This window comes from Balaenoptera physalus (assembly GCF_965194825.1).
Source record: "Balaenoptera physalus genome assembly, chromosome: 4".
Taxonomy (NCBI): domain Eukaryota; kingdom Metazoa; phylum Chordata; class Mammalia; order Artiodactyla; family Balaenopteridae; genus Balaenoptera; species Balaenoptera physalus.
In genome coordinates, this window is record NC_138891.1 from 42,612,179 (window position 1) to 43,188,894 (window position 576,716).

Below are 576,716 nucleotides of genomic sequence, written 5' to 3' on the forward strand. Positions count from 1 at the left end.
ATAACACTGAAGGAAGAATGAATTCTGAGTTATTTGTAAAGTTAGTAAAATTACAATCCCTATTCCATTCTTTCCCAGTGAAAATAGATACATGTGGTCTTATTTACTGTTCTCCTAAACCACTTTTACTGTCCTAGGTACTGTTTACCATCCAAATGCTAGACATCGTTTTACCCTGAATCCTTAGAATTTGTGCATTTTCAAGGAGGGAATACCCCTTTTTAGAAAGAGAGACTAAATGATAGACCTTCCATTTTAGAGTGCCCCAATAAAACTAAAGTCAGATAAACACAGTCACAGCTACATCTGGGAGCGAGTTTTAAAACTGGTAATTTTCCAAATGCCAACATGAATACCAGTGAGTATTCAATTTAAAACAGACGATTTCACAAAGACAAAGCACAGGGTTATTTAATGTTCCTGCTTCCTAGAGAGTTTTCCATATAATGAAAAGGGTCATGTTTGCTCATATAATTTTTTTTTAATCCTGTAGGAATGATGTATTAGACATCTCTAACTGAAGAGAATGATGTCTCTTGTGCACGTTTTATATCCCCATCTGTCTCAGTATATGCAGAGACAAACAGTGACTGCTTAGTGTAATAATGAAAAGATATAAATCTGGCTACATGGGAAAAAACTATAACCATGGGATATTAAGCAAGAATACTCCCCCTATTTAGGCTCCGAGACTACAACCAGTCTCTGTATTTTTCGTCTTGATTTCCCTTTATCTCAGGCATATATTCAGAAAAATGGAGTAATAAATACAGAATTGGAGAAGATGCAATAACTTTTGCTCCTATTTTAGAAAGCAGTGTTTGCCTTTTTAAAATTTTGTCAGAAATACATGTTCACATTGAAACACTGACATCTACAGCATTGTTTTTGGTTTACTCTGTCAGTTACTAAAGCCAGTGGCTTTGATTTATAGCACTCACATAATTTCAGTTCAGATTATAAAGGGTTGAAATCTATTTTGCAATGCCTCCTTGGTCAGCCGGGAAAAAGAAAACAAAAGCAAAAAACGATGACATTTTAGAGTTAAGAGGAATGATTATTCTAACAAGCCTGAAAAATAGTAATGAAACAGTTCATTCCAAAACACCCCAGTGTGAACTATGTTCATATACATAATTCCTATATACCAAATATACAAGTTTAAAAAAAAAAGCATCATTGGATTCATAAAACATTGATCTACGTTATGAACAGATTTAATTGAGAAAGCCACTATTTTTTTGTAAACTTCTTTACACTATTTTTGCTATAAGTAAATCGGCTTCTATATTCTTTCCATTATTATTATTATTGTTATTATTACTTTTTTGAGCACTGACCATATGCCAAGTGCAGGTCACCTAAGGGAGCGTATCTGGAGGTGAGCACTCGGGCACCATCCCTGCCTTGGCACTTACAGCCCAGTGGAGGCTTCACAGATATCGTAACGCTCAGTATTGGCTGAATGCGATAAAAATGGGCATCTTTCATGATTTTCTCCAATGGGTTTAGATGTGTAAAGACAGGGCAGAATTAGAGTCATTCTCTCCTACACTTAAAAGACAGTGAATGGTAACAGATTCGGAATATCTTGCCCACACGCAAGCAAACTGCATCAGATAATTATTCCACGTTAGGTCGTCTAGTTTCCCAAGGATGGAGTGGGGAGGTGAGACAGGGAGCCTCTGGGTACCAGGGCAGGGGTAGGGCTGTCCCAGCGAGGAACCACCACTGGGACAGCAGCCACGCAAGGGCTCAGCAGTGCTATGATTCAAGCCAGGGTGTCTCTCTCTACAAGGTCCTCTGGAGGAAGGAGAGAATTACAGCAAAGGCAAACAGGGAACACTGAGAACATCTCTCCATGGCTTGTTTTTATTTTTGTTCCCAAGAGGCTATGTACCAACTTCATGTCCCAAATGAGAACCCAGCACTGAGAGTTTTTATCATCAGTGTTCCTTGATTATGTAAATTAGCAAATTTATTATATAGAAAATGAACATATTTCAGGAATACAATTATTTCTTGATCTTAATTGTGAAGACTAAATGCCAGATTTTTTTAAAAGCATAAATTTGGTATCCATAGTTACTTTAGACTATCCAGGTTCTAGGCATGGAATTTAAGCTTTATATTTTGAACAGAATAGCAACATCTATTTTCTGCATAGCAAAGCAAAACTAAATGCCAGACTTTTATTTTTAACCACAGAAGCCATCACTTCTTTCTAAAATCTTTGGCTGGTCATCTTCCCTAGACATCTCTTTCTGTTTATGCCAATTGCTTCTTTATCCAAGTAATATTAGCTTTTGCCAAATTATATTAGAATTCTATTGAATTAGAATAACAGAGAGTGAATAAGAGATTGGGAATATCTCATTGTGGTCAGCAGTGGAATTTTTGTTGTTTTGTTTTTAATCATGAGAACATACAACAAGAAATGCAAATTAAGTCAAGCCAGTTTCTGATTTGTTAAGATTAAAACCATAGGAGGAGTCCAGTTATTAAGGAAGGAAAGGCGGGTTGGAGGGAGTAAGAGAAAAAACCCCACATAACTGAGAAGTATTTTTCATGAATGGTATATCTCGAAAGCTCTGCTCTTGTTCCCTGCTGAATTTTGAAACAGTGACTTTGTATATGCATTTACTATACCTATTTTAACATCATGAAAAATTTTCCATCAGCATTTTCTTGCTATTTTAAAAATCATAAGATGTTATTTGTTTATAAAAAGATAGCAGGATCCATAAGATATTCGACAATGCTTTCTTTTAGGAATCTCCCAATTGTATTTAATAATTAAACCATGGGTCAGAATGACTGCTCAAATCAATCAGACTGTCTGGTAAGTTAGTCCCTGAAAACTATCCATAAAATACAACAAAACCTTGGCAAAACCTCATTACTCTTGGTACTCTTCAGAGGTTTTTATACCTACTAGTCTATATTTGTCTCTAAGAGACATTTGAAAAAAAGTTAAAATGTCAATTTGATGTTGAGCTCAGAGTATACGGCAGCGCACGGTCATTCAAGATGCATGGCGCGTGTCTCAGGTCCCTTGGATGTGTGCTAGGGGTAGATTTAGCATTGTAGAGACTAGTGTGTTCATGCTATCACTGATTCTGTGTTGTATACAAAATGAACAGCTAAAAATTCACCCTTGATGACAAGATTAAAGCAAAAATAAACACATTAAAGCTATTGGACTTTTTTTTTTTTTTTTTTTAAAGCTATTGGACTTCATACATAGAGCTGCTGCTATTCTTTTTCTTTTGGTTAAACTCATCTTACATTCTAATGTCTGTGCTGGAATTTTCTAATTTTTCAATGCTTTTACGTTGGAGTGGCTGTTAAGTTGGGATTCCACATAGAAAGCAGAAAAACAGTTCATGGCCTGAGGATAAGACAAAAGCGTAACAGAAACAAGAGATATGGGAGATACCGAGACTTAAGGTGCTCTCATTCGGAACAGGAATAAGCCTGGCTCCGATTCAAAGCAAGATAAATTTGTATATTTTGGGGACTTCCCTGGTGGCGCAGTGGTTAAGAATCCACCTGCCAGTGCAGGGCAGACGGTTTTGAGCCCTGGTGCAGGAAGATCCCACATGCCGCGGAGCGATTAAGCCAGTGCACCACAACTACTGGGCCCGCGCTCTGCAACAAGAGAAGCCACCACAGTGAGAAGCCTGCGCACTGCATCGTTGCCCCCGCCCCCTGCAACTAGGGAAAGCCCGCGCGCAGCAACGGAGACCCAACGCAGCCAAAAATAAATAAACTTATTTTTTTTAAAAAGTATACAAATGTATGCAGTAAAAATTGTTTAGTGTTAACGCAACCTTTATCCCAGCTTTATACCACAGCAACAAAGTTTATATAGTGTAACCAGTATTAGGTGATAACTAGCTATACACACATGTAAACTCCAGCAACATGACATGACACACCTCTGAGAAAAGTGTTCAGAAGAGAATATCCATCTGCAAAGGTTTTCACAAGATTCAGGAAGGAAGAGTGTGGAATTTAGAGACAGAGGGAAATATATACACACACACATGTACACATGTAATACTATTTTTAAGTATTCTAAAGATGAAATGCTTAGATGTGAACAGCACTTGGAACTTAGAAGAAGAACAATAAAAGTTAATCACCAGATTGCTGAATTTGGAATTGGGTGTAACAAAGCAGAAAAATGAGGCCTTGGATTATTTTTCTCCTTCTCATTAAGAATAATATTTGATAGCCAGAGTAGAATGTGCAGTCTGCAAATTCTGGTCTTCCACTCCTTTCTCTGGATAGAAAATTTCTAACATAAAATGAAGGATGTGATTAGAGATTTCAGGATGAATATTTGTTATCTGGATTAGAGTAAGAATTATGGACGTTTCCAGCACCAACCATAGATCCAGAGAAATAGGAAGCAAGAGCCACAAACACCCTACCTTCACTTCAGTGATGGGTTATATTCTCTCTCTTTCCCTCCTCCTGTTTTATTTTAGAAATACACTAGTGACAATCTATTTGTTTTTTTTACGGTAACAACAACAGAAAGGGGACTTTAATATACGGATTTTAGTGGTGCCTCATGGAATCCAAAGGCAATAATTATTTAAGTGGGGCCTCGGGAACAATTCACACCTAAAGACTCAAAAACTCTCAAGGAGTCTACAGGGGCTTCCTCTTCCAGCTTTCCCAGATTAACCGGTATTGCACTAGGCCATCCACCATAAACAACTATAAAACTGGATAAACTGTGCTAAGCAACTGTTTTCAGGCGTTGGACAACTTGGACAACAGGCAGTGCAAGATAACATCTTTGAGAGAAGGGATCACAAGCTGCCCCGCGATCACCTCAGCTCTCTGTGAGGCGACACTTTTCTGGTTGTGGCACAGCAAGCTGGAGTCCAAGCAGAGCTAGATTGAAGCGAAGATACGGAATGTGGCTGGAGTCTGTGGAGAGCTGTAACAGAGGGGGAGGCTCGGAAGTCTACGTGTGGGCCCCTCATGAGTCCTTAGCCGAGGGCTCACTGCACGTGCGCAGGGTCCAGCACTGAGGCTCAACTGAACGTGGCTGCTATGGGATTGAGAGTGGAATAAAAACACTAGAGACTGAGTATTGCTGGGGAATATCAAGTTCTGGCCCAAGCAGAGTAGAGAGACCTCCGGTGGAGACACTTAGGTTGTGCATTAAGAATAAGGACCACTCTCTAAGTGAAGGCCCACTTCAGATCTAACCTAACTGAGCCTAAAACCAAGTGCTGACAAGATCCGTAAGAGAGACAGAGTAGGGAAGTTGAGTTGCAACAAATTGAAGGGGCTTGGGAACACCTTAAGCTTTTACAGATTTGCTGAGACAAACCATAACATATTCCCCGTGACTCCCCCTGCAAAAAAAAAGAAAAAAGAAAAAAGAAAAAAAATAATCAAGGTAGTTAGCTAATTAACTGAACTACTTTACTTATGAGAACAAAAAACAAATATCAAAACTCTTCAGAGAAAGGTAATAGAATCCAGAATATTTACAGGTTTTTAACATATCACTCATATTGTCCAGTACAATATAAAATTGAGAAATTACCAGACATGTAAAGAAACAGGAAAAGTTGACCAATAGTCAAGAAAAAACAGCAGTCAATAGTAGTCAACTCCAAGAGGCCAAGATATTAATCTTAGCAGATTTACAGCAGCTATAATAAATACATTCAAGGAATTGAAGGCAACTATGGTCTTAGTGAGAAAATAGATAAGGAATCTCAACAGAGAAATGGAAAATTAAAGATAAAAATTCTAGAAGAGAAAAATAAAAAAACTGGAATGAAAATTCACTGGAATGGCTTAAAAGAACTTGGAGATGACAAAAGAAGAAGTGAGTAAACTTGATCAATACAAATTACCTAGTCTGAAGAAAAGACAAGAATAAAGATTGAAGGAAAATTAATTGAACACGTTCTACAAAGACATGTAGGACACTATAAAGCAGTGTAAGTTATATGTTACTCAAATACCAGAAAGAGACAAGAGTGAGAATGGGGCAGAAAAATAATTGAAGAAATAGATAGATAAACCATAAATTTCTCAAATTTTATGACTCAAAATGTCAATAGTACAAAGGTTGAGAAGCTCTGCTCTAAAGCAATCAATTAAAAAAAATAATTTCAGGGACTTCCCTGGGGGTCCAGTGGTAAAGAATCTGCCTTCCAATGCAGGGGTTGCGGGTTCAATCCCTGGTCGGGGGACTATGATTCCACATTCTGCAGGGCAACTAAGCCCACGTGCCGCCAACTACTGAGCTCGCACACCTCAACGAGAGAGCCCACGTGCTACAAACTACAGGGCCCATGTGCCCTGGAGTCCGTGCACCACAACTAGAGAGAGATAAATCCACACACCGCAACTAGAGAGAAGCCCACCCGCTGCAACGAAGAGCCTGTGCACCGCAACGAAGAGCCTGCATGCCGCAACAAAAGATCCCACATGCCTCAAAGAAGATCCCATGTGCCGCAACTAAGACACAACACAGCCAAAAAATAGATATATATATAATAATAATAATTTCAAAAACAAGAGCAATAGCTAAGAAGGCAATTGAGGAAATTAAATGGAATGCTAGTGACTCCTCAGTTAAATCAAAAGAAGGCAAGAAAGGGGCCACATAGGTGCAAAATGAAAAGTAAGTAACAGGATGGTACACTTAAACCCAATTATATAAAAATTACATTAAATATAAATGGACTAAACACTCCCTCATGAGGAAAGTCTCTCTTTTTTTTTTTAATGCTGCTGAGACAACTAGATATTTACATGAAAGAGAATGAATTTCAAATGCTTTCTCACTCTGAACAAAAATTTAAATTGGAGATGGATCATAGACCTTAATGTAAAACCTAAAACCATAAAGCTTCTAGAAGAAAATATAGGAGAAAATCTCCCCCACTTTGGTGTAGGTAAAGATTTCTTGGGTGGGGCACAAAAAGTATAAACCATAAAAGAAAAACTGGGTAGGAATGTACAATGGTACAAACACTTTTGAGAACTGTTTGGCATTTCATAGTAAACACACACCTACCCTATGGCCCAGCAGTTCCATTCCTAGGTGTTTACAGAGAGAAATGAAAACATAAATACACACAAAAAAACTCATACAAGGATCTTTATAGCAGTCTTATTCATGATAGCCCCAAACTAGAAACAACCCAAATGGATAAACAAATTGCTGTTTACTTATATAATGGAATAATACTCAGCAATAAAAAGAAATTTCTGACACACAAAACAACATGGATTAATGTAAAGTACGTTATGTTCAATCAGAGAAGCAAGACTCAAAATGATACCTACTGCATGAATACATTTACATGAAATCCCAAACCAGCAAGACTAAATCTACAGTGATAGAGACCAGGATGTGGTTGCTCTGTAATGGGGGTGGGGTAGGAGTAGGGATTGATTGGAAAACGGCATTAAGAACCTTCGTGGGATGATGGAAGTGTTCTCTATCTTGTTTTAGGTGATGTTTGTACAGATGTATAAAACTGCCCCAAATCATTGAACTGAGCACTTAAGTTTGTGCATTTTACTGTATGTTAATTATACCTCTTATAAAAAAAACTCATTGACAATAGCATCAAAAAATACAAAATACTTAGGAATAAATCTAATGAAATATATGCAAGATTGTTACCTTTTTATAAACTTCAGAATATTGCTGAGAGAAATTAAAGAAAATCTAAATAAATGGAGAGGTAGACCATTCATAAATCAGTAGACTCGATATTGTAAAAACAGCCTTTCCCCCCAGTTTCTATATTTAATGCAATTCTAATCAAAAGCCTAGAAGACTCTTTTATAGAAGTTGAAAAGCTGATTCCAAACTTTTCTTGAAAATTCAAAGGTCATGTAATAGTCAAAACAACATTGCAAAAGAATAAAGTTGGAAGACCTATATCATCAGATTTTAAGACTTAGTATAAGGCCAGAGTAATCAAGATAGTAAGGCAGTGATGGTAAGGCAGACTTACAGAGCAATGGAACAGAATTACAGAGCTCAGGGAAAAAAAAAAAAATCAATACACTTATTGCCCCTTCATTTTTTCCCTTGTTCCTCTTCTTAGAATATACTACTTGCTTCCAGTCTGTCTTCCTGCTGGTGGCCTTTCCAGACTCTGGCCCTGGGGGCAGCAGGAATATCCTCCCCATAGTGCCCTCCACTGTTTACAACCATCCTTTAGGACCAAATGGTGATTTAATGAAATTTCCCAGGTACTGAGCACCTACTTCCTGTGGGGTCCTCCCATCTCCTATTTCAACAAATTCTTGCAAAAGCACTACAAGCCAGACACTCTTATTACCTTCCTGCCATGTGTAAGGCAAATGAGGTTCAGAGAGAAGGGTAATCCAGCTAGTAAGAGGTGGCACTAAGACTTGAACTCAGATCTGTGTGACTCCAAAGCTAATGCTAGTACTTCTCTCAGAGCTAGACTTTTCAAGTCCAGGTCCTGTTAATTCTCCACTCCCAGCATCTTTACCAAAGGATTCTCCAGCTTCTTTTACCTCCTTTAAGGTTGGGAATTTGTTATTTCCTGAAGCATCCTGCCCTATTCTCTGGATTTCTCTGATCCTATACTAAAATCTCTCTCCCTGCCACTCCTCCCACTATCTTGGTCCTGCCTTCCAGAGTCACTCTGGTCAAGACCGTTTTTTCTGCTACAAGGCTTCCTCTTCTCCAGGCTGATGGTCCCGGCATCTTTAAATCATCATCTGACTCTGAAGAGAATGAGAATTACTAACCCTCTTCATAGATGAGGAAATGGAGATCCAGAAAAAGCAAAGTACACTCCAGGTAAAGAGCTGAGATGAAGGCAGGTAGGCCAGCATGGGCCTGGGGTGCCTGAGAAACAAAGGGCAGAGTGGAGAAGGCTGGTATGCAAGGCATGGGGCAGAGGTTGAGGGGTGCTGGGCTTCATTTGCAATGTGAAACCATACTCCTGAAGCTACTGGATCCCCCAAATGTCAATCTTACTCCTTTACCCTCCAGGCCCACCTGGTACAGAGGTCAGCCTAGGGTTGGCATCCATAGGAATCCTTGCTGCTTCCTGTGAGGTCTGGTGGAAGGGAAGCCTGCAGAGCCTCAGGCCCACCAGCCTGGCCCTAGGCCGCCATGAAGAAGGGGAACTGGCCCTGGCGAAGGGCTTATCTGAATGTGGGCCTTTTCTGTTTCTGTAAAGTACTTCCCTTCCGTGAACCCAAGACTCCAGCTCTGAAGCTTTCCTCAGGGATTACAGTCTCAGCCTCACTGACAATCCACCAAAAGTCCAGTGTAAACTGTGGGCTTTCAGTGATAACGATGTGTCACTGTGGCAACAGCCAGTGTAATAAATGTCCTGTGCTGATGGGGAATGTTGATGGTGGGGGAGGGAGTGTGTACATGGGGGCAGAGAGTATATGGGAAATCTCTGTTCCTTCCTTTCAATTTTGCCGTGAACCTAAAACTGCTCTAAAAAATGAAATGTATTTTTTAAAAAAACATCTAATATCAAAATTTCCCAGATTTATATCTCCTAGTTGGGAAAACGCTCAGACTGAGACTGCTTAGCCTTAATTCTAAATTCTTTGAGAGGAACTGCAATTGCCCAGTAGTGTCAAGTGGACCAGGTGACTGTCGCCAGGGAACTGGGATCTTAAGATGGGGAGAATCCTCATGGCTTGGGTCACATTGTACTAACCAAGCAGAAGGAGTTAGTGGATAAGACATTTCTCAAAAGTAGAAGTTTCTCAAGAAGGAGGTTGTTCAGCAGGCAAAATAATAACTGCCTGTCTACTTGCTTTCAAATTTAAGGCTGAGAAATACAAAATGTAATTTCTTCTTATATAACACTTTTAAAAATTTTACTGTTTTTATGTTAAGGTTCACTAAAGGAGAGAGAAACAATGTGCAAAATTTTTTAGAGATTCATATAAAAAGAGATTTAGTAACAAAGGTGAGGTTGTTACTTTCCTCCTCCTCATGTTCATTGAGCCAAGAGACAGGCTTGATGATCACTTGACCTTTGAACACCAAATTAGTCATTTATGGCTTTTCAACAGTTTTTGTCCTGAAACCTTGAGACACTTCGTTTTTAATAAACTAATTATAGGGCTTCCCTGGTGGCGCAGTGGTTAAGAATCTGCCTGCCAATGCAGGGGACACGTGTTCGAGCCCTGGTCTGGGAAGCTCCCACATGCCGCGGAGCAACTAGGCCCGTGAGCCACAACTGCTGAGCCTGCGCGTCTGGAGCCTCTGCTCCGCAACAAGAGAGGCCGCGATAGTGAGAGGCCCGCGCACCGCGATGAAGAGTGGCCCCCGCTCGCCGCAACTGGAGACAGCCCTCGCACAGAAATGAAGACCCAACACAGCCAAAGATAAATAAATAAATAAATTTAAAGTAATTGTAGCAGCCTCGGGGCACGGAAGAACAGCTAGACCTGGGTGCTCTCCGGTCATTTCATTGTGAATTTACCAAAATCCAGAGATTTTCCAGCTTCTCATTTACAAAGAGGGCAGAGTGAATGGCGTTACCATCAGACTCTGAAACTACTTTGTGCCAAGATCGTAACACAAACCTTCTCGGATGATAGGCAGGCAGTAAACCATGAAAGGCAAAGAGATGTGGCCCTGGCTTCTCTTCTCCCAAATGAGAAGACCCGGCTCCACAGGTGAGACAGGTACTGACTGCTCAGGGCTCCCTCCCACGGCCTTCTGTTCCCCGCTCTGCCCCCCCGCGGGTGCAACTGCAGACCCGCTACACGACACGGATGGCGGGCACCGACCAGAGAGGAGTGTCCACCGCGTCCCTGTGGGCTGCTCGCAGGCGGGGCACCATCCCCCAGCGGGATCCAAGCCAGAGCCTCAGAGCTCCCGGGTCACGAACCAGCTGTTTTCTCTCTGCCCTGGAGGAGAGTTTGATTCATCTCCTCACATCTCCCCACTCACCATGGGCACAACGGCTCCAGTCAGGGAAACTGTTCTTACGTCCCTGGAGTTAGGTTCCCCCAGCTGTGAGGAACTGACCACCGGACCCACGACATCCAAATGTGTGTGGTTACTTAACACCCAAAGGGTCTAGAAGAATGTGGGCCCAGGCTCACCGCCTCAGCCCACTGCCTTGGCCTTTAGGCTCATGGGATCACCATGCTAGCTGCAGATTCCTGCAGTGTAGGCAGAACATCTTATCAAGGAAAAGGAGGCTTTCTCCTTTTTTTCTTAATGAGGGAGGGACACAGGAGGCCACAGGCAGACATCCCCTGTGAAACAGGAAGGAAGGGGCCAGGGCACAACCTTTAAAAGAATGACAAGAGCCTTTGAAGATATGACATAAACTGGCTAAAACCGACTAGGTCCGAGATGGCAGAAGATCTGACTCCCAGCAGACCGTGAGCCTCATTACGCACTCATTGTGATACACTAGCATATGCTAAATGACACGCCATGACATCTGACGCTGATCATCAAAGGCCAAAAAGTGGGCGGTGGCCCCAATCCTGGAAATCTCCGCCGCTTCCCCAAAATAGCTGAAATAATCCCCCCACTGTAGTCAGCCTATGAAATTACACGGCCCACAAAAACTAACCTCGGGGCGCTCTCACCTTCTGAGACAGTCCGCATTCCGTCTATGGAGTGTATTCCTCCCACGGCTGCTCTCCCTTTCTGAGTCGACCCCATGCCCTGGGGTTGCTCTCAAGCCTTTTGAGACGGACCACATTCTGCCTATGGAATGTGCTCTCTCTCTAAATAAATCCACCTCTTACCTTTCACTTTGTCTCTGAATTCTTTCTGCGATGAGACACAAAGAACCTGAGCTTCAGCAAGTCCTGACACGAAGTGAGCAATTTTAACTAACAGTGGTTCAAGTCCCAATCAGAGTTGTGTGGTTTCACTTGGGGTCCCACCGGCAGGGGCTGGTTCACAAGAGTCTGCTGCGGGAAAAAGCGGGAGGGCACAGAAGGGGCTGGCAGCTCAGCAGCGAGCCAGCCTTTGACCCTGTCCCCCGCCAGCCTTTTCCCACAACACCTTCTGACTCTGCTTTTCACCTTTACCTAAATTTGTTCACATAGTTAAAACATTTATGTTATAAAAGCAATTCATCCTTGTTGTTGAGAATGAAGTAATAAAAGGTACCTTAAAGGGAGCAAAGTCATTGAGAGGCAACTCCTGTTAACATTTTGGTATTTTTCTCCTCCTGCTTGTTTCTGTACGGTTTCTACAGGGAGAAAGGGGGAAGAAGGGGGAGAAGGGGGAAGAGTGTTATTTAAAACCTTCACTGCAGCTGCTGCAGCCTTTTAAGAGAATGATGTTAACTCACCACGAGGGGCCTTGATTTTTTATCTGGGAAATGTCTCAAAGGGGGTTAAGGGGGAAACGTTAAGTAGTGCTAACCTCCACCCTCCCTCCCATGTTTTACTCTAAGGGGTGAGAGTAAAACATAAAAAGGGCTAAGTTGGCAGACATTTTAGACATTATTCATTGAAACCTAAAGGAAGGGTAAGGCTTGCAAATGCGAAGAAAGGGTCACATGTGAGGAGAGACTATCTAAGCGCAAGTTTTGTGCTTCCATCACTTACCTTAAATACAGAGCAACGGTATCCATCCTTGTTGGGCCCTCCTTTGACTTTACAAGACCTATGAGTCGGCTCTTCCCTTGGGCACAAATTCTGCCAAGGGACTGCCCACTCAAACTGCCTCTTGGCTTTCGGGGCCCATTTCCCACGCTTGCTTCCATCTCCTACCAACACATCCATCAACACATGTCACCTGTTTTGACTCCTTAAAGGTTTGGTCCTATATTAACTACACGTGGGATAATCAAGCAGCTGATGGAGACTGTGAGAGGGTTCTAATAGCTCACACAAAATCCAGAGGAGCTGGCTTAATATAAAGATTAATTCCCAGTGGATTAAAAGAACCCCAAAGACGTCAGATGGGCCTGCCACATTTCTCATACTCACCCTTCCCCTCTCCCTCCATCCTGCAATAATTGCCTACCAGACGCCAAGAGAAAAGAGCTTTATCCCCAACCTCACACTCAGAAATACTGTTATAAATAGCTCAGCTCTGGCCGCTCTTCATCTGGCGAGTCGATGGGAATATGATAATGCCAAGACCATTTAGCATAGAGCTAGGGAAAGATTAAGGAGGGTGAAAGGGCAGCCCTCTCAGGGAAGGGCTCAAAGCACCAGCTCCAAGTGAGCCAGAAAACCTCTGATGCACTGGGGCCAGACTCAGAATCCAGGTCCCTGAGCCCCTTCTCCATTTCATGCACTAGGTGTGGCAGATTACTGTACCCAACTATTCCTTCCCCACCCTGTAAAAGAACAAAATATTCCTGGCTGCCAAAAAATGACTTTGCACTACTTCCTGTGAGACCAAATCCCTGCCCCACCCCGCCACGGACACTGGGCTTGGCATGGGCTTTGCTTTGGTCAGTGGATATAGATGCTAGTGTTTCCACCAGTTCTTTTTCCTCTCCCTCTACAAGAATGGCATGTTCCAAACGGGTGTTGCCCTTCAGCTGGGACCCTGAGGTGAGAAGATACACACAGTAGCCAAGGCGGGTAACCAGCGGCGTGTGGTGTGGATGAAAAGAACACGTGGCAGTCGTCAACCTCTGAGATCTGGGAGCTGTTCTTGCAGAATAATCTGGCAAAGGCTAACATGCTGGGGTCACAGACTCGATGCTTACAGGCAAGCAAAGTAAACGAGTGAGGCAGAGAGCAGGGAAGGCCATGGGGATGTGGCAGGGCTGTGGATGGCAGAAAAGAAGCAGCCTAAGGTTAGGCTCTGTATTAAACTCTGTTACCAGTTAAAATAAAAGGTGCTATTGATGTGGTTAAACATCAGAGGCCAAGATTTTAATAACACAGCTGACTAATACTACTTGAAAGCAAACATGAAGTTAAAAACAAAAAATATAACGACCCAACCTCAATGTTTTCCATAATCATTTAACTCTTTAGAGATCTCTTAAGCACCAATCTGTAGTTGAAGAGGAACAATCTTCTAAAACTGGCAATTATTACTCACAATTTACTGCTTTTTTTGGTCTCATCTTAAAGTGAGGGGAAGTTATCTTTTATTTTAAAAGTTCTCCCTCTGTAAATTCTTTGACTTAGCTTCCCAAACACCAATATAAAGTTACGCAAATTCGATCAAATCTAATCCTACCACAAAAATACCCACCATCTGTGTCTTAAAGTGACTCCCGGAGGGTGGGGGGTGGTGGTGGGATGAATTGGGGGACTGGGACTGACACGTATACACTAATATGTATAAAATAGATAACTAATAATAACCTGCTGTATAAAAATAAATAAAATTCAAAAACAAAAAAAAGAAAGTAACTCCCTTATGGATGGGAATTAGCAAGGGCATAGATTGATTCCACACGGTATTTCATTTAATTGATTTTATTGTAACTGGATCAGGTCTGAGAGGAGGGAAATGGAAATAGCCTTGTTATAAAGAATCAAACATTATAATGGTTCCAATTGAAATTAAGCTTTTCTTATAGGAGAATTATAAATATATGAGTATTACAAGAGCTGACTATATATTTTCAAGTTCATATTTTCTGCCAACAGATTTGATCTTTCGCCATCATGTAATCCAGAAAAAAGGAATCACTTGTCCCATATCAGGCATAATGGGAAATTGCACAATCCCAAGAATACGGGGGGGTGGGGGGGCAAGGAGTGCTCCTCTTGGACCAACTAGCAGGTCAAAGCTGACCTACATCACCACTCCTATGAAAAAACGTGCTTCTCCATGACATGGAAATCAGACTTGATTTTAGACCACATAATAGGGCTTTCCTCTTGATGTGAAACTAATAACAATAGCAGCAGTGGTTTTTTTTTTTTTTCCTTTTTATTCTCAAACTGATTGTTAATGAGAAAAAAACACGGAGCAGTTAACAATGCAACTTGAATCTTTAGTCTTCTCTTTCCAGCTCAAGCACTGAAATATGACACTCCTTTCATAATATTCTGGCCATCACGTTCTCTCTTTTCTTTTTGGCTTCAGAGTCCTTTCCAAAAGGAAACATGCTGCCTGGCATTCTACATTACTCCTAATTTCCAGGTGGAACAATGAGACAGATGAAGTGACATCTAAAAACACCAGGGATTATATTTTTAAAAACAAGACAATAATTCAGATCTTCTTGCTTTAATTCTTCTCTATATTACCACGACGAAATATTTATCAAAGTTCAAGAGATTACTGATACGCAATAATGACCAATATCTACACATTAATGGAGCTATTCATAATAAACTCATCAGTGAAGTAACTGGAAAAGAAGTTTAAATATAAAGAGTGATTTTTCACTATTCTGTTTATACAATACTGAAACAACCATAACATTCAAACACCCATAAAAGTGCAAAACTTTAAGTAATATTAAATAATAATTGATAACTGAAATACTGCAACATCCTGAAGTACCTTCCGAATGACCAAAAAGAGATGAAATTTTGTTCAGTATAACTTCAGTTGTTTTACACAGAACTATATATTTAAAAAAACTGTAATCCATGTAAGATATACACAAAACCCTGAACTGACTAGATTGTTCAATGAATAATACTCCACACTGCTTTGTTGTTATGGACAAACGAGTTTATAATTCAATGAAACCCATTTAAGAAGTTTTAATCTACAGAATGACACGTTCAAATTGTTTGGTCCTGTGAGTTTTATTAACAAAAACCTCCCATTCCTTTATAAGATGTTTAATTCCTCTGAATATCATCTTTAAAAGGCCTGACTTGATTGTTGTCAAAATAAACCACAGGTCAAGTACAACCCTCCAGTCTCCAGCCTATAGCCTCTTCATGAGTTTCAGTTCCGTGTAAGCCACCCAGTGACCTTCCCATGAGTTTTCCATTGGAGATTTCATAGTCTAACTTTAACGTTTTCCACAAAGTATCCCTCCCTTCTCTAGGCTTTGGGTAGAATGTCAAATTAATAATGGCATGTGGTGTTCCTTAGCATAACCTGCCAAAATGTGATAATTTCCTTGGAAGAAAAGCCATGGGCTGCAATCACGCGTCTGAGTTGACAGACATCCAAATGGATCCTATATAAAAAGAAAAGGTTGGTGTCTTCCGGAATATGAATGTCCACTTTTAATAAATTCAAACAGATCCCAACATAAACATCTTCAAACTTGATGGGTTTTACGTGACTCATCATTTCATAGATTCTTGGCACCAAATCTCTGGACATTATATAACCCAACCCACTGCAGTAGGGAGGAAACACCTTGAAGGGATACTCCTGGTATGAAATATGGGTTTTTTGGTAAAATCCTCTATAAGAATAATTATCAATTAGAGGATAACCTGTGAAAAACTTCTCTGAGTGGTTTAAATTTAAAAGATACTTCACTAAATTGCCAGTATTGATGAAAACATCAGTGTCTGTCTTCATGATGTACCTGGCGTTGGGGCAAAACTCAGTTACCCACCTAAATGCCATAATTGTTTTCAAGGTCAGGTTATTGTACGTGTCTAAAAAATCTTGTCGTATTATGTCGCCATAAAGGAGGTGTTCATCCTCTAAGGATAATGCTAACACTTTGTCTTCCCTTTCAGCCTGTTGGCCTAATAAGAAAAATGTAAGAACCTCATATCCCCACCAAGACTTCTTTTCACCCCAAGTAACTCTAATGGCCTGTCTGGCTTTCACATCTGAGGGGTGTGAGGTCACCAGGATGACCAGAAATGGGTTTTGATGAGAGCAGTTCGAATGCTCTCGAAGTGTGAAGCGGAAGTCTTGTCTGTAAATGGGCTCATACTCATAGAAGTACATCAAGTTCACGCGTTCTACCACATTGTAGTGGGGAAGACTGAGGTACCACATCACCAGGAAGCTCAGGACCGACAGCAGCAGGAGGCTCCATTTCAGGGATCTCAGTGACATCCTACCCGGAAGGGTGGTCAGGAGTGCCGGGGCCATTCACAGCAACTCAGGAGCACGCGAGCCTCGGGTTCTGGAAGAGTTATCAAAGACCTGCTTAGTATGCCACCACCCAAAACACATTTTCAAATGATACCTGATCATCTACTTAAGGAAAAAGAGTTGGGAGAACAAAAGCTCCAAAGCAAAACCAAAAATCCTGACCTGAATCTACTTAACTTCATTTAACTAGAAGCAAACGGATACCAACAACCAAAAGTATATTTCAGCTTTTTACATCAAGACCAATGTTAAAAACATACCCTTAATTATTTGAGGAAAATTAATACTTCTTGTTTGACATAACTGTTGAAATATTTCTTTACTTCTTTTTCATAATGGTAAAGAAGAGAAGCAGTTTGCTTTAGTTTTTACTGTACATTTATTTTGTAACTCCCCCATTACTCATCTTTTTCTGTCCCTCTGGATATCCAGAATAAAATCATTAATGCAAAGAGATATTATCAGCAACAAAATCATTAATGCAAAGAGATATTATCAGCAACATGTCCAAATAAACCAAGGGTCTTTCTCAGCTGTGTGATCTGATGTGAATTCTAGCAAATCAGGAGTAAGAAAAAAACCCAATAGCTACAATTATTCATGGTGACCTGCTTGATATGGGATGAGATAAAGGTGGAGATGCTTCCCCCGAAAGGTGAGGCCTCTAAACACAAGAACGATAACCATCTCTGGAGTTTTCAAATGCACAAGACTATGAAACAGCTTTTACCTGCCCAAAATACCACCCCAGCCCCCTTTCTACCTCACTAGCTGAACTCAATGCTCAGTTTGGACTGCAAGTGCTTAAATTAAAGGCCTGCCCATAGTATGAGTTTTTGTGTGTTTCCCATTCTAATCCCACTCCAATCTAATCTAATCTAACTTCCCTGTTCAGAAATCCTGCATCAGATCAGAATCATGGGATGGAACCTCCTAGAACACTTGCTTTTACACGGAACTTCTAGCTGAGACAAGAAAACTGAGCTAGGAGACACAGCGCATTCACAGTCGCAGCCTCAGCTCTGCTTTGGATCCCAAGGATAAAGTTGGTTTACAATTCGGGATCCCACAGGCCTTTCCTGGTGCCATGATCATGGGCCTCAGTCCAAAGACATTCATGTACTTCAACATCCACAGACTGCACCAGGCACTAAGGAGGCCAAAGGAAGAAGGAAATGGGAGGACTACAAATCCCAAGGCAACAAGTAAACATGTCACAGCAATGTAGTACAGACTGTTTACGTCAAATGCTAAGGAACTTCAGAATGAGGGACAGATCAACAACATGAGGGGCAGGCTGAGGAAGCTTCTGACCATGCCCTTTCACCCACAATCAACTGGGGGAGAGATCCTGGGAACCCAGAATTTGCTATGGAGGGCGCACATTAATGTCATTATATGGAAAGGCTGGTCTACCAAGGGTTCTACCTTGGGGCAATCTCAGGTCTTTGGACACACAGTTCTTCTGCCTCTTAATACATATAAAAATGACAGGATCTCAAGACTCTTTGTCCTTTCCCTCTGGCCATATCTTACCTGCCCTGATTACTTCTTGCTACAATATCCTTTCCTACCTCTAATGTTTTTTATATTTTAAGTCACACAGTACAATGTTTCGGCAAACTCTCTAGTTCGGTTTCATGTGTATGTGTCTTGCCTTTCCACTTATACTCTATGACCTTGTCGGAAAGAACATTTTTCTTTTGACAAGAGTCAAAGTACAAGACAGAGACCTACAGCAAGAGTGCAATGAACACTGACCTGTCTGATATGCTATTTCTATTTGTATAAACATAAAATGTAGGTCTACCCATCCCACCCCCATCCTCCTTTCTCCCCCTTGCTAGCCTTACACAGCTAGCTCCCAGAAAAACCTGAAACAGAATAGACCTAGAACGAGAATTATGGAAGGAATTAATATCTTCTTACACTTTCTCCTCACCTGGCTACTAGACACAGCACAACCCTACGGAGCTCCATCTAATCTCAGCCATCGATGACCTGTGCATTTATTACAACTGTTATCAAATGGCAGTTTTACGTCTCATTCTAACAAATCGGCACATGATAACAAATTTCGGACAAATGGAAGGAAAGCATCCTGAGTAAGGGGCTTCATGTATAACTGCACACAGGCAATGGAGGCCTGGCTACTCTTCAATAATGGGAAGAACTCAAAAACAGCAAATCTTATTATAAAAGTTATCCTATATGCATTCTACAAGCCACAGTTCATAAATGTGAAATTGTGTCTGCAGTTATGATGTCTACTGCTTACGGGCCTACGAAGAAAATAAAGTAGCAGCAAAAAGAAGAGGAACTATCTATTCCAAAAGTGGGGGAAGGTCTTTCAAGGATTGGCTGGAACAGACTTCAGGTTACCCACAACGCAGGTGGCTCCAAAGGCAGAGACCAGAGCCCACACCTAGCTCTATCCTTTGCCAACCAGGGAGAGCTATGGGTATGTTATTTACCTCTGGAAGCCTCAGTTTCCTCATCTCTACAGAATGAAGATGTTAATACAGTGTGAATTAGTGACAGCGTGTGTAAAGCACAGATGGCCCGTGTCAGGTACGCAACAAACAGAGGCTGTCATCATGAGCCGTGTTCCACCCTTTGCAACTATTCCATCCTGTTTATGTTCACTAAATTGATTTTTATTGTCAAAAGGGATTATCCTAAAGAAATAATCTTGATGAATTCTTCTTACTTGATGAATGTTTCAAAGCGTAAACAGATTTTATTTCTTACCTTCTTGATTTATTTCTTCTGAGTGAAAGACCTTCAATTTCATCAACTGAACATTCAGTAGCAAGTAGTAGTCAAAAATAGTGCTTGAAATTTCTGTAAGATATATAAGAAATTTAACAGCATCTACTTATGGGTCAGGGAATTAGACGTCAAAGAGGGGAAGGGAACCCCCTTCCCCATTCCAATTTCTTTCTGAACATGTGCTGAAATAAAACGTTAAAAAAAGCCCACGAGGGCTTCCCTGGTGGCGCAGTGGTTGGGGGTCTGCCTGCCAGTGCAGGGGGCGCGGGTTCGAGCCCTGGTCTGGGAGGATCCCACATGCCGCGGAGCGACTGGGCCCGTGAGCCACAATTGCTGAGCCTGTGCGTCTGGAGCCTGTGCTCCGCAACGGGAGAGGCCGCGATGGTGAGAGGCCCGCGCACCGCAATGAAGAGTGGCCCCCGCTTGCCGCAACTGGGGAGGGCCCTCGCACAGAAATGAAGACCCACCCAACACAGTCATAAATAAATAAATAAATACTATAAAAAAAAAAAAAAAAGCCCACGAATCTACAGAATTCGTTCATGGGTTCATCATGGAAGAAGAGCACTTGGTATTCAAGACGTAAAACCTCTAAGTTCTCACGGCAGATGGTGTCTTATGACATCCTACCACAGTTCCACTTGCCTGGATAAAGAACTCAGGGTCACTAAAAGGAGTGAAACATGAAACTTCTAAGAGACACTCTGCTGGTATCCTCTCTTTAATTCTCTGTTTCACACACATACACAGAAGGCAACCCTGACATGAGACTGTCAACTACCACTTCCCAATCCACTCCCTCCCCTGTGAACCTCTATCTCTACTTACAAATACCCAAGACACATTAGTAAACTGAAAACTATGCAGCACATCTCAATTCCTGCCACGCTTTAGGATGCTCATATATTGATTTTCATCAGTCAAATTTAAAAACCAGAATAGGATGTGACAAACAGGAAGGCACTGATATGTATCACTCCTTATACCAAAAACACTCCAAATGGATTAAAGATTCAAATGGGAGAAAAATAAACTGCTAGGAGCACAGACACACAAAAAATACAAATGAACATTTAACAATTTTGAAGTGGGGAAGAACTTTTAGTTATCCCAACTAAGGAAACAACCCAGAACTCATAAAGGAAATTTTGATCAAATAAAAATTTCAGAAAGTTCTTGAACAAGGTTGAAAAGCAAAAAAACAACATGATAAAAAGCACAAACAAGGTTAAAAGATTAAAAAAAAAAAATCAGGGAAAAAATACCTAAGATATTTAGAATAATTTATAAGCCAAATAAGAGTTCATACAGCTTAATAAGAAATAGATGAATGCAAAAAGAGAATAAACAGCCAAAGGGGAAGTTCTCAAAAGAATTACAAATGATTGATAAAACAAGAAAAGATATCCAAACTCACAAGTAAGCAGAGATATTGACAAAAATCTCAAACTGGAAAATTAAGGGGGAAAAATGACAATACTTAGTTTGTGTGAGGAAAAGAGGCATTCTTGTGCACTTGCTGGAGAGATTTATTAAACATGTATCAAAAACTTGAATGTGCACACTCTTTGACCAATATCACTGCTAGCAATTTATCTTAAAGAAATAATCAGGCAACTGTGCATAATTTATAATATAAAAAATTATTTTAAAGTCTCCGAATAGGGAATTGGTTAAACAAAATTATGATACATCCATACAACAGTATACATTTATTCATTATATGCAATGATGCTTAGCTATATTCTCTTGATATATTACTTAGTGAAAGATGCAGTAGCAAAATTGCATATGTAGTATGATTCCTTTTGAAAGATGAAAAGCCAAGTCTCCATAAATCCACATAGCCACACATGCAGAGCAAGATGTCTGGAAGGATGTGTCCCAATATGTCAATGGTTTCAATTCTGTGGACTTCCTGGAAGATTTCTTTCTTTTTTTTTATCATTTGGACTTTCCACACTATTTGTGTATTGTCTTTGTAAATAGATAAAAACAAAGTAAAAAAATTGGACTTCATGCTTGCGTATCTCAAAAGTTCCACTGAATGGTAGTAACCCTAAGCTAGCAGTTAGGATCCCAAGTTTCACCTTATCTCAGCTCTACTCCCAAGGTGTGAGCATGTACAATTCATGATATTTCTAGTAGGTATTATTCTCTTTTGTCTCAGTAAATATTAACTAAATACAGTAAGCAATGATTTTTAAAATCCATTCAAAACACTGTAATTCTAATATAACTCTAATAGGATGTATATTAGCTAATAATAATAGCATTACATACACACACAAAACCGTTTATAAAGTGTTTCAACAAATATTATTAGTTCCCCCCAATAACCCTATATTGTGGGCCAACTGGTTTTACTGTACATATTTTACAGGTGAATTTTAGAGTTCAAGTAAAATGAAGGTGAAATAAAAACACTCTGAAATGGACTAGGACTTATAAAGTGCACAAACTCTAGCTAAAAGAAGAACCAAGGGAATGTATTTTAGTATGAAGAAAAATGAACTCAGGAGGAAGGAAAGGAATTCAAGAAACAAAGGTAAGTAAAGAGATTATTGAAAGATAATGAAACCTAGTAAATATACAAAGTAAAAGAGAGAGAGAGAGCGAAGAACAAGCACAAAAACAGTATATTTTGGTGTGGTTAAAAAAGTGAAACCAAAATACTATATAAAAATGATGTGGTTGCTGTAAAAAGAGTTTCATTTAATAATGTGTATTAACCTTTAGAGTGACGACCCTGAAAGAACAGACACTGAACATATACATTCCACACAGATTAAGAAACAAAAGAAACAAAGCAAGCTATCAACTCAACAGAGGGCAGGAGAAAAGGAAAAAAGCAGAGAAAATGCATGGCAAATGGAAAACCATAGAAGGAGGTGGCAAAAGTAAATTTAAATGCATCTGATATCAGAGTAAATATAAACGTAAACTCACCTACTGAAAAACAGACTCTCAGACTGGCTTAAAACTCTGCCATATACTACTTATAAGATGCATGCCTAAAACAAAACAACACAAAAAGTTTAAAAATTAGGAAATTTTTTAAAAATCAGGAAAATGCCAATCAGAAATCTGCTCTAGTTATTTATTAACATCATGTATTTAAATGAACAGCATTTAAAAGGGACAAGGAGATTTTGTTACTAATAAAAGGAACCAACATATACATTCCTCACAGATCAAGATAAGTTAACAATCATGAAGCTATATAAACATAGAAACATAGTCTCAAAATACAGAAAGCCAACTCTGAAAAGTATGAGTACAAATGGGAAAATCTATAATCCTAATAGGAGATTTTTAACAAATCTCTCTAAATAACTAAATACATCAAGCAGAAAAAAAATAAGGATGTGAGTGTTTCAAATAAAATTATTAATATTATTAATAGTCTTGATTTAGTACCTTTCATTCAATTAAAAAGAACAGGAATATTCTTTTCAAGACCACACGAAACATTTACTAAAAAACTGATCATGGACTTCCCTGGTGGTCCAGTGGTTAAGAATCCACCTGCCAATGCAGGGGAAACGGGTTTGATCCTTGGTCCGGGAGGATCCCACATGCCGTGGGGTAACTAAGCCCGTGTGCCACAACTGGTGAGCCTGCATGCCACAACTACCGAAGCCCGCATGCTCTGGGGCCTGCATGCCACAACTACTGAGCCCGCGTGCTGCAACTACTGAAGCCCGCATGCCTAGAGCCCATGCTCCTTAACAAGAGAAGCCACCACTTGCTGCAACTAGAGAAAGCCCGCGTGCAGCAACGAAGACCCAGTGCAGCCAAAAAAAATAAATATAAATAAAATGATTATACTAAAAAAAAAAACTGATATTAGGTTACATAAGCTGTCTCCAAAATTCAAAACTTAATTTAACACAGGCCCCATTATCTGACCACAGTATTATTTCAGCTTAACTACCAAAACATATCTTGAAAACCACATAAACAAACACACAAAAAATCCTGTCAGGAAACTCAAAACCCTTACACACCCAACTTTTGTTTAATCCATAAACTTAAAGAGAACACCACAATGGTAATCATAAAATACATGCAACTGAATACCAGCAATGTATAACATTTCAATGAGGAAGATATTATACCAATCCCTTACTTGAAAATTACTGGGGGAGAAGACAAGTCAATTTTTTTCTCTTGTTGTTTTGTTTTAAAGAGTGATTTGTAGTTCAGGGAAGACAAATAGCTCCAAGTGAAGAGGAGAAGCTCTTCTTTATAGAAAACTGCCAATTATGAATGTAGATAGAATGACAGAATAAGAAAACTATCATGTTGCAACCTTTCATGAAATTACTGATTCAGGCAATGATTATCAATCAGTGTTTTAATCATCAAATGAAAGATTGATGGGGAATTAGACATTGTATGGTACCAAAGTAACACCACAAAGATTACTTTTTACTTGTAAGGACTGAAAAAAAAAATAAAATTCACAGTGAAGGAATGCTACCACTCTCATCCAATCATCAATCTCAGCATTATAAATAATGGAACAAACACATATTATTTGTCTCCAAATGAGATACAATGTGAAGTGTACATCCTAGCCAAAATGTTTAACTGGAATCTAATCACGTTTTATATGAAATACAGAGAGTAGAAGAACAAGCTAAGAACTCCACAAGGAAACACTCCAACAAACCCAGGAGGTGGGGTGTTCTATGGGACAACTAGCATGGTGTCTACAGCTAGTCAATTCCGTAAAGCAAGGGATGGCTCGAGATTAAAAGAGATTAAGAGACAATACACAATTGCAGTGTATGATCCCAGACTGGATCCTGGAGAAACTGAAGACAATGTTGATATTAGGTGATGTGAAAAGGATTATTTATTTTGGGGCTTCCCTGGTGGTGCAGTGGTTGAGAATCTGCCTGACAATGCAGGGGACACAGGTTCGAGCCCTGGTCTGGGAAGATCCCACATGCTGAGGAGCAACTAGGCCCGTGAGCCACAACTACTGAGCCTGCGCGTCTGGAGCCTGTGCCCCGCAACAAGAGAGGCCACGACAGTGAGAGGCCCGTGCACCGCGATGAAGAGTGGCCCCCACTTGCCACAACTGGAGAAAGCCCTCGCACAGAAACGAAGACCCAACACAGCCAATAAATAAATTAAAAAAAAAAAAAAAAAAAGGATTATTTATTTTGTTAGGTGTGATGATGTTACCTGAAAATGTTCCTGGGTAAATAAATGTGCTATATCCATACAATGGAATACTATTCAGCTATAAAAAGAAACAAAGTACTGATACAGGCTATAACATTTTATTTAAGAATTCAGAACATGGGGATGGCTTCACTGGGGAATTTACCAAACATACAAAGAAGAACTTATACCAATCATTCTCAAACTCTTCCAAAAGACTGAAGAGGAGGGAACACACCCAAAGTCATTCTATGAAGCCACTATCACCCTGATACCAAAATCAGACAAAGATACCACCAAAAAAGAAAATTACAGGCCAATATCTTTAATGAATATAGATGCAAAAATTCTCAACAAAATACTAGCAAACCGAATTCAAGAACACAAAAAAAAGGTCATACAACGTGATCAAATTGGATTCTTTTATCCCAGGGTCACAAGGATGGTTCAACGTATGCAAATCAATCAATGTGATACACCACATCAACGAAAGAAAAGACAAAACCACATGATCATTTCAACAGATGCAGAAAAAGGATCTGATAAAATTCAACATACATTCATGTTAAAAACTCTTATCAAAGTGAGTATAGAGGGAACATATCTCAACATAATAAAAGCTATTTTTGACAAAGCCACAGCCAACATAATACTTGGTAAAAAGCTAAAAACCTTATCACTAAAATCTAGAAGAAGACAAGGATGCCCACTCTCACCACTTCTATTCAACGTAGTATTGGAAGTCCTAGCCACGGCAATCAGAGAAGAAAAAGAAATAAAATGTATCCAAATTGGAAAGGAAAATGTAAAAATTGTCATTATATGTAGATGACATGATACCATATATAGAAAACTCCACACAAAAACTACTAGAACTGATAAACAAACTCAGTACGTTAGCAGGATACAAAATCACCGTACAGAAATCTGTTGCATTTATTTACACTAATAATGAAATGTAGAAAGGGAAAGTTTTTTAAAAATCCCTTTTAAAATTGCATCAAAAAAGAAAAATACTTAGGAATAAACCTCACCAAGGAGGAGAAAGACTTATATATTGAGAACTATAAGACATTGATAAAGGAAACTGAAGCTGATTCAAAGATATACCATGTTATTGGATTAGAAGAATTAATATTGTTAAAATGGCCATACTACCCAAAACAATCTACAGATTTAATGCAATCCCTATCAAATTACACGAGATTTTTCACAGAACCAGAACAAATAATCCTAAAATTTATATGGAATCACAAAAGACCCAGAATTACCAAAGCAATCCTGAGAAAAAAGATCAAAGCTGGAGGCATAACCCTCCTAGACTTCAGACAATACTACAAAGCTACAGTAATCAAAACAGCATGGTACTGGCACAAAAACAGACATATGGATCAATGGAACAGAACAGAAAGCTCAAAAATAAACCTATACACCTACAGTCAATTAATCTTTGAAAGGAGACAAGAATATACAATGGAGAAAAGACAGTCTCTTCAGCAAGTGGTGTTGGGAAAGCTGGACAGCCACATGTAAACCAATGAAGTTAGAACACTCCCTCACACCATACACAAAAATAAACTCAAAATGGCTTAAAGACTTTATAATAAGACTTGGACACCATAAAACTCCTAAAAGAGAACATAGGCAAAACATTCTCTGACATAAATTGTAGCAATGTTTTCTTAGGTCAGTCTCCCAAGGCAATAGAAATAAAAGCAAAAATAAACAAATGGGATATAATTAAACTTACAGGCTTTTGCAAAGCAAAAGAAACTATAAACAAAATGAAAAGACAAATTACAGACTGGGAAAAATATTTGAAAACGATGTAACTGACAAGGGCTGAATTTCCAAAATATACAAAAAGCTCATACAACTCAGTTACAAAAAAACAAACAACCCAATAAAAAAATGGGCAGAAGACCTAAACAGACATTTCTCCAAAGAAAACATATAGATGGCCAATAGGCACATGAAAAGATGCTCAACTTCACTAATTATTAGAGAACTGCAAATCAAAACTACAATGAGGTATCACCTCACACTGGTCAGAATGGTCATCATCAAAAAGTCTACAAATAATAAATGCTGGAGAGGGAGTGGAGAAAAGGGAACCCTTCTACACTGTTGGTGAGAATGCAAACTGTTGCAGCCACTATGAAAAGCAGTATGGAAGTTCCTTAAAAAACTAAAACTAGAGATACCATATGATCCAGCAAACCTGCTCCTCAGCATATATCCAGAAAAAAACTCTAATTTGAAAAGATACATGCACCCCAACGTTCACAGCAGCACTATTTACAATAGCCAAGACATGGAAGCAACCCTAAATTTCCATTGACAGATGAATGGATAAAGAAAATGTGGAATACAATGGACTGCTACTCAGCCATAGAAAAGAGTGAAATAATGCCATTTGCAGCAACATGGATGGACCTAGAGATTATCACATTAAATGAAGTCAGACAGAGAAAGGCAAATATCATATGGCATCATCTATATGCGGAATCTAAAATATGATACGAATGAACTTATTTACAAAACAGAAACAGACTCACCGACATAGAAAACAAACTTATAGTTACCAAAGGGGAAGGGGCATGTGGGATAAATTAGGAGTCTGGGATTAGCAGATACAAACTACTATATATAAAGTAAATAAACAAGTTCCTACTGTATAGCACGAGGAACTATATTCAATATCCTGTAATAAACCATAATGAAAAAAAAATTTATGTGTGTGTATGTATACACACACATATATATATAAAACTGAATCACTTTGTTGTACACCGGAAACTAACACAACATTGTAAATTAACTACACTTCAAGAAAAAAAAAAAAAAGAATTCAGAAAATGGGTGAACCAAAAAAACATGATGCTAAGTAAAAGAAACCCAACACAAAAGACCATATATTATATGAAATGCCCAGGACAGACAAATCTATAGGCAGTAGGTTAGTGGTTACCTGGGGGTGGGATCAGTGACTGACTGCAAATGGACATAAACAATCTTTTTAGGGTAATGGAAATATTTAAAAATTTGATTGTGGTAATGGTTGCAGAACCCTGTAAATTCAGTAAAAATCATTCAATTGTATAATTAAAATGAAATAATTGTATGGTATGTAAGTCATACCTCAATAAAGCTGTTAAATTTTTTTTTTAATTTAAAAAATATTTTCCTATTTTTAAGAGTCATATGCTGATATATTTAGGAGTAGAATGTCACAATATCTATATTTAATTTAAAATATTTCAGTAATAAAAACTAAAGAGAGGGCTTCCCTGGTGGCGCAGTGGTTGAGAATCTGCCTGCCAATGCAGGGGATACAGGTTCGAGCCCTGGTCTGGGAAGATCCCACATGCCGCGGAGCAACTGAACCCGTGAGCCACAATTACTGAGCCTGTGTGTCTGGAGCCTGTGCTCCGCAACAAGAGAGGCTGCGATAGTGAGAGGCCCGCGCACCGTGATGAAGAGTGGCCCCCACTTGCCACAGCTAGAGAAAGCCCTCACACAGAAACGAAGACCCAACACAGCCATAAATAAAATAAATAAATAAATTTTTAAAAAAACACAAAACTAAAGAGAGTTAAGAAAAGAAAAAAATTCCCTCTCTTATGTATTTCTGGTGGAGTAAAAAGTGGTAACACCTCTATGGAGGGCAGTTTGGAAATACATACTTATACAAATTACAAATACATTTATTATTTTATCAGTAATTTTGTTCCTGAAGTTTATTTCAGATACAGGTGCATATGTCCAAAATGATGCACGTATATAAGGTTACTGGCTGCAAAATTGTTTGTAACAGTAAATAATTAAAAATAAGCCAAGGGATCACAATGAGAGATTTCTTATATAAACCATGATACATCCACCCAATAGAAAACTTTACAGCAGTTAAAAAAAAAAAGAATAAGGATGTTCTCTAAGTACTGACATGGAAAGATTTCTAGAATACATCAAGTGAAGAAGTAAGATATAGAACGATGTTTATGTTAACTTTTGTGTTAGAAAGGAATACGAAATAAAACCAGTATTTGTATGTACATATGAAAAACAGTGGAAAGACACACATAGTAGACAGAGAGGAATGCGGTGGATAAGAAAGAAAGGTGAGAGCACTCCTTTTTATATTACTTTGTTATACTACTTGGTATCACTTTGTTATATTACTTAGTAATATCACTTTGTTATATTACATTGTTACCTATATATATTTTAAATATTATTTTGACTCTTATACTTGAATACATTAAAATTCAAAACAATGAAAACAAAAATTTTCCCTCCTCATTTAAAAAAGTGCTACATATGAAAATGCACTGGGTATTACTAAAACAATCCTTACAGAAAATTAACTTTTAAAAATAATGTACTTTTTTAGGACTTCCCTGGTGGCACAGTAGTTAAGAATCCGCGTGCCAATGCAGGAGACACGGGTTTGATCCCTAGTCCGGGAAGATCCCACATGCTGCAGAGCAACTAAGCCCATGCACCACACCTACTGAGCCTGTGCTCTAGAGCCCGCGAGCCACAACTACTGAGCCCACATGCCTAAAGCCCGTGCTCCGCAACAAGAGAAGCCACCGCAATGAGAAGCATGCACATCGCAACAAAGAGTAGCCCCCACTTGCTACAACTACAGAAAGCCCGTGCACAGCAACGAAGACCCAATGCAGCCAAAAATAAATAAATTTATAAAAAAAGAAAAACGAAAACATAAAAATAATGTACCTTTTTAAAAAAGTATAATTACTTTATATATTTTTTGTATCCATGTGATATATTTTTTGTATCCATGTGATATATTTTTTTACTGGCTTATAATTTACATACAGTAAAATTCATCCTTTTTGTTGTACTGTTCTGTAAGTTTTGACATTTATGTAACCACCAGCACAATCAAGATATGAAACAGTTCCATCACAACAAACATTCTACTGGTGTCCCTTTGTAATCAATTCTTCCCCCAACACCCAGGCAACCACTGATGTTTTTCATCCTTATATTTTTGCCTTTACCAGAATGTCACATAAATGAAATGTTATGCAGACTTTTTAGTCTGTCTTCTTTCATCAGCATTAACAGATAACATATTTTAAAAAACAGATTGAAAATAAATGATCTGAATATAAGAAATTTTAAAAATTCCTATGTTATTACTAAGAAAATAAAAGGATAATAAAGATAAAACAGAAAATAATGAAAAACAAAAAACCAATACAGATGATTATTTAAAAAAACAAACATTAGGAACAGATAGGAAGTTCCTTAACCTGGTGAAGAAACCATAGCAAACTTAATGGTGAAACTTCAGAAGTATTTCCATTAAAGTCAGGAAAAAGACAAGGATGCCCACTATCACCTCTACTATTCAGTGTTTTTCTAGTGAGCCTTACTATCCCCTAAACAAGAAGAGGAAATAAGATATAAAAATCGTCAAGGAAGGGAAAAAACTGCCCTTATTTTCATATTATATAATCACCTACATAGAAAACTCAAGGGGAAAAAGATGACATAAAAGAAATAACAGGTTTACCAAGATGCTGGATATGAGCTTACATACAAATCAGAAACATTAAAACAATAAATAAAATTAAAATCTAACACGAGGGCTTCCCTGGTGGCGCAGTGGTTGAGAATCTGCCTGCCAGTGCAGGGGACACAGGTTCGAGCCTTGGTCTGGGAAGATCCCACATGCCGCGGAGCAAATAGGCCCGTGAGCCACAATTGCTGAGCCTGCGCGTCTGGAGCCTGTGCTCCGCAACAAGAGAGGCCGCGATAGCGAGAGGCCCGCGCACCGCGATGAAGAGTGGCCCCCACTTGCCGCAATTAGAGAAAGCCCTCGCACAGAAACGAAGACCCAACACAGCCATAAATAAATAAACAAATAAAATAAAAAATTAAAAAAAAAAAAAACTAACACGAAAAACACAATAGCAACAAAAACTACAGTGTCAAATAAAGGTAACAAAAGATGTGCTGAACCCTGATGTAGAAAACTAAAAAACTTTTCTGAAGAGTATAAAAAAGATGTGAATAAACAACAGAGATAACATGTTCGGGGATAAGAAAACTCCAGTGTAAGATTCCACTTCCCCAAACTGATCAATAAATTCATAGGATTATGAAAGGAACTTAATGATCTAGGAATAATCAACAAAATTTTGAGAACAAAGAATGAAGTTGGGGTTCTGGTGGATTTGGTGTTATCAAATATTTTGCAGAGCTCAGTAATTAAACCAGAGGAATAGAACAACGTATTAAACAGCTGGATAACAGGACCAGAAATAGACCCACCCATCCATAGGGACTTGAAAAATGGCAGAGGTGGCTCTGCAAACCAATGGGGAAAGTATTCAATAAACTGTTTTGGAATAAATGTGGAAAAAGTAAAATTATATTCATATTTCTAAAATAAAATACCGAGTCGATAAAAGAATTAAATGTAAAAAAAGCAAAACTAATACCACGATAAGAAATACAGAATAGATTTGTGACCTTAGCATGGGGAAAGTCTTTGTAAACAAGTCACAAAAAGCATATCCCATAAAAGAGAGGCGAAACAGATTGGGTCACAACAAGATATCAAACTACTTATAAGACAAGACACCATAAACACAGTTAAAAGATGAGCCACATGGGACTTCCCTGGTGGTCCAGGGGTTAAGACTCCATGCTTCCACTGCAGGGGGCGTGGGTTCGATCCCTGCTCAGGGAACTAAGATCCTGCATGTCACGTGGTGCCACCAAAAATAATAAAATAAAATAAAATATTAAAAAAAAAATACATGAGCCTCAGGCTCAGAGAAGATATTTACAACAAGTAAAAACAAAGGACTGGTATACAGAATCTCTTCTGGATATATATTTGTTATATAATATATATTTGTAATAATCTGCTGTCATTATTTTCTGTTATATAAAGTTTATATAAAACTTACCAATCAAAAGGAAAATGAGTGACATGAACAAGACGTTCACAGAAGAGGAAAGAAAGAGTGGCCAACGGACATGAAAAGAGCAAGTTGATCTCAATAGTAATCACGGAAGTGCAAATTAAAGTCAGATACAAAATTTTTAAACCATCGAAAAATCTCCAAGTTTAATATTAATCAGGTACTGGAGTAAATGCTATTTGTCACACACTGTGAAGCAAAAACTGTTGCAGCCCCTCTGGTAAGCAATAGGGCTGCATCTAGCAAAACTGAAAACCAGCCACTCCTCTTGTGGGAACACACCCTAGAAAAACTCTCATACGTGTACCCATGTGGAGACATGTACAAGCATGCTCATTAGGGGGACTACGAAAGTGGAAAATTTGAGGTAACCTAATTGTCTATCCATAAGATAATAGATAAATAAGACCTGGTCTGTCTTCCAGTGGAATCCTACAAGATAGTTACTAGATTTGTACATAGTATATCAATTTGAAAATAAAAAGTTGAGTAAAAAAATACAAGTTGAATGATTACACATATATAAAATACACCATTTAGATAAACAGTTTTAAACCACACACAAGAAACAGGAAGCTTTCAGAAGCAGCTATAAAACTATTTTTTAAAGGGACCGCAGGAACACCTTCCACACTAAGCAGTGTGGGTGTCACTGTGAAAGAATGAAGGGGGTGTGTGGGGAAAACGGGAGAAAATAGATTAGACACAAATACTATAAAATATTAGCAGTTGTTAATTCAGGGTGATAGAAAAATAGGCCTTCTCTTATAGTTTTCTTTGTAATTTAAATTTATCAAAACAGGAAAAAAAGCATAATAAAACTGCAGCTAGATGGCTCACCCTCAATCTTGTCTGCAACACTTAATGGCTGTGTGACCTTGGAGAAGTTAACTTCTCAAAAGTGTCTCCTTCCAGATATAAATCATCAATACCAATTTAGTTACTGTGAGGTTTATGTGGAGAACATGAATTAACCAGTCAGCACTAGGGCACTCTGTAGTTTCTGAAGTTAAACGACGTTCAGCCATGCAGATAAATGCACACACTATGAGGTCACAGAAGTCAAGCTGGCCTGGCCTGAGATCTGGGATTGGCTCATTCCCTGACAGTGGGAGCACAGGTCTTCTTAGGAAGGCTGAGCAGTGGGCTTTGTGAACCCTGACACTGTTCTAAATCCCATGTCCCAGGGGAGGGACAGAAAGAAAAACCTAAAACATCAATGCATAGAACAATATAAAAAGGCCCAGGGGCTTCCCTGGTGGCGCAGTGGTTGGGAGTCTGCCTGCCAATGCAGGGCACGCGTGTTCGCGCCCTGGTCTGGGAAGATCCCACATGCCGCGGAGCAACTAGGCCCGTGAGCCACAACTACTGAGCCTGCGCGCCTGGAGCCTGTGCTCCACAACAAGAGAGGCCGCGATAGAGGCCTGCGCACCGCGATGAAGAGTGGCCCCCACTTGCCACAACTAGAGAAAGCCCTCACACAGAAACGAAGACCCAACACAGCCAAAAATAAATAATAAATTAATTAATTTAAAATATATATATATATATAAAAAGGCCCAACAAGGGCACTATTATTTTACTACTGACTTCTTAAATAATAATGTCACATAGCACTGTCAACAAATAAATTATATTTATAATTTAAAAATAATTTTCATTTTATAAAAAATAAACTTGTGATTGTATTAACTGCACATGCATTCACCAACTAGACTCTAAATAATTTACATTAAGCAAACCATCTTCTCTATCTTACAAGTGTAGCACAACGCTGGGTGCACAGCAGGCCACCGGTAATTATTGTTGATTTGGTGGCTGATCAACAACAGCTGAAGAAACATCTCAACTAATAGAAAAGCCCAGAAAACCTAGAGACAAAACAGTTGTCAGCTTCCAGATTATTAAGCATGCAAGTGCTTTAACCATCAAATGAAACCACTGTCCTCAGAGAAGGAACCAACATCTCAGTTATTAAGCACAGAACTTTATGGCAGCCAAAGATGGCTGCATCTGTGTCTTACCTACAGGTGTTACAGAGCCTCAAAAGGGCTGTGGACCAAAAAACTGGAAATCATTCAAACTATTATTTTTTAATGGAGGGCTTTTCAGAGTTTTTAATATGTTAATGTACATTCTCTGAGAAGAGGATATATTACGCAATGTTTCTCAAACTTATCTGAACAAAGAACCCATTTTAAGTTTCAGAGCCTCTGGCAGGACTAGAATTCCGCACTTTGGGAAATGCTATCCTAGAACATCTTTGTATTCACTGAATCATGAAACTAATTTTGATGATTTAATAAATAAATATTTAAGTAGTAGTTTGAAGTAAAAAAGGAAACCCAAAAAACTAAACAAACTGGTTTAACTACTTTGGAAAATTTTTTAGTGTTATTCACTAAGATATAACATACATGTACCCAATGACACGGCTACTACACCCTCAGGCAGAACACTCAACAACGTATATGTCCATAAGGACACCAAAAAATGTTCACTAAAGTTTTTAATAGCACACTATTCATGAGAGCCCCAATCTGGAAACAACCCACAGTAGAAGAAAGAAATTTAGAGAATAGCACATTATACAAAATGAAAACGAACAAACTACATCTCCACATGACATCATGGAGAATCTCTCAACCATAAGGTTGAGCTACAGAAGCCAGGTACATAAAGAACAGACACTATAATGAGATTTACACAAAGTTGAAAAGCAGGCAGAAGTAATCTAAAGCATTAGAATTCAGGACACTGGTGACTTCTGGGGAGAAGGAGGAAATATAATTGGGAGAGACTGGAGGGGACCTTCTGGGGTGTTGGCCATGTGCTGTTTCTGTACCTAGATGGTAGCTACAGGTAGTGTTCACTCTGATAATTTATCTTCTAACTTGCACACTTTTCTTTTTGCATGCCATACTTCAATAGAAATGTAAAAAAGAGCTTGGCTGTCCAATCAATTATCTGTTTACTCAGATACTATGTGCATTCAGTGTAGGCAGGTGTCCACACGATGTGCTGGCCCTGGATGCCCCAGCTATGGGAAGAGCACAGGCACTAAGCCACGTCATCTTCAAGAGAGCCCACGAATTAAGGAGCTTTAAAGACCTTTACTGTTCACATTTCACAGGTGAGGAAACTAAGGCTTAGAGAGTCAGTAACTTGCCCGAAGTCACAGGCTATAAGTGGTAGAGACAAAAATCAAACAGGACTCCAAACCTCTTGCTCTTGGCCACTGCCCTTCCTATCCTGGGGAGTCTGCCGCAGCCCTCTTGACCAGAGCTGCTCTGAGTGGGTTTTAACTTCTTGGAACCATTGAACCTTGAGAGAAACAGTAAAGCAGCATCACAGCCTTACCATCTTTACACAGAAACACTCAAGATTCACATTCTCAAAATCTGAAATATGAGTTACTAACAACAGTAATGAATAGTAACTAATAATTCATTCAATAATTCAACAGTAATGAATAGTAACTAATAATTCATGCATAATAATTATTAGTAACTAATAATTCATCCTTTTATTTTGCATCAAAAACATGCTAGGCACAAGAAAATAAACTGGGGGTGGAGGTGGGCGGAGGGATCAGCTCAAATGCAAGGGTTCTAGAGAAATGGAAAAGAGAGTTGAGTTACAGCAATGGTACAATTATTTAAGCAAAAATAACCTGATATTCTTTCCTGGGGTGCAAAAATGTTGGTATTTTCTACAAAGTGAAAGTAAATTTAATTATTTAAAAAATATATAAAATGTTTCTAATTGCAAATGTAATACATGTTCATCAGAGAACTGTGAATGCAAAAACAAAGCACAAAGACAATAAAAGCTGAAAGATAATGTTAACATTTTTTTTTTTTTTGGCTGCACCATGCGGCATGCAGGATCTTAGTTCCCAGACCAGGGATCAAATCCGTGCCCCAATTTTTTTCCTTTTTATGGCTGAGTAATATTGCATTGTATATATGTACCACATCTTCTTTATCCATTCCTCTGTTGATGGACATTTAGGTTGTTTCCATGTCCTGGCTATTGTAAATAGTGCTGCAATGAACATTGGGGTGCATGTGTCTTTTTGAATTATGGTTTTCTCTGGGTATATGCCCACTAGTGGGATTGCTGGGTCACATGGCAGTTCCATTTTTAGTTTTTTAAGGAACCTCCATACTGTTCTCCATAGCAGCTGTATCAATTTACATTCCCACCAACAGTGTAAGAGGGTTCCCTTTTCTCCACACCCTAATGACTGTCATACAGAGTGAAGTCAGAAAGAGAAAAACAAATATCGTACGTTAACACATATACATGGAATCTGAAAAAATTGGTATAGATGATCTTATTTACAAAGCAGAAATAGAGCCACAGACGTAGAGAACAAATGCATGGATACCAAGGGGGAAAGGAGGGGGTGGGATGAATTGGGAGATCGGGATTGACATATATACACTATTGATTCTATGTATAAAATAGATAACTAATGAGAACCTACTGTATAGCACAGGGAACTCTACTCAGTGCTCTGTGGTAACCTAAATGGGAAGGAAATCCAAAAAAGAGGGGATATATGAAATCCAAAAAAGAGGAGATATATGTATACGTATAGCTGATTCACTTTGCTGTACAGTATAAACCAACACAATATTGTAAAGCAACTATACTCCAATAAAAATTAAAAAAAAAAACATAAGGAACTCTTACAACTCAACAGCAAAGAAAAAAAAGTCCAATTAAAACATGGGCAAAAGACTTGAATAGACATTTTTCCAAAGAAGATTTACAACTTTACAAAAGGCCAACATGTATATGAAAAGGTGTTCAGTATCACTAATCATCAGGAAAATGCAAATCAAAACCACAATGAGATATCACCTCATACCTGTTAGAATGGCTACCATGAAAAACACAAAAGAGATAACAAGTGTAGGAGAGTATATGCAGAAAAGGGAACCCTTGGGCACTGTTGGTAAGAATGTAAATTGGTTCAGCCGCTATGGAAAACAGTATGGAGTTTCCTCAAAAGCTTAAAAATGGAACTACCATATGATCCAACAATCCCACTTCTGAGTATATATCCAAAGAAGACGAAATTATCAAACCTCAGAGATATCTGCACTACCATGTTCACTGCAGCATTATTCACAATAGCCAAGATATGGAAGCAACCTAAATGCATATTGATGGATGAATGGATAAAGAAAATATGGCATATACACACACACACACACACACACACACACACACACACAGGAATATTATTCAACCATAAAAAAGAAAACATCCTGCCATTTGTAACAACATGGATGGACCTTGAGATCATTAGGCTAAGGGAAATAAGTCAGAGAAAGACAAATACTGCATGGTCTCATTTATATGTGGAATCTAGTAACATTTAATTCATAGGAACAGTAGAATGGTGGTTGCCAGGAACTAGGGGGTGGGAGAAATGGGGAGATGTTGGTCAAAGGGTACAAACTTCCAGTTATAAGAATGTGTTCTGGGGCTTCCCTGGTGGCGCAGTGGTTGAGAATCTGCCTGCCAATGCAGGGGACACAGGTTCGAGTCCTGGTCTGGGAAGATCCCACATGCCGCGGAGCAACTAGGCCCGTGAGCCACAATTACTGAGCCTGCACGTCTGGAGCCTGTGCTCCGCAACAAGAGAGGCCACGATAGTGAGAGGGCCACGCACCGCGATGAAGAGTGGCCCCCGCTTGCCACAACTAGAGAAAGCCCTCGCACAGAAACGAAGATCCAACACAACCATAAATAATAAATAAAAAAAAAAAAAAAAAAAAAAAGAATGTATTCTGGGGAATCTAATGTACAATGTGTGGACCGTTTAACAATACTGTATTGTTAGTACTTGAAAGTTGCTAATAGAGTAAATCTTAACTGTTCTCACCACAAAAAAACAAAAACAAAAACAAAAAACAACCCACGCCCCCTGCAGTGAAAGCACAGAATCCTAACCACTGGACCGCCAGGGAAGTCCCGCAATGTTAACATTTTTGATGAAGATCTATCAAGCCTGTCTCTCCTCAGGAAAACATAAGCCCCCATCCCACCAGCTGCCACTGCCCTCATTCTACCCCTGTTTCAGCCACAAGGGCTTCCTTTCTGATCCCTGACTGTGTCAAACTCTTTCCCTCCCTCAGGGAGTCTGCCCTTGTTCTCCCTCTAACTCAAAAGCTGGTTCTTGGAAAGTCTGGCTCCTTCTCATGCTTTAGGTCTCAGCAAAATGTCATTCAGTTTAGCCCTTTCCTGGCCTCTTATCTCAAGTAGTTCCCCCAGCCCCTATCTTCTATCACATTCCTCATTATTCTCCTCTAAGCCCTTAGCCTTACCTGGAATTCTTTGCCTGTTTGTTGTCTGTTCCCTTCACAAGAATGTAAGTTCGGGGCTTCCCTGGTGGCGCAGTGGTTGAGAATCTGCCTGCCAATGCAGGGCACACGGGTTCGAGCCCTGGTCTAGGAAGATCCCACATGCCGCGGAGCAAATGGGCCCGTGAGCCACAGCTACTGAGCCTGCGCGTCTGGAGCCTGTGCTCCGCAACAAGAGAGGCCGCGACAGTGAGAGGCCCGCGCACCGCGATTAAGAGTGGCCCCCGCTTGCCGCAACTAGAGAAAGTCCTCGCACAGAAACGAAGACCCAACACACCCAAAAATAAATAAATAAATTAATTAATTAAAAAAAAAAAAAAAAAAGAATGTAAGTTCATGAAGGAAAGGCCTTGCCCATCTTGTTCAATGCCATATGCCCAGAGCCTAGCACACAGTAGGTGCTTGATGGATATCTAAATATTGTACAAATGGTCTGGTAATGTGTTTTTATCCACTTAACATATTACGAAAATATTCCCAAGAATAAACTGAATCCAAAAGTAAATTCCTGAGTTTCTGTTAGATTATACTTACTATTCTTCAGCTATTTTCTAATACAAAGCCTTATTCTAACAGGCTGCACTGATTCTGATAAAGTTCATTTAAAAATAAAAGGTCCAGGGGCTTCCCTGGTGGCGCAGTGGTTGAGAATCTGCCTGCCGATGCAGGGGACATGGGTTCGGGCCCTGGTCTGGGAAGATCCCACATGCCGTGGAGCAACCGGGCCCGTGAGCCACAACTACTGAGCCTGCGCGTCTGGAGCCTGTGCTCTGCAACAAGAGAGGCCGCGATAGTGAGAGGCCCGCGCACCGCGATGAAGAGTGGCCCCCGCTTGCCGCAAATAGAGAAAACCCTCGCACAGAAATGAAGACCCAACATAGTCATAAATAAATAAATAAATAATAACTTAAAATGAATGTCTGCTTATAAAAAAAAAAAGGTCCAGACAGGAAAAAACAAACACACAAACGAAAAACAAATTTCAATGAAATTCTGGGCCCAAGGAGAAAACATGAGCTAACTATTAAAGATAATTACTGGAAACTCCCTGGTGGTCCAGTGGTTAGGACTCCACACTTCCACTGCAGGGTTTGATTCCTGGTTGGGGAACAAAGATCCTGCCCGCAAGCAGCCAAAAAAAAAAAAAGATAAATACTAAACTGCTGCCAGCTGTGCAACATTATGACTTCTGCATAAAACATGATACTACAAAGGAGTAGAAATCCTAATTGCCTAAAAAAGGTCCTGTGCATATAGGGTTTAATACAAAATGATAGGACTTCCTCGGTGGCACAGTGGTTAAGAATCCGCCTGCCAATGCAGGGAACATGGGTTCAATCCCTGGTCCAGGAAGATGCCGCGGAGCAACTAAGCCCGCGCGCCACAACTACTGAGCCTGCGCTCTAGAGCCCGTGCTCTGCTACAAGAGAAGCCACCGCAATGAGAAGCCCGCGTACCACAACGAGGACCAAACGCAGCCAAAAATAAAATAAAATAAAATAAATAAATTTATTTAAAAAATACATATCCTTGAAGAAAATTTCCCTAGTAGTACCCTCTCAAACTGAACACATTAATTCATAAACAAAGCAATATAAAATTCTGTCATTCTTACCTCCTCCAATTATATTAGAAACAGACAGAACCAGTGATGTCTGACCACTACTTCTCCCTTCCCTTTTCCTTCTTAAGCCAGTGGTTCTCAAACTTTATTGCATATTATCATCTCTTGGAGAACTGTTATTATTACTACATCCACTGTATGCTCTCTCTAACTTACTCATTTTTTTTTTTAATTTGGAAACCATTTATTTATTTGCTTGTTTGTTTGTTTTTGGCTGCACCACACGGCATGTGGGAGCTTAATTCCCTGACCAGGGATCGAACCCGTGCCCCCTGCTGTGGAAGCACAGAGTCTTAACCACTGGACCGCCAGGGAACTCCCCTTACTTTTATTTTCTTAATTTGTTCCATTTACAAACCCTGCTGTTAGCTCCTGATGTCTCTTACATGACGCTCTATGCTTTATGACACATTTAAACATGCAAATAAATCCTAGTTGATCCATCTTCCCCCTGCAAATGAGTAGGCCTTCTTTTAGAGGCTTGGATTGTGTTTCCTATAGCATCTTAAAGTTCCTAATGTTCTGCTACCATGCACACAGAAGCCATGGAACTACTAATAGGTCCATGATGCCAAATATGGACTTTTTGGTTCCTCCTCCATACACATGCTTCACTCTCCTATGATCCTCCCCCCTGCCCCACAGTCTTCCTACAACTGGGGATGGTGTGCACTGTCCAAAGTCCTACAGAAGGTACTTCTAGCAACTGGAGGAGAACTACAAAATACACGAAACTTTCCAAACTGAGGTATGAGATATTTAAGAGGCATCAAGCTACTTTAAGGATTAAGCATATTTGATAAGACTTACATTTCTTCTTGCTTTGAAGCACACAGTTGGAAGTATAACAGGGAATCAAATTTTATTTACTGAATGAATGAACTGCAACCACTACATGTGCATAATCTAATAATGCTTAAAAATGAAATATTCTTTACTCTGTCGGGGCGAACAAAGTTAACGGCAAAAAGAACTTGCTTTCAGGCTTCCCTGGTGGCGCAGTGGTTGAGAATCGCCTGCCAATGCTGGGGACACGGGTTCGAGCCCCAGTGTGGGAAGATCCCACATGCTGTGGAGCAACTAGGCCCATGAGCCACAACTACTGAGCCTGAGCGTCTGGAGCCTGTGCTCCGCAACAAGAGAGGCCGCGATGGTGAGAGGCCCGTGCACCGCGATGAAGAGTGAACCACTTGCCGCAAGTAGAGAAAGCCCTCACACAGAAACGAAGACCCAACACAGCCATAAATAAATAAATAAATAACATAACATAACATAACATAACATAACATAACAAAAAGAACTTGCTTTCTATCTTACCTAACTTCTTCATACTCCCCTCCATAACTGCAGCAACAGCACCTGCCTGGTCCTGGCACTATAGTAAGTGCTTTGGAGACCTGCTCCTTAGTCAGGGGCTCACAGGCAGCAGAGCAGGGCTGGAAATCCAGGTGTCCTCACCCCATAAGTGAGGTCTGGAACCTCTGCAGTACAAGGCTCTAGTCTGATGTCTTCATACTTTCCTCCATGTAGTGAAGCACCTCTGTTCTTCCCCAGGCATAAAGAGTTGACAAAGCTAAACCAGAAACTTAAAAGAAGGGAAATCCTAAATGCAAACACAGTTCAATCTCCGAGCAAATCATGCTCAGCTCTTTCTAATTCTCACCCAAACAATTTTCAACAAGTCTCTTCCAAGTGCACTTTTCAGAAATGGCAGAATTGCTGAGGGGGAATAATGTTAGTGAGTTTATATTCCAAATAACTGTGAGTAAGTTCCCACACTTACGTAAACATTAGTGAACACTTCGACACAGAAGCAGTGACCATCAGGAACCAGCAGAGTCACTAAGAAAATTTTGTCTGACTAACCTCATTTCCATATTCAAAAGGGTTCCTTGACCAGAAGATCAAGGGAAGCCTCAGATAACACACAAGGATGAAGCTTCTCTGAAGAGGGCAGTGCACTGAAAGGTCCCTCTGAACCAAATGGAAAAAGCTGAGTCCAGTGGCAGCGCCTAGATGGTTCAAAATCGGCTGATCCATCTTGGCCAGTGGATTTTTCACAGCCAGTCTTTTGTTCAACACACGCCTCTTGGGCTCAAGCTAGACTGTGAGAATACAGTATCGACCAAAACAGCCAAAGACCTGTCCTCCCACTTATGTTCTAAGGCTGTTAGAGCATCTCTGTCAACCTGGGAGAAAATCTCTAGGGTTTAATCACAGGCCTATCTTTAGCCTTTTCCTGTTTAATATTTCTTATCAAAGACAAATGAATATGGGTTTATTCAATTTTGAAGGCAAGACAAAGCAGGAAAAAATAGCAAACTCATTAGAAGATATAATTGCAACCTAAAAAGCTTTCAACAGGTTAGAATAGAAGCAAAGCAAGGTAAAATCTGATGGGAAAAAATTTACTGTCTTATATCACAGTTCAAAAAACCAACTGCGTAAGAGAGGATGGGAGAGCATTTTAACACCCGTCTAAGGAAGACCTAAGGGCTTTAGTTGAGTATGAATTCAGTATGAAGAAAGGCGATGGTGTAAAGGAATAACTGGAGAGGCAGGAAACAAGGATTCTAGTTCCAGTGGCTGGGGGAGGGGGCAAGTTATTGAATTTAGGGAGTTGCTTCTCTCATTAGAGCCTTTAAGGGACTGGGCCAGGATACCTCTCAGATCCCATCTAGCTCCACCAGAACAAAGACAATGCTCACTTCTGTACACTGCTGTGTCCCCAGCACCTAGCACGGAAAGCATTCCCCAGGTGCTTGTAAATGAATGGCAGTGCTAACAGAAATCCTACATGCTAGTACCATAATGTGTCTCCCTCCCCCAGCACACACACTAAAACCCCTAATGCACTCTTGGGTTCAAGAAAGAGAAAGGAGTCTGGGCAAAAGGGGTCATAAACCCATAGCCACATGTATGTTCCATTTTAAAAGGATCATCGACAAGTTAGAGTTATAGTTGAGAGGAAGGTTAAGGGTTTGGTTTCTCAACTCCCATAATAATTGGATGAAGTAGTGGTTGAAGGAACTGAGGAATGTTCTGTTCCGGGGAAAACAAAAGCTTAAAAGGGCCGTGGTAGATGCTTTCAGATATTCTGAACAATACGTCAGTGTAACTCCAGAAGGCAAATGGAAGCCCAAAGATAAAAATCAGTGGGGGACTTCCCTGGTGGCACAGTGGTTAAGAATCCTCCTGCCAATGCAGGGGACACAGGTTCGAGCCCTGGTCCCGGAAGATCCCACATGCCGCAGAGCAACTAAGCCCGTGCGCCACAACTACTGAGCCAGCGCTCTAGAGCCTGCGAACCACGACTACTGAGCCCACACGCCACAACTACTGAAGCCCGTGCGCCTAGAGCCCGTGCTCCGCAACAAGAGAAGCCACTGCAACGAGAAGCCTGTGCACTGCAACGAAGAGTAGACTCCGCTCACCGCGACTAGAGAAAGCCTGCGTGCAGCAATGAAGACCCAACGCAGGCAAAAAAAAAAAAAAAAAAAAAAAAAAAATCAGTGGGAAGGTTCAGTAAAGATTACTAGAATGGGCTGCTCCTCACCAACAGAAATCTTCAAGCAGCTGGCAGGAATGTTACGAAGGTTAATTCCTCACTGAGTTTTAAGTTATTTTAGATAACTTCTAAGGTCCCTTCCAACTCCAAGATTCCATGACTTTGTTATTCATGTTTAAAATGTAGTATACAGAAAAGGGTTGGGACTCCCCTGGTGGTCCAGTGGTTAAGAATCCGCCTTCCAATGCAGGGAACGCCGGTTCGATCCCTGGTCGGGGAACTAAGACCCCACATGCCGCGGGGCAGCTAAGCCCGTGCGCTCTAGGGCCCACGCACCACACCTAGAGAGAAGCCTGAGTGTTGCAACAAAGATCCTGCAACTAAGACCCAATGCAGCCAAATAAATAAATAAATATATTTTTAAAAAACCTTTAAAAAGAAAAGGTTTCATTTTGCATAAAATTTTAAAACTGTTCCATTTTTAAGAATGGATCTGAAGTACTCAATGAGTTTAAGAAAAGCCCCCATATGAAGCGTAACTCTCTGTGGTTGTTACACAGTTTTAGGTAGACAGTGAGTATAAATACCTAATGCTCCATTATATTTCCCCATTCTGCCCTTGCATCCCCTGCTGGTTGCAGTGATACCACCTTCAGATATTCTGAGATGTATGGGAGAATGCCCTTCATTCTAGCCTCATTAAAATGGAAACCTCCAGCCTCTTGCATGTTGAGGTGGAAGACACCTGGGTTTTTAAAAACATATTTTAAAAACACATATCATATATCGTTTGTAAACAAAGTATTTTATTGTAGGAATAACAATATATGGGAACACAGCGCTCTGCAACCATGGGCTCCACTAACTTTGGATCAAAAATATTCAAAAAAAAAAAATCCCAGAACGTTCCAAAATGCAAAACTTCAATTTGCCATGTGTGCTGGCAACTATTTACATATCATTTACATTGTATTTACAACTAACATAACCAAACGTTATGTTTTACATAACATTTACATTACATTAGGTATTATAAGTAACCTAGAGATGAGTTAAAGTATATGAAGGATGTGCATGGATTATATGTAAATACCATGCCATTTTAGGGACTTGAGATGGATTTTGGTATCTGAGGGAGTCCTAGAACCAATCCCCTGCAGATACTGAGGACAACTGTATTTTATAGATTTCTGGGCTTGTGGCATGAGAAAGGCTAAGAAAGATGAGGAGCAGCCCAAAGTAGTAGAACCTGACAAGGAAAATTCACTCAAGATTTTCTCTTTGCTTCTGCCTTATCTGCACTTGTATCCAACACACACAAAAAAGGTACTCTTTGTAATTTGCAATACCTTAGAATTTTAAGCAGGATTTTTTTCTTTTTTTAAGGTTAAGTGGACGCTTGGGCTTAAGTCTGTATCACTTGTACAGCAATTTACAAAGCACATTTCACAACATGGTAAAATAGGTATCACTATCTCATTTTTCAGAGACTGGTGCAGCCCAGATACAAGCAGACCTGGAACCCAAACTTAGGTTCAACTCCAAATGCTGTGCTCCTTCTCCAGAGCACAGCGCCTGTAGAAGAGCCCAACCTCACACCCAATCCCATAGCCTCTTGAGATTCCTGGGTAGGGAGCAAAGAGTACAACAAAAGTGGACACACTCTGCCCTGAGTGGTAGGCAGTCTGAGGGAGCCATGTGACAGAGCAGCCTGTGGGAACAGGCAACAGGAAAGGTTCAGAGAAGCTAGGAAAACTGGAGCAGAGCAAAGATGACACAAGTCAGGCAGAGTAGCGCCAAGGCTGCCTTGAGAGCTGAGCTGCCTGTCTCTGTTTTGCTACAAACAGCTTTACTCATTGGAGGAAGAGGACAGTGCAAGCTGCTCTAGTTAACACTTCTTCCCATTGTTGCCCTAGGTGAGGAGTATTACAGATCTTTGTCATTCTTGTCTCTCAAGCTAAGTTACTGTTTCCCCTGTCCTTAGCTATTTGAATGTATTTCATTCATTCATTCGATATGCCGGACCTGTGTTACAGGCTAGGCTGCCTGGCCCTCAAGTTGCTGACACTATGCAGAGCATGGAGGAAGGTTCATGACTCCAAGTTTTAGACTGAACATTATGAGCAAAGCCCACCTGGAGAAGATGGAGGGACACCCCCACCCCCAGCTCAAATGTCTCCAAACCTGTGGCCACCATTCATGACAAGGTGCTGAGTTTGCACTCTCAGAATGTGTAGATGCCCCCCAAAAGTGCAAATTATACAAATTATATCAGTTTAGAGAATGAAACTATTTAATACTGAGATAAGAGTTGATTATAATTTTTTCTCTCAGCAAGTGGGTAACTCCATTCTTGAAAACAAATTCTGTTACCGAAATAATAGCCAAATATAGCTCCAGATAAGAGACATGGTTGGAGCCCTCACTGTCATGCTGGTAGTAGGTGGTTGCAGACTTGTGAAATGTTTAACAGGAGCAGTACTTCCTTAATTCAAACTTAAAAGAGCCTACTTAAAGTGCACTGCTTTGGAGGTTAGCAGAAATCTGTGTTCTGGGAGTGGGCAAACTTTTTAAAAATAAAAGGCCAAATGACAAATATTTTCTCTGTGGGCCACATGGTCCCTATCCCAGCTACCTGATTCTGCCTTTGTAGCGAAAATGGAGCCATAGACATTATTAAACATATAGATGTCACTGTGCTCCAATAAAACTGTTTTCAAAATAGGCTGCTGGTCTGAAAGTGTTTGTCTAGCCCCATGAAATGGCATCTCAGAACAGCAACAAAACCTCCTAAGATCTCTCTTCTCTGTTTCCTCATTACCCCAGAAGGCTATGTTACTGAAAAGGGGATCCTAGTACTCGTAACATGTTCCCTACATGAAATGGTTCCTGGAGGGTAGCAGGGCTGAGAAGTATTAAACTAGGCTGTGGATGCTACAAGGGGACAACAAAAGGCCTTGGCTTCCTGACTAACTACCTGTGTCAGGGTCAGATCCACACAGAATGAGAAACAATCTACTCTAGCTCTGTTTTTTATTCCTTAATTTCTCAGTTTCAAGGGGTGCAAGTTACACCCCTGGCCAAATCTTCTATCCTGTAGCCTCTCAGGGTCCCACACTACAGACTGTTCTGTGGCTTCATCTCCTCCTCATCTAGACATGCCCCCTACAAGTTGCTTCTAACTTATACCATCGCCTTCCCTTCTCTTCTAATTCACAATGTATCAAAAGCTCCGGCTGCAAAAGCAAATCAATATTTATAATATGCAACTTTTTACTAAAACAAAATCATTGCTCATAGTCCAAAAAAAGATATCTGCCAAAGAACCTGCTGTTAAATGAACTGTAACTTTTGAATTTACCTGTTGTGCCAGGTCTTTTAAGAGCATCCTGTTTGACCCTCCAGTTTTTACCTCATTCATGAAGCTGTAGTGTGTTTATCTACTACACAGTGAGCAGGGATGAGCAATGATAGCTGTTTTCTGATGCAACAGAAAAGCGTATTTGGCCTGGACATTTTATGGTTGCAGAAGGAATAAAGGCATTTCCTAAAATGGGATTCTACCTGTATCATCCAATGGTGGACAGAACAGAGCTGGAGACTGGGCAGAGACAAGGCAAATCATTTGAAAGGGAAGGAAAAGAGAAAAAAGTAACCACTGGAGTATTTTCTTAGGGATAAAGAGAATTGAGTCTGATCTTGAGTTGAATATGACCACTAAAATAAGTTTATATAGTTAAGTTTTCCTGAGATACCATGGTATTTTAATAATGATTCAATTTAAAAATATATATATATAATATATATATTATATAATAATTATAATTATTATAATTATAATATAATTATATAGGTTATAATAGGATATATATAACCTAAAATGGTTTAATTGGTCTTAACTCTTCCAACTCCTCAAATCCTTTAGGGAAAGAAATATACTAGAATATACAACAAAACTTGTAGCTGCATAAATGATCCTTAAAATCTTATAAAGGAGACTATTATGGCCAATCTTAACCGATAAGGATAATTTCTCAATTAAAATAAGAGGAACTTACCTGTAGCATTTCAGATGAGACTAAAGCACTAGCTGAAGTTTTTTGTTTTCCGTATTCCATGCTTTAATTAAAAGATTTGCCATGCACTACTGAACAGAAGAACAGAAAAAGAATATATCTCAGTCATAACAACATTGGGCATGAGATATCTAAAATTAATGTTCTATATCTAGCAAGCTGCTATAGGAGCAAACCATTATATATCAACATTCTTTTCATTTTCGGAAAAGCTGTGATCCTCTCTTCTTCCTCCTTGCTCTCAAATCCCTTCATTCATCTCATGTGGAATTATACTTGGCCACTGTCTTGGTAACAGGCTTTATTTTCAGGACTGGAATTACCCAACAACCATTCATTTGAATGAACTTTCTAGTCAGGAGAAGAAAAAAAAAAGTCTTAAACTCTTATTTCTAAATAGTAAATAGTTCCCTTCTCTACACTGATACAGGTTCAATGTATGCTTTTATCAGGCATCAACACATTCTGAGAGCACAAAATCAGCTCCCTACCTCTGTCTAAGCCGCCTGGGGAAAGCTAAAACACAAAGCTGTTCCCAGTTGAAGACTGCAAACTCAAATCTTCCTTACCTCTGAAAACAGAAAAAAAGACATGGTTTGGTAATTGTTCCTTACTGATAGGTTTACCTGACAAAGCAGTCACCTCCTAAACGCTGGTACTATGTGCAAAACACATGAAGGAAAGAAAACCATCTCTGCTTTGCACATTCTCCTTCCTAGAACACTGGAAGAGAGAGAAGGAACACGGAATGCCACTCGTGCTTGTGCTGGCATCATTCCCTATTGCTTGAAAAGTGAGGCTCCACTGCACCTTAAAAGATTTCCTTTAAAATGCCTGTATGCTTGCTAAGACCCCTTTTAAAAATCATGTAGCCCTAGCCTCTTCGGGTGTCCTCCTCTCTCTGCCCAATTCGCCCATTCTCCTCCTTAGGTCCATATTCCTCCCAACCCCTCCCCCGGAGGAACAAGCCTCCCACAGTTCGGCTACTGGGCCCTTCCCTAACTCCTCGTCAATGCTTCACTCCAGGCCTGCCTGGGGAATCCGACACCGAATCACCGTCCCCGTCCGCTCCCCCGCCGACCCGGCCAACTTGCTTCGTGCTGCTCCCCGAGGCGACGGGAAGGAGGTGGGCTGCGCGCTGGGATAGAGCAGGGCGGACAGCGTGCTCCTCGCAGCCTCGGCCTGGCCCTACCACGCACCCCGGCGCTCCTCGGTGTCGCCCGCGGCCCCACCTCCCGCGCTCACCCGGTGGGGGAGCGGATAGTTGCGGAGGCCCAAGCCCCTGGGCGCGGCCGCTCGCGGCTCAACCCCGGCCGCGCCCGGGAGAGGGCCAGAGGAGTGGGCGGCGCCGCCCTGCCCGCCTCCCGGCCCAGCCGCCCGGGCCTCGGTGTCCCGGAGGAGGGCGCGTCGCGAGCGGAGCAGGTCCCAGCGCCACGCCCGCCACCCAGGCCGGGGGCCTCCGAGGGCTCCGCGCCGCCCCAGCACCCACCCCTGACCACACTCACCTCCCGCGCGGCGCGTACCGTGCTCCGACGTGGGCGGATGGCCGAAGCTCCCGCCCCGCGCGCACACGCAGCCTTCCCGCAGCCGCACGCGCGGCCGGGCGCGCGCAGACCACGCGCCGGGCCCGGAGCTCCTTACTCGTCCTCTCGCTCGCACGCACGCACGCGCGGGCCCTGAGCCCCCAGGAGGGCGGCGTCGCGCGGCCCCAAGGCCTCCGCGCTGATCCGGGCGCGAACTCTGGATTCTCGGCGTCACCTTGCATTCCATGCACCGCGGTGCTAGGTAGGCATTTTACATTTGAGCCTGGCAGCGGTTAGTCGATGGGCTGACCCCGGGAAGGATTTCTGTTTAAGACTTGCTTCTCTTTGCCCGGCTTGCCCTGTTTTCAAGTTGCGTAAGTGCTCGGCCTCGAGGCAGTCCGGGAGGGATTTACCTTTTAAAATCCGCACAGAGCTATGAAGGGAAGAAGACACCTTGGGAAGTTCTTTGCTCTCGCAGAAGAAATGCGCGTTCTCCTTGTAGAATCAATAGAAAAAGAAGGTTGGGGATAGTCGGGGTTACAATGGTCTGGGGTGTGAACAGGAGTCCCGGGAGTCGCATGCTCTCGAGAAATGCCTCTCGAAACTCTCCTTTGGTCTGGAGAATTCAAAGGTCTGTCCCACCCCGAGTTGTCACTAACTGTTGCTTCTTGGGAGGAATGGAGACGCTTTGAGGCGCGGGAGCTGAGTGTGCTGTATGGGCTCCGGTTGTACCGGCCTCTGGGTGGAGGTTGTTGAATTAATTCAGAGATAGTATTTACTCTCCTCTCTCGGCAACCCTGACACAGTGCCATCCGAAAACAGTTCCCCATTCTGGCCGCTTGTCTGTGGCACAGTGAACAGGTCGGCTGCGGCATCACGGTGTGAAAAGTCGAAAGAATAGTTAAGTGAACAACCATGTACATTCCTCCGAGAATGAATAACTCAACATTTTGCGGTAACTGCTTTCTTTCTCTCTCGCCTAAGTAAAGACAAAGACATTCTCCTATGCAACCACATAAGAAACTAAATTACATCTAAGAAACTTAATAATTTGACATCACCTAATATCCAGCCCATATGCAAATTTCTCCAGTTAGCAAAAAAAGTCATATATTGGTTTTGTAGAAAGATAGTCCCATGGCGTCCAGTTCTTATTTAAGGGATGCAATATCTTCTCTTACCAAATGGATTAATAAGACAAATTTCAGGACTTTCTCTTTTGAGTTTCCTCTGTTTCCTGAATTGTCTATTTAATCTTTTTTTTATTGTTTTAAGCTCTTTCAAGTTAAAGACTTTTTTTCAAATTTGTGTGGATCTCTGCCTGACATTTACATTAAAGACTGCTGCTAGTCAAAAGAAAAAAAGAAAAAAGAAAGAGAGTCCTGTGAAGATTCATGCATTGTATTTGTTGTTATGGTTGTCTCTTTTAATGCGGAGCAATCCTCCACCTGTTTTGTTTTTGTGGTATTAACTTTTTGAAGAGTCTAGGCCAGTTATTTGGCAGAGGGTTCTACTTTCACAATTTGTCTGACCTTGTTTTCCTCCTGATGTCATTGAATTTTTTTCTCTAGATCCCATATTTCCTGTAAGCTCAAAGGAATGTTGAGAGGTCTGATTAGATGGCAAGAATCCTTCTAAGATGGCACACTTTATGAGGTGCTCTTATTGTTTTCCATCAGCAAGAACATAATAATAAATATTAGACCCCTGTTATTTTTATATGCATAATATTAGGTTGTCCCAGTATCAATGGTCACTGAAATCTGAAGTGTTCTCCAGATTTCTCTGTTAAACTCCATTTTCTCTTTTGTGGTTAATAGGTAATCTGTGGGGTGGAGACTTTGGATCTGTTTGGAGGAGAAAGTCTTAGATCCCTGCAAGGAGGACATGGGTTACAAATCCATTCATCTAGGTGGATAGAGTAATCATCTGGCTCATTCTGGTACCTAGTGTTAGGTGCTTCATTGAATTAGGTACTAGCTTCATTCAAAGAACAGTAAAACTCTGGACTCTGTGGAGTTTGGACCACTTTAGGGTTCCTGTGGATAATTCTGGTAAAAGCAGTGATACTTTCTACAAGGACTTGTGATGTATGTTTTAAGAAGGCTTGATAAAATCCAGGAGGAGTTTCCTATATTTAACTGGGCATACCTGAACTAAACTCCCAGTTCCATTCTAACAACAGAAACAAATCAAGAATTTGTAATGCTGTGTGTAAACTCGGTCTGTGATCACCTGGTCTCTGGCTCATATCAAACACCTGTGGGTGTGAGCTCATCCATTTAAGCTTATAAGCTCCACTGGATGAGATCTACGTCAAGTTTACTCTGTATAACAGTGACCACTTCAACTCCCACAAGAGAACTCTCAAAGGGCATCTTCTATTCCACAGACAGATGTAGGGTTCTAAACAGAGCCTGTATCTCCACTTTTACAATTTTTAGTGAGTCAGAGTCAGTGGATCATATCAATGGTTTTTGTTTGCATCAGCAAATTAGTGTCTGCTCATGCCTCTGCCAGTTGATCTGAATTTCATCAGAGTCAGCTTTCTAAAAGTCCAAGGCAAAAGCTGCAAGGCAGAAGCTAGACTTGAAAGTTATGTTGCATCATTTTTGTGACATTTTATTGGTCAATAGCAAGCATAGGACTGTTCAAGATTCAAGGGGAGGGGATCAGACAAGGCATGAACACCAGGAGATGAGGCTCACTGTGGAGTGGAGAGGGAACATATTTGGAAAGGAGCTACCACACTGCTCTAGGCCAAATGCAAACTTAGATGTGTAGTATTGATCGTAGTGGTGCTTTGCTCAAAATCAGGTGGGTCTGGATCATCTATTTAACTTCAAGCCTCGTCATAATCACCCATCCCCAATTGTGATCTACAGATTTACATCAAGACTATAAATATGGGCCCCCATTCCTTTTTTAAAAAAATTAATTAATTAATTATTTAAGTTTGGCTGCGTTGGGTCTTTGTTGCTATGCACGGGCTTTCTCTAGTTGCGTCAAGTGGGGGCTACTCTTCGTTGCGGTGTGTGGGCTTCTCATTGCGGTGGCTTCTCTTGTTGTGGAGCATGGGCTCTAGACGCGTGGGCTCAGTAGTTGTGGCTCGTGGGCTCTAGAGCGCAGGCTCAGTAGTTGTGGCGCACGGGCTTAGTTGCTCTGCGGCATGTGGGACCTTCCCGGACCAGGGCTCGAACCTTTGTTCCCTGCATTGGCAGGCGGATTCTTAACCACTGCGCCACCTGGGAAGTACCGCCCCATTTCATTTTGTTTACAGATTTCTTGGTTCAACTGCTTCTCCCTTAAAAATGCGTTGTTTTTTTGTTTTTTTTTTTTCCCCTACAGGAAGGAGAAAGAATAGGGGCATGAAATGTACATTTTAAAATTATTTATGGTAATTTGGAGGTTCTCTGAAAATAATAGAGGTGGAAATAGGAGTTAAAATGGGTGTACAACAAAACTATTTTTGGATAGTAACAGTGTAAGTCTAGGCACTGGACTTCTTTGACACTGTGTAAATATCCAGATCTGAATCCCTGCTTGTGATTCTTTTTCTGGCTCCAGCCCTGGCAGGTAGCTGTGCCCTTTGCAAAGGGTAAAGTGATTGCTACCTGCTGATGCCTTTATCACAACCATGCTTCACCTCACCTTGGCTGACAGTTCACCTCACTAAGTAAAGGAAATCCGTTGGTAACAAAACTAGGAAGGCTCCATTGCAAATAGAATAATATATGGGAAAAAATAGACCTCTGTATTTGGAAGGATGCTTTAGGACACTGATAGTATATCTTACAAATTCTGTATTTTTATTTTGAAAAGTTATATTCCAATACCTGTTTTTAAAATGTTTTGAATGTCCCATGAATAATGAGTGGATATATGTACTCATAGATGGCAAAACCTCTCTAGGATGCAAAACAGAGCCATGGACAGCAGACTAGGGGGAAGAAATCCTCTCAAGTGAAATGATTGAGAAGAAAAGGTCCAAAACCTTCAAGAGCTTATTTCCTTTGAGGCAGTTTCCTTGTTCCTTGTGTAGCATTTATTCAGCTTGTGATTCAGTTATCTATTGCATCTCATATATTAAAAATATCCATTTAATATTTCTCATGATTCTGAGGGTTGGTTGGGTGACTCCTCTGTGGTTTCATGTGGGTTTACTCACACAGTTATATTCACCTATAACAGGGGCTGGTAAAAGTTTCTGTAAGGGGTGGTAGATCGTGCATAGTTTTAGGTTTTGTGTCTGTCGCATATTCTTCTTTGTTATTTATTGATTTTTTTTTTTTTTTTTTTTTTAACAAACCTTTAAAAAGCAAAAGCTATTCTTAGCTCAAGGGCCCTACAAAGAAACAGGCTGAGGGCCAGATTTGGTCCGCAGGCTGTGGTTTGCCAACCTCTGAACTGGAAAGTCAGCTAAGCTGAAGGTCAAAGGTGACCTCAGTTACATGTCTGGCACTTGGCGATGCTGTCCACTGAAGGCCATGATTCTCCTTCTGGAGAATCTTCAGGGCTTCTCGTCCTCCAGGGGCTCCATTGTCAGTCTGAGGGCAGCACCCAAGACAGTGGAGGTGGAAGCTGTCAGACTTGTTAAGGCATAGCTGGGGAATCACACAGGGTCACATATGCCACATTCTGTGGATCAGAGGAGACCACGAGGCCAACCCAGATTGAAGGGATGGGCAACCAGACTCCCTGTCAGTGGGAGGAGCTGCCGATATCCTGGCCACAGCCAGCTTAACTAAGCGGAGGATTTCTGCTGTCTGCATCACCCAGGGAGATGGAGGGCTGATGCTGACCTTGATATTAGATTGGCTCTCAGAGCCTTATTCAGATAACTTCAAAAACTATGGATTTATGATCTCTGATGGCAGCTACTGTTCTTACTCTCCCTTTTGACCATATCACCCCAGACTGTTTCGAATTCTGTGAGCACTCACTCATTTCCCTCAGTACTAGTTTATAGGTGTCTCTGCTAAGAGATATCAGCTCCTTGAAGGAAGGACCATGCCCTACCACGCTGCCTTGCTGTGATATATCTTCAATAGATAGGTACGGAATTTAATTAAATAGCCTAACTGAGGTTTAACATCAGGTTATTTGCTTACTTCACAAGAGCAAAACTAATTTAAGAATCTTGCACATTACCTCCAAATTCTGGTAGAACAGCATGCATCAAAGAGTTACGTTTCACACCCAAATACTGTCTAATCAATCAGATAGTTAAACTTCCTAGCAGTTTTCCAAACATATAATCAAACGTTAGGAAGCAGTATGCTTAATGACAAGTTTGAACTAGCAATCAGCTTTAAGGACATATTACATTTTAACTTTAAATGTGTCTGCAGATGAAAATCAAAACGTAGCAGCACAGGGAGCTCAGCTTGTTGCTCTGTGATGGCCTAGTTGGGTGGGATGGGGGTGCAGGCGGGGAGGTCCAAGAGGGAGGGGATGTGTATGCGTATGACTGATTCACTTCGCTGTGCGGCAGAAACTAACACAACATTGTGGAGCAATTATACTCCAATAAAAAAAATTAATAAGTGGAGGAGGGGAGAATGTTAAAAATCCAAACCCATTAAGAGTGAGGTTAAGGGGAGAAAAACAAATCCAATAAATATATGCTATCAAGTGAAAAAAACAAAAAAGTAACAGCGGTTTGGAATATATGCTGTGTATGTTCCAAGGCAGAAGTAATTCTGGAGAGGGTTTCTAATCTACAGTAAATGCTGCTACTAATTGCTTAGTTGAATTTTTTAATATGTGTTTTCTCCCAGATCTCATTGTAACTCCGTCTTCTTCCACTTGATGGAAAGCTTTGACAATTTATTATGTTTAGAAGCAGCTAGGGTGTATTTCTAATTGATGATTTGTTATCCTGTATTTCTTACTTGACTATCCACATTTTTCATTCTCTTCAGCATTTTCCTCCAGCATCTCCTGTCTCACTGAACTAGATGGATGGTGCTCCTTTTGTGCAAACGCAGACAGTATTTCAGTCCCTCCGCTGCTTCTTCCTTCCATCAGACCTCAGATACATACAGGACTGACGCTAGATAACATGTATATGGCACTTAAACATTAACAAAGTGTATTCACATATCTGTATCAGTTGATTATTAATACATCAGTCCTGTGGGACAGATGCTACCACTACCTTCATTTAGAAGGTAGGGAGACTGGTGAACAACTGTCCCAGAATACCTCAAGAATGTGTCCAAGCCAACTTCAGTACCTTCCCATAAAATCTGTTTATTCTTCTGGATTCTGGATTTGGTTAAAGCAGCCCCATTTATCAGTCGCCCAAGTCTGACCCTCAATTCTTCCCTCTCCATTACTCCACATGTCCAGACAGTCACCAAGACCCTGTGGACTTTCTCTCTCTGAGACCCTGACCTTCTGATCCTCCGCTCCCCCAAAAGCCTCACTTCTCACTTGGGTTTGTGTCAGAGCTTTCTGTCTGCTCCCCTGACTTCTGAGTTGCCTATCTAGTCCTTCACATTACCATGAGGGCTGTCTTCCTCAAACCCAGATCTTTCCATGCACTTCTGGTTTTAAATGGTCAGTGGTTCCCCACAGGGCACAGTCTAAAGGGTTACAAAGCTCATGAGACTGAGGAACTGAATTTTTAATTTTACTTAATTTAAATTAATGTAGCCGCTATACTGAACAATAAGGCTAAGTGGCCGCCATATTGAACAATGCAGATCTATATGAATCCCTTTTTGTCTGTCAAAACTCAGTTCAAACATGGCTCAGCCTAAGGACCAGCTGCACAATTTGTGGAGCCCAGTGCAAAATGAAAATGCAGGGCCCCTTGTAAGAAATTATTAAGAATTTCAAAACAGCACCAGCAGAGCATTAAACAAAGCACAAGACCCTTCTAAGTGCAGGGCCCTGTGTGACTACACAGTTCCCATGCTTATGCAAATGGGCAGTAGAAAAATTCACAAAGGGTATGAAGAAGCAATTTACAGAAGAGGAAATCTGCATGGCCAGTAAATATCTGAAAAGATGCACATTTTCATAGGAATCAAGGAAATGCAAAATAAAGCCACAGTGAGATACAGTTTTATACCTACTCATTGCCAAAAATTTTAAAGTCCAATAATATTAAGTTGTCAGGTAGTAATCACTGCTGATGATTGTATAAATCACTTATCTAATAAAATTGAAGATGTGCATATCCTGTAAACCAGCGGTTCCACTCTTAGATGTCTTCCCTGGAGAAACATGCACATGTGCACAAGAAGGTGTGTACAACAATGTTTATGACAGCTTTCTTTTAACTGAGAGGCATCTGAAACAAACTAATATGCACAAATGGGAGGATTGATAAATAAAAGCAGCATGTTTTAGGAAGAATTTCATGTAATAGTTAAAATGGATCGATTAGAGCTATACCTCTCAGCTTGGATAAATTTCAAAAATATAATGTTGATCAAAGAGAGCAAGTTCCAGAAAGATGTTATTTATGAATATGTTTTACAAATGTGAAAAACATAATGATATTATTGTTTGTAAATATATATATGTATTATAAATTTATATATGCATTATAAGTATATATGTCATATATAGTAAACATATATAACCAAAGCACAGGACTGATTACCTCTAGTGAGGGGTAAGGGGACAGAGACTAGGGTGGCACAGGGCACTTCACTGAAGCTACAGTGATTTATTTCTTAAAAAATAATCACTTAACTGAAATACGCACAGACACACAAAGAAAATAATCCAAGTAGTAGAAGAAAGTGTGAATGAATTGCTATATAACATAAGAAAGGGAAAACCCCACAAAATATGACTCAAAATGAAGAAGCAATAAAAGATTCATAAATGCATTTATACATAAGCTTATAAAAGAACACTTTTCATGAGGAAAAACTATAAGCAAGTAAAAAATCCTGACAACTTGGAGAAAATATTTGTAATGTCTGTCATTAGAGGGCTAATATTTTCCCCAATATTTCATTATGAACATTTTCAAACATGTAGCAAATTTGAAAAAATTTTGTAGAGAACATGCACCCTCTAGATCCTACCATCAACATTTTACTGTATTGATACTTGCTTTATCATGTATGTAATTTATCTCTATCCATCCGTCAATCTATATTATTTTTTGTTGCATTTCAAAATAAATTGCAAACCGGTATATTGATACATGTATATTATTAACCAGAATTCAGTATTTGTTTAAGGTGTTTCTTCTGATATAAAATTTAAATAGAATGAAATACACAAATCTTAATTGTACATTCACTGATTTTTGACAAATACATATACCTCTGTGACTTAAACCTCGACCCAGAAGGCTAATATTAATAATATATAAAGAGCTCCTAAAAATTGAGAGAAAAATGCCAACAGTGCAATAGAAAAATGAGTAAAAAATATGAACAGACAGTTCCACAGAAAAAGAAATACAAATGGCCTTTAAACACACGAAAAGGTGCTCAGCCTGCCCATCGAAAGAGAAATATTTTACAATGAACAATCTGAAAAGGAAATTAAGAAAACAATTCAATTTATAATAGCATCAAAAAGAATAAAGATACTTGGGAATTAACTTAACCAAGTAAGTGAAAGACTTGTATACTGAAAACTATAAAACATCGCACAGAGAAAGGAAAGAAGACACAAATAAATGCAAAAAACATCATGTGTTCATGGAATGAAAGATTTAATATTGTTAAGATTTCAGTACCACCCAAAGTGATCTACAGATTGAATGCAATCCCTATCAGAATCCTAACATTTTTTGCAGAAAAATACATCTTAAAATACATGTGGACTCTCATGGGACCCCAAATAACAAAAACAATCTTGAAAAAGAAGAAAAATGTTGTAGGTCTCACACTTCCTGATTTCAAAACTTATTACAAAGTTACAGTATTTAAAACACTGTGGAACTGGCATAAGGACAAACATATAGACCAATGGAATAGAATAGAGAGCCTAGAAATAACCCCTCATATATATGGTCAGATGATTTTCAACGAGGGTGCCAATACCATTCATGGTGAAAGGACTTTTTCAACAAATGGTGCTGGGAAAACTGGATATCCATTTCCAAAATAATGAAGTTGGACCCTCATCCAACATCATATATAAAAATTAACTCAAAACTGGGAATTCAGTGGTGGTCCAGTGTTTAGGACTCTGTGCTTTCACTTCAAGGGCCCGAGTTCAGTCCTGGTCGGGGAATGAAGATCCCAAAAGCTGTGTGTCGTGGTATGGATTGAAGACCTATACATAAAAGCTAAAATTATAAAAACTCAGATGAAAACAGAGGACAATCTTCATGACATCAGATTTGGCAATAATTTCTTTGATATGGTACCAACAGCGTAAGTAACAAAAGAAAAAAAAGACAAATTGGACTTCATCAAAATTAAAAACTTATGAATGCTAAAGGACACTATCAACGGAGTAAAAAGGCAGTTCACAGAATGAGAAAAAATATTTGCAAATCATATATCTGATAAGGATTAATATCCAGAATATATAAAGAACTCCTAAAAGTCAACAACACACACACACACACACACACACACGCACACACACAACTCTAGTTCAAAAATGGGCAAAGGACTTGAAAAGACAATTCTCCAAAGAAGATATACAGATGACCAATAAGCACATGAAAAGATGTTCAACATCACTAATAATGAGGGAAATGCAGATCAAATCCACAATGAAATACCACTTCAGACCCATTAGAATAGTTATTATCAAAAAAACCAGAAAACAAGTGTTGACAAAAATGTGGAGAAATTGGATCCCTTGGGCGTTGTTGGTGGCAATGTAAAGTCATGCAGCTGCTGTGAAAAAAAATATGACAGTTCCTCAAAAAATTAAACATAGAATTACCATATGATCCAACAATTCCACTTCTGGGTATATATACAAAAGAATTGAAAGCAGGGATTTGAACAGATGCTTGTAAACTAATATTCATAGCAGCATTATTCACAATAGCCAAAAGATGGAAACAACCCCAGTGTCTATCAATGGATGAATAAATAAACAAGATGGAACATATACGTACTATGGAATATTATTTAGCCTTAAAAAGGAGGGAAATTCTAATATATGCTGCAGCATGGATGAACCTTGAGGATATACTGTTAAGTGAAATAAGCCAGACACAAATATACAAATATTGTAAGATTCCACTTAACATGAGGTACCTAGAATACTTAGATACATAGAGACAGAAGGTAGAACACAGGTTACCAGGGGATGAGGGGAAGGAGGAGTGAGGAGTTACTGTTTAATTGGTATAGAGTTTCAGCTTAGGATGATGAAAGTTCTCTAGATGGACAGTGGCGATAGTCAATGTGAACATACTTAATGCCACTGAACTGTCCACTTAAAAGTGGTTAAAAAGTTAAAACTTATGTATATTTTACTACAATGAAAAACATTTTAAAAAGTAAAAAATAAATTAAAACAAAGAAATGCTAATTAACACTGCACTGAGATGCCATTTCTCAACTATCAGATTGACAGAAATCCAAAACTTTGACTACGTGAGGCTGTGAGGAAACAAGCCTTCTCATTGCTAGGGGCAAGGCAAAAAAATGTAGTATAACCACTATGGTGAGGAGTTTGGCAATGTCTAGAAAAATTACATGAGCATTTACCCTTTGACACAACATCCACTCATTCCAGGAAAGTCTCCTGGAGACATACTTGCAAAAATATGAAATTGTTATGACATATAGCAATTTATGTTTATGTCATAACATAAATTGTTATTACATAAAAATTATTATAATAGGCATAAAGCTACTTATGGTGGCATTGTTTACTATAGTAAAAACAAAACAAAACAAAAACAAAACTGGAAACAACCCAAATGTTCAGTGATAGGGAAATGGTCTAGTAAACTATGGGGCATCCAAGCAATGGAGAACCACGCAACTATAAAAAGGAATGAGGGAGGCCTCTATATATTGGTATGGAACTATCACTAGGCGATTGTTAAATGAGATAAAGCAAGATGCAGGACGGTGTTTATGTTGTGCTATGTTTTGTGTGAGAAACAGTGGGTAAATAAATCATAAACATATTTGTGATATTTTTCAAAAGGTAACAGTGAAATGACACATCAAAAACTAATGAGAACGGTTTCCTAGGTTGGAAGAGAGGGTGCAAGATGAAGGGGCAAGGATAGAAGAAAAAGTTCTGTGGGTGCATTTTTGGCTTTGGAACCATATAAATGTTTATATGATTCAAAAATGGGAAAAAACAAATCCCTAAAATTGAACACAAATGGAAACAAATGAACTTAACCGTATATCAATTTGATGCCATAGCAGCATAGAGAAAATAATTCCTTATTTAAAAATATAGGATACCCTTAGTGGCATATAGTCTAAAGAAATAAAGAACCACAAAGAAATTTTATATTGCATTCTTTTTGTAACACTAATAGTGACATGATGTAGGAAAAAAAACAAGCAAGTAAATAGTTGTGTTAATGCTATTAGAAACTTAGATTTTCACAGCAAGAGAAAAGAGATACAAGTGTAAAATTTTAAAAGTTAAGTAAAAACAGGATAATGACTGCAATGGATTGAAACATCAAATATATATAAATCTGAATTCATGATGCTGCTTTAAAAACACACTGGTTACCATTGGAGGTTGCTAGATTACTAAGTCACTACTCTAAACATTGATGAATAAAGGGAAAAACATCAAGGATCCTACCTTTCCCATATAAATGAAATAATTAATGAGGACGAGTCCTTTTTTATAGATGAATTTCAGCTAACGAATAAAGAAGCAGTGATAGAATAGCCCTCCACCATTTTGCACCCTCTAATGAAATAAAGGCTATCTAGCTACCAAAAATATTAGGTAAAATGTTGATAGGGAACGTTAAAGTGGAGAAAATTGGCTTACACCACCAGAACCTGAAGACCTTTAGCAACAATAAAACTAGAACAGCTGGTAATGTGTGCCTCGTGGTAAAATGTAATTTGAAGCACACAACACCATTGGTGAAGTATTCTTGGATAAAAATCTAATCAGGCTTCCAGATCTAAGTCTACTTTATAGGAAATATAGGGGTTAGAGGAAGAATTAACAGTTAAAGCAGCGACAGGAGGAAAATCAATAGCCTAAAATAATATTATCAGTAAAAATGGAAGATCGAAAAATAAATGAACTAAAATTTCAATTCCAAACCTAGCAAGAGAAGAGTAAAATAAACCAAAAGAAAACAGGGAGAAGAAAATAATAAAGATTAGAAAGCAGAAATTAATTATTACAATAGGAAAAATAAATAAATCTTTGGGAAAAATAATCTAAATTGTTCATTGAAAAAACAATTAAATAGACAAACCACCAACTAACCTAATCGTGAAAAGAAAAAAAGGGAGAAAATATACAAAACAAGAAATGACAAGGGATATGTAAACATTGAAAGAGAAGAAAATGTTAAACATTTAAGACACCACTCTGCACAACTTCATGCAAATACATTTGAAAACCTAGTTGAAATAAATAATTCCCTTGGAAAATAAAAATTTCCAAAATTGTCACTAAAGTTTAAACAAATCAATTTTCAGAAAGAAATAGAGAACTACCTAAAATGCCCATCTATGTAAGATTAGTTGAATAAATGATGGTATATCCAAACAATGGAATACTATGCAGCAAAGATCTCTATGTACTGATATGGAGTGTTTTCAAAGAATATTTTGTTAAATGAAAAAAAGCAAGGTATAAAAGAATATATTTAATGTAAACATATGAAAAGGAGAGAAATAAGACTACATATATATTTGCTTATAATTTTTAAAAATATAGGAAGGATAAAGCAGCAACTAACAAAAATGTTGAAAATGAAATGCAACTTCTTTGAGCTTAGTGCTTTATATAGTTTTCACTTTTGAACCATGTAAATGTTTTGCATATTAAATCAACAAAAATTTAAAAGGCAAGTCCTAATATTGAACACAAACAGCCACAAATTAACCTAATTAATGAAAGTATCAAATTGATACCATGGCCATTCAGAAAAAAGAATTAATTCAACTGACTTTTGAGCAGTGTACTCCCTAAATAAAATGTATTTTAAGTACAAAAAGAATTACAGAGAAATACTGATCTTTTTCTTAGGTTTGTTTTTTATAATGATATCAGTGAAGAAATTTTGAAAATATTTCGTATCTATTATAGGTTAGAGAAAATTGTTGGAAACCAGGTTTTTTCTCACTATGGCAGAAGGGAGATACCAGTTGCAATAGGAGAAGGTTAGGAAGAATCATTTTTTTTTAAATTTGATTTGATTGCATTGGAGTTATCAATATTAACTCATGGTTTAATATTTTCTAGCTTTGAAATTTTTATTTTCTAGGCTCCTGAAAAGCCTAGAAGCAATAATATTTCAATAACATTGGGCATACCTAGTATGCAGATGCTGATTTCTAAATATTGTTCTCCACTGAAAGGAACTCAGGTTCTTTGGAGAAGTGGCTGATTCCAAGTCTGGGATACAGAAAGTACACAGTAAGTTGGAGACATCTGGTGCACAAATGTGAGGAAGTGCTCACAATTAATGGGGACATGTCAGAGGATACAGGAACTAGCTTAAAGTTGTTCCCGCTGGCCAAGTTTGTGACAAGTTGACCATCAAAAAAGAATAATGATGGTAATGGTTATATTATCTTGAGTTAGAAAAGAACTCATGATTCCAAAGTGACTCAGAAAACTAAAAATAGAACTACTATATGACCCAGCAATTCTACTTCTGGGTATATACCCAAAAAAAACTAAAACACTAATTCGAAAAGATACATGCACTCCAATGTTCATAGCAGCATTATTTACGATTGTCAATATGTGGAAACAACCTCAGTGTCCATCAACAGATGAATGTATAAAGAAGATGTGGTACATATATATAATGGAATACTACTTAGCCATAAAAAAGAATGAAATAATGCCATTTGCAGGATTACTGAGCAATAGGATATTCACACGTTATCATGTATCACCCACAGTTACTTATTAATTACAATATAATACACACACACACACACACCTGGAATGTGTTGAGACTAGTACGCTGATCTTTATAAACCTTCAGTAGCCTGGAAATGGGAGGAGCTCTTTTATGAGTTCTTCAACAGTAATCTTCATTGGAAGAAGAGACTTCCGTTTGTCTTTGGGTATGTTGTTTTGGAATGCTCCTACCTCTAGAGACACAAAAATATTGTTACTGAGGGAGACTGAGGCTATTGGAGTAGAGATGTTCAGAAGCTAAACCAAGTGCTTTATTTTGTAACGTTAATCCGGTGTGTCTTGCCCCAAAGAGGTGTTTTAGCAAAGCCAAGACCTTGCAGAATTGTGTCTTCCACAGGAGAAAGGATTCTTTTCCATATTTGGATTTAGACTGTGCTCTGTTTGGTTATTATCGCTGGAGATGTGTATATGTTCTTCTTTGTGGAGTAATGCACAGAGAATCAGGAGCAGGACCTCTAAAGCTGCAGGAGAGATATGCACACCTCATCTTCCTCTGGGACTTTGAAGTGAGCTGGACTAGGTCCAGTTTAGCACAGAGTGGATTGTGGATACACCCACTGAGATTCCATAATCCAGATTGTGCTGATACTAGGTTTTATGTTGTAATTATCCTGAGGGGTGAGAGGGGGTGGAGCTCAGGATAACCAAAGCCCTGAGGGTTAGGGTGGGAATTCTTTTGAAGGGAAACATAATTCCACTGGCAGTCATCCACCTAAATAATGGAGTGTGTACCCATTATTCATTGGCTGTCTGCCCTTCTTATAATAGGTCCACAATTATAAATTACTGGGGTGTAAAACTTCAGCATGGAAGAGGGGCAGGAACTAGAGAGGAAAGAGAACTTTTCCCCTGGTTTGGGTCCTTGTTGAGAGTTTGGTGTGGACCTTGAGACATCAAGATATTTGGGAGCCCAACTGGGAGGCAGTCAAGGCAGGGCCCACTGGGGGTGGCATCTCTGAGAGAAGCCACTTCTAAGAGCATCTGGAAGGACGTGACTGCCTGTGCTAAACTTCCCTGACAGCCTGTCTCAGCTGTGCTGAGGTGATTGAGGGAAGGACCTGCCCCAGCTAGGGGGATGGTGGTAAAGGGCAAAACACTACCTCTCCCCTGGAGCCAAAGGGGAGATAGCAGAGATGTTGCCAGTTAACAAAGATACAAACATATTTTCCAAAGGGTAGAGGTCGTCAGGCATAAATTTTATGTGCCTGTTAATTAATGGAGTATGTACCCATTACTCATTGGTTGTCTCTCCCTTATAATAGGTCCACAGTCTCCTATCAGTAATTCTGAAATCCCAATGATTTTGAAAAAATATTTTTTTCATAAGTTTGCAACTGTCTCATCTGGTGGCAAAACTTGACTGGAACTTATGTGAGATTATTTATACTCTTTATTTATCTCACTTGATTTCTGAGTATTTATATGCTTTGCTACAGAAAAATTGATGTGTTTGTTAATAGGGTACTGCCTCGGAGTTCTCTGGGCATGCTCCATGGCAGGGGCCCCATAAATCTGAAAAATTAAAAATCTGAAAACTGCTGAATTCCAAAACCTGTCTGGCCACAAGGGATGAGGATTTAGACCTCGATATGGGATTTGTAGCTGTATTAACCTTCCTTTAAGCTGGGGATCTGCTTCAGGACCCTTAGGGAAGCAGGGCCTGTTTCTTTTGATCCTTGGATATAAACTCCACCCCACCCCGGCTCCTGCTCTAAGATAGGACCTGTGCCTAGTCCGCACAGGTTTAAAATATCTGCATGTGTTGCCAACAGTAAAAACTCAGGAGGTTACACATAAACGTCTAGATTTCTGGTGTCTATTGGGAAGTTGGAAAGCTAGCAGTATTGACTTTGCATTCTGACAGATCAGAAGTTTGCTGGGACTGAAAAGCAGCTCCTCTGTTTGCTGGGAAAATTGTCTATTTGCCACAGTTTCCACCACTCTCAACTATGATATGAGACTCAAATTAGTCAAAACCTAGAAATCCATCTTCCTTTAAGTTGGTAGTTATTATTATTAATATATATGTATATTTTTGAGAGGGATGGATAGGGGTGGTGGGGCAAAGGCTTCTAGTCACCCTGCTCACATCATTTATTTGTATTATGCCTCCAGCTACTGAAGGCATTTCAGTTTTCCATCCCTACTGTACCCCAGAGTCAAAGCTTTTTCCTCAAAGTCCCTGGACTCCACCTGGATTACCATCCTAGCTGTAGCTCTGACCCACCAATGACCTTAAGTTGACAGAGCCCACGGCGTTTTCCATAAGGGGCTTGCTCCCCTGGACTCACTCCTTGTCTGTTCCTTTCTCCAGGCCTGGGATATCTTCCCAAGAACTGGCTGTCTTCACTGAAGCCCTTTACAGTAAGTGCATTTCTTTCCACCTGCCCGGTAGATGCCCTGTAGCTTTTCAGCCTGTGCCAGCTGGTGCCATTCTCACTCTTTTACACTGTGGTCCTGGCCCTGGTGGCAAGGCGTGCTGCAGAGTGAGTGACCCTCTCCTGCGTTTCTGGCTTTGATGAGGTGCTCTCATTCTGATCCTAAATGATTTCCTGTTCTTTGTGTTTCCAACCCCGGCTTGGTCACTTTATTATTATTTCCCCTCCAGCTGGCACTTTTGTTAACTCCACTGCATATCTCAGCCAGAAGGACCCAAGGCCTTCACCCTGACACATGATGGAAAAAGAGCACTCAGCCAGGAGCCAGGAGCCAAGAGATCTGGCCTCTACTCCCAGCTACACCCTTGTTGGTAGAAAGTCCATGAACAAATCACTTTCCTCTCTGGCCCTTGGATTTCTCAATTGTAAAATGAGGCAATTTTGCTGTAGATGTACTCAATATCCTTTTAATCCTGCGTACTGGGCATCCCCCTCACAGTGGATAAAACAAGTTTGATTTATTGGTGTGCGGCCCCCTTTTTTCTTTTTGGTCTTGGTTGGAGGAAGAAAACATTGGTCTTGATAGTAGAAAACATTCATCTCCTTATTTAGTGCCTGAGGAATGTCTCACATAATAGTATACCGTATGTACTCCAGAACTGGCCTTTCTCCTGGGTGCTGACATAGGGCCTGAGTAAAACCAGATCCACCGTCTGGGAGGGGCTGGGCCCCAGACCTTAAGATCAAGTCCTGGACATATATACGCTACCAAATGTAAAATAGATAGCTAGTGGGAAGCAGCCGCATAGCACAGGGAGATCAGCTCCGTGCTTTGTGACCACCTAGAGGGGTGGGATAGGGAGGGTGGGAGGGAGGGAGATGCAAGAAGGAAGAGATGTGGGAACATATGTGTATGTATAACGGATTCACTTTGTTATAAAGCAGAAACTAACACACCATTGTAAAGCAATTATACTCCAATAAAGATGTTAAAAAAAAAAAAAAAAAAGATCAAGTCCTGGGCAGGCAAGTGCTCTGGAGCAGTGGTCCCCCACCATTTTGGCACCAGGGACCGGTTTCGTGGAAGACAATTTTTCCACGGATGGGGACGGGTGGGGGGGGGATGGTTTCGGGATGATTCAAGCACATTACATTTATTGTGGACTTTATTTCTATTATTATTACATTGCAATATGTAATAAAATAATTATACCACTCACCATAATGCAAAATCAGTGGGAGCCCTGAGCTTGTTTTCACTTGCCACTCACTGATAGGGTTTTGCTGGGAGTCTGCAAGCAGTTGATTTATTATGGTCTCTGTGCAGTCAAACCTCTCTGCTAATGATGATCTGTATTTGCAGCCACTCCCCAGCGCTAGCATCACCGCCTCAGCTCCACCTCAGATCATCAGGCATTAGATCCTCATAAGGAGTATGCAACCTAGATCCCTCGCACATGCAGTTCACAGTAGGGTTCGGGCTCCTATGAGAATCTAATGCCGCTGCTGATCTGACGGAGGCGGAGCTCAGGTGGTAATGTGAGCGATGGGGAGTGGCTGTAAATACAGATGAAGCTTCACTCACTCACCCGCCAGTCACCTCCTGCTGTGTGGCCTGGTTCCTAACAGGCCACGGACTGGTGCTGGTCTGTGGCCTGAGGGTTGGGGACCCCTGCTCTGGAGAACAACAGGTGGAAAGAGGTGTAATTTAATTTCATCATCACTTTACATTTCCTGCCAGGTAGTCTGCTCCTGTTCTTGAGGTCAGAGATAGGCCTCATTTCTCATGGAGAAGGGCAAGAGCAAGGATCTCTGTTTGGATCACGGCTTAACCACTTACTGCTGTGTGACCTTGAGCCATTTACTTCACCTCTTCTAGTCTGAAAAAGAGGGCAATTACAATGCCTTCTGCATAGGAATGTTAGGATTAAATGGGATAATGTACGTAAGGCTCTTAGCACAGAGCCTGGCACATATTAAGTATCCGAAAGGTGTTATATAGCTTAATCATTGTTAGCACACTTTATTTCCCAAGAGCCTCTAGGTCTATCAGGGAAAAATTGTATTCCATCTCAGAAGTATGCAAAAAAAAAAAAATCATTCTCAAAAATTAGCTTATGAAGAAGTCTCTCCCATTTAACTCTTGCCCTTTTGCCCTACTGGTTCCCACTGACAATCTGAGTAGATACTTTTAGCTGTATTTAATCAGAGAACAATTAAAAGCCACTACCAGAGCTCCATTCAACCTAGAAAAATCAATTCCAAACTAAAAACCCACTGTTTTATTGTACCTTTGCATGTAGCTCATAATGTAAGCTACAGATATTCTTAAAGCTCTTCTTTCAATATAAGAACATTTAGTGATCATGACATTTCATTCCTTTAAAAGAATTGTTTTTCCTTGAACAATGAACAGGAATATTTTATTGAATTCAGTGAGGATTTTTCTGGATTTGTATTTATTTTCAATTACACACGTAACACTTTAATACATTCTGGTAAAACAATTCAAACAATGCAAATGAAAAGAAAGTGTGAAAGTCCTTCTTCACACCGTCCCCTTAGAAGTGGCTTCCCTACCCCAGTGGTAGCAGTCTTTTCACCCCTATCTGACGGGATTAACCCTGACTTGTCTGAGGAAACTGTAATGGCCTCCCCTGAGGCAATTGCTAAACAAGGCAATGCTGGTTCTCCTTATAACCCACCCCCACTACCCCTCTCTGCTTCTAGACCTATAAGTAGACTCAAGTCCCAGCAGCCCTAAAAGTGAGATACAAAGTGTAACCCATGAGGAGGTGTGCTATACTCCAAAAGAACTAATTTAAGTTTTATAATTTGTACAGAAAGAAATCTGGAGAATATGTGTGGGAATGGATATTAAGGCATGGGATAGTGGTAGAAGGAACATAAAGTTGGATCAGGCCAAATGTGTTGATACGGTCTCTCTAAGCAGAAATTCTGCATTTAATATTGCAGCTTGAAGTGTTAGGAAGAGCTCTAGCAGTTTGCTTGCTTTGTTGGCTGAAACATGGATCAAAAAGTGGCCCATGATGAGCAAATTAGAAATGGTAGACATGCCTTGGTTTAATGTAAAGGGAGGGATTCAAAGGCTTAGGGAGTTTGGAATATTAGACTGGATTTGTCATTTAAGACCTACTTACCCACACTGGAGGGTCCAGAAGATATACCAGTCATCACTACTGCAAGAAATAAATTTGAGAGAGGAGCCCCAGCATTCTTAAAGAGTTCTGTGACTGGTCTTCTCTGTACACCAGACCTTACAGTGGGGACTGTAGTCACTGAATTGGGAAACCTAAGGGCAGTAGGATCTGTGGATGGCAAGGGCCAAATTGCTACATTCAACTCTCCCTGTGGACAGAACTTTGAGCACTGCACTAAGTTGTTCACTTTGCTTGGAAGGAGATATGGCCTGACATGTGATTATAAACTGGTTCATGGCTGTGGCCAGTGGTTTTCCTGGATAGTCAGGGGCTTGGAAAGAACATGATTAGAAATTTGGTGACAAGGAAATCTAGGGAAGAGGGATATAGATAGATGTCTCTGAATAGACAAAAACATGAAGATATTTGAGTCCCGTATGAATGCTCACCAAAGGGTGACCTAAGCAGAGGAGGATATTAATGATTAAGTAGATAGGATGACCCTTTCTATGGAAACCAGTCAGCCTCTTTCCCAGCCACCCCTGTCATCTCAACGGGCTTATGAGCAAAGTGGCCATGGTGGCAGGGATGAAAGTTATACATGGGCTCAGCAACATGAACTTCAACTCAACAAGGCTGACCTGGCTATGGCCACTGCTGAGTGCCCAATCTGCCAGCAACAGAGACCAGCAATGAGTCCTAGATATGGCACTGTTCCCCAGGGTGCTGATCCATTCTCTGGATACAGATTTGCTTTCTTGGCACACAATGCTTCTGTCAGAACTACCATCTTACTTACAGAATACCATATTTACCATCATGGTAGTCTACACAGCATTGTTTCTGATCAAGGAACTCACCTCACAGCAAAAGAAGTGTGGCAATGTCCCCGTGCTCATGGAATTCACTGGCCTTACCTGTTCCCCACTATCCTGAAGCAGCTGGCTTGATTGAATGGTGGGATGGCCTTTTGAAGACTTGGTTACAGCATCCACTAGATGGCAGTACGTTGCAGGACTGGGCTGAGTTTCTCCAGAAGGCTGTGAATGCTCTGAATCAGTGTCCAACATATGTTGCTATGTCTCCTAAAGCTAAGATTCATGAGTCAAGGGGCTTCCCTGGTGGCGCAGTGGTTGAGAGTCCGCCTGCCAATGCAGGCAACAGGGGTTTGGGCCCTCGTCCGGGAGGTTCCCACATGCCGCGGAGCAACTGGGCCCGTGCACCACAACTACTGAGCCTGTGCTCTAGAGCCCGCGAGCCACAACTGCTGAGCCCACGTGCCACAACTACTGAAGCCTGCGCACCTGGAGCCCGTGCTCTGTAACAAGAGAGACCACCGCGGTGAGAAGCCCGCGCACCACGGCGGGGAGTGGCCCCCGCTCACCGCAACTAGAGAGGGGCCGCGTGCAGCAACAAAGACCCAATGCAGACAAATAAATAAATTAATTAAAAAAAAAAAAGATTCATGCGTCAAGGGGTGGAAATGGGAGCGGCTCTACTCACTATTATCCCTAGTGACCTGCTAGCAAAATTTTTGCTTCTTGTTCCCATGACCTAATGCTCTATTGGCTTAGAGAGCTTAAGCCAAAGAGAAAAATGCTTCCGCCAGGAGACACAATAATGATTCCATTGAACTGAAAGTTAAAATTGCTGTCTGGCCACTTTGGACTCCTCATGCCTCTGACTCAGCAGGCAAAGTAGTGAGTTACTGTGCTGGCTGGGACAATTGATCCTGACTACCAAGAGGAAACTGTACTTCTACTCCACGACAGAGATATGGAAGAGTATGTCTGGAATGCAGGAGATCCCTTAAGAAGGCTCTTAGTATTAACCATTCCTTGAGATTAAGGTCAGTAGAAGACAACAACAACCCAATCCAGGCAGGACTACTAATGGCCCAGATCCTTCGGGAATGAAGGTTTGTATCACTTCAGTGTGTAAAGAACCACAACCAGCTGAGGTGTTTACTGAAGGCAAAGGGAATATAGTATGGGTAGTGGAGGAAGGTAGTTATAAATACCAGCTATGACCATGTGACCAGTTACAGATATGGGGACTGTAACTGTCATGAGTATTCCTCCTTATTTTGTTATGAATATGTGTGTGTGTGTCTGTGTGTATTTTAAAACAAATATCATTGTTTTCTTCCCTCTCTTATTCCCTAATTGTGTAACATAAGATGTATTGACTTTATATCATAGTATTTAAGTTATAGGATATCAAGGAGAAGAGTAAACATCACTCAAGGACATTATATTACCTCTTCTGGGTAAGGGATTAGTACGTTTCTGGTTATACACAGAACAGTTGTATCATGTTAGGTGGAATTATGATCTTGTTAATGTGTTTTTTGGAGAATAAGTATAGTTTAAGAAGGTGCATATGAGTGCCAAGTTGACAAGGAGTGGACTTGTGATGATTAATTTTGTGTGTCAACAATACGTAAGGGGACTTCCCTAGTGGCTCAGTGGTTAAGAATCCACCTGCCAGTGCAGGGGGCACAAGTTTGAGCCCTGGTCTGGGACGATCCCACATGCTGCGGAGCAATGAAGCTCATGCACCACAACTACTGAGCCTGCGCTCTAGAGCCTGCGAGCCACAACTACTAAGCCCACGTCCCACAACTACTGAAGCCCACGCGCCTAGAGCCCATGCCCCGCAACCAGAGAAGCCACTGCAATGAGAAGCCTGTGCATTGCAATGAAGAGCAGCCCCCGCTCGCCGCAACTAGAGAAAGCCTATGCGCAGCAACGAAGACCCAACGCAGCCAAAAATAAATAAATAAATAAGTAAATTAATTAATTAAAAAACACACAAAACAATACATAGGGTGCCCAGATATTTGGTTAAACGTTATTTCTGGATGAGATTAACATCTGAAACAGTAAACTGAGTAAGGCAGATTGCTCTTCCCAATGTGAGTGAGCTTCATCCAATCCACTGAAGGCCTGTATAGAATAAAAAGCTGAGTACGAAAGAATTCTTTCTCTCTGCCTGACTATTTTCAAGCTGGAACATCAGTCTTCTTCTGCCTTTGAACTCTTGGACTTTGAACTTATGCCATCAGCTCTCTGGGGTTTTAGGCCTTTGGACTTGGACTGGAACTTACACTGTAGGCGCTCTCGAGTCTACAGCTTGCCAACTGCAGATGTTGGACTTCTCAGCCTCCGTGATTCCGTGAGCCAATTCCTTAAAATAAATCTCTCTCTCGCCATGTGTAGATGATATAGATACAGATACAGATATAGATGTATAGAGGTATGTATCTATTTATGTATTTAGAGAATATATATTTATTGATTGTGTTTCTCTGGAGAACCCAGACTATATACTAGATAACCAATGCACTCCTTCTTTCATAAAATACTTGGTCAGGGAGAGCTTTCCTGTCATACATTTACAACAGCCTCATTCTTTGTAACTGCTGCATGATATCCCTAGTTCTATGGTATTTTTAACCATTTCCTTTTTAATGGGTACTTAAGTTCTTTCGGTGCTCTATTCTCAGAATAACTGCTCACAGCATCATAGCAGAGTGGGTTGCTTCCATGATAGACTGAACTTTGCTGAGTCAGCCCTGGCCACAAGGTGGAACACACATGAGAGGAAAATGGAAGTATCTTCCACAGAGAGTTTTTGTTCATCCTGTACCTTAGGAAAATAGCTCCCATCCTTGTGGCTTTGTGACCTTGTTTTGCCAATGTCAAAGGACATTATTAAAAAAGCAAAATAAAACAAAAAGCTTTCTACTTGTTACCATCATAATTTTTTTAAAAAAGCTATTCTAACATAAAAGCACAAAGACAACCTTAGAATAATGGATGGTCAAATTGGATAAATTCAATCTTATTCAAAATTCACTGCACTGTCATTTTTCTCTCTTTGTGTCAGCAGGTGAAAACTCTCTCACTCGCCTGTTTCACTTTCCATCTGCATTAGAAGGAACTACCTTAATATTTTTCTGACTTCTAAATTAACAAAGAATTGGGAAGAAAGCTAAAGTGAGAACTTCTTGCTCTCTTTTTTTTTTTAACTTTTTATTTTATATTGGAGTATAGCCGATTAACAATGTTGTGATAATTTCAGGTGCACAGCAAAGGGACTCAGCCATACATATACATGTATCCATTCTCCCCCAGACTCCCCTCCCATCCAGGCTGCCATATAACATTGAGCGGAGGTCCCTGTGCTATACAGCAGGTCCTTGTTGGTTATTCATTTTAAATACAGCAGTGTGTACACGTTGATCCCAAACTCCCTAACTATCCCTTCCCCCCATCCTCCCCCACCTGCCCCCCAGTAACCATAAGTTCGGAGAACTTCTTGCTTTCTAAGAGGGAGATCACAGTCTAGTAAATGAGGGTTAAAGATGTTTCCTTGGACTCAGGCCTAGGAAGTGATTCTAGGATGAGTTGGAAAGAATTCAAACCTTGGTTCTTGAGACCTTAACCGAAAGGAGGCCTGGCATGAAAAGATGAGCATGATGTGGGTGTGGGGTTGTGTGAAGAGATTGCAAACCCATTGGAGATGAATGGTGGTGCAGTCCACAATGGAAATCAAAGAGCTGTCGTAAAACAATTAAAGGTACTAGAATGACCTATTTAGAGAATAACATCTGAATCTATTAAATCATCTCTATTCTGCTTTCTTTAACACATTTCCCTTCTCTGGCATGGAAAAACTGTGAGGAGAGACTTTCCTGGTGGTCCAGTGGTTAAGACTCCGCACTCCCAATGCAGGGGGCCCAGGTTCAATCCCTGGTCAGGGAACTAGAGTCCACATGCTGCAGCTAAAAGATCCTGCATGCTTCAACTAAGACTCAGCGCAGCCAAATAAATAAATAAATAAAGTGTATTTTGAAAAAAAACTGAGGGAAAAAAATTATATATTTTTTATAGCTTATGTGAAGTGAAAAAATTGGTGGTTGTTTTTTGAAATAAAATAGCCAGTTTTATTGGTTGTAGCAACTGTTCTGTTTTAAACATAAGGAGAGGAAGGGGAAGAAATGCTAGCCCTGCAGATGGACAGGTGCTTTCTGTGGTTAGAAAAGTCCCTGGAGCATTTAAAGCCTGGAGCATCAGTTCAGCCAGAGCTGTGGTTTTCCCCACTCTAATCACACCCGAGGTATTGGGATGCAGGGTGAGACGCCAGCTGAACATCTGTGATTTTCAGTCAATTCTGCCACCCTCAGAACCAGCTGTTCTGTCTCACTGATCCTTCATTCACTCCTCTAAAAAAATTGGGGTAATAAGATTACCTTATGTGACAAGAGAACACAGTAAAATCCCTCTGAAAGTTATGAAGTGTTATACAAACAAATTATAATATTTACAAAACCCAGAAAGCAGGGGGTGGGACGAGGAGTGGGCCAAAGCTAGGTCATATGATGACTTTGTGCAAATTAGAAAAAGATGCCCCTTTGGTGGACACAGCCCAGTGCCAGGACACACAGCTGGCTTAGTGGAACTTGGGCTGGATTTCAGCCCTAACTTATACCCTCAGTGGCATGCCAATGTGCAGTGAACTGTTTGCAGAACTTCATGTGGCAGACCCAGAGGTCAGGGCCATTTGTTCTGGGCCTCAAGTTCAAGGGAGTCTCAAATTGTGACTTCCATTCAGTAGAATTATGTGCAAGGGATTAAGATAAAGCTGCACCACAAATGATGATTTGATTTGATTTTTATTTTTGGCTGTGTTGGGTCTTTGCTGCTGTGTGTGGGCTTTCTCTAGTTGTGGCGAGCGGGGGTTACTCTTCATTGTGGTGTGCGGGCTTCTCATTGCTGTGGCTTCTCTTGTTGTGGAGCACGGGCTCTAGGTGCACGGGCTTCGGTAGTTGTGGCACATGGGCTCAGTAGTTGCAGCATGCAGGCCCTAGAGCATGCAGGCTTCAGTAGTTGTGGCACGTGGGCTCAGTAGTTGCAGTGCGCGGGCTCTAGGGTGCACGGGCTTCAGTAGTTGTGGCATGTGAGCTCAGTAGTTGTGGCTTGCGGGCTCTAGAGCACAGGCTCAGTAGTTGTGGCGCCCTGGCTTAGTTGCTCCGCCCAGGGATCGAACCCATGTCCCCTGCATTGGCAGGTGTATTCTTAACCACTGCACTACCAGGGAAGTCTCCAAATGATGATTTTAAATGATATCCATCTAACTAAATCCAAGGGGTGAGTGGTCTCACATTTTAAAGCTGCTTGGGCCTCCCCGAGATTTTGTAAAGCCTAATTATTTAGTAAACTTAAAAAAATAAGGTGATATTCAGCTTCAGTAATGCTCATTGGTTAAGTAGCTGCCTCAGCAATTTTTAGACATAGGACGAATGAAATAATTGCATATAGAACACATCTAATATGTGGTGTTCACCCTTGGACATCGTCTCATTTTGCCATATTTGAAACCAGCCTCAATACTGGACTCAGCACTTTGTTTCATCTGGCCCCTACCCTCCTCACTTCTGGCTCATTTTGCCCCAGTCATGCTGCCCTTGTTTCCTTCTGTTAAACATCCTACCTCTGGACATTTCCATTTGCTGTTCCCTTTGCCTAGAATGCTTTTCTCCCAGATTTCTGCATGGCTCAGTTCTTTCTAACATTCACCTTTCTCTTGAAAGATGACTTCAGAGATACACCTGAAATAATTATGCTGCTTCTAAGCTGCACTTTTATTTTATTTTTTAAAAACATTTTTTTTAAAAACCTTTTAAAAAAACATTTTATTTTTTAAAAACCTCTCTGAACCTGAGATGCATTTAACAACTGCTAGCATCTTATGATTGTGATTAACGAAGCAGCAGGCATGACTGCTGCAGTTGTCATTGCTTGTGTGCAAAATCAGATGTTATTCCTGGTGGACCTACTGGCCACCTGCCTCACCTTGACAATTCAGTCAACAGATCTGGGACACCAGATACTGGAACTTGCATATCCAGGAAAGAACACTCAAGTGATAGTTTAAAGATCCAGATCTACTTCAGGATGATTCTTTTCTTTTTTTTTTTAAGACTTTATTTTTTAGAGCAGTTTTAAGTTCACAGCAAAACTGAGAGTCAGGTACAGAGATTTCCAGTATACTCCCTGCCTCCACCCATGTACAGCCTCCCCTATTATCAGCATCTCCCACCAGAGTAGTACATTTGCAGGAAGATTCTTTGTCTTTGAAAATGGTGAAGCAGATGCCAACTTTCCTCACCATGAATGAAAAAACCCACTCATTCTCTGGAAGGATTCTCCTATGATAGAAAGCCCACCTCAGGTATAACTATGTAACTTTTTATACAGTGTAAATTCATACATGTATTTTAAACTTCAAATCTGTTTTTATTTATTTATTTATGACTGTGTTGGGTCTTCGTTTCTGTGCGAGGGCTTTCTCTAGTTGCGGCAAGCAGGAGCCACTCTTCATCGCGGTGCGCAGGCCTCTCACTATCGCGGCTTCTCTTGTTGCGGAGCACAGGCTCCAGACGCGCAGGCTCAGTAATTGTGGCTCACGGGCCCAGCCGCTCCGCAGCATGTGGGATGCTCCCAGACCAGGGCTCGAACCCGTGTCCCCTGCATTGGCAGGCAGACTCTCAACCATTGCGCCACCAAGGAAGCCCAAATCTGTTTTTAAAAATTATGTACCATAGGGACTTCCCTGGTGGCACAGTGGTTAAGAATCCGCCTCCCAATGCAGAGGACACGGGTTCGATCCCTGGGCTGGGAAGATCCTACATGCTGTGGAGCAACTAAGCCCGTGCACCACAACTACTGAGCCTGCGCTCTAGAGCCCACGAGCCACAACTACTGAGTCCACGTGCTACAACTACTGAAGCCCGCATGCCTAGAGCCTGTGCTCCGCAACAAGAGAAGCCACGACAATGAGAAGCCCGTGCACTGCAACGAAGAGTAGCCCCTCCTGGCCACAACTAGAGAAAGCTTATGTGCAGCAATGAAGACCCAACCCAGCCAAAAACAAATAAATTTATTTTAAAAAAATTTATGTACCAGAGATATTTACACATATGAATGATATGTATCTTCCTCAAGAAGACTTTATCAAGGATATGACAGCAGAATTGAGATTTTTATCTTCAAATCATTTGCTTTCCAAAGTCTAAGAGGATTTATTGTTCTGTTCATCTGAAACTGAAAAAAAAAAGGTAAAACAATACATAATAAATCTAAGTGACAGCTGACAGTAAATTGATTCTAGGATCTGAAACTTGTATTCCTCTGAAAATGCATCTTTTGAGGATTCAAACTGTCTCACTGTTGCTGCCAGTTACACTGTCACTGATCACAGTTACTTCAAATAGCTAACCTTTCTCAAGTGGAGCCAGTAGCTTAGCTTGTAAAGTATATGCTTCCAAAATATGAATTTTACTCTATTTTGCTTATATTAAGCTCAGTAGCTAACCTCTCTGTGTTCATTTAAACAAAATATTTCAGAAGCTCATATGACTTTTACATCTTCATTTTACTGGAGGGTCTAAATTTGCTTCTGAAAAGTTAGCAAAGTAGTGCTCAGCAAACCTATCTTCCTTAAAACTCAACATTCAGTTTGGATATTCTGTTTTATGTTTTTGTTGCTTCTAACCTCCCAGGCAGCAATTTTACATCTCACAGTCTTGATGTTGTTTAAAAAAATAATGTTGGAGATGGAGTAGAAAAGATCTCCTAGTTCTTACTCATTCTCCTAGTTTTTGAACCAGTTTTTTTTTTAACCCCTGACTCTTTATAGGCATATATCATGTGTACAATACACATGTCTAATATTAATGAAAATAGAAATCTGGATTTCATTCTCATTTTGTCTGTTTGGCTCCCTCTTTGCCTTCTTTCCACTTGCCCTGCCCCTCCCCCGTCGCATCATTATGCTCCATCCGTGCCATCGTTTCCTCACAGTGGGAACACTCCTCTCCTAACAACTTGGCCCCACTCTCTTGGCCACAGAGATACACTCAGGACCAATCAGAATCCCTCTGCAGGCGTTTAGAACCTATCTACCTATCTATCTATTTATTTATTTGGCCATACCAAGCAGCTTGCGGGATTAGTTCCCCAACCAGGGATTGAACCCAGGCCCCCTGCAGTGGAAGCATGGAGTCCTAACCACTGGACCGCCAAGGAATTCCCAGCATTTAGAATTCAGACTAAGAAATTCTAGGCTTATTCTGCTGGGTTTTGGAACAAAGGAGATGGAAGCTCAGAAGATGTCAGTGGATATTTCCACCTTGTGAACCAGGATGTAGGCCAAGACAGTGTGTAGTAAGAGAGGAGGAAAAAGTAGAGGCAGAGATTAAAGCTGAATTGAAAGCTGGGGTAGGAAGACTTCTTGGCCTGGTTGCATCCTACCCTCAGGTGATCAGCTCTTCTTCCTTAGGATAAATTAAATTCGTTTGTTTCAGCTAATTTGAGGTGGTTTCTATTACTTTTAAGAAAAATGTTAAACAATATGGTGTTTTCTGCATGAAATTTTGGGGAATTCTCTTTTTAAGTTATTTATTATTTTTTAAATAAATAAATATTTATTTGTTTATTTGGTTGTGCTGGGTCTTAGTTGCGGCAGGCAGGCTGCTTAGTTGTGGCATGCAAACTCTTAGTTGTGGCATGCATCTTACTTTTTAAGTTATTTTTGTTAGTTTTGTAATAGCCAGGAAAGGACTTTCCTCAGAGAACTTTTCTTCCTGTTTTTTTCTACCTCAGACGTACATTTTTAGTATCTTAACTTCCCTTTATTTTTTTTCTTGCTAAAGTCAATATTACATGTTTTTCTGTGAGGGGAGTGCAAGGGTTTGTAGCAGAATCTGAAAAGGCTGGTCAGGGCCACATACCTCTTCTAAGTTAAATTCCCTTCCAGGACAAAACTCCTCAAAGAGGAGAAACATCTGGGAATAAAATCTAAATTTAGCAGGACACAGATAGAAAAGGCCAAAGAAAAAGAACATCCAGATTAATATTGGGGCTGGGGCAGGAGAGAACTGTCAGGAGATTTCAAAATGTAACCTGACATGTTCTTGAATGCTTTGAAAAAACATCAATGCAAGAGAACTCAGAAGTATAAAAGTTAGCTATAAAGTTATCAAAGTTTAGATAGAAAGTTAAGCTTAAAAAGTTATCCAGAACAACATCTTCTTTCTAAAAGCTTAGGAGCTTTCTAAATTACTTTGACATAAAAATTAAGCAACAGAAAAGATGGAAATCAAATTCCATCAAAATTAAGGAAAAAGAGAATAATACTCCTACAGATGATGAAATCATGTCCAAAAGACATTCCCATAAAGCAGAGTAAAAATTATAATCTAATATTTCAAAACAAGCTAGTAGACACAAAGAAAACAACATAACAAATGAAAGAACAAATAAATCAGAATTTATCTGAGGTGACAGAACTCAGAAAATAATTAAAACAAAATTATTAAGAAATGGAAACTAAAATAAAAGCAAAACTAGAATGAATACAAGATAATGCCTCAATGGAAGATAAAAAGAAGGGAAATTTTAAAAACTACAATGGAAGAACAGAGAGATGAAAAGGATTAAAGGAACAATAAGACAGGCAGAGAAGATCATATATATGTATATATCATATGTATATATGTATATATATATATATATATATATATATATATATGGAATATCTGCAGAAAACCCTGACAAAGAAAAAAAAAATCCCTGAAATCTGTAATATAAGAAACAAATAAAATGTGAATTGAAATGAAATATTGAGAGGGCACTTGGCTTATCTGATAATATTGACCTAGAATGACCATCACTGAGATATAGTCTAGTGAAATTACTGGACTTTAAAGGAAAGGAAATAAAAATCCTTTAGGCACTGAGAGAAAAAGCCCAAGTCACTTAGGGAAGAAAGTAATATTGTCTTTAAATTTTTGAACATCAACACTTTATGCTTGAAGAAAATTTAGTAACATATTTATAATATTCAAAGAAAGAAAATACAAGGCAAGGATTTTATATCTAAACAAGCTGTCATCAACATGTAAGAACTCAGGGAATAGTATTTGTTATGAATCTACTGGAGAAGGGGATTGAACAAGCAAAATACTTAAGAGACAGGACAAAATGACTGAAGATGAGCATATAATTTCTATGTATAACTAAGACTAAATGAGAGATATAAGGAAGAGTCTGTAGTATGTAGTAGCTGAGTGCTCTGGCAATGTAGGTACAGCACAACTGCAAAAAATTGGGGTGAGAATGGGGAGAGCATACGCAAAAGAATTTGTAACTCTTTCCAATAATCACATTGGTGGTATTGTTATTGGCTCCTACTGACTAAAGATGGAAGAATTTGAGTATGGGGACTTCCCTGGTGGCACAGTGGTTAAGAATCTGCCTGCCAATGCAGGGGACATGGGTTCGAGCCCTGGTCAGGGAAGATCCCACATGCAGTGGAGCAACTAAGCCCATGCGCTGCAACTACTGAGCCCGTGTGCTGCAACTACTGAAGCCCACCTACCTAGAGCCTATGCTCCACAACAACAGCAGCCCCCGCTCGCCACAACTAGAGAAAGCCTGTGTGCAGCAATGAAGACCCAATGCAGCCAAAAATAAATAAATAAAAATTAAAGAGGAGGGGACTTCCCTGGTGGCATAGTGGTTAAGAATCCGCCTGCCAATGCAGGGAACACAGGTTCGAGCCCTGGTCCGGGAAGATCCCACATGCCGCAGAGCAAATAAGCCTGTGCGCCACAACTACTGAGCCTGTGCTCTAGAGCCCGTGAGCCACAACTACTGAGCCCATGTGCCACAACTACTGAAGCCCGTGCACCTGGAGCCCGTGCTCTGCAACAAGAGAAGCCACCGCAATGAGAAGCCTGCACACTGCAACGAAGAGTGGCCCCCGCTCGCCACAACTACAGAAAGCCCGCGTGCAGCAACGAAGACCCAACGCAGCCAAAAATAAAAAAAAAAAAAGAGGAGGAGCTTCAAGATGGTGGAGGAGTAAGACTTGGAGATCACCTTCCTCCCCACAAACACATCAGAAATACATCTACATGTGGAACAACTCCTACAGAACTCCTACTGAACACTGGCAGAAGACCTCAGACCTCCCAAAAGGCAAGAAATTCCCCATGTACCTGGGTAGGGCAAAAGAAAAAAGAAAAAACAGAGACAAAAGAATAGGGATGGGACCTGCACCAGTGAGAGGGAGCTGTGGAGGAGGAAAGGTTTCCACACACTAGGAAGCCCCTTCGCGGGCGGAGACTGCAGGTGGCGGAGGGGGGAAGCTTCGGAGCCACGGAGGAGAGCGCAGCAACAGGGGTGCAGGGGGCAAAGCGGAGAGATTCCCCCACAGAGGATCGATGCCAACCAGCACTCACCAGCCCTAGAGGCTTGTCTGCTCACCAGCCGGGACGGGTGGGGGCTGGGAGCTGAGGCTCGGGCTTCGGAGGTTGGATCCCAGGGAAAGGACTGGGGTTGGCTGCGTGAACACAGCCTGAAGGGGCTAGTGCACCACAGCTAGCTGGGAGGGAGTCCGGGAAAAAGCCTGGAGCTGCCGAAGAGGCAAGAGACTTTTTCTTGCCTCTTTGTTTCCTGGTGTGCGAGGAGAGGGGATTAAGAGCGCTGCTTCAAGGAGCTCCAGAGATGGGCGTGAGCCACGGCTATCAGCGCGGACTCAAGAGATGGGCATGAGACGCTAAGGCTGCTGCTGCAGCCACCAAGAAGCCTGTGTGCAAGCACAGGTCACTATCCACACTTTCCCTCCTGGGAGCCTGTGCAGCCCACCACTGCCAGGGTCCCGTGATCCAAGGACAACTTCCCCAGGAGAACACAGGGCACGCCTCAGGCTGGTGCAACGTCATGCTGGGCTCTGCTGCTGCAGGCTCACCCCCCATCCGTAGCCCTCCCTCCCCCCCGGCCTGAGTGAGCCAGAGCCCCCGAATCAACTGCTACTTTAACCCCGTCCTGTCTCAGTGAAGAACAGATGCCCTCTGGAGACGTACATGCAGAGGCGGGGCCAGATCCAAAGCTGAACCCCAGGAGCTGTGTGAACAAAGAAGAGAAAGGGAAATTTCTCCCAGCAGCCTCAGGAGCAGCGGACTAAATCTCCACAATCAACTTGATGTACCCTGCAACTGTGGAATACCTGAATAGACAACGAATCATCTCAAATTGAGGAGGTGCACTTTGGGAGCAACGATATATATATATATTTTTCCCTTTTCCTCTTTTTGTGAGTGTGTATGTGTATGCTTCTGTGTGTGATTTTGTCTGTATAGCTTTGCTTTTACCATTTGTCCTAGGGTTCTGTCTGTCCTTTTTTTTTTTTTTTCTTTTTCTTTTTTTAGTATAGTTTTTAGCGCTTGTTATCATTGGTGGATTTGTTTTTTGGTTTGGTTTCTCTCTTCTTTTTTTTTTAATTACTTAATAAATTTTGAAAAATAATTATTTTTTATTTCAATAACTTTTAAATTTTATTTTATTTTATCTTCTTCTTTCTTTCTTTCTCTTTTTTTTCTCCCTTTTATTCTGAGCCGTGTGGATGACAGGCTCTTGGTGCTCCAGCCAGGCGTCAGGACTGTGCCTCTGAGGTGGGAGAGCCAAGTTCAGGACATTGGTCCACAAGAGACCTCCCAGCTGCATGTGATATCAAATGGCGAAAATCTCCCAGAGGTCTCCATCTCAAGGCCAAGACCCAGCTCCACTCAACGACGAGCAAGCTACAGTGCTGGACACCCTATGCCAAACAACTAGCAAGACAGGAACACAACCCCACCCATTAGCAGGGAGGCTGCCTAAAATCATAATAAGGCCACAGACACCCCAAAACACACCACCAGACGTGGACCTGCCCACCAGAAAGACAAGATCCAGCCTCATCCACCAGAACACAGGCACTAGTCCCCTCCACCACGAAGCCTACACAACCCACTGAACCAAGCTTAGCCACTGGGGGCAGACACCAAAAAAAACGGGAACTATTAACCTGCAGCCTGCGAAAAGGAGACCCCAAACACAGTAAGCTAAGCAAAATGAGAAGACAGAGAAACACACAGCAGATGAAGGAGCAAGGTAAAAACCCACCAGACCTAACAAATGAAGAGGAAATAGGCAGTCTGCCTGAAAAAGAATTCAGAATAATGATAGTAAAGATGATCCAAAATCTTGGAAATAGAATGGAGAAAATACACGAAACGTTTAACAAGGACTTTAGAAGAACTAAAGAACAAACAAACAATGATGAACAACACAATAAATGAAATTAAAAATTCTCTAGAAAGGATCAATAGCAGAATAACTGAGGCAGAAGAACGGATAAGTGACCTGGAAGATAAAATAGTGGAAATAACTACTGCAGAGCAGAATAAAGAAAAAAGAATGAAAAGAATTTAGGACAGTCTAAGATACCTCTGGGACAACATTAAATGCACCAACATTCGAATTATAGGGGTCCCAGAAGAAGAAGAGAAAAAGAAAGGGACTGAGAAAATACTTGAAGAGATTATGGTTGAAAACTTCCCTAATATGGGAAAGGAAATAGTTAATCAAGTCCAGGAAGCACAGAAAGTCCCATACAGGATAAATCCAGGGAGAAACACGCCAAGACACATATTAAACAAACTATCAAAAAGTAAATACAAAGAAAAAATATTAAAAGCACCAAGGGAAAAACAACAAATAGCACACAAGGGAATCCCCATAAGGTTAACAGCTGATCTTTCAGCAGAAACTCTGCAAGCCAGAAGGGAGTGACAGGACATGTTTAAAGTGATGAAACGGAAAAACCTACAACCAAGATTACTGTACCCAGCAAGGATCTCATTCAGATTTGATGGAGAAATTAAAACCTTTACAGACAAGCAAAAGTTAAGAGAATTCAGCACCGCCAAACCAGCTTTACAACAAATGCTAAAGGAACTTCTCTAGGCAGGAAACACAAGAGAAGGAAAAGACCTACAATAACAAACTCAAAACAATTAAGAAAATGGTAATAGGACATACATATCAATAATTACCTTAAATGTAAATGGATTAAATGCTCCAACCAAAAGACATAGACTGGCTGAATGGATACAAAAACAAGACCTGTATATATGCTGTCTACAAGAGATCCACTTCAGACCTAGGGACACATACAGACTGAAAGTTGAGGGGATGGAAAAAGATATTCCAGGCAAATGGAAATCAAAAGAAAGCTGGAGTAGCAATTCTCATATCGGACAAAATGGACTTTAAAATAAAGACTATTATAAGAGACAAAGAAGGACACTACATAATGATGAAGGGATCAATCCAAGAAGAAGATATAACAATTGTAAATATTTATGCACCCAACATAGGAGCACCTCAATACATAAGGCAAATGCTAACAGCCATAAAAGGGGAAATCGACAGTAACACAATCATGGTAGGGGACTTTAACACCCCACTTTCCCCAATGGACAGATCATCAAAAATGAAAATAAATAAGGAAATACAAGCTTTAAATGATACATTAAACAAAATGGACTTAATTGATATTTATAGGACAGTCCATCCAAAAACAACAGAATACACTTTCTTCTCAAGTGCTCATAGAACATTCTCCAGGATAGATCATATCATGGGTCACAAATCAAGCCTTAGTAAATTTAAGAAAATTGAAATCATATCAAGTATATTTTCCGACCACAACACTATGAGACTAGATATCAATTACAGGAAAAAAATCTGTAAAAAATGCAAACACATGGAGGCTAAACAATACACTACTTAATAACCAAGAGATCACTGAAGAAATCAAAGAGGAAATCAAAAAATACCTAGAAACAAATGACAATGAAAACACGACCACCCAAAACCTATGGAATGCAGCAAAAGCAGTTCTAAGAGGGAAGTTTATAGCGATACAAGCCTACCTCAAGAAACAAGAAACATCACAAATAAATAACCTAACTGGGCTTCCCTGGTGGTGCAGTGGTTGAGAATCTGCCTGCCAATGCAGGGGACACGGGTTCGAGCCCTGGTCTGGGAAGATCCCACATGCCGCGGAACGACTGGGCCTGTGAGCCACAATTGCTGAGCCTGCGCGTCTGGAGCCTGTGCTCCGCAACAAGACAGGCCGCGATAGTGGGAGGCCCACACACCGTGATGAAAAGTGGCCCCCACTTGCCGCAACTAGAGAAAGCCCTCGCACAGAAACGAAGACCCAACACAGCCATAAATAAATAAATAAAATGAACAACCTAACCTTACACCTAAAGCAATTAGAGAAAGAAGAACAAAAAACCCCCAAAGTTAGCAGAAGGAAAGAAATCATAAAAATCAGATCAGAAATAAATGAAAAAGAAATGAAGGAAACGATTAAAAAGATCAATAAAACTAAAGGCTGGTTCTTTGCGAAGATAAACAAAATTGATAAACCATTAGCCAGACTCATCAAGAAAAAAAGGGAGAAGACTCAGATCAATAGAATTAGAAATGAAAAAGGAGAAGTAACAGCTGACACTGCAGAAATACAATGGATCATGAGAGATTACTACAGGCAACTATATGCCAATAAAATGGACAACCTGAAAGAAATGGACAAATTCTTAGAAATGCACAACCTGCCGAGACTGAACCATGAAGAAATAGAAAATATGAACAGACCAAACACAGGCACTGAAATTGAAACTGTGATTAAAAATCTTCCAACAAACAAAAGCCCAGGACCAGATGGCTTCACAGGCGAATTCTATCAAACATTTAGAGAAGAGCTAAAACCTATCCTTCTCAAACTCTTCCAAAATATACCAGAGGGAGGAACAGTCCCAAACTCATTCTACGAGGCCACCATCACCCTGATACTAAAACCAGACAAAGATGTCACAAAGAAAGAAAACTACAGGCCAATATCACTGATGAACATAGATGCAAAAATCCTCAACAAAATACTAACAAACAGAATCCAACAGCACATTAAAAGGATCATACACCATGAACAAGTGGTGCTTATCCCAGGAATGCAAGGATTCTTCAATATATGCAAATCAGTGTGATACACCATATTAACAAATTGAGGAGAAAAACCGTATGATCATCTCAATACATGCAGAGAAAGCTTTCGACAAAATTCAACACCCATTTATGATAAAAGCCCTGCAGAAAGTAGGCATAGAGGGAACTTACCTCAACATAATAAAGGCCGTATATGACAAACCCACAGCCAACATCGTCCTCAATGGTGAAGAACCGAAAGCATTTCCACTAAGATAAGGAAGAAGACAAGGTTGCCCACTCTCACCATTATTATTCAACATAGTTTTGGAAGTTTTAGCCACAGCAATCAGAGAAGAAAAAGAAATAAAAGGAATCCAAATCAGAAAAGAAGAAGTAAAGCTGTCACTGTTTGCAGATAACATGGTACTATATGTAGAGAATCCTAAAGATGCTACCAGAAAACTACTAGAGCTAATCAATGAATTTGGTAAAGTAGCAGGATACAAAATTAATGCACAGAAATCTCTTGCATTCCTATACACTAATGATGAAAAATCTGAAAGTGAATTTAAGAAAACACTCCCATTTACCCTTGCAACAAAAAGAATAAAATATCTGGGAATAAACCTACCTAAGGAGACAAAAGACCTGTATGCAGAAAATTATAAAACACTGATGAAAGAAATTAAAGATGATACAAACAGATGGAGAGATATACCATGTTCTAGGATTGGAAGAATCAACATTGTGAAAATTACTGTACTACCCAAAACAATCTACAGATTCAATGTAATCCCTATCAAACTACCACTGGCATTTTTCACAGAACTAGAACAAAAAATTTCACAATTTGTATGGAAACACAAAAGACCTCGAATAGCCAAAGCAATCTTGAGAAAGAAAAACGGAGCTGGAGGAATCAGGCTCCCTGACTTCAGACTATACTACAAAGCTATAGTAATCAAGACAGTATGGTACTGGCACAAAAACAGAAATAGAGATCAATGGAACAGGATAGAAAGCCCAGAGATAAACCCACGCACATATGGTCAGCTTATTTTTGATAAAGGAGGCAAGAATATACAGTGGAGAAAAGACAGCCTCTTCAATAAGTGGTGCTGGGAAAATTGGACAGGTACATGTAAAAGTGTGAAATTAGAACACTCCCTGACACCATACACAAAAATAAACTCAAAATGGATTAAAGACCTAAGTGTAAGGCCAGACATTATCAAATTCTTAGAGGAAAACATAGGCAGAACACTCTATGACATAAATCACAGCAAGATCCTTTTTGACCCAGCTCCTAGAGAAATGGAAATAAAAACACAAATAAACAAATGGGACCTAATGAAACTTAAAAGCTTTTGTGTAGCAAAGGAAACCATAAATAAGACGAAAAGACAACCCTCAGAATGGGAGAAAATATTTGCAAACGAAGCAACTGACAAAGGATTAATCTCCAAAATATACAAGCAGCTCGTGCAGCTCAATATCAAGAAAACAAACAACCCAATCCAAAAATGGGGAGAAGACCTAAATAGACATTTCTCCAAAGAAGATATACAAATTGCCAACAAACACTTGAAAGAATGCTCAACATTATTAATCATTAGAGAAATGCAAATCAAAACTACAATGAGATGTCATCTCACACCCGTCAGAATGGCCTTCGTCAAAAAATCTACAAACAATAAATGCTGGAGAGGGTGTGGAGAAAAGGGAACCCTCTCTCACTGTTGTTGGGAATGTAAATTGATACAGCCACTATGGAGAACAGTATGGAGGTTCCTTAAAAAACTAAAAATAGAACTACCATACGACGCAGCAATCCCACTACTGGGCATATACCCTGAGAAAACCATAATTCAAAAGTGTCCTGTACCACAATGTTCATTGCAGCACTATTTACAATAGCCAGGATGTAGAAGCAACGTAAGTGTCCATCAGCAGAGGAATGGGGCTTCCCTGGTGGCGCAGTGGTCGAGAGTCTGCCTGCCAGTGCAGGGGACACAGGTTCGAGCCCTGGTCTGGGAAGATCCCACATGCCGCGGAACAACTGGACCCGTGAGCCACGACTACTGAGTCTGCGCGTCTGGAGCCTGTGCTCCGCAACAAGAGAGGCCGCGACAGTGAGAGGCCCGGGCACCATGATGAAGAGTGGCCCCCACTTGCTGCAACTAGAGAAAGCCCTCGCACAGAAACGAAGACCCAACACAGCCAAAAATAATAAATAAATAAATAAACAAATAAATAAATAAAAATTAAAAAAAAACAACAAAAACCAGATGAATGGATAAAGAAGATGTGGCACATATATACAATGGAATATTACTCAGCTAAAAAAATAAACGAAATTGAGTTATTTGTAGTGAGGTGGATGGAGTTAGAGTCTGTCATACAGAGTGAAGTAAGTCAGAAAGAGAAACACAAATACCATATGCAAACAGATATATATGGAATCTAAAACAAATAAAAAATGTTCATGAAGAACGTAGGGGCAAAATGGGAATAAAGACGCAGACCTACTAGAGAATGGACTTGAGGATATGGGGAGGGAGAAGGATAAGCTGGCACAGAGTGAGAGAGTGGCATGGACATATATACACTACCAAATGTAAAATAGATAGCTAGTGGGAAGCAGCCGCGTAGTACAGGGAGATCAGCTCGGTGCTTTGTGACCACCTAGAGGAGTGGGATAGGGAAGGTGGGAGGGAGGGAGACGCAAGAGGGAAGAGATATGGGGATATATGTATATGTATAACTGATTCACTTTGTTATAAAGCAGAAACTAACACACCATTGTAAAGCAATTATACTCCAATAAAGATGTTAAAAAATTTTTTTAAAAACATTTTGAGTTTCAGTGAAAATAATAGCTTCAGTGGATCGAAACACATCAAATATATTTAAAACCATGATTTCATCCTATTGCAAAAAACTGGTCATCACTGGAGGATGCTAAGGAAATAACTTTTTTTTTTTTTTTTTTGCCATACTTCTCAGCTTGCAGGATCTTAGTTCCCCAACAAGGGATTGAACCCGAGCCCTAGCAGTGAAAGCGCCAAGTCCTAGCTACTTGACTGCCAGGGAATTCCCTCTCTTTATTTTGAAAACTGGTAAATAAAAGAAAACAATCAAGCATTTATCCTGCCTTTCCTGTATAAACTGTAACACTAGGTAACCAAATAGTAGATGATGTGAGGTTGGTCTTTATGGAAGTGGTCAGTCAAATAAACTAAAGAAGAAAGAATTGAATTTGAATATCAGCATTTTTTGACAGTCTCTAATGAATTATTGAATCTAAGCATTGAACCCCAATGGCTGTTATTTTTAGAAAAAGACAGGTAAACAGATATTTTGTGCCTGGAAGAACACACCACTACCTATAAAATAATATTCCTCCCCCCCTTAATAGTAATAATCAAACGTGAATGTAACTCAGCCTGGAGATACAGGAAGTGCTTTTTGTTGCAGCCTGCAATCCAAGTCCTGACCACTCTGTTTTGGAGCTTGAAAAAGCCAACTGCTTCTATGTCCCACACTAGAGCTGTTTTAAATATTTGGTGGCTGTAAAGCAGTAGCCTTACTGAAGTCTGTGCCTCAACCCTTTTCCAGTATCATCTCCCCAGAATCTTCATCTAGAAAATAGAAACAAACTTATTAGCAAAGCTCAAAGTAAGAGTGCTATCTTCCAAATGGTCTGAAGCTACCTATGGATGAGAGGGATGCAGAATGGAGAGGGCAGTAAGTAACTGATAAGCATGTACGTTAAAATTATGCCTGGATAAATTTTTGGCTGTGGTTTTCACAGTACACCAGAAGTCTACTAAGTTTTGGAGTAATCACAAGCCAAAAAATTTTAAAGCAACAGCTTATGAACTTCAATCCTTAAAATAATCACAGCCCCAAATCTGCACTCAGCATTGTCAGCTCCAAAAGTTGTACATTCCCAGGAAAGGCTTCCTCCCAAATCACACCATGAATGAAATCTTGGAAGAAAACATGCCAGGAAAATCCTCTTGGTATAACTTATGGAATTTTTTTCATTGAGATAGTTGATCTATCTTAAGTTTATTTTGGGAAAAGGAATGAGATTGTCTCAACTCCATCTATTGAACAATTCTTTCCTCCACTAATTTTTTTTTTTTTTTAATATGACTTCTTTTTTTTTTTTTTTATAAATTTATTTATTTATTTATTTTTGGCTGTGTTGGGTCTTCGTTTCTGTGCGAGGGCTTTCTCCAGTTGCGGCGAGCGGGGACCACTCTTCATCGCGGTGCGCGGGCCTCTCACCATCATGGCCTCTCTTGTTGTGGAGCACAGTCTCCAGATGCGCAGGCTCAGTAATTGTGGCTCACGGGCCCAGTTGCTCCGCGGCATGTGGGATCTTCCCGGACCAGGGTTTGAACCCATGTCCCCTGCATCAGCAGGCAGACTCTCAACCACTGCGCCACCAGGGAAGCCCCTCCACTAATTTTTGAAATACAACTTTTATAATATTTTCATATTAATATTGTCATATGATATTCTCCTATCAAATTCAATATATGTGGGTCTATTTCTGGATTCCATTCTGTTTCATTGATCTACTTATTTATGTAGTACTACCAAATTTTAAAAATGGTACTATGATGATGCTATAATATAGCATGAAGTATAAGGAACTACTAAAAACCTAAGCCTCTGGAATGTCAGAAATCAGGAAGCTTCAAGGAATAGTTCTTCTTTCTAGAATTCTGCCATTAAAGTAACTCCGCTCTAAAATTCAGGTTCTGGGTGACTTGTAGTCCAAAATTTCAAATTCCTTGGAAAATCTGATTGGCTTAGCTTAGGTTGAGTATTAGTCCCCAAATCAATTATCTATTCTTGAGGGGGGGGGCAGAAATCCATGTATTACAGACATGACTGCTGGGTGTTCAACCCTGTATATCAGTGGAAGTTTGCAAAGAAACAAAGTGTTGTGAGCTGAACACTACTCTAGAAACTGTCTACTCCATTATGCCCACCTGCCCATCTCATACATCTGAAGCTTTCCTATCTCTGCATGATACATCTCTCCCACACACAATTGCAGCCACCACTTTCCAATAAGAGATGATGCAAACTCCTGTCCCTGTATTGATCTAGAGGCAATGTCATAGGGTCATACAGCTGCAAGTCAAGGATTTCCTAGAGCATGCTCAATCCTCCAGTTCTGTCAAAATACCCTTACATATTCTATTGGGTTGGCCAAAAAGTTCGTTCAGTTTTTTCCGTTAAGATGGCTCTAGTAGCGCTTAGTTGTCTTTAACTTCATTTGAAACAATTTTGTTAGGTTGTATTGTGACAGCTGTCATATTAGCATGCATTTAAAAAAAAAGTTATCAAAACTGGTGAATATTGAGTATGGAATAAAAAAAAGCAACATTTTTGGCATGTTATGCTTTATTATTTCAAGAAAGGTAAAATGCAACTGAAACGCAAAAGAAGATTTGTGCAGTGCACGGAGAAAGTGCTGTGACTGATCAAAGGTGTCAGAAGTGGTTTGTGAAATTTCGTGCTGGAGATTTCTTGCTGGACAATGCTCCACGGTCAGGTGGACCAGTTGAAGTAGATAGTAATCAAATCAAGACATTAATTGAGAACAATCAATGTTATACCACATGGGAGATAACCAGCATACTCAAAATATCCAAAGCAAGCGTTGAAAAGCATTTGCACCAGCTTGGTTATGTTCATTGCTTTGATGTTTGGGTTCCACATAAGTTCAGTGAAAAAAACCTTCCTGACAGTATCTCCTCAGGCGATTCTCTACTTAAACCTCACGAGAATGTTCCATTTTAAAACAAATTGTGACGGGCAATGAAAAGTGGATACTGTACAATAATGTGGAATGGAAGAGATCATGGGGCAAGCGAAATGAACCACCACCAACCACACTAAAGGCTGGTCTTCATCCAAAGAAGGTGATGTTGTGTATATGGTGGGATTGGAAGGGAGTCCTCTATTATGAGCTCCTTCCGGAAAACCAAACAATTAAGTCCAACAAATACTGCTCCCAATTAGACCAACTGAAAGCAGCACTCAATGAAAAGTGTCCAGAATTAATCAACAGAAAACGCATAGTCTTCTATCGGGCTAACGCAAGACTGCATGTTTCTTTGATGACTAGGCAAAAACTGTTATAGCTTGGCTGGGAAGTTCTGATTCATCCACCGTATTCACCAGACATTGCAGCTTCGGATTTCCATTTATTTTGGTCTTTACAAAATTATCTTAATGGAAAAAAATGTCAATTCCCTGGAAGACTATAAAAGGCACCTGGACCAGTTCTTTGCTCAAAAAGATAAAAAGTTTTGGGAAGATGGAATTATGAAGCTGCCTGAAAAATGGCAGAAGATAGTGGAACAAAACAGTGAATACGTTGTTCAATAAAGTTCTTGGTGAAAATGAAAGATGTGTCTTTTATTTTTACTTATAAACTGAAGAAACTTTTTGGCTAACCCAATACAACACATCAATTAGCTGGAAAATTTAATCATCACTAACACATCCTAAATTACAGTGGTTTTTCAAACTGGGGTACAAGTAAATTTAGAGGTACATAAAAACATTCCAAGAGGTACTCCGGCATTGAAAGTTTTGAGGGAATCAATGTTCAGACTCTCAGCTTCTTTCCTACAACTGATCTGTCTGAAATGTGTTTTGTTTTTTTTTTTTTAACTTTGGGTTTATTTATTTATTTATTTATTTATTTATTTATTTATTTATTTATGGCTGTGTTGGGTCTTTGTTTCTGTGTGAGGGCTTTCTCTAGTTGCAGCAAGTGGGGGCCACTCTTCATCGCGGTGTGCGGGCCTCTCATTATCGCGGCCTCTCTTGTTGCGGAGCACAGGCTCCAGACGCGCAGGCTCAGTAATTGTGGCTCACGGACCTAGTCGCTCCGCGGCATGTGGGATCCTCCCAGACCAGGGCTCAAACCCGTGTCCCCTGCATTGGCAGGCAGATTCTCAACCACTGCGCCACCAGGGAAGCCCTGAAATGTGTTTGAGTTAGAGGACTCTTGAGTCTCTCTGCTTCCCCATCTCCTCTTTTACAGTAGGCTCTGACTTACTTTATAAGTATACCTTTCCCCCATCATGGATCTTACTATGGTTCATTTATCAGGGTGTAAAACTCCAGAGGAACAAACGACAAGCTATCTTAGGCCATTCATATTGGAGAAGCTTTCTTTAATCAAGGCACCATAAATCCACAGGAAAGCTATTTGTCTTTTGCTATCTAACATGTTTTTTGGTTGAGAGAAAAACATTAGAAATAGGATATTCTGAATTCAGATATATTAGGAAGTGGCACAGCAGGAGAAATGACAATTTTCCTTCAATGACTTAGTCTTCTTAACCCCCGAGGCTTGTAAAAGAAGTATGCCTCTGTGGGAGGGTCCCTTAAAATCAGAGCAAAGACCATTGGCAGGAAATGGGAGCTCTGGCCCCTTATCTCACCTAGGTGATAAACCCATGACAAGGATCTGTGTCCTGTCTAACTTGGATACTAAAGATTTGACAAGACTAGAGGTGAGGCCAAGATGGCAGAGTAAGAAGGCCCTGAGGTCACCTTCTCCCACGGTCACACCAAATAGTTGTAGAAAGCAACTATTGATGAGAAAAACTGGAAGGCTAGCAGGAAAAATGGTCTACAATTAAAGATATAAAGAAGGAACCACAATGAGATGGGAAGGAGGGGCAGAGATGCAGTATAGTCAAGACCCATATCCCTGAGCAGGTGACTCACAAACAAAATAATTACAATCACAGAGGTCCTCCCCAAAGAACAAGTGATCCAAGCCCCACATCCAGCTCCCCAGTCCCAGGCTCCTGCACCTGGAAGACAAGTCCCCAGAACATTTGGCTTTGAAGGCCAGTGGAGTTTACTTTCAGGAGGCCCAAAGGGCTGTGGGAAATAGAGACTCCACTCTTAAAGAGCGCACACAAGGGACTTCCCTAGTGGTGCAGTTGTTACGAATCTGCCTGCCAATGCAGGGGACACGGGTTCGAGCCCTGGTCCGGCAAGATCCCACATACCGCAGAGCAACTAAGCCCATGTGCCACAACTACTGAGCCTGAGCTCTAGAGCCCGCGAGCCACAACTGTTGAAGCCCGTGTGCCACAACTACTGAAGCCCATGTGCCTAGAGCCCGTGCTCTGCAACAAGAGAAGCCACCACAGTGAGAAGCCACCGCAACGAACAGTAGCTCACCGCAACTAGAGGAAGCCTGCGCGCAGCAACAAAGACCCAATGCAGCCAAAAAAAGTACGCACACACAAAATCTCACGGGGACCCAGGACAGAAGTAGTAATTTGAAAGGACCCTGGGTCAGAACTATCTGCTGATCCTGGAGAGTCTCCTGGAGAGGCAGGAGGCAACTGGAGCTCACCCTGGGTCCATAGACACTGGAGGCAGCTTTAGGAGTCCATTCTACCACATGGACAGTGGTGTTGGCAAGCACTGTTTTGGAATCCACCCTCTAGCTTATTAGCGATGGGACCTGGTCCTACCCACCAGCCTTTTGGCACCAGCACTAGGATGCCTCAGGCTAAGCAGCTGGCCAGGCAGGGACATAGTCCTACCCACCAGCAGGCCTGCTGCCTTAAGACCCCATGAACCCACAGCCACCCCAGGACCCAGGCTTGTCCACCAGAGAGCCCAGGACCTGGCCCTACCTATCAGTGCACTGATAGCACACTAGCACTCAGACCCCCAGGGTCCTGCAACCAGAGACCTGGAAACCTGGCTTTGCCCACCAGTAAGCTGGCACTAAACCCAAGACCTCCTGTACCCTAGCCCCATCCACTAGCAGGCCAAGACCAGATCCAAGACACCTTGGACCCCTCAGCCAGCTGCCCCAGGATCCAGCCCTGCTCACCACCAGGCCAACACTGGCTTTGGGATACCCCCAACCCTGTAGCCAGCTGTGTCAGGAACTGGCCTTACCCACCAGCAGGCCAACACTAGATCTGGGACCCCCCAGCCCCACAGCCACCTGCTCCAGAATCCAGCTCCACCCACCAGTGGGCCAGTACTATCCCCTGGATTTCCTGGGGCCTGCAGCCAGCAGCTTTGTTTTTGTTTTTGTTTTTGTTGTTTTGTTTGTTTGTTTTGGGCCACACCATGCAGCTTGTGGGATCTTAGTTCCCTGATCAGGGATTGAGCCTGGGCCCCGGCAGTGAAAGCACTGAGTCCTAATCAGTCCTAACCTGGACTGCCAGGGAGTTCCCAGCTAGCAGCTTTGTGACCCAGCCCTGCCAACCAGTGGCTGTGGCAGCCTCCACACAAGGCAGGGCCTGGCAACAAACCAGACTGAGGGCCAGCCATGCTGACCAGACCACCCAACAGTAGTCAGCCCACCACAACAGAAGGACCCATGCAACCCAATAGGGGGCACCCCTAGAGCATGTAGTTCTGGTGACCAGAGTGGGGTGTACTGCTGGGATGCATAGCACATCTCCTACAAAAGGCTACTTCTCCAAGGTCAGGACGTGTAACCAACCTACCAGATACATAGAAATAAAAACAGCAAATTAGACAAAATGTGGCTACAGAGGAATAGCTTCCAGATAAAGGAACAAGATAAAACCCCAGAAGAAGAATGATCGTAAAGATGTTCAAAGAACTTGAGAGAAGATTAGGTGAACAGAGTGAGAAGTTAGAAGTTTTAAACAAAGAATTAGAAAATATAAAGGAGAACCAAACAAAGATGAAGAATACAATAATTGAAATGAAAAATACATTAGAAGAAATCAATAATAGATTAAATGATACAGAGGAATGGATCAGCAAGCTGGAACTCTCTGTCGAGGAAGCAGAAGAGTCCCAAACAGGATCAACTCAAAGAGGACCACACCAGTAACATTGCAATTAAGATAGAAAAAGTTACAGATAAAGAGAGAGAGTTAAAAGCTTCGAGGAAAAAGCAACAAGTTACCTACAAGGGAACTCCCATAAGGTAATCAGTTGACTTGTCAGCAGAAACTCTACAAGCCAGAACGATATATTTAAAAGTGGCACGATATATTTAAAGTGATGAAAGGGAAAAACCTACAACCAAGAATACTCTACCCAGCAAAACTTTCATTCAGCTTTGATGGAGAGGTCAAAAGTTTTACAGACAAGCAAAGGCTAAAAGAGTTTAGCACCACCAAACCAGCTTTACAAGAAATGTTAAAGGGACTTCTCTAAGTGAAAAAGAAAGATCACATCTAGAAACACACGATGAAGAAAGGAAAAATCTCATCGGTAAAGGCAATTATATACAGTAAAGGTAAAAAGTCAGCCATGTATAAAGCTAGTAGGAAGATTAAAAGATAAAAGTAGTAAAATAATCTATATCAGCAATAAGAATACCCAAACAAAAGATATAAAATAGGATGTCAAAATCCGTAAATGTGGTGATGGGAGCTGGGCGGGGGGGCGGTGGTTAGAATGCAGAGTTGTTAAAATATGTTTGAACTTAAGGGATCAGCAACTTAAAAACTAGCTATCTACAGTGCAGGGAATATAGTAAATAACTATGTAATATCTTTGCATGGTGACATATCCTAACTAGACTTATCATGGTGATCACTTTGAAATGAATAGAAATACCAAATCACTGTATTGTGTAACAGGAACTAACATAGTGTTGTAGGTCAGTTGTACTTCAAAAACAAACAAACCCATAGGAAAACAGATCAGATTTGTGGTTACCAGAGGCAGGAGGTGGGGAATTGGACAAAGGTGGTCAAAAGGTACAAAGTTCCAGTTACAAGACAATTAAGTACTACTAGGGATTTAACATATAACATGAGAAATATAAGTAACGCTGCTGGAGGAGGGCTAAATTAGGAGTGTGGGATTAGCAGATACAAAGTACTATATATAAAGTAGATCAACAACAAGGGCCTACTGTATAGCACGGGGAACCATATTCAATTAAGAAAAAACCCCACTGCTGTACATTATATATGCAAGTTGTTAAGAGAGTAAATCCTAAGAGTTCTATCACAAGGAAAATTCTTTTTTTCTATTTCTTAAGTTTTATATCTATAGGAGAGGATGGATGTTCACTAAACTTACTGTGATAATGATTTCATGGTGTATGTTAGTCAAATCATTATGCTGTACACCTTAGATTTATACAGTGCTGTCAATTATACCTCAATAAAACTGGAAAGAAACAAAAAAGATTTTATGAGACCAGTTCGAGAAATACCCATTTGCTTAGAAGCAACCTCTCTCTGCATTTACACCACTCTCCGTTTGCTTGGTGGTTACTTCCATGCCCTTGTGCCTTGGTATATGTCTCAGTTGTACATTTCTTGTTTTTGTTGTTTGTTTGTTTTGTTTTTTGTTTTTGTTTTTATTTCAAGAAAGAGGAAGCTAAAAATTCTATTTTTACTTCTGAGAAATAGATTAATATTATATCTTCAAAGAAAAAGAACTTACATTGAGAGTGTTAGTGTTTTGCCCTTTGTTGATCTCTTACGCAGACTGGTAGAAGAATCATTTTCATTGATGTTTAAATAATAAATCCATATTTATTTTTACTTGGAGTGAAGTCTACAGCTAGCTGTCACTCATTAACCATTTCTCTGCTCATTTATTTAGTCCTAAAATGTACTAATTAGATATATATTAACAAACAGGACTATGTTTTGAATTTTATTTTATTCTTTTTTTCTTTTTATTAAACTATAGTTGATTTATAATATTCTGTTAGTTTCAGGTGTACAGCATAGAGATTCAGTTTTTTTTTCTGATTATATTTCATTGTAGGTTATTATGAGATATTGAATATAATTCCCTGTGCTATACAGTAAATCCTTATTGCTTATCTATTTCATGTAAAGGAGTTTGTATCTGTTAATCCAGTACTCCCAATTTGTCCCTCCCAGCCTCCCTCTCCCTTTTGGTAACCATAAGTTTGTTTTCTATGTCTGTGAGTTTGTTTCTGTTTTGTATATAGATTCATTTGTATTATATTTTAGATTTCACACATAGGTGATATCGTATAGTATTTATCTTTCTCTATCTGACTTACTTCACTAAGTATAATATCCTCTAGGTCCATCCATGTTGCTGCAAATGGCAATATTTCATTCTTTTTTATGGCCAGGTAATATTCCATTGTATATGTATACATCACATCTTCTTAAGCCAGTTGTCTGTTGATGGGCACTTGGGTTATTTCTATGTCTTGGCTGTTGTAAATAGTGCTGCTTATGAACATTGAGGTGCATGTATCTTTTAAAGTTAGAGTTTTCAGTTTTTATGGTTATACATTCAGGAGTGGGGTTACTGGATCATGTGGTCTCTATTTTTAGTTTTTTAAGGAACCTCCATACTGTTTTCCATAATGGCTGCACCAATTTACATTCCCACCAACAGTGTAGGAGGGTTCACTTTTCTCCACACCCTCTCTCCAGCATTTATTATTTGTAGACTTTTTGATGCTAGCCATTCTGACTGGTGTGAAGTGATTCCTTATTGTGGTTTTGACATGCATTTCTCTAATAATTAGCAATGTTGGGCATCTTTTCTTGTGCCTGTTGGCCATCTGTATGCCTTCTTTGGAAAAATGTCTATTTAGGTTTCCTGCTGGTTTTTTTGGTTTGTTTGTATGTTTTGGTTTGTTGGGGTTTTTTGATATTGAATTGTATGAGCTGTTTATATATTTTGGATATTAAGCCCTTGTCAGGTACATCATTTGCAAATATTTTCTCCCATTCAGTAGGTTGTCTTTTCATTTTGTTGATGGTTTCCTTTGCTGTGCAAAAGTTTCTTAGTTTGCGTCTATTTTTGTATATGGTGTGAGGGAGTATTCTAATTGCATTAATATACATGTAGCTGTCCAGATTTCCCAATACCACTTGTTGAAGAGACTGTCTTTTCTCCCTTCTATATTCTTACCTCCTTTTTCATAGATTAATTGACCATAGGTGTGTGGATTTATTTCTGGGCTCTCTGTTCTGTTCCATTGATCTATATGTCTGTTTTTGTGCCAATACCATGCTGTTTTGATTCCTGTAGTTTTGAGTATTGTCTGAAGTCTCAGAGGGTGATACCTCCAGCTTTGTTTTTTCCCTTGGGCTTGCTTTGGCAATTCTGGGGCTTTTGTGGTTATGTATAAAGTTTAGGATTATTTGTTCTAGTTCTGTGAAAAATGTCATGGGTATTTTTGATAGGGATTGCATTAAATCTAGTTTGCTTTGGGTAGTATGGCCATCTTAACAATATTCTTCCAATCCAACAGCATGGGATATCTTTTAATTACTTTGAACTATCTTCTGTTTCCTTTATCAGTGTCTTATATATATCAACACATAGGTCTTTCACCTCCTTGGTTAAGTTTACTCCAAGGTATTTTATTTTTTTGACGTGATTTTTAAATAGGATTTTTTTTTTTTACCTTCTCTTTCTGATATTTCATTGTTAGTGCAAGAAATGCAACAGATTTCTGTATATTAAGCTTGTATCCTGCTACCTTGCTGAATTCATCTATTAATAATAATAGTTTTGTGTGGAGTCTTTAGAGTGGTTGTCTATTTAGAGTATCATGTCATCTGCAAATAGTGATAGTTTTACCCCTTCCCTTCCATTTTGGATACCTTTTATGTCTTTTTCTTGTTTGATTGATGTGGCTAGGACTTCCAATACTATATTGAATGGAAGTGATGAGAATGGGCATCCTTGTCATCTCCCAGAATTTAGTGGGAAGGTTTTCAGCTTTTCACTGATAGTATTATGCTGGCTGTGGGTTTGTTGTAAATGGCTTTTGTTATTTGTTATATGTTATATGACAGTTTTATGTCATAAATGGATGTTGAATTTAGTCAAATGCTTTTTCCACATTTGTGAAGTCATCGTGTGGTTTTTTTTTTGTCTTTTCCTTTTGTTACTGTGGTGTATCACATTGATTAATTTGCATGTATTGAATCATTCTTATGCCCCTGGAATGAATCCAACTAGATCATGGTGTATGACACTTTTTATGTATTGTTGGATTTGGTTTGCTAATATTTTATTGAGGATTTTTGCATCTATATTAATCAAAAATGTGGTCTGTAATTTTCTTTTTTTTTGTAGTGTCTTTGGTTTTGATATCAGGATGATGGTGGCTTCATAAAATGAATTTGTGAGTGTTCCCTCCTCTTCAATTTTTGGGAAGAGTTTGAGAAGGATAGATATAAGTTCTTCTTTGTAAGTTTGGTAGAATTTCCCAGTGAAGCCATTGGGTCCTGGACTTTTGTTTGCAGTGAGTTTCTTTTATTACAGGTTCTATTTCACATTTGGTTATTGGCCTGTTCAAATTATCTGTTTCTCCTTGACTCAGTTTTGGCAGGCCGTGTGTTTCTAGAAACTTGTCCATTTCTCCTAGGTTGTCCAATTTGTTGGCACATAACTGTTCATAGTATTCTCTTACAATTTTCTGTGGTACAGTTTTTTATTTCTCTTCTTTTATTTCTTATCTTGTTTATTTTGGATCCTCTCTCTTTTCTCCTTGGTGAGCCTGGCTAGAAGTTTGTCAATTTTGTTTATCTTTTCAAAACACCAGCCCTTGGTTTTATTGATCTTTTCTCTGGTTTTTTAAATCTTTATTTTATTTGTTTACTCTCTGATCTTTATTATTTCCTTCCTTCTGTGGGTTTTGTTTGTTCTTTTTTTTTCTAATTCCTTTAGGGTGTCAGTTAGGTTGTTTGAGATTTTTCTTATTTCTTGAGGAAGGACTGTATTGCTATGAACTTACCATCTTAGAATTGCTTTTGCTGCATCCTATGGATTTTATAAGGTTGTATTTTCATTTTCACTTGTCTTGAGGTATTTTCTGATATCTTCTTTGATTTCGTTGATTGGTTTTTTTAGTAGCATGTTGTTTAATCTCCATGTGTTCGTTCTTTCCCCATTTTTCTTTCTGTGGTTAATTTCTAGTTTCATACTGTTGTGGTCAGAAAAGATGCTTGAAATAATTTTCCTCTTAAATTTGTTGAGGCTTGTTTTGTGAGCTGGTATGTGATCTATCCTAGAGAATATTCCATGCATGCTTGAAAAGAATGTGTATTCAGGGTTTTTGGATGTAGTGTCCTGTAGATATCAATTAAGTTCTACTGGTCTATTGTGTAATTTGGGACCTCTATTGCCTTATTGATTTTCTGTCTGGATGATTTGCCCATTGATGTCAGTGGGATGTTAAAGTCTCCTACTATTATTGTATTATTGTTAATTTATCCCTTTACGTCTATTAGTATTTGTTTTATATACTTAGATGCTACTGTATTGGGTGTGTATGTTAATGAGTATAATATCTTCCTCTTGTATTGATCCCTTTATCATTATATAATGCCTTTCTTTGTCTCTCTTTATGGCCTTTGTTTTAAAGTCTATTTTGTCTGATATGACTATTGTTACTCCTGCTTTCTTGTCATTTCCATTTGCACAAAATATCTTTTTCCATCCCCACTTTTAACCTGTGTGTGTCTTTCGCCCTGGAGTGAGTCTTTGTAGGCAGCGTATTGTGGTTTCTTGTTTTCTTATCCAATCTGCCACTCTATGTCTTTTGATCAGAGCATTTAGTCCATTGACATTTAAAGTAATTATTGATAGGTATATAATTATTGTCATTCTAATTCTTGTTTTCCAATTGTTTTTGTAGTTCTTCTTTGGTCATTTCCTCTTCTTTTTGTTTTTTCTTTTGTGGTTTGATGATTTTCTTTTGTAGTATGCTTGAGTTCCTTTCTTTTTGGTTTTTGTGAATCTATTGTATGTTTTTGATTTGTGGTTTCCATGGCATTCAAATATGTTGACCCATAACTATAACTACTTGCTTTAAACTGATAGCCATTCAAGTTCAAACACATTTTAAAAGATCTACATTTTTAACTTCCCTTCCCCACATTTTGTGATTCTGATGTCCTATTTTACATCTTCATGTTTATCCTTTTACTGTTAATTGTAGTTATAATTGCTTTTACAAATTTTTTTGGATTGTTTTTTAATCTATGTACTGGCTTATTTAAGTGATCTTCAATCCTTTTATATATTTGCCTTTCCTATTGTGATTTACCCTTTCCTAAATTTTCCTGCTTCTTTCCTATTTAGAAAAGACCCTTCAATATTTCTTTTAGGGTAGGCTTAGTATTGCTCAATTCTTTTAGTTTTTGGTTGTCTGAGAAATTCTTTATCTTTTCTTCTGTTCTAAATGATAATCTTGCTGGATAGAGTATCTTAGGATGCAGGTTTTTCCTTTTCAGGACTTTGAATATATCATGCCACTTCCTTCTGGCCTGCAAAGTTTCTGCAGAGAAATCAGCTGATAGTCTTATGGGGGTTCCCTTATAACCAACTCTTTGTTTTTCTCTTGCTGCCTTTAGAACTTTTTTTTTTTTCACACGACACACTGTATTTTATTTTTACAAGAGATAAATAGACTGACACCAAGCATTGTACATGGATGACCACAACAAAAGCAACAATGATTGCAATTACCAAACATGAAACACACTCATACTATGTCATAATATTGACATTCAGTCCAGCAATCCTCCACTGTAACAGCTCCTTTACTTTGCAGTGAAAATTGATTTGTATATTCTTTGCCTCTGAGTCCTTGTGGGATTTTTTTTTTTTAATTCAGACAGAAAGTCACAAAAATTATACTCATCCTCATCAGTTCATTCAGTCCCATGTAATTGATTTTTTTTTTTCATCTTGATCTTTTGTTAGCACTTTTATGAGTTCATCAGTTTTTCATTAGAGTTCTGAAAATGCTTATTCATTCATTTCAGCAGTACAGTCAGTTACCAGTAACCTGTACTTGTCAGAGTCTTTTCTATGAATTTCTTGAAGATGAAAGCCTTTTATAGGAACATATTTGCAAAAGCATCAGAGTACACCCAGAACTGTCTGTAAATGACACAAGACTTAAAAATGACCACTGTTAAAGATTTGATGAAAGTTCATAATAATGCAGTTGACAAGAAAATTAGTTATTTCTGAGATATACATTTTAAATTAATAACTAGGATTATTACTTATAACATTATACCAGAACATATAAGATTTTTAGAAATTTCATGTAATGTCTGAAACATTTATATTAACATATTTCCATACAAATAACCCAATGAAAGTTTAGTATTAGTTGTTTTGTTTGTTTTTTTTTTATACTGCAGGTTCTTATTAGGCATCAGTTTTATACACATCAGTGTATACATGTCAATCCCAATCGCCCAATTCAGCACACCACCATCCCCACCCCACTGCAGTTTTCCCCCCTTGGTGTCCATATGTCCATTCTCTACATCTGTGTCTCACCTTCTGCCCTGCAAACCGGCTCATCTGTACCATTTTTCTAGGTTCCACATACATGCATTAATATACGATATTTGTTTTTCTCTTTCTGACTTACTTCACTCTGTATGACAGTCTCTAGATCCATCCACTTCTCAACAAATGACTCAATTTCGTTCCTTTTTATGGCTGAGTAATATTCCATTGTATATATGTACCACATCTTCTTTATATAGAACTTTTCTTTATCTTTAACTTTTTGTGATAGGTCTTGGTGTGGGTCTGTTTGGGTTCATCTTGTTTGGGACCCTCTGTGCTTCTTGTACCTGGATATCTGTTTTTTTATTTAGGTTTGGGAAGTTTTCATACATAATTTCTTTAAATATATTTTCAATCCTCCTCTCTCTTCTCTTTCTGGAATCCCTATTATACATAGGTTGGCATATGTTTTATATTATCCCATAGATCTCATATGTTGCTTTCATTTTTTAAAATTTGTCTTTCTGTCTGCTGTTCTGACTGGGTGATTTCCATTATTCTATCTTCCATATCATTTATTCATTCTTCTTTGCCAGTTAGTCTGCTATTCTTTGATTCTAGATAAATTTTTATATCAGCAATTGAATTGTCTATTTTTGATTGATTCATTTTTATTGTTTCAGTTCCTTGTTATAGTGATCGCATTTCTATCAATAATCTTTCATAATTCAGTTGGCACTTTTATTACCACTTTTTTGAACTTGGGATTTAGTAGATTGGTGAGCTCTGTTTCATTATTTGTTCTTTCAGGGGATTCCTCTTGTTCTTTTAATTTGGAGTTGTTTCTCTGCCTTTTCATTTTACTTAACTTCTTCTGTCTTTATGAGTTTAGGAGGAACAGTTATTTACTGTGCTCATTAAGGGGTGTTTTTATGAGGGAGCGTCCCTGTGTAGGCTGTGTGTATCCAGTGTTTTTTGTGTGAGGGCTGATTTTGGTATGGATGCCAGCCATGTCTTTCCTCAGGGTGTGCTGGCTGTTATCACCTTGATAGGGGATGTGGTTGGTGTTGTGGTGTCCAGAGCCTGCACTGGATATTTTGTGGGCCCTCCTCTCTGCTCCATAGCTGATGCCACCCTGTCAGGGTGGGGTGTGCTCCCCAGTTGTTGGATTAGAAACCCTGAGGGTCAGGTTTGATCAGACTCCATTGCCCTTGAGTGCATGCCCTGCCACAAAGGAGGTGATTGTTGAAGCAAGTGAGGCCCGTGCGATCATGGAGGACCTGTGCACCACCTGTGTAAGTGTCCTCAGTTCCACTCAGAAGCAGCCCAAGGTTGCATCCATTTCTCTGTTGTGTTTGTCCCAGATCTAGTGCAAGGTTGTGGTGTGGAGTAGGCTGGGGTTGCAGATCAGGTTATTGTGGCTGCAGGAACTGAGGTGGCTGCACTGCTGCCTGAGACCTGGGCTGCCTCTGTGGCAGTCTTCTCCCAGGACGTGTCTGCCTCAGAGCTAGCACTAAGCTGTAGTGTGGAGTGGGCAGAGCTGGGGCCCTCTCCCTGGGAGGTGAAACATTACTCCTAAGTGTGCTGACAGCAGCCATCACCGCCACACCCAGACCACACCCCAAGCCCTCCAGGCTGTCCCTGTGTAGCTAGATGAGTCCTCTCCCAGGACCTGTCTGCCCAAGATTCAGCACGTAGCCACTGAGCACACTTGTGATGTCACCTCATGCATGTGTTGACAGTGGCTTCTGAGGCTCCATCTGGATTACACCCTAGGCACCCCACTCTGTCTCTCTGTAGCTAGTCATTTCCCAGGGCTCAGTTGTCCCAGACCTCACACCAGGCTGTGGTGTAGAGTGAGCAGGGTCGGGTGTTCCCCTCTTCAGATTGGGAAGTGTGGCAGGGCAGCAGCTGCCAGTGTACGGCTCTCTCTACCCTGATTATTGGCAAGCCAGCACGTGCAAACTCCTCCCAAGTAGAGTCTAGGCTTCTCCAGTCCTTCTGTCTGTCTTAGCAGATTTCCCAGCAGGTAAGAAGGCTTGCCTCCTCCACACAGGACTCCAAGACTGGGACACCCAGAATGTGGCTTGACCTGCCCGCTCCCCAGGGCGAGGGTCTGCCCGTGTGAACTTTCTCTTCCTTACAGATCCCTCCCAGGGTGCAGGTCCTGACCCAATGCCTTTTTTTTCTGTTCTAATTCCTTTGTAAGTCAAGTGGTTTCTAATTCTTTGCTAGCAATAAAATTGAAGGAGAACCTAATTGTGTTGTAAGGTATTAGATTCTTAAAAATATTTTTCATGCTAGATACCATATGGTTTTCTTCTTTTTTTTAAAAATTTATTTTATGGTTTTTACAAAACAACTCAGAAGGAATTCAAAGAACCAAATGATACCATTAGACTGAAACTCCTTTTATTCCCAACTACTTATTTGTATGAAAAAGATTGATCAGAAATAAAATCTATAAAAATTTAAAAATTGGAACATAATTAATTATTCACCCATAAATCCATGTTATATATTTTAAAAAGCTCCATTTAATTCAGAAAGTGACAAATGTCTAATAAGTTTTTTATTTTTATATTTATTTTCTTTGATCAAAATATTTTTATATGTAGATTGTTTTCATCATTTGTGTTTACATAATAATTGTATGATTGATCCAATCTAGAAGACATTTTTAAAAAATCTTAGAGTCTTAAATTCACAGAAAATCTAAAAACAGTAATTTAATATATATGCATATTTTTGCTACACAGAGTATGAGAGAATGGTCAATAAAAACACTCAAGCATAGAAATATAATACATTAGGGTGAAATTTTGTGAAGGAAGTAGAATGCAAATATGAGTTTAAGGAGAAAAAAAGATGTAAAACTTTTGACTGTTAAAAGAGAGCTTGTTCTTCTAATTTTAAATGAATGCTGGTCATTTTTATATTGCTATATTGTTAAGTTTCTATTGAATTTATTTGAAAGAATGGTGTATTTTATTTTAAAATGTCAATATTTATAATATACTGCACATTATAACCACTTCAACTTGTGCTGAAAAACTTTAGGTAACTTAAAATCGTGCAACAAAGTTTTTAAAAAAATTCTTCTGAGGAATTACTGGCAAATAAATTTGCAGACTATTGTTATAAACAACAACAGGGAAAAAGGAAGAGTAAAGAGGTGAAAGATTTTTGTTCAAATTATGCTATATCTTAAAAAGAACAGGGAGAAGGGGTGATGATTCAAGCTTCTTGAAATACACTCACATACCAGGCAGAAATCTGAAGTCTGAAGAAGGGAACATGAAAGCTACTACCTTCCCTTTAGAGGCACAACCTAGAAGTTGAATCCATCGCTTTATTTAACTTCTATAAACCTTAGTTCATAGTCACAGACAGCTGCAAGGGAGGCTGGAAAATGTAAATCTTATTCTGATGGCCAGGTACCCAATTAAGAAAATACAGTAGAGGTTTTGTTCTCATTTTTACAACTGGTCATGCAGCTTTAGTTTGGCATTAATGATTTCCCTTCTCCTTTATTCATTCCATTTTTCTGCTTTTAAGGCCAAAGTCCATGATAAGAACAGGTGGAGCGTTATACCACTGCTTCACATTTTTTTGCCATTAAAAAAATTCCTGTTTGGAGGCAACATTGACTAGGAAAGCATGGTGGTGTATAGGATATTCAATAAATATACAGATGTTAGTGCTGGCAGAAGAATGATGGGTAGGGGAAGCCAAGTAAATACAGAATTAAGCATCTATTCTTATGGTCTACATGATGAAAGGGGTCAAATAAAATCAGCCTGGCAACAGGTAGCTAGTTGTCAGGACCCTAGAGGTATTTTGGTGCTAGGGTTTGCTACCATACTGGAAAATTAAGTACTCAACAGTGGCAGTGTAGGCCTTTGGGAGGGAAAATCCCTTATTGAGTCCGTGTGTTTGCCATCTCTGCAAGTGACTATTGGTACTTTGTTCATTAGATAATTAGAGACACACCCAGCAGGTTGAGGAAGAAGGATGACTAACATCCATGGAAACAGTTGTCCTGTGTGTATGGTTATTTAAAGCCTCCTCCCTCCCTCCATCGTAGGCTTGTGTGATGAGTTAAATGGGATATGTATTAGTCAGAGAATCTGTTTTCTTTGTAGTAAGAGCCAAATTAACGGTGGCTTAAAGTAAGATAGAAGCACACGTAACTCTCCCATAATAGTTTAAACATAAGCAGTCTGGGGTTGATACGGTATTGAGGATCCAGGTTCATTCTATCTTGTTGCTCTGTCATCTGTAGAATATTGCTTACATGCATATGGTGGGAAAGACTCATCGCTGCGTTCACACAGGCAGAAATCTGAAGTCTGAAGAAGGGAGAGTGAAAGATAACTCCCTTCCCTTTAGAGGCAAGACCCAGAAGTTGAGCCCATCACTTCCTTCTACTTCCTATGCACTATATCTTAGTTCATAGCTGTAGATAGCTGGAAGACGGGCTGGACAATTCAGTTCCTCCATTATTTCAAGGGCTTACTCATCACATGTGGCTCACAGCTGCTCTATTGGACAGCACAGACAGAAAATCTTCATCCCTTGTAGGAAGTGACATTGAGCAGAGCTGCTTTGGATCAAACTACCCGTTTATAGGAAGTATGAAAACTAGAAGGATAAATTAAATGATGCCATGAGGAAACAACCAGCCAAGTCATTCTGTGGGACAAATGACTTACTTTTTTCAAAAACTAAATGATATTTTTAAAAGGCTTTAGGATACATAACAATTAACTGTGATGAGTAATTTTGAATCCCAATTTGAACAAACTAAGTATAAAGAGACAATTTTTAGATAGGAAAATATGAATGTAGACTGTATATTAGATGTTATTAAGGAATTATTGCTAATTTTAGAGATACAAGAATGTCATAGTGGTTATATAAAAAATAAAATCTTTTTCAGTTACAAAGCCATACTAAAATGTCTGGAATTTGCTTTAAAATATTTAAGCAAATGGGACTTCCCTGCGGTCCAGTGGTTAAGACTCTGTGCTTCCACTGCAGGGGGCGTGGGTTCGATCCTTGGTCGGGGAACTAAGATCCCACATGCCGTGTGGCCAAAAAAAAAAAGCAAAAAGCAAACAAAAGAATGGAGAAGGATAGGTAAAATGAGATTGGCAAAACTATAATAATTGCTGAAGTTATGTGAAAGGTACAAGAGGATTCATTATAATATTCATGATGAAAATTAGAAAAAGAAATAAAGGTGGCAGCTGCCAATAAGCCCAAGCTGATTGCTACACAGGAACAAAGCCTCAAGTTACCAAATCTATACATTTTTCAAAAGAAGAAAAAATTTCAGATTTAGAAAAAGTAAAACCTCTTAATTTCGTAAAACAAAAACGATGTGGTCAAACAAAACACATCTGTGGACTGGAATTTGTCCTTGGGCCATCTGTTTCTGGTCTAGGAAAAGCCTGTTTTGTTAATGAGGTGTTTTCCCCCAAACTTAGAGTATGCTCAAGCTTTCAAATAACTTCTGGAAACCAGTGGTAATGGCTCAGTGCCTGGGGACACAGAGATGAGTGAGACATTGCTACCACCCAGAAGGAGCTCTGAGTCTCATGAGGGGATGGGCATGTGGGCAGAGGCACAGAGCACAGCATAATGGCACACGCGGGGAAGATCAGGCAGGGATGTGGTGTTAGCCCGGCCATGGGCTGAACTGTGTCCCCACACCCACAGTTCATATGTCGAAGTCCTAACCCCAGTACCTCAGAATGTGACTGTACTTGGAGACAGGGACTTTAAAGAGGTAATTAGGTTGAAATGAGGTCATTAGGGTGGGCTCTAATCCAGTATGACTGGTGTCCTTATCAGAAGAGGAGATTAGGACACAGACATGCACAGAGAGATGCCCATGTAAAGACACAGTGAGAATATGGCCATCTGCAATCAAGAAGAGAGGCTTTCAGAAGAAACCAAACCTGCCAACACCTTGATCTTGGGCTTTTAGTCTCCAGAATTGTGAAAAAATAAATTTTTGTTGCTTAAGCCACCCAGTCTGTGGTATTTTGTTATGGCATCCCTTCCAAACTAATACACATGGGAAGCCTTAATTTTGCCTAGGGAAGTCTGTGAAGAAGTCTTTGAAGTCTTTCATAAAGAAAGTGCTACCCATGTATTTGCAGTAAAAGTCCTGATTTCCATGTGTCATTTGAGGAAATTCTTAGGTTCAAGTGTCTGCGTCTCTCTAAGAAAGGTCATCTCTTCCATAACTTTAATTGCTTTCTTTTTGTTTATGACTTTAAAATTTGTCCCTTAATCCTCTCTTTTTCCTCTACACGTGACCATTCTACTGGTCACTAGACATGTTCGCCTAGATCCCCCAAAAATTCTAAATGAGGAATTCCCTCCTCTTCTACCCACTCTCCAAACACTCCTTCTCTTGTCTTCTCACTTACTAGTCATCATTTGTAGAACAGAGAAATCTGGGACTCAGCCTAGACTTTTCTCTCTCCTTTACCTCCACGTCTAATCTGTCACTAGTTCTAGCTCACCTCACCTCCTAATGATCCTGAAAGAGGAGGGAAGGGGGCAGGGCACAACCTTTGAAAGAATGACATAGCCCGAGAACATGACAAACTGATTAGAACCAAATGGGTCCGAGATGGCGGACAAGTCGACTTCCACTAGACCTTGAGCCTCAGTATATGCTCACATCAGCAAGCTAAATGGCACACCCACAGGTGCCATGACAGTTCCAAGGCCGACCATAAGGATTAAAAAGTGGGTGGTGGCCTAATTCCTGGAAATCCCCGACCCTTCCCAAAATAGCTGGAATACTCCTCCCACTCATTAGCCTATGAAATTACCCACCCCTATAAAAACTGACAACCCCAAACCCTGGTGCCCTTCTCACCTTCTGAGATGGCCCACACTCTGTCTGTGGAGTGTATTTCTCTTTAAATAAATCCACTTCTGACCTATCACTTTGTCTCTCACTGAATTCTTTCTGCGATGAGTGAGACATCAAGTGGCATGCAAACACAATCACTATAAATATTTTTATTATATATATTTCCTTCCAGTGTTTTTTCTATGTGTAGATTTTCATTACATAGTCAAAATCATACTATGTATGTAGCTTTTTTTTTCTTTTTTCTTTATTATTATATCAAAGAACTTGTCTCTATACATATAATTCAAATGAGTGTATATTATTCCATTAATATTCCATTGCATAATATCTCAGAGTTTACCTAATTGATCTTTTGATACTGTATTATATTCCTTAAAGAAGAAAAAGTCAAAAATATGTCTATCATGAAATGTACATAAAAAGAACAAAATAATTTTAGTTACTTCTTAACCTATCCAGATCCTTTCACTGAACTACATCTTGGTTTATAATGAATCAAGTTGAAATATTGGTCCAAAGACCTAATAAGCTCTAAAAGTGAAGTGTTACATGCTTCAGCAATGTAGAACTTGTCATATGACTGGTTTGACAAGGTCAGATCAAATGGGCAGGGGAGAGTTAGCTGATAAATGTGGGCAGTGTCTATTCCCAGCTCACACCACCCTGGACTGTTCCGCTAATTCTTCGACTCAGCAACTTAGTGGACTGGATACCAGCTCTGCTTTGCTTGTATAAAACTGGCCAGGTCTGCACTATAAACTTCCAGACTAACAGGCTCACAGAAAGGGTTTGGAAAGACAGAAGAATGCTGGAGCACTGTCATTTTATTTTTTCTTTTTCATTTTAAAGCACATACAATCTACCCAAATTGCTTTCCATGAATGAATTCCATAAGGAGATTATATATGTATAGTTTCAATGTGAGTAGCATTGCTTAATGTCTTGCTCAACAGCACCTCCTTCAGTCTGCACCAGCATTGAATTTCTTGGTGAACTCCTTTTTACTGCCAGAGGTGAAACCAAGTGGAGAAAACAGTTAACATTTTCCATTTCTTTGGCCCCAGTGACCTGGATCTTGCATTTCACTCTGCTTTGCATAACTAGCTACACACATGTGCATATAAAAAATAAAATTGAATGAGGAAAGGAAAGGAACATATAAAACACTCTCTTTTATTTGATGAGGAAATCAAGCTACTCTCTATTTCTCACTGTTGTAAAAAGCATACCTTATGGTACAGGTATTGTGTTACATTTCTGGTCACATATGTATGCTTAACTGCACACATGGAAAAGGTAATAGTTATGAGGTACAACATGTAAAATCTGTTCTTAACATTTGTTTGTAGCAACATAGCCTCTAGGTTGTATGCAAGCTAAATTTCATGTTTAAAGTATTTCTTGCTTTAGAGCTGACTAATATATAATTTATTTATTCCAATTCAGGAAGGGGTTTCAGAATAGAAATGTCTAAATAATGGTCAAATTTTCCTATAGGTCAATTCTGATGCAGGATGCAGGGTTTAATTATAATGGGAACTGTCCTTTGGCCCTCATGTTAAGGTCAGCAAAGATGGAATTCTATATATCTTAATCAAATCCCCTGTGACTAAATCAGTCCATAGGATGGTGCTTGTAAGGATTTTATATGTAGCTTCCAGTAATAGTGCTCATTCTATCAATCAACGTCAAATTAACCCCACGATTACTGAAAATCTAGAATAAAATATAAAATATTGAATCATTCATTTTTAATAGCATAGGTAATCAATGTGTGTTCTCTGGAGAGATGACTCATGATTTTTTAATGTAAAATTTATGAGACAGTTTGGGAGAGTGGAGAAAGTCCTACCCTCTCTCCTCCATGTTGGAGTATCAGCTCAGTGGGAACAACCAGCAAACATCATGCATGGCACATTGGTCCACTTGTGTCTTGTATTCCTGAGGCTGTCCAGCCCCCATTCAACTTAAGGAAATTCTATTCAATGTAATGTTGTTCAACACTTCAATTTTTTAAAAAAATTATTTATTTTTATTTTTGGCTGCGTTGGGTCTTCGTTGCTGCACGCAGGCTTTCTCTAGTTACGGTGAGCAGGGGTATTCTTCATTGCAGTGTGCGGGCTTCGCATTATGGTGGCTTCTCTTGTTGCGGAGCACGGGCTCTAGGTTCGTGGGCTTCAGTAGTTGTGGCACGTGGGCTCAGTAGTTGTGGCTCGCAGGCTCTGGAGCACAGGCTCAGCAGTTGTGGTACACGGGCTTAGTTGCTCTGCGGTATGTGGGATCTTCCCGGACCAGGGCTCGAACTCATGTGCCCTGCATTGGCAGGCAGATTCTTAACCACTGGGTCACCAGGGAAGTCCCAACACTTCAATTTAATAGACATTTAATGAGCAAAGCACAATGCTAGGTTGTATTAATAAGGGATCCCTTAGTCATAAGGGAAGACAGTTCTAACTCAGATTTGTTTGTATGAAGGGTAAGGGTGCAGAGAAACCTCTGCTAGGAAGACAGTCAGGCCTCACTGGAACTAGAAAGCTGCCAGACATCTTTTGCCTTCCCTTCCCCGTATCCACACACCCTCTTTGGTTCTGTCTTCTGTAAAAAATTAATACAAAGAAACCTCAATTAAATAGAGTTGGGAGGGAATTCCCTGGTGGTCCAGTGGTTAGGACTCTGTGCTTTCACAGCCAAGGGCGCGGGTGACCAGAGTGGGGAGCTCTCATGCCCTGCAAGATAGCAGAGCCCTGAACAGGAAGAAGAAAGACTCTGCTTCTTTCCTGAGAAGGATTCAGCCGATGAAAAGCCGTGGACTCTTTGTACTCTAGCCCTCCCCACCTCCTTTCCTCTCTATAAAAGCATTCTCCTTCCCTTGCCTGCGGGAACTTGCACAAGGCTCGCCATGATTGCAGACCCCGAACTGCAATTCTCTGCTGGTCCTGAATAAGCCCATTTTTTTGCTGGAGAAATATCTGGCAGTCTGTTTTTGGTCAACGCTTCTGTTTTCTTTTTCTCCTTTACTGCATGGCGTCCTACCCTTGCAATATTTCTGCTTCATTCTGCTTTCTGTAAGCCTCTTCTCTGCTCTCTGACCTGCTTGTAGATGACCCATCAGGACTACCCCAAATTAGAGCTTCAGACCCTAAACCTACATGACCTTCCTAGATTTTGTGTGTGTAAGTGAGTTTGTGTGTATTCTAGTTCCAAATTCAGAAGGATCTGACTGGCCTAGCCTACGTCAAGTATCCATCCAGCCCCATCCAGTCAGCTTTTGCCACAGGAAGGAGGGTTCCAAGATCATGTATAATTAGTGATGTTGCTTTAACACTGTGGACCGCACAGGTAAATTACCCAAGAAGAAATGGGAGTGAGGAGGATGAGTGAAACACCAGTTCTGGTCCCTGGGTCTCAATCTTATAGAAGAGGCCAATACATATATCATTTCAGCACAAGGCAGATTGTGAAAGAGGTTCAAAAAGCTCTTGGAGTATGGAGGAGGGGAAGATTGAGACAACAAGGGTCTAGGAAAACTTCTATGGTTAGGGGACACTCAGTATATCAGGAATACCTTGAACGACAGACGGAGACAAGGTGTGTGGAATGAAGCCCAAGGAGATGTGGTGCTGCAGAGGTAGGCATGACTGAGAAGCAGCTGGTGTTTGCTTTTCTGCAACAGGAAATCATCAAGGGTGTTTTGATCAGGAGAGTCGCATGATCAGGTCTGTGTTTCACGAAGATGTCTTAGGACATGGTAATTAGATAAACTGGATGTGACGTAGGGCCTGGAGGGCCTGTCCTCCTCCAGGAGCTAGGCAGATCAGTGAATCTGCATGAGGTGTATTAATGGTCTGAATTAGGAGAAAAGGCATGGAAGAGAGTGCTCATGAATAATCATGTTGAACAAAGATGACGTAACTGCCGTGGAATGTATGAATCATAACTAGAGTTTGAAATACTGGCAAGGTGTTAAATATTCCTAGTAAAACCTGGCATGATTTTTAAATAGTTAATGTTTAAGTGCAGGAAAGAAGAAGAATATGAAAAAGGAAAACTGTTAAGCTGGTTGTTTTTAATTAAAAAAAAAAAAAAAAAAGGCTTTCTATCATCCCTGGAGGACTGCTGGCCCAAAGGCCAGTGGTTAGGATGGATTCCCCTGCTTAGTCCACACCTGGCGTGATGGGGTGCCATGACTGGTGTCTCACCGGGGACAGGGAGCAACACAGCTAGTGACAGAGTTGGTGTGAGGAAGAGTGTGCGGCCACCAGTGTGGGAGAGACGAGTCTTAAATCCTAGATTCAAATGCTGACAAGGAAAGAGGTCCCAAGGGCTATAGGTTGGAGAGTTCTATAAAGCAGTAGGATCCCAATTCTCTGGAAGATGGTAAAGACGGAGAAATTGGACTCAAGGGATGCTGAGAGAGGATTATGAGATAGAGAAAGCCAGGCTTATAAATATGAAATCTTATAAATCTTGTACAAATATCTCCTGGGACAAATAGGTTGTGGCCATCAGCCCTATTCTCAGTCGTGCAGTATGTTCTTAGTGAGCACTTAGCAAATGCAAAGCACCGTACAGGCACCAAGGGGCCTACAAAGCCAGTGGGGCAGGAGGGGCTAACATTTTTTTGCGGACCTACGTTACTGGAGGCTTTGCAGATGGTATTTAATTTCATTTTTTTTAAACTTCTAGACCTTTAAAATCGTTATTGCAGTTAGTAGGTCTTTTTCTCTGTCCACTCGCCTTGCTTTCTTTGTGCCATACTCTAGAAACAATTACTTTTCTCCCAAACACACAAGGTTGCAGGGAACTACTTCCCTCCAGAAGTCAGTGTTTGAGATGAGGAACTTGCCTTGTCCCCAGGTCATCTGTATTTCACCCAGCTCAGGCTTCTGACTCATCCTTCACACCCTCAGTACCTTGTCATCCTGTCGGCTCTGGGCTCTGGCCCTTCCCCAGGGCGCTCAGGCTCATCCAGAGCTGCTGCTGTTTCTTCTCAGGCAGCTGCTTTCTTCTAACCAGGGCCCACAATCTGTTTGGGGAGCTTCACCTTCTGAAACCTTTCTTCTAATGCCTGGAAAGCACTCTTCATCAAAAAGACAATTTTTAAAAATACAAAAAAATCCTGAATCACCTACTCTCAAATACAGAGTTTTGGAAAACCAAAAAAAAGCTCACTGAGAAGGTAATACCTTGCACTATTTATTCTCTCAGATCTTACTGCTTTGTATGTCATCTCTTTATTTGTTTATGCAAATGAGAAAAACCTTTGCATTAATTCTTCTCTGTAATAATTGGTTTCCAGTTTACAAAGTAGAAAGTCATTTGCGATTAGAGGTAAGTAAAACATGTACACAGAAGGATAAGGACTAGAAAGGCAGGAATGTTTTAAAATTAAAAATAGTCGTAGAATAATTGAAGGTAAGTGTTTTTTGTTTTCAAGCTTTGATTTACAAATAATTTTTTTAGAGTAATTTGAATATAAAGCGCAAATCTGGAGGGTTTTTTTTCAGTTACACTGGTGCAGGATTCTCTCCAGCTCTTAGCTTATTGTAAACATTGTATCTTGAACATAGTGAATTATGTTGCATAAGAAATCTATTTTAACAGTTTGGGTCATTTTAGCAATTCATTTTTTTAATGAAAACTATACACAATTACATACAATTATATTAGAAATACTTTCCACCTATTTAGATATTTTAAATCAATCAGACTATTTTTTCTATCTGGAATGTCCTCCCTTCACTTACTGTATACGTGGATTCTTCCTAAATTAAACACACACACACATATACACATGCAGAGAAATATATATAGAATATATCTTTTCTCCCTTAATGTAAAAAAATTCTGATTATGTTTGGGGTAACAGTGTGACAACTGAAAAACTAGGTTTCCCAGGCTTCCTTGCAGCCACATGTGGCCACATGACATAGCTTTGGCTAATGAGATATAACTTTAAGTCTATTGGGAAAGACTTCTGGGAAAGCTGGGTTTTTCCCCTGAGAAAAAGAGGCAAACTCATCTGGCACACATCTTTTTTCTATCTTTCCGTCTTCTTCTTCCTGACTGGAATTTGTAGGCAATGCCTAGAGCTGGAGTAACAATCCCTTAACTGTGAGTATGGAAGACACACCCAAAAGATGGTGGGACCAAAGCTAGAAAGAGCCTAGAACTTTGAGGTTCCCCCCACCCCTACCCAAGACAGCCTACCTCTGGACTTATGTGAGCAAAAATAACCCCCTTTCTTGTTTACGTGAGTGTTCTAGGCAGTTGCGTATGACATACTTCCAATACCCAATTCCAGCCCGAACCCCAGAGATAAACAATCTTAGTATTTAGTATGTATCTTTTGGGACCCACCTATATTCATACCACATTAAATTTTTATCCAAATTTTTTTCCAAAAATGGGATAATACTATATTTATTATTCTGAAACTCCTTGACTTAATAATATGGTCTAGACATATTTCCATGTCAGTACAAGAAAAGTTACCCTCTAAAAAATATTATTTTAAAGAAGAGATTTTTTTTCTCTAAAAAGTGACACTTGCTTATTCAAGCAATAGAAAAAGATTTAAAGTAAAAAGCAGCAAACGTCCCTGAATCCTACTATCTTGAAATAACCAGTATTATTGTTGGTGACCATTATTCCTATCAACTCTCTTTGAAAATACTGGGAGTCTTTCTCTCCCACTACCACCTGCATGTTTGTGTGTACATACGCATGGCAAAAGTACATACAAATACATCCAGATACACACACAAACACAGCATACAATCACACACACACACACACATACAAATACACACAACTACTCACATGGGTAAATGGAAGTAAATGGAAGCCAGTCTTGAAAAGGTCATCTGTCAGTTGGCTAACTCTTTTACCATCATAAGGGTCAGGAAAGCTGGGATTCTATCACAGTCACTTCAGTTATGTCAGCAATTTGGAGGGTCCAAAATAAGTGTGCTCTATTTTAACCCTTACTCTTTTCACTTTCACAAGGTTTATCACTACTGTGCATGTAAAATCTGAGTCTGTTGTCCTTAATCATAATCTCAGGAATATTATAAATGCATAATTACATAGCAGGAGAAACCTTTGGAATTGTTGGAAAATGAGGGAAGATGACATCTTTAGCCTCTTGCAGATTGGTTCACATTCCGTTATTTCTGTCCTATGTATTGTTTTTCTTACAGCTACTATTTTGGACCCTATTGATCTCTGGCTATTGAAAAAAGTAATATAGAATACTTTGTTTTTCTGATAGTCTGTTGGGTAACATTTATTGCATTCTAAATTTTGACCTGGAATATACTCTTCCCCAATTAAAACTGCAAAGAGAATGGCTCCATTAATTGTACACATTACTCATTGTATAAATTTTATTTTAACAACTTATGAAGTGCCCATACTTTCCCAGACTGCTATTGATTATAAAATGTTGAGCAAGACCCTAAATTAGTCAAGTCAATCCAAGTGGAAGTCAAATGATCACTAACAATATTTCCTTTTATATGTAAAAATGAAAAATCAATAGTTTTATCTGTTTAAAATATTAACAGTGGACATTTTTCTTTATTTAAAAAATGAAGGCATTTAACATTAGCAGTTCTTCGAAGAATTGGGATATTTTGTAAAAAGCAAGATTAAGCAGTGTCTACAGAGATTCTAATTCTCTTCATACTATGTATTCTGTAAGGTTGAATACCTAAAAATGATGAGTCCAGTGTCATATTTCTTTTGTCTTCTGAAAGAGAATTGTGAGGTAAGTGTAAGGTAGCTTCTGCCCTCCTGCGTATGACAACCATAAAGTCTGGGCAAAAATAAACAATTCCCTGAAGGCATCAGAGACTGAAAACAGGTAGAAACTGGGTCTGCGATTAGAAAAGGAAAAATGAACTGGGTGAGCTTCCCTATTTTTAAAGACTTTTAGCTTGAGGACAAGCCCTAGGAGGGGAGCTAAACCCCTGTGCACAGAAAGACACAAATTTACTGGCTTAAAGTACCAGGGATAGAGGTCAGAGGGGCCACAACAGCAGGAAAATAAAGGGGAACATCCTGGAAAGGAGTCAGAGAGGGGCACCCCAAATTCTGCATATAAAACTCTGCCTAAACCTCTGGTTGGACTCTAAACCACACGTGCATGGGGAAGGCTCTAAACAGCCCAGTTAAGGATAAAAGAACCGCATAGTGATAGTGATTTCAGATGTACACCCACCACAGGGAAGACAAAGTTTGGGGTTTGGTTCCACCCAAGTAAACTGCCTAGTAAAACAATAACAACAAAAATCAATACTTTTCAGAGGAATGGGTCCAGAATGGGGTCACGTGCCCATGTCCTAAGTGCAGCTGAGCTAGGGAGGTGATAGTTTGCCATTTTCAGTTTCTTTAGTAGGAAACAAATTCTGCCAGGAAGGAAGAAGAGGGTTGCAAAGTAGGTAGGCAACCTAGAGAGCCTGTAACTTTATAAAAGTTGATAAAGCCTAGTTGGGGCAACAGAAGCATATCTGTTGAAATGGAGTAGGAGCTAAATTTTAACTCCCTGTCTGGTAATCATTCCTGCTATATATTTTAAAACTTGTTATTGTGAAAACGTCAAACATAAACAAAAATTGGTACTGTGAATCCTGCATATCCATTACTTGCCTTCAACAATTATCAACATTTTGCCAATATTGTTTTCCTCTGTATTTTAAATTTTATTTCCCTTCAACTTTTAATTTGAATAATTTCAAATGTACATAAAGATGGAAAGGATAGTACAGTGAATATTCACATACCTTTCACCTAGATTTAATAATTGCTAATATGTTAATATGTTGACATATTTGCTTTACCTTTCTCAAATATATATTTTTATAGATATTTGTATGTATATGTGTGTGTGTGTGTGTGTGTGTGTATATATATATATATATATATATATATATATATATATATACTTCTTTTCTGAAACATTTGAAAGTAAGTTGCAAACATCATTATACTTTACCACTGTATCAGTTTAACTTTTGCTAGGGAACAAATTACCTAGTATTTTTAGATAATCATTTATTTGTTTATGATTCTGTGGGTTGGAACTTTGACTAGGGCCTGGCTGTAGTGATTTTCCTCTGCTCCATGTGGGTTTGTCTGGGCTCAGTCATACATTTGTGCTCAGCTGGCAGGTTGGCTGAGAAATAGCTGGTTCTCGATCGCCTCATTCACATGTGTGGCAGCTGACTGGGGCCTCAGTTCTCCATGTGGCCTCTCAGTCTTCAGCAGGTCATACCAGGCCTCTGCCATGGTAGTGTCAGGGCAGGGTTCCAAGAGGATAAGAGCAGAAGCTGCAACATCTTTTGAGGTTGAGGCTCAGAAATCACACAGCATCACTTCTACCATACTGTATTGGTCAAAACAAGCTAAAGACTAGCTGAGAGTCAAGAAGTGAGTCGGTTTGCCCAAGAGAATCCCTGAAGGATTCACATATTGGAGATACCACGGGTTAAGGTATGGTATTGAAAACAGGAGGATCTTCTCAGGTCGGTATTCAGAGAGGCTAGACCCCCAGTTGCCCTCCTATGTGCCTAGTGACTATCCCCAGGCAGCAGTCACAAGCTTATATCTTGGAGAAACTGAACCAGAGGAGTAGTTCTCAGGCACACCATGTGTGGTAGAGGGTGGAAGTGGAGGACAGAGCTCTGAAACCCCTTGCAATTTCCTGAGTGATAGGAGTATCTTTGTTATTCATAATGAGCACCTTTAGATACACCTGAATTTATACTAATGAGATGACTTTGGGTGGGGGTCCTAGATAGCCTCAGGAGGGGCTGGTCACCAGAAAGACCAAGTGATTAGAGGGTTGGAACTTTTAGTCCTACCCATCAACCTCCAGGGATAGAAGCTGGGTCTGGAGAGTTAAGTCTATAAAAACACTTGAATGATGAGATTTAATGAGCTTCTTGGGTTGGTGAACATATGAAGTGCTGGGAGGGAGGCAAGTCAGGAGAAGGCATGGAAATTCCATGCCTGCCCCAACCCTGGACCTTGCCCTACTCATCTCTTCCATTTGACTGTTCCTGAGTTATATCCTTTATAATAAACTGATAAATGTAAGTAAAGTGTTTCCCTGAGTTCTGTGAGCCATTCTAGCAAATTAGCAAACTTTAGAAGGGGATCATGGGAACCCACAATTTACAGCAGTAGGTTAGAAGTATGGGTGGCCAGACTTGGGATTGGCATCTGAAGTGGGGGTAATCTTATGGAGGACTGAGTCCTAAATCTGTGGGATCTATGCTAATTCTGAGTATTAGAATTAGTATTTCATATCAAAATTGAATTATAGGATACCCAGTTGGTGTCCAGAGAATCAGAGAATTGGCTGTTGGTGTTGGAAAACACTCCAGACATGCATACACATCTTTTCTCTATATACTGATTACTAATATCTTATTAATTCAGACTGATTCTTACATTTTTCCCCTCCTTGAAATACTTAGAATATTAAGTAGAACTTCAGAAAGATTTTCAGTTTTCTTTTCAGTTGGTTTACTGGCAGGAACTTTTGGCAAATGTGTCTGTTTTTCTGCATCAAAACGATAATCAGCAATGGTATTCTCCTTGCTGATATGTCAGCAGTTTATATTTTTCCTAATTAATAGATTTTGGGGAGCTAGTCATATTTTTTCCGTTTCTTTTTTCACAAGCTGGTTTTATTAATTTTTATTTTTTTAAATTTATTTATTTATTTATTTATTTATTTATTTATTTATTTATTATGGCTGCGTTGGGTCTTTGTTGCTGCGTGCGGACTTTCTTTAGTTGCAGCAAGCAGAGGCTACTCTTCATTGTGGTGAGTGGGCTTCTCATTGCAGTGACTTCTCTTGTTGTCAAGCATGGGCTCTAGGCACATGGGCTTCAGTAGTTGTGGCACGTGGGCTCAGTAGTTGTGGCGCATGGGCTTAGTTGCTCCGCGGCATGTGGGATCTTCCTGGACCAGGGCTCGAACCCGTGTCACCTGCATTGGCAGGTGCATTCTTAACCACTGTGCCACCAGGGAAGCCCTATTCATTTTTAAAATTAATATTATTTCAGAATGTCTTCATTCATTCAAAGTGAATTCAGAAAGAGTATAACAAAGAAATCAAATCTATAGAAAATAATTATAAAGCTCTGTAAGTAAACATATTTTCTAAAATTTCATCTATTACCTAAGCTTTTTTTTTCAGTTTCCAAAGATTTATTTTCCTCTTTACTTCTTTTTAAAGTTTCCAACAATGTTCTACACATAGAATATTTTAATCACACACACAAAAATCATTTAAAAATTGTTTTATAATGATGGAGTAGGGAAGAAATAAAACAGAAAAAGAAAGGAGATTGAAAGGAGGTAAATAAAAATTTTAATCATGGTTTTCTCAGCTAACTAGAAGGAATACCGGTGAAGCCTGACATGTACCATCTATCCTTTCACTCGCTCAGATGACATTTATTACCATCGTATTGTTACCTCCTGTTAAATACCTGGACAACTCCAAAGATGTCACTGTCTAAAGGGCAATGACTTAGAGATAGTGAGATCCCAGGCCCTGGAAGTGTATGAGTAGAAAACAGAATGTTATTTGTTAGGGATAATATATGAGGGACTCAAGTATGATGGACAGTAGGACTGGACAACTTCTCAAGAGTCTTCTAAATTTTGAGAACTGACTCCCTGAAAATACCACCAAAATAATCTGTTGATACGTGATACATCATATTAACAAATTGAAGAAGAAAAACCATATGATCATCTCAATAGATGCAGAGAAAGCTTTCGACAAAATTCAACACCCATTTATGATAAAAGCCCTGCAGAAAGTAGGCATAGAGGGAACTTTCCTCAACATAATAAAGGCCATATATGACAAACCCACAGCCAACATCATCCTCAATGGTGAAAAACTGAAACCATTTCCGCTAAGATCAAGAACAAGATAAGGTTGCCCACTCTCACCACTATTATTCAACATAGTTTTCGAAGTGTTAGCCACAGCAATCAGAGAAGAAAAAGAAATAAAAGGAATCCAAATCAGAAAAGAAGAAGTAAAGCTGTCACTGTTTGCAGATGACATGATACTATATGTAGAGAATCCTAAAGATGCTACCAGAAAACTACTAGAGCTAATCAATGAATTTGGTAAAGTAGCAGGATACAAAATTAATGCACAGAAGTCTCTTGCATTCCTATACACTAATGATGAAAAATCTGAAAGTGAAATTAAGAAAACACTCCCGTTTACCATTGCAACAAAATGAATAAAATATCTAGGAATAAACCTACCTAAGGAGACAAAAGACCTGTATGCAGAAAATTATAAGACACTGATGAAAGAAATTAAAGATGATACAAACAGATGGAGAGATATACCATGTTCTTGGATTGGAAGAATCAACATTGTGAAAATGACTCTACTACCCAAAGCAATCTACAGATTCAATGCAATCCCTATCAAACTACCACTGGCATTTTTCACAGAACTAGGACAAAAAATTTCACAATTTGTATGGAAACACAAAAGACCCCGAATAGCCAGAGCAATCTTGAGAACGAAAAATGGAGCTGGAGGAATCAGGCTCCCTGACTTCAGACTACATTACAAAGCTACAGTAATCAAGACAGTTTGGTACTGGCACAAAAACAGAAACATATATCAATGGAACAGGATAGAAAGCCCAGAGATAAACCCATGCACATATGGTCACTTTATCTTTGATAAAGGAGGCCAGCATATACAGTGGAGAAAAGACAGCCTCTTCAATAAGTGGTGCTGGGAAAACTGGACAGCTACATGTAAAAGAAGGAAATTAGAACACTCCCTAACACCATACACAAAAATAAACTCAAAATGGATTAAAGACCTAAATGTAAGGCCAGACAATATCAAACTCTTAGAGGAAAACATAGGCAGAACACTCTCTGACATAAATCACAGCAAGATCCTTTTTGACCCAACTCCTAGAGAAATGGAAATAAAAACACAAATAAACAAATGGGACCTAATGAAACTTCAAATCTTTTGCACAGCAAAGGAAACCATAAACAAGACCAAAAGACAACCCTCAGAATGGGAGAAAATATTTGCAAATGAAGCAACTGACAAAGGATTAATCTCCAAGATTTACAAGCAGCTCATGCAGCTCGATAACAAAAAAACAGAAAACCCAATCCAAAAATGGGCAGAAGACCTAAATAGACATTTCTCCAAAGAAGACATACAGATTGCCAACAGACACATGAAAGAATGCTCAACATCATTAATCATTAGAGAAATGCAAATCAAAACTACAATGAGATATCATCTCACACTGGTCAGGATGGCTATCATCAAAAAATCTAGAAACAATAAATGCTGGAGAGGGTGTGGAGAAAAGGGAACACTCTTGCACTGTTGGTGGGAATGTAAATTGATACAGCCACTATGGAGAACAGTATGGAGGTTCCTTAAAAAACTACAAATAGAACTACCATACGACCCAGCAATCCCACTACTGGGCATATACTCTGAGAAAACCATAATTCAAAAAGAGTCATGTACCAAAATGTTCATTGCAGCTCTATTTACAATAGCCAGGACATGGAAGCAACCTAAGTGTCCATTATTGGATGAATGGATAAAGAAGATGTGGCACATATATACAATGGAATATTACTCAGCCATAAAAAGAAATGAAATGGAGGTATTTGTAGTGGGTGGATGGAGTTAGAGTTTGTCATACAAAGTGAAGTAAGTCAGAAAGAGAAAAACAAATACAGTATGCTAACACATATATATGGAATCTAAGGAAAAAAAAAAAAAGGTCATGAAGAACCTAGTGGCAAGACGGGAATAAAGACGCAGACCTACTAGAGAATGGACTTGGGGATATGGGGAGGGGGAAGGGTAAGATGTGACAGGGTGAGAGGGTGGCATGGACATATATACACTACCAAATGTAAAATAGATAGCTAGTGGGAAGCAGACTCATAGCACAGGGAGATCAGCTCGGTGCTTTGTGACCACCTAGATGGGTGGGATAGGGAGGGTGGGAGGGAGGGAGACGCAAGAGGGAAGAGATATGGGAACATATGTATATGTATAACTGATTCACTTTGTTATAAAGCAGAAACTAACACACCATTGTAAAGCAATTATACTCCAATAAAGATGTTAAAAAAAAAATTCTGTTGATAAAACAAAGCTGAGTTTGTTTATTTATTGCTCACAATGGTAAAGGAGAAGGCTACCTTGAAAGGTCTTAGTGTTTCAGAGTGCGGAGGGCAAAGGCAGGATTTTTATGAGGTTTTCTAACATATGGTTTAAGGTGGGCCTTGCCATGCATTTGAAGATAGGGCCTTTAAAGAGGTGATTAAGTTAAACAGGGGTAGAGTGAAGACCCTAATCCAATATGACTGGTGTCCTTTTGAAGAGGACATTTGGACACATAGAGAGATACCAGAGGTGAACACACACAGAGTAAAGACCATTTGAGGACAAGGCAAGATGGCAACCATCTGCAACCAAATTTAGAGGCCATAGGAGAAATCAAATGTGCCAATGCCTTGATCTTGGACTTCCAGCCTCCAGAACTGGGAGAAAATAAATTTCTGTTGTTTAAGCCACCCAGTCTGTGGTATTTTGTTATGGCAGCCTGAGCAGACTAATACAATGTTATATGCCTAATTACCGCTTTTCAGTATTGCAATGGAAATCCGAGTCCAGGACTTTCCCACATTTTGAATATGAAGATTCCCTGCAGATCATCATGGAGACATGATAATGTCCAGAACGTGCTCCTGATTGTGAGTTCTCTAGCAACCTTTAGGCAGACAGTTGCAGACAGTTCTATTTTGAGGCTTATCAAGGAATTTCAGCATTTTGATTGTTACCTATTTGGCTAAACTTGTAGGTTTTGTTGCGTTCCTGAATGAATTGTATTTTGAAGGAAGATAAATAGCTTCTCCTAAAAGTCAGAAGAAGGCTTTTGACAAGTTGATGGTCAACATCTTACTGAGAGTCTTTGAAGCATTGATCAGTCACATCAACTTCTCCTAGCCTTGAGCATTGTGTGATCTATTCCAAAAGCTCTGATAATTTCTCCAGCCTTTGACAACATTTCCTGGCATGTGACAGGCAGTCATTTTGCATTTGTATTAGTAACAGTAAGAAAGACAGATTTATCTATCTGTGGTCATTCCTCAGTGGCTAATATTTACTTCACAAGATGTATACTTTCTGTAGCTCTATCTCAGCATGCTTTGGGTGCACAATTTTTGAAGAAAATTTAAGAACATTAGGACACCAAACTTAGGTTAAAACTGAACCTTGAATATGATTTTCAATGCCAACTTACTACTCAGCTTGCTACTGACAATATATTTTTAACTCCTCTGATCCTACAAAACCAAAAATCTTTACTAATTTTATACATAAAAGTGGTATCTTATCACTTGATGGCATATATATAAGATATATCTCAATTTTTAGATGACATGAATAGAAACAGATATCTTAGAGCAAAGAAATTTGAAAAATCAGAGGAAAATAATAATTTAAAACTAAACCTGAGTATAGCTGTTGCTGCCTTCTGATGGGGTATCGAGGAGAAGGATGGCATAATTCATATCAGCAGTTGGGCAACACATCTCTACTTCTCTCTTCCTTCCCTTCAAACACTGGTGGGAAAAAAGAAGGGAAAATACTGAAGTTGCAAAGCCTCTGCCCATTTTTCTCTGCAGATAAGGAGTGGGATCTGGAGTTGATGCCTGAGTTGTTAAAGCATTGGGGAATAGAAATGTCTCTGATGCTCCAGAGACTAGTAGTGGATGGAAAACAAAATTACTCTGCATAATAATACAAGGGAAATAGAGTTTCGTGGGGAAACCTAGGGGAGGAAGGAGCCTGTAGAGGGAGAAGCAGGGAATATGGAGTCAGAAAGGGAATAAGAAAACATGGCAGGAGGCCAGACTCTGCTGAGATAGAGGTGCTCCAGGCAAAATTCCAGTAACTGTGGCTGCCAGAAGGCTAACAACCAGGATATATAAATAAAAAGCTCAACTTTCAGTTGTTTGCCAGTTGTCGCTATCATGTAGTCCCACCCTTCATACACAGCATCCCAAAAGTCCAAAAAGCTGCTGCCCATGTGTGAGTATAAATAAAAATGATTTTTCTCTGCTTGTAAAGGAGAAGAAGAAAGTTCTCTCTTCCTTCGCTTTTGAAAGGGTCTGTTTAGAAACAGAATAGTCCTTGAGTCCCTACTTTAACTTTTTGGAATGTAGGCAGATTTCTCCAGGGCTAAATAAATAAGCCCCATATCCTGTCTCCTTATGCAGAGTTGTCTCCAAGGTCTGGGCTTCATACCCCCTAGAAATGTCCACACACAATTCTCGAGTTAACCTAGCAGGCTGTTTTGAGTAACTACTTATCTCTCAAGGAGACAAGAGAAGTATAAATATTCTTTCTTCTGCTTTACTCAATTGTGTGAAACTTCATGCTGACTTCATAGTTACTCACAGGCTACCTATGTACGTGTACTACTCTGTTGTGCATACTCAGTACTGACGCCGAAAGCTCAGCTTCTCTGTACACTGGTGCTGAATCAAATCTTGGAGACAGAGTTTTGGGTGAAGCAGAAAAGGATAGCTTTATTACTTTGCCAGGCAAAGAGGGGCACAGCAGGCTTCTGCCTTGAAAAACTATGTGTCCCAACTTGGAGACGATAGTGAGAAGTTTTATAGTAGTTGTTCAAAGAGGGTGTGATCAGCTCATGGACATTCTTCTGATGAGTTGGTGGTGAGGTAAGTAGGAGTCAGCATCATCAACCTTCAGGTCCAGCTGGTCTGAGGTCTACATTCTTGTTGGCAGTATACCATCGGTTAATCCGTTAACTTCTCCTGTCTGGAGGGGGTTTCAGTATCTTCAAAATAGCTCAAAGATACTGTGTGTATCCATTGATGGGGAAACAGAACCTTGCCCCAAGGCTGCTCTTGACAGTTTCCCCCAGTCTCATATCCCCTCCCTTCCCTAATTAACAACTGCTTGAATCTGCCTATTGGAACTCAGGGAAGGTCATGGAGGCTGAATGAAGGCTGTTTCCTATAATCAAAGAAATGGTGGTCACAGAAAGGCTTTGTGCCCAGGAGCCCCATAGGGCCCTGTGCAGTATCCGTACTAAATTAGGTTCCTGGACCCAATTCTAACATGTGTATGTTTGGGGGGAGGGTTTCCCACACAACACCAAGCAATTCTCAGACACCAGTAGGGTGTGTGAGAATTCAACTCACTTCTGACACTATCTACCCAGATAGAGCATTAGATTCCACAGCTTAAGGGTTCACTCTGTTAATAAAAGAAACAGGCCCAAAATGAGATCACTTGTGCTAAGATTCACATCACCAAACCAAGACTTAACCCCTAACCTAACTGCAGTTTCAGCCTCTCCCAGGAATGTGACTTCAACCAATCTGGAATTATAGGCATACCCTATTTTACTGTGCTTCGCTTTATTGTGCTTCACAGATATTGATTTTTTTATAAATTGAAGATTAGTGGCAACCCTGCATTGAGCAAGTCTATAGGCACCTTTTTTCCAACAGCATTTGCTCCCTTGGTGTCTGTTTGTCACATTCTGTTAGTTCTCCCAATACTTCAAACCCTCAACCAGCAAACATGTTAAGACTCACTGAAGGCTCAGATGATGGTTAGTGGTTTTTTTTAGTAGTAAAGTACTTTTTAATTAAGGTATTGAAACCGAGCAAGACCCTGTGGGGCTCCTGGACACAGAAGCCGTTCTGTCCCCCATTTCTTGTTGGTAGGGAATTGACTACAGTCTCCATGACCCTCCCTGAGTTCCAAAGGGCAGGTTCAAACAGTTGTTAATCAGGGAGGGGAGAGGATGCAGAGACAAGGGAGGAGCAGTCATGAAACAATAGTGCAACCTTGGGGCAGGGTCCTGGCTCCACCTCAAGGGGTACACATATCAATATCTTTGAGCTCTTCTGCAGAACTAAAACCCTCAACAAATGGAAGATGTTAACTACTTGATGAAGCATTCTTCATTCCAGAGAGACGTCACAGTTTATAACCTCAAGAACCAGATTAAAGGAATGCAGACCCTGATCCTTATTAGCAACCCCACCCTTGAACCACTGCTATAGAACTCACCAAACCCCCCTGGGTGGGGACACAGTTTTTGTTTTTGTTTTTTTAATAATTTTTTTTTTTTTTGGCCACACCGTGTAGCAAGTGGGACCTTAGTTCCCCAACCAGGAATTGAACCTGTTCCCCCTGCAGTGGAAATGCGGAGTCTTAACCACTGGACCACCAGGGAAGTCCCAGGACACACAGTTTTTGAGGGCATGAGCCCACTGTTTCCCCCTTTGCCTGGCAAAGCAATAAAGCTATTCTTTTCTACTTCACCCAAAACTCTGTCTCTGAGATTCGATTCAGCACCGGTGCACAGTGGCCAAGTTTCATTGTCAGTATGTATACTGTTTTTTTAGACTTAATGCTATCACACACTTAATAGAGTACAGTATAGTGTAAACATAACTTTTATGTGCACTGGAAAACCAGAAGATTTGTGTGACTCCCTTTATTGCAGTGGTCTGGAACGAAATTGTAATCTCTGAGGTATGCCTGTACCTGGACAGCACTAGTGAAGTAATCTGCCTGATAGACCCCACCTTCCCACAAAGGAAGGTGACCTTGCCTGAAATAATCCACTCTTTGCTGGAAACTTCCGCTTCCAGCCCCCTTCTGCCTATAAAAGTCTTACATTTTGTACAGCTCCTCGGAACTCCTTTCTATCTGCTAGATGGGATGCTGCATGATGCATGAATCACTGAATACAGCCAATTAAATCTTTAAATTTACTCCGTTGAATTTTGTGTTTTAACAAGTTCTACAAGACAGTCCATCCTCGCCCCACCCCATCCTTCCCCAGACACGCACACTTCAGATGCCAGTCACAAGCCCAGGCTGGTACCTGAGCTTCTGACCAACTGGCTATAAATCAGCGGTTCCCACAACATCCTTCTTCGGTTCAATTAATTCGCTAGAGTAGCTCACAGAACTCAGAGAGACATTTTACTTACTCGATTACTGGTTTGTTAGAAAAGGATATAACTCGGGAACAGCCAGATGGAAGAGATGCATAGGGCACAGTATAGGGAAAGTGCTCAGAGGTTCCATGCCCTCTCCAAACTCACCACTCTCCCCAATCTCCATGTACTCATCAACCTGGAAGCTCTCTAAACCCCATCCTTTTGGGTTAATATGGAGGCTTCATTACATGGGCACGATTGACTGAATCACTGGTCATTGGTCACTGATTCAACCTCCAGCCCTTCTCCCCTCCCTGGAGGTCAGGGGGTGGGATTAAAAGTTCCAACACTCTAACCTCATGGTTGGCTCCATTGTCACCTCATTAACATAAAAGACACATTTATCACTTTCCACACTGATGAAATTCTAAGGGTTTTGGGAGCTGTGAGTCAGGAACTGTGGATGAAGACCAAATAGCTATGATAAATATATTTTGGTCATCTGAATGACCAAATATATATTTCTTATAAATCACAATATCTCAGTTACTAAACCAGTTTTCTTTTCTGCATTGATGTGGAGGGGTCTCTGTTTATTGGTAGGACTTTTACTTCCCCAATACATGCAAATGACTTATTTTATGCTTTAGAAGTAAGTCAAGAAAAAGATGTGACCTATATTGGGGACCATGCTCTAGAGAATAGAGATGGGATCCTTACACAGAAATAAGTTCTCAGGAGCAGAAGTTTGGAGCCAGAGAAGATAAGGAGAAATGTAGTACTGCTCCTCTACTTTCCCTCCCTGCTCCTCACCCCCCAAACATATCTTAACTCCTAGAGCTGTTCAGAGTAACTCTGGGTTTCCAGTTATGAAGTTGGAATCAATTTTATTAGGCTCTTCTTACATTATCATCTGGGATAAATACATAAACCATTTAATGTTTGACCTAATTGGGATCATCCTGTATAGATTTTTTTCATTTCTACCTTTTTTTTTTTTTTAAAGGAATATATATGTAACATTCTCCCATGTAAAGGAACATTTTTTTAAAACATCAGCTTTGATGACAACATTGAATGGATCCATAAAAATTTACTTAATAATTTTTCTCTTTCCTTTTTTTGCTATTATAGATAATTTTTCAATGAATACCTGTTTTTTGGTTTTTTAAAACGTTTTTTTGGATATGATTTCAAACTCACAGAAAATTTGCAAGAATAGTACAAAGAAAACCCATATACCCTCCATCAGATTCACCTATTATTTAGAACTTGCCTCATTTGCTTTGTTTGCTCTTTGTTGGGAGAAAAACTGTTCCTCTACCACCTTAGAGTAGGGTGATAGAGGCCTGTGAATTAACTGACAATAGCCAGATTCACAGGAGGAAAGACAAGGCTTATTTACAAACATGTGGGACCACTCATAACAGTTTGTAGAGCAGCTTAATAGAGGAAAAGGTTGGGGGTGGTTAAGGGCTTCAGCGGGAAAGTACGAAAGGTTCCACTGGGCTTTTTCATCCTGGTGCTAATGGGCAGCCTCCTTCCTGGCTGGAAACTCCCCTGGAGGGGAATTTATGGCAGCTGAATTCTCACCTCCTGCTGCTAGGATTCCATTTTTTCCCAAACATGCAACTCCCTTGGAGGGGCGTTAATGGTGGCTGTATTTGGGGGTTGGGGGACTCTGCTTTAGTCAGATAAGGGCAGTTCAGATAAGATTTCTTTATGCATCTTTTGCTCAAATGTTTCTCATTTAAGGTTATCTTTATGCCATTCTGGTGGGTTATTAGTCCCTTCATCTCTCTCTATATCTGTATCTTTATATCAATATCGATATAGATATATTGATATAAACTCATCAAATGTGTATATTTTCTGAACCAATTTTTTCCACTGCATTTACCCCTAATACTTCAGTTTGTATGAACTATTTATTTATTTATTTATTTAATTTTTGGCTGTGTTGAGTCTTCGTTGCTGCACGCTCGCTTTCTCTAGTTGTGGTGAGCAGGGGCTACTCTTCGTTGCGGTGTGTGGGCTTCTTATTGCGGTGGCTTCTCTTGTTGCAGAACACAGGCTCTAGGCGCACGGGCTTCAGTAGTTGTGGAATGCGGCCTTCAGTAGTTGTGGCACGAGGGCTCAGTAGTTGTGGCTCGCAGGCTCTAGAGCACAGGCTCAGTAGTTGTGGTGCACAGGCTTAGTTGCTCCACGGCATGTGGGATCTTTCTGGACCAGGGCTTGAACCTGTGTCCCCTGCATTGGCAGGCAGATTCTCAACCACTATGCCACCAGGGAAGCCCTGTATGAACTATTAAAGGACAAACTGAGGCATATTAAAAATTTTAAGAGATTATTTGAGCAAAAATCTATTCCAGTCTATTTATGCAGCACCAAACCAGGAGTGGTAAGGAGCTTTCCACCAACAGGAGCTCAGGGAAAGCTTTTATAGAGAAAAGGCAGAAACAAAGCAAGGAAATTATTTGATTGGCTAGAACTTAAGTTTGCCTTATTTGGAAAAGCCTACTTTGCTTTGGTGACTGGTTGTCCTTTGGTTTTGATTTCTTCACCTTGAAGCATTTACAGGCTTAGGTTTTGGTTTGCTTATGCAGGCAAACCCCTTCAGTGTAATGGCTTCCTTGTTTAATTAATTTAACTTTACAAAGAACGGGGGTATCCCTCTTACATAACCACAGTACTGTTATCAACTTTAGTACACTTAACACTGATATAATTATATTTCCTAAATCTACCATTCACATTCCAATTTTGTTAATTGACCCAATAATGTATTTATAGCAATTTTATCCTTTCCAGCAGAGGATCCAATCTAGGATCAGGTATCATATAGCAGACCCTTGAGTAACATGGGTTTGAACTGCATGGGTCCACTTATACAGGGATTTCTTTCACTGAATACATATACAGCAACGGTCCCCAGTCTTTTTGGCACCAGAGACTGGTTTCATGGAAGACAATTTTTCCACAGACAGGAGGGCGGGGGATGGTTTCGGGATGATTCAAGTGCATTACATTTATTGTGCACTTTATTTCTATCATTATTACATTGTAATATATAATGAAATAATTATACAACTCACCATAATGCAAAATCAGTGGGAGCCCTGAGCTTGTTTTCACTCACTGATAGGGTTTTGCTGTGAGTCTGCAAGCAGTTGATTTATTATGGTCTCTGTGCAGTCAAACCTCTCTGCTAATGATAATGTGTATTTGCAGCCACTCCCCAGCGCTAGCATTACCGCCTCAGCTCCACTGCAGATCATCAGGATTAGAGTCTCATAAGGAGCGTGCAACCTAGATCTCTCGCACACACTGTTCACAGTAGGGTTCACCCTCCTATGAGAATCTAATGCCGCCGCTGATCTGACAGAAGGTGGAGCTCAGGCGGTAATGCGAGTGATGGGGAGCAGCTGTAAATACAGATGAAGCTTCGCTCGCTTACCCGCCACTCACCTCCTGCTATGTGGCCCGATTCCTAACAGGCCATGGATGGGTACCAGTCTGTGTGTGGCCCGGGGGTCGGGGACCCCTGTACTACAGTACTACATGATCCGCAGTTGGTTGAATCTGAGGATACTGAACTGCAGATATGCACGGCCCACTGTAAAGTTATAGGCAGATCTTCGACTGTGGGGAACGTTGTTCCCCTAACTCCCTCGTTGTTCAAGGGTCAACTGTACTTAGATGTCTCTTTAGTCTCCTTTCATACGGAACATTTCCTTGGCTTTTCATTGTCTTTTATGATATTGACATTTTGGGAAAGTCCGTTTTTAAAACACAAGTAGAATATGTCTTATTTTGAGCTTGTCTAATATTATCTCATCATTAGTTTCAGATTATGCATCCTGGCTAGAATAGTACATTAGTGGTGTTGCATCCTCAGGAGACCACACCTGGAGGCACGCAATGTGTGTGCCATCTGACCCTCATTTGTGGTGTTAGTTTTCATCTTCTGGTCAAGGTGTTGTTCACATAGTTAGCCATTTTTTTGTTTTTTTCTCTTGTTACCAATAAGCAACCTGTGAGAAGAATTATGTGCAGTAGCACACCTTTGGTGGATATCAGAATCTAGTCCTGTTAATTGTCTTTGAGGTTTTGTTATATACCTGTAAACTGGGCTGTATCCTGAATTCTTCTAATTTCCTCAAGTATCTGGCTACAACGCTCCAAACTAACTTCTAATTTCTTCCATCCTTCTGACTTGAAGTCACTAAGAACAAAGGCTTCCCTTTTCTCTGCAAACTGAAGCTGGACAACTTGATATAAACTTCAGAGAAATCACTGCAACAGCTCATGTGTGGACAACCTTTATGCCTACTGCTGTGTAGGCCACGCATAAAGTTCCCTGGAACACCTGATAACATCACCAGAGAGATTCAGACCACAAAATATTCTGCAAGCCCAACATCTTGAAATCACTGGCTGTCCTCAGAACTCAGAAACTGGACTCACAGTCTGCTCTAATCATTAACCTTTGTTTTTATTTTGTTTCCATAGAAATACCTCTTATTAAATACCTGATTGCTTGAACCATATAAGCCTAACTTTGGGAGCCCACTTGTATCACTACTATAGGGTTCAGAATTTGTCACCCCAAAATATGCCATGTTAGTATATTGATTATTTTGAACTAACGTTACTTGAGAAACAACTGGTACAGGAGGACACTCTGACCCTCCTTTGTCCCCCTAAAAGTAGGAGATAAATCTCCCATGAAAGGTACCCTCCCTATACCAGGAGGGTAGAAGGCATTCTTATCCACAGAGATAGGGAATTTAGGGCCAAGAAGGCTGTGTAAACAAACGTTGCTACTTCATCATTTTACTAACCCAAGCCCAAACCCTCTTGTCTTGTCAATCTTCACAAATTTATTGTTTCTTTGTCTAAAATGTATAAAACCATCCTGCTTTGTTTACTTCTTTGTGGGGCTCCCATATAATTACATTTGTTTATCTCCTATTAATCTTTTTATCACAGGTGGGTCTCAGCCAAGAACCTAGAAGGGTAGAGGAGAAATTATTTTTCCTCCCTTACACTGCCTCCTGAAATGAGACACAACTCTTTAACCAAACTGACCTATTCTCAGTACTAAGAGACTGGTTCAGTAAGATGGAGGAATCTACCAACTTCACAAGGGCTGTGAAACTTAGCGGGGAAGTTTCAAAGGCAGGAATGAAAAATAGCAGAATATGCCACACTAAAATATACCTCTTTGGCATAAGGTTTATTTTGAGCTGATTATTTTTTGAAAAAAAGCAGACACAGGAGAAGCTCCAAAAACAGAGTTGAATTTACCCTTTTTTAAGGGAAATCTCCATTGGTTAGGATGTCTCCCTCTCTGTACCAGGAAGCGAAAGAATGACTCTAAATCACAAAACACTCATCCATGAAGAAGGTGCTGGCTTAAATCTGCATAACAACCTTACCCTGTTTACTGTGTCTTTCCTGATAACCTCCCATAACTGCCCCCCCTACTCCCCAATATCTTTCTTTTGTCTTTAGCTGAAGATAGTATTTAAAGTGATGGCTTGGGCCATTTCGGGGCTTTTTACTCAGTTTTCCTGGATATCTCCCCTGTATACATGAGGTATATGTGTTAATAAACTTCTGTGTGTTTTTCGCTTATTAATCTGTCTTTTATTACAGGGGGTCTTATCACAGAACCTAGAAGGGTAGAGGGAAATTTGTTTGAAAAGGGCTTTTTTTGTGGAAAAGAGGAGGAAAAAGAAGAATGACAATTAGTTCCAAAGATAATTTCATAATAGTAACAGTTATTAATGCTAGAACTGTTAATGAAAAAGATAGTGTGCGTGTTTCTAAGAGTTCTTTTAATATGAGGATCATTCACAACTTTCTCTTTAGGGTCGGGAGTAGTTAAAAGGTAATATGACAACATTAAGCAAAATATTAGTTGCTGTTGTTTATTTTTACAAAAGACCAAATGGAGTAAAGACACCCTCTAGTGGAAGGTTAGGTCCTTTCTACAATCAAACTGAAAGAACAGAAAATCTATCCACAGTTACATTGCAATTGCGATGTGGAGATTTTGCTTTCTTTCTGAACAATAGAATCAATAACAGAATTAAGAAATTAATTCCCTTATGTAAGAAATTAATTCTCATTCATATGTTCTTTTTTTAAATAAATTTAATTAATTAATTAATTTATTTATTTATTTTTGGCTGCGTTGGGTCTTCGTTGCTGCGCGCAGGCTTTCTCTAGTTGCCACGTGCGGGCTTTCTCTAGTTGCCGCAAGCAGGAGCTACTCTTCGTTGCGGTGCGCGGGCTTCTCATTGCGGTGGCTTCTCTTGTTGCAGAGCACAGGCTCTAGGCACGCGGGCTTCAGTAGTTGTGGTGCACGGGCTTAGTTGTTCTGCGTCATGTGGGATCTTCGCGGACCAGGGCTTGAACCCGTGTCCCCTGCATTGGCAGGTGGATTCTTAACCACTGTGCCACCAGGGAAGTCCGATATGTTCTTCCTGAATGAATTTTATTTATTTTAATTACTTCTAGGGTGCATTATCTTGTAAATAGGAATAACCAAATTGTCACGGTCCAGGAAATCTGTTGTTTTCTATTTTGAAAAAAAGGGTTAGTCACTCTGTATTGACAAATAAATCTACTCTTCCTCACAAGTTTATACAAATAAATATTGACTTGTCAATAGATAATCTGAATGTGTTATCAAAATTTCCTTTAATTTTATAAAAGAAATTAATATTTGAGAGAGAATAGTTTGCAAAGTTATCAAAAGATCTAATAGTAAATATCTAGAAAAATAAGATGTTGACAGAAATGCTTATTTTATGACTTTCAGTGTCAAGGTGCTTGAGAAAGAGAGAAAAGAATGAAGGGACTGAGTGTGTAGAGCTGGTGGTGGTGGCGGGCAGGAGATTATACTCTCAGAGTCTAGCCCAGGGTCTTGTTCACAGTGGAAATCAATAAACATTCTTGATTGGAGGTGAGACAAGTTGTTCCCTAACCAACTGAAATAAAATCTCTTCTGGATGAATTGCTAAGATGTTTGGGGTGCTAAAATATCTGTAAAATGCAAAAATCCATTGTTTCATTGATTTAAAACTGTCCTGTAAGACTTACATGTTGACATTCCCTTGGTTTTGACAAAAGGAATACTGAAATACAATGGTGGAAAGATGGTCTTTTCAACGAATGGTTCTGGGCCTATTGGATAGCCATCTGGACAAAAAAAATGAATCTTAGCTTCTACCTTACACCATAAAGAAAAATCAATTCCAAGTGGATTGCAGATCTAAATGTGAAAGGTAAAACAGGAAAGCTTCTAGAAGAAAACACAGGCACCTTAGGGACAGCAAATATTTCTCAAACTGGACATGAACAGCACTAACCACAAAGGAAAAGGTTGATAGGTTGTACTAACTGAAAATTAAGTACTTCTCTACATAGGGCTTCCCTGGTGGGGCAGTGGTAAGAATCTGCCTGCCAAGGCAGGGGACATGGGTTCGAGCCCTGGTCCAGGAAGATCCCACATGCCACGGAGCAACGAAGCCCATGCACCACAACTACTGAGCCTGCGCTCTAGAGCCCGCGAGCCACAACTACTGAGCCCACGTGCCACAACTACTGAAGTCCACGTGCCTAGAGCTCATGCTCCGCAACAAGAGAAGCCACCGCAAGGAAAAGCCCGCACACCGCAACATAGAGTAGCTCCTGCTCACGGCAACTAGAGGAAGCCCGTGCGCAGCAACAAAGACCCAATGCAGCCAAAAATAAATAAATAAAATAAATAAATTTTAAAAATAACTTCTCTACATAAAAGACACCACTAGAAGACATTTGCAATACATATAGTCAATAAGGGACTTTTATCAAGAATACGTAAAGAAGGGACTTCCCTGGTGGCGCAGTGGTTAAGACTCTGCGCTCAGGGAACTAGATCCCACGTGCATGCCGCAACTAAGACCCAGCGCAACCAAATAAATAAATATTTTAAAAAAAGAATACGTAAAGAATTCCTACAAATCAATAAGAAAATGAACACAGTAGAAAAATGACCAAAAGACTTAATAGGGACTTTATAAAAAAAAGACATTCTATTGATTGATAAACTTATGAAAATGTGTTCAACTTTCTTAGTCATCAGGGAAAGAAAACTTAAATCACAGTGTGACAGCACTATAACTAACGGTATCCTGGTAAATATTCGACAATTGGCTTTCCAGAGTGTCAAAAAAGTGTGTATGTGTGTATTCACACCGACTTGACAAATGTGAATAATAGGCTCAGACTGACTGGACAACCAGAAGAAGACAACATTTGGGTAAATCAAACAAGGTTTACATATTTAAAGGTGCAGCATGAAGTCAGAGCAGGTAGGCCGTGCAGTAGATAGATCAGCTCTCATTTCCTATTAATGGACGGAAGTCCTTTCACTTGAGGGCCCCTCAAAGGGGCCACACCAGCAGATACACAGTTGGGGGTGGTAAGTTTGAGCAAATGAGGCTCACATCAGACCTTGCAAAGATCAGCTGCCTCCTTCAGACCTAGTCTTGCATACATGGTGCTAAAGCAGTCCAAGATGTGGTCTTGGTCTTGCCTGGGTACACACTGGAGACAACTGCACCCTGGCCAGGTGTACTGCATCTATCAGGGAGTCATAGTACACACCCCAGGTTTGCAAGAGTACATAGGGCTCCATTGGGCTGGATATAATCCTGAATTCCATGCCGTGGAGCTAGAGTAAGGATCTGTCACCCATATGGCCCTGGGAGTCATGCTAATGTACCCTTGGGCCAGTTTTAGGATCTGATCTACAAGTCCAGACTTATGGTGACAAGGAATCATGAGATTGAAGAAGGAAAAAAAGACTGCAAAATATATGCCCCAACCATAGACGGTCCGATTATGTAGTCACTAAGCATTGTAAGACAACTCTTCTACATCATAATATTTTACATGTGTTTTTATTTTGCTTATTTGTTTTTGCCTTCTAAACCTACGCATTGAGATATGAGAAGGTTTCTGTCTAGCCATCCTTCATCATCTGGGGGCATCCTTTCAACAGGTGAAACACCCTTTTGCTTTGGGTGGTGTCCTTCCTTTCAACTCAGTTTTGAATGATAGAATGCCAAATTGCAGCGTCGCAATGAAATCCCTGCAGTCTGGGCTTAATCCATGACATTTTAATTAGGGAAGAATTACTAGACGTTACACGTCTCTGCCTAAAGCTTAATCTACCTTACCTGCTCCTTCATGCTGAAACCCTTACTCACCCTGGATCATTCTGCTGAGGCAGAGAGCTGATTTAGATCAGGAGCCAGGCTCAAACCCTGGCTTTACCATCTACTGGGCTTGTGATCTTCAGTAAGTCCCATAGACCTCTAGCTTTGCTTTCCTCATCAGTGAAGTGGGATTTAACCTACCTCATGAGTTTGTAGCGACAGTTCAGAGAATGTTTGTAACCTTGCCTTGAACGGTGCTTGACAGTCTGTGCTCAATAAATATAAATTGAGTCTAAATCTGACAGTTCAGTATTTGAAATATCTCATGTGTAAAAATTCTTTATTGTCTATAATTTTTACTGACATGCATGGGTTTTACTGAAAAGTCTCTAATTTCAGCAATAAAATAATTGCTAGGATTTTAGAGGATGAGTTTGTTGTGCTCTGAACAGACATTAAAGTGCTTGCAGCTAAAAGCATTTCCTTGTATGTGAACTTCAGGCTTGCGACTACATGCCAAGCAACTCACGAATCAATATCATATTCTGGGCCACCACTTACCCTCTTGGAAGCTTTTTCAGAAAATTAGTAAGTGTAACCAAGAATTTGTTGAACTCAAGTAAATTTTCACTGAGCTGTTTGATTGCTCAGTCTTTTAGACGGATTAAAGGTTATTAGAGAGGGGCCGTGCTTGACAGTGCTGCTGATGGACGAGGAAGCAATAAGCCTGCACAGTAATGAAGAGAAGGAAAATCATGCCATAGAGGGATTAAGATTTTAATTGGTTTCTCAAGGCACTTGCAGACTCTATTCAGGAGCTAATTCTGAATTTTAAAAGAATATTGAAAGAGTGCAATCACGACCATTTAGGGCTTTCTGTTTTACATTTATAAACATTAATTGAATGCATCACCACTGTCTAAAAATAGCCCAATAAACATTTACCAAGAACATCTGGCTATTAGACTTTTTAATGCATCCAGCTATGTTAATTTTGGCAATGAATGTGCAAATTGCTAAGCTTGTTTAGGGATTCTAAACTTGGAAGGGGCAAAGGTTGGGGAGTAGGAGGTAGTTCTTTGAAAATTAGCAAGAAAGGGACTGGACTGTAGTGGTCAGTGGCTCAAACTCTGACTCAACCTCTGGTTACTGCCCCATCTCCTTCATCTGCCCACATGATCTAGGCTCTGCTGATTACAGGTGCCAGCTCTGAACTTCTGAGTTAATGATGCAAAGAATCAGGACTGCAGGAAGCCTTATGGTAGCCACACAGAGTTCCTAGGGAAGCAGGGACTGAGGTTCTAGCAGCAGTAGCTGTGTCTGCAGGGCAGGCTGCAGTGTGTATCCTGTGGGAGTGATGTCTGTGTGGTTTTGACTGGATGAGTTGGCTCTGCTGTGTGATTTTGGGTGGTGTTCCTGGCTGCATGACTCTGAGTCTTGTCCTCCACCTTCCTTTGGATTCCGAGGCCTACCAAGAGCATGTCACAAATTCCTTTCTGCTAACTAAGCCACAGTCAGTTTCTCATGCTTGTATTTAAGAATATTATACGATAAAGCAATTCATTCAGTTTTTTAAAAGCCAATGTTAGACATTGTCAAAAATTCCCCTGCATTGGATTTGCTGTAGTACACACCACTTTGAGTCCTCCCTTATAAATTATAAGCTCCTGGGAATTCCCAGGCGGTCCAGTGGTTTGGACTCTGCTCTGTCACTGCCATGGCCCGGGTTCAATCCCTGGTCAGGGAACTAAGATCCCACAAGCCACACGGTATGGCCAAATAAATAAATAAATAAATTGTAAGCTTCTTCATAAATAAAGTGGGAGAAGAGAAAATATGAACAGAATTCATACAAGTTGGGTTTCTTCATTTTTCCCCTCATTATCAAAGTAATACATCATCCTATCTTTTTAAAACAGTATTTTTAACAGAGTAATAATTATAGAGGAATTCTTTAACAAACTTATAGGATCAAAGAAAAGGCAAAGGTCAGGGGGAAAATGGCTGGGTCATAGGGCACATCTAGTTTGCCTGAGTCCTTGACATACCATGCTGACAGGAAAATGCATATTCCGTAATGTTTAGAACAGTGGGGTAGCCTGGTGAGAAAGACAAAGGAGACTTTTCCCTTTCCTTCTTTTAACACATGCCAATTAGTAAATGTTGTTTACTTTGGGCAAAACATTGTGCTAGCAATCTGAAGAAACTCAAAGAAGTACGACTCACCTGACTGCCCTTCAAGGAAACTCATTCATTCACTTATTCATTCATTCATCTTTCAAATGTTTATTAGACTCTCCTGTATTAGACCTGATGGATATAAAGGCCTACAAGGTACAGTCCTTGTCTATTGAGGCTTATGGTTAACAGGTATAATCATCCACATGACTAGAGACCTGTGTGGCCTTGTGACACACAGGCACCTATTAGATATATTTATATATATATATATATTTTTAGCTTATTTATTTTTGGTTAACATTTTAAGCATGTACAACCAATTATCATAACCTGTGGTGTTTTTTTGAAATTGATATTCATTGCGTATCTTGAGTTTACAGATTTAAGCAGTATATAATCAGAAAAGTTATAAATAAACTCGGATTATACAGGCAAAGGTATGTTCCCAAAGGTGACACGTACATTATTAAAAGCAGGCATCTAAAATTGTGACCGAGCTCTTTTTAAAATGCAGAAATGTTATGTTACACTTTTTTTAAAAAATGAAGAGATTATCTATACACTTTAAATATCAGATGTGGCTTATATCAGAGACGGATGACAGCTATAGGACTGCACTCATCAAAGCCAATTACCTAAGATTTTTCTTGTTACCTAAACAATAGCAATGGCGTTAGAAGAAAATTACACCTGCATTTTAATTGCCAATCTAGCATTAAGCTAGTTCTACAAAAAGGTAATGCAACCGAAAGACTTCCAAACTCCAAATTAAAAATCTGTTAGGCTCAGATTAAATTATGGAATGTTGCAGATGAAAAATAAAGATACAACTGGATTACTGAATGGAATAAAAAATTGCTGACATTTCTCTGAACATTGGAACTACTAAATTTCATTTCTTTAAATATTTCCATTATTTTTTCTTAGTGGTGTGAGTTATCTCAAATCGCTTACAAAGTTATTCTCTACAAAGCACTTTTGTTTGCTGCTGTTCAGATAGAACAAAAACTATTCTGCATTAACTTAACAATATATTTATATTTGTTACAAGATTTTATCATGATGGATATCTAATAGTTTTTCCATTAAAACAAAACAGTAAAATATTTTTGTTCCATTAGCACTGCATCTTAAAAATGTTAACATTAAATACAAAGAACCGGGCTTCCCTGGTGGCGCAGTGGTTGAGAATCTGCCTGCCAATGCAGGGTACACGGGTTCGAGCCCTGGTCTGGGAAGATCCCACATGCCGCGGAGCAACTGGGCCCGTGCACCACAACTACTGAGCCTGCGCGTCTGGAGCCTGTGCTCCGCCACAAGAGAGGCGGCGATAGTGAGAGGCCCGGGCACCGCGATGAAGAGTGGCCCCTGCTCGCCGCAACTAGAGAAAGCCCTCGCACAGAAACAAAGACCCAACACAGCCAAAAATAAATAAATAAATTTAAAAATAAATAAATAAATAAATAAATAAATACAAAGAACCATTATCTTATTTGGCTATTAGACAATGAGTTGGAAAAACCTACAGTTCTATGTTTCTCCTTTACTCTCACACTACTGCCACACTCATAACACTTCTGACACTTCCGGTCACCAAATGTTTGCATTTTTTTTCCCCACACCAAGCAATTCTCCAGGAAACCAGCTGGGTTTATGATTTAATTGAATTCTGGCACTGTCTACCTGGAGATAGAGTCAGATTCCACAGGTTAAGGGTTCAATCCCACAAAACTGCTCCTGTCCCACTTCAGATGTCAGTTTCAAGTACGAGGTCCCTAGGTTACCGACGTCCATCTGACTTGGCTACAAATAGGAGGTTCTCACAGCTCCCTCTTTGGGTATTATTAATTTGCAAAAGTGGCTCACAGAACTCAAGGAAACAGGTTTACCAGTTTATTAAAGCTATAATAGAGGATATAGGTGAACAGCCAGATGAAGATACATAGGGTGAAACCTGGGAGGGTCCTGAGCACAGGAGCTTCTGTCCCCATGACGTGGGGTGTGTCAACCTCCCGGTATGGTATGTGGGTGTTCACCCACCTGGAAGCTCTGTGAACCCCTAACTATCGGGATTTTATGGAGGCTTCCTCACATAGGGATGGTCAATTATTAACTCCATTTCCAGTCCCTCTCCCTTCTCTGGAGGATGTGTGGTGAGGTTGAAAATTCCAAAATGCTAATCATGGCTTGGTCTTTCAGATGGCCACCCTTCACGCAGGAGCCAGCCAGAAGCCTCCCCAGAGTTTCCTGAACGGAATGAAAGATGCTCCCAGTGTCTTACCACTTAGGAATTTACAAGGGTTTTAGAAGCCCTGGGTCAGGGATTGGCGATGAAGACCAAATATACATTTCTTATTATAAATCACAGATATATTTTAAATCTCTTACTAGAGAGAAAGCCTATGAAGAAAATGCAGAATTTCTTGAAGTTGAAAGGTTGAAGAACCCCCCAAAGGCAAAATCCAATCAAGTGGTTTAGCAGCCTAGAAGGAGGTTAAAGACACTTGAATATCTTAAGACCTGAGTCAGAATGGGCTTCCTCTCTTTCTAGGTATTGTACTGATGACAAATTGAAATTATAGTGGAGGGATCACAGTTCAGGTATACAAAAATGGGGTTGGGCGGCCATAGAGTTTCTGGTCTCAGACATGTCCCTGAACCACTGAGAAATGAACATTCTTTAAACTGTACCAGATCCAAGGACACAACCAGCTGTATTCAGAACAATACCTACCAAGTGCAACTTTATGTTCTCAAGGTCTCCCCTTATAACTGTGAAACCATTTCAGACCCCAACCATTCCTTACTTAACAATCACCCTTACTTCTTGCCAGCTCCAATTATAATTCTTGATAAACAACTCATGTAATTAACTGTAACCTCGTGGTTTTTGCCTTTATAAGCCTCTCCCAGTTTGTAGACTGGTGGAACACAATTCAAGTGCTTCTTGGATCTGTGTCTCATGGGATGCAGTCCTAACAAACTCCAAATGAACACCTTTTTATTTCAATCAGGTCTCCATTTCATAGGATTGTTGTGAAAATTAAACAGTGAGTGTCAGGTGTCTGGCTTATAGGAGGTAACTTAAATACTTACTCATTTTTCTTTTCTCTAGGAGCTTAAGATCTAGTTGGGATGATAAGCTGTAAACCCCTGAAGAGGTAAAGAAAAATCCAAGATTTAAGCCACAATTCACATGCAGTGAGGTGGCTGGAGAAGATGATTTTTAATGTCATGTCCAGCTCTAAACATCGATTATTCTATGACAGCTGTATGAGAAGTGTCATGGGGGCAGTGCATGATGAATTGGCAGTTGGGAGGTGCAGACAGTAAGCGCTCTGAGGTCAAAGAAGGGAGCAACTGCCTTGGGCTGGGATGGTTTAGGAAGACTATTAAAAAATTCTGAGCTGTCTGAGCTAGAACAAAAGTCCAATTCAGTTAGGAGAGTGACTGGCAAGGGTCTGCTTATAATACAAATTTAGCCCAAGCTGAGGAGAATAAGAAACATAAAATATTGTAGAGAAAGAAGAAAGGAAAAGGCAGTATCAGCAATTTGGTTTCTGAAACACACAGAGAATATAAAGCAGCTATCCTGTTTTTCATCCTTATAATAGTCTTATAATAGGTGAAGTGTATCAGCCCTGCTGAGAATCTCCTGAGTGAGGAATCTGTTAGAAGTGTGTTTGGTTACAAATAATAGAAAACCTGGCCAATGGTGGCTTACACAAATAAAGTGTTTTTATTTTTTTCTCCTTCAAGAGAAAGAACTCCAGGGTTGGTGCCACCACATAATAACACAGCCAAGACACAGGCTCTTTCTAGCTCTCTTCTGCCTCACCATACTCTGCTTGATAGCATTTGCCCTTATTGCTCTTTGCCTTATGGTCAGGAGATGGCTGCTGTGCCTCCAGGCATCACATTTGCATTCCAGACAAAAGGCAGACAAAAGGGCAAAGGAGCAAAGAGTGAGGGCAAAATGGCCCACCCACTGAGTCTGTGCCTTTTTATTAAGAAAGCTAAAGTTTTCTGGAAGATTGCCCAATAGATTTCTCCTTGTAAACTGCTGGCCAAAACTGTGTCTTGTGGTTGCTCCTAGTGGTAAAGAGACTGGGGAGAAGGGGAATGTGGATGGGGTTAAGTCAGCCAACTGACGATGAAGAAAAAAGTGTTGAAGGCTTGTGAAAAAAATTACTACAAATTCAATTTTCTTAGTAGTTATCAGGTTATTCAAACTATCTACTTCATTTTGTGTGAGTTGTGGTAGTTTGTGCTTTTTGAGGAACTGGTCTATTACACCTAAGTTTTCAAATTTTTGCGTGGAAATTTTTTAGTAGTATTCCCTTATCAATATCCAACTATTTCCCAGATGTCTAACTCTTCAGGATATTGAGAAACATTGTATATGTCATCGATTTTTAGTTGCTTGTAGAGATCTCTCTCAGAGCCATCTGGTTGCTCCAATCCAGATGAAGCTCCCTTTGTGTAGCATATAATTATCCCCTTGGGATTTTGCTTAACTTTTCTCATGTCTCCTGAGTCCTGTGTCTTCCTTTTTCTTGGTTTACATCTGTCAGTAACTTCCTCAGAAGGGTGAAACTAAGAATATCTTTATTCAATCCTCACACTTTATTGACAGTTTGGTCTAGGATAAAATTCAAGGTTGGAAATAATTTTTCTTCAAAATTTTCTAAGTATTTCTTCATTGCCTTCTTGTTTCTGGTGTTGCTGTTGAGAAGTCTGAAGGTATTCTGATCTTGATCCTCTGTATGTGACCTGTTTTTTTCTACTTGGAAACTTCAAGGATCTTTTCATCACTAGTGTTCTAAGCCTCATGACAATGATCTCTGGTGTGTACCAGTTTTTTCCATTTTGATGAGAATATGGTGGATTCTTTCAATCTGTACATTCTTGTCCTTATGTTCTACAAAAATATTCTTGTATTATTTCTTCAATAATAATAATTTTTATAGTAATTTGGGAAGTTTATTAGGAGGTCATGGTTCAGCTAACTGAAAAGTATCCTAAAGTAAATCAGCTACAGAGCCAGACATTTTAGAAAGTGCTTTTTTCTGACATCCAAATTTGCTTACCTACACTCCCTGTACATCCTTGGCAACTCCCCTGAAACTCAACTTCAGGTGTTATAAAATGCCGACATAGGCAAAGTAAGTTTATTTCTAAACAGTTTTGGCAGGAAAATTCTCCCCATCACCTCCAGACAAGTACAGTTTTGTGTGTCTTTTCCATTCTTGCTACAGGAGTGAAATAGAAAACAGAGCACCAAGCATCTTTGAGATCATCTGAGAGGAAGAGGTGAGCAGACTTTTAGGACCAATGAGACACCGACATGGTAGCAATTACTGAAAAGAAGGATCAGAGCAAAAATGTCAGTTTCATATCCCCCAATTCTTAGTTCATTGGGACCCAGTGCATATTTTTATTTTTCATTTTTTAATTTTTATTGGAGTATAGTTGATTTACAATGTTGTGTTACTTTCTGCTGTACAGCAAAGTGAATCAGTTATACATATGCATATATCAACTCTTTTTTAGATTCTTTTCCATATAGGTCATTATAGAGTACTGAACTGTACTGTGCTATTCAGTAGTCCTTATTAGTTATCTATTTTATATATAGTAGTTTTATTGTTGAAAGTTATTTTGGTGCATCTAAATTTGTTCATGCTTTTTTCTTTGTTCATCTTCTCTTTTATAATACCTATAAAATTTATTTTTGTAAAATATTTCCTCATCTACTATTATAGTAGTTCTCTCCCATCACTAACATCTAAAGCGAGAAGTCAGTGATTACATCTTTGAAAAACTACGGTAGAACATTACAAATTTAATCTCCGATATTTTGCAATTTGCAAAAGTGGGGAAATTTCTCAAGTACTATTATAGTAATTTTATTATTTTATTTTTTCTGTTTTATTTACTGGGATTCTATATGAGAGTTTATTTGTATTTTTAAAACTTTTTGTTAAGTATAATACACATGCAGACACATGCATGGATGTTATAGGTGAATGAATTTCACAAAATGAACACTCAAATTTTATTTTGTTTATAATTTCTTTATCTGTAAATTAAGAGTGAAGCAAGATCACAAGTGTGATGTTTCAAATTCTATACATTGGATGTATCAAATACTAACCATTCCTTGCCATTTAACTCAATTGCTGTTAAGGAGCTTCACCTGAGAATAACATAACTGTCCATAACAGCTTTTTATAGTTTACTAAGCACTTCTTTTTGCAGCTTACTAACATTTCTACATACCTTATCTCAGTCATTTCTCACTACTTTATGAGGGACAGATTATCACATAGTTTTAGAAAGAAGGAACCAACAAGGGCCTACTGTATAGCACAGGGAACTATACTCAATATCTTGTAATAATCTATAATGGAAAAGAATCTGAAAAAGAATATATATATATATATGTTTTTATATGAATAACTGAATCACTTTGCTGTCCACCTGAAACTAACACAAAATTGTAAATCAACTACAATATATTTCAATAAAAATTAAAAAAAAAAAAAAAAAAGAAGGAAACTAAGGCTCAGAGAGGTGAAGCAACCCCTTGGGGGCAGAGGGTCTATAAGTCACAAGTCATGGACATGAAGCAAGGCCCTGAGAGTCCAGGTCTAGTATCAATTCTATAGATAAACTGCTTTTGCATGGTGCATCCCAGATCCCCTTTCAGGAATGAAGGACTTATTCCTCTGAATGATTTATTTCTTATTCCTGCTGCTGGCAGAAAGCTCTGAGTCTCACCCACTTCTGGGACTGCCTTGGCTGAAGAGGGAAACCTCACCTGAGGTTACGCCTCCTTCCTTGAGCGGTCACATCCAATGACTCATCAATGAACAACGGCCCAGCCCCCTCAAGAAAACTCTCAAGTCATCTCAGCTTCAGAACTTCCGGCATTATGGCTGGTGAGGCCTCCATCAGACTGCAAGGCACCTCGGCTTCTCCTTCTGCCCACTTGTGGTTCCCTTCCTTCCTTTGCACAGGTGTTGATTCTAAGTGCACTCCCTAATAAACCTCTCCTGCGCTAATCTCCAACCAATGAGATCTTGATTTCCCACACGTGCTATCACATTTGATGGTGTGAAAAAAACCACACTCTGCATCTTTAAATTCTGTGTAGAATTTCAGTGATTAACAGATATGAATGGAGCATTTACTACTTGCTAGGTATTGAAGATATTTAAAATTAATAAAACTCTACTTTTAAAACACTTATTCAGTCTGTCTCCAAGAAAGTTATGTTTTAATCTAAAACAAAACAGATGAAAATCAATATTTATATTTACCTTAATTGCTTGAGAAAGAGATTTTATGGATTCTGATCTAAACTTTTTTTTTTTTTAATGAGTTTGTGGATGATGAATCTGGTGGACCTGTAACTTCCTAGGAGGTCTGAATTTAAGTTTGTAAAAACAAATGAAAGCTAAGATTCGAATAAGGACAGATATCCGGAATGTACGGACTACGGTACAAGAGAACACATTTTTTCAAGGTGAGATTTGAGGATTAAATAAAAAGTGCAAAATGAGTTTCTCTCAGGTGTAATTTGCGTATATTATCCCACTGTGAGACCAGTTCTAGCAAGGTCATCCTGGTTTGTGGCAGACATTTAACAGCAAACACTTACTTCTCACATCTGGAGATCTTAGTACTGAGGGGTGGGAAGTGGGAGGAGAGATATAGGTACGTATTTCATTTATCAAAAGCCTGTGAATCAACTATACTCCAAAAAGAAAAAAAAGCCTGTGGCCTTTCTGCATTAACCAGAGAGGGGTCCATATGGCGGCGTTGTTCTGGGCTCCCCCTTGTAACTTACAGGGAAAATTTCACAATAACCGGAGCCCTTGATGTCCTGCAAATGAAGAAGGAGGATATCCTCAAATCCCTCACAGCAGAGCCCACTTAGGTGGCACCAACCTGACTTCCAAATGGAACAGCACATCTACAAAAGGAAAAGTGATGGCATTACCTCATAAATCTGAAGAGAACCCGGGAGAAGCTTCTGCCAGCAGCTCGTGCCATTGTCGACACTGAAAACCCAGCAGATGCCAGTGTCATGCCCTCCAGGAATGCGGGCCAGCGATCTGTGCTGAAGCTTGCTGCTGCCACGGGAGCCTCTCTATTGCAGGTGCTCCAACCACTCCCGGCAGCTTCACTAACCGGATCCAGGCCGCCTTCCGCTGTGTGTTGTGCGGTTATCAGGGTGACCACCAGCCTCACAGAGGCGTCTTATGGTAACCCGCCTACCGTTGCTCCACGTCACACAGACTCTCCCCCTGCGCTGTGTGGACACTGCCATCCCTGCAGCGCGAGGGGCGCTCCCGGCGGGTCTGATGTGGTGATGCTGGCCTGGGGATTGTGCGCCTGCGCGGCTCCGTCTCAGGTGCGCGCTCATGGGAGGTCAGGTCCCATCTCTGCTTCTACAGGGATCCTGAAGAGACTGAAAAGGAAGAGCAGGCGGCTGCTGAAAAGGCTGAGACCCCGGAGGAATTTCGGGGTGAATGAGCCGCTCCAGGTCCCGAACTTATTGCTACTCAACCCGAAGTTGCAGACGGGTCTGAAGGCGCAGGTGGCCTCAGCACCTTCCAGCAGCATCTCCTGAAGGACCGCGGCACGCAGCCAGCCTCTGAAGGCCAGTCTGCAGCTGCCGCTGCTCAGACCACTAAATGGGGAGAAACAACCAGAGTGGTCTCAAAGCTGCTCTTCCACAGACTCCTAAACAGAAGATGGAAATAAGGTCGATGGAAAGTAAAGTTTCTTTAAAAAAAACAAAAAAAAGCCCACGAATAGGAATAGCTGACCTGAGCCTCAGAAGGGCTGGCAGCCTGGTATGGTGGTACATGTACACAGAGTTAGACAAACTGTTGTTCAGGTCCTGGTTCTGCCACTTACTTGCTACAGAACTCTCAGCAAATTACCTAGTTTTTTGGAACATCAGCCTCATCTGTAAAACATAAGCTCCATTAAGGGCAGGGACCACGTCTGTGTCGATCCAGTGCCTAATAAGACTGGCACTGTGGCACTTGGTGCCAAATCAAACAGGGTATGGAAGGAGTGTATTGAGAAAGAAAAAAGGAACAGCCCCTGACATTCAGAAGCTGGCCTGTACTCACAGGTAGGCCAGCAAAGGAAGATTAGTTCCTGCAGGACCTGCCAGTTGGTTTGAAAGGCTGCGTGCTTAGGAATGTGACAGGTTATGTCAGGGTCAGATCCTGAAGGGTCTTTTTTCTATGCAGAGAAACTGGAAATAATCCAGAGTGGAGACCACTGAAGGATTAAAAGCAGGGGAGAGTAACAAAATCAAATTTGCAGTTTAGAAGGATGGATTGGAGTGTGGAAATAAGGAGAAGGAATGGGAGACTACTTAAGTACCCTACGCAAGAAATGGGAGGCCTTCTTTAATGACATTCTATAAGGCGACCTTGCTTATTCCTTGAAATTTGGGGCGAGAAGACAGAAAAAGAATATGGTTGCACTCTTCAAATATTTGAAATTCTGTCATAAGAGAGTGATTAGACTCTTTCTGAGCTGCTCTAGGATCAAGGTATAAAGTCATAAGAAAATATTAAGTGCACTATGGGGAAGCACATTCTAATAATTAGAGTGGTCTGAAAATAACATAGACTTCTTCACAAATAGTTATTTCTTACATTTCTTTCTTTCATCTATTCGACAAATATTCCTTGGAGCAGTTAGGATGTGGCAGGTATTAGGCATATAACGGTGAACAAAATAGACAAAGGCACTGCCCTAGATGGAGGTTACTCTAATTTTTGTCCAATGTGGTACCGTTTATAGATAACTTTTATATAATCATTTAACCAAGAAGCAAGCTCCCAATAGGGGTATCTGAGAAGTGGCTCTGAGTGAACTCTGGCCAAGAAGATCGGGAAGGACGATAACCAAATAGAAGTGTGTGAGTCTCAGGCGCCATAGGACGAGAGAGCCAGAGAGCCCGCTGCCTTCTCTCCCTGATCTTTTCCACCAGCCTGGCCTCCGCCCCGCCCCGCCCTCCTCTCGCCAGCACCCTCCCCTTTCTCGGTCCCCCACCCGCCGCTGTGATTCGCGCTGTCGGCCCGCGAGATTACGAGCTCTTCTCTCGCGATATCTTCAGAGTACTGGAATCAGCTGTGGTGGGCACTAACTGGGCGGTAGGAGCTCATCCTGCTGCAGTTTTTCGGCACCTCTGGATCTGGCCCAGAGGCGCTAAGTAGGTTCTGGGGGCCGAGACCCGGCTTGCAGTCGTGCGGAGTCCCTAAGGAGAGAGGGGGACGGACTCCCTGGGCTCGGGGCGACCTCGGGCCGCGTGCGCGCAGCGTGTGTGCCGCCGGCGGGAGCCCGCGTGAGGTCTCACCCGCGGGGTGCGGGGTCGGGGTGGGGTGGGGTGGGTGGCCTACAGGTGCGGTGACACCGCCCGCGGACTCTTACAGTGAGGTTCGAGGCACGCCCGCGGCAGGGGTGAGGGCGTGGGGTGTCCGGTGCGGCCCCGGCCCCCTCTGGCCCCTCTTTGGGTTCGCCGGGGTTGGCGCCCAGGTGCCGCCTGAGGTCAGCGCGCAGTTTAGTGGCTCGAGGGTCTTGCAGACGGGAACCTCCGGAATTCGCTTCGTTTTGTTATTAAAGAAATTACTTTTTCCAAAGGTTCCAGGTGGAATTGGTTTTTCTTATTTGCGGCTTTACGAGGCTTGGCTGCCTTATTCAGAGAGGCAGAAGGAAGATGAGTAAGAGACAAATGTCTTAAATCTTACTATTCTCTCTCTTTTTAAAATCAGGATATGCAGAAAAATGGAGTATATGACAGAACCCGTGAAGCACACGCCTGGACACATGTGAGTCGCATCCTTTTTCCCCCATCCCCCTTAAGTTCAAAAATGTTAAAGTGACTCTTTGAAACTTACTGTGGGGAAAGCTTTTCTTTGCGGGGTGGGGTCGGGGGGATGCTTTTGTCTTAAGTGGGAAAAATGAAAAGCCTTGTTTCCTGAGAAAAACGAGTTCATTTTTCGCTGGGAAGTTTGTGGTAGTAAATACTGGTTTAAGAGTGTTAAAATATTCACTGTACATTCTTCTAGGTTGGCATCAGCCATTGACTTTTAAATTTAAGGTAATTAAAATGTAATAAAATTAAGTATTCAGTTGTTCCGTCTACTACCCACATTTCAAGTCCTCAGTAGTCACATGTGCCTGGTGGTTACCATAGTGGACATCAGAGGTTATAGAACTTTCATTTTGGGTAACGTCAATGATTCTTAAACATTTTGTTTTCCCAGTACACCTAGGGTTATGACACTCCCATCATAGTGAGTCACTAGACATGATACTCTTTCCATCCTCTAAAAATTTTTCTCCTCTGGGTAAATGTTTACATTTTGGCAGTCCCTGTGCTATACTGAGGCTTTAAAAAAAATTTGCCTTTGGACTATAAAGCTGTCTGATGATTACTATTAGCATTTATTTTCCCTCTCTAGACCTTTTGTACATCGGCCATATTTTGAGGCTTTTTGGAATTGCGGCCATCCTTGGGTTTTTTTCACCTCAGTAATCCAAGGTTTTTTAATCTACTGCATCTTTGAAGTCAGTTTTTAAAAAAGTGCAGAGATATTATGGCCTAACTTGAAGGCTTTGGTTTGTTTGTTTTTTATTTTTTTATTATTATTTTTTGTTGACGTATAGTTAATTTTTCAATGTTGTGTTAGTTTCTGGTGTACAGCAATGTGATTCAGTTTTATATATATATATTTTTTCATATTCTTTTCCATTATTGTTTATTACAGGATATTGAATATAGTTACCTGTGCTATACAGTGGGACCTTGTTGTTTATCTATTTTATATATAGTATTATAGTTTGTATCTGCTACTCCCTGTTTGATAGTTTTTTAATTTAACCTGTGCACTTATGAAATCTAATTTGAAAAACGTATGCTTTGTTTATTTAAGCTTGTGCTGCGAATGTGGTGTCCCGATCAGTCCAAATCCTGCCAATATTTGTGTGGCTTGTCTGCGAAGTAAAGTAGATATCAGCCAGGGCATTCCGAAACAAGTCTCTGTATCTTTCTGCAAACAGTGCCAAAGGTACGATGTGGTACTATTTTATCCTGCTTAAAGTTGAGATTTGTATGTGGGAGAGCCACCAGGATATACTGACAATATTTTAAGAGTGTTAAGATATTCACTGTACATTCTTCTAGATTGGCATCAGCCACTGGCCATATGTGGCTTTTTAAGTTTAAAGTAATTAAAATGTAATAAAATTAAGTATTCAGTTCTGTCTGCTACCCACATTTCAAGTCCTCAGTAGTCACATGTGCCTGGTGGTTACCATAGTGGACATCAGAGATTATAGAACTTTCATTTTGGATAACGGCAATGATTCTTAAACATTTTGTGTTCCCAGTACACCTAGGGTTATGATACTCCCATCATAGTGAATCACTAGACATGATACTCTTTCCATCCTTTAAAAATACATGCAGTAAGCTGCATGTAATAAAGATAAGATACATGTAATAAAGTGCATGTAATTGAGATTTAAGTTTTATTTATGTTGGCCTAGCTAGAGATTTTAGAATTTGCAATTTTGCAGTGTTCTTTTCTAGTTTTCTCTGCTAATTTGGTAAAGTTAGTGCAAAGGTATTTGAATCTGTTCTTTTTCTGTTAAGGGATTAATAGGTTTGATGTATACAATTAATAGATACAAGTTGAGGCTTCCCTGGTGGCGCAGTGGTTGAGAATCTGCCTGCCAATGCAGGGGACACGGGTTTGAGCCCTGGTCTGGGAAGATCCCACATGCCGCGGAGCAACTAGGCACGTGAGCCACAATTGCTGAGCCTGCGTGTCTGGAGCCTGTGCTCCGCAACAAGAGAGGCGGCGATAGTGAGAGGCCTGCGCACCGCGATGAAGAGTGGCCCCCACTTGCCGCAACTGGAGAAGGCCCTCGCGCAGAAACGAAGACCCAACACAGCCATAAATAAATAAATAAATAAAAATGAAAAAAAAAGAAAAATGTTTTAAAAAAAATAGATACAAGTTGATGTTTTTAAGGGTGAGAGCAGATTTTAAAGACATATTACTATTAATTACCATGAAGCTTTTGTTTTCTGCTTCAATCACTAGAAGCCATGTATGATAAAAAGCACCTTATTTTTTAAGTAATTTAGTGGTGTGTTTTAAATTAAAAATCATATGTATTAATGTTCCCATGTAACTAAAATGGCTATAGCTGATGGAAAAACAGTACAGTATATCACATCTAGGATGGTCTGAAATGAAGACTGGATTTTAAGGCAGACTTCTGAAAGTTAATGTTTTGTTCCTTTTGTATTTTCTTTAGTTGCTGGCATAAACAGCTTATGTCTAGGAGGCCATTGAGTAATACAGAACTACCCATAAAATTATATGCCTGTGATTTCGCAAATGGGTTAGGACTGTAGTGACTTTTAACTTTTTTGGGAGGGAGGGTTTCATGAATCCCTTTAAGAATTTAAAAACTGCATCTTCCCAGAAAAGTACATAAAACAAAGACTTGAAACTTGTGTTCTGTTTCAGGGAGTTTATAGTTTGTAAGCTTGTGTGAGGCTTAATCTATAATAAATATTCGCTATTCTTTTTTTTTTTTAATTTTATTTATTTATTTATGGCTGTGTTGGGTCTTCGTTTCTGTGTGAGGGCTTTCTCTAGTTGCGGCAAGTGGGGGCCGCTCTTCATCGCGGTGCGCGGGCCTCTCACTATCGCGGCCTCTCGTGTTGCGGAGCACAGGCTCCAGACACGCAGGCTCAGCAATTGTGGCTCACGTGCCTAGTTGCTCCGCGGCACGTGGGATCCTCCCAGACCAGGGCTCGAACCCGTGTCCCCTGCACTGGCAGGCAGACTCCCAACCACTGTGCCACCAGGGAAGCCCCCTCGGTATTCTTAAGAACGTCGGTGGAGTGAAAAAAACACTGGACAAAGAATCAGGAGACCCAGTTTATCTTGGATTTCTTACAAACTAGCTCTTTTTTTTTTTTTTTTTTTAAGGAATTCCTTTATTTTTATTTTTATTTATTTATTTTTTAAATTTTATTTTTGGCTGTGTTGGGTCTTCATTTCTGTGCGAGGGCTTTCTCTACTTGCGGCAAGCAGGGGCCACTCTTCATTGCGGTGCGCCGGCCTCTCACTATCGCGGCCTCTCTTGTTGCGGAGCACAGGCTCCAGACGCGCAGGCTCAGTAGTTGTGGAGCACGGGCCTAGTTGCTCCGTGGCATGTGGGATCCTCCCAGACCAGGGCTCGAACCCGTGTACCCCGCATCGGCAGGCAGATTCTCAACCACTGCGCCACCAGGGAAGCCCCAAACTAGCTCTTTGATACTCTTGGCCACTTCACCTCTCTAAGCCTTAATTTCCTCATCAGAATGAAGGGGCTTTATTAGATGATATATGAAGCCCTTTTTAACTCCAAAAACATTATTATAACAAAGGGACCTATATAAATAATTTTTTTCAGTGAAACTTTAAAAGTGAAAATCAGAATATTTACTTAACAAGTAAGGGGAAAAAAAGCATTCACATAATACATTTAGAAGTATTATGTATTTAACAAACATTTATTGAGTATTTACTGTATGCTAGGCACTGTCCTAAGTCCTGAGCTGACTGGGCTAAAAAACTTAAAGTACATACATAAGGGATTTAAATTTTAATTTAGTCAGGTTTTATATAAGATTTTAAATTTTACAATTTAAAATTTGAAAAGGGACTTTGAAGTAGATAAATAGTCTGAGCTATTATTGATACATAGTATTAGGTACTAATTTACCTTTTTTGTGTGTGAGAAATAAGCAGTTCTTAAGCATTTTAGATGTACATTATAAACCATTTTAATGCTATTTGGAGGTGATTTTTTCACCTGTGTTTCAAAGTATAGCTTCAAGGAACACTGGGGCATTTTGTCATCCTCACTGGAATGCTTATTGGTGCTTGAAGTAATAAGACCTTTTAATAAGTTATTTCAGATTGACTTTCTTAAATACTCAGGATTTTATCTTTTTAACTACTTGTCTAACTGAAAGTTTTCTGGAACTTTTAATATATATTTGGGTTAAGTGCCTCAGATCAACCTTGGGTATTATTATATTTGATTAATAATCATTGTTATGTCTGCATGTTCACATGGAAATTTTTTTTTCTGAGAGATCCTGAGTTTCAATATATTTTCTCTCAGATATTTCCAGCCACCAGGAACTTGGGTACAATGTGCATTAGAATCTAGGGAACTTCTTGCTTTGTGTTTGAAAAAAATCAAAGCCCCTCTGAGTAAGGTAGGTCAAATAGCTAAAATCAGTTTTTGTGGGGGGTTGTGTGTGTGTGTGTGTGTGTGTGTTTAATCTCTCATTTTCAGATAATCCTTGTTTGAGTAGATTTTCCAAAATAACTATTAAATGCTACTGTTGGTAAGCACACTACTACAAATGCTGTTTTCATTTTTAAAGTTGTATATATTCTTTTTTAATGGAAATGAAAATCTTTCTGCTTTAAAAGATTTAGTATAGAATCAAATTTTTTTCATTCATTATTTGAGAACCTCTTATGTGCAATAATCTTTTCTGAAAATGTTTATATAAAGCCATTGCTAAACATAATTTGGAGGCTATAGTATTAGGGCTACGGTATTCGGTTTTAAAAAAATTGTCATTACTGCTCTGGAAAGAAAATATTTGTGCCTATTACTTAAAGTCAGTGTATAAACATCTTCAAAAAACAAATAGGGTTTGTTAGTGTAGTTAGCCTCTCTACATAACACTTTCAGTTTTCTTTATGCTAAACTTTATGACTTATTTCCACCAGATATGTTTTTAATTGAAATGGGCTCTTTTGGTTTGAAGAGCTTCAGATTCTCTTAAAACTCTGATAAAATTTCATGTAAGAGTTCTTTGAAGTTTCTCCCTTTATTTTCCTTGTTTTTTCTCCCTGGAATTTGTATCAGTCAAATGTTGACCCTACTAGCTGAAAACTTTGCCTTTTTGCCCTTGTATTGTTTTTAATCTTTTTTTTCCTGTGTTCCTGACAGTTTCCTTTATCTTCCAATTTTTGTATTAATTTTCTTTCAGTAGTAATATTTTGAGTTTAGAGTTTTTAATGTTCTTGATACAGTCTGTTGAATATTTCTGAAGGTTTAATAATATGCTGTTACCATTTTTTACTTTCCTTCTGTTCCCTGATTTGTCTTAGTTTTTTTTTTTTTTTCTGGAGTCAGTTTTTGTGTAACTTGGTCTTTTGTTTTCATACTTCAGGCTTTTGTCAGATGTTCATTAATAATTCATTAGCATTCAACAGATGTTTATTAACTGTCAACTCTGTGCCAATCTACTTTTGGTGTTAGGGATGTGGAAGGGAATGAGAGAGACGAAATCCCTGTCTTAGAGAGCTTTTATTTTAGTTGAAGGGGAGGGTGTGGAGTAGTCAATGAACAAAATAAATAGGTATATTAAAAGGTATAAATTCTGTGGAGGATAAAGCCAGAACTGTGCAGGGAAGAGTTGCAATTTAAAATAGAATGGTTAGGGGAGGCCTCATTGATAAGGTGATACTTGAATAAACATTAAAGGCAGTAGGGGAGGGAGCCACAATCTGGAGGAGAAGAGCATTATGGGTAGACAAAACAAGTGTAGAGGCCAAAGGCAGGAGAATACCTGTGTGGTTAGAGTGGAGTGGGGAGGGAAAAGTAATTGGGGATGAAGCCAGGGAAGGCATGGAAAGTCAGTAGGTCAGGCCTTGTAGGCCCTTTTGAGCACTGGTTTTTACTCTTGAGTATAGTGGGTATAGAGCAAGGGTCCCCAGCCCTCACGTCGCGGACAGGACAGGTACTGGTCGGTGGCCTGTTAGGAACTGAGCCGCACAGCAGGAGGTGAGCAGCGGGGGTGGGTGAGCGAGCAAAGCTCCATCTGCTGCTCCCCGTTGCTCCCCATTGCTTGCATTACCGCCTGAACACCCCCCCACCCCCGTCTGTGGAAAAATTGCCTTCCGTGAAACCGGTGCCTGGTGCCAAAAAGGTTGGAAGGTTGGGGACCGCTGGTATACAAGGTATAGGGCAGAATAGTGAGATGAATGATTTACAGTTTATCAGGTTCCCTCTGGCTGCGTTTAGAATAGATGTGAGGGGCATGGGCACCTTTAGGAAGCGATTGTAGTAATCATGAGAAATGATATTTGGATCAGTAGTAGAGGAAGTGAGAAGTGGACAGATTCTGGCTGTATTTTGAAGGTAGTCAGTAGGATCTGCTGATGAAGCTGGATGTATGTTTATGAGTTGGAATAGTCAAGGGTGACTTCCATGGTTCTTGACTTGATCAACCAGAGGAGGGAGTTACTGATAGTGAAGTAGGAAAGGCTTTAAGAGGAGCAGGCCAGGGGACTTCCCTGGTGGTCCAGTGGGTAAGACTCCTTGCTCCCAATGCAAGGGGCCCATGTTTGATCCCTGGTCGGGGAACTAACTAGGTCCCGCATGCGTGCGGCAACTAAGAGTCTGCATGCCACAACTAAGACCTGGCACAGCCAAAATAAATAATAAATAAATAGATAAAATTAAAAAAAAAAAAGGAGCAGGTCAGGTGGGAGAGATCACAGCTCATCTCAAAGTAGTACTTAGATGTCCATTAGACATGGAAGTAGAAATAGTGGGTTGCTGGATAAATGAGCAAGGGAGTGGTCCAGACCAGAGATAATAAATTTGGGGTGTGATGGTATTTAAAGCTGTAAAATTAGATGAGATTTCCTAGAGAGTTTAGAGAAAGGGAGAAATTTCAGGACTGAATCCTGGGATCCTTTAATGATAAAAGTTTGAGAAGATGAGAAAAAAAATCAGTCATTACTTCTAATTAGAGGCAGGGAGAGCAATATATATAATCAGGAGATCTAGAAGGTGAAGAATGTTCAGGAAAGAGATTGAGGATTTTGGAGGTTTTGTTGTTAGTGAATGTTGAATTTCAGAGGCCAGTAAAAGGTTTTCAGGATTTGGGGAGGAGTGTTAGATGGGATAGAAAAGGGCATATGTGGAACCATATGGAGATCGGAGTGTGGGAGATGAGGGAGTGACTGAGGTAATGGTAAAGAAGGATTAAAGGGCTCAATAAGGTGGATTAGTCCTGGTTGTCTGAGGACAGATGGTGTGGTGAGGCTGAGGAATGGGGAATGCAGATGGAGGCTGAGGGAATAAGAAGCTCTCTGTCACCCTCTGTACCTGGTGTGGCTTGTTGACTACTAGGCTTTGCTTTAGGGAAGCCAGTCGAATGAGGAGGGTTTTACTCTGGACTGCTGTACCTATACTAGCTTATCAAGTTCTCACCAGACAGGTCTTGATAAAATTATCTGCCTGCTCATGTCTCCCAAATCTGTCATCTACAGCTCAGATTTCTCCATAGAGCTCCAGACCAAATATATATATCTCACTATCCACTGAACAGCTTCACTTGGACGTCTTAGATAAATCCTCTTAAACTTAAATGTCTGAAACCAAATATAGCGCATTCCTCCCCATTTAATCTGTTTTTTATTTGTGTCAGAAAAATAGTGTTACCTAGATGCCCAAGCTGGATACTTGACCATCATTCTAGAATCTTCTTTTCTTCCTTCCCATATCCAGTTATTATTAAATCCTATAGATTTTATCTCCTAAATAGCTCTTGGCTTGGATCTTTCTGCTGCTGTTATTTCCAGCCCCTCAGTTCAGGTCACCTACAACTCCTGCTCAAATTATTGAAACAATCTCCATTTTTGTTCTCCCACCCCCTTCCTCAAAATACGCATTTTAGCCATATTGAGCTACATTCAGTTTGTCACATATGGCAAACTGTTTCTGGCCTCTGCTGATTTAGCAGTGAGTTACCGTTGTGGATTCAGTATTCAGTGCATGAGACTCCCTGTAATGAATGTTCATTCTTTTCTTTTTTAAGCCACATACATATTATAGTGAGAACAATAAAAGTAGAAACCTTTGTTCTTGAGATTTCTAGTAGATGATGAAGTCATCAGGTCTTTGTTTTCTTCTAAAAAGTGTAATTTCCATTCAAAAAACTGTATGCTTTTTTAGGGGAAAGGAGTTTTTTTCTATGCAAGTATTTTAATTTCTGCTTGAATTATACCAGTTTCATTAATATAGTCATTAGATTTTCCCTTTATTTGCTGTTTTTGTTGCCATACCTCTGATGATAAATCTTTTTCTTTTTTTAAACTGGTGATGTTGGTTAGATTAATCATGGATTCCTTAAGCATCTATGAAATCTGTTTATTAATGAGTTATTCTCTCATCTCTTTTCTCCTCAGATGGGAACTTATGTTTCTTTTTGTTTGTGTTTTGTTGAAGGTACGGCTTGTAGATGCAAGCTTTGTTTGGACTGAGCCCCATTCTAAGAGACTTAAAGTTAAACTAACTATTCAGAAAGAGGTAAGCTATACATAATTTTCTCAGCATGGTTTAAAGTATAGGTAGGAAAATGAGGGGCTATTAGTAAATTATATTATGACTTGAACAGCTTAAAAGGAAACAAATGCACTCTTAATTTTAACCCTTTGTTTTCTTTTGGATCATCTGCACAGATGATCAGGTCGATAGTAAGAGCAGCCATTGTTCATGATTAGTGGACTAAGTTAATCTTCTCAAAGTCATTTTTATTTGGAATAAGATTGAAGTAAAAACATGAACTAAGGCAGTGCTTCTCAAACTTGGCTGATCATTTGACTCACAGTGACTGAATCAAACTGGATTCAACTGGATGTAAGATCCAGGAATCTATTAAAGCTTCCCAGGTGATTTCTGATGATTGCCTATGTTTGGGGACAGTTAAATTAAGGAATGTCTTCTTTTTTGAGAGTTTTCTTTGTCTCCTAAGGAAGAACTTTATACACACACACGCATATACGTGTATATATAGCTATAAAAATTCTTCAAAGAATATCCTTACAACACTTCAACTAAAGGTAAATTTGAAATGTTAATCTAATAAATCCTATGAATTAAACCTATATATCTTTCTTGAAATAGTATGACTTACGATTTTAAATGTAACTCATTTGTTGTTGATTTCCTCAAAGCATTCATGGAAGAAGATTTTAAGTTAAATATTGAAGGATCTTCTTTTAAGAAAACTATTTGTTATTAAACAGAAAGGAAAGAATGAAGGAGTGTGATTGTTTTCTTCGTCAGGTGATGAATGGTGCTATCCTTCAGCAAGTGTTTGTGGTGGATTATGTTGTTCAGCCCCAGATGTGTGGAGATTGCCATAGAGTGGAAGCTAAGGATTTCTGGAAGGCTGTGGTTCAAGTCAGGCAAAAGGTAATGAGAGAAAGATGATGTGTGAATCCTCCATCTTGTATTTCATCTTTGTCGGTTATAAATAGTGAGTAAAACCTTCTCCTTTCCCTTCTTTCCAAATCGTTCAGGCACTAGGGATATTCCAGGTCTCTGGGGCATTCACCTTTAGAAAGAGATCACTGCCACATTTTAGATAATCTTTAAAGATTGTTTCTGTTTTAAATCAGTGTTCTATATCTGTAGATGGCTTTTTTTTTTTTGCATTTCATTTATTAATCTAATAATGCATTTATGTTTAGACTTTGCACAAAAAAACTTTCTACTACCTGGAACAGTTGATTTTGAAATACGGCATGCACCAGAATACACTTCGTATCAAAGACATTCATGGTGAGTTAAAATTTAAAGCATTTGAAATGATGTCAGAATTTTATTTCAACTATCCTAAGGAGTCTTTTATCTTTACTGATAATATCTAGAATAGTACTGTCTAAAAGAAATTCCTGTTAGGAAGAAAAAAATCTTAGCTCTTTATCTGCACTGTCCAACCAGTATGGTAGCCTCTAGCCATATGTAGCTATTGAATATTTGAAATGTGGTTAGTGCATCTGGGGAGCTGAATTTTTAATTTTTTTCTATTTTAATTGAAATTTACACTAAATAGCTACCAGATGAGCAAACCAGTAACTACATTAATAGAATGTAAAGTGGTATGATAGAAATTCATCAAAAACTTATTTTATGTAGAGGTCAGTTTCTGATTGAAAGAAAATTATTTTTGAGATCTGTAAGTTGTAATATTTTTGTTTTTCATATGCCTAGCGGCATTTGTGCTGGATACATTAAGTCAAAAGGCTAAACTCAGTAATAATAAATAGTGATATACAAATGATATAATTAGATTTCTTGAAGATGGAATTTAAAAATGTTTGTGTAATTTCATAATGGCTCCTCAGAGCGTGTCCTGTCTTAGCACTTATTATTGATGTAGCATACTCTTATATACTAGTTGATGGATGAATATTTCTTTAATAATAGAAAAAATAAATATTCTTTAGCAAACTCTTAAGTCTCTTGCTAAAAGTTAATATTTTTAGTTGTAGGATGTGTATAATTTTCGTGGTTGTTAAAGTACAGGTTTAGAGATGGCTGTTCTTGAAGGAATGACCAAATTCTTGTACTACTTATTTTAAAAGTGTAAGTTCCTCTGTTACTTACTGATCTGTTAGTCATTTATCTCATATGTCTTGAGGAAAGTAATTAGAAGTGTGATTTTGGGTCCTTAAATGGGAAGAAATGAATATCAGTTTTGGCACCTGGAGAAAATCTTTTAAGCTTTGTATCTGATTTGAGTGCATTACTAGTATAAGGTTAACAGTCTAAATCTGTAAAACATAGTTTACTGAATACTTATTGTGGGGAAGGTACTTTGCAGCCTGTTTAACATGGTGCTTGGCTATTTGTGGCTAGTCATCAGGCAGAAATACACCTTTGTTCTGAGTAACTGTTGGGGATTAGGGGATCCTAATATTCTAGCAAAGGAAGCAGAAAACTCTGATTATCATTCATCACCAGGGCAGAAATGTCCTTACACAGAATTTTTTGTAGCAAAAGACTTGGATACATTCTGGTACATACCTTTGCAGTCACTTTAAAAATCAAAAATGCTGGAAGTTTAACAATCCTTTTTTTCATCCAGAAGAATTAACCTATTTTTTTTCCCCCTGCTGGTTCTTGGTTTGATGTAAATGAATCTTCTGTTTGTTTGCTTGTTTGTTTGTAACTTTGTTTTTAAAATCATAACAATTGTAAACACTTAAACAGAAGTATATATGAATAAAGGACCTCTGTCCCATTTATCCACTTGTTATTCCCAGATGTAGCCCCTTAAAACAAGATATTACAATATGTATTCTGTATATAAATTGTGATAGCATTGGTTTCCCCTCATATATGAGACTGTTCTGTAATATTCTGTGACTTGCCATCTTAATATATTTAGAAACCTTTCCACGTCATTGCATATAATCCTATTTTATTATTTTTAACCACTGTGGTTGTGTATTTGTTAATCAGTATGTTTTTAATTATTTAGTTGTTTCCTATTAACTGGTTTACAAGATGCTCTAGTTTTTTTGCTGCTACAAACAGTACTGTAATAAACATCCTTATGTTTGTGCGTAGTGGTTTTTCTGTGGGACCGAGTTCAGGAATTGAAATTACTAGACAAGAGTATGCAAATGTTAAATTTTTATATGTGCTGCTAGATTGTTTTCCAAAATAGTGCCAGCTTACAGTCCAGTCACTTGTGAGAATTTCTGTTTTTCCAAACACTTGCCAACACTGCATAAGATTGTATTGGACTTTCTAATTTTTGCTGTTCTGATGAAGAGAATAAAGGCATCTTGTTTTTATTTTCATTTCCTTGATTACTAATGAGGGTTAACATTTTCATATGTACTGGCCATTTATGTTTATCTAATGTGAATTGTCTGTTCTGCATATATCTGTTTTTTCCTTATTTATTTTGTGTCTGTTATTCAGGATATCAATCTCATTACGTGTGTGTATTATTATATATATAGAGAGAGGAGCATGCGGAGCATGTGTTTGAGTGTGAGCCTGAGAGAGCAGATACTTTCTTACGATGTCTCATGTAGCTATGGCTTATGACTTTCTGTCTTACATAGGAAAGTTTTTTATACTCCAAAGATTATTTTTAGAAGGTAAATTTTTGTTTTACTTTTGGATCTTTTATCTTACCTGGTAAGAGTTTTTCCCAGAAAGTTAACTTGCATTGTCTCAATACTTACCTACCAAGTAGTCTGTCCTTTCCCCACTGATTTGAAATATCTCCTCTCTTATATATACTAAATTCCTTTGTACACATGGCTCAGTTCTGGTTTATTTTGTCCCACTGCTTTTATTACAGTATGTAAATTATACTTTATAGTTATGTGCCCTTTTATTAATTCTTTTGTAAACCTTGGTTGATAGTGAGTAAGAGCATGGATTTTGGAACCAGATGTTGTGAATTTGAATCTCTGTCCCACGAGTTTTTTGCTGTGTGACCTTAGGCAAGTTATTTAACTTCTCTGAGCCTCAGTTTTCCCATTAATACAATAGAGAGGACGATAATAACAGTACCTCATAGGATTATAGTGAGGATTAAATAATTTATGTAAAGCTCTTAGAACTGTACCTGGTGCATAATCATGTTTATTTAGTTCTTTTCTGTATTTCAGTGACATGTTATTGTTTTCCTCGTCAAGATTTTGAATGTTTCTTGTTTTTTTGGACTATTCTATGCTTTTTGTTATAGTGGATGGCAACTTTTTCCATTATATTTTCTAAGTGATTATTGCTAGTATTTTGGAAAACTGTTGATTTTGTATGTTGATCTTTCTGAAATTTCTTAATCACTAATAGTTTACATTATGTTCTTGTGTCATATACATGATAATTTACTAGGTAAATTATTATCTGTACACAATGATAGTTTTATTTCTTCCTTTGCAGTATTATTCCCTCTTTTTTTCCCCTTTGGCTAGGAGTGGAGAATAGCATTGAGTGGTAATGTATCAGGCATTACCATCTTTCTGTGTTTCACCCCTAAATAGAATATTTGTTGAGATTTCTATCTGATACATATGCATACATAGTTATATTTAAACTGTTCTGTCCATCATGTTATCAGTTATATTAGTGACATTGAAACAATTGGAGTTTTTCCCTCTTTCTGCATAGTGTTAATCAACATGTTGAAGTTTTGTAAGAACCCGCCCATTAAGCCATCCAGTTTGGTATGAGGAAAGGGGGTAAAGGCTTTTCAACTCCTTTTATTAGGACGTTAGTCTCTTTGAGGTATTATACTGCTTCTTGAATCAATTTTAATAGCATTTTCCAAGGAAATTCACCATTTCGTCTAGCTTTTCACATACTTGGCATAAAATTGAACATGGTATATATATCATAGTGTTAAATCTCATCCATAACTATCGTTGTGTCTTCTTTATTGTTGCTAATGTTGTTTGTCTTTTTTCATCTCCCTTCACTTCCTCTCTCCCCGTTCCCATCAGATTTGCCAAAGTTTTGTCTTTTATGCTAGTTTTTTCAAAGAGTTAGCTTTAGTTTTATCAAAAAAGTCTTACTTTTTCTTAATTTTTGCTTTTGTTACTAATCCTTCTATTTAAAATTTTTTTTAATTGAGATAGAATTGTAGAATTGACATAAAACATTATATTAGTTTCACGTATACAACATATTGATTGAATATTTGTGTATATTGCTGAATGATCACCCTATTAAGTCTAGTGAACATACATCACCATACATAGTTATACAATTTTTTTCCCTTCTACTTTCTTTAGTTTTTTGTTTGAATTAATTGAAAGCTTATTTTCAATTTCTAATATGTAGACTTAACAAATTTTCTTCTGAGTATCATATTGGCTCTGTAGCTGGTACTTAAAGCTGTCTTTTTCCACTACCCATTGCATATTTCTTTTTTTTCTCAGCAAGTATCTCAGCTATTTGATTCTCTTGAGTACATACCTAGGTGTAGAATTGCTGAGTCATATGGTAAATTTATATTTATCTTTTTAAGAAACTACCATAGTGTTTCCAGAGTGGCTGTATCATTTTATATTCCCGTCAGCAGTGTTTGAGGGTTCTAGTTTCTACATATCCTCATCAACACTTGCTATTGTTTCTTTTTATAAATAACCTGTTCTAGAGGATAATATGAAGTGGTATCTCATTGTGGTTTTAATTTGCATTTCCCAAATGACTAATGATGTTGATTATCGTTTCATGAGCTTATTAGCCATTTCTGTATCTTTTTTGGTGAAATAGCTGTTTAAGTGTTTTGCCCAGTTTTTGATTGGGTTGTCTGAAGTTGTAAGTTATTAAAATATGCACTGGATACAAGCCCCTTATCACATATGATTTGTAAATATTTTCTCCTAGTTTATCTTTTCATTTTCTTAATGGGGTCTTTTTTTAAAATTGTGATAAGAACACTTAACATGAAATCTACCCTCTTAAATTTTTAAGTGTATGATACATTATAGTTGACTGTAAGTACAGTGTTATACAGCATATCTCTAGAGCTTAATCTCTTGCTTAACTGAAACTTTATGCCCATTAACTAATCACTCCTCATTTCCCCCTCCTCTCTGGCAACCATCATTCCACTGTTTAATTCAATGAATTTGACTATTTTAGCTGCCTCATATAAGTAGAATCATGCAGTATTTGTCTTTCTGTGACTGGCTTATTTCACTTTGCATAAGGTCCTCAAGATTAGTCCATGTTTTTGTACGTTGTAGAATTTCCTTTTTAAGGCTGAATAATGTTCCATTGGAGGTATATATCACATTTTAACCATTCATCTGTTGTGGAAACAACCTAAATGTCCATCGTCTTGGCTGTAGTGAATAGTGCTGCAATAAACATGGGAGATCTTGATTTCGCTTCTTTTGGATAAATACCTAGAAATAGGATTACTGGATTATATGGTAGTTCTATTTTTAATTTTTTGAAGAACATCTGGACTGTCTTCCATAGTGGCTGCACAGTTTTATGTTCTCCATAGTAGTGTACAAGGGTTCCAGTATCTCCATGTTCTCGCCAGTACTTATTGTCTTGGGTGGTTTTTTTTGATAATAGCTATCCTGACAGGTGTGAACTGTAAACTCATTGTGGTTTGGATTTACATTTCCCTGACGATTAACAACATTGAGCTTTTTTCGTATACCTATTTGCCATTTGCACATCTTCTTTGGAGAAACGTCTTGTTCCTCTGCCTGTTGCTTACTTGGGTTATTAGTTTTTTTTGCTGTTGAGCTGTAGGAATTCCTAATAGATTTTGGAGATTAACCCTTTTTCAGATACATGGTCTGCAAATATTTTCTCCAATTCTGTAGGTTGCTCTTTCACTGTGGTGATTGTTTCTTTTGCTGTCTGGAAGCTTTTTGAGTTTGATGTAGTCTCAGTTGTTTATTTTTGTTTTAGTTTTGGTGACATCCGTGAAATCATTGCCAAGACCAGTGTCATGAAGCTTCTTTTGTATGTTTTCTCGTAGAAGTTCTATAGTTTCAGGTCTTACATTTGAGTCTTTTTAATCTGTTTTGAGTTGATTTTTTAAGACGAGTTCAATTTCATTCTTTTGCATGTGGATATCCAGTTTTCCCAATGCCGTTTGTTGAAGAGACTATCATTTCCCCACCATGTATTCGTGGCACACTTGTTGAAGATCAGTTAACTGTGTATGTGTGGATTGATTCTATAGACTTGTCTTTTTGTCAATACCATACTGTTTTGATTACTGTAACTTTGTAATATATTTTGAAATTAGGATGTGTGATGCCTGCGTGAAATGGTGTCTTTTGAATTGTGAAACTTTTAAATTTTGAAGTCTATTTATCATTTTTTAAATAGCATGCTTTTGGTGTCATGTTTAAGAACTCTTGTCTAATCTTTATCTGTTTCTTTCAAATGTTTTATAATTTTAGCTCTTATATTTAAGTCTAATCCTTTTGAGTTAATATTTGTGCATGGTGTAAGGGTCTAAATTCATCTTTTCCCATGTGGATAGCCTGTTTTCCTAGTGAAAAGACTATTCTTTTCCCAATGAATTGTGTTGGATCCTCTGTCAAAGATCTATTGACTATAAATGTAAGGGTTTATTTCTGGATTCTCAAGTCTGTTCCGTAGATCTATATAATCTATCCTTCATATACTAGTACCTCACTGTCTTGACTACCTAAAGTTATTGAGTTTTGAAATTGGAAAGTGTAAATTCCTGACAACTTTGGTCACCTTCAAAATTGCTTTGGCTATTCTAAGTTATTTTAGTCTTCTAGTTAGCTGAGTTGTTTGGAAGAATATCTCTAAACATTTCTTAGCAGGTAGTTTGCTTTTAGTAATACTACTGCATTGTGATCAGAAAACATTGTAGTAATTTCTGCTGTTTGGAATTTATTGAATTTTTTTTATTCTTAGTATGTGATTATTTTATGAATATTCTATGAATTTTTGAAAATAATAGTCTTTCTTGGGACCATGTTCTACATTGTCAATTAAAGCAGCCTTGATACTTGGTTTTTCAAGTTCTATGTATCCTTCCTATTTTGGTCAGTTTGGTCATTTTGGTTTTGATAGTCTTATACTGGTCTCCCACAGTGATTGCATGTGTGTTAACATTTGTTAATTTTATTCTTTTTAATAGTTTTTGTTTTCTGCATCTCAGTGCTGTGTTATTAGATGAATTCCTATTGTCTTCTTGGTAGATTGTTCCATTTATTACATAAAATATCCTTCTTCTGTTGAATAGTTTTCTTCCCTTTTAACCTTGATTTTATTTTGTCTGAAATTTAAATTGGGCATCTTGTTTTGTTTTGTTAGCATTTATCGGATTTGTTTATCCTTTTGTCAAACAAGCCTTCAAGTGATAATGGCATTCCTACTGTGCTATGGCTAGAATATTATAATTAAATTGTTTAATATGCATTTAATTTTTGGTATAGTCATGTTAGTAGAGGAAAATCTTACTTTGTGGTATTATTTTAACATGGTTTTTTTCTTTAAAAGATGGTCTGGATTTCTATTATTCCTCAAAACAACATGCTCAGAAGATGGTAGAATTTCTTCAGTGTACGGTTCCCACTAGGTATGTTTTGAACGTACATGTGATTAAATCCAGGGAACTGGGAATGAACTTAGATCATGTCCATTCTTCAGGCTTTGGCATCCTATCTTAAAATATTTAAATTATAGTAGGAATACTTACACAGTTAGTAAGCATTTATTGGATTAGCCACTTTACGGGAAGTATTAGCCAAACAGCATTAACAATCTCTTTGGGGAGCTAGACCTCACCCCACAATAGTAAGCACTGTAGTACTGAACCACTGGTTGAATGTGTTTAAATAAGCGAGAAGAAAAATGGGGGTAGAGGACTTTGGGGAGAAGCTTCATGGAAGAGAAAGAACTTAAGCTCATAAAATGGGGAAATTTTCGAAAGTAGAGTTTGTATTGAAAAGTGAGATTAGTGTGAACAGTGACTTGGGGCAGGCATTAGTGTGGCTTTTAATGGGTGCTATATGTAAACTAGATTGGTCTAAGCCAAGGGCATGTTTTGGAGGTTTTCAGTAGGTAAAGTTGAAAATAGGTAGGGTGCAGTCAGATTGGTGAAGGTTTTTAAATGAAGTGGACGTAATGAGGGTTCACCATAGCAGGCGTCAGGAAGCTGTTTCAGACCTTGGATAGTAATGATTTGATTTGATGAAAATTTATGTTCTCGAGACTATACAAGTAAGGACCTTTGTTTTTTTTATTACGATTAACTTTTTCTCTTAACAGATACAAAGCCTCACAGAGACTGATCTCTCAGGATGTCCATAGTAATACATACAATTACAAAAGCACTTTTTCTGTGGAAATTGTTCCAATATGCAAGGTACTTTTTCTCATTTAATTAATCCATGTCCTTCTTAATTGGTTTATATGTAATTATTAGGTCCTGGTTTCCTTCTGGGATTGGTTAAACATTTAGAAAACTTCCTTCTTAATGATTTCTGACACATTTCAGCCGTGTTAAAAAGATGTTTAAAAGTAATCATGCTTAAAATTATAAAGTTTTGGTGTACTAATTAAAAGGCCTGGTTGCAGTTTTTATGGTGCAAATTCCTTAAACTTTGCGATCCTAGTGGACACTTGACAGTTCTGTGAAACTTTGAATACAGGAAATTACTTTAAAATAATTATCAGTGAACCACTTTGTGGAATATATGCAAACTGGATTTTGGCATGATAAAATTAAACAGTATCGTGGAAAGGAGATCATAGAATTATTTTTGTGATTTTTAAAAAAATTTATTTATTTTTGGCTGTGTTGGGTCTCCGTTGCTGCACGTGGGCTTTCTCTAGTTGCGGCGAGCGGGGGGCTGCTCTTCGTTGTGGTGTGCGAGCTTCTCATGGTGGTGGCTTCTCTTGTTGAGGAGCATGGACTCTAGGCACGCAGGCTTCAGTAGTTGTGGCTCGCGGGCTTTAGAGAGCAGGCTCAGTAGTTGCGGCACATGGGCTTAGTTGCTCCACAGCATGTGAGATCTTCCCGGACCAGGGCTTGAACCCATGTCCCCTGCACTGGCAGGTGGATTCTTAACCACTTCGCCACCAGGGAAATCCCTGTGATTTTAAAAATATAATCTGAATAACACTTAAGACATAGATTATCATTTCATTAATTGTACTAAGGTAAAACTCTGCTTCAAAAAATATAAATGAATTAAAATTCAGCAAATAGTTATTGAGGATCTGTTGTATAGAAGGCTGCGTGTTAAGGATTATGTAGTAGAGGTCACTGCCACGTAGGAACTTGCATGTCTATGTTTAAACCACTAATAATAAATGCCATAATTTATTGTGAGCATTCTACATAAAGTTATTATCTCTTATATTATACTTATTATTATAAGTATATTTCACCTTTTCAAGTCTCACAACAACAGGAGTAAATCATATCATCATTTGAAGATGAGGAAGTTGAAGCTTGGGGAGGTTAGATGACTTGCCCAAAGTTACATAACTACAAAATAATGAAGCCAGGATTTGTGTCTAGGTCTGTGACTCCGAGGCTTTAAAGTTATCACTAATTTATGGTGTAGCACAGTACCAGGGATGAAATGATGGCTTAAAACCAAGTCAGCAAATTTTTTCTGTAAAGGGCCAGATAGTAAATATTTTCAGCTTTTAGGCTGTATAATCGGTTTTGCAACCACTCATCTGTGCTGTTGTTGCACAAAAGTAGCCATAGATAATAGGTAAATGAAGGGCTGAGGCTGTGTTCCAGCAAAACTTTATTTACAAAAATTTGGCCTGAGGATCTTATTTGCAGACTCCTAGTTTAAAACAGTGAACATTTTCGTGGTGCAAAACTGGGGAAATATGAATCTAGGGGTGAGGGCATATTTAGGCCATGTGTATTAAGTGCTCTGAGTGACTCATACAGGTATCTGGATGAATACACAGTGTAAAGAATTTTTTTCATTAATCTTTGGAGACTCTTACTAAATTAAAAAAAAAAGAAAAGAAAAAGGACTGAACTAGGTGCCGTTAGGGAGGCACAGAATGTCCCTTCAGTGGGGGAGCCTTGTGAATAGATACAGCTTAAAATATAACCCAGATCCTCTTTATATTTTAATAACAGCTTAAAAACAGATAACCACATTGGTGGTAATATCTCCTGATGCACACATCATAGGCATATGTGCTTTTAAGGGGGCATTAGATCTTTGATTTCATATTGGTACATGTAGACAAGAAGGAGGAACACGTGGCTCCTCTGAAATTCATTTTTTTTTTAATAATGGTTATGTTGTTTTAAAAAATTAATTTATTTTTAGCTGTGTAGGGTCCTCATTGCTGCATGAGGGCTTTCTCTAGTTGCGGCGAACGGGGGCTACTCTTCGTTGCGGTGCATAGGCTTTTCATTGTGGTGGCTTCTCTTGTTGCAGAGCATGGGCTCTGGGCACGGGCTTCAGTAGTTGTGGCGCGCAGGCTTAGTTGCTCCGCGGCGTGTGGGACCTTTGCGGACTAGGGGTCGAACCCATGTCCCCTGCATTGGCAGGTGGATTCTTAACCACTGCGCCACCAGGGAAGTCCCTGAAATTAATTTTTATAGAGATTAAATGAAGTCACAAATAGATTAGAAAATCACTCTCCTTCTGGTGTTTATAATACTTTGCTTGGAATGTACACTGTATTAACATGGAGTAAAAAGCAGGCATTCGCACTTCAATAAAATTGAAACAAACAATAGTTTGGTGACTAGGATCTGTAAAATATTTTTTAAAGCATTTTTATTAAGACAGATATTTCCATCTTAAGAAGGTGTAGCTTATTTTCTGTTTCTTTAAGGTCTGGTTCTTTTTTTTAGGCCCTTTGTTGGTACATAGAATTAAAAATGACATTTTGGTTTGGGCAAATGCACTTGGATCAGCGTTACATTGATAAGTGTTTATTGGAGACTGTTACTTAGGATTTCCTTCACACTAAATGTTAGTTCTTATGCCTAGGATAATGTTGTTTGTCTGTCTCCAAAACTGGCACAAAGCCTGGGAAACATGAACCAGATTTGTGTGTGTATTCGAGTAACCAGCGTCATCCATCTCATAGATCCAAATACCCTACAAGGTAAGTTTTCGAAATTATTTGCCTTGACGGTTCTGTCCAGCAAGCAGTAATAATTTGTTAATGTTGTTAATTTTATCAAGCATTCTTAATAACATTGTTTTAAAAAACTACTGTACAGTGGTTAAAATTTTTACCGTACAGCGTTTTAAAATACTGGAATTTTTAAAGCTTTTAATAAGTTATTCTTGTATTTTTTTGTTTGAAGAAAGATTTCTGGGAACTTTTAAATTTTTATTAGTTGTATTCCATTTAGAGTATAATTGCTTTACAATGGTGTGTTAGTTTCTGCTTTATAACAAAGTGAATCAGCTATACATATACATATATCCCCATATCTCCTCCCTCTTGCGTCTCCCTCACACCCTCCCTATCCCACCCCTCTGTGTGGTCACAAAGCACCGAGCTGATCTCCCTGTGCTATGCAGCTGCTTCCCACTAGCTGTCTCTTTTACATTTGGTAGTGTGTATATGTCCATGGCACTCTCTCACTTCGTCCCAGCTTACCTTTCCCCCTCCCCGTGTCCTCAAGTCCATTCTCTATGTCTGCGTCTTTATTCCTGTCCTGCTCCTAGGTTCTTCAGGACCATTTTTTTTTTTTGATTCCATATATATGTGTTAGCATACTGTATTTGTTTTTCTCTTTCTGACTTACTTCACTCTGTATGACAGACTCTAACTCCATCCACCCACTACAAATACCTCCATTTCGTTTCTTTTTATGGCTGAGTAATATTCCATTGTATATATATGTGCCACATCTTCTTTATCCATTCATCTGTCGATGGACACTAAGGTTGCTTCCATGTCCTGGCTATTGTAAATAGAGCTGCAGTGAACATTGTGGTACATGACTCTTTCTGAATTGTGGTTTTCTCAGGGTATATGTAGTGGGATTGCTGGGTCGTATGGTAGTTCTACCATAGTAGTGATAAATGGGAGTGTTTCCTTAATTTGTCTTTCAGATTTTTCACCATTAGTGTATAGGAATGCAAGAGATTTCTGTGCATTAATTTTGTATCCTGCTACTTTACCAAATCCATTGATTAGCTCTAGTACTTTCCTGGTAGCATCTTTAGGATTCTCTATGTATAGTATCATGTCATCTGCAAACAGTGACAGTTTTACTTGTTCTTTTCCGATTTGGATTCCTTTTTCTTCTCTGATTGCTGTGGCTAAAACTTCCAAAACTATGTTGAATAAAAGTGGTAAGAGTGGGCAACCTTGTCTTGTTCCTGATCTTAGTGGAAATGGTTTCAGTTTTTCACCGTTGAGAACGATGTTGGCTGTGGGTTTGTCATATATGGCCTTTATTACATTCGGGTAAGTTCCCTCTCTGCCTACTTTCTGGAGGGTTTTTATCATAAATTGGTGTTGAATTTTGTCAAAAGCCATTTCTGCATGTATTGAGATGATCATATGGTTTTTATCCTTCAATTTGTTAATATGGTGTATCACATTGATTGATTTGTGTATATTGAAGAATCCTTGCATTCCTGGGATAAACCCCACTTGATCATGGTGTATGATCCTTTTAAGTGCTGTTGGATTCTGTTTGCTAGTATTTTGTTGAGGATTTTTGCATCTATGATTATCAGTGATATTGGCCTGTAGTTTTCTTTTTTTGTGATATCTTTCTCTGGTTTTGGTATCAGGGTGATGGTGGCCTCATAGAATGAGTTTGGGAGTGTTCCTCCCTCTGCTATATTTTGGAAGAGTTTGAGAAGGATAGGTGTTAGCTCTTCTCTAAATGTCTGATAGAATTCACCTATGAAGCCATGTGGTCCTGGGCTTTTGTTTGTTGGAAGATTTTTAATCACAGTTTCAATTTCAGTTCTTGTGATTGGTCTGTTTATATTTTCTATTTCTTCCTGGTTCAGTCTTGGAAGGTTGTGCTTTTCTAAGAATTTGTCCATTTCTTCCAGGTTGTCCATTTTATTGGCATATAGTTGCTTGCAGTAATCTCATGATCCTTTGTATTTCTGCAGTGACAGTTGTTACTTCTCCTTTTTCATTTCTAGTTCTATTGATTTGAGTCTTCTCTCTTTTTTTCTAGATGAGTCTGGCTAATGGTTTATCAATTTTGTTTATCTTTGCAAAGAAGCAGCTTTTAGTTTTATTGATGTTTGCTGTCGTTTCCTTCATTTCTTTTTTATTTATTTCTGATCGGATCTTTATGAGTTCTTTCCTTCTAACATTGGGGTTTTTTTTGTTCTTCTTTCTCTAATTGCTTTAGGTGTAAGGTTAGGTTGTTTATTTGAGATGTTTCTTGTTTCTTAAGGTAGGATTGTATTACTGTAAACTTCCCTCTTAGAACTGCTTTTGCTGCATCCCATAGATTTTGGGTGGTCGTGTCTTCATTGTCATTTGTTTCTAGGTATTTTTTGATTTCCTCTTTGATTTCTTCAGTGATCTCTTGGTTATTAAGTAGTGTATTGTTTAGCCTCCATGTGTTTCTATTTTTTATAGATTTTTTTCCTGTAATTGACATCTAGTCTCATAACGTTGTGGTCAGAAAAGATACTTGATATGATTTTAGTTTTCTTAAATTTACCAAGGCTTGGTTTGTGACCCAAGATATGATCTATCCTGGAGAATGTTCCATGAACACTTGAGAAGAAAGTGTATTCTGTTGTTTTTGGATGGAATATCCCATAAATATCAATTAAGTCCATCTCGTTTAATGTATCATTTAAAGCTTGTGTTTCCTTATTTATTTTCATTTTGGGTGATCTGTCCATTGGTGAAAGTGAGGTGTTAAAGTCCCCTACTATGATTGTGTTACTGTCAGTTTCCCCTTTTATGGCTGTTAACATTTGCCTTATGTATTGAGGTGCTCCTGTGTTGGGTGCATAAATATTTACAATTGTTATATCTTCTTCTTGGATCGATCCCTTGATCATTATGTAGTGTCCTTCTTTGTCTCGTGTAATAGTCTTTATTTTGTTGTCTATTTTGTCTGATATGAGAATTGCTACTCCAGCTTTCTTTTGATTTCCCATTTGCATGGAATATCTTTTTTCATCCCCTCACTTTCAGTCTGTATGTGTCCCTAGGTCTGAAGTGGGTCTCTTGTAGACAGCATATATACGGGTCTTGTTTTTGTATCCATTCAGCCAGTGTATGTCTTTTGGTTGGAGCATTTAATCCGTTTACATTTAAGGTAATTATCGATATGTATGTTCCTATGACCATTTTCTTAATTGTTTCGGGTTTGTTATTGTAGGTCTTTTCCTTCTCTTGTGTTTCCTGTGCAGAGAAGTTCCTTAGCATTTGTTGTAAAGCTGGTTTGGTGGTGCTGAATTCTCTTTTAGCTTTTGCTTGTCTGTAAAGGTTTTAATTTCTCCGTCGAATCTGAGATCCTTGCTGGGTATAGTAATCTTGGTTGTAGGTTTTTCCGTTTCATCACTTTAAATATGTCCTGCCACTCCCTTCTGGCTTGCAGAGTTTCTGCTGAAAGATCAGCTGTTTACCTTATGAGGATTCTGTATGTTATTTGTTGTTTTTCCCTTGGTGCTTTTAATATTTTTTATTTATATTTAATTTTTGATAGTTTGATTAATATGTGTCTTGGAGTGTCTCTCCTTGGATTTATCCTGTATGGGACCCTCCTTGGATTTATCCTGTATGGGACCTTCCTGGACTGGGTTGACTATTTCTTTTCCCATATTAGGGAAGTTTTCAACTGTAATCTCTTCAAATATTTTCTCAGTCCCTTTCTTTTTCTCTTCTTCTTCTGGGACCCCTATAATTCGAATGTTGTTGCATTTAATGTTGTCCCAGAGGTCTCTGAGCCTGTCCTCAATTCTTTGCATTCTTTTTTCTTTATTCTGCTCTGCAGTAGTTATTTCCACTGTTTTATCTTCCAGGTCACTTATCTGTTCTTATGCCTCAGTTTTTCTGCTATTGATTCCTTCGAGAGAATTTTTAATTTCATTTATTGTATTGTTCATCATTGTTTGTTTGCTCTTTAGTTCTTCTAGGTCCGTGTTAAACATTTCTTGTATTTTCTCTGTTCTCTTTCCAAGATTTTGGATCATCTTTACTATCATTACTCTGAACTTTTTTTTCAGGTAGACTGCCTATTTCCTCTTCATTTGTTTGGTCTGGTGGGTTTTTACCTTGCTCCTTCATCTGCTGTGTGTTACTCTGTCTTCTTGTTTTGCTTAACTTACTGTATTTGGGGTCTCCTTTTCGCAGGCTGCAGGTTCGTAGTTCCCGTTGTTTTTGGTGTCTGCCCCCAGTGGCTAAGGTTGGTCCAGTGGGTTGTGTAGGCTTCCTGGTGGAGGGCACTGGTGCCTGTGTTCTGGTGGATGAAGCTGGATATTGTCCAGGGCAGTGCTGCGTCTGGGGTGTGTTTTGGGGTGCCTGTTACCTTATTATGATTTTAGGCAGCCTCTGCTAATGGGTGGGGTTGTGTTCCTGTCTTGCTAGTTGTTTGGCATAGGGTGTCCAGCACTGTAGCTTGCTGGTCGTTGAGTCGAGCTGGGTCTTAGCGTTGAGATGGAGATCTCTGAGAGAGTTTTCGCCATTTGATATTACGTGGAGTCGGGAGGTTTCTGGTGGACCAATGTCCTGAACTCGGGTCTCCCACCTCAGAGTCACAGACCTGACACCCGGCCGGAGCACCAAGACCCTGTCAGCCACATGGCTTCTGGGGCCGCCAATGTAGGTGAAAGTATAGGTGGAGTCTGAGTATCTGAAATCCACCTCATGGGTTGCTGCTGCTGAAACCCTGGAAGCGGGCTCGGACACTCTGGGCATTCACCTGGCACTGCATTTGATGGCTTTTGAAATACTTCAGTTCTTTTGTTCTTTAATGCTCTTTGTTTATTCTTAGTTGCAGATATTGATGGCAACACTTTTTGGAGTCATCCTTTCAATAGTTTATGCCATCCCAAACAGCTAGAGGAGTTTATTGTTATGGAATGCAGCATAGTCCGAGATCTAAAACGCAATGCAGGTGCTGGAATGATATCAAAAAAGGTAAGTTCCATCCTGCTTACTTCTCCCTAGCCCCCAACTTACTGTTTTAGTGTCCCTCTCTCTTTTTTTTGTATCTTTATTTTTTAAATTTGTTGGTAATTCCAAAATGTGGTTCCGAAGAAGCTAACCAGCACATTCAGTTAAAAATGCATTCTGTGTTTGTATGCCATTTGCTTTTAACGTGTGGTCATTGTGGTGAAAACTATCAGACTTACACTATCTAGTAAGTTAACTTTTTCTCTTTAATATTGGAAAAATTAAAAAAATACTATTATGAAAAAGCATTTCCTTTCCTTTTGTACAGAAAGACCAAATGACAAGCTTAACCCTCTCTTGCTTTTTAAAAAATTTCAAATATTTTGAATTAAATATATATATCATCAGTAAATACTGAATACTTTAATAATCATCTCTAAAACATAGAAACATTTTCTGTATAATCAAAGTACTATCATACATATAAACTGCATAGTTTGCCAGATTTCCTTATTTGTCCCAAAGTGCCTTTTATGGTTTGTTCAAACCAGTGTCTAGTTGGGGACTGTATATTGAATGTGAATATTGTACCTCTTAAATATTTAATAACAGCCCCCCCCTTTTTTTTCTAATTCATTTTTTTATGATACCAACTTCCTAATGCAACTAAGGCATTTATTTATCTTGTGGATCTAGTCTTATTGTTTCCTCATGATGTCATTTAACTTGCTTTGTAATCTCTTATAGTTCCTTTAAACTGGAAAATGGATCTAAAGTCTTATTTAAGTTTAGGTTAATTTTTTTTTTGGCAGAACATTTCAGAGGTGATGCTATGTACCTTTTATGATATATCAAGAGGCAAGTAATGTTTGACTGTTTATCTGATAGCCAGGTCTCTCCATTGTAATTTATGAATTCTTTTCCTTTTGCTACTACCCTGCCTCCCTTCTTCCTTCCTCCCTCCCTCCCTCCCTCCCTCTCAGATCACCTCAAATGTAGCCAGTAGGAGCCCCTTCAGAATAGTTTCTATTTCCTTCAAAAAATTTTTTTTTAATGACTTACTTTTTTTAGAGCACTTTCAGGTTCACAGCAAAATTAAGAGGAGGTAAAAGATTTCCTGTATACTCCTTGCCTCCACACATGCATAGCCTCCGCCATTATCAAATGCCCTTCTCCTGCCAAAAGAGTGGTACATTTGTTACAATTGATGAATCTACATCGACACAGTATAATCACCCAATGTCCATATTCTACATTAGGATTCCCTCTTGGTATTGTACTTTCTATGGGTTTGGACAAATGTATAGTGACATGTATCCATCACTATGATATCATGCCGGATATTTTCACTGCCCTTAAAATCCTCCGTGCTCTGCCTGTTCATCCTTCCCTCACTCCTAACCCCTGGCAATCACTGATTTTTTTTTTTTGATACTGTCTGTATCGTTTTGCCTTTTCCAGAGTGTCATATAATTGGACTCATACAGTCTTTTCATATTGGCTTTCACTTAGTAATGTGCATTTAAATTTTCTCCATGTATTTTCACGGCTTAATAGCTCTTTTTTTTTTAAGTGCCAAATAATATTGTTTTGATGTGCCACAGTTTACTCATTCACTGACTGAAGAACATATTGGTTGCTTCCAAGTTTTGGCAGTTATCAATAAAGTTGCTATAAACATTCTTTTGCATGTTTTTGTGTGGACATGGGTTTTCAGCTTCTTTGTGTAAATACCAAGCAGCATGTTTGTTGGATCATTTGGTAAGAGTATGTTTAGTTTTGTAAGAAACTGCCAAACTGTCTTCCATAGTGGTGGCATCATCTTGCATTTCCACCAATAACGTGTGAGAGTTCCTGTTGCTCCACATCTTTACCAACATTTGATGTCAGGATTTTGGATTTGTCAGTGTTTAGGGCCTTCCTAATAGGTATATAGTAGTATCTCATTGTCATTTTAATTTGTATTTCCCTGATGACACATGATGAGGAGTATTTTCTCATGCTTATTTGCCATCTGTATGTCTGTTTCGGTGAGGTGTCTGTTAAGGTCTTTGACCCATTTTTTAATCAAGTTGTTTTCTTATTTTTGAGTTTTAAGAGTTATTTGTATATTTTGGTTAAAAGTCCTTTATCAGATATGTTTTTTGCAAATATTTTCTCCCAGTGTGGTTTATCATCTTATTCTCTTGACATTGTCTTTCATAGAGCAGAAGTTTCTAATTTTAATGAAGTCCAGGTTATCAACTATTCTTTCATGGATCCTGCCTTTGTTACTGTATTGAAAAAGTCATTGCCAAACCCAAGTTCAGCTAGATTTTCTCCTTTGTTATCTTCTAGGAGTTTTATAGTTGTGTGTTGTACACTTAGGTCTATGATCCATTTTGAGTTAATTTTTGTGAAGGGTGTGAGGTTTGTGTCCAGATTGACTTTTTTTTGTGTGTGTGTGTGTGTCAATGTCCAGTTATTCTAGCACCATTAGTTGAAAAGACTGTCTTTGTTCCATTGTATTGCCTTTGCTCCCTTGTCAAAGATCAGTTGACTGTATTTATTTGGGTATATTTCTGGGCTCTCTTATTTTGTTCCATTGATGTATAATATTTGTTTATTCTTTTGTCAGTACCACACTGTCATGATTACTGTAGCATTATAGTAAGTCTTCAAGTTGGGTAGTGTCAGTCCTACAACTTTGTTCTTCTCCTTCAAAATTGTGTTGACTGTTCAGAATCTCTTGTCTCGGTATAACTTTAAAAGCAGTTGTCGATATCCACAGACTATCTTATTGGAATTTTTTTTAAATTGAAACATAGTTGACATACAACAGTATGTTATTTTCAGGTGTACTACACAAGTGATTTGATATTTTCATGCATTATGAAATGATCACCCTGATAAGTCTAGTTACCATCTGTCCCCATACAAAGTTATTACAGTATTGCTGACCATATTCCTTATGCTGTAATTATGCCTCTGTGGCTAAACTTGTTGGGATTTTGATTGGAATTGCATGAATCTGTAGGTCAAGTTGGGCAGAACGTACATCTTGACAGTATTGAGTTTTCCTGTCTGTGAACATGGAACATCTCTCTGTTTTAGTTCTTTGATTTTGTTCATCAGAGTTTTGTAGTTTTCCTCATACAGATCTTATACATATTTGGTTAGATTTACACCTAAGTATTTCATTTTTATAGGGGTGCTAATGTAAACGGTTTTTTTAAAATTCAAATTCCACTTTTTTATGTTGGTATATAGGGAAGTGACTTTCGTTTATAACCTTGTATCCTATAACCTTGCTATATTCTGGGAGCTCTTTGGTCCGTTTAAATTTTCTATGTAGATGACCATGTCATCTGCAAAGATAAGTTTATTTTTTCCTTTCCAATTTATTTACCTTTCATTTCCTTTTCTTATCTTTTGTATTAGCTAGGGTTTCCAGTAGGATATTGAAAATGAGTAGTGAGAGGGGACATTCTTGCCTTGTACCTGATCTTAGTGGGAAAGCTGCAAGTTTCTCACCATTAAGTATAATGTTAGGTTTAAGGTTTTTTTTTTTTTAATAGATATTCTTTATCAGGTGGAGAACTTCCCCTCTATTTCTAGTTTACTGAGAGGCTTTTTTTTTTTTTTATCATGAATGGGTGTTGGATTTTGTCAGATGCTTTTTCTTTATTGATATCATCATGTGATTTTTTTTCCTTTTTAACCTGTTGATATGATTGATGGGCTACATTAATTTGATTTTCACATGTTGAACCAGCCTTGCATACATGGGTTAAATCCCACTTGGTAATGGTGTACAGTTCTTTTATGTTTTGTTGAGGATTTTTGAATCTGTGTTCATGAGAGATTGGTCTGTAGATTACTTTCCTTGTAATGTCTTTGTCTGGTATTGGTTTTAAGGTAATGTTGACCTTGTAAATGAGTTAGGAAGTATTCCCTCTGTTTCTGCCTTCTGGAAAAGATTCTAGAGGAATGGTATAATTTCTACCTTAAATGTTTGCTAGAATTCACCAGTGAATCCATCAGGGCCTGGTGCTTTCTATTTTACTAATTATTGACTCAATTTCCTTAATAGATATAGGTCTATTCCTTTGTCCTTTTGACATGACTTTCCTAGTCTTTGAAAGCATCCTTACTTTGTGGGACAACACCACAACATTTAGGTGTTCCAAAATCACATTGTGTAATTCCTACCCCATATCTGAAATCAGGTGTTTCTTCAAGGATGTAAGTCTGATTTCTTCTACTATAAAATAGTATTTAGAGGCCCCCCCAAACTGTATACTAACAGTGCTCATTTCTATTGAGGTAATATTGTGTCTTGAGACAAAAAAAACTTCCGATAACTTGAGAAAATCAATGGGAATGGAAGAATTACTTTTCATATTTTTCTTTAAAATAGAAAATTTAATAATATGATTAAGAAAAAACGTTTAGGGCTTCCGTGGTGGTGCAGTGGTTAAGAATCCGCCTGCCAATGCAGGGGACACGGGTTCGAGCCCTGGCCTGGGAAGATCCCACATGCTGTGGAGCAACTGAGCCTGCGCTCTAGAGCCTGTGCTCTGCAACAAGAGAAGCCAAGACAATGAGAAGCCCGCGCACCGCAACGAAGAGTAGCCCCCGCTTGCCTCATCTAGAGAAAGCCCATGAGCAGCAACAAAGACTCAATACAGCCAAAAATAAAAACAAATTAATAAATAAATTTATTTAAAAAAAAAAAAGAACAAACGTTTATCATTTAACATTTAAGCACCACCACTTCCCCTCAGGCATATATAAAACTTTCTTTGCTTTCAAAATATGCATTTAGCTAGAATTTAGTGTTTCCCTGGTAATTCAATTTTTTTTTTCCAGTTTTTTCCTAAATCTGGGACCTGTCTGTTATTTCAGTTTCTTCCTCTCTCTCTATCTCTTCTTTTCACCTCTTTGAGATTCCTTAATTCTATCTATAATTCTTAGTATTTTGCTCTTGATCCCATTTTACTTGTTTCTGTTTTTGTTAGTAAAAGGTATTGGCATGTGCTATACTTCATTCAGCCGGGAAGTTTGAAATGTCAGTTAAAATTGCTTGTAAAATTCCATGTTGGAAAGGGACTTTAATGGTTTTCTGCTTTAAAAGTTCAAACTTGAGATGATGTTTCCATGGTAAATAGTTTAAAAAAAAGTTACACCTCAAAATAGTAGACATTGAAAAAACTGATGAAGATTTGGGTTCTGTTGTGGTAGTGGTGCTGCTGGGATTGCTAGATTATTTTCTCTGAAGCCTGATTTTTTTAACCTTATGTGTAAAACAAGGGGTTGCTTAAGATATTTTCTGGATTTAAGATTCCCCTACTTTTTTAGTTATTCTTTTTGCTCAGTCTGTGTTGGCCCATCTCCCTGTGAGAACATTTCTTTTGAAAATTCTACATATGTGTCTGTTTTTAGGTGACAATGTTAATGTTTTATAAAAGCCTTGAATAAAATCTTAACAAAAATATTTATTTTATGAATTACTTATGAGTCTTTTTCTGTACTCATAATTCAGTAATTTGTTAATTTTGACAGTGTTTCAGAGATCTGGAAAATAAAACAATTTCTGTCTTTAAAATGAAAATTGGAAAACCAAAATCAACATTGTATCTAACTTTTCTATGAGATGCTTTTTAAGTTATGCCTAGATTATTGAAGAGTTTATTTTCTTTCCTGTTAAGCATACCCTCGGGGAAGTCTGGGTACAGAAAACATCTGAAATGAATACAGATAAACAGTATTTTTGTCGCACTCATTTGGGACATCTTCTAAATCCTGGAGACCTGGTGTTGGGGTTTGTATTATTTTATAGTATTTTAAACTGCCGACTAGCGTTGCAGAGTTTCTCTGGGAGCCAGCAAAGCTATCTAAAATAAAGTTGTTTATCCTAAAAAGAATTTAAGAGTTCTTAGGAGCCATATAGCTCACTTTATTATTGATAACTAAATGAAATTATTGATTGGACAGAAGCCCATAGTTATTCCATTTTGGCCATTATCTTAGAGTCATTTATTACAAGATTTTGAGTAATTGAACCCTGAAGTAGTATGATCAGATTATGTTTGTAGTTTTTTGAGGGAGCAAGTAGTTTTTTATTATGCATATGCTGTTGTTAAAATATTTCACTTTTAAAATATGGCAGCTATACATGTAAGGGGTCTTTTTAGCCATAGGATAGTCCATTCTGATGCAGAGCTTATAAGCATGCCTTAAACATTATTTTTGCTCTTAGGGTTTCAGTTCCTTTTACTAGAGAATGAGGGGTGTTTTGTTTTTGTTGTCTATAAACTGAATGGAACCATGTAACTGAATCCTAATGTTAGACTGATATATAAGTCTGTTTTGCTTCTTTTACAAGAGTATAGTAAGGTGGACAATAATGGATGACATGTGAAACTGAGAGATAGAGTGCATTATTATCTTTACCAGGATCTGTAGAAGCCTGTTCACTGTATAGTACACTGCAAAACTTCTAAAGTGGGAAAGCGTATTAAATGTTTGATCTTAGGAGGAACTGTTAGGTGATCATCTATAAAATAAAAAGTTACATGGAAAGAGTAAGTGTTTTTGTCATTAAGTGTTTCATTGTTTTCATTTCAGGTTTGATTTGGCCAACTGTAACTTAAATGATGAGCATGCCAACAAAATGAAATCAGATAGAGTCCCAGATGTGGTAAGGCTTTAGATTTTCCTCTTTTTCATGTGTTGGAGACAATTGATGTAACTCTTATGGGTAAGATGCATGAGTTCACATTTTTGAAAGTAATCAATTTAGAGGTTTCTTTTGAAATTGCAGTTAAGGTATAATAGCAAAACCTTCATTTAAGATAATTCTTAGTGGATAATATCCAAGATTTATTGAGTTTTTTGGCTGCTCTTATAATCAAATTTTCATTCTGTCAGAATGCTTGATAGTATCTGTAGAGTAAAAATAAATTTGCAGCTAAAAATGATGACCTTTAGAATTTATTCCTGTTCATTCTTTTAGGCTCAGCTTATTTCATGTGTTGTTAAGAAGGCATTTAGAGTTAAAACCATCATTCAGGTTTGAATATAATTGTAGTTGAAAGTAATCTTCACAGTGTCAAGTCTTAGAAAAAAGAATGTTACTTCTGAAAAAAATCTGTTAAATTCTAACATGAGTTTATCAGAATCCTGAGCAACAGTGAATGTGAAATGTGAAAAGACCCTGTCTCCTGTTTGCTTAACTTAATCTTTTAAAATAAACATTGATCTCTTTAGCTGTGGGCAAAAATAAAGTCATGGTATAAGAAGGGCTCCCCTCCTCACCACCCAGTTGTGCTTTTATTAATTAATAAATTAGGAAATGAAAGCATGGTTTCGGGGTAAGTCTAAATAGGTATTTTTCAAAAAGGTCATAAGAGAAGATCAAAATGGTCTTACATAGATTTTATATTATAAAGTTATTTTCATTTATTCCACACTTTATTAAATTGTTCTAGGATATACAGTTGTGAAAATAGATATATAATTCTATAAGTGCTTATTCATAGGAATGAAAGGGAGAAAACATGTCTGCCTGTGATAATGTTTCAGAATGATTTATGTGAATGGTAGCTGAAAACTGAACTTTGGTATAAAGGAAGAAAAAAAACCACCAGAAACATGAAATTTTTGGTATAAAAAATTTTAATTTTCAGTCGCTGGAAAATTTCAGTTAATAAATTTTAACAGTTATACAAATAATGGCTAAATGCATTCTCATAAAATATTAAGTACTTTAATAAAAATGTTAGAAGTTCTCTTGACACCACTTCTTGATCCCTACTCCTTTCCCTTAAGGTATAACCACTGTCAAGACACTGTTTGGTGTCTTCCTGGCATTTCCATAAGCTTTCATTTTAAAAATTTTGTTGGATTTTGAGGTCCTGTTACCTAGTTCCCATTTTTTTTGTAACTTTGCAAATATTTCTCTTACTTTTAGGTGTTAATCAAGAAGAGCTATGACCGTACCAAACGTCAGCGTCGTAGAAACTGGAAACTGAAAGAGCTTGCAAGAGATAGAGAAAACATGGATACAGATGATGAAAGGTCCCATTTTCTTTATATTTTATATGTTGTCTCAAAGGAAATCCTTATGATAAATCTTCATGGTTTTTTTATCATAAAGAAATAGTCACCACACACTTGCTCCTTGCACTCAATATTAATTTTCTGTTCTTATCAATATGTTGTTTGGATCAGTATGAACAGATGTAATGACATTTAACACAGATTTAGTTATTATTTCCTGGGTTATGACCTGACAATTGCAGTGTTATTATTGATGATTCATTTGAAAATATAATGAGCAGTTACCTTGTGGATGTCAGAAATAACAAATGAGTACTTATGATTTAGTATAAAAAGAAAATAGCACATTGATATCAAACATGCTGTTTTTCAAACAACTTAAGGAGAAATGAAGATACTGTGTTCTAGAAAAGTTTATTGGATGATTAGAAAAGTGGCTTTAATGATGACATTAATGACACTGATGTATAAAAAAACGAAAAGTTTAAATAAAGTTGTGTCATGAAATGTGAGTGGGAAACAGCAATATTTCTAAAATATAGTCTCATAATTTAAAATACATATATATAAGTATATAATGTTAAATAGATATTGTAAGTACATATTTGACTATTTCATCTATAGTCTTAAAGTGTGTGTATTGCAACTTGGCCATACATTTTTTTGGGGGGAGGGTAAAGTATGAAGGGGTCTTCTTACTGTCTTATATTTAATGTCACCTATATTCAGGTGTGTATTTTTTTTAATAATGTGATTTTGAAAGAAAAGAATTTTTAAAAACCTGTCAGTATTTAATTAACATCCATATTTGACCTTCATTTACTATTTTTAAAGATTTTAATACTTGGAACACACTTATAATGCTGAAAATGAAGAAAACATTAACTTCATACTTTCTTGGTAAAGGTGAAATACCTTAAATGTTTCTTTACCCTTCTATAGGCAATACCAAGATTTCCTTGAAGATCTTGAAGAAGATGAGGCAATTAGAAAAAATGTGAACATTTATAGAGGTTGGTGAATTAGGAGTATTTGATTTAAGTTGTAGCTTCTGTAAATAAATATATTAACCCAGTATGAGTATTTTGGTATCTTAAACTCTGATTCCATAAATGACTTTTATCATGTGTTTTTAAAACTACTCTAAACATTTACCCACCCACCCCCAAAAAAATCCCAAACTTGCACAACAGTAAAACTTATTAAAATGTTGTTTACTATACCACATTTGATACCATTTGCATCCTAGCATGATCCCTCAATTTGCTGACCCCTATACAAGTGGATAGTTATTCATACATTTATGCAAGTTCAGTCATTCAATGCATATTTAAATGCCTGCTCTAGATATGATATAAGTGCTGTGGATATAATATGGTTAAATAATAGTAATGCTGCTGGGCGCAGGTATTTGCATATTTCCATAGTTGTATTTATTTGAAATCCTCTTTGTATTTTTTCTTAGATTCAACCATTCCTGTGGAAGGTGACACAGATGATGAAGGAGCACCTCAAATTAGTCTGGCTGAGATGCTTGAAGACCTTCACATTTCCCCAGATGCTACTGGTGAAGAAGGTGAATCGATGATGACATAATGAGATCATGTTGTAGGTGGTTTCCACATCCGTAGGCTCAGGATGTTGGACAAAATAATTTTTACTGTCTATTCTCTCTGTGCCTTCATATTGAGAGAAGAGAAATTTAGTTTTAAACCTGAATAAATATGACTATTTTGATTGTTCACTTGAAGCGCTGATAAAGGTTGATGGCTTTGAAGTTTTAGATTAAAAAATGCAGAATGTAATTATTACTGATATTTAGGCCATTTTACGTATGGAATTTTATTGGCTTGCTTTTTTATCAGACACTAGTATTTTCACATACTATAGCTCTGGGTTTAAAAGCTCACAAGTTGTGATTCCTTGGAGGTTACCTAAATCCTCAAGCAGAAAACAAGCTTTCACATCCTTTTTATATTGATTGCTTTAGTAGAAGAGCATATGAAGAATCATTTTTAATAGGAACTTGCCATGCACTTAGTCCACTTTAGATCATTTTTATGTCCTTGGGATAGAAAACTTGGGGTTCAGTTTATTGTTGGACATTCAGTAGGAAAGCTGTCTTTTTTATTTGTAATATTTCTTCAAAAGCTGTTAAGCTGGGGATTATCTTAATTTTCATTGCAGAAGAAAGTATATTTAAAATATTTGTAGATTTATAGCAAACAGTATTTAAAGGTTAAATAACAATTTGTACCTTTGTTGTTTTGGCTTGTGCCAGCAACTTAGTGAAGTAGCTGCTTATGTCATAAAAATGTCTTCCTATCACTTCATGGATTTTGCTTTTAAAATTTTGGTTTACAAATTGAGAACGAATTCCCTCTTTATAAGTTTCTATCACTGAACACATCACTTTCAAAAAGAGTATTAGAATCCAGCATATAGTTGATGAAATAATGAAAATTATCTTCATGCTTTATAAAAGCACGAATCAGATTTGAATGAGGAATGCCTTCCACATCCTTGAAGGAAAAGCATTGGCTTGGGTTTTAAAGTGTTCTGAAAATGAAGTATTAAGATCCTACTTCTATAAGCAAGATCAGACTTACTAAGCGCTAATTCATAAATTCTATATATACCACTATATAAGGAAATTGAGTAAGTGCTAAATGGAACATTTTCCTTTTTTTAAGATCAGACTCCATAATTCTGAAGTTTTGAATAAAGGCCTGTGCTTTCTAAAGTGGCTTCTGTCTGCATATTTAAAGTTTTTACCTGTGGTCTGTGTTTACCTCTTCTATGTCAAGACTTTAAAAAGCATGAAAATAAAAACGTTCTCCCCCTTTTTTGTGTCCTTGAAGTGATTATGTGGGTGTCATATTTAAATTTCATGCAGGTTTCTGAAGTAGAATTAATGTTATTTAAGTACTTGTCATATGACTTTCCCACTGAAAAATGTAATTTCTCACTCACCTTATTTAGTCTTACCTGTTTTCATGTTGTGTCTTTATGAGTAATGAAATCTGTTGGTTGAAAGAAGGCTGTGACAAGATGAGGGAATATAGCTAAAAGAAAAGCTGTTAGCCAAGAGTGCGCACAGTTATATAGCCTTGATAAATCTACCATTTTAGAGGATAATTTCCAGGCTTATGTCCCAGAGTTGATACAACTTGAGAATGCTGGTATTAATCAAAATAACAGGAACCTGATTTATAACCCAATTTATAAATATTCTAAGTCAGTATGATTGATTATTTTTTTGTGGCCAAATCTGCACTTGAAGCTGCTGTTTTATTGGCAAGAGGCACTTGATGAGCAAGGAAACAGTTGAGGGGAGAGAGTTGCTTGTGTGGTTAGATGTTTAACAGCATCAAGCTAATTCCTTGCTGCAGTGGAACCCAGAATTCCAGACTTTGTGCTAGAACACACTTCTCTGATCAGTTCTGAGTAAGTGCCAGGAGTTTTCCCATGACTCTTAAAATTTTAGTAAATGTGTTCATGTTGAGTCCCATCCTTTATTTTTTTTTTAATAAGTTTATTTATTTATTTTACTTACTTATTTTTGGCTGTGTTGGGTTCATTGCTGCACGCGGGCTTTCTCTAGTGGCAGCGAGCGGGGGCTGCTCTTCATTGCGGTGCGTGGGCTTCTCATTGCGATGGCTTCTCTTGTTGTGGAGCATGGGCTGTAGATGCGCGGGCTCAGTAATTGTGGCTTATGGGCTCTAGAGCTCAGGCTCAGTAGTTGTGGCGCACGGGCTTAGCTGCTCCGTGACATGTGGGATCTTCCCGGACCAGGGATCGAACCTGTGTCCCCTTCATTGGCAGGTGGATTCGTAACCACTGTGCCACCAGGGAAGTCCGATCCCATCCTTTAGATAACTTGATCTGGTATTTTTAGCCCAGAGTACGTTTACTATTAAAAATAATTTATTTTTAATTTTGACCTAATTTCAGACAAAAGTTGCAAAATAGTACAGAGAATTCCTTGATACCCTTCACTCGGATTTTCCAAACGTGAACATAACCTTATTTTCTTTCTTTCTCTTTTTAATTTTTTTTTTCCTGAGCCATTTAAGAGTAACCCCCTAAATATTTGGTTTTTCCCCTCCAAAACAAGGAATTTTCTTACATAATCACAGTGCAATGATCAAAATCAGAAAATTAACATTGACACAATACTGTTATCCAATTGATGGACCACATTGAGATTTTGTCAGTTATCCCAACCATAAAGTCTTTTATGGAAAAAATAAATATCTAAGATTGTATGTTGCATTGGGTTCTCTTACGTCTTTAGACTTCTTTCATCTGGATCCATTCCTGAGTTTTTTTAAAATGTAATTGACATTTTTGAAGAGTCCGAACCGGTTGTTTTGTAGAGTGACCTCAGCTTAGGCTTGTCTGACTTTCCTCATGATTAAATTTATGTTAAGCCCTTTTAGCAGGACTTCCCCAGATGTAATGCTAAATTCTCAATGCATTGCATCAGGAGACGTATGCTGTCTATTAGTCCAGATGTTCCCAAATGTTCTTGGGTTATATTAGTTGGTTTTCTGTTTGAAGGGATTAAAGGATTTAATCCTTTGTAATTGTTATTTTAACTTGATTTTTCTTTTTAAATTCATTAACTTATAGATGGTGAAGCTTATGCTTTGTTTTACAGTTCTTTGAATTTTAACGTGTAGATTCATGTAATCGCCACTGCAATTAAAATACAAAAAAATTCTATCATCCTCCCCAATCCCCCTAAATTCCCTTTGCTACCCCTTTGTTTTCAAACCCTTCACCCATCCTTAACTCCTGCCAACTTCCAATCTGTTTTCTGACCTTATGGTTTGCTTTTTCCAAAATATGTAAATGCAGTCATACAGTATGTGACCATTTGAGTCTGGTTTTTTTCACTTAGCGTGGTACCCTTGAGATTCATCTAAGGTGTGGTATATATATCAAGAGTTTGTTACTTTTTATTTTGAATAATATTGCATTGTATGGATGTACCACAGTTTATTCATTCCTCTGGTGAGGCACATTTGAACTTCCAGGTTTTGATGATTAGGAGTAAAGCTGCTTTGAATATTTGTATACAGGTTTCATTTTACTTGGATAAATAACTAGGGATGCGATTGTTGGATCCTTATAGTATTTGTATATTTAACTGTTTTCCAAGTGGTTCGTGCCTTTTTGCTTTCCCACCAGCAGTGTATCAGCATCTCAGTAACTGTGCATCCTCACCACCACTTGATGTTGTCATTTTTTTAAAACCATCCTAATAGGTGGTTGGTTGTGTTCTTTGTGGTTTTAATTTACATTTCCCTAATGGCTTATCATGTTGAGCATCTTTTCATATGCTTATTTGTTATCCGTATATCTTCACTGGTAAAATGGCCGTTCAAAACCTTTGCCTACTTTTAAAAATCAGATTGTTTGTTTTCTTTCTGTTAATCTTTTCTTTTGTTGCTCACATTATCCCAGAATTGGCTAGTGGGTGCCCCATCAGTGTGGCTCCTGTGTCCTTTTGCCAGGTTCTTCTCCATATATTTGAGTTTATTCATGGATGCTGATAATGTAACTCTTTGAGTAGGTTTTGGATTTCCCTTGTTCAGGACCTGTGTGCAGTCTCCTCTTGGCTTATTTTCATGATGGGACCAATTTTCCTAAAAATAGACCAATTTTCTTAAAAATAAGCCAGCCTTAGTTGAGTCATCCTGTGAATTAAGGAATCATGAAATAGCATCATAAGAAACACAGATATAGGCTATTCATTCTCAGTTTATCAATTCTGTCACATGTTAAAATAGCTTGAGCAGTAGGGTGGTGAGCCTTGATGAAGGCAAGAAATCAGCCTCAATATCTCTTTGAACTTAACAATAGTGTAAGGAGAATAATCGATTTGATACATTTTGCAAGAACCGCCTTATTGCCTAGGAAAGAAGCATGCTTGAGGATGCCTCCTGGTAGAACAAGATCTAAATATTTACAAGTTATTAGAAGTAGGTTTGGCAGTCACTGTGTTTGTGTAGCAATGCTGCTTGTACAGATGCTCACTGACTTAACGATAGTTCAGTTTAGGATTTTTCACCTTTACCATGGTGTGAAAGTGACATGCATTCAATGGAAACCATACTTTGAATTTTTATCTTTTTTTTTCTCTCTCTTTTTTTTGCTCTTTCTTTTTTTCCTCCTTTGGCCGCGCCACGCGGCATGCAGGATCTTAGTTCCCCGACCAGGGATTGAACCCGCGCTCCCTGCAGTGGAAACACGGGGCTTAACCACTGGACCACCAGGGCAGTCCTTGAATTTTGATCTTTTCCCAGGCTAGGAATATGCAGTATGATACTCTTGTGACGCTGGTCAGCGGCAGAGAGCATAGCTCCCAGTGCCATGAGGGAGTAAACAATCAATGTACTTAACGGTCATTCTGTACACATATAACCGTTCTGTTTTTCACCTTCAGTACAGTGTTCATTAAATTACATGAGATGTTCAACACTTTATTATAAAATAGGCTTTGTGTTAGATGATTTTGTCCACTGTAGGCTAATTAAGTATTATGAGCATTAAGGTAGGCTAGGCTAATCTGTGATGTTTGATAGGTTAGGTGTATTTAAATGCATTTTCAACTTAATGATATTTTCAATTTATGATGGGTTTATCAGGACTTAAACCCATCATTTTATCTGATGGAGGTTTTGTTTTGTCTTTGGTGGAGTTGGCACTGCAATGGTGCCTGTCACATTTTTCTTCTAATACAGTTTCACATAAATACGGTTATTTAAAACTCACTTCATAGTGTTGTTGTGAAGTACTTAAAGAAAATATATGGCACTAGTGAACGAGTAATTCTAGGGAAGCTATATTATCTAAAAATAAAAGCATGTTTGAAGTCAGCTTATCTGCCATCTGTTAGCTCTGTGGCCTAAAATTTCTGAACCTCTAGTTCCTTATCTTTTAAAAAGGCATAGTGGTGTTCTTTTACAAAGGAATAATAGTGTTCACAGAGTATTGTTAAAATTCTTAGCACAATCAGTATGCAACAAGTTGTAATTACTCAATAAATAGTATCTGCTTTTAAAATTTATAATCACAGTTCTAGTGTTTAGTATTTAAGTAAGTTGAGCAAACAAATCTTGTATGCTTATACATTTTAGAGCAACATGGAGCTTATTCTAGAAAATGTGTATGGCACAGAGAACTGTAAAGACAAATCATAAATTGCCCATATTTCCAATAGAGAGAGATTTATCATTTAATACTTGGCTGTTTTTTCTTTTTTAATAGACTTTAATTTTTAATAGTTTCAGATCGTCAGAAAAAGTGAGAAGATAATACTGAGTATATCACACCCAGCTTCTCCTGTTTTTAACATTTTACATTTTAACATTTTATATACTTTGTTACGCTTAATAAGCCAATATTGATATATTGTTATTAGCTAAGTCCATAGTTGATTTGATTTCCTTAGTTCTTATGTAATGTACTTGTTCTTTTCCGAAATCCTATCCAGGATACCACATTACATTTGGTTGTCCTGTTTCCTTAGGCTCCTCTTGGCAGGGGCAATTTCTCTGAATTCGTTTTTTTTGATGACCTGAACAGTTTTGAGGAGTACTGGGCACAGATTTTGTAGGATGCCCCACTATTGAGGTTTGTCTAATGTTTTTCTCATGAGATGAATGGGGTTATGGGTTATTGGGAGAAAGACCACATGCAAAGTGCTATTTCCATGACATTATATCAAGGGTATATACTGTTTGCATGATTTATCACTGTTGATGTTGGTCATGGTCACCTGACTGAGATAGTGTTTGTCAGGTTTCTCCACCGTAGAGTTACTCTTATTTTTCCCCTTTCCATAATGTACACTTTGGAAGGAAGTCACTATGCACACTCCACACCTACGAAGTAGTGAGTCATGCTGCTTTTTCTTGAGGGTGGGATATCTACATAAATTATTTTGAGTTCCTCTATATGGGAGATTTGTCTCTTTTTTCCCATTTGCAGTCATCCCCCCATATCTTTGGGTTCTGCATCCACTGATTTAACCAACCTCAGATTAAAAATATTTGGGGAAAAAAAGAATGTATATATGCATATAATTGAATCAGTTGCTGTACAACAGAAATTAACAACATTGTAAATCAACTATACTTCTATTAAAAAAAAGTATTTGGGACAAAAGTTCCAGTAAGTTCCAAAAAAGCAAAACTTGAATTTGCCAAATGCCAGCAACTATTTACATTGTATTTACAACTATTTACATAGCATTTACATTATATTAGGTATTTTAAGTAATCTAGAGATGATTTGAAGTATATAGCAGGGTGTGTCCAATATGCAAATACTGTGCCCTTTTATATAAGGGGCTTTGAGCATCCTCAGAGTTTGGTACCTATGGGGGTCCTGGAACTAATACCCTGCAGACTCTGAGGGACAACTGTACTAGTTTGTTCAATCATTTATTTAAAGCAACATGGACTCATGAGTACTTATTTTATATTTTGGGTTATTAGCTAATACTATTTTACTTTGCTCTTTGAATTGTTCTAGCTTTGGTCATTTGGAGCTCTTTTGGTTGGCTCCTGTGCTCCTTTGACATAACCCTATTGGGCTTGTGTATGTAGATTTTCTTTTTTCTTTTCCTGCCCTTCCTCTTCTTCCTCCTCCTTCCCTCTCCTCTCTTACCCTTCCCTCTTTCCTACACCCCTCCTGTCCCCTTGTGTCCCTCTCCCTTCACATTCACCTTTGCATTTCCTTATTCTCTGCCACCATAATTATGGCACTACAGAGTCATTTTGTGTATTTACTACCTTAGAATCAGCCATTTTGCCAAGAAATTCTGCTTGCATTTATTAGAGAATGGTTTTAGAAACCAATATCTAGGCACAAGAAATGCTTGTTGCTCCTGGGTGCATTTCTTTTAGGCCCTCTTAGCTGACAGGCTGAAAAAAATGCTTTTATACTAACCTATGTATTTACACATATTTATAAGTATTTCTATATGTAACCATCTCTATCTACATTAAGCTAAACATGAGTTCATACTGTCTCCAACTCTTAATTCATTACATCATGGATCAGTCTAACTTCCCTCGTTTATCTGTAAACTCCCACTCCAATAGTAAAAAGAAAAAAACAACAAAAAAATAAAAACCCTGGTCCCCGTCATCTGCCATTCATTTACTTAATTATTCAATTCTGGTATACATGTATAGCTGTATCAGAATTGTTAACCTCTGCCCATTACAACATTATTTATTACAGTAAGTGCTTATGTGCAGTTCCTTTTGCCTTTAGTGTTACAGACTGCAGTCATTTCCAGAGTTATTTAGTGACCTAAATAAACCCCCCCCACCTCCTTCAGTGAGGTTGTTTTTATATATTTGTAATACAGTTAGAATCTCTTGTCACAGTCTGCATTTAATCCCCTAACCTCCTAAATGATTTTTTTAAATTTGCATGGATTAGGTTAAGGTTCATTTTGTGCTGTAAAGTTATATGGGTTTTGACAAATGCATCATGTCTTGTATTCACCATTACAGTATCATACAGAATAGTTTTACTGTCCTAAAAGTCCCCTGTACTTCACCTATTCATCATGAACCCCATACCCTTGGCAACCACTAATCATTTTACTATCTCTATAGTTTAGTCTTTTCCAGAGTGTCACACATGGGATATACATATCATATATACATATATACATATCATATATACATATCATATGATATGTAACCTTTCATACTGCCTTCTTTCACTTAGCAATATGCCTTTAATGTTATTTTATCTTTTTTTTAAAAATTAATTAATTAATTTTTATTTTTGGCTGTGTTGGGTCTTCGTTTTCTGTGCGAGGGCTTTCTCTAGTTGCGGCAGTCTGGGGCCACTCCTCATCGCAGTGCGCGGGCCTCTCACTATCGCGGCCTCTCTTGTCGCGGAGCACAGGCTCCAGACGCGCAGGCTCAGTAGTTGTGGCTCACGGGCCTAGTTGCTCCGCGGCATGTGGGATCTTCCCAGACCAGGGCTTGAACCCGTGTCCCCTGCATTAGCAGGCAGATTCTCAACCACTGCGCCATCAGGGAAGCCCCTGTTATTCTATCTTTTGTGGCTTGTTAGTGCATTTATTTTTATCGTTGAGTAATATTCCATAGTATAGGCGTACCATACTTTGTTTATTCGTTCACGTGTCAAAACATATCTTGGTTATTTCCAGCTTTTGGTGACGATTAATAAATCTGTTATAAACTTCCATATGCAGGTTTTTGTGTTGATAAAGGTTTTCACATCAATTGGTTGAATACCTAGGGGCATATTGCTGGCTCTTATGGTAACACTATGTTTAGCTTTGGAAGAGACTACCAGACTCTTCCAAAGTGGCTGTGCCATTCTACATTCCCACCAGCAATGTGTAAGAGTTCCTGATGCTTTGCATCCTTGCCAGCATTTGGTATTGTTAGCTTTTTTGATTTTAGCTATTCTAATAGCTGTGTAGTGGTATTTCATTGTTGTAATTTGCAGTTGCCTGTTGACAAAGGATGATTAGCATCTTTTCATATACTTAATTGCCATCTGTATATGTTCTATAATGAGGTGTCTGTTCAGATCTTTGGCCCTTTTTTTTTTTAATGACGTATAGTTGATTTACAATGTTGTGTTAGTTTCAGGTGTACAGCAAAGTGATTCAGTTACACATACACATATACCTATTTTTTTCAGATTCTTTTCCCTTATAGGTTATTACAAAATATTGAGTATAGTTCCCTGTGCTATACAGTAGATCCTTGTTGGTTATCTATTTTATATATAGTAGTGTGTGTATATGTTAATCACAAACTCCTAATTTATGCCCTCCCCTTCCCCTTTGGTAACCATGTTTGTTTTCTATGTCTGTGGGTCTATTTCTGTTTTGTGTATAAGTTCACTTGTATCATTTTTGTTTTGGATTCTACATATAAAGGATATCATATGATATTTGTCTTTGACAGCCCATTTTAATTTTTTTTATTATCATTTTTAAATTAATTAATTAATTATTTTTGGCTGCATTGGGTCTTTGTTGCTGTCCACGGCTTTCTCTAGTTGCGGCGAGTGGGGGCTACTCTACGTTGCGGTGCGCGGGCTTCTCATTGCGGTGGCTTCTCTTGTTGCAGAGCTTGGGTTCTAGGCACGCGGGCTTCAGTAGTTGTGGCTCATGGGCTCTAGAGCGCAGGCTCAGTAGTTGTGGTGCACGGGCTTAATTACTCCACGGCATGTGGGATCTTCCTGGACCAGGGCTCGAACCCGTGTCCCATGCATTGGCAGGTGGATTCTTAACCACTGCACCACCAGGGAAGCCCTGGTGGCCCATTTTTAAATTGAGTTTTTTTTCTTCCAGTTTTACTGAGATATAATTGACATGCAGCACCATATATGTTTAAGGTATACAACATAATGATATACATCATGAAATGATTATCACAATAAGTTTATTGAACACCGATTATCTCATATAGATACAGAATTAAAGAAATAGAAAAAAAATATTTTTCCTTGTGATGAGAACTCTTAGGATTTACTCTCTTAACAACTTTCATATATAACATACAGCAGTGTTAATTATATTCTTATTGAGTTTTAAGAGTTCTTTGTGTATTTTGGATACAGGTTCTTTATCAGACAGATACCTGTTTTGAAAATATATTCTTTATTTGTGGCTTACCTTTAAAAATATATATGAAAATAATGTATGTATATGAATTATTTATATGTAATATATGTAATTTACTTATATATGATTATGTAGAGGTGAGATCATACTGCCTGTTTATTTTTGTACCTTCTTTTCTCTTTAACATTATTTTATAAACCTTCTCTAAACCGTTAAATTTTTTTAAACATATTTAATAATAAAACAATATTCCACTGGTAGATTGCAGGAATAGCCCCAATTCTTTACTCTTCACTGTGTCCATTCCGTTTACTGTAATTTTACGATAAGACTAAATAATAAACATTTAAGGATTTTCAGGTCATATGGTCTCTGTTACAACTATTCTGCTGTTGTAGCCTGAAAGATCCATAGAAAATATGTAAATGAAAGGAAGTGTCTATATTCTAATAAAACTTTATTTAAAAAAAACAGACAGTAGGTCACATTTTGCCTGTAGCCTATAGTTTGTTGACCCCGGATGTAACTTTGTAGTGCCCTTATACTCTTCTCTGGGTTTTGGTGATTAGAATGAGGTGGAAGTTCTGAGTTTAGGGCTCAGGAGGGCTTGCACCTCTGTCTTAACTGTGAAAACATGCCTGGTTGAGTGTTGGAGGAAGAGATACAGGTGGCACAGACCAAGTTGCCCCATTGCCCTGTATGAAGCCAGCCAACCCTCAGACATTGAGCAAGCCCAGCTAAGATCAGCAGAACTGCTGAGCTGACCCCTGACTAACCCCAGACACGTGAGCAGTAAACTTATATGCCCCTGAAGGTTTGTGTTCACTGCATAGCATTGTTGTGGCATTAGACAATTGGTAGACTGATGTGCCAGCATTTAATTATCCAATTTCTAAAGTTGGTCGTTGCCAGGTTTTTTTCATTTTTTCCTTTTCTTATAAAAATCTGTCCATTTTGCTCATTATTTTCTTAGGAGTGAAATTACTGTCAAAGAGCATGTATGAATCTCAGGACACATTACAAAAATCCTTCCCAGAAAGATGCTTTCCATGTGGTAGAATTTTTACGAGTATCTCTTACAATCTTACTATTCTTGATGATTGACATGTTTCTCTTTCCACTTAATATTTTCTGGGCTTAAGTAGGTGAGGCCCAGTCCACAGTGATCTATTTGCTGAACTTCTGTAGCAGTTACTGTCTGTTCTACTTGGTTAGTTTTTATATGCCTCCTGAGTTATCATTACTATTTTTATGTGTATTTGTCTTTCTCTCTAACTAGACTGCATTTCCTTAAGGCAACACAAATATAATGCATAAGTCCTCAAATATATAGTTAGTAGTATGATTTGATTGAAGTCAATATTTTGAAAAATGGGTATAGTTTTGTTTTAAATAATTCCTTACAAGTCTGGCCATGAAATAAGAAATCAAGCAGATCTTACTGGCGTTAGAGAGGCAGTAAGTGGGATTTGTAGGGAGAGTTGTTCATGTTGGTCAAGACTTCATTTTACTTAATAGAAACAAAACCTGCATCTAATTCTAAGCTTGGTAAATTTTATGTGAGTAGTGCTAATTATAATTAATTAACCACAGAAGTCTTATGTTGTAGTATTAACACAAACTGTTCAGTGTAACACACAGTAAATAGTTTTCTTACTTTAGGGTACTTTATTGTATATAATAGCACAAATGGTATTTGTAAATGATCATGTGGACAGAGAAGTACAAATGACCTATGCAGAGAAGGTAGCTTGTAATCAGAAGGATAAACTCTTGGGCAGTATTCAAGAAGTATAAAATATGTTTGGTGGTTTTCCTGTGTTTATGCATTTGGATCAGAATAATGTTGATGTGCTGACTACTTGACAGAGGCTGAGATAAATCAGTGTTCATTTGGGTTCTAGAGTGTCAGCATAAATAAATGCTGTAGAAGTCTCCGCGGAGTGTTGCGAGACAGATTCCTGGGTTGGTGACACTCTGAATAGTCTGGAATGTGGAATTCTGTGTTTCCGAGAGGATCTTAAAAATATCTGTGTTCTGATTGTAGAGTTCCATTTTGGCATTTTGCCTTTTTATTTTTATTGGAGAATAGTTGGTTTACAATGCTGTGTTAGTTTCTGCTGTACAGCAAAGTGAATCAGTTATACATATACACATATCCACTCTTTTTTAGATTCTTTTCCCATATATATATAGGCCATTACAAAGTCTTGAGTAGAGTTCCCTGTGCTATACAGTAGGTCCTTATTAGTTATCTGTTTTATATATAGTAGTGTGTATATGTCAGTCCCAATTTCCCAATTTATTGCCCCCCACACCCAGCCTTCCCTCCTGGTAACCATAAGTTTGTTTTCTACATCTGTGACTATTTCTGTGGCATTTTGCCTTTTATTTTGTGAGAATACATAGACTCTGATCCTAGGTAAATTTGTAATTTGCAGAAAGTTTGTTTGGGGTTGTTCCCCCAGTCCCTTACTCTGCCTTCCCTAGTCAAGTTTGCCTTTTCTTCTTTTCATAGGAAATGATATTCATAGTAAGGGATAGAATAAATAGTTATGGAGTAAAGTGTTACTCCTGGGAGTATTTTCATTTTTGTTAGGGACTTAAGCAAAGGCACATTCAAATGGAGGAAATATATTTTGGGAGATAGCAAATCTTCTGAGTGTGGTAGATTGAATTGTTGGTCACAATTCTTAATTCCTCTGTAAGTAATCAATAGCCTTATATTGCCCCAGTCCTTATGGTGGTGGAGTGTATTTCTTTGTCCCTTAACTTTGGATTTGGCTGTGTGACTTGCTTTGGCAGTGGGGTGTTAATGGATATGGTAAGAAGATTAAAATGCCTTTGCTTATTTGCACTTGTGTTCCTGTCTTTCTGCCTTCACCACGAGAAGAAATGCCCTGGACAGTCACTGCCTCATCTGGGCTCAGAATGGAACATTTGAAGCAGTGTCACTCTAAACAACCCCGAGTGTAAGAATAAATGATTAGTTGTTAAGCCTTTGAGTTTTGGGGTGGTTTCTTATGTAGTATTATTGGCAATGGCTAACTGACAGTCTCTTCATCTTTAAAATTCATTTCATTAAGTAGTTGTCAATGGATACCTTCTGTGATTGTAGAAATAGCCAATCTCCCTTCCCCCATTCATTGGATAGGGTTAAAGTTAAGATAATAGTGGATATACTCCTGTAGAGTCCCTTAAAGCAGCCTGGCTTTTACTGCTGCTTTCACTGTTGTGAACAAGTACAAAAATTTTATTGGGTTCATTCCCATGCATTCTCCTTTCTGCCTGTATTATAGGCTTTACTGGTTTAAATAGTGGTACCTTGGGCAGATGGGGGAGGCCAAGAAGACCTAGCTCCAGTTGTTCCCAGCTCTGCTTATGGCAAGCAGCTTCACTTTTATTTAGATATTTGGTTTTCATGTAAGATTTTGTTAGGAAAAAAAGGTATTTTTTAGAAAATCTAAAAATTGCTTATAAACAAACTTGTACATTCATACCATGGGATGTTATTCATCAATTAAAAGGAATGAACTGTTGATACACACAACTTGGATGAATCTCAAGGGAATTATGCTGAGTGAAAAGACTCAATCTCAAAAGGTTATATATTGTGTCATTCCATTTATATAATATTCTTGGAACAAATTTATAGATAGAGAATGGCTTAGTGATTGCCAGGGTTTAGGGATGGGTGTGTGTGTGGAGGTTGGGTGTGGCTATAACGGGGTAGCACAAGGGAGGTTTTTGAAGATGGAACGGTTCTGAGGTTTGAGTGTGGTGGTGATCACATGAAACTACACAGGTGATAAAATTGCACAGACAGGCAGACAGATACACATATACATGCTTTTAAAACTAATAAGATCTGAATAAGCTCTGTGGATTGTCTCAGTGTCAGTTTCCTGGTTTTGGTCCTGTATTCTAGTTATGCAAGATGTTACCCTGGTGGGAGGATAGGTGGAGAATGCACAGGACCTCCCTGTACATTTTTTTTTGTTATTTCTTGTGAGTATATGATTATTTCAGAATTAAAAGGGGAATTAAAGGCATTGCCATGTGTAAGAGCTAATATTAGAGGAAAAGAAATAATTTTTCCTTTAATAAATCAAATAATAAATCATAATAAATAATAAATAAATGATTTATTTGAAAGAAATTTAAGTGAATATTGATACATTTTATTGGCAAGTTACTCATTTCTGATAATCTAAGATGTTCCTTAGAGAAAACGTGACAGAAGAGAGGGTGCATGTGTGTATGTGCGTGTGTTTATTCAGTTCTGTCAAGTGGAATTTATAGGAGTGCCACAAAAGGACCCACTGTTATTGCTGATATTAGCAAAAGGAAAGAGGAGGATATTAAGTAAGGGAAAAGAGAAGAGAGGGTCTACATTTTATGAGGCAGAAGGCAACTAACAGAGGACTAGCAATTTTCAGTTCTGGCAATCCAGGGAGACCTTTGTGTTAGGAAACTAAAAGCAGTTTTCTTTCCATTAGGAATGTTCAAAGCTGTAAATGTTCACAGTAACATGCTCCCTTGCTGTCACGTATTTGGGAATAAACTGAAGTTCACAGGAGTTGGGTTGAGGCTTACTGGTTTGAGAATAAAATCATCTAACAGCCCCTAGCTTTGGACTCTAATCTAATTCAGTGATGTTAACATCACCAGTGTCCTATACAAATTTCCCCATTGTTCTGTGATTTGAGAATTTCCAGTTCAAGCAAAAAAATAGAAATGCTTTTTTTAAAAAAGAATTTTAAAGATTGTGATATGATTTGTCTTAGTACTTCTTTTAGTTATTTAAAAAAAAAGTTATGATGCAAAACAATCTAACATGGATTACGGGTCTGATAATATGTTTACCCAATCTGGTGCTTCCCACTGACTAAACCATGGAAAGTTGAGCATCAGACCTGTAGTATGAAATATGGAACCGTATTTACCCCAAGCATATGAATGAATCTATCAAGAAGGAAAGGAGGTCAGTCATATCCTTTATTATATAACTGCTTTTTCATATTTTCCTTTTTCTAAGGTATGAGGGTACAAAATAAAAGGCGCACAGGTGGTACTCAGCTGTCTTTACCGTACAGTCACATTTTCTTTTTTTATATGGCATCATATGGTAATACAGTTTTACTCTACTTATATGTGTGCGAAAGGAAGTGCGGAATATAGTTAAGTGCATAGGCTCAAGAACGAAATGTCCTGAGTTCAGATCCCAGCTGTGATCCTCAGGCAAGTACTTCCCTTCTTTGACTCAATCTGCTTATCTGTAAAATGGGAATTCAGTTGTTTAAAATTGTGGTGTCCCATTATTGTGAGGGTAATAGAAATGCAGTATTTTTCAGATGGTCTGTACTGTCTCTACTCACATAAAGGGGCTGGAAGTGCAAAAAGGAAAACAAGTGGGCCTGGAGCAGTAAAAAGGAAGATGAAGGGGTGATACCCAGAGATAGAAGTGCAGATGCTGCCGCCCTTGAGTTGACCTGCTGCTGTACTCTTGAAGGCACAGAGGCAGGCCTGGATCTGCTGAAGAGGTGTCACTTAACCAAAGGCTACTGCTTCTGCCCTGACTGCTCATCTGGAATCCATTTCCATAGCAGCAAGAGTGTCTGCCAGCAACTGTCACACATTGGGAACCAGGGCCTTTCTCTTTCTTCAGCTTCCTCAGTTCCCTTCAATGCCTAACAGGAAGCTACCTGGCAAGAGAGCTTAGAAATAGAGTTTGATGTTTCCCAGCCCCAGATGTTCAGAGTAGCATATAGAAGGGTAGGTGGGGTGAAAAATAACAGGTAACTAACCTGTGCAAAGACTATGTATATGCACATATCTTCTATAATCAGTAACTGTGTCTCTAGGAAGGAGAACTTGGGGGCTTGAGCACAGCAGTGGAGGGATGCATTCATTTTATTCCTTGTCTTTGGGGCTTTGTTTTTGATGCCTTTAGATCCACAGAATTAAGTTGATTTTATTCATTTCATAGCATGTTGATTTTTGTTCATGCAATGCATCATGCCATTCCTTTTTCCCATTGTCACTTATGCCATGTATGTCTACCTCCCATACTTTTATATAGATGTATTGAAATTCTTGAAAGAGATTGGGTTGGTGAAAAGGTTCATTTGGTTTTTTCTGTAAGATGGCTCTAGTAGCACTTAGTTGTCTTTAACTTCATTCAAAACAATTTTGTTAGATTGTATGCAACAGCTGTCATTAGCGTGCCCTTAAAAAAAGACTACCAAAATTGGTGAATTTTTGTGTAGCTATTTTAATACTGAAGATGGAAGGAAGAAAGCAACATTTTTGGCGTATTATGCTTTATTATTTCAAGAAAGGTAAAAATGCAGCTGAAACGCAAAAAAAGATTTCTGCAGTGTATGGAGACGGTGCTGTGACTGATTGAACATGTCAAAAGTGGTTTGCCAAGTTTCATGCTGGAGATTTCTCGCTGGACGATCCTCCACGGTCGGGTAGACCAGTTGAAGTTGATAGTGGTCAAATCGAGACATTAATTGAGAACAATCAGTGTTATACCACACGGGAGAGAGCCGACATACTCAAAATATCCAAATCAAGGGTTGAAAATCATTTGCACCAGCTTGGTTATGTTCATCACTTTGATGTTTGAGTTCCACGTAAGTTAAGTGAAAAAAACCTTCTTGACTATCTGCATGTGGTTCTGTACTTAAACGTAATGAAAACGTTCTGCTTTTAAAATAAATTGTGACGGGTGATGAAAAGTGGATACTGTACAATAATGTGGAACGGAAGAGATCGTGGGGCAAGTGAAATGAACCACCACCAACCACACCAAAGGCCAATCTTCATCCAAAGAAGGTGATGTTGTGTATATGGTAGGATTGGAAGGGAGTCCACTATTATGAGCTCCTTCCAGAAAATCAATTAATTCCAACAAGTACTGCTCCCAATTAGACCAACTGAAAGCAGCACTCAACGAAAAGCGTCCGGAATTTGTCAACAGGAAACGCATAATCTTCCATCAAGATAACGCAAGACCACATGTTTCTTTGATGACCAGGCAAAAACTGTTACAGCTTGGCTGGGAAGTTATGATTCATCCGCCGTATTCACCAGACATTGCACCTTCGGATTTCCATTTATTTCGGTCTTTACAAAATTCTCTTAATGGAAAGAATGTCAATTCCCTGGAAGACTGTAAAAGGCACCTGGAACAGTTCTTTGCTCAAAAAGATAAAAAGTTTTGGGAAGATGGAATTATGAAGTTGCCTGAAAAATGGCAGAAGGTAGTGGAACAAAAGGGTGAATACGTTGTTCAATAAAGTTCTTGGTGAAAATGAGAAATGTGTCTTTTATTTTTAGTTAAAAACCAAAGGCACTTTTTGGCCAACCCAATATGTAATGTTATTCATGGGTTAAATTTAAATAAATGCTGTTGTGCTAAAAATTTTATTCTTTATTACTTTTTTACACTCAGCATTAGGTTTCTGAAATGGATCCATGTTGCTGTATATAAATTTGGTTCACTATTTTTTGTTGCATGATATTCTGCCATATGCATTTATCACCCTTTCTCTTCTCATATGTTTTCCCATAGATGGGCATTTAAGTTGCCTGCAGTTATCTTGCATACAATACTGCAATGAGCAGCTTCATCCCTGTTTTATTTACTTTATATTGATCTGTTGAGAGTTTCTGCGATATATATCCAGTGTGGCAAGCAGCCTCAAAAATAGCTCCCAATGATCCCTGCCTCCTAATATTCACACCTTGTTTAATCTCCTCCCCTTTCATGTGGACTGACCCTAGCGATTCTCTTCTAGTGAATAGTATCTGGCAATTGTGATGAGATGTCACGTCCAAGATTAGATTTTTAAAGATCTGTGACTTCTGTCTTACTTGCCATTTCTCATTCTCTCTTCTTTGGGGGAAGCAAGTTGCTATGTTATGAACCACCCTGTGGAGAGGTCCATGTAGCAGGGAACTTAAGTGTCTGACCAACAGCCAACAAGGCTCAGATCTGGCAACAGCTTTGTGAGTGAGCTTGGAAGCAGATGCTTCCCAAGTTACCCTTGAGGTAACTGCGGCCCCAGCTGACTCTTGATTGCAACCTTTTGAGAGACCCTACTCAGAGGCACCTGACTAAACCACATCTGGATTCCTGACCCACAGAAACTTTGAGATAATAATCTTGGGTAATTTGTTGCACAGCAATAGGTAACTAATATACCCAGAAATGTGGTTGTTGGGCTGTGGGATATATGCATACTTAAGTACTGCCAGATTTCTTTCTTGTCAGCAATACTTGAGGCTTTTGTTTCCTCACACTTTTCACTAGCACTTGCTAGTATCAGATGTTTCTAAATAATTTTTTGCAAACCTGACAGGTGTAAAGTGATATCTCATTTTAATTATATTTATTTGATAACATGCTGAATATCTGTTCATATCCCTTTTGGTCAGTGCTTATTTATATTCTTTGCTCGTCTTTCTTTGATTTTTCTGTCTGTTGATTTGATGAAATGTCTTACAATAGCCCTTACTGGTTTCAGAAATTGCAGATATCTTCACTTATTTTATTAGTTGTTAAATTTGCAAATAATGTCCTTCGTTAAACAGAAGTATTTAACTTTGATGTAGTTATAACAAGAAATTCTTTCTCCTTAAGGTTTGTGCTTCTCTGGATCTTGTTCAAGCAGGACCACTGATATCTATAATTCAGATTTTCTGAATAAATAAAAGTCTTCTCACTAAAAACTGTTGGATGAATTGAAGCAGGTTTAAAAATATGGACAAACACTATGCTCTGTTGTTGCCCATTTCATTTGAATTTGCTTTGCAACACCACTGCAAGTACTTATCTTACATATAATGTGGTAACTTAACCCATTCATAAATCTGGGTAAAGATGAGATGTGGCCGTGTTGCAAGTGACCTGAGTTAGGTTAATAGAACCTCGTGGGAGTGAATTAATGCATTGGTCCCCAAGTTATAGAAACTATAAGATAAAGTATGTTGCAAAATAATAAAAGGTATTTTTCTACTTTCTTTTTATTTAAGTTAGAGGAGAAAGCCCCAAACTCTTTTAAATAATAATTTTAGCTTTAGTTTAAAAATGTCCACCAGATGGCACCACTGCATGATAAGTACTTAATGAAAATCAGAAGCATTATTCTCACACTTATCTTAAAATCGGTTGAAATAAGAATGTATTGACAGTGTAATTATGGAGATAATTTTGGCTCCCTATTAATTAATCTTCAAGAAACCCTTTCTGAGGCTCCAGGTTGGGTGAGGTATCTTTCTTCTGTAATTATTTACTAGAGTCTATTTCTTTCACTTGAGGTAGAGATCAGGACATTTTTAGCCTCACTAGGCCATGAATCGTGGGACTTTTATTTATTTTTCTGGTAATCATTAGGTTATGAGTTAAAGCCAGGTTTGGGAGAAGTGAAACCTAAAATGTAGACTTTCTAATTTAAACATATCTTTCAACGTGTATAAAACCTGCAGGTTGGGAAAATCATGGAAATAAACATTGCATTGCTTTAATTTTATATAGTGAATTGATAATGAAAAAAATAGGCAAGATTATCCACCTCATTCACTGGACTGATCTACAAATACCATTTCCTTTTGGGAAGTAAGCATAGAGAAATTTGTAGACTTTGAAAAATAAATATTAATTAATATATCCAAGGACCATAAGAGTAACTTCCAAGCAACAATCTGTACTCCAAGTATAAAACTTTCATACCATTTATTCTGAATGGTACTGATGACTCAGGCTCTGTGTCTGGGTCCAAACATCCTAGAAAAGTTTCTATGAGCTCCCTCTCTCTTGTCCTTTGGAGACATGATATCTTTTCTATATTACTGATACATTGAGAGGCCCAGCCAAGCATCAGGCTTTCCATCCCTGATTATCTCCAGAACCTTCTTACTGCTGTTCACTTGCGGCAGGTACTCAGTATGTTTTCACGATTGAATTCACTTTTAAAAAATGATCAATGCCAATATTTCCCAAAGTGTGATTAATGAAACGATAATCTTTCCAGAAGCTACTTGGAAAGTGTTCTGTGGTTAAGCAAACTTTTTTCTCAGCACCGCTCACATTATCATGTTAAAGATTCTCTGAAGCCTTTTAGCCGTGATTCTCAGTAAGAGTGGTACTGCCCCCTAGGAGACATTTTATAAATTATAAATTTGTGGGAGCGTTCTTTTCACACCAGTTGGCCCAGATGTCATGGACAGTAGATAGTGTGCAGTGCACAGTCTGTCCTGTAAAAACAAGAGTTGTCCCTCGCCCCCTGGGACTTACTTTTGTCCTTGTAGCTTTAAAATCTGTTTATAATTAAGCTTAGGACCTAACTCTGTTTTGCAGATAAACACATACCAGTTGTGATTTTATAATAGTAGACAGTGAATGTCTTAGGAATACAATGACCATGTAAATTAAGGGAAGGTTATATTTTGTTTTATTTGGAGCTGTACCAAGAATTGTTTACTATTTCATAAAAGGACATCAAAAGCAAACAACACTGGTTGTATTTGAGTCTGATACAGCACAGCTCTGTTGCCTATGTTTGTAGTTGTTATATTTTCCATGATTTTCTGTCTATGTCTTTTGGTTTAGTCATTCCCAAGATTTACATATTAAAGTACACATTATGTTATTGTTGGTCTTTTTGGAAATTACGTTTATGTAGGACATACCTATGAATTTTGTTTCAGGATGGTAAAGGAGGTGTTACAAAGATACATGTTTACAACAAGGGCATATTGGATCTGAAAGGGTTCAGAACCACTATCCCAAGTGGAGAAATCTGGAGAATCTTCTTAACCCTGCATTTGGTAAATTAAATTTGATAATAGAACCTTTATTTTGTGTAACATCTGTTAACTTTAGGGAAGGCTATACTAATGCTATACTAACTCTGTCATTATGAAACTTTTCATAGTACTTTAGACTTCTCAAAATGCCTTCACATGCCTTATTTCAACTAATTTTCACATCTTATGAGGTGCATAGGATAGGCATTCTCATTCTGTAGATGAAACAGAAGAAGAAAGAATTCAGGTGACTCATCGTAGGTCACTCAGATGCCCGTGCCAGACCTAGGATGAGAGGCCTGATTCCCAGATCCATGCCCTTTCTTCTGTATCTTACAGCTCTGGAAGTTTGCCAATCCTAGCACAGACTTCTCTCCATTCCTCTGTGCTTCTATAACCAGGGAGTAAGTAGACAGGGAAGAGGTTGAACCCTGCGACAGAGCAGCGCTGGGGCAGGTGAAGCATTCCCCCAGTAAGGGGCTGTCTGTCCAGTCTGAAATGCACCAGTTTCTTATTTCCCTATTCCTACGTCTTGTTGCTTGCCTTTCAAGTTCATCACCTTTCTTATATCTCTAGATGAAAAGGGTGATCAAGGGAAGGGAAAGAAAATGAAATCGCAGCTCACTAGTTAAAACTACCAGATGGAGTGTGGAATCTGTGATTTAGCACTGCTTTGTATTACTTTGTTTTCCCATTATCTTTTGTTCTTCCCGGGGCTTGTGGTTGGCATTTGCATAACCAACTCTAGTTGTGATTAGAGACCTATAGGATGTCTTTATTCTTAGGAAGAAATAATAATAGCAAACAGTGTGTACTACAAGTCAGACATCGTTCTAAGTGCCTTATGTAAATACATTAATTCATGTAATCCTTATAAAAACTTTATGAGGTAGGTAATAGTGTTATTTTTATTCAGATGAGGAAAATGAGGCAAAAGAGAGTTAAATTGTGTACTCAAGGTTACACAGCTAGTAAGTGGTGGAGAAGGGACAGTATTTTGCCCCAAGCCATACAGTGGCAGAACCCAGATTTGAACTTGGGGTGTCTGGCTTCAGAGAAAAGCTTATAGATTACCAAAGAGAAACAGGCTAGGGTATACTCAGAACAAGACAGGTGGAATCTTGTGGTTCTCTTTTAGGATGAGTATTGCAAGAACTTTTATTGAAGATTTAGTTGACTGAAGAAAAACATACAACCCAAAAGTTGCAACTTATGTTTTATTCAGGGAGCTTACTGAGGACTGTAGCCCGGGAGACAGCCCTCAGATAGCTCTGAGGAACTATTCCGAAGAGGTAAGGGAGGAGCCAGGATATATAGGAGTTTTTGCTGGGGAAAAGAAAAAGTGCAGTCAAACATCAAAAGATGACTGCTAATCACAAAAAACAGACGTCTCAAGTTAATGGTTTTAGTGCTTTCCTATGTATGGGAAGGTGCAAGAGTCTGGGCTCACTGAAGTTATTCCTTAGATATGCATCTTATCTAGGATGTGTGTCCTGTTTTTCTCCATCCTGAATTCCCCCTCAGGGGACACCAGTGGGGGTGGCTGCTGTGGCTGAGGGCTTGATGGCGGGCAGTATTTACGGGAATGGCAGGCAACGTTCTTAGTTTACTGAAATGGCAGGCAGCGTTTCTTGTCTGCAGCTCATTACCAAGTTTGAGCTTTGTTTTGAAATCTAAAAGGGTGTCATGGTATAAGAAGTCTTAGAAGGAACTTCCTACATCTAAATCTCTCCATTCAGGTGTCATAGTCTCTTAAATTCTATCCATAAAGTGTCAGACCTTTGAGTTTTCTTTGGGTTCAACTGTTAGAAAGATATATTCTTAAAAGAGTAACATATTAAACTAACTGACAGACAAGTATCAGTTACTTAGTAGTTTTGAGCAAAGCTGCAAAGAGGTGAGGCTAGAGCCTCCTGTCCAGCTTTCTTCTTTCTTTCTTTCTTGCTTTCCTTCCTTCCTTCTTTCCTTCCTTCCTTCCCTATTTCCTTCCTCTGTCCTTTGGCTTTGTTTATAGCTGCAATCTGAGTAATATCAACAGCAAATATCAGCAAAAATAGATTTAAAATGAGGAGCAGGACAGTTTTATTTGATGCTTGCTGTCAAGTTTTATTAAGCTTTTTTACTGGACTGTCTATTTGTCCCTCTGTGAGTTTGGTGTAAATGTATTACCCATCCAACATGTGGGCCAATGCTCTTTTTCAAGCTTGTGCTAATTAATAATAGAGACCAGAGCTGGAACTCAGACAAGGCAAATCTACAAGTGGAACACTGGATGGGGAAGCAGGTGCATATCCTGTCTTGAGGTGGTGGTGAGCATGTGGGTGACTAGAGGTGAGGTGCAGTGGGACCAGCCTGGGAAAGACGGGGGACCAATGGGCGTGCACCAAGGGAGTGCCTGCTTACTCAGGGTTGGGCCCTGGGCACTTGCCATACAATGGCAAACAGGTAAAAGACTTCACTGGCATCCTTCCTGGTTCCTGAATTCAGAGTTTAAAATAAGGGAGGGGCTTCCCTGGTGGCACAGTGGTTAAGAATCCACCTGCCAATGCAGGGGACATGGGTTCGAGCCCTGGTCCAGGAAGATCCCACATGCCGGGGAGCAATGACGCCTGTGCGCCACAACTACTGAGCCTGCGCTCTGGAGCCTGCGAGCCACAACTACTGAAGCCCACATGCCTAGAACCCATGCTCCGCAACAAGAGAAGCTACTACAATGAGAAGCCCGTGCACCACAACGAAGAGTAACCCCTGCTCGCTGCAACTAGAGAAAGCCTGCACGCAGCAACGAAGACCTGATGCAGCCATTAATTAATTAATTAATTAATTAATTAATTAATTAATTAAAAACAAAATAAAGGGAATATGTGGACACTTTAGAAAGTCTCAGTTGTGATGAAATTTTCCTCAGAACTCCTTAGCAGCACATCTTATCTACCTTAAAATAGTTATCCAAATTGTGATTTTAGATATTTAAAAGCCTGATATAAAGCTAGTTTTACGTTCCTTTTACTACATGCCAAAGGTAACATACATCATAAAGAAAAGATAGATGAGAATGATTTTGTTTCAAACACTACTATGAACCCTTTTCATAAAGTATGTAATAGGTATTAAGAACTAAGGTGCTTTGAATGCTGAACAGTCAGCTACAGAGCAATTCGTCACCAGAGCAACTCACATGGAAAGCATCTGACAGATGAAATCTGGAAATGGCTAAATAAAATGAGTGGATCACAGTGGTATTCCTGGTGGCCATATTTGGCCAGGATTAGGAAACCACAGGATTGGAAATTAGCCTTCTTGGGCTTGCCTCCTGTTTTACTGTGAAACCATGGGAGGTGCAGTTAACCTCTCTGTTAGTGTCTTACCTGCCTACTTCATCAGGGATTATTAGCACCATATACAACGATGTATGGGAAAGTATCTTAAAAACTGAAACTTCTGTACCAATTAAGATATTGTCATTACTTGTTAATCCTAGTTCATAATGCAAATAATTTAAATGAGGCTCATTTTTCCTTAGCAAATGGATTCCTTTCTGTTATAATATTCTATTGATAACACTTATTTAAGTAACAGAAACATCAGGCAAACAGTAAGTAGCAGTGCTGCAGCTGGAGCTCTGATGACGTTTGGGGGGAATATATGAATATCCTGATTCATCCTGGGGTGTTTCTTTAGGTCTTTAGGTCACCTGCCTTCAGTGCTACTAGGGGTCTCAGTTCCTCTAATTTTGTATAACTAGTTTCTTGCTCAGTGAAGTTGCTATTTTGTCTTCTAAATAGTCAAGAGAGACAAACTTCTGGTTTTAATACATCCCCACATCATTTTTACGGATCATGGACTTTTTCTTCCCACATGGGCTTCAGTATCTGGGCTCCAGCCTATTTCCTATAGTTGACTGCAGGTAAAAGGGTATCCCCCATTTTATGTCTACACCCATATGTGCAGACTAGTCTGAGTCTCCAGGGAGGCTCTGTTTTTTGGTGACCTCAGGAGCTGGGGAAATTGCACAGGAGATTCCTGCTTGGGGTGAGCACAGAAAGCTAGCTATACTCTTAGAGGCTCGAGTGGTTCCAGGCCATCTCTGAGTCCCAGACTTCTCCATCTTGGCTCTGACCCACCTCGTCAGACTTGGATCTGCAGGGCCTGCCCAGAAGAACCCAGAAACCCTCTGAGGGAGCCTTAGAACTGACCAGAGTCCTGAGGCATCTTCCAGGCTGAGCTGCATGGACCACTGGCTGATCTTGGTAGAGAGCTGTGGTTGTCATAAGCCTTCTGTTCCCAATATATGTCCTCAGGGTTCTTCTAGGGCATCTCCAGTTCGTCCTAGGCTTCCTGTGATAGAGACTGCTGTCAACAGTTAGCTCTGTCTGCCAGAGGGGCACTAGCAGCCCTGAACTCACTCTGCTCTCAGGCTGGGCTCTGCTCACAGAGTCCTCACTGTGTGGTCAGTTTCATTCTCGTCATTATAAGTTCCCCTGAGATACTGCTTCCTATTTCAAGGCCCAGCTCAAATGTCACTTTTTTTTCCCCATAGGCTTCCAACTTTAACAGAATAAATTACTCCGTAAAGTGCTATCTCTGCTCATAGTTATTTATCTGTAACTCTAGTGAAACAACACACAGGCGTCTAAAATGTGTCTGCCTTTATGCTTAAAGGGAGCTGTAAACTTCTTGAGAGAAAAGATTACATGTTAACTCATTTCATCTGTTCATATATTTGCAAGGCCTTGCACCATGATTGGAACAATACATGTTTATTGACTTAAATTCCTTTAAAGGACAATAAGATGGAGATCAAAGACAGTACCACTCTTTTCCTAATTAATGATTTCAACAAATTTGTTGAGAACCTACTCACATATTAGATGCTGGCATGCCCTGAAGAGGCAATTATGAATAAGACACACATAATTCTTACCTCTAGGGAGCTTATAGTCGTCTCTACTTTCATGCCTTGGTCTCTCAGTTTAGTGATAAATCAATTATTGCTTCTGGTGGTGGTGAGCTGAGCCAGACCACTCCTTCTCACACACCCAGGACATGGAAAAGTGCTGCTGCTGGTGGTGGTAGAAGCAGCAGACAGCATGGCAGAATTGTGCCCTCCTGACTATAGTCATGATTATTGTAGCATGTCCAACCATCATGTACTGTTTCCCACTTCTTCCCAAGCAGATGCCAGATAAGCATCTGGATAATGACTAGTTTGGTCTGGGAGCCTAGGCTTGATCTCCTGGAGTAGATACTCAGGATGGATGAGCCAGGAAATAAGGAGGGGGTCAAATCAGAGAAGCCAAGTCCATTTCAGATCCAAAGGATAAGCATGGGATGGACAGTGGGGGACAGTGTTCAAAGTTTGGAGGCAATATTGGACAGGAATAAAGCTGGGAATTATAGGAATGGAGCTGGAGGTTAAGATTTAGGTAGTTGATGGAGCCAAGAATTTTGTGGTAAAGAAAGCTGAGATGTCCACATTTTTCCATTCTTTAATTTCTCAGCTTGCTGAAAGATACAGGGCTGAGCTGTTTGGGGAGCGATGTCAGCCATATGGCTGAATAAGACATCACTCGTTTGTGGCCTTCCCCCAACAACAATTTGGCATCCATCCAGGGACAAAAGTGCCTTTGTGAGAGCTGTGGGATCCAGCCCCATAGGCCAAGGGGTCCAGGAAGGGTCTTGCCCACTCATGTGTCAGATAATAGGCAACTGGACCTTGGTCCTGGCTCTGGACCCTGCAATGACCTGTGAACTGGCTCCAGTCCCTCTTGGCTACAGTCCAGGAGCCCCTGGAAAACACTGTCTTAGTCATCCATGAGCAAGAGAGCCTTTGTGGAATTCAAAATTTCCAGTGGAGAAATCCTAGCACACCACTGAAACAAAAACATATGAGTTTGGGTGCAATGGGGTGGGTAAGAGGAACAGTTTGGCTTTACCTGCATCACCCCATCCCCAAGACAGCACTGCTTAGGGCCAAGACAGATCTTCTCAGCCTGTGATTTCTCCTGTGGGGGAAATGAGAGAGTGTGTGAATGAGCACCTGGATTCCCCATTGTGTGGGACACTCTCAAAGAGGCTCATTTCTCTCACCCATCCAGGGTACTGAGTTGTGAGCTGCATGACTGGGCAGGTGCAGGGGAAGACTGGGAGGGCACCAGATTGGACTCTTGGAGGGCATCAAAGGGACACAGATCCTCCTGTGTTACAGACTCCATCAAGAAGCTTGCCCATGAGCTGCTGGGGGCACCTTGCCAGCAGATGCCCCCAACTGGCCCATGGGCACCCCCAGTGTTCTGTGTGCTTCATCCCCCGCCCCCCGCCTACTGTGGTGGCTCCCTGTGCATGCTCCCACTGGCGGCAGCAAAAGTGAGCTTTGGCAAATGGCTAGTGAGCATGTACAGAAAATCGACCTGAATCTGCGGACCAGGGAGAACCTACAAACTTGAGTTTTAGTGCTACTTTTGTAAAAACAAAAAGGAGGCCATCAGTGCTCAGCCTGGTTTGTTGCAAAATCAAGAGAAGGTATACAGGCATATCTTTTTTTTTAAACATCTTTATTGGAGTATAATTGCTTTACAATGGTGTGTTAGTTTCTGCTTTATAACAAAGTGAGTCAGCTATACATATACACATATCCCCATATCTCCTCCCTCTTGCGTCTCCCTCCCACCCTCCCTACCCCACCCCTCTAGGTGGACACAAAGCACTGAGCTAATCTCCCTGTGCTATGCGGCTGCTTCCCACTAGCTAGCTATTTTACGTTTGGTAGTGTATATATATCTTATTTTATTGTGCATTGCTTTACTGCACTTTGCAGGTTATTGTGTTCTTTACAAATTGAAGGTTTGTGGCAACCCTGTGTTGAGCAAGTCTATTGGTGCCATTTTTCCAACAACATTTGCTCACTTTGTGTCTCTGTGTCACATTTTGGTAATTCTCACAATATTTCAAACTTTTTCATTATAATCATATTTGTCATGGTGATCTGTGATCAGTGATCTTTGATGTTACTATTGTAATTGTTTTGGGGTGCCACAAACTGTGCCCATATAAGATAGTGAACTTAATCGATTGTTGAAATGACAACAAAGGATTTAGAATATTACATATATTACATAAACTTAGTTGATAAAGCAACGGCAGGGTTTGAGAGGATTGATTCCAATTTTAAAAGAAGTTCTATTGTGGGTAAAATGCTATCAAACAGCATTGTGTGCTACAGAGAATCATTTGTAAAAGCAGGAATCGATGTGGCAAACTTCATTGCTGTCTTATTTTAGGAAATCGCCACAGCCACCCCACCCTTCAGCAACCACCCCCGACTAGTCAGCAGCCATCAACGTCGAGGCAAGATCCTCCACCAGCAAAAAAAATTGCAACTTGCTGAAGTCTCAGATGATGGTTAGTATTTTTTGGCAATAAAGTATTTTTTAATTAAGATATGTACATTTTTTTAGACATAATGCTATTGGACACTTACTAGACTACAGTATAGTGTAGACATAACTTTTATATGCACTGGGAAACCAAACACTTCATATGACTTTCTTTATTTCGATATTCACTTTATTGTGGTGGTTTGGAACTGAACCTGCGATATCTTCAAGGTATGCCTATAAATTAGGAATTCTTCCACAAGAGGGAGCAAGAAGCATGGAGCAGGTATACCCATAGAAAGCCTCAGAATCACTAGCAGGGCTGGTGGAAGGTATTTCTTTCTCAAAGGAGGTTAATAAAGACTAAAGGAAGAGACTTACTTCAAATGAGAAGACGGCAACACAAAACTTCAAGGACATGAAAAAATCAAGGGAACAGGACATCACCAAAGGATTATAATTATTTTCCAGTAACTGATCTCAAAGACATGAAAATCTGTACTTTACATGATAAAAATTTCAAAATAGTTGTTTTAAGGAAACTTAATGAGCTACAAGAAAATACAGTTCAAAAAAATCAGGAAAACAATACATAAACAAAATGAAAAGTTTAACAAAGAGACAGAAATCATAAAGAAGTGAATAAAAATTCTGTAGCTGAAGAATACAAGGAATGAAATGAAAAATGAAATGGAGAGCATCAACATCAGAATGGATCAAGCCAAAGGAAAAATCTGTGAGAAGATAGGAACTTTGAAGGTATCCAGTCAGAGAACAAAGGAAAAAGAATGAAAAAGAATGAAGGAAGCCTATGTGATTTATGGGATACCATGAAAAAAAATACTTTGTGAATTATTGGAGTTCCAATAGCAAAAGAGGGAGAGAAAGGGGCAGAAAGCTTATTTAAGGAAATAACAGCTGAGAACTTCTCAAATTTGGACAGAGATTTGGATATCCAAGTTTATGGATCTCATAGGTCACCAAACAAACTCAGCTTTAAGAAATTCTCTTCAAGACACATTATACTAAAACTGTTAAAATTTAAAGACAAAGGGAGAATCTTAAAAGCAGTAAGAGAAAAGACGCTTGTAAGTTACAAGGGAACCCCCATAAGGCTATCAGTGGATTTCTCAGTGTAAACCTTACATCAGAAGAGGGTGGGATGATATGTTCAAAGTGCTAAGAGAAAAAACACTGCCAACCAAGAATACTGTATCTGGCAAAGTTATATTTTAGAAATGAAGGAGAGATAATGACTTTCTCAGAAAAGCAAAAACTGAGAGAGTTCAACACTACTAAAAATACCTTACAAGAAATGCTGAAAGGAGTTCTTCCAGCAGAAATGTAAGGATGCTAATTAGTAACCTAAAAAATATACAACACACTCTTAAATGATATAAAAAATAAACTCAAAATAGATTAGACTTAAATGTAAGACCTGAAACCAAAAATCCTAGAAGAAAACAAAGGCAATAAGCTCTTTGACGTTAGTTTTAGCAATTTTTTTTTTTTGCATGTCTCCACAGGCAAGTGTAAGAACAGCAAAAATAAGCAAATGGGACTACATCAAGCTAAAAAGCTTTTGCACAGTGAAGGAAACCATCAATAAAATGAAAAGGCAACTGACTGAATGGGAGAAGATACTTGCAAATGATGTATCTGGTAAGGGGTTGATATCCAAAATATATAAAGAGCTCAGACAGCTCAATATCTAAAAAACAAACAACCTGGTTAAAAAATGGGCAGAGGAGCTGAAGAGCTATTTTTCCAAAGAAGACATACAGATGGTTAACAAACCCATAAAAAGATGCTCAACATAACTAATCATCAGGGAAATGCAAATCAAAACCACAATGAGAACTCCCAACAAACAAAAGTCCAGGACCAGATGGCTTCATGGGTGAATTCTACCAAACTCTTAAAAAAGAGTTAACATCTATCCTTCTCAAATTATTCCAAAAACTTGCAGAGGAAGGAATGCTTCCAGACTCATTTTACAAGGCCATCATCACCCAGATACCAAAACTAGACAAAGACACTACAAAAAAATTAAATTACAGGTCAACATCACTGATGGTCATAGATGCAAAAATTCTCAACAAAATACTAGCAAACTGAAGTCGACCATACATTAAAAGGATCATAAACCATGATCAAGTGGGGTTTATCCTAGGGATGCAAGGATGGTTTAATATTTGCAAATCAATAAATGTGATACACCACATTAACAAACTGAAGAATAAAAACCTTATGATTATCTCAATAGATGCAGAAAAAGCTTTGGCAAAATTCAACATCCATTTATGATAAAAACTTTGAACAAAGTGGGTATAGAGAGAACATACCTCAACATAATAAAGGCCATATATGGCAAACCCACAGCTAACATCATACTCAAAGGTGAAAAGCTGAAAGCATTTCTTCTCAAATCAGGAACAAGACAAAGATTCCACTCTAGCCACTTTTATTCAACATAGTATTGGAAGTCCTAGTCACAGCAATCAGATGAGAAAAAGAAAGAAAGGGCATCCAAAATGGAAAGGAATAAATAAAACTGTCACTGTTTGCAGATGACATGATACTATACGTAGAAAATCCTAAAGATGCCATCACAAAGATATTAGAACTCATCAAGGTATTCAGTAAAGTTGTAAGATATGAAATTAATATACAGAAATGTGTTGCGTTGCATTTCTATGCACTAACAACACTATCAGAAAGAGAAATTAAGAGAACAATCCCATTTACAATTGCATCAAAAAGAATAAAATACCTAGTAATAAATCTAACCAAGGAGGTAAAAGGCCTATACTCAAAAAAACTGTAAGACACTGATGAAAGAAATTGAAGATGACACAAAAAAATGGAAAGATAACCCATGCTCCTGGATTGGAAGAATTAATATTGTTAAAATTACCATACTACCCAAGGCAATCTACAGATTCAATGTAATCCCTATCAAAATACCAGTGGCATTTTTCACAGAATTAGAACAAATAATTCTAAAATTTATATGGAAACATGAAAGGCCCTGAACAGACAAATATATCTTGAGGAAGAACAAAGCTGGAGGTATCACCCTCCTTGATTTCAGACTATACTACAAAGCTATAGTAATAGTAAGGAAACTATCAGCAAAATGAAAAGGCAACCTATGGAATGGGAGAAGATATTAGCAAATGATATATTTGATATGTATCTGAAATATATAAAAAACTCAACATCAAAAAAACAGACAATACAATTTTAAAAATGGGCAGAGGATCTGAATAAACATTTTTCCAAAGAAGACATGCAGATGGCCAACAAACACATTTGGTGCAGCCGCTATGGGAAACTGTATGGAGATTCCTCAAAAAATTAAAAATATAACTACCACACAATCCAGCAATTCTACTCCTGGGTATTTATCTGCAGAAAATGAAAACACTAATTTAAAAAATTATATAAGCTTCTATGTTCATTGTGGCATTATTTACAACAGCCTAGACATGGAAGCAACCTAAGTTCTCACTGATAGACGAATGGAAAAAAGAAGATGTGGTATATATATAACCATATGTCTATCAATGAGCAATATTCATATATAGGTATATACATATCTATATATACTCTGCCATAAAAAATAATGAAATCTTGCCATTTGTGACAACATGGTTGGACCTAGAGGGTATTATGCTAAGTGAAGTAAGACAAAGACAAATACCATATAATTTCACTCATATGTAGAATCTAAAAAACAACACAAATGAACAAACAAAGCAAAACAAAAAAAGACTCATAGAGGGAGTTCCCTGGTGGCCTAGTGGTTAGGATTCTGGGCTTTCACTGCCGTGGCCCGGGTGCGATCCCTGGTTGGGGAACTGAGATCCCACAAGCCCTGTGGCATAGCCAAAAAAAAAAAAAGACTCATAGATACAGAGAACAAATTGGTGGCTGCCAGAGGGAAGCGGGTGGGGAAGAGGGGTGAAGTAAGTGAAGGAGATTAATAGGTACAAACTTCCAGCTAGAAAATAAATAAATCATAGGGATATAATATACAACATAGGGAATATAGTCAATAATATTATAATAACTCTGTATGGTGACAGATGGTAACTAGGCTTATCATGGTAATCATTTAAACATCAAATCACTATGTTGTACACCTGAAACTAACATAATATTGTATGTCAATTATAATTCAATAAAAAAAAGAAAGTATAGAATATACTGGTAAAGGTAAGTTTATAGTTAAATTCAGAATACTCTAATACATGTAATACGGTGGTGTGTTAGCCACTTAAGTGTAGTGTAAAAGTTAAAGAACAAGAGTATTAAAAATAACTATAGGTACCTTAATTTGTTAACAAATACACAATACAAAAAGAGGTAATTGTGACATCAAAAACAAAAAAGAGGGAGGAGTAAAAGGGTGAAGCTTTTATATGTGATTGGAGTTAAGTTGCTATCAACTTAAAATGGATTGTTTTAGCTATAAGATGTTTTATGTAAGCCTCATGGTAACCCCAAAAGCAAAAACCTTTAGTAGATTCACAAAAAATAAAGAGAGGGGAATCAGAGTATACCACCATGGAAAATTACCAATTCACAAAGTTAGGCAGAAAGAGAGGAAAAAGGGAACAATGGAACTACAAAACATCCAGAAAGCAATTAATAAGATGACATTAGTATGTCCTTAATTGTCAATAATTACTCTAAATGTAAATGGATTGAAATCAACAATCAAAAGGCAGAGGGGCTGGATGGATTAAAAAACAAGACCCAACTCTAAGAGACTCACTTCAGCCTTAAGGACACACATAGGCTCAAAGTGAAGAGATGGAAAAAAATATTTCATGCAAGTGGAAAAGAAAAGAGAACAGGGGTATACTGTACTTATATCAGACAAAATAGACTTTAAACCAAAAAGGGTAACAAGAGACAAGCACAGCCTCATTCACAGCCAGCAATCCATGCCACACAGTGAATGGCCAGAATTGCAGCCTAGTCAATCAACTTTCTTTTTCTGAAAACCTTTTGAAGAATATCTCATGGAAGTATTCCTGGCTCTCGTACTTCAGCCATCTGAAAGTTAAGAGTACCCCCAAACTCTTGTTTGACCAAAGAGTGGTGTATAGAAATGGCTGCTCCTTTGAGGCTGGCATTCTACCACATGTGGATGACATGGATCAAACTGCCTTTGGGCCGGGGAGAGTTTCCCAGCTTCACCTGGAGCTTGACTCACCTTGTTGCCTTCTGTTGCCCTTTCTGTGGCATGTTTTCCGTTCTGCTAGATTGCCCTTCAGTGACTGAAAGACAGCTAGTCACCACTTAGGACTGTGCAGTCATGTAAGTCTTAGTACTCAGTGGGAGCCCCATGTGTCCTGATGTCTCTCCCCAAGTTCTGCACTTAACACTTGCCTTTCTGTTAGGAAATACAGAATTTTGAGTTCCTCTGAGGCATGAAATAAGATGTCTCATTAATAACCGGCTTTCCTGTCCCTGCTTTGCTGTCAGGAGAGAACTGGATAGTAAAACCTATGATTTATTTGGACTGGCTCCATTAAGAACTGACAGAGTGATGACTTAATTCCAGTAATGCTTTATTCTTACTCTGCATTTTGACAATTCCTTCTAGCTGTTCCTCTGCTGGAAGTGACTTTTAGTCACTAATTCTAAACTCACTCCAAGAGTATAAAACAGTACACGTCACCTAAAATTTCAGTGGAGTAACCTTTGTCACTATAAGATTTTGTAAGCCTTTCAAAGTCTTTCTCAAATTATTATCAAAAGATTGAAAAGTCCAGACGATTTACAGGTTCTCTTTTTGACTGACTGACTTGCCCTTACAGGCGTTTCAAAAGAACCCTGCAGTTGGTTGTACAGTGATGAATGTGTTGGTTAGTTCGTTCATCATGGGTTTATTGGGTGTCTGTTCTCTGTCATGCTCTGTTGTAGGTGTTGGTAATGGTTCAGTGAATAAAACAGAAACCTGCCCTCATTTAGTGATGGAAGATAGACAAAAAACAGAGGAAATGAAGTAATTGGTTATCTGAGCATGAGAAGAGCTCATGAGAAGGAGAGAAATGAATTGGAGAAGGAGATGTAGCTTGCTGGTTTGATGGAGACAAGTAGGGGAAGCACTTCAGTTTTAAATATTGTTGTCTGGAAAGGCCTCACCGAGAAAGTGACATTAGAGCAAAGGTTCGAAGGAGAGAAAGGAGTGAGCCATCTGCATAATGGGGGGAAAAGTTGTTCCAGGCAGAAGGAGCAGTGGGGACAGGGGTCCTGAGGTAGGAAGTGTCTGTTATATTCCTAACCAGGCTGATGATAACAGCACACAGACACAGTGCTTCCTGCACGCCCCACACTGTTCTGAAGGCTTTATATCCATTATCTCATTCAGTCTTCCGTATTTCCCCAGTCCCGATTTACAGATGAAGAAACTGAGGCACAAACAGCTTAAATAACTTGCCCAAGATTACTCAGCTAGAAAGTAGTGGAACCCAGACAGTCTGGCTCCAGAGTCTGTGTGCTCAACCACTCTGCTTTGCTGCCTGGTGTTTAATCATTTGGAGATGCAGAGGGCACTGCTCATCACACTGCCCTGTGCCCCTTTGCTTTCAGGAGGAAATATTTTCCTGATCTTAATATTGGCATTAGTTGTGCTTGTCCTGAGCCACTGGTTTATTTCAATCTACCGAACACTGTTCATCACTGTGATGATTACTGATCATGATTTTATGTCGGCCATTGAATACTTACCACTCTTATTTCTTTTTCTTTCTTACTTCATGTTGTTATATTTTGTCTATCATTGTAAACTCCCTTACATCCCTTTAGATATAGGGAATGATGAATGAATAGAAGTACATTTAAAAAGAAGACTCAGAGTCCTTAGAGGTTTGGAACTAGGTGGCAAGCAGCCCTGGCTCTGGGAAAAGCCACCCTCCAGCTTGGCCTTGCGTGACTAGGATTCCCATTTCTCCATTCTCCTGGCTATGGCCCTTCTCCTTTTGGTCATACTCAGGGCTCCCGCAGGAACTGACAGAAAGGGACAGAAGCAGGCTTCTCTGACTACTACAGTCCATGTGGCAGTTAGGAGCATGGACTGAGATCAGACAAACAATTCATACCCTGACCACCACCTCTCTGGAGTCTGAGACCTCACACCTTCATCTGTAAAATGAAGGTCAAAATAGCGCCTACCTCCTAGAGTCCTGAGGATTAAGTTGGATAATGTTCACAAACAAAGTACACAGCACAGAGCTGATGCGTATAAACACTATGGAAATCTTAGCTGTTGTTATCATTAGTTACTCTTCTTTAACAACAGACAGAGCAAACTACTGTCTTTAAAAACAAACAAAAACCCCTGGGCTTGTTTGAAATCTGGGTCTCCACATTATCCTGCCAAATGCCCTGTGGGGCTTCTCTGTGGTACTGATCCCTCACATCTTGGCTCCCAAAATGGATATGGCCTATTGGAAACAGAATAAAACAGGTATGAATGGTGAATAAGACCAACAAGCACAGCCAGGTTCCAACTTACTAAAGGACTCAGTCGCGCTAAAGATAGGGTTTCTCAGAGATGCTGTGAGAGAGGGGACAAGTATCTCTGCTTTGTCAGCCTGTCCTCCTCCCGCAACACCTTCTAATTGCTCAAGAATAGTCTAGGCTTCTTACAAAATTGGCATTGACTTTTTAAGGATTACTTCAAGTTATGCAAGAAGAAAATGATCCTGCAAAAGAAGCTCACAAAGTTCAGCTAAATATATTTTAATGAATTGTGTTAGAATGAAAGAAAGACTTTTTCAAAAAGCTTATATGTTTAATAATTTTTTTTCATCCTGTAAGAATGTTGAACCCTGACCTTGGAGTGGAATGGCCCGGTACTGTGGAAAAAACATGTGCGTTGAACCCGACTCTCGGGTCTGCATTTGGAGGCTGTAGGAAGTTCCATCAAGGCCACGGGATCCTCATCTGTACAATGGGAATAACACCTACCTCACAAGGCTGTTGAGAGGATTAAGTGACATGGCTCTAGGAACGTTCCTGGCAGGTAACAGATTTTCAATGATGTTAATTTGATTTTTTGAAGCTTTTTCTTCAGTTATTTTACTTTCTGCTACATCATTAGAACTGCTTAATTATTCAGGATGTTTTACATCCAGTTTATGGATTATCAAAGCCCTTTGCTAATAAGTTTGTCTCTTGCTGACTTTTATTTATTTATTTATTTATTCTTAACATCTTTATCGGAGTATAATTGCTTTACAATGGTGTGTTAGTTTCTGCTGTATAACAAAGTGAATGAGCTATACATAAACATATATCCCCATATCCCCCCCCTTCTTGCGTCTCCCTCCCACCCTCCCTATCCCACCCCTCTAGGTGGACACAAAGCACTGAGCTAATCTCCCTGTGCTATGCGGCTGCTTCCCACTAGCTATCTATTTTACATTTGATAGTGTATATATGTCCATGCCACTCTCTCACTTCGTCCCAGCTTACCCTTCCCCTCCCCGTGTCCTCAAGTCAGTTCTCTACGTCTGCATCTTTATTCCTCCTGCTGACTTTTAAAACAGTGTAACTGCCTATCAGCCTGTCAATTATGAGAAATAGCAGATGATTCAACATCAATATTGCTGAATGCCTTGGTAAAATGGTTTTGTGAAAAAGTTTGAAGCTATAGTTAAAAGGGAGCTTTATTTGTTTATCTATGGACAGATTTTACAAGTTGATAGTTTTCTCATTTTTAAGATTTATTTTTTCTATTTTGTGCAATTATCCCAGAAATGTGAAGGTCAGAATAAAATCATTCATTATTCTATTGCCCAGAAATAACCACTATTAACTTTTAATTTTTTTCCTTTTTATATTCATAGTTCTTTATATGACTTTTTCCACCTAAAGGTCTATCATAAGTACTCTACCATATTGCTAACATTTAAATTACTTTCATACTGGTTATACTGTGACCTACATAATCATTTTTCCTAATTTAGACGTTAACATTCTTCGAAACTTCTCTGCAAGAAATGTTTGGGTGTAAGCCTTTGTCTGCATTCCTGATTAGTACCTGAGGATACATTTCTAGAAGCAAAATTATTGGATCAATATCAGTTCAATATTCTGTGTAACATATCCTCCAAACTTAAGACCTAGTCACTTAAAACTTAAAACAGCAATCATTCATTTGCTTGCAATCTGGGGACAATTTGTCTTTGCTCCACATGTTAGCTGGCTGGGGTGGCTTGACTGGGGCTAGAGGATCCACTTCCGAGGTAACTTTCACATGACCGACAAGTTGGTGCTGGCAGTTGGCTGGGGCCTCAGTTCCCCTCCAAGGTGGGCGTCTCCACTGGGTTCAGAGAGGGAGGAGGTGGAAGCTGCCAGTCCTCTTAAAGGTTAGGCCTGGAACTGGCACAGAGTCTTCTCCACCATGCTCTCTCTGTCAAAGCAGTCACAGGTCAGATTCCAGAGGGGGGGGAAGTGACAAGGAATTTGTGGCCATATTTAATCTACCATAGTCAAAGAGCATATTGTTGAAGGATCTTTATACACATCACCAAATCACTTTCCAGAAAGGTGCTGATATGCAGTTCTACCAGCAGTTCATGAGAATGCACACTTGCCAACATTAAATATTAAAAAGTTAAAAATTTCTACTTATTCAACATATGAAATGTGGGATATCATTGTTTTACTTTGAATTTACTTCATTATTCGTGAGCTTCCATATGTTTGATAAAAATTTATGTTTCTTCCTTTGTGAACTGTCTGCTCATTTTGGGGGCAATTTGTTTATGTGTTAAACAAACTTATAGAATTACATGAGTTTATTACTGACATTAAGAATGGGCCATACTTGTTGTAAATACTCCTTTCATTTCTCTCAGTTAAAAATCAAAAACCTTTCCCTGTTATTTGAGAAAAAACTTAGACAAAACTACTTTCTATTAAATTCACATGATTTTCATAAGAGTGGCAGCCATACATTGGTCTCAAAATATTGATATATATTATAATAAAATATTTTGAATAAATGTCAATTTTACTCACCTAACATGTCAAGAGAAACCCAGGAAATAATCTGATTTATTAATTATCTTCATTTTGGAGGGACTGAACCAAAAAAGAGTTTAGATATCTTTACTGGAACAGAAATGGAGGAACAAAATTGTGTCATGATACCTTAATTTTCTCTTTATCCCTTTAGCTCTCTGGTAGGCAAGCCCCTTAACCTCTCTGAGCCTCAACTTTCTTTTTTTTTTTTAATAAATGGAGAGGTATCTTTATTTATTTATTTTTGGCTGTGTTGGGTCTCCGTTTCTGTGCGAGGGCTTTCTCTAGTTGCGGCAAGTGGGGGCCACTCTTCATCGCGGTGCGTGGGCCTCTCACTATTGCGGCCTCTCTTGTTGTGGAGCACAGGCTCCAGACACGCAGGCTCAGTTGTTGTGGCTCACAGGCCTAGTTGCTCTGCGGCATGTGGGATCCTCCCAGACCAGGGCTCGAACCCGTGTCCCCTGCATTGGCAGGCAGGTTCTCAACCACTGTGCCACCAGGAAAGCCCTCAACTTTCTTAACTGTAAAATGCAGATAATAGCAGGTATGCTCTGAGGCTTAGAGAAGATGTTTTTAAGGGGTCTAGCACAGGCAGGGCCTGGTCTGTTGTGGGCACCATCAATTGTTTGCCTCTTATGTTCTGCCTTGTGAATCAAGAAAGACCTTGCTAGGCCTGAATCTCAGAGTAAGTTCTCTGAATGGCTTTCCAGGCCAGGACTTGGATTGTGTGAATGCCATTATTCAGCTCACCTCTGTCCATTAGTCATGGGTAGGTGTTACTACACAGTGCGTTACACTGTGGTGCAAATCAGGTGCTTTGTTCCAAATAGCACATCACGATTGTCAGGCCACAGCTGGAGCAAATGTCTGTGTTGTCGTATGGTATACTCCTTGAGAATGACCCTTGGGGGAGCTTCTCAGAGCAATCTGGTGTCCAATCTTAACACTCTGAGAGTTCCATGCTAGCATTATGACTAATAATACCTTTTACTTGTATGGTACTAGATAGTTTTCACAGGACCTTCATGTGTTTTGTCTCCTTTGATCTTCATAGCCATCCTGGGAGGCCTGCAGGTCAAGGAATATTATTTCCCTTATATGCATACGAAAGTCAAGGCTTGGAGGCATTATGACTTGCCCAAAGTTACAAAGCTAGTAGGTGCCAGACCCAGTACCAGAGGGCTCCCACGGGCCCCATCCAGAATTTTTCTATTGGATCATATGCTGCCTAACTCCACCACCAAGGACATTACAGCAGGTGACCCTAGGATGAGGAGATGTATAGGATGGATTTTTTTTTCTGTCTTCCATTAAAATGGGTGGGTGAGTGTAGTAGTCAATATGGACTCTGGAGTCATTATCTACATTTGGATCCTTGTTCCATCTCTTGTTAGTTGTGTGTCCTTGAGGAAATTATTTAACCTCTCTGTACCTCAGTTTCTTCATATATACAATGAGAATACTGGTACCTACCTTATTGGACTGTTGGGGGTTTAAATGAGACCATCTATGAGAAACGCTAGCACAGTGCCTGGCATCTAAGTAAACACTAACTAAAGCCCCTGTTCTTACTTGGTGTGATCTGAGAAACTGAAAGCTTACTTCCCTTTAAAACGTATGCACTGCAGGCCTTTCGCTGAGCCTTGGACTTCAGGCATTGGTTTCAGGAAGCCTCTGTTTGTAAGAGAGCCATCGTCTGTGGGAGAGGCAGCTGTCCGAACTACGCTGCACTGCACTGAGTGTCCTCCACCACGTTATCACAGTTTATCAGATTGGCCCTGAGGGGATGGAGCACAGGACAGGTAAACATTGATTGTTTAAAAAAAAAAAAAAAAAAAGCACCCATTAACCACTGTTAACATTTTGGTGTATTCCTTGCCCACCTTATACAACCTTTAAAAAATTTGAATTGAAGGAAAGTAGAATATGCTACCCCCAAATATGCCATTTTGGTGTATCGATTACTTTGGATTAAAGTTACCTAAGAAACAGCTGGTGCAAGAGCACTCTGACCCTCCTTTGTACCCCTGAAAGCAGGAAATAAATCTCCTATGTGAAAGGAACCCTCCCGGTACCAGGAGGCTAGAAGGCATCCTTATCACCAGAGACGGGGAATTTAGGGCTGAGAAGGCCATATAAACAAACCTTGTTACTTCTTCGCTAATTTACTACCCCAAGCCCAAACTCCTTATCTTGTCAATTCTTTACAAATTTATTGTTTCCTTGTCAAGCAGGTATAAAAGCTGACTGCTTTGGTCACTTCTTTGAGTCTTATATATTTTATTGGGCTCCTGTACTTATGAAATTAAATTTGTTTTTCTCCTGTTAATCTGTCTTATGTCAATTTAATTATTAGGACAGGCAAAGAAACTAGAAGGGAAGAAGGGAAAAGTTTTCTGCCCCTGCAGAATCATATTGTATAAAGACTTTTTGTGATTTGCTTTCTTCACTTCATTTTTACATTGTCTTTCCATCTCCTTAGTAATCCTGAAAAACCAGCTTTCATGGTTGCATTGGATTCCATAGGTGGAGACACTGTTATTTATTACCAATTTGGTATGTGAGATAGTTAGTTTTATTTTTATATTATAAATAATGCAACAATAAACATCCTTTTACACATATTTTTGAGATCTTCTCTGATTACATCCTTAAAATAAATTCCTAGAAGTGGGATTGTTAAGTCAAAGGTTATATGCATTTTGAGGAATACTGCCAAACTGCTCACTAGAAAGTTGTATAAATTTACTACTCCCACCAACAGTGTATCAGTGATGAAATCATTCAAGGCCTTCCACATTTTTCCTGACTTTTCTTTCCACCTAAATTATTCCAAATATATTCCTGTATAAAGCCTTTACTTCAGATCTGCCCTCAGTTACAGCTACATTGTTTTGATTTCAAACATCCTTCCATGGGTACCATCTCAGGGCCTTTCCCATGCCTTTCTGGAAATGTCTTCGTCCTCTTCATCCATCTCTGAATCATATGTCCTTAACTCAAATCCCCACCCATCTGCAAAGCCTTTCCTGATTGTCGAATTTAGTAAACTACCCTCCCTTCTCTGAAGTCCTTCCATCCTCTATTGTCTGTGCCACTTGTATCTCAGTTGTCACATGCTGCCTAATCTTGTGAATTGTTTTTTTTTTTTATGTATGTTTGCGTTATTTCCTGAAGGACTCTTATAGTACAAAATTACACTTAAAAATGCCTTATATTACCCATTACATACACAAATGTAGCTTTGTATATGTAATTATATTGTAATGCCTATAATGTATATAATAATATATAGTATAAAACTCCAGCGAGCGATCATAGTGAAAACTTAAGTCACCTTTTGGGTAACTGTCCCACCAGATCAAATCCTCCCTATTGTTTCAGTCACCAACAAAAAGCAGGTATCCCTGTCGGGCCTGTCCCAGACATCCGGGAGGCTCGGACCCCAGCCTCTTTGAATTTAAACTTCCTTTGTACTATGCTTACCTAATTAAAAATGATAGGAACTCTTTTAAATCATAAAATTATGGTAAGAACAATCTGTTTAATGTCTAGAATCAGGAATCAAAGTCAATTTGACAAAGGATATATGCATATTGCAACAAAAAACCTTTAACCTGAATGATATAGGAAGTCTAGATACTGTTAGTGGTCAGAAATGATAGCTCTTTCAAGAAATACTAAGATCGAAAACATCTTAATTAAGTCACATTATATAAATAATTAGTTGCATAATGCGAATATACCACAAGAATCTGAAAATTCTATAATTTCATGTTGCATTTAGATATAATGAATATCATTATATCATAACTAGATCATCATAACTAGATCACTAATGATCTAGTTAACTTTCCTGACAATCTTAGAAGACAAGGTATATGAGAAAATAGTTAAAACTGATATTCGTAATACTTTATAGAGTCCATCATCCTGCTGGAGTAGCATGACCATACTTTCAGAGAGGCATTAATTGTACAAATCAAGAATCAGAGACCTGAGGAGATTAAAACCTTGGTTAAAGCCATACAACCATAAGTGAGGTTCCCAGGTCTCACACCCAGGTCTGCCTGCTCTTAGTCTAGTTTACACTCAAGAATTTCTTTGCCTTTTAATTTGCTTTATTTTCCTCAAAGCACTTACCAGCCTCTGATAACAGCCTCTGATAATATTATATATTTACTTGCTAACACTCTCATGTAAGCTCTGCAAGGACAGGAGTAAAAATTCCTAATAAAAGTTGCTCTGGGGGACTTCCCTAGTGGCGCAGTGGATAAGAATCTGCCTGCCAATGCAGGGGACACGGGTTCAAGCCGTGATCCAGGAAGATCCCACATGCTGCAGAGCAACTAAGCCCGTGCACCATAACTACTGAGCCTGTGCCCTAGAGCCCACGAGCCACAACTACTGAGCCCACGTGCTACAACTACTGAAGCCCGTGTGCCTACAGCCCATGCTCAGCAACAAAGAGAAGCCACCGCAATGACAAGCCTGTGCACTGCAGCAAAGAGTAGCCCCTGATCACTGCAACTAGAGAAAAGCCCACAAGCAGCAACGAAGACCCAATGCAGCCAAAACTAACTAACTAACTAACTAAATAATTGCTCTGTTCCCTGCTGTATACCAGACCTAGAGCAATGGCTGGCATCTAGAAGACAATCAATAAATATTTGTAAAATGTATACAAATTAAAAAATAAATCCATGTAATTTCAAGTTTGAATTGATAGCAGTAAGATTGGCTTCTATGGCAGCAGTCTGAATGGCCTGATTCCTAGATCTGAGTTCTTCATTCATTCATCCATTCACTCTGCTTTGATTTTCTTCACATACCTTATCACACCTGAAACTTTAATATACACTTATTTATTGTCTCCTTCCTTTATTTTAATATAAGCTCCAAGAAGGAAGGGGTCTTGCCTGTCTTGTAAATTGCTATATCTCCACGTAGAAAAACAGTATCTGGCACATAACAGGTGTTTGAGAAATATCCCTTATCATGAATTAATAAGTGTGTTCATGTAAGAAACATTTGTTGAGCACCTACTACATGGCTGGAACAATTTATCTTTAGTTTCATGAGGGAGAAAGACAAGTCAACAGGGAATTTTGACACAGGTAAGATTTACTGTAGAAGAAGGAAACACAGAGAGACCCCTAACCTGACTATGATGGGTCACAGAGAACTTTCCAGGTAGGATTTATCCTGAATCAAGCTTGAAGGGTGACAGCATATGCAAAGGCACTGGGCCAAGTGAGAATATGGCAAAGTGTTGGACGTGCAAATATTTTGATATGAGACTGGGAGTTAGGGTTGGAGAAGAGGCCAGAGAAAGCTGGAAAGCCAAGGAGCTTGTATGATATGCTGGGATGTTGGACTTTATTCTGAGGTCAATGGAAGATTTTAAGCAGGAATTTGACATGAGCAGATTCTCTTTATTATCTCACTGTAAGCTTGAGAGGAAAGACAAGGCAGCAAAATCGATCCTCATATCAGCTCCACAAAGTCATCAAGATGTAGGTTTGACACGACAACTGAGCTCTTCAGTTTGTCAAGCACAGGCATGAGATGGAACTGTACAGCCCAATTAGCCTCCTGCCTGGTTAGTGAAGAAACCTGGTTATGGGCTCAGCCTTCCATGAGTGGGAGGCTGGGGTGTGCCATGGCTCCATGAAGATGGTCTAATTTCAGTACAGCTCCTGGTGACAGTTTATGGCTATTTTTGAAATGCCTGCCAGGAGATTTCTCACTAGTGTAAAACTTAGGATTAAGTAAAAGTCTAAATATCTAAAAATCTTGATAAGCTAGTAATTAATACTCTTAACTCTAGAGTGCCAGTGCCCTAAGACCTCAGCTTTTATCAGAACCTCATGCCAGCCCAGGAATGCAGGAAATCACCCTGTTGTCCTGTCTGTCCTGTAGCTTGGAACAGGGCGGGAGTTGACTACTAGCACTGGTTCCCCATACCATGAGATCAAAAAGTCATCTCTGCATTTGAAAGAGATATGGAATGTGTTCATGGGGGTAGTGGCTCAGCAAATCAGGTTTACTGGAGTCATGGGGCAGGTGGAGCAGGCTGGTCCCACTCCCTTCCCAACTTGCCACTGATGTGCCAGCCCACCGGCTCTCGTGGGTAAGCTCTCGACAGCCACCCAGCATATGCCACAGTCCTGCACTCTTGCCTTCCTCCATCCGTGTCGTGTGAAAGGACTCTTTTTAATAAATGAGCAAGTGTCCTAAGCGACATTATCCAGAGATTGTCCTTTCCATCCTCAAATCCTGTGACTGGGATCACTCAACAGCACTGTGATGTATTATTTTCAGTGAGGTGCCTTTCTTAACTGTCCAAATGCTGCCTTGTTTGGCTCCTAAATCAATAAAGTGTGTTAAAAGTTTGTTAAAAAAAAAAAAAGTTGGTGGCCTGTGGCCTTTTGGAAAGGCCACAGGTCACCAACTCCATGAAGTGGCGAATTGGTCCTTGTTTTGGAAAATCCTCCAGGTATTTATCCAGAAATATATGTTCATGAAATTCTGAAACATCGTCATCAAAACCTGCTTCATTGTTAATTGGGAACTCCCACAATTTCCCCTCTTTTGTCCACTGGATCATCTCTTCAAAACCATTCTGAAAGTGTTGTTCATTGACTGCTGCTAACTGCTTAGCAAATTTTTTTTTTTCATTTTGAAAAAACTATTTACTTTTTTCCAAATATTATTCCAAATACATGTTTTACAGACCACCATGGGTCAGAACCATTCTATAAAAGAAAGCATTTTGATAGACATTGGAAATAATTTTAATAGAAGAAAAAGCTCATATTTATCTAGATGTGGCTATGTTACACAGGAAGATTTCAGCATCCAAAGTGCAAAGACAAAATGACTGCGGCTTTTCTTGCCACTCAAACTATAGACAATCTTCCCTTATAGCCTACTCTTAATTGTTAGTTGGGTGCCAAAGAGATGGTACACTGACCTTTAGAAGCAGGGCTTCTAAATGGACAAGGGGGTGGGGGGTGTCAAGCATCAGAATGAATTCAACTTAGGAACAACCTGGCTTTGACCCCAACCAAACCCAAAGTCCAGCCAGAGGCCCACTAGAAATAAATATAAATTTTAGTATCACTTTTACAGGGTTGTGCCACTTAACGCTATTAAACGTAATCAATCCAAATTAAAGCTAAGCACACTCCCATTATTAGTTCAGTCCTCACTGTACAGGAAGATGAAAACTCTCCTTTCCCCACTTTAATCATGCATACAATTTTAAGTAATAATACAAATATTACATTTAATACTTGGAGATTTTTTAAAATAATAAGGTGCGTAAGCAGAAAGTCAAAGTGATAATATGAATTAACTTTGACTGAATCTCCAGTTTCTTGAGACCCTATGCCAATCTGTGTCAGCAAAGCCTACTTCCACCTGCGTGTAATAGGGAGATAGATAATAGGGGGCCTGTGAATGTATGTTGGGATAGAGGGATCTGTGCCTCTGGGGGAAAACTCCCAGCCTAGTGAGAGAAAATGCTTGGTGAGGAGAGTGTCCGTTTACCCAGCTCACCTGTAGTTGGCCCTATGTATGAAAAGTATGATGTTAACTATATACCTACAGTAATCAAGGCTGGATGGTATTAAACAGACACACATAAATATGTCCAACTTTTTAAAAAAAAATTGAGGTCAAATTTCTATAACATAAAATTAACATTTTAAAGTGACATTTAGTGCATTCACAATGTTTTGCAACCACTGTCTCTATCTAGTTCCAAAACATTTTTATCACCCCAGAGGAAACCCTGTACCTATTAAGCAGTTGCTCTCAATTTCTCCTCTCCGCTGCTCCTGGGCACTACCAGTCTGCATTCCCTCTCTATGAATTTACCTTTTCAGGGTATTTCATATAAATGGAATCACACAATATGTAAACTCTTGTGTCTGCCTTCTTTCACTTATATAATGTTTAGAGGTTCATCCACCTTGTAGCATGTATCAGTACTTCATTCCTTTTTATGGCTAAATAATATTCCATTATATATACGTATATATATATGTGTATATATACATATATATACACATATATATATACACACATATACATACGTATATATATATCTATATGTATATATATACATATATACATATATACATATACATATATACATATATACATATATATATATATATATATATACGCTAAAAGTAGTGATAATACCAAATGCTAGAGAGAATGCCGAGAAACTGGATTCCTCATATATTGCTGGTGGGAATGGCATAGCCACTCTGGAAAGATAGCTTGGCAGTTTTTTATAAAACTGAACATGCACTTACCATAATGACCCAGCAATTGCACTCTTGGGCATTTATCCCAGATAAAGGAAAACTTAATGTTCACACAAACATCTATACATGAATGTTTATAGCAGCTTTATTTGTAATACCTCCAAACTGGAAACAAACTCTGGTACATTCATACCTTGGAATACTACTCAGGGATAAAAAGTAATGAACTATTGATACACACAACAACCTGGATGGATCTCAAGGGCATTATGCTGAAAAAAGTCAACATCAAGAGGTTCTATACTTTAAAACCTTTAAAGGTTTTATACATACTTTATAATTTCATTTGCATAACATTCTCAAAATGGTAAACTATAGTTGGAGAACAGATTACTGGTTGCCATGGGGCAGGGATAGATATCGGGGGGATGTGAAGATAAATGGAGAGTATGAGCAGGATCCTTTGTGATGATGGAACAGCTCTGTATCTTGACTGTGGCTTCATAAGTGTATATACATGGAATTGCATATGCATATAGTGCATAGAAACACATACAAATGAGTGCATGTAAAAATTGATGAACATTGAACACGGTCTGTAGTCTAGTTAAGAGTATTGTACCAATGTCAGTTTCCTGTTTTGATCTTGTGTTCAACATGTTGCCACTGGGGGAAGCTGGATGAAGTGTATTATAAATGTTTTAAAATAAAAAGTTTAAAAGAACCCCTAGGTATTGAGTAAAAATGCTTATAAAAACATAGAAGTATCTGTATTTTATTAATAACTTGAAAAAAGGCAATAATGACTTTGAACATAAGAACAGAAGTGTGATTTTAGGCCTTGCTGAACATTCTAGGTGAGTTAGAGGGAGTCCTTGCCCTCTAGGTGCTTACAGGCAGTGGGGAAGATAGTTCAGTGAATGGCACATTGTCTACTGGGAGGTGGGCATGTAAACAACCATATATAATCTCTGAGTCAAATAAATTGAATAATTACAAGCAAAGTGTGGCAGGAATTGAGAGGAAGGAGATTTTAAAGTGTTCTGAGGAGCTGGGTGGAAATTTATTGGAGGAGGTGATTTCTGAAGTGAAGCTTGAAGGATGGATCTGATTCTGAAGGTACAGAAGAGAGTAAGGAAGGTTTTTTTTTTTTATGTATATCCTAGACTTTTTGGTTAGTATTTTCTTATTCAAACTTCTACTTTTTCTCCAAACATATTCTTTCATGCCTTTAGCCTATGAAACTAGATGTGTTTATATATGGTAAAAATTCAACATGGGGGCTAGCTAGAGATGTTCTTTTTTTGAAGCCCAAAGAGCATTTAAAGTGACTTTGTAGTTCTTCAAAGAGAAATACTTTGAGAGAGAACTTGAAGTCCTGGGTTCTATTGCCATTTGCCTGGAGGTACCAACCTGCAGTCATGTAGCTGGGAACCCTGCTAAAATAAAAGAGTATTTCTTCCACCCTCATACCTTTTTCTTTTTCTTTTTTTTAGATCAGGAAGAACTTGAAAAGTGACACAACAAATCAATTGCAGTTAATAGAGTTTTGATTATATATATATATATATATATATATATATATATATATATATATATATATATAGTATGTGTGTGTGTGTTTACTTAAATTCAAGCTCCAGCCCAGAGGAGCCAAATTCCAAAGGAAAGCTAAATGCCAGATACAAATAGACCTGGAGCACAGGCAGTTTATTTCATCACTTATTGAAATGAGGGATTTACATTTTACTTGGGCCGACCTTATCTTATTGGCAAGTGTTAACTGTATTATTTACCTAGTGAAGTTTTACTCTATTTTGGCAGATACGAATTTTTACTTTAGGATAAGATTGAAAGAGCCCTTTAAACTATCTGTAGAGAAAAGATGCCCTTACAGAGCCAACCATTAGAGTACACATACAATTATAGAAAGAACCCTGGATGTTTGGCTGAAATGAGCCCTGAAGATGACCTTATTCAATAGCTTTATTTCACAGGTGAGGAAACTGAGACCAGAAGAAAATGCTCCTTCTTCCTCAGAGAATAACTGGTTTTCAAGGTATTCATTCATTCGTTTGTTCAGTACCTTCTGAGCACCTAAGAGCCACATATTGTTCTGGGTGTTGGGGATATAGAGACCTGCACCAGGGAGCTTACCTAAGTGTGTTTGTGAAGGAGGGACTAGATAATTTTTAAAAAGTAAACAAATGAACTGCCCATTTCATCACAGAGTTAGGTGTTGTAAAGAAAAGAAGTCCAAGGAGAGGGACTTTCTGATGGGGGTGGGAGGAGCTCAGGGAGGACCTTTTTGAGGAGATGACATTTAAGCTGAGGCTTGAATGATGAGAAGGAGCCATCTGTGTTAAGGCATTGGGGGAGATTGTTACAGGTTAGAGGAATTGCCGAGGCCCTGAGGCAGGAAGGCAGGTTCAAAGAGTCCAAAGCAGACCAGTGTATAGGGAAGGAGATGTGCTGTTAGGTGAAGAGATTGAGGGCTGGACCCTTCAGGCCTTGTGGGTCTAGGGGGAGACTTTTGAGGCCATTGAGGGTTTAAACACAGGAGTTGCGGGAGCTGATTTATATTTTAAAAATACTTTGTTGAGTGTGATATGGAATGGTAGAGAGGCAAGAGCAGAGGTAGGGGGGCTAGCACTGCAGGTCAGACCAGGCAAGAAAGTTCTGGCCCAGCTAGATGGTGGTGGCAGAGCCGAGCAAGAGAAGTGAATGGATTTAGGATATATATTTGGAGACAGAACCCTTCGGACTGCAGTTCCTTTGGATGTGGGTTTGAGGACAAACGAGAAGGACTCAGAAGAACTGAGGTTTTTGGCTTGAGCGACTGGGTAGGACTGTCTCCTAAGATGGGCAAGTCTGGAGAGGAGCAGGTTGGGAACAGTGCGGGTGGGGTGAGAAATCATTTATCAGAAAAAAGTCAGTAGGTATTGAGATCGAGACAAACAGGAGTAGATCCATTTTGGCAGAGCAGTTAATAAAGACCTCACTCAGAAGTTGACATTTAAGGTGAGATATGAAAGGTACAAAGAGCCAGCAGAGAGAACATTCCAGACAGAGGGAACCATAGGTGCACAGGCACAAAGGGAGGAAATGGCAAGTCAGAGGTAAGCAACAGGAACTATTGTGGCTGCAGGGTGGGGAGTGAGGTAATCAAAAGAGTGTTTTCTGTCTTTCATATTGCTCAGGGACAAGTTTAACACGGTAACTTAGATGTGCAAAAAGAAATATCGCTTTTTCTCTCTCTAGAGCTGACCTGAGTTTTCTCACAGCTGCCACCCTGAATGGGAGGTGAGACTGAAAGAAGGGACCAGAAATTTAAACCTGCCAGTTTGTGGTATATTCATCACTTTCAGATGACTCCATTGTCTTTGCAAGGTGGCAGGGAAGAGAGGCCCCAGGTCCACACACCAGTTGTCTGCTGCCCTCTGGCTCCTCCTGTCTCCATCTTGACAGGTGGAGCCAGAGCTCTGGTCTTGCCCTTGTCCATCCAGTCAGGTGATGGGGTTGGGGGCACTTTGCTTACCTGTCTCTGGAGAACTCTCAGTCTGTTCTCTGGGCTCAGTTGGTCCAGAAGTCTTTCCTGCAGACTCACCCTGCTTCCATTTTCTCTGATGCCACAGTTTCTTCTCCCTAAGGTCTGAGGACGCCTGTGATTCCCAATTTAAAGCACTTCAGAGTGACCTCATCATTGCTCTGTGGTACCTTTGCCATCAGCAACATCATCTTCTCACATCCTTCATGAGATAGGCAGAAACCTCTAAGTTTCTTCTGTGCCACAAGGAAGGCTCTGGGTAATTGATGCTCTCATTACCTAACTGGGCTGGGCTGCCATTTTCACTTTGTTGCATCATTCATTGTTGGTGCCTTACGTGGTGACATCTTCCCAGAATTGTGAATGGGAAGTGGTTGAGGCTTCTCTACTTTTGGCTTTCTTCTTGACTCTTTACTGTCTGATACCAGCCACTCAGATCTTATGGTCTGGGGAGGTGTGGTGGTGATCCCTAGCACATATGCATCTGACAATTTGCTTCCCCTACCTCTCTTCTCTTTCAAGTAAATTCTCCAAGCTGGAAGGAGTAGGTGTCCTTCTTCCTTATGGTGGTTGTGAAATGTGTCTGCAAATTCCCTGATGCTCTTTTCATCAAGAGGTGAAGTCTATGTCACTTCTTGTGAACCTGGGTGGACATTTGTGACTTGCTTAATGAATATGGCAGAAACGACGCAGTATGACATGAGGCTAGATTCGAAAAGGCCATGCCATTTCTGCCAGTTTCTCTTGGGACTTGCCCTGGGCGCCTTCAGCCCCCATGTGAGAAGTCCAGCTATCCTGAGGCAACCATTTGGGGAGAGCATGTGGAGATGAGAGAGTTAGAGAGGGAGGTTGGGAGGGAGGAAGGGAGGGAGGAGGAGGGGGAAGAGAGAGAGATCTGAGGAGCTTGAGCTGTTATCTGTTCAAGGGTGCCCAACCCAGGTGCTGACATGCAAGTTAAGAAGGCTTCAAGATGGTATCAGTTTCAATCACTGTCTGACTGCAACCTCAAGAGACACCCTGAGCAAGAAACACCCAGCTAAGTCCATTCAACGCTCAGATTCACGAGCAAAAGAAATGATTGCTCTTATTTTAAGTCACTCTTTTGGGGTGGTTTGTTCATAGATGACTGAAGCAGTCATTCCTTCTGGAGCTCACATTCTTACCAGTCTTCCTCTTCTATCTTAAATAATCTCTACACTATGGCTCATAACTAAACCGTAGGTCCAGAACTCTAAGTGGAGTGACCGATTACCCTGATTTGGGACTGAGGGGGTTCCTGAGATGTGGGACTCTCAGTGCTAAAACTGGGAACATCCTGGGCAAATCAAGATGAGTTGGTCAAGGTTTGCTTTTCTTATATACAGGAGGCTGAAAGAATTTAGAGATTTTTAAAATTGGTGATTACTATTTTTTTTAATAAGAATTTTAATAAGAAGCAGTTTTGGACATGGATGCTGACCCTTTGTTATAGATGGTATCTGCCCTCCCAAAGGAATGGATGCTTCAGAGTCAAAGAGTGGGCTACCATAGGCAAGGATAATTGTAGGATATGAAAATGTTTTAAAAATGTCTCATAATATACAGTTAGGGAAACTAAATCCAGACCAGGTCACTGACTTTCCCAAGGGCTAATAGTGATTAGGTCATGATTGGGATGCAGATATTTGAACTTCAGTCCAGGGCTCTTACCCCATATTATTGTCATTTCCAATCCTTATTAATATTTACCACATGAGTATGGGATAATAGTGAACCCTGGAAAATAATTAGGCTGAGGGAGAGGTGTCTTTACCAGTAAGATGGCTCACATCTTCAGCTCTAGGCAGCACTGATTAGACTAAAATCTAATCTCAGCCATACCTGGACAAACTAAGAACCAGAAAATACATCTGGCTTTAAAACAAAACCCTAAGCCAACTTCAGATCTGTTTGGAAATGAAGTGTTTAACAATCTCATTAAATGTTAGTGAAAAAATTGTTGGCTCTGGTGCTGCTGTCCCAGAAGAAGCCAGGTTAACTTTGGGCCCTGATTTTTAGGGCTCTTCACAAACATGAAGTATGGGAGGCTTCCAGCTGGCAGCAGAGCCGGTGTAACTGGTTACGGGCTGATGAGCCTTCCTGAGTGTATCTTTTGGCAAAGAAACCCAGACTGCTTTCACTAATAAATAGGAGGCTAGTAACGATCTGCACTGCCTAGAGCTGAAGATGGCAAACTAGGTGGGAGGGAGGGTGGAGGAGGAGAGCATTACTGACTCGGCAGGAAACGGACATCATGGTGCTTGCCCCACCTCTGTTTAGAAAGTATACGTGGTGTGCTTGGGTGTGGGCTCTGTGTGTACCTAACAATTAGAGTAGAGCTTTTATCAAAGAAGGCAAATTGCTCATTGATATGACTCCAATGACTTGGCTACCAAGAGCCAGCCTCATCCTGTCCAAGGGAGCCAGGAGGAAACTGTTCTGACCAGCAAGGCAACATGGTAACTCGGCCATGAATCACAGACAGATTAGATTCAGCTGATGTGAGCAGGCATGAGTTCATTTCATGTAATGATTACAAGAAAAAGCCCTATAATTTTGCACAACCCTTGGACTCATTCATGAGAAACTAAAAGTTAAAAAAAAAAAAAAGAGTTAAAGCTCTTGGGATGGGATACTATTTTGAGATTTTTAAACTTTGCTTTTCTTCTGTGTTTCCTCCTTTCTCTTCCTTCCATTGAAGCAGAGTAAAGTCTGTTCTTTGCTTCTGTGGAGGGATATGGTTGGGAGAAAATAAAGCATAGTCTGCATGTTTTCCTGGCTCTGTGGGCAGAGGTGGGGATGGTATGGGTCAGAAACAACATATTGGCCAGACACCCCAAAAAATAAAAACTTCTCTGAGACTAGAGAGAGATTTTCCAGGACTGGAGAGAGGGAACATAAGGAAAACAGAGAGCTCTGAAGTCCTGGGACAAAGAAGGAACATGCACTGAATCTTTCAACATTCATTCATTCTTTAACTTCTGTATATACCATGCACTGGTCTAAGAGCAGTGAACAAATACACAGAGATCCTGATCCTCGCCCTCATGGAGATTACATTTTAGTGAATATCAAAACGTGTGGGATTCTGGTATGCCAGACACTATTCTAAGTGCATGGCATGTATTTACTTCTTACAACCTGTTGAGTTAGATACCATTGATATATTCCCAGCTTACAAATGAAGAAATTGAGACATAGAGAGGTTACATAATTTGCTGATCTCATAGCTAGTAGATATCAGAGCTGAATATTGAACCCAGAAAGCTGGTTTTGTTTTTCTTAACTGCTTGCTTAATTTCTAGGCAGGGCTTTGGGAGGGTGGAAAGACTCTAGAGTTGAGAAAGCTGCTTGGGGCAGTTTCATGGAGACTCCCAGGCCTCAGCTAGGTTAGGCAGCAGTGGGAAAACTCTGAAATTCCAGGGACCGCCGCCTCTATGTTGGATGTCTCCAAGTCTGTCTTTCCCTGACTGCCTTCCACTGCCCAGGATTCTGGGACCCCAGCATGACCAGAGGGGAGGAACCATGGCTTGAGGCTGGGTTTCCTCCCTGCCCAGCATGATGGGAACCCAAAACAGAAATTAAGCTGACTTAAAAGAATAAAGAATAAAATAGAAAGAATGAAGGAATTCCCTGGCAGTCCAGTGGTTATGCCTCCATGCTCTCACTGCCAAGGGCCCGGGTTCAGTCCCTGGTCAGGGAACTAAGATCCCACAAGTCTCTCAGCACAGCCAAAAAAAAAAAAAAAGAAAAGAAAGGAATGACAAAAATAATAAGAGTAAATATTTTTTTATAATCCTGAGTTTGTGGGCTAAGGTCCAGCTCCATATTCTGGGAAGCGTGGAATTAGAAAGAACTAAGTGCAGCCAGTGGGAGGAGTTAAAAATCTGAATCTCCATCTCACATTTACCCCCTGATACTGGGGCCTTGTAAAAGGAGGAACTAGGATTTCATGATTGCTAAACATGGAGACCTAATCAAGTCAGAATATTCACTCATTTTTTCAGAGTGGGTGTGGTCTGCTCTGTGTGTCTATTAACATTCCATTAAGAAAATAAATGAACAATATGCAATATAATTATTCTGTAATCAGTACAAATACATTAGATTATTTAGTTTTCTCACAAAACACAAACCAGGATCTGTAGTAAAGTTTGGGAATGAACTCTCTGTAATCAGTGCCCTCAGCTTCCCACACTGGGAAAAGATTTTCAAATCTACCCTACCTGTTATAATCCAGAGACATAAAGAGATGCAGGTCCTGTCCACATAGGGGAAGCATGTTCAATTTCTCTCTGTTTAAAAAAAAAAATTAGAAGTCACTGCTAATGCATTGTTTTTTGTTTTTTTAAAATTTATTTATTTTTGGCTGTGTTGGGTCTTCGTTTCTGTGTGAGGGCCTTCTCCAGTTCCGGCGAGCGGGAGCCACTCTTCATCGCAGTGCGCGGGCCTCTCACTGTCGCAGCCTCTCCCATTGCGGAACACAGGCTCCAGACGCGCAGGCTCAGTAGTTGTGGCTCACAGGCCCAGTTGCTCCGCGGCATGTGAGATCTTCCCAGACCAGGGCACGAACTCATGTCCCCTGCATTGGCAGGCAGATTCTCAACCACTGCGCCACCAGGGAAGCCCTAATGCATTGGTTTTTAAAGCCAACTTTTCTTAAGGTATGAGGCCATATCCCTTGAATAACTTTTGATAATTCATTCAGGTGGTCTAAACTCTCTACATTATTATTTTTTTTTATCAAGTTGGATTACTGCAGATAATATATTCTGACTCAATTTGTCTTGCTCCTATAAAACTTGCTGTCCCTGGGCTGTAATTGAAGGTATGCTCTTGTTTTCTTGAGGTTTTAAGAATGTCTCTATAAAAGTGCTGCTTGAAGACATTATCTGTTATGTTATAAATTTCCCTTTATATAAGAATCCAGTGCTTTGTTCTTTCTAGAATTTATGGACAGAAAATTTGTTTCCTTTTGCAACAAGCAGTATGAACTCATGGTCCACACTCACTGGCTATCTGATTTCCTCATCTCCTGATTGTGAATCAGCCCTCTAAAAGTAGGCTTTCTGCTCAGTACTCGCCCCACTCAGAGGACCAGTGACTTTCAATTTTCTGTACTCCTCCTTCAACTCTTATCACACACGCTGAGTGGATGTCTTGCTCTTCCTCATGTGTGCTCATGCAGAAACTTGCATCACACTGCCTTGTCTGTTCCTAAATGAGCCTAAGGCATAAGGTGGTCTGCAGTGTCAAAGGGGAAAGAGGACAAAGATGTCTGTATTAGTTTCCTATTGCTGTTATAATGAATTACCACAAACTGAGTGCCTTAAAACAGCAAAACTCTATCTTGCACAGTTCTGGAAGTCAGAAGTCCCAAATCAGTTTCATTGGGCTAAAGTCAAGGTGTTGGCAGGACTGGTTCCTTCTGGCAGCTCTTTGGGAAGAATCCATTTCCTTGCTTCTTGCAGTTTCTATGGCCACCTTCCTTGGCTTTCTTGCCTTGTGGCCCCTCCCTCATCTTAAAATTCATCACTAAAACTCTGTTTCTGATATCACATTACCTTCTCTCTGACTCTGACCTCTCCTGCCTCCCTCTTATAAGGACCATTGCGATTATATCGGGCCAAACTGGATAATACAGGATTATCTCCTTACTTCAAGATCCTTAACTTAATCACATCTGTAAAGCCCCTTTTGCCATGTAAGGTAGTGTATTCACAGGGTCTGGGAATTCGCATATGGATATATTTGGGGGACCATTATTCAGCCTACCACAAAAGGTTGGTAGTGAACCTGCCAAACTGGGGGTCCCTCCAGCCCCCAGTACATCCAAGTCTGGGAGGTTCAGCAGCCCTCCCTCAGTGAGAATGCTGCTCAGTGTTGTTCGGGAACTCCCAGCAGCTCTACTGCCCCCTGTGATCTGTGATTCAACAGCAGCTCAACACACCTGGTCATCTTGTCTTCCCTTCAGGGTTGAGCAGGGCTGCTCCCCGCTGCTGCTTCCTCTGTGTGTGTCCACATTCACCCTTCCAAAGGGCATTAGTCAGGGTTCGCCAGAGAAACAGAACAATAGGCTATCTGTATATATAGATATAGATATAACCAGTAGGATATCTATCTGTCTATCTATGTATCTATCTATCATGTCTATGTCTATACCTATATCTATATCTATCTATATCTATAAGAATTGGTTCACACAATGATGGAGACTGAGAAGTCCCATAATCTGTTGTCTGCAAGCTGGAGACCCAGGAAAGCCAGTGGTGTAATTTAGTCCAAGTTCAAAGGTCTGAGAACCAGGGAAGCTGATGGTGTAAATCCCAATCTGAGGACTGGAGAAGATGAATGAGGTGTCCCAGCTCAAGCAGTGAGGCAGGGAAGAAAGGGGCAAGTTCTTCCTTCTTCCATCTTTTGTTCTATTCAGACCTTCAATGGGTTGGATGATGCTCACCCATATTGGGGAGGGCAGTCTACTTTACTGAGTCCACTGATTCAAATGCTCATCTCATCTGGAAACACCTTCAAAGTTACACCTAGAAATAATGTTTAATCTGGGCACCCGTGGCCAGTCAAATTGACACATAAAATTAACCATCACATTGAGGGGGAGGCTGTGCCTGCATGGACTTGTCACCATCCATCATGAAGCGCCCCTACTGGGCATGGCTGAGTTCTTATTGATCAAATTCCCTTTAGGTTGAATTGATCCAAATGTCAATTAGTGATGCACAGTCTTAAAACTGCAGGTTGTGTGAACTGCTCTTGAATAAAGCTGCATGGCCCATGTTTTATATTTTATATAGCCCAGAATATGTTTTTATTTTTCTAGGTACATATCCAGCCATTTTGAATTGAATGGATTTTGAACTTGAGACACCGCAAATACATGTCACTTCCCAAAGAGGAAACAATTAAAATTTTACACAGATTGATTGTATTTATTACTACAAACTACACTTGTTTTCTCACCTGAAATCCCAAGTATTCTTTTGTATGTATTATCCTCTAGTTAGGGCATCTAGTGCATGGAAACCCCTGTTTGTGAATTCAGTCCTAGGTAGTCACCTGCTTCTCCTTCAGGAGAGGGAATACTCCTGGCTCCAGTAAATGCTCCTGCAGCATCCTGTACATATTTCAATTGCTAAATTTAATTCATTCCATTGTCATCATTATGTCTGTCTACACTACTGGATGCTGGGCTCTTCAGGTCGTTGTTATATCGTCTATCTTTATATCCACACAGCGAGCATGGTATCTGGGGCATTGTGAGTCCTCCACAAATATTTGTTACGTGGATTTGTTTATTGAAGGAAGAACTCATGTACTTTATTTGATTACCTGATGGGAGCTTTGCATCATTTTCTGGTTTTCTTTTCCCTTGCATGCCAGAAAACTTCAAGCCAGATTTTATGCTCTGTTGTGATAATAACTACCTTGTCCCAATTCTAAAAGACTTCTGCTTATTTTTCTTTAAATTAGCCTGACTACATATTTTTATTATAAGTGATGTCAAATGCATTTTAGAACTACAAATAACATAAATTATAAAGATATTTGGCAAATTTTGGCTCATCTCTGATTCATGTGTAAGGAAAATTAATGCCTTTCGCCATAGTGAACCTAATCGCTGTGATGGTAACATTAAGAAAAATCAAGGAGCAATAACTGTTAGATAAACGTGGGAAGGTGGTATGTATTATGCTTATAAATAGGAAGGAAAAATTAGGGTCATTCCAAGAATTGACTTCTGATGTATAAACTATAAATACATATATTTATATGGAGAGAGTTGCTGAAGTTGACTTGGTGTAGATGGATATTATGTAGCTGGAAGAACCATGTGTTGAAAAAAGTATTTTACCTTTAGTTATTTAATCGTTTTTATTTTTTTTTATATCTAAGAGAAGGAGAAAAGGACATAGAAAATCAAAAGAATTTCTCAGAGGAAAAGGAATATTATAAACCTGGTGAGAAAGCTGCACAGTGGTCCAATTACGAGAAAGGCAGATATAAGATATATGTACTAAGGTCAGACAGCACAGTCTGAAAGGTGTACTTCTATCACAGTGAGAGAAAAACAGTATTAGATTTGAGATTGGGGAATGGTTGCCTTGGCTAGTTACAGTGACATAAATCAACAAGAATATTACTTTGTGAAGCGAGGAGGATAGTCCTTGTCAAATTACTCTTGATTTTGTTATAGGCTAACCAAAAGGCCTAGGGCCAGAGTGAAATGGGAAAACAAGAAACAATAGGAGAGAAAAGAAAAATCAAAATGCTTGATGACAAGCCAGAGCTTTATTTATTAAAGTTTTACTTTGAAAATTTGAGGAAGTAAAGTAGTCCAGAATTTTCTTGAGCTGAAAACAGACCATTGGTCCTACTTCTAAAGCAAACAACACTTTCTAAATGAAAACAAATAAGTGAAAGAATCAACAAAGAAGCAGTCATCTCACCATGAAATGAGTCAATATTTGCTCTTTATGGTAACCAGAAATATCTGGTTTTGTTTTTTAAACCTGATGCTATAACATTTTAGAAATTCTTACTAAAGTTTAAAAAAGGTACATAGTCCGACCTTTAGTAAAAAATTGGAAAGAACTTTCTAACAGTAGGAGAGGTTTGCTCTTACAAATGAACTCCAGTTTTAGAATAAAAAGTGTACTCATTTAAAATGTTTCTGTTTGTCAAAGTTGATAGAAATGTCTAGACATTGGGAGGTGGGAAAGGAACATGCCTGTGGGAAGTGCTGGGGTGGGAAAGGAAGCTCCGAGGGGGCTGGCTGAGCTTGGCCTGTAGTGAGAGCTCTCATCCTTGACAGTTGCTCTCAAAGGGCACAAAACATTTAGTCCTCATTATATTTGAAATTTCCTATATTCATTATTAACATTTAATCATGAAATTTCACATGCAAATCCACATTTCTGATTTCTCTTGAAAAATCTGATAGCATTCCACCATAGTAGCTCTCACTGAGTAAGACTGAATAGTGGCTGCTCATTTGGGACAGAGCCAGTTCCCCATTGTCCATTCCCCTCTCACCCTTTTATTTTCTCCAGACGTGGAGGCTGAATGTCAATTGTAATCCATCCATCCATGTGATGGTTATTTGTCTGATGGTAGAATTAACAGAATATTAGAATATGTCTGATAACCTCATTTGTATCAAAAAGCATGATGCAGACCAAGATGCCACATGATTCAAGAACAATGAGAGAAAGCATATTTCCTTGTGGAAGTGAGAGTATCCTAGGGATTCATATGCACTTAAATAGATCTCTACAGAAATCACCTGCATGTTTTGCTCATTTACTCACTTATAGACTTTGTGTTTAAGATACCCAGTTTAGCTTTTGTACCTGTGACCTTATCTTCAGGCACAGATCATCCCTGAGGCTGAAATAATATGTTTATTATTCCAAGAGACATTCCCCTTTTCTTTCTTTTCAATGAAACTCTGAGATTTTTTATGGTGGCAAGGTGTGTATAGCTGGGTCTATGCCTAAATTTTTAATCACATTCCTTTATTTCTCAGCTTCCCTTGTTTCTAGCCATGTAACCCCATTCTAACCAATGAGATGTAGGCAGAGGATGCTGATGAGCCGGGGAATATGTTATTTCTCTATGAAAGATGACAGGCACAGTTGGTTTGGCCCTTGACCATTCCCCCTTTCTTCCTGCTTTGAAATGAACAAGTTCTCTGGAGATGCAAAAGCTACCTTGTTCCCATGGTGAGATAGCCATGGGAGCAAAAGCCAATCTGTGAAGAATACTGAGCAGAAATAAAGCAAGAGTCTTGGCCCTTGGGTGCGGCTGAGTAGCTAAACCAATTGCCAGTACCTGCTTAGTTTTGGTTATATGAGAAAAATAAATTCTTCACTGTTTAATTCATGGATGTTCAGCTTTTCTGTTACTTGCAGACAAAGGCATTCCTAGTCGATACATTCCTTTTCCCTCTCCTCCACTCATATATGCACAATGCTTCGCACCATTCCTGTACATCCCACATTTGCCAAATTATGCCAGCACCCCAATTCAATTCCTACTGGACAATATTTGCAAGGCATGGCACTTGGAGTGAGGGTTCTACGAAGATAAGACAAATTCTTTGTCTTTAAATAGCTTGTTATCTAGAAGGGAAAATTAGATACATGCACACATAATTGCAGCACAATGTAGAATAGGACAGTGTCATGGAAGTGCAGGTTGTCGTGGAGTGTTCGGGGTGGGGGGTGACATAAGTGCATTTTTTGGTTCACAACCTCCTTGAGAGCTTCCTGGGTGTAATCTGAAACTGGCTCCCATACACAGGGGGCAGTAAGAGACTCAAGAAAGAGGCAAATCACTCCACATTGGTAGGTGGCAAATAAGGAAGGGAACAAACCTACAATGCTTGTTTTGGGCGGCCACAAGATGAGTAGATTTCTGCACCCACCCATCAGAATCTTAAAATGGAGGACAGCTTTTATTATTAGAGACCTTTCAGTGTTCACTAAAGATAGGCCTTGCTGGCTTTCACTGAAGGCTTGCTGGGTGAAATTAGTAAGGGCTTCTATGTGTGCTATAATGTCCTCCAGGCCAACAGAGGGAACAAACGGTGGCCAAATGATTGTACCAGTGGAAAACAGAACATGCCCCCCTGGCCTTCAAGAGAGGGAGCTTTAGGAAACTGACCTGGTTGTGCACACCATACATGCTGGCTGGGGAGGCAGCAATCTCAGGCACAAGGAGACGGACTGGGGGTGAGATATACCAGACCAGGACCCCCAACTTCTCCCCTCTTTCAATGGTGTGTGTTCCATTCCAAGTATAATGTGTTTCAACAGGTCCAGCTTGCAGCAGGACAATGGGATCCCTGAGGAGATTGCATAGTTTCCTTTCACCCAGGGGTGCAAAGTCTCTGATCTGGGTGAGACGTCCTATTGCGAATTCCAGGAGACAATTCCCAGATGTGATGGGGCCCGGTGTCCTCAACAGCATAGCAGGTTGATCCATGGTGAGAGTTGGGGCAATGGCTTTTTCCTGCCATTTCCATACCTCTACAGTATTGGGTGCCTTGGCAGAGGTCCCTAGTCTGGCATATGGGACAACAGGCCATACTGGTTGATCATTCAAACGTATTAAAGCCTAAGACAGTACTTTAGTTCACCCTGCCAAGGTGATTTTACTTGATAGTAATTTAATCTGCTGTCTTAATATTCCATTTTTCCTTCCTACCAGCCCTGTTGCTTGCAGATTGTAGGGGAGATGGAACCTCTATTTAATGTCATGTTCTTTTGCCCAGGCTTGCACATCATGACCTTTGTAATGTGATCGCTGATCACTATCACTGATCTTCAGAAAGAGTATCCATACATGGTACTCAGCTTCTCTAATCCCCTAACAGTGGTAGCCTGGTTCGTTTGGCTTAGGTTAAACCAGACCCAGTGTCCACACAAACCAAGACATGTTTAAACCCTCACTTGCAGGGAAGGGGCCAATATAATCAATTTGCCAATCCCTCCCCAGTTGGGAACTACAGTGGATGGGTCCAATCATCCATCATGTTGCCTTGCGCATTGCTTAGAACGCACAGGACATGTTGTTACTGCCATTAACCAAGTCACTGTATTTCAAGGGCAATTTGACATCCTTGGCAATATGCCATCCTACCCAAGCATTGTGGCGGCTGCTCCTTTTATACACCCACATCTGCTGTATCTACTAAAGGGTCAGTTGCTAGGGCTTGTGTCTGAGCTGGAGCATCAGCTTCCTGATTGCCAGGGGGTGTCAGTGCCTTACGAGCTGGGATGCGGAAAAGAATGAGGATTGCCTCAGGCTCTTGGAGGCAAACCCAAGTGTCCCTCCACACAGCCTGACCGACAAGGACCCACTCATGCATCATATGCCCTTGTTTCCCATTGTCCAGAGCTGGGACCAAAATCCGAGGGGCACTCTTCCCCTCTGTTGTCTCTGTCACAGTGCCTGACCCATACCTTCTGGAGTCACAGACACCTCTAACCCAAATGCTACTTCTGCTTGGTAGATGTGCAGAGCTTTCATCTGCTTCACTAGTATTTTTGCCTTCTCAAAGGTGGCTTGCTGCTCTGATCCCCAGTCCCAAATGTGCCCTTTCTTTACCAGGTGGAGACAATGTGCTGGGTAGGGAATACAAGTCCTCTAAAACCCTAAAATCCCTACAAAGGATGGCATCTCTTTCACATTCTTAGGGGCTGGTTAGGCTTGCATCTTAAACACAGCTTCTGGGACAACACATGTCTTAACCGACCGAACGACTCCCCCAAAAGCTTTGCGGTGGTGCCTGGGCCTTTACTTTTCTGTAAGTTCACCGCTCATCTTCTCCCTTGCAGATGTTCTAGCAAAGCTTGCAGAGTGGCCTGCAGCAGAGGCAATCATCAGTGTAATGGGCCATTTTACTAATGTGGGGAAGGAGAACAGGGACAGGTCTTGGCTACCATTCCGTGACATATTGTGGGGCTGTGCAGGTAGACTTGGGGAAGCACTTGAAAGGTCCATTATTGCCCCTCCCATATGAAGGCAAATTGATCTTAGTTATCAGAAACCTGTACTTGTCAAAATCTTTTCCATGAATCTCCTTGAAGATAAAGCACTTTTTCAGTAACAGTTTGTCAAAGCATCAGAGTAAAACAATAACTGCCTGCAAATGACAAAAGACAAAAAATAGCCATGCTTAAAGATCTGATTAGAGTTCATTATAATGCAATTGTCAAGAGAATCTGGTTATTTTTGTGACATACATTTTAAAATTATGACTGATAACATTATACCAAGACATATCAGGTTTTTAGGGATTTCATACAAGTATACCCTAAAGAAAGTGTACCACCTCTTAAATATGACAATGCTTCCCATGAAATTTAACATATACGAAAAGTTATATGGTTGTAAAACACTTAGTTTCTTTAATAGAGAAGGCTCAGGTTTCTTAAGTAATCAAGGACCTGATAAAGACAAAACACAAAATCTTTGTTTTCTAGACAGATTACATTAAAGGCAAAGAAAACCCTTGATTTATAATTTCTTACTAGAGCAAACCAATAATCTAAGAAAACTTTGTCCTTTTAACAGAGAGAAAACCAAATTCTAATTTTGCAGTGTACTTTTGATATTAAAACTCTCCTTTTTTTCTTTTTAACTTAAATCTATTTCAACTTTAGCTTGACTACACATAACATTTCTTTCTCAATATTTTTTTCTGCGAAACTGCAACTTTCTATATCCATTCAGCTTTTGTCTTTTCTTTTTTTCCAATCTTGGAACAATCATTTTAATTTAGGACAAAATTGCTTTCTTTTTTTCTTTAGCAAAACAAATAAACAATGTCCTTTATCTAAAATAAACCACGTTCTATTTTTCTTACCTACTTTTTTTATACAGTCATTTTCTTTCACCCTTATTATTTCTAATAGATTTGTAAAATACCTTATCTCTTTTACAAATAAATTTTGGTAATACCCTCTGCAGGTAGAAAAACATCACACATTCACAATACACATCTATAGACATATTACATAAACATACAGACAGACACAAATGGAATCTCCATGGCTTCCATTCCAAAACTTAAGCCATGAATCAGGTACCCACTCACATGGCTAAAGCTTTTTACTGATATTTGTGATCTTATGAAGGCTGTGGACTAGATTTTTGGGCAAAGGAACTTCTACAGCAGTCTGTATTTTAAAAAAGCCTCTTTCCCTACCTTTTTTTTCCAAAAAAATTTTTCTACAGTCTCTGTGGGCAATGTTTTGGTTATCTACAGGGTGTTTATATTTCAAAGACATGATAAGATTTACAACTTCAGAAGACAGAGAAAGAATGTAAGTTTTCTCCTAGGGGTTTTGAGGTAATTACTATTTACAATTTTCCTTTGTAATAGGATGGCACAGGGTGTTTCACCTGCTTCCTCATCAATCACCATAACATTATCCTCTTTATTCTCATCACATTCCCAGGGATTCCACCCCTTAGTGTCTCAGTCAGGCTTTGTCACAAGCACTTGGAGCTTAATCCACAGCAATTTACACCCTTCTAGCTCTGCAAAATGGTACACTAAGGTCTCCAACTTATTATCCTGCTCTCCCACCTTGTCTGGCAGCCCGGAAGCTAGCAGAGTAGCGGACAACTGCATGTCTTTTTCTAACCTCAGCTTTTCTTCTAACTCTCTAACTCAAGCTCCAGCCTCCAGTTGGGCACTGATGTCCAGCTGAACTGCCCACAGTAGAGTACAGCCCATTGCAAGAGCCCTTCATTTCCCTTTGCTGCAGTGTGCTATGTGCAGTTTGTCAAGCAAAAAATGACAGCTGGCATTTTTGGGACATCCCCATACTCATGGAGCAGTCCACAAGCATCTAACATATGGGCCACCCTTCCCCACATGAAGATTTTTTTTTTAACATCTTTATTGGAGTATAATTGCTTTACAATGGTGTGTTAGTTTCTGCTTTATAACAAAGTGAATCAGCTATATGTATACATATATCCCCATATCCCCCTCCTCTTGCGTCTCCCTCCCACCCTCCCTTATCCCACCCCTCTAGGTGGTCACAAAGCACCAAGCTGATCAGCCTGTGCTATGTGGCTGCTTCCCACTAGCTATCTGTTTTACATTTGGTAGTGTATATATGTCCACCCACCTGAAGATTGATGGCTAACTCAGGATTTCCCCTGTGGATGCCTCTTTCCCAAGGCTAGGGAATTTAAGAGGCTTGTATGGGCCACCCCTCCCCACACAGAGGTCCATGGCCACCTCAGGATTTCCCCCATGGATGCCTTTTTCCCAAAGCCCATTTCTTTGGTCTCCTGCCTGGCTTGACAATTATAGGTTTGCGATCTCCTCAGGAGCTTCCTGGGTGTAATCTGAAACTGACCCCCATACACAGAGGGCTGGGAGAGACCCAAGAAAGAGGTAAATCACTCCAGATTGGAGGGTGGCAGGTTTAATAAGCAAGGGAACTTACTTACAAGGCTTGTCTTGCTCAGCCGTGTAGATTTCTGCGCCCACCTGCCAGAATCTGAAAAGTTTATATAGAGGCCTAAACTGGGTTCAGTCACATACACTGTCCAGATGGTCTCAAGAATTCCTTGCTTTCTCTGTGTCCTTGGAGCAGCTCCCACTGTGGGAATGGTAGGTAGTGTGTACATTCCAAGGACAGGGGAGGGGGTAAGAAGGTTTCAGCTCAACGGTCATGTCTTTTCGATGACCTTCCCCAACTGTACCTAGTTCCTGGCTGGAGTTGTCAGGAGAGATTTCCTAAAGAAGTTGGGATTTGAGATGAGTCTTGAATGCTGGATAAAATTTTAGAGACTGGCAGGAGGAAAGTCATGGAGGCAGGAACATGTGGATCATCCTGGGGAGCGTGGGTTCTGCAGCCCCCTGCTCCCACGCTCCAGGCCCACTGGCCTCTGTTGTTCTTCCAGCGAGCAAGCCTGTCCCAGCTCTGCATCCTCACACGTGCTCTTCCTCCTGCTCGTGGGTCTCTCATCTCCTCCAGTCTGCTGGCCATCCTGAGAATAATGTTTCCTTAGAGAGAACGTCTCTGAGTACCCAAACAAGTAAGTCCCAACTGCTTTCTCTCTCTTGTACTGTATTCTTTGCCTTTACAAAATTTATATGCTCATTTGTTTAGCAATTGTTAATATTTATTGAAGACCTGTTGTATTCCAGGCACTGGATTCCTTTAGTAGCTACATTAGTGAATAAAAAAGTCAAGTCCCATGCTTGTACCTTCAGGTAGAGGGACAGACAATAAACAAGCAAGCACACAAAATTGTTACCTATTGTGTTAAATGCTAGGAAGGAAATAAGTGTAATCTGCTTGGGAGAAACCTGGGTGCTGTTTATTAACTCTGTTAATAATAGGACCTATTCAGATGAGTTTGTAATGATAATAAAGATAATATACATAAAGAGCTAAATAGAATGACTGACACATAGCACTAAAATTAGTAATTACAAATTTGTGTGTGTTTCTAAGTAAACATTTTATTGAAATACATATACAGGAGAGAACACAAAAGTGTGTGCTTCAAGAATTTTTATAAGGGAAACACACATATGTAACCAGGCCCAGATCAAAAAACAGAATATGACTGACTCAAAGCCCCATCATGTTTCCTTCTAGTCACTTTTCAACCTGAAGAGTAATTACTATTTTAACCTCCAACAGTATAGAATGATTTTGCCAGCTTTTTGAACTTTACGTAAATAAATTCAAGAGGTATATATCCCTTTGTGCTTGTTTCTTTTTCCCTCTTAATAAATGATGTATTTAAGGTGTGGGAATTAAAAAAAATTATATAAATTTCAGGTGTACAATATTATAATTTGACATTTATATACACTATAAAGTGATCACCACCACCAGTCTGGCCATCCTGGGAATAATGTTTCCTTAGAGAGAAAGAGACATATAGTTGACCCCTTTGACTATTTTGCCCACCTTCCAAACCCCTTCCCCTCTGGTAACCACTAATCTGTTCTCAATATTTATTTATTTATTTATTTAAATATCTGTCTGTTGTGTTTGTTTTTTAGATTCCACATATGAGTGAAATTACATATTTGTCTTTTGCTGTCTGACATTTTATTTACTATAGTACTTTCAAGGTTCATTCATTTTGTCCCAAATGGCAGGATTTCACTCTTTTTTTCACTCTTTTTTATATATATGTGTGTGTGTATATATATATGGTTGGCCCAAAAGTTCGTTCGGGTTTTCATAAGATGTTACGGCAAAACCCGAACGAACTTTTGGGCCAACCTTACATATATATACACACACACACACACACACACACACATACGTGTATATTTATATACATACAAATATACACATATACCACTTCTTCTTTATCCATTCATCCATTGATGGACCCCCTAGGTTATTTCCATATCTATTGTAAATAACACTGCAATGAACATAGGGGTGTATATATCTTTTCAAGTTAGTGTTTTTGTGTTCTTTGGATAAATACCCAGAAGTGGAATAGCTGGGTCATATGGTAGTTCTTTTCTTAATTTTTTGAAGATCCTCCATACTGTTTTCCATAATGACTCCACCAATTTACAGTCCCACCAACGGTACACAAGGGTTCCCTTTCCTCCACATTCTCTCCAACATTTGTTATTTCTTGTCTTTTCCATAGTAGCCACTCTAACAGGTGTGAGGTGATATCTCATTGTGCTTTTGATTTGCATTTTCCTGATGATTAGTGATGTTGAGCATCTTTTCATGTGTCTGTTGGTCATTGTATGTCTTCTTTGGAAAAATGTCTATTCATATCCTCTGCCTATTTTTTAATCAGGTTGATTTTTTGTTGTTGAGTTGTGTGATTTCTTTATATATTTTGGATATTAACCCCCTATCAGATATATGATTTGCAAATATCTTCTTTGATTCAGTAGTTTGCCTTTTCATTTTGTTGATTGTTTCCTTCACTATGCAGAAGCTTTTTAGTTTGATGTAGTCCCATTTGTTTATTTTTGGTTTTGCTTCCCTTGCCTGAGGAGACATATTCAAAAAAATATTGCTAAAATTGATGTCAAAGAACATACTACCTCTGTTTTCTTGTAGCAGTTTTAGAATTTCAGGTCTTACATTTAAGTCTTTAATCCATTTTGAGTTTATTTTTGTACATGGTGTGAGAAAGTAATCCAGTTTGATTCTCTTGTATGTAACTGTCCAGTTTTCCCAACACCATTTATTGAAGAGGCTGTCTTTCTTCCATTGTATGTTCTTGCCTCCTTTATTAGATTAACTGCCCATATAAGTGTGGGTTCCTTTCTGGGCTGTCTATTCTGTTCCATTGATCTGTGTGTCTGTTTTTGTGTCAGTGCTGTAATGTTTTTGATTACTATAGCTTTGTAGTATAGTTTGAAATCAGGGAGTGTGATACTTCCAGCTCTGTTCTTCTTTCTCAAGACTTTTTTGGCTATTCAAGGTTTTTGTGGTTCCATACAAATTTTAGAATTATTTGTTCTAGTTCTGTGAAATATGCCATTGGAATTTTGATAGGTATTACATTGAATCGGTAGACTGCTTTGGATAGAATGGACATTTTAGCAATTAATTATTCCAATCCATGAACACAGAATATTGTTCCATTTATTTGTATCATCTTCAGTTTCTTTCATCAGTGTCTTATAGTTTTCAGTGTTTAGGTCTTTCACCTCCTTGGTTAAATTTATTCCTAGGTATTTCATTATTTTTTGACACAGTTATAAATGGAATTGCTTTCTTTATTTCTCTTTCTGATAGTTGTTTTATTTTGTTTTGTTTTAATATTTATTTATTTATTTGGTTGTGCTGGGTCTTAGTTGCAGCAGGTGGGCTCCTTAGTTGTGGCTCACAGGCTCCTTAGTTGCGGCTCATGGGCTCCTTAGTTGTGACGTGCATGTGGGATCTAGTTCCCTGACCAAGGATTGAACCCGGGGCCCCCTGCATTGGGAGCATGGAGTCTTAACCACTCCACCACCAGGAAATGCAGGATCTTTCCTTGCAGTGTGCTGGCTCCTTGTTGTGGTGCTCAGGCTTCTCTCTAGTTGTGGTGTGTGGGCTCCATAACACATGGGCTCTATAGTTTGTGGCATGCAGGCTCTCTAGTTGAGGTGCACGGGCTCAGTAGTTGTGGTGTGTGGACTTGGTTGCCCCATGGCTTGTGGTATCTTAGTTCCCCGACCAGGGATCAAACCCGTGACCCCTGCACTGGAAGGTGGATTCTTTACCACTGGACCACCAGGGAAGTACCTCTGATAGTTTGTTTTTAGTGTATAGAAAAGCCACAGATTTCTGTATGTTGGTTTTGTATCCTGACACTTTACTGAATTCATTTATTAGTTCTAATAGTTTTTTTAGTGAAGTTTTCAGGGTTTTCTATATATAATATCATGTCTATATATAATAATAAATAGTGACAGTTTTACTTCTTCCTTCCCAATTTGTATGCCCTTTCTTCTTCTTCTTCTTCTTTTTGCCTAATTTCTGCTGCTAGGACTTCCAATATTGTGTAGGATAAAAGTGGTGAGATTGGGCATCCTTGTCTTGTTCCTGATCTTAAAGGGAAAGCTTTCAGCTTTTTACTGTATGGTGTTAGCTGTGGGTTTGCCATATATGGCCCTTATTATGTTGAGATATACACCCCTATGTTCATTGCAGTGTTATTTACAATAGATATGGAAATAACCTAGGGGGTCCATCAATGGATGAATGGATAAAGAAGAAGTGGTATATGTGTATATTGAGGTATGTTGAGGTATGTTACCTCTATACCCACTTTGTTGAGGGTTTTTATCATAAGTGGATGTTGAATTTTGTCAAAAGATTTTTTTGCATCTATTGAGATGATCAAATGGTTTTTATTCTTCAGTTTGTTAATGTGGTGTATCACACTGATTGATTTGCAGATACTGAACCATCCTTGCATCCCTAAAATAAATCCCACTTGATCATGGTGTATTATCTTTTTAGTGTATTGTTGAATTCAGGTTGCTATTATTTTGTTAGGATTTTTTGCACCTATGATCATCAGAGTTATTGGCCTGCAATTTTCTTTTTGTGTGTGATGTCTTGTCTGGTTTTGGTATCTGGGTGATGCTGGCCTCATAGAATGAGTTTGGAAGTGTTCCTTCCTCTGCAATTTTTGGAATAGTTTGAGAATGATAGGTGTTAACTGTTCTCTAAATGTTTGATAGAATTCACCTGTGAAGCCGTCTGGTCCTGGACTGTTTTGGGAGTTCTCATTGTGGTTTTGATTTGCATTTCCCTGATAATTAGTGATGTTGAGCATCTTTTCATGGGTCTATTGGCCATCTGTATGTCTTCTTTGGAAAAATGTCTATTCAAATCCTCTGCTTACCTTTTAATTGGGTTGTTTATGTTTTTGATACTGAGTTGTATGAATTCTTTATATATATTTGGATATCAACCCCTTAATGAATATATCATTTGCATATGTATCTCTCATTCAGTAGGTTGCCTTGCCACTTTGTTGATGGTTTCCTTTGCTGTGCAAAAACTTTTTAGTTTGGTGTAGTCCCATTTGCTTATTTTTGCTATTGTTACCCTTGCCTGAGGAGATATATCCAAAAAATATTGTTAAAACTGATATCAAAGAGCTAACTGCCTATGTTTTTTTCTAGAATTTTTATGGTTTCAATCTTAATTTAAGTCTTTAATTCAGTTTATTTTTGTACATAGTTTAAGAGTGTGTTGTATATTTTCATGTTACTAATTAGCATCCTCTTATTTCAGCTGGAAGAACTCCTTTCAGTATGTCTTACTACCATTTCAGTAAGGTAGGTCTACTGGTGATGAACTCCCTCAGCTTTCATTTGTCTGGGAAAGTCTTTATCCTCCTTCATGTCTGATGGATAACTTTGACAAATACAGTATTCTCAGTTGGCAGTATTTTTCTTTCAGCATTTTGAATATATCATCCTACTGTCTCCTGGCCTTTAAGGTTTATGCTGAGAAATCCATGATAGCCTTATGGGGGGTTCCCTAACAAGTTGTTTTCTCTTGTTGCTTTTAGGATTCTGTCTTTATCCTTAACTTTTACCATATTAATTATAATGTGTCAGGTGTGTGTCTCTCGGCTTATCTTATTCAGAACTCTCTGGGCTTCCTAGACCTGGATGTCTGTTTCCTTCTCCAGATTAGAGAAGTTTTCAGCCAGTATTTCTTCAAGTAATTTTTCTGGCCCTTTTTTGTTCTCTTCTCCTGGGATCCCTATAATGTAAATGTTATTCCACTTGATTTTGTCTCAAAATCCCTTGAGGTATATTCACTTTTTAAAATTCTTTTTTCATTTTCCTGCACTGTGTGGGTGAGTTCAATTGTTTTGTCTTCCAGCTTGCTGGTTTATTTTTCTACCTCATTCAATCTGCTGTTGAACCCCTGTAGCATATTTTTCAGTTCTGTATAACTTATGTTTGATACTTTCTTGTATTTTCTATCTCTTTGTTGAAGTTCTCACTGTGTTCATCCATTCTTCTTCTGAGTTTGGTCAGCATCTTTATGACCATTACTTTGACCTCTTTATCAAGGAGCTTGCTTATCTCCATTTTGTTTAGTTCTTTTTCTGAGGTTTTATCTTGTTCTTTCAATTGGAACATATTCCTCTGTCTCCTCATTTTGCCTAGTTCCTTGTGCTTATTTCTATGTATTAGGTAAATCAGCTATCTCTCCTAGTCTTGAAGGAGTGACCTTATTTAGGAAATGTCCCGTAGGGCTCAGAAGTGCAATCCCACCCATCCACCAGAGCCAGGAGCTCAAGGGGTGTTCCCTGTGTGGCCTACATGCACCTTCCTGTTGTGGTGGGACCACAGCTGCTGCGGTGTGCTCATGGGCTGGGCTATTGCCCCACTCCCCCAGCTGTGAGGCCCAGCTGAGGTGTAGGGATGGGCAGGGCTCTCAGTGGCCATGCCCACTGGTGCTAACAGGTTAGAGGGAGAATTCCAAAACGGTGCCCTCCAGTGCTGGCATTAGTAAGGTAGCCTGAGATCACAAAAATGGCTCCCATCAGTGTCTCAGTCCCTGGGGAGTGTCCCAACTGGTTCCTGCCTCTCCAGCAAATGCATTAAGATTAGTAAGTCCCCTCCACCTATGGTCCATGTGCTTTTCAGTCTGGTGTTTTTGTGCTGGATTTTGGGTCAAGTTAGCCTGCACATGAGCGCTATGAGAGTGGATTTTCTGTTACCTGCAATTCTATAGTTTTCCTGGGCATATTTTCCATTGGTTTTCAAAGTGAAATACTTTGGGGGTTCATTTCTCTTGTGCAGGATCTAGGGGCTGGGGTGCCTGATGTAGAGCTCAAATCTCTCATTCCTCAGGGAAAAGATCCATACCTTTGTGATCCCTCTTAGTAGTGGATCACTGTGGCTGGGATGTGCACTTTTTCTTGGTGAGACCATATCTCTGCCTCTCCTCCGTGTCTTGATGTGGTCCTTTTACCTTTTGTTGTGGAACTCTGTTCATCCAGTTTTCAGATCCCTTTCCAAGGGAATTATTCTATATGTAGTCATAGATATGTTGTGTTTGTGGGAGGAGGTGAGTCAGGATCTTCCTATGCTGCCGTCTTGAGCACATCCCCATGTGGGATTTTTTTTAATGTTTATATTCTGTTGAAAATATTGATATTCAAAAAAGTAGTTTTGGATATATTCTAAAAATTTAGATGTCACCAATTAATTAAAATCAGAAGTGTTGGTTTTATTGTTAAAAGAAATATTCATTCTTTTAAGACTTAACTGAGACTTAATTTCTACATAAATGATTGCTTGCTAAACAAAGTATCATATATGAATTGTAGTGTAGCAAGAAAATAAATAGGTATAAATAATTATTTACACAGCAAAGGAAACAATCAACAAAGTGAAGAGATAACCTACAGAATGGGAAAAAATATTTGCAAACCGTATATCCAAGAGGATGGTTAATATACAAAATATATTAAAAACTCATACAACTCAATAGCAAAACAAACAAATAATCCAACTTTAAAAATGGGCAAAAAACCGGAATAGACATTTTTTTCAAAGAAGATATAGGAATGACCAACAGGTACATGAAAAGATGCTCAACTTTATTAGTCATTAGGGAAATGCAAATCAAAACCACAATGAGATGCTACCTCACGCCTGTTAGAATGGCCATCATCAAAAAGAGAAGAGATAACAAATGCTTGTGAGGATCTGGAGAAAAGGGAACCCTTGTGCACTACTGTTGGTGGGATTGTAAACTGGTACAGCCACGATGGAAGACAGTATGGAAGATCCTCAAAAAATTAAAAATAGAACTACCATATGATCCAACAATTCCACTTCTGGGAATATATCGAAAGAAAACAAAAACACTAACTGGAAAAGGTATCTTCACCCCTATTTTCATAGCAGCATTATTTACAATATTCAAGACAGGGAAACAACCTAAGTGTTCATCAGTGGATGAATAGATAAAGAAGTTATGGTATACAAGTAATAGAATATTATGCAACCATTAAGAAAACAAGGAAATCCTGCTATTTGCTGCAACTTGGATGGACCTTGAGGCATTATCCTAAGTGAAACAAGTCAGATGGAGATAGACAAATACCATATTATTTTAGTCATATGTGGAATCTTAAAACAAAAAAGAACAAACTCATAGAAAAAGAGATCATATTTGTGGTTACTGGAGGTGGGGTGGGGGGAGGTAGAATTGGAAGAAGGTGGTCAAAAGGTACAAACTTCTAGTTATAAGATAAGTAAGTACTAGGATGTAATGTATAATATGATGACTATAGTTAACAGTGCTGTCTGATATATATGCAAATTATTAACAGAGTAAATCCTTAGAGTTCTCATCACCAGAAAAAATTTTTTTTCTTTTTTTTTTTTTTTTAAAATTGTGTCTATATGAGATGATGGATACTACATAAATTTATTGTGGTCATCATTTCACAGTATATGTAAATCAAACCATTATGCTGTGCACCTTAAACTTATACATGTATCAATTACATCTCAATAAATCTGGAAAAAGAGAAAAAATAATTAACCAATAGCAATAATCCAGACTACCTTTTCATGAATTTTGGGTACACAAAGAATGGGAAAATATTGTCATAAGATTTTGCAGCATACAAAAGCATTTGATCCTAATTCATCATCGTTAATACTCCTGTCTTCTTCAGTAGTGATGGACCTAAGTTATCTTCTGCCAATTTATTTTATTTTTTGTTTATTTTTTTAAAATTTTTTTCCTGACCATGCCACCGTGGCTTGCGGGATCTTAGTTCCCCTACCAGGGATCGAACCCGGACCCTCGGCAGTGAGAGTGCAGAGTCCTAACCACTGGACAGCCAGGGAATTCCCTCATTAGGTTTATTACATGAGCCATAATGCAGGCATATGTGCAGGATAGGTCTTGAATGCCAACATCTTCCATAGGCTGCTTTAGTAAGAAACAGGACTTCACTGTTGATTTCATTTACTAGGCATATCCTTTTCCTCTGAGAGGCATCATGCTACCCTTCTGGTGTTTTTTTCTTCAGGAGGTATGAATGAGCTGCAAGGTAGACAAGTAATGCACTTAACTACTAGAACAGGCAATAAGCAAAGCAAGGCAGAAGAGAAAGCCGTTCTGACACTGTGAACTCTGAGGGGCTGGGATGGCTCAGGATACACTGGAAGCAACACCTTTCCCACGCAGGCCATGTTCTCTCGCACTTCTTCAGAGTACCTTTACCTTCAGTTGAAACTGCCGGTTCTGCACCAGCATTGGTTGCCTCAGTCTTAGCTGGGCCATTCTGTTGCCTGTGGTTGTAGCTTGTTCATTTTCTTTGCTGTATAGCATTCCATCGTTTGAAACTGCCACAATTTATTTATCTATTTTAATGTTGATAAATTCTTTCTTAACATCTGTCATTCCTCTAGGCCACATCTCCATACAGAGTTCAATAGATTTTTGTTGGATAAATGGATACTAAGTAGGTGATGTGAAATAATACTGGAAAGCTATTTGGGGCCAAAATGTAGAGAAACCTAAAAGTCTAGTAAGAAGTGTGCACTAGTTTCTTGGACAAACAAGCTTCAGGGAGGAGGGGTTAAAACGATGGACTATGGAGCAGACTATTTGGGTTTGACAGCCAGTTCTACTTACTAGCATTTACTGGCTATATAACTTGGGGCAACTTACCTAATATCTCTGTGCCTCAGTTTCCTTATCTAAAACAAATGGGTATCATAGGGCGATTGTAAAGATTAAATGAGTTAATATTTATAAATTGCTTAGACCAGTACCCAGCACTTAGTAAGTTTTACAGCAACAATTTCTAAGTAAAATGGGCGTCCATTGTAGGTTTTTGAACAGGGAAGTGGCATATTTGATGCAGGGTGAAAGGCTAATAAAGGCAGGGCCAGCAGTCCAGTTACAGCTACTGTTTTTGTCAGGAGGCTGACTCTCATTGACCCAAGGAATATTGCCTGCATAAGAAACACTAGTGAGCAACTCACATGCAGAGAAAAAACTTGAAAATTAGAATGAGAAATTTACATTTCAAAGATTCCATCCTTTGCCTCCACAGACAAATTGTGAGTGGGTGGTTTGGAATTATAACCTGTAATTAGAAAATTTTCATCTTTTATAACCATCAGTTAGTGAGCAAACTATAGTTGTTACAGCAGTGGAATTTCAGACCAGCGGGAGAGGGATTTCTTTCCATTCCACTGAAATGGCACAAAGTAAGAATTGCCCTCTTGCCTAAGCATCTGGCTGGTCTGGTGAGATTTGCAGAAATTTCCACTGGAAGTTTCCTGCAGTGAAGTTGTCTATGTTGTACTGGGTTATCTCATGGAGCCAAACTATGGAACGGCAAATATAACGGAGTCTGGGAAGAAACACGCTGCATTCCAACAGCATAATTTGAAAATAATTTAAGAAAAGGACCACTTATGGAGTTAGGGAAAACAACAAAGGATAGTGCAGAACCTTAGACTAGAAACCCTGGGAAGACCTGACCACCCTAGGCTGAAGGGGAAGTGGGAGGAAGTATTTACCAGAACCCGGAGAGGGCTGAGGACAGAAGCTGTGGGCTTTGGTTGAGGAGGCATCCAACCAATGGCTCCCTGGTAAGGAGGGAGCTGTGAGAATGAACACGGGATAAATACCAGACTTTCCTCTTACCCTACCTCCCAGTCTCCTGCCAGCACACCCATTGGCTGAACCGGTCTGGAAACTGGAAGGCATGGGGGTCCATTGATGCAGTTCATAAGGGTGAGCCTTCCTAAGGCTCAGAGCAGGTGGAGAAGGCAGAGGCGTAGACCTGAAGGGGCAAATAACGAATGTCCAGCAGAAACAGAGAACAATGGCATGGTAGCCCATTTGGCTATTTCCAGAGTCAACCTAATCTCATAAAACAGCTGTAATTAATATTAGTAGTAATAACTGGTATAGTAAAAATGTGGCTTTTATCTATTGGGCATCCCCTATGGGCCAGGCAGTGTACTCAGCAAGTTGCATACTTTATTTTATTAAATCCTCACAATATTCCCATAGCTAGTATCACTGCTATCTTGCAGATTAGAAAAACTGAGGTTTAGAGAAGTTAGGTGATTTGCCCCAAATCCCATAGCTCATAAGAAACAGGAAAATTAGTTTAGTCCCATGTTTTCTAATGCCAAAGTCCATGCCCTTTTTACCACTTCAGTAATTTACTGATTACTTTTATTTGTGCATTCACTTAAAGTATTTTCTACTCAGTTAGGTGAACTTATTTGTATAAAAATGGAAACAATACAGAAATTATAGATTCAAAAGTTCAGTTTCATCTCTGTCCCTCAAAACATGTCCCTCCTCAGGAGTTTTCACTATTAATGGTAGGTTATGTCTCCTTCTTCCAGAATCTTTTTTTCCTATGTATTTACAAATTTGCATATATGTAAGCACCTACGTAGCTATTCTATTTTACATAAATAGGGTCATTTTGTTTATAATTTGTTCAACTTCTTACTCTGGCCTTTTTTTCCCCTCTTTGGACCCCTCCTTACCATAGTGACTTATGTTATTATCCTGTGGCTTAAATACGTACAGTTATATAATTAGGTATAAAATTCCTAATTTTGTGCTTCTAGGTGATACACAACTATAAAACCCAAATAAAGAACCAAGAAAATTTCAAAATAAAAAATTAAATTATCAATTTTAATGTAATGCAGTTTAATGTAATTGAAATTAAATTGTCAATGGTTCAGTTTAATAATGGTTTATCTTTTACTTGTTGACTTGATCCTTTTGATTTTGAGCATGATGGGCCATTATTTATGGCATCATCATTATCATTGTATTATTTTTCCTTTTAAACAATAAACAATACTCTCTCTTTTGATCCTGTGAGCAATTAATGTAATAGTGCATGCCCAAATATACTGAAAAATTTATAAAGGACCATTTAACAAAAACATTTTCCATGTATCTCTATAATTATGTGTTCTGGTGGTGAACTTTTGCAAGCTAATTAGATCAGAGGGAGATACATACAAAGAATCCACTTTCTTCCTGGATGGTATTAACAATTATACTGCTATATCTGGATTAATGTCTACAGTATGACACAACTCTCCAACAAATGTTTCTCTCCTCAAACTATTGTTAAGCTTTTAGGTAGGACAAAATGAGGTAATTTTTGGCCTCCAGTTGACTTTGGTGCCTTATTTCCATTCTAGGTCTGCCTCAATTCTTTCCTCATTAGACTGTTCCATTAGAGTATACTACAGAACACTGTCATTTTCATGATGTATAGCAAAATCCCAATTGATTAAGTTACTTAAGAAACGAAAGTTTTAGTCCATGAAAATGTCTTTCAATTTTGAGTATCACTGCAAATCTCAGGATTTATCTTTATAATTGGTTAAAATAAATTACCTAAGTACAACAGCAGATATAGAATGTTGTCATTTGGATATTAGGACATGCCAGCTCAAATGCATTCAGTTACACCTATTAGCACGTAGAAGTTAAATGCTACCTCTTCAAATGATCAGTTGATAATAACCTGATTATAAACCACTGTGCAAAAATGAGAACACTGGAATTAGTATCTGTTTGTGGGTATTGAGTGGTCATCCTGATTGACCCAGAATATACCTATGTTATTTTTTTCCAAGAGTTTCAATCAATCATATGAGAATAAAGAATTATAATAATCTCAAGGTATTTGTAGATACCACTCCCCCCGCCCCCGCCCTGGTGTAAGTGAGCGTTTCCCAGTTTGAGAATAACTGTGCACTATGTTCTACTTTGCTGCAAGGGGTACAGAGGCCATCAGGATTGGTGGCAGTTACCACTCTGCTAGTTTGTACTGTGGCTTTGAGGCCCTTTTTTCCTCTTTCAAGATATACTCCCTTACTCTAAAAGATAAGAGGGAAAGTCATAATGGTGGTTATATTGGTATGTAATGACCTCAGAAATGTATTATCCTGCTGTGTAACTCATCCAGGTGGCATGACTGCCAGAAATGTATTCTGTTTCTAGATCTTTCCTTGGAATTCAATATGGGAATATCTCATTGAAAAGAAAGTGTCCCCTTAAAATGCTACTTGTTTTCAAAGTTACTGATAGTTAAGAAAAAGACACAAAAGGTTAATTTTCCTTTTTTTCCCATCCCTCCCTCCTTTCCCTCTTTTCCTTTCTCCTCTCCTCCTCCTTCTTCTCCTCCTCTTACAACTTCTTTTTTTCTGAAAAATATACTTTAGGCTACCTCCTTTGACTTGAAAGTATAAAACAGACATATTCCCAAGTTGATAAAGCTTGTTAGGGGCAGAACTGTTACTATACTAGGATCTCCAAGCCTCCCAGGACTGTGTTCTACATACTAGACACCTGCTGAGGAGCATAAATCAATAATATATTAAGAAACATGCAGCCTTACACAATTCCAATTAATAAATATAGTAGGAATGAGGGAACTATAAAACCACCATTAGGCAAATACCACAGTAATAATTGTTGCAGGCAAGATCCACTAATGGATAAAATCAGTGGGTGAATGATAGGGTAGAAATAGCATATTAGCAAAATCTCAAAAAAATCTCCCCCCCAGGGAAAATGATAACTTGTAATAGTAATTTGCAATGAAGAAACCCAACAGACGCCATAATGACCAAGTGGTCAAGGTCAATGTCCCTGGTACTGAGACATATCAGTATCTCATACCTCTTGATATCATGCACTGAGAAGTACACAAGATCACTTTTGCAGTAATCTTGCCAGAAAAGGCACAAACTTCTCTTTAATCATGAGAAAACATCACATAAACCCAAATTGAGCAACATTCTACAAAATACCTGTCTACTACTCATTAAAAGTATCAAGGTCATGAAAGACAAGGAAAGACTGAGGAATTGTCACAGATTGGAGGAGACTAAGGAGACAACCAAATGCAATGTGGGATCCTAAATTGATCCTGGAACATTAAAAGGACATTAAGAGAAATACTAGAGAAATTCAAATAAGATCTGTAGTTCAGTCAATAGTATTGACTGAATATTGGCATATTAATTTCCTGGTTTTGATACATGTTAACATTAGAAGAAGCTAAGTAAAGGGTATATGGAAGCCCTTTGTACTGTTTTTGAAACTTTCAAATTATTTCAAAATAGAAAGTTTAAAAAAGTAAAGAAAAGGTAGAATTGGTTCAAGATGGTTGGGGTAGAAGGACGTGTGCTCACTCCCTCTTGCAAGAGCACCAGAATCACAATAAACTACTGAACAGTCATCCACAGGAAGACACTGGAACTCACCAAAAAAGATATCCCACATCCAAAGACAAAGGAGAAACTGCAATGAGATGGTAGGAGGGGCGCAATCACAATAAAATCAAATCCCATAACCTCTGGGTGTGTGACTCACAAACTGGAGAACAATTATACCACAGAAGTCCACTCACTGGAGTGAAGGTTCTGAGCCCCATGTCAGGCTTCCCAACCTGGGCGTCTGGCAACGGGAGGAGGAATTTCCAGAGAATCAAACTTTGAAGGCAAGCGGGATTTGATTGCAGGATTTTGACAGGACTGGGGAAAACAGAGACTCCACTCTTGGAGGGCACACACAAAGTAGTGTGTGCATCAGGACCCAGGGTGAAGGAGCAGTGACCCCATAGGAGACTGAATCAGACCTACCTGCTAGTGTTGAAGGGTCTCCTGCAGAGGCTGGGGGTGCTGTGGTTCACCACAGGGACAAGGACACTGGCAGCAGAAGTTCTGGGAAGTACTCCTTGACATGAGCCCTCCCGAGTCCGCCATTAGCCCCACCAAAGAGTCTGTAGGCTCCAGTGCTGGGTTGCCTCAGGCCAAACCAAAAGGGAGGGAACTCAGCCCCACCCATCAGCAGACAAGTGGATTAAAGTTTTACTGAGCTCTGCTCACCAGAGCAACACCCAGCTATACCCACCACCAGTCCCTCCCATCAGGAAGATTGCACAAGCCTCTTAGATAGCCTCATCCATCAAAGGGCAGACAGCAGAAGCAAGAAGAACTACAATCCTGCAGCCTGTGGAAGGAAAACCACATTCACAGAAAGATAGACAAAATGAAAAGGCAGAGGACTATGTACCACATGAAGGAACAAGATAAAACTACAGAAAAACAATTAAATGAAGATAGGCAACCTTCCAGAAAAAGAATTCAGAATAATGATAGCAAAGATGATCCATGACCTCAGAAAAAGAATGGAGGCAAAGATCGAGAAGATGCAAGAAATGTTTAACAAAGACCTAGAAGAATTAAAGAACAAACAAACAGAGATGAACAATACACTAACTGAAATGAAAAATACACTAGAAGGAAACAATAGCAGAATAACTGAAGCAGAAGAATGGATAAGTGACCTTGAAGACGGAATGGTGGAATTCACTGCCATGGAACACAGTAAAGAAAAAAGAATGAAAAGAAATGAAGACAGCCTAAGAGACCTCTGGGACAACATTAAACGCACCAACATTCCAATTATAGGGATCCCAGAAGGAGAAGAGAGAGAGAAAGGACCCAAGAAAATATTTGAAGAGATTATAGTAAAAAAATTCCCTAACATGGGAAAGGAAATAGCCACCCAAGTCCAGGAAGTGCAGAGAGTCCCAGGCAGGATAAACCCAAGGAGAAACACACCGAGACACATAGTAATCAAATTGACAAAAATTAAAGGCAAAGAAAAATTATTAAAGGAAACAAGGGAAAAATGACAAAGAACATACAAGGGAACTCCCATAAGGTTGACAGCTGATTTCTCAGCAGAAACTCTACAAGCCACAAAGGAGTGGCATGATATATTTAAAGAGATAAAAGGGAAGAACCTACAACCAAGATTACTCTACTTGGCAAGGATCTCATTCAGACTGGAAGGAGAAATCAAAAGCTTTACAGACAAGCAAAAGCTAAGAGAATTCAGCATCACCAAACCAGCTCTACAACAAATACTAAAGGAACTTCTCTAAGTGGGAAACACAAGAGAAGAAAAGGACCTACAAAAACAAACCCATAACAATTAATAAAATAGTAATAGGAACATACATATTGATAATAACCTTACATGCGAATGGATTAAATGCTCCAACCAAAAGACACAGCCTCGCTGAATGGATACAAAAAAAGACCCGTATATATGCTGTCTATAAGAGACCCACTTCAGACCTAGGGACACATACAGACTGAAGGTGAGGAGATGGAAAAAAATATTCCATGCAAATGGAAATCAAAAGAAAGCTGGAGTAGCAATACTCATATCAGATAAAATAGACTTTAAATTAAAGAATGTTGCAAGAGACAAGGAAGGACACTACATAATGATCAAGGGATCAATCCAAGAAGAAGATATAACAATTATAAATATATATGCACCCAACATAGGAGCACCTCAATACATAAGGCAACTGCTAACAGCTCTAAAAGAGGAAATTGACAGTAACACAATAATAGTGGGGGACTTTAACACCTCACTTACACCAATGGACAGATCATCCAAAATGAAAATAAATAAGGAAACAGAAGCTTTAAATGACAAAATAGACCAGATAGATTTAATTGATATTTATAGGACTTTACATCTGAAAACACCAGATTACACTTTCTTCTCAAGTGCACACGGAACATTCTCCAGGATAGATCACATCTTGGGTCACAAATCAAGCCTCAGTAAATTTAAGAAAATTGAAATCATATCAAGCATCTTTTCTGACCACAACAGTATGAGATCAGAAGTCAATTACAGGGGAAAAAACCGTAAAAAACACAAACACACGGAGGCTAAACAATATGTTACTAAATAACCAAGAACTCACTGAGGAAATCAAAATATACATAGAGACAAATGACAACGAAAACATGATGATCCAGAAACTATGGAATGCAGCAAAAGCAGTTTTAAGAGGGAAGTTTATAGCAATACAATCCTACCTCAAGAAACAAGACGAATCTCAAGTAAACAATCTAACCTTACACCTAAAGGAACTAGAGAAAGAAGAACAAACAAAACCTAAAGTTAGTAGAAGGAAAGAAATCATAAAGATCAGAGCAGAAATAAGTGAAATAGAAACAAAGAAAATAGCAAAGATAAATACAACTAAATGCTGGTTCTTTGAGAAGATAAACAAAATTGCTAAACCATTAGCCAGACTCATCAAGAAAAAGAGGGAGAGGACTCAAATCAATAAAATTAGAAATGAAAAAGGAGAATTTACAACGGACACTGCAGAAATACAAAACATCCTAAGAGACTACTACAAACAACTCTATGCCAAAAATTGACAACCTGGAAGAAATGCACAAATTCTTAGAAAGGTATAACCTTCCAAGACTGAACCAGGAAGAAACAGAAAATATGAACAAACCAATCACAAGTAATGAAATTGAAATTGTGATTAAAAATCTTCCAACAAACAAAAGTCCAGGACCAGATGGCTTCACAAGTGAATTCTATGAAACATTTAGAGAGGAGCTAACACCCATCCTTCTCAAACTCTTCCAAAAAATTGCAGAGGAAGGAACACTCCCAAACTCATTCTACAAGGCCACCATCACCCTGATACCAAAACCAGACAAAGATACTACATAAAAAGAAAATTACAGACGAATATCACTGATGAATATAGATGTAAAAATCCTCAACAAAATACTAGGAAACAGAATCCAACAACACATTAAAAGGATCATACACCATGATCAAGTGGATTTATCCCAGGGATGCAAGGATTCTTCAATATATGCAAATCAATCAATGTGATAAACCATATTAACAATTGAAGAATAAAAATCATATGATCATCTCAGTAGATGCAGGAACAGCTTTTGACAAAATTCAACAGCCATTTATGATAAAAACTCTCCAGAAAGTGGGCATAGAGGGAACCTACCTCAACATAATAAAGGCCATATATGACAAAGCCACAGCAAACATCATTCTCAATGGTGAAAAACTGAAAGCATTTCCTCTAAGATCAGGAATGAGACAAGGATGTCCACTCTCGTTGCTGTTATTCAACATAGATTTCGAAGTCCTAGCCATGGCAATCAGAGAAGAAAAGGAAATAAAAGGAATACAAACTGGAAAAGAAAAAGTAAAACTGTCACTGTTTGCAGATGACATGATACTATACATAGAGAATCCTAAAGCTGCCACCAGAAAACTACTAGAGCTAATTAATGAATTTGGTAAAGTTGCAGGATACAAAATTAATGCACAGAAATCTCTGGCATTCCTATACACTAACAACGAGAGATCAGAAAGAGAAATTAAGGAAACAATCCCATTCACCATTGCAACAAAAAGAATAAAATACCTAGGAATAAACCTACCTAAGGAGGTAAAAGACCTGTACTCAGAAAACTATAAGACACTGATGAAAGAAATCAAAGTTGACACAAACAGATGGAGAGATATACCATGTTCTTGGATTGGAAGAATGAATATTGTGAAAATGACTATGCTACCCAAAGCAATCTTCAGATTCATCACAATCCGTATTACATTACCAATGGCGTGTTTTACAGAACTAGAACAAAAAAATCTTAAAATTTTTATGGAGACACAAAAGACCCCAAATAGCCAAAACAATCTTGAGGGAAAAAAATGGAGCTGGTGGAATCAGACTCCCTGACTTCAGACTATACTACAAAGCTAAAGTAATCAAGACAATATGGTACTGGCACCAAAACAGAAATATAGATCAATGGAACAGGATAGAAAAACCAGAGATAAACCCATGCACCTATGGTCAACTAATCTATGAAAAAGGTGGCAAGGATATACAATGGAGAAAAGATAGTCACTTTAATAAGTGGTGCTGAGAAAACTGGACAGCTACATGTAAAAGAATGAAATTAGAACACTCCCTAACACCATACACAAAAATAAACTCCAAGTGGATCAAAGACCTAAATGTAAGACCAGACACTATAAAACTCTTAGAGGAAAACATAGGAAGAAAACTCTCTTGACATAAATCACAGCAAGATCTTTTTTGATCCACTTCCTAGAGTAATGGAAATAAAAACAAAAATAAACAAGTGGGACCTAATGAAACTTCAAAGCTTTTGCACAGCAAAGGAAACTACAAACAAGATGAAAAGACAACCCTCAGAATGGGAGAAAATATTTGCAAATGTATCAACGGACAAAGGATTAATCTCCAAAATGTACAGACAGCTCATGTAGCTCAATATTAAAAAAACAAACAACCCAATCAAAAAATAGGTAGAAGACCTAAATAAACATCTCTCCAAAGAAGACATACAGATGGCCAAGAAGCGCATGAAAAGCTGCTCAACATCACTAATTGTTAGAGAAATGCAAATCAAAACTACCATGAGATATCACCTCACACTGGTTAGAATGGGCATCATCAGAAAATCTACAAACAACGAATGCTGGAGAGGGTGTGGAGAAAAGGGAACCCTCTTGCACTGTTGGTGGGAATGTAAATTGATAGAGCCACTATGGAGAACAGTATGGAGGTTCCTTAAAAAACTAAAAATAGAATTACCATATGACCCAGCAATCCCACTACTGGACATATACCCAGAGAAAACCATAATTCAAAAAGACACATGCACCCCAATGTTCATTGCAGCACTATTTACAATAGCCAGGTTATGGAAGCAACCAAAATGCCCATTGACAAACGAATGGATAAAGAAGATGAGGTACATATATACAATGGAATATTACTCAGCCATAAAAAGGAACGAAATTGGGTCATTTCTACACATGTGGATGGACCGAGAGAGTGTCATAGAGAGTGAAGTAAGTCAGAAAGAGAAAAACAAATATCATATATTAACACATATATGTGGAATGTAGAAAAATCGTACAGATGAACTGGTTTTCAAGGCAGAAATAGAGACATAGATGTAGAGAACAAATGTGTGGACACCAAGGAGGGAAAGCGGGGATGGGGTGGGGAGGGTGGGATGAATTGGGAGATTGGGATTGACATATATACACTAATATGTATAAAATAGATAATAAGAACCTGCTGTATAAAAAAATAAAATTAAATTTAAAAAAGATTTGAAAGGTAAAAATAAATGAATAAATAAAACTAAAAAAAAAGGTAGAGAAAAATTATTCAGGACAGAGATTCTCTCCTCTTGAGAAGGGAAGAAAAGTTTGAAATTTTTAGGACCATCTTTAGAGGGTCAGTCACGTTGACAGGATAACGTTCTTTGAGAACATTTGTATACTATAGTTTGCCTGAAGAATTCATTTTTTTTAACTTTTAAGAATATATGTTTATTTATTTGGCTGCATCAGGTCTTAGCTGTGGCATGTGGAATCTTCGTTGCAGCGTGTGGGTTTCTCTCTATTTGTGGCGCGTGGACTCCAGAACACGTGGGCTCAGTAGTTGTGAATGTGGGCTTAGTTGCCCTGCGGCATGTGGGATCTAAATTCCCCGACCAGGGATCAAATCTGCGTCCCCTGCATTGGAAGGCAGATTCTTAACCACTGGACCACCAGGGAAGTCCCATGAGGAATTTTATTGATTTCATTTTGTCTTCCCTTTCCTATTCTCCACCAGAATATCTTGCTATTCCTTAACAAGTGTGACTTGAAAATTGTGTTGTGTATTAAATGTTATTTTATAAAATTCTGACCACACAAATTTTTCCTGTTGAGAACTCCTTTCCAACTTTACAGGGAGATGAAATGAGTTTTGATTCCTCCAGTTATCTATGGTAGTCTGCTTTTACGGACTGTATCTCATCTCTTAAATGAGTCACAGTTTATCTAAATCTGGTAAAATTAATCAATCGTCAAGTGTCTACTTACCACTCGCTGAGAACTCAGAACATAGCTGCAGTCCTCAATAAGCTTACAATGTCTTTGAAGAAAGAAGATGAACACAGAGAAATCAGGTCAAAACCCTTAATGAAGTCCTGAATGAGGTCCTGGTGTAGAATTTAAGCACTGCTAGAGGAAAGGGGTTAGGAACTGGAATGGTCAATGTAAGTTTCCTGCATAAAAAATTATTTGTGCCAATACATCAAGTTGTACATCTTAAATAAATACAATTTTTATATGTCAAAGATAATCTCAATAAAGCTGTTAAATAAGAAATTATTTGATCTAAGTCTTGAATTGTGGGCAGAAGTCCATAGATGGTGGAGAAGGAAAGGATTTCAGATAGAGAACAAGTCACCACTGGAGTGGTCAATGGCAGGAACAGCCTGCCTAGATGTTGTGGCAGTGGATGTTGACCTGAGGTTGGATCAATAGTCAGTGGTAGGGGAAGAGGGGAGACTGGATTATGGAGATTCCTGAAAACCAAGTCAAGGATATTAGAGTACAAGCCTGCTGCAGATAATAGAGAGCCTTTGCATGTTTGGGAATAAGGAGGCTGTTGTAATAATCCAGATGGGACCTGATACCATGCTAGGTTTGCATGTTGATAGTGGGGATGAAGAATGGATATGACTTAGAATACCATAGGAAACATTAAGATTTGATGAATATGAGGGAAGTGGAAAGGAGTGACAGAGGACTTGAAGATTTTAGGCTCAGATAGGTGGATGCCAGTACCACTGACAGCAGGAAATTCAGGAGGCAAAGAAATTTAGGGAAAAAGGATATCATTCTGGTGTAAAGTTTGAGAAATTGCAAGAAGTTCAAATGAAAATGTTTTAATAATAGTTTTATAAACTCATTCATTCAACAAACGATCACTTGTTTTGTGCTGGAATTTAATGCTAGGTGCTGAGGATAAAAAAACCTATGATATAGGGCTTATCCTAAGGGAGTCTGGTAGAGACAAACATACAGGCTATGTTTGTAGGGAGGATGAAAAGGTTCTAGGAACACAAAGGGGGGACAACTTCCCCAAGGTTTTGGGAGTATGGGATTATAGGTCAGGCAAAATATGAAAGATCTGAAAATTTTTGAGTCGTTAGCAAGAAGTAGTAAGTGGTATCTTAGATTGGCTAAGTCCAATTTTTTAAAAAAATTAATTAATTTATTTTTGGCTGAGTTGTGTCTTTGTTGCTGCGCACAGGCTTTCTCTAGTTGTGGTGAGCGGGGGCTACTCTTCATTGCGGTGTGCCGGCTTCTCATTGCAGTGGCTTCTCTTGTTGTGGAGCACAGGCTCTAGGTGTGCGGGCTTCAGTAGTTGTGGCACGTGGGCTCAGTAGTTGTAGCTCGTGGGCTCTAGAGCGCAGGCTCAGTAGTTGTGGCGCATGGGCTTAGTTGCTCTGCGACATGTGGGATCTTCCTGGACTAGGAGTTGAACCCATGTCCCCTGCATTGGCAGGCAGATTCTTAACCACTGCTCCACCAGGGAAGCCTGCTAAGTCCAATTTTAATGAAAGAAAAAAAGGCAGACAATCAAGGTGTGAGTCCTGCTGATGCTCTCACTGAGAGAACAGGAGAAAGTTGAGAGTCAGTGATAGAAACGGAGAAAGTACTGGAAAAATTGCAGGAGAATTTGTAGTGGTGCCACAGACACTGAGAGAGTTTCAAGGAGGAGAGAGTTTGCCAATTGTTTGGATTTGAAACAGCTTTGAGAGGATTATTTCAGTGAAGTGGAAAGGGCAGAAGTTGGAGAGTAACTAGAGAGGAAATAAAAGCATTGAGCACTCATCTGAAAAGTATGTAATAAAAGAAAGCTGTAAAATAGGAAGGTAACCAGAGGGGGCACCAAGAGCGAGTGCAGTAAAATCTTCTCCACTCATTCACTCTACTCAAAAAATGTTGAGTCATTTGCCAGACACTGGGATGGGTACTTCACATATATTTTCTCTTTTAGTCCTCACAATTTTTTGAGTGGGTATTATCTCTTCAGCAGATATGTATTGAGGGCTCCTTGGTGCCAGATAGTATTTCAGGTGATGAGGATACAATAGCGGACAAAAATAGTCACAGTTCCTGCCCTCTTGGTGCTTATTGTCTAAAGGGAGAACTGACATTAGATAAATCATGTCACACATTATGAAAAATTGCAACAGGAAGAAAGTATACTCTTATGGGATAGTGATCATTCAAATAGGGCGGTGCTCCAGTTCACCTTTGTCCTGTGAACAAAAGTTTTGCTAAACAAAATATAGGGCCACTATGATTGTGGGCACTGATGTTAGATGACTTCAAGTGGAGACCTGTTCTGATGCCCTCCTGAATCTTTTGACTCATCAAAGGTGCCTTTTCAAAGTCAAGAATGGTTCTAAGATTGTGCTCCGAAAGTGGTGGAGCTCGTGTTTAAACCTGAACCTGGGAAGCTGGTTCAGTTGACCAAATGTCCTCTTCTCCCCAACCTCCCAGGGGCATCCTGGAATTTAGAACCTCCAGACAGCCCACCCAGAGGTGGGAGCTATGGAGTTTCTGGGTAGCATTCCTACTCCAGCCTCTGGAGTTTCTCATTTGGTCTTGACTCCCTATTTCTGTTCTCCTAGCTCCTGATTATCTTCCTTTTTGCCCAGACCCTGATCTCAGTTTTTAACTCCTGCCCGGTAAATTGAAATCACCTCTGACTGGTTTCTTGTTTGTAAGTTAGTTTCTGTCTCTGGAAGAGTTGTGCTCCCATCTCCTGATAGGTTTCATCATCGTTTCCCCTTGCCCGTCATCTGGGAGGCAGGCAACTTCAAGTTTCCAGGATATATGATCATCTTGAAAGCAGATCGACTTTTGAGCTTCGTTTGAGTGTCCTATTATGGTGATTAACCCAGAGTCATCCTGGTGTGGCTTTGAAGAAGTGAAATGCATCCTCCCTGCATTCTTCTCTGAGCTTCTTAGTGCTTTCAGGTCTTACAGGTAAATGTGTCTTACAAGGCTTGTATCTTTGTGTGTCTGTGGAACAAGTTACCATCGTGAGCAGGTTGAAAATTATTATTGTAATAAATTTGAAAAATAAGACTGTTAAATAAATTCATGATCACCAAACCAGAAACAAAAGTAAGGTTCCAACGTGGTCCCTTTTTATTCTCTCCCTTAGCAGCATGCTTTCCTGTTAGTCCAATCCTCCCTAAACTAGGTCTCAGAGTGTATAAGTGGAACCAATTTTTACTTGTCTGGAACTCACCAAAATGTAGCATCTTTTCCCTCACAACCTCATGGAGTTACCAGCTCATTACGTTTGATTTATCGGAGAGTCTGAAGCTCTTGACAGTAAGAAGAAATTATTTCCCACACTCTCTTGTGCCCTGAAGTATTTTCTTCTTTCCTAATCAAGAGTTTTATTAAATCTTTCCCTCCCTTTCTAACAACACAAGAACATGACCTGGAAGTGACATTTTTAAGCTTTTCATATGTAAAGCAATTTACCATAATTACGATAGGACTGAACTTTTTTCTTGAGTTTGAGGAAAATTTAATATGAATCCATTCATTTTATTTATTTTATGTATTTTTAATTTTAATTTTTTAAAATAAGTTTATTTATTTATTTAATTTTGGCTGCGTTGGGTCTTCGTTGCTGCACACGGGCTTTCTCTAGTTGCGTTGAGCGGGAGTTAGTCTTTGTTGTGGTGCGCGGGCTTCTCATTGAGGTGGCTTCTCTTGTTGCGGAGCACGGGCTCTAGGCGTGCGGGCTTAAATAGTTGTGGTGCGAGGGCTCAGTAGTTGTGGCTTGAGGGCTGTAGAGTGCAGGCTCAGTAGTTGTGGCGCACGGGCTTAGTTGCTCCGCGCACGTGGGATCTTCCCGTCTTCCCGGACCAGGGCTCAAACCCGTGTCCCCTGCATTGGCAGGTGGCTTCTTAACCACTGCGCCACCAGGGAAGCCCAGAATCCATTCATTTTATATTTAAGTTCATGAGTCACACCCACATTATGTCCCTGGTAAAAATTCTGAAAGGTCACAGCAAAAAGCAGAAAAGGGCTACCTCCATAAGAGTGTCTGTCTATGTGCCCATGTTTGCTTTCCAACCCTAAACAGAAATGCCTGACTCAGCACTGTCTGGGAAAATCAGCCTTTGATCCAAAAATATGTTGTTCAATGATGGTGTCACAGTCCCAGCCATACCATCAGCCCACCAGGAAGTCTGAGGAAGGGAGGCCGGCAGCCAGAAGGACAGAACTTTCTTCTCACCAGGAAGTACCTAGCTCTAAGCGAGAGATGGGTCACTTGGTGCCACCAGGGGAAAGATAATTTAGCCATTGTGTTCACGATTAAGAAGCATTCCTCTTCACTCACGGAAGACTTTCAGTGTCACTACTGCCTGGAATCAAATGAAATCCTCCCAAGCCATGGTTGGGATGGAGAATTAACCACAGAACATGGTCACAGTGAGTTTGTGGTCCGGGCTGGGCACTCTGTAATTGAGCTTGGGTCGAGACCAATCTTCTCCACAGTCGCGGTGGCCCTGTGCCGTTACTATGGTGCCCATGAGTGGAGGAGGCTGCAGCTCACTGAGGGCACCAGCCGTGAAAATGGCTCAGAAGAGACGGCGCAAACAAGCTGCTGTGCTCAGGCTCAGGTCCATGCTGTTGGCAGCCAAGCAGGACAAATCAAGGTCGTAGAACTGAGATAGGCTGGGACCTGGGGCCCTTTACTGGAGTGCTTGCCCTTGCACCTGGACAAACGTCTCCTGAGCAACAGAATGCAAAGCAACTATAAGGGACTGAAAATCACTGCACGCATGCACCAACTATCATTTCTGAGGCACTGAGAGCAAAAGCAGGGTATTACGCATGGTCCCTGCACATGGCACCACCAAGGGGGCGGGCAGACCCCCTAAGCCACCCCTCCGGCCCAACCCACTGATATGCCCCCACCCTCATCCCATTTAAGGAACCAGCCTGCCCTCCTCGGAGAGTGAGCGAGGGCACCTGTTACTTGTTTTCTCCCTTGTGCAGCACCACAAGTCCCAGTAAAGCGTTGCCTGAATTCCTCATCAATTTCTATTGATTAAAGAGTCCAAGGACCCGGGTCAGTAACAGAACTCCTTGGGACTTAGGGCATTGCCCCCAAGGAGCATCAGCACTTGGGGTTCTAGTGACCAGGCAAAGAGGCCCTCCAGGTGTCTGAGCACACCCTCCAGTTCTGCCAGGGTATGTTGGCATTTCCTGCTGCTCGCCTCAGCAGTGGCCAGAGGTTTCTTCTCCATGTCCTCTGCCAGGGACTGCACTTCCAGCTCTGGGGCCGCCATCACGACCCCCAGGACTGAACTTTATTCTTGCAGGTAATTTAATGTTTTCTTTGAGTTTGGAGGAGGGATAGTCAACTCCGTTTACAAAAGGATGTATCCTGGGGTCCAAGCAATATAACCAATTGGCAAGGGAGAATGTTTGTATTAGAGAACAAACGGACCCTAACTGCCAATTTTAACGTGGTTAATTGGTATTTATTCTTTAATAACTCAGTAACTCAGGCATCACTTCATGTAGGAAGCCTATTCTGAATTTCCCCACCCTCACCCAAAGACACTGAGTCAGCAAACCAGGATGTATGGTCACCCTCTATAAAGTTATGTCTGAATCTCAAAGTACTTACCACACTAATCGATCTTCTGTAATCACACAATCAGAAAATGATAGAATCAGAAAATGATATCTATTGGATAGATATTTCATCCAGTGGTAAACACATTTCTCTAGAGTAGACTGCCTCAGTTTAAATTTAAGCTCTCTCACTGACTGTGTAATATGGAGCAAGTCACTTAATCTGTGCCTCAGCTTTCCCCATCTGTAGAATAGGAATAATAATAGTATCTACCTAACAGGGTTGCTGTGAAGATTAAATGAATTACTTGTGCAAAATGCTTACAACAGTGCCTGAAGTGTAGTAAATGCTACCTAAATATTACCAGTTATTATTATGGCATGTGGTTGGTCTGGTAGAAGAGGTAGAATTTGAAATGGAGCTGAAGGATAAGTGAACTAGGTAAAGACAGCTTTTTACCAGTATGCGGGGACACACTTTTATAAGGCTGTAAAGGTCAGCAGCTAAGGTGGTGTAAATAGTTGTTTTCATTTTATTTCTACTGGTCTCCATTCACTGCTTTGGTTTGGGAAAGTAATTCTCTGGTATTTGGCCCAGTGAAACTTAAACTCCACTTCCCTTCCCCTGAGCTCATGACAGACACTGATATGTTGATAATGGTATTTTTTCCAGTGAGCAGATGAAGCCTCAGAACGCTTCTCACCAAGGCCCTCCAGAGGTCCTGCCAGTGATTGGAGGGACCGAAAAGACAAGAACACATATGCCATTCCCAGGTGAGTCCCTCGTTTCACAGCAGAGAGACCTGGAGCCTAGAGAAGTGAAGTGACTTGCCCAAGGCCACACAGAGCAAGAACTGGAACTTGGGTTTTTCCACTCTTTGGTGGATATTTGTCTTGCCATCATGTATGATGGTATTTATTTTCCTAACATATCATTTGGTTAGCTTAGTTTCTGATTAGAATGGCCCCTGCCACCAGTTACACTGATGTAGCTTTAGATGGTTAAATATACATATATATAAAATATACGTGTGTGTGTGTATGTATGTGTGTATATGTATTGTCAAAAGTTCATAAATAACAGAAGTAAAACCTATGAATCTTGAAGTAGTAATCAATAAAAGTTTATTGTGCACACACCACAAAGACAGTTTATGAACCAGGAACACTCAAACCAAAACATGGAATGAGGCTCAAGGTACACTGTTAAAAAACAAATTACATACTGGGAAGACAGTGACTGTTTATTCTTCACCATGATTGGTTATAGTATTAGAATTTTCTTAAATGATAGGGAATTGGTTAGTGGCCACCGCATATCAGTTTGGGGAAACAGTTTAAGTTTTGCTTATGATTTCCAGAGGCATAAGCAAGAAATGACCCAGGTCAAGTTAGTCTTGCAAAATGAGCTAAATTAAGCTTTGCTTGTATGATTAAACTGATTTTGTCTGCTCAGGGACTTTTCCAGGCTGGTCTCTTTGTTTTTGATTTTAACAATATCACATCATATATTTGTTCATTAAAGACATATAGCTGCAAATAATTGAAAACAAAAGGAAGAAAGGTACAATCATTCATCCACGAGATGCCCTACAACACTGTAGTGAAATTCATAAGCCTTGCTTGCTCTGCAGCAGTGCTGATGGCACTATCTATCTGGCTTAACCAAATTATTGTGGCATGATCTTGTAGTCAGGTTGCAAATGAAAAACTCCAGGCTAATCAACAGCAGACTGAGTGTACTTAGAGCTTCGTGCCTATAAGCATAAATTGTGATATTTTACTGCTTTTAAATGATGCATGATGAAATGATTGAAGACATCATTACATGGAACAATATCCAACAGGAAATGTGATATTCTTAATGATTTAGCACTTCAAGCTCTTATGGGAGTGTTAAGTACTTCTACTGAAGAACTGTAGGGAAGTGGTGTTTTTTCAGATTAAGTCTGGATCTAGACAAACAGTGGAGTCTTGACCATATCACAGACATGTTCAGGGAACCTGGCAAGCGGGAGAAAGTGGAGGGTCTAGCTCTAAGCTGGATCTGAGTGACTTAATTAGCATTGCTGAAACCCTAGTAAAGTGGTTCTCAATCTTGGCTGAATATTAGAATCACCTGGGGAGCTTTTAAACCTCCCATGCTGGGGGCCCCCGCCAGGCATTGTGATTTAATTTTCTGGGTGGGGCCAGGCACTGATGGTTTTTAAAGCTCCCAGATGATTCTAATGTATAGGCACAGAGGTAAACCAATGGTGTGGTCCTTGAGCAGCAAATACATCAGCCTTTTTTGGATCCTCCTCCTTTTTAACAACGCTGGTGTAGGGATTGCTGCGAGAATAACTGCAGGAGCAGAGAGAAGGAGAAACAGGTAGGAGAATACAGGGGAGGGTCAGCAATTTCTCAAAACCTTCACCTACTTGTTCAGAGTTTTAAAGCTCTCCTCATAGGTGAATCATTCGATACAATTTCTAATGACAAATCATGTCTGGAATATGACTCTATGCCTCCTAACCTCGAATTGCAAAAAGGACTTAATGTATTCATCAATCCGTTCACTCAATGAGCTTTTACAAGAATACCTGGGGCAAAAAAAACAGTATGTGCTCTCCAGAAGCAACACCTGCATAACTTTTTGGAAATTGACATAGGAGAGGCACAGAATACGCTTATATGGGCAATGGACTTTTCTTCTTCCCTCTCCTTCTTTGGAGCCAGGTACTTTCTCTGGTTCCCGAAAACGTAACTCAGGACTGGGAGGATGGTATTGCCTTTGCATAATAAGGTGCAAGAGATAAACTACCAGAAGGGCATATTCAACAGCTGATTTTTTTGGCCACTTTGCCTGTTGGCTACACCAGGACATGAACCCCTTCCCCTTTTTTTTTTTAACATCTTTTTTGGAGTATAATTGCTTTACAGTGTTGTGTTAGTTTCTGCCATATAACAAAGTGAATCAGCCATATGCGTACGTATATCCCCATATCCCCTCCCTCTTGCATCGCCTTCCCACACTCCTTATCCCACACTCCCTATCCCACCCCTCTAGGTGGTTGCAAAGCACGGAGCTGATCTCCCTGTGCTATGCAGCTGCTTCCCACTAGCTATCTATTTTACATTTGGTAGTGTATATATGTCCATGCCCCTCTCTCACTTTGTCCCAGCTTACCCTTCCCCCTCCCCGTGTCCTCAAGTCCATTCTCTACGTCTGTGTCTTTATTCCTGTCCTGCCCCTAGGTTCATCAGAACCATTTTTTTTTTGATTCCATATATATGTGTTAGCATATGATATTTGGAGGTTCCTTGAAAAACTAAAAATAGAACTACCATATGACCCAGCAATCCCACTACTGGGCATATACCCTGAGAAAACCATAATTCAAAAAGAGTCATGTACCACAATGTTCATTGCAGCTCTATTTACAATAGCCAGGACGTGGAAGGACATCCCTCTTTTTTGATTCTACTTAGAGCCGTACTTCCTCACCCCAGATCTCTCATGTTCCTCCCATCCAGTGGTGAAAATTGAGGTTGCAGAGAATGACGGTAAACACTTCCTGGGGCTGCATGTAAGAGTTGACAGGGTGAGGGCCATGAGGAGGTTGAAAGGACTGAAGGGCTGTGGGGGATTGGGAGGAGGGGGTATGGAGTAGGGGTAGCTACTGAAATGCAAGCCGAACCCCGCAGGGAGGCCTCCCCCATAAGCCCACCAACCACTGAATGAATAGATTTTCTCACCTCAATCTCAGGTAAAAGACTGATTGATTGCTCTTTGAGATTTTGTATATTTGTTTGCTCTTTTGTTTTTATTTATAGACTATATTATATTACCTTTCACAACAATGATGGTTAGTGCTGGGATTATAAAGGCCATAGAATTTCAGAGAAAGGTCAGGCTCCTGTCAATAACCAAAGCTTCAGGAAGCTGAAATGCTGAAAGTCACTAGAATTTCATAGACTATAGACTTTTTAATTGGAAAAATCACTGGAGAGACTTTACTCCACCCTCTAATTTTCTAATGAAGTGACCTAACTTCTAGAAATAGTGAGGGAGTGGGGTCGAGATGAGGTGAGACAGAGGGAACCTTATAAGCCAGGCTGTAAGAGGAGGGAAGACATAAGACCCACTGGAGGATGGAGAAATCGGCTCCTGGTTATTCAGGTTTGCTTTAACCTTGGGCAAAAGTGAATTATTTTAACAAAATAAACTGAAATATTAATATGAACAAGATGTAAAGCACTTAGATATGGCTCATGTTAGGAAAAAATATGAGATCAGGGAAGTTCTGTGAGGGATACGGACAGAGAAGCATTGCAATTTACTTGGAAATGAGACCTTCCCGTATAAACTTAGAAAACAAAAGGATGACGCTTCTTCCTTTTCCTTTTTCCCTCTTCGCTGCTCTCCCCCATCCTCTCTCTCTCCTCTTCCCCCATCATCACTTTCTCCAGTCCAGTGTCATCACTGAGTGGGAATCCATGTTGAGTGACATGAGGCTCTCCTCAGTCAGTGCTTCCCTAGTGATCAAGACTGTGCCATCCAGGGAATTAACCTGCCATGTGTGTGGGGGTGGCTGTGTAGGCAGAGGCTGGGAAGGTAGAGCATAGGGAGCTCTCGCCTATATTTTGCAGTCTCCCTCTGTCCCACACTCGGACATCTGGGTTGAGTGCTACCTCTGTTAGAAATAAAAACAAAATAATAAAAAGGAGCAATTTGAATTCTGAATTTCATATGGAAATGATTAGAAGTGTGAATATTGTCAATGGAATATGTCATCATTGCTACAGAAATAGGCTTTGTCATTACAGTAAAGGCAACTGTAATTTTATTTTGGAACTCCTTCTGCCTCCTCTTTCCTTATAATCTCCAAGAAAATAACTGAAATTAAAAATCGGTCCACTCTGCCCTGCTAACCCCACCATTAAATCTTCTCAATACTATTATGTTCATGATTCTCAACATCATAATTCAGGAATGAATCAAAGAGAACCCAAACACTGAAGTTTGCTCTCAAGGCCTTTACAAGCTCCAGAATTACTGTTGGGATAATTTAATCCCTAGGAACAACCAGGCTGCTGATGTTTTGGTTAGTCAACTTTGACGATGCAATGTATCAATACCTAGAGAATAATGTTCTGTTTCATGGTAGAAAATTGGAGTCCTTTCTTCCAATCAGAAGTATAAAGACTCTTGATGAGATTCAGTGAAGCTTCAAAAGCTAGTAAAAGTGGGTAAAAATATATAAAGTTTGTTTCCTTCAACCTCTCGAAAATGTTCTATCCTTTCTTTTTTGTTTTTTTTAAAGTGTATTCCCAGGTATTTTATTCTTTTCGATGTGATTTTTAAAACATATTTATTGGAGTATAATTGCTTTACAATGGTGTGTTAGTTTCTGCTTTATAACAAAGTGAATCAGCTATACATATACATATATCCCCATATCCCCCCTCTCTTGCATCTCCCTCCCACCCTCCTTATCCCACCCCTCTAGCTGGTCACAAAGCACCGAGCTGATCTCCCTGTGCTATGAGGCTGCTTCCCACTAGCTATCTATTTTACATTTGGTAGTATATATAAGTCCATGCCACTCTCAGACTTCGTCCCAGCTTACCCTTCCTCCTCTCCGTGTCCTCAAGTCCATTCTCTACATCTGTGTCTTTATTCCTGTCCTGCCCCTAGGTTCTTCAGAACCTTTTTTTTTTTTTTAGATTCCATATATGTGTGTTAGCATACGGTATTTGTTTTTCTCTTTGTGACTTACTTCACTCTGTATGACAGACTCTACAACTAACTACAAATAACTCAATTTCATTCCTTTTTATGACTGAGTAATATTCCATTGTATATATGTGCCACATCTTCTTTATCCATTCATCTGTTGATGGACACTTCAGTTGCTTCCATGTCCTGGCAATTCTAAGTAGAGCTGCAATGAACATTGTGGTACATGACTCCTTTTGAATTACGGTTTTCTCAGGGTATATGCCCAGTAGTGGGATTGCTGGATCGTATGGTACTTCTATTTTTAGTTTTTTAAGGAAACTCCATACTGTTCTCCATAGTGGCTGTATCAGTTTACATTCCCACCAAGAGTGCAAGAGGGTTCCCTTTTCTCCATACCCTCTCCAGCATTTATTGTTTGTAGATTTTTTGATTATGGCCATTCTGACCGGTGTGAGGTGATACCTCATTGTAGTTTTGATCTGCATTTCTCTAATGATTAGTGATGTTGAGCATCCTTTCATGTGTTTGTTGGCAATCTGTATATCTTCTTTGGAGAAATGTCTATTTAGGTCTTCTGCCCATTTTTGGATTGGGTTGTTTGTTTTTTTGATATTGAGCTGCATGAGCTGCTTGTAAATTTTGGAGATTAATCCTTTGTCAGTTGCTTCATTTGCAAATATTTTCTCCCATTCTGAGGGTTGTCTTTTTATCTTGTTTATGGTTTCCTTTGCTGTGCAAAAGCTTTTAAGTTTCATTAGGTCCCATTTGTTTATTTTTGTTTTTATTTCCATTTCTCTAGGAGGTGGGTCAAAAAGGATCTTGCTGTGATTTATGTCATAGAGTGTTCTGCCTATGTTTTCCTCTAAGAGTTTGATAGTGTCTGGCCTTACATTTAGGTCTTTAAACCATTTTGAGTTTATTTTTGTGTATGGTGTCAGGGAGTGTTCTAATTTCATTCTTTTACATGTAGCTGTCCAGTTTTCCCAGCACCACTTACTGAAGAAGGTGTCTTTTCTCCATTGTATATTCTTGACTCCTTTATCAAAAATAAGGTGACCATAGGTGCATGGGTTTATCTCTGGGCTTTCTATCCTATTCCATTGATCTGTATTTCTGTTTTTGTGCCCGTACCATACTGTCTTGATTACTGTAGCTTTGTAGTATAGTCTGAAGTCAGGGAGCCTGATTCCTCCAGCTCCATTTTTCTTTCTCAAGATTGCTTTGGCTATTCGGGGCTCTTTTGTGTTTCCATACAAATTGTGAAATTTTTTGTCCTAGTTCTGTGAAAAATGCCATTGATAGTTTGATAGGGATTGCATTGAATCTGTAGATTGCTTTGGGTAGTAGAGTCATTTTCACAATGGTCATTCTCCCAATCCAAGAACATGGTATATCTCTCCATCTGTTTGTATCATCTTTAATTTCTTTCATCAGTGTCCTACAGTTTTCTGCATACAGGTCTTTTGTCTCCTTAGGTAGGTTTATTCCTAGATATTTTATTCTTTTTGTTGCATCGCTAAATGGGAGTGTTTCCTTCATTTCTCATTCAGATTTTTCATCATTAGTGTATAGGAATGCAAGAGATTTCTGTGCATTAATTTTGTATCCTGATACTTTACCAAATTCATTGATTAGCTCTAGTAGTTTTCTGGTAGCATCTTTAGGATTCTCTATGTATAGTATCATGTCATCTGCAAACAGTGACAGCTTTACTTCTTCTTTTCTGATTTGGATTCCTTTTATTTCTTTTTCTTCTCTGATTGCTGTGGCTAAAACTTCCAAAACTAAGTTGAATAATAGTGGTGAGAATGGGCAGCCTTGTCTTGTTCCTGATCTTAGTGGAAATGGTTTCAGTTTTTCACCATTGAGAACGATGTTGGCTGTGGGTGTGTCATATACGGCGTCTGTTATGTTGAGGTAAGTCCCCTCTATGCCTACTTTCTGGAGGGTTTTTATCATAAATTGGTGTTGAATTTTGTTGAAAGCTTTTTCTGCATCTATTTAGATGATATGTCATATGGTTTGTCTCCTTCAATTTGTTAATATGGTTTATGACATTGATTGATTTGTGTATATTGAAGAATCCTTGCATTGTTGGGATAAACCCCACTTAATCATGGTGTATGATCCTTTTAACGTGCTGTTGGATTCTGTTTACTAGTATTTTGTTGAGGATTTTTGCATATATATTCATCAGTGATATTGGCCTGTAGTTTTCTTTCTTTGTGACATCTTTGTCTGGTTTTGGTATCAGGGTGATGGTGGCCTCGTAGAATGAGTTTGGGAGTGTTCCTCCCTCTGCTATATTTTGGAAAAGTTTGAGAAGGATAGGTGTTATCTCTTCTCTAAACGTTTGATAGAATTCGCCTGTGAAGCTGTCTGGTCCTGGGCTTTGTTTTTTGGAAGATTTTTAATCACAGTCTCAATTTCAGTGCTTGTGATTGGTCTGTTTATATTTTCTATTTCTTCCTAGTTCAGTCTCGGAAGGTTGTGCTTTTCTAAGAATTTGTCCATTTCTTCCAGGTTGTCCATTTTATTGGCATAGAGTTGCTTGTAGTAATCTCTCATGATCCTTTGTATTTCTGCAGTGTCAGTTGTTACTTCTCCTTTTTCATTTCTAATTCTGTTGATCTGAGTCTTCTCCCTTTTTTTTCTTGATGAATCTGGCTAATGGTTTATCAATTTTGTTTATCTTTGCAAAGAACCAGCTTTTAGTTTTATTGATCTTTGCTATCGTTTCCTTCATTTGTTCCCATTTATTTCTGATCTGATCTTTATGATTTCTTTCCTTCTGCTAACTTTGGGGTTTATTTTGTTCTTCTTTCTCTAATTGCTTTAGGTGTAAGGTTAGGTTGTTTATTTGCGATGTTTCTTGTTTCTTGAGGTAGGATTGTATTGCTATAAACTTCCCTCTTAAAACTGCTTTTGCTGCATCCCATAGGTTTTGGGTCATCATGTTTACATTGTCATTTGTTTCTAGGTATTTTTTGATTTCCTCTTTGATTTCTTCAGTGATCTCTGGGTTATTAAGTAGTGTATTGTTTAGCCTCCATGTGTTTGTATTTTTTTATAGATTTTTTTCCTGTAATTGATATCTAGTCTCATAGTGTTGTGTTCGGAAAAGATACTCGATACAATTTCAATTTTCTTAAATTTACCAAGCCTTGATTTGTGACCCAAGATATAATCTATCCTGGAAAATGTTCCATGAGCACTTGAGAAGAAAGTGTATTTTGTTGTTTTGGATGGAATGTCCTATAAATATCAATTAAGTCCATGTTGTTTAATGTATCATTTAAAGCTTGTGTTTCCATATTTATTTTCATTTTGGATGTTCTGTCCATTGGTGAAAGTGGGGTGTTAAAGTCCCCTACTATGATTGTGTTACTATCAGTTTCCCCTTTTATGGCTGTTAGCATTTGCCTTATGTATTGAGGTGCTCCTATGTTGGGTGCATAAATATTTACAATTGTTATATCTTCTTCTTGGATTGATCCCTTGATCATTATGTAGTGTCCTTCTTTGTCTCTTGTAATAGTCTTTATTTTGAAGTCTATTTTGTCTGATATGAGGATTGCTTCTCCAGCTTTCTTTTGATTTCCATTTGCATGGAATATCTTTTTCCATTTCCTCACTTTCAGTCTGTATGTGTCTGAGGTGGGTTTGACGTGGGTCTCTTGTAGACAGCATATATACAGGTCTGTTTTTGTATTCATTCAGCCAGTCTATGTATTTTGGTTGGAGCATTTAATCCATTTACATTTAAGGTAATTATCGATATGTATGTTCCTATTACCATTTTCTTAACTCTTTTGGATTTGTTTTTGTAGGTCTTTTCCTTCTCTTGTGTTTCCTGCCTAGAGAAGTTCCTTTAGCATTGGTTGTAAAGCTGCTTTGGTGGTGCTGAATTCTTTTAGCTTTTGGTTGTCTGTGAAGCTTTTAATTTCTCCATCGAATCTGAATGAGATCCTTGCTGGGTAGAGTAATCTTGGTTGTAGGTTTTTCCCTTTCATCACTTTAAATATGTCCTGCCACTCCCTTCTGGCTTGCAGGGTTTCTGCTGAAAGATCAGCTGTTAACCTTACGGGGATTCTGTATGTAATTTGTTGTTTTTCCCTTGGTGCTTTTAATATTTTTCTTTGTATTTAATTTTTTTTTTTTTAGCCAGAGTTTTATATTTTAAAATTAAAAATGATACAGACTTAATTTTATTCCAGAAAAATTCATTGCTTCTGAGTTGGTGCATCACAATATGGCACATTTTCTATAAGAAGGTCTTTCCTAGGGACCATTTTCAGCGTATTGTGGTCTGTGTGAATACCTTGTATAACAGATGTTCTGAGTATCAGTTCAACATCAGAACCTATTTTTATTAGCTCTTCTATTTTCTTAGGAGAAGTTTCACTTTTATTACATTTGAATTCTTCATTTATCTTTATTCTGGCTGCTTCTAGTGCCCTAGCATCATTTTTAAAAACTTGTTGTCTGGTCCTGTGCAGTGTTTTAAAGAGCTGTAAAACCTTGGCCGCCTGACCCATGGCTCTCCTCACAGGTCCAGCTACTCTGTATTTAATTTTTGATAGCTTGATTAATATGTGTCTTGGCGTGTCTCTCCTTGGATTTATCCTGTATGGGACTCTCTGCATTTCCTGGACTTGATTGAGTATTTGCTGTCCCATATTAGGCAAGTTTTCAACTATAATCTCTTCAAATATTTTCTCAGTCCCTCTCTTTTTCTCTTCTTCTTCTGGGACCCCTATAATTTGAATGCTGGTGCATTTAATGTTGTCCCAGAGGTCTCTGAGACTGTCCTCAATTCTTTTCATTCTTTTTTCTTTATTCTGCTCTGCAGTAGTTATTTCCACTATTTTATCTTCCAGGTCACTTATCCGTTCTTCTGCCTCAGTTATTCTGCTGTTGATGCCTTCTAGAGAATTTTTATTGTCATTTATTGTGTTGTTCATCATTGTGTGTTTGCTCTTTAGTTCTTCTATGTCCTAGTTAAATGTTTCTTGTATATTCTGCATTCTATTTCCAAGGTTTTAGATCATCTTTACTATCATTATTCTGAATTCTTTTTCAGGTAGACTGCCTATTTCCTCTTCATTTGTTTGGTCTGGTGGGTTTTTACCTTGCTCCTTCATCTGCTGTGTGTTTCTCTGTCTTCTCATTTTGCTTAACTTACTATGTTTAGGGTCCTCTTTTTGCAGGCTGCATATCCGTAGTTCTCGTTGTTTTTGGTGTTTGCCCCCAGTGGCTAAGGTTGGTTCAGTGGGTTGTGTAGGCTTCCTGGTGGAGGGAACTAGTACCTGTGTTCTGATGGATGAGGTTGGTACTTGTCTTTCTGGTGGGCAGGACCACATCCGATGGTGTGTTTTGGGGTGTCTGTGGCCTTATTATGATTTTAGGCAGCCTCTCTGCTAATGGGTGGGGTTGTGTTCCTGTCTTGCTAGTTGTTTGGCATATGGTGTCCAGCACTGTAGCTTGCTGGTCATTGAGTGGAGCTGGGTCTTAACGTTGCACTGGAGATCTCTGGGAGAGCTTTCACCGTTTGATATTACATGGAGCTGGGAGGTCTCTGGTGGACCAATGTCCTGAACTTGGCTGTCCCACCTCAGAGGCACAGGCCTGACACCCGGCCGGAGCACAAAGACTCTGTCAGCCCCACGGCTGCTAGTGTTGGAGAGTCTCCTACAGAGGCGGGGGGTGGCTGTGGCTTTCCATGGGGACAAGAACACTGGCAGCAGAAGTTCTGGGAAGTACTTCTTGGCATGAGCCCTCCCAGAGCCCTCCATTAGCCCCACCAAAACTCTATCCTTTCTTATAGGCAGCTGATTGGCTCTGGAAATAACTTTCCCCAAATGAGGAGGAAGTTTCCTTTAGATGAGTTAGATTTTTTAAAAAAATACTATGTGTATTTAATGAAATTACTCCTTTGATCCAACCCTTAAGCAAGATATGTTGACTTTCTAGCTCCAAAAAGTATGTAACATTAGACCGTGTGTCTCTGTCTCTGATGCCACCACCTTAGTCTGGCTCTCATCTGTGCTAGGACCTCCTGCTCAGACTCATGCCCCATCCCATCCACTCACAACAGCCAGTGTCCTCATCTTACATTGTAAAGGACCCCACCCTCCACATCGCCCCCCTGCTTAAAGACCTACAATGAGAGAAGTTTGAATTCCCCTAATGCAATGCCCCTTCTGTGCCCCACTGTCCCCCACCCACTGTTACTTTCTCTCCAGCACTCTGCTGTTTCTTTCATAAAACCTTATAACAATTTATAAATAGTTCGTTTGCTTATTTTTTTTCTTGTGTCATCTTGCCTACCAGATTGTATGATTCATAAATTCAGGGATGTTTCTCTTTCTGTCTTGTTCATCTTTGTTTCTTAGTGGCACGCTCAATGACTAGCACATGGTGGACTTTTTCCCCAGCATTTTTTAAATAAAAAATTTCAAACATACAGCACAGAGAATTTTATAATGAACACCTGAATACCTAACCCCTAGTTTCTACTGTAGTTTCTTCATCACATATCTATCCCTCTCTCTATTCCTCTATCTACCCTCAACAAGTGGTTGACTTTTAATACATTTGTTGAATGAATGAGTAAATGAAGAATGTTACTCTTTTGGTCAATAGCCCGAAGCTATACATCCTGAACTTCCTTGTTTCTTGTGGACAGAGGGTATGGGGAACTATGTCATGTTTCGTCGGATATGTATCTGCTCACCTCTGTACCAGGCATTGGGCCAGAAACTGAGGATGCAGAAATAAGGACAAACTTCCTGCCTTCCGGAGGCACAGCCTCCACTAGCGAGAAGACCCAATATGTTAATTATAGAAGAAATAAGTAGAAAATGTTGACTAGCGATTTTTTTTCGCATGTATGACTTGTTAATAAAGACTGACCAGTCCTATGTTGATGTTCAAACTGCCTGATTTCTTGGCCTTTTGTGTTTTTTGTTGCACAAGTAGACAAAAGTGATTGTTTACTTGGCCAATGCCAGTGAAGGAATATTTTATGATTCCTAGTTTTGTGAGTGACAAATGCAAGCCCATTTGAACCATGAAACTCTTAGCTTCTTTTTTTTTTAAAGTTCTGCACATACCATTGAAATATACAAATAATAGAAGCAAAAGAAAAGCGTATAAATGTTCCTAATCTAGGCTAACTATGGTCAAGGTAAAGAGCATCTCTGCTTAGTCTAGAAAATTGACAGAGCAGAGCAGGTAGAGCTTTCTTCCCTTCTGCATGCAGATAGTTTTTTCTAAACTATGTTTGATTATATTTTTTGGACCCTGTGTTTATTATTTTGATCACTCAGAGGAAATGCTTACCTTTGAAGTGACATCCTAGGGCAGTGCTTTGCAATATCCTTTATTAAGCTTTACTGTGTCTAGTCACATTTATAATATTTTGATTCTTATTTTAGAAGGAGGATTTTAAGAAGGTCAGTGCAGTATCTTTGTGGTTGAATTCCAAGATTACTTAGCAGGGGTCCATGTATATAAGGGTGTTGAATCATTGTGAACTGGGAATGCATTCAAGTTCAAGCTTAACTGAGAATCCTCTATTAAATATTTAAAAGTGAAGCATTCTTTTAAAAGAGGCCTATGGGCCTGGACAGCATAGAAATGGGTGAACACAGCACCACTAAGCAGCAAAAGCAGAGCTGGGACCTGAGCTTGTTGTTCCTCCAACCTTGGCTGTCTCCTCAGCCCCTCACCCCTTTTATTGATGGCGTTCTGCTTTCTAACACATTGGGGATTCCCCAGCCCATTAACTTTCATTTGCTCACATTGTCCTTCCATGGGCTTCTATGTGGCAAATATTTCAGGGCCCAGTGTGGTCCTGACCTGGATTTGCTTACTGACTTTGCCACTAGTAGTTAAAGGACCTCGAACAAGAAATGTACTTTTTCCAAGTTCTAGGTCCCTTACCTGTAACTGGGAGACCTTAATACCTACTTCAACATGTAAAACATGTCCACCATGGAGAAGACTCTTGATAAATCTATCAATAGTTTTACCCTACCATCTTAAGATCAGTTACTACCTTGGATCACTAAGAAATGATGTTTGCAGAGAAATATGGATGTACGCACCTAGATATTTAGTGCAATAGGAGAAAAAAGCAAATCTGGAAGTGGATATTTTATTTATAAAATTAAACCTAATTTATTTTGCAAAAATCAACACATACATGTTCAGATCTGGTTTATCTTCAAAACATGTGTTCTTGTTTTTTAACAAACATGCAAGCTAATTTGGCATGCCAAACATTTTTCTCTTTAGCTCTCCTTGGAAAATTTTTTTTTCATAACACAAACAAAGGTGCAAATATTGTCCAAAAACTATTTACAGTTTTACCCTCCAGAATTACTAACATTAAGATTTATTGAGAGGAAAGAAAAACTTCAAGGTTTGGCCTTTGGCATTCACATTTGATTCAGCAGTATAATTAAAAACTTGTATTTGTTTTTAAGATAAACACTTTGAAGGAAATTTAATAAATCTTGGTTTTGCTCTGCAAAGGAGCCACTGTATCAAAACATTTAACTGGAGCTGTCGAGTTCCTGCTGGTAGAATATTACTTCCAGCCTATTTATTAGCTTTTCTTCCTGTAGCCCAATATATGATTCCCCACACCCCACCCCTCCACTGAGTGAAAACACAGAAAGGATGCAATTTCTTGTCTCTTTTCCCCCAGCATCATGCAAGGCAAGGCAGCATCACAAGTTACAGTATCTGAATTTACTTTGATTATATATTTTTTCTTACACTTAAAATGATTTTGTATTATAATACTTACTGGGTCATCTAAAATCAACATTGTTGATTTTAAACTGTTATAAAGCCAGACTTTTAGAGGCATTTGAAACAATTCATGAACCATGTCTGAAAGGAGATAATTACCTTCAACCTATTCTTTTGCACTTGAAGTAAAAGAATTTTAGGTATCAGCAGGTTACTAGAAAATAAGACTTTAGGGGGTCTATATAATTTATTCAGATCTTTTTGTATATTGTAAACAAGGATAGGATACTTTTGACAGTAGTGTATGAACAAATTTTTAAAAAATATATCCTTCACTATAGAATAGGTATCAAGAGAGCATTTTAAATATGATTCTGATAGGTCTCTTATGAGCCTACTTCCCAGAAAAAGTTTATATGAAATTTCCCAATTAAAAACAAAATCTAAAGTCATAGATTTAAGTTGAGAGAATATGGTATGTGAGGTAAGGTCATTGTGTTATCTATGGTCTGGTGCACAATGTAGCATGTACAAAAGAACCTAAAGAGACATCTATCTCAAATTTCAGGCAGGATATAAGAGTGCATAGAGACGAGAGAGCTTTTCAGGTGAGATAGTGAAAGAAGCTACAGTATTCACCTAAATTAATACATTGTAAGCAATGTACACATATGTAATGCCAGTTCACAGGATACAAACAAGATCAATTAGAAATTGTACTGTGATAGCCACACATTTTGGAGAAAAATTCCCAAGCCAGGCGAATGTGGATTGGGATAAAAACATAGGCGGTGTATACCACCATAGCAAAAATGGTTAGTAAGATGGTATTGAACATGGATCGCTCCCAGGGCTCCAAGACAGCACAGCAGCTAATGATTTGGTATTGATAGTACAGCCAGGAGAAATAGTCCTTCACACGTTTGAAATCCATGGCTGGCTCCTTCAAGCTGCAGAAAGTCTGTCCTGTTAAAAAAGGTAACAGTTTAGAAGAAAAAAAAAAAAAAATAAGGCACTAAACACAGAATCTCCTTGTATTTTCATGATCTCAGCATGTCAAAAATTTTCTAAGAATGTTAATGATCATTGAGTGAATTACTAATAGGAATATTATATGGAAATAATAACATATTAATCATAGGAATTAATAATATTGCCATTACTACTAATAATTACTACTAGAATGGATAGCAATAATATTATTAACAGTAACATTTATCTAAAAATAATTGCTAGTAATAACTCTAGTGATAATAATATCTACAGTTGAGGCTAACCACATTTTCTTTAGCCCTGTACATTTAGAGAGGTAAACGTGAATTTTCTATTTCCTACAGCATATATTCTGGTAGAAGATTAAAGAATAGTGTGCAGAAAAGAGTTAATATAACAAACCTGAGGCTGCTATTTTTAGAAGGGTCCTTGGCTGGCATCTGGAAACTTGGCTTTTGGAATGTTCTTTCTGTTCCCTAATGGATAAGGATGATTCACTATGCCTAGACTGTGCAAACACTGTAATTTATGGTGAATACCTGCTTTATTCTGGGAGTCTGGAATTTTTTGTAATTGCCAGGCAAAGAGTGTCCATGTGACCAGCCCCAATAAAAACCTTGGTGCTGAGTCTCTAATGGGCTTCCCTGAGCAGAAACATTGGCATGTATCACTGCACTTTTTGCTGGTAAAGAAAGAAGCACACTTGGTGTGTCCACTCATGGGAGGGAGAGAACATCTGAAGCCTATAAATGGATTTCTTTAGACTCCAACCGTGTCTCTCTTCCTGACTGATCCTGTTGTATATCTTTTTGCTATAATAAACCTTAGCTGTGAGTGCGAATATATGTTGAGTCCTGTGAGTCTTTCTAGTGAGGCACTGGACATATGGATGGTCTTGGGAAACAAGACACCTCTGAAACAAAGGTGAAGCCCAAAGTGTACCTTTGGGTGGTCATTTGGTTTTTGGGTAGAGAACTTATGAAAACCATATAAAAATGTTTTGTTGGCCCTCAGATAGGATCACAATTAAAACTACGAGGAAAAACTCCTAGAAGGAAGGGCATCTATCATTTCTTTTTTTTTTTTTTGATATACCAATTTTTATTTATTCATTCATTTCTTAAAGATTCTTGGGAAGATTTTGCAGACACTCAGAGACATGGTGGGTGTCCTTGGGGAGACAAGCAGACCTGTACCTGTTGTGCTTACTCCTAGGAGTATCATGGTGCTACATCATCTAAGTCCACCTTGATAACTTTTATTATTCAAATCACAGTTAAATATTTTTGAAGATCATTCCTATGTTCTGACCTGAATGTATCTCTCTTTAATTTGATTCTCTTTTGAGTAAAAGCAAGATGTTTTTGCTCCATAAGACCGTGGACTCAGGCTATGGGGAGACTCTCATGATCCTAATGCCTGGCACAAAGACTGTCATCAGTAAATACTTGCTGAACAAATGAGTAAATGAATGAATGACAAGTAACCAACTTAAAAAAATAATTACAGATGACTCACAGTCCCGACCTAAGCGGGATCCGGTAGGCTACTGCTGACTTTCAATAACTTGGTTTTGATAGTAAGTAACCCTTTCTGACAAGGAAAATTTCCACAAAAACTTAAAATGGGAAAGTCTCTGTGTTACCAGGTCATGATTATTTGTAATAATGGCCAGAGTAATCCAAATAAGTAAATAATACAATTACTTAGTCTTCTAGAAGCCAGAGTGGAGATGAAGTAATTGGATTTGAATGGTTTGTCCTGGCAGGTGGACTTCAGTGAGAAGTTACCTCCAATGTTCTTTTTCACTCCTAACTCTGGTTGCAGAGAAAGAGCAAAGGTCAAAAGTTTAAGAGAAAATGAGTGACAGAAGAAGTGATAATTTCAGTGAACAATATTATCCAAGCAACCAAGACTTTCCCCTGATAAGCTGAAAGAGAGAAATTAGGAGGTATCCCTATTTGAGCTTTTAGGCTGTCCCATGAGACAACTGTATATTTCAAACTAAATTTAATTTTTAAAAATCTTATTGATGGCTACCCACACTTGCTCCTCTTCACTACCTTGACAGAGTTTGGGGTGGCGCCAGGTAACTGATCAGGAGTGTGAGAGGTCATTCATCAAGTATGAAGTTCCAGACTGTGCTGGGTGAAGGTGGGAGAATGATGGCTCAGCCAGGCCCAGACCCACCCCTTAGAAAGCTTGGTCCAGTTGGGAAGACAGGTAGCAATCAAATAATGTATATAAATATATAATTATCTACTATATTATGCCCTAAAGGGCAAGAGCAATGTATAAGGGACTGTGGGAAACCTAATCCAGTCTGAGTATGTCTCTGAGGAAGAGATATTTGAGATAAAATCCAGGAGATGATTGTGAATCTAACAGATAAAATGAGTAGTCAGATGGGGAGAATGGACAAGACATAGGGATCAACTTGTGTTTGTGCAAAGGTTAGAGGTGGGAAGGAGCTTGATAGGTGGTCAAGGGAATGACCAGAGTGAGGCCAAGTGCCCTAGGGCCTAGCTGAGTGGGCAAAGTATTTTGTCTTGATCCTGTGAGTGAGGGGGCCCCAAAGGTTTTTAACAGGGGAATGCTGTGGTGGGTTTGAGAGGATGAGCCTTTAAGATTATATGGACATGTTGCCTTCCCTGCATTCTAAAGCCAAACTGAAATGATTTTGAATACCAATCATTTCAGTAAATCTATGTCTCTGCTGTCTCATGGGCGTTACTCATTCAGAATCAACCATATACTGAAAATCTGTTTAAAATATTCTTAATATTCTTTTTACTTTTATAAATTAGATAAATTACTCATTTAGAAACATCATTGACCTTTTTCTCTATACATTTTAGCTTTTAAAAACTTACTAATTAACTGCCTGGCCATTGCTTTCTCTTCAAAAATTAAATTTCTTGCTTGAGCATCCCCAGTGGACAACTTGACTGCAGCCTTGTGAGGGACCCTGAGCCAGAGGCGCTAAGCTAAGTTGTACCCAGATTTCTGAGCCGTAGAAACTGTGAGGTGGTCAGTGTTCATTGTGTTAAGCTGTAAAAGTCAGTCAGTCAATCAAGGAAATGACAGCTCTAAAGCATACCAACATGCATTACACCAAAGCTGGACACCTGGTAAGAACTTGGTCACATATTGCTGACAATTTAAAGAATTAAGATTAAAAATTTTTTTTCTTGCCCATTTCTACAGTGCGCTGGATCATTTCCCAGCCCTCTCAGTAGTCAGCTCTGACATGTAAAAAGTACTTTGTCACATCTCACTTCAGTCTCATGAAGTAAAAGAGTCAATAAAAAGCATTGATATCCCCCTTTTCTTTGATTCTTTTTCCCCTTATTAATGAAAAGCCATTTTAAAGATTATCTATTCATTGTTTCTCATGAAAAGGTGAGAAGAGAGTTGGTTATTATTGGTAAATCATCTGCTACAACCTATTGTTAGAATATGCACTATATTTAGGTTCTGGATTTGCTTCGGTAATATGTTTTACTTCCTTTTGAGTCCATTTTTAAGTCTCCTATGGCAGGGGTCCCCAACCCCTGGGCCGTGGGCCACTACCGGTCTGTGGCCTTTTAGGAACCAGGCCGCACAGCAGGAGGTGAGCAGCAGGCAAGCGAGTGAAGCTTCATCTGCTACTCCCCACCGCTCCCCATCGCTCACATTACTGCCTGAACCATCCCCCCCCACCCCCACCCCCGGGAATAATTGTCTTCCATGAAACCGGTCCCTGGTGCCACAAAGGTTGAGGACTGCTGTCCTATGGGACAACAGGGAAGATTTAAGAAAACCACTTTAGACAATTTAAGATGAGCAATGTGGGAAGGAGAATTCATTCATTCATTAAATAAGGGCATTTTTAGTACTACTATGTGGTTTTCTCTTAGTAGTAACAGCTTCAGAAGGAATCTGTTCCAAAATGGCATTGCAGACAGGAGATGCTCTTCTAGGCAGCAGCAAACTGGACCATGGAACAAACCTGCAGTGACGAAGGGCCAGGAATGAGCACTAAATAGGGGGAAAGGGCATGGAAAAATGCTAAGGAGGAAGCTAGGAAAAGAGGCTGAATTTGAGAAATAAGATGACAAAAATGGCATGAACTTAATTATTCACAGGTAACCTAGAACTAGATGACAGCAAACATCTTAATGTCTTAATCTTTCACAATCAAATGTGAAATTAACTTGCCCTTAAAGACCTGATGGCATATCTCAGTAAAGCTAAACAAGAGACTTAAAATGCTTATTTTATTCAAGCACACCACACTTCTCCTTGTTTTTAATTATACGTTTTTTAAAAGATGATTTCCCGTATATGGAAAAGAGGGAGGAAGTAGTTTGTTTCTTCTCCTTCTCCTCCTTCTTCTTCTAGTTTTTTCTCTAAACTTGGTGATTTTTAAAACCCTCTTAAATCTTTAATGAGGTTGTGCGTTCAAAGGTGACACTGCCTAAGCACATTGTGGTATGTCTTCAGTGGTACAGTGGCCTGGATGGGTTTGACTCTTAACAGCTGAAGCTGTGTGGTGATGCCTTCTGGTGACTGGGGAGGGTTTGAGCCCCTGTGGGACACAAAGAGGGTGAAGCTCTCTGTAAAAAGTGGGGGTGAGACAAGGGCCAGCACTGTTACCTGGAGGGATGGATAGTGAGGCCTGAGGAAAGGCTTTTTCTGGGTCATTGTTTGTTTGCTTGTTTGTTTTTTAATGTTCCTTTTTTTTCTATTGATGTATAGTTAACTTACAATATTGTGTTAGTTTCAGGTGTACAGCATGGTGATTCAATTTATATATGTGTGTGTGTGTATATATATATATACATTCTTTTTTAGATTCTTTTCCCTTATAGGTTATTACAAAATATTGAAAATATTGAGTACTGTACTATACAGTAGGTCCTTGTTGGTTATCTATTTTACATATATAGTAGTGTGTATATGTTAATCCCAATCTCCTAATTTATCCCTCCCCACCCCCTTTCCCCTTTGGTAACCATAAGTGTGAGATACATATATATATACCACAACCAAACTATATATACAATGGAATGTTACTCAGCCATAAAAAAGAATGAAATAATGCCATTTGCAGCAACATGGATGGACCTAGAGATTATCATACTAAGTGAAGTAAGTCAGACAAAGACAAATATCATATGTCACTTATGTGGACTCTAACAGAAGGATACAAATGAACTTATTTGCAAAACAGAAACAGACCCACAGACATGGGCCATTGTTTTAAAAACAGGATAACATCTCCTTCTTCAGGAGGATCCATGTAGTACCACATTCTAAGATGCTTCATGGATTTGATTTATCAGAGTTTCTCTTGTAATAATAACAGAAACAATTTCTGCTTTCATAGGATTATCTGTAGCTTAGAAAGTGCTTTTTATTGCATTTTCATGATGGGTTTGGGACTAAGGACAGGCATTGGTTCAAGTTCTGACTTCTCTACTTGCTGGGTATGTGACCTTGGCCCAGTTACTTAAATGTTCTGGGCCTCAAGGTCCTCACCTGTAAATGGAAATAATAATCCTTTCTATTTAAGGTTGCTGTGAGGATTAGCAAAAATGCAAGCAAAGCATCAATTAAAGGGATTTGTAGGGCTTCCCTGGTGGCGCAGTGGTTGAGAGTCTTCCTGCCAATGCAGCGGACACGGGTTCGAGCCCTGGTCTGGGAAGATCCCACATGCCGCGGAGCAACTAGGCCCGTGAGCCACAACTACTGAGCCTGCGCGTCTGGAGCCTGTGCTCCGCAACAAGAGAGGCCGCGATAGTGAGAGGCCCACGCACTGCGATGAAGAGCGGCTCCTGCTTGCCACAACTAGAGAAAGCCCTCGCACAGAAACGAAGACCCAACACAGTCATAGATAAATAAATAAATAAATAAAATTTTAAAAAAAAGGGGTTTGCACATGGAGGAAATACATAGATAGGAAGATGGAATCTAACTGGTGAAAGGCTTTCCCCTCTCCCCCACTTCCTTTTATTTATTAAAAATAATTATTACCGTGCTGGTAATCGCACCAGGAACTGGAGATACCATGGTGACTGAGACAGTCATGGCCATTGCCCCCAAGGATTATCATTCAGCTAGATATATTCCACAAATATATATTTTAGACAATATTTACCACATGTATTAGGTAGCTAAAGTAGAATCCTAGAATGTTAGCAGCTGGATGGACTGTAGAATCCCCTAGACCCAATCACTCATTTTAAAGAAAAGTACCAAGACTATGAGGGTAACATTAAATTGATATTAAATTGGTTGACATCAAATTGGTTTGTCAAACTGAATTAAAGTGACTGGACTGTTTCAGGTGGTGAATACCCTGTGTTTTGTGAATTGACATTGGATGAAAGAAGCAAAAATTCCAATGGAGGTTTTCTGTGGTCTTCAAAGTTGATCAAGGACATTGAAATCAAGTGTGTAGGTATCTGGAAGACTTCAGCCTCACCCTCTCTCAGTTTCCCCAGGCTCTACTCTTCTCTTACTCAAGACTCTTTCCTGAAATCCCACTGTTCAGATTCTCCTCTAGTCAAATGAAGGTCTGGCAAAGGCTTCATTTACTGCAGCTATTACTGGGAACTGGCAAAGTCTTCATTTATTGCAAATATTACTGGGAACTGGCAAAGGCTAAGGTTCTTGTTAGTAGTGTACAACTTAGCATGGATAAAAGACCCGAATAAGAGTTTTGCCAGGTTGAGGGGAGAAACAGGGGGGAAGGAAGAGATTATTAGAGAAGGATTATGAGAGTCTTGGGAACCAGAAAGAGAGAGAGTGATTTCTAAAGGGAACCCAGTGAATGAATGGGGACACTGTGACAGTAGAAAACAGTGAGGACTTGGAATTCCCCTAAGAAGTTATCTCATAATTGATTGGAGAGTAAGTGGCTATTTTTTATTTCTGAATGTCACTGAATGTATTTTTCTCTCACTAGTTTTGTGTACAGTGGGGAAAAGTAAAGTTTAATCTCCTCTCTCACAATGAGAAGGAGAATTCCGGGGACTTGTGATCCACATTACTCAGGGGCAAGCCTTTCTTCTGGCCTGAACAGAAAAGAAGGTTAGAATAAATAGAGTAATAAAAAAACCCACATGCTCCCATGAACCCATGTCTATGAGTCACGAAATGAGAACGCTGTAAAAGGAATGTGCAGGGTGGTGGCAAAAGTAGAGGCTGGGCTTGCTCAGGAGGCTTTTTGGTTTTGGTTCTCTCCATGGGAACAGGAGTGGTAAAAAGTTAGGCAACCACAATGAAAGATGAGTAGCAGATGATTTGTTAGGGTGGCGTTTTCCTTGGGAATACTGCAAAAGACTTCATCCTGCAGCCCTCCTCTGCCTAAAGAAAGTACTCCAAATTATTGAATTTTCTAAGGAAGGGATTTCCCTTTCTAAACATTAGCTAAAAATGAACCTTCCCTCCTGAGGAGGGGAAAAAGACTTAACACATTTTGGTTTAAATTTCCTTCTAAAATGTCAGAATCCGGGGCTGAAGAGAAAAGTCAGAAGGATTTGCAATTGAATTTGGGTTATCTCGTTCTCAACTTATTTTGGAATTCTACGTCAATCACCCAGCTTTTTTTGTGCTTCATATTTGGAACTTGAAAACCTGAGAAGGGGAAAAAGTATCCTGCCTGCTGCTGCAGAGAGAGATGCTGTATCTAAAAAGAGACTGTGTCTGTACTCGGAAGTAGCTTTCTTTGGAAAGAACTCAATAGATTTACTCAAGTTCAAGGCTTCCTTTAATTAAGTAATTCACTTAAAGAAGGAGCAGAGTGATGTCCTTCCAAAGAGTACAGTGTGAAAAAGGGTGATAAAAACGAGTAAATTTACAATGGAGGAGACTGATAAGCGCTACCTCAGCCAGCTGATCAGGGCCACCGTCAACAGTGATAACTCATGTTTGTAGTAGGTATCCATGATATGATGGCATGAAAATGGCACTTTAATTCTGTGGTCTTCCTCCCCCAAACCCACAACCTCAGTCTAATAATGAGAAAAAACATCAGACGAATTTTAACAGAAGAGCATCTTAAAAAATACCTGACCTTAAATTCTCCTAGTACCTAAAACTCTCAAGATCATCAGAAACGAGCAAAGTATGAAAAATTGTCACAGCCCAAAGGAGCCTAAGGAAACATGACAATGAAATGTAATGTGTAATGGATGGAATCCTGAAACAGAAAAAGGATTTTAGGTAAAAACTAAGTAAATTTGAGTAATGTATTGGCTTTAATAATAGCATATCAACGTTGGCTCATTAATTGTAACATGTGTCATACTAACGTAAGATGTTAATAGCAGAAACTGGGTGCAGGGTATATGGTAATTCGCTGTATTATTACCTCAAGTTTTTCGTAAGTCTAAAAATGTTCTAAACAATAAAGTCTATTAAAATTTTTTGAAGGCAAAAAAATAATTAGGAAAGTCTTGAAAGGTCCAGAGTTACCCTTATTCCAAACTCCAATGAACTTTGCTTATGCTGTTCTGCCTTTCTGGAAAACTCTTCCTCATAACTTCGAACATAATTAAATAACAGTCTTCCATAAAGGACTGGCTTTCAAATATTGTCAAACACAATAGAGATGAAAAGTACATTTTACTTTTGATCCAGGGTACATACACATACACATACACATACACATACCCATACCCATATAACTGAAATAAACATCTCTCAAAATAATACTCTGCATGCTGATATTTTATTTCTTATTCCATTCTATTCCATTCAGTTTCATTTTGCTGTGTTCTATGTTATTGTCTTCATTCATTACAAAATACCAATCGTGAGCTACCGTATCGATTTCTTAACCCACCAATTGTAACCTGCAGTTGGAAAAACCCTCCTTTAAGGCTTATCTCAACTGCTAGCTTCTCCAAGATGTCTCTGCATTGTCCAGTTTGGCAGACACTAGTCATATGTGGCAATTTAAATTTTTTGTGCTCATTAGCCACATGTGGCTTGTGGCTACCATATTGGACAGCACAGGTATAGAATATTTCCATCACTGCAGAAAATTTTATTGGGCAGTGCTGTGGACTCTCTCTGTCTCTCACTTGGACTAATGAAATAGCCTACCAACTTGTCTCCTTTTCACCTTACAATCTTCCATGCTGCTGCTGGAATTAACTTTCTAAAATTACAGATTTATTTTTCTGCTTGAAATACTTCAGTGGCTCTCCATTTCCTATGAAATGAAACATTCATGTAAGGCCCTTCACAGTTTGATCCCTCCACCTCTCCTGCATCATCTCTGAACTCTCCTGCTAAATGCCGTTCACTCTTAAACTTCCATGTTTTAGTTCATCCTCTTTTATTTTCTAGAAATATTTTTGTGCCCCTCTTCTTTTAGAGAAAATCCTATTTATTTTCAAGACGTAGCTTCTATGTTCTCTCTTCTATGAAACATTCTCAGGAGACCACCCTTCCCAAGGAATGTATATTGCTTTCTTTTATGGGTTACCATTGTAGCTTTTATACTGTATTATAATTAGCCATGTACAATGTTTCCCCATTAGACTATGAGGTCTTTGAATACTGGGAATATGCCACGGTCATCTCTATACCCCCAGTACTTGGAATGTGGGATACTTATACACTGGCTGGTGAGCTGGTTGGCTGGTTGGCTGATTGAATTGTAAGGTTGTAGAAGGTAGGGACCACACTTGTACTTATTTAATATTCCCATAGCACAATGTGGGATACATAAAAGGTACTTATGAATTCTCATTGTCTGCTTTCAGGCAATAAGTTTTAGACAGATTGTTTTCTAAGTACTGTCAAATTCAGTACAATCTGTTTTTTTGTAGGATGAAAGGGAACTGGTACTGATATGACAAATACTTTTAAAGTTTCCAATACTGTTGAAAGTTCATGGACTCTGTGGGGGAATAAAAAGCACTTCTAAAGTGGTTTTAAATCCCATTAAAATGGCTTTTTACAAGGGCTTACTCTAGGTGAGTAAAAATTTAAGATTGGTAGAAAAGTGGTTCTAATGGGAAAAAATCCCAGGATGAGAACATCTGGAGACCTGAATTCTATTACAGCTTTTTTTCCTCTTCATCTTTTCTTCTCTTCATCTTTTTTTCTCTTTATTTCTCTTCATTCATTCATTCATTTTACTTTGTGTCCTTGGGCAAGTTCCAAAGTCTTTCTGGGTCACAGCTTCTCTGTGTAAAATGAAGATAATTGATAATTGCTTCTAAGTCTGTCTCAGTGATATGGTAAGGAATGTGGGGATGGTTTGTGAGTTCTTTAGAAATATTTGTAAGAGTCGTAATGATAGTAATAGTAGTGTTTGTTGTTGTTCCTTGTGGATTGGTACAACTTTAAACTACTTGCAAGATTTTATTAAATTATAGAGTCAAAGAGTCTTCATAGAATATTCTATAACAGTTACCTCAACAATGGAGTGCTTTGGCTATTTTACAGGGAAAAAAACCCCTCAGCCCTTATTTGTTTGCTAAATGAACTTCCTGGTACATTGAGAAATAATAACAAAACAACACATGTATATAACCATTAACACAAACCACTATTTGAAAGACATTGCAATCTTTACACAAATCTTTAAATGTGTGTTGGGCAGGGCCACCACATTCCATTGTGTGGGCTGTGCACTGCACAAACTTGTGTCATGGTTCTTGGAGACCTGATCACAAACTGCTTCTTTATGTAAACACAATTTGATTCACAAAGATACAAATTTGTATGATTAAAGGAAAAACCTCACATTGTGTCTATGTACGAATCAGACACAACAATAGTTTATTGGCTTCCCAGTTTCCAGATGTCTTGCTCTAAGTTTTCTGCGGGTGACTGTAATGTTTTCTGTGTCTCACAGAAGGTTCTATTCTTGCTTAACATTTTCCAGGGAATTTCCTTGTCATCTTAGAATGCTCTCCAGTCACCCTTTGGCAAGCAATTCTTCATGCTGATACTGAGGTGAATATTGGAAATCAGACCAGAAGTGATGGATTTGAAGTCCAAGTCTTAAGAGGGAACTAAAAAAACCAACTTAAAAGTTTGTGATAAATCAAAGCCAGAGAAGCAAATCAAACAACCATAGGGCAATTAAGGAACTTTCTTTATACATTCATGAATTGCTTGCACAATTTATAGACTCCTCAAAGAGGAAAAAACGAACAATTGTAAGTCAAAGCATGCTTCTGCTTTTAGGCAGCTAAGTTACTCAACGTTTTATAATTTTAGAAGTGAGTGAGTTACTGAAATAGTGTACTAAGAGGAAAAAGTCTCACCAACAATTTAGCCAAGTTGTAGTTGGTATGGTGTTGGTTTGAGTAATACACAAGAGTAGAGTGTTTTTGTGGAGATCTGAACCAACCTTTTGGCCTCCAATTTCCATTAACACCAACAAAGGCAGAACAACAGAAAACATGTACTTCTCGTCCAACTATCAGCTGAGGCCACTGGGCATCACAGTGAGCGTTGAGTAACTGTAATTTCAAAGCAGTCCTTGTTGTTTGGCATTTTATGACAGACTCTAGAGGGATTTATGAATGAAGGACTTCTGGCTGGGAAAGGAAACTTGGAATTTGACTTTAACAGAAAATTTCATAATAGTTTAGGAAATACCAAATTCACGTTAGATCAATTTCAATGTTGTGTGGCCATCAAAAAGGAGATACATATAGTGAAATTAAAAATGAGAAGCACATAGGTTAATGCTGAGTAGATGTTATGAATAGGAAGAGAAACTTGTAATAGGAGACGACATATCTTGCCTTGTTCCTGGTGTCCTGTCATTGACTCATATAGAAACAGGGCAAGGGGAATTCCCTGGTGGTCCAGTGGTTAGGACTCCGTGCTTTCACTGCCAAGGGCACGGGTTCAATCCTTGGTCGGGGAACTAAGATCCTACAAGCCAGGTAGCCAAAAATAAAAAGAAACAGGAAAAGTATCCTTCTTTATTCCTGCCAATTTGGGAGTGGAGAGTAAGGCTTCCAGGTCAAGATTTTAACTGTAATGTCATTTCCTAGGATGAACCTCTTTATTACTATTTTATTTTTTTTAAAAAAAGAAAGAAAAACCCCATTATCCTAAGGAAAGAGGAAAGAATATAGCTTCTGGGTGGCTTTTTCCTTCTGCAGATATTGTTCCCAGGGACTGCCAATTTGTTTTTAGAAGTAAAAAGTAAACAGAGTTGCAACACTAACAGTGGACTTAAAGATGTTAATAACCGTTTAAATGGGGGATATATGTATACATATAGCTGATTCACTTTTTTATACAGTAGAAACTAACACAACATTGTAAAGCAATTATACTCTAATAAAGATTAAAAAAAAAAAAAAAGAAATGGAGAGAATAAAAGCAGACCAAAAGGAAAATTCATTAAATGTATACACATGTTAAAGCGCATTATTCTAGATAGCCAAAAGCAACCCAAATGTCCATTGGTAGATGAATGGATAAACAAAATATAGTATATACATGCAATGGAATATTATTTATCTTTTAAAAGTAAGGAAATTCTGACACATGCTACAACATGGATGAACCTTGAGAATGTTATCCCAAGTGAAATAAGCCAGTCCTAAAAAGACAAATGCTGTATGATTTCACTTATCTGAGGTATCTGGAGTAGTCATCTCATAGAAACAAAGTAGAATAGTGGTTACCAGGGGCTGGAGAAAGGGAGAAATTGGGAGTTGTTCATTGGATGTGAAATTTCAGTTTTGCAAGATGAAAACATTCTGGAGACTGGTTGCACAACAATGTGAATATATTTAACACTACTGAGCTGTACACTTAAAAATGGCAAAGATGGTAAATTTTTATGTTATGTGTATTTTACCACAATTTAAGAATTTTAAATGTCAGTGAATAACTCTAAAAATTAAGAAGGACTGAAATTTAAAAATACACTTTAAAAATAGTCTGAACAATATTTTTTAAAAGTCATTAAAAGTCATTGAGAGTCTCGGGACTTCGCTGGTGGCTCAGTGGTTAAGAATCCGCCTGCCAATGCAGGGGACACGGGTTCGAGCCCTGGCGCAGGAAGATCCCACATGCCGTGGAGCAACTAAGCCCATGTGCCACAACTATTGAGCCCATGTGCCACAACTACTGAAGCCCACGCGTCTAGAGCCCATGCTCCACAAGAGAAGTCACCGCAATGAGAAGTCTGCTCACTGCAACGAAGAGTAGCTCCTGCTCGCCGCAACTAGAGAAAGCCCGCACGCAGCAACGAAGACCCAACAAAGCCAAAAATAAATAAATAAATAAATAAAAAACAAAAAAGTCATTGAGAGTCTCAATTTGTAGTGGGGCATTACTAGTCTAGCAAAATTGCTTGGATGTACCATCCAAAACTAAGTAAATGAATAACCCCAAACGTCTTCAAATAATAATTGTGAGGTTCCAGTTGGGGTTCCCTTCTTCTTGGCTTTCATGATATAAGAGGAAAATTGGAAACTGATGAACTACAAAGATCTTTCTGAGAGGAGTGTTGACCTGTTTAGGTTGATTCTTGGCATCAGTGAAATTCTCTTAGTTTAATTCCCTATAGTACTTGTGGGAATTAAAATTCTGTGATATGCTTATGTGTTTTTGACAAGGATGTGAAATAAAGAGCTCATAAGATCCCCAAACCCAGAGTATTTAAAAGGGAGTAAGGGTGGAAAAGTGGCTAAATCGTTCGACTGAAACTACTTTTCTACTGTCATTACAAACCCCTTTCCTGGCAATTATGCGCCATGTACATTATAACAGTTCTGCCTTTCTCTTTTCTTCCCCAGCTCTTTGCCATCAAAACTACACTTTGGTAAAGGAAATACCTGCTTACTGTTTGTTCCTAAGGACTCAATTTTCTTAGAAGCTAGAAGCCTGAGCACAAAAAAATCAAGCTTTTGTCTCATCCCTGACTATTGTCATTATATTTCATATGTCTTCAGAAATAGAAGACGTTTTTTTCCCAAGGAAGAGTTTGAGGGCAAGGAAGGTGAGTTACTGCAATAATGATTTGTCAGAAGCATACCTGCTGAGCGCTTGTTCCCAGTGTTCTGCCAAAGGAAATCCGGTTGCATAGGCAGCTGGTCAACCAAGACTCTTCCAATAGTATTTTCTAATACTAATTTTCTGGGTTGTGTTTTTTGCAGTTTTTTGGATAGCATTGAATAGATTTGCTCATAAAACTTTTTATTGTTTTTGTTTATTTTTCTGTTCTTCTTCCTCCTCCTCCTCCTCTTCCCCCTCTTCCTTCTCCTTCTCATTCTTCTGGCCTATTCTTTATTTCTTATTACATTGTCTGGAAGGCTTCTGGTGATGAGTTCAGTGTTTTTGGTGACCAGCGACATTGAACTTTCATAGGTGTGATTTTTTTGTGACAATAGTAAGATAGCCTGTTGCTTTTTTACTGCCCTCAACTGACCTGCTTCTGTATCTCAGTTATTACTGCTTTTAGGAAAATAAGTGGAGAGCTAGCCTGACTCCAAGGGTCATGGAGATAGACACAGCATTGTTGAGGTGTTCTCTCTGCCAACCCCCAGATCAAGGGACATTTCCCTACTGGATTGGTTAGCATTCTAGGTCAGCTAGTTTCTGAAATGGGGCAGAGGGAGGTGAGAAGGGAAAGGCAGGAGTAATAGAGTTATTTCAAGACATGTCATTGCTTTTAGACAGTTAAATTAATTAGATTTTGCAATCTTGTACTTAGAAATGAGTTACTTAAGTGAAATAACAAAAGAAAAAAGTTTCAATGACAATTTAGCTTAGTGGATTTCTCATTCTCCTGGGCAGAACAGCATTGACATATTATTCTGGCTTCATTCTCTTTCACCTGCTCCCAGGTACATGGGTACCTGCATGCTTCTAGTGAAAAGTGGAAAAGGGCTGAGCTCCAAGATTATTCTTTTAAATGAGTAACAATTGTTCATTTCCTAAGAACTTTGTTGATTCTCAAGTAAATGTGGAGAAGGCTAATGGCAACTGGGCATATTAAGAAAAATATTTTCAACCAATAGATTTGAAACCAATTTAACTATATGCTCAAACTGGGTGAGATGAAATGTTCCTTTCCCTCTTTGAATAAATGTGGGTTTGTTTGTCAAGAATACCAGAGGAAATCTGCCAATATAGAAAGATATTTGGGTTAAGATATTGTAGTAGGTTGAATGGTGGCCCTCCAAAAGATATGTTCACATCCTGGAACCTGTGAATGTAACTTTATTTGGAAAAAGTATCTTTGTGGAAGTAATTAAGTTACTGATCTCTGCAAAAGCTCATCCTGGATTACCCAGGTCAGTCCTAAATCCAATGACAAGTGTTCTCAGAAGAGAAGGCTAGTGAAGACAGAGGCAGAGGTTGGAGTTATGTAGCCATAAGCCAAGAAGCCATCAGAAGCTGAAAGAAGGAAAGGAGAATTTTCCCCTAGAGTCTTTATAGGGATTGCAGCCCTGCTGATATCTTGATTTCAGACTTCTAGCCTCCAAAACTATCAGAGAATAATTTTCTCTTGTTTTAAGCCACCAACATTGTGGTACATTGTTACAGCAGCCCTAGGCAATGAATTCAGATCTCTTCCTTAAAACCACTAGAATTGTACAATGTGGAATTCTCTTCAGGGGACAGAAACAGCTTTTATTAAGTACCACTGTGGCAGGCACTGGCTAAATGCTTAACTTAAATGATTCCAACTTTAAAGATGAAGAAACTGAGGCCCAGAGTCTCACGGTGACCACATGGGCAGCTGGGTGAGAATCCTCCCGAGAGGCAGTGTGGTGAGTAGTTAGTTACGAGCTCTGGCTCTGGATCCTGTCTGGGTTTGACCCTGGCTAAGTTGCTCAACCCCTCTGACTCAATTTCCTCTACTGGAAAAAAAGGAATGATAATAGAACTTCATTCATACAATTTCTGGGAAGATTAAAAGATGTAAAGTATAAAGAATAAAACATAGGAAGAAGGCCTAAGTGAATGTTAACTGTTATGATTAGTATACACTATACTAATGTACTATTGCTAAGCCTATGAATACCAGACAAAGAACAGAAGAGAATGAGATCATTTTTAAGGCAGAATGTGTCAACTTTATCAGTTGTTAAGATAGAAGCCACTTTTAGAGAGATTATTCTTCAGAATGTTTACTCAGTTCTGGTGTGGCTATCACAAAGTAGATAAAAAAGTATATTGCCTCATTTCAAAGATGAGGAAACTGAGACTCATTAAGTTTTTGTACTTCACTACTGTCAGAAGCCAAGGGGGAAACAACACTGAGACCCAGTCTTGGGATTCTCTCACTCCAAAGTGCTCTTTCTATCACGAAAATGCCTTTATAAATACTTTACAAATGCTAAGTGTCCAACAAGTATTTTTTGAATTAGAAAAATCAAGCCTCATTATCAGTAACTTTAAAGTAATAGCAGAGCTTCCCAAACTATTCTGAACTGAAGAAATTGTTGCCAACTGTTTCAAAATCATAAATCTCTTAAAATATTGCAGCAAAAGAGAAGGATTAAGAAACAGAAGATAAATCTGTTTCTTTTTGTCCACACCCTCTACCTTTTCTTTTTTCCCCATTTACTATAGATTTAATAAAAGTGGGTAGGTGGCTAGTGTTAGTCTAGGTTTTTTCCACTCTATTTCCTTTTCTTTCTTTCTTAAAAATAAAATAAGCAGAAAGAAAGTGAATGTCCCATATGAACACTGACCAGGCTTACATTCATTAACGTTTTTTTAAGAAAATGTTTTCATTGTATCATATTTCTCTCTTCATTTGTCCCATCTGGTTAGCTAAGTACTTTCTGAAACATTTACTCCTTTCTTGTATCAGAGGTCTTCCAGGATAAGATACGGCTCCATTTAAATAAAAAATGAAGGATGCCGAAACAGAAGCAGTTTTAACCAGCAAACCCATAAATAAGACAGTAGTTAGTGCTATGCAATCCTGACACTGGCATTTGTACTGAAATTGGCCAGAGGTTCTTAACCAGGAGGCCAAGAACTTGGTTGGGGGCAGGTGGGTTGTGGAATCTGTGAACCCCTTGAAATGCTTGCGAATTTTGCATATACATTTTTTGGTATACACTTCAAAGGAGCCTGTAATGTCTGTAAGCGAAGAACCACGGTTTCAAGGCCTCATTACTAAAGCTAATTGCCACATTTCAGTCCTTTGTATCATCTTAACTGCCATTATAATATCAACTATATCATAAATGTTTCTTGGTTGCTTAAGCGAGAACCAGAAGCTTCATTTGTTAAAGATGTCATCTTATAGGCAAAAGGGGCAGATTTCTAAAAGCGAGACTCTATGATATAATCAATCAGAAGAATCTACCTGCCTAGTAGGGTCCAGGTCTGGGTTCTTGTCCTTGCTTTCCTGAGGAATGATTCTGTGTGTGTTACTTCTCCTCTCTGGGTTGCAGCTTCTTCATCTGTGAAATTAATATTTGAATTAAATAAACCCAGATGCCTTCAAACTTTAAAACAATTCTATTCTGTGTCAAAGATTATTAAACCTCTTAGAGAGATGATCTCCCACAAAATTCTAGAATGTATTATAAAAACAAAGCATCAGTAGCTGGCCTTATTTTAACATTTATTTTTAGAGAAGTTTACTTTGAGGACATGCCATCGGCTAGTGATTTCCCAATGTACTCTGAGGGCTATAAGGTGCCACATTACCATCTATGGCAGGGTTGAGGAGAGGCCCCAGGTGGGACAGAGAGACAGAAGCTCAGAGCCTCACATCTCACATCTCACTTCGATCAGAGTAGCCTGCTTTTAATCTGCTTTATACACTAGGTTTCTGGGTGAGATTTTGTTTGTAGACAGGGTTTCATAATTTTAATTAGTCTCTGTTGATATCTATGTGGGGGGAAAAAAAGGAAAAAGCGATTAGGTTAATCACTGTATTTAAACATCTGTCTTTGAAAAGGCACTGGAAACAGTCAGAAGCCCTAAGCCTTGTTTCCTATTTTGTCATTTATTAGCTGTGTCACATCAGGCAAGTTAGATAGTCTTTCTGAATCTTTGTTCTCAAATATAGAATGATGATAATATCTTTTTCACAGGATAATTGTAAGAATCAAATGAAATAATATTTGTGAAAGTGTTTTGTAATTGCTGAAGCATTGTAAAGATGGTGAGTGGGTCTTTAGTGGTGAGCTCCAGGGCTCTGCATTTTGCCCTGACCATTGTAGCATCTTTGTCCATCTGAATTATGTCATAGAAAGTATGGGTGATCAAATTTGCAGATGAACCAAAGTTACAGGGTGGAGTTCTAAAAGACTTAGCAGATTACAGAGTCCCAAAAATGACTGAGGGTAAAACTTTGGGAAAAATACAAAGTCTTGTTCTTCAGTTCAAAAAGTCAATTGTCCAAGGGTAAGATAGGGAAAAATGTGGCCCACGATCAGTTCAAATAAAAAAGACTAAGGAATTTTACTTGACTTCAAGTTCATTATGAGCCAGTAGTGTTGTGAAATGGTTGACAAACAAGTGATCCAATTGTCTTAATCTGTTTGGACTGTTATAACAAAATACCACAGACTGGGAGACTTATAAACAACAGAAATTCATTTCTCACGGTTCTGGATACTGGGAAGTCTAAGATCAAGGCTCCAGCACGGTTGCGTTCTGGTGAAGGTCCTCTTCCTGTTCCTAGCTGCCACCTTCTGGCTGTGTCCTCACATGGTCTAAGGGACAAGGGATCTCTCTGGAGCCCTAAGAACACTAATGTCATCATGAAGGTCCCATTCTCGTGACCTAAGCGCCTCCCAAAGGGCCCACCTCCTAATACCATCTCCTTTGGTGGTTAGGATTCAATCTATGAATTTTGGGGGGACACATTCAGACCGTAGCACCAATATTCTTATATATTTATAGAAGTACTGTGCCATCAGCTCTTGGCTTTGATTAGCATCCTTCTAGCTGCTGAAAATAGTCACTCCAGCAAGTTGAGCACATCCTCAGGAAGCTAGATGGCGAAAATCTGGAAGGTTTCCAATGGGAAACATTGCAAGAAGATTTTGGGGAAGGAACATATCAAGGAGGTCTTAAAAGATTTAAGAGGTTTTAAATGGTGTTACAAACTATTATGGAGGGAAAGGTTTGGAATTGTTTTATTGTTTTCAGAGGTTAATCTCAGGAAAACCTGGGGAATTCCCTGGCGGTCCAGTGGTTAGGACTCGGCGCTTTCACTGCGGTGGCCCGGGTTCAATCCCTGGTCGGGGAACTAAGATCCTGCAAGCTGTGTGGTATGGCCAAAAACAAAAACAAAAACAAAAAACTCAGGAAAAACTTTAAACATTAAGAGTAATCTAAAGGGGAAAGTGTTGGCTGATTGAAGTAGTGAGAATTCCATTTGGGAACTGTTCAAACAGAGTCTAGACAGCACCTTCTGTGGGTTGCTACCCATCCGAAGGAAGGGTTTAAGAAGAGATTACTAAGCTTTCACCACATCTAAGGTACTATTTCTATAATAGCATTCAATATCCCATTGGAGAATGATTTGCTTCATTAAATTTTTTTCCATAATAAAAGAATATGGATTTTGAAATTGGCAAACTGGAGTTTTGCTATAGTGTGATATTCTGGATGTTGTTTAACCTCTGTAAACGTCAGTTACGGCATCACCAACACAGAGATGGTTAGTTATTTCTGTGTTGTTGTGAAGATTACACAACATTGGTAAAGGATGCTTAATGGTGCCTGGTTTTAATAACGGCTCAAAGATGGTAACTTTTATCACAATATTATTTGTTACTCTTATTTTCTACATGCATTTTATTTCTTCTCCTAAGAGATTCCTTTCGGGTGACTCTATTGAACCCATAAGACACAAATGATGTAAGTAGGTAAAATGGTGGCTCACATGAGTCTGGGAGAAAGAATTTTCCCTGTAGGTCATGGGGGTGGGGAGAGGGTACCATATCATTTGTTTTGTGTTTGCATCAGGGTTTCCTCCTAAATGGAGGAAACCTATGGAACAACTTTTTTGTCCTGAATTACAACCTGATTTTCCTGCCCATCAAGACGAGAACTAGACCAACCTGACTGATTTTTTTCTTTGTTTAAAGTTTTAGACAATAAAATATCCTATTAAAAATTTAATGACCGGGACTTCCCTGGTGGTCCAGTGGGTAAGACTCCAAGCTCCCAATGGAGGGGGCCTGGGTTTGATCCCTGGTTGGGGAACTAGATCCCACATGCATGACGCAACTAAGAGTTCTCACACTGCAACTAAGAAGTCCGCATGCCACAGCTAAGAGTCTGCATGCTGCAACTAAGAAGCAGTTTACTATTCTTAGAAGAAGATAAAAACATGAGATTCTTAGAAGAAGATAAAAACATGAGATTCCCCCATGGTTGGGGAATGAGGCCAAGAGAATTCTCTTTAAAAGCAGTAGAGGGAAGTATTAAAGTTACTAGGTTTCCATAAATGGTCACAGGTTGGCATTTCATCTTATTTAGGAGGTAATAGATAAACACTGCATGTGAGGAGGCACTAGGATAATTCTGACTAAAGATCTTACACAAAAAGAGGATTATCAAACTTTAAAAAGAAGCAAAAAAGACAATATAACACTCTTAGGTTTAGATAAGGCTTGACTTCAAATAAAATTTTTTTTCCATTTTTCTGTCTTCTTCTGCATCAGTGAACATTTATTGATGTTTATTGGGCATGACATTCTGTGAGGCACAAGTAGGTTCCAGACAGAGATGAACTGGCACTTTGGCTGGTGGGTGTGAGAGCAGTAGAGGTATTATTGCCGAAGAAAAATTGCTTTGGACGTGCCATCTTGAGCTTTTTTCTTTCTTTCTTTTTCTAGTCCTTCAAATTTTCTTGTTCAATATTCTACTTATATTCATTCCCAAATTCTCTTTTTAATCTTTTCAGAGATCTTGAACCCAAAGTGATAACTTTAGTTTGGAATTCCTAATGGACATCCTTCGATCTTATAATAGAGCTGAAAGGGCAGGGATACAATATTTCAGTAGCAGACGGTCACCCAGGAAACTGCCGTTCTGTATTGGTAATAATGACGGATATTTATTGAGCAACTTATGTCCCAGAACTTTATATGTATTACCTTAGACAGTTCACTTAACAACACTATAATAGAGGCACTATTTCTATACCCATTTTACAAATGAGGAAACTGAGGCATTGGGAAATTTCAATATTAACCCGAAGTCTCACAGTTAATGTAGAGCACACACTCTTAATTACTACTCTGCCAGACTGCCTCTCTATGCAAAGACCTCTGGTTACAACCTGACAAATCACCACGCATGCATGCATCCATCCATCCATGAATCCATCCATCCATCTATCCATCCAATCAAATATTCAGTAAGCATGTACTAGGGATATAAACTATGAATAAGACTGACATACTCACTCTCCTCAGGCCACTTTCTAGAGAAGAGGAGAGACAATTACACAAGTATCCTACACAGTGCGATAAGTGCTATGATAGGGAAGTGTAGGGTACTCTGGGGCATAGAAAGAGGCTCTAACCCAGCCTAGAAGGGGGTGTCAGGACAGGCAGGTCAAAAAGATGAACCAGTTTGCAAGGCAGAAATAGAGACACAGACATAGAGAACAAACGTATGGACATCAAGGTGGGAAAGGAGGGGTGGGATGGATTGGGAGACTGGGATTGACATATATAAACTAATATGTATAAAATAGATAACTAATGAGAACCTGCTGTGTAGCACAGGGAACTCCACTTCGCTGTACAGTAGAAACTAACACAACATTGTAAAACAGCTATACCCCAATTAAAAAAAAAGCTCTTGTCCTCATCACTGTGTGCTTTGACTATTTTGTAACAAAAGGCATATAAGGTAACCTCAAGAAAGAAAGGTCTTTGAAGCAAGGTCTGTGTTGTTCCCCCAGTACTTGGCACATAGTGGCTGCTCAATTAAAATCTGTTAACTAAATGAATGAGAATTCTAATGCTCCATAATAACTCCTTTATAACAGGGAGGTTTTTGACTTATTTCTAATTTGATTCAAATGCTTCTCCTCTAAGCCTGAATTAAATGTTCCCTTTTGACTTAAAAAAAAAAAATCAAGTCCTTGCTCCCTTTTAAGCCATTTTCTAAAAGTTCTATTTCAGGAGATCTGCCACACCCATTATATTTTACTAGAACAATGTGTCCTCAGGTATCTTTTAAGCCAGGTGCCCTGAGGAGAGATTCTAGGACGGTCTGGGAAAGCAGAGGCTCTCTGGTTGCTTTTCTCCTTTTTTCCAGTTGATCTGTGGGGTTCCATGCTCTGTTATGTAGTTCTGAAAGATTTGTTCTCCTTTCACCTTTCCAGAGTGTCCTGGAAATTTTTCTTTCCCTCAAACTCTCCCCTACCCTCTTCACTCTTTCAAAAGGTGTTAGCTTTGGGAAAGTGGTCCTTAATTATTTACCACACAATCCTCTGGCAGACTACAAGAATCCAGGGCAAAGCAAGAGAGAAAGGCCACAAGAAAACTGAAAGCCCAGGCTAATGATTTCCCTTAACAAGAGTTTTTGTTGTCATAAGGCGGTGTTTTATTTAGGTTGTAGTTCTTTAGAAAAGACATGAAGTTATGTCTTCCTTGTGCTTGCTTGGAATGTTGGGGCTAATGCAATATTTTCTTTGGTGCAACAGCAGTAAATCCAAGGTAGTAAAACAATGCTGACGGGAAGGGGAAACCAAAGCTCCTCGGAGGAGAAGTTAACTTGGAGCAGGTAATCCTTATGGCCCATCCCATACATGACCTTTATATTATCTAATTACATAATTTTACTTCCTAGCCTGATGCCACAGTTTAAAATTGTACCTCGTTCCCTTCCCTGCTTAATTTTTCTCCATAGCCCTTATCTCCTACTCATACACTGTATAATTCACTTAAAAATTACGTATTTATATGACAGCCCCTCTAGAATTTGAGCTCCTGAAGGGTAGGAATTTTTGTCTGTTTTGTTTATTACTCATCCAGGGCCTAGAATTGTCCTGGTGCAGGGTAGATGCACAATAAATATGTTGAATTAAAGAATTATTAATCCCAATCAAAACAATATTAATAAGTAATAACTATGATCAGGTTTTTCCTACATGTACTTAATTTATAGACAACTGGTTGGACATTTAAAATTATTTTTTAGAAATCTGACAAAATATGACAATAGGATCTCTACAAAAGCTTTGATAGTCAAAAACTGCGTGAAACCCATTTTCATCAGCATGGTATGCTCTTCTAAACTTGTGCATGGAAGGATAAGCTTGGCCTGGTGAGAATGGAAAATCTTGAGGTTTCCTGATGCAGGTAGACTTACTTGAATCCCTAAAGCTAAGGGTATACTTTGGCTCAGTGTACTCATAACTGTTCCTGGCAACAAGTTCAGGTGTTGCTTATATCCCCATGAAACTCAGACTCACTAATATTATATTCCCATTTCTGGACAAAGCATTATCATCCAATTCCACACTTCTTTACAGGATCGGGTAGCTTATGGGAACACAAAATATAGAAGATGAATAGAGGAGAATATTAATTATTTGGGAGCGTCTATATTTGAGATTATTATAATCACTGGAGATGCTTCCCAGCAGTGACACATCAGGGTGCTCTGAGTACTATAGTGGCCGCTCCAGCTCTTCCTTTACCCCCAAGACTTCTACTTCCGGGCCAATCTAGTGCAAGTGAAACCGGGTTAGGCTGAGTGGCAGACAAGTACACTTTTGGCTGAGATTCAGGTACCCTCCCTCTCTCACCCACTGTGGCCTCTCTCAACAACTGGCCTAAAGAACTGATAAAGAACTAGACTTATCTAGAAACAGGAGGAACAGCTGGCCTCACTGAGCTTGGATTAATATAATGAGTGGATGAGTCCAAAAAGTTAGGGCATTGCAAACAAATTCTCTATAGGACTGCATTAATGACATTTGACATTTCTAAACAGAGAAAAGCTTGGGCAGGTGTGTAAACATACGCAAATCATATAATATGTATCCCCTGTGTCACTCAATTATTTCATCTATCTCATGTGGCCCTTAGGAAAGATCTTCACATAAACTATTGGTCTGGTGGCACATGAAGATTCATGAACTCCAAGTTCTAAACCCACATGTTCTTTTAATAGCTTGGATAATTTATTAAAAACAGCTTTATTGAGATATAATTCAAACACCATACAATTCACCCAAAGCACACAATTCAGTGGTTTTTAGTATACTCAAAGTTATGCAACCATTACTAATCAATTTTAGACCATTTTTGTTACCCCCAAAAGACGCCTTGTACCCTTTAGCAGTGACTCCCTATTCCAGCTCATTGCCACTCCCATCCCCTCTAGCATATGCAACCACTAATCTACTTTCTGTCTCTATAGGTTTGCCTATTGTGGATATGTTATATAAATGGAATCATACAATATATAGTCTTTCACTTAGCATAATCTTTTCGATGTTCATCCATGCCATAGTACATATCAGTACTTTATTCCTTTTTATTGCTGAATAATATTCTATTGTTCCATTCCATATCTCATTTTATCTATCCATTCATCAGTCAATGGATGCTTGGGTTATCTTCACTTTTTGGCTATTATGAGTAATGCTTCAGTGAACATTTGTGCACAAGTTCTTACAGGGACCTAGATTTTCAATTCTCTTGGATAATACCTAGGAGTGGAATTATATGGGTTATATGGCTGGGTTATATGGTAACTCTATGTTCAACTTTTTGAGGAACTACCAACTTATCTTCCACAGCAACTCACCCATTTTACATTCCCACCAGCAATATATGCTGGTTCTAATTTCTCCACCTCCTCTCCAACAACTGTTATTTTCTTTCTTTTTGATTATAGTCATTTTGGTTGGTGTGAAGTGGTATCTTGTGTTTTTGATATTCATTTCCCTAATGACTAAATGATAGTAAGAACCTCTTCGGTGATTGGCCATTTGTACCTCTTCTTTAGAGAAATGTCTAAAATCCCTTGCCCATTTTTAAATGGGTTATTTGTCTTTTAGTTGTTAAGTTTTTCCTCTTTTGTGTTAAGAATGCAGGATGGTTGGAAGGAGAGCCTCAGATCTTTCACATGCTCTTGCCTAGGGTAGAGCTTCTGCAACACTGGTGGTGGATGAGATGCTCGTGGCCTGCTTTCCCAGGGATATACCATAGCCCTATGCTGGGATCTAGGCTGAGAGGGAGTCCTGTGTTCTTGGCTGTACCCCCCACCTCAGAGTGGAGCACCATCACATCCAGGTTGGCAGGGAAGTGAGTTGTGGTTCAAAATCCAAACTCTTGCTGTTCTTACAGAAATTTAGTGGATTGTCTTGAACAAATTTTTCTTCATTTGTTGTATTTCCTCAGGACAATTTCTAGAGACTAAGTAGTTGTTTACCTACAATTTTCAATAGTAATTTTAAAGTTATAGTATTGTTGTTTTGCTAAGGGGTGGGTTCACAGAGCTCCTCACACCACCATTCTGGAAGTTGAGTCCCATTTGGATAATTTTTAATGAAGATTTTACATCTTGTATACTTGGTGGTGAAATAGTTTATACTGATATAGTAGGTATAGAATTACAAAAGACAGTTTTTTACAAAAGTATTTGCAAATTTACAAACAGTGGATTAAGAAAACCAGTTGAAGTTGAGAATTGGTTGACTTTCAACTTCATATCCACTAAATTTCTAGAATGCCCATGCATTTGGTTTGACAAACCACTGTTAATTTATTGTTATTAAATAGTTGTATAGAAATCTTTGGGTAATGAGGGTGACAGTACATTTCACATGTTTGTTGTTGCTCTAGTAATCTATGTGCAAAACCGTCACAGCCATTGAAACAGTCATCAAAATGATGCCTGTTTTAAAAAGCATAGGAATAATTTAGATGTGAAAATCAAATTTTTCAAACCTCATTAGTTTTATGCACTAATCTAAAAAATTCACTAGCAAAACTGATCATGTATTTCTTAACGTTTGTTTAATTCAAAAGAACTACCGGGCCACAAAGTCTTGTAGAAAAACAATTTTCCCAACTTCCCTGGTGCATTTATTTGTAGTTTTAAGGCTAAGACTTACATTTAACAATTCTTCAAATTCTTTATTTGATCAAGGGCTGGGTTCATATGTTCATTGCCAACCAGTTGAATGTCATTTTAGTTGAAACAGATCTAGAATCTTTGCTCTTATCTAAACCCTTCTTTATTATACCACATCCCCACCCCCATGTCAAAGTTATCTATATGTACCTTTCTACTTGGGTTTAGAAGTCTAGTTACTTATAAATGAACACAATCATCTTTAAGAAAATACATCCTGCTTAATAATCATGAAAAAATGTTACAAAGTATTCCTTGTTGGAAACTCTTCACTTTTTGGTCAGTTGACTTGTGTGTACTATTGCCTCAAGTAGCTTATGGGCAAAAAAGTATTGTATAAGAGCAGGAAACAAGATAAAGATGCGTATTTAAGAATGAAATCAAGAACCTCCCAATGACATTTCTCTGAATAGTTATTACTGAACTATACAAAGATAAATAATGAAAGTAATTAACAAAGTAATTTTCTCTTCTTTTGGCTGGGAAAGTTTTAATAATAAAGTTTGGCTTCTGTTGAGTGAAACATCTTAGTTTCTAACATAGTTAAAGGCAAATGGAAAAGCCCATTCAATTCTTAAAATTTTTAATGCAGTTAAATAATAAGCTGATACATTGCATTATGGCTTGGTATTATTTTTTCCTTATAAAGACAGGAATTCTATCCTTCTAAAGCTACTTTGCAGTTCAAGCAGATATTTGGAAGATGCTTACCTCCCAGCTGGGTGTATCTCCTGCGCCTTAGGTGAGCACCAATGCTTTGGCTCCTCCCCAGCTGCTGCGAGCTTCCCACTGCGCTGGGCACCTCGAGGCTCCAAGAGTTAGGTGTTCGGCCCCGCCCTCTGCACTATTGCTAAAACTCCAATTCTGCCAGACTGATTCCGGTGATTAATTATTGACAAAAGGAAAACCCTCCCAGGCAAACTTGTGTCCAACCGCACTGCTCCCAACGACTCCGTCCAGAAGAGAATGCCGGCTGCACCACTCCCCTCCCCCCCTTGCTCTATGGTCCCAACTTCCCACACGCTGCCACTCTCAGTCCTGGGCGACCAGGCTCGTCCTCGGAGGAATGCAGCCCAGCGACTTCTACATTTTTAAATTTGGTTTCCTGTAGCTCGTTAGCACTTCTCCGGGGACCAGCCTCTCAGGAGGGGGTGCTTTCCGGATGCAGGGGAAGCCTGGGCTCTGAGAGCAACGGAGGAGGCTAAGGCGTCGCTGTCACCTCCGGCTGCTGCAGTAAAACCCCGAGTCGCGGCGGGGATGGGGAGGAGGGGGTGGGGAGGCGCCCTCCCCCTCGCTCGGATCGGAGCCCCGACACTACCGGAGGGGCACGTACTTCGGTGGTAGTGGTGGGAGCGGGCAGATAAACAGGAGGCGAAGGTGGGAGCCTTGGGGCTTTAGCCTAAGCCAACGTTAACCCGCCTAGGGAAAGCCTGCGCCCAGCATCCATCGATCTGCAGACTTCGGCAAGGGGGTGAAGCCGGGCGGATGCTGAGGACTGCGGTCTGAAACTCAGCGGCAGGCTGCGAAGTGAGCCCAGGGCTCCGGGCCGGGGCGGCAGTCGGCCCAGCAGGCATCCCACCGCATTCGTCTGTCAAAAACAGAAGAAAGCAAACCCTTTTAGCTTTGGCAGTTAATTTTGGTGCCTTTGAACGTGCAAAACGCCTCTCCCCGCCCCACTCCCTCCATCCAGCATCTTCCCTCCTCCCCGTTGGCTGGGCGGTTAATCGTTGAAAGGCTGGACCCCCTCGGGAAAGCAGATGGAAGGATCGTGCCCAGCGAACTTGTGTGTGCTCACTCACAAGTGAAGAGAATTTGGGCCCGGACTGCGGCAGGAAGGCAAACTGGGGAGAGAGGGCTGGGAGGTTCGTTGCCTACACTCGCGGCGCAGGCTGCCGCGGCTCCCGGACCGGCGACCCCAGCGCTCGCGCTCGGCGCTCAATTATCTTCCCGAGGAGGCGCGGGACCGCGAAGAGCATCTTCCCTGAAAACCAACATCCAGAACACCATCGATTCCTTTTCTACCGAGGACATAGTGCTTAGATTGAACGCCGCGGCTGCTTGCTGAGAGCGCAGAGGACCTTGAGGCTCCCAGCCCCGATATCTGTGTAGCCGAGACTCTGCCCAAGACCTAGTGGGGTCCGGGGCGAAAGAGTCTTTTGATTAATGAGCATTCGGGCAACATCTGCCCGTCAGCCTCCATCGCCTAAGGAGGACACGTTGCACACGTTCGGCCTCATTGTGCTGAAGCGCGAATTTTAGCTGCGGGCAGGTTTCAGCTCACTTCACAACGCGCTTCCAGCAGGTTCGAAGCAGGTTCCAACCCGCCGGTGCAACGAAGAGAGAGACTGGGTGGGGGTTACTGCAAGCCGGAGGAGGTGTCCCCAAAGGAAGCCGAAGGTGGTTGGGGCCAGGGAAGGGAACCAATGGAAACTGAGCACCTTGCAGCATCTGTGTTGGCCGTTTTACATCTTTATCTTTTCTGTATCTTTTATCTAAATAGTAGCAACCTCTGCTAATATTTTTTATTTACCACTTTATGTTGTTCACATTCCTTATCTTCTGGCTTCTCCTGACAAACCTTGTCATGTTGGCAGCACAAGTATGACCACCCCCATTGGGAGATGAGGAAATAGAAACCCTGAAGAGTGACTTGTTCAGGTCGCGAAGCCCCTGTTGCAGTGGGGTCAATACTATTTACACTGGTTTTTAGGTCTCATTATTCATTATCTAGTTTTCTTATCAGATTGTGACATGCCTCCCCCCCCCATACTCCCCATGATTGTACATTTGTGGAAGTATAGAAATAGGTCTCTTCCTGCCCAAAGTTTGTGAAATGGCAATGAGACCTTGCAATTATTTGAACTGTAGGTGGGGAGAAACTGGTATAGCTTGCAGAAGCATCTAGCCCATTAAAAATAATCTTAAATGACATATGTAATATAACCACACACAGATACACCTTTATGTATAACTTTGCACCCCCAAATGGAGAATAGGTGTTTTCTTTTTATTATTACAAACAGAACATTCTCAAAACTTAACTAGATCACAAAATAAAGATTGACACTTTTTTTTTTAGATGGACACATTTTAAGTGGCAGAAATCATTCACAGCTCATTTCCCCCTGATTGACATAGCACAGTTGGAAATTTAAGAATACTTTAAACGTAGGTTAAAAGGAAGCACAAATGGGAAGCTACAAACTTTTTAGAAACAGAAGAAAAACAAAAATCCTACGTAAAATTGGAAGAGTATAGAAAAGCCATACAACGTTCAATGTATTTATTGCAAAGCAATGTACAAACCAAGAAGCTTAGAAGAAATTACAAAAAATTGTGTTAACTCATGTTAAAAATAAAAGCAGAAATTAATGAAATAGAAAAATAAAAAATAAGGAGAATTGATCAATGAAATAAAAAACTTATCTATTGAAAAGATCAAGAAAAAATCAAGAAACAAAGGTACAAGCAACATTAGAAAAGAAAGGTGGTATAGGGGGTTCCCTGGTGGCGCAGTGGTTGAGAATCTGCCTGCCAATGCAGGGGACACGGGTTCGAGCCCTGGTCTGGGAAGATCCCACATGCCGCGGAGCAACTAGGCCCGTGAGCCACAATTGCTGAGCCTGCACGTCTGGAGCCTGTGCTCCGCAACAAGAGAGGCCGCGATAGTTAGAGGCCCGCGCACCGCAATGAAGAGTGGCCCCCACTTGCCGCAACTAGAGAAAGCCCTCGCACAGAAAGGAAGACCCAACACAGCCATAAATAAATAAATAAATACAATTTAAAAAAAAAAGCAAATAATTAAAAAAAAAAAGGTGGTATATAACCACAGATGAGTTGGATATTCAAAACAAAAAAAAGATAATGTTCTTTGCCCACAGAGAGGATCCTCCCTTTGTGCTGATAACTAGAAATAGTAAGATAACAAATGGTTAAGACATACCACAGCTTATGGAAAGGGGAATAAGATTTGAAGCAGGCAAAATTGTTTAGAATGTAAGAATGTAAGAATATAAAGTGATTCTAATTGTATCAGCTGAACATTTGGAACCAGGCCTTTCATCATCATTATCATAAAGCAGCTGTTGAATAACTAAAGGACACCTGCTTGCTGGAGTAGAAAACTTTATAAAGTAAGAAAAGTTAAAAGTAATAAAAGACTATATGCTCTCAAGGTAACCTGGGAGGTTTGAGGACAGATATTACAGGGAAGGGAATAGGATCACTTTGTAAAAGCTGTATTTATGACCCAGAAAGTTTGTTTGGAATGTCTCTGGAGTTCAGAACACCAGGAAGGAGAAAGGACATGATTTGAGAATCCACTGAAAATGACCAGCCTGAAATTGGTCTTACCTCCAGGGGACCAAAATTAATAGCCTGAAATGTGAGTTTTCTCAAGCCCCAAACCTGCCTAGGGTGGCATGGTAGAAAGAGTATGTACTTTGGGGCAAAGTCTGGTTCTACTAACATCTTTTCTACTAAGAAACTGTAGTCTGAGACAACTTGTCTATTATTTCTATACCTTAGTTTTCTCATCTATGAAGTGGAAATAATATTGCCTTCGTGGGGTTCTTCTGAAAAATTAAAAGAGCCACTGTTTACAAAGTAACTGTATAGTTCTCTATCTCACCCGCTCCCTACTCCTCCCCTCCCTCCCCCGATTCCTCCTTCTCTAAACACCATCTTTCAGGATCTTCTCTTCTGTCCATTGACATTTCTCCTATTTTGTCAGTAGGACTCTACCTTCCTTCCCTTCCTTTCAGCGACCCAGCTACCTCCTCCATGACTTTTTAGCAATTAGGAATCCAAACATCATGACTGAGTACCTTTGGAATGCTTTGGAGAGACACCCCTGAATCTAAAAATACTCAGCCCCTCTCTTATAAAATGAATGGCAAAAACAGGATTGCCCTTCCTCCCTCCCTCCCTCCCTCTCTTCCTTCCTTCCTTCCATCCTTCCTTTCTTCCTTCCTTCTTTCCTAATTCATATATTTTTTGAGTTCCTATGTGGCTGTGTTCTAGCAGAACAAGTGTCATTGCTCCAAATCACTGATTATAATTTAACAGAGATGCAATGCTTAGGCTGAAGTCTTAAATGGAAAGACCCTAACATTTAACCATTCTTACTTTTAATATTAGAATAAAGATCATAATAGTAATGAGAGTCAGTAGTTTATTCTAAAAATTGGAAAAGCAGTATTTCATTAAGGAACTAATTGTCCCATTAATCATTAACAAACATATGAGATGTATCATAATAGTCACAGTTCTTGATGTTAAAAGCTGTTCTTAGCAATAAAGAGACCCCAAGAGAACAACACAGAAATTCCCAGAGCAGCAGTAAGACCAGTTTAACAAAGATTTTCTGAAGAATTTATTCTAAAGCAGCCTCAAACACTGCCTTTTTCATACAATGTCCAAAGTGCATCTACATCTATTTGGACAAGACAGAGAAGACAATGGAAGATCAGAGGAATCAAGAGAAAAGAATAAGGCTCCAACTAACTATATCAGCAATATCTCCCTTTATATATTAACTCTTATTCTCTTCTATTGATCTTATTATCAGGAGGGGGAAAAGAAAGACAAGCAATAACAGATGTGAGTATTTAAAAGCAAGAACAGAAATTTGAAGCAAATTTTATTTACTTCTTTCTGGTTTGCTTTCACTACGTGCAGATTAACACTTCCTTATTTTTTTTTTAAACCTTGTTAGATTAGCACTACTTATTTTTATGATGGCGTGACAAAAAAAGTGTTGCCTTTCATTTCAGTAAACAATGTTGCCCTCCATAAGCCACTGGAGCTGCCCCACTGATGCGCCCTGAGGGGAATTCAGGATGGAGAAAAACAGGATGCTGGCTCTAGATAATTAAGATGCATATTAAAGAAATAATTTCAGTGAGCCCAGACTCCTGCATCTTCCTGTACATAGAAAAGCACTAGGATCATTAACTTGAGAAGTCTGGGGTTTTTTTGTCTTTTTTTTTTTGATTAGCAGTAACCTTTTGATGTTCTACTACTTGTTTTTTCCCAGCAGAAACTCCTATATATCCTGGCTCCTCACTTACCTCTTTGGAACATTTCTTCAGAGCTATCTGAGAGGTTGTCTACCCAGGCTATAGTCCTCAGTACAGTCACTGAATAAAACATAACTTGCAAATTTTAGGTTGTGTGTTTCTTGTTTTTTTTTTTTTTCCTGTTGACAGTGGCATAAAATATTATTATTCTCCCAGAGTAGAACTCTTCATAACACTCAATAGATTTGTAAAGATATTTGAAAAGATTGTCACATGTTCATGAAACTTACATATTTTAGTCTTCGCTGAGTCACCAACTAGCTATATACCTTTGGCTAAGTCCCTTTAGTAATTTTATATTTATTTATTTATGTTTTTCAGAATAAGTGGATAATTCTGTTTTCCTGTAAAATGGAAAACATTTTTTCCCCCTCCTGGTTATGTTGTTACAAAGATGCACCAGATATCCTTCATTATCCTATCATTTCTTTTGTTTCAGTTTCCCTCTATCAACATAGAATTTTATTTTCTTCATTAATTAGGCCTGTTAGGTTAGAAACAAACAAACAAACAAAGTAGGAAAGTTGTATGGCTGGGGTCTTTGAGCTGTCTGCCAAACTTCAAAAGAAGAAGAAGAATGACGATAATGACTATCATTTATTGAACTACAACCACCAAGGTTTTCCGTAATCATCTCTTTTTCTTGCTACAAGTTTGCAAGGTAGGAGCTTTTATTTTATTTTTATAGACAGTAAACCAAGAATCAGAGAGGTGGTAACTTTTTTTAGGTGACACTTAACCTGCTGTATTGTGCAGGTTAAGAGAAGAGATGTTGGAGCCAAACCTCCCATATTTAAATCCCAACGTGACCACTCTCGTGAATGAGGAGAGCTAACTTAAATCTCTTTAAAGCCTCAGTTTCCTCATCTGCCATAAAGGATAATAACCATGTTGAATTATTTATGTTAATATCCAAAAAGCATGTAGAAGAGAAAATGTCCCATAAGTGTTCACTACTATTGTCTGGAGAGTTCAATGAGATTATAATTCATGTAAATCAGTTCAGTGTCTGGCCCTTAGACAATGCTTAATATGACAATTTCACTTTAAAAATATTTTATTTTTATAACATATATAGTTTTAAAATAGTCTGTCAGAGATATGATTAGTCCCTCCCTCCTTCCCTTTACCCCTCCCTTCCCCCACGATTCTTCCTCCCTATCTTCTCCTCGTCCTCCCTTTTTGTGCCAATAACTATGATCACTCAACTGTATTGTCTATGAACTATTTTTTTTTTTTTTTCAGAGAAACCCATTGTTTACCCTAATGTTTCAGACCAACATAAAACATACTTTAATTCAGTATCACATATTCAGGAACAGAACTCTTTACTGCCCCCATCTTTTTAAAAGACTTTTGCTAAAACAGTAGTTGATAAAAAAATAAGAATGTTCAGGTTTAGAAAGGAGAAATTAGCTTAAAGGTGAAAACTTCCTATTTTTGAGAAAGATTGATGGATTAAATATAATAATGAGAACTCTCAGTATCTGAGATATGGATTGGTCTAAAGTGGCTGTATTAGCCGGTGTTCTCCAAGAAACAGAACCAATTATCTATCTATCTATCTATCTATCTATCTATCTATCTATCTATCTATCTATCTACATATCTATTGAGATATTTATTATAAGAAATTGGCTCAAATCTAAGGTTGGCAAGCTGGAGACCCAGGAGAGCTGATGATGTAAATTCCAGTCCAAAAGCTGGCAGGCTTGAGACTCCAAAAGAGTTGAATTTTAGTTCAAGTCTGAAGGCAGGAAAAGATCAACCTGCAGCTCAAGCTGTCAGGTAGGAGGAGTTTTACCTCTTACTCAGACTTTTTGTTCTATTGGGTCTTCAACTAATTGGATGAGCCTTCAAAAGAATCCACTATAGGGAGGGCAAGCTGCTTTACTCAGTCTATAGATTCTAAGGTTAATCTCACCCTGAAACACCCTCACTCATAGACACACTCATAATAATGTTTGAACAAATTTCTGGGCATCCCATGGCGAAGCCAAGTTGATACATAAAATTGATCGTCACAGTGGCCAAAAATTTTGATTGACCCAACCATTTTGCTTTGGATTTTGACATGTGACTGCATCTCTCCCAGAACAAACTTACTTCACCCTTCCTTTGCTAAGGGATTTATTGCTTCTTTTAAGGCTTTTGATTTGACTTCTTTTCTTATCCTTAATCAGTTTGAGTAAGACTCTTCAGCTATAATGAATAGCTATGTAATGAGAAAGGGAGGACTCCGGCCCCATCATTGCCTGCCCCCATTGAGTGAGTTGTCTCCCATCTTCAACAAAACTGCTTTCTCTGACTCAAATCATAGCTGCTCTAATGTTGTGACATTTTTCTGTGGAGAATTTGGCGTTCATTGTGAAGTTATTTTTAATTACTGTGAAATTAAATTTTGGGGCCAGGATTGTATTGGGGATAAAGAGAACAAATGCAGAGTGAAAATAAGGCAACAAGAAAATGCAGATGTCAAGAGTAAACAACAGGAAAAGAAGCTTATGGAAACACAGTGGCAACTGGAAATGAAGCCGTGGTCCTTTTTGGGTCATCTGTCCCAGTCTCTAATATCTAATCTAGTGACCTGTATTTGAAATTTGTATGACAGCTTTATGCGAGGCATCAGGAGAATTTGGTGAAGGATCTCACAAACCATGTATTAATCAACCAAGAAATTTTTCCCAGTAGGACTAGACTTTTAAATATCAGGCAGATACAGCATGCCATTACCTGTGTAAATTAAAACAGAATCTCACCATAACTAGCCACCAAAAGTTTACATTGACCACTTCATCTTTTTATTTTTTAAATGGCTGTCATTTTCTTCTACCTATTATTTTTTTAAAAAACAGCATTATTGAGATATAATTCACATACATTTAATTCACTCATTTATAAGATGCAGTTCAGTGGTTTTTAGTGTGTTCACAGAGTTGTGCAACCATCATCACTACCTAATTCCAGAATATTTTCATTACCCCAAGAAGAAATTTCATATTTATTAGCAGGCATGTCCCATTTCCTCACCCCCACCTCCAGCCCTAGGCAACTACTACTCAACTTTCTGTCTCTATAGGTTTGCCTATTCTGGACATTTCATATCAGTGGAATCATACAATATGTGGTCTTTTGTGAATGGTTACTTTTATTTGGCATAACATTTTTAAGGCTCACTCATGTTGTAGCATTGTTACTGAGTCTAAGCTCATACTGCTCGCGGCACGACAGGCTAATACTTGAGAGACGAGTTGCTAGGGCAAGGAATAACGATTTTTTTTTTTTTAAATTTTTATTTATTTATTTATTTTTGGGTGTGTTGGGTCTTCATTTCTGTGTGAGGGCTTTCTCTAGTTGCGGCAAGCGGGGGCCACTCTTCTTCGCGGTGCGCGGGCCTCTCACTATCGCGGCCCCTCCTGTTGCGGAGCACAGGCTCCAGACGCGCAGGCTCAGTAGTTGTGGCTCACGGGCCTAGTTGCTCTGCGGCATGTGGGATCTTCCCAGACCAGGGCTCGAACCCGTGTCCCCTGCATTGGCAGGCAGATTCTCAACCACTGCGCCACCAGGGAAGCCCGGAATAACGGTTTTATTTGGAAAACCAGCTAACCAAGAAGATGGTGGGCTCGTGCCCCAAAGAACCATATTGCCTGAGTTAGAATTCAGGCTCCTTTTATACTAAAAGGGGAGGGAGTAAAGTCAAACACTTCCTGGTTCCCATCAGCCTCCAAAGGGGATGTGTTCATTTCTCCCTCCCTGCAGTCATTCACAGCTGGACCTGGTCAGGATGTTTCCTGTGAGCTAAACAAAGGTATTTTAGCTTAATGCTCATTACGGAGGGAGCAGGGTTCCCAGAGATGGACCATTATGTATAATTTAAGCTTATAGGCAACATCCCTATTAACTTGTAATAGAATACAAAAGGTTCTTCCTATTACAGCATGTATCAGTTATCCATTCATTTTTATTGCTGAATAATATTCTATTGTGTGACTATACCACATTTTATTTATCCATTCATCATTTGATGGGCATTTGAGTTGTTTCTACTTTTGGGGTATTGTGAACGTTTTTGTACACATTTTTTGGTGGATGTATGTTTTTATTTCTCTTTTGTATAAACCTAGGAGTGGAATGACTGGGTCATAACTCTGTTTAACTTTTTGAAGTACTGCAAAGCTATTTTCTAAGGTGGGTGCACAGTTTTACATTCCCACCAGTAATGTATGAGGGTTCCAATTTTTTTCACATCCTGGCCAACACTTGTTATTGTTTGTCTTTGTGATTTTAGCCATTCTGGTGGGTGTGAAGTGGCATCTCATTGTGGTTTTGATTTGCATTTCCTTAATGAATCATGATACTAAGCAGTTTTTCATAAATTTATTAATTATTTGACATCTTTAGACAAATGTATATTCAATTTTTTGCCCATCTTTTAAATTTGTTTATTTAATTGTATCTTTTTATTGTTGAGTTGGATATAACTCCTTTGTCTGTATATAATTTGAAAAAATTTTCTCCCATTCAGTGGGTTGTCTTTTCACTTTCTTTTGTGTTATTTTATTTTATTTATTTTAACATCTTTATTGGAGTGTAATTGCTTTACAATGTTGTGTTAGTTTCTGCTGTATAACAAAGTGAATCAGCTATATGTATACATATCTCCCCATATCCCCTCCCTCTTGTGTCTCCCTCCCACCCTCCCTATCCCACCCCTCTAGGTGGTCACAAAGCACCTTCACTTTCTTAATGGTGTTCTTTGAAACATGAAAGTTTTTTTAATAATTTGATGAAGTCTAATTTATCTTTTTTTCTTTGATCTCTTGTTCTTTTGGTGTTGTATGTAAGAAACCATTGCTAACCCAAGGTCATGAATATTTACTTTTATGTTTTCTTCTGGGATTTTTAGAATTTTAGATTTTACATTTAGGTGTATGATCCATTTTGAATTAATTTTTGGGCATGGTGTGAAGTAGGTATCCAAATTCATTCTTTTGCATGTGGATATCAAGTTGTCCCAGCACCATTTGTTGAAAAGACTGTCTTTTCCCCATTGAATTGTCTTAGCACCCTTGCCAAAATAAACTGACCATTTGTATGGACTGAATCTTTGTGTCCCCCAACATTCATAATGTGAAATCTAATCCCCAGTGTGATGGTATTTGGAATTTGGGACTTTGGGAGTTGATTAGGGCAAGAGGTAGTACCCTCATGAATGGGATTAGTGCCCTTATAAAAAGAGACCAGAGAGCTAGGTAGCTGTTTTTTCACTCTGTGAGAACACAGTAAGAAGTCAGCAGTCTGCAATCTGGAAGAGGGCCCTTTTAAGAACTCAACCATAGTAATACCCTGATCTTGGACGTCAGCCTCCAGAACAGTGAGAAATAAATTTCTCTTGTTTATAGGCCACCTAGTTTATGATATTTTTGTTATAGCAGCCCAAACTGACAACATAAATGTAAGGGCTTATTACTGTACACTCAATTCTATTCCTTTGATCAATATATATAGCCTTATGCAATATCATACTGTTTTGATTACTGTAGGTTTACTGTAAAAGGTTTTAAAATTGGGAACTATTGGTTTTCCTGTTTTGTTCTTCTCTTTTAAGATTGTTTTGACTATTCTGGATCCCTTGCATTTTCATATGAATTTTAGAAGCAGATTGTCAATTTCTGTGAAAAAGGCAGCTAAAATTTTGATAGGGATTTTATATCCCTTTCTACGGATTGAGTCTATGTGTCAGTTTGGGGAGTAAGCCATCTTAACAATATTAAGGCTTCTGATCCATGAACATGAGCTGTCTTTCCATTTATTTAGATCTTCTTTAATTTTTTCCAACAGTGTCTTGTAATGTTCAGTGTACACGTCTTGCACTTCTTTTATTAAACTCTTATTCTAAACCCCAAATATGAATAAAGCTTAGTAATGTCCAGGAATTATGTATTGGTTAACCCAGCATCCTTCCTACTTGGCTTAGTGTCTTGCATTATGGCTGTCCATCCCTGTGCTTATTGAAGTGAATTGAGAAAATACATTTTATACTTATAGAAAGTTCACAATATTTTTCCTTTTTATTACAGCATCCCATTAAGAAAACAGAACAAGTATAACCCCATTTAATAAGAAAGTTAACTGATGGACATATTAAGGCCAAGGAGGTTAATTGGCATGGCCAAAGATACTCGGTCCATGTCAGATATAAAATTAAAGCACAATTCAACATTTTCCTCTAGTATTGTATTAATTCTGAAAGCTTTTAGACCAAGAAGCATGTTGAGAAGTTCAGGGGAAAATGGGGGATAGCACTAAGTGATTTTTATTGAATTACATTATTGTACATTGTCATATCATCCAGCTCCTTTAGGGCTAAAATAAGGTTTCACTCTGGGGTGTATTTCTTTCTTGAACTTTTAATTTTATTTATTTATTTATTTATTTATTTATTTATTTATTTATTTATGGCTGTGTTGGGTCTTCGTTTCTGTGCGAGGGCTTTCTCTAGTTGCAGCAAGTGGGGGCCACTCTTCATCGCGGTGCGTGGGCCTCTCACTATCGCGGCCTCTCCTGTTGCGGAGCACAGGCTCCAGACGCGCAGGCTCAGTAATTGTGGCTCACGGGCCTAGTCGCTCTGCAGCATGTGGGATCTTCCCAGACCAGGGCTCGAACCCGTGTCCCCTGCATTGGCAGGCAGATTCTCAACCACTGCACCACCAGGGAAGCCCTTGAACTTTTAAATTAGTGAAGTGTTTGCAAAAAGTGTTACAGTTATTTTCATGCCACATTTCAGTGACTCACTGATGTGAGGATACAAAAACCTTGACTTAATGAAAGTTAAAGTCTAACTACCACAGATGGAGTTAAAGATGTGTCAAACCTTGTAGTCTCTCTCTTCTGCTTACATTTCAAAGGTACAGATCTCTTTTACGAGTTGACACCTCCTAGAATGGTCTCTGATTCGGGCTTTAGAATTGAGCATCCAGTTAAGTGTATGGTTGAGCATCTGATAAAGAAGCTTGTGATGGGATGAAACAGGAATTAAATTACTGTGATTGAAATGAGAGCAGTGTATGGGTATCTAGCATTTATTGGGAACACCTACCAATCAGGAAGACATTGTCAAGGTCAGGCAAATGGACCAAGAGAAGGGTACTAGCCTTGGCTACATGTTACTGATGTCACAACTCTCATTAGGAAGGGGAAAAAAGGCCCACTGAGAGTTTCTTGATGATAAAAACAGGAGGTGCATTAAGAGGAATGCCTGCTATCAAGAGTACCAGACATTGTGACCTAGAAGAAACCACCGAGATTGACTGATGCTTTTCAGGTCTGAACTGGATGGATAATGATGGCTGCCTGGACCCCAAATGAAGAAATTTTAATTATAAATGGTGAAAAAAGAAATGACTTTATATTCCAGGAAGTATTCCCCGAGGTAGTCAGTAAAAATAATAGGATTTTTCTTCTCTGTAGGAAAATGTAGGTAGAGGGACAGGGGGGGTTCTGAAATGGGAGTTAAACACAAAAGAACTTGTAGATGAAGATGTGAGTTGAGTTGCTCTTAACCACATACCTGTTATCTATCAATTGTTTAAGAGTGAAACCAGTGAATATAAAGGAAAGGTAAACATTTAATGAAGGCCATGAAATAGACCCTCGGCAAATGTGGATGTAACATTTTTAGTTCTGCTATGTTCAGATCATTCTAGCAGTCCATGAAATTTGCAATTTTGCTGAGCCACAAGCTTGACTTCTGAATTTGAGGTTGGAACGAAAGAGCAAGTTGCTTGTTAGGAAGTGGCCTATCTAGTAAATAAGAGGTAATATTTAAAAAGTTGTTGTTTTGGTTTGTTTTAGTTTTTAATTTGCCAGCAGCTCTGGCAAAAATAGGTAGGGGGTAACATGAATATTTGAAGTAAAATATTTGAATTACTTGGGTTTTATTTCATGTTAAACTTATCTTTCATTAACATAGATAATCACATTTCTTTGGAGGAGATGGAGTGGTTCCACATTTCTATTTAGGAGTTTCTTAGAGATCACAAATGGTAGGAAGGGGAAGACTTTTGTCATGAACCTGCATTTCCATAGTAAGCATCAAAGTTTAATTCAGGAGAAAATTAAATAAAAATTGCAAGAGTTTATTTTTTTATCTTAGTTTCAAGTAAGCTCATCATTCCTTAAAAAAAAAAGAGAATCTGATTATTGTTGTTGCTAAAGAAGTTGAGATACAATTTTGAGTAATAGGTTATCTAGGCATTTTCCTCATGCTGTTGTGTGAATAATGTAGGATCAATTCCAGGTTATAAGGGTGAAAGTTATTTTTACTGCAGTGGCTGTGTGCATGTCACACAATTTTGTGGAGGGTATCCTCAGAAGTCTCTTTGAGAGGTCTTTGGAAACTGCAAACCTAAACTTAAGTCCTTCTAAGGACTAAGGATATTTGAGGTCCCAGGAGAGTAGAGCCAGAGTGGGGCTCATTGAATTTTGCAAGAAAGGACCTGATTTTGGGAAATAAAGCACAGAACTGTGAATTTGGACCCATGGTAGGATCTGATGGTAGCTCTGAAGCTGCAGGGAATTTTGGAGCACAGATTTTTGTTCTTTCATGTATGTAAGCAGGACAAATCTTTTCAGTCAGCAATATATCAGCATTTGTGTCTTCCCATTTTGCTCTGAGGCTGCCTCTAAGTTTAGAAGCTGCAGAGGCAAGAAGATACTATCCTTTCCCCATTTGCCCCCCTCTCTGCAGGCATTTGAGGGATAAACAAATGAAAAAATGTGAAGCCCTCCTTCTGATTTTGAAATCAATGATGACAAAGGAAGGAGCAATTAAGAGGTAGATCAAGAGCTGAAACAAAATGAGCCCTGGGGATCTATCTTTACTTTTGAAAAATATATTAAGACAAACTATGTTTTTGCCTTTTCTGCTTCAGGTTTTCATTCTTCACACTGAAACAATATAGTGGTTTGAGTCACTGTATCTCAGTAGTGGTGCATTTTATTTTCCCCAAATCTTCTATCGTGGGATTTTTCTTTCACCATGCCTTTTATTTTTAAATTTTTTAAATTCAGTGATTGGCTTTACAGGTATTCAGGCATTCCTAGATGCATATCCTCTTGCAGTGTGTACTCCTCCAGGTCTGCAAAAATCATGATTTTCCTGATTCAAAGATCTAAATACATGGAAAGACATCTTATTCCATGGATCAGAAGACTTAATATTGTTAAGATGGCTTACTCCCCAAACTGATTTACAGATTCAATCTGTAGAAAGGGATAGCAATCCCTACTGAAATCTTAGTTGCCTTTTTCACAGAAATTGACAAGATGATTCTAAAATTCACGTGAAAATGCAAGGGATCCAGCATAGTCAAAACAATTTTAAAGAGGAAGAGCAAAATTGGAAATCCAAAACTTCCCAATTTCAAAACTTATTACAATAAAGCTACAGGTAATTTAAAGGCTGTCTTTCATGGAGGCATAGAACAAGGCTGTTTTTGGTCATAGATTTCAAGAAAATTTCAAAACCTTGAAGTTTTAAACAAGACTGAAGCTCATTAAAAAAAGCTGAGGTATTCTTAAGGGAGAAGTATGAAATTTTCCAACCAACGACTTTAACACTGAAGACTTCAATTCTATATTATGGCCACTAGAGGAGAGAGGGGGAAAGAAGGGAAACAAGGATGGGGCTGTTGAAAAGATGAGGAGAGATGCAAGCAGACAGTTCTCCACTCGAATGGAAAGAAGAATAAAAAATGGCTCATCTAGCGAGAGAGACAGGATAGAGAGTGAGAGATGGGAGGGAGAATTTAGTGGCAAATGTGCTCAGGTATTACTCTGCTTTTTAACCATCCTGGTAAACAATACTGTATGGAGGATGATTTTTGACCTCCTATACCTCTTGTGAATGATGGGGTGACCATCCTAACCCTCCCTATATCCTTTAAAAATATCACTTGCAGCCCTTTTGGTTGACTTTTTTTCCCTTTTTTCATCCATGGGAAAGTAATCAACATCCTTTGAAATGCCTGTCCTCTCCAGCTATCTCAAATAGTATTGACTTGACTGGGAAATATTTTTCCTACTCTTATCTACTAAAGCTAATGTTTATTTTCTTTAATTCTAGTCACTTAACACATATTCAAGGCATGTGTTAGGTGTTAGAAATTTACTTTTCAACTTAGCTGTTGGATCATTTAATTTAAACACAAAAGTTGCCTGATTAGCTTACTGTTGGTTTCAATAGATGCTTGGATATCTAGATTACCCGGATATCTGAAAGTTAGTGCCTGTTGATGTGCTGAATAAGATGATGCTTGTAAGAGAGCCTTTCCCATTGCCTTGCACATAGCAGGTGCTCAGTGGTTATTTGTTTTCTTCCTTAATAGTGAAATTTATAATGGAAGTTTTTTTTTTAAGTGGTAAAATTGCAATCTAAAGTTAAATGGGTTAACTAAGGCTTCAATTTTCTTTCTGAGTAGATTTCATGTTCATGTATACAGATAGACTTGTTAGGATCCAACTAAACTTAAAAATTCAAAAAATTTCACAACACTAATTTAAAGTTTCATGTTTTCATCCATGGCTTAACACACTTTAAGTTTCCTCTGACTGTTTTAAAATGTCCCTTTGGTATCTCTAGCAAGTGTTTTAGGTATAAAACACAGTCCTTTCTGATCTCAAGCCCAATCTGAGGATTGTGGGATCCTCAGCGATTGAACAAGTCATTTAGGGTTATTCTGGAAAGTTACAAACTGTTATTACAGCTATGAATACCTATGATGGTCTCATTCACTCATTAATTTATCCAATTAATATTTATTGAGAACTTATGTCCAGCTGTGCCTACTCTGGCATACAGTGGTGACAAACAGGCTGATTTCCTCCCTTCACGGAGTTTTATTTTTGTGACGTAAATTAGTCGAGCAGTTTTGACTCCCTTCCAAGCCTGTTTTAGATACCATAGTTTTGAAGGATTTATTTTAAACAATAATCCTATCATTGAAGAATAGGTCAGGAAGCCAGGTAAAGTTGCTCTGAATGAGAAGTCTTGAAGATCTCTGTCTTCACCTTTTTTTTCCCCAAAATTTTTTCCCAAAATTTTATTTTGAAAAATTTGAAATCAGCAGACAAGTTGCAAGAATCATATAATCAATACTCATAAGCCCTTCAATTCACCAATTGTTGACATGTCTTCACCTTTTTTTTTTAATTAATTAATTTATTTTTGGCTGCATTGGGCTTTCGTTGCTGTGCGTGGGCTTTCTCTAGTTGTGGTGAGTAGGGGCTCCTCTTCATTGCGGTGCACAGGCTTCTCACTGCGGTGGCTTCTCTTGTGGCAGAGCATGGGCTCTAGGCGCTCAGGCTTCAGTAGTTGTGGCACGTGGGCTCAGTAGTTGTGGTGCACGGGCTTAGTTGCTCCGCGGCATGTGGGATCTTCCCTGACCAGGGATCGAACCCATGTCCCCTGCATTGGCAGGGGGATTCTTAACCACTGCGCCACCAGGGAAGTCCATGTCTTCACCTTTTTGACGACTGTCATACTTACATCTCCTCTAAGAGTATTGTAGGCAAGAATCTTACAACATAGGCTGATGAGAAGTTAAATCAAACGGTTTCTAAGGCCCCTTTCAGCCTAGGATTTGGTGAATTGGTGATAAACCAGGGAAGAGGGATCTCTCCAAAATGACCCCAGAAAAACACAGAACCACCCTAGAATGTGCCACTTAATTCTATGTAAATGTAGTAAGCTCTAATGAGCAACTCTGGGTTATGTCTATCGCACTATTGACCCTTGCTCATCCTTTATCATTTTGAGCAAAGAAAGTCTGGAGACTAATGGAAAAGCATTATAGAGCTTTTATTGATCTCTGCTGCTCACCGTGAACTGGAGCTAGAGACTTGTTAAGCTAAATGAGCTCAACTGAGACTCTGGCTGTCAACGTTTACACAGAACCTGTGCATTAGCCTCTGGGTCTGCAGGGGTTTTCTTCTGACCAGGCATAAACATTGCACATGGAAAATTTTGACCTGGGATTTCTGGTAGTCATTAAGAAAAATAAAGTATGACCTTTTATTTTTTAGTGAAATATAGCAACTTTTGTTGTGTGTATTTCAGAAATAGATATGTTTAGAATTTATTATTACAAAGTGTTTTTCTACTTTAACATTTGGTAGCATTTCCTCATGGTTAGTAAGTAAAATTATAACCTCGTGCTTTGTTGAGTGGGCAGTGTTAATCTCACTTCAGTGTCCTTTGTGGTTGGAGATACTTAAGCAGAGGCTTGGGAGGGATTAATATTACAGGGCAGTGATTTTCAAAGTGTGGTCTTTAGACCAGGAGCGTTAGCCTCACGTCGGGACTTGTTAGAAATTCCCCCTGCTCTGGGTGGTTCTGATGCATGCTAAAATTTGAGAACCCTGTAATAGGAAAATGAGCCTTAGATCAGTACTTCTGTAGGAAGAAGAAGAGGAAGGAGAGTATCAGAAGCCCCTGGGTTTCTTCTTTTCTCAAGCTCACAGTCTCTCTTCCTTTGCCCCTCCTTCTACTCCCATTGTTGCACAGTGAGCTATTACTCTGAGAATCTGACACACTCTTTGGAGGCTTTGGGGTGAATCTTTGGACGAGAATGAAATTTTCTAGGTGATGGTCAATCATGATGGTGTCATGTCCTGACCTTGTGACCTTTTCAGGATTTATAAAGTTCTGCTGTCTTTGCATTTACTATAGATACACTGATAGCCCCAACTGCTACTATGAGTTAGACAGAAATAGTAGATGTACGTTGTTTTACAATCTTGAACTTGCTTCTGGTTGCCGACCTTTCCTAGAAAAGTTGAAAATGTTCTACTCTTTTCTGAAATAAAGGTTTGAGTACTATTGTATAATGCCTTGAACTTTGGGTTTCTCACCCATTGAGAAAAGACAGTGCAATGGTTGGGCTGATCACGTGGCCTTTGAATCCAGGCTGCTTGGGCACAAATGCTGGCTCTGCTACTTGCTCCATGTGTGACCTTGGGAAAGCCCTTATCCTCCCCTTGGTCAGTTTCTTCATTTGTAAATCAAGCTGGTAATAATGTCTCCCTTTTACTAAGTTTTAAGCATTTAATGCCTTAATACATGTTAACTTCCTGACACTTGATAAATACTCAATAAACATTAGATATTATTACTATGACTATTGTGTAATGAGAAAATTACCTACAACTGAGAAGATAACTAATTAGAACAATAAGTGTGACTGGAAAATATATATAATCTGTCAGGATAGAGTAAAGAAGCTATAGAGTCAGACACACACAGGTTTGATTTCTTGGTATGTGTCTTCTGGCGAGTAATTTAGTCACACCCGAGCCTTGATTTTCTTATCTCTGAAATGGAGATAATGCTTTCTGCTTTGCAGGGCAGCTGAGAGCAGAAACAAGAACATTTTGGAAGAGGCTGGTATACTCAATACAAATGGCATTATTCTTTTTATTGCTGCCTGCTTTTCTCGAGCTAAATTTTAAATAGCAACTTCCCTTTCCTATGGAAATGTAGGGAGTCTGATTTAGAGGAAATGTGTATGTGCTGTGGAATGGCCCATATGCCACTTTGCTATTAGAATATGACTCATTATTTCTAAACTTAGTGTTGCTGTATTTGTATGCTATTTGCTTTTCTCAGAAATCCCTATGTTCAGATCCAATCATAAACTTTGGATAATAAAAGAGAGTAACCTCAATTAAGTGCATTTTTTTGGAGCCACCGCACGTCACTCATATGAGGTTGTCCGACCAAGCCATCACGTAAAGGGGACTAGTATTCTGGTAAAGCAACTGCGGAATTCTACATTTGTACAAAGCTCTTTTATTTACAAAGGTTTTAAAATTGTATTATGTTTTCTATTGAGGTACACTTTACATATGGTGACAGGTGTAGATCTTAAGTCTGCATTCAATCATTCTTGACGAATGCATACACTTCTCCTATCAAATGTATAGAACATTTCCATCACCCCAGGAAGTCTCCTCATGCCCCTTCTCAGTCAATTCCCCATGCAACCACTATCCTAATTTCTATCCTTATTGGTTAGCTTTTTTTGCTGGAAAACTTCATATAAATTGAATCATGCAGTCTTTTACGTCTGTCTTTTTTTTCCTGTAGTATAATGTTTTTGAGAGTCATGTGTTGCTGCATGTGTAAATAATTTGTTCTTTTTTGTTGCTGAATAATATTCTATTGTGTGGCTATGTCTCTGTTTATCCACTTTCCTGTTGAGGAGCACCTAGGCTGCTCCCACTACTTCTTTTCGTCATCAATGTAATGATGTTGAATAAGCAGAAGGTTCTAATATCTCCGTTTTCCAGACTAGAAAGCTGGAGCTCAGAGAAATGAGGCAATGTAAGTTCTCACTGCGGGCAAATGCTGAATCCAGGAGGAGAATCTGGTCTTCTGGTTCCAGGGCCTCTGTTTTCTTTCCATTTTCCAAGGCCAGTTTGTTTCTGGCCTTTACCTGGAGTTCTGCCCTATCTGACTCCAGGATGCTGTCTAACTCTGCCTCATCTTTGAGAAAGACTCAGAATGTCAACATTCAGGAATTCAGCCCTACTCTGAGGTAGCCCTTGGCAAAGCTTTAGTTTCTCAGGTGGAGCGAATGGATTTCTGAGGCTGGCCCAAGTGTTGAAGCAGAGCAGGGGATCTGGATGGCATTGGGTTAGATTACAGATCTTCAGATCTTTTCAGATGTTCTGAAGATGCTCTAGGAGAGAAGCTTTGTCTTCCGGAGTGCAAAAGGGAAAAAAGGGTGGGCATGGAGTAGGACAGGCCTCTGTTAAACTCCAGCTCTACCACACACACTAGCTGTGGGAGCTCAGGCAACTCCATCTGTAAAGTTTCTCCATCTGAGTCTGTTTCTCCATCTGGAAAGAGGTATTTTAATGCTTCCCTCCCGGGTCCCAGTGAGGCAGTTCGTGACATAGAACCTGCTCTTTCTGTGCTGTATTAAGCTTAAGGGAGCGTTACAGTGTGCTGTTGACCTTGCTGTGGGATTTCCGTGTATGGAAGAACTAATCCTCCCCTTTATCTCTGAAGACACTGATTCATAATTTACAGACTCTGAATAGAGATAAGAAAGTTTACTGTCAATAAAGTCCTCACAGAAATAAAGCAAGGGAGGGGCACAGAGGGACTCGTTTGCTTTAAGAGATCTGGGAAAATGAATACAGCAAAATGTATGCCATGAAGACAGTCTTTTCTCCTTCTCGAGAAGAATGCAGACGTCTTCAGGAGGAAGCCCCTTGTTCAGGATGCTGATTAGGCTGCATGGGTAAAGAAGGCCTGTAGGAAAAACAAAAGGAGAAAGCATTTTACTCTCAGGCTCCATGACCCCATTCCTGCCCTGTTATGGATTCAGCAATGTCTCTGGGTCTCCATCTCTCCACATATGACCCTTAAAGAGCACTCTGATATACACCTCAGGATTGATGTGAAATTTGATGAGTTCAGTTTTCCAATAATTTACATGGATGCAAAGATTTTGGTAAAAAAATTTATCTGTATACTACGTAATTTGAGCTTAAGTGTGCTGTCCGAGAAAACCTTACAAGCTATGAGAAAATTTGATGTGTGATCACTTAATAGTAGGATATATTAAACTTTGGTCATAGCAAAAATTGGGAGGAGAACCTAGGGTTGGACAATTAGCTTGGTGATTAAGAGTGTCTGAGGAAATTTCAAACAGTCTGTGACATACTGAACTTGTTTTCAACCAAGATTGAAAAAAGCTGGTCTCGAGTGATCCAGCGAGGCCTTGCTGCTCTGCAGGGCACCCTTGCTTCCCAGCGCTTACCTTTGTTTCCCTTCATATTCCCAAGGAAAGGACACTCTTCTTTTTTTTTTTTTAATTAATTAATTTATTTATGGTTGTGTTGGGTCTTCGTTTCTGTGCGAGGGCTTTCTCCAGTTGCGGCGAGCGGGGGCCACCCTTCATCGCGGTGCGCGGGCCTCTCACTATCGCGGCCTCTCTTGTTGCGGAGCACAGGCTCCAGACGCGCAGGCTCAGTAGTTGTGGCTCACGGGCCCAGTTGCTCCGCAGCATGTGAGATCTTCCCGGACCAGGGCTCGAACCCGTGTACCCTGCACTGGCAGGCAGATTCTCAACCACTGCACCACCAGGGAAGCCCCAAGGACACTCTTCTAAAGGCTCAGGGCTTGTGCTTGGAGAGGAAAAACAGTCCTAATAGTCTGGAAATCAGAGCGCTTGCAAAGTATTTATGCAGGAAACTGAATGATATGCTTCATTTATGGCTTTCCATAATTGGCATTTAAACACAGTCATTCTGCTGGCTCAGCTTTATAATGTAACAGATCGCTTGTGTGTAGGAGGAAGAAAGAATGAATATGCCTCTAAAAATGGGGTGCCTTTTTTCATGAAGAATACTTGAGAGGAAAGAGATGCCCATAAGGCAAAGATGAAATAAGTTAAAAAGGGTAAGCATAGGATAGAGAAAAAGACATCCCATGAGGTGAATGTTTCTGTGGCAATTGTTTGGTTTGGGCTTTTCGTTGGAGAACATTTTCTTTCAGAATTTATACTATTTTATGTGTTACTTTCAAGTGTATTGCATAATTTCCTATTTATTTATATATCTGTCTCCCTTCTAGGCATAAAGGAAAAGACACTTTAAATTTCAGGCGATGATAGGCATACAGTTTAGCCACTTATTTAAAAGGTAACATTTATTGAGTGCTTTTTTAATGTACCAGGCACTGTAATAATCACTTGTATATGTATTGCTTTATATGATTCTCATAACAATCATATGAGAAAAGTATAATTATTATTTTTATTATTATCACATTAGCGATGAGGAAACCAAAGGTAAGAAAATTTGCCAAGTTTAGGCAATTGTAAGTAGCACATGTCAAAGCCAGAGCGTTTAGCTATGGTTTTATACTGTATTGAACTTCTTGATGGTGGAAGTCGCATCTCATCCCTCTTGATATCTTCAGCACTCAGCTGTGTCTATAATATAATGTTTGTTGAATGATTTACAGAACCCAAACATCTTTAAAGGGACTTTTGCAAAACGACGGGTATCCTTAGATCTTTTTTCTCACCATGAACATTAAATAGGTGGAGATTATTAAGGGAAAATTTGGAATCCCTTTAGGAAATGGTAGCTTTGAGTTGCCAATTAGACACCCAAATGTGAATGTTGGTTAAATAGTAGTATTTATGGGGCCAGAGCTTAGGGGAGAAATCAGGGCTGAAGATGAAAATATGATTGTCTTCAGTGAATAGATAGCATCTAAAATCATGGGCCTGGGAATTTCCTGGTGGTCCAGTGGTTAGGACTCCGTGCTTCCACTGCAAGGGGCATGGGTTCAATCCCTGGTTGGGGAGCTAAGATCCTGCAAGCCATGTGGCATGGCCAAAAAAACCACAAAAAGAAACAAACAAAAACCCCACCATGGGCCTAGATGAGATTTATGGTGGGGTGGGTGGGGTGGAAGAGAAGAGGACTGAAGGCTTAGTCCTGGGCTTCTATAATTAGCAGCTGGGTATAGAAGAAGAAAAAACTGAGTTGGAACGGGAAAACTAGGAGTGAGGGGCCATGGATGCTAAGAGAAGAAAGTGATCCGGGAAGATGAGCGTGGACAGCTGTGTCACAGTGCGGTTGGATGAGGACAAAGAAGTGACCACTGGGTTCGGCGTGGCTGAAAGTCCTTGATAAGAGCTGCTTCATGGGCACGGTGGGGATGAAAGATGGGTAGAGTGGTTGGAGAGAGAATGGAAAGCAAGGGTTAGTCAATTCTTTAAAGTTTTACTGTAAAGAGCTGAGGGACGGGGCAAAAGCTGAATGGGGACATAAGGTCAAGGGAGAGATTTTCAAAAAAAATAGGTGAGTAGTAAGGTCTATTTTATGCTCAAGGAAATGACCTAGTAGTGAGGGAGAAACTGAAGATGCAGGAGAGAGAGGGGAGAATCACTGGAGTGATTAAGAGGCAAAGAGGCGCGGGAAGCAGAGCTCCAACGGAGCGTCTCCCGTGTTCCAGGAGGGAAGGCAGGATATACGGTGCTGATGGCAACATTCCTCCTTTACCTTCATATTATTAGACTCTCAGGAGCTGGTGGATTTCACAAATGCTAACTGATATATGTGTGTTCTTACGGATAAATATATACACAGAAAATATTCAGTCGGAAGCTGGTGTGAGAATCAGGTAAAATTTCACAGTCAAAGGCGATTTCATTATCAGACCTACATTTAATATTGAACTTTAAACTGCTTGCTATTTTCTAGGGCTGTTATCTCAGATTAAAGGAAGAAATCTCCTGTAAAAGTAAATGCAACAAAATCATTAATTAAATGGTAAAATGCAAAAGTTTTCAAATCAAGAATCATGTCTTCTGTTTTTGCTCAAAGAATTTAAATCTTTGCAGAAATAATGGGAATACTGGTGTCTGTGATCAATTGTAACTTCTATGTACTGAGAACCTATCCTATTCCTGGCACTTTTCACACATTCTTGCTGGTTTGTACAACGAAGCAAAGTGGTTTTATTATGGTTTGACAAGTGAGAAAACTGCCAGTGAGGTTCTGCAGGGTTTAATGATTTGCTCAAGGTCACCCAGCTGGTAAGGCGAGATTTAAATTAAAGCTCATTCTGGATTCAGAGTTGCTCTCCCTCACACACTGTCTTGATATAGTGAATGTTTTGATATAAGTAATATCCCTGTTTAACATGGGAAAAACATTAGGCTCAAAATACTCCTATTGTTCTTCTAGTCTGGTGTATAGATATGGCGAAAAGGAAGGAAGGAAGAAAGGCAGGCAGGCAAGAAGGAGGAAAATCTATGTAAAACTAGAGAGAGTAGTATCATCAACCCTCATATCCCATGTTCCAGCTTCAACAGGGGTTGACTCCTGGGCAATCTTGTTTCATCTCTATCTAATCATATTTTCTCTCCCCTGACACTAGGTTGTTTTGAAGCAAATCCCAGACATCACATCATGTCATTCATTAGTATTTCATTGTATATTTTTAAAAGGTAAAGATTATTTTTAAAATGTGACTTCAGTGCCATTACCACATGTTAAAAAAATTAACAATAATTCCTTAGATTTGCCAAATATCCAGTCAGTATTCAAATCACCCCAACTGTCTCATGAATGATGTTACAGTCAGCTGACTCCATCCAAGCAAGGGCTGTACAGTGTCACTGGTTGAATGGTTTGTGAAGTCTCTGTTTCTACAGCCTCCTCTTTCTTCCCCCTTGTAATCTGTTTGTTATTTGTCCTATAGTGTTTCTACATTCTGGCTTTTGCTGATTCCATCAGTAGGCTTTGGTTTAACATGTTTCCCTGACTTGATGTTTCTTGGAAATTGATTACTGATGCTTGATAAAATTCAGCAGGATGAAAGCAGGCCATATACCATATAGAGCAATGTTTATTTATTTATTTATTTATTTCTGTATAATAAAGTGTTATTTTATTAAAGCTAGACTCTATTATAAATATGAGTAATAATATATGCTTTGGAAATATTTTTCCATATAAGCCTGATTTTAGATGCCAGTAGCAATAATGCCTCAATTATCTTACAAATTAACACATTTATAATTTTATAGAATAAAATCTTTAAAGTAGTAGTTACAAATGTAAGTCAATCTCAGAGTAGCAAACACCTTTTAACATATATTTTTGGCTTCTCAATATTTAAAGTAATAAACTAAGCTAGTTTAAAGTTATAAACTAAGTTATAAACTACGTCAGCTGGCCGTTCCCACCCACGGTTCTTCTCCTCCTGGAGCTGAAGGAGCCTTGTGTTCCTGGGATCCAGCTTGCCCTGTAAGCACCTGAGTGGCTGCCAGGATCTGCTGGGGCAGGGCAGGGTGGAGTCAGGTACACTGGGGTTGCAGCTCCTGGCTGAGGCTGAATCCACCTGCACCTGAGTGGGGACTAAGTGGGTCAAATTCCCCAAGGAGCCGAGGGAGCAGGTCACCCTTTCCCACACTATGCTTCTCCAACTCAGGATTTCCAGGCACTTTAAACACCTCCCAAAATTATGCCTTCAAGTAGAGGGGTGGTGGGAGCACAGTAGTCTGGGGAAACCAGTCTGCTGAGACCACCACTTCTGTCAATGCTCTGCTCTTTTTCTGTGCAGTGTGGGCACTGTTGGCTGTTGCTCTCCTCCCTCTCTCCTCCCAGTCATCCTAGAGCTGCCCCTGCCCTGTGAACACTTCTGCATGGGGGATGGAGGCCTGCTCTGCTCTGGACCTCATTAAGGGTCTTTCTAAGCTGTGTGACTCTGTAGCTGTTTCCTGCTGAAGACACCCTGCTATTATACCCAAGCTCGGCCAGCTGCAAAAAGGCCCAGAAATCAGTCACAAGAACTGCTAAACTCTGGGAAAATTGTATGCCCACTTTACTTAAATGCCACAGAGGACAGATTTGAATAATTTTATGTTTAACCTTTTGAATCCATCATCTCTAGCATCAAAAAGCCATACAGTTTGAACCAGATATTCTCATTTCAGGTGAAGAGATACAAAACCACTCTTCCATCTAGATTTATCTGTGGTTACTATGGAGATGATTTCCCTTGTGTCAAGATTTACACAGACATTTTAGAGGGACAAAACATTTGGGCTACTGTGTTCTTTAAAGGCCTTGAGAGGTGGGAGACACCAAAAACAGCCAATGTGTACAAACCTTGAATCTGAGCTGCTGATGTTTTAGTTGGGACGCGTCACTGACTCACAGACGGAGAGGGGGGCAGACTGTGTCCTGCAGGTAATGGTGTCCATCTTCACAGGTAGTTAACCTCACATATACCACTGTCAGCTCTGATGTGGTCACTCGGTTCATAGCTTGCTCTTTGATTTCAGAGAATTATTGATTTTATAACGAGTAGCCTATAGGCTCAGAATGATAAAGCACGTATAAGCTCCAGTGAAAGTAAATATAGGGGAAAAGGAAGGGAATGTTAAAATGGTACTGATACCCAGCAAGTCGGAGTTTTGGGTCTTACTGAGTGTTCCTGGCATATGAGTCATTAGGCTGGCCTGGATGTATCCAACAGGGTTCCAGAGCTTTTCCCTGGAGAGCATTCAAGAGCCAATATACTTACCTTCCTCTCCCTGCTCCCTCAATCTCTTTCACATGCACCCAAACAGCCCAGCACTAAATTTATGTTTAGTCCCCTGTTTAAGTGAAAATCTTGGGCCAAATTTATGTTCTACTGCATAATGTTTTGGTGTGTTTTAATATAGACTATTTCAAATAAATAAATTACCCTGACTCTTCAAATAAAATAGATGCTCTAGAATAATGTGCCGTGCTCCCCGTGGCTCTGAGTACAGTGTAGCGTATGGCCCATCCTCCTAGTGGTGCACAAAATTCCATCTGGGAAATAGTGGGGAAGGACGCTTTTTGCTAAAAGCTGTGAAGGATCAGTGCCTCTGGCTCTCTGTGTTGTTTGATACTGCATTTGAAATGGTGTTCTTTAAGCTGTGTGTTCTCCTTGACAATGCAGCTAGAAAGGGGAGCATAATAAATAATTCACACCTTATTATTCACTAGCAGTGGCTAGTGATAGATCAAAGAGAACATGCATTTAAATAATGACAGTTGTATAATAATTGGTTACGGGGGGGGGGGGGGGGGCGGAATCATGAATGAAAATTGAGTGGCAGCTCTATATTTTAGAGATGGGGAAACCAAAATAATTACCTGTAAGTCATGGAACTAGTTGATGAACTCCTAGGGAGTCTGGACCTCGTTTCGTTATTTTTGGCTTCTTAATGCCTAGCACGTAGAAAGTACTAAATAAATGCTCGTTAAATGGAAGAAAGTAGGATTCAATCTTAAGGCCACTGTGATTTCCGTTTGGGGGAACCAGAGGTTCTTGGTGCCTTAGGGACAGATTTACTTTAACTCAAAGAGGATTTCTGCTCCTAGTACCACTCCTCTACCTGGAACTAGGGATTGAAATTTCACCTTTACTGCATTTATCCATTCTGTGTCCTGTCCTGTGGCTTCTTCCTTTGCAAAGCCTTCCTATTTCTTAATTTTTTTCTGCCCTTCTCTGGCTCAGGTCCTGGTGCTTTCCCTGCTGGAGAATTACAATAGCCTTCCAGCTGGCCTTTCTGCTTTCAGACACTTCCCTTGCAAATATCCTGGTAGGCTGTCTATAGGGTAGTATTATCAACTCACACATCGTTTGTGCTACCCCTTGCCTAAAATCCTTTATCAATGGCCTGTGAAAGACCCATCGAATTCAGTTGAACTTCTTTCCTTGGTGTTGAAAAACTTCCCCCTCTCACCTAACCTACTTTTGGGGCTTATCTACAAGGCCACTGACATAAAACCCACATCCTTGACAATCTAGTTGTTTTACAACATTTCCTCATGCCTGAGGACATGGTACGAGAACATCTTGTTAACTTGTGAGGTTACCTTTGACACTTGATGGTTATCGGCTTGAGGATGGGGGGATGTGTCTTGTGCATCTTTGAATTTATTTCCCAACACAGCAAACGCCATGGTGGAGATGCCCACCAGAGGTGCTAAGTTCAGCTTCTCTGTGGGTCCTACAGCAGGAGTCAGTAGGTGGGACATGGAGGGTTGTCCCTGTGCCCCTGATGCTGGGGCACAGGGTAAGGGGATGTGAAAAAGGGAGCAAGCGATGGGCAAAAAGCGATGAAAGCGATGGGCAAGATTGGGAGAGCTGGTGCTGATGGTGCCTTTTACCTGTTTGAACTTCCTAGAAGAGTTGGATCACTGTGGGCAATCCTGGCATTCTCTGCTGTGGTGAAGCAGCAGGCTTGCAGAATGGCAGGTGATGAGAAAGAAGCAGGCTCAGAAGGGTTCAAATTTATGTCATGGAGAGGACTCAGGTGGGTGGAAACCCCAGTGAAACCTAGCATGTGGGTCCCTAGGTTGAGAGCTGGGAGGCATGAACCAGGATGATGACCAGCTTTCCCGGACAGGGAACCAGAATGCCTTTTTTTAGGGCCAAGACTGGCTCAGCAGGGATTACAGGGGCAAAGCCCTCATCTAAATGCAAAAACTGGTCTGAAAATTTCAGTATGTATTAAGTTAAGATACCCCAGTGTCTGAGGAAATCTAGCCATTGCTTTCACCTGTGTGTGCGTGTGGCGCCTAAGAGAAGAAGGTTGCAGATGGTGCTAAGACTTCCTGAAGCCACACACCAAAGAGCCTAGTGAAAGGGTCTGTTAACTCCAGAGATAAAACCTGGGTCTAGGACAACTCTGATTTCAAATATTCTCTGAACTCCTCCCAAAGTAGCACTTACATTTATTACATCCTGTGCCTTTATTTCTTGTGCCCAAAGCATAGCTCTTTTCTATCACAACACCACAGTCACGGAATTTTCTTCGAATACAAATAGAACATTTCCCCTTTGGCTTCTCCTGCTTTCCCTCTTTTGCTCTGTCTTCTCTCACTGCTTCTTGAGAACTTTCTTTTGCACCTTGCCAGAGGGTCAGCGCTCAGAATCAAATCGGGAGTAAAGCTTTGCAGAGGAGGGTGGGACCCAGAGGCATAGAATTCTTTTGTTTCTAGCCGTGGATCTTTCAGCACAATAGGAAGAACTCTTAAAGTTGTAAGAATTAAAATTTCTTGTGAGAAATTTTCATATACAGTAGGACAAAAGCCAGGAGGTGGCAAAGGTTGACACCAAGAATAGAATATTTTCCAACTCTAAAATTCTTTTCAAAGCAAATATGTACATTTTATACCTGCAAGTTTTGAATGTGCAAATATTGACTCAGTAGATGGATGAAGCCATGCTCTGTTTTGTTTCTCAAGGGTTGGGCCTATTATGATTCTGACTAAGGGTCATATATTTTTTCCTCCCCAACTGATGAATTTTCTGGAATGGGATGGTTTCCCATCCCTGTCTTTAGAATATATAACATCTGTGGAAAATGCTAAACAGATTTTTATCTCCCAGGGGCCCTCTTTGAAAATTCATATTATAGTTTAGGCTAAATAACCTGGTCTCACCCCATCAATTCTTCAGGGACCCCAGCTGATGACTTACATCAGGTCACCAGGGGATTTGACGGGAATCTCAAAGTTGTTTGACTCATTTGATTTATACTCTCATTTTGAGACTGGTGAAAAAACTGCCCTCACATAAGCAAAGCACCTTGAGTGATATGAATTTCAAAATGCTTTCAGAATTAGTTCTGAAGATAAACAGGTACATAAAATCCTAAACTGTACAGCAGTATACTTACATAAAATCACAAACTGTAAGGCAGTATACAAAGTTAGTTTTCTTAAATATGATGTGCAAAGCAAGGTACTCATGGTTGAATCATTAACATCAACCAGTACTGTCCCAGCGTGCAATGATTCAACAACACCTAAAATTTCTACCTTTAAGGTGAAGAGCAGGCAGATAAATCATTAGGCAACCTACTGGGCACGACATTATTTCATGAAAGTCTGTAAAATCATATTCAAAAAAGTTAATCAAGAGACATTTTTATTTTTTGTGTTTAATTAAAAAAATTTTTTAATTGACATATAGTTGATTTACAATGTTGTATTGGTATCTGCTGTATGGCTAAATGATTCAGTTATACGTATACATACATTTTTAATATTCTTTTCTATTATGGCTTATCACAGGATACTGAATATAGTTCCTTGTACTATACAGTAGGACCTTGTTGTTTATCCATTCTATATATACTCGTTTGCATCTGCGAATCCCAAACTCCCACTCTATCCCTCCCCCACCCAACCTTCCCCTTGGCAACTACAAAAAATCTGTTCTCTATGCCTGTGAGTCTGTTTCTGTTTTGTAGATAGGTTCATTTGTGCCATATTTTAGATTCCACATATAGGTGATATCATATGGTATTTGTCGTTCTCTTTCTGACCTCGTTTAGTATGATAAGCTCAAGAGGCATTTTTAACTGCGTAAATTTAATCTGTTACATATCTACAGTTATTGACCAGTTTCTTAAGACCCACTGGAAACTCCCCGAGCCCTGATGCAGCTCTCCCACCCAGGTGCCGCTGGTTCTGAGCCGTGTCTCCACATGGCCCCTAATCCCTGCCAGGAGAAAACTGCATTTGAGGAAGGGCCTTGATTTCCTTTACATCAAGAAAAGTTCTGGTTGTAGGAGGTTATCTCCGCTTTATGCTTCTGGGCTTATGTCGTCTTGAGGATCTTGGAAGCAAACAGGTGATGCCACCATCTATTTGAATTAACCATATTTTTAATCAAATCTTACATGCGCAGCAGAGTGTTAAATTGGGAATTGGTACCAGCCCTCTCTAGTAAGCAGTGCAGGTGGGATTAGCCCCATTTTACAAATAAGAACATACAAAGTCGAAGAGGGTAAGGGACTTGCCCAAGGTGTAACTTCAGTTCTTAATACTCCTTAATTCTTCTGATATGTAGCTCTGATTGCCATCGCGAAGGTTTCATAGAACTTGGAATTCCTGGCAGTAATTCTTAAAAACAATTCCTGGAGTATTATTTTTGGAGTAAGCTGTGGCTCTGGAAATTTTTGAGGTTAAAGAGGGTTTGTTTTTTTTTTTTGAAATATATTATGGCCCCATGTTGCCCCCTTATGGAACTTTTGATGTTTGCAAAATACTTTACTGAATTAGTCTTTTACTGAACTGAGGCAAATAAAACATGATTTACAAGCATTAGCTTTTCTCAGGGTAACATGTTATCTTAACATTTTCATCTTTCAAATCAACTGTTACTGAAATTTTGTCAAATTTAAGGAAAATGTGATTATGGGTAAGTCAACAGAAAACTGTGAAAATGTCTAACTGTATGTCATAGCCCCTTTCACGCACATCCTCAGGACTAATCATCTTGTACACATTTAAAAAAATGTATCTAACAAAATGGGGTGGTGGTCTTAATATTTTACTAAACTTGGGGGACAAATTGGTTTACGTTTCATATTTGTGAAATGTTTGGAAGTTTGGTTAAGTTTTTTTAAAAAGTGAGTTTGAATTCCAGCCCTGCCCCTTGTTGGCTGCATAGCCTCAGGTAAGACTCTTAATTTCCTTGAGCCTCAGTTGTTTCCTCTGTAAAATGGGGAGAATGGTGCCATTTATGAAGCATTTGAAACAATTCCTGGTGCAGAGTGTGCTTGCAAGAGTAAAACTCTTGGTGGTGGTTGTAGTAGCTGTAACCCCTGAGTCTTCATCTCCTCGATGATTACATGGGGAGCTTGTACTGAAGGAGCTCCAGGCCCTCTCGAGTTCTTACATCTCTGATCTTAGGGATGCAGGATAAATGGGGAAGGAGGAGGCACCAAGGTCAGTGTTTTCATCTCCTCCCACCAGGGAAGGCCGGTTCCTCTCCACCACACGTGGGCGGAGCAGGGATTTCAGTTCATTTGCCGGTAGGGGCTCCTGGTGTGGGCCACTGTTTCTGAGCACTTAAGGGAGTTAGATGCAGGGGGCGTTACTTCAGATACCAGCCCCTTCCAGGCGTGTACAACCACACGCCCCCAGGACCACACTCCTCGGATGCGGCACTGATTGGGGAAAAACTCAGCAGGTACGTGGGAGCTGGTGGTAGGCAGTGGCAGGGGTTGCAGGGAGCTTGAAACATGGGGTATTAATTAATGTCTAGAAATGGAGTGTAGAAGGCACACCGAAGGGATCGATGACAGGAAGATTCTGCCTGTTGTCCCGAAGTCTTCCCTTCACCACTGTCAAAGATAAACAAACCCGGACAGGAGTTAAAGTGGTGAAAACAGATTTGATTCTGTAACTACTGGCAGTAGGGGAAAGAGCTGAGCTCCATTCTGATTTGTGTAGAGGTTGACCGGGCATTTTTCTTTTTTTTTAAGGTTTTAAAAATAACATTTATTTCTTAAAAGTTAACACGTGCGTAATAGGAAACCAAAAAACACAAGAAGCAAACAACAAAGTCATCCACAATCACAAGCAGTTTACCGTTTGATGTGTCCTTCTAGGTCTCGTTTGTGTATCTACACAACTAAGCATCCATTTTTATGTAATTAAGATCACACAGTTATATATCATGCTTTTTGACCGGGCGTTTTAAAGGGAAGAGTAGGGAGGGGAGGGAGTGGGGCATCCAGTGAAACCTGACCGAGGGCTGGTGACAAGGGGAAATGTGCCGAGGCAGCTCTGGGCGCCAGCTGGCAATGTCGAAGTCAGGGTTCTGTCCTCCTGCGGAGACCGGAGAGAGGGACCCCATCCTCTGATGGTTACACTTCAAAGGAATGGCTCTCAGGTCCTTTAGAAAGGCACTCCTGAGTTGTAGGAGATAGTATACATCTCCCAGGGACAGAGGAAGGATTCACAATGGTGGGCCCTTTTAAGGAAATGCTCTAAGAAAGTGAGGTCGGGGTGGTCCTCAGGTGTTGGTAGGGAAGCAGTAAATTTGCGGCAGCATTGTGGTTTCTCAGGCAGGCATTCTGATAGGGGGCTGGGGTCATCCCAGGGGCACAGCCTTGTGTGCTAGAAGCCAGGCTCTGCCGAGGTAGCAGTGGCGCAGAGGTTTCCGTGCAGTGCTCACCAGGGGGCCTTCTCTGACCAGTGTAACCCCTCGTGGGTCTCCATCTGTCAGCCTTGGTGGCATTTGGAAACTGGAGCACTAGTGGTTGGTCCCCTCACTCCACAAGGATTAGTTGGGAGCCTTCTGCATGAGGGGCAGCGTTCAAGAGTCAGGAGTCTTAGAACTGTTTGCATTTTTCTCTGGTTGCTTTGTGTTAGTTTTACCTTAACTAAATAGATAGTGAACATCTTTGAGATTATAGACACTGCCTTATTCTTCTGTCCTCCACTCGGTTTGTAATTTAGTAGAGCCTAGTAAACATTCAATTGAATTTATACAATATAATTGAACTACAGAATAAATGAAGAAGGTAAAGGAAAATACTTTGAGGCAGAATTTGAATAATCTGGTTGTTAAGTGTAGAAGAAAAAGAAAATGACAACATCAAAATGATAAAAGAGATTCTTTTACTACCCTTTTTGACATGAAGAAGAAACTCAAATTCACCCGAAAGGCCACACTAACTTCTCTTATTTTTCTGAAGTATTATAAAAAATATGTGCTATTTGCTTCCCTAATTGCAAGGAAGGAACGAATCTCTGAGATACACTGTGTAGGTGATATTAAAACTACATTTTTGTGGGCATCTGATTTAAAATTGCAGAAAATAGTAAAAATTTCTGCTAGTTTATCATTTATCTAAACCCTAAGAATAGGTACAAAGAATTTTACTCCTTCTAGATGCTAAGAATACTCTCAGATCTTGCCAGCTCTGCAGCAAATGGAGGAGATGGCTCTTGGACGGCAGGTCTCCCTGGAGGGAGGCCAGGCTGCACTTGGCCGAGTTGTAATGTTTTCATCTGAGGTGTTGGCATGAAGGCTTCCACCACTGTTTCTAAAGGAAGGCCAAGGTTGGGTAAGGGTCAGGGCTAGCACAGAACTGAAAGATGCATGCATTTTATCCAGCGACCTTTCCCCCAGTTATAGCCCCAAATATCTTCTATTTCAGTGGTCTCAGCTAGGGTGATTCTGCCTCCCAGGGGACATTTAGCATTATCTGGAGACATTTCTGATAGTCACAACTGGGGGATTTGCTTCTGGGATCTAGTAGGTAGAGGACAGGGATGCTGCTAAACACCCTGCAGTGCACAGAACGTCTCCCCACAGCAAAGACTCATCCAACCCAGAATATCCAGACTGCTAACATGGAGAAACCCCCTTCTATATTTTAAGACAAGAAAACCAGTTTCTTGCTTAAATGTGTCAATTAACACCTTCCTACTCAGAGTGTGGTCCCCAGATGACATCAGCATCACTTGGAAGTTTGTGAGAAATTCAGACTCCCAGGATCCACTCTAGACTCACAGGATTAGAATCTGCGCTTTATCATAAGGTCCCCAGGTGATTCATATACGCGCTCAATTTTGAGAAGCACGGACCAACACTCTGTGACAACTACAGAGAGCAAGGCAGGGTGATAAGTGCCTTGAGGTAACTGAGTCAGGAAGAGGCAGAGTCCTGGCTGTGCCTGAGTAATGTCTTTAAATCCACAAAAACTCACTTCTCCATCTATTTTTGTTTTTCATTTAAGTATCTTTCACTTCTTTTCTCCCTTTTACTTCCTTTCTTAGCTCCTTCCTTCCTTCCTTCTCTGGTTACTCTGCTTCATCAGAGCTGTATTCATTTGTGCGTGCATTGCTTTTTCTAGGTCTTTAATTTTGAGCCACTCTTGACACACACACACACACACACACACACACACACAGGCAGACTGTTATCTCTTTAATTAAAGAAAATTATCCTAGAGGGAAAAGTGGGTAGAATCTGGAAGGACAGCCATACTTTCTGAAACCTGATATAACACAATTAAATTCAGGCTTCCTGCACTGAGCCTTCAGTGGTGAGATATTAAAAAGGAAGGCAATAAAGCTTGTCCAGTACTAATTTAATCAGAAGTCAGTGCAATCAGTCTCTTTGATATACCTTTTGTCAATGCAGCTTTAGGTTTTGACTAGACAATCTAAAACCCTGGAAATTTACCATATTGACTTATCAGCAAAATTTCTGCTGAACCTAGGTATAATAATAGGGCTGATGAAAAAATAAAATGTAGTCTGCACACCATGCCAGTGTACCATAAAATTATGGAGGTTTTTAGATAATTTATTTAGAAATTCTCTCTCTCTTTTTTTTCTCTCTTTTTTTTTTTTCCTCTCTCTCTTTTTAAGCGTTTGCCTGTGTCAAGTTCACCATCTATTAGCTCCATGTTTCTCTATAGAAAACAGGAGCTGAAATTTTAAACCATTAAAGCAAACTTCAGTTCAACTTGATAAACATTTTCTAAACACCTATTCTTTACAAGAACTGAAATAAGAATTATGGAAGATTAAAAAAGATTAAGATACAATCCCTGCCCTAGTTTATAATCTGGGGTGTGTGTGTGTGTGTGTGTGTGTGTGTGTGTGTGTGTGTCTGTGTGTATGTTGGGGTGGATAAGCATATGCAGAAGTTCGTTCATGGTAAGTATGTTAATACACAAATCAACCAAGAGCTGCAAGAGTTCATAGAGAAATATGCATGCCTGCTGTTTCTTTGTTCTCGAAAAGTGGATTTTGACATTTAAAAAATGAAAAATAGGACTGAAGAGATTCCACTTCCTAAAAAACTGTGGTTTTTCTCAGTGACATTTTATATCCTGGTCAACAATTAAGTTTCAGGGAAGTTTAACTAACGAGCTTAAGTAGACTTGATATTTTCAGAAAATTATTATTCCTATTTATGCCTGTTTTCCCCAGAATTTCTTCATAGCTATATTTTTCAACACATCTCATCATTTCCCCATAACTCTTTTCCCTCCCTTTTAAAAACTAGTGGTACCGGTTCGGGGCAAGATGGCAGAAGAGTAAGACGCGGAGATCACCTTCCTCCCCACAGATACATCAGAAATACATCTACACGTGGAACTGCTCCTACAGAACACCCACTGAATGCTGGCAGAAGATGTCAGACCTCCCAAAAGGCAAGAAACCCCCCCCGTACTTGGGTAGGGCAAAAGAAAAAAGAAATAACAGAGACAAAAGAATAGGGATGGGACCTGCACTGGCGGGAGGGAGCCGTGAAGGAGGAAAGGTTTCAACACACTAGGAAGCCCCTTCGTGGGCAGAGACTGCGGGTGGCAGAGGGGGGAGCTTCGGAGCCACGGAGGAGAGCACAGCCACAGGGGTGTGGAGGGCAAAGCGGAGAGATTCCCGCACAGAGGCTCGGTGCCGAGCAGCACTCACCAGCCCGAGAGGCTTGTCTGCTCACCCGCCGGGGCAGGCGGGGCTGGGAGCTGAGGCTCTGGCTTCGGTCGGATCGCAGGGAGAGGACTGGGGTTGGCGGCGTGAACACAGCCTGAAGGGGTTAGTGCGCCACAGCTAGCCAGGAGGGAGTCCGGGAAAAGGTCTGGAGCTGCCGAACAGGCAAGAGACTTTTTCTTGCCTCTTTGTTTCCTGGTGCGCGAGGAGAGGGGATTCAGAGCACCGCCTAAACGAGCTCCAGAGTCGGGCGCGAGCCGCGCGCATCAGCGCGGACCCCAGAGACAGGCATGAGACGCTAAGGCTGCTGCTGCCGCCACCAAGAAGCCTGTGTGCGAGCACAGGTCACTCTCCACACCTCCCCTCCCGGGAGCCTGTGCAGGCCGCCACGGCCACGCTCCAGTGATCCGGGGACAACTTCCCCGGGAGAACGCACAGCGCGCCTCGGGCTGCTGCAACGTCACGACGCCTCTGACGCCGCAGGCTCGCCCCGCCTCCTCCGTACTGCTCCCTCCCCCCGGCCTGAGTGAGCCAGAGCCCCCAAAACAGCTGCTCCTTTAACCCCGTCCTGTCTGGGCGGGGAACGGACGCCCTCAGGCGACCTACATGCAGAGGCGTGTCCAAATCCAAAGCTTAACCCCGGGAGCTGTGCGAATAAAGAAGAGAAAGGGAAATTTCTCCCAGCAGCCTCAGGAGCAGCGGATTAAAGCTCCACAAGCAACTTGATGTGCCTGCATCTGTGGAATACCTGAATAGACAACGAATCATCCCAAATTGAGGAGGTCGACTTTGGGAGCAGGATATATTATTTTTTCCCCTTTTCCTCTTTTTGTGAGTGTATATGTGTATGCTTCTGTGTGAGATTTTGTCTGTATAGCTTTGCTTTACCATTTGTCCTAGGGTTCTGTCTGTCCATTTATTATTATTCTCTTTACTTAAAAAAAATTTTTTTCTTAACAAATTTTTTCTTAAAAATATTTTTCGTATTTTAAAACCTTAAAAAAATTTTTCTTAATAAATTTTTTCTTAATAATTATTTTCTTATTTTCTTTTAAAAATTAAAAAAAAATTTTTCTTAATAAATTTTTCTTAATAAGTTTTTATTTTAAAAAATTAAAAATAATTTTTCCTTAATAAATTTTTTCTTAATAATTTTTTCTTATTTTTTATTATAAAAAAGTAAAAAATTTATTTTAAAGAATTAAAAAAATTCTTTTTCTTAATAAATATTTTCTTAATAATTTTTTTTACTTTTTATTGTAATAGCTTTATTTTATTTTATTTTATTTTATTTTATTTTATTTTATCCTCTTTCTTTCCTTCTTTCCATTTTTTCTCCCTTTTATTCTGAGCCGTGTGGATGAAAGGCTCTTGGTGCTCCAGCCAGGCATCAGGGCTGTGCCTCTGAGGTGGGAGAGCCAACGTCAGGACACTGGTCCACAAGAGACCTGCCAGCTCCACGTAATACCAAACGGCAAAAAATTCTCAGAGATATCCATCTCAACACCAAGACCCAGCTTCACTCAACGACCAGCAAGCTACAGTGCTGGACACCCTATGCCAAACAACTAGCAAGACAGGAACACAGCCCCATCCATTAGCAGAGAGGCTGCCTAAAATCATAATAAGGCCACAGACACCCCAAAACACACCACCAGACGTGGACGTGCCCACCAGAAAGACAAGATCCAGCCTCATCCACCAGAACACAGGCACTAGTTCCCTCCACCAGGAAGCCTACACAACCCACTGAACCAACCTTAGCCACTGGGGGCAGATACCAAAAACAACAGGAACTACAAACCAGCAGCCTGTGAAAAGGAGACCCCAAACACAGTAAGATAAGCAAAATGAGAAGACAGAAAAACACACAGCAGATGAAGGAGCAAGGTAAAAACACACCAGACCTAACAAATGAAGAGGAAATAGGCAGTCTACCTGAAAAAGAATTCAGAATAATGACAGTAAAGATGATCCAAAATCTTGGAAATAGAATAGACAAAATGCAAGAAACATTTAACAAGGACGTAGAAGAACTAAAGAGGAACCAAGCAACGATGAAAAACACAATAAATGAAATTAAAAATACTCTAGACGGGATCAATAGCAGAATAACTGAGGCAGAAGAACGGATAAGTGACCTGGAAGATAAAATAGTGGAAATAACTACTGCAGAGCAGAATAAAGAAAAAAGAATGAAAAGAACTGAGGACAGTCTCAGAGACCTCTGGGACAACATTAAATGCACCAACATTCGAATTATAGGGGTCCCAGAAGAAGAAGAGAAAAAGAAAGGGACTGAGAAAATATTTGAAGAGATTATAGTTGAAAACTTCCCTAATATGGGAAAGGAAATAGTTAATCAAGTCCTGGAAGCACAGAGAGTGCCATACAGGATAAATCCAATGAGAAACATGCCAAGACACATATTAATCAAACTATCAAAAATTAAATATAAAGAAAACATATTAAAAGCAGCAAGGGAAAAACAACAAATAACACACAAGGGAATCTCCATAAGGTTAACCGCTGATCTTTCAGCAGAAACTCTGCAAGCCAGAAGGGAGTGGCAGGATATGCTTACAGTGATGAAGGAGAAAAACCTACAACCAAGATTAATCTACCCAGCAAGGATCTCATTCAGATTTGATGGAGAAATTAAAACCTTTACAGACAAGCAAAAGCTGAGAGAGTTCAGCACCACCAAACCAGCTTTACAACAAATGCTAAAGGAACTTCTCTAGGCAAGAAACACAAGAGAAGGAAAACACCTACAATAACAAACCCAAAACATGTAAGAAAATGGGAATAGGAACATACATATCGATAATTACCTTAAATGTAAATGGATTAAATGCTCCCACCAAAAGACACAGACTGGCTGAATGGATACAAAAACAAGACCTGTATATATGCTGTCTACAAGATACCCACTTCAGACCTAGAGACACATACAGACTGAAAGTGAGGGGATGGAAAAAGATATTCCATGCAAATGGAAATCAAAAGAAAGCTGGAGTAGCAATTCTCATATCAGACAAAATAGACTTTAAAATAAAGACTATTACAAGAGACAAAGAAGGACACTATATAATGATAAAGGGATCGATCCAAGAAGAAAGTATAACAATTGTAAATATTTATGCACCCAATATAGGAGCACCTCAATACATAAGGCAAATACTAACAGCCATAAAAGGGGAAATCGACAGCAACACAATCATAGTAGGGGACTTTAACACCCTACTTTCACCAATGGACAGATCATCCAAAATGGAAATAAATAAGGAAACACAAGCTTTAAATGATACATTAAACAAGATGGACTTAATTGATATTTATAGGACATTCCACCCAAAAACAACAGAATACACATTTTTCTCAAGTGCTCATGGAACATTCTCCAGGATAGATCATATCTTGGGTCACAAATCAAGCCTTGGTAAATTTAAGAAAATTGAAATCGTATCAAGTATCTTTTCCGACCACAACGCTATGAGACTAGATATCAATTACAGGAAAAGATCTGTAAAAAATACAAACACATGGAGGCTACACAATACACTACTTAATAACGAAGTGATCACTGAAGAAATCAAAGGGGAAATCAAAAAATACCTAGAAACAAATGACAATGGAGACACGACGACCCAAAACCTATGGGATGCAGCAAAAGCAGTTCTAAGAGGGAAGTTTACAGCAATACAAGCCTACCTGAAGAAACAGGAAACATCTCAAATAAACAACCTAAACTTGCACCTAAAGCAATTAGAGAAAGAAGAACAAAAAAAACCCAAAGCTAGCAGAAGGAAAGAAATCATAAAGATCAGATCAGAAATAAATGAAAAAGAAATGAAGGAAACAATAGCAAAGATCAATAAAACTAAAAGCTGGTTCTTTGAGAAGATAAACAAAATTGATAAACCATTAGCCAGACTCATCAAGAAAATAAGGGAGAAGACTCAAATCATTAGAATTAAAATGAAAAAGAAGTAACAGCTGGCACTGCAGAAATACAAATGATCATGAAAGATTACTACAAGCAACTCTATTCCAATAAAATGGACAACCTGGAAGAAATGGACAAATTCTTAGAAATGCACAATGTACCGAGACTGAACCAGGAAGAAATAGAAAATATGAACAGACCAATCGCAAGCACTGAAATTTCAACTGTGATTAAAAACCTTCCAACAAACAAAAGCCCAGGACCAGATGGCTTCACAGGCGAATTCTATCAAACACTTAGAGAAGAGGTAACACCTATCCTTCTCAAACTCTTCCAAAATATAGCAGAGCGAGGAACACTCCCCAACTCATTCTACGAGGCCACCATCACCCTGATACCAAAACCAGACAAATATGTCACAAAGAAAGAAAACTACAGGCCAATATCACTGATGAACATAGATGCAAAAATCCTCAACAAAATATTAGCAAACAGAATCCAACAGCACATTAAAAGGATCATACACCATGATCAAGTGGGGTTTATTCCAGGAATGCAAGGATTCTTCAATATACGCAAATCAATCAACGTGATACACCATATTAACAAATTGAAGGAGAAAAACCATATGATCATCTCAATAGATGCAGAGAAAGCTTTTGACAAAATTCAACACCCATTTATGATAAAAGCCCTGCAGAGGGTAGGCATAGAGGGAACTTTCCTCAACATAATGAAGGCCATATATGACAAACCCACAGCCAACATTGTCCTCAATGATGGAAAACTGAAACCATTTCCACTAAGATCAGGAACAAGAGAAGGTTGCCCACTCTCACCACTATTATTTAACATAGTTTTGGAAGTGTTAGCCACAGCAATCAGAGAAGAAAAAGAAATAAAAGGAATCCAAATCAGAAAAGAAGAAGTAAAGCTGTCACTGTTTGCAGGTGACATGATACTATACATAGAGAATCCTAAAGATGCTACCAGAAAACTACTAGAGCTAATCAATGAGTTTGGTAAAGTATCAGGACACAAAATTAATGCACAGAAATCTCTTGCTTTCCTATACACTAATGATGAAAAATCTGAAAGTGAAATTAAGAAAACACTCCCGTTTACCATTGCAACAAAAGGAATAAAATATCTAGGAATAAACCTACCTAAGGAGACAAAAGATCTGTAGGCAGAAAACTGTAAGGCACTGATGAAAGAAATTAAAAATGATACAAACAGATGGAGAGATATACCATGTTCTTGGAATGGAAGAATCACCATTGTGAAAATGACTATACTACCCAAAGCAATCTACAGATTCAATGCAATCCCTATCAAACTACCAATGGCATTTTCCACAGAATTAGAACAAAAAATTTCACAATTTGTATGGAAACACAAAAGACCCCGAATAGCCAAAGCAATCTTGAGAACGAAAAATGGAGCTGGAGGAATCAGGCTCCCTGACTTCAGACTATACTACAAAGCTACAGTAATCAAGACAGTTCGGTACTGGCACATAAACAGAAACATAGATCAATGGAACAGGATAGAAAGCCCAGAGATAAACCCACACACATATGGTCACCTTATCTTTGGTAAAGGAGGCAAGCATATACAGTGGAGAAAAGACAGCCTCTTCAATAAGTGGTGCTAGGGAAACTGGACAAGTACATGTAAAAGTATGAAATTAGAACACTCCCTAACACCATCCACAAAAATAAACTCAAAATGGGTTAAAGACCTAAATGTAATGCCAGACACTATCAAACTCTTAGAGGAAAACATAGGCAGAACACTCTATGACATAAATCACAGCAAGATCCTTTTTGACCCAGCTCCTAGAGAAATGGAAATAAAAACACAAATAAATAAATGGGACCTAATGAAACTTTAAAGCTTTTGCACAGCAAAGGAAACCATAAACAAGGTGAAAAGACAACCCTCAGAATGGGAGAAAATATTTGCAAATGAAGCAACTGACAAAGGATTAAGATTAAGATCTCCAAGATTTACAAGCAGCTCATGCAGCTCAATAACAAAAAAACAAACAACCCAATCCAAAAATGGGCAGAAGACCTAAATAGACATTTCTCCAAAGAAGATATACAGTTTGCCAACAAACACATGAAAGAATGCTCAACATCATTAATCATTAGAGAAATGCAAATCAAAACTACAATGAGATATCATCTCACACCGGTCAGAATGGCCATCATCAAAAAATCTAGAAACAATAAATGCTGGAGAGGGTGTGGAGAAAAGGGAACACTCTTGCACTGTTGGTGGGAATGTAAATTGATACAGCCACTATGGAGAACAGTATGGAGGGTCCTTAAAAAACTAAAAATAGAACTACCATACCATACGACCCAGCAATGCCACTACTGGGCATATACCCCGAGAAAACCATAATTCAAAAAGAGTCATGTACCAAAATGTTCATTGCAGCTCTATTTACAATAGCCAGGACATGGAAGCAACCTAAGTGTCCATCATCAGATGAATGGATAAAGATGTGGCACATATATACAATGGAATATTACTCAGCCATAAAAAGAAACGAAATTGAGTTATTTGTAGTGAGGTGGATGGAGTTAGAGTCTGTCATACAGAGTGAAGTAAGTCAGAAAGAGAAAAACAAATACAGTATGCTAACAGATATATATGGAATCTAAGGGAAAAAAAGAAAGGTCATGAAGAACCTAGTGGCAAGACAGGAATAAAGACACAGACCTACTAGAGAATGGACTTGAGGATTTGGGGAGGGGGAAGGGTAAGATGTGACAAAGAGAGAGAGTGGCATGGACATATATACACTACCAAACGTAAAATAGATAGCTAGTGGGAAGCAACTGCATAGCACAGGGAGATCAGCTCTGTGCTTTGTGACCACCTAGAGGTGTGGGGTGTGTTGGGCGGGAGGGAGGGAGATGCAAGAGGGAAGAGATATGGGAACATATGTATATGTAAAACTGATTCACTTTCTTATAAAGCAGAAACTAACACACCATTGTAAAGCAATTATACTCCAATAAAGATGTTAAAAAATATATATATAAAAATAAAAAAACAAAACAAAACAAAACAAAAACTAGTGGTACCAAAAAGAGGCTTATTCTTTTTGATCGTGAATCTAAGTCATCCATGGAAGACAATGACATTGTTATGTAAATATTGAAGAGAACCTACTAGAAGCAATCTGTAATGGACTTTTTAGTCGATTTAATTGAATAAAACATATCTTGCTTAGGAATGACTTTTAAAAATAATGCCCTTAAAAGTCACTATGCAAAGTTTTTCACCTGGCATCTATTTGAGACTTTAATAATGAGGCTCTAGAAGTGATCTCTAACTTCTCCCTGAGTTGTAATTCGTATTCAAAAGGACATATAAATACTACCTGGAAATGACAAGTAATGAGAAGATTAGTCTTTTACTCGTACCCCATGACCTTGCAAATGACTCTTTGTGCCAAAAATTACAGCAATATTTGGACTGAATTCCTAAAGTAAATCAAATGACGTTGAGTCACACTAAAGCTTCATTCAATTAGGCAATCACATTGGAAGATTAATTTTTAAAAGAAGCTAGAAAAAGTGGTCTTATATGATAAGTTTCATAGGGCAGTGCTCACCTTTTGAAACTGGCAGGTGTGTCCTCATTGTGTGATATTGAAGATTATTAAAGCAATTACGAGTATATGTTCACCATCATATAAAACAAGTCTACTTCATTAATAATGCTGGCAATGAATTTTTCAGAAACTATTATTTGCCCTAAATTCTGTGAGTTATTTTCTCTGTGAATTGAATCCTGTGTTTACTTCCTTATGCCCGGCTTTTCTGCAGCCTCCATTCTCCTACTGCTGACTGCTTTTGACTTGACAGCAAATCTTGGAGAACTAGTTAGGTGGGTTTGTTTTCTCTTGTTTTGTTTTGTTTTTTAAATGAGATAATGAAAAAGTTCTCCTTGGAATAAAGGTGCACTAAAGGTGCACTGGCAAGTTAGAAAGCTAAAAGCTAGTGAAGAAACTTTTGAAAGGAATTCAGAAATCCTGCTTCTGAGAAAATAGATGTAAAGGAATCACATTTTGTAAAATATTGAACAGATGTACTTTTGTTTAGTCTAATAATCATTTCTTTTCTTTCAGTCTTTCACCTTCAAGCCTGAACCATGACATCAAAAGCTTCAGAGAAGGGGAGGGCGGGCCCCATCTGGACACCTTTTGGAGTAAGTGCATCACCAATATTCTGCCAGGTATGTCCTGGTCAGAAGAGAAGATAAAGAGGAGACCCCATCCTCGTGGGAGGAAGGAGGTAACAGAGGCAGAGGGAGAACATGGTGACCAAGTGTCTGGGTGACCTTGTCTAGGCTAAAATGCTGAATGGGGAGACATTTTAGGTAGAGGGAGGGCAGAGATGAAAGAAGAATGGCTTTTGCACTATTTCTTCTTGAGAGGAAGAAACCTCACAGGGTGATTATTCCCATAACAGGGTGGGCAACTGCAGGGTCAGGTAGGTGGAGCGAGGGCCTGATTCCCCTGAATATCCCTTTCTAGAAGTTTCTAAGAATGCTACAGAGAACTATCTAGATAGCTAAAGGCACTGATATGTGAACTTAAAGGGAGGGGTATTAATGTGCTGGGGCAAAGTGACACTAAGCAAGGGTAGGCTGGCCCACCTGGGCTGAAGGTAGACTGGAAGTTGAAGACCAGACCTCATCAGACCCAGCTGAGAAAGAACTGAGACAGATCAGGCCCACTAGATGCCAGGTGGGGTTCTCGCACCTGGAATAGGGGATGGAAGGCAGGGGATGGTGAGTATGTATCTGGGGTCCCACCGCCATTCACTGAGCTGCCATCCTGGAGAAGAGCCGGGGAAGTGGAGGAAGTTTACAGTACGCTCAGGCTTCTCCGCAAGCCTGATACCTAAAGATGCTCTTTATTTAATGGAGTTTACCAACTGAATTATATTTGTGTTTCTCTCTCTTAGCGGGGTGGGGGCCCATAAGGAATGTGAATAATTCTAGAGCATCAATAAGCAGAGGGGCTTCTGAACACACCGAGTGCAGAATGATAACATTTACAAGGCTGCCAGACAGGTCTGGCCCCCGAATCCTGGGGCCTATTAAAGTAATTTATATAACTTCAGTTTTTCTCAGAGCTCCAAGAATTTCTAAGTTGTAAAACTATGCAGTAAACTTTGGGTGGTAGGCAAGACCATGATGTTGGTATTAGCGCAGTGTTTGAGCTTTTGGCAGTGAGAAGGTCTGCTCTGTGACCTTGGGGAGCGCACCCCCCTGTGAGGAGAGGGGATGCTGGGGGGTGGGATTCAGTGTTTAATGCACAGAGTCTTAAGAAGAAGCGCTGGAGAAGCCTGCACTGGCTCCTCGTTCTTCGGCAGTGCTCTAGCTGTCCATCTTCCTCTCCCCACCTCCGGGATGACTCTTCCTCTTCTTCCACTTTCAGTGGGTCCTTTGTCCCTTGTTGGAACTGCCTGATGGGCAGGTTGGGCCCAGGGACCCAGAGCAAGGGCCTCTCAGATAAGCTTTCTAACACTCAAATAACTGCAGCCACCACTGAAGAGAGCACAAAGCCATTTCCTGTGAGGAGAGTACATTTCTTCCATAAGGCCTGCCCCAAGAGTCAGAACCATAGGGTAATCAAAGTCTGGCCAAGCAGTTCTGGTTTGTTCCATTTCAGTTTGTTCTTTGATGCTGCACTGGAGAGCAACATTCCTAGTTTTTGAGGGAACTGTCACTTCTCCCTCCTTGTAAGTGATTTTTACTAATCTTATCTTCACCGTCAAGTATGAGAACAAATGTACAGACCTCCATTGAGAGATTTCAAATTGTATTAATCTTGTGGCAGATTATTCATGAATTTTTGCTATTCAAATGTCATACCCTTCCTTTTTCCCCATAAAAGACACGTGATGTGCAGTGGGTGGTTTGCAGAGCCTGAAGTAACCCACTTTGTTAATTAAATGCTGCTAATTGAACAGACTGAAAAAAAAGATCTGACAAGAAAGAAAAGGCAGCCATGTTAAAAAATGCCCCTTTGAGATCTCAAGAGAAAAGCAATCACTAATGTTTGCCAGGGGAACTGATGGCAGTGGAAATAAATGTATTTTTAATATGCATTTAAAATAACATGTCATTGATGAAGATAATAGAATACATAGAAACAATACAAGTTCTTGAGACTGTGATCTTACATTAGTGTGAGGGGGTTATAAAGATGGTGGAGAAAAATCCTTCAGGCACAGTTAGACTGAGAGACTCATTTTGTGTAAGTAATTCCTGCCCATAGAATCATCTGTCCTTCAGCAAAAATGCAAGAACTGTCTTCTTTCATGATTCTGGGCAAGAATGAGTGGATAAAATTTTGAGGAAGGTAATTAATTTGCAAGATGTTGTCAATAAAGTAAGAGGAAAAAGTAAGATGTAGGAAAGTTTCCTCCATTGTGGAATAATTTATTTTTCTTGTAGTTGGTGTGGGCATTTTTTAAAATTGAAGTATAGTTGCTGTGCAATATTATATAAGTTACAGGTGTACAATATAGTGATTCACAATTTTTAAAGTTTATACTCCATTTATAGTTATTATAAAATATTGGCCATATTCCCCATGTTGTACAATATATCCTTGTAGTTTATTTTATACCTAATAGTTTGTACCTGCTAATCCCCTACCCTTATCTTGCCCCACCCCATCTTGTCCCTCCCCCTTCCCTCTCCCCACTGGTGATTGCTAGTTTGTTCTCTATATCTGCGAGTCTGCTGCTTTCTTGGTTATATTCAATAGTTTGCTGTACTTTTTAGATTCCACATATAAATGACATCACACAGTATTTGTCTTTCTCTGTCTGACTTACTTCACTTAGCCAAATGCCCTCCAAGTCCATCCATGTTGCTGCAAATGGCAAAATTTCACTCTTCTTTATGGCTGAGTAGTATTCCATTGTGTATATATATCACGTCTTTACCCGTTCATCTGTTGATGGACACTTAGGTTTGCTTCCATATCTTGGCAATTGTAAATAATGCTGCTATGAACACTGGGGTGCATGTATCTTTTCAAATTAGTGTTTTTGTTTCTTTCAGATATATACCCAGGAATGGAATTGCTGGGTCATATGGTAGTTCTTCTGTTCGTAGTTTTTGGAGAAACCTCCATACTGTTTTCCACAGTGGCTGCATCAATTTACATTCCCACCAACAGTGTAAGAGGGTTCCCTTTTCTCCCATTGTGGAATTATTTTTATGTGCTAGCCAAGTGCTTAGCACATAGTATTTATTGAACAAATAATTGAGTCATATTTATAGCATACAAGAAAGTAAGTTTCCTAAAACCAAATTCAACAGCCACATGACCCCAGGGCTATCTAACTGACCCTAATTCCATGGTATCCCCTATGTCATGCCACCTCCTGATTACCTTTAGCACCTACATTGGATGTACGGTCAGCTCTCTGTATCTGTTGATTCTGCCTCCTTGGGTTCTGCGTCCATGGATTCAACCAACTGCAGATTGAACATATTCAGAAAAAATTTCAGAAAGTTCTAAAAAGCAAAACTTGAATTTGCTGTGAGCCAACAACTATATTTACACAGCATTGACATTGAATTTATATCTATTTGTATATAAATTTGTATACATCTATAGTATTACATTGCATTAGGTATTATAAGTGATCTAGTGATGATTTAAAGTATACAGGAGGATATGTAAAGTATATGGGAGGTTGTATGCAAATATCAATACTACACCATTTTATATAAGGGACTTGAGCATCCACGGATTTCGGAGTCAGTGGGGGTCCTGGAACCAATCCCCAGTAGATATCAAGGGACAACTGTATCATGGTTTGGTGTGAGTTGCCAACAGTGAAAATATCTGGGGGAAGAGTTGCCAAATGAAATAAATACAGGCTTCCCAGTTAAATTTGAATTTCAGATAAACATCAATTTTTTTTTTTAGTATAAAGATGTCCCAAATATTATTACATGGTTCCTGCTGGGTCCAGCACTCCATTCTTTCTCTTCTGTCTTGATTCTCATCAATTCATTCACTCAATGCATACTTTAATGGGCAGCTTCTCTATGCTGTGTTCTGGATGTGGGGAGAAGAGGCAACAAAACTGACAAGTTTGCTGCCCTCGTGGTGTGGGGAAGTAAACCAGGTAAAGAAATACCTCACGGACTTTCAGAAATGGCAAGGGCATCAAAGCCAAGGAAAGGGAATGATGGACGGTGCACATGAAGAGTGGAGACTGTGGTTAAGTCCCCATCTGGAAAAGACATCTCTGAGATGGTGACATCTGATTTGAGGAGGGAATGAAAATGTGAGTCACATGGAGATCAGGGACAAAACTGTCCAGTCGGAGAGGACAGCAAATATGCCAGAAATCTAATACAATTTAAAAAGATTTAAAAATTGTTCATTTTTAGCAATACTCTATTCCCCACTCCCACCCCCAGCAATTATTATTATCATTATATTTTTTAACGTCTTTACTGGAGTATAATTGCTCTACAATGGTGTGTTAGTTTCTGCTTTATAACAAAGTGAATCAGCTATACGTATACATATATCCCCATATCTCCTCCTTCTTGCGTCTCCCTCCCACCCTCCCTATCCCACCCTTCTAGGTGGTCACAAAGCACCGAGCTGATCTCCCTGTGCTATGTGACCCCAGCAATTATTTTTAATTGTCCATTTTCTGTATCAAATCAGCAGAGGGCACAAAGGAACTGGCTGACAGGGCTTCTCTGCTGCAGCAGGAGATATTATGGGCAAAATGCTGTTTGTTCTCGTGGGGAGTTTTTTCTGAAAAAGCCCCCCCGGATAATGAGAGGCCACATCTTGTGAAGCAGATGTCATCTACCCACTAGGCCTTTGAACAACAGAGAGCAGAGTAATCAGGCTGCTTTACGGTTTAACTTAATCAGTTAGACAAGGTACTAGCTTTATCATATAAACAGCTCCTATAAGGTACATTTCCCCAATAAAATGCGGAATAAAGGGCCATGGGGAATACTGACCTTAGTTTCTTAATGAAAAATGCTCCCACATCCTGGCGTGTAGACGCATACGGTTGGCCACATGCTAAAGGTACCTAAAGCCCTAGCTTTTGCATTAGATCCCGTCCCCTTGCCTACTCAGTGGCACTGCTTTGGAAAGTCTGTCTTCTTTCTTGCAACCTTCAGTTTCCCTCTCTACTGCTAATAGCATAAAGTCATGCTCTCATTTCTCCCATCTTTTGAAAACCCTCTCTTGACCTCATATCTTTCTCCAGCTATTGCTTCATTTCTGGGTCCCCTTTCTATCAAGAGTCCTTGAAATAAGTGTTATACTTGCTGGCTCCTCTATCACACTTTCTCTCTGTAACCCTCTCTGATCAGGCTTCGGGTCCCACCACTCCAGGAACACTGCTCTTGTCAAGGCCCCATGATCCACTCTGCTGACGTCAAGGGTCAGGCTTTGCCCTCGGTTTCTGAGGATGGATCACTTTCTGCTCCTGGAAGCAGTTGGCTTCCAGACTCCTCATCCCTGGTTCTTCTCTTGTCTCATTTGACGCTCTTTCTCAGCGTCCTTTGCTGGTGTGTCCTCATTGCCCCAACTTCTAAATGTTGGATGTTCCAGGGTTTGGTTTGCAGACTTTTCTTTCTACACGTGTCCTCTCTGTGATTTTATTCCATCTCTACACATATGTGTCTCAGATTTAGATTTCCAACCCGGACCTCTTCCTTGAATGCCAGTCTGCCGTATGCAACTACTTTTTCAATTGCTCACAGGCACCTCAAACGTCATCTGCCTCCGAATCTTTCCTGGGCTGCTCTCGCCATGGTCCTCATCAACACTCTCTTTCACCTAATTAACTGCAGCAGCTTCCTAACTAGTCTTCCTGTTTCTACCCTTGTTCCTCTACGGTCTATTCTTGAAATGGTAGTCGGAGTGATCTTTTTATGCATATAGATCCTCCCTGTGCTTAAAGCCCCAACTTTTCTCTACTTCAGAGGAAAAGCCCAAGTGCTGATGCTGGCTGCCAAGGCTCCCCGCTCTCTGACCCCTTCTCTCTCCCCTGGCTCACTTTCTCTCTACCTACCTTGCTTCCTTGCTGTTTCTCACCAGTCAGATCCACTCCCACCTCAAGACCCTTGTGCCTGTGTTCCCTTTCTTCACAGAGTGATCTTTCTTCAGATCTTTGTGACTCTGAGTTCTTTAAGCTCTCTGCTCAGATGTCAAATCATGTGTGAAGTCTCCACTGGCCACTCTACTTAAAATAGTATCCTCATGTCCCCAGCGTGCTATCTCCCTTCCCAGCTTTACCTTCTTCTCATCACCTGTCACCTTCTAATGTGTATATAAGACACATGTCTGTATATGCTCCTTGCCCTACCTCTCTAGCATGTGAGCTCTTCGAGGTCAGGGATTTATATTTTCTTCATCACTGTATTTGCAGGCACCAGAAGAATGCCCTGCCAATGCAGGTGATCAGCAAATATTTATAAAATGAAAAAAATCATGCTTTATCCTTTAGTACATGATCAGCCAATGGGATCAAATATTTGGAATCAAGAATTAATCTGTTTGCCTTTCAAGAAGCTTTTCAGGAGTCAATTGCTTTTCCAAAGTTTACTCTAATGGTTTATGAAGTTTCAATTATAAATCATACTGTAAACACAATTCTATAAGTGATGATAGTTTCCGTAAATCTATGTAATAATGAATGCTAATAAAGGCATAGTTTTCATCTGATTAATACTGATTGAAATTCCATTTGTACATTTTTTTGTGTTGAAATAAATTAAATAGAAAATTTTTAAATAATCATTTTAACATAATAATGTGTTAATGCATAATGAAGTATTTATAACTCTTTACTCTTTGCAAGTGTTTTTCAGAAGAATACTTTCTAGGGACCATAAATTGAGCAGTCTGTATGCTGTAGAAGCCAGAGACTAATAGATGAGTTAATATTGCCCTCTAGTGGAAAACATGAGACATGCAACATTGGCATCTGATAATCATAAAAGACTCCATTCCAGTCCAGGGAATGCCTAGGGATTGGATGTTTCCAATTTATCATCTGCTTTTATAGTGTTGAAATAAAAATTTTAATTTGATATTTAAAATCTCAATTATATAAAAGACTTGAATAATCAAGGTACAAAAAACATATATAACCAATCAACTTTTTAAAAAGTATTCACATTTCATAAGCAATCAAAAAACACAAATTAAGAAAAGAGAGGTATACCTTTTCATCTATTAAATCAGTAAGAGGTTTGAAAAGAAAGTGAAGGTGTGAGGAAAGAGGTATTTACATTGTTGGTAGGAGCATAGTTGGTATTGAGTTCTTAACCTGGAGTCCTTTTTTGAGGGGGAAGTTCCCTAAAATTGTATAAAGATTTTTGTGTGTATTTGTCTTTTTTTTCTGAGGAGAGGTGAAAGTTCCATCAGATTCTCAAAGCCCATGCTCCCAAATGTTAAGAATAAATGTTTAAATTATTTCTGGAGGGGATGGGGGAAGTTGGCAATTTGTACCAAAAAAATGTTCACCGGTATGGTATGTGCGTTACCGCATGTTTTGATGTGTAACAACTACAAACCACCTAAATGTTCAACAATAGGGAAGTTTCAAATAAATCACATTCCAGCCCTAGGAGGGAGTCACTATGACTATTAGCAATAGTGCTGTAGAATGAATGATTCTTTCACTTGTAAATTTTATTAGCAAAGGAACAAGCGAAGGAGGCTGGATAGGGAAGCAACAATTCCTGAACATGATGTTTTTTTTTAACTGCAAGTCACCAAACAGAACTTCTCCAGTACGATGGCGCCATTGAAAGTCTTGATTAAGTCTGTCTTTCACTTGATATTGTGTACTAGGCATGAACCTTCCTTCTCGGTCCTCAGCAGAGGTGTGGGTGGGGAGGGGCACATTATAGTGCTGTGAGAACACGGCATTGCTTATATAGATAATATTCCTACCAAAGAGGAATCGTGACTCTGGAACACAGTGAGTGCAGCAGTTACAACAAATGAAACAGCTACTAATATGGCAGGATCTTCAAGATACAAGGTAAAGAGAAAATAAGCCAGGAGCTGGACAGTCCTGCTATCTTTGGTGTGAGTTTACATGCATCTTTTTTTTTTTTAACAAGGTATTTTGCTTTTATTTTATTTATTTATTTTTTTAAAAAAATTTTATTTATTTTTGGCTGCACTGGGTCTTCATTGCTGTGCGCAGGTTTTCTCTAGTTGCAGGGCTACTCTTTGTTGCGGTGCACGGGCCTCTCATTGCGGTGGCTTCTCTTGCTGTGGAGCGTGGGCTCTAGGCGCACAGGCTCAGTAGTTGTGGCTCGTGGGCTCTAGAGTGCAGGCTCAGTAGTTGTGGCGCATGGGCTTAGTTGCTCCACGGCATGTGAGATCTTCCTGGACCAGGGATTGAACCTGCGTCCCCTGCATTGGCAGGCGGATTCTTAACCACTGCGCCACCTGGGAAGCCCCTACATGCATCTTTGTTTTTAATTGTGGAGACCAAAGACCCTGGTAGCAGTGGTTGTCTGCGGGGAGGGGAGTTGGGGGGCTGGGAGGCACAGAGGGAGACTTCCTTTATTTTTAGTGCAAAGCTTTTGTGCATTCTGACCTCCCCCATTAAAAAATCTCCATCCGAGGATCACTTCATCAAATTACAGAAACAGAAAACCACCATACAAAAAAAATCTACCCAAAGAAAATCTTGTCATGGCAAAAACGCTTCCAGGCCTCAGAGTTTGGCTCCCTTGTTTTGAGCAACATCCAAATGTTTATGGATTTAGCTGAAACCCATCCTCAGGATTTTGGTCAAGTGCTGTCATGTTTTTTTAATTTCCTATTGCAAGGTTTCTGAAATCCCATCTGGTCAATGAAGTGATTTTTAGCTGAACTAATAACTGCAATATATGAAAGTAAATAATAAATTTGAGACATTAATTGCGGTGTTCCTACTTTTAAAAAAATCAGATAAAAATCATAGAAAGATCTACTGTTTTATAGGAAAGTAAGATCCTTTCTCTTATATACATAAAGTTACACATTCGTGCTCCAGGGCAGGTGGCTTGCAATATAAAAAGGCTGGCAACAAGAGTTATAATTAGGTTCTGCTTATTTCCTTTGGAGATTATAGTCCAGAAAGCTCATGGAAATGAGAGTCTTATAACCTCTTATGGGTTGAATTGTGCCCCCCGCTTCATCCCCCATTCATATGTTGAAGTCCTAACCACCTCCCCCCTCAACCCCCGTCTCAGAATGTGATCTTATTTGGAAAAAGTGTCCTTGCAGATGTAATTAGTTAAGATGAGGTCATACTGGAGTAGGATAGGCTTTAATCCAATATTACTAGTGTCCTTATGAAAAGGGGAAATTTGGATACATGCACGCAGGAAGAACACCATGTAAATATAAACGCAGAGATTGGGGTAATGGTTCTGCAAGCCAAGGACAAAGATTGCCAGCCAAACACCAGAAGCTGGGGGAGAGGCATGAAACAGATTCTTCCTCACAGCCCTTAGAAGGAACAAACCCTGCCAACACCTTGATCTTGAACTTCTAGCCTTCAGAATTGTGAGTTCTGGAAAAACAATAAGTTCTATTTAAGCCATTCTAGCAAACGAGTATACCTCCCAATCCAAATGAAATCAAGCAGGAAAATAAACCTGAAAAAGAGAAGGCAGACCACTCTAGAGTGGCCAGAGCATCCCCCCGCTTTTTAAAATTTATAACTTTTTTTTTTTAACATCTTTATTGGAGTATAATTGCTTTACAATGGTGTGTTAGTTTCTGCTTTATAACAAAGTGAATCAGTTATACATATACATATGTTCCCATATCTCTTCCCTCTTGCGTCTCCCTCCCTCCCACCCTCCCTATCCCACCCCTCTAGGTGTGCTAACACATATATATGGAATCTAAGGAAAAAAAAAAAAAGGTCATGAAGAACCTAGTGGCAAGATGGCAATAAAGACACAGACCTACTAGAGAATGGACTTGGGGATATGGGGAGGGGGAAGGGTAAGATGTGACAGGGTGAGAGAGTGGCATGGACATATATATACACTACTAAATGTAAAATAGATAGCTAGTGGGAAGCAGTTGCATAGCACAGGGAGATCAGCTCGGTGCTTTATAACTTTTTTAATGATAAAAGAAGACCCTATGTGCAAACAGCAAAAATGAGAGAATGCCATTCCCAAAGTGGCAAGAGCTTAACAGGTGTAACCAATTGAGCAGCAACTACACATTCCTGCCCTGGTGCTGGATGCTTTACTTAAATTATCTTTAATTCTCTCACCAATGCACAAAGTTGATATAATTCCATTTACAGAGAAGGAAACTGAGCCTTAGAGGAATAAGTGATGATTGCAAGGCAGCATAGGCAGTAAGTCCTGAGTTCAAGATTTGGACCCAGGTTTGACAGACATTGCTGTTTCAGAATTGCTAGACTGTTCATCAACTGTAATTTTGAGATGCTTATTCTAACCTTTTTAAAGTATTCAGGGTTTATCCATTGTTTTAGATAAAATGTGGAGAGGCAAAGATGGCCCTGGGGACAGGCTGAATGGTGGTCCAGTCTCTAGAACCTCAACAAAGGAGCTATTGATTGAAAGGGGCTATTGATTGTGTGTGAGTGCATGTGAGTGTGTTTGTGTGTGTGTGTGTAAGTGTGAATATGTGGGAGTCTGTGTGTGTGTGTGTGTGTGTGTGGAGTAGATGGTAGTAGTCTGAGCTTGTGGTAACAGGGAGAAGTGCCCCTAATAAAACTGGCATTTTCTATGAGACTAAAGAATATGGCTAAAATTCTTTAATCTATTTTTTCATCATTTTAAGGATGGAGGGAAGGTTCTAGTCTAGCGCAGCCTCAGTGACATCTGGTGATTTTGTAACCTGAAGTCAATTTATCAGCTCAAGTGAACTTTCCTGGGTAAAATTATTTTCTTTTTGTTCACTTGTTATACAGAATCGCTGGTTTACTTGAAATTTCTACAATTTTTCATGATAGCAGTTAAATTAAAAACCCTACAGTTTTTCACAAAATTCTTACATAATGTTAAAATTTATAATTTAATTGAATCCATATATGACATTTGACCATGAGAAAATGATATATACATTATAATACTTAGTGAATGTTTTGAGGAGTAGAATAAATAGTTCTCCATCTGAGCACATCTGCTCCCCTCCACAAAATAAGAGAATACTTGTTTTTCTTCTTTTAACATATGCTGTATTTTAAGGTAGAGTTTCATTTAAATGCAAAACATTGTTATTTAAAATATGACATGAAATCTCATTTGCTTCTATCTTCTGTTATACTTTCTAATTTAATTACGGGGCCATCTATTGGCCCCTTTCCCTTATTTGTGGGTAGATACTTCATTAAAAATTGTGTCATTTCTACATAAATTAAGACCTAGCAAATTTGTTGCATGTTAACACCCTTTAGCAGTGGTATATTTACTCACAATGTTCTCTCACATATTTTGAGAGATTTATAAAGTATTTTGGTCCCAAAGACATCACTTCGGAGCATTATTTTTTTTTCTTTATTTCTGTTAAAGGCATATGTGAATAAATATCAAAAGCCATTAAACGCCTTCTCTTTGGGGACTAGAGAGTGTCTTTAAATCACTTTTACAATAGTGTTTACTGCCCTGTTTTTTTCAGGTGTAGAGTTTCCAGTTCACTCATACAAGTTCTCTGATGAGCTATCTAGGGGCCTATAACCCTGTTCTGTCTTCGGCAGCGAGTTATTTGCCTTGCAGTGCAACAAAGCGTTTTAAACAAACCTCCTCTGTTCATCCAGAATCACTTTAAAAGAGCTCTGAAACCGATCCAGGTGCAGATGGCCGGGTGTCACCAGTGTTCCCAGCCGGCTGTAACTTCCACCACTGCCACCATTTTCCACAGTGCGATAGATGGAGTGGAAAATAATACTCATCTTCAAGAGGACGATTCTTTCATGCATTCTTGGTTTCAGAGAACCAATCATTTACAAACAATTTACCACCACAAACTGGATGCCATTTTAGAGAAACATGAAATAGAACAGAAGAAATCTGTTTTCTAATGATTGAGCTGGCTGATTCCAACAAAGGCACTGTATTGGGTTATCAAGTGGCTTGTGTTTTACAAACATCGCCAAGCTGTACTGTGCCTGCACACACAGAGAAGCCAGGAGAAAACCAGTATCAAGATCCTTTTCCCTTTAGATGGTTGTCATTCATTGCTTAAATCTCAGCTTTCTTTACTAAAGCAGGTTACTATTACTGAATTGTATACTTCAATAAAAATAAAAACTGGGAGAAAATTATCAAATTGACTCTATGAACAATTTCTAAATTTCCTACTGCAAATGATAAAAGCTGTGCCCAGCAGACTTAAACCTGAATGCAAGTTTTTGGTAAATTAACTAAAAGAATCCTTCTGGGCCAAAGTAGGTACATATGTCCAGTATCTTTTCAACGAGAGGCTTCAGTCTCTACAGTAGAAAAGGCACCGTGGGATTGCTGAAAAAAAATCCATCATCTCATTTTTGTTTTCTGTTGCCAGGGGTTTATCACATCATTTTCCCCAAGTTTATTCCATAAAACTATTGAGTGGAGTATATTTAGGAATTAACTTTTGCAGAATCTTTAGTGATTTTTCCAAGAAGACAGATAACTAAGCCATAGGAATTTCCCCCTCCTAGGCACTCTGTCTATTCTTTTCAATACAAATGAATTATGGACTTATCCAGAGGCGTTTGAGTAGGGTTTTATTACACATACCTTTTCTTTTTCCCACTTGTAGCTTCTTAGAGCACCGTAACTAGGGTATTTTACCACAGTTCCAACTTGTCCCAGGGAGTCTAAAGTCCACTGTCTTCATTGAGGGGCTCATGAGTATCCTGGGATGCTGAAAGTGAGGCTGCCCTAAGGGGTTATTTAGGTTTGAACTAAGCAAAGTCTCAGGGCACCTTATGACAGTCTTGCCAGAAGTCAGTGGGTAGGCTATTTTATAGGTCAACTGAGAAAGGAACCAGCAGGACCACAGCTCTCACTGGTGAGACTTAAAAAGAGGCTTTGAATTAGAAGATGGATGCTCATTTATCTGCAAGACTGAAACTCTCCTCTTCTAAGATCTTGGGAGGTGAGATGCATAACCATCTCCTGGGTTGAGGTAGAAGATACTCAAGACTATGAAGCCCTGACTTGGGACATTGTAAGGGGAGACAAAAGAGGAACTAAGAGATGAGAATTCTTCCAGTGGGAAGGAAGATTTTTGGAATGAAGGGGCTTGAGGAAACATCGACACCAGCTGGATGGTAATGTCTCTCCTCCCAAGAAGTGATCCCTTTCTGAAAAGTGTCTGAACATGCCTGCGCTGCCTGGTGAGCTAATCCTGGGTCACTTAATAGTGGTAAAGGAGAAGGGAAGCCTGTTCATCCAACTCCTCCCAGTCTCCAGGGGAGAGAGGGCTGCAACCTTTCAAGGGGATTGTGTCAGAGTTTTGTGTGTGTGTGGGGGTGGTGGTGGGGGGAATTACAAGAGCCCACCCCAAAGTCACAGCAGGCAGTGGCAGACCCTCCCATGATGCTGGAGGAGCAGTCTGGAGAGGATGACGAGAGATGTCATTAACAAGGACATTTTTGGTAACCCTGGTGACATCTAGAGGGGCAAAGGGGCAGTGCAAACTCCTGTATGGCTTTAGTAAGGGAAGAAGAGGGGGAGGCAATACAAAAGAGACTAGGAGTATGTACAACCATAGTCTTCCCAAAATCTTTAGAGAGATCAAAATTTCGCCTGCTACTGATGATCAAGGTCTGTTAGTATTTTATAAATGGAAACAAAGGATTCTTAAAGGAAATGGTGATAAGTGTTTTTCAGTTTAGATTTTACAGTCATCTTTTCATAAGCTGCAGTCACATGGCCTTTTGTCAGTTCCTACAACTTTCCTGACTGAAGATCTTTGCTTAGGCTGTATGCTCTGCTAGGAACACTCTTCCTCTGGCTTTTTGTGGAACTGGCTCTTTTTCATACATTATGATCATTTTTAAAAATTGAGGTATAGTTGATTTACAAAATTATATTAGTTTCAGGTATATAACATAGTGATTCAAAATTTTTATATAATAGATTATACTCCCTTTATAGTTATTATAAAGTATTAGTTATATTCCCTGTGCTGTACAATATATCCTTGTAGTTTATTTATTTTATACATAGTAGTTTTTACCTCTTAATTACCTACCTCTATCTTGCCCCTCTCTCCTTCCTTCTCCCCACTGGTAATTACTAGTTTGTTCCCCATAACTGTGAGTCTGTTTCTTTTTTGTTAAATTAACTGGTTTATTTTATTTTTTAGATTCCACACGTAAGTGATAACACACAGTATTTGTCTTTCTCTGTCTTTCTGCACTAAGCATAATGCCCTCCACGTCCATTCATGTTGTTGCATAATCTCATATTTTTTTATGGCTGAGTAGTGTTCCATTGTGTGTGTGTGTGTGTGTGTGTGTGTGTGTGTGTGTGTATATATATATATACATACATATATACACACCACATCTTCTTTATCCATTCATCTGCTGATGGATACTTAGGTTTCTTCCATATCTTGGCTATTGTAAATAATGCTGCTATGAACATTGGGGTGCATGTATCTTTTTGAATTAGTGTTTTCATTTTCTTTGAATATATACCAAGGAGTGGAATTGCTGGGTCATATGGTACTTCTATTTTTAGTTTTTTGAGGCACCTCTATACTATTTTCCACAGTGAATGCACCCATTTTTCTCACCAACAGTATACAAGGTTTCCCTTTTTTCCACATCCTTGCCAACATTTGTAATTTTTGGTCTTTTTGATGATAGCCATTCTGACAAGTGTGAGGTGATATCTTGTTTTCATTTGTATTTCTCTGATGATTAGCAATGCTGAAAATCTTTTCATGTGCCTGTTGGCCATCTATATATCTTCTTTGGAAAAATGTCAATTCAGGTCTCCTGTCCATTTTTTAATGGGGTTTTTTATTTTTTTCATATTAAATTGTATGAGCTGTTTATATATTTGGATATTAACTCCTCATTGGTCTATAATTTGCAAATATTTTCTCCCATTCAGTAGGTTGTCTTTTTGTTTTGTCAATGGTTTCCTTTGCTGTGCAAAAGTTTTTCAGTTTCATTGGGTCCCATTTGTTTATTTTTGCTTTTGCTTCCTTTGCCTTAGGAGACAGATCCAAAAAATATTGCTACAGTTTATTGCCTATGTTTTCTTCTAAGAGTTTTATGGTTTCCAGTCTTAAATTTAGGTTTTTAATCCATTTTGAGTTTATTTTTGTATGTGGTGTGAGAAAATGTTCTAATTTCATTTTTTACATGTAGTTGTCCAGTTTTCCCAGCACCATTTTTTGAAGAGACCATCTTTTCTCCACTGTATATTTTTGCCTCTTTTGTTGTAGACTAGTTGACAATAAGCACATGGGTTTATTTCTGGGCTGTCTATTCTGTTCCATTGGTCTATGTGTCAATTTTTATACCAGTACAATGCTGTTTTGATTACTGTAGCTTTGCAGTATAGTCTGAAGTCAGGGAGTGTGATACCTCCAATTCTGTTCTTCTTTCTCAAGGTTGTTTTGGCTATTAGGGGTCTTTTGTGCTTCTATACACTTTTAATAATTATTTGTTCTAAATAGTTCTGTGAAAAATGCCATTGATATTTTGATAGGAATTGCATCAAATCTGTAGATTGCCTTGGGTAGTTTGGTCATTTTAACATTATTAATTTTTCCAATCAATGAACACGGACTGGATTCCATCTGTTTGTGTCACCTTCCATTTCTTTCATCAGTGTCTTACAGTTTTCTGAGTACAGGTCTTTTACCTCCTAGGTATTTTATTTTTTTTGATGCAATGGTGAATGGGATTGTTTCCTTAATTTCTCTTTCTGATGGTTCATTGTTAGTGTATAGAAATGCAACAGATTTCTCATACTAATTTTATATCCTGAATCTTTACTGAATTCATTGATGAGCTCTAGTAGCTTTTGGTGGCATCTTTAGGATTTTCTGTGTATAGTGTCATGCAGTCTGCCAACAGTGACAGTTTTACTTCTTCCTTTTCAATTTGGATTCTTTTTATTTCTTGTCTGATTGCTGTGACTAGGGGTTTCAAAACTGTGTTGAATAGAAGTGGCAAGAGTGGGCAGCCTTGTCTTGTTCCTGATCTTAGAAGAAATTCTTTCAGTTTTTCACCTTTGAGTATGATGTTAGCTGTGGGACTGTCATATATGGCTTTTATTACATTGAGGTATGTTCTCTCTAATGTACTTTCTACAGAGTTTTTATCATAAATGGATGTTGAATTTTATCAAATGTTTTTCTGCCTATATTGAGGGGATCATATGGTTTTTATTCTTCAGTGTGTTAATGTGGTGTATCACATTGATCAATTTGTGGATATTGAACCATCCTTTCATCCCTGGGATAAATCCAACTTGATTGTGATGTATGGTCTTTTAAATATATTGTTGAATTTGGTTTGCTAATATTTTATTGAGGATTTTTGCATCTATGTTTATCAGTGATATTGGCCTGTAAGTTTCTTTTTCTGTGATATCTTTGTTTTTGGTATCAAGGTGATGCTGTCCTCTTAGAACAAGTTCAGAAACATTCCTTCCTCTGCAATTTTTTGGAATAATTTGAAAAGGATAGGTGTTAACTTTTTTCTAAATGTTTGGTAGAATTCATCTGTGAAGCCATCTGGTCCTGGCTTTTTGTTTGTTGTTGTTGTGTTTGTTGTTTTTTAATTACTGATTCAATTTCAGTACTTATAATTGGTCTGTTCATATTTTCTGTTGCTTCCTGGTTCAGTCTTGGGAGATTGTACATTTCTAGGAATTTGTCCATTTCTTCTAAGTTGTCTACTTTATTGGCATATAGTTGTTCATAGTTATCTCTTATGATCCTTTGTATATCTGTGTTGTCAGTTGTAACCTCTCCTTTTTCTTTTCTGATTTGGGCCTCCTCTCTTTTTTTCTTGGTAAGTCTGGCTAAAGTTTTATCAGTTTTATTTTATCTTTTCAAAGAATCAGCTCTTAGTTTCATTGATCTTTTCTTTTGTTTTTTAGTTTCTATTTCATTTTTTTCTTCTCTGATCTTTATGATCTCTCTCCTTCTACCAATTTTGGGTTTTGTTTGTTCTTCTTCCTCTAGTTCCTTTACGTGTAAGGTGAGGTTGTTTATTTGAGATTTTTCTTGTTTCCTGAGGTAAGCTTGTATTGCTATAAACTTCCCTCTTAGAACTCCTTTTGCTGTGTCTCATAGATTTTGGGTTGTTGTGTTTTCATTTTCATTTGTCTCCAGGTATTTTTTGATTTCTTCTTTGATTTCTTTAGTGATCCATTGGTTAATATCATATTGTTTAGCCTCCACATGTTTGAGTTCTTTGCAATTTTTTTTTCTTGTAGTTGATTTCTAGTCTCATGGCATTGTGTCTGCAGAAGATGCTTGATATGATTTCAGTTTTCTTAAATTTACCAAGGCTTGTTTTGTAGCCTAGCATGTGACCTATCCTAGAGAATGTTCTATGTCCACTTGCAAAGAATGTGTATTCTGCTGCTTTTGGATGGAATGTTCTCTATATGTCTATTAAGTACGTGTGGCCATTGAAGGCCAGTGTTTTGTTATTAATTTTTCTGTCAGAATGACCTGTCCGTTGGTGTCAGTGGGGTGTTAAAGTCCCCTACTACTTTTGTGTTGCTGTCAATTTCTCCCTTTATGTCTGTTAATGTTTGCTTTATGTATTTAGGTGATCCTATGCTGTGTGCATGTATATTTACAATTGTTTATCTTCTTCTTGGATTGATCCCTTGATCATTATGTAGTGTTCTTCTTTGTCTCTTGGAACAGTCTTTGTTTTAAAGTATATTTTGTCTGGTATAAGTATCGCTACCCCAGCTTTCTTTGGATTTCCATTTGCATTAAATACTTTTTTCCATCTTCGCATTTTCAGTTTGTATGTGTCTTTAGATCTGAAGTGAGTCTCTTGTAGGCAGCATATACACAGGTCTTATATTTGTTTCCATTCAGCCCCTCTATGTCTTTTGATTGAAGCATTTAGTCTATTTACATTTAAAGTAATTATTAATGGGTATTACTTATTGCCATTTTGTTATTTGTTTTGTAGTTCTTTTTTGTTCTCTTTTGATTTGATGACTCTCTTTAGTGTTATGTTTGGATTCCTTTCTCTTTTTTTGTGTGTGTATCTATTATAGATTTTTGGTTTGTGGTTACCATGAAGTTTATATATAGCAATCTATCTGTCTATCTATCTGTCTATCTACACATGATTATTTTAAGTGGCTGATCACTTAAATTCAAATGCATTTTCACAACCCTGCAATTTTACTCTCCTCCCCTCACAAGTAGTGTTTTTGACATCATATTTTACATCTATTTGTTTTGCGTATCCCTTAACTGCTTATTGTGGATATAGATAATTTTACTACTTTTGTCTTTTAACCTTCCTACCAGCTTAGTAATTGGTCGATTAACTACATTTACTGTATATTTGCCTTTACCGATGAGCTTTTTCCTTTCATAATTTTCATGTTTTAGTTGTGGCCTTTTCTTTTTCTATTAGGGAAGTTCCCTTTGACATTTCTTGTGAAGTTGGTTTGGTGGTGCTGAACTCTTTTAGCTTTTGCTTGTCTGTAAAACTTTTGATCTCTCCATCAAATCTGAATGAGAGTCTTGCTAGGTAGAATATTCTTTGTTGTAAGTTTTTCCCTTTCATCATTTGAAATATATGTGCCACTCCCTTCTGGCCTGCAGAGTTTCTGCTGAAAATTCAGCAGATAGCATTTGGGAGTTCCCTGTATGTAATTTGCTGTTTTTCCCTTGCTGCTTTCAGTATTCTCTCTTTATTTTTAATTTTTACCATTTAAACTACAGTGTGTCTTGATGTGGTCCTCTTTGAGTTGATCCTGTTGAGGACTCTCTGTGCTTCCTGGACTTGGATGTCTGTTTTCTTTACCAGAGAAGTTAGGGAAGTTTTCAGCTATCATATTTTCAAATATCTTCTCTGCTCCTTTCTCTCTCTTCTCCTTCTGGGACCCCCTGTAATGTGAATGTTAGTATGCTTGATGTTGTCCCAGAGGTCTCTTAAACTGTCCTCATTTCTTTTTATTCTTTTTTCTGTTCATCTTCAGTAATTTCCATTCCTCTGTTTTCCAGCTTATTGATCCATTCCTCTGTATCATTCAGTCTACTGTTGATTCCTTCTAGTGTATTTTTCATTTCAGTTATTGTATTCTTCATCTCTGTTTGGTTTTTCTTTATATTTTTTAACTCTTTGTTAAAAGCTTCTAACTCCTCACTCTGTTCATCCATTCTTCTGTCTTCTAAATTCTTTGATCATCTTTATGATTATTACCTTGAACTCTTCCTCAGGTAGATTGCCTATCTCCACTTCACTTAGTTCTTTATCTTGCTCCTTCGTTTGGACCGTATTCCTCTATCACCTCATTTTGCCTAACTTGGTGTTTTTACTTTTATGTATCTGGTAGGTTGGTTACATTTCCTGACCTTGGAGAAGTAGCCTTTTGTAGGAGACATCCTGTGCATCCCAGCAATGCTCACCCTTCTGGTCACCACAGTTATATGCTCTAGGGGTGTCCAATATGTGGGCTGCATGGGTCCTTCTGTTTTGGTCAGCTGACTATTGTGGGCAGTCTGGTAGGCATGGCTGGCTCTGGTCTGGTTGGTTGCCAGGCCTGGCCTTGTGTGGAGGTTGCAAGCCTCTGGTTGGTGGGGCTGGGTTATGGGGCAGCTAGCTGCAGAACCCTGGAGGGTCCTGGGGCTAGTACTGGCTCACTGTGGACAGAATGGGGTTCAGGAGATCCTGGGGCTGGTGCCTATCCCCTGGTGGGTGAGGCTAGGACCTAGGGCTAGTGCTGGCCTACTGGTGGGCAGAGCCGTGTTCTGGGATCTGGCTGTAGGGTCCAGGGGTCCCAGAGCTGGTGTCGGACTGCTGGTGGGTTGGGCCAGTTTCTGACACAGGACTGTGGGGTTTGGGTTGTCCTGAAGCTTATATTGGCCTGCTGGTAGACAGGGCTGTGGCCCAGCCAGTCCCCAAACTGCTGCTAGCTATGGCAGGCTGTGGGGCTAAATTTGTCCTGGGTTTGGTGTCTGCCTGCTGGTGGGTCAGGCTGGTCCTCAGGCTACAGCAGGCTCACTGGTGGGTGAGGTCTGGGCCCAGGGGATTCTTGGGCCGGTGCTTGCTCACTGGTGGATGAAGCTCGGCCCTGGGGTCTGTGGCTGCAGGTCTCTGCTGGGGGTTTTGGGTCTAGTGCCTGTGCACAGGTGTGTGGGGCTGGGTGCTGGGCCCTCTGGTGGGCATGGCTGTGTCCAAGGGCAGCTGTGGGCTCAGGGGTTCTTAATGCAGCCTGTCTGCTTGTGGATGGGGCTGTGTCACTGCCCAGTTAGTTGCTTGGCCAGAGGCATCCCAGTACTAGTGCCTGCAGGCTGGTGGGTAGGGGCAGGGCTGGGTCCTGAGGCTAATAAGCTAGAGGGAGAATTCCAAAATGGTGATTGCCAGCACCAGTGTCCATGTGGTAGAATGAGCTCCCCAAAATGGTTGCCACCACTGTCTATGTCCCCAGGGTAAGCTCCCGTTGCCTCCTGTCTCTCTGGAAGTCCCTCCAAGATCAGCAGGTGGGTCTGACCCAGGATCCTTTCAAATTACTGCTTCTGCCTTGGGTTCTGGAGCATGTGAGATTTTGTGTGTGCCCTTTAAGAGTAGAGTCTCTATTTTCTTCAGGACTCTGGGACTCCTGAAAGTCCCACTGGCCTTCAAAGCCAAACGTTCCTAGCAAAAGACTGGGTTGGGGAGCCCAGCATGGGGTTCAGATCCTTTGCTCCTTGGGGAGAACTTCTGCAATTGTAATTATTCTCCTGTTTGTGGGCTGCCTACCCAAAAGTGTAGGTTTGACTGTACTATGACTCTGCCCCTCTTACTCATCTCTTTTTGGTTCCATCTTTATATTTTTAGTTGAAGAAGATCTTTTCTGGTAGGTTCTGATCTTTTTCATTGATGGTTGTTCTGTAAATTGTTGTGATTTTGGTGTGCCTGTGAGAGGAGGTAAGCTCAGGGTCTTTCTACTCCACTGTCTTCCCATTACCCTGAATTTAAATGGTGTATCTTCACCTTATCTGATTAAACCTTTGCCTTTCTTGTAGTTCCCTGTTTATCTCCTTTCCAGCATCTCTCAAAACCTGTAATTTTTGTATTTTTACATTTCTTTTCTTGCTTCCTATCTTTCTATCTCATTGGACTATAACCCTTATGAGTGCAGGGATCTTGTCTGTCTTGTTCAACTTTGTCTTTGGTACTTAGCACAGTGTTTGGTACTTGGAATTTATGAAAAGAAAAAGTTGTCAATGGGTGAGCAAATGTAAATCTGGTATGTTTATACATTTAGTTGTGTTGTAAATGTTGGCAAGAAATTCTTGAAAAGTTATCATTGCCTCAGTCGTTTCAAGAAACACACTTCTTAACACAAAATTGTTAGAGAGCTTCTCAAGTCATTCTCCTGGTGTACTTCCTTTCCAAATGAATTGGTCAACAGAAGAAACCTCATTTATGTCCAGACTTTGTTTTTTTGTTTGGCTGTGTTGGGTCTTTGCCACTGCACGTGGGCTCTCTCTAGCTATGGTGAGTGGTGGCCACTTTTTGTTGTGGTGCATGGACCTCTCAACGTGGTGACCCCTCCCATTGTGGAGTACGGGCTCTAGGTGCACAGGCTTCAGTAGCTGTGGCATATGGGCTTCAGTAGTTGTGGCTCGCAGGCTCCAGAGCGCAGGCTCAGTAGTTGTGGCGCATAGGCTTAGTTGCTCCGCGGCACGTGGGATCCTCCTGGACCAGGGCTCAAACACCTGTCCCCTGCATTGGCAGGCAGACTCTTAACCACTGCGCCACCAGGGAAGCCCTGTCCAGGCCTTTTTCCATTGTCCTTCCTCCTTGACTATTTGCTAATGACTTAAAAAAGATGGTAGTCTGTTTTAACATCTCTCACCCCAGTGATTATTTGTGTTGAGCTCTTGATTTGACTGGATGGAGGGTAGATGCTCACTTAGTAAGGGAGCAACTTTCACAGGTGAAGGGAATCCTTTTTTTGGTTACAGGTAGAGGTTTTCTAATACTTTCCCTAGTGTTGCTTCAAAAATCTATTGGCTGCCTTTGTGGGAGATAATTCTTCATGGGTTTCTTGTATTCCTGCACGATTTGTATCAGAATTTGTTCCCAACTATTTTTGGAAGGATGTTTGTATGGCAAATAGTCTTGGAAGATAGCAGTAGTGTTTATCTCAGGGTAGAGGGCAGATTTGTTTGCTTTTCAGGATAATAAAGATAATCCCTCCCTCTGGAGCAATGGTTGTGCAGGTTTGCTAGCAGTCCCCTTTAAGAGTTTGGGATTTCCTAAGCTTCGGGCTCCTAAACTGGGTTACAAACCTATTGTGTGTCTGGTGCCCAATGTTGGCCACTGGACCTTGCCCTGCAGAACTTGAGCTGGGTGGTAAGGAGAACAGAGGTGAACATGAACTTCACTCTGCCTGCTGTGCTGTGAGTAATAAAGTCCTTTATCTTTGATCCACAAGACTTATTACACCTTATTATCTGGGTGTATTCAGCCCCATACTTGTCTTGTCCCATTGAGGAGAGAGCCTGGGAGCTACATCTCCCAGCTTGACAGCTGGTTTCCAGTTAGGTTCTTCCATGGAAGGGACTCCTATGTGATAAGAAGATGGAAATAAGCAGAAGCCCTTTGCCTTCTGGCTTCAGCAGCTGTGGTGACTTGCAGCTGTGAGTGCCTGCAGGGTGTCAGTGGCGGCAGCAGCCACAGAGGATGTGGTCCCATTGCATAAGGAAGACCAGCATGGCTTCTTGTAGATCCTGATCTCTGGACACCTCCTTCCCCTCTGGTCTCCTCTAGGCTCTCCAGCGATGTTGTAGCCTAATCCCCTGCATTCATTTCTTTTCTGTTTTAAATGACAGAGTGCTTTCTGTTTTTCTGACTGAACCCTTGTCTGATCTCCCCCCCTGCCCCGCCCATTTAAGGCTCTTTGGCAAACTTAGTTGGAGGACAGCATCCCTATCAAGACCAGAAGGCTTCAATAAGCTTTTTTAGACATTAAGATGGGTGGCTCTGTGGAGAAGATTTTGACCAGACTTATCTTCCCAGCCTCAGGAGGAGCTGCTAGAGCACAAAGAATGTTGTGAACTTGCTCCAAAAAACCAGGACCACATAAATGTACTAATGAGATTAAAGAAACAAAATGGAAGAGAAGCAACTGGAACATGGCTGCAAGGCTTAAAGAAAAAGCTGCTTCATCTGCTGATAAAATGTGGGCCAGTGACCAATCCCTAATTCTCTTCCCTTCCTTATAGGAGGAAGGAGTGAGGGGAGTAGTTGGAGCACCTAAAGTGCATGGGGAGCTGGACATGTCTGCTGCTCTAGCAGCTGTGGTGGAAACCTGCTCCATGACGGAAAATTCAACTCACTCTGTGGGCCAAGCAGGAATGAGAAGGACAGGCCTGTAATTGAGACACTCACATGGGTAAAATGATGAGATGTCTATTTCACTTGCTTCCCTTTTTACCTCCAACACAAAAGCTGGTGTGCTTCTTAGTGTGGCTGAGTTCTTGCCAATGAGATTCTGAATCCAGCAAAACCAGCGGACACTGTGTCTGTTCATTCTGAAACTCATTGGAACGTCTCCGGGAAAATCCTTGATTTGAAAAGGTTAGGATTTTATGAACACTTGGATTTGACCTCAAACAAAAACCTTGAATCCTACAAGAATTCTAGTTGCACCAGAAAGGAAAGAAGCTACATACATCCAGAGAGGACTTGAAACCGTGTGCCCTGAGAATGGTTAAATTGGGAGGAGGTTGGAGCAGGGGAGGGTAATTGAAGTAGCATCTGTCCTAAGTTATGTGACTCACTATGTAACTGTTGACATTTCTCCTGATATTTCACAGCTGATCATGGAGCTGCCACCACTAGTTTCTTCAACAAAACGAATGATGTTTTTCAGTGCAGGCAGTTCCTCTTTTCCGTCTGTTATGTGCATGCTGATGCCGTCAGAGAAAAAGTCCACCTTCTCTTTCGGAAACTGGAAAGGTTGTCAACAGCTTCAGAATGGTGCAGTGTATCTTAACCAAGCAAAACTTTGCCTGAAAGAAAAATCGTGATACCCTGTGTACAGATGGGGTCCCTGGATGCTTGGCACTGCACTAGGTTTTCCTGCCTTGTGACATGTTGCAGTGACTCACTGTCTTTGACACAGGCATGTGTTGCATCAAAACCCTGTCAAAAGTCCCGAAAGAAGCCATGCTTACTGCTAGGAGAAGTGTTAAATTCATAACTAGCATCTTTCAAGAGGTTTTGTCAAGAAATGGGAGCCAGATACAAAGTTCTTCTCTATTACACAATTTATTGGTTTCCCAAGATCAAACCTTGAATCAAGTGGTTGGATATCAGACGGTAATTTCTTTTTTTTTGAGAGAAAAAGAAAGTAAATTTACTCTCAGTTTTGGCATGGGAGCAGCTCATTCATGGCCTGACTTTCCTGGCAAATATTTTTGGTCACATACTTGAGTAAATCTTTTGATTCAAGCTTCTGCAGTGATAATTGTGGGTGCCACTGAAAAATCACAAGCTCTTTGACCAAGCTGCTACTGGAGGTGGCCAAATGTGTGAATTTTCTGGTGCTGGAAGAAGTACTTTTGTAGTCTGGAAATGGAGATACTGAGAAGATACCATTGTATGTAGACTCCTGGCAATATGGTAGAGTTTGTTTAAAAGTTCTTTTACTCAGATAACCTTAAAATAGGAGTTTGGATTTGAAATTCCTTCCTTGCTGACAAAGATAGCATCAAAGATTCAGACTTTGCTAAAAATACTGTGATGGTTAATTTTATGTGTCCGCTTGATTAGACCATGGTGTGCCCAGATATTTGGTTAAATATTCTGGGTGTTTCTGAGGAGGTGTTTTTGGATGAGCTTGACATTTAAATTGATAGGTTGAGTAAAGGAGGTTGTCTCCCCTAATGTGCGTAGGCCTCATCTAATCAGTTGCAAGTTGGAACAGAACAAAAAGTCTGACCCTCTTCTGAGTAAGACAGAATTCTTCCTGCCTAACTGCCTTTGAACTGGGATATTGATTTTTTTTTCCTGCCTTTGAACTCAAATTGAAACATTGTTGCTTCGTGAGTCTCCAACCTGCCAGCCTTTGGACTGAAACTAGGCTGTTGGACCTCCTGGGACTTGCCGACCTCTATAATCATGTGAGCCAATTTCTTATTATCTCTATACATCTATCTATATCTATATCTATATCTTTATCTATATCCTCTTGGTACATTTCTCTGGAGAACCCTGACAATTACAGATACCACCACTGATGTGAGGCCAAAAGAGATAACTTGACTTGTGGTCAGAGACCTGGAGAATCCTAGTGTTCCTTGACACAAGATTATTTTAATTTGGCAAATCAAGTGATGGTAGTTTTTTGTTTCATTTACTGCAGAGAAATTGTTGTAACATTTAAGAGCTGACCCCCAAATTCCTCTTTGAGAGAACTGTCTGTTGGAAATCATATGTTGATAAATGTGTAACTAGGATAGATTTTGTCACTGCTCAGTTGTGCCCAATGCTGGAACTGGTGACTTGCCCTTCCGTCTTCCAACTCCCTCTCTGGGGGACTTTTGCAAATCCTGGGCTTTTGAAAAATGAAGTGTCTATAGGACACATTTTGGATGTGGTAGAGTCCAGATAAATGTCCTTCTGGTGAATGACCCATGGGTGACAAGCCCTCCCCCATCAGCAATGAAAAGAAAGTCGCCATAGCCCCTCAGTGTATCAGTAGTAACGGAGCTGTCTGGCTCTCACTGCAATGGCCATGGGTAGTGACTGGGCATTGGCTCAGCTTCCATCAGCCTCCTTGCAGAAGATGCTTTAGGGATCTGGCTGCCCTTGATGATGATTCTGCTGGTTCACTTGCCATCCCTTCCCCACCCCGTCTTTGTGATTCAGCTCTTCCTCCTACTTCCTCTCAGGTGCTCTAGTACATGCTCTTTTCCCTGTCACCTCCTTACCCAGGTAATCCTCATTTAGTTCCCTTGAGGGAACTGTCTGCCTCTCCTTCAATTTTCTTTCTAATAAATTATTCTGATTAAATTCCCTCAGGACTTTCCTGTTTTCCACTTAACAGCCCATTGTAGATGTAAAACAGAAATCAAAAGTTGAACAAAACCCAGAGATCCAACAAAACCCCCAAAACCCTACACTGTGTTTTTTGCTTTTTGTATGTCTGCTTTTATAATTCTAATCCTTTTCAAGGCATCCTGGCTGCCTTTTGCAGATTGGGGAGGGTCAGTACAAAGAAGTGGTACAGAAACAACAAAGACAAGGTACAAGATTATCACTGGGTAAAAGGGGAGCCCTCTTGGCGTCTGGATATTGATGAGTCCCAAAGCTTCAAAGAATGACCACCACTGCTTTGTCTAATAGAAAGAAAAATTTAGAGTCAGTAAAATGGTACAACATTACTTGATGTGACCTTTCTGTGCTTTCCCTCAACCAAAAGAAAGGTTCAATCAAATCTATAAATAACACAAAAGCTTGTGTGTGAAAAGGGGGCTGAGATGGAGTTATTGTTGGATGGATAAGGTAGGATGTAAGGACATCAGAGTTTAGAGGTGAGGCCAGGCAAATGCCAGTTGGCGCAGAATTAGTAGAAACCTTGAGATGGAGCTTTGGATTTCATGAGCCATGAAATTATTGAGTACAAGAAAATTTTACCTAAAGATCACGGGGGCAGCGAGGCCTCCAGCTGTCTTGAAGGTTACAATAATTCACATTTTTGTGATTAAGCACTTATTAGAAACCAGAAGTGGAAATAAGTTGGATATTAAAGCTGACAAGTGTGTAATGTCAAAGATCACTGTAATTTAACTTCTTATTCTTGCCAGATAACTTCAGGATTCTCATTTCTGAGCAGTCATCAAGCTAATTTTCATTTCACTGGAACGACTTGATTTATTTCACATTTTCAGGAAGTTGCCACTAATTTCTGCAAGAAAAAAAAAAAAAAAAGAAATATACCAGTCAGGGTTGATAAAGCAGAAAAGGGTTTTACTGAAAGAATATGGGGCTGCTCCCAGAGTTTCTGGGAGGGCTGGCAGATGAGCCTTGTGAAGCCAACAGGAACAGTGGCAGACTAACTAGGCAGCCACAGCCATGGCCAAGATCGCACAACAGAATCAAAGTCAGGGAAGCACGTTGCTGCCTCTAGAGGGCTCTGGATGCCTCAGTTTTCACCATTGTTGCTAATGGCGCTGAATATCACACCCACCAGCTGCTGGCTCAGCCACCATAATGGAGTCTGTGCTGTTCCTGCTTATTTGTCCAAATTGAGAATGCCAGGCTGCTGCGTTTAACTGGCCAAATCTGTGCCAGTAGTCCATGCCCTGAATGTCAGGGTTGCTGGGGAATAAGCATCTGGGTTTTGTGGCTCTCATGGTGGGACGTAAGCTTGAGCAGTGAATGAGGTTAATATGGGTATAATATGCCAGGAAATCAAAAGAAAGATAGAAATTACAATCATATACAATATTGAGAAAATTTTTTTAATAAAGTGTTGTTTTTCTATGTTGCCTATGTGAAAGCAAGAAACATTCAAGGCAATAATGTAAATTGTGTATAAAGATGCCCATGGGTATTTTTAGATAAAATTATTTTGGGGAGCAGGTCCATAGGTTTCATGAGCTTTTCAAAAAGTCAGTGTCTTTTTATACTTTCCCCAATGCCAAATTTTCTTTCTCACCTCTGTCATCTAGAGAGTTTGAACGCATTACACTCAAAGCTCAGAATGTCTCTTAAACATACGAAAAAAATGCTTAAATCCTCTCATAATAAGAAAAATACAAATTTAAATTACAGTGATACCATTTGTTACCAATTATATTGGCAAAACCAAAAAGTCTGACATCATATTCTGTTAGTGAAGCTGTTGGGAAACCGACTCTTTCTTACATTGCTGATGGAAATGTAAAATTGTCTGACCTCTGTGGAGGAAACTTTGGCAATATAGAGCAACTACATATGCATAATCTTTTATCTAGGAATCCATCTCAAAGATACACTGGCAAAAAATACAAAATAACAAACGCACAGAACTTTTCATTGAGGCATTATTTGTAATTCTAAATGTAGTAGGCAGAATACTAAGATAGACCCACCCATTCTCTCCCCCCAACATATGTCTTGCATAGCTCCCTCCTCTTCAGTGCAAGCAGAATCTGTGAATATCATAGGATATCCCTCTCAGGATTAGGCTATATTATACGGCAAATGTAAAGGAATCTTTCAGATGTAGTTAAGGTCCCTAAACTGTTGACTTTGAGTTAATCAAAAGGAGGATTATACTGAGTGGACCTGACCTAATCAGGTGGGTCCTTGAAACAGATTCTCTCTCTTTTTTTTTCTCAAAGTTTCCTTGTACCCTTTTTTTTTTAACTTTTTATTTTATATTGAAGTATAGCCGATTAACAATGTTGTGATAGTTTCAGGTGCACAGCAAAGCGACTCAGCTGTACGTATACGTGTATCCATTCTCCCCCAGATTCCCCTCCCATCCAGGCTTCCACATAACATTGAGCAGAGTTCCCTGTGCTATACAGTAGGTCTTTGTTGGTTATCCTTTTTAAATATAGTAGTGTGTACATGTCAATCTCAAATTCCCTAGCTATCCCTTCCCTCTACCCTTCCCCCACTGGTAAACGTAAGCCCATTCTCTAAGTCTGTGAGTCCGTTTCTGTTTTGTAAATACATTCATTTGTATCATTTCTTTTTAGATTCTGCATATAAGCGATATCATACGATATTTCTTTCTCAAAACAGAGATTCTCTTGATGGCTTTGGAGAAGTAATCTCCACATGTGAGAGGACCTCTGGAGGGGGTTCTGTGGTTAGGACCCGAGGGAGGCTTCTAGTTTCGGAAAGTCATCCCAGATGACAGCTAGTGAAAAAAAATAGGGATTTCACTTTACAACCATAAGGAACTGAATTCTGCAAATACTAGTGAAGGAGGAAGAGAACTGCAAGCTTCACATGAGATCACAGCCTTGGCCAACACTTTGATTTCGGCCTGGTGGGATTCTAAGCAGAGGACCCAGACAACCTGTGTGCAGACTTCTGACCCAGAGAACTGTGAGGCAATAAATTTGTGTGGTTTTAAGTTACTAAATTTGTGGTAATTTGTTATGCAACAGTAGAAAACGAATACGCTGACAAACAAAATACTACCAAATGTCCATCAATAGGGGACAGATTGAATAGACTATGGTATATCCACACAACTGAGTACTTTGTAGTTGTAAAAAGTATAAAAAAGATCTAGGTGGGGAATGGTGTTTTTACGTGCAATCTTTTGTATAAGAAAAGGGGAATAAGGGTACATACACACTAATGCTTACATTTTCAAAAAGAAACAGTGGAATGATTAACCAAAATAAACAAATACGGTTACTTAGAGGGGCAGTCAGGGACCAAGGAGGAGATGGGACTCATGCGAGGCTTTTGTGATATACCTTATTGTGTTTTGACTTTGGTACTTTGGCTTACATAATTAAAAACAAAATTAAAGAATAAAAAGGAACTATTAAATATTAAAAACTAATGGAAATAAACAAATCTAGCTGTATATCAATTTGGTAGCATTAATCACACACATAAATGAATTATTTAAAGTAACTCTAAAGCACAGTGTTTTGACTGTTGCTTCCTGGTGGAGTGTATAGATGTAAAGAATGTAAGCATAGATTTATATATGTGCCCTGGGAAACTACTCACCTAGTCCAAGCAGGGTAAATGCAAGGAGTCCATACCCAGACATGTAGTAGTGAAAGAGTAAAAGCCAACGACAAAGAGGAAATATCAAAAGGAGTGAGAGAAAATGGACTCTTTACATACAAGGGAACTTCCGTAAGATTAACAGATGACTTCTCCTCAGAAACAATGAAGGACAGAAGGTATTGTGATGACATTTTCAAAGAACTGAAAGAAAAAAATTGTCAACTAAGAATCTTAAATTCTGCAAAAAAGATGAAATAAAGACATTCCCAGATAAACAAAAGTGGAGACAATTAGTTGCTAGGAGATCACTCTATCTGAAATACTAAAGACTTCTTCAGGCTAAAAGCAAGTGACACCTGGACTGTAATTCAAATGCACACCAAAACCCAAAAAGTAATGGTAAAGGTAATTATATAATCATAAAAGATGCTTATTTCTTCTCTGAACTACAAGTTAAAAGCAATTCTGTGGAATTACATATATAAATGAATTATTGGTCCTATAACACATAGGAATGCAACATATTTGAATAGCACAAAGGAAGTGGATGGGAGCAAGGCTATGTTGGAGTAAGGAAATGATGCCAGATGGCAACGTGAATGTATGGGGACAAAGGAAGAGAACCAAAAATAGTAAGTAAGGAGATTAGTTTAACCAACTCTAGTTATATACTTCCTCTCCTTTATTCTCTCAACTTCTTTAAAATATAAAATTATATAAGATAATAAGTAGAATAACCTATTGTTGGGTTTGTAACATATATACATGTACTATGCATAACAATTACAGCTCAAAAAGGAGAAAAAGGGAATAGAGCTATACCCAAGAAAATTGAAAACATATGTCCATACACAGACTTGTACACAAATGTTCATAGCAGCATTATATCATAATATCCAAAACTTGGAATCAATTCAAATGTCCATCAGCTAGTGAATGGACAAACAAAATGTGCTGTATCTGTACAATGGAATATTATTCAGCCATTAAAAGGAATAAAGTACTGATAAATGCTACAATAGGGGTGAATCTTGAAAACATGCTAAGCGAAAGAAGGTAGACAGAAAAGACTTCATACTGTATGATTCCATTTATATGAAATGTCCTTTATAGGCAAATCTATAGATTCAGAAAGTAGATTAGTAGTTGCCTAGGGCAGGGGATAGATTGGGGGTAGGAGAAATGGGGAGTTACTACTGATGGATATGGGGTTTCTTTGTAGGGGAATGAAATATTCTAAAATCCATTATGGTGATGATTGTGCAATTCTGTGAACAAACTAAAAACAAGTGAATTGTATACCTTAAATGGGTGAATAGTATGTGAATTATATCTTAATAAAGCTGTTAAAAAAAGTCTAATGAAATCATGCCAACAGTGCATAGCAGCCAACTGGAAAGGAGCTCCCAGGGCACAGGACAATTTGAGCATCAAAAAGACTGACTGCATTGAGTTGAAACACAGTATATATATATATATATATATATATATATATATATATATATATATATATATATATAGTGAGTTTGAGTTTGTAAAGACAACAAAACAAAACAAATATCTCACCATTCACCACTGGAGGTTGCCAGACCACCAATCATTTCTGTGAAAAACTGAAAGAGGAAAAGAACCAAGCTTATCCTGCCTTACCTGTATGAATTGTATATTTATGTAACTGAAGAGCTGATGAAAGAAAATTCTTTATAGAAGAAGTTCAGCCTAAAGGTACAGAGATAATAGTAGAATTAGAAAATCACTGTTTTGCAACTTCTAAGGAAATAATTCTTCTGGGCAACAATCATATATAAATAATAAAAGTATGAGGTAAAATTTGATGGGAAAATCTTATAATGGAGAGATCAGGGTCATATAATTTGAACCCTCTGATTTCATCCTTTTAAAAAATAACAGCTTTATTGAGAAATAATTCACATACAATAAAAAGTCACCCTTTAAAGTATACAATTCAGTGGTTTTGAGTATAATCACAGAGTGGTGCAACCATCACCACTATCTAATTCCAGAACATTTTGTTAACACTTCAAAAAGAAATTTGATCCCTATTAGCAGTAAGTCCCCATTCCTCCTTCCCACCAGATTTTGGCAACAACGAATCTACCTCCTCTCTCTGTGGATTTGCTTATTCTGGACATTTCATTTAAACAGAATCAAATAATATGGCTTCTTTCACTTACCATAATGTTTTTATGGTCGTCTGTGTAGTAGCATGTATCAGTATTTTGTTCCTTTTAATGGTTGAATTATATTCCATTGTATGGATATACCACATTTGTTTATCCATTCATTAGTTGGTGAAAATTAGGTTCTTTCTATTTTTGGCTATTGTAACACTGCTAAGAGCATCTGTGTACAAGCCTTTGTGTGGACATATGTTTTTAGTTTTTTTTGTTATATACCTAGGATTGAAATTGGTGGGTAATATGGTCACTTATGTTTAACTTTTTGAGGTGATTCCATCTTATCACTAAAAGTAGGATGATAAAGTATTATGTGCTTCATAATATGATGTAAAAAAATATACAGCATACATACAAAGTATTCTGGTCTAAACAACTGAATCTGAATATAATCAAGCATGTAGATCAGGAATATGTAAACTTTTCTGTAAAGGGCAAGACAGTAAATATTTTAGGCTTTGTGGACCATACAGTCTCTGTCACAACTTCTCAACTCTACTGAGAAGCATGAAAGGAGGTACAGACAATGTGTAAATAAAAGGCATTGTTTTGCCCCAATAAAACTTTATTTCAGAGCAGGCAACAGGTCACATTTGGCCCACAAGTAATAATCCTTGTTTGAGATTTTATAGAAAACCTGGCGGAGACAGAAACACATTAAATCAGCCAAACTTGGAAAGTGAGACAAGTGACATGGTTTTTTCAAAAAACCATTACTGGCATGAAAATGGCTTACATTCTATTTTTTCCATAAATGCTCTCTTTTTTTAAATCTCATGCTGTGTGTTCCTTGAGTGAGTAATAAAAAGAAGCTTGGGTGTATCTGAAGGAGCATAGTGGCTTACGATGTATCTTTCAGTGACCTTATTGTGCTGCTACTTCTCCTAATGGTAAAAGACCCCTCTGTTTGGATCAATTATAATTCTTCATCCCTGTGGTGACAATAAACTCACCAAGATGTGAACATTTAATCTAAGGCAGACCAATCAGAATTTTCCCCTCAACCTTTATTTTTTCAAGGTGAAGCTGGGATAGAAAAGCTATATTTTCTCTCTGGTTGTGAGAGTATAAGGATGTAAGCCCCAAGACAGCTCTAGTCAGTTTCAGGTTTGGTGAAACCAATCTGAAAGGAGAAGGAAAAGTGTGTGTGTGTGTGTGTGTGTGTGTGTGTGTGTGTGTGTGTGTGTGAGAGAGAGAGAGAGAGAGAGAGACAGGGAGAGAGAGACAGAGAGGGAGAGAGAGAATGGAGGGGATTGGAGAGATTTATTTGCAACCAAAGAATTCCATTTAATATGGTCATCTTAAAAGATTTTTGAAAGGATTAGACATAATATGTATAAAATTGCTGACATAGCAGACTTTCAATAAATGTTGTTTTTTAAACTAAATCACAAATTGCTTATGTTTTATACATTATTATTTAATTTCCTATGTTTATATGCCCTGTCTTACAAACACATTGTCAGTTCCATGAGGGTAGGAAACATGCATATTATACTTCCTTGCTTTCCAGAGGGTCTAGCATGAGCTCAGTTAATTTCTGTAAAAAAGATATTCTTCATTGATAAATAAGAACATGAAATTGTATTATTTGATTATAGCACTAGAATGACCTTAATATCTTCCAGTGAAGGTACACTTGTTTTCTGTGAATTTATCTCAAGTTAGAAGTAGCACTTATTTTTATTTTTAAATTTTTTAAAATGGAAGTCTCTTCTCAGGTGTATTATTGTTTTTTCAGTTAGTGGAAGAAGCATGAGTTAAATTATAAAATTTTTTTTCTTGGAAAATCATGGATGAGATGGTATTGCTCATGTAATTTAGGTTCTAATGTTGAATATTTAAGGCACATTTTTAGCTTAATTGCTGGAAAGCAATACCACCACAAGTTGAAATAGTTTTAAAATAGAAAAAGATTTAAAATTATGGTGAACATGTCATCTGAAGTAATTTGCATTCTAAACAAAGTCTGAAAGAAGTCATTAGAGGTATTCAGAGCAATTAGTTGATGGTTTTTAAAAGACCCATGTAATTTGAATGTTTACTTTATACATTTAAAGGCTTTACATATATAATACTAAAATTGCTGTCCTAGTTTTTAAATAAGTGAAACTTTTATTTTTTCTAAAAACCAAATTGTTAGAACCCTAAAAATATCTATTGCTGTTCTGAATATAAAGCTTACTTACTAACCAAGTATGATGTCAGTCCCACATTTCAAAAATTTTAAACAAATATGAATATGTCCTAGTTATAATGTCTAGGTGAAGCATGTCCTATAGCTTCCTCTCTTTAGCTAATGATAATTTTTAACAACTTTCTCATTCTTAGGAAATATTAGAATTAAATAAAAATTTGTCATTTCAATAATAATAGACTTTTTCTTATTATACTTACATATGAAATTTCTTTTCCAAAAAAGTTGTCCTAAGAAAATGTTTTCTTCCTGTTGTTCATGTAATATAGGAACATAATTTGATTTACATAAGTTATAGGAAAAAAATAAACTGAGATGCTTTCGCTTGAGCTTGAATCAATATTTAATTTTAAGTAAACAAATACTTAAAAATTGTAATCTTGGGAATTCCCTGGCAGTCCAGCGGTTAGGAGTCCACACTTCCACTGCTGCGGGCTGGGGTTCAATCCCTGGTTGGGGAACTAAGATCCTGCAAAATGCGCTGCATGGTCAGAAAAAAAAAAATTGTATTCTTTACTGCCATTTCTGTCCAGGATGGATTAGCAGGCACAAGATTTATCTTAAACAACTAAATAAGCAGACAAAATATATGAAACAATGGTTTTCAGATATTGGACAACAGGCAGTACATGAGAGCGATCTCTGAGAGAAGGGAACAAACAAGGTGAACCCTATGATTGCTCAAGCTACAGGCTAAAGAGAGTTTCTGGGCTTCACTGCAGGGTGGGGGAGTCCATACAGAACCTGGCAGACTCCCTTAGTTGAGGAGGCAGAGTGCAGAGTTCATGGAGGCCAAGCCACTTATAATGGAAAGAGCAGAGTACTCGAGAGGAAAGAGCTGCACAGCTAGGGAGTTCTAGAGACCTGGCTCTCAAATGTTTATACAGAAAGGTTCAGACTAGTCAGAATAGTCCATGGAGCTCACACAGTTCCAGGAAGAGTTTGTGTTTATACCAGCCAGAGTGAAAAGCCTCTTTATTCTCAGGGATTGATAAGAGAGTCAAATAGCCCTGGATGAAGGGTAGACAATTATGACATGTGGGTCAAATCTGACCTTTTTTGTACAGTTCACAAGCTAGGAATGGTTTTTACATTTTTAAAGGGTTATTGAAAGCAAGTGAAGAGTATGCAACAGATTATATGTGGCCCATAAAGCCCAACTAGTAACTATCTGGTCCTTTACAAAAAAAGTTTGCTGAACCCTATCCTAGACTAAAGGCTGTTCTAAACCTGCCTAATAAGGGTTAAAAGCAAATCTCAAAAGTATCCATTTCCAAGTAAATTAACCACATCCTAAAACATAACCTAAAAATACTTAAAGGGAAAAAAATTAGTATCCATTTCCAAGAAAATTTCTGCATCCCTGAACAATGTCCATAAATATTTAAAGGAATACAAAGTATCTAGAATCTGACAATGTAAAAATCACAGTGTCTGGCATCAAATAAAAAATTACCAGGTATTCAAAGGGGCAGCAAAATATGACCCATAATGAAGACAGATGTCAATTAATAGAAGCAAAAATGACATTGATAATAGAATTATTAGGAAAGGACAATAAATCAGCTATTATAAATACACAGTGTATGTTGAAAAAGGTAGAGAAAAACATGAGCATGATGAGGAGAGAAATGGAAAGTATAAATAACACCTAAACTAAATTTGTAGAGATGAAATATATGATGTTTTAGATAAAAATATACTGAATGAAATTAATAGGTTATTAGACACTATTAGGAGGAAAGATTAGTGAACTTGAAGACATAGTAATGGAAACTATCTTAAATGAAACAGAAAAGAAGACAGAAAAGTGAATGGAGCATCAGTGCACTGTGGGAAACCTTCATGTATCCTCATGTATATGCCATAGGAGTCTCAGAAGGAATGGAGAGAGATGGAAGGAGGGAAGAAAAAATGTCTGGAGAAATAATGGCAGAATATTACCAAATCCTATAGACAGCAAAAGCTCAGCAAACCTCAATCAAAAGACACATGAAGAAAGCAACACAAGGCAGATAGTCAAATTGCTTAAAAGCAGGAATAAAGAGAAAATAATTAAATCAGTCAAAGGAAAATAACATATTCCATACAGAGACACAAAGATAAGCATGACAAAGAAAGAATGCAAACTAGAAGATGGTAGAGCAACACCAGAAGACAAGTACCAGAAGACATACCAGAAGACATAATACCCCATCATTCTAGAAATTCTAGAAATCTTTACCCAAGTAGAATATATTCATAAAATGAAGGTAAAATAAAGATTTTTAAAAAGGCATACAACAGCTGATAGAATTTATTACCAGCAGAGTAGTACAAAAAGAAATGCCATAGAAAGTCCTTCAAGGAAAAGGAAAATGATGTCAGATAGAAATTTATACCTACTAAAAGAAATGAAGAGAATCAGAAGTAAAAACTATTTATGTAAATATAAGTTTTTTCCTTATTAAAAAAAATTCATTAAAAGATAATTGACTCTTTAAAGCAAAAATAGTAACAATGTATTGTACAGTTTATAACATAATTGTATGACAGTATGGGTAAACTGTATGCCAATAGTGGCATAAGGTCTAGGATGGGGGAAATGTAAGTAGATAGGGGTCTAATGTTGTCTGTGAAGTGGTGTAATATTAGTTGAACATAGACTGTAATAACTTAAATACATATACTGTAATCCTAGAGCAAATCCTACATATATTAAAAGGATGTTATTATGAATATATTATGAACTTTATGCTAATTAATTCAATAACTTTGATAAACAAACAAATTTCTTGAAAAGATACAAACTGCTGAAGCTCAAATAAAAAGAAATAGATGGCCTGAGTAGCCCTATATCTATTAAATAAATTGAATTTGTAGTTAAAAAATCTTCTCACAAAGAAAACCCCAGGCCCAGAAGATTTCATGGTGAATTCTACCACATATTTGAGGAAGAAATACCAATTTTACACATTTTTTTCCCCAAAAAACAGAATAGGAGAGGGAAATTTCCAACTCATTTTATGACTACAGAATAATCCTGATACCAAAATTAGACAAAGACATGGCAAGAAACTAGAGACCAATATCTCTCACAAACATGAATGCAAAAAGTCATTTGAGAATTAGCAAATTGAATCTAGCAATATGGTAAAAGAATAATATATCACGACCAAATGGTGTTTATCCCAGGAATGCAAAGCTGGTTTAACATTGAAAAAAGTAATCATGTAATTTTAATATTAACAGAATGAAAAAAGAAAAACATATGATTTTCTTGTAAGATACCGACAAAGCATTTGGAAAAATTCAACACTGCTTCCTGATAAAAGTAGAAATACAAGGGAATTTCCCCAACCTGATAAAGAGCATCTGTGAAAAACTTACAACCAACACTAAATTGGGTTAGCCAAAAGTTTCGTTTGTTTTTTTCTGTAAGATGGCTGTAGTAGCACTGAGTTGTCATTAACTTCATTCAAAACAATTTTGTTAGATTGTATGTGACAGCTGTCATATCAGCATGCATTTAAAAAAAAAACTTATCTGGGGCTTCCCTGGTGGCACAGTGGTTAAGAATCCTCCTGCCAATGCAGGGGACACGGGTTTGAGCCCTTGCCTGGGAAGATCCCACATGCTGTGGAGCAACTAAGCCCGTGCACCACAACTACTGAGCCTGCGCTCTAGAGCCCGCGAGCCACAACTACTGAAGCCCGCGTGCCACAACTACTGAAGCCGGTGTGCCTAGAGCCCGTGCTCCGCAACAACAGAAGCCACCGCAATGAGAAGCCAGCACACTGCAACAAGAGTAGCCCCCACTCGCCGCAACTAGAAAAAGCCCGCACGCAGCAACGAAGACCCAATGCAGCCAATAAATAAATAAATAAATTCTTTAGAAAATAAAAAAAAAAAATCAAAATTGGTGAATTTTTGTGTAGCTGTTTTAATATGGAAGATGGAAGAAAAACAACATTTTCAGCATATTATGCTTTATTATTTCAAGAAAGGTAAAAAAGCAACTGAAATGCAAAAAAAGATTTGTGCAGTGTATGGACAAGGTACTGTGACTTATTGAACATGTCAAAAGTGGTTTGCGAAGTTTCATGCTGGAGATTTCTCGCTGGACGACGCTACATGGTCAGGTAGACCAGTTGAAGTTGATAGCGATCAAATCGAGACATTAAACGTTATACCACGCGGGAGATAGCTGACACACTCAATATATCCAAATCAAGCGTTGAAAATCATTTGCACCAACTTGGTTATGTTCATCGCTTTGATGATTGGGTTCCAGTTAAGTGAAAAAAAACCTTCTTGACAGTAATTTCCGCATGAAATTCTCTACTTAAACGTAATGAAAACGTTCCGTTTTTAAAACAAATTGTGACGGGCAATGAAAAGTGGATACTATACAATAATGTGGAACAGAAGAGATCGTGGGGCAAGAGAAATAAACAACCACCAAGCACACCAAAGGCTGGTCTTCATCCAAAGAAGGTGATGTTGTGTATATGGTAGGATTGGAAGGGAGTCCTCTATTATGAGCTCCTTCCAGAAAATGAAACAATTAATTCCAACAAGTACTGGTCCCAGTTAGACCAACCAAAAGCAGCACTCGATGAAAAGCGTCTGGAATTTGTCAACAGGAAACGCATAATCTTCTATCAGGATAACGCAAGACCGCATGTTTCTTTGATGACTAAGCAAAATCTGTTACAGCTTGGCTGGGAAGTTCTGATTCATCCACCATATTCACCAGACATTGCACCTTCGGATTTCCATTTATTTTGGTCTTTACAAAATTCTCTTAATGGAAAAAATTTCAATTCCCTGGAAGACTGTAAAAGGCACCTGTAACAGTTCTTTGCTCAAAAAAATAAAAAGTTTTGGGAAGATGGAATTATGAAGTTGCCTGAAAAATGGCAGAAGGTAGTGGAACAAAATGGTGAATACATTGTTTAATAAAGTTCTTGCTGAAAATGAAAAATGTATCTTGTGTTTTTACTTAAAAACCGAAGGCACTTTTTGGCCAACCCAATATTTAGTGATGAAAGACTGAATGATTTCCCTGTAACACTGGCAACAAAGCAAGAGTGTTTACTCTCCCTAATTCCATTTGGCATTATAATAAATGTCCTAGCCAGCACAGAAAGGCACGTAAAATAAATAAAAGTCATAAAGGCTGGAAAGAAAAGGTACAACTGTATTCACAGAAAACATGACATTTTATGTAGAAAATCCCAAGGAATCTATAAAAAGCAATTAGAAGTGATAAGTGAGTTTAGCAAGGTTGCAGGATACTAAGTTAATATACAAAATACAAAAATTAACTTAAATAAACAATATCTTTACATTAGCATCAGTATATGAGATATTTAGGAATATATTTGACAAAAGATGTTTAAAAACTGTATACTAAATACTACAAAACATTGTTAAGAAAATTTAAAGGAGACATGAATAAATGGAGGGATATACCAGGCTCATGTATGGGAAGAGTCAATATTATTAAGATGTCAATTCTACCCAAATTGATATATATATATGTATATATATATGTATATATATATATATCAATATATATATCAAAATATATATACATATATATATATTTTTTGCACTGCGACGAGGCATGTAAAATCTTAATTCCCTGACCAGGCATCGAACTCACGCACCCTGCATTGGAAGTGTGGAGTCTTAACCATTGCCCCACCAGGGAAGTCCCCAAATTGATTTATATTTAACTCAGTCCCAATCAAAATCCCTGAAGACATTTTTAGTAGAAATTGATAGGCTTGTTCTAAAATTTATGTGGAAATGCAATGGACCTAGATATCCAAAACAGTTCTGAATGAAGCTTTTTTACACTACTGGATTTCAAGAGTTTTTATATGGCTACAATAATCAGATAGTGTCCAATACTGCCTTGCTAACTATAGCCACTATATTGTACAGAAGATCTCAAGGATTTATTCAACTTGCATAACGGAAACTGTGTTTTTTCACAAATACCTCTTGTTTTCCCCTCCTTCCAGGCCCTGGCAACCACCAATCTATGCTCTGCTTCTATGAGTTTGACTATTTCACATTCTTCATATAGTAAACAGTACTATATACTTAAAAATGTGCTGAAAGAATAGATCTTATGTTAAGAGTTCTTATTACACACACAAAATAAATAGAGTGTGGGAGGAAACTTTTTTTTTTAAATTTTATTTATTTATTTATGGCTGTGTTGGGTCTTAGTTTCTGTGCGAGGGCTTTCTCCAGTTGCGGCAAGTGGGGGCCACTCTTCATGGCGGTGCGCGGGCCTCTCACTATCGCGGCCTCTCTTGTTGAGGAGCACAGGCTCCAGACGCACAGGCTCAGTAGTTGTGGCTCATGGGTGTAGCTGCTCTGTGGCATGTGGGATCTTCCGAGACCAGGGCTCGAACCCATGTCCCCTGCATTGGCAGGCAGATTCTCAACCACTGCACCACCAGGGAAGCCCGGAGGAAACTTTTATAGGTGATGGATATGTTTTTTAAAATTATATATAGATGGATATGTTTATTGCACAGATTGTGGTGATGGTTTCATGGATGAATACTTATCTCTAAATTCATCAAGCTGTATATATTAAATATATACAGATTTTTTCCAAACACTATCCTTTTTTATTTTTCACTGCCTCCAATTACTGATTTTTTCCCCAACTTTACTGAGGCAAAATTGATAAATAAAATTGTAAGATATTTTAAGTGAAATATGTATAGATTTTTGTATGTCAATCATACCTCAATAAAATGGCTAAAATAATGTCATATTGGCATAATAACAGATACCCAGATCACTGGAACAAAATGGAGAGTCCAGAAATAAATCCACCCATACATGTATTGATACAATTGGATTTTTTTCTTTATCCTTTTACCCCACTTTTTATTCTTCTTCATAGCATTCATCCTTGCCTGACAATTCAGTTGGTTATTTGATAATTATCTGTCTCTCTCAACTGGATTTTTTTTTTATTGTGGTAAAAAATCATACAACATGAAATCTCTCTTCACAAAATTTTAAGTGTACAGCATAGTATTGTTAACTCTAAGCACAATGTTGTACAGTAGATCTCTACAACTTTTCCATCTTGCATGACCTGCACTCTATACCCACTGAACAGCAATTCCCCATTTCCCCTGCTTCCCAGCCTCTGGCAACCATCCTACTTTCTGTTCTGTGAGTTCGACTACTTTAGATACCTCCTATAAGTGGAATCATACAGCATTTGTCCTTTTGTGACTGGTTTGTTTCATTTAGTGTGAGGCCCTCAAGGTTCGCCATGGTAGCATATGACAGGATTTCTTCCTTTTTTATGGTTGAATAATATTCCACTGGAAACATGTACCACATTTTCTTTATTCATTCATTGATGCATACATAGGTTGCTTCTACCTCTTGGCTATTGTGAATAATGCTGTCATGAACATAGGTGTGCAAATATCTCTTCAAGATCATGATTTCAATTCTTTTAAATAAATACTCAAAAGAGAAATTGCTGGATCATATGGCAATTCTATTTTTTAATTTTCTTTTTGGAATCTGCATGCTGTTTTCCATAGTGGTTGCTCCATTTTACATTCCCACCAACAGTGCACAATGGTTCCAGTTTCTCCACATCCTCTGCATCACTTGTTACTTTCTGATTTTATTTTATTTTTTGATAATGGCCATCCTAACAGATATGAGGTGATATCCCATTGTGGTTTTGATTTGCATTTCCCTGATGAGTAGTGGAGTTGAGCATCTTAATATATTTGTTGGCCATTTGTATGTCTTCTTTGGAGAAATGTCTATTCAAGTCCTTTGCCCATTTCTTAATTGGGCTATTTATTTAGTTAGTTTTGCTACTGAGTTTTAGGACTTATACGTTTTAGATTTTAACCCATTATCAGATATATAGTTTGCAAATATCTTCTCCCATTCCATAAGTTGCCTTTTCACCCTGTTGGAGGGAGGAATTACAAAGGGGCACAAGGAAACTTTTTGGAGTGAACGTTTATTATCTTGAGTGTTGTGATGATTTTATGGGTATATCCATATGTTAAAACTCCTCAAATTATATACTTTAAGTTTGTGCAGTCTGCTGCATGTTAATTATATTTCAATGAGTTGTTTAAAAAAAAGAAAATAGTAAACAAAAGTAAGAGAACCTCATCAACCCCAGAAATTTACATTCACTTACCTAAAGTTTTTTTTTGTTTGTAATTACATAAACAATTTATATATTATGTATAAATTTACAGAACAGTTGATTTCTTCATCTTGAAAATTTTGTTACATGAATATGTATTAAAAATATTCAGAGTTACCAGTACTTTCTTATTCATTATATAACACACCATAATTAAATATATACCATGCCAAATTCTGGGTAAGTAAAATGGATTAACTCAAATTAGAAAGTAATCCAATGGAACAATCTTTGGCTTAACATTTTTAAATGTGCTTAATATTGTCTGATTTCACAACTGGGAATTTTTACATTTTTGAGTTCCACCCTAATCAGTTTCTCCCTTCATCCGTTTATGAAAGGAGGAAATTGAAAGCCCCAGGAAAGCTGGCTATGAGCAGAGAGAAGCCAGTCTGTTTTGTGCAGAGGGAAACAGGCTCTGGGACTTTAGTACTCTGACTCTTCCCCTAAATCCCAGTTGTGGAAGTAAAAGACCAATACAGACATTGGAAGATAACCAGCAACAGCAATGGACAAAATACCTACTATTGGCAAATACTAAAAAGCTAAATCAACTAAGGTAGTAGGAAAAATAGCGAATGCTTGTCTTAATACAGTTAAAAAAATTCCTTTACATGCATTATTTCCTTTAATGGACACTAGTCGTGGTCCCTGGAACAAAGCAAGTGCTCAATAAAAGCTTGACAAATGAATAGATTGAAATTCCTACCAGTGTCTAGCAGATTGTAGGCGCTGTATATTTGGAGATAATTCTGCATAATCTCTCACATCTGTACATCTTGTGGGCAGAGGAACTGACTACCTTTGTTATGAACTATCTTTTTGAGGATATTTATGTAGTAAACAGCCTTGGAAGATAGAGATAGTATCTCCCTCCAGAGCAATGGGCAGGTTTGCTTACTGTTCAGTATAATAAAGATGTCCCTTTTTGGAGCTAAAGTCACACGAGTTTACTTCCCATTATAAAAGATTTGGGATCCTTATGCTGAGGGTTCCTCTCCTATAATGCACTGTATTTCACAGGTAGGTATCATTTCATCTTCTGGATGTCACGTTGTGGGAATTGAGGCTTGGGAACTGGCACAAATGATGGTACTCAGGTTGTTGCTATCGCCCTGAACAATAAACTGTCCTATGTCTTTGGCCCAGAAGTCTCACATCTTCTACCAACATCTGTCAGACTGTGGGAGGCTAAGCTTTAGTTTGCAAGTAGGTTAAAATGTCAGGCCCTTCACAGTTCTTGACGCTATACATGCTTTTTTGCACTAAAGTGCATAATCTCAGGAAAGCTTTAAAAAAAAACAACAGGATAAGTAGCCTTATATTGGATAAGGAAAACAAAGAAGTAAGTAAAATCTAACCAAAAATACAACTTCCCCACTTCGCAGAACAGAGCTACTATTAAGAGGCAAAATAGCCATCATCTTGCATTGGGGAAGAATAAGTGAAAGAGCTAATTGATGGTAACGTCAAAACAATTATAGGGACCAGAAGAAAATACAGAAATTGGAACACAATAGAATCGTAACACATGGAAAGTTGAAAATTAAGGAGAAGTTAACTCAGGAAGCTCCCAAAGAAGTGTTATGTCATTATGCAGGCTTCAATTCTTCTGCAGTCTCTGGAAAGAAAAAAATTATCACTGAGTGGTTGTTTCTGAAAGGGTGAATATGGTGGGAGAGAGATCTACTTTGTATATTTTGAATTTTGTACCATCTTCAGGTAGTACTTATTCAAAAAATACATGTATAGAATTTAATTTGAAAAGCTTTTAAATGATTTTTTAGGTAAGAAAGCACAAATTGTTTTTAGATTAAAAAAACAAAAAACACAGAAGGTACTTTACCTTTTAAAAGATTTACTGAGGAAACAGTCTTTTTGGTTTCATGGAGATAAAAAAGTCTTTACCTTTGGAACACTACTTTTGTTAAGGAAATTCTTCAGAATAGGCTCTTTCATTCCAGGTTTGTAAGAAAAATAATAGCCACCTATTGCTATTGAGTAGAGGTATGAGGTTACCTTGAATCTGAGAATACGTGCATTGTGTTCTATTTGGTAATGTCAATTAGATGTACGCATTTTACTTCTAAAAGAGGGAACAGAAATAGTTTTCCTAAAAGATATTCAATCAGGACTATTAGTGCCCTCGATTTGGGTTTATTAAGGATTGAATAACTATGAATTTGAGACGGTCTCTTCAGGAGCATAGAGCTTGCTTTTTAGTTGTGCTTCTGGGAAGTCAAGAGGGTGTATTCCAGCCAAGCTTGCAGCAATTGTGAGAGAGGCTGCTGTTGACCACAAAGTGTGGCTCGTGCTTGAACTTCTCTGGCCCAGTACCAGCAGGAGAACTGTAATAGGAACAGCAAATGGGGCATTTGTCTGGGTGGCTTCACTGCCATTAGTATAAATTGCAGGGGCTGCTGGGCTGTTTGAGGAGGCTCAGATAGTTATAACTGAGAATGAACTCTTTAGATTAAGTAAATAATGCTGAGGTCCTTAGGAATATCTCAGGAACAGACCCCTGGGGTAAAGATGGGGCCTCTTGCAATTGTAGAATAAGATTTGGAATTATACTAGTAGTGAAAAGACCTTCTTTGTTACTCCGAAATGTTGAAACGGAGTATTTTGATTTGATTACTGACTTAAACATGTTTAAATTTGTTTAAATATGCTCAATATTTAAAAAAAAATTTTTTTCAGACAAAATAGACTATGTTTTTAACTTTATATTGGACTATAGTTGATTTACAATGTTGTGTTAGTTTCAGGTATATAGCAAGGTGATTCAGTTATACATATACATATATATACTCTTTTTCAAATTCTTTTCCCATTTATGTTATTACAGAATATTGATCAGAGTTCCCTGTGCTATACAGTAGGTCCTTGTTGGCTATCTGCTCAATCTTTAGTAATTTAATCATTGATGATAGTGATAAAGTAGGAACTCCAGCTTGGGTCTAAGTGGGATTTACCTAGAGTGAAATTGAGGGTTGGGCCTGCCAGATACTTATTTGCAGGAGGCTTGAGGAATCTTATTTGGGGAAGAGTGAGTCAGTTTTGCTGAAAACACTCAGTGAACCAAACTTAGGAGGACATACTCTGCATTGAATGTAGTTGCCATTGGATTCATGTTTGAGTCCCATGTAATTCGGAAAGGCTGTGAGAAACATGGGAAGAGCGGTTTCAGAGAAAGTTTCATAAAATATTGAGGCCAATCCCAGGAGTGCTTTGGAATCCTGCTAACAAAGGCAAAGAGCAAGGAGAGACTGTTTCTGTCCTACTTTGCCTTAGAGCCCTGCATAAAGTCTCTGAGGAGGCCGGGCAGCTCTGCTGTAAACCTCACCAATATGTTCGATTGTGTGCAGAGCCTCCTTCCTCAAGTTGCTTACTTCCAAACTGAAGCCTCATTGAGTACTTATTGGTAGAGTCTAGGTCATGTGAGTGAGGTTTTGGGTTCCACCTTGAAGATGCAGGAGTCTTACGCTTAAAAATATTTTTTAAAAAAATTATAAAAATAAAAGAGACGCTTGTCAGAAAACTGACAAGTGTCCACTACAGCATGTACCTCCACAGTTATGAGAGTTAGGTATTCTTATTTTAATATGCAAATAGAAATAGTTTTGAAAATGTTTTTGTGATATCTACACATTGCTTTAGATGTGGATAATCACCTGGACCGGAAGTCTTAAATTTAAAGTGGGATCCAGATACTTCTGGGATTGTATGGAAAATATGGAGTTAGCGTTAAGGAATGAAAAGCTGGTAAGCATAAGGACTAAGAACTCTCCTGGGGGAGGAATTCATTTTTGAGATAAAAATTGCCACTGACCATATATCCAGGGAAAACTAATTCAAAAAGATACATGCACCCCAACATTCATAGCAGCACTATTTACAGTAGCCAAGACATGGAAGCAATCTAAATGTCCAATCAACAGATGAATGGATAAAGAAGATATGGTATATATATATGCAATGGAATATTACTAAGATCATATCTGATATTGAATTTAAAATGTTCTGGAAAACAGTATGGAACTTCCTTTAAAAACTAAAAATAGGGCTACCATATATGTTCCAGCAATCCCACCGCTAGGCATATATCCAGAAAAGGCAAAAACTCTAATTTGAAAAGAGACATTTCTCCAAAGAAGACATACAGATGGCCAATAGGCACATGAAAAGATGCTCAACATCGCTAATTATCAGATAAAAGCAAATCAAAACTACAGTGAGGTGTCACCTCACACTGGTTAGAATGGCCAGCATCAAAAAGTCTACAAATAATAAATGCAGGAGAGAGTGTGGAGAAAAGGGAACCCCCCTACACTGTTGGTGAGAGTGTAAATTGGTGCAGCCACTATAGAGAACAGTATGGAGGTTCCTTAAGAAACTAAAAGTAGAGTTACCATATAACCCAGCAATCTCACTCCTGGGCATATATCTGGAGAAAAACATGGTTCGAAAGGATACATGCACCCCAATGTTCATTGCAGTGCTGTTTACAATAGCCAAGACATGGAAGCAGCCTAAATGTCCACTGACAGATGAATGGATAAAGAAGTTGTGGTACATATATATAATGGAATACTACTCAGCCATAAAAAAGAATGAAATAATGCCATTTGCAGCAACATGGACAGATCTGGAGATTATCATACTAAGTGAAGTAAGTCAGACAGAGAAAGACAAATATCATATATCACTTATATATAGAATCTAACAAAATGATACATATGAACTCATTTACAAAACTGAAATAGACTCACAGACATAGAAAACAAACTTAAGGTTACCAAAGGAGATAGCGGGGTGGGGAGGAGAGTAAATTAGAATTTGGGGATTAACATATATACACTACTATATATAAAATAGGTAAACAACAAGGACCTACTACATAGCACAGGGAACTATATTCAATATCTTGTACTAACCCATAATGGAAAAAATCTGAAAAACAATATGTGTATGTGTGTGTGTGTATAGCTGAGTCACTTTGCTATACACTTGAAACTAACACAACATTGTAAATTAACTAGATATCAATTAAAGAAAAGTTGCCACTGAGGAAGGAGAATTCTAATGCAACCTGTCTGTGTATTAGATTTATCCCCCAGGCTAACCCTCTTTCGTCTCATGTTTGAGTTCTATGTAGAGCGGGAGAGAGAAACAGAAAATATTTTACACTTAAATCTCTCTAAGGCATCAAGAGAATAAACAGACATCCAAGTGGCTGTACACAGTGGGGAGTGGTATTTCCCCGGCTTCACAGTGCACCATCACCTCCACTGCTGGAGGGGGAGCGGGGCGGGGGTGCAGTAGAGACTTGGGGAAGGTGGGGCACAGTGGACCATGCAGGGCCTGTGGTGCCACCTGGCAAGACACCCATGAGATGTCTTAGAGATTCTTGGGGGGGGGGTCTTAGGACATAGATATGAAAGTAAAATATGAGTAATTACTTTTTTAAAAAATTATTTATTTATTATTTATTTTTGGCTGTGTTGGGTCTTCATTTCTGTGTGAGGGCTTTCTCTAGTTGTGGCAAGCGGGGGCCACTCTTCATCGCGATGCGCGGGCCTCTCACTATCGCGGCCTCTCTTGTTGCAGAGCACAGGCTCCAGACGCGCAGGGTCAGTAGTTGTGGCTCACGGGCCTAGTTGCTCCGCGGCATGTGGGATCTTCCCAGACCAGGGCTCGAACCCGTGTCCCCTGCATTAGCAGGCAGATTCTCAACCACTGCGCCACCAGGGAAGCCCGAGTAATTACTTTTTAGGCAACCTGGAAGCTGGAGAAAAATCAGGTTATACACATATTTCATTTTTGATCCATCAGTATATTGTTGGGGTTGTTTTGCGGGTAACTAGGATTGTTTCCATATGCACAGACTCACTGCTCTGATGGAATTCAAATAACTGAAGAAGATTTTCATTTTAATTGGCACCTTACCATGTATTTAAAACAAACACTTAGACATTAATGTATATTAGTGAGGGATGCAGATTAGCAAAAATTAATTGATTTTATGGAGGGAAAGTATAAATCTGTCAGACTTTAAGAAAATGTATGATATAAAAGAAAATATTTTTAGTGTTTAAATTGAATTGCTGGTATATTGCAGTATTTCAAAGGTCCCTGGTGAGAGATTTGCGTATATTCTTGAACTCTACTTTATTGAAACAAATCCCAGTGTTATAAAACTTGAATATTTTCAGGAAGCAAAAAGCATTTTCAAATATAAGTTGTTCAAGGAACATTAGGTCTCTTATTGCTTGAATCAATGGGAAAGAAGCTAAATGGTTTTAGAAAAAGGTTTGAAGCAACCAAAGAGATACTCTTTCTTTTTTTCTGGTAGTCAATCTGAATGATTAACAAGTATAGTGAAATGTCTAGCTGTTAAAAATTTGACTTTATTTACACATTAAATTACAAAATAGAAGGAAGCTCTCTGCCATTTAAATTTTCCACTATAAGGTTTATAATTTTACCAGAGTTGAAAGCAAATGAGTATTTTTGCAATGAGATTTTCAATTAGAGAGAGGATGAAACAAAACTTCATACAATTAAAATCTTATAAAGTATAAAATTAATTTCAAACTGTTTGGGACTTTCCAAGCTCCATGGTACTGATGAAACTTTAATTTTTAAATAGGTACATTTAAGGGAAAATTATATTATTAAAATCAAAACGCTCTGAAATATGAAGACTTTCTGCAGTCCTCTTACTCAGGGAAGCTTTCTCCTTGAACTCCTTTTTCTTTCATGTTTGCTCAAATGAGTCAGGGTCAGGTGTACAGACCTGTTACATGAGATACACATCTGAAAAGTAAAGGTCAGAGGGAGATGCAGTGAGCTAAAGCAGAGAGGCTTTCTGGACTGAAGCCCAACAGGGAAGATTTACTTGGAAAGAAAGAAAGCTGACAAGCTCCTTCAGGTCAGGGTCAGGAATAGAATCTGCTTGGTGATGTAGCTGTTTTATAAAGGAGCTTTATTCTGGGCCTTCATTGTTTTCCTCCTAATAAATTATTTTGAGTACAAATGTACCCTGAAGAGGAACATAAAATATTGTATGAAGTCATTTCATTTTATTTATAATTATATATAATGCATATATTATAAAATGCATGTTATACATATGTATTATGATATATATCATATATAAGATATGTATGTATATATAATACACAAATATATTTATGTATTTGTTTTTCTACTGCTCATAATTTAAATTTCACCCTGACACATTTTCTTTTTCAAAATTTAATACACGGAAAGACTCCTTTAAGTGATTGTGATGGCCATTAAAGAAAAGTTAATATTTAGAGAATGTATGAGTTAAAAATACTAATTCTATGCCAGAGTATGGCAAGGTTCTGATGAGAACTCTTTTCCTGGTTTGCAGACAGCTGCTCTCTTGCTGTGTCTTCACGTGGCAGAGAGAGAGTAAGCTCTCTGGTATCTCTTCTTATATGAGCACTGGTCCCATCACGAGGGCCCCACCCTCATGATCTCATTTAAACCTAATTATTTCCTAAAGGTCCCATCTCCAAATATCATCACATTGAGGGGTAGGGCTTCAATATATGAATTTTTTGGGGGAGGAGCATAATTCAGTTCATAGTAACTACATAAGAGGTGATAAGAGTATAAAGATACGGTGCATAAAAAGCAATCACAGCCAGTCCATAGTGAGTTGAAACTGTCCAACAACTTCTTGGAGAACATTATTTTCAATTTTTTAAGTGTAAGTAAATGTAATGATTTATAAATGCAGCTACATATATTTTATCAGCACTACAGAGGGCTTAGGCAATGAGGTGTTTTAAAGCTCTAAGTTTAGTGGTACATAAATCCATCCAGTGCCAGCACACCAGAGAGGGTGAAGAATTATAGGCTGCCATGGATTCCTAATGTGACTCAGCCTAGTGCGTGATGCCTGCTGAACACTCTCAGATGAACTGATGAAGATTTCTGTGGTCCACGCTCCTTTAAACTTCATGCTCAAGGTTGTTTCTTGTACCTCAATGATAAAGTCCTACACAAATGCCCGGAAAAGAGGAAGGATAAAATTCACAGATATGTGTGGACTAGAAATGGATAATAGTACAAAACAGGCTTATGAGCTGGGCTTTGACACCAGACAGAGCTGAGTTTGAATGCTGGATCTACCTCTCCCTGGGTGGTTCTCTTGAGCAAATTTCTTAACTTCTCTGTGTTCAGTTTTGTCATCTATAAAATGGGGATAACAGTACTTCCTGCACACGGTTTCATTTACTAGTAAATTAATAATTAAATACAATTATTAATATGTTAATATTTACAGCTTTCTCTGTAACCTTCTAACCACAATGAAGATGGGTGGGTCTTTGCTCATTTAGCATCTCTTCTCCTGCTGTCTAAGGAGAAAGGCTATTCAGGCAGATTTGGTAATAACAGCGGAAAAATGATAGAAAACCAGACAGTCAGAGCAGCAGGCCAATCACACTCTGACAGGGACAGCAGGCATTAGGGACTCAGGCTCATCAGAGCACATTCTGGGAAACAGGAGTGTTGAGACAGAGGTGGATGAGGAGGACAGTCACAGTGGTGGGATGTGGGAGGGAAGGGGTGCACTGTGTCCATGGGCCCACATATATTTTAGTAGACAAAGTCTGGATTGGAATCCAGATTTAACTGCAACCCAGCTCTGGACTACGGGAGTTATGATTCAACAGGAAGCGTGTGCAAAGCTCCTAATGCAGAGCCTTGCACATGCAAGTGTTTGCTAGATGGACATTTTAGTACATTTTTAGAGACAGACAGCATCTGAGAGCCACCTACTCTAATAGTTCTCTAACTTCACTGTGAAAGTGTTTGTATAAAACATAGGTCCTGGCCCCATACCTATGGATTCTGGCTCAGAAGGTGTGAGATGGGACCAAGAAAGCTCCCTTTTTATCTCGTATTATACATTTCTTTATTTTTAGTAAACACTTCTATGATCCAGGTGGTCTACAGACTATAGCTTGAGCCTAGACTCAGGTGCTGTCATTTGGTAGTTCCCCTTCCTGGAGCTATTCTAGAGAAACTCTCTTTTATGTGCACAGTAAAGAATGTACAAGGATATTTATTGTGACATTTGGTAGAGGTTAAACATTGAAATAAGTCTAAATAGCTCCCAACTGATAAATAGTACACAAAAGTGTAGTGTATTCATATGATGGAATGTTAGGCAACAATTAAAGAGACTAAGGGAAAGCTATGTTTTGTAGTGGAAAGATCTACATTTACTTTCATATACTTTGTGAGGAAAATATCTACTTCTACTGCTATACAGGAGACCTGAACAAAACTATTACAATTTTGTTAAGTAAAGATGTTTTTAACTCCAAGCAGTATAATGGTTTTAGGTATTTACAGAGAAAAAGAAATGTAAGTAACCCTAGAAATGAACTTTGTGAAGGTCATGGGGCCATTACTTCAACTTTAAACCATCTTCCACTGTTATTCACACACTGCCTATGAAGATGAGTCCAATTCTAAGATATATTGCTTAGTGAAAGCAAGTTACAGAGCAAGATGTACCATGTGGAACTATTTATTAAACATAAAGCAAACAATACTATTTTTTTTATGAGTAAATATATGTATGTAGACATAGGATGTAGATGCTTAAAAAGGTCTGGAAGGATTCAGATATGATAACAGTGCTCCTCTTTGGACAGTGGGAATAGCAGACAGCAACTGGGGTGTTGTTGCTTGTAATGTTTTATGCATTTACAGGACAAATGTATAGATATATTACTTGTGTAATTAAAAATCTATGAAAAAAGACCTGGAGGAGACCAATGCGTCATTTTATAGAGAGGAAACAGATATTTGCTTGCCAAGGCTCTCAGAGAGCATGGTAAACTCAAAGGGAGAATTTAGTGTGCTTGATTGTTTATTTCAGGGCAGTAACTTTCTTCATCATGCCCAGTTGAACTCATCAGGCATTTTAGATGAAGATGTGGTAGACATAGACATATATATCCTCATCATCAGGAGTCAGTGGTTTTGAAGGAAAGGCCAGCTGGGGCTGGGCTGGGATTCTCTAGGTAGTGGCTTGATTAAACTTGCATTTGTCAATGTCCAGCAGTGATCAAGACCCCAGAAACACTAAAATGAAGAGGAGACAGATAGCTTTCAGGATGCCTATTAATTTATAATGAGAAATATAACGATATGGGCTGCTGTGTTTGTATTAGCCTGACCACAGCATACTCTCCAAGCCAGCAGGCTACAGGGGAAGCCAAATGATAATTAGAAACCCTCTTTGTAACTTACCATGAGTAATCACCATGTCAAATTATTTTAAGCATTATGATCAGCACATTCTCTCTGAGGGCAGAATAAGGAAGGACTTGGTGGGTGTGGAATCAAAACGAGAGGATTTACATTAATCAAATATTTCATGGCTTCTGGTTAAGCTAACCAGCTGCATCCAGCTCATAATGGGGATCAGGTTACCAATGGGACTGGAATATTGAAGTCCCATTGCCTCAGGCTCCTTGGGCCTGTCTGGATAGGTTCCAATCCTGTTTATGCCTCACAAGTTCCTTTTTCTATGTTCTGATGGTTGATTAGTCCCTTCTATAGCACCAGTCCTAGGTATGTTAATATATTTAATCATATCACCATTTTGCTTATCTGGGATTTAATTTGGTTTTCTTTGTATCTCTCCTCTGATCTATTTTGTTTTGCTTTCACAGTCTAATGATTGTTGCCATCTCAGAGTCTCTGCACTTGGGATGCTCTTGCATTATCCTCTGATTTCTCCTTCTCCACATTCAAATTGAAGCAGCTTAAAGTCAGTTTGTTAGAAAGACCTTCCCTGAGCAGTCAATCTAAAGAAGCCACTCATTCTCCATCACTTCACTTTATTTTAGTTTGTGTGTAATGCTCATTGGCTTATTAGTATATGATATTTACTATTTACATCTTTGTGTTTTAATTTTTGGTTGTCTCTCCCATTAGGATATAAGCTCCATGAAAGTAAGAACCTTGTCAGTCTTCCTCCTTCTCTATTCCCAGCATCTAGAACAGAGTCTGGCACTTGATAGGTTCTCATGAATGCTTGCTTACTTGTTTGCTGAATGAATGATCTTTCAAGAGACCAATAGTGCTTTTGTAATATATAAGTTCTTGGGAACATCATATTGTAATCCCAAACCATATGACAAAGTTATCTTCTTAGAAATGAACTTGGCCAAGAATCTACAAGTCTTGGTCAATCCTCAATGGGTGTCAGGCTCATGAAATAAAGGGGAAGGTTGGGGGGAATGTGTTTGTTCAGAAACGTCACCCAAGTGATTGTTCTCCTGCAGTGAGGGCTCACTCAGTAGCGGAAGCAGATGCCTCTAAATACCCAAATGCTGCCTGAATAATAGATTCCAGTGGAGATTCTCCAGAAAACTGGCATTTACTAAACAGGAGAATTGTTTGACACTTTGGTGCCGTGGTCTTAAAGTATTAGGATGAAAGATAATCCTGTAAACCAAGAGGAATGGCAGACAAGTTCAAGCCAGTCAAGAGCTAAGGCTTTAATATTCCCAAGATATTTGCATTTCATCAGATTTCAGAGCCTTTCTTCAGAGTCCAAAAAAGTCACCCCTCCCCTCATCATAGGGTACTCATCTCTCATTGGGTAGGGGCAAATCTTGAAAGGAGTAAAACAGACCCCTGTCTGATGGTGAATGAGATTGAATTTTCCAATGTGCTGTCCAGGAGAGGGATTACTGATAAGGAAACATCCATAAGGTAGGTGATGATTACAAACATGGATTTATTTTATCTTCTATCAGGTCTTTTGCAATAAGATCCCAGGCTTAAAAAAGTTGTGTTGATGTAATTTGCCTCAAGGAAGTAAGAATATGAATAGACATGATAAAAGCATGCAATTGGTAGAAGGCAGTCTTTCCTTTGTTGTATTAAATCTATTTTTTGTATTGATTTTTGAAATGTGGAAGGTTGTGGTATGGAGTATAAAATCATTCTTAATTTTAAAGTCACTAAGTTTGTGAATATCCATGAGACGTGTAGAATACATAAATTCTAAAGGGAGATTATAATATATTGATATTACTGGGGTCAAGCTACATATTTTTGGTTCCATGCAATATTTAACTCCCTTTCAGAGATGAAGATCTTAAAAATCAGGTTTTGTTTAGATTACAATACTGTGGTATATCTTCAGTTAAGATGATGTAGGTAGTTGTATCAAAAATGTGGTTTCTATCATAATAATTATCTGGTGAGGAGAAAAGATAGTTTGCTTTCAAAAATATGTTATGCCTGTGGTATTTTAGGGAACAGTTATGAACAATAATAAAAATTTAATATGCATTTAGCTTCTTATGATAGAATTAGTGGAACATTACATTTCTAGATCTAATGGTCATTTTATTTTCACCCCCTCTGTAAAGGATTTATAATTCATGAATAAAAATTAACTGCTGGATATGGGGATATATGTATATGTATAGCTGATTCACTTTGTTATAAAGCAGAAACTACCACACCATTGTAAAGCAATTATACTCCAATAAAGATGTTAAAAAAAAAAATTAACTGCTGACTTAAACTTGACTTGAGGGTTTTCAGGACAGAAAATAATTTTTATATATTATGTTCTTTCTACCAGTGTTTAAGGCAAATCAGTGTGGCCATCTCTTTTTGATCCTAAATGCTATTTGCATTTTTGAAATTTCATAAAGAACTCTGTCATTTATTTTTCTATTTTTAAGAAGACAATTTTTCTAATAACATATCTGTACTAAAAAAAAAAAAAACAAGGAAATGCTATGCTTCTGTGAGAATGAAGTCAGGCAGATCATTAAACAGAAGAAATCTTATCTAAAGATCTTTCTAAGAAATAATTTTCCTTCTGAAATTCGCATTTTATTCCTTCCTCTTCCTTTCTTCCTCCTTAAGTTCTTTGGCAGAAATCTAAAATGAAACTAATTGCTTTACTTTTTAATCTTTAAAAAACAATTAACTAGAGATATACAAAATACTGCTTAATAAGGCCAAAGGTAGGAAAGAAGATATTCAATTGAAACATCACATCCTTTATCCCTTATCTTTTATTGTTGAATGAAAACTAGACACTTGGCTGCTTTTTTCAATTTCTGGAATTGATAAGATATTAAGCAAGAGTCCATACTAGGAAAGAAACTTATTTTCATTTATGTGATACCTACTGTAGTGATATGACATTTACTATAATTTAGTCTTACTGCGTAGCTTATAAGATTTGAAATCTAAGGGCTTTGTATAATCTCCTTCCAAGTGTTTTAATTGACATTCTGCTATAATGAACCCCATAGACCATTACCTGGCTAATTGCCTGAGTTACAGTGTCTATTCTTTGTCCTTGATCTTTTGGGGTATTAAATAGCAAGGCTGTTCTGGAAGAGGAAATGGACTGCTGGTTTGCCTGTGAAGCATTAACCTCTTGGTAGCTTTTTCAGGGACAGACTCCCTTCTGTTCTTCTCTGGGCTGATACCAAACCTGATGCTCCTCAGAGATCCCTGTTATTCTGGGATTCTCAGCTCTCTCCAGGAGAGCCCTTGACCTCTAAAGGGTCTTCCAGAGCCACTGCCACAGGCAGAGCTTTCCATGATGTGCCTCTCAAGTCCTGGAATAGGCCCTGGACCAGGTGACAAAATGAGGATGTAACAATATTTAATTCTCGAGCGATATGATTAGCCAGGGTTTGTTGGGTAAAGAGTCTTAATACTTTAGAATTAGAAAAGGGCTTATCACTGGCTCATCTAGTCCAAACTCATTGTTTTTAATGGTAAACTGACTTGCCCCAGGTCTCTCACAGCTGTTAGTGACCCAGGTTCTTGGCTTCATTTTATGGAGTTAACAGGATCCATATCCACGTTGAAGTCTTGGAAATTAATGCCAAATTACGGAGTTAGAGCAAAGCAGGAAAGTGCTAGAATCAGTATGTCAGTATGACCCAGAAAAATGCAGTGTGGCCAATATCCTTGTTTCCTGCCTTTTTTTGGTCAATGGTATGGGTCAGTGACAATGACCTTATGAGTGGTGGGAAGTAATTAAGGGTTTTTCAAAAACTTTTGGAAATGTTTTAGAGGCAGGGTAAGGACCAACTCGATTACCTATAGGCCTAGGTTGATTTCTCTTAGTAACTTATGATTAAAATGTTTCTATGGGGCCTGCTCTAGCCTTGATCTAAGATGCTAAACAGCTCTGTTACTAGTTCGGATTCCAGTGGTCAGGATAGGAACTGATATCTTTTGGGATATATGTAATGTCTGTTGGTATCCTCAAACGTTTTACTTTCCTAATGTTTGTTTATAAGACATTCAGAGCACTGGAATAGGTTTGGAACTCTGGATTTTAGAAAAAGGGAGATCTTAAACACTGCAGAAATTGAAGACAAATGGAAGTTTGGTAATTGGAAATAGTTTTGTATAATAAAGCATTTATTTCATGCCATATCTTTAGTAGATTTACTTCATATTTGAGTTCCCTACATATGAGCATGTGAGTAAGCTGATAAAAGGATCAACACCAATCTTTCAACACTGAGAAGCAAGGCTACCAGCAGAAGGTAAGCTGCTAGTGATGAAAATTTTCATCTATCATGTTATCTGAAAAATACATTTTGCTTCAAAGACAAACTCCTTGTCCTTGCTTTTTTATTTTTATTTTTTAATTGAAGTATAGTTGATTTACGATGTTTCAGGTATACAGCAAAGTGATTTAGTTACATATACATATATATACTTTTTAAGATCCTTTTCCAGTACAGGTTATTACCAACTTCTTTTCTTTAAAACCCTCCAGTCTGCTAGATTCTGTATCCTCAAGCTTGTCCAGACCTCCCCATCAGGGTACCTCTGGCTAATTTTTGGGTGGACCTGATGGAGCAAGAATGAGCTGGCTCTCACTCCTTTCTATAACAATTCCCTACTGAGGAACACCCCACGACGGACCTTCTGCTTGGTCTACAGAAAGGTGAAGCGGTTTGCTTAGGTTTGGTTATACTTATTTAAATGGGTGTCTAAATAATTTATGTCAAGGAAGTAGAAAAATTTCAGTGAAATCTCTGCTTCATGAAGAAAGTTTCTAACATGGAAGCCAGTTTGGCTCCACCATAGATTTTTGTTAACATGCCAAAACTTAGCAAAAATGTATTATGGGCATAGGTAAATTTTAAATTCAGTTTTTTAGCAGCAACTTTGATAGATTATTAACTGCCACCAGGACCAACTAATAAACAAGTAAGGGAACAAATCAATCATGTTTGGACCCCATTGCTTTTTTCTTTTTTTTAGTCAATGGACTGTATCTTTTAGAGTAGTTTCAGGTTTACAGAAAATTGAGCAGAAAGTACAGAGAGTCCCATGTACCCATCCCCCCTACCCCTCACATACAGTTATCCACTGCCTTTTACAATCAGTGGCTCACTGTCTACCCACCCAGTCACACTGTCCCTATTCCCACCTCCTTTCTCTCTCTCCATAAAATAGGAAAACCACTACAGCAGACACACTCAGAATTCCCGTGAGGGAAATAAAAAAAGATGAACCAGAGTAGTAAGAATTTCATTCTTGCCTTTGCCTAATTCCATTCTTAAAGGTTTCTTTTGGTTTTTGGAGATCTGGGGCCAGGGCTTATTTTCATGCCTAAATTAAAGTACATTTATAACCTGTCTGCTCATCTGTGTGGGTGAGTTGGCTTTTCCACCAGCCAGTCACCTGAATGATTATTTCCTCCTGCCTTAGCTTGATTGCTCCCAGCTCTCCTGAATGCGATTCCTTCTCTGCACCCAATTCTGTGCCATGGGCCTCGCCTGCCACTTAGAACATTTTGCTTCCTGTCATACTACCCGGATTTAACACAAAGTGGGCAGAGAAGAGGAGTAACTGGAAAAGTGGTGGCATGCACAGAAGGAAAAAAGCATCCACATTTGCTGCTGGACTTTTTTTTTTTTAAATGGTGTTAGACTCTGAAGCAAAGCTAATCCCTTTTATCTAACTGAAAAATGATGAGAATACGTTTTTATTTTACTGCATACTTGTTAAATACAAGAAGCATTTAACTGGGTAGAAGGTAATGTTATATTCAATGTGCTTAATAAAATTGTAATGGATTCACTTATTTTGACACCCTGGGAGAAATAGTCTCCCACTGGATAATGGAAATTATGATGCTTTTGCTGCATCTCTTTTTTTTTTTTTTTAATAATTCTTTATTTTATTTATTTATTTTTTATTTTTGGCTGTGTTGGGTCTTTGTTTCTGTGTGAGGGCTTTCTCCAGTTGCGGCAAGCGGGGGCCACTCTTCATCGCGGTGCGCGGGCCTCTCACTTTCGCGGCCTCTCCTGCTGCGGAGCACAGGCTCCAGACGCGCAGGCTCAGTAGTTGTGGCTCACGGGCCCAGTTGCTCCGCGGCATGTGGGATCCTCCCAGACCAGGGCTCGAACCCGTGTCCCCTGCGTTGGCAGGCAGATTCTCAACCACTGCGCCACCAGGGAAGCCCTTGCTGCATCTCTTGACACAAAGGGATGAGAAAGGCTTATTAGAGCTGATCACAGTCACTCTGGAGTTGCCCTTAAAAGATAAAGTGGGAAATAGGAATCTGTAGTTGCAAAGTTTCTCTTCCTTCCTTTTGATGGTGTCTTATTTGCGAACTCAAACTCTGAGCTCAAGGAGGCCTGCCTGAGTTTTCTGGAAGCATCCGGGCAAGAGAAAACAGCTTCTCAGAAATTCTCCCTAATTCACCCTTTTGGCTGCATAGCATTGAGAGCTCAACAGCAGGCACCTTAAAAAGGAAAAGAGGAGATTATTTGATGGATGTGGCTCTCGAGGAAGGAGAAGCAAGTAGTGGCAGCAACTGGACCTCCCTGTTTTCCTCTTCCTGACATCCTTATATAATATGCTCTGTTGTGGGACCTTCTTGCCTGGGGTAAACATGCCTGAAATGAGTGGGATGTTAATGATCTCACTTGTCTGCGGCTCTTGACTCTCAACTCCACTTTTGGTTACTTGTTTAGGCGGAAAGGTCACAGGGGGCTGCCGACATCCTGGGAACAAGCCCTGAAGTCATCCCATTTCTTGACTGGGGCGAGGGCCTCTAATAAATCTTCCTCTTTTCCTCATAACCTTCTTTTCCCATATAGGTAATTACAGATTGTTGAGTATAGTTCCTTGTGCTATGGTAGGTTCTTGTTGATTATCTTTTTTATATATAGTAGTGTGTATACCTTAATCCCAACCTCTTAATTTATCCCTTTCCCCCACATTTCCCCTTTGGCAACCATAAATTTGTTTTCTATGTCTGTGAGTCTGTTTCTGTTTTGTAAATAAGTTCATTTGTATCATTTTTGGGGATTCCACATGTAACTGATATCATATGATATTTGTTTTTCTCTATCTGACTTACTTCACTTAGTATGATCATCTCTAGGTCCATTCATGTTGCTGCAAATGGCATTATTTCATTCTTTTTCATGGCTGAGTAATATTCCACTGTATATATATATATGTGTATATATATATATATATATATACACATATATATATATACACATCACATCTTCTTTATCCATTCATCTGTCGATGGACATTTAGGTTGCTTCCATGTCTTGGCTATTGTAAACAGCACTGTGATGAACATTGGGGAAAGATGCACTTTTCAGATAAAAATTAAAGTAACACTTGTTTTCCAGAATGGGTTGACCTTTTAGTTGTGAATTAACATCAACAAACTGTTGTAAGCCACCCTCATCTCTTATTGCCTGGACGGCAGCAGCTCCCATGTGCTTTTACTGCTTATTGTTTTGATCCACCTGCAGCCATCCTCTACACAGAGCCCAGGGTCTCGCTCATGCTTTAATTTTCAGTGACTTCTTAGAGCTTGTAGAAGAAACCCCAAATCCCAATGATGGTCTACAGCACCCTACAAAGTACATCCCGGGTGACCATGCCAGGAATCTCTCTTCCTCACTCCATACGGTCAGGCCTCCAGTACCAAGGGCACACCTGGTTCCTGCTGCTTGGAAAGTTCTTCTCCTTGCTCTTCCTGAGACTGGCTGCTCTGATTCATCAGTGCTCCTTCCTCAGGCCTTCCTAACTTAAGTACCACTTCCTTAGATACGCTTTCTCTAGCCACTTGTCTGAAACAATCTTTCCTTGTCACTCTTTACCGAATACCCCTATTTATTTCTTCCATAGCACTTATTACAGTCTGAAATATTGGATTTTTTTTACCATCAGATATTTATTACTCCCATTGGAATGTAAGTTCTATGAGAGCAGATATTTTGTTCTATGACTCCTGCATATAATGTGTCTACACAAAATAGGTGTTTAATAAACATTTGTTGACTGAAAGAAAGAAAGAATGTGAAACATGGGTATGAGAAGGAACACAGCATGGAATATTGGTCATAATGAAGTGTTGTGAGAAATTAAAAGTAACTGTTCACATAGGAAAGGAATGCTATATACATAAAAGTCCATCTTATAATCTTATATAATGATACAAGTGTCAGAGGGGAAGAATTCTCTACAAAAGGTCAAAAAAGGCCATCACTGTTACAGCCCAACAACATATCCATACCTATCTGTGTGCCTAAAATTATTTCAAAAGTCTTTATAATTATACTGGAATCAGCATTCAAGAATGCAACTGGGATACATCACTAGTATGGATGATGTATTTGCAGGCTCAGAACATTGTGGGAGGATCTTTTGACAAAATTTTTTGGGATATAATTGGATCCAGCTAATTTCTAAGAGATTAAGATGTTGTGGATGGATGAGGAGTGACTGGGTTAAGGACAAAGAGAATGTAGGATTAGATATAAGACAGGCTAAGGCAGGCAGGCTGGGAGTTTTTAATAAGAGAAGTGGAAGTAAAAGTAAAGGGAGAAGAAGAAGACTATAGTAGGATTTAGTCTGGGACCCCTGTAGCTGTGTCAGGCAGAAAGGGATTTGATACAGGTAATTAGGTGTTCATGCAGTCATTGAAGGGGAAGGAGCACAAGGCAGGAAGGGCTGCCACTAGCTCTCAGGTTTGTCACCCGACCTCAGAGAATTAAGACTTTGCTAACGATGGTCACAGCCACCTACACAACCAGGGCAGGAAATCATGTTGTTGTACCAGAGAACACTGCAAAACTTCGATTCTGCCAAAGTCCATGCAGTCACTAGCTGCTGCCGGCAGAAGTATAACGGCTTCTGCTTCCTTTCTGTCTTCCACATCCCATGCAACTGTTTCTCACTGGCAGAAACTAAACTGGAGCCCTGATGGCAAGAGATTCTGGGACAAGTAGTTCTCAGGCTTTGAGTTCCTGAGATAAAGGAGAGAGCATATAAAGGGATGGAAATGGGGCCAAATGCCAATCTGGTACAATATGAGAATAGGAAATACTTGTCACTGCTTTAAAATACTATTTCTGGCTAATATCATTAGCTCTAATCCTCACTAAAAATAATAGCCAACAGTAACAACCAGGGGCACTGTGTTAAGAGCTTTTCATGCATTAAGTTTCACAACCATAAAAGATGTCTCTACTATTATTATCTCCATTTAAAAAATAAGGAACTAAGACTTTGAGAGGTACAATAACTTGCTCCCAGTCAAACAACTCATAAATAGAAGATCTGAATCTTGTACTCAGGACTCACTGTCTGCAAAGCCAATGGCTTTTAGTCCTTTTACTATATTACTTGCTAGTCAGTTATTAAATTTATTTATAATCCATGGCCCTAGCCTCAACATAAAACTTTCCAGTCATCTTACAAATATACATTATTAAGTTGGTGTAAGTACCTCACTTATTTTGGGGAAAAAAACTAATGAATCTTTAAAGAACATCCTCCCAAGCATGGGCACTAACTTAATGAGAGAGAAGAAAGAGTACACCATTAGAAGAAATGTAATGTCTCCTGTATTTAGAATGCAGTTTTATGGTATGAACTCATTTTCATATATTGATGAAATGTCTACTGTTATAAAACCACATCATAGAATCTCAAGGTTAGACAGGGCATTCAAGGTTGAAGAATCTTCAAGATTCTTTATAGTAGCATCTCAACAAAACGTGGCCCAGCTTCTGCTTAAGAACTTTCAATGGGGGCAACGTCCAAGACTATGGGGGCTGATTGACAAGGGGGAGGAGTACATAGGATGCCTGCTGCTGGAAAAAGGTAAGATGGTGCTGCCTGGAGCCTCCTTAGTCATTTTTGTCTCAGTGGTAGCAAATATAGTGTTAGGCTAGAGGCTGGAACTATTGGTAATATCTTTTGCTGCCTAAACTTTCCCAAACTCACTCCATGGCTTACAAATTATAGTTTGAGTGTCTGTGGTGGATTCAAGATGGCCAAAGATTACTTGGCTCTTCTTCCATTAAGAGATGGGGTCTATGGCCCTTCCCTTAGAGTTTGGCTGGCCTCTGTGACTTCTGTAACTAATAGAATTCAATAAAAGTGTTGCTGTGTCACTTCTCAGGTACAGCCTAAGTAGACTGGTAGCTTCCATGTTCTTAGAACACTCTCTTTGGGAACTCTGAGGTCTGATTGAAGAAATTTGACAATCCTGAGACTAGTGTGCTAGGGAGATGATTGTGATTGATGAGCTCAACTTTTTTCCCCATTTTTATCAAGGCACTGGATTTGTAGTGAAGTCTCTCCAGACTAGCCCATGCACCAGCTGAATACTGCTGAGTGACCTTAGTTGATGCCTCTTGGAGCAGAAGAATCAACCTAAATAATCCAGACCCAAATTCCTGACCCATGACCTTATGAGCTATGGTAAAATGGTTATTTTAAGTCAGTGAGTTTGGGGTACTTTGTTACACAGCAATAGATGACTGGAACATGTCTGTGGGATCAGTGAGGGTTGTCTGATCTAGATTGGCCTCAACTGGTCTCACCTGGGCTCACTCACATCAGTGGATCAGTTGTGGACTTTCATCTAGATTGAGTTGGGCTGGGGCAGCTTACCTGGGGAAGCTCTGCTCCATGTGTCTCTCATCCTCCTTCTGTGACAAGCAAGGTCGGCCACGCATATCCATCTCATGGCAATGGCCAAAGTGCAAGAGCAAGTGGAAACACATAAGGCCTCTTGAGACCTAGGCTTGGAAATGGTATCCTGTCACTTCCACCTCATTCTACTGGCCAAAGTCACATGGCTGAACTCAAAGTCAAGGGGCTGGAGTACAGACATCATTTCTTTTGTGGGAGACAGTGCAAAACTCATACATCAAAGAGTGTGAGTACAGGGAAGGGTGGAAAATTGGAGACAATAATGCAATCTACTACATTTACTTCATTTCATTTTAGCAAACATTTATGAATACATATTATGCTAGACACTGGGAACACAGAAACAAAAGAGACCTAACTTTCTGCTCTTGAAATGCCTATAGTCCAGGCAAACTTCAGGAGGAGTAAAAGGGCTTTTACTGTATTTAGGTTTATTGGGGACCTCAATCTCCTTTTAGATCTTTACTTCTAACCCCTCTGTTAAGATTTATACCTGTGTTAAACTTCAGAGTTAACATTTGAGTCATGTCTTATTGTTTTAGTGACTTAAAATTTGGTCAAAAGCCCTTACTTGCTTGACTCATTGTGGAGGTTTTGTTTGGCTAAGTTTTTGTGTTTTTACACAAACATGAAAAAATCCAAATGAAAAGAAAGAATATATATGCACCATCAATCAGGTTGCTATCAACTTTTGCTCTACTGTTTTTCAAAGGGCTTCATGTTTTCTTCATCTCCAAGTTCTTGGGGATCTTCATCATAGTCTTAAGGTACTGACTACATTATCCTTTAATATCTGTATTTAAATTGGGAAGCAGGAAGCTACAATGAAAGGAAGACATTTATGAGGACAAGTCACACCCTCCAATAGGGACACTGGGCACCTTCATAATGTTGGTTGGTTCTGCTCATTCCTTTCTGTGGTCCTTTAGCCTCTTGTCAGATGGGCTGTGTTCCCCTCTGTAACTTTGCCCCACACTAACATGTTCCACGGTCAGAGGCAGACTTCTTGTCTTTCCTCTTCCTCATATCTCCCATTAAGTTCCCATTTCTTGTCCCACTTTCTTCCACTGAAGGGCCTCAGGCTGAGCTCCTTGAAGGGCCTAACTGAGTGTGTTCTGCAGCATCTCTGATCACTCATTAATCCCCAGGCAGCACAGCACAGTGGGGAGCGCATGGGCTGACTTTGGAGTCAAATGGATTTAGGTTTTAATCCCAGCTCCACTGCTTACTAATACTGTGATCGGGGGCAGGCTACTTAACCTCTCCGTGCCTCAGTTTTATAATCCATTATGTGGGCATAGTAAATCTTACCTTGCATGGTTCATGTGTGAGGTAATTGTAATAATAATTACAAAGTGCTTAGAAAATGCCTGTCATGATCTCAGTGTTAGTTCCTTTCCCTTCCCCATCCCAATAGCTATCCCTTATTTGCCACCTCATGTCTGGTTTACCAAGGGGCTATCACACCATGTTTTCAGGATCAAAAATACTTTGTGTGCCTAGAAGAATAATACAGATATGTTTTAGTAGGGAATAAAAACCCTGTTTTTTTTCCCCATATAACCTCATTTTGTTTAAGAGAACATAAACAATGCCTTAGAGCATTAACACTCAGCGTTTTGTAAGCTCAAATTATTATTATTATTATTTTTTGAACATCTTTATTGAAGTATAATTGCTTTACAATGGTGTGTTAGTTTCTGCTTTAAAACAAAGTGAATCAGTTATACACACACACATGTTCCCATATATCTTCCCTCTTGCATCTCCCTCCCTCCCACCCTCCCTATCCCACCCCTCTAGGTGGTCACAAAGCACCGAGCTGATCTCCCTGTGCTATGCGGCTGCTTCCCACTAGCTATCTATTTTACATTTGGTAGTGTATATATGTCCATGACACTCTCTCACCCTGTCACATCTCACCCCTCCCCCTCCCCATATCATAAAGTCCATTCTCTAGTAGGTCTGTGTCTTTATTGCCGTCTTGCCACCAAGTTCTTCATGGCCTTTTTTTTTTTTTTTCCCTTAGATTCCATATATATGTGTTAGCATACTGTCTTTGTTTTTCTCTTTCTGACTTACTTCACTCTGTATGACAGACTCTAACTCCATCCACCTCATTACAAATACCTCCATTTCATTTCTTTTTATGGCTGAGTAATATTCCATTGTATATATGTGCCACATCTTCTTTATTCATCCGATGATGGACACTTAGGTTGCTTCCATGTCCTGGCTATTGTAAATAGAGCTGCAATGAACATTTTGGTACATGACTCTTTTTGAACTATGGTTTTCTCAGGGTATATGCCCAGTAGTGGGATTGCTGGGTCGTATGGTAGTTCTATTTGTAGTTTTTTAAGGAACCTCCATACTGTTCTCCATAGTGGCTGTATCAATTTACATTCCCACCAACAGTGCAAGAGTGTTCCCTTTCCTCCACACCCTCTCCAGCATTTATTGTTTCTAGATTTTTTGATGATGGCCATTCTGACCGGTGTGAGATGGTATCTCATTGTAGTTTTAATTTGCATTTCTCTAATGATTAATGATGTTGAGCATTCTTTCATGTGTCTGTTGGCCATCTGTATATCTTCTTTGGAGAAATGTCTATTTAAGTCTTCTGCCCATTTTTGGATTGGGTTGTTCGTTTTTTTGTTATTGAGTTTCATGAGCTGCTTGTAAATCTTGGAGATTAATCCTTTGTCAGTTGCTTCATTTGCAAATATTTTCTCCCATTCTGAGGGTCGTCTTTTCGTCTTGTTTATGGTTTCCTTTGCTGTGCAAAAGCTTTTAAGTTTCATTAGGTCCCACTTGTTTATTTGTGTTTTTATTTCCATTTCTCTCGGAGCTGGGTCAAAAAGAATCTTGCTGTGATGTATGTCATAGAGTGTTCTGCCTATGTTTTCCTCTAAGAGTTTGATAGTGTCTGGCCTTACACTTAGGTCTTTAATCCATTTTGAGTTTATTTTTGTGTATGGTGTCAGGGAGTGTTCTAATTTCATTCTTTTACATGTAGCTGTCCAATTTTCCCAGCACCACTTATTGAAGAGGCTGTCTTTTCTCCACTGTATATGCTTGCCTCCTTTATCAAAGATAAGGTGACCATATGTGCATGGGTTTACCTCTGGGCTTTCTATCCTGTTCCATTGATCTATATTTCTGTTTTTGTGCCAGTACCAAACTGTCTTGATCACTGTAGCTTTGTAATATAGTCTGAAGTCAGGGAGCCTGATTCCTCCAGCTCCATTTTTCGTTCTCAAGATTGCTTTGGCTATTCGGGGTCTTTTGTGTTTCCATACAAATTGTGAAATTTTTTGTTCTAGTTCTGTGAAAAATGCCAGTGGTAGTTTGATAGGGATTGCATTGAATCTGTAGATTGCTTTGGATAGTAGAGTCATTTTCACAATGTTGATTCTTCCAATCCAAGAACATGGTATATCTCTCAATCTATTTGTATCATCTTTAGTTTCTTTCATCAGTGTCTTATAATTTTCTGCATACAGGTCTTTTGTCTCCTTAGGTAGGTTTATTCCTAGATATTTCATTCTTTTTGTTGCAATGGTAAATGGGAGTGTTTTCTTAATTTCACTTTCAGATTTTTCATCATTAGTGTACAGGAAAGCAAGAGATTTCTGTGCATTAATTTTGTATCCTGCTACTTTACCAAATTCATTGATTAGCTCTAGTAGTTTTCTGGTAGCATCTTTAAGATTCTCTATGTATAGTATCATGTCATCTGCAAACAGTGACAGCTTTACTTCTTCTTTTCTGATTTGGATTCCTTTTATTTCTTTTTCTTCTCTGATTGCTGTGGCTAAAACTTCCAAAACTGTGTTGAATTGTAGTGGTGAGAGTGGGCAACCTTGTCTTGTTCCTGACCTTAGTGGAAATGGTTTCAGTTTTTCGCCATTGAGAATGATGTTGGCTGTGGGTTTGTCATATATGGCCTTTATTATGTTGAAATAAGTTCCATCTATGCCTACATTCTGGAGAGTTTTTATCATAAATGGGTGTTGAATTTTGTCGAAAGCTTTTTCTACATCTATTGAGATGATCATATTGTTTTTATCCTTCAGTTTGTTAATATGGTGTATCTCATCGATTGATTTGCCTATACTGAAGAATCCTTGCATTCCTGGGATAAACCCCACTTGATCATGGTGTATGATCCTTCTCATGTGCTGCTGGATTCTGTTTTCTAATATTTTGGTGAGGAGTTTTGCATCTATGTTCAACCATGATATTGGCCTGTAGTTTTCTTTTTTTGAAACCTCTTTGTCTGGTTTTGGTATCTGGGTGATGGTGGCCTCATAGAATGAGTTTGGGAGTGTTCCACCCTCTGCTATATTTTGGAAGAGTTTGAGAGGATAAGTGTTAGCTCTTGTCTAAATGTTTGACAGAATTCACCTGTGAAGCCATGTGGTCCTGGGCTTTTGTTTGTTGGAAGATTTTTAATCACAGTTGAAATTTTAGCGCTTGTGATTAGTCTGTTTATATTTTCTATTTCTTCCTGGTTCAGTCTCGGAAGGTTGTGTTTTTTAAGAATGTGTCCATTTCTTCCAGGTTGTCCATTTTATTGGCATATAATTGCTTGTAGTAATCTCTCATGATCCTTTTTATTTCTGCAGTGTCATTTGTTACTTCTCTTTTTTCATTTCTAATCCTGTTGATTTGAGTCTTCTCCCTTTTTTTCTTGATGAGTCTGGCTAATGATTTATCAATTTTGTTTATCTTCTCAAAGAACCAGATTTTAGTTTTATTGATCCTGGCTATCGTTTCCTTCATTTCTTTTTCATTTATTTCTGATCTGATCTTTATGATTTCTTTCCTTCTTCTAACTTTGGGGTTTTTTTGTTCTTCTTTCTCTAATTGTTAGGTGTAAGGTTAGGTTGTTTATTTGAGATGTTTCTTGTTTCTTGAGGTAGAATTGTATTGCTGTAAACTTCCCTCTTAGAACTGCTTTTGCTGCATCACATAGGTTTTGGGTCGTTGTGTTTTCACTGTCATTTGTTCCTTGGTATTTTTTGATTTCCTCAGTGATCTCTTGGTTTTTTAGTAGTGTATTTTTTAGCCTCCATGTGTTTTTACTTTTTACAGGTATTTTCCTGTAATTGATAACTAGTCTCATAGCATTGTGGTCAGAAAAGATACTTGATATGATTTCAATTTTCTTAAATTTACCAAGGCTTGATTTGTGACCCAAGATATGGTCTATCCTGGAGAATGTTCCATGAGCACTTGAGAAGAAAGTGTATTCTGTTGTTTTTGGATGGAATGTCTTATAAATATCAATTAAGTCCATCATGTTTAATGTATCATTTAAAGCTTGTGTTTCCTCATTTATTTGCATTTTAGTTTATCTGTCCATTGGTGAAAGTAGGGGTTAAAGTCCCTTACTATTATTGTGTTGCTGTCGATTTCCCCTTTTATGGCTGTTAACATTTGCCTTATGTATTGAGGTGCTCCTATGTTGGGTGCATAAATATTTACAATTGTTATATCTTCTTCTTGGATCGATCCCTTGATCATTATATAGTGTCCTTCTTTGTCTCTTGTAATAGTCTTTATTTTAAAGTCTATTTTGTGTGATATGAGTATTGCTACTCCAGCTTTCTTTTGATTTCCATTTGCATGGAATATCTTTTTCCATCCCCTCACTTTCAGTCTGTATGTATCTGAAGTGGGTCTGAAGTGGGTCTCTTGTAGACACTATTTATATGGGTGTTGTTTTTGTATCCATTCAGCCAGTCTGTGTCTTTTGGTCGGAGCATTTAATCCATTTACATTTAAGGTAATTATCAATATGTATGTTCCTATGACCATTTTCTTAATTTTTTTGTGTTTGTTATTGTAGGTGTTTTCCTTCTCTTGTGTTTCCTGCCTACAGAAGTTCCTTTAGCATTTGTTGTAAAGCTGGTTTCGTGGTGATGAATTTTCTTAACTTTTGCTTGTTTGTAAAGGTTTTAATTTCTCTGTCGAATCGAAATGAGATCCTTGCTGGGTATAGTAATCTTGGTTGTAGGATTTTCCGTTTCATCACTTTAAATATGTCCTGCCACTCACTTCTGGCTTGCAAAGTTTCTGCTGAAAGATCAGCTGTTAACTTTATGGGGATTCCTTTGTATGTTATTTGTTGCTTTTCCCTTGCTGCTTTTAATATTTTTTCTTTGTATTTAATTTTTGATAGTTTGATTAATATGTGCCTTGGTGTGTTTCTCCTTGGATTTATCCTGTATGGGACTCTCTGCACTTCCTGGACTTGATTGACTATTTCCTTTCCCATATTAGGGAAGTTTTCAACTATAATTTCTTCAAATATTTTCTCAGTCCCTTTCTTTTTCTTTTCTTCTTCTGGAACCCTTATAATTCGAATGTTGGTGAGTTTAATATTGCCCCAGAGGTCTCTGAGACTGTCCTCAATTCTTTTCATTCTTTTTCCTTTTTTCTGCTCTGTGGTAGTTATTTCCACTATGTTATCTTCCAGGTCACTTATCTGTTCTTCTGCCTCAGTTATTCTGCTATTGATTTCTTCTGGAGAATTTTACATTTCATTTATTTTGTTGTTCATCATTGTTTGTTTGCTCTTTACTTCTTCTAGGTCCTTGTTAAATGTTTCCTGTATTTTCTCCATTCTATTTCCAAGATTTTGGATCATCTTTACTATCATTACTCTGAATTCTTTTTCAGGTAGACTGCCTATTTCCTCTTCACTTTTTTTGGTCTAGTGGGTCTTTACCTTCCTCCTTTATCTGCTGCATATTTCTCTGTCTTCTCATTTTGCTTAACTTACTGCATTTGGGGCCTCCTTTTCGCAGGCTGCAGGTTCATAGTTCCCATTGTTTTCGGTGTCTGCCGCAGTGGGTAAGGTTGGTTCAGTGGTTTGTGTAGGCTTCCTGGTGGAGGGGACTAATGCCTGTGTTCTTGTGGATGAGGCTGGAATTTTCTGGTGGGCAGGACTGCATCCAGTTGTGTGTTTTGGGGTGTCTGTGAACTTAGTATGATTTTAGGCAGCCTCTGTGCTAATGGGTGGGGTTATGTTCCTGTGTTGCTAGTTGTTTGGCGTGGGGTTTCCAGCACTGGCGCTTGCTGATCATTGAGTGGAGCTGGGTGTTAACATTGAGATGGAGATCTCTGGGAGAGCTCTTACCAATTGATATTACGTGGGACCAGGAGGTCTCTGGTGGACCAGTGTCCTGAACTCGGCTCTCCCACCTCAGAGGCGCAGACCTGGCACCGGCCAGAACACCAAGACCCTGTCAGCCACACGGCCAGATATGTGGGGAGTTTCTTGCCTTTTGGGAAGTCTGAGGGCTTCTGCCAGCATTCAGTAGGTGTTCTGTAGGATTTGTTCCACATGTAGATGTATTTTTGATGTATTTGTGGGGAGGAAGTTGATCTCCACATCTTACTTCTCTGCTATCTTGAAAGTCCTAAGGTTGAGGCTTTGATATTAAACAGACGTGGATTTAAGTTTTGAATTAATAACTTGTGGGTTGTGTGATCTTGAACAAGGTATGTAACCACCTGGTGCCTGTTTCCTCAGCTGTGAAGGTGAGTGAGAGTGTTGTCTACCTGGCAGAGCTGTTTTGAGAACAGATTGGATTGATGAATATAAGGCACCTACTCTTTGTAGAGATTCTATAAATAGTAGGTGTTGTTACTCTCCTTATTTCCATTCTCTTTTCTCTCTTACTATTTATCTTAAACACTCCTTCCTTTTCCAATCAGAAATCATGCATTTCTAACCCTGGCTATCTGTTAGCAGCCACTGGACTGCTGGGAGTTTCTGGGGAATGAAATATTATGAACTCTCAAAATTTCATTTCATCAGGAACCTTATATCCCTTTGAACAGTGATAAAAGCCTTAATAAGAATAACCACTATTTGGCCCATTAAAATAATACAAAGATAAATGTGAGTTTGCAGAAAAAATCCTTAAATTATAAAGCAAAGAATTGGAGAGTTAAATGACATGTGAAGAATCTGAAGACATAACACATATTTAAATTTATGATATTTTATTCTCTCTCTCTCTCCATTTATTACAACAGATTCTAAAAGATTGTTCTCATAACAAGACCATTATCCTGAGTAGATTTAAGGACTCTTTTACTAGTATTTTTTCATGAAATAATTGAGTTTGCTGAAATAAACAATTCAGCTCAATATTTTTCATCTCCCTCTAATACAGATGTATTTGATTCCTATAAATCTGGGTGAAGTCAGTCATGATTTTATTCATATTTGTTTTCCACAGGGTGTATGAGCTATTAAGTCATGTTGCATTTATTATAGATCATGTTTGCTTTTTGGCAAGATAATTTTAATGATTGAGAACAATATTTTTGTACATGTAACACTGGGAAAACAACCAGAAAGGAGAATTGAAGCAAAATGTTCCTTACAATAAATACTTTAAGTAAATAAAATATTCTGTTGTGAATCAAGCATACATTTACATATGAAATATATAAAAATCATTTAGTATTATGCATACTGTTCATTCTTATGGTTCATATATGTATATATATTTCTCTCATATAAGAATATATCTATATCACTTTGTCTTTTTGTTTGTAATATATGTATATATTCCCATTATATCTTTCTTCCAGCCTCAAATATGTGGATATTTTCTTGGTTTTGTGCCATTTTAATTATTTTGGCTATTGCTGGTGTAGACACAATAGTAAAGACCACACCATATACCAAGTTCACAAAGAAGTCTGAGGGAAAAGAGATGCCAAAGGGTCCAAAGCCGTCCAGTGGCCAACCTCCAGAAGAAGAAGAAACTCCCTTCACAGAAGCGGCTGAAATGGCAGAACCAACCCCTGACCCCTCAGCTTTCAATTCTGTCTTTGGTGCTGCCACCCTCTTCCCCTCTGAAAACCTCACTCTTGACACGGCTGATTTTTTCTTGAATTGCTGTGATTGTTGTTCATCTGGACCAGGGCAAAAAGGAGAACCTGGAGAGACTGGAAAGCCAGGTATTTGAAAATATACGAGGCCCTATATTTCTCACTTGTACATCCTTAGAGTTGAGAGGTGGTGGATTGGTGGTGGCATTGCCCCAAGGGTGTCTATATTGTCATGTGCATGGAACAAGCCTAGGTGTAACATTGTAACAAATGCAATGGGTTCTGTTGCCCAGTGGGGTAGCCAGAGTCCCATGTATGACTATTCATATTAAAATTAACTGAGATTAAAAATTCAATTCCTCAGTCACACGGGTCCCATTTTAAGTGCTCAGTAGCCACATGTGGCCAATGGGCAGCACAGATACAGAGCATTTCCATAATTGCAGAAAGTTCTACTGGATGGTGCTGGTTAGAGCAGAGACTGGCCTACCAACCCTAGCACTGGTGTGTGGTTCTTCCAGTTACACAATCTTTTCATTAATGGCTGATGTAAATAGGGTAAGTGAAAATTCTGTGGTCTGGTAAGAATGTGTACTGACTGATGGGTTTTTGGAGTGCTACTTGTAGTTAGGATTAGAAATGGAAAGCCTGTGAGGTGGAGAATAAAGGCAGGATTCAGTTCACTTCTCATTGAAATTCTGAGGCAACACAGTCTCCTTGCCCAGTAATTTTCTCCATTGAACGTCATGGTTAAATATTTCAAAATTTCAGATGTCTTTCATGTATACAGTATGAATATACTCTCACTTTTATTGTAATACAGTTCAGCTTTTACATGTCCTACAGCAGAGAATTCAAGGAAAAAGTGAGATCAGAATGTCAATTTCAAATCCACTATTCCCTGAAAGAATTACATATAAATATTTGTTGTGTCTTGCCTGAAGAATTTAAAGTTATAAAATCAGGAATTCTGCATCCTCATTAAGCTTTTCATTCATTTCATCCCATTGCAGGAAGCTTTTGGGAAATGTGATCAGTGTTTATGTGGAGGTGGTATTGAATGGGAAAGAAGCTGGGCAGGGGTCTGGGGAACCAGGATTTCAGGGTTGCCAAAACATTACTGGAGATCTAATTAGACTGAGAAAATTATATTTACCAGGATTTCTCTTAGTATCATGTCTGGCAAGCTGCTAGCGGGGAGCGGGAGGGGGTCATGTAAACACAGCTGGTTGCTAAACTGTCTTATAAGTCGTAGCATCAGGGCTTTTGTCTTACCCAGTGGTGGATTTAGCTGCGCTGTTCTTAGAGCTCAGCTTATTACATACATTAATTAACACAAATATTACATACATCACATTTGTATTATCTACTGTAATGTGAATAATAAATGTAGACTTTAAAAGTTATGAGCCTAATTTTACAGAGTTTCTGAATGAAAGTGTTTTGAAGTATACAGCTCAGCTATATCTAATAGCTCTTAAAGGTAAAATTCCATTTGAAATTTTATCTCCAGCTTCTCTCATTAATTCAGTTATATAATAGCTACCTACTATGTGCCAAGAACTGTTAAGCACTTTACGTTGTTTCTCATCTTTGTAGAGAATGTTTAAAATATTATTACATTTCAGTGGATAATTTAATTGCATTTCAGAGAGTTTCAGGTAATTCTAGAGGTTATAGCACCTGAGAGTATAGAACCTGATGTCAAACTCGGTTTGTGCACCCGCCAGCCCCAGCTCTTTCATGAGGTCCAGGCTTCCGATACTTACACTAAACTAACCAAGATGTACAGCTTGCCTAGATGGAAGGGGCAGCCTGCCTGCCCCTTGTGCCCTTGCAGGCAGTTGCTGTGTGCTCCCTGTGCGTTTCCCTCATAACCACATTGGGCATTTGGGGGTCATGAGGAAGGGGGGTCACTGCACAGTGAACTGTAATTGCCCATTTTGCTTGCTTCTGCCTCCCCTTCTCTTTGTTCTCCATTCCTTTCCTCTCTGCTCTTCCTTCTTTTTTAGACAGAAGAGCTTAACCACCACTTTGGCTTCTTAAGCTTACCTTCAGCCTTAACCTCCATGGCATGCAATTTATTAAAGCTTTTCATCTAAACAAATACAGTGTTCTTTCAAAGAGGAAATTCAACAGATAGAAAATAATTTTCTCCATCCCATCAACTTAATTATAGTAATTAAGATGAAAGATTACAATTTAATTGAGTGTACTTATTTATATGGTTAACTTTCAAAGAACCTGGCCATAAATTATTCCAATCAGGGATTGCGAAACAATCCCTTAGCTTGAACAGGGCTGGGGTTGCAGGAACGATAACTGTCCTAGGCTTGGGTGTCTGTGTGGCCCAGGTAAGTGGAAGGGACCTGGACTGCTGGGATGAGCGAGGACACCAGGGAGGTCTGAGTCCTGCACCATCTGCCCCTCGCCTGCCCCTCAGCCTCTTTTACCCTGATCTCTAGCTCCGCCCATGGTGCTCTTCTTTCAGTTTCTTAAAAACACCATGGTCTTTTCTACTCTTGTTTTTCCTGAAATACTCATCTGTGGTTTTTTTTTTTTTTTTCTTTGTCTCAGAAATTTCTAATTTGTTCATTGGGTCTTAGCTTAATGACATTTTTTTCCAGGAGGTATCCTCTGATCCCATAAATCAGTTTTTTTTTTTTAAACCACCATCTACAATAGGAACTTTCTATTTTCTTTACATAACTAACAACAGTGTGGCCATTTCTATTTATTTGTGTGGTTATTTGTTCATGTTTATCTTTCATGGACTCTCAGCTCCATGAGGGAAGGGACTGCTGGAATGTTGACGGCTGATTCCTGACACCTAGCAGGATGCTTGGTGTGTAGGAGGGCTCAGCAATGGTTCCTGAATGAGTACATAAGTGAAGGAATGGGAAAACCAAAAGTGCTAGGTATTGTGATTTTACTTCCAATTTGAAAGTGTGGTCCACATGAGGTTAAGAGTCAGATAATCATCTTTTCTTGTTGTTTGATACAGTACTGCTTCTCTGAATCATTTGATCACTGCCATGAATTCAGTGACAAGTACTAATGGGCTCAATTTGTCTATTCAGGTAGTGCAAAATTGCAAATCAGACAAAATTATTGTCCTTAGAACTCTGTAATAGTTTATTCTCACCCAAATTTTATCATTAGGACACTGACAGTCATCGGCCTCAATAAAATGACTGATTTTTTTTGAAGTAATGAATTTCAAAAGAGAATTTTTCTACCCTGATGGTTTTTCAATCTCATTTCCAGGTTTTAAGGGAGAAGCTGGTGATATGGGGATCCTAGGGCCACCAGGAGTCACTGGACCCCAAGGTCCAAAAGGCCAGAAAGGAGAGAAGGGTAGGTAATTATATCCATTTCATGTCAAATCTCAAGAGATGTTCTGCATCATTTTTAAGAAGAGCAGCTTGCTAAGTAAATACCAGATTCTTGCAGGTGGATCTATTTTTTTAAATGTAAAAACTTGGTAAAGCATATTGTGAGTTATATTTGATATAAAAATGTTAACTTTATAAATAGCCAATTGAGAAATTTTAAACTTGCCTGGTAATATACTCCCCCCCACACACACCTTTTCTGTTTCTTGGAGTCCACCTGGCTGACTCAGTGACTGGGAGCCACAGGGCATAGACTCTGGGGAAGGGTGCTTTCCTATATACTCCTGTTTGAGTTCTTCTTTATGATGCAAATTAATTTCATACTACATAAAACTAATCAGAGCAGGCAATCCTCTAGAATATTCCATATAGATGGATAGCCTACCTACTAAGGAGAGTATGACATATCCTTTGGCTTACTCTCAAATCAGGGGCAGTGTCAACGGTGGGAAGAGAACTGAATTAAAATGGAAGAAGTCAAGCTATTTGCAGTGACCTTGGACCCGTCACTTTACCTCATCTGGAAATTGAGAGGACTAGACTAGATATTTATTTATACTCTGTTTAAAGAAGATTTGTCATTATGTGGGCTTTCCTAGATCTTTTCCAGCTCAGAAATTCTGTAATTCCATAGATGTATCAGCAAAGAGTGTGCTCTGCTCTGGGAAATCCCTGGTTCTATAAGTGCTTCAAGCTATTGAGGGAAGGTTATAGATTCACTGGGACATTTAGAAATTCCTCAGGGAATACTACCAGCCTGTAGAAATACTATATATCCATCAAGTTAAATGTTTTAGCCTTAGTGTCACATGTCAAAAGACATAATATCATCTATACATCACCCTCGGCATGGCTCAGGAACTGCCTAACTCATTTCTGGTAGAACATTCAGTGAAGTAATTACTCAAAAAAGATGCTAAGGTAAGAGAGAGTCACTTCACACTTGTCAGTTATGCGATTTTCATTCTTGGAAGCATTTAATCCTTTTGTGGATGAATTATGTTAGCAGAAAGCCCTGTGAAATAAAGATGAGTGATGAACCTCCCCAGTGATTCATACATTTTGGAAGTTAGACTTCTGGAAGTAGAAGAAAAAACAGGGAAGTATTATAAAATGAGGTTCTTAAGAATATGCTTTGATGAAGGATCAAAAGTAGAAATTCATTTAGCCAGTCTCTATAAAGTGACAACTGTATTTTCCTTTTACTTCCGCTTAAATTGGACTCTTGGTTAAGACTTAAAGTTAAAAAAATAAATGAGTAGAATGACTGTATTTTTTACTCAATCATTATCTGATTGAGTAAATTCATTATAAGCAGTTAAACTCTTTAAATGAACTCGAGAACCAGAATAACTGTGCAGTGACGGTCAGGATATGAATATTGACAAGGACTGGGAATTGAATTATTCCTTCACTTCCATTCATAGTTATGTTCTCTTCAAAGGTATACAGATGTTTTCCTGATGGCCTATGGATTAATTTCCAAATTTTAAATTTTAAATGGAATGATAAAGAGGAGCAAGCTACTTAGAAAACTCTGTTGAGTAGCTTATGGTGGGATTTCTCTAGCTAGTCTTATGAAATTTGGCTGAATCTCTTTTCATGACTTTTATGTATTTATTTATTTATTTACAGCCATTGTGCTTTTACTGTAAAATTAATAAATTCTTTATAGTAGATTATTAAATGTTGGCATATTTATACAATGGTAATGAGAACCAACAAACAACTATATGCAACAGTATAAATCAATTTTACAAATATAATGTTGAGCAAAAGAATTCAGACACAAAAGATTACATACTATACAATTTCAATTATATAATTGTTAGTACAAACCCCCAAAAGTCTATGATGCTGAAAGTCAACTGTAGTTACTCTCAAAGTTTAGGCTGTGACAAAAAGGGGGCACAATAGAGTTTTCTGGGACACTGATAATATTCTGGTTTCTTACACAACATTGTAAATCAACTATACTTCAATTAAAAAATAAAATAAAAGAGGTTAACAAACTAAAAAAAATTATTTTGGTTTCTTCTTTGAAAAATTTTTATTGGGGTATAGTGCCATAAAGTGAATTAGCTATACATATACATATATGCCCTCATTTTTGGATTTCCTTCCCATTTAGGTCACTGCAGAGCATTGAGTAGAATTCCCTGTGCTTTAAAGTAGGTTCTCATTAGTTATCTATTTTATATATAGTATCAATAGTGTATATATGTCAATCCCTATCTCACAATTCATCCCACCCACACCCTTTTCCCCTTTGGTATCCATACGTTTGTTCTCTACGTCTGTGTCTCTATTTCTGCTTTGCAAATAAGATAATCTATACCATTTTTAAAGAATCCACATATATGGGATAATATACGATATTTGTTTTTCTCTTTCTGACTTACTTCACTCTGTATGACAGTCTCTAGGTCCATCCACGTCTCTACAAATGACCCAGTTTCATTCTTTTTTATGGCTGAGTAATATTCTATTATATATATGTACCACATCTTCTTTATCCATTCCTCTGTTGATGGACATTTAGGTTGCTTCCATGTCCTGCCTATTGTAAATAGTGCTGCAATGAACATTGGGGTGCATGTGTCTTTTTGCATTATGGTTTCTCTGGGTATATGCCCAGTAGTGGGATTGCTGGGTCATATGACAGTTCTATTTTTAGTTTTTTAAGAAACCTCCATACTGTTCTCCATAGTGGCTGTATCAATTTACATTCCCATCAACAGTGCAAGAGGGTTCCCTTTTCTCCACACCCTCTCCAGCATTTATTGTTTGTAGATTTTTGGATGATGGCCATTCTGACTGGTGTGAGGTGATACCTCATTGTAGTTTTGATTTGCATTTCTCTAATAATTAGCGATGTTGAGCATCCTTTCATATGTTTGTTGGCAATCTGTATGTCTTCTTTGGAGAAATGTCTATTTAGGTCTTCTGCCCATTTTTGGATTGGGTTGTTTGTTTCTTTGAGATTGAGCTGCATGAGCTGCTTGTATATTTTAGAGGTTAATCCTTTGTCAGTTGCTTCATATGTGAATATTTTCTCCCATTCTGAGGCTTGTCTTTTCGTCTTGTTTATGGTTTCCTTTGCTGTGCAAAAGCTTTTAAGTTTCATTAGGTCCCATTTGTTTATTTTTGTTTTTATTACCATTTCTCTAGTAGGTGGATCAAAAAAGATCTTGCTGTGATTTATGTCAAAGAGTGTTCTTCCTATGTTTTCCTCTAAGAGTTTTATAGTGTCCAGTCTTACATTTAGGTCTCGAATCCATTTTGAGTTTATTTTTGTGTATGGTGTTGGGGAGTGTTCTAATTTCTTTTTTTACATGTAGTAAAAGGTTTCCCAGTTTTCCCAGCACCACTTATTGAAGAGGCTGTCTTTTCTCCATTGTATATTCTTGCCTCCTTTATCAAAAATAAGGTGACCATAGGTGCGTGGGTTTATCTCTGGGCGTTCTATACTATTCCATTGATCTATATTTCTGTTTTTGTGCCAGTATCATACTGTCTTGATTACTGTAGCTTTGTAGTATAGTCTGAAGTCAGGGAGTCTGATTCTTCCAGCTCCATTTTCCTTTCTCAAGATTGCTTTGGCTATTTGGGGTCTTTTATGTTTCCATACAAATTGTAAAATTTTTTTGTTCTAGTTCTGTGAAAAATGCCATTGGTAATTTGATAGGGATTGCACTGAATCTGTAGATTACTTTGGGTATTATAGTCATTTTCACAATATTGATCCTTCCAATTCAAGAACATGGTATATCTCTCCATCTCTTTGTGTCTTTTTTGATTTCTTTCATCAGTATCTTATAGTTTTCTGAGTACAAGTCTTTTGCCTCCTTAGGTAGGTTTATTCCTAGATATTTTATTCTTTTTTTTTGCAGTGGTGAATGAAATTGTTTCCTTAATTTCTCTTTCTGATCTTTCATTGTTAGTGTATAGGAATGCAAGAGATTTCTGTGCATTAATTTTGTATCCTGCAACTTTAATAAATTCATTGATTAGCTCTAGTAGTTTTCTGGTGGCATCTTTAGGATTCTCTATGTATATTATCATGTAATCTGCAAACAGTTACAGTTTTACTTTTCCTTTTCCAGTTTGTATTCCTTTTATTTCTTTTTCTTCTCTGATTGCTGTGGCTAGGACTTCCAAAACTATGTTGTATAATAGTGGCAAGAGTGGGCACCCTTGTCTTGTTCCTGACCTTAGAGGAAATGCTTTCAGTTTTTCACCATTGAGAATAATGCTTACTGTGGATTTTTCTTATATGGCCTTTATTGTGTTGAGGTAAGTTCCCTCTATGCCCACTTTCTGGAGAGTTTTTTTATCTTAAATGGGTGTTGAATTTTGTCAAAAGCTTTTTCTGCATCTCTTGTGATGATCATATGGTTTTTCTTCTTCAGTTTGTTAATATGGTGTATCACATTGATTGATTTGCTTGTATTGAAGAGGCCTTGCATCCGTGGGATAAATCCCACTTGATCATGGCGTGTGGTCTTTTTAATTCTGTTTGCTAGTATTTTGTTGAGGATTTTTGCGTTTATGTTCATCAGTGATATTGACCTGTAATTTTCTTTTTTTGTGTGGTATCTTTGTCTGGTTTTGATATCAGGGTGATAGTGGCCTCATAGAATGAGTTTGGGAGTTTTCCTCCCTCTGCAATTTTTGGGAAGAGTTTGAGAAGGATAGGTGTTAGCTCTTCTCTAAAATTTGATAGAATTCGCCTGTGAAGTCATCTGGTCTTGGACTTTTGTTTATTGGAAGATTTTTAATCACAGTGTCAATTTCATTACTTGTGATTGATCTGTTTATATTTTCTATTTCTTTCTGGTTCAGTCTTGGAAGGTTATACCTTTCTAAGAATTTGTCCATTTCTTCCAGGTTGTCCATTTTATTGGCATAGAGTTGCTTATAGTAGTCTCTTATGATCCTTTGTATTTCTGCAATGTCAGTTGTAACTCGTCCTTTTCAATTTCTAATTCTATTGATTTGAGTCCTCTCCCTTTTTTTCTTGATGAGTCTGCCTAAAGGTTTATCAATTTGGTTTATCTTCTCAAAGAACCATCTTTTAGTTTTATTGATCTTTGCTGTTGTTTTGTTTCTATTTCATTTATTTCCGTTTTGATCTTTATGATTTCTTTCCTTCTACTAATTTTTTCTTTTGTTCTTCTTTCTCTAGTTGCTTTAAGTGTAAGGTTAGGTTGTTTATTTGAGATTTTTCTTGTTTCTTGAAATAGGATTGTATTACTATAAACTTCCCTCTTAGAACTGCTTTTGCTACCTCCCATAGGTTTTGGTTCATCGTGTTTTTATTGTCATTTGTTTCTAGGTATTTTAAATTTTTATTTATTTATTTTTGGCTGTGTTGGGTCTTTGTTGCTGCACACAGGCTTTCTCTAGTTGTGGTGAGTGGGGGCTACTCTTCATTGCAGTGTGTGGGCTTCTCATTGTGGTAGCTTCTCTTGTTGTGGCTCTAGGCGTGTGGGCTTCAGTAGTTGTGGCATGCAGGCTCAGTAGTTGTGGCTCGTGGGCTGTAGAGTGCAGGCTCAGTAGCTGTGGTGCATGGGCTTAGTTGCTCTGTGTCATGTGAGATCTTCCCGGACCAGGGCTTGAACCCGTGCCCCCTGCATTGGCAGGTGGATTCTTAACCACTGTGCCACCAGGAGACCACTCTCGGTGTTTTTTGATTTCCTCTTTGATTTCTTCAGTGATCTCTTGGTTGTTTAGTAGCATATTGTTTAGCCTCCAAGTGTTTGTGTTTTTTACTGGTTTTTTCCCTGTAATTGATTTCTAATTTCATAGCCTTGTGGTCGGAAAAGATGCTTGATATGATTTCAGTTTTCTTAAATTTACCAAGGCTTGATTTGTGACCCAAGATGTGATCTATCCTGGAGAATGTTCCATGTACACTTGAGAATAAAGTGTATTCTGCTGCTTTTGGATGGAATGTCCTATAAATATCAACTAAGTCTACCTGGTCTAATGTGTCATTTAAAGCTTGTGGTTCCTTATTAATTTTCTGTCTGGATATCTATCCATTGATATAAGTGGAGTGTTAAAGTCCCCACTATTATTGTGTTACTGTCAATTTCCTCTTTTATGGCTGTTAGCGTTTGCCTTATGTATAGAGGTGCTCCTATGTTGGGTGCATAAATATTTACTCTTGCTATATCTTCTTCTTGGATTGATCCCTTGATCATTATGTAGTGTCCTTCTTTGTCTCTTGTAATAGTCTTTATTTTAAAGTCTATTTTGTCTGATATGAGTATTTCTACTGCAGCTTTCTTTTGATTTCCCTTTGCATGGAATATCTTTTTCCATCCTCTCACTTTCAATCTGTATTTGTCCCTAGGTCTGAAGTGGATCTCTTGTAGACAGCATATACATGGGTCTTATTTTGTATGCATTCAGCCAATCTGTGTCTTTTGGTTGGAACATTTAATCCATTTACATTTAAGGTAATTATCAATATGCATGTTCCTATTACCATTTTCTTAATTTTTGGGGGTTTGTTTTTGTAGGTCTTTTTCTCCTCTTGTGTTTCCTGCCTAGAGAAGTTCATTTAGCCTTTGTTGTAAAGCTGGTTTTGTGGTGCTGAATTCTCTTAGCTTTGCTTTTCTGTAAAGCTTTTGATTTCTTCATCAAATCTGAATGAGATCCTTGCCAGGTAGAGTAATCTTGGTTGTAGATTTTTCCCTTTCATCACTTTAAATATATCCTGCCACTCCCTTGTGACCTGCAGAGTTTCTGCTGAAAAATCAGCTCATAACCTTATGGGAATTCCCTTGTATGTTATTTGTTGCTTTTCCCTTGCTGCTTTTAGTAATTTTTCTTTGTGTTTAATTTTTGTTAGTTTGATTAATATGTGTCTCAGCCTGTTTCTCCTTGGATTTATCCTGTATGGGACTGTCTGTGCTTCCTGGACTTGACTGACTATTTCCTTTCCCATGTTAGAGAAGTTTTTGACTATAATATCTTCAAATATTTTCTCAGACACTTTCTCTTTCTCTACTTCTTCTGGGATCCCTATAATTTGAACGTTGGTGCATTTAATGTTGTCCCAGAGGTCTCTGAGACTGTCTTCATTTCTTTTCATTCTTTTTTCTTTATTTTGCTCCATGGCAATTATTTCCACCATCCTATCTTCCATGTCACTTATCTATTCTTCTTCCTCAGTAATTCTGCTATTGATTCCTTCAAGTTTATTTTTAATTTCAGTTATTGTGTTGTTCATCACTGTTTGTTTGTTCTTTAGTTCCTCTAGGTCCTTGTTAAACATTTCTGTGTAACAGAATTGGATCATCGTCACTATTATTACTCTGAATTCTTTTTCAGGTAGATTGCCTATTTCCTCTTCATTTATTTGGTCTTGTGAGTTTTTACCTTGCTCCTTCTTCTGCAACATATTTCTCAGTCTTCTCATTTTGTCTAACTTACTGTGTTTGAGGTCTTCTTTCCACAGGCTGCAGTGTCATAATTCCTCTTGCTTCTGGTGTCTGCCCTTGGTGGGTGAGGTTGGTTCAGTAGCTTGTGTAGGCTTCCTGGTGGGAGGGACTGGTGCCTGTATTCTGGTGGGTGGAGCTGGATCTTGTCCCTCTGATGAGCAGGGCCATGTTAGGTGGTGTGTTTTGGGGTGTCTGTGAGCTTAGCACAACTTTAGGCAGCCTGTCTGCTGATAGGTGGGTTTGTGTTCCTGTCTTGTTTGTTGTTTGCTGTGAGGCATCCAGCACTAGAGCCTGCAGGCAGTTGGGTGAAGCCATGTCTTATATTCAAGATGGAGACCTCTGGGAGAGGTCTCATCAATTAATATTCCTTGGGGTCAGGAATTCTCTGGCAGCCCAGCATCCTGGACTCAGCGCTCCCTCCCCTGAGGCTCGGGTCTGACCCCCGGCTGGGGGACCAAGACCCCACAAGCCACACATCATGGCAATAAAGGGAAAAAAAGGAGGGGGGAGAAAACAAAGGAAAACAAAAAGAGAAACAAAACCCAAGACAAATAGCAAATACAGAAACAAATAGCAACAACAGCAATAAAACAAAAAAACAAACAAATGGTAAAAGCAAAACCAACCAAACAAAAATGAAAACAAACTCATGCACACACAAAAAGAAACAAAAACAAAAACCAAGAGAACAACCAGACAAACGAAAGAACCCCAAAACAAAATCAAACAATTAAAAACAAAACTAACAAAAACAGAAAACAAGAAACAAAACTAAAACAGAATGCAAACTGAAGAATAAAGCAAACAAAACAGACACACAAAAACAATTAAAAAAAAGGATAAAAACAAAAAACAGAAAAAAGAGGATAAAAAGATAAAAACAAAATAGAACAAAGGAAAGGAAAAAACCAGAACAATGAAAAAGCAAAGTAAAAATAAAAAAAAATATATTAACAAAATTAAAAAAAGAAAGAAAAAAACAGAGAAAAACCAAACAAACCTAAAAACCCCAAAAATACTAAACAAAAATAAAAATAAAGAATAATAATTACAAAAAACAAAGCCAGCAACAGAACAAATCAAAACATAATAATAATAATAGTAATAATACTATTTTCCTGGTGTCTCAGCTGTCATTGTCCTAGTCCCTGCTGTGAGCCACAGCCCACCTCCATCTCCCCAGTAGGCCCTCCAGTGCCTCTAGGTTGGTCTCTCGACCTGCTGTGGGCACTGTGAGGACAGGTCAGACTCTGATCTGGCCCAACTCATGCGTATGCTTGCCCCCAAATTCCACAGCTGCCAGAGCTAGACCAGTTTCATTTGTGGGGACACTCATTGTCCATTCAGATCCATAGATGCAGGGTCTACGAAGCTGATAACAGGGCCTTAATATGTAGCTTGTGCAACTGATGGAAAGATTTTTGTTCCTCTTCCTTAGTTGCCCTGCCCCTGGGGCTCAGCTGTGATTTTAGCCCCACTTCTGCATGTGGGCCACCCACAGGAATCTGCTCCCGAGGCTGCCCTGGAGCACTTGGGCCTGCCCCAGTGAGGACAGGGCATGGAGGTGGCATGGCTGCCTGGGTCGCAGGAGCCCCAGTGGCGACAGGTGCGCAGGGAAGCGGCAGCCACAGGCACAAGAGATCTGGCCCTAGTGGGAGCATTTTCTAGTGCCCAGTGGCAGGTGCACGAGGGCCAGCCCTGGCAGGGCCCTTTCCTAGCACCTGGGGGGATGGGCAGGGGCTGGTGCGTGGGGAGAGAGGCTGCAGTTGTCGCTCCATCCCCTGCATGTCACTCAACAGTGGTGCCTTGCTTCCATGGCAGTCCAGGTTTCCTCTACAGGCATTCCCAGTTGCAGATTTCCTCCCTCCCATCCCCATAGGCTGTCTCCTTGCAGCCAACAATAGTACTCCTCCTGGGTTTGTACTCCAATCCCCACACTCCAGCTCCCAGCCCCCGTGCACACAAGTAGACACATGTCCCAGTGTGGGGCATGCAGTGCTGTTGCATGGACTGTCTGTGTAGGTCTCATTCTGTGCTCTCTGCCACAGACTGGCCTTTTCACCCTCCTCTGACAGTCTCAGATGCTTCCCTTCTGTCCCAACTGATTTCTCCGTCGGTGAGGGGGTTTCCCCAGATGTGGGAACCTCTCTGCTGCTTCAGCTCCCCAACTGGGGAGCAGGTTCCATCCCATTTCCTCTCCTCTTCTTTCTCCCTTTCTTTCATCCTACCTGGTTATGCAGGCATCTTTATTGTCCTTTCTGGTGTCCAAGGTCTTCTGCTAGCGTTCAGCCGGTGTTCTGTGAGAATTGTTGCATCTGTAGATGTATTCTTGATGCATTTGTGGAGAGAGATGAACTCCATGTCCTCCTACTCCTCTACCATCTTGAAAAGCCCCCTCTTCTCATGACTTTTAATTTGACTTAGGGTTTCTTTTGCCCTGGCAAAAATGAAATAAAATATGTTGGTTATATCATAAATAATATGGCTGGTAAGTTGATGCCAACCAATATTATATACAGTTATGTTTGACTCTGTACAGATTGCTAAACTTTTTCATAGCTCAGTTTCCTTTGTGATGAAAGTGGTGACAAAAATATGTGCTCTACCTTTCTTGATGGGAGATGCTACAAACTTTTGTAAATGAAAAATGTTCCAATTGATGAAATGTGCTCTATGTGAGCCTCCCTGTTATATGAGAGGCTGTTTTACTACCAAATAAAAATTTACATTAAACTAAAAGGTTGACATTTAAAAATTCATGTTAAGAACTTGGAACATTACCTGGTGCAAAGTAAGTGCTCAATGAGAGTTAGCTATTATTGTTACTGTTATTTTTGCTACTATTAGTTACAATGAAAATAAATGTAGAGTGGCTGCACTGTAACAGGATGGGCCTTTGGCCAGGCCCAGTATAAAAGTCCATTTTGTGGTAATATGGCAAATATCTAAAAGCCAAGATATTTTTATTTTTTCAAGCATGAATTTTCACAGCTTTATAATTTGCCCAAAGAGTGTACGAAAAAAATTCCAAACAAAATGAAAATTAGCTTTTCCTTGTTGCTTTATGTATATCAAGGACAATATTTTTTATCCTGTGTGGGTTTTTATCATGAATAGTTTCAGCTGACTGCAGAGTGTTGTGCTCTGTGTTTTAGCTTATGTGGTGCATGGTACGATTTCTCAGGCATTGTGAGGGATATAAAAAAAGAGGACCTTTTAACTGTCATTCAGAATTCGTAATAAGAAGAGCACAAACACAGACATACATAATGTAAGGCAGAATGTCATAGGTTTTGTAAGAGATTTGAAGAGCTACAAGAATGCTGAGGGAAAAGCTGAAATCTGTTTGAAGAGATTTGGCACTACCTCCAAATATACTGTAAATGGTTTACCATCAATTGGAATAAAATATTCCTAATGTTGCTCAATAAGTTCTTTTTCCATATTGTTTTACCTTTACACATTTTGGTAAAGGAAGCATTAGAATGTGACACAGTTGTGAAATGGGTGTTTGTTATATCATAGCTAATATAGTTAGAAAAAAGTTAATCTTGGTATCATTTTAGGACTTAAGGGAGAACGTGGGGAGCAAGGAACAAATGGAGTTCCAGGATACCCAGGAAAACCTGGAGAACCAGGTAGTGTATAAAGTATATCTACTGTGTGTAGTCACGTGTGCAGTATGGCCCTTAATTTTCTTCCTGTTTGTATTTAAAGTTATCAGGGAGGTAAGATGGAAATATCAATTACTAATAATTTAGTGTACTGATTGCATGGAGTGTTATCAGCACTAGTCTAGGAGTCTGGAAGTGGTAAAAGTATCTGAACTCTGCTCCTCTTTCTTGCTGTCCTTGGGAAAAAGATCTCTAAATCTTTCTGGGTTGCAGTTTTTTTGCCTGTAAGATTTTGGGTTTGGATGGACAATATGGAGATTTAGGAGAATAGCTGGGTTGGGCCAAAATGCAAAGTGTAATGGAACACAATGGGCAACTATAGTTCTAATACTCTTCATCATCTTAAAAGTCAAACAAACAAACAAACAGACAAACTAGATATATAAGATCTAAATATAAGCTGTTGCTTCTCAGTAGCATTAACTCTTTCCTTTATGAGGGAGTAGCTTGATTTGAATGGCTCGGTGTAAGTGTCTCCTCTGCATGGCCATTGCTCAGGCAAGAAGCAGGTTTCCAGCTCCAGTTAAGAGGTTTTGTTTCATTTTGTGAGCTCTCTGATAATAGCATACAGGTCATACCATATGTGAGCCTTAACCATTATTTTAATTTTTCCATTTCAGGTGGACTTGGTCCTAAGGGGGATAGAGGAAACATTGGCCTGGCAGGAGTGAAAGGACAAAAAGGCTCGAAGGGGGACACGTGTGCCAATGGTACCAAAGGAGAGAAAGGAGATAAAGGAGACCGAGGGGCTGTGGGTGCACCAGGCTTGAATGGAGAGCCTGGGGCCAAGGGAGACAAGGGGGAGATGGGGGATAAGGGCTACTGTGGAGATTCTGGGGAGAGGGGGGGAAAAGGAGAAAAAGGTGAGGAGGGCATGAAAGGAGAAAAAGGTAGCAAAGGAGATATTGGAACGGAAGGGAAAAGTGGTTCAGACGGGCTGCCTGGGGCCCAAGGTGATCCAGGAGTTAAAGGAGAAAAGGGAGAGTTGGGTCCTCCTGGTCTTGTGGGACCTGCAGGGCCAAAGGGTGAACTTGGGAGCAAAGGGGTCCGAGGGTCTATTGGGAAGAAGGGCTCTCGGGGCCTCAAGGGCTCCAAGGGGGAGGTGGCCAGAGTCCCACGGTCAGCTTTCAGTGCTGCTTTATCCAAGCCTTTCCCCCCTCCAAATGCCCCTATCAAGTTTGACAAGGTTCTCTATAACGACCAAGGGAACTACAGCCCTGTCACTGGGAAATTTAACTGTAGTATTCCTGGGGCATATGTTTTTTCCTACCACGTCACCGTGAGGGGCCGACCTGCTCAGATCAGCCTGGTGGCCTGGAATAGGAAGCAGTTCAAGTCCAGAGAAACGCTCTATGGTCATGAAATAGACCAGGCCTCTCTCCTCATCATCTTGAAATTAAAAGCAGGGGACCAAGTCTGGCTGGAAGTTTCAAAAGATTGGAATGGGGTGTATGTCAGTGCTGAGGATGATAGCATTTTTACTGGGTTCCTTTTGTACCCAGAGGAAAACCCTGGCATTTCACCATAAACTTGTATCTTCAACACTGTAGTTTGGGTTTAGTGGAATAAGTCAGGTAACATTGGGTAGTGCTATTGAAAAAAATAGCCTTCATTTTTTTTTCACGATTATAAAAATAATACAGAAAAATTAAGAAAAAATTGTATCACCTAGAGTCAATAATTCCTATTTTAAAACATCACCTTTAAAAAATATTTATATGTATTTGAGAGCATGTGTCTATTAATTTTGTAGCTAGCTTTTTTTTTTTTAGCTTTTTTCATTTAGCATTATAATGACATTTCTCAAGCCCTTTAAATAATATTTGTATACAAAAATATGAATGAAATTTGTAATAAATATATTCTTACTAAATATTTTCTATGTCTCATAAAAATGTGTGTAACTCTTTTCAGTGTGAATGTGAAGCTAACAGCTGACGTATGATGGGTAGGTATTTCTCAAAAGTTTCTAATTCTGTTGGGAGGATTGCCTTCCAACAAAATAGAACTATTCCCATGTTAGTTTAATTCAGGGAGAATACACAGAAAGAATAGTAAAGACTAGCTAAAGTACTTTTAAGATTAATCAGTGTGTAAGGATTTGCTCATAAAAACCTGTATCATATGGACTTGTGTGTTGGGTAAAAGGTAAAAAGAAAGTTGATATAGATATTGCTTCATCATAGCAAAGATCCAGCGATTCATCTAATTATTGTGCTTAGAAGAACTGAATGTCCCTCAAAGATTTCAGAGTAAAATTAAATCATTATTGATCTAAAATTTCAGCCCTTTCTTCGTGGAAGAACACTTAATTTGGATAAATTCTTTGGCTTCATTATCATCATCTCTAAAATAATTAATTCTAGTTATTCAGTGATAACATTGCTGGAACAGGTGTGTATTTGGGAATTCACTTGCAATGTGAATATTTAAAGCTGTGAATATATAATAACTCAACAGCCTCATTTTTTAAGAAGTGAATTTGTTGACTCTAAATTGAATTTGGTTTAATGAAGGCATATAGTTATGCAGATTTGCAAATCTTGGTGAGTCAAATCAGGGAGTGGGTGATGGGAAACTTTCTGGCCTTGCTCTGCCAGTTAAACAAACTCTGAAAAACATAATTTATTTTTGATCTTCATATATATGTATATATATATATTAGAATAGTGCTTCTCAAACTGTGTTCAGAGGAAAGCCATTACTGGAAGTTGTTATTATGAGCTACTGCAAAGAGTGGGTTCTGTGTCAAACAAATGTTGGAAATGCTATATTCTATCTCCCTTTTAAAGATTCATAGAGCATGTTAGTGTAGTCCCTGATATTCCCACAGAAAAGACATTTGTATAATTTTGTTTTATCCAGTGATACTATATTTATTTTGAGTATAGAACTCATCAAGCAGCATCCCATGGAACAGCGTTCTGTAAGATGCCAATTTTGGAAATGTTGCATTAGTTTCTCATCCAAAGATTACCCAGCAGGCTGGGATAAAATTTACTCTTGACATTTCGCCCTTGCTTGAACAATTCTTCTCTATTTAGATTGCAATATTGCTTTAATTGTGGCTTTGCTTGTATTTGTCACAGGGAGAGTAAGAATTCACAAATGATTAAGATAGTGATATTTGCACTTAGACTTTTCTTTTCCAGTTTAAGGACGGGATAGTGAAGAGATTCCAGGAACTTAAAGTTTTGTCTCTCTGTATTTTCTTATAGATATATTTCTTTCTTTATGCCTTCTCCATCTTTGGGTCAGAGGGATTTCCACCTAGGAAGATGGAAGAGAAACCACATCAAAGGATGTGATGTAAAAGACAGCTGGACAGAGGGCCAGTAAGAGAGGAACAATTCACATGGAGGATTTATGATATCCAGCAGTGTCTTACATGTGTGTTTGTGGTAAACATTTTATAGGAAGTCTGAAGTTTAAGAGTTTAGGGTTGGGATCCAGGGTTGGTGGTTAGTTATGAACTTTTCCCAGGTCATCCCAACTAAGGAAGTTCTTAGCCTTTGGGATGGCTTTGGGAGGTGACCTCTGGGTTCTGTATGCCACTCTCTGCTACAAGGGTGAAGTGGCACAACAATGTCCCTTCTTTCAACTATACCATATCTTCCATCTCGTTGAAAGCCCCAAAACAAAGAGTGGATCTCTTGCAACCCAAGGATTTGAATGCAACCCATATCCTGCTCCTACCCTAATGACTGTCGCATATCCTGACCTCTCCCCTGAATGCCTGCCCAGAGTATTAAACTGCTGAGAGGACTTCCCTGGTGGTGCAGTGGTTAAGAATCCGCCTGCCAAAACAGGGGACACGGGTTCGATCCCTGGTCCGGGAAGATCCCACATGCCACGGAGCAACTAAACTTGTGTGCCACAACTACTGAGCCTGCCCTCTAGAGCCCGTGAGCCACAACTACTGAGCCTGTGTGCCACAGCTACTGAAGTCCAGGCACCTAGAGCCCGTGTTCTGCAACAAGAGAAGCTACTGCAAGAGAAGTCCACGCACCGCAACGAAGAGTAGTCCCCGCTTGCCGCAACTAGAGAAAGCCTGTGTGCAGCAGCGAAGACCCAATGCAGCCAAAAGTAAATAAATAAATAAATAAATAAATAAATAAATTTATTTATTTATTAAAATAAAAAAAAACTTCTGAGAGTTAAAATACATCTCAGGCTTAACATGACAAAACAAGCTTCTGAAAGTCTCCCCAAGCTGCTCCTCCTACATCCTGCCCTAGCTCACATAATGGCAACTTTTTATAGAGTTGCTCAGGCTGAAAACCTTTTGTCATTTGATTTTTCCCTTTCACTTAAATCCAGTCTGTCAGGAATCCTTCTGGTTCTTCTTTCAGAAAGTATTCAGAATTTGATGACTTCTCACATCTCCATTGCCATCACCCTGATGAGACCACCGTCATTTATTGCCAGGATTTTTTTATTGTAGTAACCTCCAAATTGGATTTCCCTAAGATACAAGGGGCCAAAATACAAATGGGACCCAACATAGTAAATATCTAAATATTTGAACTTTATGAGTTAATCTAACAAAGTTATTTAAAATATGTTCTATCCTCCTACTTTAATGTATATTCTTATGTTGAAAAAGTAAGAAACAATTAATGATTTTTATATGACCAACAGTAAGTAAAACATCACAGATGACTGAATTACTATTGTGTGTGTCTGGGTGTGTTCTCTTAATGGGTAGGTGATATTTGGATGAGTATAGAAAGAGTTTAACTTATGAATTACTATATGTCTATCCTGTAGATGTTATTTTTAAAACTTAATTTCAGTAAAATATATGCCACATAATCAAGATTTCCATGTAATTGATGTTCTATTGATAGTTTTTATCAAATTAGACCACTCTTGTTGAGTCCTTGTATTTTAAAAATTAATTAAAAATATTAATTTCAATTTCAGTTTGGAGAAATTTTGCTCATCTGAACTAGCAATAAGAACCACAACTTCTACATATCATGTTCAGGTATTGTAATTGGGGTTGCAGATGATACATTACCACTATTGTAAACAATATTTCAAAATATTTAAATTTCATCCTATAAACTATGATCACTTATATTGCCATTTTCATCATCTCTTGAAACAGTATTCTAGAATTTAGCTCCAGCATGAATTTTGTTTGGACCTGCATAAATACAAATTTAGAGAGATATGAATTGTTTAATATTTCTAGCCATTATGTATGCAACCATTGCAAACCCTGGGCCATTCGTGAATATCTCAAGAATGCTGAATTGGAACACAAAGAGAAGCAAGGAAATGGACTCTCAGTACAGCTGAGACATAATATGTTGTTATCTGTGGCACTTAGGCTCTCCAAGAGGAAGTTAGTAAGTGAAGTCATACTTCTCTTAATTAGGCACATCCATTTCTCAAATCCTCCCCACATTCCTAAGCAGTGTCCAGCTCCCATGCTTGCAGGCTTGATGGCATTTGGAGGCAGTCACCTTTTGTTTGATGCACACGTGGCAAGAGGTGTGGAGAAGAGTCTAAAAGGGTCTAAAATGTGGTAGTCATGGGAATACATATTTAAGACTGCAGGCTGTGCTGTGCCAGAATTGAGCCTGATCACTGAGAAGGATGCCCTGGGTACTATCATAAATGTACATGTTGTGTGTTTGTCTTATGCAGGACCCCGTACAACATGGGGCCGAGGGCAGGGGCCCCTCTTGCTTGGGTCTAAAGACAGTATCTCCTATTTCTGTCTCCAACTCCTTTAATCAAAGCAATCCTGTTAAAAAGGAAGTTAGATCATCTTACTCCTCTGCTCAAAGCCTCTTGAAGTTCCTATCTCATCGGGAGTAGAAGCTGAATCCTTACTATGACTAGAAAGGCCCCCGTGCGATTTGGCCCCTGCTTTCCCTCTGACTCTGCCATCTCCTTCACGCTCACTCTGGGCATTGCCCTCAATGCTATTTCTCAAATTCACTCACATATTTCCACTTAGGGCTAGGGCTTTGCACGTGCCATTCTACCTAAATGGCTCTTATCCCAGGTAACTGCATGACTGGCCCCTTCCTCTCTCTCGAGCCTTTATTCAAATATCACCTTTTCAGTAAGGTCTTTGACTACTTGATTTTAAATTGCATTCCCATACCCTGCCTCTCATCCTTGCTTTTTTCTCCACAGCACTCACCACATCTAATATATATTTCCCTTACTGATCTTTATTTTCTGTCTTCCCATTAGGAAGTAAGTTCCAGGGCTCCAAGGATTTTTATCTGTTTATTGCCCTTTCCCCAGCACCAGCACATTAACCATGTGTTCAGTGAATGAAGATTGATGGGGTCCAAACTGCTGTGGGGGTTGTAAATCTCTCCGCAAGGTGATGCTCACAGGTTATCTTGCTTTTGGTTTCCATCTTCATGTAAAACAACAATGACAAACTACTAGTCTATTGCAAAGTAACTAAAACTGTGACTTAGATTTCATAATTAAGAAACTGGCTTCATGAAGTGCCATGTTTTATGTTTCATTGTGTTTCAAAGAGCTATAGATTTTTTTTTCCTGTGAGGACAGGGGACTACTGGGCGGTTCCATGGGGTTGCAATGAGGAGCTTACAAGTATGGAAGGGGAACGTGTCTCCTGTTGCTGGCAAGGATGCTCCTTTTGAGTGGGCGTCTAATCCATTTTTATCTCTTAACCCAGCCCCAAATGAGTCATCCTGAGTCCTGGGAATTACTATATTCTATATCTGTGAAGCCACTTACAAAAAGATTTTTAAATGAGGCAAGAAGACTGTAAGACTTTAAGATTTAAGGATGCTGTAAAACTTGGAAGAAGGACTTAGGGAGAAGGAAAAATTGAGAGCAACGCAGTTGCCAGTGACAAAGATGGGGGTGGGACAGGCAGGAGAGAGAGAATTATGGAGTCATAGAAACTGCTATTTCCTAGGTCCCAATAATGTGCCAGGCACTGAGCTTTATGTGTCTAAAGTGCCTTAAGTGATAGATCACGTGAGGAGACTGAGGCATGGGGTTATTAGGCAATGTGCCAAAGGACACCCTTCTGGTAGGTGGGGGAGCCAGGAACCCACACTCTTTTTTAAAAATTTTATTGAAGTAGAGTTGATTTACAATGTTGTGTTAATTTCTGCTGTACAGCAAAGTGATTCACTTACACATATACATATTCTTTTCCATTAGGGTTTATCACAGTATACTGAATATAGTTCCCAGTGCTATACAGTAGGATCTTGCTGTTTATCCACCCTATATATAACAGTTTGCATCTGCTAATGCCAAACTCCCACTCCCTCCCTCCCCCACCCCCTCCCCCTTGGCAACCACAAATCTGTTCTCTATGTCTGTGTGTCTGTTTCTGTTTTGTAGATATCATGAACCCGCCCTCTTAACCAATGGAGCAAAGCAGTGTTTACTAAAAAGCTTGGCTGGTAAGACCTGGTATTGATATAATGGGAAAAAGAATGGTAGTAGCTCAGTTTCTCAAGGCTATCACCCCAAGTGGGAAAGGGTATGAGAAGGGGACAAGAATCCACTGATATTTCGGCAGGGGATACAAGAATGGGTTTCATGCAAAACTGCAGTTGGAACCAATGGGGTTTACTGATAATGGAGTGTGTAGTTGGGCGCTCTGATCAGCCTAGTGAATAATCCATGTGAGTTTGGTGGGAAAATTTAGTAGGAGTGCTTGATTGTTCTAGGAACTAGAATTAAAGCATATTTACTGTTGCTTGAAGTATAAGAATTACCTTGTGTCTAATAGAGATGACATGAGAGATTTGCATATTCAGGGTTTCTTGCCTCTAAGGTAGGAAATGCATGGAAGGCATCTTGTCCTGAGCTTGTGGAGGGCACTGAGGAGACAGAAGCTTCCTTCTTTTACTCTCTGTGTAGTCATTCATTGCCTTAGGGTTACTGTGTGCCAGGCACTGTTCTTGGTACTGAGGATAAATCAGTGAACACAACGGGGGAAAATATCCTCTGTCTTCATAGCGCTTATGAAGAGAAAGAATTAAAAATATATAAGCCATCAACTATATATTATGTCAGAAGATGATAAATGGTATGGAGAGAAATACGGCAGGAAGAAGGATTGGGAGTATCAGAGTAGGGTTGGGGTGTGGTGAGAGAGATTTAAAATAGTGTTCAGAAAATGCTTCATTGAGATGTAATATTTGAGCTAAGATATGAAGAAGCCAAAAGAGCGAATCATGTGGACATGAGAGCAAGCAGAGGGAACACAAGGACAAAATCCCTCAGGTAGGGGCTTGCTTGGCAAGAAGACCAGTGGGACTGCAGGAAGCGGGGGGTGAGGTCAGAGAGGCAATGGGGTCACAGATTGTGTAGGACTTTGAGGCTAAAGACCTAGGCTTTACTTTGAGTTTGGTACATGTGGAGTTGCGCCACCCAGACCTCCTCCAAGGAAAGTCTAGATGCCCTCCTGAGGGACTGTGCTCCTTCAAGGTCTGCCTTGGCTGCAGAGCTGCCTCTTTTGAGGCGGCCCTTTGTGGGGCCAGACTGATAACCGAGCAAGGTGGGTGAACAAAGGCCCAGCTGCCTCAGCCCTTGGTGGTTACCTGGATGACCCATACGTGCTCCAGACTCTCTGCTGCCTGACTGAGGCTTTGCTGGTCCTTCCTTACAGTTGGGCTCTTCCCTGCTCAGTTCTGCCTCCTTTCCTTTCCCTTCACAGGGGTTGATAAACATCTTGTGCCTCAGATTTTCTCTGAACATTTGCTTCTGGAGACCCAACTGGTGACCATGAGATGGAAAATGTGAGAGACAGTGGTAGAGGTACAGTTTTGTGGACCATTTGTTCATTGTGCACTCACACATGTGCACCCCCCCCCACATACCCACACCCACACCTACACATACCCCTCTCCTTTGTTCTGAGCCAGGGCTGAAAGAATTGATTAGGTAATTAAGTAATGTTGTCAGAACACTACTGGAAGCTTTGGGCCTGGCATTTAGGTCCAAAGACCCCTTATTGTCTGACTGTAGTGATTGATTAAGTGCATGGACTCAGGAATGGGATGCACTGGGTTAGAGTTTCATTTACTAGCCATGTGACCTTGGGCAAGATGCTTAGTCTATCTGTGCCTCCGTTTCCCCATCCATAAAATGAGATTCTGGTGTTATAAATGAGTTTATATTTGCAAAACTCTTAGAACTGTGTCTGGCATATAGTGAATGCTAGACAGATGTTTGTCAGATAAGAAAGCCAGTTCTATTCAAGTCAAATGTGAGAGGGTGCATTTTGCATATGGTTCAGATTCCTTTTTGGGGTCAGGTATGTTTCAGTTTTTCAGCTGAGTGGAGGGGGAAGAGGACTGATTTGGGTTCAGGGTAGTAACAGAGGTGACAATGTTGGTGGAATTGAAGCTATACATTTAATCAAGGTCTTTCCATAGAATATGTGAGTTATTAAAAAAATACAAAAAATATGTTCTATAAAGGATATATAAAAATAAAGTGTTACTCCTTTGAAATGAGCCTGAGGTTCACCCTTTCCTCAAAATTACTATTGATTGAGTTAGTATATCAAAGTGCATGAATCCACCTTCATATTGAGGCACCGAGGACCACTGTCCTGGATTGCCATGCTGACCATGAGCTTCCTATACACCTGAACAAGGCACTGAAGGAAGGCCCAACTAAAGATGGATGTTTTGCTGATCTGAAAGGTAATGACAGTGACAAATGAGACCTCCCAGTGGACCATAGCCAGGGTTAGCAGCAGGAAATTGCATCGGCTCAGTGATTAAGGCAACATCAGCAGTCAGAAGACAGCAGGGCAGGTGGCCTTGGTCTTGCTGCTTCTTCATCTCATCTGTCACACAGGGTGATGAGTCTGAGATGTGTCTGCCAGGCCCACAAACATGATCTTCCCCTGCTTCCCTTTTTTCCTGAGGATAAATGAGCAAGAAGAAATTTGGAACATCCAGATTATTCAATGTCAGAGCCAAAGCAGCACGCCCACTCTCCTTGGATGTTGAATGCAAGTTAAAATTGCCTCTGGCAAAAGGTTTTGTGAAGGTCTTACTCATTCATTTTAATTCAAGAAAAATTAATAAGCACCTACTATGTACCAGGCACTGGGCTTGATGCCAGGGATACAAAGAAGAATGAGATAATTTCTTGTCTTCAAAGAAGTCACAGTCGAGTGGAAGAGGTGACTAAGTAAAGACAAGAGTTGTTCCATCTTTTTGTCTCAGGGATGACCAAGAACCTAAATGCCATAGCTATTATAAGAGAACTGGAGAAAACACTTAATCCAGCAAGTTGGTTGATTGATGTTCTTATTTAACTACCCCATGGAGTACTAGATAAGCAATTTATTTCAAAAAGTTCAGTCTCAGTAGGAAAAAAATGTTAAACAAAAATCCAAGAACGACATTTTCACATTTGGGTATTACCATCTGGAACCCTAAGTCTTGTTTCTAAGATCCTGGACTGACAAGCAGGAGAGGGCTAAAGACTCTGTGGGGAAATCAGAAGTTGACCTGGCAAAGTCCAGAACCAAAGGAGGCAGAAGCTTTCACCCAGGCCTGGAAAGGATCTCTATAGTCACCTTACCAACTCTTCATGAGGGCAGAGAGTCCAAAGCCTGGATTCTGTAACTCAAGATGTGTGACCCAAGGACCCAAATATTGCAGCATTCACATTGCAACCAAAGGCTTCTGATTTGAAAAAGAAAAAAAATTATTGGTATATTATATACCTTCAGAAAAGTGCAGCTGTGTTGAATGTATAGCTTTAAACAAATGGTGGCTTTAAACAGATGGTGATACCCATGAAATCACCACCATGTCATGATATGGAAAATTTCCAGTACTTGGAAGACTTCCTTGTGCCCACTTCCAGTCAAATCACCCCATCCCACAAACCTGACCATGACTCTAATGTCTATTACCATAGATTCATTTTGCACGTTATTGAACTTCATATAAATGGAATCATGCAGTTTAGAGTTTTTCATATCTGTCTTCTTTCCTCAACATCTGTCTGGAATATCTTCTATGCTGTTGCATGTATCAGTAGTACTTAAAATGTTGAACATCTTTTCATATACTGATTGACCACTTGAATATCCGCTTTTGTGAAGTGCCTGTTCAATTTTTTGGCCAAATTTTAGTGGGTTGTCTTTTTCATTTTGATTTATAGGAGTTCTTTAGACTGTCTGCATGCAAGACTCTTGAGTTTTAATCTACTTCATCTACTTCTCTTTTTCTACAAGTGGGTCAGTTTGTTTCCTGAGCCCTCTTCTCCTTTTTATTCATTCCTCTTAGATTTCCAGGACTCTCAAATGTAAGCTCCCCTAGTGGTTCTCTATTTTTGTGGGACTAAAATTGCTCCCAAAAGTAAATTAATGCTTAGATATAAGTGACTGAAAATTCTTTGTTACTTTAACCCCTAGATATTTATCTTTTGAAAGGAAATGAAACAAATCAACAGAATACTGATGGTGGAATTTCAGAAAATGGGAAGCTGATGGAGAATTTTTTGAGGGAAATTGGGGGGCAAGAATGACCAACAAGAGGTACTTTTTTATATCTCTGAAATCCAACATTGCTGTCATTTCTTAAACTTTTCTTTGAATGTGGGCCAATTAAATGTTGGACAAAGGAAAAAAGACACTTATTCATCAACAAATGATTGCTTCATTAAAAAAAAAAAGAAAGGATTAAGGGATATAGGGCTAAACCTGGATCACTGGTTTCAGGACTATTTTCAAAGATTGGGCATCAGTGGTTAACACCAACCTGGGAACCTTACGGTGTGATGTTCCAGGGAGGCTTGTTGTCCTAGAAACCAGGCTTCATGTTGCAATAATGACTTGTTAGGAGATAACAAAGCATGCTTATTAAGTTAATGAGCGGTGTTACATTGGGAAGTGGAGTCTAACACCTTATAGGCAAGAAAATGATTTAAGATCATTTGAAAGTGAAAGCAAAACTCGGAAAAAAATAAGAAATATCATTGAAGGCAATTTTAGTGATGACAAAGAGGGCCAAAAATAGTGAAAAAAATTAAAATAGAAGTGTGTGTGTGTGCCTAGCCAGACCCAAAGCAGTCTCTGGTCATCCTCAAGCTGAGACTGTGCCAGAAAAGAAAACAGGGTTTGGAGATGACCAACCTAAGCAAAGTGTATTATTTAATCTCTCACTATAAAACTAGTTCTCAGTTATGTGTGCTAAAAAAAAAAAAAACCCCACAGACACAGATTTGAGAATCTTAGTCTGTTTCTGCCATAAATATTTCACTCCTCAAATATTTATTGGTCATTAACAGTTGGGTACTGTGATAGATAGTTATCATACAGTTTTGTCAATTCCTTAATTAAAGTATTTATTAACTATAATAGGAGACCAGAAGAGAGGTTAAAAGCAGTCTGTGAGGATTAGGGGAGCTTATGCGTTAATTTATTTCTCCATTCAAGAAGTATTCATTGAGCATCTACCTCATACCAGGTATCAAGATAGATGCTGAAGATACAGCTTTGAATAAGAAAGATGAGTCTTTGTTTTCATGGAGCTGGCAGTTTAGTGGGAAAGACAGAGGAGATGACTTTAAACCATGTCTTGAAGTATTTTTTTGGTGAAAAGGGAGGAAGGCCATTCCTGTAAGGGGCTCCTGTAGATAGAATTACAGTTTGGAAAGAGATTGGTGAATTTGCAGAACTGCAAATAGGGGGGTGTGGGCTGACGTCATGTGGAATGCATGTGATGAGAATCCAGTGAAGCAGATGCTTCTAGTAATGTTACAGTTAAATCTACCAGAGGCTGGGATAGCTAGATGCATCTAGCTGTCTCTCTATTTATCATCCTATCTATGTAAGGCCTACTCTATGGATGGCACTAATAAACACTGGGGGAATTCATACAGCAATGAATATGACAGGGTCCCTATCTTATCCTTAAAAGTTCTTATAATAGAATGTAGGAATGTCATATCCCAATGACATGAAGGTGAGAGTAGCTGAGAGGTAGATGAAAATGGAAGGAGCTAGATTCAGGGTTTGACCTGGCTCCATTCTATCCTAATCAAGATAGAATTTTAAACTCTTTCATAGGGATTTCCCATCCTTTACCCTCAAGTGTTCAAAGACTTGTGTAGCAGTTTTGGGCTATTTGTCTCTACTGAGAGGTGTCAGAGCAGACAAAAAATAAGCCTATTAAAGTGAGAAGAAGAAAATGGCCCTTTGGTTTTCCAGTTGACTATGTTCTGGTCAAATAACTTTTAAGTATCTGGTTCAAAGGGGTTAATTTAGGGTTACATTTATTATATATCCTCTTAAATGCCCTTCAGAAGCATTGGGTATATATTAGTGAGATTTTTCTGCAGTAACAAACAACCGCCAAATTGCAATGGTTTATAATATTTATTTCTCACTCGTGTGTTTACAGGCTGGTTGTAGTTTTGCTCAGCTCCGCTTGGCTGCTCTGGGCTGCGCTCCAGGCTGTGGACTGGGTTTAACTCTGCTTCATATGTTCTTTCATTCTGGGACCTAAGTGGAATAAGTGGCCATTATGTAGGGAAAGTTTTCTTCATGGTGGAGGGCTGGAGCTCAATGAATGACAGAAACTTGTACTAAAAGTTTCTGCTTGGACATAAGTCATATTCACTCAAATTCCATTTGCAAAGAAAGTCTTCTGACCGAACCCATAACTGGGCTGAGAAGTATACTCTTCCCACAGAGCAAGGGTGGGAGAAGGTAGCGTGAATGTTTGCTGATAAATACAAGCTACCATGATGTAAATATATATGTATTTATGTACTTTTTAAAATAAAATAACTTCTACAGATAAACTGAAATCGCTTTCAGAAGTGTTGTGATCAGAAGTTATTAGAAAATACTACAGTGCAAAGGAAATGTTCTAAGATTTTCTTTCATGCTATATTAGATGAGTTGATATTAGAAGAATATGCATTGTCATGATCTGAAATACTTGACTTGGGGTAAGATTGCTATGGGGGAAAAATTAAAATTTAGACTGTAATAATTTGGAGGTATCCATGTGTGAGAAATATCTGAGCAGTTATTCATTAATTTAGAACTGATGTAATAATACTAATCATCCAGCCAGGATTAGAGGGATCCATAGGTCTTTAAACACAGGAACACATTTTTTAGGGGGGAGGTTGGGATGGACTGAGGGATATGGTGAATATTTTACAGTGTAGATTAAGCTACATATAACTGCAATGTTGCTGATACTGTCTTTATGTTTTGTTTGCCTTACAACTGATTTCCACTGCAAAACCAGGTGGTATATTATATCATTTCTGTTTTAACGAGTGACAGAAATAGTCATTTTCCTGGTGTGTGGCAAAAGCATAAGTTAGTCCTTGTAATGGGACTGTAAATATGGCTCTGGCTGAGGTATGAACTTACGAGTTAAACTTGGTTATAGAATTAGGGATTAAAACTTAGAATAGCTTAACTGCAGTGTATGCTGTGTGGATATTTAAGTGATTGCAGGGCATTACATAGCATAATGAAAACATTGCATTTTCATTCCTTCTTGTACTTTTATGCTTTATGCTGATATTAGGTGTTGTTCTTAATGTGCAATGATGATGATTTTAGATTACTATTCACAATTCTGCAGCTTCACTGAACACTACTTACAACTAAGCCACTGAGCAATTTTAATTGACTTAGAGATTACAACGACCCTCTCTAATTAAGATGTATCACTGTGTACCACACTTAAAGAGACCTGCAATTCAGCACAAGGCAGCCCATCCTGTCAGGGGCATCAAATTAGTTCTGTTTTCAAATACAGATGATGTACAACATTCCTGTAGAAAACTAAGAATTTACTGAGAGGATAAAGTAAAAAGCAGTAGAGAAGTTTGTTCTTATATCTAAAGAGAAATTAAAGCCCTCATTAATTATTATGAGGTCACTGGGATCCAGCTGCTTCTCTCCTTCCCTCCTCTTGTTTGTCTTTTGGCCATTGTAGTAGTTAGATCCCTTTCAGCTGCAATTAATGGGAAACCTAATTCAACCAATAAAGAAATTTATTATCTCACCTAACAGGTGGATTACAGGTAGCATGGACCTCAGTCATGAGGAAATCGGGATGCTTGCTCTGTTTCTCTGTTGTTCTCTTGGCTCTTCCCTCTTCTCTGCATTGTCTTTATTCTCAGGCTGGCTTCTCCCATTGTGTTAACATGCTTGCCAGCAACATCCAAGGAAGCATGCTTCCTTGGTCATGTCCAGAAGAAAATATCTCTTCTTGAATATGTCAGACACCTTAGTTATAACCCAATATCTATTCTTCCTTGTGATGGCTAATTCTATGTGTCAACTTGACAAGGCTAAGGGATGCCCAGATATCTGGTAAAATGTGTCTTCTAGAAACACACATTAGAAGAGATTAGCATTTAAATCAGTAGACTGAGCAAAGCAAATAATCCTCACCCATGCAGGTGGGCATCATTCCATCTGCTGAGGGCCTGAATAGAACAAAAAGGAGGAGGGAGGGTGAATTTGCTCTCTGTGTTGAGCTGAGCGCCCTCAGACATCAGCGTTCCTGGTTCTTGGGCTTTAAAACTTGGACCAGGACTTACAAAGTTGGGCCACCCCCCCACCTTGGGCTTCGGGACTCCTAATGGGACTTACACCATTGACTTCCCTGGTTCTGAAGCCTTTGGACTTGGACTGAATTAAGCCATTGGCTTTCCTGTTCTCCAGCTTGTGGGATTTCGTGGCTTCCATAATCACGTGAGTCAATTCCTATAATAACATTTCTCTTCCAATCTCTCTCTCTCCTTCTGTGTGTGTGTGTGTGTGTATACACACACACACACACATACATGATGGAATGAGGGTTTGTTGGTGGGCTTAGTCCTTGAGATGGTCTGGTATGGAAAAGGGCAGAGCTGTAAGGTAGAAGTAGCTGGGACATCTGACAGTTTTGTGGAGGACAGCTACTTTACCAGCTTGAATTTTACATTAAAAATAATAAACTATCGGTTTTACTTCAACTTTTTGTGAGTTAGGTTTAAGTTTTCTGAAAAAAGTTCACTCTCCAGGTTTTGTGAATCACTTTAGATTACGTGCTCATCCTTGGGCCAGAAATTGTCTCCAAGGGAACCTATGGAGTGATTTAATTGGCTTAAACCTAGGTTGCTGAACCAATCACTGGCAAGAGGGATGGGATTACAATGATTGGTTAAGACACTAATTGCACAGAGGTGAAGAGATTGCGCTCTGAGTCCCAACTCATGGTGTAAAAATTTTGCCTCCTTCACTGACTAGTCGTATGACTTTGGACAATTGCTTTATCTTTCTCTGTCTCAGTTTCTTCACTCAAGAGCAATGATGATAGCACCTACCATGTGGGTGACTGGAGGTTTAAATGAGAATAAGGCATTTAGCTCAGGGTCTGTTACAAAGCAGAGCTGACATCACAAAAGTCACTGCTGGTCACATGGTTCCCCAGCTTCTTTTCCAGCAGTGTCTTCATTTTGAAGAATGTGCAGGTGACACAGAAAAAGGGATTTTATTTTTTCTCATAAGTTGAGGACATCATTTTTTTAGATACCATCTCTCAGCAATGCTGATCAAGAATGTTCTTTATCCCAGGTTTTACTCAAATACACACACATACACACACACACACACACACACACACACGCACACCACATGCACTTTTAAAGTTTTAAATCACACATGCAACTTTAAAAGGGATCAATTTTGATGCCATTGGCAACAATTATCAACTGGCTTAACTATAGCATGCCACCATCTGGGCAGCATTCATCTTAGCTGACATTTTAGCTGAGGTCTCTGGGCAGATAAAATTGTAATGGCTGTGTGCATAGGTATCAGATGGCAGTGACTGGAGGGGTCTCTGCTAATGAGCCAGTTGCTTTAGTTCGATACAAGGAAACAGTCTCTAAAACTTACACATGTTTTAAAATTTAATCAGATGCTCATGGTCATGGTGAGTTGTTTTATTGGAGGTTTCCAAGCCGAGGGGGGACAATCATTTATCAGCAATATAATTGAGAGGTTCACACACAGAATGCATGGTTAGACTAGGTAACTGCTTTTATGTGAGCTGCTTTGATTATGGCTTAATTCCTAGTCATGTCAACATAAATATGACCTTCATTTAGAATTTGATCTATCAACAGGCCATTGTAACTCTTCACTTGGTGAGTTGTCAATGCCAGTCAAGAATGTGTAATTCCTCAGAAAAGCCAGCAGTTAAAACTACTCATTCACAGACAAAGCTTAGTCACCCTGAAGCTATAGTTATTGAAATAGTATTTGAGAAGGACTTTAATATGGCAAAAAACAAATAAAAATTGATGAGGCCAAGTGAAAGGTAAACAGTCCTTTGGAGAGAATTAAAAAATTTCATGCATTTACCTTTACTCACTGCAAAAACAGGCAATTACAAGACTTTTGACTTTTTAATTATATTGTTGCCACATATTTTAACTTTAATGTTTTGAAGAGTCTTGGATGAAATTGTTTCAATTGAGGCCAACTCAAGTTTTGGTTATTATTTATAATTAGGTGGAATTTTCTCTTAATGTAATTTTGCTATAAAGCCTTCAAAACAGCTAAAAGAAAAGCTAGCAGTATATGCAATGAACAGTTATTTATACAACCCTATTTTCTCATCTAATGGACTTAGCAATAAAAAATTAAGGGGAGGAAGGATGCTAATATTCATTGGGCCATCACTCTGTGATAGGTGACTTGCACTGCACACAGTATCTTATTTAGCTTCTAAGTAACTGATGAGATAGATATTGAACATATTTTATAGACAAGACCTTTCAGAAACATTAAATATCTTGTCCAGGGTAAGCCAATACCTGCTGGAGCCAAGATTTTGACTTAGAGTTGCTTGAATCTACATAAAATCCATCTCTGTTACTCTAAGGTGGAGACCTTCCCGCCTCAAACTCAAGTGCGTTCACTGACTAGCCAGGGACATAAATGAGTGACTGTGAACGGTGGGTGGTAGGGGATGTGAGTCATGTAGAGGCTGAACTGGGCGGTGCCAATTGCACCTGAAGGCGTTCACATTCAATTAAAATATCACTTCGGCAGCTAGACACACTTATTTCCTAGACTCATCAAGCATGCATGCCAAGAGTTTGCAACCTCTGAAATGCTGTTAAAGTTTCGTGCTATAGATTGAACAAATAATTTGAGAGACACAATCAAAATGCAATTTTGTTTCAGTCTCCCCTGATTTCTCTAAAATTGCATTTAATGGAAGAGACTTTTCCACTGAAAACTGTAGGCAGGTTCAAAAGACTTTTGGTAAGTAAAAGACCTGCCCACAATGGATCTAAGGCATAAACATTCTCAGTTCAGAAATTAGAGCCTTCAGTCCTCCTCAATAATCAAAATTTCATAATTGATCTGTCAACCATCTTCTCCTTTCCCTCAGCTGGTCCCTTGCTCTGTGAGAGAGTGTCATGGTCCATCTTTTCTTTCTTCTTCACCTCTTCTCTCAACTCTCAGGTGAAGGGGGTAAAAGCTATAATAAAGTTCTTACCTGAAATGGTGCTGTTGTGAGCTGGCTCAGGCAGAGACTTGAAGTTCGTTCTCTTTGAGGTTCTTTCAAAGCTCCCTCCGTGATCCCCATCTCTAGGAACTTGTCACCTGCAGCTGCCTTGGAAGGAGGAGGGGGGATGCAAATTGATGTCAGTGGATGTTTGAGCCTCCATCTGTAAGCCCTAGGATTTCTGACTTTTACCTGAGCTTTCTGTTGCTGAGTCTTTCCTCACCTACTGACCCCACACTGGTTCTTAGTTGTGCACAGCAATTCCCCTCTGTAGTAGTTGGTCACTTCTCTGCCCCTCTGGATCTCCCAGGTTAGGAGTCAGCCCCCGGTCCACTCTGCCGCAGAGTAAGGGAGACATACATCACATGTAATGGCTCTCCGACTGTCCCACTGAAGCCCCCTGCCCCTGCTTACTAGGCTCTAGGTGAAGGTGCAGTTAGGAGAGGGGTAGTGGAGGCTGAGACTGTTGTTGGGTCCAAAAAAAAAATCCTTCCTTCGACCCCCTTTAGAAAAATCTTTAACCTGGTTGACTGGTCCAAGAGTCAGGGGACCAGTTTTCATAATTTTCTCTGTAAATTCTGCATTTTGATTTATTGCATCTCAGTGCCTCAGGTGAAACATTGATTTGGTAACACTCAACTGTCCCTCTAAGTAAGGCTGATGCAGCACTGAACAGAACAAAAATAGTTTCATAGATTCATTAATCTAGTAGAACCTTGGAAAACAGGATCTAGAAGAGATTCAAGGAGGACCCTTAGGTGGGCTTTGTGGGATCTATAAACCTCCCGGAATTATGTGCAAAATTTCAATGTATGTGTGCAAATGTGTGTTTTTAGAGGGTTTATGGCCCCAAACAGGTTAGAAAGCTCTGGGAAAAAATGTTGCAGTGTTTGTGCACATAAAGTACTTTTTTTGGGGGTCGATATATCCATACAGGAGTACAGGAATAACTAGACTACTTACTCAAGTTATGCTGTAACTGGGTGAAGTCAAGGAAGCTGTGGATGTCAGTAACTTTGGACCCTACTCCATTCTTTTCCTCAAAAATTATGACTTTTAATTCCCTGGTTGTCAAAGTTAAACTAGTTTTAAAATCGTTTATCTCAGCCTCTTTCCCCTTGCTCTAAAAAAAAAGTAACATGGTGGCAGTAGGGAAGGGAAATTAAATCATACTTTTTACACTAAACACCATTATCTCTTACATGTGTATTTTTGGTAGTATCCATTTTTTTTTTTTTTTGCTTATTTTATTCCCAAACTGCTACTAAGGAATTTACAACCATAGAATCTTTTAACGCAGTTAAGGGCAGAAACTATTAAGGCAGCAAAGATAGAATTAGGAAAAGAAAATCCTCATCAAGTAATGGAGCAGTTAAGATGTTCTAATTAAAATTATAATTATAAGTGGAGTGCATGAAGATAACTTAAAATTTTTCTCACTTGGGCATTTTTGGTCTATATTTTAATTCACTATACCTTATACTTCAATTTCCATATCTTATTGAATCTATGCTGACCCCTAAATAAACTATCAAGGAGTTTTAAAAATGAAACTTCAGCAATACCAGTAATCAAGGTATTAATGAAGGCATTATCTTTATATAGATTTTTCTCTGCTGTCACTTTAATGTGCTTTTAAAAATTCTTCTGAAACATAACTTCTTCTTTGAGACAGGAAATAATAAGTTGCAACACAATTCAGGAATCCTTGGGGTTACCCGCACTCAGCCTCCTTTCACAGACCTTCACTATTTCTTTCAAACACTTTTTGCTCCCTCCCCACCTCATTCTCTTCACTCTTGGTAGATAATTTTGCTGCATTGCGGCTTAAGAAAGTACAGCCCTTGAGGTAACAGCTTTATCACCTTCTACAGTTAAAAGCACATAAAACTGTCCCATCCTTTTCCACTGTTTTAGAGACAGAGGTAGCTTTTTTTCCTTCCATCTCAGCCCTCACTTGTACTGGGCGACCTGTGTCCTCCTGCCTCTCCTCACTGACTTTACACATCAATTTTCCTGTCTTTCATCTCTTCTAATGCTCCATCTTTTCCAGTGCTTTCATTTGAGCTTACGAACATGTTTCTGTATTCTCCATCCCCAAAAGGACTTACTGGTCATCCTAGTGTCTCCTTACCCACTTCTACACCATTCTTGTCATTCATTCTCTCCACTTTTTTCAATTCACATTTACTCCTTCATCCTTTGCGTGCCACCGACCTACAAACTTGGCAGGTGAAAGCCATTTTAAAGGAAAGACAAAACAAACAAACAAAATAAAGACAATGTATGGCATTAGTATCCTTCCTAGCCTTTCCCATATATGTCGTATACTTTACAACTTTGTCCTCACAGAGTAATACAATCCTGTTTCTTTTTGCTGAACATAAGGCCTGGTATATTGTAGATGAGCATCAGATATTAAATAAAATTTGTTTTTTGCATTATATCAGTTACCTATTGCCATATAAATGCTGTGTAACGACCACAAAACCTCTTGTGACATGCAGCAGTAAATATTCCATGAGTCTATAGAGTTCAGCTGGTCTGGGGTGGGCTCAGTTGATCTCATCTGGGCTTCCTTATGTGGCAGCCATGGGCCATCTAGGGCAGCTCTGCTGATCTTGGCTGGGCTCTCTTATTTGTCTGAGAGTTGCCTGGCTGCCAGATGGCTTAGAATGGCCTCAGCTCAGACAACTGGGGAGACCTGGCACTACTCACATGTCTTGGCCTTCAGCAGGCTCGCCTGGAATGATTTTCATGAAGATGGCCGAGGTGCTAGTGTGAGGCCAAGTACACTGCAGAAGTACTTTTCAAGACAACTTCTGCCATGGTTGCTAACATCGCATTGTTCAAAGGCAAGTGCCTTGGCTGAACTCAGAATCAAGGGCAGGAGAATCATCTTGTCTCTTTTTTGAGAGTAACTGCAAAGCCTCATGGGAAAAGGTGTGAATCCAGGAAAGGATAAAAAATTGGGGTCATTAATACAATCAATCCACCAAACACATGATCTTCAGATTGATCATCTGATTTGTTTGCATCACTATTCCTAAACATCTCCCAATTAGGAAGCAATTGGTTGCTCTCCTTTTTTCACTCGTATAGAAAAATCTTGAATTAGTCAGAAGCATGTTAAGCAATTCTCTTATTGAATTTATTCCTTTGTATATCATTAAGTGGCTCAAACAAACCAAGGTTTATTTCTCCTACACAGCAAATTTGGAGGTTATGTGGTGGTTGTTGGCATTGATTCGGTGGTTCACTGATTTCAGGACCAGTGTTTCTACGATCTTTCTTTTATGTCCGGAAGATGGCTGCTACAGCTTCAACTACCACTTTCCCATTTAAAGCAGGAGGAAGGAGAAAGAAAGGTGCACCCAGCAGACTTGCTCTCACTTTCCTTAACTAGAACTGTGATATGTGGCCACACCTGGCCAGAAGATGGCACACAGGAAAGGGTTAGGGATGAGTCAGTGATTCTGCATCATCTGCCACATCTAACATACAGTCCCAGGAGTGGGGTGATCAGGTCAAGGTGCCATGAATTTTTTTTTACATTTCTTACTACATATTTTTATAGTCCTTTTCAAACGGACTTTTCCATTTCACAGTGCCCTTGGCAGCACCTTTACCATACTTTCATCACAGCCTGGCCAACATGCTTTGACCACTAATGAAGTTGAACATATACAATGTGCTATTCAATAATTTTTTTCTGAAATTTTTCCATTTATATTCTTTTTCTTTTTAGAAATTGTTTCCTTATACATTTAAATGTGCTCTTCAAAAATTAAAGGTATTAACTTTTGATGTGGAGGAGAAAAGCTTCCACTCTAATATTTAAACTCTAAGTCTTCTCAAAAATTATTTAATTTGACTGTAAAATAAAAGATACAAAATCTAATACCTCTTTTCCCTCTGGTTTGGTTTAGATCCAGATTTTTTTCCTCTACTCTTAGCTGTTGCAAACATTATCCATTGGCTGTTAGAATATGTAGAAAAGATATTTGTTGAGGCATTTGGGGTTATAAGTACAAACAGTTTTGGCTGGATCTATAAAGAGAAGCCCCTTTGAAAAAATATTTAGCAAGTTAAATTAAAAAACATATACATCTAAACTTGTTGAGTCAGAGATTTTAATTCCACTATGATTTTCTCAGGGGCAATCTCTGCGAGCTACTTAAAATGACAGCAAATACCTTTTTAGAGACATTTCTTCTTTGATTTTTGCAGAGATCACTTTAATAATCCTATATGCTGTGATGGGCTGGGATATATAGTGTAGCTTTGTATGCTAATCTTTTCCATCCTTCTCAGCCAGACGTGAAAATGGGTCCAGATTGTCCCAGTGTTCGACTCTCCACAGAGGGAGGAGACTAACAGACTCAGGAGTGGGGAAGATTGGTAGATACTGCAGCTGTGAGAAAAAGGGCCAGCCTCTAACTAGAGCTTGACAAGTAACTTACAGAATCCTGCCTTTAAAGGCTATTATCATTATACACTTGTCAGTAGCTTTTAGTTGTTATAATACATAAAAGCTTAACAGTGATTTTACTTTGAGCAGTGACAGTCATCACGGTGGAGATAAACTCTAAGCTGATAAATGCTCTGCTTAAAACCGGAGGATCTGATTCATTACCTAGTTCCAAACCCCAGTGTGACATGGTAGCATAATATTTTAGCTTTAGGGGTAGTGTTGTCGTAGTTTTATTGGTATGGTGTATTATTTATAATCTTAGCTACCATACCCCTTCTCTCTAACTATCCATCAACTTTTATATGTACAGCTAAAGAGAGTAGAAATCATCTTTCATAAAATTAAACCTAAATCCCTTAAATTTATTATATACAATCTAGCTCATGGCAGGCCTTCCATATGGTCAACTAAATATTAGTAAACAGAACACTACATAAGAAAATTAGATTCTGTTATGAGTTAGACAGGGCTAATAAAAAAAAAACTACTGGTTTCTATTTTAGATAGGTTGGGATTTAAATGAGGATTACTAAATTTTACTGTATCTTTAGAGTACTATTCTGACATTTCTAGTGATCTCCATAAACTTTCATTGCCATATAACAGTTTATTAAGCTACTGGGTCTTCATAAATATGCAAACTACCTTACTAAGATTGTTTGCCATGATTGCTCATTAATTTGGTATTGAAAGGGCACTAACCCAGTCAATAGAAATGTCTAGTGGTGGAATGGTCTGTGGCATTCCTAATCTTGAAGCCTATTTGTCTTAAAGGGGGCCATAAACTATTAAAATAATAGAATCACATTATTTGCATAAGTGGAATTACTCTTTTGTTCATTGGGCTTGATATCTTTTGTGTAGTTACATTTCACAAACCTGTAAACAGTCCTAAAAATGTAAGTTTGCCTCCTGGTAATTTTATTTTATTACATAGGCAGTTATTGTTTGGGAAATAAATTGCTGGCAGATTAAATGGACAAAAAAATTGGTCTTAGAGTGGATCAGGAAAAATGCATGTTTATTAAAGAAACTCTAGAGCGAAGAATTTATTTAGAATAAGGTCTAATTTCCTGAAGAGAGAAAGTTTATATGAATATTAAAAAACAGGTGTTTCATTAGTTTATTTAACTTTTAATTTGAAGTAATTATAGATTCATAGGAGGTTACAAAGAAATGTACAGGAAAGTCCCACGTATCCCTTCTAAACATCCAATGCCAATATCCCACACAACTACAGGATAATATCACAGCCAAGAATATGACATTGGCACAATCCATACAGATTATTCAGACGTCACCAGTTATATATGCACAATTTGTGTGTGTGTATGTATGTAGCTCTATGCAATTTTATCACGTGTGTAACCTCTGTAACCACCACCACAATAAAGATACTCAACTGTACCATCACCACAAAGCTCCTTTGTGTTCCCGCCTTACAGCATTCCCATCTCCTCCCCTTTTCCTACCCTCTGGCAACCACTAATCTGTTCTCCATTTCTATAATTATGTCATTTCATGATTGTTACAGAGACGGAATCTTGCAGTATGAATCCTTTTGAGATTTGCTTTCTTCACTCAGCATCATTTTTTTGGAGGTTCATTCGGGTAGTTGCATGTAGTAGATCATTGGTGTTTGTGGCTGAGTAGTATGCCATGGCATGGATATACCGGTTTGTTGAACCATTCATCCTTTGAAAGGCATCTGGGTAGTTTGAAGTTTTTGGCTCAGATAAATGAATCTGCTATGAACATTTATGTATAAGTTCTTCTGTGAAAATAAATGTGTATTTCTCTGGGATAAATGATCAATAGTACAATCACTGTATCATATAATAAGTCCATTTTCAGTTGGGAAAGGAACTGCCAAACTATTCTCAGAGTGGCTGTGCCACTTTACATTCACCAGCAATGTGTGAGTGATCCAGTTTCTCTGCATCCCTGCCAGCATTTGGCATTTTTCATTTTAGCTATTCTGATAGGTCTGTAATGATATCTCACTGTGGTTTTAATTTGCATTTCTGCTGGCTACTAGTGTTAAACACATGAGTTTCTTTTTTTTTTTTTTTTTTTTAAGACTCTGCTTCTCTTTAAGATTTTTGGATACTATATTAATCAAGGATTTGCAGAGGAATAGAATCAGTCAAATATGAGAGAGAAGGAGAGAGGCATTTAGTTTACTTGAAGGAATTGGCTATGCAAGTGTGGGGCTGGCAAGTGTAAAATCTATAGGACAATCTGCAGGTTGCAGATTCAGGTAAGAACTGATGTTGTAGTCTTGAGTCCGAAGGCTGGAAACTCGGGTAGAATTTCTATGTTGCAGTATGGAGACAGAATTTTCTTCTTCTTTGGGACACCTCCGTTTTGCTCTTAAGGCTTTTAACTGATTGGATGAGGCCCACCCACATTACAGAGGGTAATCTGCCTTACTGAAAGTCAACTGATTGTAAATGTTAATCACATCGAAAAAATACCTTTACATTAATATCTAGATAGTATTTGACCAAACTAGTCTAGCCACCATAGTCTAGCCAAATTGATGGATAAAATTAACCATCACAGATATTTTCATTGAAGGGATGCTTTTTTATTAGTACAATTTATTTATTTAAAATTTATGGAAAATATATTTGCCATTTCAACCAGTTTTAAGTGGATAGGTCAGTGACATAAGTATGTTCACAAAAGTATTTCACACTGTTGCACAACTGTCACCATCAACTGTCTCCAGGACTCTTTTCATCTTGCAAAACTGAAATTATATTCATTGAACAATAACTCCCTATTTCTCCTCCCCTGCAGTCTCTGGTTACCACTATCCTACTGTCTGTCTTCATGAATTGGACCACTCTACGCAGCTCATAAGTTGAATCATACAACATTTGGTCTTTTGCGACCGGCTTATTTCACTGAGCCAAATGTCTTCAAGGTTCACTCATGTTGTAGTATGTGTCATAATTTCCTTCTTTTTAAGGCTGAATTATGATTGTATGCCACATTTTGTTTATCCATTCATCTGCGGATGGACACTTGGATTGCTTCCACCTTTTGGCTATTGTGAATAATGCTACTATGAATATGTGTTGCAATTATCTTTTTGCACCCTGCTTTCAATTCAGAAGTGGACTTTTCAACCCCGAAGTGGAATTGCTGGATTGTATGGTAATTCTATGTTTAATTTTTTGAGGAAACTCCATTCTGTTTTCTATAGTGGCTGTACCATATTACATTTGCACCAGCAGTGCACAAGGATTCCAATTTCCACATCCTCACCAACACTTGTTATTTTCTGTGTTATTTGTTCTTAAAAACTTTTTACTTGACTTTGATCATTTAATAGCAGCATCTAGCTTCATTAGCAAATTTGCTTGTTAAATAGCACTTTTTGGAAAGAGCATATGAGCACATGTCAGGAGATTGGATTTCAGTCTTGGCTGTGCAGTTTAGAGCTGAGCTACCTTGGGCAGGTGGCTAAATGTTTTTCTTGATTATCAAACAGGAATAATATCCACATTGGGAAGGTGAAGTGAGGTTTTAGCTGTTTAGCATACAGATGCAAAGCTTATTATTATTATTGTTGCTGTTGTTATTACTGTGTTTCCTGAAACATTCTACTAAACAGAGTGCATTGTCTTAGCTTTTTGTAAATGATAATATGACAAAAATGTAGCCTCTAATAAGTCTTTGCTCCTTTATTTCAGTTTCTCATCCAGTATTTAATTACCTGCATATCTTAAGAATGGTTTTATCTTTGATAATTATATTAATACATAATAAATAGTGACACATAATTTTCTAAATTTCTATAAACTTTCTTACCAAACTATTTTATTTTTAACCTCATGAAAATCCCAGGGGTTGTACTGGGTTGCTCTGTCATTGTACAAATGAAGACAGCAACCTTCAGCCAGGACAGCATTGTGGAGGGGAGCCAGGCAGAGGGAACCTGGGCTGGGATGGTGTCCTCTGTCTCCCAAGTCTCAGCACATGCAGTTTCATGCGTGCCATCTTCCAGAAATGTAATCTTATCCTCTTGATCTGATAAAGTTTTTATTTTGGCTTTATTCATACTGATTGTCAGAACAATTGCTAATAGGGGCTACCTTTGCATGATGTCACATTTTATTCATCTAATTACTTTTAGGGGAATTTTTGACCATACCATAAAATCATATGATGTGGAAACATTTACTACTGTCAGAATATATCCCAAGAATCCATACGTTTTATTTTTCATGGCCACTCAATATATTTGTGTTACATTTATAACATATCCACCTAAATATCTTATTCGTGAAAATGTAAGGGGCAACTTAAAGGTGTTTTACATTTCCGACTCTTGATATAAAATGAAAGCAAAACCAGAATAAACCAATCCCACTAAAACAATCACCACTTCCACCAATACCACACCTGGGCAGCTACACACACTTCAGAATGTGTGTGTGTGGGGGGGGAGGAGCAAGGGGAATTGATAAGTGGGCAGGACCCTGCAATTTTATAGCTACTTTGAAAAGTCCAAGTTCGGTTGGAGTTCTTTTTATGACATTTTCTTGGGGCTAAAATCTGACACTACATTGTTCTTGATTCTGCTGGAAACTTCAGTACTCTGGTTTCCACATCTCTTTCTCTTTCTCTTTTTTCTCCCCTCATAGATTCAGCACAAACTCTGCTAATCTAACTTCCCAGATGGTTTGTAGGGTGGGGTGGAGCGCTGTGGGTAACCCATGGAAATGATAGTGCTGTCAAAAGTGCAAGGAGTCAGCTATGTCCACTAGGAAATGTCCTGCATTTCTATTTGGTCTCAGTAGAAGACTGCAAGAGAAATTCTGGATACCATTGGCACCCACCCTTCTGTACTCCAAGGTTCTCTTCTCTTCTTTACCTCCTTTCTTTATTTCATCTCTTCTCCTTAGTTTGTGGGCACAGGAGCATGTAGTAGATGAAGGTTTTATCACTGGAAGAGGAGGCATCTTCATTCTTTACTTGGCCTCAGAGAGTGACTCTATGACAGATCATGCATCTTGCAAATGCAGGCTCTTCTTCAGTGGAAAATGAGAACATAAAGAGTCAGCACAAGTCAATCACCTCTAAAGGGAAAAGTAACTACAGGAGCTAGTTTAGGTGGATTAGGACAACACAACGCTAAAGGGGAAAACTATTTCTAATAATTCTTGTTCCTTCCTTTTGGGTTTTCTTATCCTTCTATTCCTAGCCTTTCCTAGCCTGATCTGTTCTGTTTTCTCTGGGGGGAGGAGGGGGGAAAGGAAAAATTTGCATTTATATTTATTCATGTCAACTGAAAAATAAATGAAAAAACAGTTGGATATCTATAACATACATTGGTGAAAATTTTTACTTAATATCAGAAGAACTAATTTTGGCCCAATTATTCAGAACGTATATTGTGTTATCGACTTTATTTAGTTTTCCATAAACTTTCTTTCTCTTGGTGGTTATGAATTAGAAGCAGGGATGCTGACGCCATTCTAAATAATCTGATCTTTATTCGCACTGGTGACTCTTGGGAGGTGACTATGATCTGGTGGTTAGAAAATCCAATTTTTCTTCTATCCCAAAGGAAAAGCAATTGGTAAGTGATCACCTCAGCTGAAGACAGGAGATCCTTGATAAAATATTTCATTTGTGCTTTAAAAAACTGCTGTAAGAATGTGACTGTCAGATTTTTACTGACAAAAATGGAAAAACAGTGAAGTAGAAGGCAGGGTAATTGGGCACTGTTCCTACTTAACTAGCTGAGTGACCTTGGGTAGTCATTCAAACTTTTTCCTTTTCATCTATGAGATCAGGCTAAGAATATCTTCTCTACCAGTTTCTTAAAACATTTTTTAAAAAAAGGATCATAAGAAAAAATTACTTGAAAGCAATTTGAAAAGTAATTATAAAGTATACTGCTTGTGTAAAATAGCATAATAATATTATTGAGAAGAAAACAGTGAATTTACTTTTACTGTTGCCAATGTTAAATAGGTTTAAGTGGCAGATTTTTATTGCACATTAGAGGTTTATTTTGGGAAACATTCATGTCTTTAATAATGTTAGGGAAAAACTGAATATGATATGTTCCAGGACGGAATGTGTTTGCATGTGGAAAAAGATTAATTAACCAGGAAGTCTTTCCTACTTCAAAAATAAATGAAAATGCTTCTTTTCAGGTTTCTTGTTTTATGAAAATATAATAGGTCAAGATTTCTTTATATTCTCTTTTAAAAATGTTACTTTATTATGAAAGCTATTAAAATAACAAGAAATCTGAGGCAAAAATTGCCCATTGAAACCTAGTCAACATTTTTATGTGGCCAAGTTATTTCGTAATCATTGATCATATCTGTTTAAAATTTTTACAGACTGCAGTAATAATATAGATAGGGCTCTGTAGTCTATATTTTTACTTAATGTTACATCAGAAGGTTTTTTTCCATTTTATTAATCTTTTATTATTATTTAAATTTTTTTCTCTTCTCTTCCTCATGGTAACAAATGTACCAAGCCTGGTACATACCATGCTATCCCTTCTCCATCATGAACCTCTTTGAAATCAGCAGATAACGGATCTAATTCATGTTTTTTGAATAGCTTCATGACATTCCATGATAAGAAATTTATTCTATTATTTCCCTACTGTTGGCATTCAGTGTTTCTCAAGGTTTTTTGTTTTTTGTTTTTTTGCCGCTACAACAATGCTCCAATAAATATTCATGTATTTATTTATTTAGTAGATATTTATTGAGCATCTGCAATGTGTCAGGCACTGTTCTAGCTCCTAGGAAATGCCTGTGGACAAAACAATATCCCAGCCCTCATGGAGCTATGTTTGAGCCAGGGAGACAGTCAGTAGATAATAAACACAATAAAAATTGGATTATAGGGTGTGTTAGAAAGTGATGTGTTATGGAAAAAAGATAAAGTAGAACAGGGAAAGGGGTTTGGCAGCATGAGAGGGTGAGTTACAATTATTATTATTTTTATTGGAGTAGATTTGATTTACAATGTTGTGTTAGCTTCAGGTGGACAACAAAGTGAATCAGTTATACATATACACATATCCACTCTTTTTTAGATTCTTTTCCCATATAGGCCATTCCAGAGTATTAGGTAGAGTTCCCTGTGCTATACAGTAGGTCCTTATTAGTTATCTATTTTATGTATAGTAGTGTGTGTATGTCAATCCTAATCTCCCAATTTATCCCTTCCCTCCTTTTCCCTCCTGGAAACCATAAGTTTGTTTTCTACATCTGTAACTCTATTTCTGTTTTGTAAATAAGTTCATTTGTACCATTTTTTTAGATTCCACATGTAAACGATATCATATGATATTTGTCTTTCTGTGTCTGACTTACTTCACTCAGTATGACAATCTCTAGGTCCATCCATGTTGCTGCAAATGGCATTTTTTGTTCTTTTTTATGGCTAATATTCCCTTGTATATATGTACCACATCTTTATCCATTCCTCTGTCAATGGACATTAAGGTTGCTTCCATGTCCTGGCTATTGTAAATAGTGCTGCAATGAACATTGGGGTGTATGTATATTTTCAAATTGTGATTTTCTCTGGATATATGCCCCAGAGTGGGATTGCTGGATTATACGGTAGCTCAATTTTTACTTTTTTAAAGGAACCTCCATACTGTTCTCCATAGTGGCTGCATCAGTTTACATTCCCACCAACAGTGCAAGAGGGTTCCCTTTTCTCCACACCCTCTCCAGCATCTATTGTTTGTAGATATTTTGATGATGGCCATTCTGACTGGTGTGAGGTGATACCTTACTGTAGTTTTGATTTACACTTCTCTAATTATTAGTGATGTTGAGCATCTTCTCATGTGTTTTTTGGCCATCTGTATGTCTTCTTTGGAGAAATGACTGTTTAGATCTTCCATCCATTTTTTGATTGGGTTGTTTGCATTTTTGATATTGAGCTTCATGAGCTGTTTGTATATTTTGGAGATTAATCTCTTATTGGTGGCTTCGTTTGCAAATATTTTCTCCCATTCTGAGGGTTGTCTTTTTGTTTTGTTTATTGTTTCCTTTGCGTGCAAAAGCTTTTAAGTTTAATTAGATCCCATTTGTTTATTTTTGCTTTTATTTTCATTACTCTAGGAGATCAAAAAAGATCTTGTTGCAATTTATGTCAGAGAATGTTCTGCCTATGTTTTCCTCTAAGAGTTTTATAGTATCCTGCCTTACGTTTAGGTCTTTAATCCATTTTGAATTTATTTTCGTGTATGGTGTTAGAGAGTGTTCTAATTTGTGAGTTACAATTATAATTTGAGTGGTTAGGACAGGTCTCATTGATCAGAAGGAATTTGACCAAAAATTTGAGGATGAGGGGATTAGGGGGGAAGAGAATTCCAGGCAGAGGAAACAGCCAGTGCAAAAACTCCAAGGTGGGAATGTGCCTGGGGGTGACCAGGAGGCCTGTGTGGCTGGAGCCAACTGCATGGGAAGTATGGTCAGAGAAGTAATAGGAGTACCGGGTCGTATAAGGCCTTATAGGCCATCATAGAGTCTTTAGCTGTTTTGAGTGAAACAAGGAGGTATGTCTGGGTTTTGAACAGAAGAATGAAATAATTTTTTTCATTCAACATTGTTTTGAAGAACTAGTCATATGAAGCTTTTAAAAAATTTTAATTACTGCTGGATATTTCATCATGTGATATTTCACATTTGATTCATCCATCACCCTATTAATGGATAGTTAGGTCATTTATAATTTTTGGTTACTACAAATCTTGCTGCAGTAAAAATAATGGTACATGTCTCCCTGTATACATGTGTCAGAATTCCTCTGGGATATATTCTCAGAAGTGCAAATGCAGGATCATTTTGTGACTGCATTAAGGATCATTTCTCTAAACAAATTTTTATTCCCCCATCCCTTTCCTAATAGATTTAGAATTTTATTTTCTGCATTCCTGTATTCAGGTTCTTCAGAATTCATTTTTGGTTATGGTGCATGATAGCAATCTAGCTTTAATTTCTCTCTCATGGAGATTTTTGCTACAATATAACTTTTGAATAGCAAATGTGTGTGTTTGTATATTTGTCTGTGTGTGTGTGTGTATAAATGTAGTGGGCAGAATAATGACCTCCAAAAGATATTCAAGTCCTAATCCCTAGAACCTGTGAATATGTTATCTTATAAGGCAAAAGGAACTGTGCAGACATGGTTAAATTAAGGATCTTGATATGGGAGATTATCTTGGGTTATCCAGGTGGGCTCACAGTACTCATAGGGTCCTCATAAGAGGGAGGCAGAAGGATCAGAATCAGAAAAGTTGTGATGATAGAAGCAGAGGTCAGATCGATGCCAGGAACAGGCCATGACCCAAGGTATGGAGGTGGCCTCCGGAAGCTGGAAAAGGCAAGGAAATGGCCTCTAGAAGCTGGAAAGGGAGCTTCCAGAAGGAACGCAGCCCTGCTGACACCTTGATTTTAGGACTCCTGACCTCCAGAGTTGTAACTGAGTTGTTCTAGTAAGTTTGTATTCTAAGCCACTAAGTTTTTGATAAGTTGTAACAGCAATAGAAAATGAATACCATATATATATAGTGTGTGTGTATATATATATATGTATATGTGTATAGTAATACCATACACATATATTTATTAATTGTTACTTTTTTTTCTATAGAGGTGAGATTTCTGGAATGCAGGAGGTATATATTTATAATTTTAATTAATATTTCCAAATCACTTTCCAAAATTGGTATAGCAATTCACACTTCCACTGAGATGTATTACATTGGCACTAGATATTAATATTTTCTTAAGTTTTTTGGTCTTATAGCTGAAAAATAGTGTTTCAGTTTAGCTTTAATTTGTATTTCTTGATGGCTAGTGAAACTGAATACCTTTTCCCATATTTATGGGTCATTTGAATTTCCTCTGTGACTATTCATAACTTCTGTGCATTTTTTGAAGACTAAATTATCCTTTTGCTATAAATTGGTAGGAACTCTTTGCACTCTGTAGTTGACCCTTAACCTATTCTATGGGTTGTAAATATTTTTTCTGTTTATTTCTCCTCTTTTAATGCTAGTTTTGATGTTTTTTCACCTAGAAAATTATTTAAATTCTTATATAATCAGAAATGCTTATTTTTCCTTTAATTTCTTGGTTTCCTCTCATTTTTATTTTGATGTAGAAAAGAGGCTCATTTACCTTAAGGATCATTCTTAGTTTTAAAAAAATGATGACAACCTTGCTATTAGAGAAGTATTGTGTTAATATGAAGAGGAAAGCTTCCGTCATTATTTTCAGTCTCTATCAAAGCCTTATTCAGGTTTTGTAGTATGGGAGAGCATATCTGATAATGAATTTAAAATGATTGTTCTGGAAAACAGTATGGAGCTTCCTTTAAAAACTAAAAATAGAGCTACCATATAATCCAGCAATCCCACTGCTAGGCATATGTCTAGAAAGAGGAAAACTCTAATGTGAAAAGAAACATTTCTCCAAAGAAGATATACAGATGGCCAATAGGCACATGAAAAGATGCTCAACTTTGCTAATTATCAGAGAAATGCAAATCAAAACTACAATGAGGTATCACCTCACACGGGTCAGAATGGCCATTATCAAAAAGTCTACAAATAATAAATGCTGGAAAGGGTGTGGAGAAAAGGGAACCTTCCTACAGTGTTGGTGGGAATGTAAACTGGTGCAGCCACAATGAAAAGCAGTATGGAGGTTCCTCAAAAAAAAAAATAGAGTTGCCATATGATCCAGCAATCCCGCTCTGGGGAATATATCCAGAGGAAACTCTAATTAGAAAAGTTACATGTACCCCAATGAGCATAGCAGCACTATTTACAATAGACAAGATGTGGAAGCAACCTAAGTATCCATTGATAGATGACTAGATAAAGAAGATGTGGTGTAAATATACACAATGGAATACTACTCAGCCATAAAAAAGAATGAAATAATGCCATTTGCAGCAACATGGATGGACCTAGAGATTATCATACTACATGAAGTAAGTCAGACACAGAAAGACAAATATCATATGATAATATGATTTCACTCACATGTGGAATCTAAAATATGATACAAATGAACTTATTTACAAAACAGAAACAGACTCACAGACATAGGAAACAAATTTATGGTTGCCAAAGGGGATGGTGGGGATAAATCAGGAGTTTGGGATTAGCAGATACACACTACTATATACAAAATAGACAAACAACAAGGACCTACTGTAGAGCTACTACTATATATTACTATTATATATACTTGACAAATATTATATGATATCACTTATATGTAGAATCTAAAAAATAATACAAATGATTCTATAAATAAAATAGAAATAGACTCACACACATAGAAAACAAACTTATGGTTACCAAAGGAGAGCGATAAATATAGGAGTATGGGATTAACAGATACAAACTACTACACATAAAATGGATAATCAATAAGGATTTACTGTATAGCACAGGGAACTATATTCAATATCTTGTAATAACCTATAATGGAAAATAATCTGAAAACAAATATAACTGAATCACTTTGCTGTACATCTGCAATGAACACAATATTGTAACTTAACTACACTTCAATTAAAAAAAAAGTTGTTCCTACCAGTATCTGAGATTAGTGTTAAAGTGCTCTGGGAAACTTAGACTATTGCTATCTTTCTTTGTGTACAAATGGAATAGTGTGTTTTTACTGGCTTTATTGGTCAAACTAGTCAGATATCAGTCAGATTATCTGGAAACACACAACATGATTTGAATAGTTCAGTCTAATAACTGGTGTAGTTTTTTTGCTAGACCAACTTGGTTTCTTTGCTTTGACACAACTAGTAAAATCAGTTAAGGCATTTAAAGTGACCTGCTTTGAGTAACATATAGTTTTATTGTATCTACTGGGATACTTGACCATGAAATATGAAATAATCTGAATAACTCTTAGGACTCTATTTTGAGATCAGTGCTTCTGCCATATAAGAAAGTGATAAATAATAGCAATTTAAGTAATGCCTGATACCTACTGATTACTTATCATGAGCCAGTTACTGTTTAAAGTGCTTTGCATCAAACTATCCATTAAATTCTGCAACAGCTTTATGCAGTAGATACTATTATAATCTTCATTTTACGGATGAGAATCCTGGAGGACAGAGAGGTTAAGTAACTTCCCCAAGATCACACAGCTCTATAGTAGTAGAGCCAGGATTTATAGGTAGGAAGTCTGGCTCTAGTCTTTGTGCTCTTAACCACTACACTACACTTTGTTAATTTATTTTCTGGTCTCCTTGACAACTCTACTGGATCTGTTTCAATTTCTTTGCCATGAGGAAAGAGAAAGTTTGGGTCAGCATTTTTCAGGCAGTTTCTCTATTCAGCCATAGAAAGTAATTTGAAGTTCTTTTCTGTAGTAATAGATGTAAGAATTGGGTTGGGTTTTGCTTTGCATAAGCTACATGTGTAATTAAGGAATCTTTCAGACACAGGGGTTTTACAAGGAAGTAGAAGTCAGATTGCCACTGCCAGTACTTTGATGAAAAGGTAATTAACTCCATTATGACTAATTTTGATGCTTTTATTTGACTAAAGAAATGAGAGATATAAAAATCATTTTTAATTGATTTTGTTTCTGGTTGAGAGCTAACAGTGATGATGACGTGAACCATTATTAGACCACATTTTAATATTCCAGATTTAAAGATACATCTCCATGCTTTGTATTTCTAATGCACAATTCTGGATAAGTCCATTAGAACTATTTAAAATAATACACTGGTGTATCCTCTAAGTGTTATTAATCACTTACTTTCTTTGGTCCTTAATTCTCTAGATCTCATTCTTTTCTGTCCCCTTGTTTTAACATGTGGTTGGATCAGACAACAAGCCCAAGAGGCTCTTTCTATCCTGACAGAGCAAAGGGACAGGTGAATCATCACATTCATGTGCTTGGCAGCAACTGTGGGTCAGTTCTAGTTCTTTGTTTTTTTTTTTTTAAATTTATTTATTTATTTATTTATTTATGACTAAGTTGGGTCTTCGCCTCTGTGCAAAGGCCCCCTCTAGCTGTGGCAAGTGGGGGCCACTCCTCATCGCGGTGCGCGGGCCTCTCACTATCGCGGCCTCTCTTGTTGCGGAGCACAGGCTCCAGATGCGCAGGCTCAGTAATTGTGGCTCACGGGCCTAGTTGCTCCGCGGCATGTGGGATCCTCCCAGACCAGGGCTCGAACCCGTGTCCCCTGCATTGACAGGCAGACTCTCAACCACTGCGCCACCAGGGAAGCCCCTGTTTTTTTTTTTTTAAAAAACTACTTTATTGACGTCTGACAGTGAAAAGCTGTCCATATTTAATGTATAGAGCTCAGTGAGTTTGGGGATAAGAATACACCCTTGAAACCATTGCCACCCTCAAGGCCATGGACATAATCATCACCTCCTAAAATTTCCTCCTGCCCCCATTATTTTATTATTATTATTATTATTATTTGTGGTAAGAATACTTAACATAAGATGTACCCTCTTAGCAAATTTTCAGTATACAATACACTGTTGTTAGCTATAGGCACTACGCTGCATAGCAGATCTCTGAAAATTATTTATCTTGCGTGATTGAAACTTTATACCCTTTAACCATCACCTTCCCACTCCCCCTCCCTGCCGCTCTGGACATCCACCATTCCACTTTCCTCTATGAGTCTGACTATTTTCAATTACACATATAAGTGAGATCTTACAGTATTTGCCTTTTTTGTACTTGCTATAGGCCGATTCTAGTTCTTTCTCCTTCTCCTATGCACAGGATATTTTTCTTAATTATATATATTCTTATTTTTCTCTTTTTTTAGTTAAAAATTTATTTTAAAATAATTTCAAACTTAGAGAAAAACAACAATAATCAAGAAACTTTTTTCCTTCAACCCTTTTCAGAGTAAGTTGCTGACATGATGCTTCACAATCCTAAAATACTTTAGTTTGTAATCCCAACAAAAAAAATACTTTTCTATATAACCACAACACAATGGTCAAAATCTGGAAATGGACATTGATATATTACTGTCATCTAATTGTCTGGCCCCCTTCAAATTTTCACCAGTTGTCCTAATAGTGTCCTTTATAACAAAAGGATCTAGTTCAGCATCATACATTGCATTTAATTGTCATGTTCCTTTAATCTATTTTCATCTGTAATCCTCAGTAATCCCCCTGATCCTGACACTTTTCAAGATTATAGGCAGGTTGTTTTTGAGAATACCCCTCATTTGGATTTATCTGATGGTTCTTCTTGAAAAAATTCAGTTTATGTATTTTTGGTCAGAATATCACAGACATGATTCTGTGTTCTTTTCATTGCATCTAGTCAGGTGTTAATATGATTTTTATTTGCTCCTTTGCTGGTGATGTTGACTTTAATCACTTCATTGAGCTGGTGTTTGTCAATTTTATCCAATGTAGAGTTTCTCTTTTTTTTCTTTATACTTAATATGTATTTTGAAGGGTGGTGCTTTGAGACTTTGTCAATATCACATTCCTTATTAGATTTCACCCACTGGCTTAGCATCTACTGATGTTTAACTAATAAATAGCTAAATAGATTATTACTATACAGTTGCCAAATGATGATTTTTATAATTCAGTTATTTTTCTGCCTTTATTGGTTGATACTCTATTGTAAGAAAAAAAATTTCCTTCTCTCCATTCGTTTATTTATATCAATATAGTCAAATAGATTCTTATGTTATTTAATGTAATCTTTTACTATCGTTATTTATTCTGATGCTCAAATTGACCCAGATTTGGTCAGTGGGACTCCTTCAAGCCTACTTCTCTGTTTTCTTAACATCTCTCTGTCATTTTTAAAGCCCTTTTAAACTTTTTTGACAGAGAATTTCAGGATTGTTTTGTACTATCTCTGCTCCAGCTAATTCTCCAAGGAGCCCTGCTTCCTTTGAGTGAATAATACTGTTTAGAAACCAAGATCTGGCAGTAAGTGTGCTCAGTGTTCTTGAGGTATCTTGCTCTCAGAGCCTCTCATTGTATGGAGCTATGAAATATGTGTTTGTGTGTGTCTGTGTGTGAGAATATATACAGCACATACATTTATTTCTGTATTTATCAATGTGATTGAAAACTATGAGTTATGCTAATATATTCCATCCCTGACTTACAATGGTTTGACTCAGGATTCTTTAACTTTACAATGGTGTGAAAGTGATATGCATTCAGTAGAAACCTTACTTTGAATTTTGATCTTTTCCTGGGCTAGCAAATGTGGTACAATACTCTCTCATGATGCTGGGCAAGGCAGTGAGCTAAATTTCCCAGTCAGCCACGTGATCACAAGGATAAATAACTGATACACTTACACTCATTCAGTACCCATACAACCATTCTGTTTTTCACTTTCGGTACAGTATTCAATAAGTTACACAGGATATTCAATAAATTACACAGGGTATTCAATACATTTTTATAAAATAGTCTTTGTGTTAGTTGATTTTGACCAACTGCAGGCTAATGTAAAGGTTCTGACCATGTTTAAGGTAGGCCAGGCTGAGCTGTGATTTGGTAGGTTAGCTGTACTAAACGTGTTTTTGAATTACAATACTTTCAACTTAAAATAGGTTTATTGGGACAAAACCCCATTGTAAGTCAAGGAAGATATGTACTTGAATTCAAATCTAACATTACAAGGCTGATTTCTAGTTTTGTCTCCTTCCATATTGTAACTTCCTTCTCCAACAGTGAAAAACTTGCCTTCCGTTATTTTCAGTCTATAGTTTTATTTGATCAATCTCTTATATAGAATCACTGTTTCCCCCACCCCCAACCCTGCACGAATATTTACTTCTCACCCCATTCAGGTACCAAACCTCCGAGTGGGCCACTGCCATCACCTGCTGGAGCGCTCTTGCACTCTCTGCCATGTCCCATGGTCTCCACCTCACCACTCAGGCTCTGACACTCTGAGTAGGGCTGTGCCCACCTCCCTTCTTCTCTGCCCCGCCTCTCTCACACCTTGCCCTACCTAATTGTTTTTAGTTTGAATTATCCAGGAAGGGAAGCAGATCATTACATTCTTTTGATATTTTATTTGTTCCCTATGATACAGATGGAGTTATTACCACCTCTTAAAGAGATAAGGACATACAGAGATTGTTCAAAGTCCTAAGACTTTGGGAGCTCAAACTCAGGTTGTTCTGACACCAGCTCCAGTGCCTTTTACTAGGACTAGCCATGATATCTAAACGGGTTCTCCAGTTTAGTGGTTCCCATCCAGCAGCTCAGCAGTAACTCACAGGTCTGAACAACTCTGCTTAAAGGATGGATGTGCACCTCCAAGGGCCAGGATTACCCCAGGAGTAATCACCTGATTGCCCTCTCTCAGTCTCAAGGAAATAGCTGGTGTAAAATTTAAAACATAAAACAACTGGTCAGGCACAATGACTGACCAATAAGAATGAACACTAGGTATAGGCTGGAGCAAGAATCCTGTAGCCCCCCAGATCTGCCAGGTTTTATTCCCTGGGAGGTTCAAGGGTTTCTGGTAGAGAGGTTGGGGCTGACAGGGTAGCAGTGGCAAAACTCGTAATCTCGGACAGCCTCTATTTACCAGCCAATATGGAACAATTTCAGTATTTTAACAATCAGTATGGCCTGTCCAGCGCTTACTGGATGGAAATCAGGCCTCTAGTTGCTAAGGCAGACACCATCATATTCTTTTCACTTGGCAGGGTTTGGGAAAGGAAGGAAATAGACAAACTCACCCGGGGTATATTCAGGGTAAAGCCAATGAACTGAATGTTAGGATGGGAGTGTTTGAGATATGAATTCATGTGTTTTCTACTGTTCCTTGTTCCTTTCTATCTGATCAAGAGACATCCATGGCCACTGTTAGGCATGTTATAGCAGAAACAGAGAAATTCCAGGCTCTGAAGGGCCTCAGGGTACAGACAACCTGAGCCCAGATGAAGTTTTCCTGAATTAGAGAGAGTGAAAGAATACGAGAGGAAGTGAAATGATACTAGAATTAGGTGTGTACCTGAAAGATGAGCCCTGTGTCCTTTGCCATCCCTCCTCGCTTCCAGGGTAGGGCACAGGACAGAAATTCAGATAGGATTGGGAATCTGAGAGGAGTGGGGTCTTGTGCCTGCTTACTCAGATGGACTCTTAATTTTCCCTCGTGCCTCAAAGATAATGGAACAGTAGAAAGATTTCCTCTTTCCTAAATGATGCCCAGAAGAGGTGAAGAGCATCAGACAGCCTCACGGAATTGCTTATAACAGCAGAATCATGTGTGTTCATGCCCTAGGGGGACCATACAAGGAGCCATGCATTAAGGAACAAGGGACAACTCAACAACGACCACCTGTCATACATGACAGGAATCACGACGTCTTAGGAGATGCCAACACACAGAGATGGTGACTCAGACACAATGGCTATCCCAATGCCTTGTTGCAAGCCATAGAAACAATCTGATAGCTAAATGGCATCACAGGGAAAATGAGGATAGTCCTTGAACTGCCCTCTTTCTTTCCTTCAGGGAATAGGGATTTTAATAGGAATTGAGTTCAGTTGTAGAAAAATGAAGTTGTATTTCTTGCACATCTGAGTTGGTGGTCTGCCATCCTTCCCCTCTACACCTGGTGTATCTATACTGATCAGTACCTCTACCTGGTACTGATCAGTATAGATACTCCAGGATTTTATACTTTCCTTTCCAAGATGGCCCAAAGTAAACTGCCCAATGTGAGAGAGAGGCAATTGTGACTCAGCAGTATAACAGCTCAAAGACACTCAAGGCAGGCAGGAACTTTTGAACTCCACTATTTCGCAAGTGACAGTGACTTGGGGGAATGTAATTATCCAGGACAGTTCTACCCACATATAGCATCTGTTTTTCAGTCAGCTCCTGCTGCTTGAACACACTTTGGCAGCAGGCTTCACTGAGGCACAAAGGAGTCAAGTGGCTTGACTGGGCCACACAGAGAGGAAGTGGCTTGGTCTACCTTGAGATCTGACACCATTATGGCATTCAATTATCTGCTGTCAACACTGGGGCTTCCTGCCTTCTGAATGCAGCTGCAGTCTCTTGCTGAAAAATTCGCCTCCTTTCACATAGAAGGCGTAATTAAGAACACAGCTGCAAATTGGCTCTTCTCAACAATTTTCCCTGCTGTCCCATAAAATGTGAAAAATACGGGCCAGTACATTGATTAGACAGATTCTTAGGATTGAGTTGTGTGTAATCTATCCACTTCTGGCACTTTGAAATAAGTTTTTTTGCTCTTCCACTGGAATTTAAAGGAAGGAACAGAAAATAACAGTAGCCTTGGTGCTTCTTGGTTGGACACTTCATGGACACAGAGTGAGAGGATGTAATCAGCTCACATCTTCATGTGAGTTTGTAACACACACACATACACATACACCCCCCCCCCAAACACACGCACTTTGTCTTGATGATGACACAGTGTATGTTTCCTGGCAAATATTGATCTATTCATTTCCTCTGTGAATTTTTTGAGTGAAGAATCCTTGAAGCAGCTTGTCATTTTTTTTGGCTCTGCCCATCTCTGTGAGATGAAGGAGAAGAAATCTAGGTTGGGTGTACTGTACTTCCCAGGTGTCTATTCTTTTCTATTCTAGTGGTGTTGCATAGAGGAGTGGACTTACTCTGTGCACTGGAATCAGGTTCAATTTCCAGACTCACCACTTAAGCTCTGAGAACTTAAGCAGTTAGTTTAGCCTTTAGGAGCCTCAATTTTCTCCACCTGTGAAGTTGCAGTGATTTGTGCTTGTTTGACAGAATTACCATGAACATTAAATGTAGTTGTAGTTGCAAATTTATGCTTTCTAGCATATTGCTTGGCCTATAGAATGTGCTCAATAAATTGCATGATTGTCTAAATCTTCACTGAGATTTAGAAACAAGAAACAAGCCTGTTAAAGGGAAAGAGGGTAATCTAGCTTTATTTTCACTGAATCATCACGACATTTATACAAAATAATTTGGGTTAGAATGGGGTCAATAAACTCAAGGAAACTATGGAGAATATTGTTTGGATGTAAGTTCTCTGAGCAACCTGTATTTAGGGAAAAATGCCAACAGTGAAACCACTTATAACCTAATTCTAAAAGAAAAAGGAGAAATGGTACTGCTGCACTGACATTTAAGGCAAGCCACATACAGAGGACAAGGTATAGAGAAGGCACCACAAAGACACGGGCTACATGTTCCTGGATCTTTATTCACTTCACTCTGGTTCTTTCCCAAATAATGAGTTCAAGAGAGTTTATGGCAGTTTCACAGCAAGCTCCCAGTTGAAGGTTCCCACTTGTATTCTCTGTTCGCTACAGACCATGCACAGATGCCTTCTGTGCAGATTCGCCCTGATAAACGGCTGGGCCCCTACAGAATACGTGACCTCCGATTGTGGGATGAAACGGTTGTCAGTGAGGGGGTGCTTGGTCATTACACAGCCCCCAAAAGGAGAGGAAAAATGGCCAGCGTATAACAGCAGCTTCAACGGAGGGAATTTAATACTCTTCCTACCTGGCTGCTGCCCTACTTTCGCTCCTGGGGAAGATCCTGCAGGAGGAAAAGCCAAGGTTCCGTGGTTTGCTCAGCCGTAGTTAATGCACCTGTATCCTCCTGAAGATGAAAAGTCAGATTCTTTTTTTTAAATTGAATATAGTTGATTTACAATGTTGTGTTAGTTTTCTGGTGTATAGCAAAGTGATTCAGGTATACATATATATATAATCTTTTCCATTAGGGTTTGTCCCAGGATATAGAATACAGTTCCCTGTGCTATACAGTAGAACCTTGTTGTTTATCCATTCTACATATAGCAGTTTGCATCTGCTAATCCCAACCTCCCAATCTATCCCCCCCACCCTTCTCCTTGGCAACCACAAGTCTGTTCTCTACGTCTGAGTCTGTATCTGTTTCATAGCTAACTTCATGTGCGTCATGTTTTAAAAGTCAGATTCTAAATCCGTGGAGGACATCTCAAATCAGAAAGTAATGCATTCCTTTAAGTGCTTTTGCAGCTTTTCTCTCCCCTCTCACCCACCCACTCTGGTCCTGCCCACCACATTTAACCATAAAGAAATGAGCTGGAGAAATAAAAGCACATGCACCTAAATAGCATTCTTCGTAGAATAAAACAGATGTGTAAATCTCTTCGCTGGTACTTATTCTAATGAAGAAGATTAAATTCATCTTAAGTATTCACCTTTATACAGAGGAAGAGAGCTTTTAAGATGTGAACGAGCACAGATGCCCTGTGGTAAGAAAAGGCAGCTGGATTTGTCATGTCAGGGAAGTGTGACTCCACAGTTTAAGTCCCCACAAATGCCGTTCAGAGCCACCGTACTTACATCAGAGACAGATGAGTGCAGGATGCCTGGACGAGGGCAGGGAAGGGAGCAGCGCTGCTTAGCCTTTGTTCTTCACATCCCTCAGGAGAGCAGACAACACTGCTATTTTCAATGTTTCTTCTGAATGATTTCCCTCCTGGTGGATTGACAGGTACTCTGATTATCTGCCTAAGGAAAATGAAGGGATAAACAGCTGAGAGATGAAGATTGACTTGAAAGGACTATATCAAGGAGTGTATGTTACACTTGGATAAAGAAGAGTATAAAAAGGGGACTTGTGGAGAAATGTCAGATTAGCACCTAAATATATTTTGGAGAAAAAGAGCATTTTGCCAAACTGGTCTTTACTTGAATAGTAACGATTTCAGATTGTCACTGTCATAGCTTAGAGATTTATTTGAGGAAGAGAAATGCCTTTCTCTTTTTACCATCTAGAACAGGGTTGTGTAATGGAGATCTTGAGGCATCTCATTCAGTTGTCTGGGGTTGAGGCTGGGAACCTTTATTTTAGAAGCTTCTCCTTTCAGGTGGATCTGACGGCAGTCAGGGTGGGGTCCATACTAGTAGAGGTGGGTGGCATGTTCTGAAAGGACTTCTTTGCTGCATTTGATTTCCTCCTGTTGGAAATTGTCTGGCCCCATTTCACCCATCTTCTCACCCTTAACCCAACTTTGAATAGTCTTCAGGGCAGATGTCATGTAGCTGAGTATCACTACCTAATAATGGATTTTTCTCCCAGGTGGATTCTCAGCTGACTAGGGGTCAACTTGAAGACAGAGAAGATGAGGTTAGAAACAGGAGATTATTTCCTACCCGACCTTCTAGTTCTGACAGGTGCTTTATAATGGTGTAAGAATGAAGTGTTTTCCTTGAACAGAACAGTTTTAGGGGGGATTGTCTAATGTCATATTAGGCTTTTTGAAAAGAAGATTATAAGAACTGAGGAAAGCAACACTATAGCCACGGTAACCAAAAAGAACAGCCAAAGCAAGTGGTCCATGGCTATATAACATCAATGTTTGCCAACTCTGTTATCATCTCACAGAGTTCAATGATCTGGTGGGTGGCAGGAGAATTTTCTGTCAAAACCAGTTGTATAAGGGAGTGATGAAGCCTTTGGAAGCATCCCTGCATTATCTCCTTCTCACTGAATTAGAAAACAGAGCCACGAGCAAAGGCTATTTTTATGAACTTCTAGTGGTGTGATCTCTGCTTTTGCCCACTTTTGTGGAGACTGGAGCACGGCAGGGGAATTCCCTTGTGGCCTGGACAGATGGGGTCGTTAGGCCTTAATCTCTTTATCCTTGGCCACGGTTTGCACTGCTTTAATCCCCGGGCTCACATTGCTGCTGAGGCAGGGCATAATTCTTGTCATTAAGAGGGTGCACAATGTGGCATGTGTGTTTGAATGTGAATTTGCATTCTCCCAGCTCACACTTTACTTCTTTTTTGGAAAACGAAATATCCCAAGTCCCTGATGACTGAATATGAAAAATGCTCTGGGTAGGCTTTGCTTCAAAATCCGCTCCCCAGCTGTGTTTATATTTATCCTAGTCCTACTCACATGTCCCCTCTTCCCGGGGCCCGGAAAGGCAGCTCATCGGTGACCGTGGACAGAGCACGGCACTTGGTGGCAGAAACGGGAGTTTCCAGGACTTGACCTCTGACCTTAATGCATACATTCAGCCCTTCCCTAGCCCAGCTCACATTCACAGCCTGCCTGAGTTCATTTATGTACTTTCGTCATCGCAGTTCTCTGCCCTCCCTGTCCCTGCAGGCAAGAGGGTGCGCTTGTCATCTTTTTCCATGGGGAGGATTTGGAATAGGCAGTAACATAAATGATGAGCGCCTGACCTCAGAAGAACTTGGTGTCCTATTCAGCAGTTTGTCTTTTCATCTGGGCCCGTTAGCAGGGAAGCATTTGTAAAGGTCTAAACGGCTATTGTTGTCTTTTGTGCTGGATACACACGCTCCTTCTTTGCTGTGTTTGGGTGTCCGTGGGGAGTGATGGGCACAGCCCACCCAGCGCAGCGCCTCCCCATCCCGGAAGGCAGCCGTTCTGCATAGAGCTCGGCCTTCTGCCTTGTGTAGGTGACACAACTGGCCAGCTGCCCTGCCTCTCTCTCTCTGTCCCACTGACTGATGCTCCCAGGTTGTTCAGCCCCCTGTTCCCGAGGTTGTGCCTCAGGGCTCCTTAGAGTGCGTCGAGGCAACGCCCTCGACTGCTCTATTCTCCTGCCTGACTCGCTCGTCTCCCACCTCCCCACTGGCCCTATTTCCCTCCCTTGCCAGATCCAGCTGGGCTGAGTGGCGGGGAACCATGTGTCCAGCCTGGCTGCATTCCAGAAAGGTCAGGAGGATTCCCCAAGGGAGAACACCACCACTCCAGTGACCCCCTTGCACATTCTCCCTAACCTTCCAGATGTTGGCTTGACAACAGACAATACAGACTTTACCCCAACCTCTTAAGAGGCCATTGCCATTCTCAGAGCTGTGGACCCTGATGGCATTTCAACAGGGAACAAGGACTGATCCGGACATCTGCATCAGGCCTCCCTCAGGGGACTGAAGGCTGAGGAAAGAGCCCCAGATTTTCACGATCCCACAGTCTTCCCCCCTCACCCCACCTCGTGTTCTTCTAAAAGCGAACATTTGGGAAAGCTGAGTGCAGCAGCTTTGCTTGCTGGCAGATCCCTGGCCGAGGCCTGTGCTGGCCAGAGCCGGGCGTGTGTGGCTTCAGGACTAGCCGAGTGTGTTTATGGTGCAGCCGTGTGTGGCCCAGGTGCCTTGCTGTGGCTCCAGGCACAGGACAGGCACATGCCATCAGCAAGACCTCTGTTTCCTGCTGTGAGTTCCCAAGCACACTGCTCTCTGCAGTGTGTCCGAGGTCCACGGTGGTGGGCCAGGCCGGGCCAGAGTTGTAATATCCAGCACACAGCTGATTTGTTAGGAAACACCTTCAATGTGCAATGGTCGAAAATCACCTCAATGTCCTTAAGAGACCCAGGCAGCCTGCTGTGTGCGCTGTGCTCGTCAAGTGAGCATGGAATTGTCAGCAGATTCTTTCCCGAGCTGTCAGCACTGAAAATTTATGCTGCACATTAGGTCCTCCCTTGCTTGTAATGCTGACGACGGATGCGGGCACTTGATTTCTCCTCATTTTGCAGATGAGTTGGTTTGAAGACTGGAATTAAAACATGAGTGGCTTATCAGATAGCAGCAGTGAATGTGGCAGGAAGCCTAGAACCCGGCTCTCATTTCCATTTCCTTTTCCTTTCTCTTTCTTCTTCTTCCTCTGTCTCTCTGTTTGGCGTTTCAAATCATTGTTCTTTGTATGGTTCACCTTGATCGACTTGGTCTGTAAAACGTTTTTTTGCTAGAAGCATGTAGATTCTCAATGTGAAAGGAAGCATAAATATTAGCTCTGCCAGTGCCGGCCATTAGAACTCTCTGCTGTGATGCAGATGTTCTCTATTCTGCTCTGTTCATTTCAGTAGCCATGGGCCCCGTGTGACTACTGAGCATTTGAAGTATGGCTAATATGACTAAGGAACTGAATTTTAAATTTTATTCAATTGTAATTCATCGAAATTTGAATTGAAATAGCCATTTGTGACTATTGACTACAAACCCATCCATTATACAGATGGGAAAGTGAGACCCAGGAAGTTTACTGGAACTTGCCCGAGAGCACAGAGTGAGCAGCTGTCTTAAAGCCATCTAGAGCAGGGGTCCCCAAACCCTGGGCCACGGACTGGTACCGGTCCGTGGCCTGTTAGGAACCAGGCCGCACAGCAGGAGGTGGGAGGCGGGCAGGCGAGCAAGGGAAGCTTCATCTGAATTTACTGCCGCCTCTCCCCGTCGCTTGCATTACTGCCTGAGCTCCGCCTCCTGTCAGCATTATGATGAGTAGTATAATTATTTCATTATATATTACCATGTAATAATAATAGAAATGAAGTGCACAATAAAGGTAATGCACTTGAATCATCCCCAAACCATCCCCCTTCCCCCAACCCTGGTCCATGGAAAAACTGTCTTCCATGAAACTGGTCCCTAGTGCCAGAAATGTTGGGGACTGCTGATCTAGAAGATTAGTAGGTACCTTTTGACTAATAAAATAGTAATTGATATCTTCAGCATAATGTTTTTAAATGCTTCATAATTTACAAAATAAAAGAAATAGGCTACTACTAAAATACCATTACATTTTGTGCCACGTTAACCCTTTGCGTAATTGCCTTGTATGAAAGGAGGGGTACACCAAGGGGGAAACAGGGCTGGGCAAGCCTGGCCTGTTATTCCACAAAAGGCCCTAGAGTGGTGCTGTTGTATAACTTCTGAGGCCTGTAGACTCCGAAATCAAAAAACCCAAACAAATAAAAAACCTACCTTGTTCTTCCTATACATGCTCTGTCGACCCCTAACCGTTTATTCTTTTATGTTCAGATCTTTGAATATTTTACTTCCCAGTAGAAAGAGAAATAAAATTCTCTCTGTGTGCCTACAAAAATAGAATTCCATTTGTAGGGGAGGAAAGTATGAAGTTTGGTTCTTATTTTTAAAATGCATTGAGAATTCTAACTCCTAAAGGAAGTTTGAACACCTGTTTATCCATTTTTTCAATAGATAAGGTTAAGGTGGTACAAAGCCATAACTCACCAATACTCTGAGGTCTTGTCCTTTGAGGACACTTTCTTAAATGACATCTCAGATCACTTAAATGGTCAGCATGTCATTTCTGGGAAAGGTGGGGCAATACACATTTGTAGATGATGGCAGGATAATGACATCTGGCAGCTAACGTGCAAGGTTCCAGTCTAAGGTTTCTGAAGACCTGACTAAAGGGCATATTAATAGTTTTCTGTGTAAGCCACCTAGTGCTTTAGCATCTGAGGCCCACAGATTCAGTTCCTCCCATCCTATTAATGTTGTTCTCTCTCCTGGAGAGAACACTTCATGTAGACATTCAATAATGCCGCGTGCCTTGTAATTCCCTTAAAAGTTAATGAACTTGTTAGAATTAATTTTAATAAATGTTGATTAATTGCAGTTTGACTTGTGTTTTGAAGAACAAAGGCGTCCCACAGTATTTGGCCGCTTTTCCTCAGTCACTGTGACGCTGCTCACAGCAGGTGGCGCTGTGGCCCCGCGGATGCCAGCAGGAAAGGCTGGTGCAGGACCAGAGGGAGAAACCCCACCAGACGCTCAATCCGGGCTCCACAACAAGAGCTACCCCATGACAATCAGGGCCTGGACAGAGACAGAATGAAGGGCTTAAGGAAAATTTAAAAGGGTCACTGAGACTGCAATTAATTCAAAATATGGGAATCGTTTGAGCCTTCTGTAATTTTATTCAATCAAATTTTATTGAGTTCCTGACAGGTTTGGAGTCACATCTGTTGTGAATAGCATGGTTATTGCCTTCCCAAAATATCAGATAATGGTTTGCTGTGTGTGTGTGTATGTAAGTGTGTGCTGTGTGTGTGTGGTGTGTGTGTAAGTGTGTAGTGTATATGCAAGAATGTGTGTGTGTATGGTATATGGAAGAGTGTGTGTGGTGTGTCTGGAAGCATGTGTGGTGTGTGTGTGGTGTGTATGTGAGTGTGTGTGCATGAAGTGTATGTAAGCATGTGTGTGGTGTTTGTGTGTGTATGCAGTGTGTTTATGTATGTAGCTGTGGTGTGTGGTGTGTGTGTGTGAGAGGTGGGGCGAATGGGGGGAGGAAAGATGTGTAACTGATACTACAACATGCTGCCTATAGACAAATATGTTCTAGATACTGCAGAGGCCAATACTTGCTGCTACACAGTAAAGATCTCTCATCACAGGTGGGCAGAGAGGGAGCATAGCTACATCCTTTTTTTGTCTGGAGAATGAAGAGACAGAAATACTGACCTTGCAAGGTCACCTCCAGCTCTAACATTCTAGAAGTCTGTGGATATTTTCATAAACTCTGGCACTTTCTACACCTTCAGAGTTTACAAAACAGACCGTTGTCCTTCAAATCAACTGGGCTAAGGGGAGTCACGGAGCTAGATTACTCTCAATGTCACGTCTTATTTGGCCTTCGGAGGCTATTTAACAGGCTTCCTGTCCAAATGGCCTGTGATGGTGACCAAGGCGATTAGGGAGATTGATTTGGCATGTACCATTTCATGCTCAGCTTCTTATGGTGAGAGATGGCAGAGCCCATCAGGGTCCAAGATAACCAAATTTGATTTTGCCCAAATTAGGACGTTAATTTTCCAAGTTGTTTTGGTGGTTGGCATATTTAACTTAAATCTTATTATTTTTTAGAATAAGTGTCTCAGAAAGAGGATTTTCAAAATTATATTAAATTTAGTTGTCCTTCCTAAAGGTCTTTTTGTTCCCTTTACACTAGTTTATAGTTTAAAAATTAAAAAACAAAACAAAACACCAATTAAGTTTCAAATTAATTTCATGGTGTTATTTTCCGAGCTTCTTTGTGTATCACGTACTATGTCACTTCAATCTGTTCATTACTTTTAGGTTGCTTTATTTTTTTACTAGTGTTTTTTTGCCATTTGAAGGCATTAAAATGCCAGAGAATAATAACCTTGAACAAAAAAACCATGGCTAAAACAGCTCTGATATTTTCTGGATATTGATTCCCTAATTGGATTAGAGTCTCCCTTTGACAGAATTCCAACGAGGTAAAGGGCCAGTCCATGATTCACAGCTGGCTGTATCTTGTCCCAGGGACCATGAGTGAAGCTCATTCATTCAACAAACACTGATTAAGAGTCTACGGTGGGCCTGGCTCTGGGCGTTGCTGGCCTTGCCCTTACACTGCTTTCCTGATGTCAGTTATGGGGCGAGTAGGCAGGAAAGGCAGCACGAATTTTGGAGTCTCTTCCAATCTGTTCTCATGTCTGTCTCAGCGGGGAAGAGCCTCTGGGAATTACTGAGGGGAAGGGAAATGGCAGGTGACCCAAGAAGCGTTGCCAAGGCTTTTCTCTCCGTGTACCTGGAGACCTAGGTGGCTGGAAACCTAGGTGGCTCCTAGGTGACAGTCTAGACTTTATGGGATGCTATTGGACCAGGCTCAAGACACTGTGGCTGCCCCAAGAGCCCGGAGCATGAAGGCAGAATTGGCTTTCCAGTGGGGATTTAAGCCTACAATCCTGGTAGATAGCTTCTGAAATTGCAGCTGATGGGGAAATACATTTTGTGAGATTTTGAGAGATATTGGGAGTCTTGTGGATTTTTCACTGAAATATTCACTACAGATACTCAGGCAGAACTGACCATGACATGTCTATTTTAAAAAAAATATTGATTGGTATTACTTTCTTTCAATTAAGTTTTCTAGACTTTTGTGATTAGATTTGCAGGTCGGGCAAGGCAAGTTAGCCTGTAAGGTGCATATGTCCTGCCATGCTTTCTCATTCACTTACCCTCACCCTGGTTCCCTGGGAGTAGACTGGGCATTTTGTACCTAGAAACAAAAATTATGATCAGACAGTTACCACATATTAAGTGTTTTTAGATGCCTTACTTTATTTAATCCTGGCATCAACACTCTGAAGTAGATACCACACTAGTGACATCTTACTGAGGATCAGAGAAGTTTCCTCTTAGAGGCAGGATTTAAATCCAATTGTGTGAAATTCTAAAGTTCATGTTACTGTGGTCACCAAATGCAGTTGTCTTCCCAGGACCTCAAATACATGGGGGAGAGGTTGGCTGACCAGTTCTCAACAATAGTTACTGATATTCATGGAAACATTGCTTCCATGGATATCACCGCTGAAAGATGCCTAATTGGGCAATCAGGTGTTACTTAGCATCTTCATCCAGACTCACATTATTGTAATTGATAAAGTTGCTAATTTCTGGGTGAGACTATTGCCCAGTATTACAGATTTCAGCATTTTTGAGAAGCAGCAACTGCACTGGATCTGGATATCTAAGCTTTTCTCACTGTTGCACTAGTTTCCTTGTTCCTCACCTGCTTTTTATTTTTTTTGGATTTTATACAGCAGGTTCTTATTAGTTATCTATTTTATCTTATTAGTGTATACATGTCAATACGTTTGTTCTCTACATCTGTGTCTCTATTTCTGCCTTGCAAACTGGTTCATCTGTACCATTTTTCTAGATTACACATATATGTGTTAATATATGATATTTGTTTTTCTCTTTCTGACTTACTTCACTCTGTATGACAGTCTCCATCCACATCTCTACAAGTGACCCAATTTCATTCCTTTTTATGGCTGAGTAATATTCCATTGTATATATGTACCACAACTTCTTTATCCATTCGTCTATCAGTGGGCGTTTAGGTTGCTTCCATGACCTGGCTATTGTAAATAGTGCTGCAATGAACATTGGGGTGCATGTGTTTTTTTGAATTATGGTTTTCTCTGGGTATATGCCCAGTAGTGGGATTGCTGGGTCATATTGTAATTCTATTTTTAGTTTTTTAAGGAACCTCCATACTGTTCTCCATAGTGGTTATATCAATTTACATTCCCACCAACAGTGCAAGAGTGTTCCCTTTTCTTAACACCCTCTCCAGCATTTTGCTATTTGTAGATTTTCTGATGATGGCCATTCTAACCAGTGTGAGGTGATACCTCATTGTAGTTTTGATTTGCATTTCTCTAATAATTAGTGATGTTGAGCAACTTTTCGTGTGCCTCTTGGCCATCTGTATGTCTTCTTTGGAGAAATGTCTATTTAGGTGTTCTGCCCATTTTTTTCCTGCATTGTTTGTTTTATTAATATTGAGTTGTATGAGTTGTTTATATATTTTGGAGATTAATCCTTTGTCCATTGATTTGTTTGCAAATATTTTCTCCCATTCTGAGGGTTGTCTTTTCATCTCATTTATAGTTTTCCTTTGCTGTGGAAAAGCTTTTAGGTTTCATTAGGTCCCATTTGTTTATTTTTCTTTTTATTTCCATTACTCTAGGAGGTGGGTCAAAAAAGATCTTGCTGTGATTTATGTCAAAGACTGTTCTTCCTATGGTTTCCTCTAAGGGTTTTATAGTGTCTGGTCTTACATTTAGGTCTCTAATCCATTTTGAGTTTATTTTTGTGTATGGTGTTAGGGAGTGTTCTAATTTCATTCTTTTACATGTAGCTGTCCAGTTTTCCCAGCACCACTTATTGAAGAGACTGTCTTTTCTCCATTGTATATCCTTGCCTCCTTTGTCATAGATTAGTTGACCATAGGTGTGTGGGTTTATCTTTGTGCTTTCTAACCTGTTCCATTGATCTATATTTCTGTTTTTGTGCCAGCACCATATTGTCTTGATTACTGTAGCTTTGTAGTATAGTCTGAAGTCAGGGAGTCTGATTCCTCCAGCTCTGTTTATTTCCCTCAAGATTGCTTTGGCTATTTGGGGTCTTTTGTGTCTCCAAACAAATTTTAAGATTTTTTATTCTAGTTCTGTAAAAAATGCCATTGGTAATTTGATAGGGATTGCATTGAATCTGTAGATTGCTTTGGGTAGTATAGTCATTTTCACAATATTGATTCTTCCAGTCCACGAACATGGTATATCTCTCCATCTGTTTGTGTCATCTTTGATTTCTTTCATCAGTCTCTTATAGTTTTCTGAGTACAGATCTTTTACCTCCTTAGGTAGGTTTATTCCTAGGTATTTTATTCTTTTTGCTGCAATGGTGAATGGGATTGTTTCCTTAATTTCTCTTTCTGATCTTTCGTTGTTAGTGTATAGGAATGCCAGAGATTTCTGTGCATTAATTTTGTATCCTGCAACTTTACCAAATTCACTGATTAGCTCTAGTAGTTTTCTGGTGGCATTTTTAGGATTCTCTATGTATAGTTTCCTGTCATCTGCAAACAGTGACAGTTTTACTTCTTCTTTTCCAATTTGTATTCTTTTTATTTCTTTTTCTTCTCTGATTGCCATGGCTAGGACTTCCAAAACTATGTTGAATAATAGTGGTGAGAGTAGGCACCCTTGTATTGTTCCTGATTTTAGAGGAAATGTTTCCAATTTTTCACTGTTGAGAATGATATTGGCTGTGGGTTTGTCATATATGGCCTTTATAATGTTGAGGTAGGTTCCCTCTATGCCCACTTTCTGGAGAGTTTTTATCATAAATGGGTATTGAATTTTGTCAAAAGCTTTTTCGGCATCTATTGAAATGATCATATGGTTTTCATTCTTCAGTTTGTTAATATGGTGTTTCACAGTGATTGATTTGCATATATTGAAGAATCCGTGAATCCCTAGGATAAATCCCACTTGATCATGGTGTATGATCCTTTTAATGTGTCGCTGGATTCTGTTTGCTAGTATTTTGTTGAGGATTTTTGCATGTATATTCATCAGTGATATTGGTCTGTAATTTTCTTTTTTTGTAGTGTCTTTGTCTGGTTTTGGTATCAGGGTGATGGTGGCCTTGTAGAATGAGTTTGGGAGTGTTCTTTCCTCCGCAGTTTTTTGGATGAGTTTGAGAAGGATGGATGTTAGCTCTTCTCTAAATGTTTGATAGAATTCACCTGTGAAGCCATCTGGTCCTGGGTTTTTTTTTGTTGGAAGATTTTTAATCACAGTTTCAATTTCATTACTTGTGATTTGTCTGTTCATATTTTCTATTACTTCCTGGCTCTGTCTTGGAAGGTTATACCTTTCTAAGAATTTGTCCATTTCTTCCAGGTTGTCCATTTTATTGGCATAGAGTCGCTTGTAGTAGTCTCTTATGATGCTTTGTATTTCTGCAGTGTCCATTGTAACTTCTCCTTTTTCATTTCTAATTTTATTGATTTGAGTCCTCTCCCTCTTTTTCTTGATGAGTGTGGCTAAAGGTTTATCAAAGAACCAGCTTTTAGTTTTTTGATCTTTGCTATTGTTTTCTTTGTTTCTATTTCATGTATTTCTGCTCTGATCTTTATGATTTCTTTCTGTCTACTAACTTTGGATTTTGTTTGTTCTTCTTTCTCTAGTTCCTTTAGGTATAAGGTTAAAATGTTGATTTAAGATTTTTCTTATTTCTTGAGGTAGGCTTTTATTGCTATAAACTTCCCTCTTAGAACTGCTTTTGCTGCATCCCATAGGTTTTGCATTGTCGTGTTTTCTTTGTCATTTGTCTCTAGGTATTTTTTTGATTTCCTCTTTGACTTCTTACTGATCTCTTGGTTATTTAGTAATGTTCTGTTTAGCCTCCATGTGTTTGTGTTTTTTACATTTTTTTCCCTGTAGTTGATTTCTGATCTCATAGCATTGTGGTCAGAAAAGATGCTTGATACATTTCAATTTTCCTAAGTTTACCCAGGCTTGATTTGTGACCCAAGATGTGATCTATCCTGGAGAATGTTCTGTGTGCACTTGAGAAGAAAGTGTAGTCTGCTGTTCGGATGGAATGTCCTATAAATATCAATTAAATCTATCTTGTCTATTGTATCATTTAAGACCTACCTTGCAAACTTGTACTTTCTTCACAAGCAGGATATATTTCTGTATTTTTGAGGTATATACAATAGTAATGAATACTGCTAAGAAGGGAAAATCCTGTGACCAATATCTTTGCAGTGTCTAAAAATATGCAAATACTCTTTGGAACAAAGTTGTTGCTTGGGTGTATTGCTATAAGTAAAATTATTTTCCATCTGCATGACAGTTGAATTTTGGTGGCTTTTTTTTCCCACCCAATCAATAACTTTGACCTTTTTTCCCCTGAAATTAGCCCTCCCTAGGTAAAAACTTATATTGGCTCTATCATATGACTGTGAAATCTTAGGCTGGCTTCTAAGGCTGGGATGAATTTCCTCATATTTCTCAAAGTAGGATTGCCAAATGTCACTCCTGACGTTCATATCTTTGTGTTTAAACAAAGTGGGGACTAACTTGAAAGCGAAGCTCTGTAATGACTAGTAGATACTTTATTATTGTTTCTGATTGTTATATATAAAAGATAAAAAGAATCTATTCGTTTTGTTTTTTCCTTCCCTTATATACCACAAATTTACTAGCTCAAGTAAGTGCCAGGCACTTACAAAGCTCCAAATGATGCTTTTACAATTTATAAAATGCTTTCATGTACATTATAACCTTTAATATCCCAGAAATTCATGAAGTAATAGTGAACACCAATGACCCTGAAAAGTATATAGCTAATTAAATAATTTTTTGGCTTAATTTTCTATTTTTATTTGTAGTTTTATTTGCTTCTTAATTGTTTATTGCATCCTGGTTAATTTTCACATCTGAACACCTGCTGGGTTGCATATTTTGACATGACTGTGGTCAGTTTTAGAGTTGACAATTTAAACATTGATATAAAAATGAATAGGATTTCCTCAAGAAGAGGATTAGGATTTTGCCTGAGGAAAATTGATATTTTCTCAGTCTGTGATTGCACTGGTGAAGCTTAGAAAGTAATTCTAAGCTCCTGAATATATTTCTATATAATTCTTGCTCTAAGGAATAAGAAGACTTTTGTGGGTCCAGATGGATTGTACAGGTGATGCACTGATGTGCACCTTCAAGGAAGTAGAAGTGTAGCTGTGGGAAGTGCCCTGTGAACTGTGGTAGAGACAGAGACCCCAAAACAAGGCCAGAGACATGAGGTTGGGGCCGGTTGGGCAGACTGCAGTATTCCACAACAATGCTTTTTACTTCTCTGAAGAATTTGCATTTTTATATCTAAAATTAAGAACAGGAGAAAATGTGATGTCAAACTTTTTTTCCCTGAAACTGTGAAGGAAGCATCTCCTAAATATGAAAATCATAATAAAGCATACTTTTGCAACAGATAATAATCCAATAAGGAAAAGAGCTTTGATTACTATTAATGCTGATAGTTTGGCTTTACTATACTAAATATTCAGATAGGGATATTTATTTCTTTATAGTGGATAAAGGAATGCATTTGTATGTGTAGTTTCCTTGAGTTCATAAACAAAATATAAAAAATGTGACTGTTTTCAAAATATATGTTGGATTTTGGAGGAGTGTTAAATTTATTTCTTTATTTTTCAAAGCTGGCAATGTGCCTATGGCCACCTAGAGTGCCAGTGGAAGAGAACAGTGCTATTTCAATGCCAGGGGCCATCTCTGATGGCTGTTAACTTATGAGACACAAACTAACTAGGTGTATTTTTTTTCAGTGGAGGGGAGGAAAGATGAGTGGCCTAGAACTTCTGTAACCCTCTAGTGCCTTGGTACAATGAGAACTCCCCTCTGGAGAGATGATAGTTTAATGCAAGTGGCTAAGCATCACATGATGCTAATGAATTAAAACATTTGGGATTATCTGCTCTAAGTTAACTATAAGAGCAAACCTTGTGTTTTCATAAGAAATGTTTATATGTGTTTCTCTCTTCCTAAATTTTATAACAAGGTGTACAATAAAAAGTATGTCTGCTAGCACATGGGCAGACACAAGGAGACACAGGAAGAGGATACTACAACACAGGTGATAATAGAGACAAAACAGCTCTGTCTCATCAGACACAAGAAAGGGTTCGCCCAAACAATAAAACTGTCTTAGAAAATATCTGTCACATTTAAGCAATCATAACTATTACCTATAATATTATTTTCTCTTAGAAACAGATCCCTAATGCAAAACACTTTTTTTGATACATCCACTTGATAACCAATACATATCATCCATAGTTCTTTTATACAGTTTTGATACAGGAGAAGTGACACTAAATCTAGAAATTTAATTTTGACCTGAGCTAAGTCAAGTTTTTCTCAACAGAAGATTCTGGGGGAAGTGTAATTAATAAAAACCAATAAATAAAAAGATGATGTGGATTAATCAGATCTGGAGAAGGAGTAGGAAGCATTCAGGATGGTTGTAGCCCATAGATGGCAGGAAAATTAAAAATGGAAATACAATACCAGAAAGAGAATATAAAAAAGAGAACATTGTGACCTCATCTATATTAAATTTTTTAATTTAAAATGAAAATAATCTGAGAAGGGGTGTATTTTGCCAGGTGTAGTTTGTGGCAGTGTGGAATACAAAGGAATATTTTGGTTTTTGATATGTGAAAGAGATATAATCATAGGTGTCCATGTGAACAAAAAAATAATTAAAAATAGAAAAGTCTGTTTTCCCTATGCAAGCTGAAAAAGTTTTCCCTAGGCCTTTTGTAGTGGACACTTTGAAATTCCAAATCTCTATGCCTGTAAAGCTTTAACTTTATTTCTGCTTATGATTCACTTTAAAAGGTTGGCTGACTTATTGGACCTGTAAAGAGTAGCAAATTTGGTTTGGGTATTACATTTCATTTCTTAAAAGTCCCATGCATCTCATTAGACTTACTTGTGATTAAACTTGAAGAAATATATGCTATGTTTATGCAACTTCAATAGAGAAAAATATTTGTGGGCTTGCGTTAAATTAAGTGAAGTAATGCAAAGCATGAATGGGACATTAATGAGGTCATTAGCATTTCTGGGAATAATGTATTTTCAGTCAATATAGGAATGATTATTTATGGTTGGGTTTATCCATGAGGTAAAAGAAGCCAGGGTATCTATTTCAATGGAGGTTATAACTGCCTTAATTAAAAAGTTTAAAAGAGAAAGAAAATATAGCGATGATCTATGTTGAAGGTAAATTTATGGTAGACATGAAGTTATTTGGAACCATAATGTGGTTCTATGGGAGGGCAGTTTAACTTTTTCCCTCATATTTTCTTTTTGAGTTAATTAGGTATAAAAAGTCAGGTGCTAGTGCTTACATTTTAGACTTTAGACAATATATTGGACTTAAACTAGAGACTGTTACTAGTGTTTTATTTGGTTTTGTAGCAAAAACAAACTTTAAAATGATAGTGTGTTTAGAAGTATTTTTTGTAAACCTAGGTTTTTAGCGTTCAATTCCTAGAGTTTTGGAGATTTTTTTTTTTTTAAGAAAAATGTTATTTGTTAAATTAGACTGATTCATCGTAAAACTGATAAGGAAAATGGGGTTTGTAAGCACATGATCTGTATAATGCCTCAAATTACACTTAATTCTGTAAGAAATGCTGGGCCTTTTTTTTTTTTTCTTAGAATATAACAAATTTAATTAAGGTTCTTGTTAAATCTTAGCCTCTTATGGATAAAAAGAGAATGAGAAACTCCAATTACATAAAAGGGTATTTGAGTAAGCTTCAAAGAAGTGATTCTAACAGGATCAACAATGGCTGTGGAGTTGGCAGATGTCTGGCTCCCCTAAAAGTCAGCCTGAATCACTAATATTCATGATTTCATTGTGTCTAGGAGCTCTTTGGGCAGATACATCAAGGAGGAGTAGTAATTAACAGTTGGGGCGACTGGAGGGGGAATTCAGTTGGAGGAATTTGAATAAGGTGAAGTAAGGCTCCCAGACACCCAGACACCAGGTTAACAAAGCACCAGCTAGTGATGACCTAATTGCAACTTGTGCAGGTTAAGTTTCAAAATTCCTGGCAAAAAGAAGTAAAAAGCAGCTAGTAACCATCTGTTGAATTGACTAGATGAACCTATGAGGGCAGTGGCCATGCCATTTACTGCTATGTCCCCAGCAGTGCCTGGCACAGAGATGTGTTCAGGAAATGTTGAATGAAGGAGAGAAATACCAGATAAATGAAGCATCAAGTATGGTTAACAAATCTACTTTGCTGAGTGCATTCTGGGAAAAATAGGCCTAAAATTAGTGATTTGGGATTTGAGTCCTACCGGTAGCAAAATCAGGCTAATAAAATATTAAAGAAAAAAACACCGAACCAACTCACTGCTGTAATTATCCTGGACCAGAGCTCAATTAAGCTCTTTAGAGTTGCCCTACTCCAAGTGGGGTCTGCAGACCAGCTCTGGTGTGCAGTGAGAGTGAGTGTTTGGAGAGCTTTATAGCTGTTTGAGCAATTTTATGTAACTTGGATCTAATAATGAAAAAAGTTTGGGCTTGTATTTTACATATATCTATTTTTAATTATTTTTCGAGTAATTAATTTTTATTTAAATTTAGTTATGTCAGTCCGTGACAGATTGGGGGAAAAAAAACATCAGAACTGTTCCTTCATAACTGATCATTAGAGAAACAAACTCTGAAATCATTATGCTATTTCCCCATACTATTTGCAATTTAAAAATCCTAAACTTTAAAATAAATTTTTTTTTTGAAATGGTACAAAACTTAAATTCTTCCTAGGTGTTCTCCTCTCTCTATGTCTCTCTGGGCCCCAAGGACATGCTCTGTCTGCCTCTTGGTTAACCTAGCCCTGCAAGGTGATCCCTGAATATATAGGAACAGAACTACTAGTGACTTACACGTTTCTGTCTGACTGTATTATCTTTGTTAGCCACTGGAGCAGTTCAAGAACAACTGAATCCATGTGGGTGTCTGTTCTGTCTGTAACTAGGAGGTGCTTTCTCCTTCTGCAGGGGTCCTGAATTCAGGGCACATTGGGGTTAGTTCTTGGTAATGAATCCCTATTCCTAACCAGGTTAAGACTAGTGACTCTAGCATAAAGAGGGAGCAGACAAGTGCAGGAATATATAATTTAACATGCAGTTATCGGCGTTTTTGTAATTTTCAGCTCAGGGCCGAATAGTCTGGACTGGAGAGATTCTTTGGATTGCTCTGTCAGATGGGATAAATCTTTTTGCTTGCAAAATGAACAGTGGGCTTAAATGAACATCAGCAGTTTCAGAGCTGTTGCACCCAATTCCACACTTCCGACTCTGTTAGAACTTCCACTGATTTTAATGGTGATGTTCAAAGATTCAGTCTGTCACACCTAGATGAGAACTGGGCTTATAAAATGCACCTGTAGCTGGTGGATTTTATTGGTAGGTATGGTAACGCCCATCACCTTGGGGGAAATACTTGTAATTGGCTTAACCCTTGCTGTTTGTGATTAATCACCTCTTCTGAAATAAGATGATTCAGGGTAGTCTGCCTAGTACTTCTGAAAACACACAGAAGGCTAGCTGGCTAGAGAACAAAGTAAGTTTGAGTTCTTTATTCTACCTTTCCTTTCCAAAATCAGTAAGCTATATAGTTGTATTTAAGTATTCAAGGATAGTATAACAATTGAATACAGCATTTTGAGATCGTTATGTACTTGTTTGTACTAACACTAGAGATCAGATCTGGAGCACCTCCTTTACAGTGAAGTGGGAGATTCGTGATGGCTCCATCTCCTATGGGAGCCACGCTATTTCCTCCATTGGCATCTCAGTGTCCTTACTTGTGAAATAAGGTAATTGAACTTAAACCTCTCCAAGGTCTGTTTTGGTTTTCAGCTCATGAAAATCCCTTTTAAATTACTATTGAGTACCTATGAGATAACAAACAATGTGCTAGATGCTCTGGAGAATATGCAAGAGAGGAGCAAGATACTTTGATGCATACATGCTTACGTCCCATCCTAATAGGTATCTCAAGATAAAGATGCAGTATTTGTGCTTTGATTTTTGAGCAAAGTCATAGACATCTCAGAGATCCCTGATACTTCATCTCTTCTCAAGTGTCACGGAATTTCTGAGTGTCTGGGATGAGGCAGGGATGGGTTAATATAGAGTTGCTAAAAGGTTAATGGTTAAAAATCAAACAGTTTTCTAGAAAATATAAATAGGCAGTTCCCTCCCACTCCCCAATTTAAAAATAATATGATAGGATGTGTAAGATTATTAGTAACTAAAGGAATCAGATGGTAAGAATTTTTCACCTTCTAGACAGTTCTTTCAGTTTGGGTAAGTTAGGTTTGCTGAGATAACAGACAGCCCCTGAATTTTACAGGCTTGTTACAACATGATTTTTCACTTAGGATGCAGTCCCCTATGGCTCTGGAAGATTCTTTGGGGCATCTGTTCTCTAGGCTGCAACTCACGGAACCCACCAGCTTGTAGAAACACCATCTTGAAGATTTGACCTCCTTAAACGATGTGGCAGGGGGAAGAGAGAGCAGGCAGAGTTTGCACCAGTTCTTGAATGCTTTTGTCTAGAACTGACAGAAGTCATTTCCACTCACATTTATTGGCCAAAACAAGTCAGCTGGCTCCAGCTAACTTCAAGAGGGTGGAAAGGTATAATCCTCCCCAGTACCTAGAAGGAGAGGAGAATTGGAAATATTGGTGAGCAGTAGTAATATTTACCAAAATTATCAAGTATTAAAAAAATGGGCAGAGTTATGAGGACACGGGCTCTTTTTGTACACCGATGGTGTATATGAATTGGTTCAGTTTTTATAGGTGATCATTTAAAACAATTAGTAAAATATACCATTGCTTGGATCCAGCAATTTTAGCAATATGACCCCAGCTAAACTTTACTGAGTCTTACTATGCACCAAGTACGGTGTTGAGAAATCTACACACTTTATTATATTTAGTGATTACTTTTAGGAGTTTATCCTAAGAAAATAAGTGGACATATGCATAAAAATTTTCACAGGAACTTTTTCCTTTAAATAAGAAGAGACCTGCATTAATAAGAGAAACAACCTACATATCCACCAGGAAGGGACTAAATAAATAACATATGTACCCAATGGAGCACTATAACATGCATCTGTGTTCTTGGCCATTATTTATTACTGAGTGAAAAAAATTTACAAGGAAGCAAGTATAATATTGTCATATAAAAAATATATAGGAAACAGTTTGGAAAGATAAACACTTAATATTTTTTAAATGTAGTACCCTCAGTGTTGTGAGATTACAAAATCCTGAATCTCTTACAATGAGGATGTGTTTCCTTTAAAATGAATATAAAGCAAATTTTATTTTAAAATAAATTGTAATCATTTGTTTTTTATTGCTTCAGTTCGCAAAAGGCAGCCTCAAAACATTATGCACCTGTAAAAGACATATATGAGGTACTTTGCCTTTAAAAAACTGATCATCTTACAAGAAGACAAAGTTTTCATGTGTTTTAATTGGAAAAGAATATAAGATAGAACGGAATATTGACCAATGTGTATGGTACAAAGGAAAATTGTTGGAGGGGGTCAGAAATGAGAATGAATGTTACCTTGAGTTATAGAGAAAAACTTCATGGAAGAAAAACACAGTTTGAGTCTTAATGATAGCTGTGGTTGAAAAGTTGAGGTGAAAGGGAAATCATGCAAAAAAAGTGCTATATAATGGTAGGAATTGACGTGGTGTTTAAGGCCAAATCCAGCTAATTTCAGAAGGTATTATCAGGAGTCAGAGTGAGAAGGGATTCTCTCATTACCTGGAACGTGCTAGATGTTCTACCATTAGAGATATATGCAGTTGTATCTGCAGGGGATCTGTTCTAGGACCTGCCTTGGACACCAAAATCCATGGATGCTCAAGTCCCATAGTTGGTTCTCGTTATCTATGGAATCCGCATCTGCTGATTAACCCATCTTCGTGAAAAATAATTGCATGAAAGTGGACCTGTGCAGTTTAAAGCCGTGTTGTTCAAGGGTCGATTGTAAATGAAAACATTTCCTTGAAAGAGAAGCCTTTAAGACGGAATTCTGGTTTGTTGAGAAAATTAATGTCAGGAAGATCTCTTTTTTTTCTTTTCTTTTTTTTTAGCCGTTCTCTCAAAGAAAAATAAGTTGAATACAATACGAGCCTTATATGAGTAAGAAAAAACAATTATTGGTCTGTTTATTTAAACTAGCTTTTTCTTCTCTCTTCCTCCAGTGCACGTTCCAAGTAATCAAATAGAAATTTTTTTCTGTATTACAAACTTAGTATATTATCTCCTGAAGAGTAAAAGTCAATGTAATTATTAAGAGTAAATTTCTTTTCACTTCTTGGACTTGGGCAAACTTCTGGCACTCAAGTGGAAAGGATTTATGCTCCTTATTGATTGCACAGAGAAACCACTTTTTATATTAAGCTATATTACATAGGGCCCTGGATTCAACAACAGATTTTATTATTCGTTTGGTTATGAACCTCTCAACTGTGAGTTGAAATCTTGTCCAGGTCCCAAGAGGAGGATTTTCTTGTGTCTTTTAAAGTCAATTTGAAAAGCTGGAGCACCTCCACCATGGAATTAAAATTCCTAAAAATTTTTTTACCATAACGTTTATTAAAATGCCGCAGGTCAGAGTATTCTTTGTGGAGGATTTCTTTAAATAGTAAGATAAATTTACTTCTTTTATTTTTAAAATTTTTTAAAAATTTATTTTATTGAAGTGTAGTTGATTTACAATGTTGTGTTAATTTCTGGTGTACAGCAAAGTGATTCAGTTACACACATATATATATATATATACATATATATTCTTTTTCATATTCTTTTCTACTATGGTTTATCACAGGATATCAAATATAGTTCCCTGTGCTATACAGTAGGACCTCGTTTATCCATTCTATATATAATAATTTGCATCTGCTAATCCCAAACTCCCACTCCCTCCCTCCCCCTCCCCTCCCCCTGGGCAACCGCAAGTCTATTCTCTACCTCAGTTATTCTGCTATTGATTCCTTCTAGTGTAGTTTTCATTTCAGTTATTGTATTGTTCATCTCTGTTTGTTTGTTCTCTAATTCTTCTAGGTCTTTGTTAAACATTTCTTGCATCTTCTCGATCTTTGCCTCCATTCTTATTCCGAGGTCCTGGATCATCTTCACTATCATTATTCTGAATTCTTTTTCTGGAAGGTTGCCTATTTCCACTTCATTTAGTTGTTTTTCTGTGGTTTTATCTTGTTCCTTCATCTGGTACATAGCCCTCTGCCTTTTCATCTTGTCTATCTTTCTGTGAATGTGGTTTTTGTTCCACAGGCTGCAGGATTATAGTTTTTCTTGCTTCTGCTGTCTGCCCTCTGGTGGTTGAGGCTATCTAAGAGGCTTGATGGGAGGCTCTGGTGGTGGGTAGAGCTGACTGTTGCTGTGGTGGTCAGAGCTCAGTAAAACTTTAATCCACTTGACTGTTGTTGGGTGGGGCTGGGTTCCCTCCTGTTGGTTGTTTTGCCTGAGACAACCCAACCCTGGAGCCTACCTGGGCTCTTTGGTGGGGCTAATGACAGACTCTGGGAGGGCTCACGCCAAGGAGTACTTCCCAGAACTTCTGCTGCCAACGTCCTTGTCCCCACGGTGAAACAGAGCCCCGCCCCGCCTCTGCCGGAGACCTTCCAACACTAGCAGGTAGTCTGGTCCAGTCTCCCCCAGGGTCACTGCTCCTTCCCCTGGGTCCCGATGCGCACACTGTTTTGTGTGTGCCCTCCAAGAGTGGGGTCTCTGTTTCCCCCAGTCCTGTCGAAGTCCTGCAATCAATTCCCACTAGGCTTCAAAGTCTGATTCTCTAGGAATTCCTCCTGCCATTGCCAGACCCCCAGGTTGGGAAGCCTGACGTGGGGCTCAGAACCTTCACTCCAGTGGGCGGACTTCTGTGGTATAAGTGTTCGCCAGTCTGTGAGTCACCCACCCACCACTTATGGGATTTGATTTTACTCTGATTGCGCCCCCTCCTACCGTCTCACTGTGGCTTCTCCTTTGTCTTTTGATGTGGGGTATCTTTTTTGGTGAGTTCCAGTGTCTTCCTGTCAATGATTGTCCAGCAGCTAGTTGTGATTCTGGTGTTCTCACAAGAGGGAGTGAGAGCACGTCCTTCTACTCCGCCATCTTGGTTCGCTACTCTCAAGTCTATTCTCTATGTCTGTGAGTCTGTTTCTGTTAAGATAAATGTATATATGTGCCACATCTTCTTTATCCATTCATCTGTTGATGGACACTTAGGTTGCTTCCATGTCCTGGCTATTGTAAAGAGAGCTGCAATGAACATTGTGGTACATGACTCTTTTTGAATTATGGTTTTCTCAGGGTATATGACCAGTAGTGGGATTGCTGGGTGGTATGGTAGTTCTATTTTTAGTTTTTTAAGGAACCTCCATACTGTTCTCCATAGTGGCTGTATCAATTTACATTCCCACCAACAGTGCAAGAGGGTTCCCTTTTCTCCACACCCTCTCCAGCATTTATTGTTTGTAGATTTTTTGATGATGGCACATATATACAATGGAATATTACTCAGCCATAAAAAGGAACGAAACTGAGTTATTTGTAGTGAGGTGGATGGACCTAGAGTCTGTCATACAGAGTGAAGTAAGTCAGAAAGAGAAAAACAAATACTGTATGCTAACACATATATATGGAATCTAAAAAAAAAAAAAAAAAAAGAAAATGGTCAGAGGAACCTAGGGGCAAGACAGGAATAAAGATGCAGACCTACTAGAGAATGGACTTGAGGATATGGGGAGGGGGAAGGGTAAGCTGGGACAAAGTGAGAGAGTGGCATGAACATATATACACTACCAAAGGTAAAATAGATAGCTAGTGGGAAGCAGCCGCATAGCACAGGGAGATCAGCTTGGTGCTTTGTGACCACCTAGAGGGGTGGGATAGGGAGGGTGGGAGGCAGGGAGATGCAAGACGGAAGAGATTTGGGGACATATGTATATGTATAACTGATTCACTTTGTTATAAAGCAGAAACTGACACACCATTGTAAAGCAATTATACTCTAATAAAGATGTTAAAAAAAAAAGATAAATGTAAACAGTATTCTGGTTGTAAACAAATGTTCTCTAGGCTTGTCTTGTGTTTTAAACTAAATATATTCTAAATAATTCAGTTTAAACCTCAGCTCTTCTCTAGCTGTAGCAGTCACACAATAAACATTTGTATGTTTCTTCAGTATTTTTCCCACTAGGACCTAATACTTGGCAGAACTGATTAGAAAAATATATTCAAGTCCCATACTTAATAGAAAAAAATGCCCCTGTATATCAGAAAATTGCTTAGGCCCGAAACATTGAACCAAACAATAAACAGCTTTGTTTGGTGATCTCACTTTTAAAGATATTGCTGCAATTATTTGAATATATGTTTTCTTTTTTTCTCTCCTAAAGGAAAAATGAAAACAATACAAGTAACTGTTGAAATATTAAGTTGAGTGTAACTTTCCTATTCCAATTTTAAATGTTCTCAAGGAAAATTAAATGGTGCTGATTGTAGCCCCAAGTTCCTATTGTGCTGCAGTGCTAAATAATAAAAATGAAATATATTTTTATAACCCAGTAGCGCAACAGAGCTGCACTTGGCTCGACCACATACAAAGAAGCCTTGTTTTGGCTGCATTTTGCTGGGGATGCTTTCTCTATTTATAGGCTCTAGTGAAGCCTTCTGGGGAATGATTACTCAGTGTAGCCATGTTTCTGTCAAAGGATCTGGAAAAAAAAAAACAACAGAAAGAAATCTCTGGCATAGAACACACTAATCAATATGTAATGATATGGCTGGATCAATAACTTCTAATTTTCTAGGTTTGTAAAATGTCAACTGTATGAATGTATTAGCAGGTTAAAAAGTTTCCAAGTAGAACAAATGCGTAAATTCACGAGAGTTTTTTTTCAATCTGTTTTATTCATGAATATCACTTTTTATTTCAGATAAAGTTTATGGTTAATAGCATCCTCAGTGTGCAAATATCACCCTGTCCGCATTTTTCTTTTCTAACAATAGAAGTCATGATTCCTCTTTCCCAGAGTGAAGAGTTTTCATTCACACTGTGTTACATCATCCTGGAGAAAAGATAAACATTTATGAGGTAGCAAGTGTCACAACTTGTGAAGATGCAATGTCTTTTGTTTAGTCATTAAACCTCCCACCCACACTTTTTACATTTATAGAGATCAAACATTAAATAGAACTTTTTATATGTAAAATACTAGAAAACAGTTTATCTCTGAAATGCTATAATCTCCTGTCATCTAGGTCCTGAGCTGGGTTCTCTGTGTGCATTTTAATGGGTGATTCCTACATTCTGGTGGGTGGATTTTCCCTTCCACCAGCCCTTCCTTTTTCTCTCCCTCTTTCCTATTTCATTCCTTCTTTTTCCTTTCCTTCACCTTCCTTTCAATTTTCTTTTTGAGAACTTTAAGAAATTATTATAAAATTAGTTCATGCTAATTTTGGAAAATTTAAGAAAAATGGAAAAGTGTAGGATAAAAATAACATTCCTCAAAATCAACCATCATTATCCTTTCATATACTTTCCTTCAATTTTTTAAAACAAATATTTTGTTTTACAAAGTTGACATAAACATTCAATTTTATATCTTTCACTTTTTCACTTATGCCACGTATCTTATGGTTTTATTAAAAACTCTTTAAAGTGTTACTTAAATTATTTGTCCCCACAAAAATATACCATTTATTAAAAGCTTAGAAAAGCCTGCATCATTTCATAATTTACTCTCATTTCTCTTATAGTTTTAAACTTTTCCTCTCACTTCAATCTCTATTTGAAAGTATATACAAGTCTCTCCCACATTAAACACATCATTTTGTAATTGTATGCCTCACTCTAAATTACTGCCCTTTCTCCTTTTCTTGGGAGTCAACCTCTCAGTCACTTTTAAAACCATTCTATTCAGACTTCAGCCTCCATTGGTCTATACAACTTGCTCTGGAAAATGGCACCAATGACAGCAGGTTCACCCAACTCACTGGTTTCTTTGCAATCTTATCTGTGTCACATTTTTTTGGAGGGCTGCTCTTCCTCTCCCTACCCCTTGGTGTGTTAGTGCCCCCCAGGGGTCTGTCCTGGCTCTTCTTTTCAACCTTTGCACTCTCATCCTCTCCCGCGATTACTACCACAACCCATATATGTATTACTCTCAAGTACAAAATTCAGATGCAACTTTCTTTCTGTTGGCTATTATCACTTAGTTGCTCCTCAGGCAATTCTGTCTCTTCATGTCCACATGCTATTATTCTCTTTCTCTCTGCTTTATTTTCTCTTAGATTCCCTTTCTTACCTTCCTGGTTCCATAGTCAGAATATTGGGAATCATCTTTGCTCCTTTGTCGTACCCATCTCATCCCCTCTGTTCAAATCATAAAGGTCTGAAAGGGAACCACCATCACTTCACCCATGTCTGCTCCTCTTCCCCTCCCCAAAGCTACTGCTTCAGCTCAGTCTTGTGACATGTCAGCCTGGGTATTCCCAGCCCCACTGCTTTGTTCCTCCTTTTCACTAATGCTAGTGATCTTTAATCTGTTTGCCAACACCTACTTGAATTTCAAAACTTAGATTGAAGGTCAACCCTATAAAAATTTTCCTGACTTTCATCTTTCCAAAGTAAAATTGAATACTCTTTCCTTGTTGATATTTTTGCTGTACTGTGCATACGCTTTTCCAGGGCAATTACAATCATAATGTATTTACATTTCTTTGTCTCTGCATTAGATTATAACACATTATAAGGCAGGGATCATGTCTTTAAGAGCATGTCTTTTTTGTCCTTGTATTTCTTGTACCTGGAACATAGGAGATATGTAATAAGTGGTAAATGAATGAACAAATGGCTAGGCTTATAATATTTAATCTTTTCATTTATTTATTTAGAATATTTTCAATTTACTGCTTATATATAATTCTGTAAACCATATCATAAATCTTTATTTGAATTTTTCAGTCTTTCCTATGGATAGAAATAATCCCTAGAAGTTTAATTACTGGGACAAAGAATAGGAATATTTTGAAGATTCTTGATACATATTGCCCAAATATGTATCAGAATGTTTGATGTTTTTAACAGTTTAATTCAAATTTTAATAAATATTTGTTTTTAAACAATAGCATAGTGAAATCATAGATTTTTAAAAAATTTCCTGCTGGGGAGCTATTTTTGGGTTGGGTAATATACAGTTTCTATTTGCAAACTGACAGTGACATGCTGAAGTTGGTAATATTAAATGACCCTCTATTTCTCAATGCCATGGAAAGTATGGAAGGTAGCATTTAATAAAAGCCAAATAGGCAATATACAAAAGCTTAAGTTTTTTCCTTTCTTTTTCTTTTGTCACAGTCTAATAAATTCCTAGTGGACTTTGATTATTAAGAAACAGTGCAAGGCCTACCTTTTTAACCTTCCTTTCTGAATAGACTATTGATTCAACTTAAACTGCTTTTTAAAAGTTCAATATGCGCATCTGGGGAGTTTGCTACCCCTGCGCTTTACAGAAAGGTTGTGAGAATTAATACGTTTATTGAGCATTATGTGCCTTTTGGATGAAAGATTTGGTATAAATAACTCTAGTATTGTTATTTAAAAGCAAACTTCTTTGGGGAAAGAAAAAAGGCTTCCACAGTAACTTTTGATGAAAAGTTATGTACTCTAGTACTTTTTTCCAAAGGCGATCTCCAAGGAAGACTTGAAAATTGTACACCTTGCCATCTGCTGATATGATACAGCACAAAAGAGAAGTGATACGGACTCATTTTTGTCCATCTATTTTAAGCCAGTATGGTCTTGGTTTTATCTCAGCTCATCTTAGCCACCCTGAGTTTATTGTTGTGTTTTACTTATGGTTTGAATCATTTCTTGATTGATTTTATTGTTTAATTGGAACTGAATTAATGTGGCTAATTCCCTGGCAGACCTTTCTCTCTCTCTCTTTTTTTTTTTTTTTTTTTTTTTTAACAGAGCAGATCCCATGTGATCTGGAATGCATGGGGTTTTGGTAGCTATGGTAACCACATCATAAACCTTGATGGATGGCAGGTGCTTTAAGCACTTCCACTATTAGAACGTTATGGGCCCTCTATGTGTTCGGCTAAGAATGACATTTGCCCACAGGGATTATAAAACAAAAAAGAACTTTTACTCTTGATTTGGCAGTGAGGAGATAACAGACACGTACTAACTAGGACATAATGAAACTGGATGAGGATTACTCTGATAAATACTACTAAAAAGGAGAAACTGGGGCTAAAGCAGAGTGTAGTATAAATGGCAAAGCAGTGTAACCTCTCTCTACACTGTAAGTGCATCTGGTAACAAACACTGTGTTTGTATGTTATTACCTGTGAGTCATGTGTGGGTCAATAAATCAAGTTTAGGAAGGAATTATAAGTCCAGAACTTTTGAAAATTGTAATATGTTTACCTGAAAGATGGGAAAGAAGACATTTATTAGGTTTTTGATGACTTGGGGAGTGGGAATGAGGAGATGGTAGGTAGCCTGTTAGATGACAGAATAGGGATTCAAAATCACTCAGATGAACTGAAGGTGGTATAACCCATGAAAATGTGGTTAGAATTAGGCAGAAAGCTTTAAGTTAAAAGAGAAGAGCACAGTGGTCACACTCAAGGAGAAGCATTTTAGAGAGATATTGAATATGCAAGGGAGGCTAAAAATAAGCAGGGACCCATAACAGAAAATGCTGTATTTAGGAGAATAGATCACTGAGTGCTATTTAATAAATCAGGAATTTCAGAAACCGGTGCGATTGAGTAGAGTAACAAATACAATACATGAGGTAGTTCCAGAAGGCTGCAATAGTACAGGGTCAAAGGGAATAAGAAAAAAGGCAAAATTAACATTGGCCTTCGAGAGCATTCTTTTGTCACTCAGAATACCTGATTAGCTGTTCCCTAGGTTAAAAGAAACAAACTACAAATGGAGTACGAGAAACAAACTACAAGTGGATGACTCTGGAAAAGTCATCAAGACATTTCTAGACAGTGAATTCTGTTACATACTAGAAACGCTTTATTGGGAGAGATTTTGAAATCACTCCCTTTAAGGGTCTTTAAAAGCAGGATGGTAATTTTGTTGTGAGAGGTAGCATGATGACTAAGGCTTTTAATGGGCTCTGTACTTCTAAAATCTTCTTCAACAGTCTTGAAAATACGGTTTCCTTTCTGATGGAGGAAACATAACATTCTCAATTTTCTCTGTGGAATTGGCCTGTAAAATTCCATGGAGGGCGAATACACTTAGTCTAATCCATCATTTACTCAAATGTTCTAAGTCTCAGGAGATTTCAATGGACCCCACATTGTGGTAAAATGTCCTCTTTGGACATCTTAATTAACTGGAGTTGGTAATTTTTCCTTTTACCTCTCTTCTTATAACCTTTTCCACATTTAGTTTAGGCATTTATATAAGAAATACATCAAATTTTCAAGCTCTGTCATAACTTGAATAATTAGAATAGTTTTTCCAGCAGTTTAAAAAGTTATAAAAAAGACTAAGGTGGCTTGGAGCCAATATAGTATTTTACTGGACTTTGTTTTTTTCTGTTGTATACAATTATTTGGAGCATTTTGGTCTTAATCAGCGCTATGTTGGCTTATGGAACATAAGATACTCAAAGTAGCTGAAGTAAAAAACAATAATTTATCAGTAGGCAATGAGAAAACCTCATGGAACTAAAGGGCAACAAGTACAGCTGAGCCTCATTGAAGGGCTGGACTCAGGAACTGGAAACATGTTAGGTACAAAGCAATCCCCCTATACTCCCTTTTTTCTATGTACCTAGTGTCAAATGTAGACTCTTTTTATGTGACCAAGGTAACTGATCTTGAGTTCCAATGTCAAATTCTTGTGAGAGACATTCTAATATCATTTGGATCAGCTGTGGCAGGAGAGTCCAGGCATGTGGCAGTGGCTTCTCAAAGTGTGGCCCTTGGATAATCACCTGGGCATTTGTTAGGAATGCAAATTCTTGGACCAGATCACAGATCTCTGAATGAAAAATCCAGGAGGTGGGGCTCAGACATCTGAATTTTAGCAAGCCCTAGAGGTAATTATGAGGCACCCTGAAGTTTGGAAACCTCTGTAGGGTGACCAGCTTATTTGGTTTTCCCTCCTGGTCTGGGCATTGAAAGTCCAGCATCTGGGAAACTCCTCAGTCCAGGACAAACCAGGACAGTTGGCTACTCTGTTCCTTAGTATGGGCTGTAGGAGCAGGTGCTGAGATGCAGGATGCATGTGCTAAGGGGGCCTGGGAAGTTCTCTTAGGCAGGGGTGTAGGAGTGGTAGAAAAATAATTATAAATTGGTATTTTTAAAGTGAACCCCTCAATTTAATTGTATTTGAGCAACGCTTCCAATTTAACTGGAAAAAATTAGTTATTAAAACAACCATCTTTAAGATATTGTGGTATCCCTTAGTGTATTCTCTTAACTTTCCTCTTTTATGTTTCTAAAACGTGATGAGGGCTTCCCTGGTGGCGCAGTGGTTGAGAATCTGCCTGCCAATGCAGGGAACATGGGTTTGAGCGCTGGTCTGGGAAGATCCCACATGCCATGGAGCGACTAGACCCGTGAGCCACAACTGCTGAGCCTGCGCGTCTGGAGCCTGTGCTCTGCAACAAGAGAGGCCGTGACAGTGAGAGGCCCGCGCACCGTGATGAAGAGTGGCCCCCGCTCGCCGCAACTAGAGAAAGCCCTCGCACAGAAACGAAGACCCAACACAGCCATAAATAAATAAATAAAAACAAACAGACAAACAAACAAAAAAACTGTGATGAGCCTTGTGAGAGCACCAGAATCACAACTAACTGCTGAACAGTCATCAACAGGAAGACACTCGAACTCACCAAAAAAATACCCCACATCCAAAGACAAAGGAGAAGCCACAATGAGATGGTAGGAGGAGTGCAATCACAATAAAATCAAATCCCATAACTGCTGGGTGAGTGACTCACAAACTGGAGAACAATTATACCACAGAAGTCCACCCACTGGAGTGAAGGTTCTGAGCCCCACATCAGGCTTTCCAACCTGGGGGTCAGGCAATAGGAGGAGGAATTCCTAGAGAATCAGACTTGGAAGGCTAGCAGGATTTGACTGTAGGACTTTGACAGGACTGGGGGAAACAGAGACTCCACTCTTGGAGGGCACACACAAAGTAGTGTGCACATTGGGACCCAGGGGAAGGAGCAGTGACCCCACAGGAGACTGAACCAGACCTACCTGCTAGTGTTGGAGGGTCTCCTGCAGAGGCAGGGGGTGGCTGTGGCTCACAGTGGGGACAAGGACCCTGGCAGCAGAAGTCCTGGGAAGTACTCCTTGGCATGAGCCCTCCCAGAGTCTGCCATTAGCCCCACCAAAGAGCCGGCTAGGCTACAGTGTTGGGTCACCTCAGGCCAAAAAACCAACAGGGAGGGAACCCAGCCACACCCATCAGCAGAAAAATGAATTAAAGTTTTACTTAGCTCTGTCCAACAGAGCAACACCCAGCTCTACCCCCCACCAGTCCCTCCCATCAGGAAGCTTTGCACAAGCCTCTTAGATAGACTCATCCACCAGAGGGCAGACAGCAGAAGCAAGAAGAACTACAATCTTATAGCCTGTGGAAGGAAAACCACATTCACAGAAATATAGACAAAATGAAAAGGCAGAGGACTTTGTACCAGATGAAGGAACAAGATAAAACCCCAGAAAAACAACTAAATGAGGTGAAGATAGGCCACCTTCCAGAAAAAGAATTCAGAATAATGGTAGTGAAGATGATCCAGGACCTCGGAAAGAGACAGGAGGCAAAGATTGAGAAGATGCAAGAAATGTTTAGCAAAGACCTAGAAGAATTAAAGAACAAATACCTAGAAGAATTAAAGAACAAACAAACAGAGATGAACAATACAATAACTGAGATGAAAAATACACTAGAAGGAATCAATAGCAGAATAACTGAGGCAGAAGAATGGATAAGTGACCTGGAAGACAGAATGGTGGAATTCACTGCTGAGGAACAGAATAAAGAAAAAAGAATGAAAAGAAATGAAGACAACTTAAGAGGCTTCTGGAACAACGTTAAACACAACAATATTCACATTATAGTGGTCCCAGAAGGAGAAGAGAGAGAGAAAGGACCAGAGAAAATATTTGAAGAGATTGTAGCTGAAAACTTCCCTAACAAGGGAAAGGAAATAGCCATCGAAGTCCAGGAAGCACAGAGAGTCCCAGGCAGGATAAACCCAAGGAGAAACACATCGAGACATATAGTAGTCAAATTGACAAAAATTAAGGACAGAGAAAAATTATTGAAAGCAACAAGGGAAAAATGACAAATAATGTACAGAGGAACTCCCATAAGGTTAACAGCTGATTTCTCAGCAGAAACTCTACAAGCCAGAAGGGAGTGGCACATAAAGTGATGAAAGGGAAGAATATACAACAAAGATTACTCTACCCGGAAATGATCACATTCAGATACGACAGAAAAATCAAAAGCTTTACAGACAAGCAAAAGCTAAGAGAATTCAGCACCACCAAACCAGCTCTACAACAAATGCTAAAGGAACTTCTCTAAGTGGGAAACACAGGAGATGAAAAGGACCTACAAAAACAAACCCATAACAATTATGAAAATGGTAATAGGAACATACATATCAATAATTACCTTAAACATAAATGGATTAAATGATCCAGCCAAAAGACACAGGCTCGCTGAATGGATACAAAAACAAGACCCATATATATGCTTTCTACAAGAGACCCACTTCAGACCTAGGGAAACATACAGACTGAGAGTGAGGGGATGGAAAAAGATATTCCATGCAAATGGAAATCAAAAGAAAGCTGGAGTAGCAATATTCATATCAGATAAAATAGACTTTAAAATAAAGAATGTTACAAGAGACAAGGAAGGACACTACATAATGATCAAGGGATCAATCCAAGAGGAAGCTATAGCAATTATAAATATATATGCACCCAACATAGGAACATTGCCTCAATACATAAGGCAACTGCTAAGAGCTATAAAAGAGGAAATCGACATTAACACATCAATAGTGGAGGACTTTAACACCTCACTTACACCAATGGACAGATCATCCAGACAGAAAATTGACAAGGAAACACAAACTTTAAAGAACACAATAGACCAGGTAGATTGAATTGATATTTATAGGACATCCCATCCGAAAACAGCAGATTACACTTTGTTCTTAAGTGCACACGGAACATTCTCCAGGATAGATCACATCTTGGGTCACAGATCAAGCTTTGGTAAATTTAAGAAAATTGAAATCATATCAAGCATCTTTTCCAACCACAACACTATGAGATTAGACATCAATTACAGGGAAAAAAGCATAAAGAACACAAACACATGGAGGCTAAACAATATGTTACTAAATAACGAAGAGATCACTGAAGAAATCAAAGAGGAAATCAAAAAATACCTAGAGACAAATCACAATGAAAACACAACGATCCAAAACCTATGGGATGCAGCAAAAACAGTTCTACGAGGGAAGTTTATAGCAATACAAGCCTACCTCAAGAAACAAAAAAAATTCTCAAATAAACAATCTAACCTTACACCTAAAGGAACTAGAGAAAGAAGAACAAACAAAACCTAAAATTAGTAGAAGGAAAGCAATCATAAGGATCAGAGCAGAAATAAATGAAATAGAAACAAAGAAAATAGCAAAGATCAATACAACTAAACGGTGGTTCTTTCAGAAGATAAAAAAAAATTGATAAACCATTAGCCAGACTCATGAAGAAAAAGAGGGAGAGGACTCAAATCAATAAAATTAGAAATGAAAAAGGAGACGTACAATGAACCCTGCAGAAATACAAAGCATCATAAGAGACTTCTACAAGCAACTCTATGCCAATAAAATGGACAACCTGGAAGAAATGGACACATTCTTAGAAAAGTATAACCTTCCAAGACTGAACCAGGAAGAAATAGTAAATATGAACAGACTAATCACAAGTAATGAAATTGAAACTGTGATTAAAAATCTTCCAACAGACAAAAGTCCAGGACCAGATGGCTTCATGGGCAAATTCTGTCAAACATTTAGAAAAGAGTTAACATCTGTCCTTCTGAAACTCTTCCAAAAAATTGCAGAGGAAGGAACACTCCCAAACTCATTCTATGAGGCCACCATTACCCTGATACCAAAACCAGACAAAGATACTACAAAGAAAAAAAAAATTACAGACCAATATCACTGATGAATATAGATGCAAAAAGCCTCAACAAAATACTAGCAAACAGAATCCAACAACACATTAAAAGGGTCATACACCATGATCAAGTGGGATTTATCCAGGTATGCAAGGATTTTCCAATATACACAAATCAATCAATGTGATACACCATATTAACAAATTGAATAAAAACCATATGATCATTTCAATAGATGCAGAAAAAGCTTCTGACAAAATTCAACACCCATTTATGATAAAAAATCTCCAGAAAGTGGGCATAGAGGGAACCTACCTCAACATAATAAAGGCCATATATGACAAACCCACAGCCAACATCATTCTCAATGTTGAAAAACTGAAAACATTTCCTCTAAGATTAGGAACAAGACAAGGGTGCCTACTCTCACCACTATTATTCAACATAGTTTTGGAAGTCCTAGCCACAGCAATCAGAGAAGAAAAAGAAATAAAAAGAATGCAAATTGGAAAAGAAGTAAAACTGTCACTGTTTGCAGATGACATGATACATAGATAATCCTAAAGATGCCCCCAGAAAACTACTAGAGCTAATCAATGAATTTGGTAAAGTTGCAGGATACAAAATTAATGCACAGAAATCTCTGGAATTCCTATACACTAACAACGAAAGATCAGAAAGAGAAATTAAGGAAACAATCCCATTCACCATTGCAACAAAAAGAATAAAATACCTAGGAATAAACCTACCTAAGGAGGTAAAAGACCTGTACTCAGAAAACTATAAGACACTGATGAAAGAAATCAAAGATGACACAAACAGATGGAGAGATATACCATGTTCATGGACTGGAAGAATCAATACTGTGAAAATGACTATACTACCCAAAGCAATCTACAGATTCAGTGCAATTCCTATCAAATTACCAATGGCATTTTTTACAGAACTAGAACAAAAAATCTTAAAATTTGTATGAAGTCAGAAAAGACCCTGAATAGCCAAAGCAATCTTGAGGGAAAAAAACGGAGCTGGAGGAATCAGACTCCCTGACTTGTGACTATACTACAAAGCTACAGTAATCAAGACAATATGGTATTGGCACAAAAACACAAATATAGATCAATGGAACAGGATAGAAAGCCCAGAGATAAACCCATGTACCTGTGGTCAACTAATCTATGACAAAGCAGGCAAGGATATACAATGGAGAAAATACAGTCTCTTCAATAAGTGGTGCTGGGAAAACTGGACAGCTACATGTGAAAGAATGAAATTAGAACACTCCCTAACACCATACACAAAAATAAACTCAAAATGGATTAGAGACCTAAATGTAAGACCTGACCCTCTAAAACTCTTAGAGGAAAACATAGGAAGAACACTGTTTGACATAAATCACAGCAAGATATTTTTTGTTCCACCTCCTAGAGTAATGGAAATAAAAAGAAAAACAAAGAAATGGGACCTAATGAAACTTAGGTTTCATTAGGCTTTCCTTTGCAAAGCAAAGGAAACCATAAACAAGATGAGAAGACAACCCTCAGAATGGAGAAAATATTTGCAGATGAATCAATGGAGAAAGGATTAATCACCAAAATATATAAACAGCTCATGCAGCTCAATATTAAAAAACAAAAAACCCATTGAAAAAATGGGCAGAAGACCTAAATAGACATTTCTCCAAAGGAGACATACAGATGGCCAAGAAGCACATGAAAAGCTGCTCAACATCACTGATTATTAGAGAAATGCAAATCAAAACTACAATGAGGTATCACCTCACATCAGTTAGAATGGGCATCATCAGAAAATCTACAAACAACAAATGCTGGAGAGGGTGTGGATCAAAGGGAACCCTCTTGCACTGTTGGTGGGAGTGTAAATTGATACAACCACTATGGAGAACAGTATGGAGGTTCCTTAAAAAACTAAAAATAGAATTACCATATGACCCAGCAATCCCACTACGGGGCATATACCAAGAGAAAATCATAATTCAAAAAGACACATGCACCCCAATGTTCATTGTAGCACTATTTACAATAGCCAGGTCATGGAAGCAACCTAAATGCCCATCAACAGACAAATGGATAAAGATATGGTACATATAGACAATGGAATATTACTCAGCCATAAAAAAGGAATGAAATTCGGTCATTTGTGGAGACGTGGATGGATCTAGATACTGTCATACAGAGTCAAGTAAGTCAGAAAGAGAAAAACAAATATTGTATATTAACACATATATGTGGAACCTGGAAAAATGCTACAGATGAACTGGTTTGCAGGGCAGAAATAGAGACACAGATGTAGAGAACAAATGTATGGACACCAAGGGGGGAAAGTGGCGGGTGGTGGTGTTGGTGGGATGAATTGGGAGATTGGGATTGACATATATACACTAATATGTATAAAATAGATAACTAATAAGAACCTGCTGTATAAAAAAATAAATAAAATTCAAAAATTCAAAAAACAAATCATGATGAGCACTCCGAAGTTAGCTTATCAGAGTATCTTATAGAATGTTAAGTTTCTAGGGTTTTCTTTGTGTTTGCCCACTCCAAAAGGCAGATAGGAAACTGTCTGAATTAACCACAACACCAGTGGTGAATAGACAGAAGCTACAGCTTCTCTTGTTTTGAAAATACAAGGTCAAAGTAATACATTTATAAATTAATTGTACTTTGTGAGAATCCAAATTTCATATTAGAGAACTCAAGCAAGTCAGGGAAGTACTGTGTTGCCATGGGTCATCAAACGTATTCCATTACTGAGCTCACTCAGGGTAAGGGTATATTTCATTGTTTGTTCTTTGCAGAAGTTGGCGACTCAAGGGAGTTATCATTCTACATTAAATCAAAAACCTCTAAATACCTTCATCGTAACGAAAAAAGTCTTTCACAATGGACAGTTTGAAAGATGTAAAAGTTATTCTCTGTCACTGAGATTTTATGGGGAAAGCTGGTTCTAAGCACTACCTTTCTAAGCTTTCTAATAAATCAACACTATTGAAAACATTTAAAGTGTCAGTGTGGCATAGAAATTATCCCCATAGAAAATTATGACTTTTTTTTGCTTTTCTATTGTTTCAAGAACACTTTACAATATTGCCAATGCCTGCCACTCCTCTAAACCCTATAGCAGATGTGAACAGCATCATATATTGGAAAACATGACGGCTATGCATTCATAAGAAAGTCTTATAGAACAAAATGCATTAATGTTTCCTAGCTGCATTGGGATTTATAGTAAATCACCAGGAATCATATTCTGTGGGATTTAAAAGAGACTTAGAATCTCTTGATTTAAAAAGTCTTAAAGGGGAGCAGCTCTGGGGATTTATAGAGTTTTCAAATTTGCTAATACTGAAAAGTGTTATTATTCTAGAAAGTCTTTATTAAGCAAAATAAATAACACCTTTTATCTTTCCAGAGGGAAACTTTAACTTCTAGGAGGAAAGTACTATGTAAGGAATAAATGTTGCTTTCACATTCCATTCAATCAAAGAAGCTGGCTAATGACACGCTAAAGTTTGATTCTTTTAAGAGGCCCATTGGTGAGGGCTCATTTATCCTTGTTTGATATATGAGTTAATCTTGGATCAAACAATGATTGGTAGGTAAACCTATATCAATTTACGGAATAATTATTCCACAGACACCTTGTAGTGAAATATTAAAGTGTTTTGACATTTCTGAACCTTAGAATACGTTAAGTTTCCCGGAGGGAAGCTAGTCCCGTATTTCTAGTGTTTTAATTATGCACTTGATTCTAAACAAAGACCTGAGAGAAACTTTCTACTTTTTCATTAAATTTCTGAGTTGGAAGAGAATTTAGACCATTAGGTTCAACTTCCTAATTTTACACATGAGAAAACTGGAACCATGGCTTGGCCAAGGTTACAAGGTGCAAGGTGCTTATCTCATGGGGATAACACTGATGGTTAAATTTAATCTAACCGAAAGTGACTTCTGTGAATTTCCCCCCAATTTTAGCCTATTGATTGGAAAATGAAAAGTTTAGTTTGGGAAAAAGAGGCTTTAGAATTTAATGGTGTAATATGTATAAATTTGATAGTGTCATATCAGATATGTACAGAATAGAACTCTGTTCTTTTCTAATAACTTATTTTCCTCTTTGAGTCTTCGTTACTGCTCAGCAGAAGATTGAAAAATTATTTTTTAATTGAAGTGTAGTTGATTTACAGTATTATATTAGCTTCAGGTGTACAACATAGTGTTTCAAAGTTTTTATAGATTTTACTCCCCTTAAAGTTATAAAAAGAAAATTGAAATTTTTGTTTTTATTTATCTTTAATTTAAAAAAATTTTTATTGGAGTATAGTTGATTTACAATGTTGTGTTACTTTCTATTGTGGAGCAAAGTGAATCAGTTATACATATGCATATATCCACTCTTTTTTAGATTCTTTCCCCATGTGGTCATTACAGAGTATTGAGTAGAGTTCCCTGTGCTATACAGTAGGTGCTTATTAGTTATCTATTATATATAGTAGTGTGTATATGCCAATCCCAATCTCGCAATTTATCCCTCCCCACCTTTCCCCCTTGGTAACCATAAGATTGTTTTCTACATCTGTGATTCTATTTCTGTTCAAAATTTTCATTTCTACATATTCCAATCCCTTCCAGCTTAAAACTGAATTGTTCTCAGGTCCATCAGATTCAAATATGTTTTTAGAATCCAGTTTGGGTATAGTTGACTCAGTCACCGCTGGGCTCCCGACACTTCAGTTGAACGGTCTTTCTGTCTGTCTCTGAGCCTCCATCCTTCCTTCCTCATCCTCCCCCAGCATCAATGACATCTGTAGTCTGTAGGAAGACACCTGCCATGAGGAGAGGATTGGCCTGGATGTGCTTGTCCAAATCCTGGCTTTTGGTACAGACCATATCTCACCACTAGCACCCTAGAAGGTGACTATTTTGGTTACCCTATTCATAAGGCTCTTTAGCTAATTGTGAGATACCCAGTGCTTCTAGGATATCCATGCCACAGCCAATGCTTGTGTGATTCACGGCTTCTTGTGGGGCTCAGTGCCTCCATTATTCATGCACTCAGTCACCATTTAAAGAAGATTCTCTGGCCACAGAAACCCCCCCTGCTGGATCCTTTCCACATCTGAAATGGAAAGACAGAGCAGACCCAGGCAGCACACAGGCCCTTTCTTTCCTCACCTCTTCCTGTTTAGTTGTGTCACACTGCCATTTCTCTATGGTTCTCCTTTCTTAGTGCCCAGCACCAAAGGGACCATCTGTGGGTTTTATCCCATAGCCAACTCCTATGGGAACAAGGAAACCACTGGAATTTCCAAACCCTTAATCTTCAGGTCTCCCAAATTTTATGGCTAGACTTGTTGAATGCCACCTTCTATTGGGCAAGGATAAACACCTTCCTTCTCCAAATTCTCCAGGTTCAAACATCCATTTATCTCACTTTTTTTTTTAAATTGAAGTATCGTTAATTTACAATGTTGTGTTGTTGCAAGTATACATCAAAGTGATTAAGTTATACATATATATATATATATATATATATATATTCTTTTTCATATTCTTTTCCCTTATAGGTTATTACAAGATACAGAACATAGCTCCCTGTGCTATACAGTAGGTCCTTGTTGTTTACCTATTTTATATATAGTAGTATGTATATGTTAATCCTAAACTCCTAATTTACCTCCCCTCACCCCTCCTCGGCTATCCCCTTTGGTAACTGTAAGTTTGTTTTCTATGTCTCTGACTCTATTTCTCTTATGTAAATAAGTTCATTTGTATCATTTTTTTAAGATTCCACATATAAGTGATATCATATGGTATTTGTCTTTCTCTGTCTGACTTACTTCACTTATATGATAATCTCTAGGTCCATCCATGTTGCTGCAAATGGCATTATTTCATTCTTTTTTGTGTCCATTTATCTCTTGAGTTGGTTAAGACCAAAGGATTAGTACTGACTCATTTGCATCTTTGATGGATTTAGGGCCTAATACTCAGTGCTAAAATCATATTTGAATTTATGTATTTTGGAATGTGTTATTTTATTTAAAATTTTTTTTGTAGACAGCAGTTTCTGAAGTAATCTATATCCTTTTAGTTTAGCCACCAGAGGAGGGAAGAAATCAACAGGGATCCTGGGAGAATAAGAGGAGATTTTATTGATATTTATCCCTAGTTTCCTGTGGCTTTGGATGATCCAGTACATATCAGCAGAGAAAGAATAACCATCTGATATAATTGCAAAGATTTTGTGGCCTGCACACTTAATACCAGTCATTGATTAAGCAGTTTGGAAGACAGTGGGGAGAACCTAGAATTTTTCACTTTATTTCATGGAACAACTTTGAAAGATGAAAAATAGGTAGGTTTAGACATTAAGGGAGCGTTTTTCAAGCACTAGCAAAACTACATTAAAAGTGGATCTTGTCCCAATAAAAGGATGGCTGACTCACCAGAATGATGCCTTTGACAAAGAATGGCCAACATTTAGTGAGCTCTTACTATTGGCCAAGCCGTGTTCTACTTTATGTGTATTAAATAATTTAGTCCTCACAACTCTTTGAGGTAGCTTTGTTATATTACCCCTTGTCAGTTTACAGATGAGGTGATTAAGGCCCGGTGGGGTTAAGGAACTTGCTCAAGTATGTCAGCTGGAAAGTGTCAGAGCTGGGATTATGAACCCAGGTGTCTGTGCACCTAACCACTCCACCATACTATTGGCTTCTCAAAGATACCATTAAATCTAACCATCAGGATTCCTTATACCAACCTGAAAGTTAGGTGTCAAGAAGGCAGCACGTCATCCTACAGTGTGGTTTTCTTTGCTGGGCTGGACTGAGGTGCCCCACGTTTCTCCTATCTCAAGAGGGTGGTGATGCTGTCATCTGCCTTCCCTGGGCATATTTTGAAATATGATTCTGGAGCCCATACAGAGTTAATTCAGCAGGGTGGGCTGGAGTTCTGAGATCTGCATACTTTCAGTGGTGCCCAGATGGTTCTGATGTAATGCAGGTTTCTTTCTGGATCTTGGTCTTTTCTCTGAGTGCTGAGTCTCTAGTTTTGATCCTTACGCAATGCTTTTCCACACATTTCAGGCAGGGGGAACAGCAGTGCAAAGGCTCTGGGGTGGGGTGGGAATAAGATTTGCATGTTTAAAGATCAGGAAAAAGGCCAGTGTAGTTGGGACTTGGTGAGAAGTGGGAGAGGAATAGAAAATGTTACTGTAGGGGTCAGACCACATAGGGCCTCTAGGCTATGGTATGGGGTTTGCATTTAATGCCACATAAAATGGAACACCATGGATACTTAAATGCAGGGCTGATGTGGTCAAATTTAACGTCTTAACCATCACATGAAATTCAAGCAGGTTTTTCAAAGTAAAATATTTTCACTAGGCTCTCTATCTAAGAGGAGATAGGCATCTGGGCTGCTTTTCTGAAGATAATTGTTTCTTTAGATATTTCTTTCCACAAAGTTATTTTTATCTCATGTTTTACATGTAATATCATAGGTCATTCTACTGAAAAATTGAGACAGCTATTTCTTATTCTTTTTGCTTGGTTTTTAACATAAATTTTAAAATTCTCTGCATTAAAATCCACGTTCTCGAATTTACTGTATTAGTTTTTTTATTCCTGCTGTAACAAATTACCGCAAATGTAGTGGTTTAAAATAGCACAAATTTATTTTCTTGCAGTTCTGTAGGTCAGAAGTCTGACACAGGTCTCACTGGGCTAAGATGAAGGTGTCAGCAGGATTGTGTTCCTTTCTGGGGGGCTTCAGGGGAAATTCATTTCCTTCCCTTTTCCGGCTTCTGGAGGCCACCCATTCCTTGGCTCCTGGCCCCCTTCCTCCACCATCAAAACCAGCAATGTTCATCTCTCTGATTGTTCTTCTGTAGTCACATCTCCCTTTGACCCCTGCTGGTAAAGTTTCTCTGCTTTTAAGCACCCATGTGATTAAGCAACACTCAGATAATCCAGAATAAACTCCCTTTATCTCAAGGTCCTTAACTTAACCACATTGGCAAAATCCCATTTGCCATGAAAGGTAACACATTCACTGGTTGTAGGGATTAGGATGTGGACATCTTCGGGTGTGGCATTATTCTCCCTACCACACTGTTGCTTCTTTTAGAAGGAAATTGCCTTTAGATTGAAATTTTTATAAAAAATTCAGTGCAACATAAAAGTTAGAAGCTGGTTTGAATCTGGCATTCTGAATGGTGATTTTTCAGTGAGGTGTTCTTTTTCTCTGTGAAATCAACAAAATATTTCATCATTTTCTGAAGCCTTTACCAGCCCTGTTATGCCTTAAATGTGTACAGAATCTTCTATATTACACATAAACTGTTTTTCTTTCAATTGTTTCCTCTCCAAGTATTCTTTCCTTTTATTTGTGCATTATCTTGATGTCAAAGCATTTCTCAACTTGACATTTTCTTTCCAAGGTTTTAGGCTTCCAGCCTAAAATAAAAGCACAGACTTTTTATTGCTTTATAGGAGAAACGCATCACAAAGTTGTTTTTATTCACTACCTGGTTACTTCACTTTCTGACACCAACATCATTTTAATCTCTAAAAAGTGCAGATGTTTCATATGACATATATTCAAAAGAGGTCATAGATAAACAATTAAAATTTTATTGGTGTTCTTGGCTAAGTGTCGGCTTTAAAATGAATAGATTTATGTTTATCTGATTTAAACATATACAAACATACACATGTATATATTTTATGAACTTTCACTTGTAATCTTTTCTCATTGTCTTATCACCTGGCAGATGACTACCTATGAAATAGACTGCCAGGTACTTAGAATTCTACTGAAAGTTTAAATATAGGTGGAAAGGATTTGAAACATATTATCATCAACCAATATATTATAATCATCAATCCTTTTGTTGTTATCTATTTCCCAAGGCTGTACAAGCCTGTTCTGTCAGAGTTCTTATTAACTCTTCCACATAAGGATTTGCATTTAGCATTATAGCTTTTTAAGCAAATTTTAAACTTGAGAATTACATGACAGTACATGTGTATGTCTATTCCACTTAGTAGGAAGGACCAAAAAAACTTCACAGGTTTTGTCATTTAATTTGCTCTGTCCCCACATTTTTGTAAATGTTATGGCTGTTCCTTGACAAGTCTCTAATTTTTCAAACAGAATGACTATTCACAAGAGGATTTCAATTTTCAGCACTTGGTTTTTAATTATTTTTTCTTCTTAAATATGCAGCTTAAACTGTGAAAATGCCAGTTTGAACTTCACCTACTCAAATTCAAATATCAACCAAAGTCTCCTTAACGCTCGTGGTATTTCATCTTTGCTAAAATCTCTACTTCTTTTATGTCACATTCGGGAAACTCTGCCCTGCCTACTCTTCAGCTCGAGGGGTAGGAGAGTCTAGTTTCTGCATCATTCTGGAGACTACATTTTTTTCATCCCAGTTTTCTGCCTTTGTTTCCAAATTTTGAATTATGGTTAAGTTCCCTTGCAGATTGGTGATATATTCTGAATCCCCCAGGAGGTAGGGTGTGTGTCGGGGACAGCTGATAAATGACAGTAGATTAGCATCACCATTAGTGGGGCCACTGGGGAAGCTGGGTTATAGGAGTGACTTTTAGAAAATCTGTTTTCTTAATCTCTGGATTAAAACATATGAATCTTTTGAAAGGTATATTTCAATATAAACTAATCTAATTTAGGAAAATATCCAGGACTATAAAATAGTTACGTGGTAAATTTGATATGATGTTACTGCTCAGTTTGTGAAAATATTCAGGTCAACTTACACCAATTTGAAAATACCGTATTCGCTGACAAATGGCACAATATATCATAGGCCTAAAAATTGGTTTATAAAACAATCTAAACATTGCATGCAGAGTCAAGATATTTGAAGGATGTGCTTGAGGGAGTGCACACCTCCATTTCATGGGAAAATAAAGAACTCAGTGCTAAGGAAATTGATGTTATGCTAGAAAGTTCCCTATCTGAAATATGTATACATGTTGTGAAGGGGAAAAGAAAGCCATCTGTCTAACACGTGACTTCTAAGTATTGGAAACAAAAGTCTAGACTATAATGGATATAACTCAATATTTAAATTCTTCCATTAACAATCTTAAGGTAATTAATTCTTAAATATGTGAGAATTGATTTGGTGAAGGAAAGTGTAATTTGCTGCCGAGTATTTCAAGTTGAATACAACATGGCCTTTGCTTTCATGATCATTTAATTGGAGGGAAAAAGCATGCATGGAAGTAATTACTGAACTTGATAGAGAGTGTTCACGGCCTTAAAAAAGGTAGAGCTCAAATATTGTGGGACTTTAGAGGATAAACAGTTACTTTTAACTGATTCTGGAAAAGCTTAGTGGAATTGGTATTTGAAACGGGCTATGAAGGTTATTTACAAATCTGGGCATTCAGAAGCAACAGTACAGGGGAGGCTTGGAGGGTGGAGAGTAGAGGATGTAGTTCAGCTGAAAGCGTGGAAGGACAGAGTGAAAAATAGGACACGTGGCCCAAACTGACACTCCTGCTGCATCCCATCTGAAGACATATTTTCATTGGCTTGAAAAGTATCAACTTTTCTTTTGAATTAGTTTCCTAAATTGAAAAACCAGGAGGTTTTATATAAGAATATTGATTTCTGGCTTCTCTTGAGACGTAAGGCCCACATTGTTCCCTGGCAGGAATCAGCTGGAGCGGAGAAGAAGCCTCTTCAGATGGTGCTCATGGCCTCCATTGGTTTTTCTGCCCCAACACCTGCCTCGCCTCTCTTGGGTTTGAGGTCCCACTACCAAGTTAAGACTAGATCATGGAGAGTCTTGTATGAACGAATTAGAAAATTTAACTTTTTTAGTTTTTTTGGTTCAAAATGGTTTTTGAGAGAAGGAATGACATAACCAGAACGCTGTTTCAGATAGATCTATCCAGGAGCTCTATTTTAGGTGGATTTGAAAAGTGAGAAATTAGAGGTGGAAAGAAAAATTAGGAAGCTACACAATAAAGTAGGTGAGATACAACGAGGGTGAAACTAGGAGAGGGGCCAAGTAGAGAATTATGAAAGTGGAATTTGTAAGATTTTGTGACTGTTCATCTATGTGAGGTTTGAGACAGGGAAGAATTCAAGGGTCTTACTTGTCTCCACCTCTCTTGCCCACATAGTGCCTGCGTAGTGTTGATCTGTATTTAAGGGACACCAGAGCAAACAACCCTATGAAACTTTGGGGTTTATTTATTATAAATATGCTAAGGATTTTGTTCACATATTATGTAGAATCTCTTCACAATTACCCACAGCGGAATTTTTTCTCTGGTCTTGGTACTAGAAATGTGAATGTATATATTGAAGAGCTGTGTGGTTTTCTTTGTCTGGACACTGTGAACTGTGTAACTACTTGTACCCATCCTTTCTCTTTGGCTAATATAGGAGCTCAGAGCCAAATATGTGACTGTATTAATTTTACTACAAGTACTTTGTGTACTAACTTTATTCTTGGCTCCATCTTAAGTTTTTTTTTTTTAAACTTTAAACATACTACTTTTAAAAAAATGTTTTTTTTTAAATTAAAAGAATTTCCTTCTCTTTGTTTTATTGTCTTTACTACTAATTCTAAAGGTATTTATGTAATTATCATAGAATTTTAAGTTACCTTATATCTTTTTACAGAATAATCTAGAGTAAAAAGGATATATTATAATCACATTAATTAAGCTCATGTTTAAATTAAGCCTGAATTTCCCCTTTTATGGCTTTATAAAGATTAAATAGAAAAGTATCTGGATTTGATAAAAAGTAAAATAAGGGAAATATTTTATGAGGATTCTCAAGGTTTGAAAATCTAGGGCAAATTCATCGACTCAAAGACAAGCCAAGAAATGTTACTCAGAAATGGGAAAATATTACAGATATGTTATCAAGTTCGTACCTGGTTAGAAAAAAAAAATCTTATTTCATTATAAAAGGCTATCTAAAAATATGCACATTCTAACATCAAGGTGGTATTCATTCTGATTTGTATATAATTCTATCCTGGAGTTATGTTTGAAAAATGTTTTCCAGACATGGGGAAAAAAACCCCCAAAAAACTGTCTTTGCCTATGACTCAAAAGTGGATTAAGGACTCTAATCCACTGAAACATCTTGCTAATAAGTAGATGCTAGTCTGGTAGTTCTATTCCTTGAATTTTTTTGCTTGGATTTTCAAACAATTACCTATGTTCTTTCAGCATATTTTTGACATTCTGAAACTACTGACACAAGCGAGAGATGCTTCTTATCCTTAGAATGGAAAGGAGTTGAGACTATGATGAAAACATTCATGGCAAAACATTTATGTAGACTGAAAAAATGCAACATGCATTTTTGGTTTATATAAGCAAAGTAATTTCACTTTTAAAGACTGGAAAAAGTGTTATTGCCTATTTTATTTGAAATTAATACCTCTGATATTATTACAGATTGGAGAGAAAAGCATTAGACTGGGAGTGAGGCTTATTCCAGATCAACCTTCAATGGGCTCAATGACTTTAGGCAACTTGGTTAGTCTATCTGCAATTTACTTTCTTCATTTCTAAAATGGCACAGTGTCTTTGAACTAGGCAATCTCTTCCAATTCTAACACTGTATAATTTTCATCTCTATTATCCATATGTGGCTAAAAGATTCATGCAGGACAAGTCCTCTCTATGGATAAAGAGGTCCTTTTGGTTTGAGGCTTTCATCTTTTAAGAGCTTCCTTTTGGTTTTACATTTGTCTCTTTGCTTTGTGCCTGCCTATTTTAAATTTGACTCTATCATTGACAGCTTCATAAAGTGAGTGGAAATAGATCATGCTGAGGAGAAGGAAGATTGATTAAAGAGAAAGATCAATAAGGCTGAAGAAGAAGAAGAAGAGGAATGTGTTGAAGCTGAGAAAATAGTTAATCAAGAGAGTAGGAAGAGAGGGTTGAGAATCATAGCCTCAAAACCTTTTTGATTTGGGAAATATTTCTGTATTTTATCCCTTTATTTAGAATTAAGTATTTGAATAAATTCCCTCAGACCATTTCTATGTGTCAAGGACCATGGATCAAAGGTGTTTGGCTCATTTTATTTTCTTTTTGCTTATTTTATGTCTCTTATTGACTTCTGAAAACAAATTTGTCTACTCTCAATTCAGCGAATCTGTTCATATTTGAATCTATTCTTGTTACATTTTTAGAGCTGATTCCTTTTTAAGAGTCATGATTAAAACCCCACTTAGCTTCTGGAACATACCCTCTCTTGTTACTCATTCGACCTCCCTGACAATGCTTTTCCCTCTCCTTTGCTGGTTCCTTCTCATCTTTGGGAAGGACTTTAAACGTTGAACTGCCCCAGGACTCCCTCCTCAGGCCTTGTACCATCTTCATCTGCTCTGATCTTTAGGTGGTCTCATCCAGTCTTCTTGTATTACATACCATCTCTATGCCGAAAACTCTTAATTGTCAGAACTCCCATAGAGACCCTGAGAGAAACTTGCTAACTATACAAAACTGATTTATTAAACTTGCTAAGCAAGGGGCTTGACAAAACCTCAAGGGCTTCTCAAAGGAGGACATAAGGAAGGTCACTTAGAGGGCTTTAAGGGCTGGAGTTAGTCATCTGGTAGTTTTAAGATGGAAGCAAGTGTGTCTGGGCAGGGGTTGGTCAGAATTGAGTGAGCTGCTATTCAAATGCCTCCTTGTCAGAAAGGTCTTCCTTGATTATCCTACGTAAAATAGAGCAACTCTATTCCAACTTTATATTCACTCAAACTGCTTTATGATTCATAACACTTCTCACCATTTGGCATATTTTATATCGATTTCCTTTTTTTCTTTTTATTCAAACAGAAAGTCACAAAAGTTATAATAATCCTCATCAGTTCACTCAGTGCCATGTAATTAAATTTTTTTTTTCATCTTGATCTTTTGTTAGCACTTATATGAGTTCATCAGTTTTCCATTCGAGTTCTGAAGATGATTATTCATTCAGTTCAGCAGTATAGTCAGTTACCAGAAACCTGTACTTGTCAGAGTCTTTTCCATGAATTCCTTGAAGATGAAACCCTTTTATAGGAACATATTTGCAAAAGCATCAGAGTACACCCAGAACTGTCTGTAAATGACAAAAGACTTAAAAATGACCATGGTTAAAGATTTGATGAAAGTTCGTAATAAAGTAATTGACAAAGAAATTTAGTTATTTCTGAGATATACATTTTAAAGTAATAACTAGAATTATGACTTATAACATTATACCAGAACATATAAGATTTTTAGAAATTTCATGTAATGTCTGAAACATATATATTAACATATTTCCATACAAATAACCCAATGAAAGTTTAGTATTAGTTGTTTTGTTTGTTTGTTTGTTTGTTTATACTGCAGGTTCCTATTAGTCATCAATTTTATACACATCAGTGTATACATGTCAATCCCAATCGCCCAATTCAGCACACCACCATCCCCACCCCACCGCGGTTTTCCCCCCTTGGTGTCTATACGTCTGTTCTCTACATCTGTGTCTCAACTTCTGCCCTGCAAACTGGCTTATCTGTACCATTTTTCTAGGTTCCACATACATGCGTTAATATACGATATTTGTTTTTCTCTTTCTGACTTACTTCACTCTGTATGACAGTCTCTAGATCTATCCACGTCTCAACAAATGACTCAATTTCGTTCCTTTTTATGGCTGAGTAATGTTCCATTGTATATATGTACCACAACTTCTTTATCCATGCATCTGTCAATGGGCATTTAGGTTGCTTCCATGACCTGGTTATTGTAAATAGTGTTGCAATTAACATTGGGGTGCATGTGTCTTTTTGAATTATGGTTTTCTCTGGGTATATGCCCAGTAGTGGGATTGCTGGGTCATATGGTAATTCTATTTTAAGTTATTTAAGGAACCTCCATACTGTTCTCCATAGTGGCTGTATCAATTTACATTCCCACCAACAGTGCAAGAGGGTTCCCTTTTCTCCGCACCCTCTCCAGCATTTGTTGTTTGTAGATTTTCTGATGATGCCCATTCTAACTGGTGTGAGGTGATACCTCATTGTAGTTTTGATTTGCATTTCTCTAATAATTAGTGATGTTGAGCAGCTTTTCATGTGCTTCTTGGCCATCTGTGTGTCTTCTTTGGCGAAATATCTGTTTAGGTCTTCTGCCCATTTTTGGATTGGGTTGTTTGTTTCTTTAATATTGAGCTGCATGTGCTGTTTATATATTTTGGAGATTAATCCTTTGTCTGTTGATTCGTTTGCAAATATTTTCTCCCATTCTGAGGCTTGTCTTTTCACCTTGTTTACGGTTTCCTTTGCTGTGCAAAAGCTTTGAAATTTCATTAGGTCCCATTTGTTTATTTTTGTTTTTATTTCCATTACTCTAGGAGGTGGATCAAAAAAGATCTTGCTGTGATTTATGCCAAAGAGTGTTCTTTCTATGGTTTCCTCTAAGGGTTTTATAGTGTCTGGTCTTATATTTAGGTCTCTAATCTATTTTGAGTTTCTTTTTGTGTATGGTGTTAGGGAGTGGTCTAATTTCATTCTTTTACATGTAGCTGTCCAGTTGTCCCAGCACCACTTACTGAAGAGACTTTCTTTTCTCCATTGTATATCTTTGCCTCCTTTGTCATAGATTAGTTGACCATAGGTGCATGGGTTTATCTCAGCTTTCTATCTTGTTCCATTGATCTATGTTTCTGTTTTTGTGCCAGTACCATATTGTCTTGATTACTGTAGTTTTGTAGTATAGTGTGAAGTCAGGGAGTCTGATTCCTCCAGCTCCGTTTTTTTCCCTCAAGAGCGCTTTGGCTATTGGGGGTCTTTTGTGTCTCCATACAAATTTTAAGGTGGTTTGTTCTAGTTCTGTAAAAAATGCCATTGGTAATTTGATAGGGATTGCATTGAATCTGTAGATTGCTTTGGGTAGTATAGTCATTTTCACAATGTTGATTCTTCCAATCCAGGAACATGGTATATCTCTCTATCTGTTGGTATCATCTTTAATTTCTTTCGTCAGTGTCTTATAGTTTTCTGCATACAGGTCTTTTGTCTCCCTAGGTAGGTTTATTCCTAGGTATTTTATTCTTTTTGTTGCAATAGTAAATGGGAGTGTTTCCATAATTTCTCTTTCAGATTTTTCATCATTAGTGTATAGGAATGCCAGAGATTTCTGGGCATTAATTTTGTATCCTGCAACTTTACCAAATTCATTGATTAGCTCTAATAGTTTTGTGGTGGCATTTTTAGGATTCTCTTTGTATAGTATCATGTCATCTGCAGACAGTGACAGTTTTACTTCTTCTTTTCCAATTTGTATTCCTTTTATTTCTTTTTCTTCTTGATTGCTGTGACTAGGGCTTCCAAAACATGTTGAATAATAGTGTTGAGAGTGGACATCCTTGTCTTGTTCCTGATCTTAGAGGAAATGCTTTCAGTTTTTCACCATTGAGAATGATGTTTGCTGTGGGTTTGTCATATATGGCCTTTATTATGTTGAGGTAGGTTTCCTGTATGCCCACGTGCTGGAGAGTTTTTATCATGAATGTGTGTTGAATGTTATCAAAAGCTTTTTCTGCATCTATTGAGATGATCATATGGTTTTTATTCTTCAATTTGTTAATATGGTGTATCACATTGATTGGTTTGCGTATATTGAAGAATCCTTGCATCTCTGGGGTAAATCCCACTTGCTCATGGTGTATGATCCTTTTAATGTGTTGTTGGATTCTCTTTGCTAGTATTTTGTTGAGGATTTTTGCATCTATATTCATCAGTGATATTGGTCTGCAATTTTCTTTCTTTGTAGTATCTTTGTCTGGTTTTGGTATCAGGGTGATGGTGGCCTCATAGAATCAGTTTGGGAGTGTTCCTTCCTCTGCAATTTTTGGAAGAGTTTGAGAAGGATGGGTGTTAGCTCTTGTCTAAATGTTTGATAGAATTCACCTGTGAAGCCATCTGTTCCCGGACTTTTGTTTGTTGGAAGATTTTTAATCACAGTTTCAATTTCATTACTTGTGATTGGTCTGTTCATATTTTCTATTTCTTCCTGGTTCAGTCTTGGAAGGTTATAACTTTCTAAGAATTTGTCCATTTCCTCCAGGTTGTCCATTTTATTGGCATAAAGTTGCTTGTAGTAGTCTCTTAAGATGCTTTGTATTTCTGGGGTGTCTGTTGTAACTTCTCCTTTTTCATTTCTGATTTTATTGATTTGAGTCCTCTCCCTCATTTTCTTCATGAATCTGGCTAATGGTTAATCAATTTTGGTTTATCTTCTCAAAGAACCAGCTTTTAGTTTTATTGATCTTTGCTATTGTTTTCTTTGTTTCTATTTCATTTATTTCTGCTCTGGTCTTTATGCTTTCTTTCCTTCTGCTAACTTTGGGTTTTGTTTGTTCCTCTTTCTCTAGTTCCTTTAGGTGTGAGGTTAGATTGTTTACTTGAGATTTTTCTTGTTTCTTGAGGTAGGCTTGTATAGCTATAAAGTTCCCTCTTAGAACTGCTTTTGCTGCATCCCATAGGTTTTGGATCATCATGTTTTCATTGTCATTTGTCTCTAGGTATTTTTTGATTTTCTCTTTGATTTCTTCAGTGATCTCTTGGTTGTTTAGTAACATATTGTTTACCCTCCATGTGTTTCTGTTTTTTATGTTTTTTCCCCTGTAATTGATTTCTAATCTCATAGCGTTGTGGTCAGAAAAGATGCTTGATATGATTTCAGTTTTCTTAAATTTACTGAGGCTTGATTTGTGACCCAAGATGTGATCTATCCTGGAGAATGTCCCATGCGCACTTGAGAAGAAAGTGTAATCTGCAGTTTTTCAATGGAATGCCCTATAAATATCAATTAAATCTATCTGGTCTATTGTGTCATTTAAAGCTTCTGTTTCCTTATTTATTTTCATTTTGGATGATCTGTCCATTGGTGTAAGTGAGGTGTTAAAGTCCCCCAGTATTATTGTGTTACTCTCAATTTCCTCTTTTATAGCTGTTAGCAGTTGCCTTATGTATTGAGGTGCTCCTATGTTGGGTGCATATATATTTATAATTGTTATAGCTTCCTCTTGGATTGACCCCTTGATCATTATGTAGTGTCCTTCCTTGTCTCTTGTAACATTCTTTATTTTAAAGTCTATTTTATCTGATATGAGTATTGCTACTCCAGCTTTCTTTTGATTTCCATTTGCATGGTATATCTTTTTCCATCCCCTCACTTTCAGTCTGTATGTGTCCCTAAGTCTGAAGTGGGTCTCTTGTAGACAGCATGTATATGGGTCTTGTTTTTGTATCCATTCATCAAGCCTGTGTCTTTTGGTTGGAGCATTTAATCCATTCAAGTTTAAGGTAATTATCGATATGTATATTCCTATGACCATTTTCTTAACTGTTTTGGGTTTGTTTTTGTAGGTCCTTTTCGTCTCCTGTGTTTCCCACTTAGAGAAGTTCCTTTAGCCTTTGTTGTTGAGCTGATTTGGTGGTGCTGAATTCTCTTAGCTTTTGCTTGTGTGTAAAGGTTTTGATTTCTCCCTAGAATCTGAATGAGATCCTTGCCGGGTAGAGTAATCTTGGTTGTAGGTTCTTTCCTTTCATCACTTTAAGTATATCATGCCACGCCCTTCTGGCTTGTAGAGTTTCTGCTGAGAAATCAGCTGTTAACCTTATGGGTTATGTTATTTGTCATTTTGTATGTTATTTGTCATTTTTCCCTTGCTGCTTTCAATAGTTTTTCTTTGTCTTTAATTTTTGCCAATTTGATTACTATGTGTCTCGGCATGTTTCTCCTTGGGTTTATCCTGTATAGGATTCACTGCGCTTCCTGGACTTGGGTGGCTATTTCCTTTCCCGTGTTAGGGAAGTTTTCAGCTATAATCTCTTCAAATATTTTCTCTGGTCCTTTCTCTCTCTCTCCTCCTTCTGGGACCCCTATAATGCGAATGTTGTTGCGTTTAATGTTGTCCCAGAGGTCTCTTAGGCTGTCTTCATTTCTTTTCATTCTTTTTTCTTTAGTCTGTTCCGCAGTGAATTCCACCATTCTGTCTTCCAGGTCACTTATCCGTTCTTCTGCCTCAGTTATTCTGCTATTGATTCCTTCTAGTGTAGTTTTCATTTCAGTTATTGTATTGTTCATCTCTGTTTGTTTGTTCTTTAATTCTTCTAGGTCTTTGTTAAACATTTCTTGCATTTTCTCAATTTTTGTCTCCATTCTTTTTCCAGGGTCCTGGATCATCTTCCCTATCATTATTCTGAATTCTTTTTCTGGAAGGTTGCCTATCTCCACTTCATTTAGTTGTTTTTCTGTGGTTTTATCTTGTTCCTTCATCTGGTTTATAGTCCTCTGCCTTTTCATCTTGTCTATCTTTCTGTGAATGTGGTTTTTGTTCCACAGGCTGCAGGATTGTACTTCTTCTTGCTTCTGGTGTCCGCCCTCTGGTCTCAATTTACTTTTAATTCTTGAACTCCTCCCACTGTTATGTAAAGCTCCACTAAGGCAGAGTTCTCACCTCTCTGGCTCACCACCAGATCCCTAGCACTTAGAACAAAGACTGGCACCTAATAAGTATTTAGTGTTCCTTTGTGGAGTAAATGAATAAATGCTGCTCTTAATTAATACTAGTATAATGACTACCTTTAAACTTTTAATTATTTAGTAATTATTTCTCAGTTTAAATATGTAACTAGATTTGAAGCCATTTCAAAGGCTGCAAACAGTTGGTCCCCAGCAGACGCTCATCTTTTAAGTCTAGGTCTGTGGCTGGGGTGTCCCCTTTCAGACAGTGAGAGTTCCAAGTGACTAGTCCAAGACAGTGGTTAGTGGACGTGAGGGATGCGACCTCCTGTTTTTTAATTTTTATGAACCTCTGTATAAAAAGGATAGCAAATGACATTTCTTTTATTCTTCTAATTTTCTTTCCTTTCCTCATTTCTATTTGTCTCCCTCCCACAAATCACCTCCCTTGCTCTTTTTTCTTTTTTTCGTAAGGAAGGTTAGCTCTTTTTACTTACCCCTCGAAAAAGAATTTGATCTAATTTTAATATGGTAGAAAAAAATGAATCACTGATTTTGGTTTCTGCCAAACTTTCCAGAAGTCTCTCAAAGCCAATTTTCATAGTCAGTATTTATTTGCATAAACTTACAACAAGTTTTTAAATAGATAAGCAGTGGGGTGTGTGCCACAAGTGCTCTGATTTGAGAATGAACAACTTGTGTGAGGATAAATTTCATTGTATGTGGTGTGTCCATGTGATGATTTGTGCAGGTTTTCTGAAGCAAGATCTTGGGTCAGGAGATCAGATGACAGCTAGAATTGTACCTGAGGCTTTGAAGAAGCTTAGGATGTGCATCTTCCTTTTTTTTTTTTTTTTTGGTAAATTTTCTTTTAATTTTTATCAATGTAATACACAGGTAAAAAATTTTTTTTAAAGTACCAAGAGGCTTATAATGTTTAAAGTAGCAACAGCAGCTGCCCTTGCTGCACTCGCCACTCTTCTGGCAAGTCTCAGTCCCCAGTGATAGCTGTTTTGAACGCTTAACAGATTTTTTTCTAGTATTTAACTTTACTTGTAAAAATAATATGCTTATATCATTGTTTCTTGATGTATCAATGCTAGATTCTACCTTTTGACTTTCTGTTATGTTAGGTAAGCATTTAGCTCTCCTACATCACCCTTCCAAATCTCTTCCCTTATCCGTCCTATAGAGTTACAGCATAATAAAACAATAATCATTTACATTAACATAATTCTGCCAATATTATTCTCTGAAAGCCAAGTAGTGTATTATGACTACATTTCCTTTCTTCAACTTTTTGCTTCTCCTATAGTTACCGCTTATCTAATTCATTTTTTTTCCTGTAGTTAGCAATTATCTAATTTACTTCTTGATGGTTATCTTTAATTTTTCAAATGCTTTACCAGGTCTCTCATTAGAGCCATAGAGTTGAATAATTCCAAGCAGTATCATTCACCCTGGAGTTGTGTAATATTGTGGTATTGTAAGCCTATCAGTAGTTTTTCTCCTAGTCCCCTGCTGTATTTCCATATAAATTTTAGAATCAGCTTGTAAGTTTCTACAAAAGAAATCTAGCTAGAATTTTGTTTGGGTTTGCATTAAATCTATAAATCACTTTGAGAAGTGCTGACATGCTGACATCTTAATATTTAGCTTTCCAATCCCTGAACAAGTTATGTCTCTCCATTAATTATGTCTTCTTTATTTTTTCTCTGTATTGTTTTGTAGTTTTCAGTGTAGAGGTCTTACACATCTTTTGCCAGATTTATCTCTAATGATATTTAAATGATATTGTTTTAAAATTTCAATTTCTAATTGTTTGAGATACAATATAGAAATACAATTAACTCTCCTGGCATCCTGTAACTTGCTAAACTCACTTATTAGATTTTAAGAATGCACTTATTATAAGAGCATTTTTGTAGGTTTCATTAAATTTTACATGTAGATGATCAGTGTTGTCTGTGAATAAAGGCAATTTTTAAATTTCCAATCTGGATGCCTTTTATTTCCCTTTCTTACCTTATTGCACTGTCTATAACAGCTAGTGTATTGACTAGAAGTAGTGAGAGTGAACATCCTTGTGTTGTTCCTAATCTTGGGTGTGGAGCATTCAGTCTTTCATCATTAAGTATGCTGGTGATAGGTTTTTTCATAGACATCCTTAGTATGCTAGAGCTATTATGAGGAATGGATGTTGGATTTTATAAAATGCTTTCTCAGTATCTACTGAAATTATAATATGTTTTTTCTTTTCGGTTCTTTAGGATGATGAAATACACTGATTGGTTTTAAAATGTTAAACCAAGCTTGTACTCTTGGGCTAAACACCACTTAGTCATGATAATTTATACTTTTTAATATATCATTGATTTAATTTTCTAAATTTCTGTTTAGAATTTTTGCATATAAGTTCATGAAAAATATGGTCTGTATTTTTTTTTCTTATTATATCTCTATTAGGTTTTAGGATCAGGGTAATGATGGCCTCACAGAATGAATTAGAAAGTATTATCTTCTCTTCAATTTTGTAGAAAATTTGTGCAAAATTGGATTTTTTTCCTTAAATATGCTTCCAAGTTCATTATTTCATCAGTGAAATAATCTGGATCTGGAATTTTCTTCATGAGACAAATTTTAATTAGAAAATTAAATTTCCTTAATAGATTTGGTACTGATATTATCTAGTTTTTCTTGGCGATCTTTGGTACTTTGAGACATTCAAGGAATTTTCCATTTCATTTATGTTTTTAAATTTACTCGTGTAAAGTTCTTCATAATATTACATTGTTATTCTTTTACTATCTGTATAATTTATAGTGATGTCACCTCTCTCATCGCTGATATTGGCAATTTGTGTATTACCTCCTTTTATTCTGATCAGTCTGGCTAGATGTCTGTGAATTCTATTGATCTTAAAGTGTATTTCCTATAGGCAGCATAAACTGGGTCTTGCCTTATTTAACCAATATGACAATCTCTGACTTTTAATTGGTGATATTTATATTTAATATGATTATTGATATGGTTAGATTTAAATTTATCACCTTATGATTTGTTTTCTATTGTTTTATTTGTTCTTTTCCCCCTTTTCCTCTTTTTTATTTCTTTAGATTTAATTGAGTATTTTTCATGATTCTATTTTACCTAACTTTCTGACTTATTAGTTATAACTTTTAAAATTTTTGTTATTTTAGCACTTGCTTTAGGGTTTATAGTATATTACAATCTGCTGTCAAGTGATAGTATACCACCTTGTGTATACTGTACTGTACAGTACAAGATCCTTACAATGGTGTACTTCCATTTCTCCCCTTCTGACCTTTGTGCAATTGTTGTCACATATTTTACTGTTATGTTTATTATAAACTCCACTATGCATTATTATTCTTTTTGTTTAAATGCTTAATTATCTTTAAAAGAGATTTAAGTAGCAAGATTAAGACTTATATATTTACCCAGATAGTTCACATTTCCTGTGTTCTTCATTCTTTTGTAGATCCAGCTTTTCATTTAGTATCATTTCCCTCTACCTGAAGGAATTCTTTTAATGATGTTTGTAATTGGGTCTGCTGGTAATGAATTCTTTCAGCTTTCATATATCTGAAAATATCATTATTTTGCCTTCATTTTTGAGAGATAATTTTGCTGGATGTGGAATTAGTCTTCTAGCATCTAGTGTTGTCTATTAAGAAATCTGTTTATATTTTAATTCTTGTTAAATGTACCTCTGGAAGCTTTTAGGATCATGTCTTTATGTCTGATGCCTGGAAAATTTAGAGTGATGGACCTCAGTATCTATCTTCTTGTAAGGGGAATTTCCTGACCTTTCTGTCTAGAGACTAGCAAACTTTAATTGTGGGAAATTATTTCCTTCACAATTTTCACTCTTCTAATATTTCTCTTCTTTCTCTCCTGCAAGTATTAATTCAATGTTAGCTTCCTTGATTGACTGTCTATGACTTATCAGTTCCCCTCTTAAAAAAAAAAAAACGTTGAATGTGTGTGTATTTGTGACTTTCTTTCTGGGCAATTTAATTTCTAGCAGTTTTCTAAATTTTGTATTCCTTTGTTTATGGATTTTTTTTGCTGTTATCATTTTAATGTTCAGGAGTTCTTTCTGACTTTAAAATTTTCTTTTAAACATTTTTTTCTCATTTTTCTTTTTTGTACCATGCTTTTTTTTTTTTCTATTTTAATATATTCTATTTGTTTATCTTTAGAACTTTTCTTTTCTCATTGTCTGTTTTGTCTGCATGGATGCTCTTTTACTGTTTGCTTATCCCTTTCATTTTGGTGTCTTTCCTAAATTATCAGTGATCCTTGCTTGGCTGTCCTTTCATATTTAAGAGTGAGACACTACAAAGTGAAAGGTTATGTGAGTATTTGAGGGACATGTCTTCATGGCAAGTTGCTCTTTGGAGAACCACTTTACTCTACTTGGGCACACCTAATTGTCCATGTAGAAAGATATATTTATATATTTTCCCTAAGGCAATTTCTTTTCTCTAGAAAAGAACCTTTCAATATTCTTCATGGGAAGAATAGTCTGGCTACAAGTTTGCAGGAAACAAAAAGGGGCATCAGGGGCCTCCCGTGATTCATACGCAGACTTCTTTTCAGTCTCATGTTTCATTTTGCCCTTTACTGTACCTGATGTCCTTAAGTCCCAAACTTCTTCCTTTTTTTTCTTCTGAGAATAAAGCTGCAAGCTCTTGTCTGAGATGGGCTGGGTTTTACAAGTCAACTGGTATGGGGGTGTTATCTAGCCCCATGTGATGGAGAGGAACACTGGAGGTCTGAGCTCCACATGCAGTTGTCAACCAATCCTGTATTGTAGCCCTTAGTCCCTTCCACTCCTCTGTGGTACCCAGGGTCACAGTACTGCTTTCTCAGGAGTAAATCGGCTTGCTTCTTAGAGGTATCTCCTGCGGGTGCTTTAGGCTGTAGCTTTCTCTATGCACTGAATCAGTTTCTACTCTTCCATTCTCTTGAATATTTTTTATTTTTTTATTAGCGTATAGTTGCTTTACAATGTTGTGTTAGTTTCTGCTGTACAGTGAAGTGAATTTATATGTATACATATATCCCCTCCCTCCAGGGTCTCCCTCCCCCACCATCCCACCCATCTAGGTCATCACAGAGCACTGAGCTGAGTTCCCTGTGTTATATAGCACATTCCAACTAGCTATCTATTTTACACATGGTAGGGTATTTATGTCAAACCTAATTTCCCAGTTCATCCCACCCTCCCCTTCCCTGCTGTGTCCACACGTCTGTTCTCTACATCTGCCTTTCTATTTCTCCTTCTCAAATAGGTTCATCTGTACCATTTTTCTAGATTCCACATATATGTGTTAATATACGATATTTGTTTTTCCCTTTCTGACTTACTTCACTCTGTATGACAGACTCTAGGTCCATCCACATCTCCACAAATGACCCAATTTCATTTCTTTTTATGGCTGAGTAGTATTCCATTATATATATGTACCACATCTTCTTTATCCATTCATCTGTTGATGGACACTTAAGTTGTTTCCATGTCCTGGCTATTATAAATAGTGTTGCAATGAATGTTGGAGTACATGTGTCTTTTTGAATTATGGTTTTCTTAGGGTATATGCCCAGTAGTGGGATTGCTGGTTCATATGGTAGTTCTATTTTTAGTTTTTTAAGGAACCTCCGTACTGTTCTCCACAGTGGCTATATCAATTTACATTCCCACATTCTCCAGAATAGATCACACTTGGGGTCACAATTCAAGCCTTGGAAAATTTAAGAAAATTGAAATCATATCAAGCATCTTTTCTAACCACAACGCTATGAGATTAGAAATCAATTACAGGAATAAAACTGTAAAAAACACAAACACATGGAGGCAAACAGTGCACTGTTAAATAAACAAGTGATTACTGAAGAAATCAAAGAAGGAATTAAAAAATATCTAGAAACAAATGACAACGAGAACATGATGATCCAAAACCTATGGGATGCAGCAAAGCAGTTCTAAGAGGGAAGTTTATAGCAATTCAAGCTCACCTTAAGAAACAAGAAAAATCTCAAATCAACAATCTAACCCTACACTTAAAACAACTAGAGAAAGAAGAACAAAGAAAACCCAAAGTTAGTAGAAGGAAAGAAATCATAAAGATCAGAGCAGAAATAAATGAAATGGAAATGAAGAAAACAATAGCAAAGATCAATACAACTAAAAGTTGGTTCTTTGAGAAGTTAATCAAAATTGGTAAACCTTTAGCCAGACTCATTAAGAAAAAAAGGGAGAGGACCCATATCAATAAAATTAGAAATGAAAAAGGAGAAGTTACAACTGACACCACAGAAATACAAAGGATCATAAAAGACTACTACAAGCAGCTCTATGCCAACAAAATGAACGACCTGGAAGAAATGGACAAATTCTTGGAAAGGTACAGCTTTACAAGACTGAACCAGGAAGAATTAGAAAATATAAACCGACCAATCACAAGTAACGAAATTGAAACTGTAATTGAAAATCTTCCAACAAAGTCCAGGACCAGATGGCTTCACAGGCAAATTCTATCAAACATTTAGAGAACAGTTAACACCCATCTTTCTCAAACTCTTCCAAAACATTGCAGAGGGAGGAACACTCCCAAACTCATTCTATGATGCCACTGTCACCCTGATACCAAAAGCAGACAAAGATATCAGAAAAAAAGAAAATTACAGACCAATATCACTGATGAACATAGACGCAAAAATCCTCAACAAAATACTAGCAAACCAAATCCAACAACACATTAAAAGGATCATACACCAATGATCAAGTGGGATTTACCCCAGGGATACAAGGATTCTTCAATATATGCAAAAAAATCAATGTGATACATCATATTAACAAATTAAAGAATAAAATCTATTGAATATTCTTATGTGCTGTCTCTGCCCTGCTGTTCTCATTATCCACGTGGGTTCATAGTTGTAGGGTTTTTTTTGTTTTTTTAAAGAATCATGTTCAAGCCTTCACTGGCGGTTTAATTGGTTTCTTTTAAAAGACTGCACTAGAGTTGAATTAGGTTTAAATTGCCATAAAGACTTCTGGCTATGTTTAAAAGGAATCCAGTCCAAGAAGGGGCAGAGAAAGAGGTTTTCTTCATCACCTACTGCATGTTAGGTTTTGTACAACGCACTTAAACCTTCTTTGCATGTTAGGTAGCTTATCTCCCTTTTAAAAGTAAGGAAACAAAGGCTTGTTAGTAAACATTCTCCAGGCTATATAAGAAAGAATCCAGCTTTATAAGCGATGCAATTTCAGATCATTCTCTATTTACTAGTGCTTCTCAACTCCTAGGGTAACCTGTTGGCCCATTTTGTCTGGGACCATCCTTGTTTTGTCATGGAAAGTCCCACGTGCCTGGAAACTCCTCAGTCTGAGGCAAAATGTGATGTTTCTGGTTGCACGTTAAAATCAAAACAGAGGTTTTCAAAAAAAAATACAAATTCCTGGGTCTCACCTTCCCACGAATCTGATTTAATGACTCTGAGGTGGGACCAGAATTACTTGATTCAAATGTTCAAAACACTACCTTACACCATGCTGCCACTCAGGAAGTCAATAGCCTGAATTCCACCATCTTTTAATCCCTAGCTGTTATGTAAACCATTAAGTCCAGGGGTTATCAGTATATATAACATGACAAAGGAATAGCCTCTAGACAGGTGTTGTTGGCCAAACTGGCCTGCTGCCAATCTGTAAATAAAGTTTTATTGTAATACAGCCACACCCATCACATTGTCTGTGGCTACTTTTTTGTTATTGCTATAGCTGCAGAGTTGAGTAGTTTGAGACTATTGGGTCCATAAATCCTGAAATATTTACACACTGGTGTTTTACATAAAAGATTTTCTGACTCCTGCTCAACCTTAACTACCATGACTCAAAACCCAGCCCAAACCAAACCAAACCAAACGAGGCCCACCATATTATATGTGCCACTGGGCACTCAGCAAAAGAATTCTTCCTCGACTCACGCTTAAGGCCTGAGGTGGAAAGGGAGTTGTGAAATGCCTTTCAGATTTAATGTGTGCACATATAACCTGGGGATCTGGTTAAAATTCAGATTCTGTTTCAGTAATGTGGGGTGGGACCAAAACCCTGCATTTCTTTTTTTATAAATTTATTTATTTATTTATTTTATTTGTTTTTGGCTGTGTTGGGTCTTCGTTTCTGTGTGAGGGCTTTCTCTAGTTGCGGCAAGTGGGGGCCACTCTTCATCGCGGTGCGCGGGCCTCTCACTATCGCGGCCTCTCTTGTTGCGGAGCACAGGCTGCAGACGCGCAGGCTCAGCAGTTGTGGCTCACGGGCCTAGTTGCTCCGCGGCATGTGGGATCTTCCCAGACCAGGGCCCGAACCCGTGTCCCCTGCCTTGGCAGGCAGATTCTCAACCACTGTGCCACCAGGGAAGCCCCAAAACCCTGCATTTCTAACAAACTTGCAGATGGTGCTAATGTTCCTTCTCCAGGTACCACAGGTGGAGAAGCAGGGATGTAGGCCTCTGGCAGCTTATCACAGTAAAGGGTGAGGTCACCTAAAGCCACACGGCAACTGATTGCCGCAATAAAAAGAGCTACTGCCTATTGACCATGTCTATGATCCAGGTACGACAAATGAGGAAGAACACCCTAGTGTGGGAAAGAAGCAGGTCTTTAATGCCACTTTAGAACAGTGGCTCTCACAGTGTGTAGCAGCGACATCACCATCAGCATCAGGATGCAGCATCTTCGGTGATCAGCTTCATATCCAACTCTGGACTGGGAAATCCTGGGAAGGCACAGGTTGCTGTGCTTAAGGTGGGATGAGTCAAATAATGAAAATTTCCCTATCTGCCAGGGACAGTTTCCCTCTGATACTCTGAAGGAGGGTAACGGGATTGGGAATGCCATGCAGACCTGAGGTACCACACGTTTCTGACTAAATCAAAGAAACTGCAACCCTACCCAGAGTAAAATAATACTTTTTTAACCAAAAGAAAAGAAAGCTCTGGGTACCTAATTTTGCACTTGAATCTGTTTTGTTGTTGATTTTACTTTAAGTTGATGGTATCTCCTATATCTTTATTTAAAAAAATAAATTACAAATAGTGTTTAGAGTAGAAAATTAGAAATAAAAATATTAAATTGAAATCAACCATAATCATATAAAATGCCAAGATAAACATGCCTATTTTCCCAAACCTTTACCCAAATTGGTTACTACACATTTTGAAAACAAATTCAGTAAATGAAAAATTGTATCTCATTTTTTTAATTGACATTATTTCAATATGGGAATATTGTTTATAAAAGTAATGTGCACCCATTTAAAAACAATCAAACAATTCAGAAGTATATGCCATAGAAATTTAGTTTCTTTAAATCCTAACAACTTGGTGTATAAAGACTGATAGGTGTATAAATACTTATTTACATAACTAGACTCATTATTCTGTAGCCTGCTTTGTTTAAGCCAATAACTTTTTGATCAGATAGACCTGGATTTGAGGAACTGTGCCATACATTGGCTGGGTAAACTGGGAAAAGTTATGTAAATTCTTTCATGCTCTGTAAAATGCACCAATCATATAGATGTGTATATTGTATGTATAAATATATATGTATATATATAATATATGCCTATGCCCCAACTTATCTTTTGCATTTCTGGGTTTTTTTTGACATGCATTCTTTCTAACTTTTATGTGATCAAATCAATTCAATTATTTTTAAGTATTTTCTTTAAGGTTTGGTGTTCTGTTTTCCATACCTTTTTAGTATAGAATATGCACTATTAATGTTTATGTTGATGTTTTGATAAAGAGATTTTTAGTTTTTGGAAGAGTCAAACTTCCTGGAAGTTTAAGTTCAGCCTAAGGAGACTTGATTTTCATCTTTTTATTACCAGAAGGATATACACAACAATACAGCTGATATGTTTTCAAATTATAGATCTGAGGTCCTTGAAGTCCTGCTAGAGCTCCAAGGTGGGTCCTTGACAGATATAACTTGGCAATTCTCACAGAAGCTTATAAGTAACTCTGGTGTATTTTTCAGAATTTAAGACATACCATGTCCTGATTCCAAGCACACTTAATCCAAAAGTATTTAGAAAACGCTTTACTGTACGGAAACGTGGATTTGTTGACAGCCTCGTGATCTGGCAGCCTCCTGGAGAAATACTACGGTTATTTTAAATGGGGCTGTGATGCTGAAACAGTGGAAGCAAGGAAAGATGCCTTGATCTTCACCACCAATTTCAGGCCAAGAGATTAAAAGTGAAGGATGCTGCTGAAGGTCTGAGTCAGAGCGAAGCAGCACTTACCTGTACCACAGCTTGTATCTGTCATCTTTTATTGGCCAAGCGAAGATGCTGCAAATGAAAGCATTTGGAGCCACTGTAATGATAGACCATCAACAGTACGGTTGAACTTGCTTTAACCTTGGTGGTTTCTTGCTATTCCTTTGTCAGTCAAGGTATTTGACACCATGTCCTTTAGTTACTTGAAGTTACCTTAATACCACCTTGTTAAACTTTTCCTTTCATTGCTAGTAAAACATTTTCTTTTTTGTAAGGTATGTCTTTTGGTATAGAATTCTGAGGAGAACCTTATCTACTAAATTATTCTATAAAAATAAAATATATATTACCTAAATTCCTAATAAAATTTTCAACACCTGCTGCTTGCCACTTGACATTTTCACCAACATGAGCATTATTAAGTTTCTGTTAAGTTTTAAGGGTTTTCATGTGACTTACAGATAACCTTGGATGTTAATAACTTTGTTTAAATGCACATTGCAAACTTGCAAGGAAAGCAAATCAAAGTAAGCACTATTTCTCTTGTCAATTGAGATGCACAAAAATCCTTGACAATGGTTTTAGTGTACAAGGAAACAAGAATCACTGAAATCATGACTAAGCAAAAGTTACTAATAAGCAAGAACACTTAGTGGTAATGAAAACATTCTCACTTGAGGTACTTGTAGCTTGCAAGTTATTAAAGCCAAACCATTACCCTTTATTGTCTACTCAAACTTTTATTATCTGTTCAATATACTGCATTAGGGTTTGTGGAAAGAGTGGACATATTTTATAGTTTCATAAATTCTTCTGGTTTTATTTGTCAATATTTACTATTTTGAGATGCCATATTTTTACTAGCCTAGTGCAATTAGCTTTCAACAGCATCTTTAAATTATTATCTGTGTTGCAATAAAAAAAAGTAAGAGTTTATTATTACTGCCTATTAAATCTACTCAATGTTTAAATACACGACATTGACATATTCCATAAAGAAGAAAATAAATCTTCACTCACACCATATCTAATGGATATGATTTTGTGATTCTTAACAATCTTTGTGTGTTTGGTATATATAATTTGCCTTTGAGGGTTATTTATTTATGCTTGTGAAATCTTAACCAACATTATCTCTCATACCTTCCCTAACTAGGACTTGTAAAGAAGTAAAAAAGAAAAATCATTCATAACAATGAGCACAGTGAATTAGCTGAGGGGGTCAGTCAGTTACGGCCTGTGGGCCTCATCTACTCCGCTGCCTGTGAGCACGGCCATGCTCATTTGTGTACATATTGTTTACGGTTGCTTCTGTGCTACTTTGGGAGAGTCGACAGAGAAGTTGTGACAGAGATCTATGGTCCACAAAACCAAAAATATTAACTATTTAAATTACAGAAAAAATTTACCAGCCCCTTAGTTTGATTACTTTTTTGGAGGAGAGTTTGCTTGGCCACCACAGATTATACTTTTGATGTGTTAGGTTCTATTTATTAAAAAAAATTGGTATTTATTTTTCTGTTTTTGAATGGCCAATACATGAATATGGTGTAAAATTTAACACGTACAAAGGGAGGGTACGGTGAAAAGGAAGCCTCTTGTCCACTCTTTGATTTTCTGTTTCCCTTCTGAAAGACCACCATTGTTACCTGTTTCTTGCTGTGTCTTTTCAGAAATATTCTGTCTATATAAACTTATACGATTGTGATCATACTTTTGAACAGATAACAATATATACATTCTTTTCTGCATTTTGCTTTTTGAAAAAAATCTTAACTATCTTAGAGATTGTTCTACAGTTGTACACATAGAGCTGCCTTTTATTTTAAATAACTAATAGTATTCCATTATATTGTTTAATTATAATTTATTTAGCACCTTATTAAGGGACATTTTGTTTATGGCAGTTTTTGCAATTATAAAATTCTGCAAAATTTCTTTTGGTCTATATATTTTTATGTTCATATATATATGTGCAAATATATCTCTAGGATAATTTCCTGGAAGTGCATTCCACACCTCAAGCATATGTGTGCTCAAATAACAAATGTTGGCAAGGATGTGGAGAAAAGGGAACCCTCCCACATGGCTGGTAGTAATGTAAATTGGTAGCCGCCGTGGAAGACAGTATGGAGGATTCTCAAAAAACTGAAAAGAGAACTACCATATGATCCAGCAATTCCACTCCTGGGTATATATTTGAAAAAAGCAAAAGCACTAATTTGAAAAGACATATGCACGCCAAAGTTCATAGCAGGATTATTTACAATTTCCAAGATATGGAAGCAACCTATGCCCATCAACAGATGAATGGATTAAGAAGGTGTGGAATATATATATATATATATATATATATACAGTGGAATACTACTCAGCCATAAAAGATGAAATTTTGCCATTTGCAGTAACCTGGATGGACTTGGAGGGCATTATGCTAAGTGAAATAAGTCAGACAGAGGAAGACGAATACTGTGTGATATTACTTGCATGTGGAATCTAAAAAAATACCACAAACAAGTGAATATAACAAAAAAGAAACAGACTCACAGATGTAGAGAACAAACTAGTGATTACCAGTGGGGAGAGGGAAGGGGGGAAGGGCAACACAGAGGTAGGAGAGTAAGAGGTACAAACTATTAGGTATAAAATAAGCTACAAGGATATATTATACAAGGGGAATATAGTCAATATATTATAATAACTATAAATGGAGTATAACCTTTATAAATTGTGACTATATTGTACACCTGTAAATTGTGTAATATAGTATATCAATATATTTCAATAAAAATAAATATAAATTAAAAAAGGATATGTGCGCTTGAAATATTTTTGATAAATGTTGCCATATTGCCCTCTACAGAGTAGGTAGCAATTTACAGCCCTGCCTAGCAAAGTATTATATAAGAACACCTGTTACTACATCCACATGCCAGCGTAGAGTGTTCTCAAACTTTTTGATATTTTCTTTCTGGTAGAGAAAAAAGTGTATCTCGTTGTAGTTTTAATTTACATTTATGTTGTAATGAGTGAGGTTTAACACATTTTAATATATTATAAGCCATTTGTTTCTTCTTTTCTGTGAACAGTTAGTTTATGTTGCTTAATTTATTATTATTAAAAGAATTTCCTTTTCCTGTTAAGAGCCTCTCTCTCTTCCCTCTGGCTTTAACAAACAAAAATGCACACTTTCCTAGAAGTCGAGTGGGTTGGCCACTCTCAGCTCTGTCACTTGAAGGGGACTGCTTCTGAGCTTCCGAACTGGGGAGTGTTGTTTCTTACTTCCTGTCATAATTTCGTTACTGTATAAAACACACAACCTTCCTTTTAGGGACCTACAATTTAACACATCTCTATCTCTATCTATTGCACATTATGAGTCACTATGAAAGAGAGGATAGCTTTCAATATATGGCAGTAAATTTAAGCATATTTTTATCATGGAAATATTCTTTTAACAAAAGTCTTTTGCACATATCTAAATATATAAAACAAATTTGTTTGAAAAACAGATTTTAGAAGAAACCACTTACAGTCTTATCAAGTTGACTATCATAAACTGTTTATCACCTCTAAAGAGCTCAAATAAATCCGTGCAGGAGAATGAGGGCTTGGTTGCCAGAACCGGCAGTGAGGAGGTTTTCACATATAAGTACCATAGCCAGAATCTGGTGAGTGACCTGATTGAATCTGCAGATCTAATCTGACACCTGGAGAACCCATTTATCTCAGCTTAATTATCAAGGAAAAATAATCAAGCTTTCTAGATCTGAAGTAACTTACTGATTATGAGCAGATTATGCTGATTAATTTTGGTAAAAAAAAATAGTGTGTTCAGATCAACCAATGTAAAACTAAAATAATCATTTATGGTAGTATCTTCTAAGTATTCTGTTCATGAGGTTTGAGCATCCAATTATATAGGTGTACAATTTGCAACTAATACATATTGGAAGATTTACCATGGATGTTCTTGGCTGAAAGTTAGCTACTATATTTACAGTTGGGTCTAATGGAACAGGCTGGGTCTCTAACTGGGCTAAGCTTGTCCCCAGGCTCGTATGTTTCAAGGTGAATATGGTACTTCTTTCTGGAGTGTCAATTTTTCTTGAAAAAATTTTTATTAATTATAAAATCACATACTTAATACATTTAATTATTTAATTAATGTAAAATTATGTGTTGTGCATATGTGAATGTGTGTGTGTGTATAAAGAATAGAGAAAGCAATTGTGAAAATGTTAAACAAGTGTGTATCTGGGTAATGCATTTCCAACTGGAGCAATATCCTTCCAAGGGGGTGGAGATTGGGAGGCTAAAAAAATAGTCCTTTTAGCTATAAAGTATAGGTATACATGCAGTACATAAACAGATGCATAATGTATCTGTAGTATTAAACCTTTGGGTGTGGGTTGGCAATTAGGAAAAAGTGTCTAAGTTTGCCCTAGGAGTGTGCTATTGAAAAAAAGGTTTAGAAACACAGTTCTAGGTGAAGGGCATTTTCTTATTTATTGTACTGTTCTTGCAACTTTTCTGAAGGTTTGAAATGGGAGGCCCTGATCGTGATGAAAATTTGTTTCCATCCTTCTTCTTCACTAGATAACGCTGGGTATGATCTAGATATAATTTATAATTTATAATTTATAATTAAAGGTGGGTAAACATTTAAAAAAATGGCTTTAATGGTTTTATTGTAAGCATAAATAGCAAAACTCCTTATTGACCAATAGTTGCTGGTTGATTTGAGAGCCTAGAGAGAAAGAAAATGGCACAAGGGCACAACTGGAAGATTGGGTGCCTAAGATGGGCAATCTGGTGCGTGTTCCCTGCAGTTGAGCCAAAAGAGCCATACCATGTAATGCTCACGTACTGGCAGTCAGAGTAAAGGAGCAGAGTGTGAGTTCCCTGGACGTCTACAGATGCTCTACACTATTTCTTCTGAAATAGTTTTGCTTTTTTTCAACCAAGTGTTTAAAGTTTCGATTATGCACTAAAATATTAATTCCTACAGATCAGTTCAACTTGCTGCAATTGTACCAGAACATTTTGCCTACATTTATACTACTATGTCAAAGGTCCTATTTTTTATTAAGCTTGTTCCTGATTGACATGATTATCTCCCAAATCTGTATCTGTGAGTGTGTGTACTGTGGTTTTAAAGTCATTCTTCATTTACCTTCTTAAATTACAATTGTTTAAAATCAGTTCTTCAACTGGTGACAACATTTGGTGAGGGAAAAGAAATACTTTGAAGTACAGATTAAAGCCCTTAAAAATAAAACAGATAATGGGAGAAAATTCACAGCAGCCAGAAATCAGCAAGTGTGAAACAAACCTGACATTGTTTCTAAAACTCCTCATAATTTAGCTTGAGAATAATTAATATGTTAGCATCAGGCCAACTGTAACTACTGAATAAAGTGTCAGATAAAAAAGTAGAATATATTTAAGAATTTAAATATGGGATTATCATCACAGAAACACAGGTGAGCCTAAGCCTTGGTATCCCTTACTTATAAAAAAGAAAATAAATCTCCTCTTTAGTGGCAAATGTATGAGTTTATTACTCTTGCAGTAACATTTACAAACTATGAAAACTTAGAAGAAAAACATTCTCAAAGGAGAAACATCCTGGCCAGAAAGATTATAATAAAAGGTCCAAATAGTAAAAGAAAGGTATTTTAAAAATTCTTCTAGTCAGTTTCAGCTTCACCTTGAATGGTGACACGCCTGTGTTTGGAATCACTATGTGATGGAAGTGGCTGAATCTATTTTGGATCAAAACCAGGCAGCCAAGCTAACAAAAACAGTACCTTATGAAGCATTGCCTACTCTAATATGTTCAAAAGTCATGCTTTCAACACTGATTGAGAGACTGAGGTTCACTTGGTTGGATAAAAGCATGGATAATAATAGTTTGACTTTTAAAATTTGGCTGTGTTTGCTATATTTATAACAATGTCTATGAAGAGAGGTTATTTTGTAAGGTTCAATAAGGGAACTTTAAATGTTCAGTAAGGGAATTTTAATAAAAACTGTCCAGACATGTGCACAGATGGGCCCCATCTATAAAAGGAAGAGATGCTTTAGGAACCTTCAATACACTGAAGGCCACTCTTCATTTACACCCTACCTCAGACAGTCTGCCTCCTGATGTTTTCCTTGTGAACCAGGGTTAGGGGAAAGGAGGTGGGAGGGACAATATTATGTATTTTAGGAAAATAGTTATTTGAATGCTAAACTTTGTGGATAACTTTACAATGAAAGAGGTAATGTAGAAGGCTTGCTCTATCATACTGTGGAAGGGACTTGTCAAAATTCAAGGTTCATGTTTTTCCTCCAGTAAAAAAAGACTTTAAGACAAGTGTAAAGGTTGGATGGCTAAAGTAAGTGAGTGTACTACTTATTTAATTTAGTGTGGCTGAATCCACTCAACCAACAATTGTGAAGAAAAGCTGTTTTGCTGCAATAATAAAAGAGACTTGAGAGTTAGATGCAGACAGTTAATTATGGGAACTATGAGTTAGTTGAGATCCTAGAGCTGTAGAGAGAATTAATAGAGTTAATGAACATAAAATTAAATGCCTAGCACAAAGTAGGTATTCCAAAAAGATAGGTGGTTCATTTTATGCATGTTAAAAATGAAACATTAGTGAAGTAAAAGACATAATTATTCAACTTCAGTAAAAATATGATTGCATGAGTGTTTTTTGGAGGTAAAAAAACATCCGTGGACCTGACTTCTTAGAAGATATAGATATCAAAATTTTTACTACTGGTAGCTGAAAAATTGTGTGGCATACAACCGTTGGTGTGCTAGAGGTACTGTTTCTGGCTCACAAGAATCAATTGTAAAGTTTTCAGAAACTTTCGCAAGCTGGTTGACATTCTATTGGTAGCTTGAAATCATCCATGGTGGGAATAATTATCCCACAGAAATCGGCAAAAGCAAGATCTTAGGGCTTTTTTCTCTTTCCTTTTAGAAGGTGGTTGATAAACATTTACAAGTACAACACTGTATACAGCCTCAAATTCTGGACTTTCCTCCTTTGTGATTGACTTGGCATTTAGCAGTTAAAAAAAGTATTATTTTTATTCTCATACTTTTAAACAGGAGTTTTTAAAGTGTAATGATGTCAAGCAGGAGAAAAGAAATTGAATGCTTAATTAATATGCGGTGCCTCGTATTAATTTATCCCATTTTCTAAAAGTGATACATATGACTGTGTATACATTAATAAGAAAGATGGTAAAATAGGTAACCAACAAGGACCTACTGTAAAATAAATAAATAAATAAGAAAGATGGACTTATTTTTCCTGATAGTAAATAATTTAAAATCTTATTTTCTTAAAATGAAACAAACATGAATTTATTATAGGGTAAAAACTATATTTATAAACTCTTAAACTAAAATGAGATAATTCAAAAAATTTTTGCATTATGGGTGAGCTCATTCTAGTTTTGTCTTTGTAACTGTTGAGAAGGCTTGATTATTCTTTTTGGCTATTAGATAGTTTTCCAACAAAATACTTAACAAAAACAGATATACATCAAATAAGGAAATCACCTAAAACCCAAATATGTAAGAATATAGTGTGAAAGTAAATTTTGTTTACATATACACACAAACACACACACCAAATAGCCTTCTTTATGAGGACCTGCAACTTCCTATTGCAGCTGTAACAAATTGTCATAAACTGGGTTTCTTAAAAACAAATGTAATTATCTTACAGCTTGAAGTTCAGAAGTGTAAAATTAGTTACCTCGAGGAAAAACCAAGGTGTTGGCAGGTGTTGCATTCCTTCTGTAGGCTCTAGAGGAGAATCCATTTTCTTGCCTTTTCCAGCTTCTAGAAGTCACTGCATTCCTTGGTTAGTGGCTCCTCCCTCTGTCTTCAAATGCAGCAGTGTAGTAATATTTTCAAATCTCTCCCCCCACTGCCCCCGCCTCTGATCTCTGCTTCCATTGTCCCATTGCCTTCTCTGACTCTGTCTTCCTCCCTCTTTTCCCTTATAAAGACACTTGTGATTGCATTGTAGTCGCCCAGATAATCCAGGATAATCCTGCCATCTCAAGATACTTAATTTAGTCCCATCAGCAAAGTCCCTTTTGCCATATAAGGTAACATATTCACAGGTTCTGTAGAATCTTTGGATGGCCATTATTCTCTCTAACACAGTCTGCCCTCTGGCCCCCAAAGATTCATGTTTGTCCCAGTTGCAAAGTATATTTATGCCAGTCCAAGTTCCCAAAAGTCTAAATCCATTATAGTATCAACTCAAGACCAAAATCTCATCTAAACCTCATTAATGCGATGTCTAATTTTGTAAGTAAGGAGTTTGTTTTTATGAGGGCGATGTAAGTCAGAGTATATTAAGTAGGGGAGTGATATGATCTTATTTGCATTTTGAAAAGATGTCCCTGGTTGTAGTACAGGGAATAGATTTCATGTGTGTGTATATATGCAGGCACATGCTTGTGTGAAGGGTACGAGAGAGCGGGTGCTCAAAAGTGGACGTTGGAAAGTCAGTTAGGAGGCCCTTATAGGAGTCCTAGTAAGACTAGAAGATGGCTTGGATCAGGATGGCATCAATGAGAAGGGAGAGAATAAGTAAATCTGGGTTATTTTTTGGAGTTAGAACTGCAAGAACCCATGGGAAGACCACAAACTGTGGGAGGGCTGGGATGAGACCGAAATCCAGGAATCTTCCTAGGCTTTACGCATTAGGATTTGGGTGGAGCCACTTACTGAAATGAAAAAGACTAGGGAAAGATTGGATGTGGGGTCTGTGTGGGGGGGTATAGAAATATTTTTCTTTTGAGCATATGTTACATTTGAGAAATATATTAAGCATTTAGAGGGAAATATCAAGCAATCTGTGGAGTATGAGTCTGTAACTCAGTGGCAAGGCCAGGACTAGAGATCTGTATTTTTAAAAATTTTATTGAAGTATACTTGGTTTACAATGTTGTGTTTAATATCTGCTGTACAGCAAAGTGACTCAGTTATACATAAGTATATTCTTTTTCATATTCTTTTCCATTATGGTTTATCACAGGATATTGAATATAGTTCCCTGTGCTCTACAGGAGGACCTTGTTGTTTATCTATCCTATATGTAACAGTTTGCATCTGCTAATCCCAAACTCCCAGCTTTCCCTCCCCCATCCCCTCCTCCCCCTTGGCAACCACAAGTCTGTTCTCTATATCTATGAGTCTGTTTCTGTTTCATAGATATGTTCATTTGTGTCGTATTTTGGATTCTGCATATAAGTGATATCACATGGTATTTGTCTTTGTCTGACTTACTTCACTTAGTATGATAATCTCTAGGTCCATCCATGTTGCTGAAATGGCATTATTTCATTCTTTTTTATGGCTGAGTAATGTTCCATCATATATATATATATATATATATGTATATATCTATATATCTATATATCTATATCTGTCTATCTATCTATCTCACATCTTCTTTATCCATTCATCTGCTGATGGACATTTAGGTTGTTTTCACATCTTGGCTATTTCAAATAGTGCTGTTATGAACATAGGCATGCGTGTATCTTTTTGAATTATAGTTTTGTCTGGATATATGCCTAGGAGTGGGATTGCTGGATCATGCTGCAACTCTATTTTTAGCTTTTTGAGGAACCTCCATACTGTTTTCCATAGTGCCTGTACCTGGAGATCTGTATTTAGGAATATTTGGCCTATAGAAAACCATGGAACTGGATAGAATCATTCCCACAGAGGGGGTGGATAAAGCATGCTTAGGCATTCTGACCATTTTCTAACCAGAGAGAGGCAAAGTTAGAGTTTTGGGATTGAGTTGAGACAGTGATAAGAAATCCCTTAGGTGGTGACAAGAATTTCTCAGGCAACACATTTTATCCCAGTTTAAAGAGTTTTAATGGAAAAATTATGCTTTGTTTATAATTGGGCAATTTCCCTCTATGTACAGAAATTCATGGCTGGCTGTCTTCATGTGTAATGATTCTCAAACTTTTAAAGCCATGGACCTTTTGGGAGGGTCAAAGGGACCTTTGGTCCCCTAACCTTACAACTGTTACTTTCCAGTGGATGATAACTTCATGAAAACAAATGACTAGAGAGAAACAAAACAGAAATTGCAGGAAACCTGTTGATAGCAACTTATGTAAAGTACTTATTAACTTTAGCACTATTTTATGGAACAATATAATTAAAACAACCTACTATCCTTTAGTAAGTTGAATGCTAAAAATCCTCTAGCAAACAGTTAATTCACATAATAAGGTTCTAATAATTAAGAGGTTATTAGTAAGTAGTCCAAACACCTTTTATGTAAAATTATGAAAGTGCTTGTTATTCATCTGTAAGCACCTAAAACTGGACTTAAGATTTTAACTAGAGAATCACTGGTCGAAGGAAGGGCACTGGGCTGCCAGGCTGTTCATCATCTCTCATCTATGATGTTCCTTGCATTGTAGGGTCCATGGCAATACCTTCTTTTATAATGTCCATCCTCTGGGCAAATGCTACTTGTAATGAAAATTCCTTCTTTTGATTTCATAATCTCTTAATGATAGTTGAAGTTGGTAGGTTTTATGTTGTAAGCATGCAGTTGTAAATTTGCTCTTTTTGAATGGTAAGACTTTTGTTGGTTTTGGTGGAGTACTTGAGGAATTTGTAGATTACAGATGCATGGCCCATGAATCCCTGGTCTCTTTAAAGCTCTACCTTTGTTTCGACAACCTGGTGTTGAAACACCATTCCTCATTCCTCCTGTTGATGTGGGATGTGCTGGAGGAGTCACTGTTCCTCTCTGGAGGCTGCTAGTAGGATGTTTAGACTTCCCCTCTGGCATCCGTGTGTGCCAAGCTCTGCCCAGGCCTTTCTGGGGTTGAGACTTTACATTTTGCTCCCCTGTGAAAAGCATTCAAGGGGTTAAGTGCTTAAGGGTTTAGGGGAGGTGACATTAAAACTTGCTTTTTAGAAATGTATCTGGTGAGTGTGTGTTCTTTATATAGTTTCAACTTCATAAGAAGAAAAATAAATTGTTCTTAGTTCCATTTTGTAACTAGGATATTGCCTTCAAATAGATGAAACCCCTTCCTGACCACAAAACTGAGGTTTCAAAACAAAACACTATACAGAAAAATTCAAGATTGGGTAATTTACATTGCCAGACGGGAAGGGAGGATAGGGAGACCAAGGTCACAGGAGAACAAATGAAAGCTCTTATGTTTGCTATGTTTATTAAAATAAATCTAATGCAATAAATGAAATCAGGATTACAGGCAATTTAAACATACTAAATTAGTAAGAACTGGAACTGTTCAATTTTCTATACCTTATTTTTGTTCTTAGAAATTGATAGGAATTCCTTCTTCCATGATTTTAATGAGATCTTTATATGTGAATTTCTGTGTTGCAAAAAATATGTGTATGAAATGGCATTGTAATGTGTGTGATGTGTCTTGTAATTGTTCTGTTTCTGAATGACTCAGTTTTCATTTCAACTTTCTGGGTCCTTTCATGATCTCAGAGACCAATTATTTAGATGTTGGAGATAGAAAAAAAAGGCTGGAAACTTTATTTAGCGGAGCTGGTTGCAGATTTTCTAAGTCCTCTAAGGAAGACACATTCTTAATTCTGTTCATGATCATTTCAGGCTGAACTATGCAACCTTTCATCTCTTTTTTGCACAGGGCTTGGATCACTCACTCCAAATAGAGTGTGGGTACTTTGATGCTTCCAAGCCTTCACTGGCAAAGCCCTCCAGCTCTTTCTTCTCTTTTACTTGACTTTTTTCCTTTCATTTTCCAACTCCCAAATATTTCCAAAGTAAGAGTGCAAGTTTGAGTTCTGGAAAAAAATTCACACTCTTGAGGAAGAGTTATTTTTTATATATATATATAAATAATTCCATTATATATATATATATATATAAATTATTTATATATATATATAAATAATTCCATCTAAATTAACAATTCTTAGGTGAAAGGTGAAATAAGTCTTCAGAGTTGAAAAGACATGGATCCGAGGCATGGCTGTGCCACTCACTATGTGGCCTTGGGAAGTTATTTAATTTCTCTGTCCGCCAGTTTTTTTAAATAATAATATGTTTCTCAGACAGGAAGTACTAAATTAGTTTATACACAAAGAATATTTAATACGCTGCCTGGCATATTAATGCTCAATAAGTTATTAATATTGGTTACAATAAATATTACATGTATATATGTGTATGTGTCTATAACATTATGTGTTATATAACATTTAGTGAACATTTAGAGGGACACAGTTTCTTTTGCAATGTCATTTTTTTTATCTTGAAGACACCTCCGTTTGAATGACATTCTAAGCACTATCACCTTACTTCAAATCAGTTATGAATACATCAGTTATTAATTTAGTTACTGAAATGGCAAGCCAAGGGGGGAGGAAAATGAGCCTCTCTTCAGGTTATGGTGGCATCACAGGAGGAGCTGGTTAAAACAAATGTGTAAGGACTGCTGCAAAAAATGAGTTTAGAAGTGGTCAATGTTGAGGTTTAAGGATGTGAAATAATCACACGTCCACTCAGCTCTCAAACTATAGGAGAAAATCAGCACTACGGGTAAAGCAGAATCGCAGAACACTGCATGGGCTCAAGGCCAAACTGAGCTTCCCATTCCTATCCTTTGACACAGACCACCGGCAGGTCTTCCCTGGCAATGGGGGTGTCCTACGTTTCTGCATCTCTGTTTGCCATAGGATTGGTGGAAACTAAGAGGAGAGCAATGCTTGAGAGAGAGAGAGAGAGGATGAATTGCATAAGCAGCAAGCAGGGAACACCTAGTTTATGCATGGAGGCAGGAGCAGGTGAAGATGTAGTGATGGTTTTGTTGCTTCCCTCATGGACAATATTAATTGGGAAGAACTTCTGTAGTTGTTTTGTCTCATTTCTGGCTGATGCTGAGACTGTCTTTGGACAATGCTTGACAGAATTAATTTATGAGAATGCTTCGCAGTTATCGGTTCTCTAAGATCTGGGGATGAAGAAAACATGCCTCGGTACATTTGTTGGGGTGAAATTTGAGATGGTCAGAGTATGAGGTACAGTGTGGGAATGCAGTTTACCGAACTGTATTGAGTATGTTAGAGGAACACGGAAGAGTGGGATACATGCCTAGAAAGGAGGAGTAGAAGGACTCCTATGACAAACCAGTTATGTTACTTTTGCTGCTTTTTGCGGGCACAGGGCTCAGGAAAAGTGCAACGTTGTGACTGTGGAAGAGTCATTACAAAAGGTTTAAGACCAGGAGGCATTCACAGAGCGGTGCAATCCAATTGTATTTCCCTTACAGTGTCACATGTTCTGATCATCTCCTTTCCCTTTCCAATCAAAACGAACAAAGCTGATTGCACTTGCCTGCTCTTAAATCCTTCGGTCATTCTCTCATGCTGCTCAGTCACACACCTATCTCTTGGCTCCATTTGAATACATTCTGTTTTCTGTCAGCCTCTTTTCAGGAGACAAAATAATTTTCCACTTTTTTATGCAGGGAAATTTAGCTTGCTTTTTCCAGTGCAAACAGCCAACTCAGCTCTGGGCCTCCCTCTGCTGAGCAAAGCTTTGGACAAAGCTCCAAAATGACTATTTGCCAGATCCTCAATAAACTTAACACAGCCTGACACCCTCCACAAATGTGTTGGGGAGAATAGGAGGGTTTCATTCCTCCACTTACAATTCAATAATCCCAGAAAGGAGAATTTCAAAAGGATTTTCAAAAGGAGTTTTGATATCAAATAATACTAATGCAAAACTAGAATTTGATTTTCTTTCTTTCAAAATGACAAAATTTTCTTGGATTATTGGTCTGCTCTTAGTAATAGGTTATAAAAGGTTATTAACTTCTGCAGAGTTTATCTAGATAACAAAGATTCTATATCTTACCAGAATAATCTTCTGTGGTTTATGTTGACTTTTTTATTTCCTTGATTATTTAAGAAAACAAAGACTTCTCACATCAAAATTCTCTACAATCATATGTTTATGTTTATTTTAAAATATTTTGTTACTACTTTGAAATGGGTTGCTAAGTATTGTCTTTCAGGTACCCATGATCCAATTCCTATCTGAAGTGTTCAAATCTCCTGACAGCTTTGGATTTTTTTCCTTTCCAAAATTGAGTCATATCTCTTGCACCTGAAACTGTCTTTGATATTTCTAAGAGGGGCCTTTGGAAAATCACAAAGGATTTATTCTTTCCCCTTGTAAAAAGAATAGTGTTAGAAATTGTTAACTTGGGGGAATATGTTGCTATTGATGAGCTGCATGGGAAGAATTGTCAAATCCGAAGAGATGTTTAACCATCCCTAGGTTATATTTGTATGGTTAAGTGTTATAAAAACAAAATATTTCAGAAATGATATGCTGTATGGGAAGGTCTAGAGATTTGTTAATGCTGTGTCCATGAGATATTTTTATTTATCAGGGTCCTGGTGCTGCTTTGCCTGATATTAGACAACAGTATAGGGTTATCATATTTTCATAACATAATTTCAGTTATTTAAAAAAATATTTCACGTCATAATGTCAGTTATATTTTAAAATACCAGCTTGCTCTAGATTTACTTTTTAACTTGAATTTAGCATCTCATATGCCAGTGGTTTTCAAAGGGGGATTTACATCACTTGCTTAAGGAATTTTATTAACGTATGGATCTTAGGAACTATTCCGGACTTAGACAGTCTCTTTATTTGATATTCTTGATATTTTCTTAATATATTCTAAATACATGCTTGATATATTCATAGTAAATTATGTCTCAGGATTAATATATGTTATATCTGAAGATTTTTTCCTTTGTAAAGATTATGTTTATCTATTTTTAAAAATTAGGTACAATATCTACTCTTCTTTGAAAATGGGGTAATGATTATGTTTACAGATATGTTGTCTAAAACTTTTTAGATTGACTTTTATCTAGTTTTACATGCCATAGAAACAATCACATTTCAATTGCGTTAGTCTTATAATGAACTCTCATCAGATCTTTCTCTTTTGAAAATTATCAGTAATATATTAACCACAGCTATTTTAAATCTTTTGTCATCTAGAGATAGTTTTTGTTTGTTTTTCTTTAATACTTTCCTAAAAGCACTTGCAATCAGCTATAGGCCAGAGCACTTTGTTTTCAATAAAGGATTGTTTTAGAGGCCCAAGGAAAAGGACTGTACACAGTACATTTGGGCATAGACTTCTTCTTTTTTTTTTTTAAGGTCTTAATTCATTTTAATATGTTATACTGAGACTTATAGGGAACATGAGTAAGAAAGTAATATTTTTGGGAAAGTTCTTGGACTAAATTCTTTATATGTTTCATACATAAAGCTAATTGGAATTATTTTTTAAAGTAATTAATTAATTAATTTTTGGCTGCATTGGGTCTTCCTTGCTGTGCACAGTCTTTCTGTAGTTGTGGCGAGCCGGGGCTACTCGTTGTTGTGGTGCGCAGACTTCTTATTGCAGTGGCTTCTCTTGTTGTGGAGCACGGGCTCTAGGCATGCGGGCTTCAGTAGTTGTAGCGCATGGGCTTAGTTGCTCTGCGGCATGTGGGATCTTCTTGGACCAGGGCTTGAACCCGTGTCCTCTGCATTGGCAGGCAGATTCTTAACCACTGCACCACCAGGGAAGCCCGATCAATATATTAAAAAAAATTTATATTGGAGTATAGTAGGTGTACGGCAAGGTGAATCAGTTATACATACACATATATCCACTGTTTTAGATTCGTTTCCCATATAGGTCATTACAGAGTATTGAGTAGAGTTCCCTGTGCTATAGAGTAGGTCCTTATTAGTTATCTATTTTATATATGGTAGTGTGTATATGTCAATCCCAATCTTCCAATTTATCCCTCTCCCCCTTTTCCCCCTTGGTAACATAAGTTTGTTTTCTGATGGCATCATTTAAATAAATTTGAGACCAGTGGCTGAATCAGGATTTTTAGAATTCTAGCTGAGAAGCTGATAGATTCATGAGACTGCTGACCCAAGATCAAGCAGAATGAGAATTAGTTATACAGGACTAAATGAACTGATCAAGGATGATTGTGGATTTTGTTTGGAATGTTGTTGAGATTTTAATGTTCTATTTTCTGGATATATAAAGAATCCCATTCCCTTTTCTTCAAGTTATATATAATACATTACTATTTAGTAGACTATGCTCTTGTAAACTGAAACTTTTGTCAATTATATCTTTTTCCCCTTGAAGAATACTGCAAGTATTCTTATTTTCAGGACAATATAATTATTTATACAGTCTCAATAAGAATCTGTTTTTCTTATTATGAGGACATAATTGAAGTCACTGGTTATGTAACTAAGTTCTTACATGGAATGTCATATTTGATAATGATGCTCATTTAATCAGATATGACCAGCTACTTTTAAAGAACACAGTTTGACTCTATGGAGCCAATTCTTACAAAGCCCTCCTGGAAAAAACTAACCTGGTACCTGCTTTTGAGGTTCCCAACCTCATAGATGTGTAAGGAAGTCATTTCCTGGTTGGTCCAGTGAGAAGTAAAGGGTAAATTCAGCAACTGGTTTGTTTATATACTGCACATTCTAAAGAAAGATTTGGTCCTTGCCCTGGCTCCTGGGCAGTAAACGCTCAGCTTTGGAATATTCTGGCTGCTAAGAGTGTCTGTTTACCTGGGGGGTCACAACCATATCACATATTCTATGCTAACAGTGTGACTTCTGGTGGGGACCTTGGGCCATGTGGTATCAGCTTCAACTCTGGAGGAGCTGGAGGCTAAGGTAAGTTACACAGGCAGTCATCCCTGCCTATGTGACTGATCCATGATAAAGACCCCAGACACCAGGCTTGGATAAGCTTCCTTGGTTGGCAACACTCCTATGTGTTGACACCCACCATTTCTGGGAGGATTAAGTTGTTGTCCATAGGACTCCATTGGGAGAGGACAACAGGAGGCTTCTACCTAGTGTTTCCTGGACTCTGCCCTATGTACTTCTTCCCTTTGCTGTTTTTAGTCTACATCCTTTTTTTGTAATAAACCATAACTGTGAATATAATGGGTTTTCTGAGTTCTGTGAATCACTGAGCCAGAGAGTGTTCTTGGGGATCCCAAACACCACCCAAAAAACTTAGGATCTTTCAGGAACCTCAAGAGGAGAATTCTCACAAAAATTTTTTTTTTCTTGCAAATTTTTGATTACTACTGGTGAGATCTGATGGAGAGTTCTTGTCTTAGCTTAAGTGTGATAAAGAGAAATTTTGTGTTTCAATGGAAAACTATGCATTCTCTATAGCACACACTTTTGTTCATTGTCTTTGAGCTATTTTGCACCTCTTTTATTTTTATTATGTTAATTTATTTTTTATTAAAGTATAGTTGATTTATAATGTTTCAGGTATACAGCAAAGTGATTCAGTTATATATATATTCTTTCTCAGATTCTTTTCCATTATAGGTTATTACAAGATATTGAATATAGTTCCCTGTGCTATACAGTAGGACCTTGTTGTTTATCTATTTTATATATAGTAGTGTGTATCTATTAATCCCAAATTCCTAATTTATCCCTACACATATCTCTACAAATTTCCCCTTTGGTAACCATGTCTATTTTCTATGTCTTTGAGTCTATTTCTGTTTTGTAAATCAGTTCATTTGTATCATTTTTTTAGATTCCACATATAGGTGACATCATATCATATTTGTCTTTCTCTGACTGACTTACTTCACTTAGTTTGATAATCTCTAGGTCTATCCATGTTGCTGCAAATGGCATTGTTTCATTCTTTTTTATGGCTGAGTAATATTCCATTATACATGTATACCACATCTTTAGCCATTCATCTGTCAATGGACATTTAGGTTGCTTCCATGTCTTGGCTATTGTAAATAGTGATGCTATGAACACTGGGGTATTTTGCACCTCTTTTAAATTGTTGGTAAATGATGGCTATGCAAACTCTGTCTTTTCTATAGAGATTTAATTGATTTTCTCTCCACCTATAGATAAACCAGTTTTGGTACCTAATCATAAATTGGGCTGAATCTTGCTACCTTGCCCAAATTGTCAATCATTACCAAATTTTCAAATCTTCCATTCCCTTCAAATCTGGCTACTATTCATCAAAGTCTTCAAATTTTTCTCACTTCCTGGCTCAGCGTCATTGTGAACTAAAATCCCTACTAGGACTCTAGGTTGCCTGGCAGCTGGCCCTTTTCCCCAGGATCTGAAGAAACTCTGGAGCCTGAAACTTGACATAATCCTCTACACCTCAGCAGGCCATGCATAGTCCCGAAGTCTCCCTGGACAAGCCACTGCCTGGGCCACTTTGGAAGTCTGGTGAAATGTTCTGGTCATGCATGCCCTTATATGAGAGGTAACTAAGACTGTGCATAACACCAAGAACATCACCATCCTAGCTCAAGAGCTTCACAGAACTCAATGAGTGGAATACGTAACTGAAAGATTTTCCTCTGCTCATCTGTTGAAATCCAGTGAACTGGTTACTTTCAGTGCAGGGTTCAACTCCTGGCTCTTTTTAAAAAACAGTCTTTTACACCAATATATCTCTTTTTCATTTTAGGCATCCCTCTTTTAAGATGGCTTATCTCCAGAACCTTAAAACAATGGACTTTTGCCATCTCCTCTCAACAAAGAGTTTTCCTTTTTTATAGGAAAATTGCCAACAAGAGTCCTCCAGAGACTATTCTTTAGACCCTGTTCCGTCCCACTCAGGACGATTATGATCTCCTCTGAGTTGTTCAGCAGCAAATAACGTTCATCTTGATGAAAGGGGGGACTGACAAAGCTGAACTTTACCTGAGTCCTGTGTTCCTGGGAAGCAGCCATGATTAAGAAATCTCCATTCTTCTGTATCTCTGAAATGCCTAATGCAAAGGACTACCTTGTCCTTGCATATTTCAAAATAAAATCCACTTCTATCTTTTCTCAGTTATAGAGGTCTTTTTTTTTTGAGCATCAAGTTTATTAACTAGAATTGGAAGAACCAAGGAGTACTTGGAACAAGAACTATCCCTCTCCCCCACCAACACGGAAGACAGAAGAGTAGGGGAGGGGAGACGTGCCCCAGGAATGACAGTCCAGTCTCTCAAGTTTCACCCAGGTGGGGGTTGAGGGGCAGACCTGCAGCCATGGTGGCCTCGCTTTCGGTCTCCCGGGCTGCTCCGGACCATCCTCTGAGCTGGCCAGGGTCTTGGATACGATGCTTCTGAAGGCCGTGCAGAGAACACACTCCTCTTCCCCTGCACCAGGCCCCAGGGAGCGCGGCGGCCTGACCTTCCTGCCTCGGTCATCCATGGGGTTCACATGGGCTCACTTTATTATGATGCCTCATGCTTGGCAGCTTGCAACAAAGATGTTTCAAAATAAAGTTCCAGATTCTCCCAGCCACCCCTTGCTTTTTCTGGCTCTGGCCAGAGAGAGTGGATGAGGACACACTCTCAGGCTGCCCAGCGTGGGAGGACCTTCCAGTGTTGGACACACCCAGGTGGCAGCTGCTTCCCTCTGGGGCTCCAATCCTGCTGCTGCTGCTGGAGGTGGATGTCCCAGTGCCACAC

The 576,716-nt window shown here is 38.7% G+C and overlaps 5 protein-coding genes, 3 long non-coding RNA genes and 1 pseudogene across 37 annotated transcripts; 5 read left to right on the top strand and 4 right to left on the bottom strand.

Annotated features, from left to right (window-relative positions):
* Positions 1–14,836: 14,836 nt before the first annotated feature.
* Positions 14,837–49,157, bottom strand: B3GALNT1 (beta-1,3-N-acetylgalactosaminyltransferase 1 (Globoside blood group)). 23 transcript variants are annotated; one of them, XM_082458432.1, is made up of 7 exons: positions 49,023–49,157; positions 47,991–48,070; positions 47,676–47,850; positions 47,482–47,570; positions 22,715–22,779; positions 19,745–19,837; positions 14,837–17,024 (listed from the first exon to the last, which is right to left on the bottom strand). In XM_082458432.1, exon 7 carries the CDS (start codon positions 16,988–16,990, stop codon positions 15,995–15,997), a length of 996 nt encoding a protein of 331 aa, XP_082314558.1. In that variant the 5' UTR covers positions 16,991–17,024; positions 19,745–19,837; positions 22,715–22,779; positions 47,482–47,570; positions 47,676–47,850; positions 47,991–48,070; positions 49,023–49,157; the 3' UTR covers positions 14,837–15,994. The 23 variants fall into 23 exon arrangements, with proteins under 23 accessions (XP_082314558.1, XP_082314555.1, XP_082314556.1 ...); XM_082458429.1 differs by lacking the exon at positions 47,676–47,850 and adding an exon at positions 35,134–35,235 and having other exon boundaries at positions 49,005–49,143; XM_082458430.1 differs by lacking the exon at positions 47,676–47,850 and adding an exon at positions 44,011–44,168 and having other exon boundaries at positions 49,005–49,143.
* Positions 49,158–49,171: 14 nt separating this feature from the next.
* Positions 49,172–187,495, top strand: NMD3 (NMD3 ribosome export adaptor). Of its 3 annotated transcripts, none has more exons than XM_082458413.1 (16): positions 49,172–49,284; positions 150,945–151,001; positions 152,109–152,243; positions 155,368–155,464; positions 159,505–159,585; positions 160,345–160,473; positions 160,752–160,842; positions 168,046–168,124; positions 168,817–168,913; positions 171,531–171,648; positions 176,486–176,631; positions 182,298–182,410; positions 183,217–183,289; positions 184,562–184,668; positions 185,593–185,663; positions 186,116–187,495. In XM_082458413.1, the coding sequence occupies exons 1-16, from the start codon at positions 49,268–49,270 to the stop codon at positions 186,244–186,246; spliced, it is 1,542 nt and encodes a 513-aa protein (XP_082314539.1). In that variant the 5' UTR covers positions 49,172–49,267; the 3' UTR covers positions 186,247–187,495. The 3 variants fall into 3 exon arrangements, with proteins under 3 accessions (XP_082314539.1, XP_082314540.1, XP_082314541.1); XM_082458414.1 differs by lacking the exon at positions 49,172–49,284 and adding an exon at positions 150,269–150,385; XM_082458415.1 differs by lacking the exons at positions 49,172–49,284; positions 150,945–151,001; positions 155,368–155,464 and having other exon boundaries at positions 152,111–152,243.
* LOC309659138 (small ribosomal subunit protein uS2 pseudogene) lies at positions 147,727–150,173 on the top strand (annotated as a pseudogene). The gene has a single exon. The product of its transcript is annotated as a small ribosomal subunit protein uS2 pseudogene (transcript).
* A 3,226-nt stretch (positions 187,496–190,721) lies between the features above and the next one.
* LOC309659154 lies at positions 190,722–232,619 on the bottom strand. The gene is made up of 2 exons (XR_014262633.1): positions 211,309–232,619; positions 190,722–208,438 (listed from the first exon to the last, which is right to left on the bottom strand). It is a non-coding gene; the product is annotated as an uncharacterized lncRNA (long non-coding RNA).
* Positions 232,620–234,410: 1,791 nt separating this feature from the next.
* LOC309659166 lies at positions 234,411–285,181 on the top strand. Of its 2 annotated transcripts, none has more exons than XR_014262646.1 (2): positions 234,411–234,879; positions 278,473–285,181. It is a non-coding gene; the product is annotated as an uncharacterized lncRNA (long non-coding RNA). The 2 variants fall into 2 exon arrangements; XR_014262647.1 differs by lacking the exon at positions 234,411–234,879 and adding an exon at positions 269,182–275,174.
* A 1,096-nt stretch (positions 285,182–286,277) lies between these two features.
* LOC309659134 (uncharacterized protein) lies at positions 286,278–288,571 on the bottom strand. Its single transcript, XM_082458454.1, has one exon. It carries the CDS (start codon positions 288,489–288,491, stop codon positions 287,748–287,750), a length of 744 nt encoding a protein of 247 aa, XP_082314580.1. The 5' UTR covers positions 288,492–288,571; the 3' UTR covers positions 286,278–287,747.
* A 2,039-nt stretch (positions 288,572–290,610) lies between these two features.
* Positions 290,611–324,263, bottom strand: SPTSSB (serine palmitoyltransferase small subunit B). Of its 4 annotated transcripts, none has more exons than XM_082458471.1 (4): positions 320,068–324,263; positions 311,843–311,951; positions 310,596–310,688; positions 290,611–293,253 (listed from the first exon to the last, which is right to left on the bottom strand). In XM_082458471.1, the coding sequence occupies exon 4, from the start codon at positions 293,219–293,221 to the stop codon at positions 292,991–292,993; it is 231 nt and encodes a 76-aa protein (XP_082314597.1). In that variant the 5' UTR covers positions 293,222–293,253; positions 310,596–310,688; positions 311,843–311,951; positions 320,068–324,263; the 3' UTR covers positions 290,611–292,990. The 4 variants fall into 4 exon arrangements, with proteins under 4 accessions (XP_082314597.1, XP_082314596.1, XP_082314599.1 ...); XM_082458470.1 differs by having other exon boundaries at positions 310,592–310,688; XM_082458473.1 differs by lacking the exon at positions 311,843–311,951 and having other exon boundaries at positions 320,068–320,194.
* Positions 324,264–404,137: 79,874 nt separating this feature from the next.
* Positions 404,138–408,066, top strand: LOC309659160. The gene is made up of 2 exons (XR_014262640.1): positions 404,138–404,716; positions 405,019–408,066. It is a non-coding gene; the product is annotated as an uncharacterized lncRNA (long non-coding RNA).
* Positions 408,067–432,918: 24,852 nt separating this feature from the next.
* OTOL1 (otolin 1) lies at positions 432,919–454,454 on the top strand. Its single transcript, XM_082458417.1, has 4 exons — positions 432,919–436,800; positions 439,939–440,028; positions 451,087–451,158; positions 451,815–454,454. The coding sequence occupies exons 1-4, from the start codon at positions 436,437–436,439 to the stop codon at positions 452,720–452,722; spliced, it is 1,434 nt and encodes a 477-aa protein (XP_082314543.1). The 5' UTR covers positions 432,919–436,436; the 3' UTR covers positions 452,723–454,454.
* Positions 454,455–576,716: the final 122,262 nt, after the last annotated feature.

Excerpts from the sequence above, each read along its gene's own strand:
- B3GALNT1 (XM_082458434.1), bottom strand. The coding sequence starts at position 16,990 with ATGGCCCCGGCACTCCTGACCACCCTTCCGGGTAGGATGTCACTGAGA.
- NMD3 (XM_082458413.1), top strand. Across the intron at positions 168,914-171,530 it reads AAATTGTTCCAATATGCAAG|GATAATGTTGTTTGTCTGTC; the intron begins GTACTTTTTCTC and ends TCTTATGCCTAG. Across the intron at positions 182,411-183,216 it reads CCTGGAGACCTGGTGTTGGG|GTTTGATTTGGCCAACTGTA; the intron begins GTTTGTATTATT and ends TTTTCATTTCAG.
- LOC309659134 (XM_082458454.1), bottom strand. The coding sequence starts at position 288,491 with ATGATGAACAACACAATAAATGACAATAAAAATTCTCTAGAAGGCATC.
- SPTSSB (XM_082458472.1), bottom strand. The coding sequence starts at position 293,221 with ATGGATTTCAAACGTGTGAAGGACTATTTCTCCTGGCTGTACTATCAA.
- OTOL1 (XM_082458417.1), top strand. The coding sequence starts at position 436,437 with ATGTGGATATTTTCTTGGTTTTGTGCCATTTTAATTATTTTGGCTATT. Across the intron at positions 436,801-439,938 it reads TGGAGAGACTGGAAAGCCAG|GTTTTAAGGGAGAAGCTGGT; the intron begins GTATTTGAAAAT and ends TCTCATTTCCAG. Across the intron at positions 451,159-451,814 it reads AGGAAAACCTGGAGAACCAG|GTGGACTTGGTCCTAAGGGG; the intron begins GTAGTGTATAAA and ends TTTCCATTTCAG.